This window comes from Periophthalmus magnuspinnatus, chromosome 8, assembly GCF_009829125.3.
Source record: "Periophthalmus magnuspinnatus isolate fPerMag1 chromosome 8, fPerMag1.2.pri, whole genome shotgun sequence".
NCBI classification, from domain to species: domain Eukaryota; kingdom Metazoa; phylum Chordata; class Actinopteri; order Gobiiformes; family Gobiidae; genus Periophthalmus; species Periophthalmus magnuspinnatus.
The window spans coordinates 17,953,304-18,468,008 of NC_047133.1; the positions used below are offsets into that span (position 1 = coordinate 17,953,304).

At 39.7% G+C, this 514,705-nt stretch overlaps 3 protein-coding genes across 6 annotated transcripts; 1 reads left to right on the forward strand and 2 right to left on the reverse strand.

Annotated features, from left to right (window-relative positions):
- The first annotated feature begins 126,408 nt into the window (after positions 1–126,408).
- asic2 (acid-sensing (proton-gated) ion channel 2) lies at positions 126,409–386,372 on the forward strand. The gene is made up of 10 exons (XM_055223627.1): positions 126,409–127,104; positions 302,700–302,850; positions 334,908–335,035; positions 344,487–344,637; positions 347,612–347,668; positions 363,796–363,949; positions 369,455–369,546; positions 375,599–375,678; positions 380,428–380,496; positions 385,836–386,372. The coding sequence occupies exons 1-10, from the start codon at positions 126,409–126,411 to the stop codon at positions 385,935–385,937; spliced, it is 1,680 nt and encodes a 559-aa protein (XP_055079602.1). The 3' UTR covers positions 385,938–386,372.
- Positions 386,373–423,271: 36,899 nt separating this feature from the next.
- Positions 423,272–459,623, reverse strand: mpp3a (MAGUK p55 scaffold protein 3a). Its single transcript, XM_033971643.2, has 20 exons — positions 459,513–459,623; positions 450,652–450,711; positions 449,744–449,862; positions 448,123–448,200; positions 446,083–446,163; positions 444,936–445,073; positions 444,170–444,251; positions 442,274–442,359; positions 441,081–441,155; positions 440,246–440,442; positions 437,895–437,959; positions 435,194–435,214; positions 433,250–433,291; positions 430,997–431,062; positions 428,687–428,842; positions 427,663–427,743; positions 426,779–426,872; positions 425,860–425,968; positions 424,420–424,548; positions 423,272–423,484 (listed from the first exon to the last, which is right to left on the reverse strand). Exons 2-20 carry the CDS (start codon positions 450,674–450,676, stop codon positions 423,272–423,274), a joined length of 1,857 nt encoding a protein of 618 aa, XP_033827534.1. The 5' UTR covers positions 450,677–450,711; positions 459,513–459,623.
- Positions 459,624–470,940: 11,317 nt separating this feature from the next.
- On the reverse strand, positions 470,941–508,102 carry si:ch211-198m17.1 (mucin-2). Of its 4 annotated transcripts, XR_004541695.2 has the most exons (15): positions 507,951–508,102; positions 484,093–485,928; positions 482,583–482,765; positions 482,007–482,105; positions 481,630–481,739; positions 481,484–481,542; positions 480,379–480,512; positions 479,627–479,770; positions 477,479–477,521; positions 476,779–476,816; positions 476,479–476,566; positions 474,564–474,759; positions 474,402–474,437; positions 472,917–472,940; positions 472,589–472,623 (listed from the first exon to the last, which is right to left on the reverse strand). XR_004541695.2 is itself a non-coding variant. In XM_033971784.2 (14 exons), exons 1-14 carry the CDS (start codon positions 508,003–508,005, stop codon positions 472,495–472,497), a joined length of 3,138 nt encoding a protein of 1,045 aa, XP_033827675.1. In that variant the 5' UTR covers positions 508,006–508,102; the 3' UTR covers positions 470,941–472,494. The 4 variants fall into 4 exon arrangements, 3 of the variants coding, with proteins under 3 accessions (XP_033827675.1, XP_033827676.1, XP_033827677.1); XM_033971784.2 differs by lacking the exon at positions 474,402–474,437 and having other exon boundaries at positions 470,941–472,623; XM_033971786.2 differs by lacking the exon at positions 472,917–472,940 and having other exon boundaries at positions 472,546–472,623.
- Positions 508,103–514,705: the final 6,603 nt, after the last annotated feature.

Consider the following 514,705-nt stretch of genomic DNA (forward strand, 5'->3'; position numbering starts at 1 on the left):
GGGCCAAACTCTCAAATCTTTTTAGTGTTTGTCAATTCAATCAAACATTCTTAAGTCATTTAGAAAGTCCATTCCACAGTCATCTTGTCCCCTAATCCCATTGAAGTGGATGCAATTGTAAGTTTAGTTTGTTGTCCTTCGACTAAGACAATTCAAAGTTTATTCAAAGAGTACATTTTCGGTACGGAGTCGTTGGATTTGAAGTTTAGCCAATGGGGACATGTAAATGGTAAAATCCCCCTAATTATCACGAGCCTCCCTCCTCAACAATGGCGTGCTGTGTCTGCTTTGTTCAAAAGCTGTGCACTCTTTGAAAACAGGATTTCTGCGTCTTTGTTGTAGGAGGAAGAGTAACACAATGAGCCCAAGACTTTCTTTTGAAGAGGTCTGTTTCGTGCCAAAGTAATTGTACAAGTTTCAACCTTTCCCCATTCCCTGAACTGACAATGCTGATCCGATTCACCCTGCAAGAAAGCTAAAAAAACCCCGCCTCTACTTAGCATCAAATATCGTCGTGATATGACAGGAGAACTCAGCCGGGGTTGCCAGATTTTCAGACGATCATAAGTGACGTAGCCTTTGATAAGAAGCTTAAACCAAAGACCACAGATCCACAACTAGTAAGAGTCTGTCACTGGTGAACGAGGGCTAATGAAAAGTTAATATTTTAAGCACATAATTTACATCTTCAAACTAGAGCCAGTATTTACGTCATGTCTGGTCTATTAAATCAGACATACTGAGCTTGTGTCTCTATAGTTATAATCTCTGACACCTGTGGATCAATATGTTAGAATTTACACATTTTAAATCACAATATTCATCTAAAACAACTTAATAAAAGAAACATGTCCGCTTACTTCCGTGTTAGAAAACTGCGGTGCCCAATGGGAGCTGATGTCGAGGTAAACGTCATAAGAACAAAGAGCTGTGTAGCTGTCGGCGCCCCCTATGGATAGCTGCACATGACACTAGCGAGCAGCTGACTTTGGCCGTGTCCCAATTCGCCAAATGCACCGTTCAAAGTACACTTCAATGTACCCTTGAATGAACTGTTCTAAGTACCCACCCGATGAAGGGTATTCCTCCGTGTGGCTGTCTTCATGCTGAATTTGGACAGGGAACGTACTTCAACCTCTGTCCGTGCACTTGTGGAGAATTTGGATCCGGTGAATAAGTGCCCATTCTCCTTTCTCAGGCGGATAAATTCCACCATCTGCTCGTTGCTCCCTAAAGACAAAAGAATATTCTTAAATAAGCACGAATATAAACATTACGATCACTACACTAATATACAAGTGTAAGGGATAATTCCGCTCACCGTTTGGTCGATTACACAGCGATTACTCTAAACCCAAATGAACAGGACTTCACTAAGGTTGAGTCGCCTGTAGCACTGTTGTAGGTGATGTAAACCAGTACTTACATTTGAACGTGTATTGCGTAGGGCGCTCCATTTTCATCTTCTTTTGTGTAGGTGAGGTGCATGATGGGATATGTGAAGTGTGCACGGTTGTATGCTTCGGCTACAGTTGATCTCCATGGAAACGTAGGGCACATTTTCGGCCTCATTCGTCGGGTGCATGAAATGAGACAGCACTTGTCATGCCTGAAGTTACGTTACCGTTCCAGCGCTGCATTTAAGGGCACTTTGATGAATTGCGACACAGACTTTTTTTTATTTGTACCAAAATGACTACGCAACGCTGTCGAATCCTGTATGTGTCACCGATTAAGAAATAAAATTGAAAAAAAAAGTGCATATGTCACAGTGGGCGTGTACCGGTGGAGGTGAAAACGGGGATTGAACTGCAAAATGGCGTCTGGAAAATAAGCGATTAAAGATTACTCAAACATGCACGAATCACTGACAGAACAGGTCTGCTTTAATGTGAAGAAATTACAAAAAACAGGCTTAAAGTAAAGTATATTTGGACATGAAGTTGTCTCTGAAAACATAACTTTCAAAATGTGCAAACTTGGCAACTTTGAACTCAGCTAACAGAGACATACAGCTGCTGCACTGGACTTTACATATGCACTAAAGTAATAAATGGGATGGTTTTATCTTGTGACATATTGGCCTTTGTAAATCCCGTAAAAGCCCTGATACAAGAGAACTATAAATATAACGTAATGTAATGTAATGGTTTGCACTGGTGTCAGGTCAGGTCAAGGTCAGACACAGACCATTTTTCTGTATGTTCTAAACACATTTCAGCGTTCTAGCCCTGAGCCCCAGAAACTCTGTGGAGACTCAGTCCAAAACCAGTTTTAACACGCGGACTTGCAGAATCACATAAAAACAAAAAAATATATATAAAAATCTTTACTCATTTTGAGCCATGTCACAGCAGAACAAGCATAAAGCAGTGCAGAGATTAATACAAACTGTACTATTTGAGCCTAAGATTAAAAATTAAAGTAAAAAAAGTAAAACTGCTTTCCTTTCCTTAACATTAGGTTTAACACAGGTCATAAGAGTGTGTCAGCGCCACCCTAGAGTGTTGGAGTTCTATTTATTCAGTAATTCTATTGATTCAAACACAATGCCCTTGAATATTGTGACTTTAATTCAAAGTGACATTTAACAATAAGGCTTCTGTGCAAAACATCGCCCACAGATTAACCTCTGAACAGCTCTATTTACGTGGAGATAACGTGTTATTTCTTGTGATTCTGAGAAAGACGTGAGAGAAAATTACTGCGACAAAAGGTTGAAATGTACTTATGTAGTCGTCTCTTCTTCTTTGTCAGTTCTATGTGGAAATGTTACAGTTGGGTTGTAGCATAGACTGTATATGTATGTATATAAACGGTCAGAGCTAACCTGCTAGCCGCCGCGTTCCAAATAGGAAGTGATCATGGGTGGTCTTCCGGCTCGTCATTTTGGTCTTAAAATGTTTGTATTAACCCGCTCTACATGATCCTCGAGTTTTTATTTGGCTATTGTGTCCATAAATGAAGATATGAACATTAACAAGGTCGCTCCTGCTAGCGTTAGCTACAGGTTTGATTGACAGCGTTGCTAAGCACCCTGTTCTAATGCTGTTACCCCCTCAAAGACAGACCTGGAGTTTTGTTTTGTTTCATTCACACATGTTTGAGTAACACTTTATTATTAGTCTGTCTACATCTCCAAAGCTCAAAATGCTCTGTTCCACCTTGTGATGTCATGAAGTGGTAGTTTTCAAGTTAACAGCTTCTTTTGACTTTAGTTCAGTAGAGATTGGAAATTCCAGAGCTGACATAATCCAAATGATTCTAATGAATGTGTGAACTTTAAAAACACAGTGGAGCACTTCCTCTATTACCACATGATGACATCACAAGGTGGAACAGAGTGAAGAAGAACTCAGCCTAAATGTGCAGGGTTTGTGTGTTAAACATGTGTGAATGAAACAAAACACAACTCCAGGTCTGTTTGTGATGAGGAAACTGCAGATAATATGGGCTCTTTTTGTGCCATTTATGAGGTTCGACTTTTTTCTAGATGACATTTTGAGGACTTTTGACCAGCAACACAACAGCAGGGCCATATGGTGCGAAGTAGTTGGACAGCGGTTCATTATCTCTTAACTAATTTGCGTAATTTTAACTTGTTAGCGAAGTAATAGTGTTCAGTATTTATTGCTTTAATATTGTGATTGTCGCCAAAAATGAATGACTCTTTTCGAGCGGAGCACATGCCACTGACTAAAACACGTCAGCGCTCAGGCTTAATTAAAACCATCCATCAGTTTTATCCCTTGCTTCTGTGTCGTTGGCCTGTTTTTGTTCTACTGTTGTACTAAATTCACATGTTATGTTCTATGTGCTGGTGTTATGTCTTGTTCTGTGTGTTTTGGCTGCATTTGTGTGTTTTGTTTTGAATCTGATGGAGACCTCACTTATAAAAACGGACTGGGGGAAGCTTTGACGAGCGTAGGCCTGTCACGTTAACCCATTTTGAAGTGTGATATGTTCTTGAAGTAAATATAGATGATAAACGATCATGTTGAAATCAGACCATGAAGCAGAATTCTTCCTATAAACTGATTTTAAATGTATAAAACTGAAAAGAAAAGCACGAGCTGTAGTAAATAAATGACGAACAAATGATTTTTATTATTATTATTATTTTTTTAAATCTCTGTTCTAATGCTGTTTCCTCATCACATACATACCTGGAGTTGTGTTTTGTTGAGTTCTTCTTCTCTCAAACTGAAACACTCAGTTCCACCTTGTGATGTCATCATATGGTGATACAGGAAGTGCTCCACTGTGTTTTTAAATTCCACACACCTTCACTAGAATCATTTGGATCATTTCAGCCGTAGAATTTCCAATCACTGCAGAACTAAAGGTAAAAGGACCTGTTAACTTGAAAACTACCATTTCATGACATCACAAGGTGGAACAGAGCATTTTGAGCTGTAGAGATGTAGATGATAAGACTGTATAAAGAAGTGGATTAAGTGAGTGTGACGTCACCCATAGCATTTGGCTCCAGTCAAATGAAGCTCATCGAGGCAAGTAGTTATAGCGGCCAATTTGGAGGCGAGTTTATTTAGAATTCCGAGTATCCATGAGTATCATAGCAACCAAAGAGCCAATCCGGAGCGATGCTGTTGAATGTAACCCCCCCTTTCCCGCCTGCACTGCTGGTTTAACAGTGAGCGAGTGCTTGGAAACGATGTCAATCAACTAGCGCTAACTAACTAACTAACGCTAGTGGGAGTGACCTCGGTGAAAGAAGGTGCCTGAATTGTCGGTTATTAATATTCATTCTTGATTTACAGACACAATAGTGAAATAAAAACCCCAGGATCATGTAGAGTGGGTTAATACAAACATTTAAGACAAAAAGTCTGACAGCAGCAGTTACAGAGAGAGGGGCCACAGTTTTTCAATAGAAAGTGAATTAGAGCCAGAGTCGATGGAGATGTAATTGGGCCAAACTCACTTCCTATTGGGAACGCAGCAGCTAGCAGGTTAGCTATGTCCATTTATACATACAGTCTAGGATGTAAACAGACTAATAATAAAGTGTTACTCAAACATGTGTGAATGAAAAAGAACACAACTCCAGGTCTGTTTTTGAGGAGGTAACAGTTTTATAACATTGCTAAACACTCACAGTAGTCAGTTTTGCGTAGTATAGGACCTTTATGCACAGCTTCATCCACAGAAGTGACTTTAATTTCTGTAAATCCTTGAATACAAGTCTGCGCTTTAATTGTGGACCTTGTGCGTAGACGCTGACGGGTGATTATATAAAGTAAAACAATTAAACACAGTCTGCATTTACTTAAATATACTTTGCTTTACATTAAAAAAAATCTTGTTACATTCATCCCTAGTTTTTTGTGGACTCAAGCAATATATTTAACTCTAATTAGGTTCAACAGAGCTTATATAAGTAACGCATAGCCAGGCCTGACAGCTAAAGTGAATTACAAAGGCTGTTTGCTTATCGTGGCACCTCCAGCACAGCGCACACAACGCCGCTCGCCTTTCTCGCCGTAAATTGGACTTGCGTTTTTTAGTTCAACAATGTGTCAGCGGGTCAGATCATCCCCGAAACTTCTGCTCAACTTCGGCAATGCAAGAACTTTTGTTTTTTAAAGGTCCTATATTATGCAAAATGGATTCATGGTCATGTTCTAATGCTGTTACCAAAAACATATCTGGAGTTGTGTTTTGTTTAATTCACACATGTTTGAGTAACTCTTTATTATTAGTCTGTCTGCGGCTCAAAATGCTCTGCTCCACCTAGTGATGTCATGAGGTGGTAGTTTTCAAGTTAACAGCTCCTTTTACCTTTCGTTCAGTTGAGATTGATTGGCTGAGATGATCCAAGTGGGTCTAGTGAAGGTGTATGCAGTTTAAAAACACCGTGGAGCACTTCCTGTATTACCACATAATGACATCACAAGGTGGAACAGAGTGTTTTCAGTTTGAGAGAAGAACTCAGCCTAAATATGCAGGGTTTGTGTGTTAAACGTGTGAATGAAACAAAACACAACTCCAGGTCGGTCTGTGATGTAACAATAGTTCAAATAACACCCAATAAGACCCAAACGCCTTAATTAAGTAGTTCCCTGAATCATTTTTAATAAACAGCCTGTTCATCATGAATTAAGCCTTTGTTCATGTTTAATTAAATCAACTGTATTGTGCTTGTGTATAGTTATAATCTCTGACACCTGTGGATCATTATGTTAGAATTTGCACATTTTAAATCTCAATATTCATCTAAAACAACTTATTAAAAGAAACAAATCCACAAATTTCCACGTTAGAAAACTGCGGTGCCCAATGGGAGCTGACGTTGCTGTAAACGTCATCACAACAAAGAGACGTGGAGCTGTCGGCGCCCCCTATGGATAGCTGAACATCACACTAGCGAGTACCAGATATTTTTTTCAGCTGTGCCAAAATGACTATGTAACGTACAGGTGGAGGTGAAAACGGAGGTTGATCGACAAAATGGCGTCTTGAAAATAGTTGATTAAAGATCACTCAAACATGAATCACTCCAAATACAACTTCAGAGGCTCAATGAGAAGAAACAACTATAACATGGTTAAAAGTTCTGAAAAGTCTGTTTTGCAGGTCTGATTTAAAGCTAATTAATTATAGCTGATATATAGTTTTTATAAAGTGGTAGCAAGGAACTGGATCACAATCTCTGCCTGCACAGTGACAAGCTATTTCTGGCATTTGTAAAACATTATTATTACCACTTATTTCTCATTCACTGTCACTGCGATCCCTCGAGACAGTTTGCAGAGAGCTAAATCCACTCTAAATTTGAAAACGTGAAACCAAAAACCGATCCCATGTTTAAACCTGGTCCCAAATGTAACTGTCGTAAATCCATCTAAGTTATTCCGACTCTGGCAGCGCCGCCTCCGCCCTCCCACCGGAGCTATGAATTATTCCAGACACATTTCCCGCTGATTGTGACTGATTGAGACGCCTTCCCTCCGATTTCACACTGGAAAGGTCCCACAGCTCCTGAGCGAGTTCCCAGCACAAACAGAGTTCAGATTCACAAGTGAAACGTACGATTTAAAAGAACAGCCAGGGTTAAAACATCATGATTACTGTTTCAAAGATAGATTATGTTGTTAGTGTTATTTGGTTGCACCATAGACTGTATATATAAATGGACATAGCTAACCTGCTAGCCAACACATCCCAAATAGGAAAAAAGCATATGTGCGGTTCCGTCTCCATCGACTCCAATTCACTTTCTATTGAAAAACTGTGGCCTTTCTCTGTAACTGTTGCTGTCGGACTCATCAATTTGGTCTTAAAATGTTTGCATTAACCCGCTCTACATGATTCTGGAGTTTAGATTTCACTATTGTGTCTGTAACTCAACATATAAACATTAATAACAGAAAAACCAAGCGCCTTCTTTCCACGAGGTTGCTCCTGGTACCATTAGCAACAGGTTTGATTGACAGTGTTGCTAAGCGCCCGCTCCCTGTTAAAGCAGGCGGGAAGAGGCATTACCTTCAACAGCCTATGATACTCGCAGTCGTAATTTCAATGTGAAACTCTGCTCCAAATTGGCCCCTGTAACTGCTCTAGCCTCAATGAGCTTCATTTGACTGGAGCTGAACTCTGTGGGTGACGTCACACTCACTCAGTCCACTTCTTTATACAGTCAATGGTTTGTATGAAATGTATTCCATTTAATACTTAACTGTGACCTGGTCCTGCAAATAACCAAACTCAATGTACCAAACTGTCAAAACTGGCTAACCTGGGATCATTTTAAGCAGCATTATGTAATTAATTTGCCTGGTGGGTTTTTTTCGCTACTTACTTGTCTCCATGGAGATCGTATTGCTTTTTAAAGGGCCCATATTACACTATTATCTGATGTATGTTTATAATGTTTCCTATAATGTTATAATATGTATATATATATATCATCCACAATATTAAACTACTAAATGTTCCACAGTATGACTTTAAATGACTTTGCATTTATTTCAAGTAGCCGTTTTTTTAGTTAAAAAAAAAAAAAGACCTTTTCACCAAAATAAACTGTCTTTGAATTTGAAGAAAACTAAACTGATGGTGTTTGAAGATAAGAAAATTAACATGAATATCCAAATGAATAAAACAACAGAAGTAATAGAACGAGACAAACATGATTTTCTGGGTGTCGTCCTGGATCCAAAACTTAAGCCCCACGTAATTAACATCAAATCAAAACTGGCAAAAAGCAAAGCAATGAATAAAGTACTAGACTTTCAAACATCGTTCACTCTGTTCAGTGTTCTTGTATTGACACAGATGATTTACTGTGTGAAGGTTGAGGAAATACACATAAATCCCACATCAATACTCCCTCCATACAATTTTACATAAAACAGGTTTTAGTGACCACACAAAACTTACAGATAATGTATAAAGCCAGACCAGCTGCAGGACATATCCAAAACATGTTTAGCCACAGAACTGGGAGATATGACGTACATGGAAGGTCCACTTTGGAGCAATTTAAATGGAAAATGGAAATAGTATAGACCAGACATGGGCAAACCTATTAATCCAGCCCGCCAAGGGTAAACCTTGTTCAATTTACCTTTTCAACAAGTTCTTGATTTTTTTTTTTTGCACTTGATAAAACTGAAACATGAGTTTTTCTGCTGTGTTTATTTAACTGAAATTTATTAAATTAATCATAATTTGTACAATGAGTCTTGCATATTCATGTTTTGCTACATTTTAAAGGCCAAATGGCCAAACTCTAATGTAATATATACATATATATGTCCTGGCCTGGTCCCTCTCTTAAATTTTAGAACCCATTGTGCCTCGTGTGTCAAAAAGTTTGCCCACCCCTGGTATAAACTGAACACAGAGTCCTCCCCACTGTCCACACGGCCTCAAAGTCCTCCACCTGCCCCACCAGTGTGCTGTACGTCAACTCCACTTTGAGCCGGTTCATTTCAAAGAGCCGTTTAAAAGACTGGCTCTTGTACTATTTATTTTTATGACAGAAGCCAATGTCAGAACTCACTGTAACCTTTTAAACACATTTTAAACTAATCACAGAGAGAAACGACCAAGGTTCACGTGTTTAGAATGCTTAAAACTGAGAGGTCATCCTTTCAAATTGGTGCTCAAAGCTCTCACTCGTGTCCCGGCTCTGCCTCTGTTCTGATTCTTGTGTTTTTTTAGTTCAAAAGAGCCGAATGTCACATCATTAGCCTTTATACGTATTTTTCCTACATTTTGGGCATCATCTTTGTGGATATGACCGAATCTTATCGGTTAATCGTGGAAAAGATGAAAATTGAGTTGCCCAATTGAAATTAATAAATAAAACCTTGAAAAATCCCATTATATATTTTTACCGTGGAACATTCTAGGCAAAGCGATCTCCATGGAGACAAGCAGATGGTGGACAGATTCTACCAGAAAACAAAAAAGTTAGGATTCAAACTGCCAACCTTCAGATCAGTGGGCGAACGCTCAACCAACTGAGCCACTGTTTTCCTCCTTTTTTAAATCTTAAGAGAAACAATTTCCACCTGTAATAACTCTCACTCTTAATAAAATTGTTAATTAAAAACTAAAGATCATAGATTGAGTTTTCAATTTTAAAATAAAATATCAATAAGTCATTTTACCGTCTTGATCCTCAGCACATCTTTAAATTAAGCAAAATTTCCTCTTCAGTTTCAGATTTGTGTTTTGTTTCAAGTGTTTATCGACCTTTCCAACGGCGCACTCCACTTACCAAATGATTTAACTATTCCGCAAATAACTCATTTGTAATTTCCTCAAAAAGTTTGCTGTTTATCTCGAAGTTAAAAAGTCAGATTAAAGTCAGATCAAAGCAGATTGTTTCAGAGCACTTCACAGTTTCTTGTTTTTCTCCAAAGTGCTAAACATACAGACTTTAGCTCTTTGCAGGTTCCTCCAAACATGTGTTAAAGGGCCGGTACACCATTTTCCCATGTGTTTGAGCTAAAATGGTCTTGCCCCGTGCAGTATCATGGTGGCGATGGCTTGTCTCCATGGAGATACTATTCCTTTGCCTGGAATGTTCCACAGTAGGGCTTTAAACATCTATTTTATCCATTTATTAGATTGCAGGTGTTTTGAGTTCTAAGATATAACTTAGAAACCCTCTCCACAGATCTGATGTATAACTTGACCTATGTACAGTGGTCCATCATTTATCGCGGGGCTTACATTCTAAAAATAACCCGCAATAGGCGAAATCCACAAAGTATTCAGCTTTATTTTTTACAATTATTCTCTATGTTTTGCAGCTGTAAAACCCCTCACCACACACTTTATACACTTTTCTCACACATACATTAACATTTTCTCACATTTCTCTCTTGTTTAAACTCTCTCAAAGTTCAAACCTTCGTAGGCGCTTTTGTCGGTGCAGAACGTTTCATCGACATTGTGGCTTTTGTTGGGGAGAAAACTTGCAAACATACAGCACTTCAGAGTCACACTGCGATCCAACATTTATGTTGTACACTGGTTATCTCTCTCTCTCTGTTATAGCGTCTTAATAAGGTATATTTTGTTAAAGTTATTTAATACTAGCTTCAACTGGGGAAAAAAAAACACCTATAATGTAATATTTACATGTTGATATTCAAAGGGAAAGATTAATTCCTTCCTTCATTCAGTCTTAACAGAAATAAACGGCTGTGACAACAACACCTTGACTCTTCTTTAATTAAAGAATAAAGGATTAAAAATAAAACTGTAATTATTTCAGTAACGTAAGCGCACAGACAGCAGTTGAAGTACGCTCCAGTCCCATCTCGGATGAGTACCTTTCGTTGGCCGGGTACTTCGAACGGCACTTCAAACAGCATTTTGAACTGTACTTCGAAGGGTACTTCAAATGGTGCATTTGGCGAATTGGGACACGGCCTGTGTATGTGAATCACCCTTTCACACATACAGTGGTTCCTCGATGTAAAACGCTTCAAGTGTTTTTAAGGTGGAAACGCGCTGTATAAAAAGGTGACCATTTACCATTTAGCATAACTTTGGACCCACTTTAAAATGAGTTATGTTTTTCAAGTTTTCAAGCTGGTAAAAATCAGGTGCAGCGTCTTTAAACCATTATCAGTTTGTAGTAACTGACAACACTGAGAAGCTTGGGTCATTTTGTCCTTTTTTCTCCCCTGGGTTGTGTCCTGTGGTTGCTCTAGTCAAATCGAAAGTCTCCTTCTCCTCTGTCTCGTTGCAGATGCTGCCTTGAACTGCTTTAGCGCTCCCTAAGAAACAAAATGCCACGTCCAAAAGCCAGTTGTGGTTTGTTTAGCGATTTGGCAGAATTTCTGATGACTTTACTCTCTTTCCTTCCAGTGTTCATTAATATTAATGCCGAAAGGTGCAGCCTAACATTTTAGCAGGTCGGAAATGAAATGGGTTCCTCTGCACAAATGCCATGGATAAATAAAACCACAATTATAGATAGCTGGGTGTTTGGTCTTTGTCTGTTTGTCGTTTTTTTGTTAGTTTCACCTTAAAAGTCATAGTTTATAAAGTTTTGGTAAGCTTTTGGAAGTATTTTTGCTGTGGCTCTCTTGTTGTTGGACTGACTTTAAAACTGGCGGTAGTGGAAGAAGTCCTCAATTTTGTAACTGATACCAGCAAAAAAAATACTCAAAAGTAAAAGAATCACATGAAAAAATCTAGTTAAGTAAAAGTATTAAAGTACCGGTTTAAAATGTAGTTAAAAAGTAAAAGTATTTCATGCAGATTTTGAGATGTAATAAAACTTCAAATGTGGGGATTTTTTGCTGAAATTTGTTCAACAGAAACAATTGAACTGATCGTTTTACTCTAGCTGTTTTAATTGGTTTATTTGTTGTCATATTTTTGTTTTGCCTCCTGTGTGACCGAGCTCCTCACCCTATCTCTAAGCGAGCGCCCCGCCACCCTGCAGAGGAATGTTTGAAAATGATAAAATAGAAAGTTTAATTTACGCCGCCAAGGACAGATATGTTAGACATACAGTTGAAAATTGAATTTTCGTCGGCGAAGAGTTACAGACACATTGAAAGACATATATGGGAACTATTGTATACAGCACGGGCAAATACAGTTTTTCTATTTAAAATCTGAATGCGTTCTGGTCAGGATCAGTTCGTCTGGAGCTTTCGCAGAGTCATCTTACTGCGTTTATGCATTGGACTGTAGTACGAACGATTAACCATTTTCTGACAGCTTCTAAAAAGACAGAATTTTCAGTACAAAAGCCTTACCTCATTCAGAGAAGTGAAAGAGCAAATAAGGTTTCGCCCTGTGGTAATGTGATGTAGTGGAAGTGACATGGCCTTAGCCGCCGTTCATTTCCCATAATGCCCCTGGAGCGGAGGGTTTTCTCACCTATCACGCGGTTTTTGAAACAGCCCCATTCACCAGACTCTGGGAGGGTCACGTCAGGTAGTCTCCAAACAAACAGTGAGTGGTGAGTGTTCTGCCAGTGCGAGGGAGCGGACCACATCAGCATCAGCGCTTTGGTCTAAAGACGTGTTGTGATGCAGAACGGCGCCGGCTCTGATGTTCTGGGAAGTGTGGATCACAACTGCACAGAAATAGCACCGGAGATCAGCTGGAACATTATGACTGCAGCTGGTTTGAATATAACACTTAAAACTAACTACATGGCACTTTAATGGCAATCAAAACTGCGGTTGCTCCAGCAGTTCATAGCTTCTGCATTATTTTATCTTAAAGCTGCACCGTGTACCTTCACTGCCTCTGTCTCCATGGAGATGTTATATGATTTGCCTGGAGTGTTCCACAGTATGAGATTAAATGTGTCTATCGCCAAAGAGACAAGCAGGTGACACGAACAAGACAAGTTGCAAGCATAAACTGTATATATAAATGGACATAGCTAACCTGCTAGCCATTTCTTCTCTGGCTCCAATTCACTTTCTATTGAAAAACCATGGCCACTCTCTCTGTAACTGCTGCTGTCAGACTTGTCATTTTGGTCTTAAAATGTTTTGTTTGTATCAACTCACGCTACGTGATCCTGAGGTTTTTATTTCGCCATTGTGTTTGTAAATCAAGACATGAACATTAAAAACAGACAAATCAAGTGTCTTCTTTCCCTGAGGTTGTTCCCACTAACCTTAGCAACAGGTTTGTTTGACAGCATTGCTAAACGTCTACACCCTGCTAAACCAGTGGTGCGGGAGTGGGATGGGGTGTTACCTTCAGCAGCCTCACTCCGGATTGGCTCTTTGGTTGCTATGATACTCACGGTCGGAACTTCAAATATGGAACTCGACTCTAAATTCGCCGCTATAACTGCTCTAGCCTCGATGAGCTTGATATCACAAGGTGGAACGGAGCATTTCGAGCTTTGGAGATGTAGACAGACTAATAATAAAGTGTTACTCAAACATGTGTGAAAGAAACAAAACTCAACTCCAGGTCTGTTTTTGAGGAGGTAACAACATTATAACACGACTTACGGGTCACAAGAGTCCGTTTTACGTAATATAGTACTTTTAAAGCCGCTCGATCTCTACTGACTGCCACAAGCTGTTTCCTGCACCTTTATAGACAGCACATATTTTTCACTGCAGTTATCTCTGACGATGAACCATTCTCCAGATATACTTGTAAACATGATGTGGGCTTTTTATGAGCATCAAACGTCACTGAACTGAACCATTTGAGAGATTATACCAAAGAACTGATAAGTCACTGTGTCCCCAGAACAGCCACATGGAAGTCACAGCAACATACAGAAATACTAGCATTTTATATCTGTATCTAGTTATGTTTTTATTGGGAAACGACCTTGATTCTTATGAATAAACCACTTATTTTACTTTGGTTCTATAAATGTCTTTGAGTTCTGTCCTCTAAGCCTGTGCAGACGTTTGATTTTTATCACTTTGAGAACCATTATTTTGAAGTGGTTTGAGTTATATATTCATTTAAATTTGTCATAATTGCCTTTTTCAAAATTAGCTAAAAGTTAAGTGGTCTGTGACATTATTGAAAGTGATACAAACTGGGTAATTAATAAATGCTTTTTGATGGCGTTTGATACGTGGAATGTTCCACAATATGGCATTACATGTATCTATCGTGCATTTACTCATTACTTATTATGTGTTACTGTGGAAACATGCATTTTTAGTGTGAGCGGGGTCGCCATTCCACAGATCTGACCTGTAACTTGACCTGGAGTTGTCACTTGCTTGTCTCTATGTAGATACATAAAACATGGACAAAAACAAGTGGCGAAACATTAGGAAAGTTACGTAGTGTTCATAGACTGTATATATAAATGGACATAGCAAACACGCTAGCTAGGGTGTTCCAGATAGGAAGTGAGCTTGGGCGCGATTCTGGCTCCAATTCACTTTGTATTAAAATAACATGCTGTCAGACTCACCATTTTGGTCTTAAATGTTCGTATTAACCCGCTCTACATGATCCCGGGTTTTTATTTAACTATTGTGTCTGTAAATCAAGATATGAACATTATGACAAATCAGGCGCCTTCTTTCCCCGATGTTGCTTCCGTTAGGGCTAGCAACAGCTTAGATTAACAGCATTGCTAAATTCCTGCTCTCTCTTAAACCAGCAGTGTGGATGGAAAGGGGCGTTACCTTCAACAGCCTCACTCCGGATTGGCTCCTTGGTTGCTATGATACTCGCAGTTGCAATTCCAAACATGGAACTTGGCTCCAAATTGGCCGCTTTAACTGCTCTAACCTCGATGAGCTTCATTTGACTGTAGCCGAACGCTGTGGATGACGTCACATTCACTCAGTCTCCATCTTTATACGGTCTACAGTCCCTTTATTGCAGACGTTTTCTCCAGTCGCAACAAAAGCCTCTTCTCTCCACACTCAGGCTCCAGTCACTGTTGTTTATGACAGAACAATTATGACGTCTGCTTTTTCACTTTGTTGATCACTTAGCGCTGTAATGCCATTAGCGCTTTCTATCTGAAGACACAGCACCGCCAAATATTATAATTAAATGTTTCTCTGTTGACTTGTGTCTCTGTGTGCCGGGCCAGAAAATCCTCTTCAGGTGCGAGGAAGTCACATCAACAGGCCTCATTGAGCGACTAATGGATTTAATGGGTGGAACTTTTGAATGGTTTGAGTTACTTAGTCTGACTTAAAGGACCTGAACCTGGGTTGCTAGAGCCTTAACCTGCAGATAGAGGACGCATACAAATTTTTCTCATTTTCAGCCGCAGCAAAAGTACTGATTAAAGACAGGCTGAAGGTAGGCCTGTCACGATAACAACTATATCGATCATTATATTTCTATCATCATATTTCTTGGGTGAATATGTATCACGTGTACATTTTCTTTGCCCTACTGGAAAATTTTTGGTTATATTTTGGCTCTATGATGAAATTTATGTCGTAAAAGGTGGAATTAATAATGTCTATGCCTCATTACAGATGCAAACTAACACCAAAGTGTTTCATTATGTTGTTTATTCATAGCAGCTCATGATTTTTAACAGTATTGTAGATTTAAAACTGTTTTATGGTTTAAATCTGCTCTTGGGTTTTTGAGTCAGTGGCATAGATTAGTTTCAACATTATCGTTTATATGTATCGCACTTCAAAATGTGGTATCGTGACAGGCCTAGCTGCAGGTGCTGGAGTTTGGGTTCCAGATCAAAATGTAATTTTATGTTTAAACCGATGGGATTTCAACATTGATCAGTTTGGAAAGCGTTGGAATTGTTATCAGTAAAAGCTATATTTGATCTGGTCATGTGTACCTCATGTCTGGAGAAGGTTAACTCACTTTTATGGAATTTTAAATCAAAATTTGACATACAGTTCCTTTAATTGTGATGTTCCAGGTGACATAGGGCCTTTGTGTGTGGGGTTTGCATGTTCTCCCTGTGTCTGTGTCTAGATATGGTTTCTGCAGCCCACTTTGCATTCGAATCCCATTTGAATCTACCTGAAAAAGAGATTAATTAAATAAACTGCTCCCTGCTTCTTTTAATGAGAATGTATTTAGTGATGTCATTTAGATTTGTTCAGCAATTGTAGCATTTTGTGAAAAGTTGTAACATTTATGTGACAAATAGAAATTGAAAAAGAAAAAAAGTTATTAAGGCAAAACCAAATCAGTTCCTCCTTATGGTTCATGTTCCCAAAAGTATTTCTACGTGTTTAATCTGAGGCACTTTCACTTCTCTTCTTGCAGCCACCTCCACCCACAAGCAATTACGCCAACGTGAGATAAACTCCCTGCCTGATAATGTACGGCGAGCCATCTGTGTGTTTCCCATAGACTGTATATATATATGGACATAGCTAAACTGCTAGCCGCCGCGTTCCAAATAGGAAGTGAGCATGGGCGCACTTCCCGCTCCATCGACTCTGGCTCCATTTCACTTTCTATTGAAAAACTGTGGCTCATCTCTCTGTAACTGCTGCTGTCAGACTCGTCATTTTGGTCTTAAAATGTTCCAAATAACCTACTAGACATGATCCTGGTGTTTTTATCTCCTTATTGTGCCTGTAAAAAGGGAAAGGGGCGTTACCTTCAACAGCCTCGCTCTGGATTGGCTCTTTGGCCCAAGTGTCACATACAAAAGCAGTTAACAACAACGCATAAACAGTTACAATAATGAAAAATATAAAATCTGTCAACTGGATAAAAAAGTTGTAGGAGTGAGGACGTTTCACTGCTCATCCAAGCCGCTTCTTCAGCTCTGGTCAGATTAGTCAAAACAAAAAGAAATCAAAACAAAGAAAACAATAGGGCTGGCCAGGATGCTAATAGGTGTGAAATCACTCATTAGGGGCTTGAATGATTATGCTAAGTAGGTTTCAGGCACAGTGCACACTTACTGTAGAACAATAGACCTAGAATACAAACAGAAACTAAGGCAGTGTCCACAAGTAATCTGACCAGAACTGAAGAAGCAGCATGGATGAACAGCGAAGCGTCGTCAGTCCTACAACTTTTTGTCCAGTTGACGGATTTTATATTTTTCTTTTACTATGGATCAGACCTGGACAACTGATTACACAGATAGTTACAAGAACAACAAAAGTCTGAAACAAGCCTGAACTAAACACAAAATCAGTATGTAATAAAAGAAAGAAGAAAAAACTTAAAACTGGGGTACTCAACGTTTTGTTGTATGTAAATTAGCACATTTTGTATATCGAGAAGGCCTATATTGAAGAAAACAGCAAAAGCAGCTCTGATTGCCTGTGCTTGAGCGCTCTGCCCCAGTTTCACTTCACTGTCTGAAAAATGCTGTTCCAAACCCATTCACGAGCCCAAAATGAATGCATGTGGATGTTAACGATGTGCTAAAAGGTTTATGAGCGCTACGGACGAGTTAGACCGATTTAAATACCTACTTCCTTCTTCCAAGTAGCGAGGTTTTAACCATCACATGAAATCACATTAAACTGATGATGAGTGGGGAAAAAGTAATTCGATATTTCACCGTGTTATGTGACAAGGGACAGGTATAAAATGTAGTCTCGGTTACTTTTTACATCACTTGACCCAACAAAGCTTCTTATATGCTGCAGATACACGATGCTGTATACGCATCCACATTCCCCCCACATGGGTGCTCTCTCGGGGTGGCCATAAGGAGCACCTCCGCCCTTGTTAGCCTTGGTTTATGGTCCTCCCTTCCTCTCCCTTTATAGACCCTGTAAGTAAATGAAGAGCGGTAAAAGCCTTCTCTGCAGACCCAGCACTTTGAGTAAACACATTTGCATAAGTGTGTTGATAGCATGAGGTGAGACGCCAAATAGGACGCCATTTCAACGTATCCGCAGACATATACTTAAATGTATCTAAGGCAAATGTTTATTGTAGATTAGATGCGGAATTGGAACGATTCAGTCTGTTGAGTAAAAAGCTCAAATTCAGGCTAAAAACGTGTGTGAAATGGAGCCATCAGCCTCTGTGGTTATATCTGTTTTTCCCGGGACTATTTTATCTGTATTCCACCCATTTTCTCCTTTCACTTACTTAAATGCTAATGTTATTCTTCTAAACTGTTTACCCCAGAAGCATTTTTTAAACAAATTACTCATTTCAAACAAGCCACAACATCGATTTCACCGCGCTGGATTTACGCTAAGCTCCCTTAAAAATATTCAAATGAACAGGTTTAGTTTAGTTTTTTGTGAGGTCGAGTTAATATTGGAAACAACCACAACCAACAGCAACCAGATCCAGCAGACGAGGGTCGTGCCGGTCCTTTGCTGAATTAAAGATGAGAGATCTGGAATCGCTGTAAGCCATACCAGAGTTGCCAAATTTTTATTCACAAATGGGCAACAGTAGCTCACGTGGTAGAGCGTTTGTCCACTGACCCGAAGGTTGCCGGTTTGAATCCTGCTCTCGACATAAAACATCATTTATTGAACCTATCATTGTATCCTTGGGCAAGACACTTAACCCACCTCGCCCCAGTGTCTGTATGAATGTGTGTGTGAATGGGTGAGTGGTTCGTTGATATAAAGCGCTTTGAATGTCTTGAAAAATGGTAAATTGCTATATAAAAATGTGATCAAATCAACCAAAATATGGGCCTGTATTTTCATTTCGTATTAATTTATTGCACTAAAAACCTTAAACATGCATACTTACTGTGAGCGGGTTTGCATCTCCACAAACCTGACTCAGCCGTGCCTGTTTTAACTGGCCTAACAGCAACATGTAGAGATTGTACAAAATGGGTCCTAGGATTGACCCCTGGGGCACCCCACCGGCCAGGGCCATTTTACATAGCACTCCCTGTCTCCCTGTCTGAACCTGCTTGTCGCCATGGAAATGTTACTGCCTTGGATAAAATGTTTCACCATATGACATAAATTGTGTAAGTCTACGTGGAGAATGTTCCAAAGTGTAGTGTGAAATGGGGACGAAGAGCAGGGAGGATATTTAGCACATAGTTGGAGCCAATGCAGGGGCTGGCTGCAGAGAGCTTGGCATAAGAGCTGCTACTTTAACAACTCGACCACCGGGCAGCGCTGAACTTTCTATTTCAATCTCTTTTAATTTGGCCCCATCAGCAGTGGTATAGATTTCGTCCATTGATCCAAAGGTTGGTGGTTCAAATCCCACTCTCGACATAAAACATCATCGGTAGAGCGGTCAGATCTGCTAATCCACAAGTTGGCGATGCGATTCCAGCTCCCACAAATGAATGCTGTCATTGTATCCTTGGGCAAGACACTTAACTTACCTCGACCCCAGTGTCTGCGTACACCGGGGTATGAATATGTGTGTGAATGGGTGTTTAATTCGTTTTGCGTGGCTTGAAGGTGGAAAAGCACTACATAAAAGATTATATAGCAGATTTGGCTTTCCATTTTTATATTTTAACGCTTTTAAATTATGACTACCTATAGCATTAAGTACTACACAAACTCTATCACTGAAACCAGAAATAGGAACACTTAAGTTAATATCTTTATCTAGACTCATCTTGTTCCTGGATTAATATTGTGGTCCTGATGATGGTAAAGTTAGTCAATACATATAACCATTCAAAGTAATTGGATACTTTTTGGCTCTCCCTGACTCCATGTATTCCCCTCTAATCTTCTATTGATCTCTGCTACAATATAAGACTTTCCACAAGGGGACAGTATGTTTGATTACACCCATAAGCTGATTGGCCCTTATGTCACACTCAGCTCTATATGAACCATTTCAGGCTCAGATAGCTGCCCAGTGTTGCGGTAAATATGGCGTCCCGCTCAGTAATATAGCGAAGCCGACATATTGTTTAGACCCCATTAGGAGCAGCAGAGAAGAGCAAATGCATACATCAGCAATTAAACAGCGTGTGGAAAAAGAGAGATACAGTATTAGGGATGAGTTGTGGTTTAAAGGGCCGATATTACGCAGAATTCACTCATTTATTATTAGTCTGTCTGCATCTCCAAAGCTCAAAATGCTCTGTTCCACCTTGTGATGTCATGAAGTGGTAGTTTTCAACTTAACAGCTAATTTCTCATTTTTAAGAGAGATTGGCAGTTTCAGGTCTTAAATTATGCAAATGATTCTAGTGAAGGTGTATGGAGTTTAAAACACAGTGGAGCACTTCCTGTATCACCCCATGATGACATCACAAGGTGGAACAGAATGAAACAAAACACAACTACAGTTCTGTTTGTAACGAGGAAACAACATTATAACAGAGATCAGAAAATAGCATAATATGAGCCTTTTAAAGGTGTAACTTTTCTGTCTTGTTACTATGGTGTTATTCAATTACAGGCGTTTTTATTGATTAAAAAAATCTTAACAAAAGCATGCATTCTTTCAGTGTCAAGCCTGTAGCCTTGGCTGCTTGTCTCCGTGGAAATAGATCCGTGTAAAGCCATACTTCCATACTTATATTCCAGGCCATGCAATACTATTTCACAGAGACTAAGCAAGTGACGCTGCCTCATAGAAAAGTTACATAATTCACCTTTAAGGGAAGAAAAATAAAGTGAGCTAAATCTCAAGTGGATTTTTGAAATGTTTAGAACTGTCAGTAGAATCATGTTGGTAATAATGAAAATTTAAAGTCTTAAAGGTCCTATATTACCCAAACTTGACTCTTGTGAGCTTTAAATCATGTTATAATGTTGTTGCTTCCTCAAACGCATACGTGGAGTTTTGTTTCATTTACATGTGTTTGAGTAACACTTTATTATTAGTCTGTCTATATCTCCAAAGCTCTAAATGCTCTGTTTCACCTTGTGATGTCATGAAGTGTTAGTTTTCAAGTCTCATTTTACCTTTAGTTCAGTGGACATTGACAATTCCAGGAGTGAAATCATCTAAATTACTCTAGGGAAGATGCACGGAGCTTAAAAACACTCTGAAGCACTTCCTGTATTACCACTTAATGACATCACAAGGTGGAATGGAGTGTTTTCAGTTTGAGAGAAGAACTCAGACTAAATATGCAGGGTTTGTGTGTTAGAAATATGAATGAAACAAAACACAACTCCAGGTCTGTTTGTGATGAGGAAACAACATTAGAACAAATCAGAAAATAGTGTAATACGTGCCCTTTAATATCAGTATATAAAAACTTTGAAGAACACTTTTCTGTGTGCGTGTGCTTCATTCTCATGCAGTTAATATCACGGTGGTCGCACTGCAGTGTTGAAAACCCAAGATAGACATTTGGCTGCGGCCCCAGTTTAATTGAAAAGTAGGCCATTGTAATATCAATATAAGAACACACAGAAGCAAAACAAAAGGATTTTGAATGCGTATTTCTCTGTAGTATAGTGAACAAACAGTAGGGGGCTGTCACGATGCCCTCTCATTGTTTTAATCCCGACGCACTGAGACACAGAGCCTCATGTATGAATAATGAAGGGCCACTGTATAATGCCTTGACAGTCTACACTCACAAAAGGATTGAAGGCTTTGAGTAATATAAAGAAAACAAATCCAGGCCATAACTGCGAGCTGATTTGCATGCTAGCTCCTATTCATTTACTGTGTTTACATAATAATAATAATTCTATTTGTCCTTATTTGCCCACTGGGATGGAGGTAACAGTGTGAAAAGTGCGGTGTTAAATCTTCATGACCTTCAGAGTTAAAGGGCCCGTATTATGCGATTTTCTGATCTGTGTTCATCACAGACAGACCTGGAGTTGTGTTTTGTTTCATTCACACATGTTTAACACACAAACTCTGCATATTTAGGCTGACTTCTCCTCTCAAACTGAAAACATTCTGTTACACCTTGTGATGTCATCATGTGGTGGTGATACAGGAAATGCTCCAGTGTGTTTTTAAACTCCATACTCACACATACTCACACTTTCACTAGAATCACTTGGATAATTTCAGCCCTGGAACTGTCAATCTCTAGTGAACAAAAGTTTAACTGGAAAATGACCACTACATGACATCACAACGTGGAACAGAGCATTTTGAGCTTTGGAGATGTGGACAGATATGAGATATGAACATGAGTAACAGACAAATCAGTATATATGTATGTACATGTGTAGGTGCAGGTATTCAGTTATTTTTAATGTAATTAATTAATTAATAATAATTATAATTATTATTATTAATTTATTTGTTTTGTTTTATACTTTAAAAACAATAAAAAGAGTAAAAAAAACAAAACAAAAACAGACAAATCAGGCACCTTTAGCAACCTGTTAGCAACATGTTTTATTGACAGCGTTGCTAAGAGCCCGTTCCTTGCTGAACCAACGGTGTGGGTTGAAAGAGGCGTTACATTCAACAGCCTCGCTCCGGATTAGCTTTTTGGTTGCTATGATACTCATTGTTGGACTTCCAAATATGGATTGGCTCTAAATTGGCCGCTATAACTGCTCTAGCCTCGATGAGTTTCATTTGACTGGAGCCAAATGCTGTGGGTGATATTACACTCACTTAGTCCACTTCTTTTTACAGTCAGCGATCAGTGCACATTAAGACAATACAGACAGACAATCCAACATTCAAACATTCACACTGGCCCAGAGTCACAACCCAATAAATACAGTGGTCCCTCGTTTATCGTAGGGGTTATGTTCTAAAAAATAACCTGCGTTAAGCAAAATCTGCAAAGTATTCAGCTTTATTTTTTACAATTATTCTATATGTTTTGCAGCTGTAAAACCCCTCACCACACACTTTATACACTTTTCTCACATAGGTATTAACATTTTCTCACATTCTCTCTCTTTAATTAATTAATAGTGACTCATGTGTATTTCACAGTTCCTCTGACCGTGCCTCTTCGTCTTGGCGCCGCTCTGCGGTAGTGCCAATCGAAAATTTATGTAAATTTATCTGAATACATTCTGTACTGTACAGGAGACACAGGAGGAGACTGATGGACAATGGTCTACAGTCCCTCAGCCAATCAGGACGCAGAACACAATGCATGTTCATACTCTGTAAAAAAAAAAAAGCATAAAAATTGCACTTAAAAAATCCACAAAGCAGAGAGATTGTGAAAGGTGAACCGTGTTATAGCGAGGGACAACTGGACATTAAAATATAAAAACAGTGAAAACAGATGCGGTGCTGTGATTGGTTCATAAGGATTGGACTTTAAGTGAACTCCTCTTACCCGGGCCAGATGTCTGTTTGCAGTCTGATGGTAAATCTCTGTGTGCCCTCACTTAACTTTCAGAGCTTTTATAAATATCTATGTAGCTGATCTGGTGTTTATGGCTCGAGAACATGCAGCACCTGTGGGTTGATGTGGGATAAACTGTTCTGCCACTCACTCAAACATGACTCAGATCCTGTATGCTCCTGCCAGCTCCAAACTGTTATGAAACAATCAAACGCATGAATATTAAGTAGCCGGACACGCGCGGTGTTAAAGGTCCTATATTACGCAAAATAGACTCTTGTAGCTTTAAGTCATGTTATAATATTTTTACCTCATCAAAAACAGACCTGGAGTTGTGTTTTGTTTCATTCATGTTTGTTGAACTCTTTATTATTAGTCTGTCTACATCTCCAAAGCTCAAAATGCTCTGTTCCACCTTGTGATGTCATGAAGCAGTAGTTAAGTTCAAGTTAACAGCTACAATTTACCTTTAGTTCAGTAGAGATTGGTAATTCCAGGACTGAAATTATCCAAATGATTTTAGTGAAGGTGTATGGAGTTTAAAAACACAGTGGCGCACTTCCTGTATTACCACATGATGACATCACAAGGTGGAACAGAGTGTAATATGGGCCCTTGAGTGTGAGTGAATGTGAGTTAGATTTGGTATATTTTTGTATTTATATGTAAAAAGAAAAAGCGCATTGTTTCTTAGTACTTTTTTTCTGCATAAATATTTGTTTTTGCTCAAAATTGCCCTGTAGGTGGAGTCTTCTCGCTCCAGAGTATAAGTAAAAAAATGCATAATAATGAAGAAAAAACGGGGTTGTCAGTGTGACCGTAACGAAGATGTGAAATTATATACTCAGATGTGACTTATATTCCACATGAGTCTGAGTATAAAACTATGAAAAGAAAAACGTATACTCACAGCACATGCCTTTTCTACAGCTCTATGTAGATAACACTGACGTACTGCTGCATATTGTGTATATATATATAAAATGATAAATGATGTTGCCTGCAGTCTTGTATTCACTCTAACACGGAGGTTGTTCAAGACCATTTTGCCCATTTTAAGTATGTAAAGTGCAAATGGATTATAATGGCACTTACTACTCAAAGAACATTACGAAAGGTTGTGCTGCTCTTTTTTTTAATCTACCTTTCATCCCATTTAGAATTTTGTAAAAGCGTGCTGGCATTTATTGATCAAAAACACAGAAAAAATGGTCCAATGGATTAGAGCAAACTTATTTCATCCACCCTGGTTCGCTTTACCGTCTAAAAATGCGTTTGCAACCTTAAGCTTATTAAAAAAAACGTTAGAAGGTACGTCCAGTGCTCCAACAGTTCTGTTCTCTCCAAACTCTGACCTGTGCATTGTTGTTGTTGTTGTGTCCTTGTGCACAACACTTCACGACCTTGCCTGTATAAAAAGTGAAAGAGCGATTGGTGATGGTTGGAAGAGCCAGTGCCGCTGATTCGCCGCCACACCTCCATCAGGGCAGCTGTGGCTTCAGAATCGCTTACTACCAACGAATAAAAAGGCGGGTAATGATAACGAATGGGAATGTAAATGGACTTTGAGCATTTGACCCATCTTTTAAACTTGTTGGGGCAGTTAAGAGCAGTTGTTTTGCAGTGTGTCCAGTATCTCCCCTTGTATGTTTGTGTATTGTTCTTGTCACTGTGTTAGTTGTGACATTCTGGATGTTTTCAGTCTGATGTTGGTCATATAAACACAAATACAATTGGTCAAGGTGATGAGAGCAGAGTCATAATGTGTTAAATGTGAATCACCAATAACTGAGGCAGGAGGTATCTGTTCTCAGGGGCCCCAGAGACAAATTCAGCTTGGGACCCCCTGAAAGCTAGGTCCAGGCCTGGGTACCTCTCTCAGATCTTGAGCTAGCTTCATGCTAAGGAGTACCTCGCTGAAGGATTATAAGCCCCACCTAAGGCCGGTAGTAGGTGGTAAAAGTGTAAAATATTTCTTTCCCTGCACTAAAGGGACAGACTGAGCGCTACCTTGTCTACCCTTGGCATTAAACCTTTGTCAAAGCTTGAAGTCTTATAAGATAGCGCCGTATATCCTCTCCGAGACGATGGTGAAAAATTGCCCGTGGTGCCCGTACCTGCCAGACGCTCCTCGGGGCGCCGTGGCTCAACTGAAAAGATGGAGGCATTTGGAGTAAAGGCACAAACAACATAAACTCACAAACTATAGGCTTTATTTCACAGAGATGTGCCCTGATGACGCGGAGCTGTTTGAAGTTTAAACACACTCATCCGCAAACACCAAATGCATTTCAAAGATAGATATTTGACACTTTATATTTGAATGTATAAAGAAAGAACACACAGACTGCGACTTTTGATGGTCATTTATGTCCCCACTTGTCCATGGAGGTGTCATTGCTTTTCCTAGAATGTTCCACAGTATGGCATTAAACCCATCTATCTTGAAAATACACTGAAGAACATGCATTGAGGGTTTTTTTTTGTGTTTTTTTGTGTTGTCTCTCTACAGATCTTACCATCACTTGGCCTGCTGGTGCCAGCTACTTATATCCGTAGAGATGAGTTTAATGCCATACTGTGGAAAATTTCAGAAAAAAAGCAATAACACTTCCATGGAGACAAATAATAACAAGGCGTCAGATTTATATAGCGCTTTTTTGGGGACACTTAAAGATGTTTTCAAAGATGCATTCACACTAGGCAATGTGTGTGAAGTGTCATGGCTCAGGACACAACGACATTTTTTGTCACTGGCGCCCCCCTGTGGCACCTGATATTCCCAGACTCGGCCCTGTTCAGCTTCTGAGATCTGACGAGATCAGACTTTGACAAGGAGGTCTGGCCACAAGCAGATGGCAGACCCTCCACCAGAAAAGTGAGATACTGCAACTTTAAATAAAACTGGAATAACAAGATGCATGAACCGGAACTGCAGCGCTGTGCTCACTGTGCTGAACCAAACAACCCTCAAAGACACATCTTTGGCCTTCCTCTTCAGAAAAAACAACTTAATTAACTTTGATTCTGTGTTGATTATATGGTGCTGATAAACTTGTGCATTGCTAATAATGATTAGCTTTCCTCGCAAACAATTGTTACTGTCATCACTGGTAACGTAAATGCAGCTTGCGAGTGAGTCATGCATAAGCATAACTATATTTGGAGTAAAGCTGCAGAGACACAGCGAATGACCCATTCACAACAAGCTACTATTCATGTACAGTGGTTCCTCATTCTAAAAAAACGTTACGTTCTAAGAATAACCCGCAAAAGGCGAAATCTGTGAAGTAGACAACTTTATTTTTTACAATTATTCTATATGTTTTGCAGCTGTAAAACCCCTCACCACACACTTTATACACTTTTCTCAGAAATATATTAACATTTTCTCACATTTCTCTCTTGTTTAAACACTCTCAAAGTTCAAATCTTCGTGGGTTTTGTCGGGGAGAACGTGCAACATACAGCACTTCAGAGTCACACTGCGATCCAACATTTATGTAAATTTGTCTGAACACATTCTGTACTGTACAGGAGACACGGCACAGAGGAGACTGATGGACAATGATCTACAGTCCCTCAATCAGGATGCAGGACACAATGAATGTTCATATGCTGTAAAAATTTACGCAAAATTGCACACAAAAAATCCGCAAAACAGCGAGGCCACGAAAGGTGAACCTCGTTATCGTGATGGACAACTGTACTGCAAATAAACTAAATGCATAATGTGCAGCGCATCTGCCAAACCAAAACACCATATGTAGCCACACAAACTCAATGACAGGCTCCATCTAGATTAGCATGAGAAATATAAGACAGACACATTATTCTTTATTTCGTAACTATATCTCACGGTCTCATCTGAAGAAAAGCCAGCTGTGGTCCCGTCTTACACCCAGCGCAGATCTGAACTCCATTTCAGACTCTAATTTCACCCTTTTGGTCGCACTAGATGAATCCTTTCTTTTCTTGATTTTACGTGGAGTCTCTGATGGTGTTTGGGAAGCGCTGGAGGCCGGTCTCTTTCTTGATGATGCAGAATCCATCTTTCAACTCTGCCATGATCGACAAAAACTCTATTTAGTTATGGCGGCGTATCAGGACGTCGGATTCAATGAACCGAGGGCACGCATTGTATCACTTCCGCTGAGACGTCGCAGGTTTTTTGAGCCCGAATTGCTCACAAACACTTTCTGTTATGAAACAATAAAACGCATGAATATTAAGTAGCTGGACACACATGGCCATGATAAAATTAGGGCTTATTTAGTCGATTAATCGGTCGATAGACTCTTAGTTGGCCAAAATGTTACACATAATGAACTCTTATGAGCTTTAAGTCAGGTTATAATGTTGTTATCTCATCAAAAACAGACCTGGAGTTGTGTTTTGTTTCATTCACACATGTTTGAGTAACACTTTATTATTAGTCTGTCTACATCTCCAAAGCTCAAAATGCTCTGTTCTACCTTGTGATGTCATGAAGTAGTAGTTTTCAAGTTAACAGCTCCTTTTACCTTTAGTTCAGACAATTCTGGGGCTGAAATGATCCAAATGATTCAAGTGAAGGTGTGTGGAGTTTAAAAACACAGTGGAGCACTTCCTATATTACCACTTGATGACATCACAAGGTGGAACAGAGTGTTTTCAGTTTGAGAGAAGAACTCAGCCTAAATATGCAGGGTTTGTGTGTTAAACATGTGTGAATGAAACAAAACACAACTCCAGGTCTGTCTGTGATGAGGAAACAACATTAGAACAGAGAGAGAGAGAAAACAGCGTAATACGGACCCTTGAGTGTGAGCGAGTGTTACTGTCTAAAAACGTGAAAAAATAAATACAGTTAGAAGTTATATCCAATGCCCCCAAAGTCCTATGTTCACTCCCAGCTCTGACCAGTGCACTGTTATCATTGTGTTCTTGTGCAGGTCAGACAACTTAAGCAAGCACCGGAATTAAATATAGTCATTTTGAGCGTTTTTACTTGCGCAGCGCAGCTTTAATGTGCTTTGGTAAAATGCACATTTACTTTCCAAATGCTCAGCTCATCCAGGAACATAGAACTATGAGATAAAGTGCATTTATCCTCCATTGCCTTCACTGAATCCCACTGTAGAGTCATTGCATCTTGAGATTATCTTTAACAGGTGAACAGGTCCTTTATTACAAACACGAGTCTTATTCAGGTGCAGTTTCCTAATGAGGCGGAGACCGATGAGCCCCTCAGGATCAGCTTTGTGCCTTTTTATGGACATTTTGACTTTTTTCTTAACGTTTTAAGAGCTCACAATAACTCTGAATAGTGTTATAAATATAATATCACTGTATAAGCTGCTAAAGGTGAGAACGCATTAATTAGTTTCAACGGGAGAAAGGATTTGAGACATGCAAAGTTAATCAGGTTTCAGAATTGGCTCTTACTTTTCAAAACTAATTTTTAAGACGTCTACTCATAAATCCGTCATGTGGAACAAGTTTAATGAGGATTTTCTGTGTTGAATTAACCAATATTCCACTTAGGACCTGTGCTTTTTTCCAAAGTTGGTCCAAAAAAAAAAAAAAAAAAAGAATAAAAAGATTATAAAACAATTCAAAATGGAACAAGCCCAAAATATTCCCTTTGTTTTAATATTTTAGTTTACGCTTTTGACCTCGCGGTGGGACTTAACACATTATCCAAACTTTGAATTTGAACCAGGGATTTTTCAAACATTTAAACAAAGCCTGTAAAGTATCAATTATTTCTCATTCTTTCCCGAAATGTCTTTAGCAGTGACCTAAAACTGAACCGACGGAAGTTTTATTTGTTTTGAAAAGCTCTTGTTTTGGATTTGGTTCATTAAGGCTTTACCTCAAGTCAAAGTATTAAAAAAAAACAAAAAAAAGACAGAACATGGATTTATTTCCATCTTCTCCTCATGTAGAAATCTTATATCTTTGGCAATTTCACTTTTAATGAGTTCCCCAGTTACAGCTGCGTCTTGAAATCATTGTGAGGGGTGACGACCTGTAGTTATGTTTTAATTGAACCGGAGCAGTGGGGGAATGATTATTTTGAGTTTGAACACTGTTTTTTACATCTACCCCTGGCACTGCGGCCCGGAAGGCAGGTATTACATAAGAATATATCAGTCATTTGCGGCAGGAGTTTAATCTCTTCTGTTTAAAACTCAGATCAGATCATGGACACCAAACACTGAAACACGACTACAAATCCAAAACTAGTCACTCACGCAGACACTGGGGGCCACCCGTGTTAAGTGTCTTGCCCAAGTACACAATGACAGGGTTCACGTGTGGGACCCGGAGTCGCGCCGCTAAACCTTCAGATCAGTGGACAAATACCAACTACCGACCGAGCCACTGTCGCCCCAATGTTTTCTGATCCAAATCTGCTTTAATACATCACACATTTTACAAACATAACAGCTTCCAATGTGAGATATTATTGCTTAAAATGTTCCAAAGTGTAGCATTAAGTTATTCATTGTGCTTTTATTACAGGATTGGTGGTTTTCTGGCTCAGTAAAACATGAAAAACACCAATTTTGCCTTTATATCAAGATTAAAGATTAAAGAAGATAGTTTCTGATTTTTGGAGGGTTTTTAGTATGAAACTTTAACAAGAAGGTACTGGGTTTGATCCCTGGGCGTTTCTGTGTGGAGTTTGCATGTTCTTCCCTTGTCTGGGTGGGCCATCAACCCAAAACACTATCGGTACAACCCTCCAGCTGAGGTAGTACATTTTAGATAATCAAACGTGTCCACACACACACACACACACACACACACACACACACACACACACACACAGTCTACTTAATTTGTAAAGTTCTGTCTCACTGTAAAAACCTGCACATAATTGATTTTTAAAATGGATATAGACTGTAGGAAACATACTGTATTGGACATGGGGACATTTTTTGACATTTTCCTGCTACGGTCAATGATGGATAATAATCTTATGATGTAATTGTAATGAAATGTGTTTTAATGTGTGTTCACCTGCACATGGAAAGCAGCAGTAGCTAAATCTGGTACAAATCATCTTTCCTTTTGTAAGATTAATGAATTTGTACATGTTCCCTGACAAATAAAGAACAGAGAAAGAAAGAAAACATACACCATCAGTACATCCCTCCAGTGAAGGTAGTCCTGACCAAGATTAGAAACAAGATCACAAAGATGGGTCCCTGGGGGCGGGAGTGTGCTCCACTGCTCCTAACGAGGTCCCCCGGTGGCTTTGGGGGATTGGTCAAATGCAGAGGACAAATTTTCCTACAGAGGCAATTAAGTGTACCTTAACCTTAAATGTGTATAGGCCTGTTCCGATTTTGAGATTTGAAGTGTGATATATTGCTGAAAAGAAGTAGAAAAGTAGTAAAATGACTCTAAATGTTGCCTGAAGATGTGAGTCTCAACGGTGAATCTCCCTGTTTTCAAATGGGTGTAATTGACAGGTGGATTAGCCAATCAGGGACAGGCGTGGTCCATCTGTATCGGAAATAATAAAGGACAAAAATATCACAAGGGGCTGAAAAACATGGCGGATTTCTGCAAAGTCAATGATCGAAGCCTAAACTCTGTGTCTAATTTTATTTGTAAATCACAGGCGACCAATGAGCTCCATCCTTTCACATGTGTCACTGAAATGAACGAATCTGATTGGACGATCATGTTTGACCCAGACTGAGACGCAACGGAGGACGTGGAGACCAGACTGATGTCAATGACTGAATACAACACTTAACTAATTAGTTTGTGTCTATAATGAGCCACAATTCAAACTTCTACAGCTCAAATCTGATCATAGAACAAAAAAATAACCCAAATTTTCCAACTAGTGTAAGGAAAAAGTCCCCATTTTAAATACTGACCTCCAAAAATGATTGTTCCATCTGTCAAATATTCAATGCTAAGTCGTTATAGTAATTAACATGTCAGGCTTAAATGTATATTATAATTTTATATTCAGAACTGCATAACTAATCAACCTGCCTCGACATAGTCACTTTTCACTTTAGCAGCCAAGAGGTTTTCAGTCTTATTTTACTGTGGAAAAAACAACTACTTGACGTTTTTGAATCTTACATGAATGAGCCTGCGTCTAAACCTTTGAAAAATCACATCAAGTATAGATAAACGGGTGGGTGTTGTAAAGTGTAGGTTTACTCAAGTATGCTTCATTCCACAGACATATAATTCTGAGGGAACATGTTTATGGCGAAGTTAAACAGTCGATTTCAAAATGATCTCAAATCTTTGTCAATTTTTTGCAGCTTCTAATCATAGACTGTTTATATAAATGTACATAGCTAACCTGCTAGTGATCATGGGCACGCTTCCGGCTCCATCGATTCAGCCTCAGCTCACTTTACATGGAAAAACTGTCACCCCTCTCTCCTTAAAATGTTCATATTAACCTGCTCTACATGATCCTGGTGTTTTTATTTTGCTATTTTGTCCACAAATAAAGATATGAACATTAATAACAGACAAATCAGGCGCCTTCTTTCTCTTGGATCACTCCCGTTAATGTTAGCAACAGGTTTGATTGACAGCGTTGCTAAGGGTCCGTGGCTGCCCATGTTCGAGTGATGGGTGGAGGCTGGAGACATACGGGACCCGGGCTGGAGATGGGGGCCCAGGCCAGGGTGACTGTTCCTGTGTCAGGACTGGAACATAACAAGTACATTTAAAGTGGCACTATTAGGGTTGGTGATTAAGTTTAAGGCCAGGGTCAGGACGTTCCAGGCCTCTTACCCAGAGACCGTGAGCCAATCCTGGGTTAGGCTAGTGTTGTGGGTGGGAAGGGGCGTTACCTTCAACAGCGTCGCTCCGGATTGGTTCTTTGGTTGCTATGATACTCGCAGTCAGAATTCCAAATGTGAAACTCGACTCCAAATTGGCCTCTATAACCGCTCTAGCCTCGATGAGCTTCATTTGACTGGAGCTGAACGTTGTAGGTGACGTCACACTCGCTTAGTCCAGTTCTTTATACAGTCTGTGCTTCTAATACACCAGCTTTGTGGCCGTGTATCTGCTGATCCTGCCTCGCCCCTCAGTGTTTGCGTACACTGGTGTAGGAGTGTGTGTGTGAATGGGTGGAAATGCTTTGAGTTCCCAGCAGAGCATTTGTGAATGTGAGCAGTGTATTTTGGGGTTATTAAGTTATTTTATATTATGATTACTATGATTCAATTATTAATAACATATTCTGCCCTTGGAAATGTCTTTAAATGTCAGCCTTGCTTTGTTTCAGTGTGTAGTTGTTAAGTCACAGCACACAGAGTCTTGCATTGCTGTTCAAATACCAGGTTACAAGGGCCTGTGTCCCCCATGCATTTGAGCGAAATTAGTCTCGCCCCAGTACAAATATATTGTGTAAGCTGCTCTAATTATGAAGCGTTTTATTCCAGGCATTAATCAGGAAGTGCACTGTTTTCATGCTAGTTGTTGTTAGCTCTACCGTCACAGCAAAACTCCACACTGGTCTCTGAAAGTTGTGAAAACCGCTTATAAACTCATCGTGGTGAATAATTAGGGAATGTGTAAGGTAAGTGAGGACAAACTTTGGTCCACTGCAAAACGTTTGAATCTAGTTCTGAAGCACAAATTTGACTGTATAAAGAAGTGGACTAAGTGAGTGTGACGTCGCCCACAGCGTTCAGCTACAGTTAAATTAAGAGCGTCGAAGCTAGCAGTTATAGCAACCACAGAGCCAATCCGGAGCGACGCTGTTGACGGTAACGCCCCTTCCCGCCAACACCACTCGTTTGACTCTCCTTATTTTCAAATGGCCGTGATTGACAGGTGGATTAGCCAATCAAAGACAGGCGTGGTCCATCTGTATTGGAAATAATAAAGGACAAAAATATCACAACGGGGCTGGAAAACACGGTGGATTTCTGCAGTCAATGATCGAATCGCACTTAGCAACGCTGTCAGTCAAACCTGTTGCTAACGCTAGCAGCAGTGACATCAGGGAAATAAGTTGTCTGATTTGTCTGTTCATATTTTGATTCATGAACACAATAGCGAAATAAAATCAACCAACCAAAATGATGAGTCTGACAGCAGCAGTTACAGAGAGAGGGTACACAGTTTTTCAATAGAAAGTGAATTGGAGCCAGAGTCGATAAAGCCGGAAGCATGCCCTTGCTCATTTCCTATTCGGAGCACGGCAGCTAGCAGGTTAGCTATGTCCATTTATATATACAGTCAGTGCTCCGACCTCATTGTCTCCTTCTCCTTTTCTAAAAATAAATATATAAATAATAAAAATCTGGTCTAAAAACACAGACTTGTCACATACAATTGTAAATAGCTGTTATGTTCACAAACCACGTTACGTTTTGGTATGTCTTGGTGTGTCTTGTATGTCTTATCACCACTTGTCACTATTGTATATGTATGGTCACTGTGTATGTGTGTCTTGCATTAAAAAAAAAAAAAAAAGATACTAATAATGTCCAAGCGTGCGTTCTCCATCCAGGTGTACTCTCAGTTCGTCCCCTGGCCTGAGTCCATGTCTGCAGTCTACGCTGACAGCTCTACATAATGAGGCTGGCTGTCCGCTCCCCCCCCCCCCCCCCCCCCCCCCCCCAACTCCCCAGGCTCTTGTCCGGTCAGTGGTCATCATGTGTGAGGCATCGTCATGGCGTTGTGCTGTGTTAGCGGGATTTTGGTAGTAGTTTGTGTCAAAGCTGCAGACTCGTGCTACACATGCAGAAGCCCGAGGATCGCTCAAACTACGGCGTGTTCGCAATAGACAGCGCCTCATCAGGACTGACAGCTCACAGCTATTCTCAACACGGAAAACAGATGAGGGAGCGGGTAAGCAGAGGATGTGTGGTCTTAAAACCTTCACTTTGGAATAAAAATGCAGCAGGAATTTGTTTCGTAATGCAGGGTTACATTGTCTGTGAGATTCAACCAAGCCGCCATTATTTTGTCACTCTCTGTCGCTTTAAAATGTGCCCTATATGTTTTTGTTGATACGTGTGCCACTATAGCTTCACTCTATAGAAATGCTATTGCTTCATCTAGAATGTTACACAGTATAAAATTGAAGCAGACCTATTATGCAAAATATACGTTTCAGAGTTTTTAAACATGTTATAGTTGTTTCTTCTCACTGAGCCTCTGAAGTTATTTTTGGAGTGATTCATGTTTGAGTAATCTTTAATCGCTTATTTTCAAGACACCATTTTGTCGATCAACCCCTGGTACACGGCCACTGTTCCAAATAGAAAGTGATCATGGATGCGCTACCGGCTCCATCGACTCTGGCTCCAATTCACTTTCTATTGAAAAACTGTGCCTCTTCCCTCTGTAACAGCTGCTGTCAGACTCATCATTTTGGTCTTAAAATGTTTGTATTAATCCACTCTATTGTGTCTGTGATTCAAGAAATGAACATTAATAACAGACAAATCAGGCGCCTTCTTTCCCAGAAGTCACTCCCGCAAGCATTAACAACAGGTTTGATTGACAGCGATGCTGAACGCCCGCTCCCTGCTAAACCAGCGGTGTGGCCGAAAAGGGGCGTTACCTTCAACAGTCTCGCTCCGAATTGGCTCGTGCTATGATACTCACCGTCAGAATTCTAAGTGTGGAACTGGGATCCAAATTGGCCCCTATAACTGCTCGAGCCTCGATGAGCTTCATTTGACTGGAGCTGAACGCTGTGGGCGACGTCACACTCACTTAGTCCACTTCTTTATACAGTCTAAGATATGGATGAACCATGTGTGTCCCTGAATGGCTAATCCAACTGTCAATCACACCCACCCATTTGAAAATTCGATTCAAAATTGTCCAAACTCACATCTTCATAAAGTATTGAAGAAGTGTGTATTCCTAGTGTAACATTATATTAGTATAGCATTTCAAAAACATGGAGCAAAAACAAAAAATGTGCTGATACACTATAAGGACTGTGTCTAAAGTCACTTCAAGTTGACTTTGCTTGAAAAACCTTCATAATTCATACAAGCTGAACCCATTTTTGCAGCGTGTAGTTTGCAGGAGCAGCAGCAGTAGTCTACCTCCTTTCATTTGCAGCACATCTGTTTCCACATGCGCACATCTGTCTGCTGCTGTACTCTACATTACAGTATACGTCCAGTGTAAGCCGTCTGCTCTGCTTGTATTAAAACGCCACCTGTTTGGAGGTTTCACAGGTAATGGGCCAAAGAACTCCACTGCTTCCTGTTACATTTTCATCCATCACACTAACTTACTTTGTCAGTTTTTCATTTGGGTGATGGGTGAATATTGACAGAAATTCAAAGTATTTTTAATAGGTCAGGTGCACTGGTGGAAGTAGTATTCAGATTGTTACTTAAGTTAAAGTACAGACAGAGGTAAAAAGTTACTCAATTAAAAGTCAAAGTATCACGTGAAAAAAATCTACTGAAGTTAAAGTATTTAAGTACCCATTTAAACATGTACTTTAAGAGTAAAAAGTAGTTATATTGATTAAAAATGGCACATATTTTGGTCACAGAAAAAATACAAATCAATTTCTTAACTTTTCTCATGAATTTTGTGTATTTATTTTTGTTTGCGCAAAGCTGAAGCTCAAACTGGAAAACTTTAGTCAGAATAAAGTGGTAAAAATGTCGTAATGTGGTAAAAATAACCCCTCAAATCATATGAAAAGTACTTTTAAGTTTCCAGTACTGTTCAAAAATGTAGTGGAGTAGAAAGGACAGATACTGCTCTCAAATGTAGTGAAATAAAAGTAAAAAGTATCCACTGTAAAATCTACTTATATAAATTACAGATACCTTAAAAGTCTAGCTAATACAGTACTTTACTACTCTTACCTGGTTACATTTCACCTCTGGTCAGGTGATTTGCAGTCCGGAGCTTATAAATGCCTTGGTTGAGGTTCAAGTATCGCACCAAAAGTTAATGGAGAGTAAAATGGCCGTGAAAAGTGCAGAAGCATCACTTTATAACTTTTTTGAACAATTACACCAGCAGAGGTTTCTATCAGCAGCAGCAGCAGCAGAGGGAGTTCAAACTTTCACCCGCTAACAGTTGCCGGTTAGATCCTGCTACTCTCCATTCACTGAGGATGGGACCACTGAGAGTACACGAGATTGTAATCTCTTAGATGTTTTTAGTAAATACATCATCTTATTTTATTTGAAGGAGCAATGTGTAACTTTTCAGGTCGAGGGTCCGGTCATCGTTTCCATGGAGATGTTTTTGCTTTGCCTGGAAAGTTTCACAGAATGGCATTAAATTTGTCTGTGGTATTGCTCAAATATACATATACATTCCAATTGTGTGTGTAAGCCTCTCCACAGATCTGACCTGTAACTTGGCCAGGTGTGCGTTACCTGCTTCTCTTCAGATATACAAGTTTAAATCAGACCTATTGTGCTTGTGTCTTTTTATAGCTATAATCTTTAAGACCTGTTGAACATTATGGTATAATCTGCACATTTTAAATCGAAATACAGTGGTCCCTGGTTTATTCGCGGTGGTTACTTTATAAAAATAATAATAATTTGCCTGAACACATTTTGTACTGTACAGGAGACACGGCACAGAGGAGACTGATGGACAATGGTCTACAGTCTCTCAGCCAATCAGGACGCAGAACACAATGCACGCTACGCACTTCGTTCTCCAGTTTTATTTTCTTAATCGGTGATACTCGTAGGGTTTGGCAGCGTCACATTGTCATTTTGGTAGAAATTTAAAAAAATCCTCTACTCGCTACCGTGATGTGCAGCTACCCATAGGGGGTGCCAACAGCTACACGGCTCTTTGTTGTGATGACATTTACGGCAACGTCAGTTCACATTGGACACCATATTTTTATAACACAGAAGTTAGCAGGAATGCTTGTTTTATTAAGTCATTTTAGATGAATACAGTTGTCCCTCACTATATCACGGTTCACCTTTCACAGTCTCGCTTTTTCACAGATTTTTTTGTGTAATTTTACATGCTTTTTTAGAGTGTGGCAGCTAGCTATGTCCATTTATATATACAGTCTATGGTCCATATCAGAAAAAATAAAGGAAAAAAATATCACAAGGGACTGAAAAGCCTCATAGGTTTTTGCAGAATCAATGAGTGAAGCACTAAACTCTGTTAATCTGAGGTGAGATAAATTTTTATTGTATTTGTAAATCATAGGTGCCCAATGAGCTCATTTGTTTCACATGTGTCACTGAAAAACACGGCTCTGAATGGACTATCACGTTTGACCAGACTTGAGACGCAACGGAGGACATGGGAACCAGACTGAAATCAATCTGTATAAAACATGCAGAGAGAGATCAATCTGAGAAGCAAAGTTGGCTAATATTTGACTGGCAAATCTAAAGTGTAGTTGAATAAGAGAGATAGATATTACATTTTTGTCACGTATGATAAAACTTTGATGTACTTTAGTCTGCTAGTAGATCTGTTCCATTTTCTCAACTTTTAAGTCGTAGTTAAGTTCTGGTTTCTGAAGTAGTCGTGATTAAAGTTAATAGTAAAGTTCCATAGCCTTTGCCGTGGCCTATAGTCATTTTACTTCTAAATCAGGCTTGGTTGAATGTAGTCAAATATATCTAGAGGTCACAAAAGTTTAATTCTCGCCTTGAGTTGAATACCACTGTACTGTAGAGAGCTTAGGTAACCTGCAGACAAAATACCATCTGTGATTCATCTAGTCTTGAATAATTCATAAGTGTGATTGTGTACCGGGTTTTCATATTTCATAATGAGGTAGGACTGGCAGATAAATAGATCATAACTCCTATTGGTTATTTAAGATGTACGGCAAAGAAAATAGGCCAGTGGGACGAACTTGAGTCGTACAAGATTTGGATGTTGAGAAGTAATAATACATGGGATTTATATAGTGCCTTTCAAGAGACCCAAAGCGCTTTAGAGTGCATTATTCATACTTTTTTTCTTTCTCTTTATTTATACAGGGGAACCCAAAGAGAGCACTTAGACTCTTTTTCATGGGCACCCTGTTCAAAATACAATACACACAGAAAAACAAACAAAACAAACAAGTATATAAGTCCATATAAAACATTAAAAACAGGTGCAGGTGTGGGTATAAAAGTTTGTTACCAGATCATTAAAATGCAATTGTTGTGCCAACGTATCCAGTTTTGCTTTTCCCTCAAGTTTATTCCACTTTTGTGAAGCAAAACAGCTAAAAGCCTCTTTCCCGTCTCCGTTTTGCAGTCATGTGATCTGGTATTAAATGCTCCAATGATTAACAAGCAGGTGAAGTGTTCTGGCAGTTTTTGAAGTCGTCTCTTATAGATACATTTCATACAGTGCTGTTCTCTTCTAACAGACAGTGATGGCCAAACCACTTTTCCATAGAGAATACAGTGATGGGTTTCAAATTCATCACCTATTATGAAACGAGGAACAGAGTGAAATAGTGGATCCCGCAGTTTCAAAGTAGAGGCTGAAGTCTGCATGTACCACATCCCCATAATCAAGTGCGGAAAGAAAGGCTGCTTGAACAATTTATTTTCTGCTTTTTGTCGGGATGTTTTTGTAATAAAATAACAATTTAATTTTAAGACGTTACATCATTCTGAGATATTTATTTAAAAGGAAACCCAAGATATATATAAATGTCGACTCTTTCAATCAATGTACCAGTTAGTGTATAAAGATTTGTAGCTTGCATATCATTTAAATGTTTTGTAAGGGGAAAAAAAAACATACTTAATTTTATCTGCAGTCAGTGATCATTTAAGACTTATGAGGGAGTTTTGGATTTGATTAAAATCTTGCTGCAGTTTTAAAATCACCTGAACAGCAGAGGGAGCACTTGCAAACAAAACAGCATCATCTGTATATAAATATATGTGGCTTTCTCTTAAATTGAAACCAACAGAATCAGTAAATAAAGTAAAAAGTAGCGGGCCCATAATTGAACCTTGGGGTACTCCTTTATTTAAAGTTAGAAAATCTGATTTAAAACCATTGGCTATTGCTGTCTGGGTTCTGTTTGAAAGATCATTTTGGATCCAAATACAGCATTGTCAAATCCAATGTGCTTCAGATGCTTCAAGAGGTCTCCATGATCCACTGAATCAAAAGCTTTAGTTAAATCAATTAACTCTGTATTCAGTGGTGGTGTCTACTATTGTAGCCACAGCCAGGCCTGTCAACAAAAATTTAGGGGCCCAGAACAGGAAGAGTTATGAGCTCTTCTCTAAAACAAGTTAATAGGCAGACGTTCCGATTCTGGGCCCCTAAGACCTTGGGACCCGGGACAACATGCGGCTTTATCCCCCTCGTCAACTCTCCTGGCCACAGCTGCTCTGAGGTAGAGTGACAAAAGCGAGGCTGTCAATCTGTGCCATCGGTTAGAGCCTGTCGTCAAATACTTTACAGATCTTTGCTTCACAGTGTTGTTCTTCTTCAAGTCTCTCTTTTCCCTGTTTTTTTTTTTTTTTCATGCCAAGAAGTTTTGCAAATCCCTGTTTTGTGAAGCGACTGCTGTAGTGATTTTGGAATCTACAAGAATCAAATTGAACTGAATCTCCAAACCTGCGGCTCTTGTGGGAAGAGCAGGTTATTTCTATAGATACGAGTATGTACCAGAAACCTTTTACTTCTCTCCATCTATTTGTCGGTCTATCAGATAACCCCAACATCTATCTTTTTTTATGTCATGTGGGTCTTAGAAGCACACAAAAAAGTTAAGAAAAACTTACTAAGTATTGATTCCACAAACAAATCATACAAACTACAGTTACTCTTAAATAAGCCATATCGTACTTGTGTCTGCTTTGGAGTTATAATTTACAACACCCGTGGTTCAATGTGTTATAATTTGCACATTTTAAATCACAAAAGACATTTAAAACAACTTAATAAAAGAAATAAGTCCACTAACTTCTGTGTTAGAAAACTGCGGTGCCCAGTGGGAGCTCATTTGTACTAAAATGACAAATCCTACGAGTATATGCGTTTAAGAAAATAAAATTGGAGAACGAAGTAAGTACATAATATTGAGCGTACGAAAACGGGCTGATCGGCAAAATGGCATCCTGAAAACACACAATATGTCTGCGTTAAAAGAATTAGTATTTTGTAAAATTTCTGAACTTTATTTATGATCTCTTTTGGCATTCTAGATGAAGACTGATACTAAAAAAGGAAAAAAAAAGAAAAAAACAAACAAATAAAAGCTAAGATACCCTGCTAACTTCTGAGAATAAACTCTATTAGATAAGTCTAATACCGTTGACTATAATGCTATGCTAGCTTATTGTGTCATGTTCTCTATACAGGAAAGCTTAGCATCTTGTTATATCACCCATTTAATGACAGAAAACACTCTGAAATCCTCCCTTTGCCCCGAATCTTTCTAGTTTTGCGTGTTGTGCTCCACAGCAGGCTTTGAAGTGCTTTGAGGATTACTGGAGTTTGAGAGCTGTATGCTTGGTGTCGGCTGGTGTCAGATCAATGATGACTCGATTCTGGAGAAAAAAGATTGCGCGTTGCCAGATATAGCCTTGTGCATGCAAATGATTTCGCCCACAGTGGTTTTAGCTTCCTGATTCATACATGAAAACTTGTAGATTGTATGAGCGGGTGTTTATCACATTGTGGGGACGAAAATCTGCACATACGCTCAGTTTATGGGACCCAGCCTCACGTACGGGGCAAAAATCACATTGTCATGATATAAATGTTTTAAAATTAGGTAGATGACAGGGTTTAAGATTAAAATAGACACAATAACCCTAAGCAGATCCATCTTCAATATCTATTTTGTTTTTCTATTCTATCTATTCTGCATGAACCATTTTATTAAAAAAAAAAAAAAAAAACTGAAAAAAATAGGAGAATGAAACTCTTTAGTAGTTAAAAATACAGCGATTTTTCACTTTTACATCAAGAAAACACTCACCTTTTTATACACCAGGGGCAACGTGGGATAAGTCAGTTAAGTGTCTTGCCCAAGGACACAGTGACAGCATTTTGGAAGTTGGAACTGTACCTGTGTGTTGATCTACCAAAAATAGATTTATATCAAGAGCGGGATTTGAACCGCCAACCTTTGCATCAGTGCACAAACACTACAAACTGAGTTACTGTCACCCTGTCTGTACTAAGTCATAGTATTTGTTCAACCTTCTCCAGTGAAAATCGAATTGTAGTGCAGGAAATGAAGAAGTTCCTCATTAGTGCAAAAAAGAAGTAGCTACGATAAATATAATAATACATTACAGTGTCACAAATATACACCATAAAACTGAAAACACAAAGCAGTAATAAACACAACACATTTAACACATTAACTATTAAAAGAAAAATTATAATCTGTCAACTGGACAAAAAGTTGTAGGAGTAAAGACAGAACTGAACTAAACGTCTTCACTCCTTCAACGTTTTGCCCAGTTGACAGATAAGAATTTGGACGACTGAGAAATTACACAGACAACAACGTTAAATCCAACAAATCAATCACTTAAACAATTACTAAAACTACAAGACACTGTAAAAATGTTTCGTTTTGGGTGTAAGCGTCAAAAACGTCCATGAACTTGAAATGTAAAGTCAAAAGGATCTATTGAGTGTCACACAGGTAAAGCTGCAGCGTAGATAAGCAAAAGTGAGCATCATTTCTGCAGACTTTCAGAAAGGACGGAGGGAGAGCCCTGTGGAGTGTGTGTTTACAGTTTTTATATTAGCGCAGGTGTGTGAAGGGGGGGGGGGGGTTAGGCGTTATCTTTGTGAGCTCCCATGCAACGATGGGACTCACAGGAACTCGCAGTCCTGTCCTTGAGTCCGAACAACAGCGTGTTCTTTTGCGTTCGATGTGTGCGCAGTTTACTGGTGTTATTACCTTTAGCATTAGCACATCGAGATAAAAGCGTAATAGCAAACCACGCTGCTAAATGTCAATACTTTATAATACGATCAAACAAATGCTTCCCGGAATACAACAATCTTCAGTTTTAAGGCAGGAGCTGGAACATATTGTGTAAGGAGACAACTTAAGATGGTACCGAGTCATTTAAAGACTGAAGTGTTAAAAGCAGGGTTTTAAAATCAATACGTTGCTTGATTGGTAGCCAGTAGAGGGCAGCGGGAACTGGGGTACTAAGGTCTTATCTATTTGTACCTGTTAATAGTCCGGCTGCTGCATTTTGCACAAGTTGTAGATGATAAAATAGAGTATAAAGAGTAAGTAAATACAAGCGTAAATGACTTTTTGTAAATCCTGTAGAGATAAAAAAAATATATAGAGAGATTTAATGAATTGATTTAAGCTGATAAAACCAATATTGCCCTTTTCGCTCAATGAAAAATAAGCTGAAATTGTAGTTTTATGAGCAAAAGTACTGCTGATTAAGGCGACAGTTGAGGTAAACATAAAGACAGAAGGTAGCGTCAAAGGTTAACGTTAGATTTGGCTTCCAGGAAACGAATGCAAGTGAATGTAATGTCCCCATCACGCGTGTAAACCCAGCTCGTGTGTGCGCGTGTTCCCAGAGGGGGCAGTTTATACACGGTAAGTCGTTCCAGTAAGGCCCGGTCCGATGGGGGATAACCACAGCGTGATAATGACGGGTCTCTCATCTTCTGTTGCCTTTGGTGTCAGTGGCTGGTCTCTAAGGACAACGGAGGCTCGGCTTTGCTAATGTTTCGCTGCATTTTCCAGTCGCTGATGAGCTCTCTGCTGTAAAATCTATTTCGAATGTTGTGTTATTGAAACTGGGTATGCCAAAATCCGCTCTTCTCAAAACGGTTATTCTGTTCGTTTGTGTATATTTTATGAAGCAGTACCAGAAAGTACACACTGATGATTTATTTTAGTAGTTGAGTTGTCAGAGATTACTTTTCTCCATGAGTTGATTATGAAAAATGATTATTTCTATTGTACATTGAGACTTTTTATATACGTAATGATCCAAATAAAGTTGAAATAGGAAGATTGAAGGCTTGTAAATGGAGAATATTGTGTATTTTGGATTAAATTCACAAATAGTTTATTATTTTTTGACATTTCCGTTTAATAATGTCAGGGTTTGGTTGATCATTCTCGCCCAAGTATGCACATTGAGTTAGTTCAAGCATACACCATCCCTGAGGTTATATTGTTAACCATGTTTTATAGCATTTTTAGTTCCAATACCGATTCTAAAACTATGGTCTTAAGTATGTATCGATACTCAATTTCAGCCAATACCAGAGCAGAGACTGAAAACAGCTTTTATTTAAAAAAAAAAAAAATACAACAGAACTGGTGCAAATGTGTGATGGAGCTGTTTTTATCCTTCAAGTAACTACAGAACAACAACAGACTTTCTGGGCCAACTACATCTGGTGTTTAGTCTTTTACATCAGTTTATATGTCCATCCAGGATATCAGCTGAACCGATATTGGGAAGCTGATATCGGATACCAGTATCAGGTCAGAGTATACCTAGTTTTTTTATTTGTATTGTATTCATTGTATTCATTCACTATAGGAGACAACTAATTCTCAGATTTAACATATGGCAGCACAAACTACCTCTATACCCAGGGCCGGCTCAGACTATAAGCAGACTAAGCAGCTGCTTAGGGCCCCGAGGCCACCAGAGGGAAAATAATATAATATATCAAGTTTTATTGGAAACAAGGCTGATGTGTTTACAGCAGCCTAAATATCCCTCTCAAAAGATTACATTTGTTTTATATCTATAGCAGTGGTTCTTAACCTGGGTTCGATCGAACCCTAGGGGTTCGGTGAGTCAGTCCCAGGGGTTCGGCGGAGGTCAAGACACGCACCAGACTCATATGATTCGCAGACTGCGAGCGTCTCCAGACGCTAGCCGTGTCCTAATTTGACAAATGCACCCTTTGCTGTGCCTATCGAACACTGCTCCCTCTAAGCTGCGCGCGTGCTCAATTGCGCACTGCTGACACGGTCTCCGCGCACAGAAAATCTGTGCTGCGCACAAAAAAATCGAACCGGAGTTGAAAATAAAAGAAGCACACAACAATTCATTCTGCGCTATTTTTCAGTGTGAGTCAGTGAGTGTGACCGGGGACGAGCTGCTCCAGACAATTTTGTGATTCACATACGTATCTGAAGATTCTAAGTGCTGTTTAACCCCTTAATGTTCCGACGGCCCGCCCTCGGGCAAAGATCTGCACGTAAAATTACACACGCGTAATTGCGTTTTACGCACTGTTTTGCAGCAGTTTTGCATTTTAAACATGACGAAATTGACAAAACAAAGTAAGTATGCGACCGAGGACACTGTGGATGTTTGTACAAGTTAAACTAGAGGCATCTCGGAAGATCTCATGGTGGACTCAGGAGCAGGGGATCTTATGATTTGATGGACTGGATGCTGTTCCTGATCGGTAAGCGAGATTTATTCTGCTATTGACTTAATTGTGGGTCACATGTGTATTATGTGTAATCATTAGCATTAGCTAATGCCAATGTGCGCCCCCCCTCCGACCACCACCAATCATCACATCACACACCACTTGGGTGAAGTGTCTTGCCTAAGGACACAATGACAAAACTAAGGAAACAATGACAGACATTGGTCCGAGCGGGACTCGATCCTCCACCCTCTGTCACAGAATGACTGTCACACTGTCACATGTACAGTGTGTTTTTAGTTTCCAGTGTGTGCTTGTTTACATTTTGAAGTGTGTGTGTGTTCACTGTTTGCAGTGTGTGGTTTGTAAATATATATTTATTTTGACCCATACCACTTGTTTTGAATATATTTTATTTACAAATACACATTTTATATTGTGTTTTTGATATGATATATAAATATACAGTAATAGAGCAGCTGGGTGAGCAGATACAGATTCCTCTCAGTGTGTCATTGAATACTGTCACTTCGAACGGCATAAAAACATAAAACGACATAAAAACGAAGAAAAGGAACAGACTTTGCTGTGAAAATGACATGAGAGTGGCCAAGCATTTCTGACCTGGTCTCTCAAAGGCAACAGAAGTCACACTGATTTGCAGTAAATATTCATTATTATTGTAGCCTAATGGAAATTAGACGATGGGTGTGTGTTAAAATGTTAAAAATAATAAAAAGCATAAATACAATAAGTTCATTATTGGAATACATAATACAATACAAAATTCAAATAATTTCAGTGTGGTAGTATTAAAAAAGGTCATGTCTTTGTTTAAAGGTATGTATGTAATTTGTGAGTTTATACATTGTATTGGTTTTATTCTTTGAACACAGTGATGTTAATGCACAATTCATTTTGTGCACCAGTAAAACATACATGTCTTGAATTTGAAAAAAAATAATATTTTATTTTTCAATAAAGAAGGGTTCGGTGAATGTGCATATGGAACCGGTGGGGTTCATTACCTCCAACAAAGTTAAGAACCACTGCTCTGTAGTAACAAAATATCTGCTGCTGCTACATTTGTTTTTGAGTCGGGCAGAGGTGAGGGCAGCTATGTGTTTACACTTGTGCAAGGGCCCGACATAATGTAAATGTAAGCCCACTGTCAACAACTGGAACACATTGAAATCCACCAGAAACTTGTCTAGAATTTCAAAATTCTTATATGTTTGTCTGTTGTTCTTGTGACTATAATAATAATAATAAGAATAAGATAATAAAAAGATTTTTGTTATCTCTTGAAATTAGCATCTGAAGTTCCACATTACGCACATAGACACCAATTCACGCCACAGCACAGTCTAATAACAAGGTGAAAATAATCATTATATTTGAGCAAAGTCCTCTTCATGAAAACACATGTCCTTAAAAATGCCAGCGAGCACAACAGATTTAGTCCAGCTCATAAATGTGCATTTCAAATATCCTTTATAGATGAAGACAAGATGGGCTGTTGAATTATCGAACTAATGGAAAATTCCAATCTTGGGACCGTTTTAATTTGGCAGATGGTAATTCCAAACACTCGGTGTAAAAGGTATAAACGCACTTCTCTTCAAAAGCAGGTTTTTCGATTAAAAATGTCAACGTTCCCGAGTCCCTCTCATGACGTGTTTTTGGAAGACAGATGACCGCGCATCTTGACTTTAAAATGAGATGAGATGAAGTGGCCAAAATGTTGAATAAATCAGGTTATAAAGTACGAGTTTTTCATAACAACTTTTTGACTTTCAAGATTCGTCATTATACAAACACTTTACAAAATGGAGGATTCATTCTGAGTCCTGCTACTAAGAGCTGTCTCCCCTACTTTGCATGTTTTAGAGATAATGATAGTAATAATACCTTTTAACTTGGATTTGTCATTATTCATTGCCAGGGGAGTCAACAGGGGGGGGGGGGTTGCCCCAGGGCCCCAAGCTTAGGGCCCCAGAATTAGACCCGCTTCATATTAAAGTTCTTATATTACGCAAAATTGACTCTTGTGAGTTTTAAGTCATGTTATAATGTTGTTCCCTCGTCAAAAACAGACCTAGAGTCGTGTTTTGTTTCATTCACACATGTTTGAGTAACACTTTATTATTAGTCTGTAACATCTCCAAAGCTCAAAGTGCTCTGTTCCACCTGGTGATGTCATGAAGTGGTAATTTTCAAGTTGATCTACCTTTTATTACCTTTAGTTCAGTAGACATTAGAAATTCCAGGGCTGAAATCATCCAAATGATTCTAATGAAGTTGTATGGACTTTAAAAACACAGTGGAGCACTTCCTGTGTTGCCACATGATGACATCACAAGGTGGAACAGAGTGTTTTCAGTTTGAGAGAGGAACTCAGACTAAATGTGCAGGGTTTGTGTGTTAAACATCTGTAAATGAAACAAAACACGTCTTGTTTGTGATGAGGAAACAACATTAAAAAAGAAATCAGAAAATAGCAAAATACGGGACCTTTAATTTATATTACAGGGGGCCCATGTGAGGTTTATTGCCCCGGGCCCCCAAATTTCTGTCAACGGGCCTGTTCATTTCTCCCAAGCTCGGTGGTGGTACGCTTCTTTATTGTCACAGCTGCCCTGGGGCTGACTGACGGAAACAAGGCTGTAACTTTTGTTTGTTCCACTACTGTTTTTTCTGCTATACAAATATAATCCCATTCCATCTTGATAAAATCCACTTGACATTATTCTCATGGATAATATCTCTAGAATATAGTAACAAAAACAGTTTTTTTTTGGCAATTTTTCAAAACGGAGATATGCTTTTTTTGCTGTTGAACTCCTCACTTTGTCTCCGTAGGTTACAATAACAATACAGTTATTTGGAGTGTTCTTCATCTGTTCCCAATGCGACGCTTTCTGGTTACTCCATCTTAAAAAGTCCAAAGTGAAGTCTACTTTTGAGGCGATGTAGCTAGTTTCCTCTGCTCATGTTTGTAGGAGATGTATTGGCTGAATGAGCAGACAGGCTTCATTGACATGCAGGGTTCACAGTGAGCTGATGGCATATCTCCGCCGCCGTATGCCACATTGAGTGACATTTAGGAGAAGGTCAAAAATAATAGTTTCATACATGCTTGACAATCTCACCTTGTATAAAGAAACCGTTTTATCAGACTGGAAATTGACACAGGTAAAAAAAAAAAAAAACACTCCGAACAGTAGCAGACAAAATAAAAGATCTCCCGTGTGGTATGTTAAAAACAAATACCAAAGTCAAATAGATTACAAAGCACGAGTCAACATTAAAAGTGCAAAACCCCGCTCTCGTTGGTCACGCTGTCAGATTCACTTACGCACAGGTTGGCGGTGCGATTCCAGCTCCCGGCTCTCGCAAATTAATGCTGTTGTTGTGTCCTTGGGCAAGACCATAGACTGTTTATATAAATGGACATCACCAAACCTGCTAGCTGCTGCGTTCTAAATAGGAAGTGAGCATCGACTCTGGCTCTAATTCACTTTTTATTGAAAAACTATGGCCCCTCTCTCTGTAGCTGCTGCTGTCAGACTTGTCATTTTGGTCTTAAAATGTTCGTATTAACCCGCTCTACATGATCCTGGTGTTTTTATTTTTGCGCTTGTGTCTGTAAATCAAGATATGAACATTAATAACAGACAAATCGGGCAGCCCCTATGACTGCTCTAGCCTCGATGAGATTCATTTGACTGGAGCTGAACGCTGTGGGTGACGTCACACTCACTTAGTCCACTTCTTTATCCATCCTTGGGCAAGACACTTCACCATCTCGCCCCCAGTGTCTGTGTACACTGATGTGTGAATGTGTGTGTGAAGGGATGAGTGGTTCATTGATGTAAAGCGCTTTGAGTGTCTTGAAGGTGGAAAAGCGCTGTATCTGTGCTATGTCTGTACTGTCTATAAAGTATAATAACGAGAGAAAGTTCTGGATATGAATTCGTAGTGAAGCTTTTCGGCTTAACTGTAGCTCCCAAATATAACTTGGCTAAAACGCAGCCCTAGACACAATACAGTTTTTCTTCACTTTTATTGTTGTTTATTTATATTCTCACCCACTACAAACTGGGCCGGTGAGATACTTTGTGCCACCTTCAGGAGGATGTGGGGCCAGTACCAAGTTCAGTTCAGCTTTATGTTATTTTTTAATACAAATGTGGTGAAATGGCTTTAATAAGACTGGTTTACATTTGTTCACGTGTTCAAATTTAGCATAAACACCTACAGACTAGAACTGGCCCCAATGCCACCCCTGCAGAAGAGCCCCCCTGTGGACACACCCCTGCAAAACAATCCATGAAGTTCTCAGTGTAAATTGGCAATGTATATTTTTGGGGATATGTAAAATTTGTGAAGACATGAATATAAAATAACGTGTATATCTTTTACTATAGGAAAAGCTGACAGTACATTTTTCTGTACTAGCGTTACACAACATGCAATTTTGGACTGCAAAAATGTCACATGACCTTTCTTTATTTGGATAAATCAGAACATATTAAAGTTCCTATAAACTGTTTAGTGGTTATCGTGAGCTTTAAGCCAGTCAAAAACATACCTGGAGTTGTCTTTTGTTTCATTCACAAGCTCAAAATACTCAGTTCCACCTTGTGATGTCATGAAGTGGTAGTTTTCAAGTTCACATTTACCTTTTATTACCTTTAGTTCAGCAGAGATTAGAAAATCCAGAGCTGAAATTATCCAATTGATTCTAGTGAAGGTGTGTGGAATTTAAAAACACAGTGGAGCACTTTCTGTATCACCACATGATGACATCACAAAGTGGAACAGAGTGTTTTCTGTTTAAGAGAAAGCTTAAATATGCAGATTTTGTGTGTTAAACGTGTGTGAATGAAACAAAACACAACTCCAGGTCTGTTTGTGACGAGGAAACAACATTAGAACATAGCGTAATATGGGCCCTTTAATATTATTTTTGGAACTCTACCAGTTTATGCTCTCTGCCCCTTGACACTTTTGGTTTACCCCACAGTTCAAACGCTCAGGTGTTCTTTTCCATTTTAGCTGTTACTGAAAGGACTTTAATTTAGTGGGCAGAGTCCGTGAGCCGGACGCGGGGGACCTCTGCTGCCGTTGTTGTTGGCGATCTTTTGTTAAAATTTACAGAGAAGCGCTCATCGATGTGTGAAATGAAAGTGCGGGCGCTTGGGTCTGCCTTATGGTCACGGCGCAGTCAATACGGGGGTCACGGCGAGCGCTTCAGCCATCCTCGCCATCTGCTCCGCGCTGAGATGGCGAGGAAATGAAAATAATGAGCGCTTAGCGAGCTCCAGAGCCTGTGTCAAACGAGATGGAGAGTGCTGGCCTCTGCTGATGAGGAGGCAGTGGAAGTGTATGAAAATATTATGTAGTCACCCGAGGAGCTGACGACTTCAAATGACTGTAGAAATAAGTAATTATGTCGGACGGACAGGCTGTCGAGCTGCGATGGAAGTAATGGAAAATGGCATTTAGTGTAGTATTATTAAGGTCTAGGGATGAAATGTACGTTGGCAACTGTATAAATATATTTGTAATTATGGTACATGTTCACATTTTTATATCGCGCTTTTCCACCTTCCAGTCACTCAAAGCGCTTTACAACAAGGAACCACTCACCCATTCACACACACATTCATACACCAGTGTACACAGACATCGAGGACGAGGTGGGTTAAGTGTCTTACCCAAGGAAACAACGGACAATATTCACCTGTGGGAGCTGGAATCGCACCACCAAGCTTCGGATCAGTGGACAAACTCTCTACCAACTGAGCTACTGCCGTCAGTGACCTTTAACCTGTGAGCTTTAAGTCACTTTGCTGATCTAATAATTAAAGGGTTTTGTCTCATAAGAGGGACACCTGGATCTTGTTAATGTGTACAGATTTTAGTCGCCACAACATAATTTAATATTTTGTGAATGATTTTTGTCGATTCAAAATATGCCCTAGACATCATTGGTCAGATTCGCTCACACACAGGTCGGCGGTGCGATTCCAGATCCCACAGATGAATGCTGTTGTTGTGTCCTTGGGCACGACACTTACCCACCTCACCTCCAGGTTCTGTGTGCACTGGTGTGTGAATGTGTGAGTGATTCCTTGATGTGAAGTGCTTTGAGTGACTTGAAGGTGAAACCGCGCTCTTTAAAACCATTATATTTGCATTCGCTCCACGTGGTCTGATTTGCATCCAGTTTCACCTTAAAAGCCGATATAAAGTTCTCTCGATTCTCTCCGTGGTCAAGAATAATTAAGAGTGTCCGGCAGATTTATATCAGCTGTTTGTCTTTGGGTCTGTACTTTGTAACTTTCATGGGACTGGTCTAGAATTTCATTTGTGTTTCTGCTGCGGCTTTTTCCTGGACTGTGTAAGCAGATCAGGTATTGGGCCCAATTATTCACACTGACATCTTGTTTGTATCTTGTTCACTTATTTCATTGGTCTGAGAGCTACAGAATTTGTATAGTTTATTTGTTTTCTTGGTCTACAATAACTGTATCCATTAAAATGTGAAAGCCCTTGTGAAGATGCTACTGAAGCTGGTGAGTTTGTGTCACTATCCACAGTGAAACGAGGATTGTTCCAACATGAGCTGAAAGGTCACTCTGTCAGGAAGAAGTTATTACCGTATTTTATGGACTATAAGTTGCACTTTTTTCGTAGTTTGTCCAGGGGTATGATTTATACTCAGATGCGACATATATATATGTATATACAAGTATATAATTTCACATCTTCGTTACTGTCACAATGACAACTGCACAGGGGAACTCTAGGCTTGTACCAGTATGAAGCCTCACTTCATCTACTTCTGTATGGAGAGTTGTTCGGAAATGACACAGAGGATGAAGAAGTCAATGGATTTAGTGATTAGCCGTGAGATGCAGAGTAAACTGGTTAGCTTGTTTTTCATGTTTTAGTTTTCTGATTAACTGTTAATATCTTACGTTAACATACCAGCTGTACTTTACTGCACTGTACTGATATTCAGCCTGTTATTCTCCATTTTATTGTTATTATTGTAACTTCCCTTTAAAGATAAAATGTCTGTTCTTAGTCTCAGATTTTGTAAATATATATATAACAAATAAGTAAATATATAATAAATAAATTTAACCAAAAAATGCAACTTTTAGTCCAGTGCGACTTGTGTTTTTTGTTTTATTATTGTGCATTTTTTGGCTGGTGCGACTTATACTCCGGAGCGACTTATAGTCCAGAAAATACGGTGCTACAAAAGAAAGATAAAAAACCCAGACTACAAACAGAAACTGTGAACAACAGCTTCAGTTTAGTTAGCTCCTCCCTTCAGACAAATATAAGGCAGAGTCCAGCAGTAATCTGACCAGAACTGAAGAAGTGGCTTGGATGAACAGCCAAACATCTTCATTGTTTTGTCCAGTTGACAGATTTTAACTTTTCTTTTACTATCGATTAGCCCTGGACATCTCTGGACAGACATATTACAGTTTGCAAATGCACACAGGGACAAAGACCTTCATTTTTGGAGACATGTCCTGTTCTCCGACAAAACTAAACTGGAACCGTTTAGCCATAATGAGCATCGTTACGTTTGGAGGAAATTGTCGATTTCATTTGTTTGCTTGGTCTGTAATAACTGTATTTCCAAACCTTGACAAGATATTGGTTTTAATATTGTTACTAGAGGGCTTTTGCTTGTTTCAGTATTTGGCGAGGGATGAAATCCAATTTCCACAAGCATCATGATTTTGCCTTCACTGTTTATGATCTATGTTCTGTAATATATTTGCTGTCTTTGTAGCACTGTTTTTTGGAACTTCAACTTCCCAAGAAATTGAACTTACAGCACTTAAAACCTTTTGTCTAAAGCAAAGGGAAAATTGTCATGAGGTCATTTTTTTCATGTTTGCACAATCTTATAGCAATTTTGTCTCAGGAGATCTTGTGCTACAAGATTCCTGTCCCATCCCTAATCCGTATTAAAAAATTCCCTGATATGTAGGGCCAGTATTTTTTAAGTTGCCCCAAAACTCTTTGCCCTTGTATGTAGGAATGGGACGATATACAATAATATTGCTAATCGCGCTAAAAAAAGGTCCACAATTAATCCTTCGTGGCATTTTTTAATAATTATGATCATCACACACGATTATAATCACCTTTACGGCACGAGACTGCCTCAGGTTTCCGGTTTCAATACAATGTTTAGATGTTAGCTCTGGTGTCCACAGGGGGCCCTCTGTCACAGCAATGACTCTTGAGATAACCATCCTGCAATCTTTGACAAACTTGAGCTGAAAATATCCACCGTAAGTAACATGTGAAGTAAATTACTGAAGTTTGTGTTAGTTTGGATTTGTATAAATCTGTGTTTGTGTCAACTTTGCTATCGCTAGGTTAGCGCTAGCGGAACAGCTGATTGCACTGCTTGCTAACAGCGGCGCAGGATTTTTCAACAACCATGAATTAACCTGAATACTTATAACTGCTTAGGACCTGGCGTCCGTACATGTGGACAACACACGTGGACCACACATGTGGACAACACATCTCTGCAAGGTCCTGGTGTCCACATATGAGAACATTATACTGCCTTGGTTTAATAATTATAGTGATAATATTTTTAATCGCGATTATTTTGGTCGCAATCGTGAGCCTAAATTTTAATATCGCCCCATTCCTACTTGTATGTCATTCCCAATTCTTCCTAAGAGATCAGTTATATAAGAGCAACAGGTTATAATTAAAAGCAGCACAACAGTGGCTCATTTGGTACAGTGTCTGTCCTCTGATTTGAAGATTGGCGTTTCAAAACCTGCCCTCGACATAAACACTGGAAGAGACGCCCAGCTCTCACACTTGAACACTGTTGTCATGTCCTTGGGCAAGACACTTAACCCGCCTCGTCTCCAGTGTCTGTGTACACTGCTGTATGAATGTGTGTGTGAACGGGGGAGTTTTTCCTTGACGTAAAGCACTTTTGAGTGACTTGAAGTTGGAAAAGCGCTGTATGAAAATGTGACCATGACCATTTTTATTAAAAATACATAGAGTACTTATACTACAAAGCAGATAAATGCATAAGATAATTCAGATAAGGGTGAAACGTTACAACTTTGCTTCCTTTTGTGGGCTATAGAGTTCAGAATAATAATTGTAAACTGGTTAGTAGCTATAACAGCATGTCTTAACATCTGGGGGATCAAAAGATACAGACTTGGGGTAAAAGTTTGACAGAGTTTATTACAAACAAGGAAATGTGAACGTTGGTTGACGGAGCAGGTAGTAGAGAGCTGGGTCGAAGGCTCACGACTTTGAACCGGTCCTTGGAAGCTGAGGTGTTCGTACCGGTCTTGGAGAGATGGGTCGGAACACACAAAAAAAAAACAAATCCTGACACAGCAAGCCAAACATGAGATAACATATTGCCTGACAAAATATCCAAATCGGACCTTCTGTAGTTGCCAGTGATCAACTTTAAATATATGTACTTGTAGAATACTGAATACCTGCAAGAAAATGTATTTTGTAATGTATTCTGACACATGGCCCAATCAGAGTACTGCGTTCTGAATACTTTGAATACTTTTACATCAAGTTGCATTTCGAATTATAAAGTACAAACGCAAAATATGGATAAAAACTCTTCTTTTGTGTTTGTTTTGCCATTTGTTCCACATTTATTTATCAGTAATTATAATAGGAACGATTATATCTGCCTCACCACAAGAGCTGTGTTTTATATTTTTTACACTAATATCGTGCAGTTTGAAGACTAAATTGTGTGATCAAGTACTGCAATGTATTCCTATGATTTTAGAAAAGTAACAGTACTCTGAATACCACCAAATTAAAAGGTAACTGTACTGAAATTAGTATTCGGTGCATGTATTCAGTTACTTCTTGGCGCTGCTCGTTGCTGTGCCGGCCTTTCTGTTGCCGTGTTCTAAATGGCCCATTATTGACTGACAGCACCTCACTGTTTCACCTGAAAACGTTTAGTGAAAAAACAACACCCAGGCCTTTGTTATATCACCAAAGGTCACGCTCCTGCAGTTATTGTTGCCAAGAAACACAGTGTACTCTGAGTAAAGTACAGTTCATTTATATAACATCAATTTGCCTTAAAACATTCACTGCAGATGCACTTTGAAGGATCATGCAAAATGGCCATGTTATAATCCAAAAAATAATACCTGAGAGCTGTGTTTTGTTCATTAATTTGTTCACATGTCTAACGAGGCTTGTGAGTTTTCTACCTGGTACCTGCGATCAATTAATGTTTTAAAGTATAAGGGTGTTTTTACAATATATAGGATGAAAAAACCTAACCATGTGACTGTTGAAAAATCCAATATTACACAAAATGGACTCTTAGGAGCTTTAAGACGTGTTATAATGTTGTTACCTTCTCAAAAACAGACCTGGAGTTGTGTTTTGTTTCATTCACACATGTTTGAGTAACACTTTATTATTAGTCTGTCTACATCTCCAAAGGTCAAAATGTTCTGTTCCACCTTGTGATGTCATGTGCTGGTAGTTTTCAAGCTAAGAGCTACGTTTTATGTTTAGTTTTGTAGCGATAGACGTCATTCCAGGGCTGAAATCATCCAAATGATTCAAGTGAAAGTGTATGGAGATTAAAAACACAGTGGAGCACTTCTTGTATCACCACATGACATCACAAAGTGGTGTCTATCTATTAAAAAGAAACGATGCACAGTTAAGATTAACGCAGCTACTTCTAAAGCTTTATCTCATAACCGTAATGGGACACTCCGAAATGGATTTTTACCAATATCTGTCTTAAAAATGAATAGCATTGCCTACATATCGATTATACGCTGTTTTATGTAGTGTTTGGGCATGGACTCACAGGAAAACAGAGCGAGAGAGAGAAAAAAATATATTTACGAGAGTCATATGCGCACGGTGAAACAGCCGCGAATCTCCGCTATACTCAGTAGTACCATATACACTGTACTACTGTGAATATAGCCTTTCTAAACAAGCACACGCAATACAGTGGCAAGTCGGATTGAGAGTCTTGCCTAAGGGGACAACAACAGCTGGTATAGGGCTTGAACTGGCAACCTGACCGTCTGCTGCCCTCTCATAAGTTTGCATCTTTCATTTCTGGGTGACAGTTTATCAGGCCGAAAATGAGTCCCTCTTCAATCATATCTGGCCCATCTGCAAAATGATGCAACTCTGTGGAAATTGCACTCGTCATTCTTAATCAACATCATTTTGATATTAAAATGTGTGATGTTTATGTTTTTATTTAAAGGGCTCGTGTTAGGCTAGTTTCTGGTCTATGTTATAATATCGTTTACTCATCTCAAACAGACCTGGAGTTGTCTTTTGTTTCATTCACACATGTTTAACACACAAACCTGCATATTTAGGCTGAGTTTTTCTTCTCTCAAACAAAAAACACTCTGTCCCACCTTATGATGTCATCATGTGGTGATACAGGAAGTGCTCCACTGTGTTTTTAAACTCCATACACCTTCACTAGAATCATTTGGATCATTTGAGCTCTGGAATTGTCAGTCTCTACTGAACTAAATGTAAAAGGAGCTGTTAACTTGGAAACTACCACTTCATGACATCACAAGGTGGAACAGAACATGTTGAGCTTTGGAGATGTATAAAGTGTTACTCAAACATGTGTAAATGAAACAATACACAACTCGACATCTGTTTTTGAGGAGGAAACAACATTATAACACGACTTAAAGCTACAAGAGTCCATTTTGCTTAACATATGACCTTTAATTAAATACTAAATAAAAGGCTTAAGGACACATTTTGGCCAACTAAGACTCCATCCACCGATTAATCAACTAAATCAGCCCTAATGTTATCATCACCCCACGTGTCCAGCTACTTAATATTCATGCATTTGATTGTGTCATAACAGTTTAGAGCTGGCAGGAGCATACAGGATCTGAAAGGAGCTGTTAACTTGAAAACTACCACTTCATGACATCACCAGGTGGAACAGAGCGTTTTAAGCTTTGGAGATGTTACAGACTAATAATAAAGTGTTACTCAAATATATGTGAATGAAACAAAACACAACTCCAGGTATGTTTTTGAGGAGGTAACAATATTATAACATGACGTAAAGCTCATAAGAGTCAGTTTTGTGTAATATTGGACCTTTAAACAGTGATGCCTCTACGATTTAGCAGTGTTGCATATTAGCTAAAATGCTACTCACTAATATCCTCTGTAGTTGCGACAGCTCTGAGCTCTCAACTCTGTTGTTTTCAACCCAAAACTCAACAGACTTGTTTCATTTATTAAGTCGTTTTAGATCAGTATTGTCATTTTAATGCCCCAAAACATAAACATAATGATTGATAGGTGTCATATTACTATAAAGCAAACAAAACATACCACTTCTTCTTTAAACCTATTTTTATAACATGACTTAAAGCTCACAAGAGTCCATTTTGCATAATATAGGACCTTTAAACGAGGAGGAGACTTGACAGATACAGGACTTTGAATCTAAACGAGCCAACGCATTATAATCTTTGTGACCAGTCCTAAACCGAACCCAAAGATGGAGTTGTATCAGAAACAAATTCAGAAAAAACCTTGGGAAAAAAGTTTACAAACATGTCTTGCATCTTTGTCTTTGTTTCATTTTTTTTAAGAACGCAAAGCTATCAATCTCCATAGCTTGAATTTGCCGATCCAGTCCGATGCAAAACTTCTCCTTACCTTGTGCTGTCCTCATGAAAAGTGTCAAAAACTCCTTCCTTTCTCCTTTGTTATATGTTTACTCACGATCCAGACACTTCCCGAGTGTCATCTCCTCATTCACTGCTCCAACTCTTTCATTTATCCCTCTTATGTGAATCTGCTTGAATCCATTGTTTATTTTTATTTATTTTTTTGCATCTGGCGAGCTTTTTAGAGTTTCCCTTTCCTCCTTTGTGTGCTTTTAAAAACGGGAGCGCTCTTGAGGAAACTGCTGAATAAATAATTCAGAGAGACAATGGCAGCCGTCGAGGTTAGGAAGTATTTACATCTAAAGTCACTGACAGTTTGGATTGAGAAATACAGAAATCAAATGGCTTTTATTCTAGCCCCCAGTATTGCCGAAGAAAATACATTCAAAACAAGTATTTCCAAGTGGAGTGAATGTGGAAGTGAAGGTGAAGAGGAGGATGGAGTGACCTTGATGAAGTGTTCTATGGAGATAAAGGGTATAGAGATATTTATTTAGCAATGATTTTAGTTGTAGGTTCAGCGATTACTTCTATTCTTGCGAAAAAAAAACGCAACCTCAGGACCATCATGAACCCTACCCTCTTATTCAAACCAAACCTGTCAATCAAACCTGTTGCTAACGCTAGTGGGAGCGACGCTGGGGAAGAAAGCTCTTGATTTGTCTGTTATTAATGTTCATATCTTGATTTACAGACACAATAGTGAAATAAAAGCCCTAGTATCATGTAGAGCGAGTTAATACGAACATTTTAAACCCAAAATAACAAGTCTGACAGCAGCAGTTACAGAGAGAGGGATGACAGTTTTTCAATAGAAAGTGAATTGCAGCCAAGTCCAATTCACTTCTTATTTGGAACGTGGCGGCTAGCAGGTTAGCTATGTCCATTTATATATACAGTATGTGATTACGAGTTAAAAGTGAAACCCAGTTGTAATTGCTGAAGTAAGAAGAATAAAAGTGTAATTATAGATATTGTTTTAGTTTCAGATTGAGCGATTACTTCTATTTATCCTTGTGTCTTTGTTACGTGTTGTTTTATTATAAAGCACTTTGGTGTTTTTAAATGTCCTCTACAAAAACTGGCTTGGTTTGGAGATTTTTTTTCCAATAAAATGTAGCCAGTTAATCCAGTTTAGTATATGCCAAATTGAGCTTTTTGATAGAATATTTACACATTAAAGGTCCTATATTATAGAAAATGTACTCTTGTGAGCTTTAAGCAATGTTCAGAACTTAAATGTTAAGCCTAAATACACAGGGTTTGTCTGTTGAACATGTGTGAATGAAACAAAACACAACTGTAGGTCAGTTCATGATGAGGAAACAACATTAGAACAGATCAGAGAATAGAGTAATATGGGATCTTTAAGTACAAATGAGTATTTTATTTAAAGTCTTGTGTTGTATATAGTAAAAGGCATGTCTAATAGTCTATTTATAATCCAGGTAAGAATTACAAGATTATTAAAGTGGTAAACGTTTATTTCAGTCGTTGAGTCCAAATATTAAAATCTAAATGATTCTAATATAATTGTGTTAGTTCCACAGTGTTGTTTTTGTTTAAAATAGTGTATATATATTTTGTTGGTTTTGCTGTCTGAAGTTGGTCCATCCTAATACCACCTTGAGCCACCTGTCAGGAGCTGGGGGCCACTGCAGACTCTTCTCCAGGTGTGGATTAGAAGTGTGAGACATTTTATATTGTGTCAGAAACAAGTCGCCTGGGGACCAGACTGGTGCTCTCTGTGTAATATTCTAGACACAGAGCACGTTAGTCTGGTCAGACAGAGATGTGCCATCAGGTTACTTTTGTTCAGTGAAACAAACTCATTGGTCATCTATCATTTGAACCAACATCAAACCTTTCTCCCCTCCATAGACTGTATATATAAATGGACATAGCTAACCTGCTGACCGCTGTGTTATAAATAGGAAATGAGCATGGATGCACATTCGGTTCCATTTCACTTTCTATTGAAAAACTCTGGCCCCTCTCTCTGTAACTGCTGTTTTCAGACTCGTCATTTTGGTCTTAAATGTTCGTATTAACCCGCTCTACATGATCCAGGTGTTTTTATTTGGCAATTTTGTCTGTAAATCAAGATATGAACATTAATACCAGACAAATCAGGCGCCTTCTTTCACCGAGGTCGCTCCTACTAGCGTTAACAACAGGTTCAATCAACAGCGCTACCAAAACAGTGGTGCGGGCAGGAAGGAGCGTTCAACAGCCTCGCTCCGGATTGGCTCCCTGGTTGCTATGATACTCGCAGTCGAAATTCCAAATATGGAACTTGACTCCAGATTCACCCCTACAACTGCTCTAGCCTCGATGAGCTTCATTTGACTGAAGCTGAACGCTGTGGGTGACGTCACACTCACTTAGTCCACTTCTATATACAGTCTGTGCAGCTTCTCTCAGTGACTTTGAAAGAAGTTTGTTATTTTTTCCTTCCCTTTTCCACTTAAGCAGCCATGTTTGGTTGACACAAACGAACCGTGCGTTTCTCTGACTGGGTAATTTGCCTGTCAATCACACACATCTGAACTTGGCCCCGTGCCTTGACTTTACTACTTTATAATCTAAAGTCTAAAAATGGAACCAATGAGGCAAGAGTTTTTACTTTTCTACGCAACTAAGTATGTGTGATTTGCCCTCTCCAGGAAGAATCTGAAGAATCCCCAAGACACTAGTGAAAATAGACTGAAATTGTCTGAATAACATATTGTCACACAGCGTTGTATTAATAGAAAGGGGTTATTTGTACAAGTCCATTATAAATAGCACCTCATTAGCTTTCCTGTTGACTCACACCCCTTCATTTAACACAGTCTGTACATCTATTAGCGCTGCTACATGGCTCTATTGCCACACACCCACCACATGAGCGCTAATGCTAACGCTAACTGTGCCAGGCTTTCAGGAAATTAATTAACTTATGCACAACACATCTTTATTGAAATCTGCTTTTCACTGGCCCCTTGACATCTTCACTTGTTTTATTAAAGATGGTATCTGTGCAGTTTTTCGAAGTGAGAAATAAAACGACACAGAACTGAACACGAGAGTAAACAACATTTAAAGGGCCCATGTCACGCTGTTTTCTGATCTGTGTTATAATGTGTTGTCTCCTCTTCACAAACATAACTGGAGTTTTGTTTTGCTTCATTCACATGTTTAACAAATCCTGAGCTCTTCTCTCAAACGGAAAACGCTCTGTTCCACCTTGTGATGTCATACAGGAAGTGCTCCACTGTGTTTTTAAACTCCATACACCTTCAATAGAATCGCTTGAATGATTTCAGCCCTGGAATTGCTAATCTTTACTGAACTAAAGGTAAAAGGAGCTGTTAACTTGAAAACTACCACTTCATGACATCACAAGGTGGAACAGAGCATTTTGAGTTTTGGAGATGCAGACAGACTAATAATAAAGTGTTACTCAAACATGTGTGAATTAAACAAAACACAACTCCAGGTCTGTTTTTGAGAAGGTAACAACATTATAACACGTCTTAAAGCTCCTAAGAGTCCATTTTGTGTAATATTGGATTTTTCAACAGTCACATGTTCAGGTTTTTTCATCCCATATATTGTAAAAACACCCTTATACTTTAAAACATTAATTGATCACAGGTACCAGGTAGAAAACTCACAAGCCTCGTTAGGACTGACTCCATGTTTGAGGTCCACTCCTGTTTGCATTATCAGCAGAGGTGAGTAGAACAGGCAAAAACTGTATTCAAGTAAAAGTAAGTGTAAGTGTAGTGTAACTTTAAGTAGAAGTACAAAGTCGAGGACCAATAAATTACTCAAGTAAGAGTGAAAGAAGCATTTAGGAAAAGTACTACTCAAGAGTAACTTAAAGAGTAACTGTTGGGACATAACATCTGGTTTATAGTTTAAAGTGAATGTAGTTTGAAGGGCAAAACATTAAACAGACGCAAAAATTAGCCAGATTAAAGCATTTCTGAAGGAAGCATTTCTACAAGAAACACAAAAGTTCAAATCATTTCATTTTATCGACATAAAGCTCAAGTCACTTACAGTCGATTTACTCACAGTGGGAAGAGGAACCACAACTTTTACTCAAGACTCAAGAAGACTACTGTAACTTCAAAAAAAATAAAAATAAAATAAAATAAATTACTCATTAGGAGAAAAAGTACGCTGCTAGAAACAGGTGTAGCATCAAATTCTGGGCCCTAGGGAAAATCATCTTGGGGGTCCCACTTATGAAAAATCCATATTACAGACTTTGTGAGGGGCCCCTCCCTGCACTGGGCCCTGGGTGAACAGTAAACCTTACCCCCCTGGCTCGAAAAGTACTCTGAAAAGTCTAATATTTTTACTTTTTACTCTTAATGTACATTTTTAAACAGATACTTTAATACTTTTACTTAAGTAGATTTTTTCATGTGATACTTTTATTTTTACTTGGGCGACAGTGGCCTTCTTCCTCCTTTTGCGGTGTTGAAATTGGGTACTGCAGTAATGTTGTAATTCTGTTTAGGAGAAGATGAAGGGTTCTGATGAGGTAAAACAGGAAATGGACAGGTCCTTTTGTTGACCCTAACGTGGATTGTTTTTCTGCAGCGAGCCGAGCCGGAGTCTTGTACAACACTAGATCAGATTCATCTAATGGGGCTTGTCATGGGGCCGTTCTTCCTTCTGATTTCCTGCTTTTGCTGCTTTATGTTCTGTGACTTCAGAGCTTTGACTGACCATTTTTCAAATATATTTTACCCGAGAAAACACTCCAATCTTATTGTTGCACAGCTCCATTTACTTAGTTTAAAGCGGTTTTATCAAATCGTCCTTGTCTGTGCCGAAGAATAATGGAAAAACACATAAATGACACTTCATGATTCAAACTATTACGAATTAAAGTACAGAAGGGGCCAAAAAAGAGCCAAAAAACCCCAAAACAATACAAAAAATCAGAGTGAATGAACTGAGGAAATGAGTATGTCAGTGAGTGAAGAGAAAGATCTACAGCTGCTCTGGATCAGGCCGAAAGGTTTTTAAAAATAGATGCGATCGACTTGGCTGCTGAGCTCTTCCTGTCTGCTGTACTCACATCTATTTGGTACCATTTGCAAGTCAATCATAACATTTTAAACTTTAAAGGCAAGGGAAATGTATTTGTACAGCACAATTTGTACACACGATAATTCAAAGTGCAGAATAAGAAAGACATTTAAATCACAAAACAACAAATCAAAACAGAAATAATCATCATAAAATTAACATTAAAAGAGAAGAGGCAGAATAAAACCCTTTCAGTCATATGCACAGATAAACAGAACCACTTGAGCCTGGATTTAAACATTGTCAAAGTAGAGGCCTGTCTCACATCTTCAGGAAGACTGTTCCAGGATTTAATTGCACACTGATTCCCCATGTTTAGTCCTGGTTTAGTCCTGATTCAGTCCTGGTTCAGTCCTGGTTCAGTCCTGGTTCAGTCCTGGTTTAATCCTGGTTCAGTCCTGGTTTAGTCCTGGTTTAGTCCTGGTTCAGTCCTGGTTTAGTCCTGGTTTAGTCCTGGTTCAGTCCTGGATTAGTCCTGGTTCAGTCCTGGTTCTGTCCTGGTTTAGTCCTGGTTTAGTCCTGGTTCAGTCCTGGTTTAGTCCTGGTTTAGTCCTGGTTTAGTCCTGGTTCAGTCCTGGTTCTGTCCTGGTTTAGTCCTGGTTTAGTCCTGGTTCAGTCCTGGCTTAGTCCTGGATTAGTCCTGGTTCAGTCCTGGTTCTGTCCTGGTTTAGTCCTGGTTTAGTCCTAGTTCTGTCCTGGTTTAGTCCTGGTTTAGTCCTGGTTTAGTCCTGGTTTAGTCCTGGTTTAGTCCTGGTTTAGTCCTCAGAGTGTGAGATGGTTCTTGTGGCTCTAACATGTGGGAGATGTTCTTTGGTGCTGGTCCATGGAGAGACTTGTCTCAAGCAGAGCTGCTTTAAAGTCTATTCTCTGAGCCACAGGAGCCAGAGACCTGAGCACAGGACACATGTGTGAAGTACTTCCTGGTTCTAGTCAGGACCCGAGCAGCAGTGTTCTGGATGTACTGTTCTGTCTTAAGGCTCGTTTGGAGAGACCAGTGAGCTGGATGTTACAATAGTCTAACCTACTGGAGACAAATGCAATGTTTTCTAAATCGGTGATACTCATAGGTTTTGGAAGCATTATTTTGGTACTGTTACGATTGAGCTTGTTCAGGGTCAGGGAAGTGGCAAAAAAACAGGGTGGAAAAATGGTAAAGTAATTAGTAATTTAATAAACAAGGCTGTAAAAGGGTAAACTAAACAAAATGGATCTAAAATATTGAAACAAAAGGGTAACAAAGGCTAAGTTCAAATAAGAAACTAATTTTACAAAAACGTAACAAAATCTTGACAAAAAAACAGAGTCAGCACTAACAGTCGAGTGTCTCAACTCATAGAGTCACTTCCACATTAAGTGACATGACAAAAGAGACAAATACAAAAATGTCAGACTTGCCACAAAGACCAGCAGCTCTGAACAGGTGTCCTGAATCTCCTTAAATATCTAGGACAACAGCAGGTGAGCCACAGGACTGGCCAGGCAGAAAAACAGTCCTCCAATCACCAGCAAGAGCTCACACAGGCAGGATGTCATGGGGAAAAGAGGAGAGATTCAACACACGCACACAACATAGGACAGATACAACACAATGGGAAGAGCATAAGGCCTGGGGCTGTAACAGGTGCAAATGAAAAAGAAATCCTCTCCTCGCTACCGTGATGTGCAGCTATCCATAGGGGGCGCCAACAGTTACATGGCTTTTTGTTGTGATGACGTTTACGGCGAAGTCAGCTCCCATTGGGCACCGCAGTTTTCTAACAAGAAAGTCAGCGGATTTGTTTCTTTTATTAAGTTGTTTTAGATGAATATTGAGATTTAAAATGTGCAAATTCGAACATAATGATCCACAGGTGTCAGACATTACAACTCTAGAGCAGACTCAAGCACAATAGTTCTGATTTAATTGTAAGTACTATAACATTTGAGTTTCAGCAGCAAAAGTTCTAAGTCTCCATCTGCCATGTCATGTTTCTGTCGGCTGTTCCATAATTGAGACCAACTGTTTTTCAAATGAAACGAAAAGAACCAACATTTGGATGACAGATCTCCAGGTGGTATACAAAGTCCTTGCTATTTTGGCTTCAATATAACCACTGTATTTGTTTTTGATTTCATCTTTAAATGCAAAAAACATAAATCATAATAACACTGTGTAAAGATGTATCCATGTTCACATCTTAGGAGTTGAATAGAGCGACGTTCGGCCGATTGTGACAAGCCGAAGATAAAAGACGCATGAATGGCTGGCATACGTCTTGGCTGGCGGTGCCTTGGGTGTTGTTTGCTGATCGCTGTGAAAACCTCACAAGATAATTGAGGAGACAAAGCAAAACTTGGCAATCTTCCCAAGAAATCACTCTAAGCCTTATTTAGCATCGTCCCTCGTGTAATGTGAATTAAGATCCTAATGTCTAATCCTTTTCCAACACAAACGCGCAAACTTTCTTTAAATCAGCTCTATTGTGCTTGTGTCTGCGATATAGTTATAATCTACAACCCCTGTGGATCACTATGTTATGTTACGGCTTAAAAGAAACAAATCCGCTGACTTAGAAAACTGCCGTGCCCAATGGGAGCTGACGTCGGCGTAAACGTCATCACATCAAAGAGTCGGCTCCTCAGACGGACTAGCGAGCATCGTGGGATCATTTGACTATGTGACGAATCCTACGCATATCACCGATTATCAAAATAAAACTGAAGAACAAAGCAAGTCCGTCACAGTGAGCGTGTGTCGTGGAGGTGAAAACGGGGATTGATCGTCAAAATGGCGTCTTGAAAATAAACAATTAAAGATTACTCAAACAAGAATGAATCGCTTATGGTCATGATTAAAAGCTCTGAAAAGTACATTTTGCAGAATAAGTCTGTTTTAATAAAATGCTGCCTGATATTTAAAGCTGTACTATAAAATTTTTTGTGATGGGGATGTATTTTTTTTTCTCCATGCAGATGTTATAGCTTTACCAGGATTGCTCCACAGTATGGCATTAAACATATCCATCTCCACTGATACAAGAGGGTGATGCCATTGGGCCAAGTTACAAGTCAGCTCTGTGGAAAGGCGTGTCCTACTATATGGGAAAACAGATGGTAAAGGTTCATCATGTGTCGTATTTTCCGGACTATATGTCGCTCTGGAGTATAAGTCGCACCAGTCAAAAATGCATAATAATGAAGAAAAAAACATATATAAGTCGCACTGGAGTATAAGTCGCATTTTTTGGGGAAAATCCAAGACCAAGTACAGACTTTTTATCTTTAAAAGCAAGTTATAACAATAAAACAAGAATAACAGGCTGAATATCAGTACATCACACTAACATAACACATTTATATTTATTCAGCTACATGAAGCACAGGCAGAACTGAACACGTGTTTGGTGTCTTAATGTAAGAGATTAACAGTTAATCAGATAAATAAAACATAAAAAACAAGCAACAAGTTTACACTACACTAATCCATTGAATTCTTCATCCTCAGGGTCGTTTCTGAACAACTCCGCCAACTCCAGAGGTAAATGAAACGCCGCATCCTCTTCTGCGTGGCTGTCATCAAACGTATCAGAATACCATTTTCATTTAGGGGCATTTTGTTCAGTCTTTCTCAGATGTCTTTGAAATTGCTGTAATGTTGAAATTTTAAAATGTTCAATGGTACAGGAGGAGTAGATACTGGTACAAAAGCCTACAGTTCCCTCACCCGGTTGTCACAATAACGAAGATGTGAAATTATATATTTTAATAATTTCACATATAAGTCGCACCTGAGTATAAGTCGCACCCCCAGGACAAACTATGAAAAAAGTGGCACTTATAGTCAGGAAAATACGGTAACTTTTCTGGTGGAGTGTTTGAAACTTGCGTGTCCATGGAGATGTTATGGCTTTTAAAAATAAAACATTTACTCAACTATAGACACACCTTTCCACAGATCTGATAGTTGAATAATGTTTTATCCTGCAGTGCAAAAGCCATAACATCTCCACGGACACGCAGGTTTCAGACACTCCACCAGAAAAGCTACATGATGGACCTTTATCATCTCTGTTTTCCACATAGTAAAAAGAGATTGATAGTGTGTTTTCTGGGGAGTTTTAGAACATTTTGAAAACACTTTGTTTAATAGAAAAAAAAGAAGTGAAAAGTCCGTTCTGTTTGCACACAGAGGCCGCCGCAGTGCTGTGCTTTGTCAGAACGTCCAGTATGATTTATACTCAACATTTTTCACACAAACTGGCTCGGGAAACTTTTCATAACTGCATGTAATTTAATTTTGAAAAATGCATTCTTCTTTTCTGACAGCCAAATGATGTTTTTCTTTTATATTAGAGTCACTTGAGTGCGTTGGCAGTAGCTTTGTTCACAAGTTTGACTGCTCCAGTAAATGTGTTATTTGTCTTGATAGGTTATTAAATGGAAGCCATGACATCAGTGAGAAGAATATGAAATGTGACAAAGTCAAAACTATGTAATTCTGTTTATACTTAAAATCATTGGAATTACTCAAATTAGGGAGAATTTCAAACCACAGGTATAAATTCAACATGGAAGCCCATTTTTGCCTCTTGAGCGCTTTAATTTTAACATACCCTCAAACGCAGCTCAGTTGGTAGAGCTGGTTGGCTGTACAATCCCAGGTCCCACATATATTAGCTGTTGTCATGTCCTTGGGCAAGACACTTCACCCACCTCTGTACTGTCTGTGTGCACTGTTGTATGGGTGCTTGAATGGGTGAGTAGTTTCTTGATATAAAGAAGTGGACTAAGTGAGTGCGACGTCACCCACAGCGTTCGGCTCCAGTCAAATGAAGCTCATCGAGGCTAGCAGTTATAAGGGGCTAATTTGGGGTTGAATTCTGACCACGAGGATCATAGCAACCAAAGAACCAATCCGGAGTGAGGTGGTTGATGGTAACACCACTTCCCGCCCCCATGAATGGTTTAGCAAGGAGCAGACACTTAGCAACGCTGTCAATCAAACCTGTTGCTAACGCTAGCGGGAGCAACCTTGTGGAAAGAAGGCATCTAATTTATCTATTATTGATGTTCGTATCTTGAATTACGGACACAATAACAAGATAAAAATATGAGGATTATGTAGAGTGGGTTAATAACAACATTTTAAGACCAAATTGACGAGTCTGACAGCAGCAGTTATAGAGACAGGGGCCATAGTTTTTCAATGTAAAGTGAATTGGAGCCAGAGTCGATGGAGCCGGAAGCGCAGGCCATGATCACTTCCTATTTGGAACATGGTGGTTAGCTATGTCCATTTATATTTACAGTTTATGTGTAAAATGCTTTGAGTGCCTTAAAGGTGGAAAAACATGATATTATGATGTGACAATTTACCATTTTTCATTCGTCCATCTTGGTTTTCTTACAAGCTACAAGTGCTGGGTGAAGGATTGGTCAACATCACAAAAATCCCATGAGGACAGTAAAGCTACATGTTTTCATTGGAAAGTCTACAAGTCTGAAAAAAACACTAGCTAAACATATTCATCTCAAAATAATAACGTACGCCCCAACTAGGCTATAAAAACAAAACACACACAAAAAACCCAGTACAATACTTTTGCTGAGATCTATTTTGGACACATGATAGACTTTTGGGGGGTTACTGCACTTTTTTGTCACAGAATCTGGCAACCAAGAGTACGGCACTTATTCTATCTGATTGGATAATTGTCTTGGGAAACAAAACACAAAAATGCAAACATGAACATTTACATAATTGTGTGAAATGGTCTTATTATATAATCCAGCCTTACAGTTGTTATCAGTAAGACTATTTGATTTAAACATGTTTACTTACCTGACTTTACTTAGATAGACAGAAAAATCTTATCCACAAGTTTCAGCGCAATGGGAAATTAGCACCATTGTCATAGCAATTAACAATTTCAAACAACATATCGATTTTATAGGATTCCCATTTCACGGAAAAAGTGGGCGGGGCTGAATAAGGTCAATTGGAGGTTTTTGGATCAGTTCCTATCGACAGAATATATACTTTTGAAAATAGTTTATTACTTTTTTAAAATGATGATCAGGATTTTGGCATAAACATATGTCTGCGGACCTGGCATGGGATGATATTGAAATTTTTTTATGACGATTATCATGGTCAAAATAATTGTGATTAATGATTATATCACGATAATGATTAAAGTTGTTATGGATGTGAAGAATTATAATTTTAACAGAGAATATTATGGATGAGCAGGGCCGTCAACTGAAATTTGGAGGCCCGGGGCAGTAAGCCTCACATGGCCCCTGTAATACAAATTAATAGGAAGAGGGTCCACTTCTGGGCCCCTAAGACCCTGGGGCCCCGGACAACAGAACCCTTTGTCCCCCCTTGACGACTCCCCTGTGGATAAGTCGTTTTTTCCTGCACATTCAGGTGATATAACGCTGATTATCTTTGTTGGCGATTATCACGATTATATAAAATGTCCCAAAAACGATCACGATAAACGATATTATTGTTTATCGTCCCATCTCTAGTGCTGACAGGCTGCAGTCTGGATTAGACCAAGGACATAAACAAGATTCAGAACCAGATCAGCAGGTGACTACAGTGCCCCTTTGCTCTGAATGTAAACTGTTCTGTCTCCTGCTACTTTTATCCTTAAAGGACACACAAAACACAATATAAGACATGTCAAATATAGGCTTCTCAGACAGTCTATAAGTAAATAGGCCTAAAGTATAAACCAAGTGAAATAATGCGACGCTAATGCCGGACCTCGTGTTTTGGATGTATTTGAATGAGTATAGATGTTAAATCTACCCCTCTGCTGTGATTGACAGAATAAACAGGCAAAGAAAATGAAACAACGTCCAAACACAGTGATTAAAGCAAAAGTGAGAATCCAGGTAAGACGCTGAGAGAATGAAAAACCCTGACAGATGATAGAGAAGACAGAGAAGAGAGAAATAAGAGAGAGAGAAACCCCTGACAGATGATAGAGAAGAGAGAGAAAGGGAGAGAAAGAGATAAGAGAGAGAGAAACCCCTGACAGATGATAGAGAAGAGAGAGAAAGGGAGAGAGAGAGAAACCCCTGACAGATAATGGAGAAGAGAGCGAGAGAAACCCCTGACAGATGATGGAGAAGAGAGAGAAACCCCTGACAGATGATGGAGAAGAGAGAGAAAGGGAGAGAGAGAAACCCCTGACAGTTGATGGAGAAGAGAGAGAAAGGGAGGGAGAGAAACCCCTGACAGATAATGGAGAAGTGAGAGAAAGACAGAGAAAGGAAGAGAGAAACCCCTGGCAGATGATGGAGAAGAGAGAGAAAGGGAGAGAGAGAAACCCCTGACAGATGATGGAGAAGAGAGAGAAAGGGAGAGAGAGAAACCCCTGACAGATGATGGAGAAGAGAGAGAAAGGGAGAGAGAGAAACCCCTGACAGATGATAGGGTGACACCCAAGAAAAAGAGAAAAAGTGCGAGAGAGAGAAACCCCTGACAGATGATAGAGTGACACCCAAGAGCTAGAAAAGGAGAGAGAGAGAAAAAGAGAGAAAGGGAGAGATAAACCTCTGACAGATGACAAAGTAACGCCCATCCATTCACACATTCGCTTCATTCAATCAACTTCAGCCACAGGGGAAAAAAAAAAAAAAACTATAGAGGAGAGAGAGAGAAAGAGAGAGAGACAGACCAGGAGAGAGAGAGACAGAAAGAGAGAGAGAAACAGAGAGAAAGAGATAGAGAAAGAAAGAGAGAGTTTATTTTTTAGTTTAGAATATAGTTTAATGCAGTTGTAGTATCAATACAGTTTATTGTGTCTAGAAGAAAGACTGAGGACTAAACAATAGTCCATAGACTCAAAGGCAAAGTTAGGCAAGGCAAGTTTATTTGTACAGCACAATTCACACAAAGTTATTCAAAGTGCTTTACAGAATAAGAAATACATTAAAATCATAATAAAAACAAATCAAAACAGAAATAATCATCATAAAATAAACATTAAAAGAGCAGAGGCAGAATAAAAACCTTTCAGTCACATGCACAGATAAACAGAACCGTTTGGAGCCTGGATTTAAACATTATTAAAGTAGAGAAAGGACTAAACCAGGACTATCAGGAGACCGTGTGCTGAGGTCCTCAGAGTGCAAGATGGTTCATATGGCGCTAACATTTCGGACTCTACCTTTAGTTCAGTATTAAGATTGGCAATTCCAGGACTGAAATCATCCAAATGTTTCTAGTGAAGGTGTGTGGAGTTTAAAAACACAGTGGAGCACTTCCTGTATTACCACATGATGACATCACAAGGTGGAACAGAGTGTTATCTGTTTAAGAGAAAGCTTAAATATGCAGGTTTTGTGTGTTAAACATGTGTGAATGAAACAAAACACAACTCCAGGTCTGTTTGTGACGAGGAAACAACAGCGTAACATGGGCCCTTTAAGTGACAATGGGTTAACACTATTTCTTTGAGCACAAACATGACATTGACGGCCTTGTGAACACTGCTGGCTCAGTCTCTTCTCGGGGCGGCTCTGACCTCTCTCTCTCTCTCTCTGTCTTATCTGTCCTTCAGATCAAACACACAGACGCTCAATAGGGCCGCTCCAAACTGTATTCAGCCGCACGCAACACAAACTCTATTGACATGCTGTCGTTGGCCTGGGACTTGGAATCTACGGGTTTTACAAGACTGCTTTTAACAATGCCTTTGCAAACTCTCTGGGAAAAATGCTAAGTTGTTCATCATTGAGTTAAAAATATCTGACGTCAAAGTGATTATTGAGTTACAGACAAAACGATGAGAACTTCAAGGTGTTAGACTTGATCTTTTCGGTCTTAAAATGTGAAAAGTAGAAGTAGTTTATTTTAATTGGTCCAGTCCAGTATTTCTCCCTTTCATTAGCTGATCTAATGCGTTTTTATTCACAGCTATGAATTTCTAAACGCATTTTGCAACGTGCAGAGGGAAGAGAGCAGTTTTGCTAGCATGCTAACTGTGCACTTGTTGTTTTGCGGAGGATAAAATGATCTGTAATTGGCTCACAGCGACCTTTTTTTGTCCCTAAGAGCTGCCTTTTCACTATATCTGTGTTGGGGAATGTTTGAAGATGGACAACTCTAAAGCTAACCTGCTAGCCGCCGCGTTCCAAATAAATCTGACTCCAATTCACTTTCTATTGAAAAAACGTGGCCCCTTCTCTCTGTAACTGCTGCTGTCAGATTCATCATTTTGGTCTTAAAATGTTCGTAATAACCCACTCTTCATGATCCTAGTGTTTTTATTTTGCTATTGTGTCGGTAAATCAAAATATGAGCATTAATAACAGACAATATGCTATAACTGCTAGCCTTGATTAGCTTCATTTGACTGGAGCGAACACTGTGGGTGACGTCACACTCACTTATGGATGAGTTGCTTTACTGTCGTTACTTTACTGTTGTAGTGAGTTTATTTTATTAACACATTTGGATTGGATTTGAGGTAATTTGAGGAAAGTTGCTGGTTCTGTAGGACTCATAGACTGAGCAAAACATCTATTGAAATATTTCTCCAACTTTGTAGCAGGTATAAGAATCAGAATCAGAAGACTTTTATTGCCATAGTCTGTGAACACAGTTCACAAACTAGGAACTTGCTTCGGTGAAAGGAAAGGAAACCAGAGCAACCAGAAGTACTCTAAACAACATTATAACATGACTTAAATCTCATAAGAGTCAGTTTTGTGTAACATAGGACCTTAAATAACTTGCTTATCTTACTGCCAGTAGCAATCATGGTGCAACATGTTGATTGACAGAAGTTCAAAATTACAAGGGTCTTGAGGCATATTCAAGTGTTTTACCTAACTCAATATGACAGTTTTACAGCCCCAGTCCAGTTAGCTAAAATTAATTGCAGAAACTGAAGACCTCAAGCTATTTTAAAAGCACAACCTTTGAAAGTAGCCAAGCTGGAAAAGGACAACGCAGACAACCACACAGTTCCACCGACAAGACAGAATAATAAAGCAATCACGCTGTAGCTACGAGCTGTTAGCCACGAACGCTAACCGCGGTGATTTAGTATGAGAGGGAGCTGCTGAGGCCCTTAATGAAGGTAACACTGAGAGCCATTCATCAGATACGTACTCTGTCATATCGCTACAGAAACAACTGTAGAGACGCCGTAAAGACAAAGGAAGCAGCAACTATAAAAGAAAATGAGAAGGTTATAGAAAACAGGCTCATTGTGCTGTAGATGTATTGTGTAGATATAGAATTATTGTGTAGATGTAGATGTGTTGACTAACATTTGAGCATTTGTGTGTCAGCAGTCACCTCTAATTTCTCTCTCTAAAACCTTGGGTCTAGACTAGACTAGAAATTTAGGGGTAATAATGGACTCAGACTTGAACTTTAACAGCCACATCAAATGAATAACATCTGCAGCTTTTTATCATCTAAAAAACATTGCAAAAATCACAGGTATACTGTCAAAACCAGATTTGGAGAAACTTATGCATGCATTTGTCTGCAGTAGGTTAGACTTCTGTAACGTCCTGCTCACTGGCCTCTCCAAACGAGCCTAAAGACAGAACAGTACATCCAGAACACTGCTGCTCAGGTCCTGACTAGAACCAGGAAGTACTTCACACATGTGTCCTGTGCTCAGGTCTCTGGCTCCTGTGGCTCAGAGAATAGACTTTAAAGCAGCTCTGCTTGAGACAAGTCTCTCCATGGACCAGCACCAAAGAACATCTCCCACATGTTAGAGCCACAAGAACCATCTCACACTCTGAGGACTAAACCAGGACTAAACCAGGACTAAACCAGGACTAAACCAGGACTAAACCAGGACTGAACCAGGACTGAACCAGGACTGAACCAGGGCTAAACATGGGGAATCAACATTTGAGTTTTCTGCACCTAAAACCTGAACCAGTCTTCTTGAAGATGTGAGACACTTAACCCACCTCACCTCCAGTGTGTCTGTACACTGGTGTGTGAATGGATGAGTGGTTCCTTGATGTGAGGCGCTTTGAGTGACTTGAAGGTGAAAAAGTGCTATATAAAATGTAACTATATACCATTTAACATTTTATTTTACAGGATAATACTGATGAACTTCATAATTACTTTCCAGGCAACATTATTAGATTAAATTACATTTTGTGTATTTTTAGAAAATAATGATGAATTTAAAACTTTGTAGTTATGGGACTGTTTTAAATGTTTAATGATAAATTGGACTGGTTTGTGGTAATTTTTTTTTTTTTTCTTATTTTTTTTTTGGTGGGCTGTTGTGTAAACAGGCTCTTGAATGTGTCCTGTACCTGCCCAAGGACTGCAGATGGAAAGGAGCTTGGAGCTAAAACAGGCGCAGAGCATCTTTTCTCCTTGAGATTTTTTTATTTTTTGTTTTCTACGCACTGTCCTTGTTTTAAATAAATAAATAAAAAGTAAGTAAATAAAAATAATGAAAATAAATCAATAAATAAAAAAAGTTAGTAATTAAAAAAATCATGGAAAAATTAATAAATCAAAAAGTAAGCACATAAAAAAATGAAAATAATAAAATAAAATATATAAAATAATAATAAAAATATAATAATAAATAACACATATAAATAAATAAATAATTAAACAACTAAGTAAGTAAATACAAAATTGTCAAAAAAGTAAGTACATAAAAAAATGGGAAAAAAAATTATAAAATAATTAAAATACATTTAAAAAAGTAAATACATAAAATTTTGGATAAAAAATATAATAATGAATAATAAACAAAATATATAAATAACTAAAAGTAAGTAAATACAAAACTATAAATAAATACAAATAATGAAGAAAGAAGTAAAAGAAAGAAAAAATAAAGGAAGAGGAAGCCTGTTCGAGGTAGTGGCCACAGCACTGCAGCTCCAGGGTGTGGTTATGTTTCAGGGACATTAAACTTGCGCCGATTAAACCAATCAGGCCAGTAACAGTGTTCGTTTTTCTAGATTGTTAATTTTGTCATTGGAAACTTGGTCATTTTGGTCTGAATCCATTGTCCAAACTATCAGGCAAAACTTTGACCGACCTGTATGAATACACAACCAGTCAAAGGTTTGAACACACCCTGCCACTTTCTACCCTGTCCAGATCTTTCACTGGTAGTGTGTATAGAACATATATATCATTATAACACATCACTATGTAACTTTTCTTGTCTCCATGGAGATGTTATTTCTTTGTCTGCGAATTCCACAGTATGGCATTAAACATGTATTCAATTACAAGTGTTGCTTATAAATATACCAAAGATGAATCATTACTGTGAGCAGGGTCACCTCTCCACAGATCTGCCCTGTCATTTGGCATAGTGATGCCATCTACTGTCACTGTCTCCACGGAAACACATATATTTTATGCCATACTGAGAAATTTTCCAGACAAAGCCACTGGTAATTTTCAGATTCTTGAATGCAATGATGTTATACACCCAGATGGGGGCGCAAGAGCCAGAGCCAAGTCTATTGAGCTATACTAAGTGTGGACTGTGCCTGAGACATACTTAGCATAGTCATTCAGCTCTTAATGGATGCTGCCACATCTATTAGCATCCTGGCTACCTCTGTTGTTCTCTTTGTTTCCTTTGTTTGCTTTGGGTCTGAGGATGGAGTTATAGCTGGGGGAAAGATGATGTCTCAGGCCCCCATTCCTGTTCAAGGAAGGATTCTCTTAACTAAGAAAAATAGCTTCTTTAACTTCCCTCAAACCATTTCTTTTCTCTGACTAAGATCTGTACCTCACTATCTTCAAGGGAGTGGTTAGTGTCTTTGAGATGGAGATGGACAGCTGACTGAGGTCCTGAGCTTCTCTTTCGACGGTGTTGGTCCATTCTCTTATGAAGTGGCTGTTTAGTTTATCCAATGTAGCACTCACTGCACTCTTCAGTACACTAGATAGAGTAGACTACATTACTTTGTTTATGGCTCGGAGTTTTGTCAGGGTTATGTATAAATGCATAAATGTATAAATGCATACATGTTGAACCTGATTATTTCCATCAGTGACTCATCAGTGACCAAAGAACACACCACGTTAGAATAAAAATCTGCATTTTAACTATTGATTTTAGCTGCCCCCCATCTGTTTTAAATATGATTGGACTATAGCATGTCGTGATGTCATCTGAAACACAGCAATAACATTTCCAAGGAGACAAACAGGTGACAGACCGTCCAAAAGAAAAGTTACAACGCTCAACTTTATCAAACTTTTGTTATATTACACATAGCAGCATAAATGGCATCTCACAAATCACCAAAGATTTAGCACCAGTACTTTTACTTTCAATATTCCTCCGACCACCCACCCCTCTTAAATCAAACTTGAAGTCCCCCCAAATTTGTTCATTTTTGGCACTTCGCACTAAGTATCGAATGTGCTGAAGAGCAGATATTAAAATGGCTGATATCTTAAGGACAAAGATTTATGTGGATGTGTTGAGGTAACTTTCGAAAGTGTAGACTGCGTAAAATTAAAATGGCTTTTACCGATGTGTCAGACAAGGGCGAACCATAATGCGTTTCCGTTATTGCCGAGTTAACATTGTAATTGGCAGAGTCTCATTCTAATTCTATCTCGATAAACATATGCAAGTCTATTATTATGAGTAGTGCGTAAATTGTTGGCTTTTTCAAATGCTAAACGCCCAAAACTCCACGCTGTATAATGGGGGTAAGCGAGTAGCAAAGTGTCAGTACCGACCGTCATGGCCACTATTTTGGTAATTACCTCGTCTTCTCTGCGTTCGTTTTTTCCCGCGGACTTACCTGCAGGCTTTTAAATCTCTCTGGTACGGAAAATAGAGGCTAAAAGTGCACTACAATATAAGAAAAACTATGCAGTCAACCAACAGTATCCAGCAGTAATAAACCCCATTGGTGTAATGTGTGAACGCAAAACAAAGGTCAAAAGTTTATGCATTGTTAACGAGTAAAGCGTAGTATTGTTCACAACACACAATTATATTAAAGGCATGTGGTAAAGCTGGTAGGCGGTTTGAGAGTTCACGCGCATACAAACACACCAAAGGCTTTAAAGTTTGTATTGTGCAATGGAAGTCGGTATGTAAAGAGTGTTTTCATTATTTCAAAGCTGAATAGGATGGAGAGACACAGCGATCTATTTATGTTGCAGTATCTCTCTTGTTTATAGAAATAAGATGGTATTCCCAAAGTAAGTGTTTGGAGATTTCATTGAACACTGATGGTAAAGCTAGTTTTTAAAAGTGACGAAATCAACAAAATAAAAAAAACAAAAAAACAATGCTGTACACTCTTTGCATCTTTGTTGATATTCTGTTTTAGTTGAGAACATTTCAGAGGTGAGTACCAAAAAATATTGAAGTGGAAGTTTATGCTAGATTATACTAAACTAAGACATTATCTAAGTAAGACTCCAGATTCTGTCAAACACTTGTCTAGTATCATCAAGTGAGTGTGACGTCACCCACAGCGTTTGGCTCCAGTTAAATGAAGCTCATCGAGGCTAGAGCAGTTATAGCAGCGAATTTAGAGTCGAGTTCCATATTTGTGATTCCGACCATGAGTATCATAGCAACCAAAGAGCCAATCCGGCGCGAGGCTGTTGAAGGTAACGCCCATTCCCACCTAGAACACTGGTTTAGCAACGCTGTCAATCAAACCTGTTGCTAACATTAGCCGGAGCGACCTCAGGGAGAGATGGTGCCTGATTTGTCTATTACTAATGTTCATATCTTTATTTACGGACAAAATAGTGGGAAAAAAACCCCATTGGGGTCATGTCGAGTGGGTTAATACGAACATTTTAAGACCAAAATGACGACTCTGACAGCAGCAGATACAGAGAGAGGGGACACAGTTTTTCAGTAGAAAGTGAATTGAAGCCAGAGTTGATGGAGCTTGCTATTCGGAGTGTGGCGGCTAGCAGGTTAGCTATGTCCATTTGTATATGCAGTCTATGCCTAATGTGAAAGTGGTGCATTCTTGAGTGATTGTGGTGGTCGGAGCCGCCTTCTCATTATTATTATTATTTTTGCAAGAGTATCCTGTAAAATATATTGCTCAGATAGGATTATGGTGTCTACTCAGGTACTCAAGTAAATCATTGAGAACATGTTTTCACTTCTTAGCTCATCCCTCCGTCCATTATTTTACCAGTTCTACGCGCATAAACATCATCTAGGCCAAACGGTCCCTCTTTCCCCCCACGCCCAATATTACAAAATACAAAATACCCATTATCACAATGTTCAGTTCCGCATTCAGAACCCCGTGTGACTAACGCCTCTGATCATATTTTTAGCTCTTTTCCCTTTAGACACGTTTTTCTCCGCTCTCCACCACAAAAGCCTGTCCCGAAATCACTGTCCCCGTGTGCTGACCTTGCCATCTGCTGTGCCCGTGTGAGCCGCGTGCCAAGCTGACCACACGGATGTCGCTGCTCCATACGGTAGCGCTATTCCCAGGGCCCCTACCACTCTTCGGTCACGGCTCGGCTGCAGAAAAACAGTGCAAAGTGTTGCTAAAACCAACGTGGGCACATCAGATGTGATCAGATGTGCTGATGGATTCTTGGAAAAAGCAGTGGGAGGAAGAGCGTCCCTTGAGAGCATCCATTTTCCACTTTAACACACAGAGTTATAGATACAGGCAAAGAGGACCGCGGAGATCGGTGGATTTACGGTGTAGCTATCACATGTACAAGCGAAGAACGAAACTGAACCGATGTTAACGCTTCTATTTAATTATTGTATTGAGAGCTTAAGAATTACAATTTAAGATTAAAAATACATGTGACACAAAACATTTAAAATGCCCGTATTATTCTATTTTCTGATGTATGTTATAATGTTTTCACTTCCACTTCATGACATCACAAGGTGGAACAGAGCATTTTGAGGTTTGGAGATGTACACAGACTAATAATAAAGTGTTACTCAAACATGTGAATGAACAAAACACAACTCCAGGTGTGTTTTTGACGAGGTAACAGCATTATAACACCACTTAACGCTCACAAGAGTCTATTTTGGTTAATACAGAACCTTCAAATGCAAAAGGCTGACACTATATGATGGTATATTTACACCAACGACATTCAACATTTTTGAGTGAATGCATAAAAAAGATTATTTATTAACTTACTTTTCATTTTAGATTAAATCCTGTCATGTAGGGTTACCAAGTAGCATCTTTTTATGTTGGATGCCCTTCCAGTCACATCCTTCCACACATACAGTCAGCAACTGTATCTGTTTTGAACTGGTTACCCTGTGGTTTGTGGGCAGACTTTTAAGTACAAGAAGTACACCCTTTTATCGTATACGCTGGATTTAATTATAACCTTTAGTTTTGCATGTTTATTTGCATGTAATCTTTAGATATTTTGAGCAGAAACAAGTGTCAAATATTTGGTGTCATTGCCGGGGTAAAGAGTTAGATGTATTTTATTAATGTTTTGGTGCCTCCGCTCTGGCATGGATCTATGTATTTCTACTGAGAATACAACTCCTCAACTTGACAAAGACGCTGTTTTCCTCTTTCTGAAAATACAGCTTCATCTTGTGGACTCAGACTTGGACTTGGTTAGAGTCAGTTCCCCAAAGTTGGATTTCTGTTCCATTTATTTTTATTTTTAGAGGTATTATATTCCACTGTTTTTATATCCAGATGGAGACGCAGGTGCATAGTTTGAACTCGGACCTATTGTACAATCATGACCATTATTATTATATTATGCACCCAAGTTTATTTTTTAGGAGCTATATTTAATTTATTGTATTATATTTATTCTAATAAAACAGCAATAGGCTCAACAGCGCCCTCAACCTCACTGTTAGCGTCACTACTTCCTGTGCAGTTGTATCTCTATGAAAGTCAAGCTAAAATGATAAATATTTAAAGATTAGACAGTGGACAGGGAGCTGCGGGTGGACGTCACTGACAACACGTTAAACTCTACACAAATCAAATTACTACTTCACCAGAGACACAAGAGAGAGGTTTGTGTCTTAATGCTAATGCTAATTTTGAGGTATATCCATCCATTTTCTTCCAGGAAATCACCCCAGGTCTTGAGCTTGGTTAAATTAGAAGTTTATATAGCTGGAAGATTGGTGTATTTATGGTATAATATTGAGATGCCATGTTCCAAAACAGGTTTGATTAGATTCACGTTTGTCAGAACAGTTTACCAGTGTGGTTTTTGTCTTGTGCTGCTAAATGAATGAGAAGAACCTTTCCAGTTAAAATGACCATATTGTGCATGTCGAAAATGATTTTGTCAGATTTTTTTCCATGTGTTACATTTGGCTCGAACAAAAGTGGGTTAGGCATCGCTGACTTACATCTAATGAGAAGGAGAAAGCAAGCTCAGTTGGTAGAGCATTTGTTCAAAGGTTGGCGGTTCAAATCCCGCTCTCGACATTAAAAAACATCAATGATTGTTAAAAGCCAAAATTAAAACTGTCATCAAAAAGTTGTAGGAGTGAAGATGTTTCGCTGCTCACACAAGCCGCTTCTTTAGTTCGGTTGAGCGCTCAGATCTGCTGATACACAGGTTGGAGGTGCGATTCCAGTTCCCACAAATTAATGCTGTCGTTGTGTCCTTGGGCAAGACAGTTAACCCAACACCCACCTCGCTCCCAGTGCCTGTGTACACTGGTGTATGAATGTGTGTGTGAATAGGTGGGTGGTTCCTTGACGTAAAGAGCTTTGAGTGCTTTGAAGGTTGAAAAGCGCTAAATAAAAAATTTACAAAAATCTAAAACAAAAAAATGTGATCTGGGTTTAAAAAAAAAAAAAAAAAAAGTATTTACTAGGAGTTATGTCAAGGTCACCATTGCACTGGTTGCTGAGTGCGTCACCATGTAAGACGCAGCTGCTTAGGTCACTGCTCCAAATCTGGCAACCCCAATAAGTAAAGTAAGGTTCCTGAAAAGAGAGGGAGTTTTTTAGTTAGATTTTTAAAATGAACAAAACAGTGAGACTAAATGTTCTTGTAGAAGTGTAAATATGATTTCAGACGCTCATGAGCAGTTCATCCACTCAGATGTACCAGCTCTGCTCCTCACCGTCTCTTGCACATTTCCGTTCCAGTGAATAGCTTTGTAATTAAACCACTTTCTGAACAAAAGAGCAGACAAAATGCACTACTTCATTTTTGCTCACAAAGTTTGAACAAGGAACATGTTTTTTGTTTAGTTTTTTTTTATATATAATATGTGCTGGTTGCTCTGGGTGAACAGATTGGGCCGACATATGGCTTACGTCTTTTGCTTATGCTAACGTTATCTGAACAACAGCACAATGGCTGACAGCAACATGTGGTCCACACTTTGATGATTGACATAAAAATACTAAAATATGCTGTTCGTGGCTGCGGAAGCTAGCTTGTTTTGTGTTTCAGTTATGAAGTTATATTTAATTTATTTTACGGTAAATAATCACATTTTTATATAACGCTTTTCCACATTTAAGACACTCAGAGCGCTTTACGTCAAGGAACCACTCACTACACTAGTGTACGCAGACACTGGAGGCAACATGGGTTAAGCGCCTTGCCCAAGGACATAACAACAGCATTCATCTGTGTGAATCTACCAATGTTTTTGTAAAGATTGGGATTCAAACCATTAACCTTTCGAATCAGTGGACAAATGCTCTACCAACTGAGCTACTACAGGTATCGGCCATTTAATGTTTTGTTTTTACTAGCAAACAATTTAACGGTGGTTCAGTCTCCACGTTGACTACAGGGCGACGAGATAAATCATAATCAAATTCGAATCATGATTTGAATTCCCAAATTTAGTCAGTTTGAAAGACTCACTGTGGTTATTGAAGTACAAATTCTCCTCTGCAAACAACAACCAGCTAACCGTTTTGCAAAAGCCTCTATGTTCTGAAATGCATGAGACGCCGACATTAGCATAGCAATTTTCACTCTTCTCTCAAATGCTAATCTCTTCTGGAATTGTTCAAAAATGCGCATGGCGAACACAATCCAAGTATTAAATCATAAATCGCAAAACTGATCGCAAGACGTTTCCCATTTTTGCGAATTCATTCAGCCTATTTTTTTCTGTTCACCATAGTTGATATCTTTTATCCGCACCAAAATATAATATCATTTTCCTTCCACCATCTTAAGACTTGTCACAGTGTCTGAATGCTGATAGTCGTGGGTGAATCGTGTTGCAGGATTCCGCGCCTCAGACTTGTCAAACTTGTACAGCTCACTACAAATGCAACGCGTTTAAACAGCCGCAGTGCTTTTTGTTGTGGGAATTGAGTTTCACTATAAATGCTGCGGTCTCTTTTCGTTTATTCTTCTCAGTTTCGCAATGACGTCTGGTGTGAACAAAAGCAAAAATAATCCCTTTACATCGTCGGGTTTCTCAGGATCTAAATATGCTGCGTTTATTTTAAATGATTCTTTTTATAAATTTACGGAAGACCTGATGAACCTCACTGGAGGATTATGCTCGCGTTTCAACCCACGTGTAGTTGTGGTAGCATGTTTCTTTAAAGGCTTTTTTGGGGACACTTTTGTTTAAGGACCACGTATTACTGGCAAATTAGTAATAGGCACGTAGAGAAGTAACATAGTAAATCTCCCACATGTTAGCGCCATATGAACCATCTCAAACTGAGGACTAAACCAGGGCTAAACCAGGACTAAACCGGGACTAAACCAGGGCTAAACCAGGGCTAAACCAGGACTAAACCGGGACTAAACCAGGGCTAAACCGGGACTAAACCGGGACTAAACCGGGGCTGAACCAGGGCTAAACCGGGACTAAACCGGGACTAAACCAGGACTAAACCAGGGGGATCACTGTTTCAGTTTTGTGCAGCTAAAACCTGGAACAGTCTTCCTGAAGATGTGAGACAGGCCTCTACTTTGACAATGTTTAAATCCAGACTCAAACGGTTCTGTTTATCTGTGCATATGACTGAAAGGGTTTAATTCTGCCTCTTCTCTTTTAATGTTTATTTTTTGATGATTATTCGTGATTATTTATGTTTTAATTTGTTGTATTATGATGTTAATGTCTTTCTTATTCTGTAAAGCACTTTGATTTACTTTGTGTATCAGTTGTGCTATATACTAATAAACTCGCCTTGCCGAGAGTAGTAATATTTATTCTGTATTTTTTGCATCATATTTGGATGTTATTCGGCATTTTTTTATTGTTAACTGTCAGTGCTCAACTTTATTTACATAGCACTTTTACAAATGGTAAATGGTTATATTTTTACATAGCTCATTTCCACATTCAAGTCACTCAAAGCACTTTACATGAAGGAACCACTCACCCATTCACACACATTCATACACCATTGTACACAGACAGACAGTGAGGGCAAGGCGGGTTAAGTGTCTTGCCCAACGACATGACAACAGCATTCATCTGTGAGAGCTGGGCCACTCTATCAATGATGTTTATGTCGAGTGGCTTTCAAACCGCCAACCTTCGGATCAGAGGTCGAACACTCTACCAACTGAGCTACTGTCGCCCATTTGGTACTGTACAAATTGATAATTACACAGAGGAAAGTAAAAATAGAACAAAATAGAGATAAAATGCATTCATAAGCGCTTTATAAACACTATACCACCAAAAACCACCAGTTATAGTGTTACCCAAGTTGTAATAAACGATTTTTGGATTGTAAAAAAGTAATATTTCCGTCTTTAACTATTATTTGAACAGTTGTGAATGGCTACTTTTTGGAAATCCCTTAAAAATGTGTTCAAACTTGGTCTATAAGAAGCGGGGACATTATGAGACCACAGTGTGAAACTACTGTCTCACAAAGGACAGTGAAATGAGGGCTGACGCTGTGATCTCACGCTGTTTGAATTTACACTCCGGCTTGGTAAAGGTTAATTAGGATTTTAATTAAAATTTGAACTTTTTACGGCCGTCTTTGCTGTCAGGCGCCACTAGAATAATTGTGTTATAAGGTCCTGAGACGCCAGTGACAACAGCAATTAACAAAGCTTTCTGAAACTTAATAATGTAGATGATCTGATGGCATGGGTGTTAAGACAAAGCTGAGGAGACATGGCTGACGTCGGGCTGTCGCGCAGGAAATTAAACCCATTGAAAGTGTTCGGAAAAGTCTCAGATTAATCCCTCACCACTTAGCTCCTCTGAATAAATAATTGTGTGTTTAATTTTGTACTTGGAGGCATTAGGAAACTGTGGTCCAAGGATTACAGTGTCTGCCTGTAGAAAGACCCCGGGTTGCTTTGCTACTTAAGATAACGAAGGGCGACAGTAGCTCAGTTGGTTGAGCGTTTGTCCATCGTTTCAAAGGTTGGACAGTCGAATCGTGCTTTTGGCGTAAACATCATTGGTTGAGCAGTGGATTGATATGGAAAAATACAAGAACTAGACAAAAATAAAGACCAGGCTTGGACCTTTCCAGATCGATTCCTGCTCTCACAGATGAATGCTGTTGTTGTTGTTGTTGTGTCCTTGGGTCACTTAACCTACCTGACCCAAGTTTCTGCTTGCACTGGTGCGTGAAAGTGTGCGTGAATAGCTATTTTCAATCTTCTCTCAAACATTAATCTCTTCTGGAATTGTTGAAAAATGTGCATGGCTAACTGGGGTCCAAAGATTACTGTGTGCCTGTAGAAAGACCATGGGTTTCTACCAACAAAGCTACTGTCGAAGGGCAACAGTAACTCAGTTGGTAGAGAGTTTGTCCATCGTTTCAAAGGTTGGTGGTTTGAATCGTGCTTTTGGCGTAAATATAATTGGTTGAGCAGTGGATTGATATGGAAGAATACATGGACTATGCAAAAATAAAGGCCAGGCTTGGACCTTTCCAGTTCGATTTCAGTTCTCACAAATGAATGCTGTTGTTGTTGTGTCCTTGGGTCACACACTTATCCCAACTCAACCCCACTTTCCGCGTACACTGGTGTATGAATGTGTGTGTGAATAGCTATTTTCAGTCTTCTCTCAAATGTTAATCTCTTCTGGAATTGTTGAAAAATGTGCATGGCTAACAGAATCCTGGTATTAAATCATAAATCGCAAAACTAATCACAAGCCTTTTCCCTTTTTCCTCATTCATCCTGCCTAGCTTTTTTCTTTTTTTCAGCCTAGTTTATGTCTTTTATCGGCACCAAAATATAATATAATTTTCCTTTCAGCATCTTAAGAGTTGTCACTGTGACTGAATGCTGACAGATAGTGTGTGTGAATGGATGAGTGGTTCCTTGATGTAAAGCGCTTTATAAAAATGTTTTTACCATTTACCATAGAACATTATGTAGGGCATGTTTACCGTTGTGAGATCGATTCCCGTCTACGAAAAAATGCTGAACATTTCCTCTCACTCCTTGGAAGCTAATCAGGTTTGGGCCTGAATCTGGTTTGGGCCTGATCCACTGCTGAAGCAGCAGTGGATCTAGTCTTGTACATACTGTTGTTGTGTCATTAAGCAAGGCACTTTGTAAGAGTATGAATACGGTCTGAATGAAGTGAGTCAATCTGAGCCAACGGAGCAGAATGGCAACTTTGCTTCCGTCAGTTTTCCCCAGTGCAGATACAGTAAATTTGTAATGTTTCTTTAATGTTCCAGTTTTGGTACAGACCACAATACACCTTACCCCAACAATTTCGCAAATTCGCCTTTATGAACTCATTCCTTATTCTTGCCAAATTTTCTTCTGATTGTAACTTTGAATTTTATATAGTTTCATATTTACTTGATTTATTTGAGCATGTCACAAATAAAAAACAAGGAGTAGGTGGTAATTTCAAAGTAATTATAAAGTCCTACCCATTGTACTTAATATCTTTACATTTCCCTTTCTAGATGCCTTTATGAAGCTGAAATACATTTTTTTTTACAGTCCAAGGTTTAGTTCTCACACACCTGGGATACTGTCCTGAAGAGGTCGAACTGCAGGTGGCGCTGTCGTCCTGCCTCCACCGGTAGGAAGACAACACTAAAACCTGTTTAAATCAGCTGACCGAACATGTCACAACAACATCATGTGACCACTCTGAGGCGCTAGTGAGCAGTCCAAACTGTCAGGGATGAAAACAAACTAAACCTTGGTCTAAAAAAAGACCTGGAGAACCAGATGAACCTCATTGGGCCTATTGACCTTATTTAGCCCTGACCACTTTTATTTCTGAATACTACTAAATCACACTTCCAGTTAAGTCGGAATCCCATTCATTTCAGTGAAGAATTTGAGAATGTTTTGCTGCTAAATTATGATATAAAGTAAGTAGATTTGTATAAAATGCTCTAACAAACAAGTAAGCACTGCCCCTTTCTCTGGGAGGCTTTAAAACGGCTCTGTAGCCCGTTTATTATTTCTTGTCAAGACCGGCAGCCCCATACAAAATAATACAACCTAAATGACGTTGGCGTCGCTCATGGCAACGTCCAGAAAAAGGTAAATACGTTATCTGTTATGTGCCTTGATTGTAAGTGGCCATTTTGTTTTGGCTAATTATCTTATTGGCTCATCCCCACATTGCAAAGCCTATAGCATCACCCTTCCCTTAACTCAGTCTTTTGTCTACTTTAGTGAAGCCGTAATTTCTCAAAAGGTACCGCATATTGCCAAGTCTCCCCCTTGCACTGAATCATTCTTTCACTTTCCTAGTTTTGTAAATGTAACTGCAAATGAATTGAGTCCCCCCTTGAGGCTTGACTCGCGCTGCTAATCAAATTTCCTTCTCTTTTATTAAAAAAAAGAAAAAAGAAAAAGATGAAACGATTATTCAACAACACGGAGTCCCTACTTTTTTCTGCCTGTTAGAAGCAGATCAAAGCAGCGGAAAATAATTCTGCAATTCACTTTCACGAAACCAGGCCACCGTACTTTGAAGACTCAACCTTCATCTAAGCATAATGGCTTTCAGTGGAAGTGGATGGATATGGAAGAATACATGGACTTAGTTTTTTATCCCTATACAAAGAGACCACCAGAAAGACTAGGGGTGAACATTTCCGGATCTTGTCCTACACATAGACATATAATTAGCAGATGTGGAGTTCGATACTAATGCTATCATCCAGATTTTGGATTTTGGATCACTGGAGCTGGACTCCTGAATTAAGGTGTCAGCAGGTCCCAACCATAGACTGTGTAAAGAAGTGGACGTCACCCACAGCGTTCAGCTCCAGTCAAATGAAGCTCATCGAGACCAGCAGTTATAGAGGCCAATTTAGAGGCAAGTTCCACAGTTGGAATTCCGATCATGAGTATCATAGCAACCAAAGTGTCAAGGTAACGCCTCTTCCTGCCCTCAGCCCTTTGGAGCAACTTCTGGGAAAGAAGGCACCTGATTTCTCTGTTATTAATGTTCATACCATGATTTACGGACATGACAGTGAAATAAAAATACCAGGATCATGTAGAGTCGGTTAGTATGAACATTTTAAAACCAAAATGGCGAGTCTGACAGTAGCAGTTACGGAGAGACGGGCGACAGGTTTTCAATAGAAAGTGAATTGGAGCCAGAGTTGATGGAGTCTGAAGCTCACCAATGCTCACTTCGCTTTGGCTAGCAGGTTAGCTATGTCCATTTATATATACAATCTCTGGTACCAACCCATCGACCACATTTAGATGAGAACAAACCCTTGTTTAAAGCTGTTGTTGAGTGTGAAAAACTTTTGGCGTTTTATTTTATCATAATTCGTGTGTAACCTACTTTCAGTTGAGATTTCTGAACTTGTGTGGTTTGGTAAACATCTAGAGACTTTCATATGGGGGTTGGCTTCATCTTTCATTTGTATGTGAAGGAGTGTTCGATTTGAATTACTCCAGACACAGTGGCGAGCCAAGTCGATCGAGTTATAGCAACGGGCAGAGATAGAGAATTTTGGGTCTATGGTTTTACCTGGCAACGCAGGGCTAGTTTTAGCAAAGATCTAGCTATTTCTTCGTCTTGCATCACTTTCGATTTGAACCGTCCTGAGCTCCTACCGTTGGATTTAAAGTTTGTCCCTTAACACATCTGAACTTGAAGTGACCCAAGTTACTTCTGATATCACTGCTCTGTTTCTGCTTTTCTCTCTCTGGTTGATAAGAGCCGATCGAAAACATTAGAAAAAACTCGGAAAAAGAAAAATACAAAAATAAATACTAACCCCCAACTGTACCAAATGGATCTAACCAATTCAGAAGCATAACCACAAAACTGGTGCTCATTTGACTCCTGTTCTGTGATCAACATCTCAAATATTACAATAGCTAAATTAGAGAAAGTAAAAGTGATTTGTTTGTGCATATTTAGCTTATAGCCATTTATCATATCAAAGTATTCATGCCTTTACCATGTGGTCTGACTATTTCACTGTATCAAATTATAACCATAGACTGTATATATAAATGGACATAGCTAACCCGCCACCGTGTTCCAAATACAAAATGATCGTAGGCGTGCTTCCTGCTCCATCGACTCCAATTTACTTGACATTGAAAAACTGTGGCCCCTCTCTCTGTAACTACTTTCAGACTCATCATTTTGGTCTTAAAATGTTCGTATTAACCCGCTCTACATGATCCTGGTGTTTTTATTTCACTATTGTGTCTGTACATAAAGATATGAACATTAATAACAGGCAAATTAGACACTTTCTTTCCTCGAGGATCCCTCCCGCTAGTGTTAGTAACAGATTTGAATGACAGTGTTGCTGAGCGAAGGGTAAAAGGCGTTAGTTTCAACAGCCTCGCTCCTGATTGGCTCTTTGGTTGCTATGATACCCGCAGTTGGATTTCCAAATGTGGAACTCGCCTTCAAATTCGCCGCTATAACTGCTAGCCTCGATTAGTTTCATTTGACTGGAGCCGAACGTTATGGGTGACGTCATTCTCACTTAGTCCACTTCTTTATACAGGCTATGGCTATAACACCTTACTTTCAGTTTAGCCTACATCAAAAATTTAAATATGATACGATAAAAAGCCCAAAAATGCAGGTGGTGTTGAGCTGCGAGATTTATCATGATTCAATCACATCATAAATTTCTCTGCAAACGAAATGTTCTGTCTATAAAACCCACTAACCCTGCAGTTTAGACCTCGACAAACACATGGTGTTCTTGTATTACCTTTAGCCGTTCTTTTCAGCCGTCTCTTAATTAATTCTCCTAATTAAATAACATGCGATAAGGTGCACTTTAACAATCCCTCATGAGAGAAATTCACTGTCTGCATTTGACCCACCCTTCACCCAATGCCGCTGGGGCGACCTGTCAGGAGCTGCAGTGTCCGGCCCTCGGGGATAGCTCATATGTCAAATGTAATTATAATTGCAATGCTCATCATTAAAAACGCTATTTTCCTGAAGTTGTTAAGCGCAGTAATTAGCTAAAATGCTTTAAAGTAATATCATAAATGCTTTAAAGTATCCATAAAAACAGCACACGGCAGTTGTCCTCCCCTTTAACCCATCCTTCATTAGCGGAGGGGTTTCATCTCCATAACAGGCGCACACATGTCCTCCCTGGTTGGAGCATTAGTATTCAGTGATCAGCTTTGATACTGCTATATGTGAACTCCTCTATAATAGCTTCTTAATTACAGATTATAATTAGAGGTGAACGTTCCCCACCTGTTCCTTTGGTATGCAAAGTAACTCACCGAGCAGTAATACAGGCAGGTTCCAAATGAAGCGGAGGTAACTCAATATCACCTGGACAACGACGCTGCTAAAACGGGACTGGAACATTTCATTACTGCTTATAGAAATAGAAAAGGCCACAGAATCAGATTTCAAGACATTTCAAAAGGCTAAAAGGTTACATATGAATTGACAGAACACTGAAACACGTCAAGGAAGAAAAGGCTTATTTGTCTTATATAAAAGCTCAATGCAATTTCAAAACCAAGGAGGTTAACAGAGGTAGAAGGCAATGAAGAACAAGAAGTAAAGTACTGTACTTATGTAAAGTCCAGATACCTAAAAATCCTACTTAAGTACATTTACAGTGGATACTTTTTACTTTTACTTCACTTTTTTACTTGGATACTTTTTACTTTTACTTTTAGTTCCTTGTCAGCTGGACAAAAAGTTATCTGCATATATGGACTTTTATTGCTCAACATTGCACTGAAAAACCGGACATTCTCGCAGTGAGTGGGCTTGCCTCTCCACAGATCTGACCTGTGTCTTGATTTGGCACTTGTCTTCATGGTGATAAACTATAGAGCAGGGGTGTCCAAACATTTTTCACCGAGGGCCACAGCGAAACATATTTGAAGCGGAGGGCCACAGAGCAGTGTCGACACAGGGAGTCAAACGGTGAATTTAACACGAGTTCGACCGAACCATTGTACCTTTAATAAGACCTGAAAGATTATTTTTACGTCTGTGTCACAATACAATGTGATGTTTTTCAGGTTATAGAGGTAGAATCTCTTCAATTTGTAGTAAAAATACTTCCTGATCATTTGGGCCAGTTTAGCAGGAGGCATGAGGGCTAACAAAAATTGGTCTGAGGGCCACATTTGGCCCCTGGGCCATAGTTTGGACAGCCCTGCCGTAGAGTATATATATAAATGGACATAGCTAACCTGCTAGCCACCGCGTTTCAAATGGAGTCGATAGAGCTGCACACGTCCTGCTCTGTTCAGTTCTTTTACTATAACTGGACTGAAAGTAAAAAGGACTTTTCATATGATTTGAGGGGTTATTTTTTTTTATTATTTTTACCATGTTTGTGGTAACATCCTGACTAAAGTTTTCTTCAGTTTAAGCTTCACCTTTGAGCAAAACAAAAATAAATACACAAAATATATGAGAAAAATGAAGAAATTGATTTGTATTGTTACTGTGACCAAAATATGTGCTATTTTTAATCAATATCACTACATTTACACTTTAAACACTAGAGTGAAATACTTTTACTTTTTACTCTAAAAGTACATTCTAAAACAGATACTTAAATACTTTTACTTAAGTAGATTTTTTAATGTATCTCTCTCTGAATCTGTACTTTTACTTGAGTAACAACACTGAATACTTCATCCACCGCTGGACGTTAACATTAATCTGGAGTATGCAGGTAGGGATGCTGAGTGGTTGGAGGTTTGATTCCCAAGGCTCCTGGGACCTTAGTGTGGAGGTTGCAGCTTTCGGTGAACAGGTCAAATTCATCGGACAGATTTACATGAAGGGAAAAAACGATTTGACCTCATCAGAGCAAACCAACAGCGAGCAGACACAGGAAGAACGAGATCATGCCAAAACATCAAATCAGTGAGGATTTTGGAAGTAGAAGAAGAAGCTATATGGAAACATCAGTTCTATTTCCATTGTTTCTATGATATGCAAAATTGTACACTGCTATAAAGCCATATATGCCACTGGAAGGACAGAGACTGAGTATATAGTGAGGAACTACGTATTTTCATGGTCACACAACATTCGAAATAATCAACATCCCAGAAGCCAGAAAACCGGAATTTATCTTTCAAAAAACATGAAACCAGTTTGGTTTTTCTGAAACTACTGGCCTCACGTTTGTGTTACTTATCAGTTGCTCCCAGAAAAGCCTTTATTTTGACCAACAAAATATTGCACAAATACATTCTCTGAGGTTTTGGGTCTTTGTTTGCAGCAGGTGTAGGTTCCTTTGAGACGGAACCTGCTTTTGAGCCCACATTAACCTGAAACACATACAAAGAAATGTGGTTTTTTTACAGATCAATGCAGGTAACAAGCACATATCAGGACGAACCACAAGAAATACTCAGAACACCTTAAAAAGACACAATCCAATAGTCTCCAGACAGCAAGTCGATCGCACAATGAATCTAACGGGGAAGATAAAACGGCTGCCACACAATCTAGTCCATTAGATACCAAAGGAAATTAGGCAGAGGCAGAAATGAAGGAGAAAGCTTTGAGCCAGATTAAAAATATTTGACAAAGAAATGAATAATCTGGCAACTGAAAAAATGACTTTCTCTGCAGGCTGGTGATGAGTTTGGATCCCTTTTTTACAGCATTACAGTATTCTGCAAAATCCACTTTTCAGAGCTTTTAACCACGTCATACTTGTTTCCGCTCACTATTTACTCACCCAAGCTGTATTCAGAGTGATTAATGTTTGAGTAATATTTAATCACTTATTTTCAAAACGCCATATTGCGATCAATCTGTTTTCCGTACAATCAATCCATACACGCCTAATGTGACGTACGCACTTCGTTATCCAGTTTTATTTTCTTAATCGGTGATACTTGTGTAGGCATATAGTACAAATGAAAAAATCCACTGCTTGCTAGTGTGATGTGCAGCTCCTTTCCATAGGGGGTGCCGACAGCGTCACGATGATGTCAGCTCCCATTGGGCACGGCGGTTTTCTAATGCGGAAGTCAGCTAACCTATTTCTTTTATTACGTTGTTTTAGAGTAATATAGTAATTTAGAATGTTCAAGTATGACATAATGATTCATGGGTGTTGTAGATTATAACTATAGAGCAGACACAAGCACAACAAGGTTGATTTAAATCCTCTTTTATTGTAAAATTAAATCTTTCAGACACGTGGCAAACAAAACCCCATTCCGATTTATTCCAATAATTGTCCCAAATTTTATTACTCACTGGCAAATGTAACAAACTCTGTACATCCGCTTGTCTGTGCTGTCTACAGACATCAAAATCTGTGTGTATTTGTTGCTGTCCTATTAAAATGACTGGTGTAGAATGTGAACATAAGCACTGGGCTGTGAGAGCGTCAGAACGGCTCCTCACTGCATCTTTTGAAAGCCCTATACCCAAAATCATAATAATCGTGTTGTTTACCGCACATGTGAGAGGAGATGGTATTTAATGGTGGAGAACACACGACTTGTTTGTTTCTACAGAGATGTTACTGATTTTCCTAGAATCTTCCCATAGTACGGCATTAAACCTGCGTGTATCTCATAGACTATAAAGAAGTGGACTAAGTAAGTGTGTCGTCACCCACAGCGTTCAGCTCCAGTCAGATGAAGCTCGTTGAGGCTAGCAGTTGTAGAGGCCAATTTGGAGCCGAGTTACATATTAGGAATTCCGACTGTGAGTATCATAGCAAACAAAGAGCCAATCCTGAGCGAGGCTGTTGAAGGGAAAGCTCCTTGCCGCCTGAACCACTGGTATAGCAGGGAGCGGGTGCTTAGCAACGCTGTCAATCAAACCTATTGCTAATGCTAGCAGAAGTGACCTCAGGGAAAGAAGCCTGATTTGTCTGTTATTAATGTTCAGATCTTGATTTGATTTAGTATAGCAGGTTAGCTCTGTCCAATTATATATACAGTCGATGGCACATGTGTCAAACTTAAGGCCCACAGGCCAAATGTGGCCCCCCATGGCATTTTATGTGGCCCATAACAAGGTAAATTAAAAGGTCTAAAAATGTCAGTTTATCAGGAAATACTGTTTTACAGCCATATTTTTTTACATCTATGGAAATGCATAAACAATATTTGTAACTTGAATAAGTAATAAATACAGAAACAGTTAATGAACAAGTTTAAAAACATACATTACATTACATTTATTTTACATTACATCTGGCCCTTTGAGAACAGCCATTTTGCTGATGTGGCCCTTGGTGAAAATATGTTTGACACCCCTGGTCTATGGTGTATCTCCATGAAGTCAAGCTACAGGTTAGATCTATGGAAAGGCAAGCCCTCTCACTGTTAGAATGCAAGCTTGTTGCACAATAAAAACACCACATAAATACCAGATGGCTAACTTTAACGTGAAACTGTGGAACATTCCAACGTAACAGCTCCATAGAAACAAGCAGGTGGCAGTTCCACAGCGTACTTTAAACATACTCCCCCATGACATTTTTCTCTCCTGCTTAATCCTATAAAGGACTGTTTACATGTAGCGGAGTCACGCTCTGTCCTTGCATTCTGTTTGTGAAAACACTAGAGCAGCTCTGCGTGTTTGCTCAGTGGGCTCTGGTGGGCACCGAGCGCTCTTCTGGATGCACTTGTTTCAGTGCTTTATATGCCAAGTGCTCCATGTTCGCTCCCAACGTCCCCTTGCTTTGTGACCGCAGTGTAAGCCTTGTCAGCCTATTACCTTCAAGTCGGGCTCTCAAAGAAACACATTTTATGACTGAACATGAGCCAAAATTATGATGAAATGAATGTGTGCGTTAAAGGGCCCATGTTATGCTGTTTTTCAGTCTATGTTTAATGTTTCCTCATCACAAACAGACCTGGAGTGGTGTTTTGTTTCATTCACACATGTTTAACACACAGATCCTGCTTATTTAGGTTTAGTTCTTCGCGCAAACAACAAAAAACACTCTGTTCCACCTTGTGATGTCATCAAGTGATAGGACAGGAAGTGGTCCAATGTGTTTTTAAACTCTATACTCCACCTACACAAGAATTATTTGAATAATTCAACTCCTGGAATTGCCAATCTCTACTGAACTAAAGGTAAAAGGAGCTGTTAACCTGAAAACTACCACTTCATGACATCACAAGGTGGAACAGAGCATTTTGAGCTTTGGAGATGTAGACAGACTAATAATAAAGAGTTAGTCAACATGTGTGAATGAAACAAAACACAACTCCAAGTCCGTTTTTGAGGAGGTAACAGCATTAGAACAAGACTAAAAGCTACAAGAGTCAGTTTTGTGTAATACAGAACCTTTAACCTCCTCTAAAAATAGCTCTACTTTATATGTTCTATCATGTGAAGAGACTGTTTATCGATCCCCCAGTGCTACTCTTATCCCATACTGAGAACCTAATGATTAGACCATCAAGTTTGTCTATAACTTTGCTTTGATCCCAGCTCATATTTGGACGGTTGCTTGTTTTGTTACTGTGGCTCCCTCAGGGTTCGCACAAACCCACCCACTCAAACTCAGTTCCAAGAGGCTGGCTCAATACACAGGCCCATAGGGATCTGAACCTCCAAATCGCATCACTGTGCAATCCTTAAGGTCTTTCAAAACTGCATTTTCAAATAGTTGTACCACACCTTAAAGCTGCACTGTGTACATTTCTGGTGGAGGGTTTAATACCTGCTTGTTGCCATAGAGTTATTATAGCTGTTGCTGTTTTTTTGTTTCCTTTTTACAGCAAAAAAAAAGATGTTATTGCTTTGTCTAGACTCTATGGCAATTCTTTTCGATGTCCATGAACATAAGCAGGTGACAGACAAGTTGCAAGTCAGATCTGTAGAGCCATGTTTTCTGTAAAAATGTGTGCTTTCCCAGGTGTTTTGAGACACCCATGATGAAGAAAATGCTAGATACGCCAAAGCCGTACCGTTGAACATTCCAGGCAAAACTTTAAAATCAATGGAAACAAGCAGATAGCTGACAATCCACCTGAAAAGTTACCAGTGCTATTTATGAAGTTTGACCCTGGCTTTGATTCGTTCACGTGTCTGTTGGCTGGACAGAGATAAAAGTGTGTAAATATGTGTGGTCTCTCAGTTCTCTGGTCTTTTATGTGGTGCCATGTTGGTACTTCACTCGACTTCACACAGACGGGTTTAGGAGGTTTTCAGCTTGGTGCTTTTGGTACAATGACACTCGGCTGTGAAAAACAATGATTTGCAATTTTAGTTTTGTTCTTTTATTCTGTCAGTTTTTATTTATATTCAAGTTCATTTTGAATTGAACTCTGAAGTTTGCATGCCTTTATTTTGTCAAGGTCTATATTTAGGCCTTTCAAACATGGCAAAGGGCCTTTGTATCGTAAGGCCTTTCAAAACGTAAATGCCATGAGAGAAAGTGAAGTGTCCATAGTGACCAAGGGACCCTCACCATGATGAAATGCATGAGTGCTGTCTGAAAATGTATATATTATATTCAAAAAACAGTAACCGAGCAACAGCACACTTGGCTTGAAGAGACTGATCCATGCATTTGTCTCCAGTAGGTTAGACGACTGTAACGTCCTGCTCACTGGCCTCTCCAAACGAGCCTTAACACAGAACAGTACATCCAGAACACTGCTGCTCGGGTCCTGACCAGACCCAGGAAGTACTTCACACATGTGTCCTGTGCTCAGGTCTCTGGCTCCTGTGGCTCAGAGAATAGACTTTAAACCAGGACTAAACCAGGACTAAACCAGGACTAAACCAGGACGAAACCAGGACTAAACCAGGATTAAACCAGGATGAAACCATGACTAAAACGGGACTAAACCAGGACTGAACTAAAACCAAACTAGAACTAATCCAGGACTAAACCAGAACTAAACCAGGACTTAACCAGGACTGAATCAGTGTTTCAGTTTGGTGCAGTTAAAACCTCAGTCTTCCTGAAGATGTGAGACAGGCCTCTACTTTGATAATGTTTAAATCCAGACTCAAACGGTTCTGTTTATCTGTGCATATGACGGAAAGGGTTTTATTCTGCCTCTTCTCTTTTAATGTTTATTTTATGATGATTATTTCTGTTTTGATTTATTGCATTGTGATTTCAATGTCTTTTTTATTCTGTAAAGCACTTTGAATTACTTTGTGTATAAATTATACTATACAAATACACTTACCTTGCCCGTCAGCTGCCTCAGGAGTCCCACAAGGCTCCACAGGACTCCTTCTTCAGCTTGACGGCTATATTTACTATTATTATTCATTGTTTTATGTTACATCATGTCACTGAAACACTGAACAAATGTATTCACTGACAATGGCAATAAAACTTATTCTGATTCTGAATGGCAGCTGGGAGTTTTATATTTTCACCACTTGTCAGTTTTAAAAGTCTCTGTTTAAAGTAATGGTATTATTTCTGACAAGTTTGTTTGACTTCTTGTATTTTCCATTATTGATGTACTCTACTCTTTTGTACACTGCAGAGATGAGCTTTTTCTAGAGCCACAGCTGCCCTGAGACTGAAAGACAGAAGTGACTGCCACAACACACCAACTAAATATATATATACAAAAATACATATAAACTTCAATTCCTAAACGAGGAAAAATATATAGTCTTTCGAGATACGTAATGACTCCTGGTAATAAAGACCTGTTAACTGTCTTGCCCAATGACACAACAATCGCTCAGTTGGTAGAGTGTTTGTTCACTGATCTGAAGTTTGACAGTTTGAATCTCAGCATTGGTAGAGCGGTCAGATCCACTGAAGCATAGGTTGACGGTGCAGTTCCAGCTCCCACAGAAGAATACTGTTGTTATGTCCTTGGGCAAGACACTTAACCCACCTCGCCCCAGTGTCTTGTGTACACCAGTGTATGAATGTGTGTGTAACTGGGTAATGTAAAGCGTTTTGAGCGTATTGAAGGTGGAAAAGCACTATATAAAAATAAAACCATACCATTTATAAGAGTGTACAAACCAAACAGCCTTTGTCTCCAATCCACTCATTTGTCTCTATATATTTTGACACTTCAAGGACAGTATATAACCCCCTATAACCTCACTCATAACATGTGATAAACAATCGTTGAAATTTGTTTGTGCAAGTTAATAAATAAAATTGCGCGCTGCAGCTATATGTGAAATGAAATATTGCCCCTGTGAGTCAGCGATATTGGAAGCCAAGCCCGCAGAGGTAAACAATGAAGACATATTAAATCATTACAACATTAATTCCAAAGACAAAAGTGGCCCGACGCCAGGACGATGCAATGTAGGTGTATTTAAAATGACGAGTTAACAACATCAGTGTTAGGGGGCTCCTGGCAGGACTCATCAGGCTAACATCCGTCAGACTAAATGAAATCATATCGGTTTCTATGGAGCGCTGAGGTCTGTGCGCTGGTTTCAAGATGTCTGCCACGTGTCAATGACGATGGAAGAGTTATTACAGCTGGCAACGTCTGTCACTTTACGTTAGTTTGTAAGAAAATCGGTTCATACCATAGACGGCATGTATAAATAGACATTGCTAATCTGCTAGCTGCCGCGCGCCAAATAGGATGTGATCATTGGGCGTGATTCCGGCTCCATCAACTCACTTTACGTTAGAAAACTGTCATTCCTCTTTCTGCAGCTGTCAGACTTGTCATTTTGGTCCTAAAATATTAGTATTAACCCGCTCTACGTGATCCTTGTGTTTTTATTTCGCTGTTGTGTTCACTGTCTTCTTTCTCCGAGGTTGCTCCCGCTAGCGTTAGCCAAACCAGCTGTGTGGATGGGAAAGAGGCGTTACTTTCAACAGCTTCGCTTCAGATTGGCTCTTTGGTTGCTATGGTACTCACGGTTGGAATTCCAAATACAGAACTCAGCTCCAAATTCAGCGCTATATCTGCTAGCCTTGATGAGCTTCATTTGACTGGAGCCGAACGCTGTGGGTGACGTCACACTCGCTTAGTCCACTTCTTTATACAGTCTATGATTCATACATGACAAATGCATCAGTGAAGTGTTCACCTTTTTCTGGAAGTTGCCGTGGGCGCTGCTATTGTCGTCCGGGTTGTATTATTTTGCATGGAGCTGCTGATCTTGAGAGAAAATAAGTTCAACAGGGAGCACAGGGCCATTAAAAGCCTCCCAGAGACTCAGTGAACCGTTGATTTTGTTGGTTACATAAAGAGTGAACATTTTACACACATCAATTGACTTTATATCAGATTTTAGCAGCTGTGTAATCCCTCAGTCGTCCAAGTATGATCCATAGTAAACAAAAAATTCATCTGTCAGTTCATCTGGACAAAATGTTCGCTTCTTCAGTTGTGGTCAGATTACTGCTGGACACTGCCTTATATCTATCTGAAGGAGGAGCTAACTACACTGAAGCTAACACAGTAGTTTGTTTAGAGTTTCTGTTTGTTGGCTAGGTCTATTGAACTATAATAAGTGTGCACTGTGCCTGAGTCATGTTTAGCTTAACCGTTCAGGCCCCTAATGGCTGCTCTCACACCTGTTAGCATCCTGGCTAGCACTGTTGTTTCCCTTGTTTTGATTTAGATCTGAGGATGTAGTTTGAAGTATTCTGCATATAAAAATGTTTGAGGATAGTGTGAGGAGTCAACTTTATGTCCAGTTGACAGAATTGACTATATTTTAGCGGTGAAACGTTTCTCAAATTCCACATTGAAATGAATCAGTGTCAAGGTCAGTAAACCACTGACCACATATTAAAGTCATAAGTCATCATGCTAGTTGCTTTTGCTAGGTTTCAGACGACATCAAAACATTCTATAGGCCAATAATATTTAACGCAGAAGGCAGCAGCTCAAATGAATATTGTTAAAATGCAGGTTTTTGTTTTAACAGTTCTAGGGCCTAGTCACTAATGGAAATAAACAACATTCGGTATTTATGCATTTATATTTTGGATATTTCATGGCAAAATATAATGTAATCAATAGGGAAATCTGACTCTTGCCTCCCCATATGAGAGTATAACATCATCGCATCATCGCATCATCTATGAGAAAACTCCTTTCTGGGCAGGAGAGGGGTCAGTAAGTTAGTAAGTGTTTTTTTTTTTTTTAAATAAGTCAATATTCTGATTTAAAATGTCCAAATTATAACATAGAGATCCACCAATGTCATAGATTATAAGCCCACAGCAGACTCAAGCGCAATACGTCTTCATCATGATAATTTGGATTTATATGTCATTGTTCAGTACACGTAAGGACTCTTTTAAAACTGATCACGATTCTCTTAGTGCTTAGGTCTCCTTGAATGCCCTTTGCGCACTTATCACATTAATATCACGGTTGGAAATTTGTGCTTCTTTGACATTGACACAGAACAGTTTGAATCAAAACATTTACTTTCTTTTTGGCCCTCCTAATGACTAAACATGCTTCGTAGTTTTTATCGCACCACATAATCATGAGTCATTAAACCAGGGCTGTACTGGTAGCAGGGGATAAACTCATGTAATAAGCCTATTTACTACCTGTTGAGTACCAAGAACTTGAAACTTGAAAAAAAAAAGTGACATAACACATTTGAATGAGTTTTGTTGGTAGAAACTCCAAGCTAAAGCATTGTAATTAGTATTAGTGGTTTTCAGATTGTAGAACGTGGTGTCATACTCCCAGATGGGGGCGCAAGGGCAGATTTCCCTCCTGATTACACTGTTCTTTGCTGAAATATCTAAAAGGTAAATTCACAAATGTTGAACTTGATCATTTCTATTACTCACCAGACCCAAGAACTCACTGTGTTACAACAAAAACCTACATTTTATAATATCAATTTTATCTGCCCCTATCTGTATTAAATATTATTGTCCTATAGAATATTGTGATGTCGCCCCCAACCTCACTGTTAGCATCACTACATCCTGTCTAGTTTTATCTCCATGAGGTTTTTCCAGAGTCACGCTGAAATGAATAAATATTTAAAGATGAGGCAGTGGACAGGGAGCTGCGGGTGGGTTTGGGGTCAGGGGTCAGAGGTTAGGGGGTTAGGGTCTGACAGTGGACAGGGAGCTGTGGGTGGACGTCACTGACAACATGTTAAACACTACATAAATAAAATGAATACTTCAGCAGAGACACTTCTGAGTTTAGAAAGAGCCATGTTTGTGTCTCAATGCTAATGCTAATACTAATTTTGAGGCATAATGAATATAAAAACAACAAAACAAAAGTACAAAATAAAGTATTCTGCTTTAAAAATAATTGTGTAGTCTTTATTTTAATTAGAATTTTAATTGTAATAGTTTTATTTGTTCCAGTTATAATAAAAGTGACTGTTTGCGTTGAGGCACAGTGAGTTAGCTAGCGTGCTGGTGGGCACAGAGCGGCGTTCGGAAGCTCATCGAGGCTAGCAGTTATAGCGACGAATTTGGAGCCAAGTTCCACATTCGGAATTCCGACTGTGAGTATCATAGCAACTAAAAAGCCAATCCAGAGGGAGGCTGTTGAAGGTAACGCCCCTTCTCGTCCACACAGCTGGTTTTGCAGGAAGCAGGCGGTTAGCAACACTGTCAATCAAACCTGTTGTTAGCATTAGTGGGAGTGACCTCTGGGAAAGAAGGTGCCTGATTTGTCTGTTATTAATGTTCATATCTCGATTTACAGATATAATAGTGAAATAAAAACACCAGGATCATCTAGAGCGGGTTAATACGAACATTTTTATGTAAAGTGAAATGAAGCCGATGGAGTCGATGGAGCCGGAAGCACACCCATGCTCACTTGCTATTTGGAACGCGGCAACTAGCGTGTTAGCTATGTCCATTTATATATACAGTCTATGACACAGAGCCTATTGGACACTGAATTGGCGCATCTTTAAGTAAAACCATTGACCGACAGGGTTATATAGTCCATAGACAAAGACAAAAACAGTGTTGATGTACTGTCAATATGGCTTGGATCCTCCTTGAACTCCAAAGTGAGGTACAAAATGAGTCTTTTCTTCCTCATAATGGCTGCTGACAGGGCTCAATACCTCCTGTTCAATATGGATGAAGGAAGAGAAATCCATTTGCCTTTCTCTCCAAGCAGAACCCTGACACGCTTCCATCAGAACATTATGAAGATGGCAAAATGACTCTACATCATAAGACGAGGGGTCACAACTCACTCATTTTCTCCGAGAGTCCTTCAAAGATGTAATTTAAAGACCATTTTCACATAACCATCTACGTGTACTAACATCACTGCTTTTTCTTGGTGGCCTTGGTAAGTCCATAATATCTCAGACAGAAGGAGGCTATATATATATATATATAGTACAGTGGAATCACAAACGAGATGTGTTTATGTTTACGTGTAGGCTGAAGCATCACTTGTCATAACCTGCTTTTGTTAGATATTAAATACAAATAAAATAAAAATAGCATGTTATTTTTTCCAGTGCAATAAGTTATATTATTTTGGTAACAACATTTTATTGTTTTTAGTGAGTGGAAAGGGTTTTATTTGACATATAGTAAAACAGATTTGATTTGACACACAATAAGTTCACATATTTTTACATAGAGGAAGCGTTTCACCACTATCATCCATCAACCCAACCAACCCCATCCAACCCATACCACCCCATCCAACCCATCCGACCCATCCAAGCCCAACCAACCCCATCCAACCCAACCAACCCCATCCAACCCATCCAAGCCCAACCAACCCATCCGACCCATCCAAGCCCAACCAACCCATCCAAGCCCAACCAACCCATCCGACCCCACCCAACCGCATCCAACTCCATCCTACCCCATCCCACCTCATCCAACCCATTTCACCTCATCCAACCCTATCCCACCCCACCCAACCCATCCAACCCCATCCAACCCCATCTCACCTCATCCAACCCATCCAATCCATCCAACCCTATCCCACCCCACCCAACCCATCCAACCCTATCCCACCCCACCCAACCCATCCAACCCTATCCCACCCCACCCAACCCATCCAACCCCATCTCACCTCATCCAACCCATCCAACCCCATCCAACCCTATTCCGCCCCATCCAACCCCATCCAACCCATCCCACCTCATCCAACCCATCCCACCCCATCCAACCCCACCCTATCCCAGACCAACCAGTCCATCCAACCGCATCCAACTTATCCCACCCCATCCCGCATTTATTAATTGGCAAAAAATATAAAAGGTGATTAAAAAATAACACAAAAGAAAACAAAAATGTACCTAATTTTCTATTGATCCTAAATAGGCCTAATATTTTACAAAGGAATTAATTAATTAAAAAGAAAAGTAATACACAATTCAAGCTTAGCTACATTGGACTCCAACTCCAAGCGTCTCAACAAAAACTATGACAGAAAAACATTTTAGACAAGCTGGTGGCATCCCCTTAACCGGAAAAGTTACATAGTGCACCTTTAATAGCAACAAAACTACATTAAAGCAACACTACATAAGTTTTTGGAGGTGGAAATCATCTGCATAATTGCATTGAACAGAAAGTTAAAGCCACACTTAGAAACATTCTTGATGGATATACATATGTGTTTTTGACATACTGTGGAAGGTAATAGCCAAAGGGATAGCATTTCCATGGAGACCAGCAAGAGGAGGCCAAATAAGAGTGAGGTTTGTGGAGCTGCAAGCCCGATTAGAGTAAGGACATATGTTTTTCGAAGTTTCTCAGTCTAATAAAGCATCCAAAAGCAAACAAAAAGGGAGAAAATGACCACATTCTTTTAGTCCAGTTTATTTTTTGGCTAAAAGTTCTGCAATGAGGCTTTTAGTGGGACATGACCTTGACTCTTCTTACGCTCTTTCTTGTTTGCTTTATTTCACATGTGAGGCTTCAGTTTGTAGAGATGACCTCAGAATTCACTCTTATATCTTATCGTGTTCAAACCTAGCTGCATTTGTTCAAGGTCTCCTGCGTTATGTGTTAGCATAAAGCAAGCAGAGCAGTCCTTCAGCAGGAACACCTCATCGCGGTATTCCGGCGCTTGGGTCAAAACGACCTCCCTCCACTCACTGAAAACTTTGTAAAAGCCTGAATTTTTGAAGAAAGTCCAGGGGGTTACAGAAAAAATATAAAACGTGGAATGATTTGGCCATTTTCTGATGTTATTTCCTGCTTTTTATTTGATATGGGACCAGTGTTTTGAGATTACCTTTTGTATTAATCGATTCGGAAAAAAGTTGTTGCATCCATTACGTTTTCAAATCCGTTTGCTTTGTAAGGTTCAGTAAATTCCTGGAAAAAGCATTTACCAAATAGCACACTCAAGCTCTCTGTTACCTTGACTCAAAATGAGAATACATGGACATATTTACTTTCTAAAAACATGATTACGAATCTGAATAGAATCCAAGTAACCCTAAGTGTTAGATATACCGAGACTGTCAAAGGCTTGTCACATCTGATCCTGTGAATGAGAGAAGTGATGGTTTTAAGCTCTAGATAAAATGCAAATGGGATTCTGGTGCCGTGAGTGTGAGCCAGAAGGATAAGTTAAACCCATCTTTAATTCATGAGAGTGCTTACTGTGTAGTACCAGGCCAATCTTCTCCCCCCACCCCACTAAAAGCTGCTTCCCATAAGGGTCAGCAGATCTCTGGTGAGGCGCACGGACATAGACCCCTCTCTTCTGGAGGTCTTAAACAAATCTCATGCCTTTGTTTTATGATGTACTGAGAAGCAAAGGCACACCATTGTTTATTTTCAACACCGGCTGCTTTCTGGGTAGGATTGTGTTCAGTACATGCACACAGATAAATGCAGTTTGTACGCACTGATATTTTTATATCTCTGTCTTAAAGCAAAAAATACTCTGCTATATTCTCATAGCTGAGGAAGAGTTTTTCTCATAGTGTATATTGTAAAAACAATTAAAAACATAATCAGACATTTATCTAATGATCATAGACACTTTTTTTCATAGTTTGTCCGGGGGTGCGACTTATACTCAGACTTATATGTGAGATTATTAAAATATATAATTCCTGTCTTTGTTATTGTCACTCTAACAACTGCGCAGGGCACTCTAGGCTTGTGTACCAGTATGACAGCCATCTACTCCCAGAGCAGTGCATCATCTACCTCCGGAGTTGGCAGTTTTTCAGAAGTGACATTGAGGATGAAGACTTCAATGGATTTAGTGGTTTGGAGTGAGATCCAGAGTAAACTTTTTAGCTTGTTTTTTATGGTTTATTTATCTGATTAACTGTTTATCTCTTACGTTAACAAACCAGACACGTGTTCAGTTCTGTCTATGCTTCATGTATCTGAATAAATATAAATGTGTTACGTTAGCGTGATGTACTGTAAAAATAAAACGTCTGTTCTTGGTCTTGGATTTTGTAAAATTTCCCCAAAAAATGTGACTTATGGTCTAGTGCGACTTATATATGTTTTTTTTCTTCATTATAATGTACTTATTGGCTGGTGCGACTTACACTCCAGAGTGACTTATAGTCTGGAAAATACTGTATATAAATCAAGCCCCGGGCCCTAAACATGGCTGTGCTCAATGGCGCATGTCGCTAGTTTAGCCTTTAGTGGCCAGGTACATCCGGTCCTGCCCATGGACCATGCAAAGTTGAGCTACCCCCCCCCCATGAGATTTTGTGCAATGAAAGTGAGTGGAGCAGCCGAAAAGGAGGCACTGGAATAATAAAGAAATTGTAAATAATAAGTTTCCTGCTTCCAGGAGCTTCTGAACCAAAAAAGCAAAAAAACATAATTATCATCAATGCTGTTGTATTTTCAGATGAGCGTTTTTGACTGAGTACGTGTGTGTCATTCATGTTCTGGCAAAATGATCCAAACAATACCAAAATTCCCTGCTGTTTTATGCTGGGGAGGCCGGCTCTTTCTTTTGAGGAAATTGATGCTTTTGAAAAGACTTGAAGGCAAAACGTGTCCAATTTCTATAAAAAATATTAATCTGCAGTAAACATGAAATGACTGAGGTAGAAATATGGAGACTATAAGCTTAAACTGTGAGAATGTGAGTGTGTTATTGATACTGGTGAATCCATCCACCAGAAGAGATTAAAGAAATGGATTTTAGCATCGTCTCCATAATCCTCCTTTTATCGAGCTGTAATTCCCAAACTAATTCTGTAAACATGAGCTGGCCAATATCCTCCTGAATAGGACCATTTTGTTCCTGTCTCCGCTGCACTTAAAGCGACAAAAACTGTGTGTCTGCAGGATCAGGGGTTAGTGCAGTTTGTTTGTGTGTTATAACAGCGGCAGGTAGTGTCCAGGGGGTTACCATACACTGTATATATAATTGGACATAGCTAACCTGCTAGCCACCGCTCCCTGCTCTATCAGTTCTGGCTCTAATTCACTTTCTATTGAAAAACTGTGTTCCCTCTCTCTGTAACTGCTGCTGTCAGACTCGTCATTTTGGTCTTAAAATGTTCATATTTTTTATTTATTTATCTTTATTTATACAAGGGAACCCAATTAGAGCACTTGGGTGCTCTTTTCATGGATGTCCTTTTTAAAATACAATACAAACAGAAAAAACAAACAAACAAGTTCAAATAAAACATTAAAAATAGGAGCAGGTGTGAGTATAAAAGTTTGTTATCAGATTATTAAATTGCGAATGTGTCACCAATGTCTCTACTCTACCCAGAACTGAAGAAGCGGCTTGGATGAGCAGCAAAACGTCTTCACTCCTACAAGATTTGTCCAGTTGACATATTTAAACTTTGTTGTTTGCTACCAATGTCTCTAGTCATTGCCTTTGAGTGTTTTCCATTTTTGTGAAGCAAAACAGATAAAAGCCTCTTTCCCGTCTCAGTTCTGGTGCGGCTCGTCCTTACTGTTATGCAGTCATGTGATCTGGTATTAAATGTTTCAGTATCAATGATAAACAAACAGGTGAGGTATTCTTTCAGTTTTTGAAGTTGTCCCTTATAGATACATTTCATGCAGTGCTGTTCTCTTCGAACAGACAGTGATGGTCAAACCACTGAGAATACAGTGATGGGTTTATATCCTTTACCTGTAATAAAACGAAGAGCAGAGTGAAATAGTGGATCCAGTGGTTTCAAAGTAGAGGCTGAGGTCTGCATGTACCACATCCCCCGGAGAGGAAGGCTGCTTGCACTATTTCTTTTCTGTAATTTATTGGAATACAATATTTATTTCAATAATAAAATGATGATGATGATGATGATGATGTTGATGATTTTAAACTGTTACATAATTCGAAGATTTGTTTTTAAAGTTTTCATCAAGCCAAAATCCAAGATATTTATAAGTGTTGATTGTTTCAGTGGATGCACCAGTAAGCGTATAAAGATTTGTAGCTCTAAATGTTTTTTTTGTTGTTGTTGTTTTTTTAAATAAAAATCATATGCTTAGTTTTATTGGCATTCAAAGACAGTTTAAGATTTATGAGGGAGCTTTGGATTTCATTAAAATCTTGCTGCAGTTTTAAAAGTGCCTGATCAGCAGAGGGAGCACTTGCATATAAACCAGTACCATTTGCATATAAATGTATGAGGCTTTCTCTTAAATTGTAACCAATAGAATTAATAAAAATAGTAAAGAGTAGGGGGCCCAAAATTGGGCCTTGGGGCACTCCTTTACTTAAAGTTAGAAAATCTGATTTAATACCACTACTGCCTGGGTTCTGTTTGAAAGATAGTTTTGGAACCAAATGCATGCAGTATTGTCAAATCCAATATATTTCAGATGCTTCAAGAGGATTTTATGATCCACTGAATCAAAAGCTTTAGTTAAATCAACAAACAGAGCTACACAATCTTGTCTATCATCAAGGGCTGAGAAAATGTCATTTAAAACTTTTGTAGTTGCAGTGACAGGATTATGCCCCTTTTTGAAACCAGACTGATAAGATTAAAAATTGAGAATTTATTTAAATAACCTGTAACTTGATTTGCAACTAACTTTTATAAAATGTTTACAAGACAAGGTCATTTAGATTGACCGGAAATTATTTACATTTTTACTTGTCCCACATTTATTTAAAGGCAAAACATGTGCTGTTTTCCATAATTCTGGTACAACTGGCATTTGAATTGACAAATTAAAAATATGTAAAAGAGGCTGAATTAAATATGGGGCAGATGGTAATAGAAGTTTTGGATGGAAATCATCAGCTCCTGTGGACTTCTTTGGGTCTATGGAGCGGAGAGCATTTAAGACCTCCATGTAACTGAAAGGTCTTAAAGAAAAAATGTGATTATCTGCTCGAGGTTCAGATTCAACATAATCAAGATCAGATGGACCATCATTGTTCAACATATCACATACAGAGATAAAAATGACTGAAAGCATCACATATTTCTTTTTTAGAATTTACAATAGTTGAAACTAATAAAATATCACACCACATCAGGGTCAGGGAATGCTGATGTTGGCCTGATATCACTGTAACACAGGTCAGACATGAAGACAGCTCATTGAAATGTTTATAAAATCTTCTAACCTTTACATACGGATGTATTTTTCACTTTTATATTTCAAATACAACCAACTGGACAATGGTCACTAAAATCAAGTGGAAAAACACCATTTGCCTCATAATTATGGGGTTTGTTTGTTAAGATTACATCAATGAGAGTGCCTTTATTTAAAGTTCTTATGTCAGGTCTAGTTGGAATAGAAATGAATTGTGTGAGATTCACGCCATTGCAAAGGTCTTTGAAAGTTTTGGACTCTTTCTTCGGCCGGTTAATATTTATATCGTCCATTATCAGGCCTCATAATTTTCCAGGTTAGAAAGGATCATGAACAGATGATTAAGAGCATTTTTAGGGGCTGAAGGGGCACGATAAATACCAGAAATAGCCAACTTTTTATCAGGATCATTTGCATAACTAACGGGCACAGACAGGTATTCAAAACATTCAGGCTTTGAAGAGGAGAATAGAAGGTCCACAGGCGCCACCTCCTTTAGACTGACTGTCACAACAAGAAACTTTATCATTTTCAATATTGATTTCCTTATCATTTATTTTGTTTGATAGCCAGGTTTCAGAAAATATAAATATATCTGAGTTTGTTTGATCTGCCCAGACTTAACCTTAGATAAGATATTTCGTGCATTCATATGTATAATTCCCAGTCCCTTCTTTGTCTTGAAGTTTTGCATATCAAATACGCCTAGGTCCTTAGGGATAATAGCTTTATACGAGTTTGATTGGGATCGATTTGATGCCTGGGAATTAGGTTTATTAGTAATATTGATGTCAACCAAATTACATAACCTCCGATAATTTCTTTCATTTCTACGAGATATTCAACGTGAAATATACACATTAAAGTGTTTTAATGTAGATGTTAAGATGGTGGGCACTGGTTTTGTCAAAGAGTCACTCGAGACGCTGTTTATCCTATGTGTAATGAGTCATTCAGTAGGCTATTAGGTACAGACTCCAGCGTTAGTAACCCGCTGTACATGATCCTAGTATTTTTATTTCACTATTGTGTCCATAAATCAAGATATGAACATTAATAACAGACAAATTAGGTGCCTTCTTTCCTCGAGGTCGCACCCACTAGCGTCAGCAGTAGGTTTGATTGACCGCGTTGCTAGGAGCCCCGGATTGGCTCTTTGGTTGCGATAATGCTCGCGGTCGGAGTTCCCAATGTACAACTTGGCTCCAAATTCACCTCTATAACTTCTCGCCTCGATGAGTTTCATTTAACTGGAGCCGAACGCTGTGGATGACGTCACACTCACTTAGTCCACTTGTTTTCTTTCTTCTATGAGATACGCACAGGTTTAATGCTCTACTACTGGACGATTCTAGGAACATCCGTAACATCTCCATAGAAACAAGCAAGTGCTGTGCCCTCCTCCTTTGAATACCATCTCCTCTCACATGTCCACTTCTTTATACAATCTATAATCTCATTTTGTAAGAGCTGGTAACAAGACGTACACACTGAGATGGTATGAAATGCTCTTGTTTTAAATAACTGACCAAAAATATCACGGTATAACTTGCGTGTGTGTTTTTCCATCTCGGTCATGTCATCATTGCACTTGAAAGTTCCTTCAAACCATTAATTTTCCTGAGTGCACGATGTGTCCTATAGCTCGCAGCTCTGTGTTATTATTATGACACTGAACATGTATGGAGGTGATGCCTATAGTGACTTTACATACATAACGCAATTAAGTAGAAAGATGGCTGAAGGATTGCTTTTTTTCTAGTGCAATACAACAACAACAATAATAATAGTAAATGCTCTAATGTTTATATAGAGCAGAAACTGGGGGTGAGGTGGGTTAAGTGTCTTGCCCAAGGACAAAATGACAGCATTCTTCTGCCGGAGCTGGTATCGGAATTACACCACCAACCTGTGGGTCAGTGGATCTGACAACTGTCCTCATATTGATCAATTTCGATTTTATTTTTCCTTTTAAAAACAAAATAAAAATGTCTGGCAGTATTGATTGCAAGAGCAGAAACAAGACATTTAACACAAACAGTAGCCACATCTGTACCTCCAGTGTTCAAACTCTGCTCCACTACACACACACACACACACACACACACACACACCCACTCCCACACCCACCCACACACACACACACATGCTGCTTTCACTGATGGGCAATTTGATTTGGAAAACTTGCATTTCATCGATGATTAGAAATTGAATAACAATCTCGAGTCAGATTTGTTTGTTTATTTGGGTATGTGGTCACTGTCACTCGAAACTGGGGAAAGAAAGCAGGTGATTTGTCTGTTATTAATGTTAATATGTTGATTTACACACACAGTAGCAAAAATAAAAACCCCAGGATCATGTAGAGCGGGTTAATATGAACATTTTAAGACCGAAATGACAAGTCTGACAGCAGCAATTACAGAGAAATGGGACACAGTTTTTCAATAGAAAGTGAATTGGAGCCGGAAGCACATCCATGCTCACTCTCGATTTGGAACGCGGCGGCTTGCAGGTTAGCTATGCCCATTTATATATCCAGTCTATGGTTTCAAACAAATGTATACATGTCACTATAGTGAAACTGTACAGCATCAGTCACACGTGGAAAAAGCTTCAAACTAAAAGTACTCGTCTGGTTCGTCTGGTTCACATCACCAGGAAGTTTCTGGATTAAACCACCAAATTGGAGCCGCTTGGTGACATTTTCAGTTGTATCTAAACCCTGATTATCCCAGTGCCAAACAGTTGTTATCTCTGTCTGTCTGTGGAGAGGATGAACAGCCTCTGCATATGAATTTCCATTGTTCGCCACTGGCCTTTGTGTTGTGCTTCACCTCAGCACTCTCGTCTGGCTCGCATCAGGGCTCGCTTAAGTCCATCTCGAGTAACTCTGTCTGTATAGAAGAGATAAAGAAAAAGACAGTGAAAACACAAATGAACTTTTGGATAGATGAAATAACACTCAAAGCGTTGGCCCTTGTTTTATAATGTTATCAGATCTCTTTATGTACAGTGACCCAAGATATTTCAATTTTTACTGGAGGAATTTTATCCATCCATCTGTTTTATTCCACGGGGGCAGCAGTCTGAGCATGGACTCCCAGACTTCCCTCACACCAGGAATTTTTTATAATTTAAATTTGAATAAAGAATAAAACTATTAATATAAAAGTAATATGAAATTTAAAGCTAGAGGTTATTTTTAAAGGGGCTCTATGCAACTGCTCTGCTCGTGTTCATGGAGTTGTTATTTCATTGTTTGGAATGTACTGCAATTCAACATTAAACATATCTCCATGGAGACAAGGCTGAGTGGCAGTCCCTTTCACACTAAGAATGTAAGTTTCTCAAGGTATTTTCAAGCTATAAAAACTATTAGAATTGAATAAATACAAATGGATGTTTTTAGCTCACTGTGAAACATTTCAGGGATTGGCAGAAAAGTTACATGGTGCAGATTTAACTTCATAAATCAGCCAGTGACAATTTTTCAATGTAAAGTGAATTGGAACCAGAGTCGATGGAGCAGAAAGTTTAGAACATAGTTTTCAAGTTAATAGCTCCTTTTACCTTTTGTTCAGTAGAGATTGGCAATTCCAGGGCTGAAATCATCTAAATGATTCTAGTGAAGGTGTTTGGAGTTTAAAAACACAGTGGAGCACTTCCTGTATGACCACATGACATCACAAGGTGGAACCGAGTGTTTTCTGTCTGAGAGATTAGCCTAAATATACAGGGTTTGTGTGTTAAACATGTGAGAATGAAACAAAACACAACTCTATGTCTGTTTGTGATGAAGAAACAACATTATAACCAATCAGAAAACAGCATAATATGGCCACTTTAAAACAAATATATATGTCACGTTTACTTTCTTACTTTCACTCGGTCATATCAGATCTTGCTAAATGCAGACGTCCCTGTGGCCTCTTTGTTAACCTGCATGGCCGTGCCTTTAAAACAGCTCGCTCTGAAGGCTACGGCACTGTTTTACATTCATTAACGTTATTATAAGTGGCTTGGCTCCGCTGTTCCCCGCTCGGGCGTGGGCTTGCTGTTCGAATTAAGTGGTGAAGGTTACGCACTGCACTGGAAGACGAACGACCCGTCTGACTGTACATGCTCATGCTAATCACTTGTTTGATTGATGGGGCTGCTCCAAAGCGCTAATAGCATCATTAGCTAAAGCGTTTGTGGCGTTCTTGGCACTGAGTATTTCATTATTAAAGGTTGTTTTTTCTATCTGCTTATGAAAGAGCTTTGAGATATTAAATACAAAATTATCCATACAAAATTACAGGTTGTTTTTTTTATTTGAATGGACACGACTAGTGCTGCATGATATTAATAATTTCCTCTAACTGTTTTGTATTGCGCTAACGATATTATTACATATATTTTGGCTTGGTAAGATCAATTAAATAAAAAAATAAAAAAAAGTGTAATATGGGAGTTATATTACACTATTTTCTGATCTTTGTCATGTCTTAAACTGAAAACACTCTGTTCCACCTTGTGATGTCATCATGTGGTAATACAGGAAGTGCTCCACTGTGTTTCTAAACACACACCTTCACTAGAATCATTTAGATGATTTCAGCCGTGGAATTGCCAAACTCTGCTGAACTAAAGGTAAACGGAGCTGTTAACTTGAAAACTACCACTTCATGACATCACAAGGTGGAACAGAGCATTTTAAGCTTTGGAGATGCAGACAGACTAATAATAAAGATGCAACGACATTATAACATGGCTCACAAAAATCCATTTTGTGTAATATACGACCATTAATATCTGTGTGGACATTTTGAATTCAGTAGCAAAGAAATGAGTGTTGTGCCACTTTCTCTTCTTTCTTTATTTCTTTTCTCTTTCTGTTTTTTCTTTCTTTCAAATGCAAGATTCGTATTGTTTACCTGTGTCTACTGGAGACATTCTGTTACTATGGAAACATTGAAGTAAGCGTGTTAATTTGATACAGACCCTTGTTAAGGCAAGTAAACAAACTTTTACAGAAATGTCTGACAGCTGTGAGAGTGAATGGCCTGATCTGATATGACATGATATAAGAAAAATCACGCTTAAATTACTGAAAGTAGAAAATAAATGAAGTCTTTTTTCAGTTTGCTAATATGTAGAAAAAAAAAACATCTTTACTCTCCACAAACCTGACTCTTATTTGGCCTGGTCTGCTTGTTTCCATACAAATATTGTTCCTTTGCATAAACTGCGTAAATAAATGGACATAGCTATCCTGCTAGCCACTGAGTTCCAAACAAGAAGTGATCATGGGTGCACTTCCGGCTCCATTGACTCTGGCTCCAATTCACTTTCTATTGAAAAACTGTGTCCTCTCTCTCTGTAACTGCTGCTGTCAGACTCATTATTTTGGTCTTAAAATGTTCGTATTAGCCCGCTCTACATGATCCTGGTGTTTTTATTTCTGTAATGTGTCTGTAAATTAAAATATGAACATTAACAACAGGCAAATCAGGCGCCTTCTTTCCCCAGAGGTCGCTCAACAACAGCAACAGGTTTGACTGACAGCGATGCTAAGTGCTAAACCAGCGGTGTGGACTTGAAGGAGCGTTACATTCACCAACCTCGCTCTGGATTTGCTCTTTGGTTGCTATGATACTCACAGTCGGATGTAACTGCTCTAGCCTCGATGAGCTTCATTTGATTGGAGCCGAACACTATGGATGATGTCACACTCACTTAGTCCACTTCTTTACACAGTCTATGGTCCTTTGGCTATAACATTCCACAGTATGGCATAAACCGTATCTATCTTCTTGGAGAATGTCGCAAAGTTTGGTTTCAACTTTTTATTTTGAATCGTGCAGGTGGCAAGCAACCTTCAGAAAGTTACACACTGTAGCTTTCAGTTACTACACTTAAATCTTACGCGTATCCGAGCCTGTAGACTGGACCGCCAGCAAGGAACTAATGCTGCCCCATTATTCTGCTCCAAGTCAAATTATAATTTTATGTTAAAACGTGTAGAAATCAACGCAAACACCCAAGCACCTACAGCCTGGAGAGATTAATAATGCCCAGCTGTGAATGGTGCGGTTTCTTATGCATTGCCTTGAAAACGACGCGTTCTCTCCTATCAAGGATCATCAATACTTCAAACAGTTTTACACGGTTCTGATCTGGATGTAGTGCTGCATGTGAGATGAGCAAAAAGTCGCCCAAAGTACAGAACGAGAGCGCTAACATCACTGTTTACTGTTGAGATAAATATATTCTTTATGACGACTGCTGTTCATTTACTTTAAATTGTTAAATATGTCTCAATGTTGTTTTTTTTTTGTTCCTTCACTAAAATCACATAATCTTTTTAATTTTGGCGCTCCCATCGTTTCTAATGCTGTCTTTGTTACTCTGGCCAAAACATATCAGCACAGTGGCGTTAGCATCTGTTACTCGTGTATTTGAATTGTACATTTTAATAATATCACACAGTAAATTAATATGAGTGGACGTGTGTGTAGCTTGTTTTTACATATGTGTCGACGTGTGTGTTTGGAGTCGGTGGATGTAACATGGTGTTGATCATATTTTTGAAGCTTTTGGCTAAAGAAATCTACAGGGAAATGAGCGAACGACCTTTAAAAGAGCTAAATCTGGCTCAAACATTTGCCAAAAAGGGTAGAAATTAAGTGAATCTTGTTTTTACTCCTGCTCCTCTTCGGCTTCATCTCTCAGACAGAGCACCTGAGCGTGGGAACCTCACACCTCCTCTTCCTCTCGCAGAAAACTCTGACTCGGCCACTACCATCTCTGCCCTGCACTCCCATGTAGCTCCAGCCCTCGTCTGGCTCCCGCAGCAGCCCGTCAGCTCCTCCACTGTCCATGCAAATGTAATCAACAGCTACTCAGTGAAACATAATCAGGCAAGTCCCACTAAAATATAGAGTCTCTTTACAGGGGAGTCCTGGTCTCAGAGCGGTCGATGAAGACGTCAGTAAAAGCGGGCGAACTTAAAAATCATCCGTGTCTTACAAAAACGTTTCACACTCCCCAGAAATTGTGTAACTCCATCTCGGATAATTTTTGGGATGGCTCTCACTGAAAGCGATCGGAAAATGCAGAACGTCATGATGATTATTTGAATCTGATTGATCGAAGCGTCGCAGCAAAGGAACAAGGCGAAGTCTGTCATCGTCGCCATGTTTGTTTTCTTGAGCTTTGCCTTTGGTTTCCGCACAAACCTCAGTCGCCAACCACATTAAACCGATGTATCCAGCTGCCTCCTGCGTGCACTGCAAAACCATCACGTAACTCGGCCATTGTGCATTCAACACACGTCCTGTTTGTACGAAATGCCTCAGTACAGTCATACAGACGTCGTGTCCATCATAAATGCATCACCAAAGCGACCACACGTCTTCAGGGATAACAGTAGCTCCCGTCAGCGTTTGAACAGCTCTCAGACACGCTCTGGTCCCAGCTTGATACGTGTATTTCGACTGCAACATAAAACTATGAGATGATCTTTGTGACTCTTGATAAAATGAAAAACAAAGCGGACCCAAAAAGTTTCAAACTGTGGAGTCTTTGATCACAGCAGTGGAGTTGTTTGATTTCATTATTATTGTTATTCTGGGTTTATTGCAGTATCCTCTTAGCAACAGTCTCCAGCACGTTCATTCCGCTGCTGGACCAAAAGAGAGACAACGACTGTTTAGGAAAAATGTTGAATACAAGTTGTGAAGTCGCAGACCTTGTACGTACGTCTGTGTAATGTGTCCAGGTATGATTCATAGTAAAAGAAAAGTTCAAATCGGTCAACTGGACAAAATGTTTTAGAGTGAAAACGTTGGATGCTTCTTCAGTTCTAGTCAGATTACTGCTGGACACTGCCTTATATCTGTCTGATGGGAGGAGCTAACTGCACTGAAGCTAACACTTTCTTTTATTCTTGAACACCCCTGTCCATCAGTGTCCAGGATTGTGACTGCGTAGACAAAAATATCAAACACATCAGTGGCAAAACCAGAACAGTATCGGCGACGTAACCTGTTCGTTCCATTTACTGATCATCTTACGACAGAAGTGAGAGAGTATATCTGGTCCTGTCACAGCTAATAGGCTTGGATCTTTTACCAGGTGCACTGTCAGACCTTTGGACGCTGTTTAGCAAGAGATAAAAACAGAATATGGAGCGCTGACCATCTGCTTGTCTCCATGGAGATGTTATTTCTTTGCCTGGAAATAAGGCATTTAACTTCTCTATCTTGCATTTTTTTATGCTTAGAGATATTGAAAAACATTCTTATTGTGGGCGTGCTTGCCTTTCCACAGATTTGACCTTTATCTTGCCCTAGTGGGGTCATATGCTTCTTCCCATGGAGATTGATATGTTTAATTTTCCTGGCAAATCCAGACTGATCTCTCCCTGTACGTTTTATACAGATTGATACGAGTCTGGTGTCCACGTCGTCTGTTGCGTTTCAAGCCCCGTCAAACATGATCGCCCAATCAGATTTGTTTATTTCAGTGACACGTGAAATGAAGGAGCTCATTGGTCACCTGTGATTTACAGATAAAATCACATTGACGTCACCTCAGATTACTCCATGACTTTGAGAGGAGCGTTTTTCTCGTTCCTGATCATAATCACTGGGAAAATTGTATGATTGAAGTTTCCATCTGTTTTCACAGCTTTATTTGTTGAAGCGAACTGTAACCATCAAAACATTTAATGGATACATTTTAGCTTCAGAACAGAAATTTACAGTGACAGTAACATATTCAACAAGCAAAGAAAACACAGCCATAATGTCGGCTTATAAGGCTCAAGTGCCCTGTATGTTCAGTATGCCCTTGAGCCTATATCTTACATTTATTTATTCAATCGCAATCGCTATGTTTTTATTGCTAAGAAATAACTTTACAGAAAATCTATTGTGCTTGTGTCAGCTCTCTATTTATAATCTATGACCCCTGTGGATCATTGTTATAATTTACACATTATAAATCACAATGTTCACCTAAAACGACTTAATAAAAGAAACAAATCTGTGTTAGAAAACTGTGGTGACCTTGCAACACTGCTGAATCCTACGAGTATCACCGATTAAAAACTGAAGAACGAAGTGTGTACGTCACAGTGGGCATGTACCGGGGGAAGTGAAAACAGGGATTGATCGACAAAATGGCATCTTGAAAATAAGTGATTAAAGGTTATTCAAACATGAATCACTCCAAATACAACTTTGAGACGTTGAATGAGGAGAAAACAACTATACAACAACTGTTCCTCCTGCCTTATCTCTGTCTGAAGGGAGGAGCTAATGGCACTTAAACTTGAAGCAGCTTTTGTTTACAGTTTCTGTTAATATGTGTGAAATCACTCATTAGGGGCTTGAATGACTCTGCTAAGTAGGACTCAGGCAAACAGTACCTGTAAACAAATAGATGTTTTGAGTTTCAGTGTCGTTAGCTCCTCCCTCCAGACAGATATAAGGCAGTGTCCAGCAGTAATCTGACCAGAACTGAAGAAGTGGCTTGGACGAGCAGCCAAACGTCTTCACTCCTACAAAGTTTTCTCCACATGACAGATTTTACTTTTCTTTTGCCACTAAGTTGTAAATTCATATCAACGTCTCTGTTTGGGATATTTCCCATCAACACAACTTATACTAAAGTGAATTAAAAGTAAAAAAAAACAAACAAACAAAAACTGCATACATGATATTAGGAGACTGAACATTGAGACCACTGAAAGCTGACGTTTACATGGGATGTTTTTGAGATTAGGTTTTTAACATTTTTTAAAGTTTGTTGTATTGAAATATCAGTTTTTTATCCATCAATAAAATATCCACCTCATTGTCTCCATGGAGATATTACTGATTTGCCTGGAGTATGACATTAACCTCAATTATATACATGGAGATGAGCAGGTACGTGTAACAGGTCAGATCTGTGGAGACATGACCCCACTCGTTTTTCAAGGTATTTTTTACAGCCATGTAACCTGTAATTAAATAAACACAATTAGATAAAGTAATAACATCTCCATGGAGACAAACTGGTATTGAACCTTACCACAAAAAAGTAACATAGTGCTTCTTTAAGGCTTCCATGTACTCCAGTCTGACAAACTCTACCCAGAATGACCCCGATGTGTTTGTGTGTCTGTGTGTCTGTGTGTCGGGGTGTGTTTGTGTGTGTGAGGCTACCCCAGCACCAGCCTCATAAACAGCACATGAATGTTTCATTGTGCTCTATATTTAGCCTCATCGTGACCACTGTAGTCTGCTTTGTCCTTTTGATCTCACACTGATGATCAAAGTGTGTGTGTGTCTGTGTGAGTCTGTCTATGTGTGCACGCGTGTGTCTGTGTGTGCGTGTCTGTGTCTATGTGTGTGTGTGTGTGTGTGTCTATGTGTGTGTCTGTATATGCCAGTTTATGTGTGTGTGTGAGTGTTTGTGTGTCTGTGTATATGTGTCCGTGTGTGTGTGTGAGTCTGTCTATGCCTGCATGTATGTGTCTATGTGTATGTGTCTGTGTGTGTGTCTGTGTCTATGTGTGTATGTGTGTGTGAATGTGTCTATGTGTGTGCATGTTTGTATATGTGTGTGTGAATGTGTCTATGTGTGTGCATGTGTGTATATGTGTGTGCGAATGTGTCTATGTGTGTGCATGTGTGTGTCTGTGTGTCTATGTGTGTGTGAATGTGTCTATGTGTGTGCATGTGTATGTCTATGTGTGTATATGTGTGTGTCCGTATATGCCTGTGTATGTGTGTGTGTGAGCATTTGTGTGTCTGTGTAAATGTGTGTGTGCGCGTGTGTATATATATGTGTCTGTGTGTGTAGGGGGGAGTATTTAGCCGTCACACTGAGGTTGTATACAGTGCTGTGTAATTGTTTGTGTCGCTCGACTTGCTTATTGTCTAATTAATAAGAGCTTTCCTTATGTTTCAGAATTGCAAATAGACGATGGTGAGCCATGGTGAGACTGGGAATGTGTGTGTTCGTGTGTGTTTTTGTGTGTGTGTATATGTGTGCCATGCTGAGACTGGGAGTGTGTGTGTAAATGTGTGCCATGGTGCGGCTGGGAGCTATGTGTATATGTGTGTGTGTCTCTGTGTTTGTATATGTGTGTGTGTATATATGTGTGCCATGGCGTGGCTAGGAGCTGTGTGTGTCTGTGTCTGTGTGTGTGCGTTTGGGAGCTGTGTCTTGGCCTCACTGCAGAGCTGGACTCAGACGCACTATTGGCCCAGGGATAATTATTCAGGCTGTCAGAAATGCAGCTCGGGTTAACATCATTTTGAATTGAATCTTAACCTCTCCAGACAGATTACAACTATATTTATTACTATAGTTACCACAACTAATACTGAAACCACAGACTGTGTAAAGAAGTGGACTAAAGTGAGTGTGACGTCACCCACAGCGTTCAGCTCCAGTCACATGAAGCCCATCGAGGCTAGAGCAGTTATAGGGGCCGCAAGTATCATAGCAACCAAAGAGCCAATCAGGAGCGAGGCTGTTGAAGGTAACGCCCCTTTCCTTCCACTTAGCAATGCTGTCAATCACTCCTGTTGTTAACGCTAGAGGGAGTCACCTTGAGGAAAGAAGGCGCCTGATTTTTCTTTTATTAATGCTCATATATTGGTTCACGGACTTAATAGCAAAATAAAAATACCAGGATCGTGCAGAGCGGGTTAATACAAACATTTTAAGACCAAAGTGACGAGTCTGACAGCAGCAGTTACAGAGAGAGGGGTCATGGTTTTTCAATAGAAAGTGAAATGGAGGCAGAGTCGATGGAGCCAGAAACACGCCCATGATCACTTCGTATTTAGAAGCAGCGGCTAGCAGGTTAACTTTGTCCATTTATATTCACAGTGTATTGTTGAAACTAGATATTCAATCGAAGAAGCATTGCTACCGAGAAAAAAATTTAAAAATGTGACCTTTTTCTGAATAGTTCATCTTAGTCTCTTCATGGGTTTCAAAATTAGCACTGTTTCCGTAGCGATTAAAAACTAAAATACATCATTTGAATTGGAAAAAATACTCAAAAGGGTGGATATAACAGGAAGCTGAATCAGATCTCTTGCAAAGTGACTGCAGTCTGAACACACAAGTCAGATTAATGTGACTTCTTTAGCCCTAAAGTTCTACAGGTGCCACGTTCTTCAGTGTAAAGGGCAGAGATTAAAGAGAACACCCCATAATCCCCCGTAATCCGGGAGCCAGACAACAGCAGTGAAACTAGAAAGTGCAAATAAAGGTTTTCAATGGGAGCTATTCTGCAAAATCAAACCATTTACCCATGTTATAATTATGTTCCCTTGTATTAGAGTGATTCAAGGGTGTTTGAGTTATCGGTATTCTCCTGTTTTCAAAACCTCATTGCTATTTCTAATCTCTGTTATAATGTTGTTTCCTCATCACAAACATGCAAAAAAAAAAAACACTCTGTTCCACCTTGTGATGTCATGGGGTAATACAGGAAGTGCTCCACTGTGTTTTTAAACCTCATACACCTTCACTAGAATCATTTGGATCATTTCAGCTCTGGAATTTCCAATATCTACTGAACTAAAGGTAAAAGGAGCTGATGATTTGAAAACTACCACTTCATGACATCACAAGGTGGAACAGAGCATTTTAAGCTTTGGAGATGTAGACAGACTGATAATAAAGTGTTACTCAAACTGTGTGAATGAAATAAAACACAACTCCAGGTCTGTTTTTGAGAAAGTAACATTATAACATGACTTAAAGCTCCCAAGAGTCAGTTTTGTGTAATCTAGGACCCTTAAACAGTGACACCTCTACGATTTGGCAGTGTTGCATATTAGCTAAAACGCTGCTCACTGGCGTCCTTTGTAGTTAGGACAGCTCTAAACTCTCAACTGTGCTGTTTTCAACCCAAAACTCAACAGACTTGTTTCTTTTATTAAGTCGTTTTAGATCTGCATTGCCATTTTAAAGCTCCAAAACGTAAACACAATGATTGATAGGTGTCATATTACTATAAAGCAAACAAAACATAACACGTCTTCTTTAAACATATTTTTTCACCTTAAATAGGCTAATTTTAGTAAAACATATACTGACACATGCTACTCACTAATATCATATTTAAAGTGTATCTGTGTCATAGTGTCAGGGGAGTAACACCAAATTCAAGGCCCTGGAACAAATTATCTGAGTGGACCTGCACTACATGTTGTCTACCGTACATTTTGGACAATATATTGAGCGCACCAGCTAAATTTAAAAGAAGGAAAAAAAAGTACATAAAGGACACACTTGAATATAACCCGCCGTTTGTCAAGTTGTAACATGAGATATTTACATGGAAAGACGGTACACGGAGTTTTTTTTTTTTTTTAGTTTTAATTTAAGACACACTTTTTTTAAAACTGTGTCTGAAAATTGGCCCCAACACGCCATCAACACGGGATGAACATACCTGCAGGTTTAGAAAATAAAACAGCGCCAACACGGGCCATCTGTTTTTATTTCCTCTGAAAGCGTTCATATTTTTTTTACATTGACTAAATTCTTCCCGCTGCTGCCTCCAGTGTTGGACCATCAGTTCATTGATGCCAAACTTATGTGCAGTGGCTCTATTTCCTTTCCAAAATCAAAACTAGTGCATTCTTCAGCGCATACTCTGTCCCCACGCCTGTCTCACTTTTACATTTACAGCTAGAGAGTTAGCCCATAAAAATCTATAAATTAGCTGCACCGTTGTATAAGCCGCAGGGTTCAAAGCGTGGGGAAAAAGTAGCGACTTATGGTACGAAATTTACGGTAATGAAAATGCCCATTACAGACTTTGTGAGGGGCCCCTCCCTGCACTGGGCCCCCGGTAAACTGCACCCTTTACCCCCCCTTCATCCGACGCCCCTGCATAGAGTGACAACAGCACGACTACTTGTTTACTTCTGTCTTTCTCTGCACATAAAACCCTAGTGGACAAAGCATTTAATACAAGATAGACAGGGTACCTTGGTGTTGTATTGTTCTTTTCCTTTGCATCATGTTAACTGTATATTTGCTTGTTGTTGGCTTTTACGTGAAGCACTTTGGTCAGGTGAAGTTGTTTTAAATGCGCTGGGTACATAAACTTGAATTGAATTGATTTAAAATATATGGATAACACAGCTCAAGTCTTATGGGTGCTTTAAAACAAATACCCCAGGTCACCTTCACCTTTATGCAGTAGCTGTACATGCATATATATCTGAAATTCGAATCCTTGGATTTTCACTTTTGTTGTGTGTTTCGATGCATTATTCATGGCATGATGTTTCCCACAGTCTATCTTAAGGATTATGTGCACAACAGTGGTGCCCTATGTGAATGCATGAGGTCTGGGCTTGTGCATTGATTCCTTTTGACACTCTGAAATGTTTCTTTAGGCTGGAGCGTGGGTGGATAGCTCCGGAGTTAAAACTGTCTCTATTATTTCCCCGTTAAATAGATGATCACAGTGTTGTCATTAAATGTGGAGAATGTTCAGGAATAGCTCTGCTGCTGCTGAGTCAAAATACTGTCACACGGCTCCAAAGTGCGGCCGTAAAGTCATGGTTCTGAGAGACAGATGTATCATCATTCTGAGACAGAAATAGATGTTTTGAAACACATAAGGTTTTCTGTCCATGCAATTATCAAGCTTTTTCTGACATTCAAAATGATTATATACTATTATCTCATGAGAAATTCTTAACTAATCTAAGTTCATTTCACTTTTATTATAGGCTTAAAGCAGACATATTGTGCTTGTGTCTGCTCTAGAGTTATAATTTAAGACACCAGTGGATCATTATGTTATAATTTGAACATTTTAAATTGAAATATTCATCTAAAACCACTCAATAAAAGAAACAAGTCCGCTGACTTCTGCGTTAGAAAACTCAATAGGAGCTGACCTGGCTCATGTCAAAGTGATATGTCTCTGAAATCAGTGCACATTATCAGCCTGGGACGGCTCTCGCTGAAGGGGATCGGAAAATGCGGAATGTCATGACAGTTATTTGAATCTGATTGGTCAAAGCGTCACAACAGCTGAACAAGATATAAAATCAAACTTCAGACGCACAGCTCTGACCTTCTGCACTTTTTTATAAAAAAACAAAATAGTTTGTACTGATGCTATAATCAGCTGAAGTTCATCTGCCAGCGTCGCTATGTTTCTTTTGGTTCACTCTAAATACAACTTGGGGTGAGTAAATCTTGAGAAGAAACGTCTATGAATGAAACATCATTGGTAGATGTCGTATATTACACAGAACTGACTTTTAATTTTGTTACCTTCTAAAAAAACAGAGCTGGAGCTGTGTTTTGTTTCATTCACACATGTTTGAGTAACACTGTTTTATTAGTCTGTCTACATCTCCAATGCTCTGTTTCACCTTGTGATGTCATGAAGTGATAGTGTTTACCTTTAGTTCAGTAGAGATTGGCAATTCCCGTGCTGAAATCTTCAAAATGATTCTAGTGAAGGAGTATGGAGTTTTAAAACACAGTTAAGCACTTCCTGTATTACCACATGATGACATCACAAGGTGGGACAGAGTGTTTTCAGTTTGAGAGAAGAGCTCAGCCTAAACATGCAAGGTTTTTGTGTTAAACATGAGTGAATGAAACATATTTTTGCTCATATGTCCACACTTTGATCAAAATAATCCCATAAAACGGCTATACAAATCTTTGAAACTTCCACCCTGGTTCTCCTCACTCACACATGCACGGCGCACTTTCATTCCTGTTAATATTAAAGACATGGAGAGCGTCAGTGTCATGCTCGTCTAGTTGCAGGCAGCTAACACTGACCACTGTGTATACGTCGATATGTGATTGACAGGTGAAGGCTGGTGCATAATAAACAGGAGCAAACATCAGGCCTGTCTAGACATGGAGGCTGCACTTTAGCATCATTGTGGTCCAATCAAATCCCGCCTAATGGCCTTTCGCTATTCACTGTCTAGACCTTTGCCAAACGCTGGAGAGTTTCTTAACCAAATGGAAACATACAGCTGCATCTCATTAATTTAAAATAACTTAATTCAATTTAAAACTAGAAATACTTAGAGATGGCATTTTTACAAGCTTTTATTTAGTTAGCGCTGATGTGTATGTAATTAGCCAACTGGAATGATGAGAAATATCACAATTACCAGTATAGAAAAGTTTCAGATGTTTCAAACTTTGTCAGTGAATCAACTGCAAAGTCAATAGACGCTTTATATAAGAGGTTAAGTGGAGTGAAACAGTTTTACCTTGAGTTATTTTAGAATACAGGCTGATAACACACAGCAGGCAACTGTGTGGGGTTCAGAACACACACTTAATACAATACACACTTCAAGACTTAAGATAGGAGAGTCCAAACTAAGGCCCGGGGGCCAAATGCGGCCTTCAGACCAATTTTTATCGGCCCCCAAGCCTCCTGCTGAACTGGCCCAATTGATTCATAAGAAGTACTTTTAACAGCAAATTAAACTATTTCTACCACTAAAACCTCAAACATCACATTTCATTGTGATACAGACCTGAAATTAATGTATTTCAAGACTTATTAATATGCAGTGGCTCCGTCAAAGCTGCGTTTAAAGAACCGCGCTGCATTGATCACTGGTCTGTGGCCCTCCGCTTTGAATATGTTTTGAGATGGGGCACTCGATAAAAAAAGTTTGGGCACCTCTGCCTTAAGATGTTGTTTATGTTTTTTTGTTTTTTGTTTGTTTGTGTGCTTTGTTTTTTTTGTTTGTGGGTTTTTTCATTATTTATTTATTTATTTTCATTATTTATTTATTTTTGTGTTTTTTACATTATTTATTTATTGATGTTAGTTTTTTCATCATTTATGTATTTTGTTTGTCCATGTTTTTTTCCATTATCTATTTATTTTTGTTAGTTTTTTCTTTATTTATTGTTGTTTGTGTCTTTTACATTACTAATTTGTTTTTTTTTACATTTATTTGTGTTTTTTCATTATTTATCTGTTTATTTATTTATTTTTTCATTATTATTATTTTATTTTTGTATGTGTGTTTTTTTTTTTTTTTTAATTGGGGTTATTGTTGAAAAAAAAACGCACAGCCAAAGACTTATGGTACACATAATATGTAACATACTGTCGGAAATATATATAAATAAATACAATTATTTTTAAAAAACTTCTGAAGATGTGGGTCTGGTCTCCATTGAATCTCCCAGTGATTGACAGGTGAATTAGCCAATCAAGAGCACGGATGTCGGACGAGATCAAAACAAATATGGCTGAATACAAAGAGAAAAAACAGGAAAAAAACATAACTAAAGACTGAAAAACAATCAGTGAGGAAACGATGGGTGACCAGTGACCTCCTTTGTTTTTACATACGTCGCTGAAGAACATGGAGCTGATTGGACGTTTGGTCAGACTGGAGACACGATGGAGACAGTGGGGACCAGACTGACGTCCATCTGTATAATAAAAACACATTGAGAGATTTGCCATTCAACAAACATTCAAGTCTCGATGCTCTTTGGATCTTTGGAACTAAATGGGCTTTGCCGTTTTTGCTAAATTCTCACTCCGTCATACGCATTACTCAATATTGAAACGTGGTAATGTTTAACTATTGCTGTTTCTTGTCTGGACCTTCAGTTTTTTCACTTTTTGATTATGCGACAAGACGTTTCCAGCAACATTTGTGATGATATAAACACTCCCAACACTCGCTCGCAACATCTGACCCTGCAAAGTTTTGAGTTTAGTCCAAAACGGTAACTGTACCAACACGATGCTTCCATGAATGTGCGGTTTGGATCATGAGATATTTACTGCGGGGATTGTTGAAGCTTGCTGCCTGAAGAAACTTTTTAAATAAACCCACATTAAGAACCCAGAAGTGTTCTTGGGATCTCTAAATCCTTCGAAAACTGCCCCAGTAATGAAAATGGGTCCAATCAATACATCAACAATCAGCTGTTTCTGCAGTGACTGTGCGCTCTTGTCTTCTTCACGCGCACAGAGAGAAACATACATGCTGCTCTAGACTCGACGGCAGACCCACAGAGGAAGAGGAGAAGAGGAGGGGGTAGAGTAGAGAAAAAGTGGGGTAGGAGGGGGGTTCCAAACCTAGTGACGGACTCCACCGGGCTGCCTCCGTGGACCGTTCAGTGGAGCAGGATCGAGCGACAACCTGCCTCCACGGCGCGTGCTGGAGGAGAGAGGAAGAGGAGGAGGAGGAGGAGAGAGAGAGAGAGAGGGACCAGTGAACGGAAAGAAGTCATATGGAGCAGCGCGGTAGGAAAGACGCAGACGGGAGGTCGAACTCACCGGGTCTGACTGACACCGGAACGGGAGGGAGGAGGAGGAGCGAAGAGTTGACGGATCTGATTTGGAGGGGAGTATTTTTAGACCCGCGGAGCACATGAGAGGAATACAAACAGGAGGGATAACCGCGTGGAGAGGTGCCGAGGTTGCCAGCAGATTATCCTCGGCCGGTTTGGTGTTTGCGCGCGCCGCTCCGTGTGAAAAGTGTGTCGGCGCATGTTCACGGCTGTGGCTGCTGTAGCGAGGGGCAAGCGTGCTCCGGGATGAGGCTGCCGCGTGCTGCTGCGCTGGTTACCCTCGGGAGCTCATAACACCGGTTAAAGCAAGCTGCGCACAGAGCTGACATTACAAAGGAGTCCGGGCAGAAAAAAGTACCAGAAAACAAACGTGCGTGGACCACTTGTGAATTCAATTAGAGCTGGTACAGGCTCGTGACAGGAGCTGACAGGAGCTGACAGGCGCTGACAGGCACTACTAAAGAAACACAGCACTGGAGCGAGGCAAGACTTCTCCGCACCGAGCCATTCCTCTGCAGCGCCTCATTATTTTAATTACCTACTCCTCTTTCATTTCTTTTGGCTCTGTGCTTAGCCCTCAGTATTTGTATTCTGCCCTCCTCTCCTGGTGTCCCCTCCCTCCCCCGCCTGCTCGCTCCTCTCCGTGTCTCATCCTCTCTTGTTCACTGTCACACTAACTGTGCAGGATGCTGGAGTCACTCATGTAGAAGCCACCTTGCTTGGAGCACATTTGCCTGTTTTGTTTTGTTCTTTCGGCTGGTTTGGACGACAAGGAGCCATGTAAAGTGGAGCATGAGAAACATCCAACAAGTAGGTGCTGTCTAGTTTTTCAAAGCTTTTGTGCCAACAGCTGAAACTCTGAAGGGGCATTATTAGTTTGGAGTCACTTTGAGAGAGTTTGGTCAGAGCTTCTCCTCGCTGTGGTCAGGATAAAGACTTCCCCTGGTGTGGACTACAGCAGTGCTTTTGCCCTGGAGCTTCATGTGGGCCCCAGCCCCTGCAGCCTGGCTGGCAGATGAAGGCTTCCGCGTGCTCCCCGTGGCTGTAGTGCTGTGGGCTGCCATGGCCTTAGAGGGGCGCTGTCTCCGTCGGGGGTCCCCGGCCATGCTCAGGAGGGGTGGGCAGCGGCGAGGGCGGGCATCCCTGAGCCGGCTCACATCTACTCTGCTGTCCCGCACCCGGCTGCACGGCCTCAGACAGGTGTGCCTCCCCGGGGGCTCTATGGGGCGGAGGGCGTTTTGGCTCATCGCTCTGTGCACCTCTGTAGGACTGCTGCTGTCCTGGTCCTCAAACCGCCTGCTGCACTGGCTCTCATTCCCCACGTACACACGAGTCCACACTGAGTGGGCCAAAGAACTGGCCTTTCCTGCGGTCACTATCTGCAACAACAACCCCATCCGCCTCTACAAACTCACCAAGAGCGACCTGTACTTCGCGGGCCACTGGCTGGGCCTGCTCCTGGCCAACAGGACGGTCAGGCCTCTGGTACTGGACCTGCTGCAGGAGGACCGCCGCGCCTGGTTCAACAAACTGTCCGACTTCAGGCTCTTTCTGCCTCCACGGAACTTTGAGGGGACCAACCTGGAGTTTATGGACCGTCTGAGCCACCAGCTGGACGACATGCTCCTGTCATGTAAATACAGAGGGGAGCCATGCGGAGCTCACAACTTCTCCTCAGTGAGTACCCCCCTGCTCTGCTCTCATCTCATCTGTAGTGTAAAGAAACGTCACTGTGTCCGGCTTCAAGAGCCATTATCTCAAGAGGAAACTAATTATTGTAATGCACTCAGAATATTGCTTTAGCCACAAATATCTGTTTTAAACATAAATACTGTGTACTGCTGTAGTACCAGCTTTACTGCTGATGCTCCAAAACAGAAATGGATTTGTTCTTGCTGTGGCTTTTGTAAATAAATGTGTTCAACACCACATACGTACGAGTGGCTTTACAACTGAAGAAGATGGTAGATTCATGCTTTGTACTGCAGTGGTGTGAAGGTCAGGGGAAAGACTTCCCTTTCTTTGCTCAAATTCATTTGTGGATCTTATTGTCATCAACCTTTGGGGAAAAAGTTTGTATTATTATATTACTTTTTCCAGTTTCCACAGTGATATGAAATAAGGAGAATAAGAAAGTGCTAACAAACATATCCTGTCATTATGTTTACTGTGTTTCTCTTTATGGAGGAGGTTATAGTGGGCCAGTCCATGGGGAGGGCAGTGGAAGTGGGTGTTTAAAGACTTTATTATGTTCTGATTGTTTCTCAAGCAGTGCATTGGAGTTTGCAATTGTATTTTTATTGGTTCAGAGGCTCTTTTGTTTGTTCTAATGCATCATTATAAACCACACCATTCACTGTCTATCACGGTTCCGGAGCAGTCTGATCCAAATGCTAGATATTGTTTCTAAAGCAGCTGTGTCTTCCATAATAATGTGCTCCTCGGGGGGATAGTAGCTCAGTTGGTAGAGCGTTTGGCCACTGATTTGAAGGTTGGTGGTTTGAATCCCCCTCTTCACATAAACATCAATGGCAGAAAAGTCAGATCAGGTGCAATTCCAGCTCCTACAGATGGATGCTGTCATTATGTCCTTGGGCAAGACACTTAACCCATCTTTGTAAAGCTGTGAAGGTGGAAAAACACACAAAAAATTGACTTTTTATCATTTACATTCACTTGTCTAGGCATAGCTGGTCATTTTGGGTTTTTTCTCGTCTCCGTCGAGAAATGCAACCTCTGTATTTGACCCATTCTTCAGTCTGGACTGGGCACTCTGTTGCAAAAGATCCAGATCTTGAGCTGGATTTGGTCAAGATTTGCCGATTTTGCCTTTGTTAAAAGTGCACGATGTAACTTTTTGGATGAAGGGTCAGCCACAGTTCGTTTCCATAGAGATGCTTTGACTTAGACAAAACTTTGCTCTATTTCTATTTCCATGGAGACGAGCACGTGACTAGACTTAGTTCAATACGTGGTGGTTTGAGAAGTATTTTTGGGGCCTTTTTCTGCACTTTTTCTGTACTGTGATAAGATCTGAGCTGCAGAAGATTGAATTATGAACTTTTATGACTCAAACTAAGTGGATTCTTTCATTTTTGTTATTACAATTCATATTTCTTTTACAGTTTTGTACATTTAGGATCATTTTTTGGGGGGATGATTCTACTTTTATCATTTATCGACTATATTTACTTCTTCGAGTTGTAGCTCCACGAGAAAACCTATATGATTCACCTAACATTCACATTTAAACTTCTTGGAATGAGTTTGCTGGTTAAATCTTTTTTTGCGATGGTACTTGTAAAACCTTTGGGAAATGCTCATTTTCAAAGCAGTGTAGTCCACCTTCTGTCTTGCAAATCAGAGTAACCAGAACCAAGCCGCTGGGCCCTTATTAATTAAGAGTGTTTTGCAGCTCTCACTTAGAAAAGACTCAGTCCCTTCTGGCTAGAGCTGGTTCACTTCAAGACAGGCAAAACTACGTAGCCTGTTGATTAAGAATAAAGTCAATATAGTGCTGTTTAAGCCTCGAGCAACTAGGACTTAAATTAAATTCCTATACATAATGTTAACTGCAGCTTTAAACTTTGAACACTTAAAAACGCTAATGCTTAAAACGTGAAAAAAACAGAACTAGCTCATTTTAAAGTTCATTTTTTTAAAGTTCATTTTGACCCACAGGTTGGCGGTGTGATTCCAGCTCCTACAAATCAATGCTGCTGTTGTGCCTTTGGGCAAAACACCCATCTCAACTAGTTCATTTTAAACCGTTTACAGTGGTGCAAAGTTGTTCCTCACTTACCTTAGGAATTCCGAGCGTCCTAATTCACATCGCTTTTTCGCAACTTTCAGAGGCCATACGGAGTTTTGCAGTCACGCTAATGCTAACGACAACAATGCTGACCACGCACTTCCTGATTATCGGACAATAAACGCAGATGCACACAGTATAGTATAGCGTTTTTGTTTTGACTTCCGGAGCTGCGTCATACTTCAAACTCGTACAATTTCTGCACTTTTCCATGTCAAGTAGTTATGTTGCGGTTCAACGTAGAGCTTAGTGTTAATCGGGGCCATAGCGCTATTGACGGAAGAATGTTTTGCAGCGTTATCTTCTCTGCAAAAAAAAAAAAACTCCCCTAGAAATAAATCAGCAGACGAGGCCTTCAGAAGCACGGGAGCACAAGATCTCTGCACCAGTCCAATTAATATGTAGCTCATGAGAAAATCCAACTGAAACTGTTTACTTTCATGAGCAAATAAAGCATAGGTGATGGGCGGTCCGTCATCTGCCCGTTTCCATGTAATCACTTTGCATGGAGTATTCCGCAGTATTGTATTAAACTTATCAATCTTGTATTTTATCAGGTACAGGGAACTTGAAAGACATGACTTGTTACTGTCAGTGGGCTCATCTCTCCACAGACTGTTCCAAATAGGAAGTGGTCATGGACGTGCTTCTGGCTCCATCAACTCTGGCTTCAATTCACTTTCTATTGAAAAACTGTGGCTCTTCTCTCTGTAACTGCTGCCGTCAGACTCGTCATTTTGGTCTTAAAATGTTCGTATTAACCCGCTCTACATGATCCTGGGGTTTTATTTCACTATTGCATTAGTGACTCAAGATATGAACATTAATAACAGTCAAATCAGGCGACATCTTTCCCCGAGGTCGCGCCCGCTAGCATGCCTTCCATCATAATGTGCTCATCAGGGCGACAGTAGCTCAGTTGGTAGAGAGTTTGTCCACTGATTCGAAGGTTTTTAGTTTGGATCTTGCTCTCGACATAAATATCATTGGTAGATCAGTCAGATCAGTTGCGATTCCAGCTCCCACGGATGGATGCGGTCATTGTGTCATTAGGCAAGACACTTAACCCATCTCTGTAAAGCCTTAGAGTGCCTTGAAGGTTGAAAAGCACTATATAAAAATGTAATGCGACAGGTTTGATTAACAGTGTTGTTGCTCGCTCCCTACTAAACCAATGGTGCGGACGGGAATAGGCGTTACGTTCCAACAAATTCACTCCGGATTGGCTCTTTGGTTGCTGGTTGCTATGATACTTGCGGTCAAAATACCTAGTATGCAGTTTGGTTTCAATTTCGCCTTAGCCTCGATGAGCTTCGACTGGATTTGACTGGAGCTGAATGCTGTGGGTGACGTCACACTCACTCAGTCCACTTCTTTATACAGTCTGAGCTCTCAGATCTGACCAGTAACCTGGCCGCACAGCGTTGCCTGCTTGTCTCCATGGGGATAGATACATTTAATGAGACAGTGTGAAACATGTGCAATTAGTAACATAATCAGCTCACTTATTTGTTTACGTGTACATCCTCTGTGATTTTAATGAGGTTTTGACACAGTCCCCCGCATAGCCCGTTTGTGCAGTGTTACTCCTATAGAAAGTATGTTGTCTGACACATCGTTGCTTCCTTCCTGTCTATTTTCCCATCATGTTTTTGCTCAAAGGGGGCCTCGTGGAGCTAACAAGCCCTGGGTGCTACATCTAATCTCATTATCCTGCCGCGGTGAGTCAGGAACCGCTCCCTAAACCCTGTTCATTATCACTGTGTTCAGAGCACCGCCGGCCCTGCACCAAAAACTGTGGCAACTTGGAGATTTAACCAGGGACACATGGGCAGATGCTCTATGTCTCTGAGGTAATAAACACAAAAACCTTGAAGTGCTTCTGACAGTTTTTCATGTTTTTCTATTTATTACGTGTTTTGGAGGGATAGTACCTAATGGTGAAGATTTATCATAGTTTTGCATCAGTCAAGTGGTAGTTTGTGGGAAAAAAGTTGAAGAAAAGTATTTTTTCCTGTATCTCAGCATGTGCATTTCCACACAAAACGCATTGACAAAAAGAGACATTTTTCTGTTAAACAAAATAAATGCGTTTTCATTTATTTTTATTTGTCAAATTTTAGCTATTGTGCAGTCCAAGGTGAGACACTACAGGGGAAAAGGAAAAAATCTTATATATAGAAATCAATAGAAATATCAGTTTGAAACTTGTTTTGTTTTTCACTCACATAAATCCAAGAAAAAACTGTATTACAAGTTTTTCATCATGTAATGTTTTCATATAAAAATCAGGCTATTTATGTAAAAACGGATCGATCATTTTTGGGACATTCAAAACAGAAATATGACAAGAGCCTGCTTAAAATTTTTTGGTTCTTTTTGTTGACATATCAGATACTAAAAATATACAGAGGGGATTTGGGATTTAAGTAAACTAGATCTGACTGAAAATTTGCCTAAAAATTCTAATTTTGCCTCATTTTTTTGGAGTTAAAACTTGAATAAATCAGACTTGGAATTAAATATCAAATAATCCTTCTGCTCGTTTCGTCAAAATCTTGTTGAGCCCAAGATTGTAAAGTTTGGTGTGTGTAGGTGTTACTTTAAGCTCTAATTCTTATGTCTCTGTGGGGGAAATGCATTTTTAGAAAACGCCTTTGAAGTTACAATGTCCCATATAACTCTATGGAGGCACATTGATTAAATTAAATATTAAAACATCTTTCAGTGCAGAGTGGACAGTTTTGTTGTTTCCACCTGAAAGCTTGTTGCCAAGAGACCAAACTGACCAAAAAACAAAAAATGACTGAAAAAAAATCTGCCTGTGAGTTTTTGGTCCTTGTTTACATTATTGTTGCTGGGTAACAGTCTCGCCGTTACCTTTGCGCATGTCCAACCAGGAAGTAACATTAAAAAACTGAGAAAAAAACCCTGAAAAAACTGGGCTAGATCAGCAAAATCTTAAAAATATAAGTGAAAGGAGTCGTTCAAACCGTCATATGCAATAAAAAAATGGAGACTGGTTTTGATTAGCTTGAGATACTTTAAACCGGCCAACAGCAGGTCGCTTAGGTCTAAAGAAAAAGAGAGAGAAGCTAAAGGTGAAACGTAAAAATAAACCGTGAAAATGATGGAGGTCGAGGGTGTTGGGAATACTGATGTGCCCCATAACTCTCGGAGTAGTGGACACACGTGTAGAAGGCTCTGTGTCGTGGAGGAGAGACGCTCCAGAGGATCGATAAATCTATTAGCCCCGTGGTCAGCTTTATGGAGGTCTGCTGTGCTCCACATCACCAGGACAGCAACATGAGACACTGGGAACCTCAATGCACTTCACTGGACGAGATCATGTCCATTAAAACCATAGAACTCAGTCTAACGGAGTAAAAAGATGAACAGACACAAAGATTTATATTTGTTCATAGTTTTTGCACTTTATTCACCTTAATTTGGAGGTTGAGGACATCGTTGGGGTTGTAGTATTTTGCATGTGGCTCCTGATCTTGACAGCAAAATAAGTTCTCTACAGACTCCGACGTCATTTTAAAGCCTTCAGAGCGTTGAGCATTTTACATAAACATACTTTATATTGTATTTTAGTGGCAAAAACCTTTCTGCAGCAAAACCTTCTACAAATCTCCTTTGAAATGAAAGGGATTACACTTAACCCTTGTGTTGTCCTGGCAAGCAACTTTGTCACAGCCAAACGCTGCCAATTCTTTATCAAATGGGTGGAAAATTGGGCTATTTGTTCATTTGGATGAAATTTGTACAATAAAAATAGTTTGAAATTGTTGAATTTTTTTTTTTTTTTTTTTTTTTTTTATAAATGTGGTATAAGTGCATTAGAAAAGTGCATTAGTAGGCTAAAAATAGAGGCCAAAATTGTAAGCAAAATATATGTTATTTTATAGCTGTGTTATAATTAATATTGTCCAGGTGACAGCTTTTACTACTCTCAGTCAAAAAAATAAAAATAAAAAATAAATAAATTAATACATCTAATAATAATAATAATAATAATAATAATAATAATAATAATAATAATTCACAAAATTTTGACAAATCCCCCTTGGCAATTGACCAGATTGTGTTCGTCAAGTACAGTGATGGAAATGAAGTTACGGGACATTTTGAGGGTCAAAAATACATCTTTTTACTAAAACAAGGCATATTGGCCAAAATAAAAAAGGTATCCGGACATTAGTCTGAAGTCAGGCTAAAAGTAGAGCCCAAAATTATAAAAATTAATTATTTTATGGTTGAGAAGTTGGGGTCAAATTGAGCCCAGCGGAACATAACTCTACTGGGAGGAACACACAAGGGTTTAGGTGGTACCGGAAGTGCCACCAAAAAAGAGACCGCGGTTTAGCGGCATTCAGAGGTAAAAGTGGACGATTAAGGCCATTTGTACTGGAAAAATGGATTCCCTTATATAATCTATTGTAATCATTTTGGGTTCCTGTACATTACCCTCCTCCAAAAGTTAATTCAATAGACTCCAATCAGCGTTTACATGCAGCAGATAAAAGCTACACCGCGTAACTTTCAGTTGCTGGCACGTCACCTGTGTGATTCCATGGAAACAAAAACAGAACGTTCTCCATGGAGTTATAATGGGTTTTTACACCATACTGTGGAATGTTAACCTAAGGTACAACATCTCCATGGAGACGAGCACGAAGAGCCAAGAGTCAGGTTTGTAAAGATCCGAGCCCATTCACAGTCAGGACGCGTGTTTTTTTTTCCATGATTTTCAGTGGCTTAAAAATGTCTGAGATTAAAAAGAAAAGTAGTGTATATTTTTGGCTAAAACAACATTAAAAAGACTGCCAAAAGAGCAGATTAAAGGCAACATTCAAGCACACTTTTTCAATGCTCCATTGGGTTTAGGTAACTGCGCCCACGTTGACAAATTAGGCCATGCTCAGAGCTGGAGAGCACCATCTAATCAAGCTTCAGGCGCCAGATGAAAAAGAGGACCATTCTTTTCCTGGCAACAGCAATGTATCAGCTGCATCTCCAGAGGAAGCTCATAATGGCTCCACTGCACTACCTGCAACTTGACTCACAATGGCTCACACGAGGCTCGCGCTGGTGTTACATGTTCAAACTGTGAGGGTCTCTTTGGTGTTACATGTTCAAACTGTGAGGTTCGCTGTGGTGTTATGTGTTCAAACCACGAGGCTTGCTCTGTTAGTTCCATCCATGTTTAGTATAGCTTTGCACGGACATAGAGTAGAGATGGTTCTGTCACCTGTTGTTTTCACTGTGGAACTGAAACTTTATGTTGTCCTTCCCTTATTAAAGAACACATAGAACCAAAAGGACTACACGCCTCCACCAAATCGTATGAGTATCGGCAATAAAACTGGAGAAACGGGTTGATCGGCAAAATGGCATCTTGAAAATAAACTACTAAAAGTGTTTCAAACATGCACGAATCACTCCAAATATAACTTCAGAGGTTCAATGAGAAGGAAACAACTATAACACGGTTAAAAGCTCTGAAAAGTGCAGTTTGCAGAATAGGTCTGATTTAATCAACCTAAAATTTATATCATTAATTTCATCAATTTTTTTTATCACATAAACTTATTGATTTCTGTGGAATCACTGTTATCATGTTCCTGTATTATTAAGGATGCACTATGTACATTTTCTCTATGGACATCCTATTGTTTAGTCTTGAATATCCCACAGCAAAGCATTAAACTTATCGATCTAGCAGGTAAGACCACTACCAGGTCAGTCACTTCTTGAGCAACAAAAACACTTGTGATTTAACCATTGCAAGGTTGATGAGTTTAATGCCTGGCAAAGCAACAATACCTCCATAGAGACAGCTTGTTGCTGACCCTCTAACATTTGAAAAAGTTACAGTGTGCCTTTAAACACACTTCACATTGTAGTGAGTGAGGAGATTGATTTGCTGTGTTTCTGGTGCAAATACCACCCTGAGCCAAATGTTAGTAGTTAAAGAGCAGGGTCCAGGAGGCTGCCGGGCGCATCAGTGTCACGAGACCACAGCCTGGAAATCCGTCTGATAAAGGTTAATTGATTTAATGGGCCTTTGTTTGTGAGAGAGGCAGATTTTCCCCGTACATCCCAGTCTCATGGAGCTAGCGTAAATTCAGCCTGGAAGACCTCCAGAACTGATCTGCTCCTCGGGCTTCATCACCTCCTTCTATTACTCCTCCCTGCTGCTCACTGCACCTCCTCCTCGTCCAATAAGAGCCCAGTCTTCCCTATTCCTGCATCAAGTTTAATGTTTATTAAATCAATTTCCCAATCTGTTTAATTTAATGAGAGGAACCAAACCCAAGATCCTCATCAAAAACATAAAAACAAAACTAGGAAAGTCCACTGATTACAAACCCAAGCATATACGCAGTGCCACAAAGCTTCCAGTGTGTAGACCTTTTGGCTAATATCTCAGGTCCTTTGGTTTTCTATCGACCGTTTCCAGTTGAGATTCTCTGAGAAGCTAACCCTCCAATATCGATTTGTGTTGAAATAAACATGTGCGAGGAGGGTGGAAGTGGATGCTTTGACCAGGGGAAATCTCATTATTACATCCGGCCTTGTGCGCGCTATGCTCCAGTGTCCTAATCCAATTCTTCTCATTCAGAACGAGGAGCCGTACATGGTCTGAGAGGCTCGGATCACAAACAGCATTGTGAGAGATTTCAAGGAACTATGGCCCCGGATTCTGTGTAAAAACGGTAGTTATTCCCAAATGGCGTTGTCAGATAGTGAGAAAATGTGTGTTCTGCGTTTGTCACATTTTTAAAAGCACTGGGAACTAGATTTGCTACATATGGATGCACATTTTAAACAAAGGGTTACGTTCTAAAAATAACCCACAATAGGCGAAATCTGCGAAGTTGTCAGCTTTATTTTTTACACTTATTCTGTAAAACCCCTCACCACACACTTTATACACTTTTCTCACACAGGCATTAACATTTTCTCACATTTTTCTCTCTTGTGATGTCATGAAGTGGTAGTTTTCAAGTTAACAGCTCCTTTTACCTTTTGCGGGAAGATTGAAAGATCTAAGCTACAGGTCCAACAAGTTTGTTTTTTTTCCTTTGCTGACGACAAACAACTAGTATCAAAACTATTTACAGGTTTTGTGATGTGATAATTGTTCCCGCTCCAGTTTAGTTTCAGATTTGCGATGGATTGTGCAGTTCTATCAGGGACAGCAGGCGACCTCATAACGTCTCACTGGGACTCTTGGTCTTGCTCAGTCTGAAGATGGAGGAGGATGTTGTATTCAAACCTGGTACCTTCTCACTGCATGGCGCCAGCATCAACCCACCGCTTTACCACTGTGCGCTTTTGTGTTCCTCAGCATTTCCTTTTTTGGTCTAAACAAAAACAGGAGATTGAATTTCAACTACAAAATGAAAAACTATAATAAGACTAATACGAATTTCATTTAATACTTTCTTCTTTTATCGTAGTTTTGATTTGAAGCATTTTAAGTTAAATTGAAAAGCGACTTTCTGAATTTGAAACAGCAATCAACAAAATGTGAATGTAAAAGATCCATATTACACTGTTTAATATATTATAATATTGTCTCCTCATCACAAACAGACCTGGTGTTCTTCTTTCAAACAGAAAACACCCTGTTCCACCTTGTGATGTCATCATGTGGTAATACAGGAAGTGCTCCACTGTGTTTTTAAACTCCATACACCTTCACTAGAATCATTTGGATCATTTCAGCCCTGGATTTGCCAATCTCTACTGAACTAAAGGTAAAAGGAGCTGTTAACTTGAAAACTACCACTTCATGACATCACAAGTTGGAACAGAGCATTTTGAGCTTTGGAGATGTAAACAGACTAATAATAAAGTGTTACTCAAACATGTGTGAATGAAACAAAACACAACTCCAGGTCTGTTTTTGAGGAGGTAACAACATTATAACAGCTTCTTCACAACTATAAAAATACAAAATATGGAGGCCTGTCAGTGAGTACATTTACACACAAAATACACAAAATAAATGGGATCATCAAAAATATGTGTCAGTTAATTAATGAGCACTGGTTATATTTGGAAACTATACAGTGGTACTAAGAATTTTAAAATAACTCTCAATCTTTAACATGTCATCTTTCAGTTTTTGGTTTCACCTGCTGTGAACAATCAGAAACAAATCAGATTACGCTCATCAGACTATTTACAATCGAATAATCTGATCACTCCAGAAATCAGATTATGATCAGATTTTGGGTGTGCATATCAGCAATGGATGAAGTCATTAGTTTTGTTACTTAAGTAAAAGTACAGATACTGGAGTGTCACATGGAAAAATAAGTTAAAGTATTTAAGTACATGTTTAAAAATGTGTTATAAGAGTAAAAAGTAAAAGTATTTCACATGTTTAAGTGTAAATGTAGTGATAATTAATTTTGTGTATTTATTTTTGTTTTGCTCGAACTCGAAAACTTTAGTCAGGATGTTTCCACGAACATGATAAAAATAACCCCTCAAATCATATGAAAAGTACTTTTTACTTTCCAGTCTAGTTAAAAATGTAGTGGAGTAGAAAGTACAGATACTGCTCTTAAATGTAGTGACGTAAAAGCAAAAAGTATCCACTGTAAAATGTACTCAAGTAAAGTCCAGATGCATATAAACATAGCCAACGTTTGCTGCTAACGATCTGGAAAAGACGAAGATTGACAGCGTCCCCTCGGCCTGTGTAATCTCGATGGGTCCGGTCCAGCATGCAGATGTCCAGATTACAACCGGTCGGTATTCATATGGTTACACCCACTTGACACTCCGGACCCTGTTAAAGGTTATCGTGGAAATAGAAAATAAATTGATGTGATTCTGCTTCATGAATAGCATTAGTACAACCAATTTGTCCGATGGCTCTGATGGACAAGCTGGACGCCAATAGCTTTCCAGGTTTTCTTGTAGAATACATTGAAATGGGATTATGTGTTGGCAGACTGCGGAGGAGCCGACTGATGTGATGGTTGGTGTTTTATGCCTCTCTTGAGTCCTTGACAATGTAATGCTAATTTGATCATTTAAATAATTAGGCTAGTGAGCGCTAATATGTCTACGGCACATTAAAGGTCCCATATTACGCAAAATGGGCTCTTGTGAGCTTTTAGCCGTGTTATAATGTTCCCTACTCAAAAACATACCTGGAGATGTGTTTTGGTTCAGTAGACCTTTATTATTAGTCTGTCTACATCTGCAAAGCTCACCTTGTGATGTCATGAAGTGATAGTTTTCACGTTAACAGCTCCTTTTACCTTTAGTTCAGTTGTGATTGGCAATTCCATGGCTGAAAAGATCCAAATGATTCTAGTGAAGGTGTTTGGAGTTTAAAAACACAGTGGAGCACTTCCTGTATTACCACATGATGACATCACAAGGTGGAACAGAGAGTTTTCAATTTGACAGAAGAACTGAAGAAGAAATATGCAGAGTTTGTGTGTTAAACGCGTGTGAATAAAACAAAACACAACTCCAGGTCTGTTTGTGATGAGAAAACGACATTAGAACAAATTGGTTGAATGATGTATGATTTTGATTTGAGTTGCATTATTGCTATAACAACAGAGCACCATTGCCACGCCAAATCTTACATCACATCACTATAACAACCCCTCACCCCACCCCTAACCCCTCATTCACCACTTAGCCCCACACTCTTTAACAGACACTATAGTGCTTCATAAACGGAGCGATTTCGACACACGGCTCACTATTTTCAGGTCCCGTGACTCTGGGCCTGGGTGAAAAATGTCTAAAGGCTAAACTCTGATAAAACCTGATTTTTTGTCATAAATAATGATCAGAATGGACTGGCACTAGTCTTTATGGGCTAATAATGATCATACACGTAAACAGATTTTGAAAAATGCTTGTCTTAGATGTGGAAATTCTCGCTTTGTTAACAGCTCAAGCTCATGTAAATGGCTAACGCTAGCAACTTTACACCATAACGGTTTATTTAAGAGCGTTTTATTCATAATCAGGATCTTTCAGTGTGATAAACCAGCACTTCTATCTGCTTCATTCCGTCGTGTTGTGTTCAGTTAAAGACCTGTTGCTACGCTGTTATTTTTCCAACTCTCGCAGTGCATTGTGGTCCATATTGACCGGTCTACTGACTAACGCTGGACACTGCTTTTCAAAGTGCATTGTGGGAACTTTTGAGTGCACTACTTTTTCACTCTCTGGACATTCGGACACAACTAAAAATGGCGTAACCCGACTTAGCGCTCTAAGTAGGGCAGAGTGTGGGGACTGGGACGCACCCACAGAGTTTGAAATGGCTGTTGTAGAAGAAACGTTTTACTGTCAAACTGCTGATGTTTTGACTAGAGATGGGACAATAAACAATAAAATCATTTATCGTGATGAAAAAGGGTCAACAATCATTTTTTGGAACATTTTATATAATTGTGATAATCGCCATTGTATCACCAGAATATCCAAAAAAACCCAAAAACGACACAGGGGAGTCAACAGGGGGGACAAAGAGGTCAGTTGTCCCGGGGTTTAGTGGCCCAGAATTGGACTCTCTTTCTATTAATTTGTATTTGATGGGGGCCAATGTGAGACTTTTTGGAGACTTCGCCCTGGTTTAAGGTGAAGTGAACTAAGGTGGAATAAAACTTATATTAAACACACAGACGTGACATAGTGAGTTGTTGTTAGCAGCTACCATACACTGCATAACTGGGTATCATTAAGAAGTTGTCGATACGATACATACCTCGATACATAGGCCATGATATGATGCGCATCTCGATACAGTGCACTGTTGATTCAATACAATTCAGTGAAATATAAAGGCTTTCGGGGAACATAATGATCAACCCCATTTTCACAAAAAAAAAAAAAAAAAAACACCTTTTTTTTTCATCTTCTATTTACTGAGGATGAATGAACATAACAAAGTGCATTTTTTTGCATTTTGCCAACTAGAAAAACACATCAGACTGTTACATTGTCCAGTATTATTCATCCACAGCTTATACGAGCTCCACATTTACATGGACACAAGGACATGTGCAGTTTAACGGCTCTGAAGGATCACAACAGATTGACAGATCAACACATGTGACACTAAAAGTCTTTGTTAAACAAAAGTTAATATGAAATAAACCTTTAATCTTCAAAACTGTGAATCAAATGTCAAATATTCTGGGTAAACGAGGTTGTTTCATCTAAACAAGCCACACAATTGTAGTGCTGTGACAGAAAGATTTAGTAAAATATACAAAAAAATACTCTTGGTGATATATCGATACAGCAGCCCATGATATCGATACTGTATCATTAATTGGAACGATACAATATATCAATATATCAATATTTTTGCTCTCAGCTAATAGACTGTATAAAGAAGTGGACAAAAAGTTGTTGAAGTAAATGTTTGACTGTGCGGATGTGCATCCAAATGTCTTTACTCCAACAACGAAGCCAAAAGATGTGCAGCCAAATGTCTTTACTCTAACAACTTTTTGTCCACTTCTTTGACAGATTAGATTTTTTCTCTTACACAGACCCGACATTTCAACATCTGCCACAAAAACTAACAAATTTACCCATTAAGCTGAAGCAGAATCGATGGCGTTCATTTCCAGGACGCAGAGAGCAAAATCTGCCATGTTAATGTTCATTTTTCATTTATAAATTATAGTGTAAGTACTTTTTACAATAATATGGTTAAATTAACGATTCCTTTGACAGCAGAGCCACTGTTTCACTTGAACTACTTTTACTCCTGTGGCTCCTATAAAGTAAATCTTGAAATTAATGAGTCCGAGTCTCACTGAAATAACAGTTTGTACTTTTCTTACATAACATATAACCATTTTGCCCAAAAGTGATTCTGTGGATTATTAATCTTGTGCAAACACTGCATAATTTGACCATTTTCTCTTACAAGGAAACTCTTTAACTTCCATACTTTGTGAAAGAAAAAAAAAAACCTCAAAAGAGGCCCAGCAGTGTAGTCCATAAAAACAAGTACTTAGAAGTATATATATTGCATCCGTGATAACCTTAGGGCTGCACACTCCCACTCACTTACGCCACACGGGGATGGGAGGTTGAACTGCGAGTATGCAAAGTATTTGATCAACTTAAACCAGACAGGTACAGGGGAATACAGGTGCTGCAGTATAATGGGGTGTCTATACGTTTATATTATCAAGGCTAAAGCTAAGGCTAAGTGATGACTTATGTGGGACTTGAAACAGATTTCTATGCAGTTTGGCCTTACTTTTTTGCATTATTGCCATTGTACAGAGTCAGGGCTGTGGCACTTCAGTAATCTTTTCTTATGATTATCAAGTGAAGGTTGCGTTTTCAAGTTGTTTTACAGTAAATGTACTTAAAAGGGCCTTTATTATGCAAAAAATGACTCTTGCGAGCGTAAAGATGTGTTATAATATCATCACCTCATCATAAACAGACCTGGAGTTGTGTTTTGTTTCATTCACACATGTTTGAGTAACACTTTATTATGAGTCTGTTTACATCTCCAAAATTAACAGCCATCCACAGACTGTACAAAGAAGTGGACTAAGTGAGTGTGACGTCACCCACAGCGTTCGGCTCCAGTCAAATGAAGCTCATCGAGGCTAGAGCAGATATAGGAGCCAATCTGGAGTCGAGTTGTGATTGCAAGTATCATAGCAACCAAAGAGCCAATCTGGAGCGAGGTTCTGTGTTACACTCCTTTCCGTAGCAACGCTGTCAATCAAACCTGTTGCCAACGCTAACTGATTTGTCTGTTATTAATGTTAATTTCTTGATTTACGGACACATTAGTGAAATAAACTCAAAGATCATATAGAGCAGGTTAATACGAACATTTTAAGACCAAAATGATGAGTCTGACAGCAGCAGTTACAGAGAGAGGGGACACAGTTTTTCAATAGAAAGTGAATTGGAGCCAGAGTTGATGGAGCAGGAAGCACAGCCCATGATCACTTTCTATTTGGAATGCGGCGGGATGCAGGTTAGCTATGTCCATTTATATATATAGTCTATGGCAGCTACTTTTTACCTTTTGTTTAGTTGACAGTTCAGTTCCAGGACTGAAATTATCCAGATGATTCTAGTGAAGTTTAAAGACACAGTGAAGCACTTCCTGTATTGCCACATGACATCACAAGGTGGAACAGAGTGTGTTCAGTTTGAGAGAAGGACTCAGCCTAAACATGCAGGGTGTGTATGGAATGTTCCTCAATATGGCTTTAAACATATCCATCTTGTATTTACTCAGATACAATCACAGAGCTTTTATCGAGAAGAAAATACTTTGAAAACCCCACATTCTGACTGCGAGAGGGGTGCATCTTCACAGATCTGACTTTTTCCTTGGCCCGGTGGCTTTTGCCTGCTCGTCGCCATGGAGATAAGTTTAATGCTATACTGCTGGACATTCTCGGCAAAGACGGCGACTCGTCTCCAAAAACTTCTAATCGTAAATGTCTCGTTTCTTGGTCTATTTCTGACCTTTCTGGAGAGTTTAATGACAATCTGGCAACAACTTTCTCAGTTTTGATTCTAAAGATTGTATCCTTGACCCGGAACCAAAAACTTCAATTTGTTCTTTGACCTTTTCAGACATGTCACTTTACCTGACCACAACTCTCACCGAAACTCACAAACAAACAGAATGCCAGTGTCGCAGAGACCCGGAGATCGCCTAAACATTCTTATTGGGAATTTCAAAGTTCTAAAGTCATAAGCCTACATATATTTTACCTACAGCTTGTCCAAGGCTTATTTTTACATCGAGATACCGTAATCTTGATCTAACAAAGTGCTAATTAAAAGTACTAATTGGAATTACAATATCTGCATTCAAAATCTTAATCCTTGTAATTAGTGAAAGGTGCTCTATGCCCTGCTCCATTTGCAACAATCCAAGTTTTCAAGGTAATTTGGAGCAATCAGCTGTGGTGGAACAAGTAGTCCATTTTGTTAAGTAAAAGTACAAGACCAGAGCAATAAATACTCAAGTACAACTAAACGTTTGAAAAGTAGATGTATATTTTTGTTTGTTCAGACGATGAATATGTTAAAATTAAACTCTCAGCCTTTTCAGCAGGTCTCAGACGATAACAAACATACTTTTACTTTTTAGTCGTGTTCAAAAATGTAGAGGAGCAGAAAGTACAGATACTGCTCTTAAATGTAGTGAAGTAAAAAGTATCCACATTCACTTCAGTAAAAATGTTAGATATCTGTACTTTACTTAAGTGCAGTACTTTACTACTTTTACTTCATTAGGTTCCACCACAGCCAATCCAAAAAAACAAACTCTTAGGCAAGCCATAATCTCTCTCCCTCTCCCTCTGTCCTTCCCTCTATCTCTATCTGTATTTCTCTCTATCCCTCTATGTCTCTCCTCTCCCACTATCTTTCTATCTCTTCCTCTATCTCTCTGTCCATTTCTCCCTCTATCTCTCTCTCTCGCTCTCCCTCTTCATCTCTCTATCTCTCCCTCAATCCCTCTATCTCTCCCTCTATCTCTCTCTACTCTCCCTCTATCTCTCTATCCCTCTCTCTCCCTCTATCTCTCTATCTATCCTTTTACTTCTCTGTCTACCCCCCAATCCCTCCCTCTATCTCTCTATATCTCCCTCTATCTCTCTCTCCCTCTCTCTCCCTCTTCATCTCTCTATCTGTCCCTTTACTTCTCTGTCTATCCCCGTATCCCTCCCTCTATCTCTCTATATCTCCCTCTCGCTCTCTCCCTCTCGCTCTCTCTCCCTCTACATCCCTCTATCTCTCCTACTGTCTTTCCCTCTCTCCCTCTATCTATCTCTCTATCCCTCCATCTCTCCCTCTCTCCATCTTTCACTCCCTCTATCTCTCTATCTCTCCCCGTATATCTCCTTCCATCCCTCTATCTCTCCGTTTATCTCTCTGAGCAGGTGCTGGAGCGTCTCCAGCAGATTATCCATAGACCGTGTGTGAATCACATTTCAACTCTCTTGTCTGTTTAAATTTCCTCCTGATGCCCTGCCTGCTCCTCCTTCTCTCTTTTATCTGTTTAAATTTCACCCTGATGCCCTCCCTGCTCCTCCTTCTCACTTGTCGTCCTCTTGGATAATTGTCTCGACGAGCAGCAGCTGCAAATCCTCCCAAGGAAACCAGACAATTTATATCTGAGCGCTCGAGCAGAGACACAGATCCTGGACTGAAGCTGGGATTTGTACCAAACGCTTCCATCATATCAAAGAAAGCCACATAATGATTAATACATTGAAACGTGTGGGTCATTGCTAGATCTTATTTTTCTTTTATAACGGCTAACATCAACTAGCATGCTCACTGTGCCCTTCCTGATTCTTGGACATTACAGTGGTTTAGGATTAGACAGTGCACAGCTGACTTATTTTGACCTTAAGAGTTGCTGTACCATAGACTGTTTATATAAATTAACGTAGCTAACCTGCTAGCTGCTATGTTCTAAACAGGAAGTGATCATAGGCGCGCTTCTGGCTCCATCGACTCTGGCTCCAATTCACTTTCTATTGAAAAACTGTGGCCCTTCTCTCTGTAACTGCTGCTGTCAGACTCATCATTTTGGTCTTAAAATGTTCGTATCCATGTTCGCCTCGATGAGCTTCATTTGACTGGAGCTGAAAGCTGTGGCTGACGTCAAACTCACATAGTCCACTTCTTTATACAGAGTCTGGACTATTTTTTGCTCAAATACACGACCTGTACAGGACCTTAAACAGACAGAAAGTTAGAAAATCAAGCATTGGTCAATAACGAACAAGTAGATTAACATTCACAGGAAACAGGAAAATGGAGAACTGTTCCATAACAGTAAAACAAACTAAAACCTATTTTAAAGTGAGAGATAACTTAAAGAGGGGGTATTTTACTTCTATGGGATATTAATGGCTAACATGTGACATACCTAGATCACCATGTTACCTTTTACTGTTTTGAAAATGATATTTTCACCAAAAACAGCTTATTAACATGTTTAAAAAGTTTTGTTTTTGACACACCGTTTTGAGTACCCCCTCCCCTTGCTCTCCTTGCTAAGTCACTCCCCCTTCAGAGCACTATCAGCGTAATCGGGGTGCGGTAGTGTGTTGTTTCGCATCATGCTTTTGTACATTTATGAAGACTTTTCATGTGGAACCATGGGTAACGCAGGCTTGTGGGTGGAGCCTTGGATGTAATCATATAGCTAACCGTAACGCGAGTCCGAATAGGGCACAGGAGAGATCGCTAGATTACTCAAACATGCGTGGATGACATCTAAAACTTCCAACTTCTTCAATCGTATTTTTGATGCTGGAACAACAATATAACACAGTGGAACGCTCCAAAAAAGTCAGTTTCGCGTAATACCCCGTCATTATCCGTTAGCTAGCACATATGAACACTACAACGCCTTTCATTAAAACAAACGCCACTACAATAGCAAAGAGACAGTGAAGAATGTGTAAAACTGCTCCGGGATCCCTGAAGGCTGCTCGCTCTTATTTCCGTTCCATTTTCCCTGTTCAAACGGTGTGTGCGGCTTCAGCGTATCCATAGATTTAAAAGGACCTGGCATCAGCATAAGCGATACCTCTGTGGCTTGTACAACACTGTAATCAAGCCAAGTACATCCGTCTGATCCAGCTCCTCCCGCGCCTCCTGCTCCTCCTTCAAACAGCCAGCACTGCAGTCCCCCCCGTGCACTGCCTCCGGGTTATCGAGGCTGTGCTCAAGTCCTGTCCAATTAACTCAGCAACATGCTAATTGGGAAAACAATATGAAAGTGAAAGAATAATATGCTAGACTAATATTAGCTTAGGTTTTTGTTCTATATTACACAAAATGGACTCTCGTGAGCTTTAAGCCGTATTGTAAAGCTGTTACCTCCTCAAAAACAGACCTGGAGTTGTGTTTCGTTTCATTCACCTGTTTGAGTAACACTTTATTATTAGTCTGTCCACATCACCAAAGCTCAAAATGCTCTGTTCCACCTTGTGATGTCACAAAGTGCTAGTTTTCAAGTTACTTTTACCTACCTTTTACCTTTAGTTCAGCTGAGATTGACAATTCCAGGGCTGAAATTGTCCAAATGATTCTAGTGAAAGTGCCTGGAGTTTAAAAACACAGTGGAGCACTTCCTGTATCACCACATGATGACATCACAAGTTTGCGAGAAGAACTCAGCTAAAATATGCAGGGTTTGTGAGTGTTTGTAGAACAGGAAACTAGCGTAAAATGGGCCCTTTAAACAGCATCTGTCGCCACAGCTGCCCTGAGGCGAACGGGCAGAAATGTGGCTTTTATTCTGCCATTATCAGTCGTATAACATGTTGTCACAGTCAAAGTGCATGACGTGTCTTGCCCGAGGACAAAAGAACAATATCAACAAGCTACACAGCCAGATTTGAACCACAAACTTCAAATGTGCTGCGTACCTCTTAAATATGTATAACTTTATTTATGGCAGTTGTAATCAAAAACATGATTTGAAGATGTCTGCTCCAAACGACAAAACATTGTGTATTTTAAAGTGGCCATATTATTTTCTGATCTATGTTATAATGCAGTTTCCTCGTCACAAACAGACCTGGAGTTGTGTTTTGTTTCATTCACACATGTTTAACACACAAACTCTGCATATTTAGGCTGAGTTCTTCTCTCCACTGTGTTTTTAAACTCCATATATCTTCACAAGAATCATTTGGATAATTGCACCCCTGGAATTGCCCATTTCTATTGAACTTAAGGTAAAAAGGAGCTGTTACCTTGAAAAATACCACTTCATGACATCACAAGGTGGAACTGAGCATTTTGAGCTAATAACAAAGACGTGAATGAAACGAAACACAACTCCAGGTGTGTTTTTGAGGAGGAAACAGCATTATAACATGACTTAAAGCTACAAGAGTCAATTTTGCGTAATATAGGACCTTTAATAGAAAAATCTTGTTGTACTTGTAATTTCGACCTAAAATTCGTGTGACTCTCTCAAATATTAATTGATTCTGAAGTTGTTTACAATGTGCAGCCTGAACAGAATCCTACTTTTGAAATCGAAGCATTTGTCAGAAAAATCTAAATACCCAAAGCACAACTTCATCTCAAGCCAAACTATTTTACCTCCAAACGTTTTTTACTGCAGTTGAAAAGTTGCCGTTTTCATGGAGGCGTATTCACAAAGTTTCTTGCTTATTTGATTAAACGTTGAGTCACTCACCTATATGCCTACTTCGTTTTGAATACATTTCCACTCCATTTTGGCAGTACATGTAGTGGAGCTCGCAGTCCGCCGTTTTGACCTTGCTCCTCCAGGCCTAGCTTAATGCAGTGCACATTCTGGGACTTATCGCTGTTCCCAGGGTTGTGAAGGTGCCGGATTCAAACTATGACTCAGCAGCAGTGAAAAGTCCGTGTCAGCAGAGCCCACATTATACATGCTGTTTGAATCCCACCTCCTGCTTATCACCGGGCGCCCCTGTACGCATTACCGACGGCATTAGCCACAGCGCGCTCCGTCTGATCAAAGCTAAATCTATCATAATGGTGCCGTGTCAGCCCCCTCTGAGCCAAGCACAAATGAGCAGTCCTTTCCTTTGTAGGTTTTTCCACTTCAGACCAAACCTTACACACTGCGCTTTGGAAAATATGTCAGAGCTGATAGGTAAGATGTTCTAACTCAGAGATGGGAATGTTTAAAGGTGCATTATGTAACTTTGTAGTGACTGTATAAAGAAGTGGACTGAGTGAGTGTGACGTCACCTGCAGCGCTCGGCTTCAGTCAAATGAAACTCGTCGAGGCTAGCGGTTATAGCGGTGAATTTGGAGCTGAGTTGCATATGTGGAGTTCTGACCACGTATCATAGCAACCAAAGAGCCAATCTGAAACAAAGCTGCTGAAATTAATGCCCCCTCCCATCAATCAAACCTGTTGCTAACGCTTGCAGGAGTGATCTCGGGGAAAGAAGGCAGCTGATTTGTCTCGTATTAATGTTCCTATCTTGATTTACTGACACAATAGCGAAATAAAAATACTAGCATCATGTAGAACCGGTTAATATGAACATTTTAAGACCAAAATGACAAATCTGACAACAGCAGTTACAGAGAGAGGAGCTGTGGTTTTTCAATAGAAAGTGAATCGGAGCCAGAGTTGATGGAGCTGGAAGCGCGCCCATGATCACTTCCTATTTGGAACGTGGTGGCTAGCAGGTTAGCTATGTTTAATTATATATACAGTCAGTCTAAGGGAGCATCCACTGCCTGCTGTTTCCATGGAGATGTTCCACGGTATTGCAGTAAACTTCACTATTGCACCAGGGCAAGTTACAAGTCAGATCTGTGGGGAGATGAGCCCACTTATAGAATGCATGTTTTTCACATTTTTGAGCAATAAAAACACTCATAATTGAATTATAGTAGATACATATGTTTATTGCCATACTGTGGAATATTCAATGCAAGTCAATGGAGATGAGCAAGTGGCAGGGATGTTACACGTTGCAGCTTTAAATGGAAATTAGCCAGTTTTGTCAGCAGAGATTTTAGTCACTATAGTTAAGCTTTTTATGTTTTTTTGTTTTTGTTTTTGTTTAGTGTAGTCGTTAAAAGTTTGTTTTGTTTTTTTGTTTTTTTTTCAAATAAATGTTCTTTTCAACAGACCGGTGTGTTATTTTGGTATTTGGTATCATTCTCCTACCTGCAGTGGTAAAGGAATAGCGCCATCTGCAGTCCGCCTTTAAAGTATTACGTCAGAGATATTTATTTTGATGTTCCAATATTATTCTAAGATTCTAAGATTCTTTGTAACAGACCAAGGTAGATTCCTCAAAAGGTTCACGTGATGTTAGGGTGACGTGTCTTGCAGTTGATTTACACAGTTTTTGACGATATTCTCCCACCCGCAATGTAAGGAGAACAGCGCCATCTGCAGTGCGACATTTCCACGACATCATCCCAGGTCCTTGAAAGTTGATAGGCCTCTGTTTACTGTCCCGTGGGCTCGTTTCCAGATCTGAAAAGCCTCCTTAATCCAAAGTTTGTGTTTGTTGTGCTCCGTCCCAACGACCTTCAAGGACCTGAGATGGAGAAGTCGAACTGCAGATGGCGCTATTCCCATACCAATGTAAGTAGAAGAATGGCGTCAAAGTCTGTGTAAATCAGCCGCATGAGACGTCACGGTAACATCACATGACCCTTCTGAGGAACCTCCCTTGATCTGTTACAAAGAACCAAAGAACCACCAAAATGAACCTTTTTGAAGAATAAGTAGGCTGCAGATGGCGCTATTCCCATACCAATGCAGGTAGGAGAATGGCACCAAATTTTGTGTAAATCAGCCGCATGAGACGTCACAGTAACATCACATGATCCTTCTCAGGAACTTTCCTTGGTCTGTTACGAAGAATCTCTACTTGGAAATAATACTGGACCACCGAAATGAACCTGTGTGAAGTAATAGTCCCACTTTAAAAACTATAACTTCAACAGTCAGCATTTACATTTTAGGTTTTGTGCAAGTCCTTTTTCTATCCAAAACTCTCCAGTTTTAATGATCCGCATGTGTTACAAATCAGACATAAGAAGCATTTGTCTTGCAGAACGGTAGAGTGTTGGTTTGAGTACGAAAATCTCATTAAAAAACGACACTGTAGCAGATGGTAACAGACCTTCAGCTGACCCTCCATTTTCATATCAACAAAAAGTAGCACTGTTTTTGTTTTGTTCTGTTTATATGAGCTTTTAGTGTTCACCAACTCCATAAAATCATCTCATAAAACGCAACTGTAAACTTGTGCTCTTCATTAAAAGGTAGAGAAATACTGCAAAACTTCCTTAATACGGCGCCATAGTGCCATAGTTGGACCTCGGGGGGAGCTATAGGGTGAGGCCCAGACTTTACTGCTCAGGTTATGGCTTCAGGCAGTGAACACCAACACTCTTAATGAAGTAATGTTGGACAAACTGCACTTTTAGAGGCGCTCTACCTGATTTTTACAACCTTAAAAACTTGAAAAAAGAACTTGTTTATTTGAAACTATATCCAACGATCCGACGTTATTCCCCTCTCTCCGAATGCGTTCCCAGAATCCTAATAATTCACGGCAATGAGTTTAGGAGCGCTTTTCACAACTTTCACTGAGCAGAGTGAAGCTTTGGCGACACAGTAAAGCTGACAATAGCTAGCCTGCTAACAACGCACTTCCTGGTTCTTGGACAATGAATTGCTTTATAATTAGATGCAGACAGCACACTGTGGTCTCATTTTGACTGTATGAGACTTTACAATGTATCTGTACTGGGGTGAAACGTATTTTGCTAAACTCTATGGACAAAAGTAGAGTACAGCCGCTTTGAAATTAGGTTTTTAGGTTTTAATTTTAATGATCAGATATAGTATTGATGACCACATTAGGCAAGGCAAGTTTATTCGTATGGCACAATTTGTACACAAGGTAATTCAAAGTGCTTTACAGAATAAGAAAGATATTAAACTCACAATACAACAAATCAAAATATAAATAATCACAAATAAAGTAGAAAAGTGCAGAATAAAACCCTTTCAGTCATATGCACAGCTAAACAGAATAGTTTGGAGCCTGGATTTAAACATTGACAAGGTAGAGGCCTGTCTCACATCTTCAGGAGCAAGACGTTTTAACTGCACAAAACTGAAACACTGATTCCCCATGTTTAGTCCTGGTTTAGTCCTGGGTTAGTCCCGGTTTTGTCCTGCTTTAGTCCTGGTTTAGCCCTTGTCTAGTCCTGGTGTAGTCCTGGTTTAGTCCTGGTGTAGTCCTGCTTTATCCCTGCTTTAGTCCCAGTTTAGTCCTGCTTTAGTCCTGACTCTGGGCACCAGCAGGAGGCCGGTCTTTGAAGTCCTCAGATGGTTCATATGGCACTAACATGTCGGGAGCCTTGTTTACACTGGTTCGCTTTGAAGTGGATCAGGCCGTAAGCTTCTCCACTGTCTAAAGTGAACCGTACTGCCCCATTTGAGCAGTCTGAGGTGAACTCTGGATGGTACTAGCTCCCATAGGGGTCTAGAGCTGGTCCAGTACGGCCAAGTGTGATTAAAATGACCAAACTAAATGATTGGACACGAGAGAACGCAGAGTCAGACAAAAACAACACGGCAAAAAGCAGATATACACATAATATAATAATTTCTTACCAAACGCTCACTTGATCTTGTGATAAACCGCTGTATTTCCAGTTACGGCAACTTACATGTTGAGCCCACATGTTCTACAAAATAAAGCTAGCACGCAGCTAACATTGCTTCCTGTTTATTAATGCACGGCACGTAAGAAGCATGTAAACACAACTCAGCTGGAGGAAGTCGCACCCTCCCTTATGTGCTTGTACTTCAACAGCGTTCTGGATGTACTGCAGCTGTCTTAACCCTCGATTGCAAGATTGTGGGAAAGATGAGCAGGCATGAGCATTTCCTCGAGTGATGCAGAAAAGAGGGAGCCATGTTTGTGTGAATGGTCATGCATGATTAATGATGGAGATGAAAATACAGAACCAAACGGGCTGCACAAGTCCAGGTAAAGTTGTAAAAACGATATGTGTTTTTTCCTTGGACGCCCTGTTTAAAATACAATACAAGCAGAAACACAAACAAGTATACAAGTTCATATAAAGCTTTAAAAACAGGAGCAGGTGTGAGTATAAAAGTTCGTTACCAGATTATTAAATTTGCAATTACGTTTTGCTTTTCCCTGGAGTGTATTCCATTTTAGTGAAGCAAAACAGCTAAAATCCTCTTTCCCGTCTCAGTTTTGGTGCAGCTCGTCCTTAGCCTCATGCAGTCATGTGATCTGGTATTAAATACTTCAGTATCAGTGATTAACAAGCAGGTGAGCTGAGGTATTCTGGCAGTTTTTGAAGTAGTCCCTTAGTCCCGTAAATTTCATACAGTGCTGTTCTCTTCTAACAGACTGTGACTTGCTACACATTGGTCAAAAATGGTCAAAAATCTCAATGTGCTGCTGTAAGACTGATCCGCTACTGTTTAAGTTTCACTGCAACTATAGGAGCAAAAGTGAAGTTGATTCTTTTTATCTAGAAAACAGAATGAAGAGTTTAGGGACCAGTCCAAAGCGAGTATATCCTTTGAACGTTGCACCTCTGTGACAATCACCCTGCGGACTCGGCCTCAGGAGCCAGCGTTGGGCAGGTGTAAACAGACATGAATCAAAATCCCAGTGTTTGTGTATGGCCCGAGCTCAGCAGGCAGCGCTTTGAAGCAGAGATCGATGGAGGATGGGTGCCTCTTCTCCCCGTAGCGCTGTTTAGAGCTTTTGTTTTCAGCGTTTTGTGCGTTGACCTGGTTGAATTCAAGTGTATTTATATACCACAGTTAACTTCAGGTGAGTGAAGTGGATCATGTGAAAGTTCGACGCGAAGACAAAACAAGCACGAATAACAACATGTATAAGAAAAGTAGATAAAAGTGTGAAGAAAATACAGAGATGCCCGGTCTAGCTAGTCTTAAAGTCCTGCTAAGTAGAGGCATGTTTTCAGGCTGGATCATAGACTGTATATATAAATGGACATAGCTAATGTACGCGCCGCCACGCAGGAAGTGATCATGAGCGCGCTTTCGGCTCCATCGACTCTGGCTCCATTTCACTTTCTATTGAAAAGCTGTGGCCCCTCTCTGTGTAACTGCTGCTGTCAGACTCGTCATTTTGGTCTTAAAATGTTCATATTAACCCGCTCTACATGATCCTGGGGTTTTTATTTCGCATTTGTGTTTTCAGCTCAAGATATGAACATCAACAACAGTGGGTGGGTGACGTCACACTCACTTAGTCCATGTCTTTATACCGTCTGTGGTCTATATCAGCAGCTGTGATACTCCATGTGCCATTTGTTACATCACAACAATGCATGCTTCTCTCTTATTAACATGATGTACTTTATTGATGTATTTCCATATCTGTATTGAGGCGTGTGTGATGTTGATAAAACAAAAATCTTGTTATAGAAATATTTCTATGTATAAATATTACATAAGTTCACCTTTACACTTGTGTGGGAAGAGCACACCGCAAGTGTCAGTTACTCCTGTTCCTTTAAAGTCTTTGGTATCACTTTATAAAAATGACACTTTTAGGAGCCTTAATGAAACCTGAAAAAGAGTTAGTAATGATTTACCTAACACAAACATCTGACTTTGAACCCTTAACTATTTACCAAATCTGAATAATTCTAAATAAACTATTTGATCATTATGAATAAAGTCTCTGCCAAGACAATGCAAGTTTATTTGTACAGCAAAACTGGTCCACAAGGTAATTCAAAGTACTTAACAGAATAAAAAAGACATTAAAATAACAATACAAACAAATCAAAACAGAAATAATCATCATAAAATGAACATTAAAGGAGAAAAGTGCATCCTGGTTTAGTCCTGGTTCAGTCCTGGTTTAGTCCTGGTTTAGTCCTGGTTTAGTCCTGGTTTAGTCCTGATTTAGTCCTGGTTCAGTCCTGGTTTAGTCCTGATTCAGTCCTGGTTTAGTCCTGGTTCAGTCCTGGTTTAGTCCTGGTTTAGTCCTCAGAGTGTGAGATGGCTCATGTGGCTCTAACATGTGGGAGATGTTCTTTGGTGCTGGTTCATGGAGAGACTTGTCTCAAGCAGAGCTGCTTTAAAGTCTATTCTCTGAGCCACAGGAGCCAGAGACCTGAGCGCAGGACACATGTGTGAAGTAGGAGACAAATGCATGGATAAGTCTCTCCAAGTCTGGTTTTGACAGTATAACTTTGATTTTTGCAGTGTTTTTTAGATGGTAAAAAGCTGCAGATCTTATTGATTTGATGTGGCTGTTAAAGTTCAAGTTTGAGTCTATTATTACCTCTAGACGTCTAGCCTGATTAGCCAAACTCTCTGTTCCATTCCATTACAACAGCTACTATCTTTATCATTATATAACTTATTACTAATAACACTATTCTCTCCACAGATTTGGAGCTGCTGACTCTACTGCAATTACACAATCCAAACCAGTTATTATGAGTCCATAGCACATGATGTCTGTAGACACTTAACATTCTATAGTCTTTCCACATCTTCTCCTCAGAAAGAAAATAAGTTTATTACTATAGTAACCTTTTACCCTGCCGAGGAGGAAATATATATATTTCCACATCTACTGTGACCTGTGACCTTTGACCTCAGTGCTGGCCAGTTGTTCTGGATGTGGCTCTGTTGATGTCCAGAGCGATACATATTTTATAGCATGTCTATATGGTCTCAGTTCTGTGTGAATTCTTGACACTTACACTCATGACTGTGACTTGAATCCACTGAATCGTAACTAGAGCTGTTAGCGTTAGCGCATTAACACATGCGCTTAATCAAAACAAACTAACCCATCAGCTACAAACACAGATAAACACACAGTTTGTTTTGACCAATCAGGCTTTACCTGACAGGAGGAAGGCTATGCTCAGGAGCTGTGGTGATAAAATGCACTATATTTACATATACGTCCATGGGTTCTCACGTGGACGAACGCAGATCAGTCATTAGCAACTCAAATCAACGACGCCGCGGACATCTCAAGTTAAACACTGTGCATTCTGTGAAGAAAACACAAGTAAAATGGGCCAGATATTTCACCAAATGACTGCAAAAAAATGGGAGACGCCAGGCCAACTCTAACAACTTACATCTACCACCATAAGAGCTGGTTATACCCGCAAGCGGCAATGAAGGGCCTTTAACTGTACTAATCCATTAAAATCATTTCTGTTAAGTGACTAAAATGTAACTTTATTTATTGTTGCAAAAAACAGCTGTAATTTGTGTCAGAAATGTCTAAAATGTATATTTATATTTTAAAATTTTACTGTATAATTTGGCTTTTAACTTAAATTCTCAGACCCATCCACATGACATAAAAACTGCCACAAAGTTCAGCATTTTCTCTGTCAAAACTAAACAAAAAGTGGTCCCATTATTTAACCCCAAAGACATTATTGTTGTCAGCTGAAAGGACTTTAAGCCACAAGATACCCAACACAAAAGATTCAGCATTGGTAAATTTCATCTTTGGATACTTCTTTGAATGTGCCACAGTACAAAGGATCCAGCAGGGGGCAGACTTCAGTGAAAATCAAAGAGCAAAACACGAGCCCCACATAAATAATTGGAGAATGTTGTTGCTCACTTCCTCTTTTGACATAGAAATCTGAATTATGAAAACATGCCAGCTATCGATTTGACTGGGGCTAATCTGACTTTGGTGTGAATGCTGCGTGTTCAGAGCTCTAGTGGCTAACGTTAGCTTTTTAGAGTTAATAACAGTCTAAAGCACAATATTATTCACAGTCAAAGAGATGCTTTTAACTTTTCAACCACCACAAAAAGTTACCTGTACATCACTGTTCACTGTCACAAAAAGATAACATTTATTTCTATTTTTAACCCATTCTGCTCATCTTTTTCAACTTATGTATTATGTAAAGTATAACAATGTTTGAGTAATCTTTAATGGTTTATTTTCAAGACGCCATTTTGCCGATCAACTTCCATTTTCAACTCCACCGGTGCACGACCACGTGACGTACTTACTTTGTTTTATTTTCTTAATCGGTGATACGCGTACAATTCAGCAGCAGTCGTGCAGTCATTTTGGTACAAACACCGCAGTTTTCTAACGTGGAAGTCAGAGTTGTTGTTTTTTTTCACATCAAGTGCACATGGGAAGAGGCCAAGGAGAACAAAGTGGCCTTCTTAGATTGTACAGTAGCATTAGCAGAGGACTAGTGTCTCCAGTTAGAAGTCTTCAGAAAACACACACACACTGACCAATACCTGCCATTTGATTCACACCATCCACTGCAGCACAAACTGGTCCACACACACACAGTGGGAAAAGTGAACAACATGTGGAGAAAGCCCTCTCTGCTTGTGGATATCCCAAATGGGCTTTCAATAGATCTAAGAGAGAGAAAAAAACAGAACAACAGGGAATCTGAACTTAGAAGGAAAGGCGAAACTATTCCTTACACAGCGGGTGTGTCTGAAAAAATTCTGAGAATTTTCAGACAGTTTGAAATATCGGTCTATTTCAAACCTGTAAATACTTTAAGAGAGAAACTGGTTCACTCAAATGGCAAAACCCCGAGCCATAAACAAAGTAATGTAGTCTACTCTATTCAGTGCAGTGAGCGTTACATTGGAGAAACTAAACAGCCGCTCCATAAGAGGATATGCCAACACCATCGCAAGAGCAGCTCAGGACCACAATCTGCTGTACACGTCCCTCTCACAGACACTAACCACTCCTTTGAAGATAGTGAAGTTCAGATCTTAGCCAGAGAAAATAAATGGTTTGAGGGGAGTTAAAGAAGCTATTTTTGTTAGGAAAGACAATCCTTCCTTATGGGTGCCTGAGACATAATTTAGCTCAGATTTATAATTTCATCCTCAGACCCAAAGAAAACAAACAGAACGAAAAAACAAACAAACAAACTAAAGAGCTAGACAGTAGGCTCATTTAGGCTGAATGATTATGCTAAGTAGGTCCCGGGCTCAGTCAGCGGCTTGGATGAGCAGCCAAATGTCTTCACTCCTACAACTTTTTGTCCAATTGACAGATTTAACTCGTCTTTGGGCTTTTGCTATGGATGAGACCTGGATGACTGAGGGATTACACAGACTTCTTTTATGACGGCATTTCAGATTAATATTGTGATTTTAAAACGTGCAAATCATAACATAATTACCCACGGGTGTCGTAGACTATAACTATAGCGCAGACACAAACACAAAACGTCTGCTTTAAAACCCAAAAGCTAACGGATATATGCATCCGCAGCATTACTCACCTTTACCTCACGCTGACACAGTCTCCTTGAGATCGAGCCATGCCATTTAGAAACAATGGAGGTGCCAGAGCAGTCATAAATAAAACCTTAATCTTACCAAGGGGGATAAGAAAATCGAATATTATAGCTATATGCACTTTAAAAGGTGAACAACAGTACAGCCAGTAGGAATTATGTTGTTTTTTTGTAGGCGTTGGTCAAAACACGATTACATCTTTTGTATTGAAAGCAACCAGCCGTGCACTGTTGGATTTCAAAATAGAGTAGAGGTATTTTCGTCAAAGACTATTTCCAGGCCGAAGGGTTTGTTCAGCTAGGTACTTCCCAGCAGCCCCTGACAGTTGTAGTCCTTACTCCAAATAAACTACATTTCCCAGAGCCATTAATTACGACAAACATAGCAACATGTGACCTTGTGCAAATGTGGGCCTCATTAATGTAACTAATGGGTGGCGGTGCTGCAGCTGTGTGAAAAGGCATTGACCCACGTATCAGCAATGGGAGTTTTTATTTGTGGCTTGTCATAGAATATGTAATTTATTTGAAGAGTTATCAAGGTTATAAAAGGCTACTCACTGTGCAGAGGGCGGATTATAGGCTATAAATCTGCAGGTCTGAAACTCAAATGAAAAAAATAACAATAAATAGGTTTTCAAGTTTTAAGCCAAGCTCTTTCTGATATAAAAAGAACTTGAAATTAGTTTTTACTAGAAAGTACAAGTTGTGTGGGTGCATGCAAATAGGGAGATTAGAACTGTTCTCAGCCCCATAACAATGGAGGTAAAAAAAAAAAAAAAAAAGTGAATATTTAGCTAGATTTTCAATGTGTAATTAGCATATTTGTGGGGTTAAGAGCTATTGTTGCATGTGAACTGTTGAGTTGACTTTTTGGCAAAGCATTGTGGGTAAAAACGTGGCATTTCGAGTGACCTTCATAGAGCACAAACGAGTAATTGTCCCTCATCGTGATTATAATCTGCTAATTTGTTTTTCTTTTGTGGTAAGGCTAAAGCATGAAAACCTGTGTCAGTCCATTTGGATTACATGAATGGCCAATTAGCCCATTGTCAATATTGGCGCTTGAACAGTTTAATGTTTTATCCACCAATCACATGGGTTAAAGGCTCAAGTGAGAGCTGCTGTGTTTCTAAGCTTCACTTCGCCTTCAAATGATAGCGTTTAGTGTGAGTGTAGCCATGGTAACAGTAATTGACCAAGTTGACTAGTAAAAGCGTCTGATTATGCACTGAAATGTATTGGATTATGTGTTAGCATCATTAGCATAGATTGTATAAAGAAGTGGACTAAGTGAGTGTGACGTCGCCCAATCGCCAATTTGGAGCGAGGCTGTTGAAGTTAACGCCTCTTAGCAACGCTGTCAATCAAACCTTGTTGCTAACCCTAGCGGGAGTGACCTCGGGGGAAAGAAGGCACCTGATCTGTCTGTTATTAATGTTCATATCTTGATTTACAGACACCATAGCAAAATAAAAACACCATGATCATGTAGAGCGAGTAAATACAATCATTTTAAGACCAAAATGACGAGTCTGACAGCAGCAGTTACAGAGAGAGGGGTGACAGCTTTTCAATGTAAAGTGAATTGGAGCCAATGTTGAAGGAGCTAGAAGCGCACCCATGCTCACTTCCTATTTAAAATGCGGCGGCTAGCAGGTTAGCTATGTTCACTTATGTATACAGTCTGTGGTCATTATGGTATCATCTATGAATGTTAGACTGACCATTTAAAGGCAAGGCTAAGGCAAGTTTATTTGTATAGCACAATTGGTACACAAAGTAATTCAAAGTCCTTTACAAAATTAAAAAAAGACATTAAAATCACAATACAACAAATCGACACATAAATAGAGTCCACCACCACAGACACGAGAAGAATCGTATGAGATTTTAAATTTTTACGATCCTGTGAGAACAAAGACTGCCGTGGGATATGGCAGCGAAGAGACTGCACACCACAAGCTAAAAGTTGTGAGCGCACCTCCGTTAGCTGTTTCCTGTCTACAGTAAAACGACTCACTCTGAGAATCTAAAATGTTCCAAAGGTCAGAGCATTGCACTTCTGCTTTAGATACAAGCCCAAACTGTGTTATTATTATGAGTGAAATGTGGTGCAGTGGTTCAGATAAATGCTTTTAATGCACAGAAAGCTGGAGATAAACGACACGGGGAAGTAGAGTCACTATCGCTAATCTGCAGCAGCTTCAGCCTGATCCTCGCTGTGCGGATGTAAACAGACACACCTGAGGATCTACGGTCACCTTTTTACTTTTTAAACACTTCAAACTGAATTCATTGACTGACTGAATAAATAACAAATTCAAATTGTTGTTGTTTCCCATTCAAACAGACGGAGGCCATCTTGAACACTTAAGGCCAAGGGGAGAGTGGTATCAGTAATTACCTTCAGCTGCTTCAGAGACATTGTGCTCCAAATGTCCCTTTAAAACAATGAGGTCATGTCTACCTGGAAATCTTAATGTTGATGATTGAAGTTATACGACAGCTTGCAAAGTGAGTATTAATGAGACGTGGGATAGGCTAATGCCAAAAGTGAGGTGTCAGGAGAATGGGGAGTGGGAGGGGGTAAGGGGTAGGGGACTGACTGCAGGGTATAACTAAGATAAAGCTATGTAACGGTTGGCTAAAAGAGCAGATTTCAAGGTCCTATATTACACAAAATGGACTCTTGTGAGCTTTAAGTCGTGTTTTAATGCTGTTACCTCGTCAAAAAGACACCTGGAGTTGTGTTTTGTTTCATTCACACATGTTTGAGTAACTCTTTAGTATTAGTCTGTCTACATCTCCAAAGCTCAAAATGCTCTGTTCCACCTTGTGATGTCATGAAGTGGTAGTTTTCAAGTTAACATCTACTTTTTACCTTTAGTTTAGTAGAGTTTGGCAATTCCAGGGCTAAAATCATCCAAATGATTCTAGTGAAGGTGTGTGGAGTTTAAAAACACAATGGAGCACTTCCTGTATTACCACATGATGACATCACAAGGTGAGTGTATTCAGTTTCAGAGAAGAACTATAATGAGGAAACAACATCAGAAAACAGTGTAACACGGGCCCTTTAAGGCAGAGAGACAATATTCTACCTTTCCTCCTGAGTTGTATCATGGACTTTCTTCATTTCAAACGTACCGCAGATGTTAAAGATTGCTAATAGCTAGCACTTTAGCCGCTAATGGAGAGGTATTGCTACATCGGTGCAACATTCAACTCATTTGTGTGTATATACGGCGTTTAGCGTGTAGAGGTACATTTAAATTAGATTGTTCACACTGAATGGTAGTTTCCGTCGGTTAATTGGCTTCCCTGTTTAGCAATTAGCGAGGCGTCTTTTTGCAGATGCATGAAATACTTTGAGAGAGTATCCATTAGCGATGCCAGTAAATGAGTTTAGCAATACTTAGCCGAGAGCGTCAATCTTCAAAAGCGCTATGTTTTTTACCCAAGAACTGCTTTTGTTAGCGATGTGTGCTACGGGAGATGTCTTTTGAATAACATTGTGAATCCTGTGTGTTCGGCGAAGTCTCATTACTCAAAGCCTCATGGACCATTTTCACAAAGCCAAAAGGGAACGGCGCTCGATTAGTTCATCCCCACTGCTCTGTGGAAAACTGTGTGTGGGTCAGAGGAGTGAGCGTGGGTAGTGTGGGTGGAGGAGCCATAAATAGTATTCAAGTAAAGCTACCATTACTTCAAATCGATATTACTTAAGCAGAAGTGCAAAGTAGTGGTCCAAGAAATGGCTGAAGGGTTAAAAAGTACTTGGAGGTACTGCTACACGAGTAAGAGTGTGGACGTGACATGATTCATAATGTGAGGATGAATTTGGAACGATAAAACATTAAATAATCCACAGAATCTGGAATTTGGATTGAGAAAAAATGAGAAAAACAAAAACACATCTGACATAGGAACTCAAGTTGGTAGAGTGCTTGTCCATTGATCCGAAGGTTGGCGGTTCAAATCCCGCTCTTGACGTAAACATCAGCGGTCAGATCCACTAAACCACAGGTTGGCGGTGTGATTCCAGCTCCCACAGATGAATGCTGTTGTTGTGTCCTTGGGAAAGACACTTAACTCACCTCACCCTCAGTGTGTGTATGTGTGTGTGAATGGGTGAGTGTTTCCTTAATGTAAAGAGCTTTGAGTGACTTGAAGGTGCCCAGGCCATCATTGTAAATAAGAATTTGTTCTTAATGTTTTGCCTGGTAAAATAATGGTTAAATAAAAATAAATAAAATAAAATAGGTGGAAAAGTGTTATGTAAAAATGTGACCCTTTACCATTTACCAAATATATTGTGAATGTTGTTTTGAAGATGTGCAAAATTTGTCGGGTTTATAGTTTATAATAAAACCACTGCTCAAAGAGATAATAAAAATATCCACAAATGTATCTGGTAATCTTACAGAACAAATATATTACCTCACTTTTCGGGGTGATTTTACATCTGATACAAAACGATCTTCTAATAACATTTAAAGACACTCTGTTCCACCGTTTGATGCCATCATGTGGCAGTACAGGAAGTGCTCCACTGTGGTTTTAAACTCCATACACCTTCACTAGAATCGTCTGGAGGATTTCAGACGTGGAACTGCCAATCTCTACTGAACTAAAGGTAAAAGAAAGTTGTTAAACTTCCACTTCATGACATCACAAGGTGAAACAGAGCATTTTGAGCTTTGGAGAGACAGACTAATAATGCAGGATTACTCAAACATGTGTGAATGAAAAAAAAACACAACTCCAGGTCTGTTTTTGAGGAGGTAACAGCATTATAACATATCTTAAAGCCCACAAGAGGCTGTTTTGAGGCTGTTAAGATCTTTAAGTCGAAGTCTGAAAGCACTACTCACCTCTGATGCTCTTGTATGTTAAAGTTATAGGGACAATATTCTTTCTCAGAGTAAAAACAATGCAAATGAATGCTGTCCTCCACCCCTACAGTCAAATATATTATGCAGCAGGTAAATATAGATATGAACTATTTGAGACAAACAAACGTACAGGTGGGAGAGTACTATGTGCATATGAATAAGCGAGGTGAGGCCAGACCGGTGCATAGATGAACGTCTGCTGTGTTGATATTCACCATGGCGCTGTTATTAAAATATATATCTTTCAGTGCAATGTAAACACAGCGTGAGTCCCACAGAGCAGTGAGAAAGGCACCGTCGGCCCCGAACCGACCGAGATGTGTAGCAACAGGGAGATTAAAATAGAGCTGCCGAAATACATGCGCTACCGGGTTATGTTTAAGTCCCATCGATGTACAGTCAACGGTGGGGAAATGTATGGAAATATCAGCAAAAGTATGAACTATAGTATAAGTTTATGGGGCAAAGGTAGGTCAGCTTCATAGACTGTATAAAGAAGTGGACTAAGTGAGGCTCTAATCAAATGAAGCTCATTGAGGATAGCAGTTATAGAGGCCAATTTGGAGCCAAGTTCCACATTTGTAATTCCGTTATTCTGTTATTAATGTTCATATCTTGATTTACGGACACACTAGTGAAATAATAAAAACAGGATCATTTAGAGCGGGTTAATATGAACATTTTAAGACCAAAATGACGAGTCTGACAGCAGCAGTTACAGAGAGAGGGGACACAGTTTTCTAATGTTCAGGAACGTGGTGACTAGCAGGTTAGCTACGTCCTGTCTTAACGACTGACCAAAGAGACATAACTCGGGGAACAGTTTAACAATGTTCGGGGACAGAGATGAGGTGAGCAGTACCGGTGGAGGTGAACTGGGTCGGAGGGTGTGAGGTTCGTTCCGGTCGTGGAGAGCTGGGTCGGAGACAGAGGAGCTGAGCGGATCCAGGGAGCAGGATCTGACGAGGAGCAAAAACAGAAAAGAGTTGCAAATGCTAAAACAAGAGACCGAGCCGAGCGGAGTTGAACCACTGTGGACAACTGTCAATTGGACAAAATGTTGTTTCACTGCTCATCCAAGTTCAGTTCTGGTCAGATTACTGCTGGACACTGCCTTATATCTGTCTGAAGGGGGGAGCTAACTACACTGAAACTGTAAACAGCTGTTGTATTGTCTCCCCATCCTCAGACCCAAAACAAACAAAGAGGACAATAGTGGGGTCATGAAAGGTTGAATACAGCTGAAACTGTTAACAATAGTTGTTTACAGTTTCAGTGTAGTTAGCCCCTCCGTTCAGACAGATATATGGCTGTGTCCAGGAGTAATCTGACCAGAACTGAAGAAGCGGGGCTTGGACGAGCAGCCAAATGTCTTCACTCTTACATCGATTTGGCCAGTTGACAGCTTTAAACTTCGTCTTTTGCTTTAGTAAAGAAATGTTCAGATGCCGCTGTACTGAACACCCAGCTCAATCGTGCTAAGAATACAGAACAGATGAAAGAAGAAGAATCAGAAAAGTTTTCCAAAAAGGTCAAAGGTTAGCAATAATATAAAATCCATGTGATAGCTGCTGGTAAACTTACTTCCTTACTTAATCTGTTTATTTATGTTTCTTTGGCCTGCTGGTGGAGTCAGATAAGCTGTTTTCGCTGCCAGGGCTGGTGCTGGTGCTTTTGTGCCAGGTGGTCCGACACCATCCATTGTGATTATTTGAACGCCGTTGTTTCCCCACGTCAAACACAGGGAGAGCGTGTGGGATTTGACAGTTAATAAGCCGCTCAAACAAAGCCTTATGGTAAAAGAAAGAAGTGATTTAAAGGTTCAGCATGTAACTTTTTTGGGAGGATATGCCACCTGTTCTTCTCTGTGGAGATGTTATTGCTTTGTGTGGGATGTTGCACAGTATGGCATTAAACCTGTGGCCTAAGTCTAACGCCATGGAGACAAGCGAATGAGAGCACCAAGTCAGATCTGTGGGGAGGCAACCTTTTAATAAAATAATAATAATGCAAATAATAAAATAAATTAATAATGCAAGAAGAAGAAGAAGATAGAAAAATTAAATGCCATACTTTGGAACATTCCAAGCAAAACTATGACATCTCGAGAGTAGATCAGATGGTATTGCATTTGTCCACTGATCCAAAGGTTTTGCGGTTCAAATTCTGCTCTTGACTTACAGGTTGGTGGTGCGATTCCAGCTCCCACAGATGAATGCCGTTGTGGTGTCCTTGGGCAAGACACTTAACCCACCTCACCCCCACTGTCAGTGTACACAGGTGTCTTGAAGGTGGAAAAGTGCTATATAAAAACATTTTACCACCACCATTTACCATCCCCACAGAGAATAGAATGTTTGGACCCACCACCACCTAAAAACATACACACTGCCCCTTTAACTGTGTAAATACTTCCATTATCCTACAGATGTCACTGCAAACTTAAGTGAATTTTCCAAGGGCACAGACTAAACGTTGAAAGCTCTGCCGTCCGCATTCATTTGTCAGTCAAACGTGAAGTATTCCTGGAAGAGCACTCAATGTCATGGAGGGTGTTCAGTCGTAGAAGTCAAATAGTCGCTTAATAATGGAAATGTGCCTAAAGACTGTGACCCGAGCGCACTAATCCCAGCTTCAACAACAGATTATTCACTTAACACATTGAAAATCACTGAGCAGGAACATATCCCAGCTAATCCAGGGCGGCCAGGGACTTTTACACTGGCCAGCTGAAGCGCTCTTATTTACTTTAGAACAAGGTTTTAGTTGCATAGACTGATGGTGAAAGCTAATGCTGCCTCACACACTGGATTCAAACTAAGCAATGTGGCTCAGCGAAGTGTTTTGCCCAAGAACACGACTATAAGTGACAGTAGCTCGGTTGGTAGAGTGTTTGATCCAAAGGTTGGTGGTTCGAAACTCGCTCTCGACATAAACATCATCTATCACCCACAGGTTGGCGGAGCGATTGCATTTCCCACAGATGAATACTGTCGTTGTGTCCATGGACATGACACTTAACACATCTTCTCCCTTGTGTACACTGGTGCATGAATGGGTGAGGTGGAAAAACGCTGTATAAAAATGTGTGCGTTTACCATAACATGCATGGCTAGTTGGAGCTGGAATCAAACCTGCGATCTTTGGGTTGGTGGGTGAACGGTCTAACCTCTGAGCCACTACTGTACCCCTTGTCCCAGTTAGTATAAAAAGCTATGCAACGTTATGTAACACCAAAATCGATGTTAAAGTCTTTTGCGTCAGCCTGTCTCAAAAATGAATAAATCTGATATATATTTTTAAATTTATTCTGATAGAAAGAGTCAAACTATATTTTCTGCATTGGCTCCGAAGTTTGCTAAAATGCTTATGTAAATGTTGTGGTTGAGTTTGAGCATTGAGCACAAAATGTAAATGGGCCTGTACACTGCAAGATTATTTACTTTTATGTTTTTTTTTTTGTCTTTAATCAGCCCGTTTGGCAGCCATTTTTAATTTGCATCTTTTTGTTTATTATACGTGAAATGACGATATAAAATCAGTACATTTTGAGATCCACTTTTGAGTCTTGTATCTGCTTTATTTTAACCAGAAATCTCCCAAATCCAAACGCTCCTCTCCTGCCAATATCCCAGTCTCTGTTTATCTGGTGCGGTCGCTTGAAGAGGCCTGTCCGGTCACCGTGCGCTCTTACCTCTGCTCTGCCCCACGGCTCTGATCTCGTGATGGAGCGACTCGTGAAGGACAGTTGGGGAGAACGGCTCCTCGGGTATTGGTTTGGAAGATTTGTGAAGATGCCAACTAAATGTACAGGGCTGTAGTGACGATCGATCGGTGGTGTATTAGTTCATTTTATTTGGATTATAAGGATTTAGAAAGGAGACGGTAGCAGTGAGGGAGTTAGCGGAAGTATTTTTTGGTATTTATTTGTAAAAAGGCAGATTCAACTCATGATTCACTAGTTTAATCTGACTTTATAAATGGACCGTTAGTTATCTTGTCTGTGTTGTGTCTCCTGTACAGTATAGAATGTGTTTAGACAAATTTACATAAATGTTGGATCGCAGTGTGACTCTGAAGTGCTGTATGTTTGCAAGTTTTCTCCCCGACAAAACCCACAATGTCGATGAAACGTTCTGCCCCGACAAAGGCGCCTACGAAGGTTTGAACTTTGAGAGAGTTTAAACAAGAAAGAAATGTGACAAAATGTTAATGCCTGTGTGAGAAAAGTGTATAAAGTGTGTGGTGAGGGGTTTTACAGCTGCAAAACATATAGAATAATTGTAAAAACTACTACTTTCACCTATTGTGGGTTATTTTTAGAACGTAACCCCCGCGATAAACGAGGGACCACTTTACAGCGTTTTTCCACCTTCGAGGCACACAAAGCACCATTCACAAACAAATTCTTGCCCCTAATTTACGCAGACACTGGGGGCGAGGTGGGTTAAATGTCTTGCTAAAGGACACGACAGCATCATTCATCTGTGGGAGCTGGAATCGCACCTCCAACCGCTCAACCAATGATGTCTGAAATGATGTCGAAAGCAGTTTTCGAAGCACCAACCTTCAGATCAACTGTTTAATACATTGTCTTCTGGCACTTTTTCCTGCATAAATGGTTGGTTTTGCATGAACTCCCTCTGCTGGTGAAGTCTTGTGAGTGCAGTTTGGTTTGCCATGTCCATTTATATATACAATCTATGCTACAGCCTTAGTATATTGAGTTATTTCTTGTGTGAGCCAGTGGAGCACAAAGCGGAGCCCAAAGCAGAGCCCGGCAGGGAGGCCAGTGGGCTGACCAAAGCCTCGGATTAAAAAAAGTCATATCAGGAGTTGTGCTGTAATCATGGCTGGCCAGAGGAAAGGCTGGCATTTTCAAAGTGAAGCAAGTTCAAAAACCTAAGATAAAATGTGTTTTAAATGTATAACTCATGGAAGGCACAGTAATACTTTTTGATCCTCTGGAAATGTCCAAACATAAAATTCAAAGAGTAGGAAGCGTTTATGTTGTTTATGATTTGCAGAAGTAGTTAAACACATTGCTATATTACTGCTACTACTACTAAGTATAAAGTAGTGGTAGTAGTGGTCCAAGAAATAACTAAAATAGGGCGGCATCTGAGGGTAAATGGCCACCTTCAAGTCGCTCAAAGCAGTTTACATGAAGGAACCGCTCACCCACTCACACAGCCACTGGGAGTGAGGTGGGTTAAATGTTTTGTCCAAGGACACAAAAATAGCAGTCATCTGTGGGACCTGGAATCGCACCGCCAACCTGTGGATCAGTGGTTTTGACCGCTTGATCGATGATGTTCATGTCGAGAGTGGGATTGAAATCACCAACTTTCAGATCAGTGGACAAACTAACTACCAACTTAGCTACTTTCTCAGATGTTTTTTTTGTTTGTTTTTCTCATTTTTTCCCCCCAGATTTTATGGATTATTTAATACTTTATCATTCCAGATTCATCAACACATTACAAATCATGTCACACCAAGACTTTAACTCACATAGCAGTACTCCCAAATACTTTTTAACCCTTCAGCCATTTCTTGGACCACTACTTTGCACTTCTGCTTAAGTAATATCGATTTGAAGTAATGGTACTTTTACTTGAGCACTATTTATGGCTCCTCCACCCACACTACCCACGCTCACTCCTCTGACCCTCACATAGTTTTCCACAGAGGGATGAACTGATCAAGCGCCTTTGTAATTGCAAGGAGGAAACATGAAGGATAGAAAGGATAAGAAGCAGATCAAGAAGCGCAGATTTTCAACATAAAGCTTTTGTCACTTGACTTTCTCACAGTGGGAAGCGGAACCACAACTTTTACACAAATAAGACGCTAGCACTCAAGTAGGAACAAAAGTGAAACTAAAACCTACTCAGAGAACCACTACTGTATTAAAAAGTAAATATATTAGAGTAAATGTACCAGAGTACTCGCTATACCGCTGCAAACTCTACACAGTATGAAATGGCGTGCTTCTACCAACCTGCTGAGTTCTCCTTGGTCTCTTCCATATATTCTCAAAGTTGCTGCTAGAGTCGGCATCCAAAAGTCTAAGATGTTTTATTCTGTTTAAACGATTCCATTTGGGAACGACTCGCTGTGCGGCTCTTTGGCTGACTTTATCTTGATCAATACTTACAAATTGCAATTCAGTTTTTTGGCGTCTTTTTCATATCGGCTGTTTGGTGTTTTAATGTCCAGGGCTGTGTCGAATCAAAAACATGTTGCTCATTGAAGATTGAAGTTATATTTCTACTTGGGGTTGTGCATCTCCCAAGTTTTTACATAGCCATGACTTAAAGTGCACATGTTCTGCTATTTTCTGATATATGTTATAATGTCGTTTCCTCGTCATAAACAAACCTGGAGTTGTGTTTTGTTTCATTCACACATGTTTTTTTTAACACATTAAACCCTGCATATTTAGACTCTAAAACTGAAAACACTCTGTTCCACCTTGTGACGTCATGTGGTAATACAAGAGACAGATTTGCATCATACTTTTTTTTTTTTTTTTTTTTTTACAGCATATGAATTGTAAATAAATGTTGGATCGCAGTGTGACTCTGAAGTGCTGTATGTTTGCAAGTTTTCTCCCCGACAAAACCCACAATGTCGATGAAACGTTCTGCACCGACAAAGACACCTATGAAGATTTGAACTTTGAGAGAGTTTAAACAAGAGAGAAATGTGAGAAAATGTTAATGCCTGTGTGAGAAAAGTGTATAAAGTGTGTGGTGAGAGGTTTTACAGTCTTTAAACAAACATATTAAATGTAAAAAATAAAGCTGACTACTTAGCGGATTTCGCCTATTGCGGGTTATTTTTAGAACATAACCCCCGTGATAAACAAGGGGCCACTGTATAGGACCTTTAAACATTACCAGTGTTTTTATACCAGTACATGAATGACAGCTAGTCCAAAAGATACCATTGGTTTCCTCCTGGTATCACTAACGCCATTAACTTCTTTTGGTACCGGGGTGACAGTAGCTCCGTTGGTAGAGCGTTGGTTGGCGGTTCAAATCCCACTCTCAACATAAACATTTCTGGTTGAGTCAGTCGGATCCACTGACCCACAGTTGGTGGTAGAGATTGACTGATATGGGTTTTTCATGGCCAATACCGATTGTTTTGAATCCAGAGCAAGCGATGGCTGACATTTGTGGACCAATATATAGGGCAGATTTTGATTATCTTCCCCAAATTATGTAATAAAAATTGACTAAAAACTCTCCGCAAGCCCAAGCCAGTTATTTCTTTGCGATAAAGTCTTAAAATAGACTTTTGTGTGTATTTTTTAGGCAGAAAGCTGGCTCTAACAAAATCTCGACCTCTGCTATCAGCTATCGGTTCGCCAGTTATCTAAATATCTCTAGCTGGCGATGCGAGTCCAGCTCCCACAAGTGAATGGTATGAATGTTGTTGTTGTGTCTTTGGGCAAGACACTTAACCCACCTCGCTCGTCTGTGTACATTGAGTGGTTGCTTGATGTAAAATGTGACCAATTCTTGTAGTGATACCCTTTAAAAGTACCAAACCATAAGCTGTAGTTCAGTTATACAAAACCATGACTTGAATACTGATCATTATTAGACCTTTTGTTCATGTATTGTACCAACAGAATCACTTAACGGAACTAAAAAAGGCATATTTGAAGAAGATGTTTGAAGAGCACAGCCAGAATGATCAGTGTGTAACCAGTGATAGGAAGAAAACTTTGAAAATGTATTTAGTTACAGAATCAATCAGAGTGCTGCATTCTGAATACTTTTACATCAAGTTGCATTTAAATTATACAGTAAAGACGCAGCATAGGATTATAAACAGCTTTATATTTGTTTCAGTTTGTTCTTTGTTTCATATCGCTCAACGGAGAAGTAAAAATCACACCTGCCTCACCACAAGAGCCGTTTTTTTTAAATATTTGTCTTACAAATATGGTGCAATTTGAACCAAAAATGGTGTGATCAAGTACCATATTTTCTGGACTATAAGTTGCACTTTTTTCATAGTTTTTCCGGGGGTGCAACTTATCTTCGTTATTGTGATTTATCTTCGTTATTGTCACACTGACAACCGCGCGAGGACACTCTAGGTTTGTGTACCTTGTGTATGTATGTTTGTGTATCTACTCCTCCTGTACCACTGAACATTTAAAATCTCAACATTACGATAATTTTAAAGACATCTGAGAAAGACTGAACAAAACTGCCCAGAAGAGTTCAATTTTTATGGTTTATTTATCTGATTAACTGTTAATATCTTACGTTAACAAACCAGACAATGTTCAGTTCTGTCTATGCTTCATGTAGCTGAATAAATATAAATGTGTTACGTTAGCGTGATGTACTGATGTTCAGCCTCTATTTTATTATTATTATTAAAATTTCCCTTTAAAACTAAAATGTCTGTTCTTGATCTTTGATTTTGTAAAATAAATTTCCCCAAAAATGCAACTTATATATGTTTTTTCTTCATTATTTTGCATTTTTTGGCTGGTGCGACTTATACTCCAGAGCAATTTATAGTCTGGAAAATGTATCTCGTAGATTTCAGGAAAGTAACTGTACTCTGAATGCCTGCAAAATGAAAGAGTTCTGTAAGAGTTACATATTTTCAGTGCAGGTATTCAATTACTTCCCAACCCTGCGTATAACAAAAAAAGTATAGTAGCTGTTATTTTAGATGACGCCACGCTAAAGCCTTCACCTCTAAACAAACACTGAGCAGATAAAACACCTTTGCTGTTTCCTCTCTCTCTCGTTAACGTCGATGTTGAATCCCATGGGGCTAATGTACCCTCCTGTATGGTGATGGTGGTCCGGGGTTAGCTTGTGTACACGCCGCAAGGATAATTCTCTTGAGGTATTCCCGGGCATGTTCAAACATTTAGGACGCGACATCCCGCCATGCCCTGCTGCCTGTTACCTGAAATGGCATCGTAACTTTAAGTACTGTTGCCATGGGAGCAGTGAATGGGCAGAGAGTCACCGTAAAAAAAACATGTAGCCAGCACCAGGTAAATATTTGTGGTTTTTTGGATTCTAGGATGTGGCGATGTCATACTGCCAGATGAGGGCGCAAGAACCAGATTTTCCCTATTGGTCATGTTGTACTTTGCCATGAAATATCCTAAAGTGTTGAACCTGATCATTTGTATTAGTGACTAGACCCAAGAACTCACAATATTACAACAAGAATCTGAATTTTAGCTTAAATTAAATGAAACATGACTGGTCTATAGAATGGTGTGATGTCATCTGAAACACTTTAATATTTACAGTACACGGATGTTAATATATATTGGTTAGGTTTTTTTTATTTTTAGGACACATTATAATAATATTTTGTACACTGCTCCTATTTGAGTTTTCATTTGGCTGCATCAGCCGTAATGTGCTGTCCTTAAACTGCCTCAACAATAAAAGCTGAAGGAATTATGTAATGAGTACTTTTACTTGGATGTACAATTTATTCTCTAAACTACACTGACTGTACTTATTAAAGAAAAAAATACAGCTTAACAATATTTTCAATAATACTGCAACTACTACTATACTGCTACTACTGCGACTAATACTACTACTTCTACTACTACTACTGGTACTGTTACTATTATAACTACTAATACTACTGCTACTACTACTATTTTTACTGCTACTACCACTACTACTATTAATATCAATATTATTACTACTACTACTACTACTGTTTCTACTACTACTGCTACTACTAGTACTTACTTTTACAACTACTACTGGTACTGCTACTATTACAACTGCTACTAATACTTCTACTACTACTACTAGTTCTACTATTACTACTACTGCTGCTACTACTACTACTACTTCTACTACTACTTTTACTACAACTACTGCTGCTACTACTTAGTCACTATAAATACTATGAACTTCTCATTAAATACATTATGGAACATATTTTTGGATCTTAATATTTATTTTGTGTCTCAGTGGGATTTTTGTTGTGTTTTATTGATAAGATTTGAGCCGTAAAGTGTTGACTTAACTCTGACTATAATAAATGCAAACTAAGTACGAAAACATTAAATATTCACCTTTTAAGTTAAAACTGAATTACTTAGCATCTTATTTGAGCTGAATTAATAAAAAGCTATGAAATAAATATTGCCTTAAAAATGAGTCCGAGTGAGTGTCCTGTGCTGTGGATGATCTTTGCAGTTTGCTGTAGTACTCGGGCATCGTGAGCCTCGGGCGTCTGCAGCTTCAGATGATTTAAGAAACTGAACAGACTGAGGAGGATCTGCAGGTTTGATTCTGCCCTTTAAAAAGCAAACACTGCGTCTCATTCACAAACAGATGAAAAAGCCAAACTTATAATCTCTGAGGTGCATTTTTAAGGTCTGTGTACTGGAGCGAGGCCTGACCTTTGACCTCGGGCTGACTTTAGCAATCTGGGCAGAGGCAGGGGGCGGTGCTGACATTTTTGGTTGGAGGAGCTGTAGTAAAAGAAATGTTCTAATCTGTCAACTGGACAAAAAGTTGCTGTTTCTTCATTTCTGGTGAAATTACTGCTGGACACGGCCTTAAATCTGCCTGAAGGGAGGAGCTAACTACACTGAAGCTAACACCTGTTTGTTTACAGTTTCTGTTTGTTAGTTTCAGTGCTAGAGAGTAAACAGAAAGATGTGATGAGGATCTGGTGAGCGTGCGAGTGTGACGTCATCCACAGCGTTGGGCTCAAATGAAGCTTATGAAGCTAGAGCAGTTACAGCCGCACATTTGGAGCCAACTTCCATATTTGGAATTCTGACCTAAAGTATCATAGCAACCAAAGAGCCAATTCGGAGCGAGGCTTTTGAAAGTAACCCCCCTTCCCGCCCGCACCGCTGGTTTAGAAGGGAGTAGGCACTTAGCAACGCTGTCAGTCAAACCTGTTGCTAATGCCAGCGGGAGTGACCTTGGGGAAAGAAGGCGCCTGATTTGTCTGTTACGGACAAAATAGCAAAATAAAACGGCAGGATCATTTAGAGCGGGTTAATACGAACATTTTAAGACCAAAATATCGAGTCAGACAGCAGCAGTTACAGAGAGAGGGGACACAGTTTTTCAATAGAAAGTGAATTGGAGCCAGAGTCGATGGAGCCGGAAGTACGCACATGTTCACTTCCTGTTGGGAACTTGGCGGCTAGGAGGTTAGCTATGTTAATTTATACAGTATATCTATGATCACGACATTTCAATAATCTGATAACCCCAGAAATCAGATCAGATCTTTGGTGTGAACACAGCCAACGTGAATGAACGCGAATTAATAGTTCCCTTGTTGTTATGGTGTCAAAAATTGTCCAATAATATCTGTGTAATCCCTCAGTCGTCCAGGTATGATCAGGAGTAAAATAAAAGTTCTAATTTGTCAACTGGACATAAAGTTTTTAAGTGAAGACGACAATCTTGGAATCCAGAATATTTTACCTCTCCCATTCTTGTCTTCAGTTATTTGCAGGTTCGATAGGCGTTCTTTTACCCATCTAAAAAGCACAACGTGTACTTTTGGACCCTATAGCTAAACAAAAAAGTTTGCGTGAAGATCTATGGCTGCTCATCCAAGCCGCTTCTTCAGTTCTGGTCACCACATCCTCCTGAAGCCTTACAAAATAAAAGCTCTTAACCTCTTTCCTGTCACAATAAGAGTTCAAAATATGGGTCGAGTAGGAGTAAAAGTATGCTGGTGGAAAAGTACAATTTCTATAAAAAGTTACTCAAGTAAATGTAAGTAAGTGCTCTTGTAGTTGCTGAAGAAGCGACTTGGATAAACTTTTTGTCCAGTTGGATTTGAATTTTTTTTTTTTTACAATACTGATCGTGGCATCTTTAGTTAATCATTTACGCAGTTGCCACATCAAAGCCTTCAGCGACTCCCATACTCCATATTTTAAACAAGTTAGAGTGGAAGGACTTAAAGGGAAAGTGAGTGTTGAGGGGTTGTTGTATTGGCCTGAATGATGACACATTTGCCTGATTTCACGGCCCCTTTAAGCAGATGACAGCTGTAAGCCGACCTGACGCCTCATCATTGGCGTTGGCTGCAAATGCGTTTTACACTGATTACACTCGGGACTAGTGCTCTCGTTTGCATAATATAATATCAAGAGCCGTGTTTTTACTTGAGGCAAAATGGTGGCTTGTTTTGGCGTTTCTGGTTTCGGGCTTGTCGTCGCAGATCTTGTAGTGTGCAGTGATTTGTGTATTAGTTTGCCAGTAGTTTATATGTTTACCGTCAGGACAATATGATGCAACACTCTCCATGTGGCTCGGGGTAAATGATCGATGTTTAGGGCTGGAACATTCTGGAAAATACAGATTTAAAAGGCTCATATTACGCAATTTTCTGATGTAATTTAAAATGTAATTGGAGTTGTGTTTTGTTTCATTCACACATGTTTAACACACAAACTCTCCATATTTAGGCTGAGTTTGTCTCTCAAACACTCAAAATGCTCTGTTCCACCTTGTGATGTCATCAAGTGGTAATACAGGAAGTGCTCCACACACCTTCACTAGAATCAATCATGGATCATTTCAGCCCTGGAATTGACAATCTCAACTGAACTAAAGGTAAAAAGGAGCTGTTAACTTGAAAACTACCACTTCATGACATCACAAGGTGGAACGGAGCATTTTGAGCTTTGGAGATGTAACAGACTAAGAATAAAGTGTTACTCAAACATGTGTGAATGAAACAAAACACAACTCCAGGTCTGTTTTTGAGGAGGTAATGACATTATAACATGGCTTAAAGCTACAAGAGTCCATTTTGTTTAATGTAGGACGTTTAAAGGAGCACAAATACTGAATATGAGCACAAATAGTAACTACCCACCCAGATTATGAATTACTTTACCTTCTACATTTGTTTAACTTAAACTGACTGGACAAAACACCCAGAGACTAAACATGCGTATAATGTATTTATTGTAAGGATAAATTGCTATTTGTTCCATGTGTTCGCCCACCGATGAGAAGGTCAACAGGTCAATCCTTTCCTGTGGGATTGCCGTGCACTTGAATCATAAGATGTGTGTGGTTTAAAGCTGCACTCAGTTTAAATAATGATGTTGGTTATATGACTGTGAACTCATTGTTATGTACTTTCATACACTACTACTATTATACTACTACTGCTACTGCTGCTACTGCTAATACTACTTAGTCACGATAAATACTATGGCCTTATCACTCAATACATTTTGGAACACTGTTTTGGGCATCTTAATATTAATGTTGTGCTGCAGTGGGATTTTTAGTTATGTTTTAGTAACAACAAGAGACTAGAGCTGTAAAGTGCTGAATTAACTCTGACTTTTACAAATGCAAAGCAAGTACTAAAATGTTTAGAGATACAAACTCAGGAAACAACGAAAATAATTTAAAGATGACTTTACTCAGCTCTAGTAAAGTCGTTAAACTGCAGCGTCTCATCCATATTGTCCATTAGAATGTGTGACCTCCAGTCCACAAGACGGCGCTATCGTCCAGTTTGAAGTGTTGTTTAAAAGTAAAAAGATGAAAGTAGATCCTCACGTGTGTCAATTTACCTCCAAACAGCACCAACAAAGATAATTGCCCTCGTATCACCAGAATGTGTAGAAAAAAATTACTTATCCAGAGGGGAGTCAACGGGGGGACAAAGGTGTCTGTTGTCCAGGGTCCCAGGGTCTTAGAAGCCTAGAATTGGACCCTCTTTGTATTACAGAGGGGCCATGTGAGGCTCATTGCCCCGAGCCTCCAAATTTTTGAAGCTGCTGCAGATTAGCGATAGCGACTTTACTTCCTGTGTCATTTATCTCCAGCCTTCTGTGCATTAAAAGCATTTATCTGAACCACTGCACCACATTTCACTCATAATAATAACACAGTTTGGACTCGTATGTAAAGCAGAAGTGCAATGCTCTGATCTCTGGAACATTTTCTCAGAGTCTCAGAGTGAGTCATTTTACTATAGAAAGGAAACATTTAGCTTGTGGTGTGCCGTCTCTTCGCTGCCATATCCCACTGCAGTCTTTGTGCTTACCCGATTCTCCTTATGTTTGTGGTCTGTGCTTTTTGACAAACTTTTAAAACTAGTTTAACACTGAAAAATCCTGTCTTAAACTATTTTGTGTCAAGTTTTAGAGTTGTTAGGTCAGTTTCATAGATTACTTTCAATATTTCTACCTACGTAACACTTCTGACTATCCGTTTTGCTTCATTTATCTGTTTGCCCCCATTTTGTCCATCAGTAACACTGTCACAAATGTACTTCATATTTTTTACCTGTAAAACTTTTAGACAGGTCTAGTATTTTCTCAGCATTGTCCAAACATCCCTGCGGTCTTTTTCTCATGAGACTGGAGCTACAGGGTTGTGCTTTTTCATTACTTAGAGCTGGAGGCCAAACCTGTACATTAACCTGAGGCAGAGACATAGAGCCATCGTGCGGAGCTAGTCAATCCTCTTTGGACGACATTCAGGGTTGAAAAAGAAACAAGAATATAAAATAAAGTTGCTAAGTTGTATCTGTGCGACGGAGAAAGAAAGTACGTGGGTGGAGAAGTCATTTTTATGACTGCAGCCCGAGGGAGTGGCAGTGGCGTTTGTGGTTGAATGGAAACGCAAACCGACCTCCCTGCACTTTTAGCTGGTCTGTGGTTAAAGATACAAGTAAAAATGGGCCATAGGTTTATCTGAGTTGAGTTTATGTCAGAAAGAAAATAAAATCAAACCTAACTTTATGCTATCATAGAATCTGTCAAGAACTTTTGCTCTTTTATAGTTAGCTTAATGATAAGCCTAATGAGGAGGGGTAATAAGTACTAACACGTAACATACTTCACCATGTTACCTTTAATTATTGCTATATTCGCCGCTGACAACAAAATGAACATGTTTTATACGTTTCACTTTTGTTTTTTCAAGTCACTCCCCCTTCAGAGCGGCATCACAACGCAATCAGCACACATCCCGCTAACGTCGTGTCAGGTTTCTCACGTTGTTTTGTACAGTTTTGTGTCATGTTTTTGTATATTTTTTGGAGAATTGGCACGTGGGAGCATGGGCGGTGTACTGTAGGCTTGTGGGTGAAGCGTTGGATAGGATCCTGCAGCTAATGGTAAGGAGGGTTCAAATAGGTCCCGGGAGAGATCGCTAAATTACGCAAACATGCAGCGATGCCATTTAAAACATGTAAAAATCATTGGTTTATATTCTAAAGAAAGAAAATAAATTAGTAAGTCTGTATTTTTAGAGGTGTATCATTTCTTGTCTCTATGGACATATTATTGTGTTTGTGGAATATCACACAGTATGGCCTTAATCGTGTATAATATATCCATGGAAACAAGCAGCTGACAAGCAAGTTACAGGTCAGAGCTGTGGAGAGGTGACCATGAGCCTAGACACCTGTAATTGAGTTTAATTCCATACTGGGGAACATTCCAGGTAAAGCAAAATCATCTCCATGGAATTGAACAGGTGGCAGACCCTCCCCAGGAAGCTAACCTGCTAGCCACCACGTTCCAAATAGGAAGTGAGCATGGACGCGCTTCTGGCTCCATCGACTCTGGCACCAATTCACTTTCTGTTGAAAAACCGTATCCCCTCTCTTTGTAACTGCTGTTGTCTTAAAACATTCGTATTGACCTGCTCTACATGATCCTGGTGTTTTTTATTTCGCTATTATGCCTGTAAATCAAGATATGAACAAATCAGATGCCTTCTTTCCCCGAGGTTAGTCCTGCTACCATTAGCAACAGGTTTGATTGATACCGTTGCTAAGCCCTGTAAAACCAGGGGTGTGGGGAAGAAAAGGGGCATTGCGTTCAACAGCCTCTCTCCAGATTGGCTGTTTGGTTGCTATGATACTCGCGGTCATAATTCCTAAAGTAATGTAATTTGCCGCTTCAAATTAGCCGTTATATCTGTTAGCCTCGACGAGCTTCATTTGACTGGAGCCGAACTCTGTGGGTGACGTCACACTCACTTAGTCCACGTCTTTATACAGTCTACAGTATGTTCGATCCTCATTAAATCACTTCCATACAAGAATCAATAGCCCTTGGACCCATATAATACTCCCTACACTGTACGTAGCCTTGTCAACATGAGCTGAGTCTGAGGCCAATTAAAAGGTGGTGTAAAGGCGGTGTGCTGAGGCGGTGTCATAATGAGGAAGTGAAATGGGAGAGTCGTGTATGTGCCGTCACGAGCTCCCCTCAGGCGCATGTATTACGCTTTGACAGGCGAACTAATCTAGAGCGGCCACACACGGCACCTATAACAAGAACGGCTCCCCAAGGCCAGAGAAAAAACGGAAAAGTTTTTATTCAGCCTTCATTTGGTTTTATGATCAAAGAATTTTCATAAAACGTTCAGAAATTCAGACGTCCATCTACACATTCCCCCTCCCAATTATTAAAGGTGGACGGTGTCATTTTTGGGGTAGAGCGACCGCCGCCTGCTTGTTTCCATGGAGATGTTATTGTTTGCGCCTTGTCGATGATGTTCCACAGCACAGCGTTAATCTATCCCTGTGGAGATGAGATGTCACCGAGGTACAGGCCAGATCTGTGGAGATGTGACGTCGCTTACAGGGAAAATGCTTTTTTTCTAATGTATTTTTATATGTTCTTCCAGATATGTGAGGTTTGTCCAGGTTTGGGACTAGCCTCACTGCCAAAATACCACAAAATGATACTTTTCTGGTATGGGGTGCATCATCTCTCTCTTCATGGAGATGTTTCTGTGCTTGGAACATTCCACAGTATGGCATTAAACCTGTCTATGTTGCAAGTATCAGTTATTATTGCTCAGACTGTTTTAGAGAGCACTCCGCAGATTGGATCTGTGGCCCAGGTGGTGTCGTCTGCTTGTCTCTATGGAGATGTTATTGTTGCACATGCCGTTAATTTAGTCAGATCTGTGGAGATGTGACTCTGCTTACAGTAAAATGCCCTTTTTCCTAAGATGTTTTTAGAATAGGAACGTGTTTACTGTGGTCCCTCATCTATCGCAGGGGTTTCGGTCTAAAAAAATTTGCTAAACAACAAGGCCACAAAAGTGAAGGGGTGCACCGTCTGCTTTATGGAGATGCTTCCATGCTTTGAATGCTCCACAGTATGGCATTGAACCTGTCTGTGTGACAAGTTTCATTAGTTTTTTATTCCTCAAACTATTTTGGATTTGGTTTGGTGGTGTCATCTGCTTGTCTTCATGGAGCTAGACAGGTTTAATGTCATACTGCTGAACATTACAGGCAAACCAGTAACATCTCCATGGAGACAACCTCAGAGAAAGACGGCGCCTGATTTGTCTGTTATTAATGTTTATATCTTGATTTATGGACAAAATAGTGAAAGAAAAAGCAGGATCATGTAGAGCGGGTTAATACGATGATTTTAAGATCAAAACGACGAGTCTGACAGCAGCAGTTACAGAGAGACAGTTTGCTAATGTTAAGTGAAATGGCGCCAGAGTGGATGGACCCGGAAGCGCGCCCTTGCTCACTTCTTATTTGGAATGCTTCTTACTTATCTATACAGTCTATGTGGCAGATCCTTAACCACAAAAGTTACATAGTGAACCTTGAAATTTTTATATTTTTGCTCTTCCAGTTCTGACAATCTGTGAAAATGTACCAACTTAACAAATTGAAATCTCACAGTCCTTAAGTTACTCACCAATTACGTGGAACTCTACAACTTCGTAGTCTTGTCTGTCTGAATTAAGGTTGTAATCAGAACACAGCAAGGCCAGCAGTACCTCTATTTGTGGTCTCCTACTTGAGCGGACCACAAGCAGAATTAATGAACCCTTCTTTGTCAAACTAACGACGCAATTAGACAGGACCGGTCCCTTTTAGCTGACGAAGGCTGCATTGGACAGAGTGGGGCTCAATGGTCTGGGGAGAGCCAAGACCACTGCACACAGCCTTGATCTTATTGGCTAAGCTAGCAGGAAGTGAAGTAGCATTATTGCAGATACAGGTGGACTGAGGGACACTTCTTCTTTGGCACAGAGTGGATGTCCTTAAATGAACCACAGGGTGGAGTTTGAAGGTGCGATAAGGAATAAATACATTTCCGCTTCATAGCTGAGTCCGAGATAGGCTCAGTGATTTCAGCAGGACAAATGTGAGTAACAGTGCACCTTTGTTTTATTTAAAAGCAGACAAGCACACAATTTAAGTGTTTTTAAATACGAGATTGTAGGTTCAAGATATATTAATAACAAGCATGAAGACATTGGACATGGGACAGTTTGAAGTAAAAAAAAAATAATAATAATAATAATAATAATTGTTATTATTATTATTATTGTTATTATTATTATTATTATTATTATTATTATTATTATAAATAAAATATGTCTATGTGTGTGTCTCTCTGTATGTATGTGTGTGTGTGTGTGTGTCTCTTGTGTGTGCGTGTGTCTGTGGGTGTCTGTGTTTGTGCATCTGTGTCTCTGTATGTGTGTCTGTGGGTATTTCTGTGTTTGTGTGTGTCTTTGTGTGGTTCTGTTTGTGTGTGTGTCTGTCTCTGTGTGTGTGTTTCTGTGTGTGTAAATGTGTGCATCTGTGTGTGTGCATCTCTGTGTGCGTGTGTCTGTGTGTGTGCGTGTGGTTCGGTGTGTCTGTGGGGGTGTGTGTGTCTGTGTGTGTGTCTATATGCGTGTGCGTTTCTGTATCTGTCTGTGTGCGTCTGTGTGTGTAGTGTGTATGTGTGCTTGTGATGTATGTGCGTGTGTGTGTTTGCATGTATGTGTATATGTGTGTGTGTGCGTCTCTGTATGTGTCTGTGTTTGCCTTTGTATGTGTGCTTGTGGTGTGTGTGTACGCGTGCATGTGTATGTCTGCGTCTCTGTGTGTGTCACTGTGTTTGTGCCTCTGTGTTTGTGTAACTGTATATCTGTAATTATGTCCAATTTCTCTCTGTATATTTCCATCCCTGCGTATTTACCTGACTGTAGTACTTCTTTACAATCTCACCAGTGGTTTTGTAGCAAACATCGTCGGTGGAGCAATCCGGCTTTCACAGACGAGTACTATCGCCGAGTAAGACATTTAAACCCCCATCCCCCAGTGTGTGAATGTATGTGTGAGTGTGTGTGAATGTGTGTGTGAACGTGTGAGTCGTTCCTGGACGTAAATCGCTTTGAGTCCCTTGAAGGTAGAAAAACGCTATATAAATAATTCACCATTCATCTCAATTTATTCCACCAATTTACTTCGAGAAAACCACACTTCCAATCACATTTTTCACTTTCCTTCATTGGTCCAACACGTTTCAGCCGTCGTTACACCGTTAGGGAAGTTCCTGACGTGAATTCGACTCAGCCCTCAGTTCTTTATTCATTTTGTCACTGTTCATAATTGTGGCAGATGTCAGACGGGGGCCGAGCTTTAATCCCACAGTGAGGGGATTGTGGGAGTGCTGTTTAAGTGCACTAGGATCCCCCAGATTTATTACATATGCTTTGTGAAGTGGCTGGAGGAGAGAGGCGGTAAATAATTCACCTTGATTTGAATGTAATCCAAAAGGCAAAAGGAGAGAGGATATGTTTGGCAGCAGTGAGGATACAGGGATCGATGTTGAAATAGTGCTGAAATATGCCTTGTTTACATTGTCCCAAGGTATTTTATATAGTTTAATAAGTATACAAGTATTTATCTCCTTAAAAAAGACCGGAAAACTTTAAATTTAAGCATATTTTAAAGCAAGCCTATTCTGCAAAATGGACTTTTCAGAGCTTTTAACCATGTTACTCACCCGAAGATGTATTTGGAGTGATTCATTTTTGAGCAATCTTTAATAATTTATTTTAAAGATGCCATTTTGACAATCAGTCCCCGTTTTCACCGCCATGGTACACGCCCACTGTGACGTACACACTTTGTTCTCCAATTTTATTTTCTTAATCGGTGATACACGCAGGATTCAGTAGCGTTGCATAGTCATTTTGGTACAAATGAAAAAAAATATCTGCTGCTCGCTAGTTTGATGTGCAGCTATCCATAGGGGGCGCCGACAGCTGCACGCCACTTTTCTAATGCAGAAATCAGCGGACATGTCTCTTTTATTAAGTCGTTTTAGATTAATGCAGTGGTCCCTCGTTTATCGCGGGGGTTATGTTCTAAAAATAACCCGCAATAGGCGAAATCCGTGAAGTATCAGCTTTATTTTTCACAATTATTCTATATGTTTTGCAGCTGTAAAACCCCTCACCACACACTTTATACACTTTTCTCACACAGGCATTAACATTTTCTCACATTTCTCTCTTGTTTAAACTCTCTCAAAGTTCAAACCTTCGTAGGTGTCTTTGTCGGTGCAGAACGTTTCATCGACATTGTGGGTTTTGTCGGGGAGAAAACTTGTAAACATACAGCACTTCAGAGTCACACTGCGATCCAACATTTATGTAAATTTGGCTATTATAGCGAGGGACAAGTGTATTAAGATTTAAAATGTTAAAATAAAACATAATGATCCGTGGGTGTCAGAGATTATAACTATAAAGCAGACACAAGCACAATAGGTCTGATTTAAATGCTGCCATAACCTCTTAATTAGACCATTATCTTGGAATTATCTGTTAATGTAAACTATATTGTCACGACACTGATAAACCAGAGCCTCAGTGCTGCTGGAGCCACCTGATAAGTGCAGGCGGCAACCGGGTGTAATAAGTCGGCACACTTCCTCAGATTCTAGAGGTGTCTTATGTAACTTCTCAGGTGGGGATTCTGCTAATGCTTGTCTCTGCGAGGTGGTTAAGTGTTTTGCCGAAGGACACAACTACAGCATTCATCTGTGGGAGCTGGAATCGCACCGCCAACCTGTGGGTCAGTGGATCGGACCGCTCAACCGATGATGTTCATCTCGAGAGCGGGATTCAAACTTCCCACCTTCAGATCACTGGACAGACTCTCTACCAACTGAGCGACTGTCGCCCCCTATCAGACAGGAGTTGAATTTAAGGCTTTATTACAGCTAAAACAGAACAAAAAAGTCTATAAAAGTTTGTCTGGCATCACTCAAACGATTACAACACTTCATGTGAACCAAAATGACCTAAGTAATCCATTATAGAGAAGCTAATGTTCTTGTAGCGCTGGTCCGGTGTTTGTGCGATGTGAAATGACTGTTGTCACACTACACAACGTGTCTCAGTGTGGAGCATTTATTTGGCCGTGCTACAATGAAAGAGCTTTTGTTGGTAATTAGTTTCAGCGGCGGCTTGCATTAATCAGTGTTGTTTTGAGACGCACTTTAAAAATGAGTTCATACATTTAACAAGACGAATTGACAGCCGTGGTTCTGTGTGTTTACTTTGCCAAACAAAAAGAGGTATCGCGAGGATTTACAAGTGGATATCGAAGCCAGACTTTTTAAGTAGTAGTTGTAATTACATAAATTGAATGTATACTCAAAAATCAAGTGTAATGGCCACTGTTACACAACACAAAAAATATTTAAGAAAGTAACTTATTTAAGGTAAAGAATCACTATTTTTAAAGGACAAATATTATGAAAAATTGACTTTATTTTTCGGTCTTTTAACCTGTTGTCCCCTCATCAAAAACATACTGGGAGTTGCTTCTGTTATTATTATTCTGTTATCCAAGTTGTCTTCTCTAAGCACTCAAAAATGCTTTGTTTGGATTTTGCCTGGATTGTTGTGTCATAGGTAAAAATCTAGACTTCTCCAGCATTTTTTAAGTCTATAAACCGTCATCGGATTCATCCTACAGTCAAATTGTGTTCACGTTGGATGCATGTTTCTGTTAGTCTAGCATTCAAGTAGCTTAAGATCTTCATTAGTATCTTTTTGAAGTGTTCATTCTTATTACTGACACCAGACAGAGCTCTAACGCCTAAATATGTCATTATAAGCTGAGGTATTGTTTATAAAGTATTTTGGTGACATTATTTTAAGTGAAAAAATGTGAAATACAATCAAGGTGACCAAAGCGAAAGCAAAAGACAACAAAAACACTTTTGCGCTTAATTTGAGCTACTGTACTAGCTTGTCTTGAGCATTAGATTCTATAGGGACATTTTCCCATTTTGAGCATAGACTGTATAAAGAAGTGGACTAAGTGAGTGCGACGTCACCCACAGTGTTCGGCTAGAGTTAAATGAAGCTCATCAAAGCTAGCAGTTATAGTGGCCAATTTGGAGCCGGGTTTCCTAATTTGGAATTCCGAGTATCATGATCAATCAAAAAGCCGATCTGGAGCGACGCTGTTAAAGGTAAAACCTCTTCCTGCCTCACAGCTGTTTAGCAGGGAGCAGGGACTGAGCAGCGCTGTCAATCAAACTTGTTGCTAATGGTAGCGGGAGCGACTTCAGGGAAAGAAGGCACTTGATTTTATCTGTTATTAATGTTCATATCCTAATTTACAGACACAATAGCGAAATAAAAACACCAGAATCATATAGAGCGGGTTAATGCGAACATTTAAGACCAAAATGACGAGTCTGACAGCAGCAGTTACAGAGAGAGGGGCCACAGCTTTTCAACAAAAAGTGAATTGGAGTCAATGGAGCTGGAAGCACGCATATGATAATCTATTATTTGGCACGCGGTGGGTTAGCTATGTCCATTTATACAGGCTTTATGCTTTTAACACATCAACTTTCAGTACAAAATGTTGACTACTCTTACCACTGCATCCCACATAGTAACAAATGCTGAGATGTTTTTCTTCACGCTTTCCTTTATTACGCTTGAATAATCTTTGTAATAATAATCTCTGTTCACCGTAGCACTGTTCTGTGAGGTCACGGGAAGTACATCGTCTTATCCATCCACCTGCCATTCCCCAATCACACCACTAATTAGCCAGTCGCTCGGATGGGCCTCAACACAGCAGCAGGCTCATAAATACAACTTAACTGCTCATAAAGAAGACACATAAATCTACAAGAGAATGAAGTACTTCCTTAAGTACATAGCTCCGCCACCGTTACTGTTGTTCCCTCTTTTTACAATCAACCTCTGTTTCAGGCAACCAATACCACTGTTTTTGTTGATACTTTGCGGTGACACCACGCCGTTACCCTGGAGACACAGTGCACACATTAGCAAACACTGTTCAAGAAGTTTTAAGATTAAATGTTCAAGATAAAAATACAAAATGGATTTGAACAACTCATTTTCAGGAGCCTGTGATTGATCCGAGCGTTCATGGTCCTGTTTAGGAGATTGATTTTCAACTAAAATGTGAGAGGGACTAACTGAAAAACTGTCGGCTAATGCTAGCTAGCTCGTGACTGTAATTTTATATCTGAGAGACTTGTTTAACAGCACAAATCAACTCGTCTGTTCTATAATTCCAACTAAACCAGCTGTTTCTGGTCAGATTGTGCTAAAATAAAGCAGATTACAGTGTAATAGAGCTTCTAACATAGTACTGCTAACAGGAGGCACTACTCTGTCTGAAGCTTTGTTACTCAACTTAGACTTTTAACACAATCTGACAATAAAGAACTGAGTCAGCTGGAACTGCAACATTTGAGCTGATTTTTATGTTAAACAAGACCCTCCCAAATAACATTAGTGTACTGTTGCAAGCTAGCTAGCATTAGCCAACCGTTTTCCAGTTAGTCACTTCCATTTGTTTTGTTGTAAATCAAACACCTAAGTGGGACCATAAATGCTCGTATTGATTACAACCTCTTTCTTTAAGTTGGAGTTCCTCCATAGACATACATGCACAAAGCCCCATGATATACACTCTACATAAAAGAAATACACGGGGAGGATAAGTACTGTTTCTCATGGCTGTGTTTATGTCCAATTGCTACCTACATTTTTATGCCTCTGCAGCAGCTTGATTGTAGCAGAAATACACCTTTAGAATACCAACAGTGGTTTTCACATATAGGTGCACATAACAAAACACTCAACAAACACTCCTACTGATTTAAACAAAAATACAATCAACTAGCTAGAGATTGACTGATATCGTTTTTTCATAAGCGATTATTTAGAATCCAAGGCAAGGGAAGTTTATTTGTACAGCACCATTCGTACACAAGGTAATTCAAAGTGCTTTACAGAATAAGACATAAAAATCATAATACAACAAATTAAAACAGAAATAATAATCATAAAATTATCATTAAAAGGATAAAAGTGCAGAATAAAGGTTAATTTAGTCCCGGTTAAGTCCTGCTTTAGTAGTGCTTTAGTCCTGGATCAGTCCCGGTTCAGTCCTGGTTTAGTCCTGGTTTAGTCCTGGTTCAGTCCTGGTTTAGTCTTGGTTCAGTCCTGGTTCAGTCCTGGTTCAGTCCTGGTTTAGTCCCAGTTCAGTCCTGCTTTAGTCCTGGTTTAGTCCTGGTTCAGTCCTGGTTTAGTCTTGGTTCAGTCCTGGTTCAGTCCTGGTTTAGTCCCAGTTCAGTCCTGCTTTAGTCCTGGTTTAGTCCTCACTCTGGGCACCAGCAGGAGGCCAGTCCCTGAAGTCCTCAAAGTGCGAGATTGTTCATATGGCACAACATGTCAGAAATGTAATCCAGAGAAACCAAAGGCCGATAGAATCTGCCGATACTTTTTGAGCTGATCTTGATTATTTCCCCCCCAATTAAATTTACTACAAACTGAGCCACAGCCTTTTCTACTACAACCCAATCAGAGCGCTGTGTAGTCACGTTTTGTGCAGTTATCTCTTTCAAATTTAGGCAGCAGGTGGACTAAAACTAATATCGGCCTGTGCTGGAGATTTAAGGCCAATAGCTGATGCTGTAAAACGTGCAAATATCCGCCTGAAATACTGGAAACGATATATCGGTTTAATCTCTAAACTTACAAGGAATGCCATCAGCTGGAAAAATATTGACACAAAAACAAGTTTTACATGGTCCTCTTTAAGAGTTTGATTTTCAACAAAAAGGTGAAAGTGACTAAATGAAAAACTGTCGGCTAATGCTAGCTAGCTCTTATGTTATTTGAGAGAGACTCGTTTATCAGCACAAATCAGCTCACCTGTTGTGGAATTCCAACTAAACCAGCTCTTTCTGGCCATTGTAGTCATTGATTGTGCTAAATTAAAGCAGATTAAAGTCTAACAGACACTAACATAGTCGTGCTAATGCGAGGCACTGCTCTGTCTGGTGCTTTGTTACTCAACTTAGACTTTTAACACAATCTGACAATAAAGAACTGACTTAGCTGGAACTACAAGAGGTGAGCTGATTTATGATGTTAAACAAGTCCCTCTCAAATAATATTAGCCTACTGTTGCAAGCTGGCTAGCATTAGCCTACCCATTTTTTTTTCCAGTTATTCACTCTCACCTTGTTTTGTTATAAATCAAACACCTAAGTGGGACCATAAATGCTTGTATTGATCACAACCTCTTGAACATGTGTTGTTTAAATCTTTGCTTTGTTTTTTTCTCGAGGTTTCAAATGCTGTAAAATCTGGCAAAGCAATTAGAGGAGCTCATTCAGTTTTCTGATTGAGTCTGATCTGTGTTAGCTTTGTGGTAATGCTTACTATTCTATAAAATTACGCCAGACCAAAGCTGTGTCTGAATGTCTACACTAGTCCCACTGTGATTCATCCATGATCATGAGTAAACCAGTGTTAAATAAACTGTTGTGGCATAAAGTTGCTAGTGTTAGCTGCTTATCTTAGCTTGAGCTGTTAAAAGAGCGAGAATTTCCACATCTCAGGCAAAAAATTTATGAAATCTAGTCCGTTTCCGTGAGATCCTGCTATGTAGTGAACGATGCGTTAGGGGATAGGGTGGGCGTTCAGACACTGCCCAAGTTACAGGTCGGATCTGTGGCAACCAACGGTAACCAGCCCCACCCTGGTTATTATTAGTGTTGTTGTCTCTTTTCACAACCAGGCTGTTTGAAACTTCATTATTTCTTGCTTTTCATTTGGGGACACGCGCTGAAACCGATTCCTTGGGGTTGGATTGTATAAATATGCAGACTGCAGACTGTTTAGCCATTCACGGGGACATGCTCAGAATATCATGGCCGCCCATTTCGTTGCTTATTTACAGAAAATAGATGAGCTGCTTCAAGGTTGAGTCAATAGCTTGCATCCATACTGCTCGCGTTGTTATTCATTGTTATGCATACGAGGCTGTGGGCCTATCTTTAGGATTTATCAGAGCTCAGCCAGTAATTTGCAGTTTGTGTCCAGGCCAGCTTTTGCAGAATAACAAATAAGACACTTGGACGTTTGGTTTGAGAACGAACGGACAGGATTTCCATATAATCTATCTATACCATTCAGACATATTGCTTTTGGGAGTATTTTGACAACTTGTGTGTGGTTCGCAATGAAAAGTCTTCTCCTGATCTGCCTCCTACTGTCCAAAAACAATAGTAACTTCGTATAGCTTTTAACCCACATACCCTTCCTTAAGCAACACATATTATTTGGTATTTTTATGTTTTCATATCAGTTTGTACACCATTTTATTATGTCAGCCTACTGTAAAAACTAGTCAATTGAATCAAACTGATACCCCGGAGACACAATCGCTTCCTATAATGTGAAAAATGCAGAGACCCGGAACAGGGATAAAACGTGTATCAAATCCAATACAAGCCATGAACCATAAAATGAAGTGAAATATTGTGTAAGTATATTGGTTTTCAGATGACAGCACATTCTATAGGCCAATAATATTGAAAATGGGGGGGCAGTTAAAATGAATAGGTTTTTGTTGTAGTACAGCAAGTTCTAGAGTCTAGTCTTTAATAGAGATCATTAGGTTCAACGTGATCTTTTAGATATTTCGTGGCAAAATTCATTGAAGATACTTTGCAGTGACATCATGCTGGGGGTGTTCTATGTGTACCTCTATTGGCGGAATGTTCAGCAGTTCCCATGGTGATGCAACGCACACTTTAGCAAACACTGCCAAAAAAGTTTTAAGATTGTCTGAAAACTCAGGAAACCATATGAAATGGATTTAAACGGCAAATTTTCAGGAGCCTGTGATCAATCCCAGCATTCATGGTCCTGTTTAGGAGTTTGTTGGCTAATGCTAGCTAGCTTCTGATTGTAGGTTTATGTGTGAGAGACTTGTTTAACTGCACAAATCAGCTCACCTGTTGTAGTTCTGACTAAACCAGCTCTTTCTGGCCAGATTGTGTTAAAACAAAGCTCAGATAAAGTCTAACTTGAGTAAGAGAGCTTCTGACAGACCAGTGCTTTTAGCTAGCTTCACACCCTGAGGGAATGTTGATGATATCAGCTGCAAAGTATCAATACCACATATCAAACCATCCATCTATCCATTTTCTTCCTTTTATACGGGCCGGGTCGTGGGCGCAGCATTCTAAGCAGGGAGTCCCAGACTTCCCTCATCCTAGACACGTCCTCCAGCTCCTCTGGTGGGACCCCAAGGCGTTTTCAGACCAGCCGAGAGACATTTTCCCTCCAGCGTGTCCTGGGTCTTCCCTGGGGCCTCCTCCCGGTGGGACATGCCCGGAACACCTCCCCAGGGAGGAGTCCAGGGGGCTTACTGAACAGAGGCATACAACATATTAACCAGAAAACCAAAGAAATAATACCTTGGACTTCCCTAGTTTCATAGACTGCACCAAAAGAAACCTCAATGAAAAAGTCCCTCAGTTTAAAAATTGAGCTGGTATTTGTTCAATTATTTATTTATTTTTTATATGTTCTTTTTCTATACCAAGTGTTATGACCCAGCTTGTCAAGGGTCAGGGAAGTAACAAAAAACAGATGGAAAAAAAGCTAAAATAAAGAAGCAAACAAAAGGTAATGTGCAAGGTATAAATAAAGGAGTAACAAAGGTCAAGTTTAACTAAGAAACAAATTTTACACAATTTTACTATAAAATGGACCGGGGCTGTAACACCATCTGCCGTAACTGCTCGCTCGCGCCTCAGAGTAGTCACGTAATGTTACTGTGATGTGTCCGGTCAGCTGATTTGAACTGTCTACGATGACGACAGGAGGACAGTGCCATCTGCAGTCCGACTTCTTCTGGGCAGTATCGCAGGTGTGTGAGAGTAGGAAGGCCCCCACGTCCCGGTTTATAGTCCTGTGGGCACATTTACGTGTTACCCATACATCTGTTGAATATGGCGTTTGATGCTTGACTTACCGAGCTGATCACGACCACAATTTCCAACAAAAATCTGCACCTCTAACTTGTTAAGACGAGTCCACTTCTAATCAGATTCTTTCATCATAAACTACGACTGGACCCCACACAAAGCTTCACGCTGCTGTACGAACTAACAGCATTCAGTAATATGCAGGGGATGGACAGTGTTACAGGTTGTGTTGATTGCCTGTCTCTGCGGTGGGCGGATCGCAGCCTGTCGATAATGAACTCAGGTGCTATGGCTCATATCCCATCTGCTCCAATTTACCTTCCTCACTGCATCAATCTGGTACAAAAGCTTCCTCGAGACACACTTACGCCTGTTATAGTCGCTCATGCTCTCAAAGTTTCTGTATTAGAAGTCTTCCTCTTCATTTGCTGTATTAGGGTCGTGCAATTGATTAAAAGTTTCGACACGGTTAAAATAATTTATCAAGGTATTAAAATGATCAAAAATGCAAGCAATCAAATACTTTACTGAAGCAATTCAACGTAATACTCCTTCAAATCTGTTGTTTGCCATGGTTCTCCACCGAAAAATGGTGGCTTGCCCTTTGCAGGTGGAGGAGTCCAAAGCCAAAGCTCTTGATTGACCGTTCCTGCCCTCAGCTATGGTCATGAGCTTTGGGTAATGACCGAAAGGACAAGATCGCAGATGCAAGCGGCTAAATGAGTTTCCTCCGCTCCCTTAGAGATAGGGTGAGGAGCTCAGTCACACGGGAGGAGCTCGGAGTAGAGCCGCTACTCCATCACGTGGACAGGAACCAGCTGAGATGGCTTGGACCTCCCGTACGCCTCACAAGGGAGGTGCTCCAGGCATGTCCCACCTGGAGGAGGCCTTGAGAAGTCCCAGGACACGCTGGAGGGATGATGTCTCTCGCTGGCCTGGGAACCCCTTGGGATCTCCCCAGAAGAGCTGGAGGAAGTGTCTGTGTCCATGCTCAGACTGCTGCCTCTGTGATGGAACAATGCACACTCTTGTACTGAAGGAGATGTTATTGCATTGCTTGGAATATTCCACAGTATGACATTAACAGTATCTGTCATGCATTTAGTCAATTACAGGTCTGTGTATTGCTCAAAAACACCTTGAGCTGGCGCGCCTCTCCACAGATCTGAACCAAACTTGGCCTGGTGGCGCTACCTGCTTGTCTCCACGCAGATAAGTTTATTGCCGTACTGTGGAATCTTGCAGTCAAAGCGATAAATCACCATGACGACCGGCTTGCGGGAGATAAGAAGTTACATAGTGCTGCTTTAATGTTCGCTTCAGCCTTTCAGTTTGAAACCATTTTCTGATTTAGCAGTGAATTTTGTTTATTTTTCAGATTTCCACAGATTATTTATAAACCCTGAAAACCTTTGCAAACACAAGCTCACATTTACGAGCGTCCCACAGACCAATGCCCCTCTTTCACACACAGCATGGACCTCAATAATCCTTTCTCCAGTGAGGTTTCGAAACATGATATCTTTTTACTTTCGCTGATAAAAAGACGCACGCTTACCACACAAAATGTTCAAACTGACTGTGCCTTCCTGCTATTGAAAAAATTGTGAAAATAACACTGCGAAAGTTCGAAAAGTTCATCTTGGAAAGAAGCGAAATAGTGGAAATAAAAAGTAAAGAGTTGAATAATGTAAATTTGTGCCACATAAACATGAACTCAAGACGCACAGCTGTGGAATCACAAAACTGAATATGTTTAAGTCTGAGTTTTCATCTTCATGTGTTTCCTCCAAAAACAAAACATAAAACCCCAAATTGGCCTAATCATAATAGTTTATGCAAATGGACGTGTTGTTTTGTGAAATCCAAGAACCCACCATCTTTCACTTATGGTTTAAAAGGTTTAATCGCTGCTGCAGACGCGCGGCCTGGCCCCAGCTGTCACTTACACTCTGTTTAAAGGGGTGTGACAGACAGTTCTCTCCATCTCGCTTTCTCGCTCCCTTTCTCCCCCTATCTCTTTCTCTCTCCCTGTCTCTCTGTTTCTTGCTCTTTGTCTCCCCCTTCTTTCCTATCTCCCTCTTTCCCTCTGTATATCTTTCTTGTTGTCTTGCTCTCTCTTTTCCCTCCTGTTCTTTCTCTCTTTCTCTTCCTGCCCCCCCTTCTCCTGCCTTCTATCCCTCTCTTTTCCCATCCCTCTCTCTCTCCATCCCTCACTCCCTCTCTCTCTCACCTGCATCTCCCCCCCTCCCGCATTTCCCCCTCTCTCCTTCCTTTCTTTCTCTTCTTCCCTCTCTCCCTCTTTTTACCTGCCTCTCCGTCCCTGCCCTCTTCCCTCCCTCTCGCTCACTCTCTGTACCCCTCTCTGTCTACCTCTTTCTCTCTCTTGTTCTCCCTCTTTCTACCTCCCTCTCTTCTTAATGTCCCCTCCCACCCTATCCCCATCTTCCCTCACTCCCTCCCTTCTTCTCTCTCTCTCCCTCCCTCCCTCTCCCTCACTGCCCTTTTCCCTCCCTCTCTCTGTCTACCTCTTTCTCTCTTTCTACCTCCCTCTATTCTTTCTGTCCCCTCACCCTATCCCCATCCTCCCTCTCCCTTACTCCCTCCCTGCCCCTCTCCCTCCCTCCCTCCCTCCCTCCCTCTACCCCTTTCTCTCTTTCTACCTCCCTGTCCTTTCTGCCCCTCCCACCATATCCCCCACTCCCTCTCCCTACCCTATCCTCCCTCTCCCTCATTCCCTCTCTCCCCCCTCCCTCCCTTTCTCTGTCTACCTCTTTCTCTCTCTTTCTTCCTCTCTACCTCCCTCTCTTCTTTTTGTCCCCTCCCACCCTATCCCCCACTCCCTCTTCATCTCCCTCTCTCCCCCTGTCTCCCTCTTTCTCCCTCTCCCCTCTCCCTCGTTCCTGGGGTCATCACAGAGACAGTGCTGTGGACTTGTGGTTCCTGTGTTTATGTTGCTGCTGTTTGTGGAGCAGACGGGCTGAGTGGGGGTCACAGGGGTGAGTGGGGGGTCACAGGGGTGAGTGGGGGTCACAGGGCTGAGTGGGGGTCACAGGGCTGAGTGGGGGTCACAGGGGTGAGGGGGGGTCACAGGGGTGAGTGGGGTCACTGTGGTTCTATATGAACACTGTGTGGGCTTCTGTTTTAGACTCAGACGATCCTCATCGATCTGCAAAGGAAATAACTTGGGTGCAGTAATGTTTAGTAAATCTTCTTTATTTTCCAGTAAGAATATTACATTTTCAATAGTCATTTATGAGTGGAGAAAGTCTTGATGATGTGTTTGTGTGAGTTTAAAAGTGCCGTCTCTCACTTGTACCAGTCAAACAAACTGGACCCTGGGTGACTCCATCATTTTATAAGATAAGAGAACCTTTTTTGTTGTTTTTTGTTGCAACGCAGAGTTTAAGAACAGCAGGAGAATAGAAACAGTTGTGCAAAATTAAGATAAAAATTAGAACATACACTTAAACACAACACTGCGTATAAGTGCGTCAAAACAAAATAAAGGGTTATGAACAGGACGTGACTCTGACTGTTATTATGTAAAGTGTCCAGAAAAGTCTAACCCAAATATCTTTTCAGAGCGTTTAACTATTTAAAAAAAAGTTTCTTCTCATTTATCCTCTGGAAGTTGCATTTGGAGTGATTCGTGCATGTTTAATCTCAATCTTTAATCGCTTATTTTCAAGACGCCATTTTACAGATAAACCTCCATTTTCACCTCCACCTGTACACGCCCACTGTAACGTACTTATTCGTTCTCCAATTTTATTTTCTTAAGCGATGATAGGTGTTGGATTCGGCAGCGTTATGTAGTCATTTTTTGTGATGTGGAGCTATCCATAGGGGGGGCCGACAGCTACACGGCTCTTTGTTGTGATGACGTTTACGGCGACGTCAGCTCCTATTGGACTCCGCAGTTTTCCAACGCAGAAGTCAGCTGAAGTCGTTTTAGATCAGGGGTTCTTAAACTCAAATTAGCTGGGGGAGGCAGAATCTAGGTGAGGCTGGGTATTACACAAAAAAGTCTTTGTTAAAATCTTCTCAAATATCGCTGCTTTCAACATACATGAAGAAATATGCCAATTCTTGTGGATTTTATAGATATACGTCATTATTTGTTGAGTCTTTTGTGACGGGAGTTTACCGATTTGGCGGAACCTTCTACACGCAACACGGTAATGCCACACTAACATTAAACTTTCATATTGTCCTGCGGGCCACAAAATATTGTCTCGCGGGCTGCAATTGGTCCCCGGGCCGCAAGTTTGAGACTGTTTTAGATGAATATTGCGATTTTGCGATAAATGTGCAAATTAAAACATAAGGATCCACAGGTGTCAGAGATTATAACTATAGAGCTGATGTTGCACTCCTGAAAATAGGGAGAAAGAATCACAAGAGTAATTTATCGCTGTTTCTTTCACACAGTTAGAAGAAACAGCGCAAAATCCCCCAAGTGGTGAGTGAAGGTATTACCACTCACTAAAACAATCCCAGGCTTAGTAGCTGAGTAATGATGATATGATTGCAATTCCCTTGACTGAAATAACAGGAATATTACAGAGAAATACAACACAATGCACATTTTAGCAAACCTTTTAGTGTTTTTAACTATTCTTTGTTAGCGTGAAATCACATGAAAACACATACTGAGCTCGTTTGCCCTAAAGAACTCACCGCAGACTTAAAATCTTACATCATCGCACCTATTAAAGCCATCATAAATATATAGCGATACCCAAACACTGAATTAATAACATGTTTACTTCTCTTACTTTAAGATGAACGCTAATACAAGCCTATAAACCGACCACAGAGAGACAGAACCGAGCCGCCGGCCTTGGCATTAGCTATGGACAAACTGTACCTCATTTTATAACACTGATTAAAGTGTAAAAGTGTGCCGTTACCCATAGTGCACCTTTGCTCTCCTCACCAGCCTGTAAACGCGCTCCCAGAGACACGGGCACAAGCATAAAAGTTTAATTATGAGATGGAAATAAGGCCTTAGTAAAAAGAGAAGCAGGGCCTGATGACTTTATTAGCTGCGTTGCCATATTGGTCATTTATCAGCGTTTTATGCAGTCCAAGGTTTATGGTGGATTCATTACGCACCTGGAGATAAACAAAACAAAAAAACCAACGCAAATAGTGTCTTTGTTTTAGAGAGTTGAAACACAGTCTCACTCAGCCGGACTCGTTTCATTAGTCGTACTCTCAGGGCTGCAAACAGATGTACCTCACCTCATTAGAAAAAGGGGAGTTTGCTACAGCGTCCAGCCCAAACGAAGGAGCTGTTAGCTGATAGCTGACATTTAGCTGCTCAGTAATGCCTGTTTTTCCTCTAAGTCTGAACAGAACGGGTAATTAAACAAGGATTATTAGCAAGAGTTTAACTATAGGCGCGAATGAACATCAGGAGACGGACGCATCAGGCAGAACAACGTGACCGCAGACGAGAACAGTAACTCAATATAGGCAAGGCAAGTTTATTTGTATAAAGCAATTGGTAGACAAAGTAATTCAAAGTGCTTTACAGAATAATAAACATATTAAAATCACAGTACACACAAATCAAAACTTGGATTTTACTATTGTCAAAGTAGAGGCCTGTCTCACATCTTCAGGAAGACTGTTACAGGTTTTAGCTGCAGAAAACTCAAATACTGATTCCCCATGTTTAGTCCTGGTTTAGTCTTGATTTAGTCTTGATTTAGCCCTGGTTTGGCCTTGGTTTAGTCCTGGTTTTGTCCTGATTTAGTCCTGGTTTAGTTCTGGTTTAGCCCTGGTTTTGTCTTGATTTATTCTTGATTTAGTCTTGATTTAGCCCTGATTTGGCCCTAGTTTAGTCCTGGTTTAGTCCCGGTTTAACCCTGGTTCAGTCCCGTTTCAGTCCCGTTTCAGTCCCGGTTTAGTCCCGGTTACTAATGCTAATAAAAACACCAGGATCATGTAGAGCGGGTTAATATGAACATTTTAAGGCCAAAATGATGAGTCTGACAGCAGCAGTTACAGAGAGAGGGGACACAGTTTTTCAATAGAAAGTGAATTGGAGCCAGCGTCGATGGAGCTACAAGCGTGCACATGCTCACTTCCTATTTGAAACACGGTGTCTAGCAGGTTAGCTATGTCCATTTAAATATACAGTCTATGGTCTGAATCAGTGTTTGTGTTGAACCTGATGCCTCTGGTGCAGGGTGAGGGCTTCGTTGATTCCATTTAACACCTTTCTCTGCCAAGTCGCATCATCTTTATCCACGACACAGTTTAAAATCCTCGCTGATCGCACGCAGCCTTGTCCAGCAAAGGTCAGCCCGTCCTTCAGTCTGTCTCTGCCTCTCTCCTCTGCTCCTCTGTTTGCATTTACAAGGCTGGCATTCACACCTCTCAGTTTTGGACTGGAACTACACAGATTGAGCTAACACTATTTGAGCTTAAAAAAATACCCCGTTTCAAAGTGGAGATTTACATTTAGCGGGATATGTTTTTTTTTTTGGTGTTTTCTGTCGGCTGTCGGACAAAAGTAAGAACACTTCAAATTCTGTATCTGTTGGAATGCAGACAAAATAAAACAGGGTTATTCGAGCAAATGCCAAAACTGAAACTTTTATCTATCTTAACTGGATTTTTTAGTGTAAGGAAAGTAAAGGGAATGCCAAGCAAGATATCTTTGTGTAGAAGTAGTAGTAGTAGTAGTAGTAGTACAGTTGTCCCTCACTATAACGCGGTTCACCTTTCACCTTTTGATCGCTAGCAGTGTGACTCTGAAGTGCTGTATGTTTGCAAGTTTTCTCCTTGACACAATGTCGATGAAACGTTCTGCACGGACAAAGACGCCTACCAAGTTTGAACCTTGAGAGTGTTCGGGATTCGAACCGCCAACCTTCAGATCAGCGGACAAATGCTCTACTTTCACTGAGCTACTGTCGCTCCTTAGCTGTAACCTTCTGGCATCATGGTGGCAATGGCTTGTCTCCATGGAGATACTATTAGTTTGTCTGGAATATCTCACAATAGAGCTTTAAACATACCTATATTGCATTTATTAGATTACACGTGTTTTTAGTTCTCAAATATAACTTAAAAACCCTCTCCACAGATCTGATGTATGTATAACTTGACCTGTGTACTTGCTGCTATGGAGTTGTATGTGTTTAATGCCATATTGTGGAACATTCCAGGCAAAGCGATACCAAAGCAGGTGGTGGACCCTACATCAGACAAGTTACATAGTGCATCTTTAAGTACTTGACGATGTAATTCCTCATTGGTCCAGGCGAAGGTTTCCACGGCGTTCGGCTGGACGCTATTTTGCAATGAAGACGTTTTGACTTTGGCTCTCATCCAGAACCCATTTTCAATTTGATGGCACCGACTTAGCGAGTAAACAAGGACAAGGCAGGGCAGTTTCATTCTTAAACTCCTCGCTTTGGGGTTGGGTTTAGCTAACTTCGAGTAATATAAATCCTCGTGTCTCAAGCCAGTACTGTCGAAGTGAAAATAGGTTCTGGACTGGAGCTGAAACATCTTGATCGCAAAAACAGTGTCCAGTCGTGACCACCTTCGAAATCTTCCCTACTCTAAATACTTATCTTCAAACGTAGCAAAATGTAGTCGCTGTAAAACGCATTCAACCTTCCACCGGCCTCTGCTTCGTTTTATTTTAATGAAGCTGTGTTCTTTGTCATCCTCAGTCTGTCATCTTTAGTCTCGATGGCCACGCCGCAGGATCCACCGCCTCTGGATCTCTGTCTATGGATATATTTTGAGCGCTTCTGCCAAAAGCTGCGCGCCGTGTGACTCCAGAGGGTGTGATGCTTTGTCAGAACACATTACATAAACCCTGACGTCCGCAGTCCGAAACCAGGCCAAACATTTTTCTGTTTTTTTCATTTTAGATTCTGGTCTTTTACTGTGTTAAAAACGTGAAAAAACAGAAGTAGGTCATTTCAAAATGTTTCCAGTGGTTCAAAGTTTTTCTGAGCATCTTAATTATTCACCACTATGAGTTTACAAGCACTTTTCGCTACTTTTAGAGACCGCAGTGGAGTTTTGCCATGACGGTAAAGCTAGCAAAACAAAGCTAACACATACTTACTGATTATCGGTCAGTAACCTGCTTTATAATCAGATACAGACACTACACAGAAGACTTATTTTAAAATCAAGAGCAATAATAGCTCAGTTGGTAGAGTGTTTTTCATCTGATCTGAAGGTTGATGGTTCAAATCTTACTCATGACATAAACACACTGGTGTATGAACATGTGAGTGTTCCCTTGATGTTGATTTGAGTTTGCCTTGGACAGTACACTTCTTAAATACTTAATGAAGATGTGAGTCTGCTCATCTTAGAATCTCCCTGTTTTTTTTCAAATGGGAGTGATTGACAGGTGGATTAGCCAATTGGGGAGACATATTGGCCGTCCTTATCAGAAAAGAAGGATAAATGGGGCTAGCAAAAGAAAAATATAAAATCTGTCAACTGGACAAATTGCTGTTGGAGTGAAGACGTTTGGCTGCTCATCCAAGACACTTCTTCAGTTCTGGTCAGATTACTGCTGGACACTGACTTATATCTGTCTGAAGGGAGGAGTTAACTACACTGAAACTCAAAGTCTACTCATTGTTTAGTTTCTGTTTGTAGGCTAGGTCTATTGTGCTACCCTAAGTGTGAACTGTGCCTGAGTCCTGCTTAGCATAGTCATTCAAGCCCCTAATGAGTGATTTCACACCTATTAGCATCCTGGCTAGCCCTGTTTTTTGGGGTTTTTTTTGCTTTGGGTCTGAGGAAGCTGAAAAACATGGCGGATTTCTTCAGAATCAGTGAGTGAAGCATAAACAGTTTGATTTTATTTGTAAATCAGAGGTGACCAATAAGCTCTTTCGTTTTGCGTATCACTGAAATAAAAAGATCTGATTGGACGATCACGTTTGACGGGGCTTGAGATGCAACGGAGGACGTGGAGATGAGACTCATATCAATCTGTATAAAACATAGAGAGAGATCAGTCTAGATTTGCCAGACTCATTTACCATTTGCATATTTTGTTCGAGTACATGGGGAAAAATCGCAGACCTTTTCAGCATTGGGTCAGTAAAAACCGCAGCAGAAGTTATTCCGGGTGAACCAAACACAACCGCCTCCTTAAGTGAGCTTTCCATTTTGTTGCGTTTGTGGTAACTGAATAAGCCGCTTTGTTTACGTGATACATTTTACATGACGGGCTAAATTGCTTTGGTAAGAGTGAGCGCAGTGTAATTCTTCTGGTTGTTTTCGCACCCAGATCAGCTCCAGTAGACCACATAAATACAAAAGCATTTAATCCAGTGACCCATGTAAAAGCAACAGAGGCGGGCCGTGTGCGGCACTCACCGGTGGTTTTGTCAAAGTAAAACCCATTTCACTTTAAAGTGGCCATATTACTCTGTTTTCTGATCTATGTTATTATGTTTCCTCGTCACAAACAGACCTGGAGTATTTTGTTTCATTCACACATGTTTAACACACAAACTCTGCATATTTAGGCTGAGTTCTTCTCGCAAATTGAAAACACTCTGTTCCACCTTGTGATGTCATCATGTGGTTATACAGGAAGTGCTCCACTGTGTTTTTAAACTCCATACACCTTCACTAGAATCATTTGGATCATTTCAGATATGGAATTGCCTATCTTTACTGAAATAAAGATAAAAGAAGCTTGAAAACTATGACATCACAAGGTGGAACAGAGCATTTGGAGCTTTGGAGATGTAAACAGACATAGGGATGGGACAATAAACAATAATATTGTTTCATGATAAAATGGTTGACAATAATCGTTCATGATAATCACAAAGATAATCACTGTTACATCACCAGAATGTGCAAAAAAAAAACCCCACAACTGCTTATTCACAACAGAGTCGACGGGGGGGACAAAGGGGTCTGTTGTCCCGGGGTTTAGGGGCCCAGAATCGGACTCTCTTCCTATTTATTTGGATTAGATGGGGACCCATGCAAGTCTTCTTCCCCCAGGCTCCCATATTTCAGTTGACGGCCCTGTTCATCCAGAATATTCTCCGCTAGTTCGTAGTTGTTTTCACTGATAACAGTTCTTTAAACGTGGAACGTAGGAAGAGAGTCCTGAGATGTGCAGCTTTTATAGTGTCTCTCAATGTATGTGTGTGAGACGGGTCCTCTTCTGGTCTCCATGGCGTTACACATTAAGCAATTTTAGGCAAAGTCGAACAAGGTGAGTGTTTTACAACCCTCTCAGAGTGGAGGTAATACATTCCTGACAAACCGAAATGACCAGGACATAGCTGTTATCTTATTGTCCACACGTCCTCATAAGCCCCCGCTGGTCTGCATAAAGCTCACCAGAGTCAGTTTTGTGTAATATAGGAGTTTTTAATGTAAAAATATGGCATTATCTGGAAACACTGCCACTGTACGGTTCAGAGTCTGTCACGTCTAAAACACATTTCATACAGTTTCAACAACACCATCAAACTGTCTAAGCTGTAATGATATCTTAGCTGATATGTAAACTGATTTGAAGGATCCAGGTTCAGGGATTAGGAGTGGGATTCGAAATTTGGTGATATAGTGAGCCAGTGTAACGATTTACACCGTCGTTTTTGGAAGCTTTTGGTAGCTAGTCTCCATGGAGATTTTACTGTATTTTCTGGAGTATAAGTCGCACCAACCAAAAAATGCATAATAATGAAGGGGAAAAAAAAAACATATCGCATCAGAGTATAAGTCACACCCTCAGCCAAACTATGAAAAAAGAGTTTGGAAAATACGGTATTACTTTGTCTGAAATTTTCCACAATAGGACTTTAAACATATCTATTTTGCATTTATTAGATGACACGTGTTTTTAGTTGTCAAAATATACTTTAAAAGACTTACTGTGACTGGTACTTACTGTCGCTTCTCCACAGATCTGACGTGTAATTTGACCTGGCAGTATTATCTACTTGCTGGTGTAGAGCTGGAAAAGTTTAATGTCATACTGTGGAATATTCCAGGCAAAGTAATACCATTTCCTTGGAGTCAAAGCAGGTGTTGGACCCTACACAGTGCACTTTTACACTTTACATACTTGATGATTTATCCCTCATTTGTCCAGGCGAAGGTTTTGTAATAAAGACGTTTTGGCTCCGGTCCAAATGTCACTTTGAGTTTGATGGAACTGGATCAACTCGTGAACAAGGACACGGCAGAACAGCTTTGGGGTTGGGTTCAGTTTACTCCGAGTTATAATATAAATCCCAGTGTCTCAGTCCAGTAACACCAAAGTGAAAATGGATTCTGGACGGCAGAGGTGGAAGGTAATGAAGTACAAGTAGTAAAGTACTGTTTTAGGTATCTGGACTTTACTTAAGTACATTTTACAGTAGATACTTTTTACTTTTACTTCACTACATTTGAGAGCAGTATCTGTACTTTCTACTCCAATATACAGTATTTTTGAGCAGGGCTGAAAAGTAAAAAGTACTTTTCATCTGATTTGAGGGGTTATTTTGACCATGTTCGTGGAAACATCCTGACTAAAGTTTTCAAGTTCAAGCTTTGGCTTTGAGCAAAACAAAAATAAATACACAAAATTCATAAGAAAAATTAAGACATTGATTTGTGGTGTTACTGTTGAACAAAATATGTGTAATTTTTAATTAATGTTTATTTACAATTTACACATTACCAAATGAACAGCACCTGTGTGAAATACTTTTACTTTTTACTCATCAAGTACATTTTTAAACGGACCTGGACGATATTTTTAAATGGGTACTTTAATACTTTTACTTAAGTAGATTTTTTCATGTGATACTTTTACCTGTGTCTGTACTTTTACTTAAGTAACAAAGTTGAGTACTTCATCCACCGCTGCTGGATGGGAGCTGAAACATCTTGTTTAAGTATTTTCTTTGGTATATTTGACAAGTTTAGTCCTGTTTGTTTGTTGAAAGAGAGGAAATGTGTTTGTGCAGTAGATTTGACATATTCAGTGTTGATTCAGTGAATAAAATGTGTGTTTCATATTGAGTTTGTGCAGACGGTGGTTTAACAAAGAAATGTGAAAGCTGGTTGGAGGAGCAGGTAGTAGGAAGGTGGGCCCAAGAACTGGGATCTAGCAAAAAACAAGAACTAACTGAGTACTATGATCACAAAAAACAGACTGAGCCAAGCAGAACTGTACCACAGAAGATACACTGACAATCTGGCAGGGTGTGTAGGATCCTTGGTCCCTTTGTACTCCAGAGGTGGAGGCTTGATTGCAAATTGGCTGCAGGTGTGTAGTGGGTGGGGCCAGAGTCTCCTCCCAGCTCCAGGCACAGACACAGAAGGAGGAGGAAGACAACACAGAAAACACAGACTGGGATCTAGGATTAATATGAACATTTTCACACCAAAATGACGAGTCTGACAGCAGCAGTTACAGAGAGAGGGGACACAGTTTTTCAATGTAAAGTGAATCAGAGCCAGAGTCGATGGAGCCGGAAGCGTGCCCTTGCTCACTTCCTATTTGGAACACAGCGGCTAGCAGGTTAGCAATGCCAATTTATATATACAATATATGGTATTATGTGATATTACATTGTGGGGGCCCCTGTGATTTTCAGACAAAACGTTTGTGTTTATTCATAAATTGTAATAATTAGTTTGCTAGTGTTGTGCAAAATACATAAATAAATTACCTTATCTTTCAAAATTCACCAAAACATTACACTGACAAGATTTGTGTTGTGTAAAATACGCCTATAGCTGTTTAGCGTTTGAGCCCCATCTGCTGCTGGTAAACACGCCGACAGCTACATATATTAGAACAGCTGACGAGTTTGATTCGGAACAAAATAATGATTTTGTTTGATTTATTATGCAAGACCACGAGTGTGTTCAATCTCCCTCTAGTGGTTGATTTATTTCATCCAATCATCATTTATTCGTGAGTCTGAACTGCACAGTGACAGAGGCTGTTTGTCGACCTGTCAATTAAAAAGACTCAAAAGACTTTGGACGAGACTGAAGCTTCACGTATGCATTTTTATGTTCTGGACATTAACATTCAAAGTCCTGTTTATGTGTTTTTAGTCAGACAAAGTAAAATAGAATTGCAAATTGTGTCAGTATGAGAAGAAACGATACATTTTTTTGGCCAAATCTTTCAGCTGAACTTTGAGCAGAATCCTTTAAAGGGGCAGTGCCTGATTTATTATTTTTTTTATTGCATTTGACCAAAACTTTGCTTGTCCTCATACATATATTGTATAAGCTAATCTTGAGGTCCACATAAGTCTGGTGTGTATTTCCCGCGTCTAATTATAAAGTATTTTACAGTCCGAGAATCAGTGCACGGTTAGCATGCTAGTTAACTTTAAACCTCTGGTCTCTGAAAGTTGTGAAAAGTGCTTATAAGCTCATTGTTTTGTGCAATTATTCATTCATTGCTCTGAATGCATAAGGTAAGTTGAGGAAGGACTTTGGACCACTCCGAGGTCCTGCCGTCCACATTTTAGGTTGTCCAGGCCACAATACAGTTTTTTTTTCTCTACAAGGTGCTGGGGTCCAGACATGAGGTCATTAAACTGTTACTTAAAGGTAACAGAAGAGTTTAACACATTATCGTTTAGATTCAAGATGGACTTTGTTAAAGGCGTGTGTCTTCCTGTCACAGATCTGCCTGTTTTCTTTTTTATCCTCAGTCCAGCTCCATTTTCCAGCCTGTTCCGGTCCTTTGTTTGCTGCCTCCCTATTTTCCCCGCACCTGCTGTTTATTTACTAATCAGGGGGGTAGTCTATATGTTATTCCTCTGTTCAGTTTGTGTTGCTGGATTGTCGTTTGTTCCATCTAGAGACACGCAGGCTCTGTGTCTCATATAAACCTGTTGTATTCACTGAGACAAGGAGTTTGGCTGTGTTCTTTGTGTTGCACGTGAGTCCAGTTTAACACCTGCGTGACACTTCCTGCACCTGTCAGCAGCACTTCAAACGAGCCACATTGTTCCAAGAGGCACAATTGTTCGTCCTCATTTTGTTTTTACACTCTGCAAAAGTGTTGCTGTTTTCAGGCACTTAGTTTGTGATAAATCATGATTCAGCCCAAATAACAAAGAGAAATTAATAAAACATGCCATGCAAGAGCTCAGGTCCTAGGAGGTTAAAATGAGGTTGTTACATCTCTATGCTTATAAAAAAAAATCTATTCTGCATTGCTTTATCATGACGTTATAACATTTGGGAGCGACAGGTGTAATTCCTCATTCATCCAGCAGGGGGTCAGTGTGGAGAACATGTCTGCGGAGGTCAGCTGGACACTGTTTTGCATTCAGGACGTCCAGTAGCACATGTGATGAGATTAGCTGGTAAACAAGGGCAGTTTGACTCTAAAACTCCTCCCTTTGGGGCTGGACTTGTTGAACTCAGACTAATATAAATCCTGGTGTCTGAAGCCAGTACCATCAAAGTGAAAATGGGTTCTGGACAGGAGCCGAAATGGATTGCAAAAACAGTGTCCAGATGAGCAATGTCGAAACCTTCTCCACGCTGTAACTTTTGATGTACGACCAGTCAAAAGTTTGGACACGGACTCTTATTCCATTTTTTTTTTTTTTTTTTTTTTTTAAACTACATAATTCCATGTACTTTGCTTCATATATTCAATGTCTTCTGTGTGTTTATAAAATGTTGAAAGTAGTAAAAAAGAAAAAAAAAAAACTAAAAAGGAAGACCTACAAAATATTTTTCGACAAAGGGTGGACACTTTGAGTATTTGAATTAAAAAATATATATTTTTAGCAGTTATTTTTTGATTGGTTTATTTCGATTTAGTGCCAAGAGAAAAGAATAATCATGTTTACTATATGTACATTGTAAACAAAAGAAAAGCACATCTCTCAAAGGAGTGGGAAGAAGAAAAACTTCTATTAACCCACCCCTGATCATATCATAACTTCAAAAATGATGTGGTTACTTTTGTACATTGATCCCGGAGCTTAACAAATATTTACATATAGCAAAATAAATTACATATTACATCTGTGTGTGTGTGTGTGTGTGTGTGTGTGTATATATATATATATATATATATACACATTATGTACATATATCTACACATTATATTTACATATATCTATAAACATTTTATTTAATTATTTTAAGATCACCCAGTGCTGTCACCCTTATACAACGAAAGCAAAAAAAAATTATAATTCCTTTTAAACCTGTAAATATTTGGGCACTGCTTCAGGTTATCTCCCAACCCATTACACATACACACAGATACACACATGCTTTCCCTGGTGGTTCTCACTGATTTTGTTTTAAATTTACCCCTTCCCCTTAAATCATAGTGTACGTCCTGGGTGCTGAACAGTTTTTGGATATTTAATGGCAGCATACTTTTGTTTGCTTTATACAAAAGCAAAGCAGTATAGAATTTTACCAGATCAAAAAATTTGAATAATTTTGATTTGAAAAACAGATTGTTTGTATGGTCCAGGTAACCAACCTTATGCACGATTCTCACAGCACGTTTTTGCAATTTGAAAAGGGGAAGAAGTAACGTTTGGTAGTTGTTGCCCCAAATTTCAATACAATGTCCGATATGGAAGTATGAGTGAGCAGTACAGTGTGTAAAGAGCCTTTTGATTGAAAATGTATCTTTTTGAGACCTTGGATTGTGTGTATCTGATGTGTGGTTTCCAGCTCAGCTTTTCATCAATCATTATACCTAAAAATTTAATATTAGAAACCCACTCAATTTTAACCCCATCAACAAGTATTGAAAGTTCTGAATTTCTTTTATAATGACCAAAAAACATAGCTTTTGTCTTTTTTAAATTTAGGGATAACTTATTGGAATCCATCCATAATTTAATTTTACTTAACTCTGTGTTCATCGTTGTAATAAGTTTTTTTTATAATTGTCACTGGAGAAAAATATATTGGTGTCATCTGCAAATAAAATTATTTTTAATGTGTTAGATGTTTTAAATATATCATTTATATACAAATTAAATAATTTAGGTCCCAAAATTGAGCCTTGCGGCACTCCACAATTAGAACTCATAAATCTGGAAGTGTATCCATTTATTTTCACAAACTGTTGTCTTCCAGTCAGGTAACTATCAATCCAATTTAGTGCAATGCCCCTTATGCCACACAGTTTAAGTTTTTGGAGTAGTACTGAGTGGTTTAGAGTGTCAAAAGTTTTCTTTAGAAAAACCCTCACAACATACATTTTGTTATCTAGTGCATTGGTTATCTCCTCAACAGCGTCCATAAGTGCCATTGATGTTGATCTTTTTGTTCTAAACCCATACTGACTCTCACTGATTATGTCATATTTATCTAAAAATGATTCCAATCTGTTATTGTATAATTTTTTGAGAATCTTTGAAAATTGAAGACGTAAAGACACTGGTCTATAATTAGTGAATAAACGTCCATCTCCATTTTTGTAGAGTGGAATTACTTCATTTTCATATTGTCTGGGAATGATCCCATTAGAAATGATAGATTGAAAATATATGTCAGTGGTTTACTAATGCCATTAATAACTTTTTTAACTATAGTCATATAAATATCATAAAAATCAGTTGACATTTTGTTTTGAAATTCATTTACAATTGTTATAATTTCAAGTTCAGTTGCAGGAGAAAGAAAACATGTATTTAGATTACTTCTGATAAGTGTCTCATCTTGTATTGTGGAGGTTGTTTCTGGAATTTTTTTTTCGCAAGGTCGGAACCTATTTTTACAAAGAAATCATTAAAGTTGTTAACAATGCAGGGCATGTCGTCTATCACAACATTCTCATCAACAAAATAATCAGGGTACAAATGCTTATTAGAGCCTTCTTTGATTACACTATTCAATATACCCCACATTTTTTTTTTACATTATTTTTCAATCAATTTATTATAATACAATTTTCTACTGATTCTTATATCTGTCAACTGATTCTTATATAATTTGTACCTTCTTTCTGAATCCTTCGTTTTCAATTTTAAAAATTGTCTATAAAGATCATTTTTCTTTTTACATCATTCTGTAGCCCTGTTGTTAACCAAGGACAATTTGGTTTTCTCTTTAGTTCTACATTGTTGAATGGGACAATGTTTATTGTATGATGACAGAAATATATCAAAAAATGTATTGTAGGCTCTATCAACATTGTTCTCCAAATATACTGATCTCCAGTCCTGATAATTAAGGTCATCATTCAGTAATCTGACGGTGTCATCGGACACATTCTTCTATATGTAGAATTATCCACATTGTCAATCTTGTTAACTTTTTCGCCACAACAGAGAAATACTGGTAAGTGATCTGTTATATCACAGATCATTAGACCACTAATATTATTGTTCACATTGTTAGTAAAAATATTGTCAATAAGTGTAACACTGATTTGTAATTCGGCTGGGTCTTGTGATTGTTGGGTATAAGCTCAGGCTATACATTCTGTTAAAGTCGTCTGTCAATTTATGTTTAGCAGGATTTAATAGGTCGATATCGTAATCTCCGCATATGTAAATTTTGTTATTGCTCATAGAGAAAATTGTTTCTATCCAGTCATTAAATACTTCAACATTTGTGCCAGGAGCTCGATATATACAGCTGATTACAGCATTTCTTGTCTTTAAGTTACAAATCTCAACTGATACACACTCTAAGATGTCCTCAACTACAACTGACAAATTATCAATTACTTTAAACTTCAATTCCTTACGCACATATACAGCAACTCCCCCCTTTGTTGTAACATTATGTGACAACTCATTGTTGTTTTTAAAGTAGTAAAGATTAATGTCCGTTAGTGATGTGATGGATGTGACAGATATCATACTTAAAGTTATTTAACTTTTTAAAATATAAATGTATAAAAATAAATACATTAATAATAATGTTTTTCTCTTTGTTTTTACTATTTAAAAGAAAAACATCAAATATATGAAGTAAGATATATGGAATTATTTAGTAAAGAAAAAAAATAACTACAAAATATTTTTTTTTGACAAAGCGAAGGGTGAACACTTTTGAAGTTTGATTTGAAGTTATTTACCTTGTTTTCTTTACTACATAATTCCATATATCTTCATATATTTGATGTTTTCTGTTCGTATATAAAATGTAAAAAGCAAAGAAAAAAAACCTGAACGAGTGGGTGTGTCCAAACTTTTGACTGGCAGCACATAAACTCAACATAAACACGTACTTTGACTTTGTGCACTGCAGACGTGGTGCAGTGGATGTAGCGCTGCTGCTGTAAAACTGTAATATCTCCGTCTGCTAAAGCTGCCAGTTCACTTTTAGCATTTCCAGAAATAGTTGCTCGTCTCTGTTCTCATCATTATCATTTCTCCATGGCTCATCCTGACACCGTCTCCCCCACACTGCCCCCTGCAGGCCAGACGCACACCTCATGTTTTATTCAGCACAGCCGCAGCCTGGCGCTTCACTTTAGCCTTTCATGATCGGGGCTAAAGCATAAACAAGAGTCAGATTTGTGTGTAAAATGTTCAGCAGGTGCAGAGAAGCATTACGGGGCCATGCGAACGGCTTCATCAGGTTTGGAGACCGGGGAACAGCTGTGGGCGAAAGGCTGGTGTGTTTTAAATGAATGCAGAAAAGTTGAGGCAGTTGGTGAGTAAGAGACAAGCCGATGTGGGCGAAGCAGTGAAAAAATAGAATTAATTTTGAAATAATGGTTTTGAAGTTGTGCTGTGTATAATAAAGAGTTAAGCAGCTGAAAAATGGGTAATATTTCAAATGTTGATATTTTGAGGTTAATGACACATTGAGTTTGTGTGTGGGACTTGAACCTTTTTTCAGACACATGCTGGTGTTTTCCTGATGTGTTGAAACGTTATGTTGAAATATTGTTGGAAAATCTCTCTCTCTATATATATATATATATAGTGACATTTTTTATCTACTAATTTCCGAGGCATCAGTTCTGTCAGTCGTATAAAGCCTTGAAAATTGTATAAACTTCATTCAAATCATTAGTGTCATTATTTTCCATTTATAAGATGCATTCTGTATGTATTTAATAGTATTTTCCTGTCGTGATGCAAAAACAGAATTTAAAACATAATTGTGGACAGAGTCTGAAACTTGGAAAAAATTTGTTCAGTGTAACTGTTTAAATAAATACGAGAGAAAAAAAGATCACAAGTGAGTGAGCAGCTTGTGTCTGCTCCTCGTGTCTGCTCCTCGTGTCTGCTCCTCGTGTCTGCTCCTTGTTACTGCTCCTCTGTGGGCTTGAAACATTCCTCGACATTCCTGTCATCTCTGCAGACCGAGGGGCGCGTGCAGGTGCAGAGGGTGTGCATGGGCAGGTGCAGAAGCAGGCACAGGGGCAAAGTCAGGTAAAGGTGCAGGTGCAGAGGCAATCAGACGGTTGGGTTTGCCTCACACAAACTGAATCTCTCAAATAGTTGGTTTCATGCAAAATTATGGTGTCAGAGGCACATCTGTCAGTCTGGTTTAAATTTCAGTTTTGTATGTTTATTTTTTGTTTTAATATTAAAAATCAGTGTCCTCATATGAAGTAAGCATGTTTAAATCGAATAATGAATTTAACAAAAAACTATTACAAATGCTGTAAATGAGTAAAGTGCAGAAATACCATTTTAAATACAGTTTTTTCCTCCATTTTTCCTTTAAAAAAAAAAATTATATACGATGCTATTCACATTTTGCATATTGTCAAAACAGCATTCACAATATTATCCATATGTTGATCATCGGCCCAACTCTAGCTGAGAGGCCACTATTAAAACGCATTTGTGAATCTATATTTCCCCACAGTTTAAAATCATCTTCATCAGTTTGACTTCAGGGACTAAAATCTCCTCTTCTCCTATAGATGTTTGCAAACTGCTGCCAACTGAAGTCTGCTCTGATAAACCTGCACACCCCAGAGAATCGTTTTTATCTCCGAGTGGTCACACTAATCCTTACTTTTCGAAAACTTTAGCTTGGCCTGTCACCTCTGATTCTCCTCTGTTGTTTTTAGCGATGTGTGCCAGTCCCAGAGCAGTGTGCGCCATTATCACAGCTCCAAAGGCCTTTTAGTGTTTGCCGCGGGGACCAGAATGCTGACAGGGACAACCTCCACCTAACACCTTATCGCACTTGGCACTTTGGCTGTGGATTATGCAAATACGACCCAGGTATATGGCATTAAGGAGGCCAGGGGGCTTTTATAGACGATTTAGTGCTACTATCTGACAGAAACATGTGCGGTATGGGGTCCAAACATATTTAAATGACTCCACAAACCCAGAGGAATCAGGCTACAACTTCTTCACGCTGTCCCTGACTTCTGCATAAACATTTAGGATTAGGACTTGGCCATAGACTGTATAAAGAAGTGGACTAAGTGAGTGTGACGTCACCCACAGCGTTCAGCTCCAGTCAAATGAAGATCGTTGAGGCTAGAGCAGATATAGAGGCTAATTTGGAGCTGACCGTGAGTATCATAGCAACCAAAGAGCCACTCTGGAGCAAGGCTGTTGAAGGTGACGCCCCATAGCAACACTGTCGGTCAAAGGCTGTGTCTCAATTCGCCATTCACCATTCAAAGTGTGCATCGAAGGGCAGATACGTAATTTCCGGCACGACAAGGGCTGTCCCATTTCAATGCACCCGACGAACGAGCAAGACAAAATGTGCCCTGTGTTTCCAGCGTTTCCAGAGATTGACGTAACCGAAGCGTGCATCCATGCACACTTCGCGCACTTCTATATCCCATCATGCACCACGCCTATGCAAAAAAGAGAAGAAAATGGAGTCCGCTGCGCAATACACATTCAAATGTTTGTACTGGTTTACCTCATTACAACAGTGCGACATGAAACTGTTAAATCTGAATCTGTACAGTGTGTTTGATGATTAAAAAGGAGTTACATGGAATAAAGGAATGTGCAGTTATTGCTAGACAATAAGAAGACATTATTATCATTAAAAATGATTACTGCAATAAGAATAATGTAAGAATGTTCTTTTCTATTGTAAGCGTCAAAGACCAAGAGACATAAAGTCAGAAGGTTTAATGATCCACACAGGTAATGTGAACAATGAAGCAACGGAAACTCTGGAATGTACCGGAACTCATGAAGATTTTGTGCACATCTCAGGACTCTGTTCTGTCCTTTCCTTAGGTCTGCGCCCCCTGGTGGCACGTGTCATTTACCTTTATGTTGGTAACTCAAGATATTAGCTTGATGTAGCGCTGCACTGCTAGAAAATACTTTACAATAATAATATGAAAAGAACTGGCACAGCACAGAAGGGAAACGGTGCCCTCTACTGTTATTAAAGTGGTGTAGCCACTGGCCAAAATACCGAATTGTTAAGCAATATCCCACTTTATGTACAACTAATCAGTGTTCTCTGGTTTATAGACTATGAATGTCAAAATGATATTGTTTCCTCTGTCTCTGTTATTACGTTTTCACAAGGTATATTTTGTTAAAGTTAGGAAGTAGCTACAATTAAGAAAAAAATCACCTTGAATGTTATATTTGCCTATTGATATTCAATCTAAACAAAAAGAAATGGCTGCGACGACGACATCTTGACTTTTCTTCTATTAAATAATAATTAAAAATAACGTACGTAATGTACATATTGTACGCTCAAAGACAGCGGTGGAAGTGCGGTCCATGGTGTGGGCCTGTCCCACTTCAGCAAGATGGAGGCTACACTGAGGAGAACACATTCTCGTCCAGAAGATTCAAACTATACTTTGAGGAGTACTTCGAAGGGTTCCTTCAAAAGGTGCATTTGGAGAATTGAGACACGGCCAAAGAGTCTCAGAGGGAGTTGATTAACTGGACAGGAAACAGCTGACGGAGGTGAACGCACAACCTTTAGCTTGTGGTGTGCGGTATCTTCGCTGCGGCTTGGAAATTTAAAACCTTATCTGCTTCTCCACGTGTCTGTGGTCTGTCGCTTTTTGTCTCACATTTAGAATATAGTTTAATACTGAAAAATCCTGTAGTGTGTGGTGGGCTTTGGAGTATTTCGCTTTATTTGAAGTTATGCACAACAATAACAGTTCAAGTTGCAGTATCGTTTGTGGTATTGTAAGAGAAGTGGAAGAGAATTGGTTGTAGTTGGATAAACATGGTGAGGTCTGCATGTGCGTATACAGATACTATAGTACCCGCAGCAGTATTCGTAGTTATTGCAGTAATAGGATGTGTGTATATTTACATCACTGCAGTAAAACAGAGGCAGTAAAAAGTAAGAGCTGTGTTTATGAGGTAATGAGACAAAGAAAAGTTCTGAAATGAAGATATTCTGTTCCAACTGTCGCCGTTTGGATATAGTTGTAAAAATATGTGGGTTTAGTGAACAGCATGCTAACGACACAACAGTACTTGTAGTAGCAGTAGTGAGAACTCTGTGTGTGTGTAATCTGATATAATTTATGAAGTATAAATGTTGCTTTTTGCCTATATTAAATCATGAACCCTCACAACTATGTTTTTCCCTTTTTAAATGTTTATGAAAAGTGTTCTTCTGTGACGTCGAGGTTGATTTCTGACTCTTTTCTTCTGTGTTTGTGTCAAACCAGGAAGTTACTCATGAAATAGAGTGTTGTGATTGGCTGAGTCGTGGTGTGGTCTGATTCTGGAGGTGTTATGAGCAGAGCCGACCTCATCTCAGCAGGAGGAGGAGGAGCTGAGAGGAGATTAGAGCTGTGTGTCCTGCCCCCCAGGCCACCCCTCTCTCTTCCTCCTCTCCTCTCTCCCTCCCTCCCTTCCCTACCTCCCTCTCCTCTCCTCTCCTCCTTTGTATCTTCCCTCTCTCCCTGTATTTCCTCTTTCCTGTCACTCCCTCCTCTCTTTCTTTGTTTCTCTGTCTTTCTCTCTTTCCAGCCTTCCTCCCTCTCCCCCTTCTCCTCTCTCTTCCTTCCCTTCCTTCTTCCTCCTCTCCTCTCTCTCCCTTCCTTCCCTTCCTCCCTCTCCTCCTACGTTTCTTCTATCCTTCCCTCTCTCTTCCCTTTCCTGTCAGTCCCTCCTCTCTCACTCACTCACTCTCTCTTTCTCCAGCCTACTTCCTCTCTCCTCCCCCTTCTCCTCTCTCCTTCTTCTTCCCCTCCCCTCTCCCTCCCTCTCCTCTCTGGCTCCCTCCCTTTCTTCTCTCTCCTCTTCCTCCCTCCCTTTCCTCACTTATCTCCTCCCTCTCCTGTCTCCCCTCCTTCTCCTTTTGCCCCTCCCACCCCTCCTCCCTCCCTTCCTCTTTCCCTCCTCTCCTCCCTTCTCTCCCTCCTCTCCAATTTTTCCCTTCCCCTCTCCCTCCTTTCCTCCCTCTCTTCTTCCCTTTCTCTCTCTCCTTCCTCCCTCCCTCCCTCCCTCCCTCTTCTCTCTCCCTCAGTCATCCCCTCCCCTCATTTTCTCCCTCCCCTCTCGTCTCACTCTCTTCCTTGCTCATCCCCTCTCCTCCCTTCTCTCTTCTCCCTCCTTTTCCTCTCTCCATCCTATCTTCCTCCCCTTCACTCCCTCCCTCCCTCCCTCCTCCTGCCGCGTGCCACATTCTTCTCTTTCATCTTAACGCTCCATCACACACTTCACCTCTGTCACTAAAGTACCCTCTCTTCTTCTCTTCCTCTTCTCTTCCTGCTGTAAGTCCAGTTTATTCCACACTTAAAAACCCCCAGCACCACTTTACATCATAGTTTTATACATTTACATTATACCAGATGCCCCGCCCTCCCCATATTGAATGAAACAAGAGATGACAGTGGCTCAATTGGTAGCACGTTTGTCCACAGATCCGACGGTTGCAGGTTCAAATCCCACTCTCTGTATGAATGTGTGTGTGAATGGGTGAGTGGTTCCTTGATGTGAAAGGCTATACAAACATGTAACCATTTTACTCAAAACAAAATTACTGCCAAAAAGTACTGGTTGGACGTAGCAACATTGTCCTCTTTGTGCGTTGGACTGAAATTGTCTAAGGTTTTATAAAACACATTTTGGGACTTTATAAAACCACGTTGCACACCTTAGTATTTGTACTTGCTGTATTATTACTGAAACAGTCTCCTCACTTTCTTCCTCTTCTACCTCCAAAAATCCCAATGGCTAAATGACCACAGAGTTTTAATTTAGCATTTAAATAATTGTTGTCTTATTCTTAACTCTACTTTGTGTGTATATTTAATAAATGAAGAAAAAAGTGCTGAAATAAAACTGAATGTTTGGTTTGTGTGGTGGACTGAAAAGGCTTTTGAGGGCTTTATAAAACCACTTTGAACACCTTTGCATTTGCACTTTCTGTGTTATTACTTAAACCGTAAATGGTCACGTTTTTATATAGCACTTTTTCACCTTTAAGACTCTCAAAGCTCTTTACAACAAGGAGAAACACACACACACACACATTCACACACCAGTGTACACAGGCATCTTATGGGATCCGAATCTTTTGTGTCCATTCAGGTCAAAGAGCCGTACAAAAAAATGACTTAATTTTTTTTTATATTTAATGATATGACAAAAGCCAATGTGAAAACTCATGTATCTACAAACTAATCATGAAGAGAGGGAGGAGGGAGGAAAGAGAGAGGGAGGAGGGAGGAAGGAGAGAGAGGGGGAGGAAGGAAAGATGGAGGAAGGAAACGAGGAGGAGGGAGGAGAGAGGGAGGGAGCAAGGAGAGAGGGAGGGAAGAGAGCAAGAAGACAGGGAGGAGGGAGAGAGGAGGAGAGAGAGAGAGAGAGAGAAAAAAAAGAAAATTTCAGCTCTGGAGTTGCCAATCTCTACTGAACTAAGCACAACTAGGAGTGAATTACTAAAACTTTGGCTCAAATTTAAACACTTAACACTTAAAAATCCAAATTTGTGCAAACTCGTTTTGTAAAGTTTGAAATTCACAATTACGACAATTGGCATTAATTCTATTTGCAAACAATGAAACTTGAAGGTCAGAGTGAAAAATCATATTCAAATGTGTTTTACCTTCTGTAACTTGGTGTCGTTTGAAAATGTGGCTGATCCATGTTTGTGCAGTGGGTTTTATAATGAACGGACTGATTGATTCTGAGTCATATTAAGTGGTCTGTTATAAAAGTACGCCTTGAAGGGTTTGGACGAGAGGAAGCAAAGATATTACGCAGTATTGATTTGAGAGTGAAATGAAATGCCAACCTTGTATTTTTCCCTTTATTCTTAACAAGTGGGTGAAGTACGTCTTGGCTATAATACAGTAAGCGAGCGTGGCGCACGCCATGGTGCTGCGAATTCTGTTCTCAGCAGGCGACCTCTGGTAAACAGTGTGCGGAACAGGAAATGTTGATTTGGCTGTTTCGTAATTCAAGTCTCAGTATTTTAGCTCCTTTGACCATAATATATATATATATATATATATATATATATATATATATATATATAACAAAACAGTTGATTGTATTTTGCTCACTTGCGCATTATAAACTACAACAACGTTACAAAAGGCTCTGTGCACTACGGTTTGCAGCAGAGTCACGCTAAAATGAATAAATATTTAAAGATCATGCAGTGGACAGGGAGCTGCAGGTGGACGTCATTGACAACATGTTAAACACCACACAAATAAAATGCATACTTGACCCGAGACACTTTTGTGTTAGTGTCTCAGTGCTATGCTAATGCTAATTTTGAGGCGTAATTAATATTAAAACAACACCACAAACTGAAATATTTTACATTCAAAAACAATCATGTACTCTTTATTTTAATTAATTTGGGTTTTAATAGGTTGTTTATTTTATACTTTACGCTTGTAGTAAAAGTTAACATAAGCATCAAGACCAAGCCCCGGGGCCTAAACATGGCCGCTCTTTGAAGTCAATGGACCATGCTCAATTAGCGGCTAGGTACATCCGTCCTGTCCATGGACCATGTGCAGTTGAGCTACACCCCCTGAGACTTTGAGCGATGAGAGCGAGTGGAACGCCCGCAAGGAGGCAAGGGAATAATAAATACATGACAAATTATAAATTATAATGTTTGTTTGGGTTCGTTCACATCGCTCACATGCTCGTTCATGTCATACCATGTGACCACTCTAACCAATCAGAGCTTAAGCTTAGCTAGAACGGACACAGAGCATAACCGAAGATAAAAGTTTATGATCAGAAAATAGGTAAAGAGCTGTGTGTTGTAGGTGCTGCTGTGTGTTGTAGGTGCTGCTGTGCGTTGTTGTTGCTGCTGTGCGTTGTTGTTGCTGCTGTGCGTTGTTGGATCTGTTGGTGTGTTACTGCATTTATTGAGTTAATCAGTCGACGTCTAAATGGACTAATTCCATCATTAGTGTTACACCATGTGTTTAGTGACAGCAGAGATGGACAGACTGGACGGTTGAATCTGCCCTGATGCCCTGCCCTTTCACTCATGAAGATACTGCACATTTTAGAGTTCTGTTTGTTCTTTTTGTTCTTTCACTGATGAAGATGCTGCACATCTTTGGAGTCGTGCTCGTTGTTTGTTCTTTTTGTTCTTTTTGCTCTAGACCCTAATCCTCTTGAGAGCTGTGGTCGATGCCAGGCCACGCCCCCTCCCGATGACTCATTGATGCACAGGGCATTTCTTCAGTCAGTGTTTTGAATCAGATACAGCCTCATTATGGTGAAAGTGCTAACCTCTACGCCGCGGATTTGTTCTTTATTGACCTTATTAAGCCCCGCCCATTTTTGTCTGTAAATGCTGATGCTCGTTCTCTGTGGTGGCGCTTCTGTTTAAATGTAATCCCCTTTATTTCAATGGAGAATTTGAGTGTGTGCATATCTGTATGTGTGTGTACATGTATGTCTGTGTGCACCTACCGTCTCACACACACACACATTAACCTCTTTGTGACAGTGCGTTTGTCTCTGGCCTCAGCTGTTGCTCTTAGCGTTGCCATGTTTGCTGCTTTTTCTGTCTGTCTCAGCTTCAGCTTCAGTGTTCGGGTTCATCTTGGGTGTCAGTCCTGCGTGTGGCCCAGATCTGTCAAAACATAACCCGAATGTAAACCTAAAAAAGCTCTTCTGAAAGCTGTGATGAAACGATGGGCTGGTGCAAACGCTAATTCTGAAGGGAAGTCAAACTGTGACGTCTGAATCATTTACTTCAGACCAGAAACGGTTCAAATCATAAATGCACAGGATTAACTGAACTGTAAAATACCTGCCCACAGAGAATGAATGTGGATTGCGACCGTGGCTCAGTTGGTAGAGCCATTTGTCTACTGATTTGAAGGTTGGCGCTTCAAATCCTGCTCTCGACACAAACATCAGCGGTTATTGAGCGGTCAGATCCATTGATCCACAGATGAAAGCTGTTGTCGTGTCCTTGGGCAAGACACTTACCCACCTCACGTCCAGTGTCTATGTTCCCTGGTGACACTTTTCCTTGATGAAAAGTGCCTTGCAGTGATGTGCTCTATCTGACAACATAATGCAAGTGACTTTGGGCATGATGGATGGAAGTTTACAAGAATTACACGAGTCTTAAAAGAAAAAAAAGAAAAAACAAAACAAATGTATTAACAAAAACTGCAAGATAAAATACAGATAATTTGCTGTGGCATCTTTTATAGAGAAAAGAAAAAAATAACCTAAACCCTAAACCCTGTCAGGATCCAAATCACATATTAATATATTTTTCGTTCTCCCTTTGCACTTTAATCCTGTCTGAAATACGACAAATAGTTCAGGACATGGGCAGGATCTCTGACAGCTTCAACAAAACACATCTGAAGTGAAGCATGAAGCAAAACATGCGACAAAACGGCGAGCTCAATGGAGTTTCAAGATGGCCGCCGGCTGCTCTGTGCTGATGCAGTGTGTGTTTGGTTCACATCAGGACAAGACGCATTTTTACATAGTTTTTTTCTTTTTCTATTTCCCCACATTGGGAAAAAAAACAAAAAACGCTGAACTCCTGTTTCCCGTTGACTCGGGCAGAACCGGAGCCTTCGCATGTAACCGACCGGGATAATGCCGTTCCCTGCTCCACTCAGGGATATACTGTATTGATTGGAGGCTATTTTCTCACAAACTACAGGCAAACTGAAAGAAGAGGGATTTCGAGAAGAAAGGCTTATGATGTCTGCAGGCTGCCAGCTAGAATCATGTCAAATATAGCAAAGATCACTGAAATCTCACGCTTTTGCCTCAAGAAATGTTTCAGGCTCTGAATTTTAAAGTTCCTGTATTAGACAAAATTGACTCTTGTGAGTGTTAAGCCATTAAAATGTTGTTACCTCCTCAAAAACAGACCTGGAGTTGTGTTTTGTTTCATTCACACATGTTTGAGTAACACTTTATTATTAGTCTGTCTACTTCTCCAAAGCTCAAAATGCTCTGTTCCAAGTTGTGATGGCATGAAGTGGGAGTTTTCAAGATAAACTCTAAAAAAAGTAGCTGTTATTTGGTAGAAATAGGCAATTCCAGGGCTAAAATGATCCAGATGATTCAAGAGAAGGTGTGTGGAGTTTAAAAACACAGTGGAGCACTTCCTGTATCACCACATGACATCACAAGGTGGAACGTTGTTTTAAAGATATGCAAAATTTTAGTTTATAAATTAAATTAAATTTTAGTTTATAATAAAACACTGTACAAAGAGTAAAATATATATATATATATATATATATATATATATATATATATATATATATATATATATATAATATTTTATTTTATTTTTTTCTGGTAATCCTACAGAACAAATATATTTTCTCGCTATTCGGGGCGATTTTACATCTGATACAAAACACACTTCAAATAACATTCAAAGACACTCTTCCACTTTGTGATGTCATCATGTGGTAATACAGGAAGTGCTCCACTGTGTTTTTAAACTCCACACACCTTCACTAGAATCATTTGGATTATTTAAGACCTGGAATTGTTTATTTAACGGTAGCTGTTAACTTGAAATCTACCACTTCATGACATCACAAGGTGGAACAGAGCATTTTGAGCTTTGGAGATGTAGACAGACTAATAATAAAGAGTTACTCAAACTCCAGGTCTGTTTTTTTTTTTTAATCAGGTAACACAATTTTAACATGGCTTTGTGTAATACAGGACCTTTGACAAACACGATTCTTTATATAGATTCGTATATGAATGTGTCTTGCATACAGATATGCTGTGCCCTTTAGTGGGTTTATAAGACGCCATTAACAAAATATGATAAAATACAATAGGCCAGTTGCCAGACGTGTGTTACAAACACCAATAGACTCATTTAAACAAACTCATTTGCTGCTTCTTTCAGGCTTTACAGAGAAATGATGCCAACTTATAAACATTAGAATGAAACCACCATTTTATCTTGTTGTCGTCATGGCACCAGAACATATCAGGGCTTTGGGAGAACATTTCATCAAATAAAGGATCGTCTGTAGCTGAGTCTGTAGCTGGGTAATGCTTAAATTATCACTGAGGCAATATTGAATCTATCGGAAAACGAGCTCCTCATTACAGCACATCTGAGGCTTACCGTGGGGCTAGCGCGTTAACCACTCTGCCATTTTCACTTTCATTAATAAACTTTGAAATGGGTCATCTCAAGGCAGTCCACATGGCGCTATAAACGACGGTCTGTTCTAGCCTCGCTCATTCACAAAGCTTATCCTATTAGTTTCTATGGGTCTTAAGGGCACACAATATGGAAGCTGTTATTCATAAAGGTTTTCCGGGAAATATAGGGCCCCTCTTTGAAAACTCCATATGAAAAGATGGTGCCACTGCAATAGTTCACCCGGATTCAACTCCATATTGGGAATTGGAAATCATCTCAGGTTTTCCACTTCAGAAAGGTGAGCTGCAGGCAACCAGCGACTCACAAAGAGCAGTGCCAGTATAAAAATCATCAGCCAATATTTAACTATAATGATGGTCTGGCCCCGATGCTCCAGAGCCACTTTTATAAGGTAAAGAAGATACAGGCTTTTACTCCATTAGCCAAGCAGCACTGTGTTTTGCATTGGTGTCAGTTGAGATATTTTTATACAGTAGCTTTGCAGTTTATGAGCAAAGAAAGATTTCAAAGTGTTCATCTCCAGAGCCTGATATCTTCTGCTGTAGTGTCTGCTGCAAATACACAGATCTATAATACACAAGCTCTTCAAGTGCATCCAAAGATGACAATTTCATTTCTGAATATTTGAACCTACTTGTGGTGTAGTTTTTCGCTTCTCAAGCTTGACAAGACTCTCAAAGTACCACGTTGTAGTCATTACTCATTCGGTGGTATTAAGCCATGCAGCCAGAGCTAGAATAGACTCACACGCCACATTCAGGGACAGTGGTTAGTAGGTTTCTTGCCCATGGACACAATGGCGATACACACTGGTAGGTGTGGGAATCAAACTAGCAGTCTTTGAGTTTGTTGGTGAATGCTCATAACATTGCTTTGCCCATTTGCCTTTAGAAAGTTTTATCCTCAGTCATTCTGTATGCTTTATACAGGGTGACAGTGGCTCAGTGGGTAGAGCATTTGTCCACTGATCTGTAGGTTGGCAGTTTGAATCCCTCTTTCGGGTTCAGACCCAATGACCCACAGGTTGGTGGTGCTATTCCAGCTCCCAAAAATGAATGCTGTCATTGGATCCTTTGTTTTGTTTTATTTTATTATATTTTTATTATATTTGTATTTTTGAATTTATTTTTATTTAATTGCATGTTATTTATCATTTTGTTTCATTTTATTTTATTTGTTTTTTATTAAATTTCACTTTATGTATTTATTATTTTGTTTCATTTTATTTCATAAAAAAAAAATTATTCATTGTTTTGTGACGTTTTATTGTATTTCTATTTATTTAATTGTTTTATTTCATTTTATTTATTGTTTTATGTCATTTTATTTAATTTATTTTATTAGTTTTATTTATTTATTGTTTTGTTTCTTTTTTTTTTTATTTATTTATTTATTTTTTTATTTCATTATATTTTATCTATGTATTTTTTCTTCTTGTATGACTCCACCAGCTCTCATCCAGCCTCGGTGCTCATGATCTGTGCCTATATGGGCTTGACTGGTTTGCTTTGCTTCATTTCTGCCTGTCACAAAGATTATTCTAGGTTTTGCTTTGGCTAATGTGCTAAATGAGATTTGGTGTTGCCTTCCAAAAAGTTGTGTGCTGGGATGTGATGGGGCGTGCTGCTGTCGTCAGTAAACCTGCACAGCTGAGGCCGAAGCCGTTCTACCGAGGTGTCCTTGAATCTACCATGAGAAGCGCTTCAGTACTCATTAAACCGGGACTTACGAAACACAATCTTAGTCTGAAATGTCACCAGAGATTATAGAGATTTGCTGCGACTGAGAAATCATTACTTTTCCACCCTCCACATGACAACATTCCCGAATCTGTAGTTTGAAATTGACACTGAGTTGAGTCGACAGCTCAGAATTCTATGGTAGATTTCGCTATAAACCTTTCAGGCTGCAGATTTGTAGACCTGGTTTATGATTAATATCTCTGTTATTACTGGGTATATCTCCTCTGTTAGCATAAATAAGCAAAAATGAAATATTAGCTTCCGAAAACGGTCCTGATACTCAACCTCAAACTGACTGTTGTGAGTTTAAAGGACTTTAGCAAACTATAATAAGAATCAACCATAGACTGTATATATAAATGGCCATAGCTAACTTACTAGCCACTGTGTTCTAATTGGAAGTGAACATGGGTTCGCTTCTGCCTCCATAAACTCTGGCTCCAGTTCACTTTCTATTGGAAAACTGTATCCCCTCTCTCTGTAACTGCTGCTGTCAGACTCGTCATTTTGGCCTTAAAATGTTCGTATTAACCGGTTCTACATGATCCTGGTGTTTTTATTTTGCAATTGGGTTCCCTGGCTGGAAAACGCCTTGGGGTCCCACTGGAGGAGCTGGAGGACGTGTCTGGGGTGAGAGAAGTCTGGGAGTCCCTGCTTAGGCTGGTGCTCCGCGACCCTACCCTACCCTGGATAAGTGGAAGAAAATGGATGGATGGGTTCATAAATCAAGCTATGAACATTAAGAACAAACAAATCTGGCAGCTTTTTTCCCCTGAGGTTGCTCCAGCTAGCATTAGCAACAGATTTGATTGACAGCGTTGCAAAGCGCCTGACCCGTGCTAAACCAGCGGTGCGGGTGGGAAGGGGCATTCACTTCAGTGCCCTTGCTTCGAATTGGCTTTTTGGTTGCTATGATACTTGTGGATGGAATTTCAAAAATGGAAATGTATAAGTCCTAGCCTCGATGAGCTTCATTTGACTGAAGCTGAACGCTGTGGGTGACGTCACACTCACTTAGTTCACTTCTTTACACAGTCTATGGATAGACTTGCATTGCTGGGTTTCAGATGACATCACAACATTTTAAGTTACATGGTCCAGTCCCTAATAGAAATGATCAGATTCAGCATGTGGGAATTTGCATTTTTGGATTTGGATACAATATAATGAATAGAGAAAAGGGAAAATTGTCTTATGTCCCCATCTGCGAGTACGGCATCATGGCACTCTGAAATCTGCAAACCCCCAGTAGTGCTTTTACAACCGGACAGGAGGCAGGTTGATGTCATGCCGCTGTGCCCTGTGTGTGTCAGAAGGGGGCACCGCGGGTCATGCTGTCACTTTGGAGCAGCCCCGTGTTTGTGATGGAGAATCTGAGGGCGCCAGGTGTCAACGCGGAAATCCAGCCTGACTAATAGCGGCTGGCTCACCCGTGTCAAAATCCTGCCTCTTCGGGACGCTTGTGTGCAGAAATGTTGTCATATTCTAGTTATTCCGCGCACGAGTATGCCCTCTCTGTGCGTCTGTGTCACGCTGGTACAGAAATGGACAGCGGAAAGGCAAAAGAACAGTGAAAACAGTTACATAATGGACCCATGTGGATTTGAAGTAGAGCAGAAAGACGTCCTTGTAAATGTAAATGTCGATGAACATAATGCATAGAAAGGTATAAATGTACCAACCGTGCTCTGAAGTTTAGAGCTAAAAGGTTGGACTATTGTGTTTGTAACAAGTTGAACCGTGAACCTTTTCTTGATAGGGCAACAAAGATAACTCCATACACTTGACGACAGAAGCTCAGGTGGTTTTTGAGTTTGAGTTTGCCCACTGATCCAAACGTTGCTGAAATGTGGGTTTTGTCAGGGAGAAAACTTGCAAACATACAGCACTTCAGAGTCACACTGCGATCCAACATTTATGTAAATTTGTCTGAACACATTCTGTACTGTACAGGAGACACGGCACAGAGGAGACTGATGGACAATGGTCTACAGTCCCTCAGCCAATCAGGACGCAGAACACAATGCACGTTCATATGGTGTAAAAAAGCATGAAAATTGTACTAAAAAATCCGCAAAACAGCGAGGCCGCGAAAGGTAAACCGCGCTATAGCGACGGACAACGGTATAAGAACAAGTAACTATGGACTATCCAACCGTCAGTCAAATTTTAGCCATATTACCTGGACGTGAACAGATGCAAGGGCTAACTAGAGGCACTGCTCTGTCTACATTTTATTTTTGAGTTTTGTTAATTTTGTTTGTATTGTATATAAAAAAAAACAAAAAACAAAACTGCCGCTCAAGAAAAAGAAAATCTGGTACTCCTATTGGACTTTTGCTGTATAAGTAAATGAAAAAGATTAATATGTATCCCCAAGCATGCATGGGAAACACTTTTTCTCCACTGGAATACAAAAAAAAAAAAAAAAAAAAACTTTCTACGAGCCTCCTAGCCTTGAAAGTTGAAGATTTTGTGATTATACTTGACTAGACTTGCAGGCCACCTACATTCTGTAAAAGCACCGCATGCGTTAGTGGAAATATACGTTCCCGGCCTATAGGATCAATACGTTTTTCTGTTGCTGCTCTGTCTCAAGCGCCCACAGATATTGTCCGTTTTGGCCGGGCTCAGACTTGTCAAACGATGCACAGGATACGTACATCTCAAGTTTTACTACGTGGACTCCTCAACTAGACTTAATTACGATGTGGTTCGGCAGCATCTGTGCTCGTTCAGTTCTGTTTAATTAGCACCTCTCTGGATCTAAATAGTCCGTAATTACTGTAAAACAAGATAATCAACTCCATCAGCTAATTGTGTGTGTGTTTGGTGCTTATACTGCACAAATGATCAAAACAGTCTCAGTATGATTGTAATTCTCGCCAATATACAGCAGATTTTAATGTATGCGTTTGAACTTTTGGAAAACTGCTTCACCCGTACTATATGACTACTATATAGTACGGGTGAAGCATACTATGTGATGTGAGTTTGTTCACTGTTCAATCTCCCCGAGTTCAGATGAGCGTGAATGACAGATCAGCATGGACACGCTTTTTCCGTCCGTATTAAAATAAATATGCCTGCTTCCAAAGAAAAAAAGAAAATCAAAAACAGGACACATTATAGCACATTTCAGCAAAATCACTGAGCAAAGCAAATTATGCAAAATGAGCTTTTCAGAGCTTTTAAACCATTTTACAGTTGTTTCTTCTCATTTACCTTCTTGAAGTTGTATTTGGAGTGATTTATACACGTCTGAGCAATCTTTAATAGCTTTTTTTCAGGACGCCATATTGCCGATCGATCCCTGTTTTCACCGCCATCGTTATGCGCCAACTGTACCGTACATTCTCCAATTAAAGTTTCTAAATCGGTGATACTCGTAGGATTCAGCAGCGTTGCGTAGTCATTTTGGTGTCGTCAGCTCCCATTGGACACCGCAGTTTTCAAACGTAGAAGTCAGCGCATTTGATGTCTTTTATTAAGTCGTTTTAGATGAATACTAAGATTTAAAATGTTAATTTGTCATAGATTGTAATTATAGAGCGGACCCAAGAACAATGTCTGCTTTAACTCTTAGTCTGATGTGAGAGAATGTTTATTTTGTTCAAAATGATGACCAAGGTGACCGATGAGCTCTTTGTGTACTAGACGGACATAGGGGGTAGGTGAAAACAGACATTTTGGACTAAACCAGGACTAAACCAGGACTAAACCAGAACTAAACCAGGACTAAACCAGGACTAAACCAGGACTAAACCAGAACTAAACCAGAACTAAACCAGGAATGAACCAGAACTAAACCAGAACTAAACCAGAACTAAACGAGGACTAAACCAGAACTAAACGAGGACTAAACGAGGACTAAACGAGGACTAAACGAGGACTAAACGAGGACTAAACGAGGACTAAACCGGAACTGAACCGGGACTGAACCGGGACTGAACAGGGACTGAACCGGGACTGAACCAGGACTAATTCGGGACTAAACCGGGACTAAACCGGGACTGAACCGGGACTAAACCAGGACTAAACCAGGACTAAACCAGGACTAAACCAGGACTGAACCAGGACTAAACCAGGACTAAGCCAGGTTTGAACCAGGACTGAACCAGGACTAAACCAGGAGCACACAAGCAACAATACAGGAATACATGAACATGAAGGAAAATACAACGCTAAGCTAATCATGACATAAAACGAATACATGGTTAAAATGTCCTAAAAGTCCATTCTGTGTAATATGTCTTTTTAGTTAGGCTTCAAACACTACTGACACACATTAACACAGGTAAGACGGTGAAGTGTCTTGCTCAAGGACACAATCCTGGCAGGCAAAATCCAAAGTACGATCTTTCACTTCGTTGAGCGAGTGTCTTGGGGACTCACGTTTGTACCATAAACTTGCACTTTTTCAATTTGAAAAGCAAATCAATTTACATCATCCTAATGGCCATGCACCCTTGAAATGTCAGTGTCGTCTGAAAATAAAGCTGATCTTTGGCGTTCACCATCGTCGCTAATAGTCTGTTTATTAACCCAGTGTTTTTCAAAGGGTGATTAAAGGAGGCAAACGACAAACAAATAAAAAATGGTTGAAGGTCAAGTTGCATCCTTCAATCCTTCAAGTGGCACAAGGTAGTCTGCTGATTTTGGCTTCTCACGAAAAATTAAACATTAAAAATCTTATAATTATGTTTTTGTTTACTTAACGTGGAACTCGGCTCAAAATTAGCCTCTATAACTGCTCGCCCGCTTCTTTATACAGTCTATGGTCTGTGGAGGTTGAATTAAGTCAGTTGTACTAATGCATCAAATTATTAAGCTTTTTTTTTTGTCTAAGAATCAGGAAGTGCGGCGTAATCATGCTATTGGTGTTGCATTACCATGGCAACCAAACACCGCTCTGGCCTCTGGAAGCTGTGAAAAGCACTTATAAACTCATCACAAGCATAAAATTAGTGAGGAATAACTTTGGACCATTGCAAATCGTTTTAGTTCTGTTTATTATAATGGTTTTAGTTCTAAATGTATTCACTTCTCCTATTATCCATCCTCCTTTCTCTACAAGAATATTGTAATTACATAAAATTTTCTATACAAAGACCATGCTCTATAACTCCCTGATTAGTTCCGTCTATAATGGTCTTATATATGCACGCTCTCTCCAGGACCTGGCAGTGGGCACATGAGCTGAACAATCGTAGGAGATGCTTTCTATAATACAAATCTTTCAAAGAGGTTCATTTCACTCAGGAGGAGGAACGTTGCCGGAGTGGGCTTCATTCGTCATTAGATTTTTCTTCATTTCAATAACACACCTGTGGCTCTTTTCCTGATCTACAGATTGTGTTGTGGAAGACTCATTTTTGTTATTTGCAGAGCACGCTTCATATTCAACTTCACACTGATCTTCTAAATAATCCAAATACACAAGGCTTTCAGCTGTTTTGGTTTGAGATGGAATTATAACTATAGTTTGTATAAATAAGTGAACTAACAGAGTGTGAGGTCATAGTGTTCTGCTTCAGTCAAATGAAGCTCATCGAGGCTAGCAGTTATAACGGCGAATTTAAAGCCGAGTTCTGAAGTTCTAATGTTCATATCTTGATTTACGAACACAATAGTGAAACAAAAACACCAGGGTCATGTAAAGTGGGTTAATACGAACATTTAAGACCAAAATGACGAGTCTGACAGCAGCAGTTACAGACAGAGGGGCCACTGTTTTTCATTGTAAAGTGAATTGGAGCTAGAGTCGATGGATCCGGAAGTACGCCCGTGATCACTTCCTATTTGGAACGTGGTGGCTAACAGGTTAGCTATGTCCATTTATATACACAGTCTATGATTACAACATCATTTAGGCCTGTGGTGGTTCGCCGAGGCTGAAAAGGAAGCTGTTTTGTATTTGTTATTTGCAGATTTTGCAGTTGAGTTGAATAAATCCAGCAAGACATTTGACCTTGTACTTTTATAAATAGTAAAATTCAACCATTTGGGATTTCACTTTTTGGATCTCTTAAAATTACTGGAGGATACACTAAAAGAGAGAGGGATCATGTCATTACACCTCGACTAGCAACTCGTTAGAATAACAGTAAAAAAATCCGCCTTTCTCTGGATGTTGCGTTGGACGTCGCCATCGTCATTGGGGTTGTATTATTTTGCATGGAGCTGCCGATCTTGAGAGGGAATATAGGGACTACTACTCCAGATGAACATAGAAGGTTTTACATAAATCAGTCTTCATATCAGATTTTCATATTATCTTAAACTCTCCATTTAAATGAACTGGGAGCACCACAATGGCACCGTCAGAGTTAATGTTGAACTCCACTCTGCTGTTTCCTTACTCCGCCGATGGCTCCAGGTGCAGGCCTCTGCTACACGAGCCACTGACGTCACCGAGACATAACTAATGTTTTCTAACTTTAAAAATTCAAAAGAGTTCCTGAATTTCACTTCTGACAGTTGAAACACTTTCAGACCCTGACATTCTGCTCCAAAGCAAAGCCATGGAAACAAGGCTTTTGTTTACTTCTATAATTAACCCTGAGGACTCGCTGCTTGAACAAAGATGACGAATCTTTGGCAATAATTTAGCAAAAAATATTCAGTTTATGATGGTAAATCTTGGCTCCTGACTTGTGCGTCCGTTTCTGCAATATCTAATTTATGTTATTGAATTTCTAAGGTCTAAGGTCTTAAGGTCTTCTGATGAAATTCTTTTGAATACTGATATTTCTGCCAGCTCAAATTATTCAACAGCAAAAGAACATGCCACAAGCAACACTCTACTTCTTCTGTTCTTTGAGTGTGAACGCCCGCAGCCCCAGGCATCTACACAACTCAAAGAGACTGGCAGCGCGGCGCCCCCTCTGTCATAAACGTGACTTAGCGCCGTCTCGGGACATGTGAACTTTGAGGTAAAAGGCTTTATGGCCCCTCTGAGGTTCCATCGTAGAAAAAATCAAAAGTGAAAAATCCGTAGTGTCAACAGGGGCGCATTGCGTGAAGAATTGATCTGGGTCGGACAGGAGATGAAAGAGGAGAGGCTGCACACGACAGAAGTCTAATTAAACAGGACGTATAAAGCGCGCAGATGAAAGGCTCTGGGGAGGGCAAGTGCTAAAAAGGTTTGACTGTTTCAACACAGCGCTGCTTTTAGATTTCAGATTTACGTGAGGTAAGCGAAGCACTCACGAGATTCTTCAATGTGTTTTGATGAATACTCCAAGATGAAAGCCAAAGCCGCACACAAAGATTATAACGCACTTTTGACTTGAAAGCTAGATTCTGATGAACCTCAAGCATAGAATTTCTTAAAAGGTATTAGTGGGTTTCAAATGACAGTATACCATTCTATAGAGCGACGGATTGTGTCATGAAACCTCAATGAATTTTCATATAAAACCGTTGGGGATTTTAAAGTTCTAAATACTAAAGATATCATATTTTATAATGGGCTTTTTGCCAGTGCATCTCTAAGGATTTTTAGCACATCTGGCCGGTAATATGGTGTCTAATCTTAAGCTAAATAGGCTACTATTTCATACATATGCAGTTTTGGGGTAATATAGTTAGCTGTCAAGGTCTTAAAGGTCGTGTATTACGCAGAATGGGCTCTTGTGACCTTTAAGTGATGCTCTAATGCTGTTACCTCCTCAAGGACAGACCTGGAGTTGTGTTTTGTTTCATTCACACATGTTTGAGTAACACTTTATTATTAGTCTGTCTACATCTCCAAAGCTCAAAATGCTCTGTTCCACCTTGTGATGTCATGAAGTAGTAGTTTTCAAGTTAACAGCTCCTTTTACCTTTAGTTCAGTAGAGATTGGCAATTCCAGACGTGAAATCATTCAGATGATTTTAGTGAAGGTGTATGGAGTTTAAAAACACAGTGGAGCACTTTCTGTATCACCACATACAGGAAGTATAAAGGTGGAAAATCACAAGGTGGAAAATTGTTTGTCTGTTTGAGAGAAGAACTCGGCCTAAATATGCAGGGTCTGTGTGTTAAACATGTGTGAATGAAACAAAACACAACACCAGGTCTGTTTGTGACGAAGAAACAACATTATAACTGATTAGAACATAGCGTAATATGAACTCTTTAAGAAATGGGGATATTTGACTTCAGAACATCCTTGAATCTGAAACCCGCCAGTTCATTAGTTTCAGCCAAATGATTTCTCCCTGATTTGAAGGGTTTTGTGAGGATCTTTCCCCATTCAAAAGATTAACTCGAAACCCCCAGCTAGCTTCATTAGTTATCATTTGTATTGCACTTGGTTTGAGCTCTTGGTTGCATCTATTAGGATGTGTTTAAATCTTGTCCTCATTTGGTCTTGGTTTAGATCTGAGCATAGACTGCATAAAGACGTGGACGGAGTGAGTGTGACGTCACCCACAGCGTTCAGCTCCGGTCAAATGAAGCTCATCGAGGCTAGAGCAGTTATAGGGACCAATTTGATGATCACTTCCTATTTAAAACGCGGCGGTTAGCTACGTCCATTTATAAATCCAGTCTATGGATCCGAGTCTAGGTTTAGATCCAGCTTTAGTCCCAATTTAATGTTGTTTTTTGTGCCAGTGTTCCTAATTACCGTGAGTACATGTGGGTGTTTGTATTTCAAAAAGCATTGGAGAAAGTGAACATCCTCGTCTTGATATGTTTTTACTATTTGTCCTACAATAAAACATGGTTGTCACTATGATTTTTTAAAATTTATTTCTAGTTTATCGTTAATTAGATACTAGACATGGTGCAAACGAACCCACAGAGCCTTCACAGCACTTAAGAGGCATTTTATCACTCTAATTTGTATTCATTCATGGTGTTTAACTGCAGCCTGTGGACACTTGGCAAAGGCTCTGTATTTTTTTGGGGTAATTCTTAGCTGAAGTGTGATTTTGTGACTTGGAACGGAGGAATATTTGAGAATAACTGTGCTTTTAAAACTCTGCTGATGTTGTGCACTTTTGGGTCCGTTCACATGTAGAGTCTGAATCGCACGGAGATGAGGACTTGTCAGTGATCCCCAAAAAATCAATGAATAACTTGAATCTCTGAAGCCGAAGAATTGGTCTGTAGTGAGGGTAAAAAGTACTCAAAGTTGAAATTGCATATAATTTAAGACATCATGTAGAAGTACAAATCATCCCTGGGTCCACAGTACAAGTACGACAGCTGTTACTGCCTGCTACTTGAAGCCAGAACCGCCGGCTTTGACAAAACTTTACAAAGACGAGTTGGTCTGGAACTATATCCTGGCTCCCCAATTTGAGTTGGGCGTGACGATATCGAAACAAACTTGACAGCTTACACATAAAAATGAGGGGAAAAAAACCCCACAGCACTCTAAGAAAAGGTCAAAGGAGTTAGATATTTCGTTCTGCTTGGACTGTCCCACGTTAGGATGGATGTTTGAGGCCCTTGTCGTCCGGCTCTATACCCTTCTGTCTACTCGGGCAGCTTTTTCAGTACCACAGCACGACGTACCAGGGCAACAGTGGCTCATTTTTAAGAGCACTCGTCCACCGACCAGAAGGTTAGAGGATTGATTCCTACTCGGACAAAGTTCTGTTGTTGTGTTCTTAAGCAAGTAATGTGTGAGTGGTGGTCTGAGGGAGCAGATTTTCAGCCTGTCAGTCAGTTTACAGCTGCAATTTTCAACCGAAAATCAATCTAGGGATTTAAAATGTTCAAAGATATAACTTAAAGCTTAAAGGGTCAATTTTGCGTAATATTGGGCCTTTAAGTCATGTTCTAACGCTGTTACCTCCTCAAAAATCTACCTGGAGTTGTGTTTTGTTTCATTCACACATGTTTGAGTAACACTTTATTATTAGTCTGTTACATCTCCAAAGCTCAAAATGCTCTGTTCCACCTTGTGATGTCATAATTTTCAAGTTAACATCTACATTTTACCTTTAGTTCAGTAGAAATTGGCAATTCCAGAGCTGAAATAATCCAAATGATTCTAGTGAAGGTGTGTGGCGTTTAAAAACACAGTGGAGCACTTCCTGTATTACCACATGATGACATCACAGTGTGTTTTCAGTTTATGAGAAGAACTCAGCCTAAATCTGCAGGGTTTGTGTGTTAAACATGTGTGAATGAAACAAAACAGAACTCCAGGTCTGTTTGTGATGAGGAAACAACATTAGAACAGATCAGAAAAGCGGGTAATATGGGCCCTTTAATGTAATACGTCATAACGCAGCCTGTAATTCAGTTTATGACACAACCTAAAACCCACCTCTTCTCCCTTTAGCTAGACAGAATATCTTGGTGTTTTTGTGTTGTTGTTCTTTGACTGTATATTTGTTTTGCAGACTTTTTATGTGAAGCACTTTGGGCAGCTGAGGTCGTATTTAAATGCTATATAAATAAAATTGAATTGATTAGAAGCTATATAGCAAAGAGGAACGCTTTGTTTCATAGCACATATACTGCGCCCTTTCCTTTCTCACATGAAGCCAAACACCACTCATTTCACAGACATATACCACCTGCTTTGTTTATTTTGTTGACACGTTCTTGCATCTACACGCCCGCTCTCACCGCGCTCCAGCCGAGGGGAGAATTATTAACTGAAGCCGTAGAGACGTGTGGCCCCTGATTCACAAGAGACACTTGGCAAAAGCAGTAAGTCAGGAGAGAATAATGTGCGAGAGACGGAGAGTGACTGGAGGTGAACTTGTGAACCTGGTTCGACTGCAGCACCAAGGCACGCTGTAGGAGTAGTATGAGCAGATGCCTTTGTGCCGTTTGGAAATCTTGCTGTAATTCACTGGTTTAAGTCGAGTTCGTTAACACACAGAAAACGAACAGATGTGGTAGACTTGGCTAAAGGCGACTTTCCATTAGCAGTCCCGGGGCACCGCGCTCGGGCTAATTCCTGTATCTGCTTTAGATTGTTATCCAATTGCAAAAGAAAAATCTACTATGTCAACTGGAAAAAAAAAACAAACAAACTTTAAGATGAATATGTTTCCAAGGCGCTTCTTCAGTTCTGGTCAGATTACTGCTGGACACTGCCTTATATCTGGCTAAAGGGAGGAGCTAACTACACTGGAGCTAACACACCTATTTGTTTACAGTTTTTGTGTGTTAGCTACGTCTATTGAGCTACTGTAAGTCTGAACTGTGCCTGAGTCATATTTTGCATGATTGTTCAGTCCGCTAATGGCTGCTCTCACACATATTAGCATACTGGCTAGCACTATTGTTTTCCTTGTTTAGATTTAGGTCTGAGGATGGAGTTATATCTTTAACTGTCCTCTCAAACCATATTCTTTTATTATTAGCTTCAAAGCACTGGTTAGTGGCTTTGAGATGGAGATGAACAGCAGATTGTGGTCCTGAGCTGTTGTTGTACAATGTTACTACCATATTTAATGAAATACATATACATTTTGTTATTACAGTTACATAAAGTACATTTTGTCAAGCTTTTTTGCATAGTATAGAGCTTGGTAGTAATCATGAATTCATATTAAAACTAATCATTGTATCTGCAGTTATTTTACAGGGAGTTATATTCTGGAAGTAGCAGTGAAAGTAGTAGTAAATGTCAGTATAAAAATTCCCTTAGAGGAATCTGCATATTTTTTATGAATTCTTTTCACTTTGAATGCTAGCCATAGTCAGAGTAAGTGTTATGCAGCGATAACTTACCTGGAGAATTTGAAGGATCAAAGCGTTTAGCATCCACAAATGATAACCCTGAAGCTACGCTAGGCCCTAGCACAACTTTAACAAATATTTGAACTTTTTTATATGTAGAAACTTTCTGGAACGGGGAAAGAATTAGTTTCCTTCACACTGGCCCCTGGCTGTTTGTCGCTTTCTGAACAAACTTACGGTTATGTCCTGCAGTTTTTAATGAAAACTTTAGCGGTTAAACTACCCGAAAATGGGGGCAGTTTTCCACCGGGGCTTGTTTGTATTTGACAGATGCCTAACATAGACTGTGGTGCGTCTACTACCCCAAAAACATTTTCTGAAACTGGAACGTGACAGATGCAGTGTGGGGCAGCATTGTGTGTATGGTGACAGTCGCCGGGGGCAACTCAGGTATCAAAGCACTTCTGCTACGACTCAAGAAGAAGAGGAGATCCCTCTGACAGCATGTCCCAAGCACTTGGCTGTGAGCTGTCACACCAGCCCTGCAGCCTCCATCCACACAACTACAAAGAGATGGAGCTCAGTAATGCAGCACTTTGATAACATTTGGCATATACAAAGTTGGTGACGGCGCATTTTCTGAGAGGGAACTGTACGTCCTGTCAAAGCTGGAATGTGTTTAAAATTGAACTGAATTATATATATTTAGTGCTCCACTTTTCTGTTTGTCTCCATGAAGATGTTAGGTTCGACAGGAGCTCAGTTGGTAAAGTGTTTGTGTTTAGACTGATCTGAAGTGTCGGTTGAGCGGTCAGATCCACCGACCCACAGGTTGGCGGTGTGATTCCAGTTCCCACAGATGAATGCTGCTGTTGTGTCATTGAGCAAGACACTTCATCCACCTCACACTGTCTTCTTACTTTGAGTAGGGTCACCTCTCCACAGATCTCACTTGTAACTTGGCATGGAGGCGCCACCTGCTTGTCTTGTGGAGCTAGACCTGTAAAATGCCCTATTGTGTACTACAGGCCATGCAATAACATCTCCATGGATACAAGAATCCATAGTACATCTTTTAAGTCATATTATATCGCTTGCCTGTCATTCCTACATTTACTTACTCTCATTCATATACATACAGCCTCTCTCCCTTACATCATTCTAACACTGCCGCAGCAGTAGATCCATCGGCCCCTCCATCTCCTCCTCTTTTATGTTGTATTATTTTATTTATCTTTATTTATACAGGGAGAGCTGTTCTTCATTCCATGAGCGCCCTCTTCAAATGTTCAAATACATAAAAATACAAACAAAAAACAAACAAAGCCAAAAAACTGCATAGATCCATTTAAAACAGAGGTGTCAAACATGCGGCCCGGGGGCCGGATCCGGCCCGCCTACAGACTTGATCCGGCCCTCAGCTGAATTGTAATAAAAATACACTCAGCAAAAAGTGAATTTTAATTTTTTTTTTCTGATTGCTAGCAAAATAGCATCATCTTCGAAACCATAATAATGAACTTTAATAAAACAAAGCAGCGCTCAAAGCTAACACACAAGCACTTAAATGACATTTTGAAATGGGCAGCTACTTAGGATATAATGCCTGATATTGATGCACTTGTGCAGGCTAAAAGATGCAAAGTTTCTGGATCAAAAACAAAGCATGACTAAATCCTGTAAAATAAAAAGGTAAAATGATGATGATTTTAGGTCTGGATCTTTTTTTTTTTTTATGTGCACAATGTTGAGTTCAAATCATTTCTGTATTAATCTGCACATGCTCTAATAAAATCTAAAGGTTTTTTTTTTTTGTTTCAAAATTACTGTATTGAGTTGTACTGCACAAAAATGAGACAGTTTCAGGTTGTTCTTAATATTTTATAATAACAGTTCTCTTCAATAAAAAATATTTTACATGTTTCGCTGCACAAATGTTTCTACTTATTGCTAGTATTTCTGCTGTGAGTTTTCTGGTCCGGCCCCCTTGAGATCAAATTAGGTCGTATGTGGCCCCCAGACCAAAATGAGTTTGACACCCCTGATTTAAAACATTAAAAACAGGAGCAAGTATGAGCATAAATGTTTATCACTAGATTATTAAAGTGGATTAGTGGAACCAATTTATCTAGTTTTGCATGTCCTTGAAAATATAGTTTATTTTTGGGAAGCAAAACAGTGAAAAGCGCTTTTTTTCCCCATCTCAGTTCTGGTGCAACCACGTATTAAAGGTATCATATTACGCAAAATTGACTCTTGTGAGCTTTAAGTTGTGATATAATGCTGTTGCCTCCTCAAATACAGACCTGGAGTTGTGTTTTGTTTAATTCACACATGTTTGAGTAACACTTTATTATTAGTCTGTCTACATCACCAAAGCTCAAAACGCTCTGTTCCACCTTGTGATGTCATGAAGTGGTAGTTTTCAAGTTAACTGCAACTTTTTACATTTTGTTCAGTACAGATTGACAATTCCAGGGCTGAAATTATCCAAGTGATTCTAGTGAAGGTGTGTGGAGTTTCAAAACACAGTGGAGCACTTCCTGTATCACCATATGACATCACAAGGTGGAACAGAGTTTTCATTTTCAGCAAAGAACTCAGCCTAAATATGCAGGATTTGTGTGTTAAACATGTGTGAATGAAACAAAACACAACTCGAGATCTGTTTGTAATGAGGAAATAACATAACAAAGATCAGAAAATAGCGTAGTATGTCCACTTTAAAGCTTCCCGTATTCAGACAGTCTATGAAGTCGCCTCGTTTGAATACATTTATACAGTGTTGTTCTCGTCTGACCGACAGCGATGGCCAACCTGCTTCTTTTTCAGAGACTCGTCACCACCTTTACTACCAGTTTTAATTAGTTTATTCCTAAAGTAACAACCCACATGCTGCGACTATTACATTGATTAAAATTGCCCTTATCATCCTCACCTTTGTAACTTCCACACCTCCGATCGCTGACTTCACAGAGCCGTGGTGCAGGCGAAACGAGGCGCCGCGCAGTTAGTTAAACCCACAGTATATTCATGAGATGTTATCTGACAAAATGGACCCGCCATCATTATCTGTAATTACACTTAGCTGTAATTAAGTCTGATATATTGTCCCACTGTGCATTATTAAGACGTTATAATTGGAGTCGACTTTTCTTCTCTCAAACTAGGACAAAAGTCATTGGAGGTGCAGCCATTACCTCTCATGGTGTAATCTCGTCTGTGGTCCCATTTCCCCATCACATCTCCGGATTTTGAAAGCTAGATTTGATTTCGCGCAGAGGAAGTAGGAGTAGTGGTACTTCAAATACTAAAGTAGAAATACAAAGTAGTGGTCCAAGAAGTTACTCAAGTATGCAAAAGAACATTTCTGTCAACGGGACAAAAGTTTTAGAGTGAAGTCGTTTAATCGCATGGGTGCTCTCAGACCTATTAGCATACTGGCTATTAGCATACTGGCTAGCACTACCGTTTTCCTTGTTTTGATTTAGGTCTGACGATGGAGTTTTAAAGAGGATGAGGGTTATTTATTACTCCATCCTCAGATCTAAGTCAAAAATAGGAAAAAGAATAGTGCTAGCCAGTATGCTAATAGGTGTGAGAGCAGCCATTAAGGGCCTGAATGATTATGCAGCATCTGTAAATAGGTGTAGGTGTTTTGAGTTTCAGTGTAGTTAGCTGCTCCCTGCTCCCTTCAGACAGATATAAGGCAGTGTCCAGCAGTAATTTGACCAGAACTGAACTGAACCAGCGTCTTCACTCCAAAACTTTTGTCCAGTTGACAGAATGTTCTTGTTATGGATCAGACTTGGACGACTGAGGGATTACACGGACATCTTTCTAAGTACTCAAGTAAGAGTAACTTCAAATTATGTTCCATTATGTCCGGACAGTTACTCTTGAAGTTAATGTAATTTGAAGGGCAGTTTAATAATGTACAAAATTTTTCAAAGGACCGACGATATATTTGAAGGAGCAGTGCAACAAACGTTCAGATTAATTCATATCGTCAACAAAGCTTTTTTGACGCATTTATGTTTTTGTAATATGTACAACATGAAACAAACAAGCCAAACAAATGAACAATACAGAGTACAGGCTGGTCTGAAAGACATTGATGCGCGACAATCCAAGGTCCAGAAAGATTTGTATTAGTTGAAGTCCAAAGAGGCTGTGCATTTGAGTCTATTTGACACTTCGATTGCTTCCAGTGGCTTCTTCTTCTTCTTCTGAAAAGCTGAGAATTTCCTTCAATATAATGTCCATGTTTGATCATAGACAAAAGGTCAGACATCATTGACTTCCGCAGGGAAATAGAGGGAGGATCATCACCCACCCACTTAACCTTAACACTCTTTCTAGCCATTATTAAGAATGACTGAACAATATTCTCATTTTCTATCAGTGAGGGAGGAATATGTCCAAGTAAACACATCATTGGGTTTCCTGCCACCTACTGACCTATGGCTTTACTAAAATTGGCACAGACTTTATTCCAAAATGTCTGGATGTCAATAAAGCTTTTGTCACTTGTAGACTTACTCACAGTGGGAAGCGTAACCAAAAGACGACTGTTACTTCCATAGAAATATTACTCAAGTAGGAGTAAAAGTATGCTGCTGGAAAAGTACTTGTAGCTGTATGTAGCTGAGTACTACCCACCTCTGACTTTTCGCCGTTTGTTTCTTGGGTGGGCGACTATTACAGCGGCGCCACTCGCCCGGGGTCAGCGCTCTGCTTGTCAACGAAGATTTTAGCCAAAGTGTGTGAAGCTGACGATGCAAAGAGGCAGTTTGCAGCTCACAGTAACACAGCACACACCCACATCGCTCTGGGAGGCAGCGTGCAGCAGACACACCAATATTTTATTTACCATTTGTTTTGTGCGTCGCCGCTGACAGGAAACAGAAGAGTGGGATATTAGCGGTCACAATGGGGCGTTCGATGCAGTCGTGTTGTGTTCAGAGATACAGCTGTGCATAGTGTCTGTCAGCTGAGAAAACTACCATCCTACAGGGCTACGCAGCACGTTTTTATGTCCGCAGCGGTGGAAACAGCGGTCTGCTTAAACGACTTCATTAAAGGTCTTAGATTACACAACATGGGCTCTTGTGACGTTTAAGTCGTGGTATAATGGTGTTTCCTCCTCAAAAACACACGTGGAGTTGTGTTTTGTTTCATTCACATATGTTTGAGTAACACTTTATTATTAGTCTGTTACATCTCCAAAGCTCAAAATGCTCTGCTCCACCTTGTGATGTCATGAAGTGGTAGTTTTTAAGTGAACAGCTCCTTTTTTTTTTATTTTTATTTCTACACACAACATCAAAAACAACTTATGATGACACAATACATTGGATTGAATTCCAGGGCTGAAATGATCCAAGTGATTCTAGTGAAGGTGTATGGAGTTTACAAACACAGTGGAGCACTTCCTGTATTACAACATGATGACATCACAAGGTGGAACAGGGTGTTTTCAGTTTGAGAGAAGAACTCAGCCTAAATATGCAGGGTTTGTGTGTTAAACATGTGTGAATGAAACAAAACACAACTGAAGAAAGAACATTATAACATAGTTCAGAAAATAATACGTAATAAAGTAATATGGGCCCTTTAAGCAAGATGTTAAAGCTGCATTATGAGACTTTTCCAGACCACCTGCTTGTATTCAGTTAAATGCATTTTAGTAAATGCAAACTCACAACACCATTCGCCTTTTAGGGCTCAACAAGATCACAGATTTAACCAACAGAAAGTTAGAAAATCAAACAGTAAAACAGTCGTTGGTCAATAAAAGACTTAGATTAGCCAACATCGCTTGTATCCATGGCGATCCAAATCCACTTTCATATATCACACATTTTACAAACATAACAGCTTCCAGTGTGAGATATTATTGCTTGAAACGTTCCACAGTGTAACATTAAAGTTATCGATCGCGCTTTTGTTACAGGGCCGGTGTTTTTCTGGCTCAATAAAACATGAAAAACGTCAATTCTTACTGGCGTCACCCATAGGCTAATAACACGTCTATAGGTGCTTGTCTCCATGGCGATCGATGTGTCAGTCTGTGGAACATTCCAGGGCAAACAGGACAACCAGGTGTTAGAACCAGAAAAGTTCCATTGTGCATCTTTATTGTCCTAGTGGGGAATACTGTCCTTTGCGTTTGACTCTTCCTTTATAACCACTGGACCACAAACCTGGAAGAACAGCACTTCAGGGTTAATGGTTTGGAGCAGGGGAGTCGACGGAGGGGGAGACGAAGGGGTCTGTTGCCCCACGGTCTTGAGGACTCTCTTCCTTTTGATTTATATTAGAGGAGGGGGGGGGGTTCATGTGAGACTTTTTGCCCTGGGCCTCCAAATTTCTGTTGACGGGCCTGGTCAAGAGCACTTATTATCGGTCTGTTGTTTGTCATAGTTTAATGGGAAAATCAATGTGTCAATGTAGGGAGAATATGCAAACATGTGCAGAGGAGGATCTGAGGACAGGGGGCGCTCTGAGATAGTTATCCGCTTGTCTACTATTGACCAATGACTGTTTCACATTTGATTTTTTAACTTTTTGTTGGTTAAAGTTCCTATATTACGCAAAATTGACTGTTGTGAGCTTTAAACCGTGTTGTAATGCAGTTAACTTCTCAAAAACAGACCTGGAGTTGTGTTTTGTTTCATTCACACATGTTTGAGCAACACTTTACTTTATTACTAGTCTGTCTACATCTCCAAAGCTCAAAATGCTCTGTTCCACCTTGTGATGTCATGAAGTGGCATTTTTCAAGTAAACTTTTACCATTTAGTTTAGTAGAGATTGATTCCAGAGCTGAAATCAACTAAATGATTCTAGTGAAGGTGTATGGAGTTTAAAAACACAGTGGAGCACTTCCTGTATTACCACATGATGACATCACAAGGTGGAACAGAGTGTAGAACTTCAGCCTAAATATGCAGGTTAAACGTGTAAATGAAACAAAACACAACTCCAGGTCTGTTTGTGATGAGGAAACAACATTAGAACAGCGTAATATGGGCCTTTAAATCAACAATTTCGTGAAGCCCTGGGAGGTGACCGCTGTTGTGCTTTTGGGCTTTACAAAACAAATTGAATTGAAGTGGTTACAACATCTATCAACAGAACTTTTGAAAAAGCATTTCGTGGTCATTCAGTGCGTTCTGTCCACTGGGAGCCATTGGAACAATATGAAACGGCCGCTTACAAACTGGCGAAGGAACTCAGCCAACGTCCCCCATGTGCGAGCATCGAATTCACTCATTCCCACATCGCGCAACATTCCCGCTTCTTCCCAGCTCAACTTTCCTTCTCTTTTGTTACACATTTTGACAACTCTCTTGGGATTTTCGCCTCCTTTATAAACCACACACCTAGAACTTTTTCTCAAGTTAAAGAAACTGGAAAAAAAAAATGGAAAAAAAAATCCTGTTATAATTCCGCTTCCTGTCGGCTTTGCCCCATCCTCCGTTTCAATCCGCGGCTCACCTCTTGGGAAAGGCAGTCGGTTTGATACCAGGAAATCGCTCTGCTCAAAGGGGGACTGCGCCGAATCACGTCCCCTCTCCCTGGTCCCTTCGCTAAGAGACTCTCGCACAAGTTTTGGAAGTCATTTGCGAACTAAACAGTGAATGTCAGCATGCCTCTCTGCATTAGCATTCACACCCAAACGTCTTTTTAGCTCATGTGAAAACTCTGTGTCCTCTGCCACACTTTGCAACGTGATTTTAATAAAGTTATCAAGCTAATGAGCAAAAAATCATCTCAGCTCAATTAGTTTCATACCTCATTTAGGCCTGTCACATCCTCCGTGTTTTTGCGTTAAGTCGGCTCATTTAACGGCGATTAGTACAGTTTTATGTTTTTCTACGACATGTTTGTTCACTTAGGTACAGTTTTGTTTTTCCATTACAAAGAGATAATTTTGGATCTTCTGAGTATTTCTTTTAAATTTCATGATTTACCCTTGGAGACGTACGCTAACAGATATAAAAGGTCATGTGAGTCATCCATACATAACGATGAGTGTCAGAAGATTTAACTGCGGAGATATGAATATTACGAACTTTATCATCCCAGTTCTATTTTAAGCGACAATGGCTCAGTTGGGAGAGTGTTTGACCACTGACCCACAAGTTGGCGGTGCGATTCCAGCTCCCACAGATGAATACTGTTGTTGCGTCCTTGGTCAAGACCCTGTTGTGGAAATTTCTAATAGTAAAAATCTTATCTCATCGCAGAGCTGTTGTCCCTAACAGTATTGTCTCGCCCTCAGACAAATGGACATACATACAGTGTATTTACCGTATTTTCTGGACTATAAGTTGCTCTGGAGTATAAGTCTCACTAGTCAAAAAATGCATAATAATTTACAACAAAAACACAAGTCGCATTTTTTGGGGGAAATTTATTTGACAAAATCCGAGACGAAAAATGGACATTTTATCTTTAAAGGCAAATTATAATAATAAAAAACAATAAAATAGAGAACAACAGGCTGAATATCAGTACAGCACGCTAATGTAACACGTTTATATTTATTCCGCTACATGAAGCATAAATAGAACTGAACATGTGTCTGGTTTGTTAACATAAGATAGTAACAATTGATCAGACAACTAAAGCATAAAAAACAAGCTAACAAGTTTACTCTGGATCTCACTCCAAATCACTAAATCCATTGAATCCTTCATCCTCGGTGTCGTTTCAGAACAACTCTGCCTGCTCTGGAGGTAGATGAAGCACCTGTGTCATACTCTCGCGGATGTCAGTGTGAACTATGAAGAAAGTGCGGCTTATAGTCCAGAAAATCCAGACTATAAGTGGCACTTTTTTTGGACTATAAATACGAACATACCATCAAAACAATAGTAAAAGAAAACCAGTGTAGTCTAGTCCAAGGCGCTCGAGGCCGCTGGACGCATCCTTCCGAGGGTTCACAAACAAAAGATACATCCGTGCATAACCACAGATGGTGTTATGAAGGTTGGGTGTAACTCCAGCAGACGTCTCCACAAATAAACATTTAAGGTAAAGAGATCCATAACAGTATAAGTAAAGACTGAAGTGTCTGCGTACTCTGGTGTATGAATGTGTGAGCGGTTCCTCGATGTAAAGCACTTTGAGTATGAGAAGGTGGAAAAGCACTAATTAAAATGTGACCAGTGACCATTTAAAGCAGCACTATGTAACTTTTTCTGGTGGAGGTATCTGTGAAGATGTTATTGCTTTGCCTGAAATGTTCCACACTATGGTATTTAAAACCTCTCTCCATGGAACAAGCGGATGACTCCACCAGGCTGAGTTTCAAGTCAGATCTATGCATTCACCGTGAGAATAGTGATTTTTCTAGGAGGGAAATAATTGTAATTGATTAAATGCCAGATAATTAAGTTTAATGCCAGAAGATGGAGCATGCCAGGCAAGGAAATAACATTTAGACCATCCACCAGAAAATGTATGCAGTCCACCATTAAATCAGACCTATTCTGACGATTTTCAACCGCCGTTTTCATGGTACACGCCCACTGTGATGTAAACACAACACGTAACATTTTATTTCTTAAACGGTGATAGTTGTTGGATTCGGCAGCGTTGTGTACTCATTTTGGTACAATTTTTTTTTTTTAAAAGCAGTTGGAGTTATCCATAGGGGGGCGGTGACAGCTAGTGAAGTCAAAGTGCGTCGTTTTAGATGAATATTGCGATTTAAAATGTGCAAATTCTAATATAATGATCCGCGATTGTCATAGATTATAAGTATAGAGCAAATACAACCACAATAGATCTGATTTAAACCACGATTAAAAGTGTTGGTCTACATTTCTGGTTGATTTCTGATTCCATGTACTTCACCGATCATTTTAAAATCTCTTGTTGATTTCATGAGATACTTACACCACAACTTCAGGAGTAGCCTACCTCAAGCTTTCAAACTACGGCAAAAGAAAACATCTGCATTATAAACTACTATTTAAAAGCACCAATTCACAGTAAAAACCTCAAATCAAAATCATAAACTTTCTGTCTGACCGAAATGACCAAACCTCTCCACATCCTCGCCCGGTCTCTTAAACGTTTACGATCCCACCTTCTGCTCCAACCTGTCCTCTGCCTTTACTTTAATAAAGAACATGTTTTATACTAATGATTGTCCCACAGGCCTACACCACCGCTTTAAAAGTGCAGCTGCTCCCCCTCAGCTCTGGTTTACAGCCCCCAGCCACATTTCCAGTGAAAGCTCCAAATGGAACACAAGTCCTTGGTCGGCTGTGAAAAATGGTGGATTTGATCTTGACCTTTGGGACAGATGTGCAAATGGAGTTTCTCATTATAGACAGAAAATAGTAAATCTTATGCCGTATGTATGGCACGGTTCTGAGTCAAATCTGAATTTAAGACTTTAATCATGTTGTTAGTAAGTGACTACAATGGCCTTTAATGTATACAGTTATTTATTCCACACATGAGCCCGGCGCACACTTCAGGATCATTTGCCAGATTTAGAACCTGATTTGCTTCTCCGCTTCAGGGAGGCGTGACCCAATTTAGGATCCTCATATTTTTAAGCTGCAGTGCTCCTCGTGTGTGTGGTGTCCGAGCGACTCTGAGCCGCTCTGTCATATTATAACCATAGACCAGGGTTTGGTAAACTGCGACTCTTTCATCCTCGTACTGCGGCTCTGCGCGGCTTGGGAAAATAGTAATAATATTTAATTGAAGTGTAGGTTTTTGTATTTTAATTGAGTTAGTTCTTTTTTTATTATTGTAGTTCTAAATTGTATTTCATTATTTTTCGTTGCTCAAAATAAGCGTCACACTCGCAGAAGCCGATATACCCGCCAAAACATGTGCATTCAGGCTCCGCTACAGGCTCCGAAAGCCCAAAGGTGATAAGAATGTTGGCTCATGGCATTTTTGGCTTGCTACATGGATCATTTAAGTTCAGGTTTTTAATTCATTTAAATTCATTTTGTTATTTTGTTAAGAGTTCAAAATGTTCAAAATGTGTTAATTACATAAACAAAATGTCTTTTTTCTCTGTAGAACGTCATGGATTTCTTAAGCAACACACTGTAGTTGTTAATACAAAACCTAAAGCTAAAAAAAACAATATATACAGTGTTATCTTCATCGACTCAATTAAGTTAACATTAGAAAATTTTCACCTTTCTCTGCTGCTGCCAGACTCGTCTTTTTGGTCTTAAAATGTTCATATTAACCCGCTCTACGTGATCCTAGTGATTTTATTTCACTATTGTGTCCATAAGTAAAGATATGAACATTAATAACAAACAAATTCGGTGCTTTGTTAAGCTTGCAGGCAGGAAGGGGCATTACTTTCAACAGCCTCGCTCCAGATTGGCTCTTCGGTTGCTATGATACTCGCAGTTGAAATTCCTAACATGCAACTCTGCTCCAAATTGGTCCCTATAACTGCTCTAGCCTCGATGAGCTTCATTTGACTGGATCCAAACGCTGTGGGTGACCTCACACTCAGTCCACTTTTTTATACAGTCTATGTCATAAACAAACTTTTTACATTGCGTCGAGTGGCTGATGGGGGCTTAAATACATCTCCAGAGTCTGCTTATCTGGGATGGTAGATTGTGTGGACAGGGCGAGTTTGAGCTCCAGTTGGACGCACTGCAGGCCTGTGATTCCCTCTGGACTTATCACATAAACACTGCCTCACACAGCTCCTCCCCTCTCCATCACACCGCTCACACCGGCCTTATTATCCAGAGCCAGTTAAATGTCAACGACACCTCTGCCCTGGTCCATCTCAGATCAGGGACCATTGCAGCTGCTGACATTCTGCTCCAATCGCATCCCATCACTCCTCCTCATCATCATCATCATCACCATCCTCCTCACACCCACAACATAAGGTAAGGCCTGCCCCTGCATCAGTCCAAACCTACAACCTATTAGCCCTCTGAGAGCTGGCTCCTGAGGGCGTACAAGGCTCACTATATCCCTGTGTTTAGTCCTGGTTTAGTCCAGACTCTGCACCAGAGGGAGCCAGAAATAAACCAGAACTAAACCAGAATTAGATCAGACCTAAGTCAAAACTAAACCAGGACTAAACCAGGACTAAACGAGAATTAGATCAGAACTAAGTCGAAACTAAACTGGGACTAGACCAGCACTAAACCAGAACTAAAAAAGGATTAAACGAAAACTAAACCAGGACTAAACCAGGACTAAACCAGGACTAAACCAGGACTAAACCAGGACTAAAAAAGGATTAAACGAAAACTAAACCAGGACTAAACCAGGACTAAACCAGGACTAAACCAGGACTAAACCAGGACTAAACCAGGACTAAACCAGGACTAAACCAGGACTAAACCAGGACTAAAAAAGGATTAAATGAAAACTAAACCAGGACTAAACCAGGACTAAACCAAAATTAGATCAGAATTAAGTCAGAACTAAACTGGGTCTAGATCAGGACTAAATCAAAACTAAAACAGAACTAAACCAGAACCAAAGCAGGATTAAATCAGAACTAACATTGAACTTAACCAGGACAAAACCAGGACAAAACCAGAACAAACTCAGAACAAACCCAGGACAAAAACTAGGACATTGGGACTACATCCGGGCTACATCCGGAGTCCTCAGAGTGTGAGATGTTCATATGGGAGTCTCTTGGTTCTTTGGTGTTGGGCTATGGAGAGATTTACGAGCAGCATTTTCAATATTAAATCAGATTTGCACAAACTCGTGTCATTTTTACTTATTTGTACTTACTCTTTTTAGATATTCTTAAAGGTCATGTAAAGAAAACAGGTTCACATTTAAAATGCATTTATTTATTTTGCTTTCTCAGTTACATATCTCTTCTCTCATTCTTCTTTGAATGTCCTATTGAATCTGTTGTGTAGGATTCTTAGACTTGCGGCTGAAGGACATCCTGTGAATACTTCTCTGTAGCAGTGTTGTCTACGTGTCTGTGTAGCTACTCTTGTTGATCCGATGCTAATTAAAAGTCAATTAGCCAGCAGCCCTCGGGTGACTGACCTCTGGAAAAAGGAATTGAGTGCATTGTTAGCTTGGTATTTACACCTTCCTACTACACTTACATGGTTCAGGTCCATGTAGCCTGGGAGGTTCCACACTACAGCATTGAATCCATTTCCTAGCAGGTTTTCTTATTATAAGCACAGTTACCTTTCTGGTGTGTAACTTGGCTGTCACGGAGGAGACTGATGGACAATGGTCTACAGTCCCTCAGCCAATCAGGACGCAGAACACAATGCACGTTCATACACTGTTAAAAAAAAACAAAAAAAATCATGCACTAAATAAATCCATGAAACAGCAAGGCCACAAAAGGTGAACCGTGATTTAGCGAAGGACCGGATTACACAAAATGGACTCTTGTGAGGTTTATAAAGTTGTTACCTCCTCAAAATCAGACCTGGAGTTGTGTTTTGTTTCATTCATGAGGTGGTAGTTTTGAAGTTAACAGCTAGTGTTTAGATCTTAGTTCAGCATAGATTGGAAATTCCAGGTCTGAAATCATCCAAATGATTCTTGTGAAGGTGTTTGGAGTTTAAAAACACAGTGGAGCACTTCCTGTATCACCACGACATCACACTTTGTTCTAATTCTTTACGGAACCTTTTTCTACTCTGTTTTGATGAAGTCTATTTTTTATTTTTTAGATTATATTTATACGGCGAGGTGTATTTCTTTCACTACAAGAAGTGAGTGAAAAATTATCGTGAAACTAGTTCCCTGTGGCCATCTCGGTAAAAACAGGTCTCCACCGTGTTTTTCAGAGAGACTCCAGGTCTGAGATTGGTCTTGATGGATGTGGCTTATTTGTGGTTGTTATGGTTACCCGGTTTCCACAATGACATCATCTGAATGGGATGTACAGCATGGTCACCACTCATAGTCCAATGAGGTTCACCTGGTCCTTTTTTAGATCAAGGTTTAGTTTGTTTTCATATTTATATCAAATGTAGAAAGTAGTAAAAATAAAGAAAAAACACATTGAATGAGTGGGCGTGTCTAAAGTGCTCATTCGTCTTTGCACAACACTCACTTTTTAATGTCTGCTGTAAAATATACGTAAATATGTCATGAGCTCACTATTTTTTATTAAGTTAAGCAGTTAAATATATTTTACTTCCACTGGGATTTCATTGATTAAAAAACTGATTATTATTTACGGTGATAGTTTTCTTCACTTTTTATCGTTCTTCTGCTGAACACCGGACTGTCTGTATTGAAAACAATTTGCCCTTGGGGATGAATAGAAGTAATTCTGATTACATGGTTCAGATTCGACAGAGGACTGAGAAACATCATGGAACCAGTCACTTACAAAACACTGTTAATCTGAGGAGAGAAGTTGGATTTTGTCATTTTTGTCGATTTTGCATGCCCCCTCTTCGTTTGGACCATGTGGAGATGCAGGTAAGACGATTGCTGTATTGAACTGAATTGACACATTTAACTAAATAAAATATGTTTAAACTAACTAGTGTGTGGTGATGTAACTGACTGAAAACTAAACAAAACAAACCCGGGATAGTTCTATTTAGTTTAGTATTGAAAAGTTATTGAAAATGAACAGACATGTGCACAAACCAAATTATAGTACTATTAAAAAGGGACAAACACTTCTATTCATCCCCAAGGGCAGATTGTTTTCATTATAGACACTCGTGCATTCAGTAGAAGAACGATAAAAAGTGAAGGAAACTATCACAGTAAGTAATAATAATAATAATGTTTTTTAATCATTGTAATCCCAGTGGGAGTAAAGTATATTTAACTTATTAACTTAATAAAAAATAGCGAGCTCACAACATGTTTACGTATATTATACAGAAGAGATTAAGAAGTGCGTGTTGTGCAAAGACGTATGAGCACACCCACTAATTAAATGTGTTTTTATTTTTACTAGTTTTGACATTTTATATATACATAACTAAGAACATAATAAGTACACTTTTTTTTCTTTGCTATATAATCCCATGTATCTTACTTCATATATTTGATGTCTGTATGTATATAAGGTCATAGTGTAGTTTAACAGTGGCAGACCAGACCAGTTTATTCTGGAGTGGGTGGGAGGGAACGCCTGATTTTGGAGAATCCTCCTGTCCGACACTTAGGGATGTCAATATGAACCAGTTTTCCAATTACTGTGAATATTTATGGCCACGGTGGATTGATCGTCGGAGTTGGGTCTGAACTTACGGCATATCGGAAAAACGTCTGTCAAAGTGGAACATGGAGCACAACACGAGACACACACAGGCTGTGCGTGTGTGTGCATGTAAGTGTGTTAATGTGTGTGTCGTTGAGTGTTTGTATACATGTGTGTGTACGTGTGAGGGGGTGTGTGGGTGCGTGCCTGTATGTGTGAATGTGCATATGAATGTGGGCGTTTGTGAGTGTGTGTACATGTGTGTTTGCGTGAGTGTGTGTGCGTGAATGTGTGTTTGTGTATGTGTGTGTGCATGTGAAGGGGTGTGTTTGAGTGTGTGTGTGCATGTGTGTGTCCTTGAGTGCGTGTACATAGGGGTGTATGTGTATGTGCCTGTGTGAGTGTGCATATGAATGTGGGCGTTTGAGTGTGTGTACGTGTGTGTTTGCGTGAGTGTGTGTGCGTGAATGTGTGTGTGTGTGTGTTTGTGTATGTGTGTGTGCATGTGAATATGTGTGTTTGAGTGTGTGTGTGCATGTGTGTGTCCTTGAGTGCGTGTACATACGTGTGTATGTGTACGTGCCTGTGTGAGTGTGCATATGATTGTGTGCGTGCGTTTATGCATATATGTGTGCGTTTGTGTGTGCGTATGTCTATGGAGCTCAGTCTGGTGTTTCACATCTTCAGTAAACTGGGAATAAGATCATGTGTCGTGGTAAACACATTTTGGGTCACCCGTTATGCCACGACATCATTAAAACAGTTTTAGAAATGGGCTGATGTCACCGCAAGCACACTGACACACACACACACACACACACACACACAAACAGAGCAGGAGACTTCTGTGAGACCGCAATGAGACAGAGGATAGACGATCAGGATAAACACTACTTTGGATCACTTGCAAATGGGAATTAAATCAATTTCAGGAGTTAGGCATGTATATAATTCCTTATTTTATCTTTGTTTTTAAGTTAAATGTTTAAACAATTGCGCTGGTAAGAGAAATGAAAAATACAAAATGGCCACCAACATAATTTCATGAGCCTGTGATCAGTCCGAACGTTCATAGTCCAGTTTAGGAGTTTGATTTTTAACAAAAAGGTGAGCGCGACTAACTGTAAAACTGTTGGCTAATGCTAGCTAGCTTGTGACAGTAATGTTAGTTGACAGCACAAGCTAGCTCGCCTGTTGTAGTTCCAGCTAAGTCAGTTCTTTATGGTCAGATTGTGTTAAAACAGCTCAGATTAAAGTCTAATTTGAGTAACAGAGCTTCAGACAAAGCAGTGGCTATAGTTAGAATTACACACATGCAATGGTGATGACATCAGCTGCAAAGAATCAAAAATCACACCATTTGACAGGCCTACTTTGTTTAATACAGGAAAGGCTTGGTTACAGGTTAGGTCTGTGGAGAGGAGAAGAGCTGGGAAGATGTGCAATAGATACAGGTTTATTTATAACACCAAATTGCTCGCGTTATCCCTCATTATCAAACATGTAGCATAGTAGCGCTAACCCACGTCTCCACATACAGGGGGTAATCTGGCTCCCATCTCCTCCGTATACTTCACTCCCGCAATAATGTCCGCTAAATGGGCCCTATTAAATGCTAGCACACTCCTCTGGTCTTCCCATCTGCGGCGTGTGTGTGTCTGTGAATTACACTGAGGTGGGCTCCACTTTTCTTAAAATACGTGCACTACTTTGTGGGAGAAGAATCGATACAGAAGTGATTGCATGTGGCCCCTTGCTTTGCTGGTAATGTTGGAAAATGGCATGATGAATGTAAAGTACAACCTTCCCAGTTCAAGTTTAAGCCACTTTAGGCTGGAGTGTGGTTAAAATGCACTTGATCAGGCTCGATATCGTCCCGCGGCCTTCTCACACGTCTGTATTTGCATAAGACGAGAGCTGTTATGTTAAAAAATTGTAATGTGGTTAAGATTAAACATATGGGGTAAACCCTTTGTGAATGTAGGAACGTCTAAATTATTTTGACTGTAAAAGACACTCCGTGCACAGTACACACTAGCTAACGCGCTGTTTCTCAAAGCTTATGCTAACTTTATTAAAAGCATAAAACATAAATTAAACAATCTCTAAATCCAAATTAATTAAAATAAAGACTACCCGATTGTTTTTAAATGGAGAATACTTCAGTTTGTGGTGGTGTTTTAATATTTATTATGCCACAAAATTACCGTTAGCGTAGCACTGAGACACAAACCTCTCTCTTGTGTCTCTGGTGAAGTATTAATTTTATTTGTGTAGTGTTTAACATGTCAGTGACGTCCACCCACAGCTCCCTGTCCACTGTCTGACCCTAACCCCGTGACCCCTGACCCCTAACCCACCCGCACCTCCCTGTCCACTGCCTCATCTTTAAATATTTATTCATTTTAGCGTGACTCTGCAAAAACTGATAAAACTAGACAGGAAGTAGTGACGCTAACAGTGCGGTTGGGGGCGCTGTTGTGCACAGAGCCCGTTGAGTCATGGGTTGGTAACATTTTGCATTGCTGTATACTTCTTTAATACTATGTTGTTGTATATTTGAATCGAAATATGTTCTTTTTTTTTAAATTTAGTTTTATTTATTCCATTCAATTTACGGTTGTTTGTATAATTTTATTTTTATATAGGCCTAGCACATTTAAAACAACTTCAGCTGAACAAAGTGCTACACAGAAAATCAAATATACATATAGCACGATACATAGGGAAAGGACAATTAAAAACACCAAGATATCATGGCTAGTGTTAAATACCAGAGAGAAGAGGTGGTTTTCAGTCTAGTCTTAAACTGTGTTAAAGACTGAGAGGATCTGACAGGCAGAGGGCGCTGTTCCATAGTCTGGGGGCTGCCACAAAAAAGGCTCTCTCACCTCTGATTAAATATTAAGTGAAGCTGTGTCAATAGGGATGCAAGGCAAATCAAATTATTATTGACACAAGAGGATATTAACTTGGAAAGATTCGGGAAAAGAGTGTATTTTTTTTCTTTTAATACAGAATTGCACTCACTTCTATTGGCTACAGTGGTCCTAATCTTATATGGCAAGAAGCTGTGTGTATGTTCTATAGCCACAGCTGCCCTGGGATAGACTGACAGGATAGAGGCTGCTATTCTGCACCATCTGCCCCTCTGACCACCACCAACCACTCACTCACACACCACATTCGTAGGTAAAGTGGGTGAACTGTCTTGCCCAAGGACACAGCAGCAAAGTACACAGTCCAGAGCTTACCACTGAGCCACTGCCGCCCAAAGTCAACATTCATTACCTCGGAGCAGCCTGCACTCCTCCATCTGCTCCTGTTTTAGTGCATTGGTGTACAGCAGGACACTATTTTTAGTTTAAATAGTTGTAATTGGTTCTGCGCACTTTGGTGGCCAGCTAGGTCCAAACAGAGGGACAGTCGACTTGACCATTTCCAGCGTAATATAATGTCTGTGAGGTTTTTAGAGTCGTGCTAAAATCACTAAATCCTGACTGATCAGACAGTGGACAGGGAGGGTCTTTGTGCGTCAATGTGAATGCTAATGCTAATGCTAATTTCAGAGCTTAATGAATATTTAAATAACGCCACTGACTGAAATAATCAATACCTTAAAATTATTGGGTCAACCTAACGACAAATTAAAATTCCGTTATGTTGCATTTACTGTTTTAATAGAAGTTAGCATTAGCATTAGCACTGACACCCTAGACCAGTGGTCGGCAACGTCCGGCCCGCGGGAAAATGTTGGCCCTTTGCCAATTTTTTTTGGCCCGCCAGAGGATTTTGGACTTTCTTCCGACATTGATTCTTTAATACTGTCATGATCCGCTCCGTCTGCTCCACGTTATTCCTCCTGTCCTGCTCCTTCCCTCCCTCACCTGCCGAGCTGGGCTGAGCTCCTGGCTCCTCCTGCGTGCACCTGCAGCTCATCAGCGCGATCACCACCACCTGCTGTGTATAAGAGGAGCCAGGACCAGACACTCAGGGCGAGATCATCTGCGTTTCTACACCCTGTTCAGTGCCGGTTCATCTTCGTTTCAGCCTCGTTTCAGCCTCGTTTCAGCCTCATCCCGTTCGGTGCCGGATCGTATGTGCGTCTCCACCCAGCTTGCTGGACCGTCTCAGCTCCAGCGCTCCCGGCTCAGCTCCGACCCTGCTTCCACCCTGCTTCCCAGCCCTGGTACTGTCTGTTTTATCTCTGCATTCCGCGACCCCGGACCCTGGTTAGCACTCTGCGTCCTGCCCTGGTGCTGCCCGCATCGTCATCTCCGCTACGCTCCACGTTCCGCTCCTGGATCCTGGCCCGTGCCTCACCTCCTGCTCACTGCCGGATCAACCCTCCAACTGCATCATTTGTCATTTCTTTAATAAATACCGTAAATATTCCCCGAGTCTGCATCCTTTGGTCCGCTACACCCACCGTTACGACAAATACCAAGTTATGTGGGCACTGCTACGGGCATTCCTCTGCCCATGATGTGCATGTAACACAACATTAAAAGCAAACAATGAACTGGTGTGTACATACACCTTCACCAGTCAAAATCGTGGCTAACTGTTTTTGGACATCTGGTGAGGCAAGCGTGCAGACTGCGCGCAGTTCAAGGAATGTGTACCCGTTACGCTATAGCCTTCTTGCACTTCTGTGGTTAGTTATTCAAAATTCCCTATTTTATTAAAATAAATCACTTAATCACAAAACTGTCAAAATACTCAGTTTGAAGATTTCTTTTAACCGGGGTGGGGACTTGCTTTTTGTCCGCATGTCAGGTTTTATTGTTCCCGACCTTTGCTCATGTTTGACACAACATAAATCCACTTAGCCATGTCAATTTTAAACATTTTTCATTTACGTTGTGATTTTATCATGATCCTTGCTGCACTTGGCATCATCCAAGTCCTACAGCTCTCCCACAGTGGTGCGTAAAGGTGCAGGTCATTACGGCACCAAATGCGGAGTAAGGAAGCCGTTAGTGCGGTATTACGCACGACTAAAAGCCTGTCGTAGTTTAACCTTCGAGGCAGAGCTAAATCGCAGCGATGGTCACAAGAAGACAGCGTGAGAAAAGAATTTTGATGGAGAGATTTGACGATAAGCAATAATTACGCAGCTTCCTGGTTCAAGTAACCGTCTTAGAAAGATTTTATCCTTGTTTAAATCCACACATTTTAACCACAAAAGTATTAGTTTTAATTAATATCATGAGACAAAGACCTGAATAAATGAGGTAAAAACTTAAAGTGAAAAGTTTTTCATAGCTCTACCCGATACTGTGCGCCTTTAGTATCCATATTACCATGTTCAACAAAGGCATAATTCTTACCAAAACCATAATAAAAGGAGCAAAAGCTTTTGCCCGAGGATTTTTTAATTGGCTGTTTTAGGTGAGTTAAAATGCATGTAATTCATATTTATGTATTTATAAATATATGTAAGCCAATACCTTTACCATCTGGCCCGCCACCTGTGGGCGCTTAAAAAAATTGGCCCGAAGCCAAGCGAAGTTGCCGACCCCTGCCCTAGACTGTATAAAGAAGTGGACTAAGTGAGTGTGACGTCACCCATAGTGTTCAGCTTCAGTCAAATGACGCTTATTTGGAGCCAAGTTCCAAAATATTATTCGAGCCGTGAGTATCATAGCAACCAAAGAGACAATCCAGAGCCAGGCTATTGAAGGTAGCGCACTTTCTCACAGCATTGCTAAGTGCCCACTACCTGCTAAACCAGCGGTGTGGGCACTTAGCAACGCTGTCAACCAAACCTGTTGCTAACGCTAGCGGGAGCAACCTCGGGGAAAGAGGGCACCTGATTTGTCTGTTATTCATGTTCATATCTTGATTTATGGACACAATAGCAAAATAAAAACACCTGGATCATGTAGAGCAGGTTAATACAAACATTTAAGACCAGAATGACGAGTTTGACAGCAGCAGTTACAGAGAGAGGGGACACAGTTTTTCAATAGAAACAGAATTGGAGCCAGAGTCGAACCTATACCCACGCTCACTTCCTATTTGGAACATGGCGGCTATCAGGTTAGCTATGTCCTTTTATATATACAGTCTATGGTCAGGATTTATTGATTTCAGCACGACGCAGCCAAAACCTCACACACATTACATTACACCAGAAATGGTCGCGCCAACTGTCCCTCTGATTGGACCTCGCCAGCCGCCGTTGAGCACAGAGCCAACTGCAAAGACTCTCTATTCTATTACACGCTCTTAAAGCATACAACCATATTCAGCGGCCTCATATCCCCAGAACATTTAGTCCAACATTGCATTTTATTTCTCCTGGCACCTAACGGCAGCTATAACACTCCCAATGCATACACTCTAAAGGTTCCATCGTTTCATTACACCAAATATGTATAGTCCTTTCTGTCAAAACTTTCTCACTGAAGCAGTTTATCACAAACGCAGACCTCTTTTTACCTGTTTTTTCCGAAGTGAATACATATGACAGAAACGCTCTTATCTGACTGCAGTTTTTCTTATAATTTCCTTGGTCAGATTGTGCTAAAACAGCTCGGATAAAAGTCTAATTTGAGCAACGGCTTCAGACACAGCAGTGCCTACAGTTTGAATCACACTCCCAAGAAATGGTGATGATATTAATAAAAAATGGAACAAAAATTACACCACTTTATTAATTATTGGGACAGGCCTACTTTGTTTAATACAGGAAAGGCTTGGTTACAGGTGAGGTCTGTGGAGAGGAGAAAAGCAGGGAAGATGTGCAATAGAAGTTTATTTATAACACCAAATTGCTCGCGTTATCCCTTATTATCAAACATGTAGCACAGTAGAGCTAACCCACGTCTCCACATACAGGGGGTAATCTGGCTCCCATCTCCTCCGTATACTTCACTCCCGCAATAATGTCCGCTAAATAGGCCCTATTATATGCTAGCACACTCCTCTGGTCTTCCCATTTGCTTGTCAGAGTCCATGGTTCTCAACTGGAAAAAGGTGGTCTGCCGTCTCCAGGTGGGTGGCGAGTCCTTGTCTCAAGTGGAGAGGTTCAAGGATCGGTGCAGCGTTCGTAGTGATGTGGTCGCTGTATCGGACTGTTGTAGTAAAGCAGGAGCTGAACCTAAAGACAAAGCTCTCGATTTACCGGTCAATCTATGGTGTACCCTCACCTTTGCTCATGAGCTTTGAGTAATGACCAAAAGGACAAGATCGTGGATGCAAGCGGCTGAAATGGGAGTAGGAGCAGCTGAGGTGGTTCGGGAATCTTTTCAGGATGCCCCCTGAATGCCTCTCTGGAGAGGTGTTCTGGGCATGTCCCACTGGGAGGAGGCCCCAGGGAAGACCAAGGACACTCTGTCAAGAGACATAGTCCCTCCAGGGACTGGAGGACGTGTCTGGGGTGAGGGAAGTCTTAGACTGCTGCCTCCGCGGCCCAGCCCTGGATAAGCGGAAGAAAATGGATGGATTCTTTGCTTGTTTACTCAGCTGTCTGGGAAAGCGGTTTGATTTCCATCTTTTAAACAGTCACTTCAATACTTTTACTTAAGTAGATTTTTTCATGTGATACTTTTACTTTTATTTGAGTACCTTGGATCTGTACTTTTACTTCAGTAACAAAACTTTGTACTTCTTCCATCACAGCAACACATTAACATTAAAGGTGCACTATGTAACTTTTCTGGTAGTGCATCCATGGAGATATTCCTTCGCCTCTAATGTTCCACAGTATTGCATTTAATTCATCCGTCTTGTGTGTTGTGCATTTGAATGTATTTCATTATGGGAGTTTTATTGCTAAACAATTCCTTAAAAAAACACAGCTCATCTCTCCACAGATCTGACCTGTATGACTGTATAGACAGAGTGTATAGGTCCCATCATTTAATAACACCAAAATTATAGTCCTTTCTGTCAAAACTTTCTCACTGAAGCAGTTCATCACAAACGGGGACCTCTTTTTACCTGGTTTTCCCAAATAAATCCATACAGTTGTTATGTGCGTTGCCAAAATCAGAGGTGACAGAAACGTTCTTATCTGACTGCAGTTTTCTTATAATTTCCCTGCTTGTGTACTCTGCTGTCTGGGGGAGCGGTGTGATTTCCATCTTCCAAATTTGTGTCAGTCGTGTCTGGAGGGCAGCGAGGTGGAAGTCGAGATGCTTATTTCAGGCCAAACGCGACGAAGCTCCGAGGTTTTCATAAGTCAGCGTGCTCTGAATATACATCACTGTGATTAGAGGAAGTACCTGCTCCGATCACCTGCACGGAGATGTCGCCATGGTGATTATTCAAATATGGGGAGCGTGTAAAGTTGTTCTGTGTAGGTTTTACTGAGATCAAGATCCTAAACGGTAATATATATGATCTGTTTAAATGTTTGTGGATTTTGTTTTTTGGCATTTATTATGACAGTACAGCAGTGGTAGAATGTAATGAAGTAAAAGCAGTAAAGTACAGTACTTAAGTAGGCATAATTTTAGGTATCTGTACTTCAGTAGATTTTCAAGTGGATACTTTTACTTTTACTCCACTACATTTGAGAGCAGTATCTGTATTTTCTACTCCACTACATGTTTGAACAGGACTGAAAAGTAAAAGTATTTTATCATTGTTGTAAGACCTGCTGAAATGACTGAGTTTATTTTTAGCACGTCAATTTGAGCAAAAATATACAAATAAAAACAGCTGGAAAAACGATCGATTCAATTGTTTCTGTTGAACAAAATTCAGCTCAAATCTTTATCAAAATCACTACATTTGAAGCTTTATACAACTCAAAATCTGCAAGAAATACTTTTACTATTTACTCTTTAAGTACATTTTTAAACAGGTACTTAAATACTTCATGTGATATTTTTACTTTTTACTTAAGTATTTTTACCCTGGTATCTGTACGTTTACTTAAGTAGCAAAATGAGTACTCCCCCCATCACTGCAATACAGTAACATTAAAGGTGCACTATGTAACTTTTCTGGTAGAGCGTACATGGAGATATTCCTTTGTTTCTAATGTTCCACAGTATAACATTTCATTCATCCGTCTTACATTTATTTCATTCGGGGTGTTCTATTGTTAAACAGTTCCTTCCCACTGTGATCTGACCTGTAACTTGCGCAGGTGTTGCCAAATACCATTTTTTTTAAATTGTGGTTCTAAATTGGAAGATTATTGTGATCTTGAAATATTAAAATATAATTATATTTTATAATTTCTCTTTCTTCTGTTTTTAAATATGTATTTTCTTCTGTGGAAATTGGGTCCAAATGGCTCTATTAAAGTTTGCCGACCGCTACAATAGACTGTATAAAGAAGTGAACAAAGTGAGTGACGTCACCCACAGCGTTCAGCTCCAGTCAAATGAAACTCATCGAGGTTAGAGCAGTTATAGGGGCCAATTTTAAGCCTACTGTGAATATAATAGCAACCAAAGAGTCAATTTGGAGCCAGGCTTTTGAAGGTAATGCCCCTTCCTGGTTTAGCAGGGAACGGGCACTTAGCAACGCTGTCAATCAAACCTGTTGCTAACATTATTGGGGAGAGAACGAGCCTATATATCTAGTAGAGCGGGTTAATACGGACATTTAAAGACCAAAATGACGAGTCTGACAGCAGCAGTTACAGAGAGAAGAGCCACAGTTTTTCAATAGAAAGTGAATTGGAGCCAGAGTTGATGGCACCAGAAGCGCAGCCCATGCTGACTTCCTCTTTGAAATGCAGCGACTAGCAGGTTTGCTATGTCCATTTATATATACAGTCTATGGTGGTAGACCCCCAAAAAGTGACATAGGGCACCTTTAATACCTGCAATACAAAAAGCCTCTGTGACTTTTTTATGAACTGTGTTGGTAACTTTAAAGAAACTCACCTGGCACACGGCGTTGGTTTTATCTGTTCGTTGTTTTACAGTCAAATATTTATAAATCTATAGGCTGCGGTGTTGTGAGGGATGTGAGGGATGACAGATGTGGACCTGTCAAGGAGACGCCAGGGGGTTCATATCAAAATAATAGTGCCTGGTGCTCTGCTCTCTCCTCAGAAACACAACAAGTATAAGCATCACCTTGCCCTTACACCGTATAGCTGTTGTCAGAGCGATACACGTCGTCAGATATCACCCCCTTGAATTAGTGTCAAACCAGCCAATCCTATTCTGAAGTATATATATGTACAACTTGATAAATCCAATAGGCTAAAGCAAGGCAAGTGTATTTGTACAGCACACATGGTACACAAAGTAATTCAAAGTGCTATGCAGAATAAGAAGGACGTTAAAATCAACCTTGGGACAACACGCCTCTTTGTCCTCCCTGTCGACTCCCCTGTGGATAAGTAGTTTGTTTTTTTTTTCTGCACATTCTGGTGATATAATGGCAAGTATCTTTGTGGGCGATTATTACAATCATAAAAAATGTCCCGTGAACAATTATTGTCAGCCTTTTTTAACACAATAAATGGTATTATTGTTTATTGTCCCATCCCTACAACAAACCCACGCACACACCAACCCACACACGCACACACACACACACTGCATTTACACTAAGCAAGGTGAGTGAAGTTTACAAGAGCCGACTTTTGAATGGGCCCCAACTCTGTAACCATGGAGCCACTGTTATGTCAAATTGTTAAAAATAATACAAAAAAAATTTCTGTCAACTGGACAAAAGAGTGAATATGTTTCGTCGCTCATCCAGGTAGTTTCTTCAGATCTGACAAGTTGTGGAAAGTCACTCTATTGCAACTGTCTGAAAGAAGTACAGGAGTTAAAGCAAAAGCAACTATTCATGCCAAAAAACTACTACGGAACAATATAAACACTATAAAGAGATTAAACCTGTAAATGTAACATGCATTTTTTACATATAAACACTATAACTAACAAAGGAGACGTGAGCGAGTGAGTTAGCGGAAGATTTGGTATGAGTGTCCAACCTCTGATCTGAAGGTTGGCACTTCAAAACCACCTCTCGAGATAAACCAGCTCCCACAGATGAATACTGTCGTTGTGTCCTTGGGCAAGACACTTAACCCAATGCACCCCCAGTGTCTGTGTACAGTGGTATGTGAATGGGTGAGTGGTTCCTTGATGTAAAGCGTTTTGAGTGTCTTGAGTGTTGAAAAGTGCTATATAAAAACGTGACCATTTACCGTTTACCTAAGGACACACAGGCCTCCTTTAGACTAAGTGCAGTTGCTGTTCTAAACCTGTGTAATCCCTCAGTCGTCCAGGTCAGATCCACAGTAAAAGCCAAAAGTAAAAAGGTTTGAGAGGAGAATTAAAGAAGCAATTTTTGTTTGGAACGACAATCCTTCCTTGAACAGGGATGGAGGCCTTAGAAATCATCTATCCTCCATCTATAACGCCATGCTCAGACCCAAAGCAAACAAAGGGAACAAAGAGAACAACAGTGCTAGCGAGTATGCTAATAGGTGTGAAAGTGCCCATTAGGAGCTGAATGGAGATATAAAGCAGACAGATATAAGGCAGTGTCCAGGAGTAATCTGAGCAGAACTGAAGAATCGGCTTGGATGAGCAGCGAAACGTCTTTACTCCAACAATGTTTTGTCCAGTTGACAGATTTTCCTTTTGGCTTTTACTATATACTAAGGCTTGTGGCAGAGAGGGCACATGAGACAGTGAGAGCATGTCAGATTAGAGATTATCCCATAGTGCTGTGGAGTGAGTGTTCTGGGGGCTGTTAGCGGCAGCCCCTATAGAGATAAGTGGAGCGAGCAGAGGACGCTTCCCTGTGGGCCTCCAGTGGACCGCACCAGAAGTGGATCAGCGCCTTTTATCACCGCAGCCTTCTCCCTGAGCCTGTGTCCAGCTGCTCTTCTCTGACAGATCAAAAACATTTAGTGACGAGACAGTTTTTGTGTCTGCTGTGCAAAAAAGCTTTTAGAGATAACAACTGTCTCTATCTCAGCGTGGAGTTTGCATATTCTCCCAGCGTACTCTGATAGATACTCTGAGTCCCTCACCTGTCGAGCCAGAACTACACACTTTGACAAATCTTTACAAAGACGAGTGGATCTGGAGATGTAGATTATGTCCACTTTTAGACCTGGTTTAGCCCAAGATTAGACCCGTAAATGTCCTCTTACAGAACTGGTTTAGTCCTAGATTAAACCTGGAATAGCCCTGTTATAGACCTGGTTTAGACCTGGTTTAACCCTAGATTAGACCTGGAATAGTCCTTTTATAGACCTGGTGTAGTCCTAGATTAGACATGGAGTAGTCCTGTCATAGACCTGGTTTTACCCTAGATTAGACCTGGAATAGTCCTCTTATAGTCCTGGTTTAGGACTATTCCAGGTCTAATCTGGGACTGTTATAGACCTGCTTTAGACCTGGTTTAGACCTGGTTTAGTCCTAGATTAGACCTGGAATAGTCCTGTTATAGACCTGGTTTAGTCCTAGATTAGACCTGGAATAGTCCTGTTATAGACCTGGTTTAGACTTGCTTTAGATCTTGTGAAACTTGTAAAGTCAATTTTCTTTGGTAGTAAAGTTTGTGAAACACAAAAGTTAGAGTTTGGATGTAGCATATGTTATATATGTTTTATTTTTTGGTTATGATCAGGCAGAACCAGCCAATATGAATGTAAAAATGGCAGTACTCACAAATAAATCTAAAACAGAGGTGTTCATTACGTCGATCGCGATCTACCAGTCGATCGCGAAGGCATTTTGGGTAGATCACGTCCCGTCATCCATCCAGTCACATGACTAATATACAGGACAACCAGTCAGATTACACCTGACCCTAGGTCACATCATGGGCGCTGCACACGCATAAACAAGGGCGAGTTAGTTTAACTGTATAGCGTCGGATCCTGTCGTCGCCGATAGAGCGCGGTTGCGGACTTTCCAGCAGCGTAACTCCGCAACTGCCAAATTCAAACGGCGTCTCAAAGCGGAGACATGGGGCTATCTAAATATTTTACCGTCATTACGGTAATCTGCCTCTGTTGTCCCTCGAAGGTGACGAATGAGAGCACGGGTGCTGCGGGGATTTTCCCAGTCATTTATTCGATGCGTAAAAGAAAAAATACGGATGGATGTGTAAAATATAAGTAGTTGTGTGAAAAAATGCATTAAATTCTCATACTTCGTTTAACATGATTTTTGTGGCTATAAAAAAAGACAAAACCGTAATCAACATGATTAGCTCTGTTATCGCTTTCAAACGAAAAATGCAGTTTTACTCCTGGCTCCTGTCAGAAGCTACTGCCCGAACTATGAACCCTCACTGATTCCATTCAGTGCAAGTCAGAGCAGTAATCATCATTCAGGTAATTATGAACATGTAAGAAGTTCAGTTGTGTTGTGCAGTATTATCTCATGACGTTGTGCAAGGTACATGAAAATGCACTGTACATGTAAGAATTCATAATACATTTACAAATAAATATGTGTTTAACATGTTTGTATTAGGTGGTAGATCTTTCAGACGCGGTCATTTTAAAAGTAGCTCACATACTGAAAAAGTCTGAGCACCCCTGCTCTAAAATATAGCCACCTGACCTTCAAACTGTGAAAGGACAAAGTTAACTCTTACACTGTAGCTCTCACAAACCCTTTGGCCCATCACTTATGTTCACATTAAATGATTTTTGGGTGTGTAGCTTTAAATCAAACCTATTGTGCTTGTGTCTGCTCTATAGTTATAATCTATAGCACATGTGCATCATTATGTTATAATTTACACATTTTAAATCGCAATATTCCTCTAACATGACTTAATAAAAGAAACAAGTTTGGTGACTTTCACATTGGAAAAATGGAGTGTCCAGTGGGAGCCATAAACGTCATCACAACAAAGAGCCGTGGAGCTGTCGGCGCCCCCTATGGATAGCTGCACATAACACTCATGAGCAGCAGATTTTAAAAAATTTACACCAAAATGACTATGCGACGCCGCCGAATCCTACGAGTATTAAAAAGATCAAACTGGAGAACGAACTGCGTACAGAGCAGTGGGCGTCTTAAATAAGCGATTAAAGATCACTAATGCACGAATCACTCCAAACACAACTTCAGAGGGTAAATGTGAAGGGGAAACAACTATGACATGGTTAAAAGCTCTGAAAAGTGGATTTTGCATAACAGGTCTGCTTTAAAACAGCTTTCACAGACAGCAAAGTGAAGCAGGATGGATCACCAACACAACATGATGCAATCCCAAAGCTGACTTTAGCAACGCATCAGCCTCTGCATTCTGGCTCCACTTTATAAAATGCTTTACAATTAACAGAAGACAGTGCCTCTAATTCAGATGTGTTGTTCTGATTTGCTGACTGTGGCACAAATGTCGGATACTTCAAATTTAAATGGTTTTGACGCTTACAACAAAGTGCCCCATTGTGTATTTTGTTCTGCAGGTTCTTCATACAGTGACTCAACATCAGAGTTGCATAGGACTCAGTTACATTTACTTGAGTAACTGTATAAAAAAATATCCTTTTAGTAGTAGTTCTCAAATGTTTGCGGTCTATCCTATGAAGATACCAGGTTCTGTGCATTATTTAAATTCAACTTATAATTCAGATGTTGCGTCTTCACACATGTTCAACACACAAGTCCTGCATATTTAGGCTGAGTTCTTCTTTCAAACTGAAAACACTCTGTTCCACCTTGTGATGTCATCATGTGGTAATACAGGAAGTGCTCCACTGTGAACTAGAACTAGAATCATTTGGATCATTTCAGCCCTGGAATTGCCAATCTCTACTGAACTAAAGGTAAAAGGAGCTGTTAACTTGAAAACTACCACTTGATGACATCACAAGGTGGAACAGAGCATTTTGAGCTTTGGAGATGTAGCCAGGTTAACTCAAAAAGGTGTGAATGAAACAAAACGCAACTACAGGTATGTTTTTGAGGAGGTAACAGGATTAAAACACGGCTTAAAGCTCACAAAGGCCAATTTTGCGTAATATCGGACCTTGAATAGCAGGTTTCCCGAATACACTTTCACCATTAGTAATTAGTAATCTGTACTTCTACTAGAGCAATAATATTTTGAAGTAACATTACTCTACCCACCTCTGCTCCACATGCACCCTATGCTGCATTCAGACTGTTACAAGCCCTTTGGATGTTCTGCTTTCTTTGTGTCTTTGTGAACGCTGCAGCCCAGGTTGAGAGAGTGGCTTTAGAGTATTTATTACATAAAACCCATCAACGGAGGTGAAAAGTTCAGCTTATTCAACTCTGGCATCTGACGGTTACACGCGAACGCTCAAGATGCACCAGATTCACGGTGCTCTGACGCTTGAAAACACACTGCAAAAAAGCAAGATGTGCGTCCACCATAGACTTTGCCTGTAAACTCAATGCCCCTGATGCCCCGGAGTGAACGGACCATCAGTCTCCACCTCTGAACAGGAGACAGAAGATGAAGGAGAGACAGTGGCGTTAGCTATAGCGGCTAATGGTGCTACCTGACATTCTGTATAAATGAACATTCGCGTAGGAGGCACAGGGGCGACAGTGATAACGAACAGCTGCTTTCTGGGAGGTATACGTTCCATATACAATATTAATGTGCTCTGTATTATAAATGGCTGGTATGAATGGAAATTTGAAAGCTGTACAGGAAAAGCACTGGGAATTCCTGATGTATTATTACACTATACATGATGTGGTTTTCCATTTGCTCAGACAGTAAAAGTGAGGTACACCACTGAGAGATAGTACTGTCTCTGTGATGGTCTATAGGGGCCGTAGCGTTCAGAGTAACTGCAGCGAGCTAGTCAAAATCAGTCAATGCAACGCAGTTTTAAAGCGGACCTATCCTGCAAAATCGACTTTTTACAGCTTTTTATTACCATGTTATATTTGTTTCCCTTTATCATTTACATTCTCTGAGATATAGTTTGTGTGAATTATGCATAACTGAATAATCTTTGAACCTCTGCTGGCATATGCCCACTGGTCTGTCCGCACTTCGTTCTACAGTTTTATTTTATTAATCAATGATACACACGGGATTTGGAATTTTCGCAAAAAAAAAGATAAAATAATCATCCATAGGGGGCACCAACAGCTCCACGACTCTTTGCTGTGATGACGTTTACAGCAACGTCAGCTCAAATTGGCAAGAGAAGTTTATTTGTACAGCACAATACGAACACAAGGGAATTCAAAGTGACATTAAAATCACAATACAACAAATTTAAACATAAAAAAATCACAAATAATCATCATAAAATCAACATTAAAAAAGCTGATTGCAGAATAAAACCCTTTCAGTCATATGCACAGATAAACAGAACTGTTTGGAGCCTGGATTTAAATATTGTCAAAGTAGAGGCCTGTCACACATCTTTAAGACTGTTTCAGGTTTTAGCTGCAGAAAACTGAAACACTGATTTACCCATGTTTCATCCTGGTTCAGTCCTGGTTCAGTCCTGGTTCAGTCCTGGTTTAGTCCTGGTTTAGTCCTGGTTTAGTTCTGGTTTAGTCCTGGTTTAGTCCTGGTTTAGTCCTCAGTGTGAGAGATGGTTTATGTGGCTCTAACATGTGTGAGATGGGGCCATGGAGAGACTTGTGCAGCACTTTTCTTACGCAGAAATCATCGTAGTTTTAGATGAATATTTCTATTCAAAATGTGCAAATTAAAACAACGATCGGGGAGTGTGACAGATTATAACTGTATCGCAGACACAGGCACAATATGTCCGCTTTAAAGTCTAGTCCAGTTTCTATTGCATTTCAGAATTGTACAATTACAATAAAAAACTTTTCAACTTCCAACTCTGAAAATGTCTTTTACAGCTGTAGTTCAGACCTCAGGGTGAAGCTGTTGTTTAAGTTGAAGTTTCTCACAGCTTACATAACACCGAGCCATCCCACACAAACTGCATGTATGCTTTATAATTGGTGACTTAACTGAAGGCAGTGCGGTTACAGTTGGATGTTAACAAACTTTGTAGTAGTATTAGTAGTAGTAGCAGTAGTAGCAGTAGTCTTAGTTTGATCTTAACCATGTAGAAACTGTATGCTAACTACATGTAACAGTGGCATAGTGGGTTACGTGTCTTCACGCCAATTATCTGTGGTTTGACCTTTGACCAAGCACATACTGACGATTTGTCCTTGAGTTAAACACTTCATGACACATCTCAGGGGTGACAAGTGAAATCACCATGGAAACTGTATAGTGTCAACTTTGAATAGAAAGTATTAAGTATTAATGTATTTTTTTTTATTGCTTTAAACCAGACCTATTCCGCAAAAAAATCGACTCTTCTCGTCACCATATACCCTCTGAAGCTGTATTTGGAGTAACTTATGTTTGCGCAAACTTTAATCGCTTATTTTCAAGACCCCATTTTGTCGATCAGTTCCTGTTTCCTGTACCCATTTTACGCATTATATTTTCTCAATCGATGATACTCGTAGGATTCAGCAGCGTCAAGTAGCCATTTTGGTACGAATGAAAAAAAATCCTCTGCTCGCTAGTGTAATGTGCAGCTATCCATAGGGGGCGCCGACAGCTGCACGGCTCTTTGTTGTGATGTTGTTTACGGCGACGCCAGCTCCCATTAGACACCGCGGTTTTCTAACGTGGAAGTCAGCATACTTATTTGTTTTATTAAGTTGTTTTAGATGAATATTGAGATTTAAAATGTGCAAATAACGTAATGATCCACGGGTGTCAGAGATTATAACTATAGAGACACAAACACAATATGTTATGTTTAAAAATGATGCAATTATCTCTTATCTGTCTCAATACTCAATCTTAAGTACATGAAAACAGCTGAGTTTTAGCCCCATAAATCAAGTGCCGCCTGGTCTTTTCCTCTCCCATCTCCCTTAACGCGTCCTCCAACAATATACATGTCAATACTCGGGATCCGTTGTCATCTTATTTATTTCCTTGTGTAGATTATTTCCCCTGTGGATATGCTTCCCATTATCAGCAACAGGCAGCCATTTTTCTTGGTTTGCTCCAGTCTTGCAGAGACATAATGAATGTTAAGAGTGAAGAATCTGCCGCGCACACCTGCTGCACACGATAACGCCGGAGCGGAAGGCCAATTTGTTATGTGTTAGTCCCGTCTCATGTCGTACCACGCTGGCCAGCTCATGATCCATATCGAACGCTTGGCACGAGGGAGCAACCGACGCCGTAGTTTTATTGTTTCAGACGAAGTTAGCATGGAGATAATAAAGACCTGTCAGTGTTTTCAGCCAACTCTATCAGACGTGCTGTAGTACGCAACTTTTCTGGTGTAGGGTCTGCCACCTGCTTGTCTCCGTGGAGATGTTATTGCTCTGGAATGTTGCCTAGTGTGGCGTTAAGCCTATCCATCTTGCATTTCTTCAATTCCGGGTGTTTTTATTACTGAAAAGTGGCTGAAATTACGCGTTCACTTCTACGCAGTTCTGACTTGTAACTTTTCTTACTGGTGTCGTCTGCTTGTCTCTGTTTTAACGTTGTACAAGAGTGTGTAATATTCCAGGTACAGCAATAACATCTCCATGGAGACAGACAGGTGGTGCACCTCCACTAGGAAAGTTACTTAGTGAATTGGTGGTCTTGTATTGTTTTCATTGGGCTCTTTGGAGGGGCTGTGACGTTCAAAACATTAAATTTACAAAGAAATATGGTCAGAGGAATAACGTTCAAGTAGTTCAAGTATCTGGAGGTCTTGTTCACGAGTGAGGAAAGGATAGAGCGTGAGATTGACAGGTGCTGAAGGAGCTGAGCCCAAAGGTAAAAGCTATTGATTTGGTGGTCAGTCTACGTTCCTGGACTCACCTATGGTCATGACCCAAAGGACAAGATGGTGGATACAAGTGGTCAAAATAAGATTTCAAATTGCAGAGTGGCTGCGCGCTCCCTTTGAGAGAGGATGAAGAGCTCAGTCACAGAGGAGGAACTCGGAGTAGCTGAGGTGGCTTGGGTATCTGTTCCGCATGCTTCCTGGATGCCTCACTACGGAGGTGTTTCAGGCATGTCTCACCGGGAGGAGGCCCCGGGGAAGACCCAGGACACGCTGACCTGGGAACGCCTTGGGGTCTCACTGGAAGAGCTGGAGAAAGTGTCTGGGGTGAGGGAAGTCTGGGAGTCCCTGTATACTACTACTGCCCCAAAACCAGCCCCGGATAAGCAGGAGATGATGGATGGAATAAAGTTTGAGCGAATAATTCAAATGATTCATGTTGGTAAGTCCTATTTTGTCCGGTCCACCTTCCATTTATCAAGGCAATCGGAAATGAAATGTAAAATTATGCTGCAAAGTGCTCCAGGCTCACAGTGACATCTCATCTGGGACCTTTCTCCAGCCTAATGCTCAGAATTGAACAAGCTGTAAAATGGTACAAAAGAACATTCTTCATTTTCCTGGAGGTGAAGGGCAGATGAGAGAAAGACAAACATAATCTGCTACTGTTACACCCACTCACACACGAGCGAGCCGACAAGAACCTCTGCAGAGCCTGTCCTTACTGAGTAATAGCCACTCCAAGGATTCAACCTTCAACATCTGACAGAGACACAGCTAGTCCCTTCTCTAAACTATTACTAAAGCTACACCATGGACCTTTGCTGTTGGAGTTTAGACACCTACTCCATTGTTTTGCCATTGTTATTCCGAAAAAGGATGGAAATACTTCTGCCTGTCTCCCTGGAAATGAATAAGTCTGTAATGTATGCTTTATAACAGCAATTACATTTGTCCTCCATGAGAAACGTTACACAGTATCGCTTTAATCCTTCAGTTAAAATAAATTAGTTAGTGTGGTGGATTTGACCTTCCACCTGTAGCAAAATACATGACTCATTCCTCATGTTATTATCATGAGGTTAGTGCTGCTCCAGATGAGACCTGCCCAATGAGAGCCCAGTGTTTTGTCTGTTTGCTTAAGTAGGAAAAAAAAAAAACTACTACATATTAAAGTTGCCCTGTGTAACATTTTTTCATGGGGACATTATTGCTATGCCTGAAATATTCACTGTATGACTTTAAATGTATTCACTTTGCTTGTATTCAACTATTTGCTTAAAAAGTACTTTGAGTAACATGCATTCTTTCTGTGAGCGGTGTCTCCTCTCCGCAGAGCTGATCTTGTGGTAGCTCGGCCTTGTGGTGTCACCTGTTTGTCTCCATGGAGATGGGTCAGCTTAAAGCCATACTGTGGTAAAACAACACTATCAAAAGACCCATCTTACGCTATTTTCTGATCTATGTTCTAATGTTGTTTGCTCATCACAAACAGACCTGGAGTTGTGTTTTGTTTCATTCGCACATGTTTAACACACAAACCCTGTGTATTTAGGCTGAGGCTCTGTTCCACCTTGTGATGTCATGTGGTTATACAGGAAGTGCTCCACTGTGTTTTTAAACTCCATACACCTTCACTAGAATCATTTGTTTCAGCCCTGGAATTTCCAATCTCTACCGAACTAAAGGTAAAAGAAGCTGTTAACTTGAAAACTACCACTTCATGACATCACAAGGTGGAACAGAGCATTTTGAGCTTTGGAGATGTAGACAGACTAATAATAAAGTGTTACTCAAACGTGTGAATGAAACAAAACACAACTCCAGGTCTGTTTTGAGGAGGTACCAGCATTAGAACATGACATAAAGCACAAAGGAGTCCGTTTGTGTAATATGGGACCTTTAATCTATGAGACCATTTAGCTTCTTGTGACTCCCATATTCTAAAACATTCACAATAAAATAATACCTCCAGCTTGGTACTCCTGACCAAAGCTAGCTTAAGATGTGTACCTAGGCCTGTCACAATAATGACTATATCGTCTATATTTACTTCAGCAATATTTATATAACTTCAAAATTTGTTAGCGTGACAAGCCTTCGTGCACCTCGCCAAATCCTTACAAAAATCCATCTTTTTTTCGGCTAGCCCCCCGACACGAACCCACCGACTCAAGTTCACCCAAGACAGAAGGGCATATCGATAAATACTGCTGGAATAAGACCGTTTTTCGACCTCTTTAGTCAGGTAATGGAGCGTGGCGTCTGGCTCATTTGAACAATCCACCGTCTCGCCCATGCTAAATTCTTCTGCTGCAATATTCCTCAGATTCTTCATAATTCCGCTCATTTCCTTCCCCGAGTTCTTTTTCGCTCCGATTCTCGCAAAGGCCAACAGGGAGTGATTGACGACTTGGCATTTGTCATCGGTGGAGGTTTCGGAGACCCGGCCGTAGGGAGTTTGTGGGTTTGTGGGTGACATTTTGTGGCACTGATACAGTTTCAGTTCTTTTATGAAGTGTAAACTTAGCGAGCGCTCAGATGGTAACTGCTCTGACGAGGATCGGGAGGTTGTTGTGATTCTGGGGAAAGTGAAAGACGCGATTCTTCAGAGTCTGAGGATTATTGGCAATTTGATGATAATAAAGTAGATACAGCGGAGTGACAGAAGGCTGGGTGAGTCTGTGCGTAGTGACTGGGGTGACAGCGGCTCATTTGGCAGAGAATTTGCCTGAAGGTTGATGGTTCGAATCCCGCTCTTGACATACACATCATTGGCGTGACAGGAGCTCAAATGGCAGTGCGTTTGTTTGTAGGTTGGTGGTTGGAATCCCTTGACATACACATCATTGGCGTGACAGGAGCTCAATTGGCAGAGCGTTTGTTTGAAGGTTGGTGGTTCGAATCCCGCTCTTGACATACACATCATTGGGGCGACAGTAGCTCAGTTGGTAGGATATTTGAAGGTTAGCGGTTCGATATAAACATCATTTTGGCGACAGTGACTCAGTTGACAGAGCGTTTGTCTGAAGGTTGGTGGTTCGAATCCCGCTCTCATATCATATCATATCATTGCTAGAACGATGTAACTCCAGCTCCCGCAAATTAATGCTGTTATTGTGTCCTTGGGCGAGACACTTAAACTTCATTGTGTGAGCAGAGAGTGGGTTAAGTTTAAGTTTGGCGTTCTGTGTAAAAAACGTTTTCTGAAAAGAATGTTGTAAAAAAATATAGCCAAGTCTAGAAAGGTTAAAGAAGTTGAGATATGGCAACTGTTAGATTTGAAAAGGTTAATGTTGAAAGAGTAATGTGGGTGCTCACTTGACATGTTCATTTAGAGCCTTTTAACAATAGAGCTGTCATGTTTGCTGATATTTATTTATTTTTTTCTGTATCCTCATTTTGAACATTTTTAGTTGAGATTTAATGTGTTATGAAAGTCAAAACAGCATAAATAATGACTATACACCCGACCCCTATTCACATCATTAGTTCAGAGGGAAAAGGCCTATAAAATGGCTCACTTATAGATTTTTATTTATGTATTTTCCCAGTGCATTTAGTAACTTTGTCTCCGTGTGATCGAGTCAAGGAAGGGCGGCCACGAACTTGCGTTAAAAAGGCACGAAACCTATTGGATTTTTACTTTACAAACTCTTGAAATGATGAATCACTGTTTAATGTAATGTTATGATATCGAAAAGGTAATGAAGAGCGCACATTTGTTTGCCCTCCCTCAGAGCTATGGGGGAGGTTTATGTAAACTCTTGGAGGCACCACTTATTTTGCTAAAAAATGTCTGAATTATGGCAGACAGCTGTTACCTTTTTAGTTTGTTAAAAATCTTTATATTTTTCTAGTCATTGTGCGTACGTTTTAACTCACAAAAGACTGGTGTAAAGTGAATTATGTACAATACTGCTGTCACATTTGTGTCTAACTGTGAATGTATATTTTTTTACTGTTGTGATTGGTTGATTAGTCATAAGGGGGTGGTCCTTTAGGGTAGGGGTTGTTCTGATACCGGAAGAAGGTCAGAGGGACTGAAACGTACTAATAAAAGTGAACTGAGAGTGAGACGGTGTGCGGGAGTCTTCTTAAAAACCTTCAGTCAATGCATTTAGTAAATCGCAGATATGCTTTACTTTGCAGCGACAATCACATAAAAAGTAATCGTGACCTTGCACCAACAGTGACGTAGTTTCAAATGGCTAGATTATAGTGATAAGATCGTGCAACTCCGCTTTCATCTGAATGAGGAGTGTTTTTCTTTGGATCAGTTTAAACAGTTGCTGTCATAAAGGAGCAGATGTAGGTCGTGTTGTAATGGAGGAACATTTTGTCTATAAATTAGCTTTTCCCTTATTCGCTTATTGGAGTGGGCTTTGGCTCTACAGATGTGAACTCTATCTGAAAATGGATGTGCATAAGTTCTGGACACATCTACAGCTGCATGTCCTGGTTTAGTCCTGGTTTAGTCCTGGTTTAGTCCATGAGATTGGATCTCTCCTTCACTGTAATTCTCCTTGAGGTTCCTCTTTTCCCCACAGTTTTTTTTTATTTTTATTTTTTTTAATCTGTTTCTAATCCTTAATGAAAATTATTTGGGCATGACATTCGTGACGCCAAATTTCAATATCGTCCCATGCCTATCTTTAAGTCGTAGAAATTACATTACAGATGACACAGTTGAGCACTTCCTGTATTACTGCATGACATCACAAGGTGGAGCAGAGTGTTTTCAGTTTGAGAGAACAACTCAGCCTATATATGCAGGATTTGATTGAAACAAAACACAACTCCAGGTCTGTTTGTGACGAGGAAACAACATTAGAACATAGATCAGAAAGTAGCGTAATATGGGCCCTTTGACCCATACCACAATCAGAATTCAAACACCAACATACCGTGTATTTCCGTGTGTTTCCATTCACTTCCTTCACATTATTTCATCCACTGAACAAGCCTGTGCCAGAGTTGTGTCCCACTTGCGTTGATCGTAATGGAGGACGACAGCGTGCGGCTTTGACATATTGTAAATGCACGATCAGCTGTATTCATTTGTGCAGATGGCTCCCAATCACTGGAGCTGTTCACGTCACTTGCCATCATCGCGCTCGGCTCTGACATTATCTGAAGCCTTCGCCCCGTCTTCTAATTTAATTCTATGTAAATGAGATGCTACATGAGCGAGCCTGCCCTTGACATGAGCCCACATCCTTCCCATAAGCCCACGTGCCCATGCTATTACAAGGAGCTTACACAGTTCTGCTTTCAAAAGGATACAGTGGAACAGTGGTCTCAAATTTGGATGGAAACGACCTGTATCTGATTTCCCCCACCCTACATGTATTTGAGTAAAATTAGTCTTGTCCCAGTTCAGATATATGATTTAAGCAGCTGTAGAGGTCAAAATCAGTCTGCTGTGTAATTATAAAGCGTTCTATTTTCAGAGAATCAGGATATGGTTAGCATGCTAGTTTTTGTGACCTTTACCGTGACGGTGACACTTTTATAAACTTACCTTGGTGAATAATTAAGATGCTCCATTGAATAAAGTAAGTGGAAAATAACTTTTGGACCACTGCAAATGTGGAATCCAAAAGTGTGCAGTTAGCATGCTAGTTTTTGTAAGCTTTATTGTGACGGGCAAACACCGACTTGGTCTCTGAAAGTTGTGATAATTGGTTAGAAACTGATCTTGGTGAATAATTTGGATGCTTGGATTGCATAGAGTTATTGCTTTCAGAGAATCAGGAAGTGCATGGTTAGCGTGCCAGTTTTTGTGAGCTTTACTGTGATGGTGACACTCTTATAAACACATCTTGGTGAATAATTAGGATGCTCCATTGAATAAAGTAAGTGTGGAATAACGGCAAATGTGGTCCAAAGCAATGTTATGTTATTAGAATCAGGAAGTGTACGGTTGGCATGCTATATTTTGTGTTCTTTACTGTGACGGTCAAACTCAGATTTGTCTCTGAAAGTTGTGATAATGGTTTATAAACTCATCTTGGCGCATAATTTGGATGCTCGGAATGCATAAAGTTATTACTTTCAGAGAATCAGGAAGTGCGCGGTTAGCATGCTAGTTTTTGTGAGGTTTACTGTGATGCCAGCACTCTGTTCTAGCCTCTGGAAGTTGTGAAAAGACCACTGCAAAACCTTTATAATGTAGTGAATGAGATGGCTCTTGAATGGATTTGTAATGTGAACAGTTGGAACCGAGTCTCATTTTTTAAATGAAGCAAATCTTTTTCTTTCCAATTTGTATGCATTTTTATTCTGATTAACACTGAACCAACACAAGAATCACTGCATCGGTTTATTTAAATTATGCATAATTTCTATGGTACCATCTCCCACTCTCCCGTTTTAATCAAATCTTTGCCTTGATCGTTTCTCTCTGTGATTAGTTTGTAGATAAAATGATTTCTCACATTGGCTTCTGTCATAAATAGTAAAAGAGGCAGTTTTTTGAACGACTCTTTGACGTGAATGGATCCAAAAGATTCGGGTCTCACAAAGGAGCTGAAAGTCCCATCGCAATTATAATCAACTAGTTCTGTTTTTAGCATTTTTATGACAAAATCAAGTATTTTCCCTGGCAGCGGATCTGCCCTCGTCTCCATGGAGATGTTAATGCTTTGCCAGGAAATTACAGTATAGTATTACAGTAGTTTATTTACTTTTATTTATCATGTCTTATTGCTAATCCCCTGACAAACCCAGTGAGGGAGCTTGCCTCTCCACACGATCTAACCTGTAACTTGCACGTGTGGCATCACCCACTTGTCTCCATGGCGATGAGATATTCAAGTATATTTTTTTCTTTTCTCTAATCTTGATCTGAGGGATTTTAGATTTTGTGGTAACAGCTTCATGCTCTCGGGGTCAGTCGTTTTTTTGAAGTGCAAACTGGATGAGTGGAGCGGTCATTTTCACAGGAACACATCAGGCGTGCGGACGACTGCGGACTCACCAGTATAAAACATCAAAAGTTTAACGCAGACGTGCCCAAACTTTTTTACATGGAGCGCTGCAGATTGAAACTCTGGCTGAATCCTAATGTCCAATCTACTTTCTACAGGGGGCACTGTTTTGGGGTCACGCCATTTTTATTTATTTATATTTTCTTTTTTTTTAATTTAATGCAAGACATACAAACACAGTGACCATACATACACAATAGTGACAAGTGGTGGTAAGACAGACCGAGAAGTATCGAGACATACCGAGGCAAACCAAGACATCCAATATACCGAAACATACCGAGGCTTATGAGACGTACCGAGATATCACAAGACATCCGACATACTGAGACATACCGAGACATACCGAGACATACCTAGACATACTGAGACATTCAACATACCGGGACGTACCGAGACATACCGAGACGTATCAAGACGTATCGAGACATCTCAAGACATCCAACATACTGAGACATACCAAGACATGACATACTGAGACATAACACAGTTTGTAGAAGTAAATTTACAATTGTATGTGACGTGTGTGCGTGTGTGTGTGTGTGTGTGTGTGGGGGTGCGTGTGTGGGCGTGTGTGTGTGTGGGGGGGGGGGTGTGGTTGTGGGTGTGTGTGTGTGTGTGTGCCCACCCTTGTTGGAAGGAGATCACAACAAGGAAATACAACTTATCGGGCAAACTTAAATTACAATAAGAGAAAAAAAACACTATAAAACATCTCAACACTAAACAGACACATTCCTCCATCCTGACACAGAAAAGTGGATACTATAACAGACTTGGAGCATTATATTGACAACTACTACAATCAACACCGGCAAAACATGGATACCCCATCAGGACGCGCACCCAAACTGAAATCCAGATTAGTTTACTCGACAGCATCAACAACAAACTTGGACTGTTACCTGCACTTCACAACGAAATTAAGGACCTGCATCATGACCAAATAGTTTCGCTGGTTCAACCTAATACGGGTCACGCCATTTTTAGTGGTGACTGAATGACCAAGGATTGAAAAAGTAGTAGTAGTTGCACTCAAAATTTCCCACAATGCGCCTTGAAAAGTAGTCGGAATCAGTGGTTACTAGAAAATATGGACCATAATGCACTGCGACAGTCGGAAAAACAACAGAGTGAATGAAGCAGACAGAAGCGCTGGTTTATCTCACTGTTGATTCTGATTATCAATAAAACCCTCTTAAATAAACCATTAGCTGTTAGCATTAGCTGCTTACCTTAGCTTGAGTTGTTAAAAGAGCGATCATTTCCACATCTCAGACAAAAATCATTCAAAAAGTAGCGATTTTTAAATAGCACTGCAACTTATTTCAATCTCACAGCCTTATAATGAGGCCTGTCTCACATCCAAATGGTGAGATATTTAAGTTATAATAGTAGCGGATTTAAAACTTGCAGTAAAAGTACTTCCCAGGTCAATGTGGGCAACTTCACCAAAGTTTGAACAAACCTGGTTTCGTGTTCCAAGAGAAAAAACATAGTGAGGAATTCATTTCTCTTGACGTCCCTAAAATGGAAACTGTGATTCAGAAAAATAGTTCACATGGAGGGTCCACCACCGACTTCTCTTCATCTCTCCATGGGGGTGTTATGTATATGCTTTATGTGTAATGCTCTACATTACAGTATGGCATTAAACTAATCTATCTCCATGGAGACAAGCACATAACATCTCTAGGTCAACTTACAGGGGCAGGTCTGTGGAGAGATGAAAAGATCCATGTTTTTCAATGTAAAATATGCATTTAAAACCAAAATTGACTGTTTATTAGAGCTTAAGATGTTCTGTTCCACCTTGTGATGTCATGAAGTAGTAGTTTTCAAGCTGACAGTGACATTCCACCTTTAATTCAACAGAGATCGGCACTTCCATCTCTGAAATCAGCCAAGTGACTCTAGTGAAGGTGTATGGAGTTTAAAAAGGCAGCAGAACACTTCCTGTATTACCAGATGACATCACAAGGTGGAACAGCGTGCTTTCAGACTTAATATGCAGGGTTTGTGTGTTAAACAAAACACAACTCCAGATATGTTTTTAATAAGGAAACATTATAATATAGATCTCCATGGAGACAAGATTGTGCCCCCCCCTCCGGAGAAGTTAATTTGAGTTTCATGCTTTTCTCGCAACTAGAACTACAAATTGGTGCTGATATTTGGCGGGCTTTTGCAGAAGTACTGTGGCTACAATTATATTTGACATAGGCTAATGATTTCAGTTTCATAATTGATTTAACTGTTCCCCTCTGGCTCTCCTCTCACCGCACGACGCCTCCTTCTAATTGTGCAGCGCTGGGAGACTGCCCTCGTTACTCAGTCTGTAATTGTAAATTTTATTATTTTTTATTTTTTTGATAATGTGAACATAACAAAGCAGCCCCAGAAAATCCTCCCACTGTCACCCCGCCCCTCGACCTACATCTCCACGGCAACAACCTCCATGCACTTTACCCAGTTAAAGTTAAAGTCTACGTCATTTTTACCGTCTTAAAAACGTGAAATCGGAAGTAGTTTGTCTTAAACAGTTTGCAGTGGTCCAAAGTTACTCCTCATTTACTTTATGCAATCTGAGCATTCTAATGATTCACCATGATGAGTTTATAAGGGCTTTTCACAACTCACAGGGGCCTGGAGTTTTGCCAACAACAGATAGCATGCTAACACGCACTTGTGAGGAAACAACATGGGACCTTCTTTAATAATGTTTTTGTCTGCATGTATATGGTTTTCAGAGTGTTTAAAAATGAGCACTGTTGCCATAGCGATTAACAATTCAGAACAAAATATGAAGTCTTTTGAATGCGGAAAAGTCCTCAAAATGTCACCTACAAATGGGAACTCGGAATCCATGTCCACGTTGTATGGACACGTATGCTAACTTGAGAAAATCAACGTAATTGGAGCGCCTGTGGCTTAGTTGGTAGAGCATTTGTCCACTGATCTAAAGGTTGGCGGTTCGAATCCCGCTCTCATATACATATAACAGAAATCAGAAAATTGTGTAACATGGGCCATTTAAATAAAAATTCTCTTCCTCCAGTACAGATAAATGCTTCATCTAATTGCAAAGTGTTATTGTGCACAAATTAGTAAGTAAAGCCGATGCGCTGTTAGCATGCTAGTTGTTGTTAGCATTATAAGGGTGGTAAAACTGCTCTGGCCTCTGAAAATTGAATAAAGGGCTTATAAACTCATCTAAACTAAAAATACAAATGTGAGGGATATGTTTCAACAGCTGGAAACTATTTTAAGTGTTTTCAAATGTTTAAAATATTTTTTTTCTCATTTATAGTAAAGTTTATTGTGGATACAGTGACTAATTTCGATCCTTTGTCTGGTCTTGATCTTGAATTCTTCCCCTGACACCAAACGGCCCGCCCCCTGGAGACCACAACCTCATTGTGCAGTCGATGTGCTCATGTTTGAACTTGTACTAAAGTCTCCACATGCAAATCCCTCTGAATGACCCTCCTGCTCATTAGCCTGTCTGTGATCACTGCTCTTTTCATTTACTGTGTGTGTGTGTTATTTCATGCTTCAGTGCTTCAGCCTCTGCTCCTACACTGCGGGCTGCTGTTTGCTCACCATATTACATTATGTTTTTTATCCTCTTCGTTCTCTGGGAAAGAAAGTCCAAATCACTATTTCATGTGAAGGAGCCATTTACCAGAGAGCACAAAAGTGACTTAGCACTAACACTGTTTTCTGGCTTTTATCCAAGTGGAGTTGCATTTACACATTTTGTTGTCATGACGGCAGAGTCTGCACGGCCGTTCCACTGCAGTCTTCTTTCTTCTCGGATGATTGGTGAAACGCATTGACTCCAAACTGTTTGAGATGTTCTTTTTCAGTTCTGTCAACTAGACAGTGTATGGACAGGCTAAAGCTCAGAACCTCCAGAATTCACTCACTGAGCTGCAAAGGCTGCACTAGCACTGATTCAACTGTATCTAAGACTTTGGGCTGTATTTCAGTGATGTGAGGAACCTCAAAAATGGCTCATCTCATCAAGCTACGTCTGTAGTTTGATCTAAACTCCGACCAGTGCATGATGCCACTGTGTCCTTGGGCAAGACACCTCACCCACCTTGGCCACTGGTAGTGTAGTGAAAGTAGTAGAAAGACATTGTGGCACATTGGCAACCACAGTTCTGTCAGTTTACCCATAGACTGTTTACATAAATGGACATAGCTAACCTGCTAGCTGCCCCGTTCAAAATAGGAAGCGAGCATGTGCACGCTTCTGGCTTCAGTGACTCTGGCTCCAATTCACTTTCTATTGCAAAACTGTGTCCCCTCTGTAACTGCTGCTGTCAGACTCGCCATTTTTGTCTTAAAATGTTTGTATTAATCCACTCTACATGATTCTGATCTTTTAATTTTGCTATTGTGTATGTAAGTCACGATATGAACATTAATAACAAACAAATCAGGCGGCTTCTTTCCCTGAGGTCGCATCCACTAGCGTTAGCAACAGGTTTGACTGACAGCATTGCTAAGCACCCGCTCTCTGCTAAAACAGCGGTAGCAGATTCGCAGCAGATTGGCTCTTTGGTTGCTACGATACTCACGGTCAGAATTTCAAATAAGGAACTGTTAGCCTCGATGAGCTTCATTTGACTGGAGCCAAACTCTATTAGCTCACTTCTTTATCCAGTCTATGAGTTTACCTCAGGACAGCTGTGGCTATGAAGTAATATGTAGAAAACACAGCTGATGCAAACATGTATTTTTTTAGCCATCATGATGAAACACAGGGTTTTTGGCTAGCAATCTTTAACATTAAACTAAAAAACACAAATTAAACTTGATTTGTTTTTGCAGATAATTCTACTGCGATGAACATTTGACCAGATCTGACCACATCTGTGCTGCTGGCGCTTTAAATGAGTTATGCTTTGAAGCTTTGCAGTGCATCTCACCCATGAAATATACAAATACAGCAGGTGCGAAAATACTGCAATGGGGGAAAACTGAAAAATATTGACGAATTCAAATCCTTCAAGCACACATCCAGATATTTTCAGAGGAGTATGGGGGAACATGCATTGCTATTTCCAGTGTAATTTGTTCCGGTGGTGAGGGCTGGCTCACCGCAATGGAAATGAATATGTGAAAAGAAGGCACTTGGAGCTCTGTGGTTTCCCATGATGCTCTCTGCTCACCAGGTGCAGCTCCAGTGGGTTTGTAAATGTGTTCCTTTTGTCCCTGCGCAGCCGGTCACACTCTATCGCCCTGAACATATGAACTGACATGGGGTCCTGTCGTCTTACACGTGTGGGTGTACAAGGCCACAGTGGAGGTGAAGAACTATCAACTGAGCCGCAATGTGAAAAAGCAACTATAGGGGAGCTGTACTTGTTGTTATGGCAACCTCCAAAAATATACATTTTTAAAGGTCCCATGTTACGCTGTTTTCTGATCGTCATGTTGTTTCCTCATCAGAAACAGACCTAGCGTTGTGTTTTGTTTCATTCACACATGTTTAACACACACAACCTGCAGATTTTGTTCACTTGAGTTCTTCCTTCAAACAGAAAACTCTGTTCCGCCTTATGATCTCATTATGTGGTAATACAGGAAGTGCTCCACTGTGTTTTTAAACCATATACACCTTCACTAGAATCATCTGGATAATTTCAGGCTTTGAATTATCAATCTCTACTGAACTTAAAAGGAGCTGTTATTTCAAAACTACCATGAGTTCATCGGCGGGTTTGGCAAATTTCAAAGACCAGGGCGTAACGCTAACAACAACTAGCATGCTATCTGTGGACTTCCTGATACTCTGCTTCTGAATCAGTTGCAGACAGTACACGGCTGACGTACTTTGACCTCATTTTGCTGAAAAACATGGGAAAAAACTGGGTATACATCTTGAAATCGTTCTTGTTGTGCACTGGGCTGCCTCTCCATAGATGTTGTCATGTTTTATAGAGGCTAATTAAGGTGTAGTTATAATAAAGTTTCTAATCTAATTTCATCTCTATGTTGTGTTTGGTACAATCCCATTCTCCCATTACAGTATGATTCAGTTCTTATTCTCAATACTGCTAAAATAAAGTTGTTTAACCTGTGAGTAACCCAGGGCCAAGTCAACCCATTGTTTCATTTCACAGGAGGCATGTCTCTCTAATGTCAAGAACGCTCAGTGCTTTAACCAGTTAAACACGATGTGAGTCAGATGCCCTGTAGCAACAACCTCATGACCTCTGGAGACACCAATTAAACCTACCTCATTACTTGTTTCATTACTTATACAATACTCTTTTGCATCTTCTGATTAATTTTGATAAGCTGTATTGTTAGGAATTATGACTATGGGTGAAGGTAATTGGCAGGCCTTTGACACGGACCGGATGTGCTGAATTCAAATCTCTGTTGTTTCATAATGGTAAGGTGCTTTGAATAAAACCTGAAATAGGCAGGAGGTCATTAGGAGCCATTAGATGAGAGAGGGTATAATTGAAGCAGTACATTAGGCTAGGTCCATGCTCTCTGTTCATGGTGATATAAGAAACGCCATTATGTCCGACAAAAGGGTGAGTGCTTACTGCATTTAGGAAGCAGATTATGGTCGATAAACGCAGCTATTCTTACTTCTGGGACCTTGTATCTGGACACAGCACAATATAATTTGTCATATCAAACTTAACCTTTTAGTTTATCCAAGATTACTAAAGTGATTGACCCGGAAAGTGTATTGTCTTGTGAGCCACTGTGGACAGGAACAAAAGATCCATCCATTTTATTCCATCATGTCGCGGGGGCAGCAGTCTAAGCAGGAACTCCCGGACTTCCCCAAGCTCAGACACTTCCTCCAGCTCCTCCAGTGGGACCTCAAGACATTCCCAGGCCAGCCGAGAGACATAGTCCTTCCGGAGTATCCTGGGTCTATCCTGGGAGGTGTCCAGGAGGCATCCGGGACAAATGCTCGAGCAACCTTTTTCTTCTTTATTTGTCAGGGACCATGTACAAACTCATTAATCTTACAAAAGAAGAGATGATTTTACCTCAGCTGTTCCTCTTGACATGGAGGAGTAGCAGCTCTACTCCAAGCTCCTCCCGTGTGACTGAGCTCCTCACCCAATCTCTAAGGGAGCTTCCAGCCACCTTGCGGAAGAAGCTCATTTCAACCATTTATATCTGCAATCTTGCCCTTTCGGTCATCACTCAAAGGTCATGACCATGGGTGAGGGCAGGAATGTAGTTGACGTGTAAATCGAGAGCTTCGCCTTTGGACTCAGCTCATTCTTCACCACAACAGCCCCACCTGCCAATCTCACGCTCCATCCTTCAAAAACAGTCCTCCAGCCAACATTTATTTATTATTCCTTCGAAGTAAGTTGATTGCAAAAGTAAAAAAGTTGTAAGAATGGAGCCTTGAGGAACTCCAGATTGCTTTTTGTTTGATAAATTGTTTAAAATCCCAGACCATTTGACTTTGGAAAATGTTTTCTATTGGAGGTCCGCAGGATATTTGTGCTAATACCAAAACCTATGATATCAGGGCTAGTTTGGAGACATAAGTAAAGCTAAAGAGGTGGATGTGAACTTAAACTTTAAAACGCTGATCTCAACCAACGTCAGCTAATGACCACAACATGAGCCCAAACACCATTCTTACTTTCTCTTCACTCATCTAAAAACTTCCAACTCAAAGTCCGCTGCACTGTAAAGCTAAGAGCAAACTTATTACATGAGACTTGTCTTGACACTGATGATAATGTGTGCAGTACATTTGGCTAATCTTAGCTCAGTCCAGCGCCGAGCATGTCAGGAAGTCGGCTCCGATGTCCGTGATTAGGAAGAGCCCCAGGTAACCCCCCCTCCACACGCACCTCCCCCACCCCCGCCCCCCTCTCCCACCCCCCCCCCGCCAGCCCATTACTCACCCTTACATCAGCCGAGCCATAGACAGGCGCGATGTGACAGGTGAGAGTGAACCGGAGGCCCCTGGCAGCGGTATTAAAAATAATGACTGCGTGCTCCGGGTGATTGATGAGTAAGGCCTGACAGCGAGTCGTCCATAGCTACGTATATCTGAGCTCCCATCCTCTTCTCGCGCTCATAACTGACAAAGAGATGGGGCCAATGACTCATTCTTGTGTCATAATGTACCTGCACCTGCAAAAGAGGAGATGTCAGCAGCGCTCACGGAGTTATTCTGTGATCAGTGTATCGGCAAGGACATGTATAAAGTTTTCTTTTTTTTTCTAATTTGCTATAAAAACATGTTAAGGGTGAGGATCCATTACACAGCTACATTTTGGAATAGAAGAGAAAGTCCATGGTTGGATAGCAGTGTGACATCAAATCATTTCAATCCATTTATTCCATTACAGTGGTCTTTATTGCTCCATCGACTCACTTTCTATTGAAAAACCGTGGACCCCTCTCTCTGTAACTGCTGCTGTCAGACTCGTCATTTTGGTCTTAAAATGTTCGTATTAACACGCTCTACATGACCTCGGGGATTTTATTTCACTATTGTGTCCGTAAATCAGGATATGAACATTTATAACGGAAAAATCAGTTGCCTCCTTTCCCAGAGGTTGCTCCCGCTAGTGTTAGCAACGAGTTTGATTGACAGTGTTACCTTCAACAGCCTGGCTCCAGATTGGTTCTTTGGTTGCTATGATATTCTCAAATCCCAAATACGGAACTCTGAGCTTCATTTGACTGGAGCCAAACGCTATGGGTGTTTTGTTTCATTCACAAGTTTTAATAACACTTTATTATTAGTCTGTCTACATCTCCAAAGCTCAAAATGCTCTGTTCCACCTTGTGATGTCATGAAGTGGTAGTTTTCAAGTTAATATCTACTGAACTAAAAAGGTAGGTGTTAACAATTCCAGGGCTGACATTATACAGATGATTCTAGTGAAGGTGTGTGGAATTAAAAACACAGTGGAGCACTTCCTATATTACTACATGATGACATCACAAGGTGGAAAAAAAAGTCTAATATGGGCCCTTTAATAATAATGATACATTTATTTTTATAGAACTTTTTTCAACATTCAAAAATACTTAACGTTCATTCATTCACTTAACAGCTGGTCTGGGGTCGATGGACGGCTGCCAATCTGCGTTGTTGACGCCTCCAGCCGCCCCTGATCACTCATGCATACCACATTTATAGTAGGCAGTGTGGGTGAAGTGTCTTGCCAAAGGGAACAGTGGCAGTTTCCACTAGAGTGACTGCTGCCTCACAATTACATCCAGTTCTCAAGTAGTTTTGGCTTCTTAAATTTTGTCATTTTCCTCTCCTTGGAAAGTTGCCCTGGGCCAAGCAGCAGGAAATCCATGTGAGTACCTCGGTCACGCTATAGGAACATGTGTCTTGGCCGGCCTGGGAGCTCTTTGGCATCATCTGCAATAGCTGGAGGAAGTGTCTGGGGAGTGGGAAGTGTGGGAGTTTTTGCTCAGGCTGCTCTCCCTGTGACCCAGCCATGGAAAGGTAAAAGAAGATGGATGGACACTGAAATGTTATTATCACCATTGACAGAAGTTTATATCTCTTTATTGAACTTAATGGACTCAGACTTGAACTTTAACATCCACATCAAATCAAAAAAACATCTGAAGCTTTTTACCGTCTAAAAGAAATCAAAGTTATACTGTCAAAACCAGACTTAGAGAGATTTATCCATGTATTTATCTTCAGCAGGTTAGACTACTGTAACGTCCTGCTCACTGGCCTCCCCAAACGAGCCTTAAGACAGAACAGTACATCCAGAACACTGCTGCTCGGGTCCTGACTAGAACCAGGAAGTACTTCACACATGTGTCCTGTGCTCAGGTCTCTGGCTCCTGTGGCTCAGAGAATAGACTTTAAAGCAGCTCTGCTTGAGACAAGTCTCTCCATGGACCAGCACCAAAGAACATCTCCCACATGTTAGAGCCACATGAACCATCTCACACTCTGAGGACTAAACCAGGACTAAACCAGGACTAAACCGGGACTAAACCGGGACTAAACCGGGACTAAACCGGGACTAAACCAGGACTAAACCAGGACTAAACCAGGACTAAACCAGGACTAAACCAGGACTAAGAATAAGGAACCCATGTTTCAGTTTTCTGCCACTAAAAAAAATTGAAGAGTCTTCTTGAAGATGTGAGACAGGCCTCTACTTTGACAAAGTTTAAATCCAGACTCGAAACGGTTCTGTGCATATGACTGAAAGGGTTTTATTCTGCCTGAAGAATTTACAATTTTACAATGATCATTTCTGTTTTGTTTCTTTGTATTGTGATTTTATTGTCTTTCTTATTCCGTAAAGTACTTCAAATTACTTGTGTGCAAATTGCCTTGTAGTACAGCAACTCGCAAGTGACCCTTTTGTCCTCAAATATCCCCCCGCCTCTCTCTCACCTCACATGACACAACAGGAACGCACTATTATTCCTCGGAAGTCTCGTAATCTCCATTAGGCCCGATGCGGTGCCAGTCCCGGAGATGCCAGCGTCGTATGGGTCTGACAGTTGTGATAAGAAGTTGGCTGAGCTGAGCAAAACCACAACCTGCTCTAGTCTGACGCATCTGCTACCATCTCCCTGTCAAACCCGTAATGTACTCAACCACAGGACGAACGCCACCTTGTTTTATTCATGCTTCTCCCGTGTCCAAAAATGAAAACGCACGCTCAGACTCCCCACTTCCCCTTTGAGTTTTTGTATTCAGTGCAATCTCGCTAAAAGTTTTGAAATTGAACTCAGCACTTTCACAATGCTTGGCTGGCACTTCTCAGCTTGCCTCTATTATGATTCATATGCACTCAAGCTAAAAACCAGAAAAGTCAAGTTAACATTGTTTCGGAGGATTTGATTCTAAATTTATCCGGAAAAAGGGGATGTTGAAACGCTGCTTCGGGGGCATTGAAATTCACGATTTGGCCTTTGGAGTTGTTGGCCGGTAGCCTGTTTATAATGATGAATTGTGCTGCAATGTCCCACTCAGATATTACCCTGGCTTCTGCAGCGCATCATTGGGTTAAGTATAAAACACACGACGAAGCAAACTGGCAACAAATGCACTTTCATAAAACGTACAGCCTGCTTATTTATAATGATTTGGTTTGACACAGCGATATATCTCACTGCAGAGAAAGTATTAAGCTTTGCCAATTGTATACATTGACTTGCGCTGTGGCAGAGTGGTTAGCTCATCTGCACCTAGGTTGAACCACCACGAAGGCAAGCAGGAAGTCTCCCCAACGTTTTTAAAGTCCGTCAACCATCACACTGTGTTCTCGATATAGCCACGTTCATTTGTTAGCTTGCTCGTTGCTTCGATAACTGCTCATGCTTTTGTTTTACTTCTCAAGATATAAGACAAAAAAAAAAAGAAAGAAATTGGACTATATACATTTTCTAGTAAGGGTAGGGTGACCAATAGACTTTTGAAAAAAATATAGTAAAAGTTCGAAAACTTGCTCGGAGATAATCAGCTAAATGGCAACTACTGACCACAAGACGTATAATTTTAATTCAAATCTGTTTCTGAAACTTTATAAACAGAATCTTGCAGTTTAAACTGCCTTTTTGGAATTAAAACAACCTTGTTATGGATGTTAGTTAGCGCGTAGCTGGTTAGTCTGTAGCTGATTAGCATATTGCCTCCGCGATGCCTTTTTGTTTTGATAGTCCATTTCAAATCCCAGACCATTTACTTCCAGAACCTGAGCCGGTGGTCACTGTTGAGCTCCATTTACCCGGGACAGTCCTAATTTTGAGTCCCCTGTCCCAGCAGATTTGTCCAAAGGCATTGCTTTGTCCCAGTTTTATACAAGAAATGTCCCAGGTGTCCCTATTGTTGACCAATTTAAAGTCCCTCAGATTATGACTGACACAAGTTTGTAGAGAATGGACAATGTTACACAGTCTTTTCACAGTTTTATTTATAGCAACCTCCCAACCCAGGTGTGTCCCAGTTTTAAATTTTTAAAAATTTGGTCGCCTTACGATAAGTCACACTTTTTTAAAATAGGTTGGCCGGGGGTGCGACTTATACTCAGATGCGATATATATGTGAAATATGTTTTTTCTTTATTATTATGCATTTTTGGCTGGTGCGACTTATACTCAGGTGCGACATATACTCTAGAAAATACAGTATATATTGCCTTACCTGGAATGTTGCACAGTAAGGCATTAAATATATCTGGCTTGGATTTATTTATTTACAGTTGTCTTTCCTGCCAATACATATCTTAAAAACACCCAATTCAGCGTTACCTGCTCCTCTCAAGAGTATTATGTACTCTGGATCAACAATACAATACAAGTTTTGCGTGTCTTAGAGCATTCAGTTTTTAGACGTAGACAATCATGAGCTTTTGTATAAAACTTCTTGTGTCAAAGCTCAACAAACACATGAGATATTCAGGCAGTCTGTGTCGTAGTCCCTTATGAATACATTTATACAGTGTTGTTCTCTTCTGACAGATAGCGATGGCCAACCTACTTTTTCATGGAGTGAACAGCGATGGGTTTTGAATTCATCGCCTGTTATGAAACCAAAGGCTGAGTGAAAGCTACTTACCGCACTGTATCATATTGTGCTGGAGATGTAGGCCATGAATTACGCCGAAGAACAGAACTTTGTAATCTAGCAAATGGTTTTCTCGTGGGCCATTAAGACCTTAAAGATGATAACCTTCATAATGCCCTTTCCCTCCTTCTGTGAAACCGGTATTCTTCCCTGCGTTTTCACCATAAACACTACCCTATGTCCTGCCCCTCCATCGCTAGCCCTAAAAGCGTGTTTGACTTGTGAATTCCTTTTAGCCCTCTCCACTTTCTCGTTTTATCTCTTTGTAGTTTACCCTCAACTTTTGCCCTTCTTCTCCTCCTCTGTTAGAGCATAAATTTCCAAGCTGGCAAGAACGGGCGCCGCATACAGAGTGTACGACATGTTGTGTGGAAGCGCTGGCCCACTGCATGCGTTGCCTTGTAAAATAAAACATTATTGGCAGGCGTGGTAAAATTACATTAGTGTGCAATGATAAATCTCTGCTATAAAACTCCAAACTTGTCAAATAAATGGGGGCGTTTGTTTAATGTGACATGAAATACGCTGCGGCGGAGGTGAACGCAAGTGCAGGGACCTAGCGTAGCATGTAGGAATGAACGGGTAATGATATGCAGGTTACAGCTATGTGTGTGTATGTTTAGCCTCTTATTCACTAGCATACCTGTCGCTAATGCAGTAAACATGTGCATTATTTATCCGCTATGCTTTATAACTCCTGCCACCAAGAAGTCAACCAGGAAAATGCACGGCTAGCAGTTTTAGCATCTCTTTCAACATTATTGTCTAGCCCAGTGTTTTACAAAGTTTTTTTTTTCCCCATTGTTGACTGGAATTTTGGCGACATGTCGGAACATAAAGCAGTATGCGATGTACCTGCTCCAGTATCAACATCTGACAATATTCTCCGTGTGCCCATCTGTCATTCCTAGTTCGTCCTCAGAGCATCAGTCTAATGAGTAACTTAACTTTGGTTGTAGCTATGCAGGATATCTTGGTGTTTTATTGTTATATTGTTCTTTGCCTATGTGTTGTATTTTATGTACATCTGCTCTGGTTTGTTGTTGTTTACGTGAAGCACTTTGAGCACCTTAAGTTGTCTTTTAAATGTGTGAATTTAATTGATTTGCATTTTATTTTTACAAAAGTGAAAAGACACATTTGTGGGTCTTGGTATGGATTTTAAAAGCTAAATATTTGTATCGGCAAAATATATATTATTGGCCGCAAAAACATTATATTGGCTCATCCCTATGAAAAATAATGGTAAAATATAAACTATGATAAAAACGTATGTGTACAATAAGAACTAAACATGAAATATATAGTCTGGACAAAACAACGGTGTAGAATCAGCTGTGCAAATAGATAGAGTGCAGTTTACAGTTGAAACCAGAAGTTTACATACACTATATGAAGAGAAACATACACTTTTATTTCTCATTGTCTGACATGAAATCAGACTAAACTTTTCCTGTTTTAGGTCAATTACGATTATCAAAATTATTTCTATTTGCTAAAAGCCATAATAATGAGAGAAGGATTTTTAAATAATTTTTTGTTACATTTTTCAGAGTTGGAAGTTTACATACAGTAACATTATAATGGCTTTAAACAATTTGGGAAAACCCAGGTGAAAGAATAGAAATAGAAATAATTTTGGTGATCCTAATTGGCCTAGAACAGGAAAAAAAAAATCTGATTTCATGTCAGACGGTGACAAAAAAAAAAATCATATGTGTCTTTGTATGTAGTGTATGTGAACTTTTTTCAAACTCCTGTAATCCGCTGGTAATCCTGTCTGAGTCCTGATCTACTTATTTAGTTTCAAGGTGTGAATTGTAGAGTAGCAGTAGTCGTTCTTTTCATTTATCCATTTTTATGCTAGCTAGCCAGTTCAGTTGCATGTTTGTAATCACGTCAGTTGAGTTATAATTCAAAACCAGATGGCTGAATTTAGATGAGCTGTTTTTGTCGTTCAGAAACTGGCCTGAAAAATCTGATTAGTTTTTTGATAGAGCCGGGAACATTCAAGATGGGGCCAAAGATTTTACCTTCATCTGATTTTTTTCTAGTGAAAGCCATATTTGTTATTTATTATTTTGAGATACAAGTCCAAAAATATTAACTCTAGACACCAGGACAGGAAATGTAATGAATATGTAATGCTGCATAATACTAGTTGAGAAGTTGTAAAGGCAGTTGAAGGACTCAGATTAACATAATGATTCGATGATGTATGGACTTTAAAAACCTGGAGGAGCTTCATGGACCACTACAAGGATGACCTACACAAGACTAAATATACAAAAGCAAAGTCCATGGATGAAAAAAAATCTGTATTTGATAGAGAAATGCCATTGATTGGAACATGATGAAAGCTTTAATCAGTGCATGTTAATTCATGGACAATAAGCCGAGATGCTAACTACTCTGCTGTTTCTCAGGCTCGTTTTCTTATAACGCCCAAACTCATATGTGTTGATCTTATGCTAAATGTTGTCTAAGTTTATGCAGCTCCAGTCAAATGAAGCTCATCGAGGCGAGGAGTTATAGAGGCTAACATGGTGCCACGTTCCACATTTGGCATTCTTACAGTGAGTATCAAAGAGCCAATCTGAAGCGAAGCTGTTGAAGGTATCGCCCCTTCGCTTCACAACTGTCAATCAAACCTGTTGCTAAAGTTAGCGGGAGCAACCTCGGGGAAAGAAGGCATCTGATTTGTCTGTTATTAATGTTCATATCTTGATTTACAGACACAATAGCGAAATAAAAATACCATGAACATGTAGAGCGGGTTAATACAAACATTTTAAGACTAACATGATGAGTCTGCCACAGCTTTTCAATAGAAAGTGAACTGGAGCCAGAGTCAATGGAGCCAGAAGCGCACCCATGACCACTTCCTACTTAGCACGCAGCGGCTAGCAGGTTAGCTATATCCATTTATATATACAGTCTATGCATTTCACTACAACAGCCTGCAGTAGTGTCCACAGCGCCACCGCCAGTTTGGGGGACAAACTGCAGGTGGTCCTGATTGACACACATGGACCTCGGCTGCTCTGTTCACTGATATGTTTGCATTGGTCAAAAGGCTGTTTAATTAGCAGAAAAACACGACCATCTTCCACTGATGTGAGGAGGAAGACATGAACATTAGGGAAAAATAAATATTACATTTTAATTTTAGGACCACATCATTTTGACATGTAAACACATTTTCAGCTGGAAAACTCATTAGAAGTCAGGGAGGCTATATTTAAAATGCAATGTTTTTTTATGATTTCACACGGTCCACAGCGAATGAATGGTTGACTAGTGCAGAAACAACTTTCCATCACTTTCTTGTCTCCATGGAAATGCTAATGCTTTGTTGGGCATGATCCATGGTGGAGCATTCTAATCCATTTGTGATTATTCAATTACAGCTGCTTTTGTTGCTAAAAATACTTGACTGAGGCTTCCTTTCCACAGATCTGACTTGTAAGTTGAATGCCTGGTGGTATCAATAGCTTTTCTCCATGGGGATGGATAAGTTTAATGCCATACCATGCGACATTCTAGGCTCTTACTCATAGTGGTAACAGCAATATTGCTCAAAAATTATTAAAAAGTGTCAGATCAAAACTATGAGGAGTAGAATTGGGGCGACAGTAGTTCAGTTGGTTGAGGGTTTGCCCACTGATCAAAAGGTTGGCGGTGCAATTCCAGCTTTCACAGATGAATGCTGTTGTTGTGTCCTTGGGCAAGACATTGAACCCAATTCGCCCCCAGTGTCTGTGAATGGGTGAGTGGTTCCTTGATAAAGCATTTTGAGTTCCTTGAAGGTGAAAAAGCACTGTGTAAAATCTGCCCACTTACATTTACTTGCTTAGATTTCAACTTTTTGAACAAATTGTAAGTCCATCTTGGGCCATCTGGTATAAAATCTTTGTTAAATCCCTGTGTTGAGTTCTCAGGAGGAGCACATGCTGAGGAGAGAAAATATTAGTGACCATGGAGGTTGTTTAAAGGTTCTTAGAGTGTCCCAAAACGGCCTCCGTAGGTGACAAAGATCCGTGTTTGTGAAGCCAGACTGGCATTGAAATTCAAGAATGAGCAGTTCCTCTTGGACATTGAGTCGTAGATACTTCTCAAATGACCTCGCACTCACTGGCCTGATTCTACCTAGACATATCCTTACAAGTTTGGAGTATTTCGTTCCCTCTTTTCCTGTTTTGGGGTTGATTGCTTGTATTATGATGATAGTAATTTGATGCCCCCATTTTGACAGCTTATTTTTTCCCAGAACCAAATGTACTACGATGTTATGACTGTGTTAATTCATGTAACGCATCGTTCCTGTGTCCAAGGTTTGTAGTAATTAAGAGCACAAGCATTTTAGGTATTACAAAACCTACACAGCTTAGTTTGATTAGTTCCTGACATTGCCAGTGGTCTCAGAGGGGAAATGTTTCTATATTTTTCAAAATCTCATCTGAAATCTGCTAAAATGCACTTGTAAAGTCTTTGTTGAGGTTTAAAGTTGCATTATGTAGCTTTCCTGGTGGAGGGTCAGCCACCTGCTTGTCGCATGGATGTAAGTTATTGCATTACTTGGTGTTGTCTATCGCTATGGGGAAAAGCGAATGACGCCAACCGGCAAGTTACAAGTCAGATCACTGGAGATGTGACCCCGCTCACAGTAAAAATGCATAGTAAAAAAAAAAGAGGCTTCTTCAGTTCTGGTCAGATTACTGCTGGACACTGCCTTATATCTGTCTGAAGTGAGGAGCTAACAACACTGAAGCTAGTACATCTATTTGTTTACAGTTTCTGTTTGTTGTCTAGCTATACAAACAGGTGTGTATGTTTCAGTGTTGCTGCTCCTTTCAGATATATATAAGGCCGTGTCCAGTACATAGACTGTATATATAAATGGACATAGCTTACTTGCTAGCCGCCACGTTCCAAACAAGAAGTGATCGCTCCATCAACTCTGGCTCCAGTTCACTTCACATTGAAAAACTGTGTCCCCTCTCTCTGTAACTGCTGCTGTCAGACTTGTCATTTTGGTCTTAAAATGTTCGTATTAACCCGTTCTACACGATTCTGGCGTTTTTATTTTGCTATTGTGTCTGTAAATCAGCATAAGAACACTGATAACAGACAAATCAGTTGCCTTCTTTCCCCGCTCCTGCTAGCATTAGCAACAAGTTCGATTGACAGCGTTGCTAAGTGCCTGCCCTCTGCCAAACCAGTGGTGTGGGCAGGAAGTGGCCTTACCTTCAACAGCTTGCTCCGGATTGGCTCTTTGGTTGCTATGACACTCGTGCTCGTAATTCCAAATATGTAACTTGGCTCCAAATTCGCCACTATAACTGCTCTAGCCTCGACGAGCTTCATTTGACAGGAACCAAATGTTGTGGGTGACGTCAGACTCACTTAGTCCACTTCTTTATACAGTCTGTGGTCCACGAGTTGTCTGCTCAGAACTGAAGAAGCGATTCAGATGAGCAGCGACGCGTCTTCACTCAATAACTTGGTGTCAGGATGACTTTTTTTTTTACTATGGATCATACCTGAACCACTGATGGATTACACAGACAGCAAGAATGCATGTTTTTCAGGGCATATATTTAACTTGAATTGAGTTAATGCCATACTTTGGAACATGCTCCATAGAGACATCATGTTGAATTTATGACTACTACTACTACTACTACTACTACTTTCTATTATCTCGTAGACCATATATTACCTACTTGGAGCTCCCCTCTGCCGTCTCTGTTCATAGCTGTCACCTGCGTTGACATGTGACACCCTGTAACAGCCTCCGCGTGCAGTCGGTCCAGGTCGATACCATCCATCACCTCTCCACAGCCATCGGACATGTTAAATGAGAATTGATGGGTCTTTGTCCAGAATAACTCCCTTTTCCTGGTTTGAGACGTCATTACCAGCCTCCTCTGACAGCTCAGTTTAAATCCAGACCAGAAATATAATCAGGCCTCACAATCTAAAGTGACTTCGGTAACACTTTGAACGTACCTTAGTTAGACGAGTCCAGAGATTATTTTTTAAATGTGCAAAAATAGTTACTCAAATACTTAAAAATATGAATGAACAACACTGGAACTAGTACTGAAAAGTATAAATTAAAGGTGATAGCTGTCTGCTTGTCTACATAGAACTTGTACTGGTTAAGCTGCAGTGTTCCAGGTTGGCATTTCACTTACCTATCTAAGGAGACAAGGAAAAGACACTGCCAGTTCAAGTTACACATCAGATCTGTGGAGAGATTACCATACACTTGCAATTTAAAGGTCCAATATTACACAAAATTGACTCTTGTGAGCTTTAAGTCATGTTATAATGCTGTTACATCAACAAAAACAGACCTGGAGTTTTGTTTCATTCACACATGTTTGAGTGACTCTGTTATTAGTCTGTCTTCATCTCCAAAGCTCAAAATGCTCTGTTCCACCTTGTGATCTTTCAAGTGGTAGTTTTCAAGTTAACAGCTCATTTTACCTTTAGTTCCAGGACTGAAATGAATGACTCAATGATTCTAGTGAAGGTGTGTGGAGTTTAAAAACACAGTGGTGCACTTCCAGTATTACCACATGATGACATCACAAGGTGATGATGTACAAAAATATAACAACTAACAGCTTTAAACATGGAACCTGTTCATAATATTTAAATATAATGAATCACATCCAGAAAATTTTTAAACCGTCAGCTATCGTGACTTAATCATTAATCAAAATTATTTTGGCCATAATATTCGTGACGCCAAATTTCAATATCATCCCACGCCTAGCTTAAAGTTGTAGAAATTACATTACAAATGACTCAGTGGAGCACTTTTTCTATTACTGCATGACATCACAAGGTGGAACAAAGTGTTTTCTGTTTGAGAGAAGAACTCAGCCTAAATATGCAGGGTTTGTGAGTTAAACATGAGTGAATGAAACAAAACACAAATCCAGGTCTGTTTTTGATGAGGAAACATTATAATATAGATCAGAAAACAGCATCATATGGGCCCTTTAAACCACTAAACGCCTTTAATTGAATCAACGCAAAAACATATTGCAATCTGGAGTCTGTAATATTTTGCAAGTGAAAACAGCTCATCATAAGCTCCCATTTGATGATTTGATTTACTTCACCCAATTTGTTACATATCAAAATCTGGTGAAACAGAAGCAAAACACGAACTTTACCACAGTTTTCGCTTCAGTCTGGAGTTGGGATAAAGACATGTCTTCCTGTCACTCTCAAATCTAATGGGAGTTTGACCCGAGCCTGCTCCTGTCTGTCAGAGCTGATCAGGCCTGACACAGGGACGAGTCAGGAGCTGCCACTGTCCCTCTGAAGGTGATGCTGTAACGCAAGATGGAGGAAGTCGACAGAGTGACGGCGTTTGTTTGACACCGGCGATGCTGACTTTAAAAGACAAAATGGCTTCCTGGTAGAGTCCAATTTGTGCAGCTTAACAAATGGAAACGCACTGTTAGATAGATCTGTTCTATTTTTACAATTATCCTTGTGGTGTATATATAGTTAAAAGTGCAGTATGTAACTTTTCTTCAGAAGAGTTAGCTGCCTGCTGTCTCCATGGAAACTTTATTTCTTCACCATAGTGTGACTTTATCATTCTTTCTTATTTTTTCTTCTCACATACATTCAAGTACCAGTGTTTTTATTGCTCAAAAGAACTTACAAACATGCAAACTCTGCACAGAAAGATCTGCTATGACCCGGGAGACAAACCCACAACCTTCTAGCTGTGACGCGTGAGTGCTAGCTTACAATATGGTACATTTTCACATTTTTATATAGCGCTTTTCCAATTTCACATCACTCAAAGGGTTTTGCATCAAGGAACCACTCACCCATTCACACACACATTCATACACCAGTGTACACAGACACTGAGGGGTGAGGTGGGTTAAGTGTCTTGCCCAAAGATACAACAACAGTATTCATCTGTGAGAGTTGAAATCGCACCACCAGCTTCTGACCGCTGAACCAATAATATAGCGGTCAAGGGGGGTATCAATATAATATTTGGCTGTTATATAAGAGTAGATTTTAAAAATACCCAGCCAACAAGTACAAGAGCATGTTTATGGGGATGAGGCCGGGGGTTTGAACATTGCGTTTTCTTCATGCTCGTCCCATGTGACTGAGCCAGAAACACTTGGCCAAGCTGTAGGCGCTCTATAAGAGGACAAGCACGAATAAATAAATAAAAAGGCGTTTATGTTGAAGGCGACTTAATGAATTTCTGTTTCCATCCTGTTTTACATGTTGCTTCATGAGGCTGGGCTAATTATTATGGATAAAGTGATGGTTAAAGTCCAAAAAGGCAGTTTATAATGCAAGATTCTGCTAAATGTTTTAATAACTTGGCCGTTTATAAAGTTTAACAAACAGATTTGATATAAAATAAGAGGTCTTGTGGTCATTGGTTAACAACACATAGCTTTTGAACTTCTAATATGTTTTTTTTTTCTTTTTTTCTGAAAGTCTATGAGAAAAATGAATGGGAAATTTCGTTCTTAATAAGCGCAAGTGCAAGTAAGCCGCCATGTTTTGTTTTGATTGGTTAATACGCCTATTAATTCTGCCCAATAAGAAACAAGTTTATTCTTCTGTTACAGTATCTTAGTTGTCTGACCCAAAGTTTGTTGGTTCGATCTTGACTCTGACATACTACCACTGTGTCTTTGGGCAAGACACCCAACTGCACTTTGCCTCTGATAACTTGTATTAAGAGTTTGTTTGAGGACTTTGAGCGCCAAGTGGAAGTAATCGTAACTGGACTAATGTTTCTAAAAAAATACGTAAAATAGAAAAACGCTTCCTTAATGTGAGCGGGCTTGCATCTCCACAAACCTGACTCTTACTTGGCCTGGATGAAAGCCTACTACTTGTTTCCACATGAATGTTGTTCCTTTGCGTATAATAAATGTATCTATGTACAGTATAGAATGTTCAGAAGCATACTTTTATCTCCATACTTTTTATATGCATGGAATGTCACTGAGCCAGAAATACTTGGCCAAGCTCTAGTCGCTCTATACAAGGAAAAAAGTGTTTATGTTGAAGGCGACATAATGAATCTCTCAGTTCCCATCCTGTTTTACATGTTGCCTCGTGAGGCTGTGCAGAGAGTTCAGCTGCACTAGTCTAAACCCAGAGCCAAAACCATGTGGACGTGGCTCCTCACGGCTAAAACAGCTCATTTAGCATCGCTCCGTGTCGCTCCCAACTGGCCAGCTCCATTTTCTGTGTAAAAATAAAGTGCTTTTCAAATGCAATAACGTTTCTGGTGGAGGGTCCCTACCGTCTCCATGGAGATGTCACTGCTTTGCCTGAAATGTTGCACAATGTGGCATTATTTATCGAGACAAGCGATGAAATGATGTGGCTAAGCTAAGGTCAGATCATTGGAGATGTGTCATAGGCAGAAATAATGCTTTTCGAGGTATTTCTATTTAAATTTTAAAAGATAGATTAATGCCAATTTGCGAGACAAGCTAAAGGCAAACCCTCCATCAAAAAAGTTCCATAGTACACCTTTAATGGAAGGAAATGAAAGGTCCTGATAGGCCTTGTGGTCATTGGTTACTTTAAAGTTTTATTTATTTATTTATTGTATTTCTTTATTTATGTATTATTATAATTTATTTTATTTTATTTTATTTTTATTTTATTTTTTATTTTATCCAGAAACACAATGAGAAAAATGAATGGGGTGCGCGGTCACTATAAAATAAATAAATACAATTGTAAATAAGCCACCATGTTTGTTTTGACTAGTGTTTGTTTTTTTTGTTTTTTTTCTGTGATTAGTTAATACGTCTGTCCATTCTTCAAAAACTCTGTTGACTGACTCAAAATCTGATGGTTCAATCCTGACTTTGGCAAACTACCACTGTGTTTTTGGGCAAGACACCAAACTGCACCTTGCCTCTAATGACTTGTATTGAGCGTGTGTTTGGAGAGCTTTTTCTGGATGGATACAATGGACACAAAGACCAGACTCTGTTCAATACTGTCAATGCAGTTTGCAGTTTAAATACAGACAATGCTACTTCAGGGACCGATAATGGACATTTTAGTCTGTTAGAGCCATCCCACCTCATTCTGAGTCATTTCGGATTCATAAAATGTTCTATTGAAAACATATTCCATTTTCCCTTGTGCTCAAGTCGACGAGAGAGAGAACATTCACGTATCGGGTGAATATAGTGTTGTTCTACATGTATTCAGTTACACATATTTACTTACCTAAAAATACCTTGAATAACCTGCATTCTTACAGTGAGTGGGGTCGCCTCTCCGCATCTTTAACTTGGCCCCTGTGGCATCAACTGCTTGTTTCCATGGAGACACATAACACTTCAAGCAAAATGATAACATTTAGGAGAAAACCAGGTAGTGAACCCTCCATTAAAAAGGTTACATTGTGCTCCTTTAAAGACAGTACTTAAAGAGGAGAGAGAGAGAGAATCAATTTTCTTTTTTAGCTTTCTGCCATGTTATAACTTTGTTCCGTCGTCAAAAACATGCCTGAAGTAGTTTTAGATGTCCATGCATGTTTGTGTAATCTAGGGCTCTATTCGAACCCTCCGTACAAGGCTCCGCCCACGAGCCTACATCGCCCACGTCCCCACACTACAATTCTCCTTAAATATACAAAAACTTGAGCCTAAACTGCACACTACAACTTCACAAACCTGGTGTGATGTGCAGTATTTTCATTAGCGGGATGCACTTCTGTGATAGCGCTCTGAAGGGGAGGGTGACTTAGCATTTTTTCACTTTTGTTTTTTGACGTTATGCTAATACGTGTTTAGGTGAATATAGCATTTTCAAAACAATAAAAAGTAACATGTTGATCTAAGGATGTGATGTGAGTTAAGTTAATACGCCGTAGAAGTAAAATACCTTCGCTTTAAAGCTAATATTTGCTGAAGTTACACTCCGGCGTCGCGGCAGGGAGCAAATGGAAAGTTATTCAAGTGTAAAATGCTAAAATAACCTTTTCCTTAACCCAGCGACACAATGTAAAGTTGAATAATGGGGCTATAAACAGTTTGCTCCTCTGCCCCACAGTGTAAACAGCAGCTCTCCTCCACTCACAGGACGCAGCTGTAATGTCACACTCTGGACTATTTTATCTGGACCATCGCCGTGACAACAGGGCATTAGCATGACAATCAATGACCAACCATTAGAGGTCAGTGTCTAAAGGAAGAAGAGGAGGAGGAGGAGGGGGGAGAGCAGGGGAAGGAAGGAGGAAAAAGAAAGGGAAGAGGAGGAGGAAGAGGAGGGTAGAAGGAAGAAAATGAGGAGAAAGAGGAGAGGAACGTGGAGGAAGAGGAGAAGAAGGAGGAGATGGGGAAGAGGAAGCAGGGGAAGGAAGGAGGAAAAAGAAAGGGAAGAGGAGGAGGAACGATTTGAGGAAGAGGAGGATGAGAAGGAGGAAAAGGAAGAAGAGGAGGAGAAAGAGGAGGTGGAGGAAGAGGAGGAGGAAGAAGAGAGGGAATAGGAGGGCGAGGAGGAGGAAATGGAGGAAGAGGAGGGGAAAGGATGAAGAAGAAGGGGAAGAGGAGGAAATGGAGGAAGAAGAGGAGGAGAGGGGGTGAAGAAGAAGAAGAAGGGGGAGGAGAAAGAGGAGGAAGGGAAGGGGAAGAAGAAGAGGAGGAGGGAGGAGGAGAAACAGGAATAGGATGAGAAGGAGGAGGGGGGAGAGGAGGAGAATGAGGGGAAGGAGTGAGTGGGGAAGGAGGAGAACTCTCTTCAGTTTACACCAACATGATTTTTGTTATTTTTGAGGCAGGTGGAGATAAAGCTGAGGCGATGTTCTTTGTTCCAATCCCCCAAACCACAGTTTATCAGTTCATTTTTCAAATCAAAAGTCAATCAACATAAACAGTTAAATGGAGTAAGGCGACTCCACATTTCATATCTGTGTGTGGGTGTGTGTGGGTGTGCGTGTGTGTGGGTGTGTGTGTGTGGTTGTGTGTGTGGTTTAGTGAATACTCCGATCATGTATTTATTTCTCATCGGGTGAAACCATATTGGGTGATTTCATATTCAACCATTACCATTTATCCCAGAATAGACAGAGCATGTGACCTGCACCATATGTCCAATAACTCCTGTGTGTGTGTGGGTGTGTGTGTGTGTGTGTGTGTGTGGATGTGTGCATATATTTTTCCTGTTGTTTGATTTTCCTGTTTTTGTGTGTAGGCAGCACGGTGGCTGAGTGGCAACACTCATGCCTCACAGCAAGAAGGTTTGGTTCTCCCCGTGTCTGGATGGGTTTCCTCCGGGTACTCCGGTTTCCCCCATCAACCAAACCATGAACGCCCTTCGACACAACTGTTGTTGTGATTTTGGGGCGTTAGAAAAAAAAAAAAAGAATTGAATTGAATTGAATATACATTACACATACATGGCTGATGGCCGTCTGGGGAGCGCTGATGCCTCCTCTTTATTAAACCTTCACCTGAGCCGATGTTCAGATAATTTCTATTCATGAGCAGGGACCTCCCACTCTCTCATTTACCTGTTTACCTCAGTTATATTTACACATGCAGCACACGCACACACCAGCTGCTCACGTTATAAGAAAGAACCGCCAGCGCTAACTACCTACGGCGTCGTTTGCCATTCACATTTGACAGACATCTCCAACATTTCACCATAATCCAAAACCAACTTTATAACTTTAAACTTTAAAGTTATATGGAGCTCAGCAGTGACACTGCTCGGGTTCAGGAAGTACATTTTCCATGCACTTTTCCCATTGATTTCAGATACTAAGAGTTCAAAGGCACCGCAGAGGCTAACCAGCTACGTCCTAACTGTTATGCATAAAGTGGTTGTTTTAAATCCGAAAAGGCTGTTTAAATATCAAGATTCTGCTAATAACTTGGCAGTTTATAAAAAAATAACAGGTCTTGTGGTCATTACTTGTGGTCATTAGTTACCATGTAACTTTTGAACTTTTAATATCTTTTTTTTTTTTTTTTTTTTTTTTGATCTATGAGAAAAGTGAATGGGAAATTTCATTCTGGAAGTACGGGATGGATTTTCACTGCCGAGCTCCATTGGTCCTGCTTCAAACACATAAGCCGCCATGTTTGTTTTGGTTTGCGCGGGGTCTTTTCTTTGATTGGTTAATACGTCTATCCATTCTGCCCCAACAGGAAACAAGTTTATTCTTCTGTTACAGTAGTTTAGTTGACTGACTCAAAGTTTTGAGGGTTCGATATACAGTGGTCCCTCGTTTATCGCGGGGGTTACGTTCTAAAAATAACCCACAATAAGTGATATCCGCGAAGTATTCAGCTTTATTTTTTTTACAATTATTCTATATGTTTTGCAGCTGTAAAACCCCTCACCACACACTTTATACACTTTTCTCACACAGGCATTAACATTTTGTCACATTTCTCTAGTGGCTCACACCTATTTCACAGATCCGCTGACCGTGCCTCTTCGTCCTGGCGCTGCTCTGCTGTAGTGTCGATTGAACATGTAAATTTGTCTGAACACATTCTGTACTGTACAGGAGACATGGCACGGAGGAGACTGATGGACAATTGTCTACAGTCCCTCAGCCAATCAGGACGCAGAACACAATGCACACTCATTTGCGGTAAAAAAGCATGTAAAATTGCACCACGAGACCACGAAAAGGCGATTTTGTGAGGGACAACTGTATATATATAGTGAACAAAGACACACAAATGAAGAACCCTGTATTTAATTTGCTTTTTTTTATTTCATCATAGTACTATCTTCTTATTAAAATTATTATTATTATTTTACTTTATTACTATTATCACTTTTCTTTATCTTTCATTTACTTTTATTACCATATACACTTTTTTCTGTCTGTTTCTATTTACATTTTATTTGTTTTTTTTCCTCTTACAAATTTTCTCCTTTTATAAAACAGTGTATCAAACTCAAATGGCAAAAGTAAAACATAACTACCTGCTTAGCCATTGGATAGTTTGTCTTGGAGCCTGTTTCATAAGCTTATACAGCTACTTATTGTGTCCATGTTTTTCACCGTGTCTTCTGTGTGAAGGTAGAAAAGCACTCACCTGGCTAAAAAAAAAAGTCGCCACCAAAAAAATAAATAAAAGGTCACACACACTAATATTTCGTTGGACCACCTTTAGCTTTGATTCGCTGTGGCACTGTTTCGATTTCACTTCTGCAATGTCACAAGATTTATTTCCATCCAGTGTTGCATTAATTTTTCACCAAGATGTTGCATTGATGATGGTCGAGTCTGACGCTGCACAAAGCTTCTCCAGCACATCCCAAAGATTCTCAATGGGTTTAAGGTCTGGACTCTGTGGTCGACAATCCATGTGTGAAAATGTCTCATGTTCCTGAATCACTCTGTCACAATTTGACCCCAATGAATCCTGGCATTGTCATCTTAGAATATGCCCGTGCCATCAGGGAAGAAAAAATCCATTGGTGGAATAACCTGGTCATTCAGTATATTCAGGTAGTCAGGTGATTCTTTGAGCACAGACTGTTGCTGACCCTAGACCTGACTCGTACCTGTAGGCTCATACTCTCTTACTTGGCCTGGATGAGGGACAACGTTGTTCTTTTGGCTACAATAAACTCATCTATGTACAGAAAGCTCCAAAGCATACTTTGAACTTTTTATCTCCATGGAATTGCGACGTGCCACCTCCAGAAAGTTACGCTGTGTTGCTTTAATCTGGAGTCAGTACTAAACCTTGAATGAAGCCGTAGATCACAGCACTTTTGCACTTTTGCACTTTCCCTTGGCCTTGAGGAAGCTCGGTGCAAGTTTTGAGAGTGTGTTTGGATGAGGGTGGAGTTTGAGGGCCATGTGGAGGTAGAAAGCAAAAGCAATATCGTTTCCACGGAGATAAGCAGGTAATAGATAGAATGTATTTCAGTGTGCATTTCATAGACGTAACATATAAAAACACTTCCTTACTGTGAGCGGGCTTGCATTTCCACAAACGTCACTCTTACTTGGCCTTAAATAAGTAGAATAAAAGTGATATTTTCCAAGTGTTGTTGCTGTCGAAATGTCCCAGCATGTTGTTTTACCCGCTGTGTTCAAAATGTCCTTCAAGCTCCAGCCCTCTACACTGTCCCCTGGTTTGGGCATTGTCCCGTGTGAATACATAGGAATGAATCAGGGATATTTACAGCTTCGAAGGTGAGGACAGCCCAGATGTAGTGAGAGCAGCCTGTATTCTCACACAAAGGCTGAAACATGAGCTAACGCAAAAGCAAAACCACTGGTCTTTGTGTTACGTTGTTCATTTTGTGTGATCAGTTATTATTTTATAACCAAAAGATGTGTCGTTTCATTTGAACATGATTTAGGTCTGCAGCAAGAGAACATTTTGTCCTTTAAAAAGAGTTTTGAGTGAATTTAACAAGGCTCTGATTCCGCAATTTGCGTCAGAACCGAATTTCTATATATTACGGCAACCCTTACAGGGACAAAGTACATCTAATATGCTACGGATGTGTTTTACTTCACTGTCTCCATGGGCCGGCCTCTTTCTATGTCTATATATAAGTTTCTGTCTGTCCATATTCCCAGTAGAACTTTGAGATCAGCAGACCAGATGATTTTGGTTCCAAAGTCTCGGCTAAAAACTCGAGGGGACCGGGCTTTTGCTGTAGCTGGTCCCAGACTCTGGAACAATCTTCCTCTGGGTATTAGAACAGCCCAAAGTTGGAATAATTAGAATCTTTGTTGAAAACTCATTAGTTTGCACTGGCTTTGAACACAAGCTGAGCGGGACTCTTGTATTATAGTGTTTTATTGTGTTTTTGCATGTTTTGTTGTATAAGATTACACTTTATATTGCCTTTGTGCAGCTCTTTGGCAGCTGGGGTTGGTTTAAAATGAGCTTTATAAATAAATTTGACTTGACTACTATTTAAACATGTTTATTTTATGCAAATTTTGGGCCCAAACACAACCTTGAACTGCTGATAAACCAGAGCAGTCTGATCAGAGCAGAGAAACATCAGTGTAAACTGCCTTTAGTCATGTTTAAGTGTCTTTCTTATATAAGGAAACTCATAACATTAAATAAATGTTATGAGTTTTTCTTTACCAAAACATGATGCTTTTTTGTGACTCACCAAACTCTTGTGTGTTCCAGGTGTTCACCCGATATGGCAAATGTTACATGTTCAACGCAGCGGAGGAGGGACGGTCTCTGCGCACCACGATGAAGGGCGGCACAGGGAACGGCCTGGAGATCATGTTAGACATCCAACAGGACGAGTACCTCCCCGTGTGGGGCGATACAGGTACCACACACACGCATACACACGAGTACCTCCCCGTGTGGGGCGATACAGGTACCACATGCACACATACACATGAGTACCCCCTCGTGTGGGGCAATAAGGGTACTACATGCACGCATACATACGCATAAGTACCTCCATGTGTAGGGCAATACGGGTACCACATAAACACACTCCAACAGGACAAGTATCTCCCAGTAGTGAGTGATACAGATACTACACACACACTCAGACAGGACGAGTATCTCCCTGTGTGGGGCAATACAGGTACTACACACACACACACATACACACATATACTCAGGGAGGATGAGTACCTCCCTGTGTGGGGCGATACAGGTACTACACACACACACATACACACACATACTCAGGGAGGACGAGTACCTCCCTGTGTGGGGCGATACAGGTACTACACACACACACATACACACACATACTCAGGGAGGACGAGTACCTCCCTGTGTGGGGCGATACAGGTACTACACACACACACATACACACACATACTCAGGGAGGACGAGTACCTCCCTGTGTGAGGCAATACTGGTACTACACACACACACATACTCGGAGCAGACGAGTACCTCCCTGTGTGGGGCGATTACGGGCACCCCACACACACACACACATTCATATTCAGCGACACACTCCGTCCACAGGACAAGTGCAGATCACGTATTGACCCAAATCACACCAATCTTGTGTTATTACGGCTCCTCTTCTCTCTCCAGCCCCTGTTGCGCTCGGGCTCTCTTAAGGCCGCTATCTCAATCCATTGTTCGAATCACGAAAGTGCCGTTGCTAGGTGACCATAATTTTATTATTTTCTCTTTGATTTAATCTACTGTTTCTTTTATCTGAGCCTCCAGGGAGCGCACAACAGTCAGTATGAATTGGATTTGACCAATTATTTATGTAATTCACACATTTGACATAAGTGCTGGCCACAGCATTATTCTACAAAGTGCTCTATCCTGTTTTTATCTGTTCATTCCTGAAATATTTTGTTTCCATTTATGTTACATAGTTGATCAGCACATTCTCTGCTCATAGTAATGAAAATAATAATGCCTTACACTTTTATTGTGCTGCTTTAAAGATTCTATATTACACAAAACTGACTCTTGTGAGGTTTAATCCATGTTATATTGTTGTTACCTCCTCAAAAACAGACCTGGTGTTGTTTTTTTACCTGTTTCATTTACATATTTGAGCAACACTTTATTATTAGTCTGTCTATGATGATGTATGATGTGATGTCATGAAGTGGTAGTTTTCAAGTTAACAGCTCCTTTTACCTTTAGTTCAGTATAGATTGGCAATTCCAGGACTGAAATCATCATGATTCTAGTGAAGGTGTATGAAGTTTAAAAACACAGTGGAGCACTTCCTGTATTACCACATGATGACATCACAAGGTGGAACAGAGCATTTTCAGTTTGAGAGAAGAACTCAGCCATGTGTGAATGAAACAAAACACAACTCCAGGTCTGATTGTGATGAGGAAACAACATTATAATAACATACCAGAAAATAGCGTGATATAAACATTAAGTAAAGTGTCTAGCCTAACGACACAACAACAGTATATACGCTGGTCGGAGTGGGGTTTGATCCACTAACCTTCAGATTGGTGAACTTGACATGGCAGCCATTTTGTGCTTAAGCCCATCCATAGACACAGGATGCGTAGAACTCCCTACCTTCTGGTTAGTGGGCCATTACATCGTCCTGAGCCTCTGCTGTTCAGAACATTGTCTCCGTTCTCACGCTGAAAAGTGAAGATAACATTTGTTTTGCTTTTTCATCATAGTCAAAGCTCCTGCTCGTTTATTTATGCACTTCTCCCAGCCACAGCCCGATTGCCTGCGCGAGTCTCCATCCTCTCTGTGACATTCTAATAAGAACAAATTTAAAAATCCATGTGAATTGGAGGTTGTTAAAATTTAATCAAGTCTTTAAATGTTTTATTTGGCCCACTTTGTGCCACAGTGAGCTCATGGCCGCCGGACTTTTTCGATTCTCATTATTTAATTTGGTCCTAATTAACACAGTAATGGTTGAGTGTCCTCCTGAAGGAAGGGCTCTAGGGACAGCACCACTCATTAAATAGTAACTATGGACCAAATCAACGCACGGAGACGTCAGCGTTTGAGCCAAGTGACAGCTCGGAAGTGCCTTTGTACGTTTAGCATCATTATGAAGTTAGATTATATGACGAATTATTAGTTTAAAGCCCCACTGTGTAACTTAAAGAAGAGAGTTGTTTGTTATTATGTTTTTATTGCATTATAAAATATAGAAAATCACGTGTCCTTAGCATAGACTGTATAAACAAGTCGAGTAAGCAGCAGTTTTAGCGGTCAATTTTGCGTCGAGTTCCATATTTGGAATTCCAACAGTGAGTATCATAGCAACCAAAGAGCCAATCAAGAGGGAGGCTGCTGTTGTTGTAATTGTGAAGGAAGCGATTGCAGACAACATAGAGAGCTGAAAGAAGTTTTATCTCACGAGATGAATGAGGTGCATGCATGTGTGTTACATTACAAAGGAGCCATCCAGTACTTATACTCCAAGAAAGGTACTATCTATAGAAGGCCGGTACTATTTATATACTGTCTGTACAAGGTCATAAATGGATAAACCGTAAAAAGATACTTGCAGTCGCTGAAAAGATGTATTACAAAATCTCTTGTCCACTGAAGGATGAATACCTGTATCATGTAACTGAAGTAGCAGGTTCAAGTGTAGACATCTTAAAATAAGCATGTGTCACATTCTTACTGAGAAACAGGTTCACCTCAATGTTTAAGGCACAGTATTCAACACAAGGACTAAGAGTAAAGTAATAAAACAAAAATAATGCTTTGACTTGTTAACGCCCTTTCCCGCCCGCGCTACTGGTTTTACAGGGAGCGGGCGCTGAGCAATGCTGTCAATCAAACCGGTTGCTAATGCTATTGGGAACGACCTCGGGGAAACAAAACACCTAATTTGTCTGATATCAATGTTTATATCTTGATTTATGGACACAATAGCAAAATAAAAAAACACCAGGATCATGTAGAGTGGGTTAATATGAACATTTTAAGATCAAAATGACGAATCTGACAGCAGCAGTTACAGATTGAGGGGCCACAGTTTTTCAGTGGAAAGTGAATTGGAGCCAGAGTCGATGGAGCCGGAAGCGTGCCCATGATCGCTTCCTGTTTGGAATGCGGCGGCTAGCAGGTTAGCTATGTCCATTTATATATACAGTCTCTGATGATGACAGTTTGCCACACATATACAAATGCTCTGGCAGCTTTAATCCAGATTTAAATTCTCATCCAAACTCGTGCTTTGGCGAGCAGCTCCACAGGCCGGTGCTATGTAAACAGGAGCGTCTCGTCTCCGCGTTGTCATTGTGTCTGAATGGCATTTTCAAAGCCGTGTCATTTTTACTCCCTCTGGATCTGCGCAGACAAACTGTGATGAGTGATGAAACATAAACAGGGTGTTACATCATTTAGCTGCAGCTACTGAGAACGTCGTCTTTTATTACGATCGCATTTTATTATTTTATTTGTCTCAGTGCTACAAAACAAACAACGAGATATTTGCTTTATATTTAAATATTTCAGTTTTTTTTATTGATCGAAATTGTCTAACGTGTATATTTTAAAATTGTAGATTAATTACTATAACAATTAATTTACATTTACAGTAGTTCAGTTGGTAGCGTGTTTTGCCACTGATCCGAAGGTTGGCAGTTCGAATCCCGCTTTCAGCTTAAACATCACCATCAGCAAAGTGTAGTCAGCTGTATTTTTTACCATTATTCTATATGTTTTGCAGCTGTAAAACCCCTCACCACACACTTTATACACTTTTCTCACACAGGCATTAACATTTTCTCACATTTCTCTCAAAGTTCAAACCTTCGTAGGCGCCTTTGTCGGTGCAGAACGTTTCATCGACATTGTGGGTTTTGTCGGGGAGAAAACAAATTGCAAACGTACAGCACTTCAGAGTCACACTGCGATCCAACATTTATGTAAATTTGTCTGAACACATTCTGTACTGTACAGGAGACACGGCACAGGGGAGACTGATGGACAATGGTCTACAGTCCCTCAGCCAATCAGGACGCAGAACACAATGCACGTACCTACACTGTAAGAAAAAAGCATGAAAATTGTGCTAAAAAAATCCGCTAAATGGCAAGGCTGCGAAAGGTGAACCGCGATATAGTGAGAGACAACTGCACTGGCTTCCACTATTGCTTTTCTTGTTTAGACTTGGGCCTGAGGATGGAGTTATAAACAGGAGATAGATGATGTCCAAGCCCCTCATTCCTGTTCAAAGATGGATCGCCTCTTTAACTCCCGTCTCAAACCATTTCTGTCATCTCCAAGACTAATTACCAACCTCCCAAATGTAACCCCCTAAGTGATGAGTTTTAGGGGGTTAAATGCCACTATAAAACTTATTTTTCTTCACTTACCTCAGCTTCACCTGTAAGTTCATTTCTGCACAGATCGTATAGTACCGCATTGGAGCTTTGAGGCGCTGGGGTAAACACAGTTCTGAAGTGGAGGTTATAGTTGTGTGAGGTGCATTTCCTCCTCCTCTTCATCACTTTGAGCTCATTTTAGGTCGGCTCACGTCTGCAGCCAGAGGAAGGGCAGACAGGGGACTACCAGCTCCACTACAACATATGGCCAGATCACATTCATCATCAGAAACACACATGCCATCGATCACACACGTTTCACTCCAGAGCTGCTTACGGCGCGTTCACACTCGGACAAAATTGGTTCTAAAACGAGACTTTAACGACTTGGAACGAAACCTCGACAAGACAAGGAGCAGTGGTGGAAGAAGTGCTCCGTTTTATTGCTTACGTGAAAGTACAGAACAGCAGAGAAATACACAAGTACAAGTATCGCCTGAAAAATCTATTGAAGTAAAAGTATTAAAGTACCTGTTTAAAAAGGTATTTAAAAGTAAAAAGTGAATTTCTCACAGATTTTGAGTCTTATTAAGCTTCAAATATAATGATAAGATTTGTGCGGAATTTTGTTCAACAGAAACAACTGAATCAATAGTTTTTTGTAACTGTTTTTACAGTTACAAAAAACTATTGTTACTGTTTTGCACAAATTATGAATGTGTTAAAAATAAACTCAGTCTTTTCAGCAGGTCTCAGGCAATAATAAAAGATACTTTACTTTTCAGTCCTGTTGAAAAATGTAGTGGAGTAGAAAGTACAGATACTGCTCTCAAATGTAGTGAAGTAAAAGTAAAAAGTATCCACTTTAAAATGTACTTAAATATAGTAGAGATATTTAAGTACAGTACTTTACTAATTTTACTGACTGAAATAATGGGAAATGTGCAATCAATGTGCAATGAGTGTAATATGCAACTATGGGAACTGTGCAATTTTTATTTTAGCCCATAGTGTGTTTACATTCATGTTGTATCATATCTGTTCATTAGCATGAATTGTCCCAATCAAATAAATAAAAAATAAAAAATAAATACTTCATTACATCCCACCACTCACAAGGGCTAGATCAGAACCAGAGCAGGACTAAACCAGGTCTACATCAGGACCAAACTAGAATAAAGTGAACTTATACAAAAGCCTAGTGTGTACGTCTGGAATGTCTAGAACACATGAGAGTAGATTCAGTTCACTTTAATCTTTATCAACAACCCAGAATATCTGGTGGAACAGAGCATAATAGACTAAGACTAATAATAAAGTGTTACTCAAACATGTGTGAATGAAACAAAACACAACTCCAGGTCTGTTTTTGATGAGGTAACAATGTTCTGACACATCTTAAAGCTCACAAGAGTCAAATAAAGGACCTTTAAAAAATAACAATAATAATAAATAAAAAATGCATTAGACATTATAATAAACAGACTAAAGTTTGAACAATCAGATGTTTCAGATTCACAGCTCTCACATAAACAAATAATTGCTAACTGATCTAATCCTAACAACACGAGCTCTCACAGCAGAGTTTACACACATTTCACTGGCTCTACAAAAACTCGGCACTTACAACAATATTCTCAAGGAGTTGTTAAAAGCCAGTGACAAACTCTGCAAACTGTTTTTCCTGTATCTGCGCCAGAGGTGAGCTGTTTACAAGGGCAAGCAGAAGGATTTGAAAAGTGCTCATTTAGCGTCGGCAGATCACAAGTGGGACATGTTGGCCTGGTCAATGAGTTTAAAGAAGTGAACGTCACCCACAGCGTTCGGCTCCAGTCAAATGAAGCTCAACGAGGCTAGAGCAGGTATAGCAGCTAATTTGGAGCAGAGTTCCGTATTTGGAATTCCAACCATGAGTATCATAGCAACCAAAGAGCCAATCTGGTGCAAAGCTGGTGAAGGTCACGCTACTGCCCGGCCGTACTGCTGGTTTAGCACAGAGCAGGCTCTTAGCAGCAGGTTTGATTGACAGCGTTGCTAAGTCCAAGGAGCAATTTCATGGAAAAAAGGCACCTGATTTGTCTGTTATTAATGTTCATATCTTGAATCACTGACAGAACAGCGTAATAAAAATCATGTAGAGCGGGTTAATGACATCATCTATTCCCTAGCTATAGCTTCATCCTCAGACTCAAAGCAAAACGAAGAAAACTACAGGTCTAACCAGGATGCTAATGGTGTGAAATCACTCATTAGGGGCTTGAATGACTCTGCTAAGTAGGACTCAGGCACAATGCACACTTAGGGTAGCACAATAAACTTGGTCTACAAACAGAAACTGTAAACAATAGCTGTTTACAGTTTCAGTGTAGTTAGCTCCTTGGTTCAGACAGATATAAGGCAGTGTCCAGAAGAATATGACCAGAACTGAAGAAGTGGCTTGGATGAGCGGCCAAACGTCTTCACTCCTACAACTTTTTGTCCAGTTCACAGAGTTTATATTTTTCTTTTGCCCTAAATGTTGAACCTGATCATTTCTACTTGTGTCTACACTCTATACTTGCTATATTTAGACAAAAAACAGCATTTTAACAGTATTCATATTAGCTGCCCCCGTCTGTATTAAATATGACTGACCTGAACACAACAGTCTTGGTTTGGTTCTGGTTTGGACACAGTTTGGTTGTGTAGTCCTGGTTTAGTCCCAGCAGTCTAAGATGATAGTGTCTTTGTGGTAGCAGTATTTCAAAAAAAAACTACTATCTTTTATGAGGAGGTGTTCTCTCCTTCTCTCCCCATGTGGTTATGCCAAGTAAATTTTTCTTCAACTTCAAAATTGTGTTTCAGTTTTATTCTCGTCTGATTCTACCTTATGAGTTTCTTTTCAGCTCGCAATAAAGGTTTGCAGCAGGTATTGCATGACTCACAAGTAAATACACTTTCCCCATTAAAGTGCAGTAAATGTATTCAAGTCAATAGTGGTAAATGGTCTTGTTTTTATATAGTGCTTTTCCACCTTCAAAGCACTATGCACACTGGCAGTGAGGTGCGTTAAGTGTCTTGCCCAAGGACACAAGGACAGTGTTCATCTGTGGGCCACCAGTCTTCAGTGGACAAATGCTCTACCAACTGAGCCACTGTTGTCCAAATTATACAAATTTTCTCTAGTTAGAATACGTGTTAATGCAATGTGGACATGGATTCCAAGTTTCCGTTTGTAGGTGACACTTTGATGACTTTTCTGCATTCAAAAGATTTCATATTTTGTTCTGAATTGTTAATCGCTATGGCAACAGTGCTCAACACTCTGAAAACCATATACAGACAGCCTGGAAAAACATTATTAAAGAAGGTCCCATGTTGTTTCCTCATCACAAACAGACCTGGAGTTGTGTTTTGTTTCATTCACACATGTTTAACACACAAACTCTGCATATTTACGCTGAGTTCTTCTCTCAAACTGAAAACACTCTGTTTCCACCTTGTGATGTCATCATGTGGTAATGCAGGAAGTGCTCCACTGTGTTTTTAAACTTCACACACCTTCACTAGAATCATTTGGATGATTTCAGTCCTGGAATTGCCAATCTCTATTGAACTAAAGGTAAAAGGAGCTGTTAACTTGAAAACTAACACTTGAAAGACATCACAAGGTGGAACAGAGCATTTTGAGCTTTGGAGATGTAGACAGACTAATAATAAAGTGTTACTCAAACATGTGTGAATGAAACACAACATAATTCCAGGTCTGTTCACAAGAGTCAGTTTTGCATAATATAGGACCTTTAAGAATTTCATAACCAAAATAGAGATTGATTGCTAATATTTTTCTATTTCACTTCACAATGTCGCGCTAGTAGCTTTAGTAATATGAGTCTCCAGAGTTTTTTACTTCCAACCTCTTTTGAAAAATCCAATTTAGGCCATTTTCTTTCATATTAAGGCCCACAATAATGCGCTTTCTCTTTGTGCATGGATTTATTCAGCCCTTCCACACCTCCTACTCAGTACACTGAAGTCACATCACTGCTTCATGCTTCGATCCCTTATACACATGTGTTATAACATTAATTCATACCCAGAGCCTGTATATGGTCCATGTACTGTGTGTCGAAAAGCTTACGCCTGTTGCCTGGATACTCCTCGCTCATGGAGTAGCTGACCAAGCTTGAGTCGGATGGAAACATGATGAATGGTTTGGAAGTGTTGGCCTCTAATCTGTTCCTGTTACATGGAAAGCCAAAAGAAATCAGTCAGAGCCATTACAGAAGTACATGTCAGGTGGATTTGTGCAGAGAGCTGGATTTTTCTTACTAAACGTCACTCGAAACAAAATGGAGGAAGCGTCCGTTGGGGTTTCTGAACATTAGACGGAAAGACTGGGGGTAGTAGTAAGAGTTGTGCTTCTCTCTTTATCTCTGAAGGTTAAATCCTGGAAATATTCTTTATTTAAAGCCCCATTGTGTAACTTTTTAGCCAAAAAATCGACTAAAATGAATGGATGTTTGTATTGCACTGAAAAAACATGACTCCTGATTGTGAGCTCCACCAAACAGACTTTTATCCGGCCTAGATGAGGGAGTCACCTGCTGGTTTCCATTGAGATGTTGTTTCTTTGGCGATAATATTCCACAGTATGGCATTAAACTTATCTATCTCCATGCAGATTGTTTTCCGAAATGTGGTTTTAACTTTCATTTTCCATGGATGTGGCACCTCCAAAAGTTGTATAGAGCTTGGTTTTAAGTTTTCATTTTCTTTCTAGCAGAGGACAGATCACCACATACAAAAGCTTTGCACTCTCTGTTTTGGGGGATTATATTGATCCACCTTTTGTTTAGGCTTTATTTTATGGCTGCATTAAGCCTCTGAAATGAACAGAGAGAGACAGAAGGTAGCGTCGGATCAGCAGAATGCAAGCTGAATAGTTTGCGTTTAACCTACAGGTCCAACAGAAAAGATAACATGCAACTTATACTCAGATGTGACTTATATGTGAAATTATTCAAGTATATAATTTCACATCTTCGTTTTTGTTACACCAACAACTGCGCAAGGGTGGGGACTGTAGGTTTGTGTACCAGTACTACAGCCACGCAGGCGCTTCATCTATTTCCAGAGCAGGTAGAGTTGTTCAGAAGTGACACCAAGGATGAAAGATTCAATGGATTTAGTGATTTGGAGTGAGATCCAGAGTAAACTCGTTAGCTTGTTTTTTATGGTTTATTTATCTGATTAACTGTTAATATCTTATGTTAACAAACCAGACACGTGTTCAGTTCTGTCTGTGCTTCATGTATCTGAATAAATATAAATGTGTTACGTTAGTGTGCTGTACTGATATTCAGCCAGTTGTTCTCTATTATATTATTATTATTATAGCTTGCCTTTAAAGATAAAATGTCTGTTCTTGGTCTCAGATTTTGTCAAATAAATTTCCTCCAAAAATGTGACTTTCGAGTGCGACTTATATTTTTTTTTCTTCATTATAACGCATTTTGTCATTGGTGCGTCTTATACTCCGGAGCAACATATAGTCCGGAATATACGGTATCCAGAAGTCCTATTTATACAAGCCTATCCCAGCAACACAGTCTGTCTCCGCTTTCTCTACCCCTCCTTCCCCGTGTCTCTTGTTCATCTCTCAGCCCGAAGACCTCACCATCTTCCGACAAAGAGGGGGGTAAGTCCTGAATCAGCTGGGCTAACGAACTGAGACAGAGCCCAAGCTGAGTGTCTCCCCAGCCTCCACATCTATCCACATCATCTATAAATATCATTATAGATATTTTTTGTGACCATTGTTGTGATGTGGTCCTTGCTAATGAAAAAAACAGGTAAGTTATTTTTCAAACGGGGCTGACTGCATCTGCTCTATGGAGTGGCGCTTTGCTTCACCGCTATTGGCTGCCTCCAGCACGTCACTTCCTTTTTTTGTTCTTTTTTTTTTTTTTTTTTTTATTGTGATATTGGAGACAATACAAACAATAAAAGACATTAGACATTTTGATTTGAGGAAAAGAGTGCATACATCAGGTTTTAAGGGGGTGACGAGACAAGAATGGCATCTCTTCTTATATGGGAGGGTAGGAGTGTAAGTGTGTGTGTGTATGGGTATATAATTAATAAAACAGAAACAGTAAACTAAGGAAATAAGAGGGAAAGGACGAAACCTAAAAAAGAGGATAAGTAATTTAGTTTTTTTTTCTTTCTATTTTTTATAGTAAAAGCCAAAGTAAAATCTGTCAACTGAACAATAAGTTGTAGGCGTGAAGACGTCTGGCTGCTCATCCAAGCCTTTTCTTCAGTTCTGGTCAGATTACTGCTCAACACTGCCTTATATCTGTCTGAAGAGAGGAGCTAACTACACTGAAACTCAAAACACCTGGCTTGCTATATTGTTCTCTTTGTTTCCTTTGTTTGCTTTGGGTCTGAGGGTGGAGTTATAGATGGGAGAGGTGATGTCTTCTAAGGCCCCCATTCCTGTTCAAGGAACGATTGTCTTTCCTACCCAAAAAATGCGTCTTTAACTCCCCTCTCAAAGCATTTCTTTTCTCTGGCTAAGATCTGAACCTCACTATCTTCAAATGAGCGGTTAGTGGCTTTGACATAGCGCTAGCCAGCATGCTAATAAGTGTGAAAAACACCCATTCAGAGGTGCATGAATATATTAAGTATGACTCAACCACAGTGCACACTTATTGTAGCTCAGTTTCAGTGTAGTTAGCTCCTCCCTTCAGACAGATATAAGGCAGTGTCCAGCAGTAATCTGACCAGAAGTGAAGAAGCGTCTTGGATGAGCAGCCAAATGTCTTCACTCCTAAAACTTTTAGTCTAGTTGACAGATTTAACTTTGGCTTTTACTATGAATCAGACCTGGACGACTGAGGGATCATACAAACTTCTTCTCTTTTTGCTAAAGAGACACAATGTCACTTTTTATGGCAAATACAAAATAATTTTCAAAATGTAAACAGTGTATTAACTGACAATATCTTGAGGTCAGTTGGTCAAGGCTATAGTTTTGGTTGGAGGATTTGAAAATGGAGTTTCTGTCGTCTAGACTAGAATGAGTCATTTTCATTAGTTAATTAAAAGTAATTAAAACTTAATTACTGAGCAAATTCTCCAGTGCTCATCGACCTCATTTGAAAAAGTTTTTGTGCGTCTCATGGCATTGATCAAAGTTTGTACAGCCGCTCCCTATCGACTGGATCCCTAAATGTTTTCATTTAATGAGACGTCTGAGATGGCAGTATTTTTCTTTGCCCCAAATCACAGAAAACCCATCTTTTTAATCACGCACTAGACGAAGTTTGTTCTACATCAAATCAACAGCGTCTGACATAAAATGGAGGACCTCAAAGCAGCAGCAGAAAGCGTCAAGAGACAACAAAACAAGATCCATAACTATTGTGTTTGTGCATTTCAAAGTTTTCCTCGTCTTGTGGCTCAGAGTAATGTTATGGAGAATACTGTCTGTCATGAAAACTTCTGTTGTGTTTGAAAGAAGTGGAAGGCGACTACAAAGACCAACACAACATGGACGCTAATGGACAGAGTTATGGAACAGCAACTTTACATTTCACAGCCAGCCCCTGTACACAAGCCTAATGCTAGTTACTGATGTTTTTTATTATTATTGCACAATACTCATGGTACTGCAGTGTTTCCTTTGACCAGTATCGGTATCGGAACAACCCAAATAAAGCATTTAGCCAACAACAAGATCCATAACTATTGTGTTTGTGCATTTTTAAGTTGTTCTCATCTTGTGGAACTGAGTAATGTTATGGAGAATACTATCTGTCATAAAACCTTTTACAACCTGCCCCTGTACACCAGCCTAATGCGAGTTAGTGGTGTTTTTTATTATTATTTCATTGTACTTAAGGGTTGAACGTACTATTACACAGAGCTCATGATACTGCATTGTCTCTCTGGTCAGTGCTCAAACGATAAGCACTGCTGAAATACAGTAGACTGTTATATAAATAGAGATAGCTAACCTGCTAGCCACCACACTCCATCGACTCTGGCTCCAATTCACTTTCTATTGGAAAACTGTGGCTCCTCTCTCTGTAACTGCTGCTGTCAGACTCATCATTTTGGTTGTAAAATGTTCGTATTAACCTTCAATTAAAAGGGTGTTACCTTCGACAGCCAATCATTAACCAGTGCTAGTGCAGCCTCTGAGTGAATTCTGGAGATTCTGAACTTACACATAGCAAAAAAACAAAACAAAAGCAAAATGTGTACGTGTCCTTTATCTACAGGACTTGTGAGTATTGTATCTTTTGTCAAACAGTAAGAACGGTGGCCACACACAGCTCCTTTAAAATATTTGTTGCCAGAGTTTCCATCCTCTCCATTCATGTCTATTTATAAAGAGGTCTTGGCTTGTATTACTGTCCCCTCTCCATTTCGAGCACCGCCTTTCCCCCCTTTGCGCACTCCTTCATATTAATTCAAATCTTGGCTCGGTTGGCTTTATGTGTCCAATTGGCAAGTGAGTCGGCCTGGTCCAGGAGCAGTGCTGAAATCTCCCTGTAACTCCCCATGTGTCTTATGTTATTAAATCAAAGGGCTAGTGCCGAGGAGTGCTCCAAAAGGACTAGGAGACGAAGTGGAGAGAGAGTACAGAGGGGAGAGGGGATGTTTTTTTTTCTTTTTGCAGATAAAAGCAACAGCAAGCATAGCATTCTGATTTCTGCTAACACAGTATCACAACCAGCCAAAGCTACTATATTCCATTGTATATTTGGTGTAAGTCTTGATTTCTATGGAGATCACGAGTTGTTTGAGGCACTTCCCTTGGGCTCGGGTTCGGGTTAAAACTTTTTTTCTGATGTCTGCGTAATCCCTCCGCCGTCCAAGTCTGATCCACAGCAAAAGATGAAGTTTAAATCTGTCAACTTTGGGTCTGAGGATAGAGTTGTTGTTCCTGATCTACAACTCTATCAGACCCAATACAAACAGGAACAAAGAGAACAATACAGGTTGAATAGGGTCGTTAAGACTGAAACTGGAGACAATAGCTGTTTACAGTTTCAGTGTAGTTAGTTCCTCCCTTCAGATATAAGTCAGTGTCCAGCAGTAATCTGACCAGAACTGAAGAAGCGGCTTGGACGAGCAGCGAAATGTCTTCACTCCTACAATGATTTGTTCAGTTGACAGATTTAAATTCGTCTTTTGCTTTTTTCTGATTTTGATTAACACTATCAAAAGTTAATGACAGTTTAAATGTACGAATAAATACTTCTGAGTTTGTAAAGTAGAGGTTGAACCAGGCCTCCTCTTGGTTCATTTTGTTTCGCTGACATAAATGTGATGAGGTGCAAAGCCAACCGCATGATGCCATAGAAACAGAAAGTTAAAACCATAGTTTGGAACATTCTCCATGGAGATAGATCTATGAGTTTTATACCCTACTGTGGAATATTATAGCCAAAGAGGCAACATTTCCATGGAAACAAGCAGAGCAAACCCACTAGGAGGAGGCATGTTTTTCTTTGCTTTTCGTTGCAATAAAAAACCCAAAATTGGAAAAAACTTTTATTTTAGTCTATTTTTTTTACTAAAAGTTAGATGCCATGGCTTTATTTTATTATTATTATTATTATTATTATTATTATTATTATTATTATTATTATTATTATTATTTTGTGATCATATTTTATTATTTGACAGGATTTGTGTAAAGTATTTGCACTGAAAGATTAGAGGGGTACAATGTAAGTTTGTAGATACAGCATTCAAAACCTTCTTGTTTATCCTGAAATATTCCACAAAACGGTCTAAAATGTCTCCTCTGATTGGCCAGCGCTCAAACAATTTGCATAAACCATAGACAGTAAATATAAATGGACATAGCTTTCAATTCAATTTATTTTTGTAAAGCCCAAAATCACAACAGCAGTTTCCTCTTAGGGCTGAACATGAGAAATGATTTAACCAACAGAAACAGACAAGCAAATGGTGAAGTGTCCCAGAGCGCCCCCTGTCCTCAGACCCTCCTCCTGCAGGAACCACTGCCCCAGAGCGCCCCCTGTCTTTAGTCCCTTCTTTTCAGCAAGAAAAAACTAAAAAAAACCCAGTGGGAAAAAGAGAAACCTCGAGGAGAAGCAGAGTGAAGGAGAAATCCACTCTCGGGACAGGCAGCTGCAGATGTGTCCGTAAATCAAGATATGAACATTAATAACAGACAAATCAGGCGCCTTTTTTCCTGAGGTTGCTCCCGCTAGCGTTAGCAACAGGTTTGATTGACAGCGTTGCTAAGCTGTAGTAGTAGCGTAGTATCCACGGAGACAAGCAGGTGACTACAGAAGACCAAACTTTAGATATTGCTTTAGATAGTCCATGTCTCTTCTGTTTAATATCTTTACTGCAATATGAACGCAATATTACTACTGTCTTTTTTTTTTTTTTTTTTTTTTTTGCAAATCATATATAATTTTCCATTGAAATCACCATTAGCTAGAAAATACACCTGCAGCATCTGAGTGACATTTAAAACGACATGTGCCATTAAAGTGCAAATTAAACCAATGGCCTTTCCACGGCTTCGTCAATTAAAGTGAATCACTGTTTACTTCACTTACAAGGCTTTTACACTTATTCAGCTACATTTAAAGACACTCAATTCAAAAGCAAGGATGGCCATGTACAAAGAAAAGATGAAACATTATTTTGAACACATGTTACTAGTGAATAGGACCCTCCAACATGCTAGGCCCATGCTGTGTTATTAAAGTGCAATGTTCTTTTTCTGTGCACATGGACCATGGACATGTCTGTACCTCGTCTGTTCTTGTCATGGGGAAGTGGTGCGAATGGTTATATAGTCCACCTGTTAATAAAAAACAAAACAAAAAACATTACATTGGACATACATGGATTACCGTACAGAACAAGAATGTACAGTAAAGTTCTTAAAGAAAGCAGAAACTCATGACTACTTGTTGAACTTTGATTCAGGAGCTTTTAATACAAGATCTTGTCTTTGTCTAAAAACTGGCCACACTAGACCTGAAATGGAAAAAAGTTATTTTCGTTCACAAATATGGAAAACATTTCAAGGACATGTAAAACTGGATACACTGGTGCCACTAATGTACCTCTTTTGTTTTAAATGGGCCTGTGCAGTGATGTGTTTTGTTTTTCTTTGTATTGGTCTGTATTTGCACAGGGAGCGTTGTCTGAGAGCTCTCATTGTCTCTCCCAGTAGAAATAAAGATACATGAAAATGAACAGTGAAAAGGACGAGATAAAACATGGTTTTGTTCCATACATTGGCTCCTGTGCAGTTTCAATTGGACAGTTAGCGTTAGCCACTAACCACAAACTATGAAAAATCAGTGCTGTTTTGGTGACTGATAAATACACAACGGCATGAGTAACACCAGAGCCTTTTTACAAAGCATCACAGTGTGTAAAAGGTACTGTTGTTCCAATACCATTTTTTGTTTGTTTTTTTAAATCCAAGCCGATACCAATACTTGGCCTGAGTGTATGTACTAATACTGATACCAGTCTGATACCTGAGACCTGTAAAAAGACCTCATCCTTGGAGCACAGGGATAATTATGCAGGGTAAACAACGTCTGTGTTAGCACTGTTGTCATGCTAGCACCTTTGCTGTGTTAGTGCTGTTGTTGGGCTGCACTTTCCATAGTTATTTTCCTAACTTCAGGCTAAATGAAGGAATCAAAGAACTAACACAAATGTATTTTTTGTCATTATTAGTGAAGTGTCAGCAGAGCCTCTACGGTCTGAATTGAACCTGCTCTGGGCGTTAGTGTTAGCATTAGCCACAGACGTCAACAGTGCTGTTGCCGTATTAGTGCTGTTGCCGTGTGCTCGCATCTAGGGGCCCTCATTCTGGAAATACTAAGTGGTATCAGATCGGTGATTTGGTCTGAGTACTCACCAATACTATACCAGAAAAATTAGGTATCTAAGCTTTTGCTGATGCCAGTATCGGTATCAGAACAAACCTAATAAGTGTTTAGCCTAGTTTATTAACATACTAATTAGTACCAAAATTAGCATAAAAGCTGATCAGAAACATAGCAGGTCACAACAATTTCACAATAACATTTTTATATTACTCATCAAACACCACAAATCACATTTCTCAACTTTAAAAAAAATGGATCTTGAAGTTACTCTTTGGCAAATATAACCTATAACAACAACCATTTATTTTCTGGTGTTAAAACTTAATATATATGTCACTCGTGGAAGGCTCTATAACAGAAATCTCCAAATCTCATTTTTCCAGTGGTATTCGTCTTGAAAATGTACAGCAAAACCATTACAGCTACAGCAGACCACAATATCCTGATGTCCAGACGTGTGACAAGGATGTGATCGATCTACACTGTCAAAATGGTTTCTTGTCAGAGTGAGAAGCCGGAAGCCCAAATGGTAAAGAAAACAGTAGATGGACTGAAAATGTATTCTGTAGTTTTGTTCTGACATTTCATCCATGTTATAAAGGTTTCATTAAAGAGGGGGCATTATGCTAAATCAAGTTTTTGGAGCTTCTCCCATGTTATGACTTTGTTCCATCATCAAAAACATGTCTGAAGATGTCACCCATGCAAGTTTGAGTAAACTAGCAAGCTCTCCCAGGCCCTATTCAAACCCTCCTTTGGTTAACTGTAAGGTTTGTACAAGGCTCCGCCCACAAGCCTGCATCACCCATGCTCCCACATGACAATCTCCATAAATATACAAAAGCATGACACAAAACTGTACACTACAACTTCACAAACCTGATGTTATGTGCAGTAGTTTCATTAGCATGTCGATTGTAATGTGATAGCGTAGAGAACATGTTAATATGTTTTGACAAATTTAGCATTTCCTCTTTAATACCCCATAGAAGAAAAATACTCCCTCTTTAATACCCCATAGAAGTAAAATACTCTCTCTTTAAATACTTAGATCAGATTTATAAGTTAAAGGAGACTCAAAGTTGTATTGGTGGTTTTCAGATTTGAGAATGTGATGATGCTATACTCCCAGCTGGGGACGCAAGAGTCAGATTTTCCTATTTCCTATACATTGCCATGAAATAAACAAAAGGTAAATTAAAAAATGTTACCATCTTGCATTAGAGCCAAAAACAGCATTTTAGCAATATTGTTTTAGCTTCCACTCTGTTTGGTATTATTGGTCTGTAGGATGTTGTGACGTCGTCCGAAACGCAGCCTCTATGGGTCCACTTTAATTGGAAGTGACTGCAGCTCTGTATTTGTTTTTGTTGCCTTTTGTTTGAAGCACTTTGGTCAGCTCAAGTTGTTTTATAAATGTGCTATAGAAATAAACTTGAATTGACTTGAAAGAATTTTGTTTTTCCATTTTCCAAAAGTTAAAATCACAAAAAACTCAAATCGGCTTGCTTTGGTTAAATCCTACTGTAACGAGCCGGGGTTAGCTTCAGTTCTGCAGTTTTGAAAAGTAAATCTATGAAAACTTTTCTGGTGGAAAGCTGCCACCCGTTTTTCTCCATGGTGATGTAATTAGTTAACATGAACATTTTAATGACCAGGCAGTAGGAGACATGCTTCGGCCGCTAGCTGTGAGCCATCTTTAGAACCGTCTCTGCTCTTGGTGTTGACGTTTTATATATCGGCTTTTTGACTTCCTGAAGGCGTGGTCAGTCTGATTTAACGCCATACAGTGGAACATTCCAAGTCTAGCAATAACATCTCCATGGAAACAAGCAACCATATCCAATCTAGGTGTTGGCATTTCATATATCAGCTTTTGTTACTTCCTGATTTAATGCCATACAGTGGAACATTCCAAGCCAGGAAATTACATCTCCATGGAAACAAGCAACTCTCTCTAGTCTTGGTGTTGACACTTTTTGTTACTTCTTGAAGGTCTGGTAAGCCTGATTTAATGCTATACAGTGGAACATTCCAAGCCAAGCAAGAACATCTCCATGGAAACAAGCAACTGTATTCCATCTGGGTGCTGGCATTTCATATATCAGCTTTTGTTACTTCCTGATTTAATGCCATACAGTGGAACATTCCAAGCCAGGAAATAACATCTCCATGGCAACAATCAACTTTTTCCAGTTTTGATGTTGACGCTTTTTAACTTCCTGAAGGCCTGGAAAGCCTGATTTAATGCTGTACAGTGGAACATTCCAAGTGTAGCTTTATCATCTCCATGGAAACAAGCAACCGTCGCCGGTCTTGGTGTTGACGTTTCATATATCAGCTTTTGTTACTTCTTGATTTAATGCCATACAGTGGAGCATTCCAAGCCTAGCAAGAACATCTCCATGGAAACAAGCAACTGTTTCCAGTCTTGGTGTTGTCGTTTCACATATCAGCTTCTGTTGCTTCCTGAACGCACGGCCAGCCTGATATAATGCCATACAGCAGAACATTCCAAGTCTTGCAATAACATCTCCATGGAAACAAGCAAGGCGCAGACCCCTTACCCCAGAAATCCATAGTGCGCCTATAACTTTTTCACGACAATGGCTCGAAAAGTTTGTGATCCAACTGCAAATATTTCTCCCTAAATTTCATCACGCATAATCAGCTCTGTTCACTCCTGTTCAAATATTTGTGCTGCTCCATCTCCCTCAATATCTTTGGGAAACATTGACCCGGAGCGTTCTTTCCTGTTGTGTTTTCGACAGAGGAGGCTGAAGGACACACAAGGTGGCTCCTCTCTCCTCTGGTTTTGTGTCAGGTCTAAGTTATGAGTGGAGCAGGTGAGCGCGTCCTAAATTACCCGCCCCCAGCTGCTTCTCCAGTCAAATGGAGCTGATGAAATACAGTGGGCTCGCTCCTGTCTTTTTGTCTTTCATTCAGGTGAAGACACGGGCTTCATATATCACTCTCTATTATCCCGGATGTGTTTTATCAAGTCCGCTTTGGGGAAGTTAAAGTGACAAGAGCAGCGATGCACTGCCTTTAAAGTGTAAACAAAAACACCAAAGTTTTTTTCTATGAGTGCGCTGCAACAAAGGGGTGTCTGCACAAGTTTGGGATAAGTTTTGGTAAGTTTGAAGGGATTTTCTTTGTTCAAATCAAAGTTTGAGTCATTTTAAGATATTTGTTTACAGTTAATTAAGTACATTAATTCTTTCATTATACTAGATTTAACAATAATAATCTTTAAAGTGGAACTAAACACTAAATTGTCCATTTTTGCTACTAAACTGTGAATATGGTCGACTACTGTTCTTGGTCCTACGTCCTAGTTTTTCCGTTATTTTAGTGCTGACTGGGTAAATTTGTAGGTTTGTGGTAAAAAAACATGAGTGTGTGCTGCCTCCAGTGGCCACTGCAACTTCAAGTATTACATAACATCACACAGGACTGCCCTGATTACAGACAGGTGTTTCTGATCACAAACATCTGGCTGCAGGGGGCGGAGTTTGAAGTGTGGATACCTGTTAGACCACACTGTTCCTTATACCTCCAGACCCTGCCCCTCCTCCCCTCTCACTCTCCCCTTTAGTCCTCCAGACTCCGCCCCTCCTCCCCCCTCCCTCTCCCCTTTAGTCCTCCAGATCCTATCCTCCCCCTCACTCTCCCCTTTAGTCCTCCAGACTCTCCCCTCCTCTCTCACTCTCCCCTTTAGTCCCCCAGGCGCTCTCCTCCCCCCTCACTCTCCTCTTTAGTTCTCCAAACCCTCTCCTCCTCTCTCTCTCCCCTTTAGTCATCCAGTCTCCCTCCTCCTCTCACTCTCCCCTTTAGTCCTCCAGACCCTCATCTCCCCCCTCACTTTCCCCTTTAGTCATCCAGCCTCCCTCCTCCTCTCTCCATCTCCCCTTTAGTCCTCCAGACCCTCTCCTCCTCTCTCTCTCTCCCCTTTATTGCCCTAGACCTCTCCCCCTCACTCTCCCCTTTAGTCCTCCAGACCCTCTCCTCCCCCCTTTAGTCATCCAGACCTTCTACTCCCCCCTCAATCTCCCCTTTAGCCTTCCAGCCTACCTTCCCCTTTAGTCCTACAGACCCTCATCTCCCCCATTCACTCCCCCCTTTAGTCCTCCAGACTCTCTCCTCCTCTCTCACTCTCCCCTTTACTCCTCCAAACCCCCTCCTCCTCCCTCACTCTCCCCTTTAGTCCTCCAGACCCTCTCCTCCCCCTTCTCTCTCCCCTTTACTCCTCCATGTACTGTACAGTTTAACAGCTCTGTTTGAAATGTGGTTGTGGGCGGAGTTTAGGTGTTTAGTGCCGCTTTAAAAGTCATAGTCCTATATCTTGCAAATCACATCCAGGCCGTTTTATGATGCTCTCCATTTGTGCTGAAATGAACTTCATATATCTCGTCCTACAACTTTTTTCAGCCTGGTCTTTGCGCTGGAAAGTCCCAACGAAGTGTTTGCTCCAAATGGGAAACTTATTTTAGCAGCTTTTGGCGCATATAAAGTTTCCACATGTACCTAATTATGACTTAGTTTGGGGGGATAGTGTCTGTGGCAAATATTTATCATAGTTTGACATCAGTTAGCAGTTTGTGTGGAATAGTTGAGAAGAAAAGTACAAAAATACAGGAAGTTGTGCTGAGTTTTAAAACAGAATCTCATCAATATAAAAATTCCAAAATGCTCCTATCTTTTTCCGTCAGTTTAAATATTGATAAAGGTGTTGTCATCTTTTTATATCAGTCAGGTCATAACTAATGTTTAATTTAGACAAGTTCTGGCCCTTTTTTGGTTTGTAAGTAAGAAAAACTGGATTTATACGGCGCTTTTTACAGATAAAAATTCCACAGTGCTTTAGAGAGCAGGTACTGCAAATAAACAACAATAAGTTAAATAGGGTCATAGCAACCAAAAGTTTTTCTTCAGCTGCGTTTTAAAAGAATCCAGAGTCTGACACACGGAGACAAAGGAAAAGGTTCCCCTGGTTTCTGGCACCAAAGGCTGGTTCTGACTGGAGGACCGGAGGGTGCGTCCAGAGGAGGATTTAAAAAGTTCAGGATGTCCTGGGGGGCTGTCCGTGGGGTGCTCGGAAAAAGTAACATCTGAGATTTTAAAATACTTCCTGAACTTTACTGGAAGTCATTGGAGGGATGACACAGCTAGAAGGATGTGGAGGCATGCCGGGACCGGAGTGATGTGGAGGAACGATAGAACTGGAGTGATGTGGAGGAACGATAGAACTGGAGTGATGTGGAGGAACGATAGAACTGGAGTGATGTGGAGGAACGATAGAACTGGAGTGATGTAGAGGAACGATAGAACTGGAGTGATGTGGAGGAACGACAGAACTGGAGTGATGTGGAGGAACGATAGAACTGGAGTGATGTGGAAGAACGATAGAACTGGAGTGATGTGGAGGGATGATGAAACCGGAGCGATGTGGGATGTTTTGGGGGTTCCTGTTATGAGCCGTGCAGCAGGTTTTGCCCAGTTTGGAGTCTGTTAAGAGTCGTATTAATCTGCTGCTCAGGAAGTCAAATTGTAAACTCAACCAAAATTTTAAAAACAAAACAAAAAAATAGGCAGACATTTTAGCAAAAAAATGTAACTATGATGGCGTGAACTGTGTTTTAGTGAAGGGTGTGGCCTAACTGGTCCACTGTAGCCTGTAGATGTATTGTGTAGATGTATTGTTGACAATGAATTGTATTTTGAATATTTTTAGAAAATCATGATTTGAAACTTTGTACTTATAGGAATGCTCTAAATTAATTTTGATTAATTTTGAATAAAAGTGCTTTTTGTGAATAGGCTCTTGAATGTGTTCTGTACCTGCTCAAGGGCTGCAGATGAAAAGGAGCTTGTGGCTAAATCTGGCTCAGAGCATCATGTGTTTTGAGATTAATGTTTTCTGTGCACTGTCCTTGTGTATGCAACATGCAAACTCCAGCCAGTGTAATCCCTCAGTCAAGGTCTGATCCAAAGCAAAATAAAAATATAAAATCTGTCAATTGGACAAAACATGGTAGGAGTGAAGACGTTTGGCTGCTCATCCAAGCCACTTCTCCAGTTCTGGTCAGATTACTGCTGGACACTGCCTTATCTGTCTGAAGGGAGGAGCTAACTACACTGAAACTCAAAACAGCTGTTGTTTACAGTTTCTGTTTGTAGGTTAGGTCTGTCGTGCTACCCTAAGAGTGCACTGTGTCTGAGTCCTACTTAGCGTAGTCATTCAAACCCTAATGAGTGATTTCACACCTGTTAGCATCTTGGCTAAACCTAAACCTGTAGTTGACACATTTTATATTTTTCTTTTACTATCCAGTCAGGAAAGGATCAAACTTCTCACCATGGGGCTTCCAAACTAACCTATTCAATACTTTTCCAGGGTTCTGTTTGGATGACTTTATTAAATTGTCCTGCAAAATAAAAACAAACAAAAAACAACTCACATTTTATCGCTAAAATGTTGTTTCCACCGACCATGAATGTCAATATCTGCCTTGGAGCGTTCCGCCTCCTTAAGCAGCTCGATACGTGTTTGTAAAAGAAAGTACACAGAGATTTTTCAGTAGAAAGACACAAGGACGCATAGGCTAACACACAACTCTGGCTCACATTTAAAGGAGGCTTGCTACAAACTTGGAGCTGCATTTTGATTGATTCATGCATGTCTGAATAATCCATTGATGTTCGGCTGAGAACATCTCACACTGTGCACAGCTGGGTACGTTACTATACTCTATTTTATTTTTATTTTTTTAATCTACACTCCAGGTGATCCACGTGGGCACAACAGTGTTTTCTCGCCCTATTTCATAAGCAAAAAAGCCCCATGAATGAAGATCTGCAGCTCGTCTCTGTAGCATTCAACTATGAAGAAGATGAGTCAGCAGCATGGCCCCGCACCAACAGTAAAAGCGTACACAAAACTCAGGCAACTATATCCAGCAAAAAGATAAAATGGAACTGCAGCACAAATGTAATGCCATATATACAAAATTCCCTGTATGTCTGAACAAAACCATAGACTGTATGAAGAAGTGGACTAAGTGAGTGTGACGTCACCACAGCGTTCAGCTCCAGTCAAATGAAGCTCATCGAGGCTAGAGCAGATATAGGGGCCAATTTGGAGACGAGTTCCACATTTGGAGCCAATTCGGAGTGAGGCTGTTGAAGGCAACGCCCCCTCCGGCCCGCATCACTGGTTTCACAGGGACTGGGCGCCTAGCAACACTGTCAATCAAAGTGTTGGTGTATGAATGTGTGAGTGGCTCTTGAAGATAAAAAAGCTTTATGTAAATGTCATCATTTTACACTTCTTTAACTTGACTAAATTACACACTTCAGATAAGAACATCTTGCGCAAAATGTTATTCCAGTATTGAGATGGTCTGTACTATTTGGTATCAGGAAAAAGATGAATCACTGTAAGTCATAGATACACAACACAGTTATTCTAATTAAACTGCAACAACATCCTCTTGGCAGCATCACAACAGCTGAACATACACTGAAAATGATTAACATTTGAAAATATCAAATGTATATCCATCCATTTTCTTCTGCTTGTCTGGGGCCTTGTCACGGGGGCAGCAGTCTAAGCAGGGACTCCCAGACTTCCCTCATACCAGACACTTCCTCCAGCTCTTCAGGTGGAAACCCGAGGTGTTCCCAGGCCAGCTGAGAGACATAGTCCCCCAGGGCCTCCTCGTGGGACATGCCCAGAACATCTCCCTATGGAGGCATCCAGAACAGACGCCCGAGCCACCTCAGCTGCTCCTCTCCACATGGAGGAGCAGCGGCTCTACTCGGAGCTCCTCCCATGTGACTGAGCTCCTCACTTTACCTCTAAGGGAGCACCCAGTCCCCCGGAGGAAACTCATGTCAACTGCTTTTATCCACCATCTTGTCCTTTTGGTCATTACCCAAAGAAGATGTAAAGGTGCACTATGTAACTTTTTTCGTAGAGAGTTGCTTCTCTGCATGGAGATGTTACTGCTTTGCTTAGAAGGTTCCACAGTATGGCATTAAACTTGTCTATGTCTTCGGACACATTTTCTATTTATTTTTTGGGCAATATTAGCATGTGTGATAGAGTTGAAGAAAAAAACAATACTGTGAAACATTACCATCTCCATAGAGACGCAGATATAACCCACCCACCAGAAAAGTTACATAGGGAAGCTGCACTACATTGACACAAACGTAACAAAGTCCTTAGCTTCCTGTTATTACACAGCAGCTGTTTAACTCCATCAGGCTGAGCTTTAATGAAAGAGCCATATCCTCAGTACATAACATCTGTACCACACTGTGATACTGTGAGTAAAACACTGCTCTCGTTTCCACTCGCAGTATGCAGCCTGCACACAGCACAGCGTCGTCATTTGACATGTTGTGTAGAATGTCAGAGCAAATCAATATGTACTTTGCAACTAGAATATCTAAGAATTGTCCTATATTAAAACTCCAACTCACATGCTCACCTATTGCCATAAGAAAACACAACCCAAATATGTTACTGCTACTTTTTTCTTTATATATTTTTGTGCAATTAGGACAAATAACACAATAAAGTACCCCTTAAATACAATTGATTTGATTAATTGGTTTAATTAGGCTGTGGGGGTCCTAGGTGGTTGGATAGTTGGATGGAAGTTTGGGAACCCACATTGTAGAATTGTAAAAAAGATAAAAACATTTGTGAATAATTGTCTGTCTCTTTCTAATGCTTTGGTTTGCATTTGGTTTGTCCCATATAGGCCACTGTAGAAACGTCAGTGTTATAAACAGCATGTAGGACACACTTTGTAAACTTTTTGGGGTGAGCAAAATAAAGAATTTAATGTTTCATGTTGATGTTATACCCCATAGATATTACCTTTGGCTGTTCATTCTGAATTCCCAAGTTCTGTAGACCTCAAAATGCTTCCATAAAGTTCTGCCTCCAATGTGATAAGTTTGTTATAGGAGTTTATTGAAATCTAATTAAATAAAAACAGTAAAAGGTCTTCCATGGAACAAAATTGTAAACCTAGACACAATTTTCTAATTTTATGTAAAGGAGTGCCCCAAGGCTCAATTTTGGGCCCGCTACTTTTTATTATATTTATTAATTCCGTTGGTTGCAATTTAAGCCAAAGCCTCCTACATTTATATGCAGATGATGCTGTTTTATTTGCAAGTGCGCTCCCTCTGCTGTTCAGGTGATTTTAAAACTGCAGCAAGATTTTAATGAAATCCAAAATTCTTTCATGAATCTTAAATTACCACTGAATGAAAATAAAACTAAGTATATGATTCTTTTCTAAACCCATTTAAGTGACGTAAAAGCTATAAATCTGTATACACTAACTGGTACAGCGATAGAGTCAACACTAGAGTCAAAACTTATCCTTTAAAAAAACATATCTCTGCATTATGGAACAGTTTAAAATCAAAGTTATCATTTTATTACAGAAACAAATCTTGTATGCTATTGAATTACAGAAAATAAATTGTTCAAGCAGCCTTTCTTTCCGCACTTGATTATGGGGATGTGGTACATGCAGACTTCAGCCTCTACTTTGAAACTGCTGGATCCACTATTTCACTCTGCCCTTCGTTTCATAATAGGTGATGAATTTGAAACCTATCATTGTATTCTCTACGGAAAAGTGGTTTGGCCATTATTGTCTGTTAGAAGAGAACAGCACTGCATGAAACTTAGCTATAAAGGATTTAATACCAGATCACATGACTGTATAAGTCTAAGGACGAGCCGCACCAAAACTGAGACGGGAAAGTGGCTTTTAGCGTCACAAAAATGGCTTATATTTCAAGAGCAAGCCCACGTTGATACTTTGGTGCCACAAATGCTATTTAATAATCTGGTAACAAACTTTTGTACGACACCTGCACCTGTTTTAATGTTTTATATGGACTTATATACTTATTTGTTTGTGTGTTTGTATTTTAAACAAGGCGCCCATGAAAAGAGAGTTTAAGTGCTCTCTATGGGTTCTCCTGTATAAATATAGATAAAGAAAGAAAGAATAGGACACTCTTTTGCTGCTGGTCTCTTTGCTTAATTCTAAATGCTATTGCTCTTTTTATTGTGAGTTATTGAAATATAAAACATGCAGTGCTAGAGGTGGCCAATTTAAACCCATACTGGTTTAAATTGGACATAGTTTCGCCTCACAGCAAGAAAGTTCTGAGTTCAACTGTTTCGTTCCCTTCAACCCAAAATATGCACAGTAGGTAAAATCCTCAGAATAAAGCCTGCGATACGCTACAGTATTATTTGCCCGATTTAGCGTACAATTTAGTATGCGTTCCTCTTGTGTGTGGTGTTCAAATGACTCTGAGCTGCTCTGTCATATCGGAAATTTGTAACCACAAAACATCACCACGGCAACTGTCAATAAAACAGCATCAGGGGCAGAGGAAGTGACGGACACAGAGGCGCAAGATGCAAACTCAGGAAATGGCAAAAATAATTTAAAGATGACTTGATGTTAAACTGCAGCGTCTCATTCATACTATCCACTAAAATGTGTGACCTCCAGTCCACAAGACGGCGCTATCATCCAGTTTGAAGTGTTGTTTAAAAAGTAAAAAGGCGAGCGTAGATCCTCACGTGTGTCTGTTTACATCAACACAGCAAGGATCAGGCTGAAACTACTGCAGATTAGCGATAGCGACTCTACTTCCTGTGTTGTTTATCTCCAGCCTTCCAGCTTGAACCACTGCACCACATTTCACTCATAATAATAATAATAATAACACAGTTTGGACTTGTATCTAAAGCAGAAGTGCAATGCTCTGATCTTTGAAACACTTGAGAGTCTCAGAGTGAGTCTTTTTACTATAGACAGGAAACAGCTGACAGAAGTATGCGAAAAACTTTTAGCTTGTGGTGTGTGGTCTCTTCGCTGCCATATCCCACTGCAGTCTTTAAAATCTTATCCGATTCTCCTCGTGTCTGTGGTCTGTGCTTTTTGTCGCAACTTTAAAAGTAGTTTAAGAAAAATCCTGTAGTGTACGGCGGACTTTAGGTAGTTCAGAGTCCCTGACAGGTTACCCCAGCGGCATTGAAGGACGGAAAGCGCACCTTACCTTACCGTACCTTAGTCAAATCTGGAATAATCAAGCTATGTATTTTGAGTTTGGATCTTTTTACCACATCAAAAACATAACTTTTTTGTTCTTTTTCACCAGCGTGCATCGGCTGCGCTTCCATGTTTGCGACGAACTCCTAACATGCCATATTATTTCCCCCTTTTCTCAACCCATTCATGTTTAATTACAAGTTTCCGTCAAATGTTTACCGTAATAACTGTTTTGTTGTGCACATAGCTTTATCTGAGTTTGTATTCATAACGCGCATCTCACCTTTGGGAAAATAAATAAGACTTTCGTGTTGTTGAAGTGAACAAAGGCCAAGTTGTCAAGATAAAGAAAGCGAGACGTCGGGAACCTTTAATAGAAAGAATATGATGCTATCTCCACGGCACTGCTCTGCTCCAGTTTGCACAATGAGCCCAAAACTATATCACTAGCATTCAGGTACACACTAAGGAAACACGCATACAATTATTGCCTTGTCACACCGGGAAAAAGTGTTATTTATTTGTTTGATTTTATATTTATGCACAGTCAAAATACGGATAATTGGTTTGAGACAACCCAAGGACATGGGGTTTCAATATATTCAAGTTTATTTTGAATGTCTGATCAAATATGAGCACGGACAATGGGTTAAAATGAGGAAAAAGTTTTAAAAAGGGTTTAATAATGCGTAAAAGTACAGAGTCAGTGGTAGAAGTAGCTGTGGTAGTAGTAGTAGTTGTTGTTGTAGTTATTGTAACAGTTGATGTAGTAGTAGTTGTAGTAGGAAAAGGAGTAGAAGTTGTAGTTGCAGCAGTAGTAGTTATAGTTGTGGTAGTTGCAGTGGTAGTAGTTGTTGTAGTTATTGTAGCAGTTGCAGTAATAGCACTAATAGTAACAATAGTAGTAGTGATTGTAGTTGTAGTAGGAATAGAAGTAGTAGTTGTAGAAATAGTAGTTATAGTTGTAGTACTTACAGTAGTAGTAGTTGTTGTAACAGTAGTAGTAGTAATAATAGGAGTAGAAGTAGTTGTAGTAGTTGCTGTAGTAGTTGTAGTAGTTGCAGTAGGAGTAGTTGAAGTAGTTGCTGTAGTAGTTACAGTGGTAGTTCTAATACTAATTGCAGTAGTTGTAGTAATAGTTGCTGCTGTTGTTGCCGTTGTAGTAGTTGTAGTGGTCGCAATAGTAGTTGTAATACTAGTTGCAGTAGTAGTAGTAGTAGTAATAGTTGCTGTTGTAGTTGTTACGGTTGTAGAAGTAGTAGTTGTAATAGTAACTGTAGTTGTAGTTGTTGTAGGTGCAGTAGCAGTTGTTGTAGTAGTAGTAGTAGTAGTGATCTAAGCTCATTGTCATTTAAGCGTATATTGTTAAAAAGTCAAACAAAAACAAAACAAAATGGTTAACACAAACACTAAAATCAAATTCACTGAGCATACCCACCGCCGCTAGTTAGCCGTTAGCACGTGGTCCCTAAACTAAAGGCTGAGTGATAAGGAGAGAGTGATTTCCTCCTTCCGCCGTCTTTTGATACAGCTGAAGAGCGCTGGATGTGATGATATGATCAGTCTGGCTTCAGCTTGGCAGTGACGCGGTGATGGAAACGTCTGGGCGCACTCACTATCGACTGAGGACACTGAGAAAGAGTCTTATTGATTTGGGCACCTTCGTCTCTTTGTGCACATAAATGTTTTGGCTGTGTTTGTCTTCTGCTGCCGTGTGTGTGTACAGGAGCTTTGAACTGTGCTACAGAGGTGTCTTCAAAGTTTGATTCACTGCCCTTTGTATAAAAGCGAAAAGGACGACGCGACTTAAAGCTTCTGACAAATGATCGTTTTGGGAGACACATTGGACCATTTAATTGCGAACTTTCTCTAAACTATTTTTCAACCGTGCCTAATCCAGCGGAGTCATTTGGAGACGTTTTGCTGTCTGCTTGTATAATTGGAAGAACATCCAGTGTAAAAGTGTGTATTATTAACTCATTAAACATCTCACTGCAGAGTGCTTTTCAATAGAGAACTTGCTGTTCCTAGCGACTTAGAAAGGAGAGTCTCAAAAGCAAAGTGGACTGACTCATGTATAGGCCCCAAAGACTGTGTAAAGAAGTGGACTAAGTGAGTGTGACGTCACCCACAGCGTTCAGCTTCAGTCAAATGAAGCTCATCGAGGCTAGAGCAGTTATAGGAGCCAATTTGGAGTTGAGTTCCATATTTGCATTTCTGACCGCGAGTATCATAGCAACCAAAGAGCCAGTCCAGTGCGAGGCTGTTGAAAGTAACGCCTCTTCACTCCTGTATGAGCGCTTAGCAACGCTGTCAATCAAACCTGTTGCTAACGTTAGTGGGAGCAACTTTGGTGAAAGAAAGCGCCTGATTTGTCTGTTGTTAATGTTCATATTTTGAGTTAGACACAATAGTGAAATAAAAACCCCAGGATCATGTAGAGCAGGTTAATACGAACATTTAAGACCAAAATACCAAGTCTGACAGCAGCAGTTACAGAGAGAGAGGATACGTTTTTTTCAATAGAAAGTGAATTTAAGTCAGAGTCACGTTTATCGCGGGGGTTATGTTCTACAAATAACCCGCAACAGGCGAAATCTGCATAGTCAGCTTTATTTTTTACAATTATTCTATTTGTTTTGCTGCTGTAAAACCCCTCACCACACACTTTATACACTTTTCTCACACAGACATTAACATTTTCTCACATTTCTCTCTTCTTTAAACTCTCTCAAAGTTCAAATCTTCATCGGCGCCTTTGTCGGTGCAGAACGTTTCATCGACATTGTGGGTTTTGTCGGGGAGAAAACTTGCAAACATACAGCACTTCAGAGTCACACTGCGATCCAACATTTATGTAAATTTGTCTGAACACATTCTGTACTGTACAGGAGACACGGCACAGAGGAGACTGATGGACAATGGTCTACAGTCCCTCAGCCAATCAGGACGCAGGACACAGTGCACGCTCATATGCTGTAAAAAAAAAAAAAAAACATGGAAAGTTGCACAAAAAAAATCTGTGAAGCAGCGAAGCCACGAAAGGTGAACCATGATACAGTGAGGGATAACTGTCTATGATAGTCGTACATATTTTTGCATTGCATTTAGAAACATTTATTTTGGATACAGTCCCTCAGATGGTTTGAATCCTCCTCATTACTTCACACTGTTGTTGGGTCAAAAAGTGTAAATCCAAACCAAGGAGGACTTTTCTTTTACCGTCGGTGAATCACAGCCTCTTACATTTACATACTGGCCTTTCAAGCAGTCACATAATATATTCTATGCCCTCTTAGTCATCGCTGCTTTAAAAAACATTTTCACTCCCCAACTGCTGCTACTGCAAAAATGAGGACCTTAATGAGTCTTTTAAATTAAAATCGCTTGAATGAAACTTTATTACATCAGTCAAGGTGAAAAAAGGCAATATAACAAGTCATCTTCTATTTTATATAAAGAAAATCAAACTCTCTGGCACAAAATCAGAAAAAGTGTTTTTATTTGTTTAGAAAGAGATTTAAAAAGTTGTTGCACTTATGCATCATTAGTTCAATATTCCACAGTATGGCCGTAGTATTAGTAGGTGTAATTGTTATAATTGTGGAGGTTAATGTAGCTGTAGTTGTAGTAGTTAGTGTAGTTATAATAGTAGTAGTTGTTGTAGTAGTAGTTAGTGTAGTTATAATAATAGTAGTAGTTGTTGTAGTTATAGTTGTCGTAGTTAGTGTAGTTATAATAGTAGTAGTTGTTGTAGTAGTTAGTGTAGTTATAATAGTAGTAGTAGTTGCTGTAGTTATAGTTGTAGTAGTTAGTGTAGTTATAATAGTAGTAGTAGTTGTTGTAGTTATAGTTGTAGTAGTTAGTGTAGTTATAATAGTAGTAGTAGTTGTTGTAGTTATAGTTGTAGTAGTTAGTGTAGTTATAATAGTAGTAGTTGTTGTAGTAGTTAGTGTAGTTATAATAGTAGTAGTAGTTGTTGTAGTAGTTAGTGTAGTTATAATAGTAGTAGTAGTTGTTGTAGTAGTTAGTGTAGTTATAATAGTAGTAGTTGTTGTAGTAGTTGTAGTTGTTGGAGACAAACAGATGATGAAAGCCATAAATGTGACAAAATCTGCACTTACTATACTCCTTATTCTCTCCACCTCCCCGTCACCACTTCCACCTCCACCTCACCACCACCAACACCTCCGCCTCCCCCTCACCAACACCTCCTTCCAAACCACCTCCACCTCCCTCCTCACCAACACCTCCCCCCTAACCAACCCCTCCTTCCTCACCACCACCTCCACCTCCCTCCTCACCACCACCTCCACCTCCCTCCTCACCACCACCTCACCTCTGCCTTCCCCCTCACCACCTCCACCTCCTCCCTCACCACCACCAGCACCTCCACCTCCTCCCTCATCACCACCTCCACTTCTCCCCTCACCACCACCAGCACATCACCACCACAGGCACCTCCACTACCTCCTCCCTCCCCTTCACCACCACCTCCCACCTCCCCCTCTCCACCTCCACCTCTACACCTCACATGTCTGATTTTATCCTTTCATTTCTAAACGCGCTGTGATAATAACCCGCTGTGCTGTTCTCTCTCGTTCTCTTTCTCCACAGAGGACACGGCGTTCGAGGCGGGGGTGCGTGTGCAGATCCACAGTCAGGCGGAGCCCCCCTTCGTCCACGAGCTTGGCTTCGGGGTTGCTCCGGGGTTCCAGACCTTTGTTGCCACTCAGGAGCAGAGGGTGAGTGTGTGTTTATCTGCTCCCAGTCTCCACTAAAGCTCTGTATCCATATGTCCTTATCCAACACCACCTGCTCCTCCACCCTCCTGTCCACACGCCCGGCTTATCACGCACAGATCATGAAAGAAGAGCGGGGGAAAACGATAGCATGGGTCAAGGTAAAGGAGAACAAAATTTGGAAGGAAGGAACTTGGAAGTGCTTTGCAGAGGGGTGTGTTTAAAATAAAATACAGCAAATGCGACAAAAGTATCAATAAATCAGAAATAATAATTAAAATGTTTCTTTCTGTGGGTTGTTTCCTCGCCGCACTTCATTATCCACTCCAAATGTACAAGCAGCTGACTTCACCAAGCCAAGTTACAGGTCAGATCTACGAAGAGGCAAGTTCACTCCATTATTTTAGCTATAAAAAACAGCCATCTGCAATTGAAGAAATGCAAGATAATCAAGTTTAATGCAATATTATGAAGCATTTGTTTATTTATCTTTTAGCTCCCTATTAGTTTTAATGAGAGTAAAGTGCCCAAAACTTGCAGCATGGGTAAAATCCTCCAGCTAAGGTAGCCCTGATCAAGACTAGCTCAAGATCTGGAGATGGATCCCCAAGCGCTGAACTCCCAATAACTCACTGTTAATGAATTACTGAATATAGAGAATGAATTTCCCTAATGATGGATTAATAAATAAACCTTAACTTTACTCCATAGAGCCTGGAAATAATGAAGAGAGATTAGAACATGGTATCTGGACTCCACGTATGTTGGTCCTGTAAACGCCACTGTCTTTATTTCAAGCTTTGACCTGTCAAAACGTTCTAATAGACCCTTTTTACGAAACCGCCTGGCTAATTCCCGGTTCTCTCAGAAACTGCAGTCTTGCTAAAAAAAATTCAATATTTAAACATCAGACAGCTAGTTAAAGACGGATGATCAAAGACGACATGTTAAGACCTTTACAACAATGTCAGCACTTAACCCGAGGAAACCGATTTGTTTATAAAAGTAGGTATTTGTGTCTCAAAGCTAATGCTAATGCTAACCTAAATCTCAAACTAGAACAAAACAACTTATACATCTAATGATGAGCCCATTGTTTTTAGATGTGCAAAATCATTCAGACTCTAGCGCTATTTTAACATCACTAATGTTTTTTTTTTTTTTTTTTTTTTTCAGTTAGCATTAGCATTAGCTTCAAGACATAAATACCTACTTTTATAAACAGACTCTTGCTTCCAAATGCATATTTCTTCGTGTTTAAGTCTCGACAAATGCACAGCGTTTTGGAGGGTGTACCAGCTTCTGTGCTTATTTTAATTAATTTAATTTCAAGATCACAATAATCTTCTAATTTAGAAGTACATTTAAAAAAAACTAAAACTAAAACAAATAAAATACACTTCACCTAAATACTTTATTTTCCGAAGCCTCGCTGAGCCACAGTATAAGGATGAAAGAGCCGCATGTGGCTCTGGAGCCGCGGGTTGCAGACCCCTGATCTCCCTGTTACCTGGTATCTAAATGTTGATTTATTGGTATCTAAATGTTGATTTATTGGTATCTAAATTTAGATTTATTTTAGCATGACTTGGCTAATTTCCTGTACACACTGAACAGAGCGGGTAGTGCGGCTCTTCAGTCTTTGAGAGAACCAGAACGAGCCTGCAGCTCTATGAAAAAGCTCTATATCGTCCTTTTCCTTTAGGTTCAAGATAATGTACATAAGTGTTTGAAAACCTCACAGTTATGGGCTCCTATTTTCCTTCGGGGACAGAATGATGACATCATTATGAGGTGACAGATTCTTCCCAGGACAAACTTGAGCCATTTGAGTCACGCCCGCTCTTCCTCCTCTCCGCTCTCATGGCTCTCGTTCCCTGACAAATGATGAGTCCCCCTGAGCCTCTGTACGGTGACCTTCATGCTGCCGAGGTTTCCGGTCTAATCCAGCCCCACTCCTTCATCCATTAGCCGTGTTCTATCAAGCACAGACCATCACTCACAGCGGCCAGGGCAGAGCTGGACATGTAAATGCTCTGGTGTACGACACTGCGAGGCGGACAACCGCCTGTGCTTGTGTTTGATATTAGAGACAACACAAACAATAACAGACATTTTGACTGAGGAGGAGGAAGTGTTTACAGCAGATTTAAAGAGGCTGAAGAGAACAGATTCTGTTATTATTATGTGGAAATATAAGTGTGAGTGTGTTTGTTTGTGTGTGTGTGTGCAGGTTTATTTGTGTGTGTGTTTGTGTGTGTGTTTGTTTGCATGTGTGTGTGTGCATGCGTGTGTTTGTTTGTGTGTGTTTGTATGTGCGTGTGTGTTTGTATGGGTGTGTTGGGGTGTGTGTTGGGGTGTGTGTGGGTGTGTGTGTGTTTGTAGGGGTGTGTTGGGGTGTGTGTGTGTGTTGGGGTGTGTTGGTGTGTGTGTTTGTTTGTGTGTGGGTGTGTGTGTTTGTAGGGGTGTGTTGGTGTGTGTGGGGGTGTGTTTGCATGTGTGTGTGTACGTGTGTTTACGTGTGTCTGTGTGTGTGCTTGCATGTGTGCGTTTGCATGTATTTGTGTGTGTTTACGTGTTTGCTGTGTGTGTGATATTTTCCAGGCTGCCTTTTCAAACTGACATTGTGTGTTTAAGTAAAGTTTTTGTTTTGTCTCATGGTCATATTTCAAAGATTAGTTTTTCTCTTTGAAAAAGTCGATGTGGAAACCATCCTGACGCATTTCTGTTTATAAAGTTTAACTTACACATAAAATATCACAGGACGGAGTTAGACAAAGATCACAACGTCATGAGCTGCAGTAAAAACAAAATCTACTAATTACTGTTCATTTAAAGTTTGTGAGTCTGTGGATCTGCTGTACATGGACTCACACTGCAGAGGCTGTTTATAAATGTACTTTACTTTTTAGGGTAAATAAGTCAAAATTTCATTTGTAGAACAGCTCAAATGTAATAGTTATGATAAATAATTGGCTGAATTTTGGTAAACAGAAACGAAAAGTTCTTTTTTTTTTTTTTTTTTTTTTTTGTAAAAAAGTCATCACTGTAAACATGCCCAAAATAAAGCAGCCAGTCCAGCAGGGGGCACAACTTAATGAAAGAAAACCACTTTTTTCAGATAAATGTGGTGGAATAGAAAGTACAGAAAGTAAAGTAAATGCAGTAAAGTAAAAGTCAAAAAGTATTCTCTTTTACAGTACTTTCACTGTGTAATTTGCTAGTTTCCCTGACTACTGCTTTAAAGGGCCGATGTTATGCTGTTTTCTCATCAATGGTATAATATTCATCACTAACAGACCTGGAGTTGTGTTTTGTTTCATTCACACATGTTTAGCACATAAAACCTGTATATTAGAGTTCTTTTCTCAGACAAAAAACGCTTTGTTCCACCTTGTGATGTCATGAGTAATACAGGAAGTGCTCCATTGTGTTTTTAAACTCCATATGCCTTCACTAGGATCATTTGGTGATTTCAGATCTGTATTTTTGAATCTCTGTTGAACTGAAGGTAAAAGGAGCTGTTAAGTTGAAAACTGCCACTTCATGACATCACAATCTAATTTTGTATTCAAAGAAGAAATGTTTTCAAAATTATTAATAATCCAGCTGCACCTACACTGAAAACATGTGTTAGACTTTGTTCTGAACAAACTCCTCGATCCACTCAAAACTACATAGTTCCAAAAAGATGCAGACATAGAATCCGCTTCAGACTCTGAAACTGTCTGTAAATTTGAATCATTTCAGTAACAATTTGAAAAAATACATTTTAGATAATCAAATGTGTCTGGTTCATTTGTGCTGTTCTGTTTCACTGTAAAAACCTGCACATAAGGACTGGAAACACATGGGGACATTTTATTGTATTTATAATGTAATTCTAATGAAATGTGTATTTTAATGTGTGTTCACCTGCTCAGGGAACAGCATTATAACATGACTTAGAGCTACAAGAGTCAATTTTGTGTAATACAGGATCTTTAATGTGCTAGATTCATCACTACGTATCATAAATTCAAGTGTATCCAGCTCATATCTTGTTTAAAACTCTATGTTGCTTCTGCGTTTAAACTTTTACCTTTTAAAAACAAGAATACAAAAATCATTAGGGACAGTTCTAGTCTCATTTTTCTATGTAAACTAAAAGTGTAATCTGTGCTCTGGAGAAAGCACACAGACACCAGGGCCGCCACTCGGCCTGCTGGGTAATGAGCCCCATGGGTTCCTCTCTGCGTCTGTGAGTGGCAGGACCACAGCCGCGCTGTGCCGTTCTCCCCGCTGAGAGAACAGCGCCCCCTTCCTCCCCCGGGTCGACACTGCGGGGAGCGCGGCACATTTAGCCGTTGCTAATTAATGCAGAGCTGCACTTTGTATGAAAACTAACAGAGCCGCCTCCCACTGAACCTGAGTCTGTCTGTGTGCAGACAAGACATTCAAATCACAATAGAAGCAAATCAAAACATAAATAAAATGAACATTAAAAGATAAGAGGCAGAATAAAACCTTTTCATCATATGCACAGATAAACAGAACCATTTGGAGCCTGGATTTAAACATTGTCAAAGTAGAGGCCTGTCTCACATCTTTAGGAAGACTGTTCCAGGTTTTAACTGCACAAAACTCAAACACTGATGTTTAGTTCTGGTTGAATCCCGGTTTAGTCCTGGTTTAGTCCTGGTTTAGTCCTGGTTTAGTCCTGGTTTAGTCCTGATTTAGTCCTGATTTAGTCCTGGTTTAGTCCTTGTTTTAAACCAGGACTAAACCAGGATTAACCCAGGACTTTGGTGCTGGGTGATGGAGAGACTTGTACAACAGTTTAAATATGGAACCAATTCACAATATTAAACAGATTATTCTTCACGTCCATAACATTTTTAAATTATCAGCCGCTGCATTGTGCATCATTATTTTGATATAATCTTTAATCACAGTTATTTTGTCCATGATAATCGTGCCCCAAACAAGGCATTTCCCGTCTCCTGATCTGCTGCCGCTCACGAGGCGCTTGAAGCACAGCCAAACCTGCACAAACGGGGCCACGAGAGTCTGGAAAAGAGGCTTTTCTTCGGCTCTGATACTTCTGTGTGTGGAAATGACTTTGAGCGAGTTTAATTCAGTCGCTTAGGTTTATAACTCCGAGCGGGTTCAAAGCGGCGCACAGCGAGCCCTCTGCTGCATGGGGCATTCGAGTTTAAACCCAGCGGACGAAAAGGAAGTACTTTTGTGTAGGATTTAAGGTGAGTCTCTGGAGAGAGATTCTCCTCTGTTCTCGCTCTCAAAGTGAATAGGGTTTTTTTTAAGTTTTATTTTTTTACAGCTCCTTTAAAACAATATACTGAATTTTTGTTTCCGCAACTATTGCCATTAAACAGGCGACCCGTTGCATAAGCAGTGTTTTTAATTGCAGTGAAGCCAAAAGGGCAAACGCTCCCATGGCTATTATTACGGGGTTTTACTCATACATTCCATAAATTATTTTTTTTCCAAGATAAACTAGTTTCTTTAATTGAAAATATGCAACTTTTCACGGTGGAGGCGTTTTTACTTTAATCATCATAATACTGATAATGCTCTGGTTTAATATAAAGCCTTTCATGATGCTTTACATCGACTCCTCCGAGCACCACCAACCCTCTCACACACGCTGCATTCATACGACACAATAATATGGGTGAAGTGTCTTGCCTAAGGACACATTAACAGAACATTTTGTCACTAGCGCCGCCCTGTGGCACCTGATTTTCCTAGCGGTCTCCACACACCAACCACACCCGGTCTTGCTTAGCTTCTGTGACCTGAAGACTTTTACGAGCCGGTATCGCTTTGTTTGAAACGTTCCATAGTCTGACATTAAACGTGTCTGTCTCCATGGAGCAGCTGACACCGACGAACCAAGTTACAGCTCAGATCTGTGATGAGGCAAAACCACGCAATTATTTTAGCTATAAGTTTAACGTGGTACAGTGGATCCCCATTAGTCTTAACAGAATAAAAAATATTCTTCCTGGGGTCCAGCACTAAAGCGTCCATATTACACTGTTTTCTGATCTATGCTAATACTCTGTTCCACCTTGTGATGTCATGAGGTAATACAGGAAGTGCTCCACTGTGTTTTTAAACTGCATACATCTTCACTAGAATCATTTGTATGATTTTAGCTGTGGAGTTGCCAATCTCTTCTACTGAGCTAAAGCTTAAACGTAGCTGTTAACTTGAAAACTACCACTTCATGACATCACAAGGTGGAACAGAGCATTTTGAGCTTTGGAGATGTAGACAAACTAATAATAAAGAGTCACTCAAACATGTGTGAATGAAACAGAACACAACTCCGGGTATGTTTTTGATGCGGTAACAGCATTAAAACAGGCCTTAACTCTCACAAGAGTTCATTTTGTGTAATATGGGACCTTTAAACTGGCTGTGATAGCTTAATTTTACATTTGTTACACTGTATCCCGAGGTCATTTGGAGTCTTATTTAAATGAGAAGACAAATTGCTTGTTAAATAAATGCCTATATTCGTAATGGTGGTAAACATTTTCAAAAAGACGGTGATTATGTGCTTACCTCCATGGAAATGCACCTAATGGCCCTGATCTGATGTGCAGGTCTGACCTTATTAAAACACTGTTTCCTGGCCTCCTGTGGACTGTATTGAAGCACTTCTTAAGCTACAAAAGAATGATTCATGACTTGGGGCACTGGCCTTTGTTCTTGCTGTTCTCCTCGCTGTGTCTCAGAACGTCTTATCGAGCCTTACATCCGATTGGGTGGAAGCAATCAGATCGGTGGCGTTAATTAGGGCAAAAGTAGAGATTAGCTAAGGTGGGCCAGTGTTTCAAAGGTTAAGTATTGCTGAGAAGGCCTTTTGAAAGTCCCTAATATAATGGATCACCTCTGTGTTCGTTACTCTGGCTTGTTCCGAGTGTCAGAGGCGCTATGTTGTTCACCGGGGACGTTAAAAGGACTCAGGATTTAAAATATGCAAAGGCTTGGGTTGCTGTTTCAGTCTTATTCAGATGTATTCTCGTTAAAGGTCCTGTATTATGGTTAAGTCATGTTAGAACATTGTTACCTCCTCAAAAACAGACATGCAGTTGTGTTTTGTTTCATTCACACATGTTTAAGTAGCCTTTAATTATTAGTCTGTCTACATCTCCAAAGCTCAAAATGCTCTGTTCCAACTTGTGATGTCATGAAGTGGTAGTTTTCAAGTTAACAGCTCCTTTTACCTTTAGTTCATTAGAGATTGGCAACTCCAGGTCTGAAATCATTCAAATGATTCTAGTGAAGGTGTATGGGGTTTAAAAACACAATGGAGCACTTCCTGTATCACCACATGATGACATCACAAGGTGGAACAGAGTGTTTTCTGTTTGAGAGAAGAACTCAGCGTAAATATACAGGGTTTGTGTGTTAAACGTATGAACTGAATGAACTAAAACAACATTATAACACAGATAAGAAAATTGCGTAATATGGGCCCATTAAAGCTACACTATGTCGCTCCATCTTTCCACGACCACTGTCTAGTCCATTCATCTACACTTTTTTTTTTTTTTTTTTATCTGGGGGCGGGTCACGAGGGCAGCAGTCAAAGCAGGGACTCCCAGACTTCCCTCACCCCAGACACTTCCACCAGCTCCTCCGTTGGGACCTCAAGGCGTTCCCAGTCCAGCCGAGACACATCGTCCATCTTCGTCCTGTTGAATATATTTTTCTTAACAAGTCTTTCTCATACTCTTACTTCAATATTACTTTCATTTTTATTTCTCAAAGTCGTCCATCCAAAGTCAACTGTTTGAGCAAAGTCTTGGCGAAATGCTCCAGTCTTCCAGAGAGAAACGAATAGATCATTCTCTGACAGAAACCACTGGCTGTTTGGGCCCAACTAACGAGCAGCACTGTGGCCAATTTCTACCTGGCAGGATGCACTGTTTTGCTGGGGCACTGGCTCATATATTCCGGCTCATTTGGGGGAGCCAGCCGACGACAATAGCGGGGAGCGGCGTGTGGGGATGATGGTGATGGATCCTGGAGTATGGTGAGGCGTTCAGGAGCAGATGGGACTTCACAGCACTTAACACAGGTGTTCCGTTCATCACTCAGGCTCTGTACTGGGAACTAAAGACAACAGGGAGCGGAGGACGGATGTGAAATATCAGGAATGATCATAAAACGACAGTATTGATAGGTCATGGTCGGTCTGCAGGAAATATACTGCCTGTAAACGGTTTTGTGTTTTGAAATTAGTATGGAAGGGATTTGTGAGTAACCCTGAGGTGCACTATGTAACTTTTCTTGTTCCGTGCAATGTTCCATGTTCCACAGTGTGACATTAAAGTTCCTATGTTATGCAAAATTGACTCTTTAAAACGTGTTCTAACGCTGTTACCTCCTCAAAAACAGACCTAGAGTTGTGTTTTGTTTCATTCACACATGTTCGAGTAACACTATTATTAGCCTTGTTTACATCTCCAAAACTCAAAATGCTCTATTCCACCTTGTGATGTCATGAAGTGGTAGTTTTCAAGTTAACAGCTACTTTTTTTTTAACTTTAGTTCAGTATAGATTGGCAAGTCCAGAGCTGAAATCATCTAATTGATTCTAGTGAAGGAGGAAGGAGTTTAAAAACACAGTGGAGCACTTCCTGTATTACGACATGATGACATCACAAGGTGGAACAGAGTGTTTTTTGTTTGAGAGAAGAGCTCAGCTTAAATATACAGGGTTTGTGAGTTAAACGTGTGTGAATGAAACAAAACACAACTCCAGGTCTGTTTGTGACGAGGAAACAACATTAGACCAAAGAAAACAATGTAATTCGGACCCTTTAAAATTCTTTACTTCCATGGAGTACGATTCTATGTAAGATTCTATTTTAGACTTGGACTTACCTGTCTGCGATTTGGGACTTGACTCGGACTTGAGGTCAAAGACTTGAGACTTGCAAAACAACGACTTGGTCCCACCTCTGTTGTTTCGTGCTGTTAAGATGTTTTTAGCTACAGCTGCCATGGGGCTACTGCTAGTGCTAACCGTCGACTCAGAGGTTGAAGTCAAAGCTATAACATTTTTACAATTGTCGACGCAACAAAACAATATTTTTCTTTGTAAATCGTTGGAGGAGCTTTTCCAACGCGTGAGAGCCGTTTATGTGGTCATTATATGAATAAAAGTGTAAAAGCGCTTACCTCTACGGCGGAGAACCATAAGCACTCTCCACTGAGACGTTGTGACTCCAGTTCTTGGCCCGTCCAATTACTACAGCTACCACCTCCGCACATTTTAAAGTGTGTTTGTCCAGATAAGCCCCAAAGTTGTGAAAATAAGTTACAGATACAGCCCTGTAATATTGAGGATGCAGTATTTCTACACTTGACAGCAGAAATTGCCTTGTTATTGTGTGAGTTTGGGAGTGACTGTGGTACTTGTGTGTTGTTGCAGCTGACCTACCTGCCTCCGCCCTGGGGAGAGTGTGAATGGAGAGCTCTGGAATCCGGCTTTTTCCAGGTGTACAGCGTGACCGCCTGCAGGATCGACTGTGAGACGCGCTACATCGTTGAGAACTGCAACTGCCGGATGGTGCACATGCCGGGTGAGTCTGTGTGCGCACTTATACACTGGAGTAAACCAGGGTGAACTAGAGTTAAACTAGGTCTAAAATAATACCGTGACACTGTATTTATAAATGGATATAGCTAACCTGCTAGCTGCCGCGTTCCAAATAAGAAATGAGCATGGGCACAGTTCTGGCTTCATCAACTTGGGTCACAGTTTTTCAAGAAATAGAACGTGAATTGGAGCCAGTCTCTCTGTAACTGCTGCTGTCGGACTCGTCATTTTGGTCTTAAAATGTGCGTATTAACCTGCTCTACATGATTTTGCGTTTTTTCTTTCACTGTTGTGTCTGTAAATCAAGATATGAACATTAATAACAGACGAATCAGGTGTCTTGTTCGCCGAGGTTGCTCCCGTTAGCGTTAGCAATGGGTTTGACTGGCAGCATTTCTAAGCGGTCGCTCCCTGCTAAACCAGCGTCAACAGCTTTTGGATTAGATTAGCTTTTTGGTTGCTATGATACTCGCGGTCAGAATTCTAAACATGGAACTCCAAATTCGTTCCTATAACTTCTAGCTTCGATGTTCGTCATTTGACCGAAGCCGAACGCTGTGGGTGACGTCACACTCGCTTAGAACACTTCTCAACTCAGTCTAAATACGCAGGGTTTGTGAAAGAGTAATACGGGCCGTTTCAAAAGCTCTTCGAGAAATACCACCGCCATATTTGTTTCAGTTTTTATTTATCTGTCAAAGCAAAATCCATATTGATGACTGCAGGGTTTTTAGCCTGTTTCAACCCAGAAGGAAGGTTATGAAATCAAATCTACAGACACGATCTTTCTAAATTTGAGCTATAGACTGCAGCACGGTGCATACAGACAGCACAGCACCGTTCCTCTCATAAACACTCCAAACTCAGTGGTATACATCCGTCAGCTGGTGTTTTCAGCGAGGTTGCACGGCATTATGGGAGATTAAACGCACTAGCGAGACCTCATATTGATATGACCAATCAATAGTGGATTACGCGCTGTGATCTGAAAAACCCGAGGATTACGGCTCTGGCAGCAAAGGCAGCAGGAGCACACAAGTAACGCCTTTGCACTTTCCATTTCCAGCACCTAAAGATTCATGAGATTATCACGAAAAACTGTTAAAGTGCATATAGCAGGTTTTCATGTGTTTAGAATGATGAGTTTGGAGGGATAGTTAAGGAACCTGAATCTGATTTAAATGTGTTTTTGCCAATATTAAGGCTTTTCACATCAAGCATCGTCAGTGATGGGAAAAATACTTTGAAAATGCATTTAATTACAGAATACTGAATACCTTGGGAACCAGAACGTACACTTGGTCAGTTCTTTCTGAAAATGTGAGTTTGTCCACTGGCGAATCTCCCTGTTTTCAGATAGATGTGATCAACAGGTGGTTTAGCCAATCACAGACACTGAAAAAAACAGATCTGATTGGACGATCACATTTGACTCGGCTTGAGACGCAGTGGAGAACGTGGAGATCTACAAAAAAGTAAAGAGGGATCATCCTGGATTTGCCTGGCAACTGAAAACCCAAATTCAATTGTCTTTTTGAAATATATTTCATTACATGGTCCAATCAGAGTACTGTGTTCTACATACTTAGAATACTTTTACTTTGAGTTGCATTATATTATAGTGAAAAAAACATGATATATATTTAGAAACAGCTTTATTTTGTTGCCCTATTTGTTACGTATTCATTTATGCCTAATTAGAGATGAAAAATCGCACATGCCTCACCACAAGAGCTGTGTTTTCTGTTTTTCTCACTAATACTGTGCAGTTCAAAGCCAAAACTGCATGATGAAATACTACCAAGTATTCCTTTTGATTTAGCAAAGTAATTATACTCTGAATACAACCAAATGAAAAAGTAACTGTACCAGAATACAGTTACTCAAAATCAGTATTCAGAATATGTATTTTCGCTACATATGTTTAGTTTCTTCCCAACATTGTGCGTTGCAGCCAAACAGGAAGAAAAACATTGACTGTAAAATAGAATCTCTTTATTTTCTTGTATGGCAAACAGAAGCTACTGAAAGGTCATCACACTGTTAATAAGAATTATGGGAAAACAACTAAATCATCATTTAAAATCAGGTGCCTTTAAATGTTGTGTTGTAAATGTAATGCAGTTTATGGGAAAAAAAAGTTGAGTTAACGTGGAATACCAAAATACCTCCATCTATGTCACCAACATTGAAAATTACAGATGGGACCAGATTCAGTTTCCACAAAACGAGATTTACATAATTTCTAATACATAAATACATTTTAAATTTTAGTTTTCATTCTAGCCTTGCTTTTTGGAACTACAGCTTCTCAAAAGAAGCAACTCTCCTTTTTTTCCAATCCAAATGGGAAAATAATAATGAAATCTCACAATAATAAAATCTCTCCCCTGTTTATATCTCCATCCTCAGACCCAAAGCAAAACATAGAAAACAATAGGACTAGCCAATGTGAAATCACTCATTAGGGGCCTGAATGACTATGCTAGAATATGACTATGCTAGTAGGAGTAAGTAGGACTCAGGCACAGTGCAGACGTCTTCACTCCTACAACATTTTGTTAAGTTGACAGATTTTATGTTTTTTTTTTTTTTTTTGTTTTTTTTTAATAACAATAAAATTCGACGAGATAATTTTTCTCCTGTGGCACTTTCATCTTGCAGGATCTTGTGGCACGAGATCTCCATACTGAAATTCAATTCAAAATTTAATTCACGCATTTTACACTGAAGTTTAAACATTAACTTAACAAAATAAAGGCGTTAAAGTTTATTTTTATTGGTCTAATCATAACCATTGTGTGATTTAAACAAGTTTTGGCCCTTGTTAACATTATGGTTGCTAGGTAACAGCTACGGCCTTACCTCTACATGTGTAACTTCACCAAAATATTGCACGTGTTTTAACTGTGTGTGTGTGTGTGTGTGTGTGTGTGTGTGTGTGTGTGTGTGTGCAGGTGACGCTTCGTACTGCACACCTGAGCAATACAAGGACTGCGCAGAGCCGGCTCTCGGTAAGTCCTCCCTCCTTCTCCCGCTCGTGTTTTTCAGTCATGGTTCACTGTCTTCCAAATACGGATTATTTTTCCTGTCGGGATTAAGCTTAAAGTGTTAAACCCGCCTTAAGAAGAGGAACACGGGCGCAGACAAATGTGCTCTCCCAAAAATGATTTACTTAAAAACACAAAACAAGTGTTGCTAGTGTTAACATGCAGCAAAGGCACACATATACACAGATACCAGGAGGTTGTGGGTTTGATCCTCGAGAGGGAGTTAAGCCTGTAAAGGTCTTTGATATGTAATGTAGTTTTCCATTAATGCTGTTACCTCCTCAAAAACAGACCTGGAGTTGTGTTTTGTTTCATTCACACATGTTTGAGTAACACTTTATTATTAGTCTGTTTACATCTCCAAAGCTCAAAATGCTCTGTTCCAACTTGTGATGTCATGAAGTGGTAGTTTTCAAGTTATTAACTACCTTTTATTTTTTGTTTAGTAGAGTTTGACAGTTTCAAGGCTGAAATTGTCCAAATGATTCTAGTGAAGGTGTATGGAGTTTAAAAACACAGTGGAGCACTTCCTGTATCACCACATGATGACATCACAAGGTGGAACAGCCTAAATATGCAGGGTTTCTGTGTTAAACATGAATGAAACAAAACACAACTCCAGGTCTGTTTGTGACGAGGAAACAACATTGTAACATAGATCAGTGAATAGTGTAATATTGGCCCTTTAAAATATGAACCTATTTTTCAGTAACAAAAGATGAATATTATTTTGGCTTAATACTGATCAGATGGATCTTTCTTTGCACTAGTGGGGAACTTTTTAGCATTTTTGTTGCACATTAACAGATGAGCAGCACTGGGTCAAATAACATACAGGAACCAGTGATGGAACGTAACAAAGAAAAAGCAGTAATGTATACTGTATACTTCACTATAAATTTTGCCTATCTGTCCTTAGCTTAAGCACATTTTAAACTGGATACTTTTTAGTTTTACTTCACTACATTTGAGAGCAGGATGTGTACTTTCTACTCTACATTTTTGAACAGGACTGAAAAGTAAAAGTAGTTTTTTGTTTTTTTTTTATCATAGTTTGTGACCTGTGGAAAAGTCTGAGGGTTTATTTTTATCAACTTCATAATTTGAGCAAAGAAAAATATACAAATAAAAACAGCTGGAAAAAATTGATTCAGTTATTTCAGCACAAATATTCTCAAAATTTCTGCAAAATATTTTTACTTTTTTGTCTTTATCTGCATTTCTAAACAGGTACTTTAATACAAGATTTTTTCATGTGATACTTTTACTTGAGTAGTTTTTTGCTTCGGTATCTGTACTTTTACTTAAGTACCAACTCTGAGTACTTCTTCCAAAAAGAAGCGTTCAGTATTAGTGTGTTTTTGTGTTGTCCTTCAGAATGTGTTTTTGTGACATTGTTGTAAGTTACTACAAGTGTCTACTTTAAATGACCCACAGAACACAGTTTGTATTCTGGCACCATCTTTTACACCAAATACAAGGACTTTAAAAATGGTTTTGCCAGTCCACCCGATGCAAGGCCACAGCCCACGGTGACAGCACGCCAACAGCTCCTCCATCTCATATTTCTGTTTCATCAACTGACTGAGCACAAGGCTAACTGGGATTTTTATATCCTCGCTAGAACTATCACATGCCATCATAAAACTGCAAACTATGACAATTTTACTTCAAATTGGCTCGATTGTGAACTTTGGTAAATGGTCACATTTTTATACAGCGCTTTTCCACCTCCAAGGCCCAATGCACTTTACATCAAGGAACCACTCAACTATTCACGCACACGTTAAGTGTCTTGCCCAAGGACACGACAGCATTCATCTGTGGGAGCTGAAATCGCACCGTCAACCTGTGCGTCAGTGGCTCTGACTGCTCAACCAATGATGTTTAAGTCAAGAGTATAGACTGGATTTATAAATGGACATAGCTAACCTGCTAGCCACTGCATTCCAAATAGGTGATCATGGTGCGCTTCCGGCTTTATCGACTCTGGCTCCACTTCACTTTTTGTTGAAAAACTGTATCCCCTCTCTCTGTAACTGCTGCTGTCAGACTCATCATTTTGGTTTTAAAATGTTTGTATTAACCCGCTCTACATGATCCTGGTGTTTTTATTTTGCTATTGTGTCCATAACTCAAGATGTGAACATAAATAACAGTGAAATCAGGTGCTTTCTTTCCCTAAAGTCACTTCTGCTAACATTAGAAGCAGGTTTGACTGACAGCATTATTAAACACCCACTCCCTGCTAAACCAGAGGTGTGGGTGGGAAGGTTGCTATGATACTTGCGGTCAGAATTCCAAATATGGGACTTGACTCCAAATTCTCCCCTATAACTGCTCTAGCCTCAACGAGCTTCATTTGACTGAAGTCGATTTTATTTATATTTATATAAATAATATATACATATATATATACTGACTGCGAGTATCATAGCAAACAAAGAGCCAATCCGGAGGGAGGCTGTTGAAGGTAAAACAAGGCAAGGGAAGTTTATTTGTATAGCACAATCGGTACACAAAATAATTCAAAGTGCTTTACTGAATAAAAAAAACGTGGTGGCTAGCAGTTTAGCTATGTCCATTTGTACATACAGTCTGTTTTTTCGTCTGGTCTTAGGCCTCTAACTCTTTGTCTTTGCTAAGTGTGAACTGGATATTAAACTGTTGATTTGATTTGAACCCCAGCGACTCCTCCATCCCTCTCCTGCGTACGTCCTTTTAATGGGGTTATGACTCTTAAGTAGCCCAGTAGTGCAAAGTCATGTCTCGAGATGATTTATTAAAAGCATGGGGGCCATTTTAATATTTCCCCCTTGTGCCAAGACCTCATCAAGTATGTAACCAGCACAGATACATGCCTTACAGTGGAATTTGCTGGATGGACGGGCAGACAGATAAAAGGCCTGTTCTCTCAGCTCACCGTGAATGAAACTCTGTGGAACTGGATTCAGGGACATTCAAATCACAAATCGACCAAGAATTATTTTTTTTTGTGTTGGATTTCTTAATGGGTGCGGACTTTTCCTAGCAGTAATCATCCTTTTGTTACCATGGAAACAGATAAGTTAAACAGTGGTGGAATGTAACAAAGTAAAAGTAGTGAAGTACTGTGCATACGTAAAAATGTAGGTATCTGTACTTTAAGTAGATTTTAAATTGGATACTTTTTACTTTTACTTCACTACATTTGAGAGCAGTATCTGTACTTTCTACTTCAACAATATTTTTGAACAGGACTGAAAAGTAAAAATATTCTTTATTATTGTTTGAGACCTGCTGAAAAGGCTGAGATATTATTTTTAACACGTTCGTAGTTTGAGCAAAACAAAAACGTACGAATAAAACCTGAACAAGTAAATATCTAATCCAGCACAAATCTTTATTAAAATCACTACATTTGAAGCTTGATGGGATCTCAAAATCTGTGCGAAATACTTTGCCTTTTTACTGTTTAAGTTCATTTTTAAACAGATACATTCATACTTGTGATACTTTTGCTTTTCGTTGAGTGTTGTTTGCCCTAGTATTTGTACTTTTACTGAAGTAACATAGTTGAGTACTTCTTCCACCGCTGAAGTTAAAGGTACTGTGTGTATTTAATGAGACAACCAGTCAAATTTGCACAATATGTGTCATCATCAAAGCTCACAGTAGACTCACTGACCTGGGTAGGACAGAAGTACTTCCAAAAAAGTAAATTGTAAGGTAAATTGTCCGACCGCGAGTATCATAGCAACCAAAGAGCCAATCTGGAGTGAAGTCATTGATGGTAATGCCCCTTAGCAACGCTGTCAATCAAATCTGTTACTAATGCTAGCAGGAGCGACCTTGGAGAAAGAAGGCGCCTGATTTGTCTGTTATTAATGTTCATATCTTGATTTCTGGACACAAAAGCAAAATAAAAAACACCAGGATCATGTAGAGTGGGTTAATATGAACATTTTAAGACCAAAATGATGAGCCTGACAGCAGCAGTTACAGAGAGAGGGGACACAGTTTTTCAGCAGAAAGTGAATTGAAACCAGAGTCGATGCAGGTTAGCTATGTCCTTATATATACAGTCTATGCCTTACACACATGTAGCCTGGACCCACCAATATAAATGAATTCTAATGTTTTGTAGCAGATTTCAAACGTGCAAAGTTTGATGTTGTGTTTTCCTTCAAAAATGACACGTCTTTAAAGCGACAGCTGCATCTGCTGCCGACTCACAGCTCATTTTTCATGTCTGCTTTTGAGAAAACAGAATCTTTATAATGACAAACAGAAAATACAATTATTCTATTTCTGAAACAATATGAGGAGCTTGTCAGACCTGTCACAGATGCTGTTTGGTGACATTTTTCTTCCTGTCACAACATATTTACTCAGTCTAAGGATAAAGCTAGGGTTGTTCCAGTTTTTCCGGTATCGTATCGGCAAAAGCTCCGATACCATACATCTTCCAAGTTTCAGAATCAGTGAGTACTCAGACAACATCACAGATTTGATACCACTGTATTTTCCAGAACGAGGACCCGTAGACAAGAGCACCGCCGCTGTTGACGTCCGCTGTCAATGCTAACGCTAATGCTAACACCTAGAGCAGGTTAAATGCAAACTGCAGATTACACTTTGTTTACTCTGTGTAATTAGCAATGTGTTACAAGGATGAGCGTCTTTTTACAGGCCTCGTCGTCTTTTTATTCAGGCTCTCTTGGACAAAGTGACCAAGGAGAAAAGTGAAAGAGCGTATGCTAGCACAACTCATCATCAAGAACATTATACAGGGTGTCCATGAAGTCAGATTATTATTTAAAAATTGAATAACAGCAAATGATAAGATATAGTAATTACAGTATTCTCAATTTTTTCATAGCTTGGCCAGGGGTGTGACTTATACTCAGATGCAATTTATATGTGAAATATGTTTTTTTCTTCATTATTATGCATTTTTTGGTTGATGCGACTCAGAAAATATGTTAGATTTGTTCTATTGTACTAGTGGTTATAAAAGTTTTTGATCACATTGGAGTTTTGGTCAATTATTGCTCGATTATTGCTCAATTTTTCGTCTTCTAGAGATCACTTACTAGATGTCGACCTCGATCTTTTGACTGAATCTATGGCACAACGACTAACCAGCATTTTCCAGCAAGATGGTCCCACCACACTGGGGTGTACGTGTTCGGGAGTTCCTCAGTCAAACATTTCCAGACTGTTGGATTGGAAGGGATGGACTTTATTCTGTTTGCACCATGTTCACCAGATCTCACACCTCTGGATTTTGTTAGATGGGGCTATGTTAAAAATATCGAGTATCAAACAAAGATATGGGAGATTACTGAACTAAAGCAAAAGATATAGATGGCAACATGGCAAGAAATCCAGTTCTGTCACGATGTGCTTTGTGAGACTAATGGAGCCCCTATAGATGTGTATTAAATTAGGTAAAAACTTTGGAAACCACTAATACAATAGAACAAGTCTGATTAAGATATCTGATCAACTGCATTTGCAAGTTGTTGTTTTTGTTTGTTTTTTTTTGTCTAGAGACTTTATGGGCACCCTGTATATTTGACTCTAACACTTCAGTTCTCAAAATCTCATATGGTCTTGGAAATGTTCTTTAGCGATAGCCTTTTCTTTTTGCTCTTGTGCTGTAACAAAACTGAATAACCTTTGCTGACTTCTTCACACTATGCGGCAGTGGCGAGTACACTAAGGCCAAGTGTTGGTATCAGATCTGATCTAAAAAAATAGTATTTGAACAACTCGAGATAATATGGGGAATAATCGTGTTGGTCATGTCATTGCCTTTCTTTTCTTTCTTTCATTTTGTGATTTTGCAGAGTTGCATAACTTCTATACAGACTATGAAGCCGTCATCATGCTAAACCTAAAGAGAAGCTACGTTGTTCCATTTTACACATATCAACCTTTGGTAATTTACCAGCAAGACTTTTAGTATAGTTCTCCACTGAAATGAATGAAATACTCAACCCAACTGTGGATCTGTAGCAGTAAGCTATACACACATAGCTCCTCCCTTCAGACAGATATAAGGCAGTGTCCAGCAGTAATCTGACCAGAGCTGAAGAAGCGTCTTAGATGAGCAGCCAAACGTCTTCACGCCTACGTTTGTCTAGTTGACACATTTAATATTTTTCTTTTGCTAACTACACTGAAACTCAAAACACCAATTTTTTTACAGTTTCTGTTTGTAGGCTAGATCTGTCGCGCTACCCTAAGTGTGCACTGTGCCTGAGTCCTACTTAGCAGAGTCATTCAATCCCCTAATGAGTGATTTCACACTTATTAGCATCTTGGCTAGCCCTGTTGTTTTCTTTGTTTTGCTTTGGGTCTGAGGATAGAGTTATAGAGTTTCAGTGTAGTTAGCTCCTCCCTTCAGACTGATATATGGCAGTGTCCAGCAGTAATCTGACCAGAACAGAAGAAGCGTCTTGGATGAGCAGCCAAACGTCTTCACTTCTACAAAGATTTGTCCAGTTGGCAGATTTCACATTTTTCTTTTGCTATGGATCAGACCTGGACGACTGAGGGATTACACAGATATAGACACACACTAAATCTGACCAGTTTAATATCTTCATTAAAACAAATAGGCGGCAGCTCGTTCACTAGAAAAGTTCTATAGTGTAACTTTAGGATTCAAAGTAAACGATGAGCATAAATGACCAAATCAATCTACTTATCTCGTTGTGTGACTTCATGCTAAAGACCATGCAGCGCTAAACAAAACTACTCACAACTACTCAAATGACAGTGTAGTTATTCATGTAATTCCAATGTAAATATGCCAGATTTTGAGTATTTTTGTTGTATTTGAGCTGTAAATGGTTGAATAGGTGACTGGTTTCAAGTAGTTTCAAGTAGAGCTATAATTTAATCTAACACCAAAACCAGATCTGCTGCATTACAAACATCAAATCATGCTAATTATTAGATATGCTAATAATAAAGATGTTAGTTTCCATGCGTTGTCTCTAGGATGAGGAGTGAGAAGTGGGAATGGAAGTTTCAGCTCGTTGATTAAAGCAAAAGTTTTGAAAAACAGGAAGTGGGACAAATAAATAAATGAATGAATAAAAATGCAGCAGTTTGTTCCATGTCACTCAACGCCGCTCATCAAGATTGTCTCAGGAAATAGTTTTGAAATTATTTGAGCAATTTATGGAAAACAAAATTAGATTTCTTTTAACAGACTTGGAAATCCTGTAATCTGCAGCCCCTAATATTGGTCAGAAAGTAGCTCAGTTGGTAGAGTGTTTGTCCTCTCATCTGAAGGTTGGTGGTTCTCGACGTACACATCATCTGTATATTGGCAATACAGCTCCCACAGATGGACGCTGTCATTGTCCTTGACTCTAGACTCTATAAAGAAGTGAACTGAGTGAGTGTGACGTCACCCACAGCGTTCTGCTCCAGTCAAATGAAGTTCATCGAGGCTAGAGCAGTTACAGGGGTCGATTTGGAGCCCAGTTCAATATTTGGAATTCCGTGTGAGTACCATAGCAACCAAAGAGGTGAGGCTGTGGAAGGTACCACCTCTTCCTGCTCGTGTCACTGGTTCAGCAGGGGGCCAGAGTTTAGCAACGCTGTCAATCAAACCTGTTGCCGATGCTATTGGGAGCAACCTCAGCGAAAGAAGTCGCCTGATTTGTCTGTTATTAATGTTCATATCTTGATTCACAGACAAAATAGTGAAATAAAAACCCCAGGATCATGTACAGTGGTTTAATACAAACATTTTTAAGACCAAAATGACAAGTTTGACAGCAGCAGTTACAGAAAGAGGGGCCACAGTTTTTCAATAGAAAGTGAACTGGAGCCAGAGTCGATGGAGCTAAAAGCGCGCCAATGCTCACTCCCCATTTAGCATGCAGCGGCTAGCAGGTTAGCTATGTATGTATACTTATACATACAGTATATGGTGGTTCCTTGATGTAAAGTGCTTTAAGTGTCTTGAAGGTGGAAAAACACTATATAAAAATGTGACTAATTACTGACGTAACTGAACTGACCCCAGATCACGTCTGTAATTTCACTTTAGATGAATGTTTGGAGAGATCGTATGACTCTCATAACGTGAGTGACATTTTCTCCCCTCCCTTAATTAAAACTAGAGCTGCAGACGTTTGCTTCTTACATTTTGATAGAAATGTTTTGATTCAAAGTCCTTACGTGCCAAATGAAATTAAAGATAGTGTCCAAATATCAGACCAGGTCCATTTACATCTAGTACAAAGTTTATTTTTTCAGAAACAGCTAAAAACAAGCCGTTCTAAAAAATGGGTAAGACTTTATAATACTACATGCACAACTAAGTGTATTAAGAATGATTAGCTACTTAACTATTACTCTCACTCTTTGCACTATGGAACTTTACTGGTACATGCTTGTCTCCATGGTGATCTCATTACTTTGCCTAAGAGCTTCACATTAAAGCATTTAAATTTTTCTATCTGAATTCTATTGGATATTAGCTCCAATACTGGGAAAATTTGCTGGATCGAGTATCATTTTCCAAATATTGGTTCAGCTGAGGTCCTGGTTGGACAAATACACTGTGTTCATAAAGTCTCTGTACAATTTAAAACATTTATTACAAAGGCATTTCATCCAGATAGTAGCAGCTAAAATGATTACTGTTAAAATGCAGATTTATTGTAATACGGTAAGTTTTTAGGTCTTGATAAAAATAGAAAATGATCAGGTTCAACATTTGTGTTATGTTAATCAGACTTGTTGTTGTTGTACTCAGTGGTTTCCAAAGTTTTTACCTCATTTTATACACCTCTATATGGGCATCATTAGCCTGAAGCACGTCAAGACGGGACTGGGTGTTCTTGTGTAGGACCTTGTGCCCTTTTGAATGCGGTAGCTCTGACTGTCTGACAGCAGCACAGATGGACTTTGTGGGAGAACGAGAAAAGGCTTCACTCACACAATCGCTGTTTTCCTCAGATGTTCTTGGCCCACTTCTCTTTCTCTCTAAAACTGTCTGTCTCCATACATTTCCTGTGCCATTTACAAATTGACGGACGTGATGGTGGATTTCTTCCATACTTGGTTCTATACTTTCATTGAGTTTGCATATCCCATTTTGTCTCATTAAACCACATGTGTCACATGATGCAGCTGAAGGACCGCGGTTGTAAATAATGTAAATTTTTGTAATTTATAACCAGTACATCCCGGAGTTCGTTTGTTTTTATTGTTTTTAATTGGCCTTTTACTGGATTTTATCGTTTTTACCAGTGGATGCTTGGATCTTAACATTTTTATCAACCAAAGACATTGCAGCTAGCTAAGGCTAGGCTACAGGTGCTACAATGCCTTCTCTTACCTCCACATCCAGCTGTGAGAGTTGCGCAGGACTGAGTCAAAAAGTTGCCGAGCTGGAACAACAAGTAACCACCTTGTTTAAAATCCAAAAGGAGCGCGATATGGATGTAATCCTGGGGAAGACTCAGGCTACCGCCACCAGAGCTCAGCTGGCGGACACGGTTAGCTTCTCCACCAATGCCTCTGTGCCTCAGCCTCCTTCGTCGTCTCCTGGTACCACAAACACCGATGCTTGGATTAAACGAGGCGCTAGACCCAAAGTTCTGAGCTCCACTTCACAAAGATCCGTGGATTAAAGCTGAGTCCCGAAATGTTGGCGGGGCGCGAGACAGCCAACTCTCGCGCCCCACTTCCCCTGCTGATATTGCCCTGAGTAACAAATTCTCAGTCCTGGCCTTAGAAGAGTTTCCTCCACTGACAGCAGGACAGCCCCAGCGGCAGCCTCCAGCCCGCTGTCGGGCACGTCCTGTTAGCATCCACTTCACCCCGGCTCCTAAACCTCCTGGAGCGTGGCGCACGGGCTCATCACCACCTTTCCTGGGCTCTCTGACTGACTTTCCGCTGATGCGCCCCTCATCTCCACCTGCCGCTCCAGCAGCCCCGAGCGGAGGCTCCGCGGCCGGGTCCCCACGCACGTCGGGCCAGACTGCTCGCCGTGAATCGGGTGTATGCGCCGCGTCCTCTCGGTGCACGCAGGGCCCGGCCACTTCCAGTGGGTGTGACCCAGGTGAAAGCTCTGCTCCGGTGGGTGTTTCCACGGCGCCACAGAGAGACCCAGCACAGGCTCCACCAGCGGCTCCAGCCTCAGCCTATTGATGTGTTGGGGTTGGGTTGTTGGGCTGTGGGGTGGTTGGGTGGGTTTGGTGGGTGGGACTGATTTGAATGCACTGTAAAGCACTTTGTGTTACATTTTTCTTGTATGAAAAGCTCTTTATAAATAAAGGTTGTTGTTGTTGTTGTTGTTGTTGTTGTTGTTGTTGTTGTTGTTGTTGTTGTTGTTGTTGTTGTTGTTGTTGTTGTTGTTGTTGTTGTTGTTGTTGTTGTTGTTGTTGTTGTTGTTGTTGTTGTTGTTGTTGTTGTTGTTGTTGTTGTTGTTGTTGTTGTTGTTGTTGTTGTTGTTGTTGTTGTTGTTGTTGTTGTTGTTGTTGTTGTTGTTGTTGTTGTTGTTGTTGTTGTTGTTGTTGTTGTTGTTGTTGTTGTTGTTGTTGTTGTTGTTGTTGTTGTTGTTGTTGTTGTTGTTGTTGTTGTTGTTGTTGTTGTTGTTGTTGTTGTTGTTGTTGTTGTTGTTGTTGTTGTTGTTGTTGTTGTTGTTGTTGTTGTTGTTGTTGTTGTTGTTGTTGTTGTTGTTGTTGTTGTTGTTGTTGTTGTTGTTGTTGTTGTTGTTGTTGTTGTTGTTGTTGTTGTTGTTGTTGTTGTTGTTGTTGTTGTTGTTGTTGTTGTTGTTGTTGTTGTTGTTGTTGTTGTTGTTGTTGTTGTTGTTGTTGTTGTTGTTGTTGTTGTTGTTGTTGTTGTTGTTGTTGTTGTTGTTGTTGTTGTTGTTGTTGTTGTTGTTGTTGTTGTTGTTGTTTTTGTTGTTGTTGTTGTTGTTGTTGTTGTTGTTGTTGTTGTTGTTGTTGTTGTTGTTGTTGTTGTTGTTGTTGTTGTTGTTGTTGTTGTTGTTGTTGTTGTTGTTGTTGTTGTTGTTGTTGTTGTTGTTGTTGTTGTTGTTGTTGTTGTTGTTGTTGTTGTTGTTGTTGTTGTTGTTGTTGTTGTTGTTGTTGTTGTTGTTGTTGTTGTTGTTGTTGTTGTTGTTGTTGTTGTTGTTGTTGTTGTTGTTGTTGTTGTTGTTGTTGTTGTTGTTGTTGTTGTTGTTGTTGTTGTTGTTGTTGTTGTTGTTGTTGTTGTTGTTGTTGTTGTTGTTGTTGTTGTTGTTGTTGTTGTTGTTGTTGTTGTTGTTGTTGTTGTTGTTGTTGTTGTTGTTGTTGTTGTTGTTGTGTCAAAGTCAAGGCCCGCGAGCCAAATGTGGCCCTCCACATCATTTTATGTGGCCCTCGACGGGGTAAATTAAAAGGTATGATGGACTTAAAATGTCATTTTACCAGGAGATACGCAGTTACACAGCCATTTTTACATCTAGGCAAATGCACATGCAATATTTGTAACTTGAATAAGTAATAAATACAGAAACAGTTAATGAATAAATTTAAAAAGTAGTTAGATTTTAGCCATTTTGCTGATGTGGCCCTCGGTGAAAATGTGTTTGACAGCCCTTCTTTAAACCATGATCCACATTGTGTCTTCTCTTGAGGAGGAGCCATTTCTTAGAGATTCATTCAAAAGGATGCCTCTTTAATCAACAGAATGCCTGAATTACAAAAATGCAATGCAATTAAAAACTTGAATAACCATTGAGTACAGACCTGGAGTTGTGTTTTGTTTCATTCACACATGTTTGAGTAACACTTTATTATTAGTCTGTTACATCTCCAAAGCTCAAAAAACTCTGTTCTACCTTGTGATGTCATGAAGTGGTAGTTTTCAAGTTAACATTTACCTTTTATTACCTTTAGTTCAGTAGAGGTTGGCAATTCCAGCACTGAAATAATCCAAATGATTCTAGTGAAGGTGTATGGAGTTTAAAAACACAGTGGAGCACTTCCTGGATTACCACATGATGACATCACAATGTGGAACAGAGTGTTTTCTTTCTCAGAGAAGAACTCAGCCTAAATATGCAGGGTTTATGGGTTAAACATGTGTGAATAAAACAAAACATAACTCCAGGTCTGTTTGTGATGAGGAAACAACATCATCAACACGGCTTAAAGCTCACGAGACTCCATTTTACGTTATATAGGACCTTTCATGAACAAATAGAGTCTAAATCGGTTTTATAAAGTGCTACCAATAAATGTAAATAAATAGGAAATGACTCTCCTCCTCATAATCCGCACGCGCTCCTCATATAGAGTCTGCAATTTTCCGTTTTGGATTGAATTATCAGCTGTCGACAAAGGGAAGAGGTTTGAAGAAAGAAGTGAAGCGTTTGGCATGCGGCGGCGTCGGCTCGTGTGCATCCAGAACCTCGCATTTGAATAAAAAGACGGGAGCGCTCAGAGGCCATATTGGATTTCCTGTCTCAATTACGTGACTGTTTGGCCTGTTTGGCTATTACACCACCGCGGGGGACAGGAGCCTAATGCTGTGAGGTCTGCAGCATGGAGCCAGAGTCAGCACAGCCTCTGCTAGAACACCGACGGCATTAACGTGTCCTTATATTTGCATTTAGATTTAAAGGTGGAGGAGTAACAGTATTTCAACTTATGGGGATATTAATGTAAAGATATGTGTATGGAAATGGTAGCTTTTTATTTAGCACTTTCCAAAAACTTCACGAAACATTCATCTTGTGGGAGCTGGAATAGCACCGCCAACCTGTGGGTCAGTGGACAAACGCTCTACCAACTGAGCTAGCGTCGCCCGTAGTCACAGAAGTAGTAGCACTAAAGAGGCCGCATTAAGTCAAATCTATTATTTTAACATTTTATAACAGTGTTCCCTAATTTTCTTACTTAATAACATTTGACTAATCCTATCTTGTCCTCTATTTGTAAGCTTGATGGCTCAGAAAATGTCCGTTTTCACCTACCCTCTATCTCCACCCACATCTCTGTACTTATGCAATGATTTAAAGGCGACCGTGGCTCAGTTGGTAGAGCGTTTCTTCACTGATTCAAAGGTTGGACGGTTAGGATCCCACTCTTGACACCAAACACCAACGGTTGAGCGGTCAGATCCACTGACCCACAGGTTGACGGTGCGATTCCAGCTCTCACAGATGAATGCTGTCGTTGTGCCACTGGGCAAGACACTTAACCCCCCCACGCCCCCAGTGTCTGTGTACACCGGTGTATGATTGTGTGTGTGAATGGGTGAGTGGCTCCTTGATGTAAAGTGCTTTGAGTGTCTTGTAAAGTCACATAACCATTTATCAATAATAAAAACATATAAATGGCAATCTGCCTTAATGCCATACTGTGGAACATTCCAGATAAAAAAATAAAATCTTGAAAAATGGAGACAAGCAAATGGTGAATCCTACACAAGAAATGTTTCATATCTCACAAGTTAAGTTAAAGCACAGGTTCTTAAAAAAACATACTTACTAGTGATCAATGTAGTATGTAGCTAAACGTAGTAGTAGTAGTAGTAGTAGTAGTAGTAGTAGTAGTAGTAGTAGTAGTAGTAGTGGCAGCAGCAGTAGTAGTATTAGTATTAGAATCTGTGCTGAAATGACCGCAGTCTTATAGGGAGCATATGGCAGCTGCAGTAGTCTAACAGCAGTACATGACTATAGAGCCAGGACAAGGACACACTTTGTCAACTCCCACAGCACTTATATCATTATTTCCTTCACATTAGGAGAAAATGCTGAAAAGTTGGTCTGAAATTGAGAACACAGCAGTGAAAGTGAAAACACAGCAGTGAAAATGAGAACACAGCAGTGAAAGTGAAAACACAGCAGTGAAAATGAGAACACAGCAGTGCAGCTGGACATGTGTGTGCAGCGGTTACAAAGAGAACATTGGTCTCTTGGTGATCTGCAGGGCTTTGATTAAACCCAGACATTTCAGGCTCAGTCACTGATCCAGCGCTTTGGTATTTTAATGTCTGCTACTGCGCCGGCGTCTTTAGCTGGTGGGGTCTGCCGTGCCGGGGTTGTCAGCTGGCGGGGTCACTTTGTTTAACTGTTATGATCATCCTTATTTATCACATTACATTTTAGTCAAAAGGGTCAGTTTAAAATGTTGACTGATCTTAAAAATAACAACAAAAGGTAACCATGGTAACCACGTTTGTGTTAGGACATGTTCAGAGATGGAACGTGATGAAGTAAAAGTAGTAAAGTACTGTTGTTAAGTAAAATTTGTAGGTATCTGTACTTTACTTGAGTACGTTTTAATGTGGATACTTTTTACTTGCTTTTAGGTGTCTGTACTTTATACTCCATGACATTTTTTAACTGGACTGAAAAGTAAAAGTATTTTTTCTTATAGTTTATAACCTGCTGAAAAGGCTGAGGGTTTATTTTTTAACATGTTCATAATTTGAGCAAAACAGAAATATTAAAATAAAACCAGATGAAAAAAAACAAACAAAAAACTATTGATTCATAGTAAAATCACTACATTTGAAGGTTTATAAGACCTCAAAATATGCACAAAATACGTTTTACTTTTTACTCTTTAAGTACATTTTTAAAGGGGTATTTTTCATGTGATACTTTTCCTTTTACATGAGTTTTTTTTTTTTTTTTGCTCCAATATCGGTACTTTTACTTAAGGAATACAACTGAGTACTTCTTCCACCACTGCATATATTGTGACACATAAACGGTACATTTAATAGTAACAGTAATTGTAGCAAAGGTTATGTCAAATACCAATGTTTTATTCATATTTTTTCTTAGTGTATAGATCATTATATACAATTTTTTTCTTTATAAATAAATCAGAAGTATCTTAGAACACAAACATAGAAACAGTGTGTCCTTTGTTTGACTGCATAACTGAGCTCATAAAATCCATAGCTTTTCATGGGATTATTATCACATTATCACATCTTCATTAAAATAGCACACATTCACACACACTTTAATACACCAGTGTACACAGACAGTGGGGCTTTTTTTTTTTTTTTAAACCTTTATTGGGAAATAATATTATTTAACACCCAAATGAACCTCTCTGAAACAAAATAACCATGAATTTGACAGTGTTTTGGCTGGAGTTTTGGTTTGGCAGGGCACAGCAGTCTGATTTTGACCCTTAGAGCTACTTTTACGATGTGCTGCACTTGTGCCAAAAAGAGTTTAACAATACAGTATATAAAGCTAAAGTATTAATATCATGTTTCTGACTGATGGTATAATCAATATTGAAACATACTCAATATATCGCAATAACACCAACATTCTCCATCTGATAAACATTTTACAGAATATGTTAAATAAAGCTGAGTGTACCTGGAGTTGTGTTTTGGTTCATTCACACACATTTGAGTAACACTTTATTATTCGTCTGTCTACATCTCCAAAGCTCTAAATGCTCTGTTCCACCTTGTGATGTCATGAAGTGGTAGTTTTTTCAAGTTAACAGCTCCTTGTAATTTTAGTTCAGTAAAGATAGTCAATTCCAGGACTGAAATCATCCAAATGATTCTAGTGAAGGTGTATGGAGTTTAAAAACACAGTGGAGCACTTCCTGTATTACCACATGATGACATCACAAGGTGGAACAGAGTGTTTTCAGTTTGAGAGAAGAGCTCAGCCTAAATATGCAGCGTTTGTGTGTTAAACATGTCTGACTGAAACAAACAAAACACAACTCCAGGTCTGTTTATGATGAAGACACAACATTATAGCATAGACCAAATAATAATGTAATATGAGCCTCTTTAAAGTACAAAATTAGCTTTGATTTAGTCCTGTTTTTTTATTTTTTTATTTTGGTTCAGTAATTAAGGCATGTGCTTTTTTTTTATTATATCTGAAATGATTGGGTCAAATATCATAACAATATCGATATGGCAGTTCCTAACAGCCATATTCCATCCAAAAACAGTACCAGGGGCTCCAACTTTTGCAAACAACTTTACAAATAACTTCCCTCTCCCTCCATCCCCCTCTCTCCCCTCCTCTCCTCTCCCCTCCTCTCCTTCATTCTCTAAATCCCATTTGCCTCCTGTTGTTTTTCCTTTAGCCAAACTGTCTGCGGTGGAGGGCAGCAGCTGCATGTGCCGGACGCCGTGCAACATGACTCGCTACAACAAGGAACTGTCCATGGTCAAGATCCCCAGCAAGACCTCAGCGCGTTACCTGCAGAAGAAGTTCAACAAGTCTGAGAAGTACATCACGTGAGTACACACTATTTCCTACAGGGGGCACTATTTAGAGGTCACTAGACTGATCAATATATAGACCATGAAAGGTATCAAATTTGTTAAAAATAGAGACACCTGACCCATACGCCACACTGAGTCTAGAGCAGGTCTATCACAATTATTATGATGTCACTTATGTTGAATAAATAGGAACCTCACCAGCCCTGCACCTATGACTCCGACGGCTCCTCTGGGATGTAAACAGTCCGTCCTGTGACCAAACATCCATCAACAACGACAACCCCTGCAAAAAAAAAAAAATTCTATGAGCACATCTAAAGTCTGAAGTAACAGTACTGGAGTATACAGTTTTGGTTACTCATCCCACTGTGAGGAAGTGTATAAGCAGAGATGTGTAGTACTCAGTTACATTTTACTTTTTGAGCAACCGTTCTTTTCTCCAACTTAATATTTAGTTTAACGTAACAGTCAAAAAGTGACAAAAGCTTTGTATTGACAATATGAAATGATCTGAACATTTGTGTTTCTTGCTCCGCTCTTCAATAGTAGTTTCCCCAAATACTGATTGATCAAGTGAGCAACATTTGACTCTCACAGTTAGCTAATAACTACTAGCGTTAAACAGAATATATTTAATATTTTGTACATAAATTAAATGTCTAAACGTACATAAAGTATAGTAAAAAAGTAACATTATCTGACCTCGGATATGCTCAGAGCTGAAGTAGTTGAATTTGTGGCCCGTTGAGTTCAAGTTCTGCTGAAAAACAAAGAAAGAATTAGCCCATTAGCTTGATGCTATTAGCTAGTTAGCTTAGCTTATCTTCTCTCTCCGAGTGCAGAGAGAAAATGGCAGAAAATCGGAATGTAAGGGCTTATATATGCAACTATTAGCAACCATGGAATGTATCTGGTTACCATGACAGCGGTTAGCTTGTTTTGATTTAATTTTAGGTTTGTTGTTATGGTTTTACATTGTGAAAAGAGCGATAAACATTGTCAATTCTCTACTCACGTGTGGGTCACTATATAATCTCAGGGACTTCTGCTGGTGTATTTTTGCCTTATGTTCATTATATACAAGGTTTTCTGTATTTTTAACTAAACAAATGACAGTATATTCCCTTCTTTACCATTACAGGTATCAAATTTGTTAAAAATAGAGACACCTGACCCATAAGCCACACTGAGTCTAGAGCAGGTCTATCACAATTATTATGACGTCACTTATGTTGAATAAATAGAAGCCTCACCAGCCCTGCACCTATGACTTTTCCCACTGTGAGGAAGTCTATAAGCACAGATGTGTAGTACTCAGTTACATTTTACTTTTTGAACAACCGTATCTTTACTTCTACGTAATATTTAGTTTGAAGTAACAGTCAACAAGTGACAAAAGCTTTATGTTAACAAAATGAAATGATCTGAACATTTGTGTTTCTTGCACCGCTCTTCAGTAGTAGTTTCCCCAAATACTTATTAGTATAAAAACTCTTTACTATTTAATAAGATTAAGAACAACCCAAGAAATTTGTTAATATAATTTGTGGCCAACTCTAACCAATTTGCAGGGACATCAAGGGAGCAACATTTGACTCACAGTTAGCTAATAACTACTAGCGTTAAACAGAATATTTTTAATATTTTGTACATAAATTAAATGTCTAAACGTACATAAAGTATAGTAAAAAGTAAAGTCATCTGACCTGGGACATGCTGAGAGCTGAAGTGGTTGAACTTGAGGTCCGTTGAGTTCAAGTTCTGCTGAAAAACAAACGAAGAATTAGCCCATTAGCTTGATGCTATTAGCTAGTTAGCTTAGCTTCTTTCTCAGAGTGCAAAGAGCAAATGGCAGAAAATTGGAATGTAAGGGCTTATATATGCAACTATTAGCAACCATGGAATGTATCAGGTTACCATGACAGCGGTTAGCTTGTTAGGCCCGAGTCTGGGACAATGTCCCGGCGAGGGACTCATTAAAACCGTGTTTGAAATCCGGAAAATGGCAAATATCAAGTCGTACACACGCCCCGACATGCCAGTGAGTGGTGTCAAAATTTAGAACTCGACGAGCTCTAATTCTCACCGAAGACTCTGAGAAAGACTTTGATTTCAAATCGTGGCACTATTTCACAAAATGGTTCTCTAGCGCCCTCTTCAAATTTAATTTTAAAAAATTCGTAAAAGACTCTTGAAAAAATTCACAGGGCCCTTATTTGTGATGGGGCACAATGTGAGAAAGTCACATGTTTCTATCTCTTATTGTTTAGGAGAAAAATAATGGGTGGAAAAAAATGTTCATTATTATTATTATACTTACCGTTTTGAGGACATTTTTGACCCCTTGATTGTTAACAAAAAGTCAATTTTATTGGACCCAAAATTCAAGTTTGGCAAAAAGTAATTATTTTGATGTTCACAAAAATGATTCTTTCAAAATGACTCAATAGCGCCACCTCAAAAATCAAAATACATTACGGCAATGAGAGACCTTTTTTTTATCATAGACAAATGAAATTTGATACAAACATAGAACATGTCAAGACAAGTTAAAAATTATATTATGACCCCACCCTAAACCCTACAGGAAGTCGGACATTGTGCGTAGAACCAATTTTTTTCAAAATTTTATCTCTCACGTTTGAATTTTTTACGCCATGGATTTTCATTCAAGCAAATTGGTCAAAATGAACTAGACCCATGTGGGATTATAGGCTACTCTTTTGGATTTTGTTAAGTCATAAAATGTGGGTGTGGCCAACATGTAAACAAAAATGGCATTTAGTATTTATTTGTACCTAACACACTGTGTCCTGTAAACCAGCATTAATATACATTTTGGTAACACTGTTGATCTGAACCTAATGATATACAATTTACATAACTGAGACAATCCAGCGCCCCCTTGAAATTGTGAATGGGATCCAAAAAATGTTACGTTGTCAGAAACATTTGAAATTTGCATGGACATTCCCATACTGAACAAAAAATCCAATGAGAACATAGCTCCATTTAAAAGTGCGTTGCCATGGCAACGTCTGACATTTCTCATTGAAATACATGGGTTTTTGTTAACGGGGATGAAAAAAATGACTTTGTCATAAACTATTGAAATTTGCTACACATGAAAATATTCAGAAATGCTCTCATTGAAATGAATGAAGTAGTATTACTCAGTCACTGATTTTGGGGAGAGGGGCAATGTAAGCGGGAATGAGAGGCGAGCTTTGACTACAGTTTTGTGTTATTACTATAGACTGTATATACAAATGGACATAGCTAACCTAGACCCTAAACTAGGACCAGTAGAGATTTTTGTTTTGTTAAATTAAATTGAACAATACAAGATGCTGCACTGTAATAATCTGTATCCTAAATGAACATAATCAACATTAACCACCATTTTAAGTATTCTTCTGCAGCTGTATCATTAAGAACAAACTTAAAATACTAAATTATACTTTTGATTTGATTATCACAAAAATAGCTCTTATATTATACTTAACCAATTAAATAAAAATGGAGGGGACTCTAATTAATCTGTGTATTTTATAATGGTCCATCTCAGAGACAGACAGTGTGAGAGTCTTTCACAGCTCTCTAAGTCACATTTAATGAGATTTTTAATTAAACTATTAAAAATGGGTGTTGTCAGAATATAAGCTGACATTTTTGTGACTTTAACCGTTGTGCTAAATAAAGCAAATAGGTTCTCAAAGGGGTTTGTCGTTTCTAATTATGTTTTGTGACGTTTGGTGAGGGTTTAATTATTAAGATGAGCTTAAGTACGTGTTATTTTTTGTGTCACTGTACAAAATGTTTTACACTCTTTCCTCTGTGATACAAATGAGATGATTCGCTCTGTAGATGTGTATTTAAAGGTGCTATGTTACACAAAATGGACTATTGTGAGGTTTAAGCCGTGTTATAATGCTATTGTCTCATCAAAAACAGACCTGGAGTTGAGCATGTTTGAGTAACACTTTATCATTAGTCTGTCTACATCTCCAAAGCTCAAAATGCTCTGTTCCACCTTGTGATGTCATGAAGTGGTAGTTTTCAAGTCAACAGCTCCTTGTGCCTTTAATTCACTCAAAATGGCAAATTCCAGAGCTGAAACTGTCCAAATGATTCTAGTAAAGGTGTATGGAGTTCAAAAAACAGTGGAGCACTTCCTGTATCACCACATGATGACATCACAAGGTGAAACAGAGTGTTTTCTTTTTGAGAGAAGAACTCAGCTTAAATATGCAGAGTTTGTGTGAGTAGTTGTAAGTAATGGTAAGCAGTAAACAGTGGAAGGTGTAAGTAGTACTGGTAGTAAGTAGTAGTACAGTAGTTGTACTAGTAGTTTCAAGAATAGTTACAGTACTATAGTGAGTAAGTATATTGTTGTAGCAGTCGTAGTAATCATACTTGTAGTAGCGATAGTAATAGTAAATAATGGTAAGCAGTAAACAGCGGTGGGTGTAAGTTGTACTCGTAGTAAGTGGTAGTAGTAGTAGTAGTCATAGTAGTAGTAGTAATAATAGTAGTAGTAAATAATGGTAGTAGTGAACAGTGGTAGATGTAAATAGTACTGGTAGTAAGTAGTAGTAGTAGTACAGTAGTTGAGGTAATAATAGTAGTTTCAGTAATAGTTGGAGTACTATAGTGAGTAGCAGTATTGCAAGTATATTAAAGTAAGTAGTAGTAGTAGTAGTGATAGTAGTAGTAAATAATGGTAAGTAGTAAACAGTGGTAGGTGTAAGTTGTAATGTAGTAAGTAGCTGTAGTAATAGTAGTAGTTTCACTAATAGTTGCAATACTATAGTGAGCAGCAGAATTGTAAGTATATTGAAGTAAGTAGCAGTAGTGGTTGTACTAGTAGAAGTGATAGCAGTAGTAAACATTAAACAGTGGTAGGTGTAAGTCGTACTGTTATTTAGTAGTGTATTAGTTTCAGCCTCAGTATTTGTTGGTGTGTACTAGTAACTGTAGTAAGTTTCAATAAGTACTACAATACAAAACACAACTTCGGGTCTGTTTGTGACGAGGAAACATTATAATGTAATATGGGCCCTTTAATCAAATTTGCTTTGCTTTGGTGAACTTTATTTTTTTAGTTTTTATGCAATTATATATATACAGTAGTTGGTGTAGTTGTAGTACTAGGTCAGTAGTAGTAAGTTGCGGTAATGTAAGTATTACAGACTAAGTAGCAGCAGTAGTAGTAGAATCAGAAAAAGTTTTGTTCAAAATTCAAAAACTGGGAACTTCTTCTGTGTTATTCTGCAACACAAAACACTGAAAAACACCAGTAACTGAATAATCAGATTTAAAAATGAAATATATTAAACCAAACACCAGTAGCAGCGGTCGTAGTAGCTGTAGTAGTAGTAGTCGTGTGAGTCTTGTGTTTGTGCTCCAGACCTCTTCCTCTCCCACACACGCCTCTGACAGACTGTGGCTCATTTTAGCGTGTGCCAAATGAACAGAGAACAGTGCCTTTCATTATGTGTCTTTTCTCCGTCTCAGAGACAACATCCTGGTGCTGGACGTGTTCTTCGAGGCTCTAAACTACGAGACCATAGAACAGAAGAAAGCCTACGAAGTGGCAGGGCTGCTGGGTACGTACCAGCTCACACTCTGCTGTCTCACTCTGCTGTCTCACTCTGCTGTCTCACTCTGCTGTCTCACTCTGCTGTCTCACTCTGTTGTCTCACTCTGCTGTCTCACTCTGCTGTCTCACTCTGCTGTCTCACTCTGCTGTCTCACTCTGGCAGTTCATTTATATTTAGGGCTTTAGCATTTTGTAAAATAGCCAGGGGCGTCAACAGGGAGGGGCAAAAGGGTCTGTTGTCTCGGGCCCCAGGGTCTAAGGGGCCCGGAATTAAGTATCTATATTAGAGAGGGGCCGAGGTGATGTTTTTTGCCCCGGGCCCTGAAATTTCTGTCAACAGGCCTGGTCAAAGGATTACTTAAAGTTGCACTATTTCTTTCTTTCTTTAGTTTTTATTTGTCAGGGACCATGTACAAATTCATTAATCTTACAAAAGAAAAGATGATTTGTACCAGATTTAGCTACTGCTGCTTTCCACGTGCACCCCCTGAGCAGTGAACACACATTAAAACACACATTTCATTACAATTACATTATAAAACTGACAGTTCATCATTGACATAAGCAGGAAAATCCAATCAATGTCAGCATATCAACACATGATGTTTCTTCCAGTCCAAACCAATATAAAAATCATTATGTGCAGGTCTTACAGTGAAACAGAACAGCACAAATGAACCAGACTGATGTGGACACATTTGATTATATAAAATGTACTTCTACTTTTCTAGTAAAATTATTCAAATCTACAGACAGTTTCAGAGTCTCGAGCTGATTCTCTGTCTGATGATTTGAAATGAAAAGGCGACTGAGCAAAGGCCGAGGAGCTTATTGGAACTATGCAATTTCAGTTCACAGAGACTGAGTGGATCGAGGAGTTTTTTCGGAAGAAAGTTGAATAAATTTTTTCCGAGTAGGTGCAGCTGCATTATTGATCATTTTGAATAAATTTCTTTGATTTTAATACAAAATTCAATTGTAACTGAACATTTTATATTTACTTAGGATAATACAGTGGTGATCATTTCTTTTCCTGCCATTTACTTGTCATTATGGAAACATTATTGTTTAGCTGGAATGTTCCACAATATGGCATATTTACTGTATATTGTCCTTTCTATTTAGCATTTGTTCAATCTCAGGTGTTTTATTGCTAAGAAATACCTCCCAAAATGTGAATCCTTAGTGACTTGCCTCTCCATAGAAGCTACCTGTAACTTTGCACAAGTGTGGTATCGACTTCTTGTCTCCATGGCGATAGATAACTTTAATGCCATACAGCAGAGCATTCCAGGAGATAAACAGGTGGCGGATCCTCTGTCAGAATAGTTACACAGTGTATCTTTAACGCTGAAAATGGATTCCCCAATCTGGTAAAGCATCCTGTCTTTGTGTCCATGGGCAAGACGATTCTCCAGACCCCCTATAACAGTGTCCCAAGTGATTCGGCATGAGGTGACAGGCTTGTTAAAGATGTTTGCCCACTTACTGAAAGGTAATTGGTTCATTTCACCCCTCTAGGTAAAGCATTCTGTCTTTGAGTTCGGCAAGACAATTCACTCACCTATAAAATCACTACAACCCAAACTAACTTATCCCGGGGAGTGCAGCTGGTTAAAAAAGATTCTCCACTTTACTTTACTGAAAGCTTAATGGTTCAATCCCCCACCCAGCTGCCATTGTGTCTATTGGCAAGAGACAGTTTGACATATACGCGCTAAATCGGCCATTATGGACCCCAATGTATTGAGAGAGCTGGAAAAACAACAGCACTACGACAATTCTGGAGACAACACGACTGAATGAAAGCAGATCGAAGCGAGGTCCATCCCAGATTATGAAAGTCCAGACCCTCCTGCATCTGTACAAACTGCCCCAGTCATTATATTGACATAGATAGTTTATTTCTGTATAACTTGAAAAATTAATATTAGGTTAAATAGCCAGAGGTTAAATATAAAAATTATGGAGAATGAAGGTGGTGTCTTTCATCAGTGTTCCACATTACAAATTCTACACTCTATTCAATAAACCAGGGCAGTTTGAGGAGAGTAACAGCCCTCAGGACAAAAGACTTCAAATACAATGCAATGCGAATATATACTATTATTTTGGGTTTCTGACTAAAACTGTGCAAAGTCATTACAGCAAAGAGCAACAGGTTTCATGGTTCAATTCCCTTTTCTCCTGCTCAGTTTGCTCTTATGTAACACCATTCTACTATAATATACAGGGTTCCCATGAAGTCTTACAATTTACAAATGTATTTACAAAGCCAACTGATAAGGTATATCGATTAGATTTGTTCTACTGTACTCGTGGTTATAAAAGTTTTTGATCACATTGGATTTTTGGTGAATTATTGGTCAATTTTTCGTCTTCTAGAGATCAATTACTAGATGTTGACCTCGATCTTTTGACTGAATCTGTGGCACAACGACTGTAGGACCTTCAACTAACCTGCATTTTCTAACAAGATGGTCCCACCACACTGAGGTCTGCGTGTTCGTGAGTTCCTCAATCAAACATTTCCAGATTGGAGGATTGGAAGGGATGGACTAATCCTGTTTGCACCTCGTTCACCAGATCTCACACCTCTGGATTTCTTTCTATGGGGCTATCGTAAAGATGTCGTGTATCGAACAAAAATACAGGACATTACTGAACTAAAGCAAAAGATACAAATGCGATTGAACCATTGATGAGGCTCTGCGGCACCGAACATGGCAAGAAATCCGGTCTAGTATTGATGTGCTTCGTGTCGCTAATGGAGACCATATAGACGTGGTTCAAAAGACTTTGGAAACCACTGAGTACAATAGAACAAGTCTGATGAAGATATCTGATCAACCGCCTTTGTAATAAGAGACTTTATGGACACCCTGTATGTCTGAAAATGTATAATAGGGACAGAACTGCTTAGGTTACTTTTATGTCACAGTCAATTATGCTATTATAATGAGTCTACACGTTCCAGATTGCTACCTTATGTAAGAGGTAATTATCCACCTCCGACACAGTCTTTACCGAGCCCAGCCTAAGGTTAAACCACAGCCTGTTTTCTTGCGCCTTAAAAGTTTGACAAAACACAACAGTTAGGAGGGCCGTTCTGTCCTGCTGAGTCTATTTCTGCTCTCTCCTGTGTTCTGTAGAGACACATTGGCCAGTGGGGGGGGGCCTCATAGTATCGAGCTGGTCTGGGAGTCAGCGGTCAGTAATGACTAACATAAATCATGGACTTAGCCCTCCGTCCACAGTCAGGGTCAGATCTGGATAAGGCTCTGGAGATCTCAGATAAAGAAGTGTTTTCCATGAGGTGAAATTGCATAACATAAATAACATAACATTATCATTACTAACGAGTAAAACCAACAGCAGACAGGACTCGCAGCTGGACGTTTCCGAGGTCTTTCTGTTCGGAGTTTCTGTGATTTTCCCTGTGTCTGAGAATGGTTCCTTGTTTTCTCCCAGACAGTCCGATTTCCACCCACAACCCCTGAATAGGGTCCTGACTAGGGATACAACAATCCAAATTTTCCTGTTCTGTCGATGTCGATACTTTGCTGACACCTGATATCAGTGATAGAAGAAGTACTCAGTTTTGTTACTTAAGTAAGTACAGATAACAGAGTAAAGGTATTAAAGTAGCTGTTTAAAAATGTACTTAAAGAGTAAAAATGTAAAGTATATCTATGATCTTATAAAGCTTCAAATGTAGTGATGTAGTGAATCGATAATTGTTATTTTTTTTCCAACTGGTTTTATTTGCATATTTTTGTTTTTCTCAAATTATGAATGTGTAAAAAAATAAACCCTCAGCCTTTTTTAGCAGGTTTTAGATAGTAATAAAAAATACTTCTACTTTTCAGTCCAGTTCAAAATGTAGTGGAGTAGAAAGTACAGATACTGCTCTCAAATGTAGTGAAGTAAAAACGTATCCACTGTAAAATACAGATACCTAAAATGTTTACTTAAGTACAGTAATTTACTACTTTTACTTCATTAAATTCCACCACTAACTGATATAAACTGATAGAAAAAATATTACTTATTTCCCTTAAACGCCCTATGTTATAAATGATCCAAATGTGTTTTGTAACTGTTATATATCATTTAAAGTCATTACAGAGAAACTTTGCAAAGACACAAAAGTATTACGAGGTATTTTGGGCCAATATTGTCTCAGTAAATCGTCTTATTACAACAATTTAAAGCTCTGTGGTGCCCCCTGCTCCTGACAGGTGCCTCCAATCCAAAGGACAAATTTCCCCACAGGGACAATGAAGTGCTCCTTTTCCTCAACCATTTTAAAAATCTATCTTTTGTAGATTTTTTAAAAGCTATGTCTGATTGTGCATTGGGAACTTCAGTTTATCAGAATCTGCTAAATATTTAAAGGTAGGCGCCACTTTTTGTCTCCATGGAGATAGATAAGTTAAATGCCATGCTGTGAAACATTCCAGGCAAAGGAATGATGTGTCCAAAGTGAGAAGAAGGTGGTGGACCCTCCATTAAAAGTTATAGGGCATATTTTATCAAACCCTCAGTTATGTGAGTGAATAATTCAAGGTTTCCAAAAGTGTTTTTATTTAAAGATATTTCAAAATTTCATATTCTCCAACAGAGGGAGCTGAACCTGAAGTGCTCTTACATCATTACAGTATGTTTGGTAGAAGAACACACGTTACCTAGCACACTGTGTCTCAAAGTTAACAGTCAGTTTTATTAAAATTGGAAAACATAAAATAAAAAACACTATTAAAATTAAAAAATAATTAAAATAAAGACTACCAAGTCCACCTCCCTGCCCACTGCCTGACTTTAACCTGCCTAACCCCTTAACCTCTGACCCCTGACCCCTATCCTACCTGCAGCTCTCTGTCCTCTGCCGCATCGTTAAATATTTATTCATTTTAGTGTAACTTTGCTAAAACTTCATAAAGATACAACTGGACAGGAAGTAATTACCATAGACTGCATATATAAATGGACATAGCTAACCTGCTAGCCGCCGAGTTCCAAATAGGAAGTGATCATGGGCATTTTTCCTTGCTAGCGGTGTGGGCAGATAGGGGCGTTGCCTTCAATAGCCTCGCTCCTAATTGTCCCTTTGGTTGCTATGATACTAACGGTCGGAATTTGAAATGTGGAACTCGGCTCCAAATTGGCCCCTATAACCGCTAACCTCGATGAGCTCACTTAGTCCACTTCTTTATACAGTCTAGGGTAGTGACAGTAACAGTGAGTTTGGGGGCGCTGTTCTACACGGAGCTTATTGTCTAATCCACTATAATCCCAGTGTTCCAGCCCTAAGCCTTGATAAAATATTTGTAATGAGAACAGCGTTCAACATTAAACTTTAACTGTACGAGGCAGAGCGCTAACTTTGGCTTCTTAAAAGTGAAAGTCTAAAATCCATTTATAGATGCAGTGTACCTTCTGCTCTGCCTGTCTGTCGGATCCTATTGAATACATCTTACACATCTCCATATCAGCTCCATGGCAACAAGACAGGAGGCGGAGCAGAGGGGAAGTTAGATGCAAACTTATACAACTAATGTTAAATATGACCTTTTTACCTTCAATATGTTTGAATCTAATAACTTTGCAGATGTTGCCCAAAGAAATAGAAATAATCGTTTGCATTTCACTTAACGGTTAGATAACTGTTTATAATAACTAAACCTTCATTAGCTTTAATAAAACATGAACAAAGACAAACAGTTTATTAAGAATGATTCAGACTTAGCAACTACTTAATTGGTATCCTAACCCAGGCCTGTCAACAGAAATTTGGGGCCCCGGTGCAGGAAGCCTTACATGGGCCCCCCTTTAATATAAATGAATTGGCAGAGGCCCCAAAGAACCAATGTTTGTTTTTTTACAATTATTACCTACTACGTTTACTTACATTTTTGTAGTTTGATAATTTGCTTTTCTCACATACCTCTTTCTAATGTTTCACTCTTGTTCTGATTTTGTTTACTTGCTTCACTGTTTAATCGGCTTTTTAACTGTATGTTATTTATTTATTTATTTATTTCTTGTTGAATCTGCAGGTGACATCGGCGGTCAGATGGGGTTATTTATTGGAGCGAGTATCCTGACCATTCTGGAGCTGTTCGACTACGCTTATGAGGTCAGTAAGAATCATCTCCGAGGATTTAATTTGTCTTAAACCACGCTCAGTGAGAATTCTAATGTTTAATCGCCATGACATCACCATAGCAACAGGTAAACAAATGCTCCACAGATCTGTGTAGAATGTAAGGGCTAGCTTCATTTAAACCATAGAGTGAGTAAAGAAGTGGACTGAGTGAGTGTGACGTCACCCACAGCAGGGGGCGACATCAAGGAAAGAAGGCGCCTAATTTGTCTGTTATTAATGTTCATATCTAGATTTACGGACACAATAGGAAAATAAAAACACCAGGATCATGTAGAGAGGGTTAAATCGAACATTTTAAGACCAAAATGACAAGTCTGACAGCAGCAGTTACAGAGAGAGGAGCCACAGCTTTTCAATAGGAAGTGAATTGGAGCCGGAAGTGCGCCCATGATCACTTCTATTTGCATGTGGTGGCTAACAGGTTAGCTTTGTTCATTTACATATCCGGTCTATGGTTAAAACACTGAAATAACAAATTTTTGAGACATTTACAGATAGGGAACAGGCTCATCACATTCACAAGTGAGACATTTCAGTTTGTAGTCGTGGTAACAGCGCAACAAGAAGCAGAACTGATGTGTTGCTTACTTACTATGACTCTGGTGGTCAATTTGGGGTTTTTCCTTAATATTTCATAAACATTACAAACTATCCATGTCCTTAGATATAAACAAAACATGTTAGAGAAAATTTAATCAACAACTGCATTTTTTTTTTCGACATAGTAAAGATGCACTATGAAACTTTTCTGCCAGTTTGCTTTGCCTTGAATGCCCCACAGTGTAAACATAATCATAATAAATGTAGAGCTGTTTTACACAGTCAGCATCAAAAACAATGGGAAGAGAATATGGTGACACTAAACAAGAGAGACAGGAACAAAGCAAGTCGGCTTAAATAAACACAGCAAGCGTTATTTGATTTAAAAACAAAAGGAAAGTATGAAAGGAAAGTATAAACATCTATCTTTGCATTTATTCAATTACATGCGTTTTATTGCAGACTTGAAAAACTTGGCACCAATGACATGGAGACAGACCTAGAGACAGAGTGGTGGCAGGTGGCAGGCTCTCTATCAAAAAAGTTCCGTCGTGCATCTTTAAACTAAGTTGTCTATGCACGTCGTGTTTTGGGTTTGCCACTTTTGGGTTGCCAGATCCTTCAACAGCAGCTAATGGCAGGTTCAGTTGTGAGTGTATTTCTGCTTTTAACCTGTTCAAGCACATGTACAGCTATTAGCTTTAATAAAACTCACATAATATAAAATTCCAGATAGATAATGAGGACAATGCTTCGGGCTAGCTGAGGTGAAGAGCTAACTGCTAATAATTACTCTAGCATTACCTTTCTAGTGCTCAGGGCTGCAAACCTGTCACCTCTTAAATTCACTGAGAGCTGATCTCGAAATAGGTCATTCATGTGAACAGTGTAGATCTGCAATAAAAATAAAATGGGAGTAGAGGCACGGGGAGCTCGGTAAGAACACTGTTTATACCAGACAGGGGGCGCTCTAGGGCTACACGCTGAACTCCCCGTGACCAGCGCTGACCTGCCCCCAACGGGAGATAAGTGAAAGTTGTAAGAGCTGAATGTGTTTGCTCTGTTTGTCTGTCGTTCATATTTTAAAGTACTTTTGCTACGAGCTAACACGAAGCTAACTGGGTGCAGCCTCCGTTTGGCCCAACGCTGGTGCACGCGGTTTTATAACGATCGCTTCCAGGTTCACCAAGGAATTATAATTTATAGCAATGGTTGATAATGCGTGATTTATTTTACATATTTGCAATGTGAGGAGCGTTCGGGTGCGTATGTGACCAATGAGGCGGAGACGGAGCTTCACCAGCCTAGCTAACTTTGACAAATTAACAAAAACAAAACAAAAAAGTGTGTGATCAAACTATAAGCAGTGAATGTACTCAGAAAGTACATGGTAAAATTGAAGTTTTTTGACATAATAGTTGGTAATGATCTTACACGTGTGTTGTAAATATAGCTTAACAGAAAAAAAAATAAAATGAGTAATAAATAAAATCAATCTATATATAAAATAAGTAAATAAGAAAACTGACAAATAAAATTAAAATAAATACAAATAATAATATAAATTAAATATATAAGAAAGCAGACAAATAATATTAAAATGAATACAATCAATTAAAATAAATGAAAGAAAAAAATAAACATAAATAAGATAAAAATAGATACAAATAAATAAAACAAAAATAAATAAATAAGATAAAAAATTTAATATGATAAAGATAAATAAAATAAAAATAAGACAAAAATAAATGAAATAAAAAATAAATAAAATAAAAATAAGTAAAGGGGCAATAGGTGGGCAAGTTTCATTATGCCTTACAATAGATTAGTGTAAGTTGGAAGGTTTTCTTGTTTCCAATTCAACAGGATAAGTTATAGATGGAAATATTTTGACCAAACAGTAAAGGGTTATGTTCAAAGTCTTATTACACTTACATAGGTTAATAATACTACCAGAAGAGTTCAAACAGTAGTGAAGTAGACTAGTAGTAAATGGCTGTATTCTCTTTATTTCTTAGCCTGCTCTGATAGATCTCCAGCTCATAAACTAATGCCCAAACCTCCCAATCCTGTGTGATTCTCGAGTAAAGAGTTCATTTACAGTTTTCATTTTATTCACTGGGAACTAAAAACATAATGATATTAGCTCTACAAAGTATTACTTTATCCTTTGAATGCTGTAGAACACAGGGAATCGTATAGATTGTGTTCAAAATGTGCCTCCATACCCCTTTTTGTCCCATATTGATATGTAAATAATAGGTGTGCTAGCTTCAGTGTAGTTAGCTCCTCCCATCAGACAGATATAAGGCAGTGTCCAGCAGTAATCTGACCAGAACTGAAGAAGTGGCTTGAATGAGCAGTAAAACGTCTTCACTCCTACAACATTTTTTCCAGTTGACAGATTTGATTATTTCTTTTACTATGTATCATACCTGGGCGACTGAGGGATTACACAGACATATTGACACTTGCATGACCTTTAATGTAGGTATAGACACATTCTGGAGTGGGTGTTTTTATAAAATGTATGCTTTTCAAGTCAAAGATCTAACTGTAGTAAAGTGCAATTTCAGTAATAGTCCGAGGATGTTTGAGTGTGCGCCGCAGATGGGCGTTTATACTGTCAAAAATTTCACCATGTCCCAGTTTACAGCCCTGAGTGCTAATGCTACAGTCTACAGCTATTCAGGAGGCTTTCATCCCTCCAAACCTCTGACAGACACATAAAGGCTTGAGCTCCTGTGGTTCTGCATAGGTATAAAAGATCTGCTTTTACTTAAACCTTTGATGAATACCCACCGGCCTGCTATAGTACTGTTTCTTAAAGTACTGGAGGCTGTGCTGTACTCACTGGTGCTTATTCCGAAGTGTGGGACTTCGGCATTGTGCGAGAACCATAGACTGTATAGAGAAGTAGACTAAGTGTATGTGTAGAGCGGGTTAATACGAACATTTTAAGACTAAAATGACGAGTCTGACAGCAGCAGTTACAGAGAGAGGGGGCAATTTTTCAATAGAAAGTGGACTGGAGCCAGAGTCGATGGAAATGTCCCAACTTCACTCTTTACTGGACAAGAATATTTAAATTATTGTCAAACTCAGCTCCCAATGGATCCAATGATGGCACTTTTTTGAGCCTGCTGCAAATGTGTGTCTTAATAATAAGCAAAAGAATGTGTTGAGTTCTGTCACATTATTGGACATTTTACTAAATTGGAAAAAGCACACACACAAAAAAAAACAACCCACCAAAATTTTCTGAGAGATATAATGCAATACTTACAATTAGATAAAATTAAACAAAGCTTTTTTATACAATCTGGCAACCTTTTATTGATTATTTTAATTGTAGATACATATCGAGACAGTCCTATACATGTATGTTTGACTTTGGTGGATTCATAAATGTAAAACCACAAAATTGGTTATTGGAAACAACATTTGTTTTTTTTTAAATTCCAAAATTGTAATGAAAATAGCTTTGAACAAAAAAAAAAAAAAGTTTCCATATTAAAGTTCAACAAACAGGTGTTATATTGAGTCAGTCTATCTATGTTTATTATATCTACATAATTTGGTAAAGAAAGAAAGGCTGCTTTAAGTATTTCTTTTGTGTAATGGGATACAAGATGTCTGTGTGATCCCTCAGTTGTCCAGGTCTGATCCATAATAAAAGCCAAAGGTAAATCTTTCAACTGACCAAAAAGTTGTAGGAGTGAAGACGTTTCGCTGACCATCCAAGACGCTTCTTCAGTTCTGGTCAGATTACTGCTGGACACTGCCTCCCTTTGCCCATCTGTCTAGCTATTGTTTACAGTTTCAGATTTAATGGCCTCTATTCAACCTTTAATGGCTCTACTGGCTCTCTATATTGTTCTCTTTGTTTCCTTTGTTTGCTTTGGGTCTGAGAGGTGATGTTTAAGGCCCCTGTGCGTGTTCAAGGGATTGTCTGTCCTAGCAAAAGTAGCTTGTTTAACTCCCCTCTCAAACCATTTATTTTCTGTGGCTTCGGCTTTTACAATGGAATACAAGATTTATGTCTATAATAACATGATAATTTTGATTTTAACGTTAATATGTTAAGAGTAATTCCTTGATGTAGAGTGCTTTGAGTGACCTGAAGGTGGCGCTATATAAAAACCTGACCACTGACCACCGTATTTTTGTGACGTGCAGGTGGTGAAAGAGCGACTGCTGGACTTACTGAGCAGAGAGGAAGAGGAGGAGAGCCATGCTGAAGAAGTGGTGAGTGCTCCCTTTAACCGTGCTGCCGGTAATGTTTGGACTAATCCGTTCTGATCGTGCATATCGAAATGGCAGTCGACGCAAGCGCTTAAGATTTGAGCTGGATCGCTAAACCCAAAAGCTTAACACACGCATTAACAGAACACTTCCCTCTCAGGCGCCTATCTCCAGCTTACCCAAGAAGTTCCAAAAGCTACAGAAATGGAGATACAGACGTGAGCGAATGGATTTTAATGTATGAAATCTGCACCAGTTTAACGTGTACATGGGTTTATTCTGAGCCAAAAGCACTTATTCCAGAGATTGATCCTGGCTTCGATGTGTTTAAGGACGGTGGGATGAATATGAATTCACAAAACCAGACCGTCTTTGCCAATTAAAGATAATCACAGATACAATTTGGTAGAAGGAAGTTTTATTTAAGTTGATGGGAACATTCCAGGCCTGCTCTTCTACAGTACAAACCATGGAAGGTCTTTTGGCTCATTAGACTGAATTTTGTACTACATGAACAAAATTCCAAATGAAATATTCACTTTTAAAGGTCCACTATTTTGCTAAATTGACTCTTGTGAGTTTTAAGTCATGTTATAATGTTGTTACCTCCACAAAAACATACCTGGACTTGTGTTTTGTTTCATTCACACATGTTGGAGTAACACTTTATTATTAGTCTGTCTACATCTCCAAAATCAGAATGCTCCGTTCCACCTTGTGATGTCATGAAGTGGTGGTTTTCAAGTTAACAGCTCCTTTTATCTTTAGTTCAGTAGAGACTGACAATTTCAGGGTTGAAATGATCCAAATGATTCTAGTAAAGGTGTATAGAGTTTAAAAATACAGTGTAGCACTTTCTGTATTACTACTTAATGACATCACAAGGTGGAACAAACATAGACTGTACAAAGAAGTGGACGAAGTGAGTATGATGTCACCCACAGCGTTCGGCTCCAGTCAAATGAAGCTCATCAAAGCTAGCAGTTATAGGGGCCAAGTTGGAGCCGAGTTCCATATTTGGAATTCTGACTGCAAGTATCATAGCAACCAAAGAGCCAATGCAGAGCAAGGCTGTTTCCACCTGCGGGCGCTTAGCAACACTATCAGTCAAATCTGTTGCTAACTCTAGTGGGGGTGACCTCGGAGAAAGAAGGCGCCTGATTTGTCTGTTATTAATGTTCATATCTTGATTTATGAACACAATAGTGAATCATGTAGAGCGGGTTATTTATATATATATATATATATATATATATATATATATATATATATATATGAGAGAAGAACTAAAGAACTAAATATTCAGGGTTTCTGTGTTAAGCGTGTGAATGAAACAAAACACAACTCCAGGTCTGTTTGTGACAAGAATCAGAAAATGGTGTAATATGGGCCTTTTAAAATTCACAGTGAAAAAAAATTGCAGCAAAGATTCAAGTTGCCAGTTTGGGAGTTGTATCTGCCAAAATGAAAAGAGATTGAAATGGATTGCGACAAATTTCAGATTCTTTGTGCACTTGAAAACAAAAGCAGTCAAATCATTTCCAACACCTCATCTGAATACTCTTTAGTTATTATCTTTATTCATGGATTTTGTTGAATCCTTTTTATTGACAATTTTTTTTTTTAAACTGCATGTCATTTCATTTAATCCAGCACATAACAGTCAGTGAACGGAGCTTGAAAATCTTACTCACATTCTGACATTTTCTCATCAGCCAACACTTCACCGCCGGTAAAATGATCTTTTATGACCTTTCAGGTGTCGTTAACATTACTAATAATAAAAATAAATACATTGAATTGCAGCATATCCTGAATGTTTGAAGCCGCTTCCTCTAATGACGACATTCAGAGAAATCCACAAGTTCTTTAGAACCGGCTCACAGACTTTTTTGAATTTATGTTAGTTTCAAATCCTAGGTCCATTTACCATAATTATCCGAGCTGGAGTTAAGTTTATTAAATGTGTTTTAGTTCTACACAGTGATGGGAAGAACAGTCTGAAAATGTTTTGAGTTGCAGATACTGAACCTGCATTAAAATATATTTTGTACAGTACTCTGAGCCATGGTCCAATCAGAGTACTGCGTGCTGAATACTCTGAGTACTTTTACACTGAGCTGCATTTAAATTATAGCATAAAAACCATAGACTGTATAAAGAAGTCAGTGTGACGTCACCCACAGCGTTCAGCTCCAGTCAAATGAAGCTCATCGAGGCTAGCGGGTATAGGGACAAAGTTGGAGCCGATTTCCATATTTAGAATTCTGACCGCGAGTATCATGGCAACCAAAGAGCCAATCTGGAGCGAGGCTGATGAAAATAACAACTCTTCCTGTCTCGCTGGTTTAGCACAGAGCGGGCACTTAGCAATACTGTCAATCAAACCTGTTGCTAACGCTAGTGGGGAAAGAAGGTGCCTGATTTGTCTGTTATTAATGTTCATATCTTCATTTATGGACACAATAGTGAAATAAAAAACACCAAGATCATTTACAGCTGTTTAATACAAACATTTTAAGACCAAAATGACGAGTTTGACAGCAGCAGTTACAGAGAGAGGGAACACAGTTTTTCAGTAGAAAGTGAATTGGAATCAGAGTCGATGGAAATAACTCAATATCACTCTTTACTGGACAAGAATATTTAAGTGATCTTCAAAATTCAGCTTCCAATAGACCCAGTGACGGCAATTTTTTGAGCTTGCTGCAAATGTGTCTTGAGTTATATTACATTATTGGCCAAGCGCCTCATTTTATTGAATCGAAAAAGCAAAACAACCCAACCCACCAAAATCCTCTGAGAGATATAATGCAATACAACTTACAACTAGATAAAATTAAACAAACAAGAGCTAGTTTATACAATCCGGCAATCAAAATGATGACACTGACAGCAGCAGTTACAGAGAGAGGGGAGTCAGTTTTCCAATAGAAAGTGAACTAAAGCCAGTCTATTTGGAACGCGGTGGCTAGCGGGTTAGCTATGTCCATTTATATACAGTCTATGGTAAAAGCACAATACACCTGCCTCACCTCAAGTGCAGAGTTTTATATTTTTCTCACTGATTCTGTATGCTTGAAGCCTAAATTGTGTGATCAGGTACTGCAATTTATTCCTTTGATTGTAGTAAAGTAACTGTACCAGATTACAGTTACTCAAATTTACACATCAGAGTATTTTCGGTTCATGTATTCAGTAACTTCCTAACACTGTCTATACATGAACTATAAGTGAAATGGGGAATATTGCAGTTTTTACTTGCCTCATTTGCACCACGTCTGTTGTTGTCAGCCAATTTAAATGCCCATCACTCATCATCCTATTTTATGTTGCACAACCCTTCTCCATCTCTTCATCTCCCCCTCAGCAGCAGAACCACCAGCCACCTCAGCCTCCTCAGACTCTTCACCACCATCACTGTCAAGACCTGGAGAGACATTTTTCTTGCACGTTTCCACCACGTTCCTTTCATCAAGTCCATACGTTTACTATATCTTCAAGTCTTTCATCTTGTCTCACTCATTTGTCTGTGTAAGTATCATCTGTTATAACGTCAAGTTATGAGTTATATTTAAAAATCACTCCGAATCTTACATTGTTGGTCTACTCTATAGGTACAGACTGTGTATATAAATGGACATAGCTAACCTGCTAGCTGCCGTGATCATGGGTGCACTTACAGCTTCATTGACTCTGGCTCCAATTCACTTTCTATTGAAAAATTGTGGTCCCTCTCTCTGTAACTGCTGCTGTCAGATTCGTCATTTTGGTCTTAAATGTTTGTATTAACCTGCTCCACATGATCCTCTGTTTTTAATTTCACTCTTGTGTTCATAAATCAACATTATTGTAATTTCTGGATTATAAATCACACTTTTTTTTCTTTTCATAGTTTGGGCGGGGGTGGGACTTATACTCAGACTCATGTGGAATATAAATCGCACCTGAGTATATAATTTCACATCTTCATTACGGTCACACTAACAATTTGACAGCCACGTTTTTTTCTTCATTATTATGCATTTTTGGACTTATACTCCGTGGTGAAAATACAGACAAATCAGATGCCTTCTTTCCCCAGGGTTGCTCCCGTTAGCGTTAGCAACAGGTTTGATTGACAGCGTTGCTAAGGAAGGGGCGTTACCTTCATCAGCCTCGCTCCAGATTGGCTCTTTGGTTGCTATGATACTCGTGGTCATTTGAGTGGAGCTGAACACTATGGGTGACGTCTTTATCCAGTTTATGGTTATAGGCTAATAATCATTTACTTCCTTGTTGGACATGTGCGGCAGATGTGACATAAGTAGAGGTAATTCTAGCAATCAGATTATAAACGAGGGCCAAAGCTAATTTAATTTACACCAGAGTTATTATGGTTCTGTGTGTGAAAATAGTCTTTTAGTAAAGTTTGGCACATTGACGACAGATGACAGATGGATGAAAGTCGGCTCCTTTGAACGGTTCCTTAACGTGAACGACTGGAACCGGATCTCATTTTTTTTCTTTCAAATTTGTATACATTTTTAACTCTGAACCTACACCCGAATCAGCCCAGTAGCAGAGCAGACGACACGAGTGAGAGCTTTTGTTCATTACTATTCTTCCAAAGGCTAAACACACTCACACTCTCAGTTTGAACCATTTTAAGCACATCTGAGCCTTGGTCTTGTCTCTCTGTGATTAGTTTGTAGATTAAATGAGTCCTCACCATAGACTGTATAAAGAAGTGGACTAAGGCTAGCAGTTACAGGGGGCGAATTTAGAGCGAGGCTGTTTAAGGTAACGCCTCTTCCCACCTGCACCGCTGTTTTAGCAGGGAGCGGGCGCTTAGCAACACTGTCAATCAAACCTGTTGTTAACGCTAGCGGGAGCGATCTCAGGGAAAAAAGGCAGGTGATTTGTCTCTTATTAATATTCATATCTCGGTTTATAAACACAATCGCTAAATAAAATCCCCAGGATCATGTAGAGCGGGTTAATATGAACATTTTAAGACCAAAATGACGAGTCTGACAGCAGCAGTTACAGAGAGAGGGGCCACAGTTTTTCAATAGAAAGTGAATTGGAGCCAGAGTTGATGGAGTCAGAAGCGCGCCCATGGTTCTCACATTGGCGTCTGTCACATATACAAAGAGCCAGTTTTTTGGATAGGTTCATTCATCGGTTCATCCCATAAAAGAGCGGAAAGTCCGATCTTCACTTCCTGCAATTTTTGAACTTTTTTTTTTCCAAATTTCTTCACAAACTGCCACTGAAACTATGGTTAATATTTCCCACATTTGCTATTTAACCGAACAAAGTAACAACTGGTATTTTCTTCTTCTTTTTGCATTTCTCAGAGCTCCTGTGACCCCGTGGCCAACCACTCAGAGTCCATCAGTCACACTGTTGCCGTGCCGCTGCAGACCGCGCTTGGCACTTTGGAGGAGATCGCCTGCTGATCCTCCCCTGTCCTGTCCCACCAGAGCGCCCCCTAGCCTACAGGAGGACTACAAGACAGAGCACCCTGGGACGGGACGGGGACTTGTGAATAGGACAGCTCTGTCACCCAAAAAAAAAGCCACTAATGGAGACAAAGGAGGCGTCAGCGGACTTGCTAGATAAACTCCAAAAAGCGCACACAAAAGGACTACGCGGGGGGACTCGACTTCCCACAATGCAACGTGTTTATATAAAATGGACTCGTTCATACGTCGCTCACTGCCAAATAAACTGTCTGTATACGGTTTCAAAGAGCATGTATTGATCTCTCTTCTTTGCTGATGCATACACCAGACTGCAGTGTTGCTTTCCATGTGCCGTCGCCCCCTACCTGCAGGACGAGGGACAGGCCCCGCTGTGAACTCCTGCCGTGAATGTACAGAGCCAAGAAATGTTATGAGGCAAATATTGATGTCATCTCCAGTTTTTGTATTGTTCAAATTGGAAACGTTTTTTAATTATTATTTTTATTGTTTTGCCTTTGATTGGTTTTAGGTAGTTGGTTCAAGATGTCCTAAAATGCTGGGCGGAAAAAATACTTCTTTTTACACACACGGAATTTAAAAGTAAAGCTATTTTCTGATCTGTTTTAATGTTGTTTCCTCATCACAAACAGACCTGGAGTTGTGTTTTGTTTCTTTCACACATGTTTAACACACAAACCCTGCATATTTAATCTGAGTTCTTCTGAAAACACTCCGTTCCACCTTGTGATGTCATGAAGTAATACAGGAAGTGCTCCACTGTGTTTTTAAACTCCGCACACCTTCACTAGAAACATTTGGATGATTTCAGCTTTGGAATTGCCAACTGAACTAAAGGCAACAATTTTTCCATTGTTTGTTCCCAACACGTACGTCAAAATGAAAATACAACACACGCACAGCTGAGGAAGCTAGTGCCACTCCTTACTCCTGAATTCTGTGCTCATAGCAGCAGACTCCACCTCCTCGCCCTGTCCCTACACGGCGGCACATCGGAGCGAATACTGAGCTGCTAAGTTTTTACATTACATTTAGTTTCTGTTCATTTTTAAAACTACTACTACATGGCATCACAAGGTGGAACAGAGCATTTTGAGCTTTGGAGATGTTACAGACTAATAATAAAGTGTTACTCAAACATGTGTGAATGGAACAAAACACAACTCCAGGTCTGTTTTTGAGGACGTAACAACAACCCAAAATGACTCAAAGCAGACAAAAATCCATTTTGTATAATACAGGACACGCTACATTCTTGTCTCCTTGGATACATTATTACTTTGCCAAATGTTCCACAGCAAAGCATTAAACGTAATCTGTCTTGATCTATCAATCAGTTTTGCATTTATGTATTTATCTATATTTTGGGTGCTAATAACATACCTCGAGTTCTTACTGTGAGCGGGTCGCCTCTCCACAGATCTGACCAGCAACTTGGCTGGTTTGATAGAAGTTTAATACCATGCTATGGAACATCACCGCAAACCATCTCCATGGAGACAATCAAGTCGCGAACCCAATGTCAGAAAAGTTACACAGTGCAATGTTAGGAAAATAAAAATATATTTGTATCATTTTGACTGGAAATGGAAAATGGGTTAACGGTGTAATCGGATTGAATTAAATTTCATATTTCCTTTTTAAATGAACATAGCGAGCATTTAAACTGTGCCAAACCTAGTGCCATAGGTAAAACACTGTACAAAGTGAGTGTACATACGGATCCAGCTACCAGAGATAATGTGCCTGATTGGTGCATATGCTATCATTTTATAAGGTGTAATGTGCCAAGCAAACACTTTTTTCGCTGTTTTGTTGTTTGTTCATTTTTTTCTCTTTACAATTCACCAGAAGCACTAAAAGGACTGGAAAAAATACTGTTATTGAAATCTTATTATCCTCAAAATCCACTTTTCTCTGTAAACATTGTGGCGTTACATCAGAATCCTGTAAATGACAAAGATCCAATGAAACTTAAAGGCAGCGTACCTCATTCATTTTAAACATAAGACGAGAAAAACAAGTTCATTTTAAACAGTCTGCAGCTGTGCAAATTAATCCCTCACTTTCCCAACACATTGCTAGCATCTTAATTACTACTATGAGTTTCTAAGCGCTTCTTTTCTCAACTTTTAGAGGTCAGAGCGGAGTCTGGGCTTTATAGTAATGCTAACAATAACTAGAATGCCAACAGCACACTTCCTAAAACAGAATTAGTTCATTTTAATCGATTTACAGGGTTACAAAGTTATCCCTCAGTTACAGTCACAGTAATGCTAACAACAGCTAGCATGCTAACTGCACACTTCCTGGTTTTCCGACAATAAAACACTTCATAATCAGACACAGACAGCACACAGCAGTTTTATATTGACCGTAACAGTTTATTTTATTTTATTTTATTTTATGACATGAAAAATATAGGGTTCAGCCCCTTTTAAGGTTCGCGCACTTTTTGCTTGAAATTATTTTCCAAGACTTTTCCAGGACATATTAATCCGGGTGTCTACAAACAGATTATCCCCGTATTTTTTTTTATTTTTTATAATAGAATATTATATTATTATATTATATAGAATAAAAGATGTAGTTTAAGACGATACCCAAAGTACAGAATTATTGCAAATTAATTAAACACGCTATATTTAGTGATGTAAATTACCCAAAAATATTTAAATGAGCTATGAACAAGTGACTCTCCACGATTCTTTTAAACTGAATGGAATTTATGAGTCTAGTCAATTACAACACAATAAAATAAGGGACGCACATGTGTGACACTAAATTATTGCCAAACATGAAGATAAAAAAGATATAGGGGGGTTTGGGTGTCTTCCCCCAAGAAATTTTGTACAAAATAGGTGCAATTTCCTGCATTTAGGTGAATTTTATCTCTAATTAGTGGCACTAAAACTGTCTATTAATCTGATATCCAATAGTACAGCTAAGCAAAGTGTGGAGACATTTTCAAGGACATGTCTGGAAAACAGGACTGTTATTATCCAGGTTTCCAGGACGCGCGGGAACCCTGCCTTTAGTATTGTTTCTCTGTCGACTACTTAAAGCGGTGTCATTATAAACACGTCACAGGTAGGAATGAGTTCAAGTGTCAAGTGAGATTTTGGATTATGATTTCCATCTGTAGCTTCTGTCTGCGTGTCTTTCTCTCGCTCTCCTTCATCCTTCAAAAAACTCCTCGATGAACAGAGCCGTTGGATCCAAAATGGCCACCCTTTCTTCAGCTTCAGATGTTAGTGCCGGACTGCAGTTTCCTAATCTGTGATGCAGCTTACTTTGTGTGTTTTTAATGTGAGTCAATTAAAAGATAAAGTTGTTTTTGCAGCAGTGGCTCCCTGTTGTGAAAGTGATTTATTTCTATTTTACAAATCAGTCTTTGCATAATACACAATTAAAATGAGCAAATAAACAAATAAAAGTTATATCTGTGTGGTATTTGAGATTAGTGTAAGGTCAAAGGGCAGATGCCGTACGTCGACTGCCATGTTTTAGTTGTTTTTTTTAACTCATTTTGCTTCTTTTTGACTGTTGCTAATATATCATGATGCTCAGTGATTTTAATTGGAATTTTGATTAATTGACATCAAGTTTAACCTCAGATGAAAATTAGCTCTGCAAAAAACAAATAGGAACAAAACCCGTCAAGGACAAACACTGAAATAAACAAAATGAATGGTGTCTGGCTCAAAAGCTAAAACATTCTTTTTGTATTATTCTTATAGCTGTAACTTGACAAATAGCACAAAAGCACCATAATCAGTGATAACAAAACTCGGCGCCTAAAATAAGAGGATAATACCAGCTGTCCGTCCTTATTCGCAACTAAGAAAGTTCAGAAATCACTTCCAATAAACTTGATTTTTAGCTTTAAACTTTTAGAGCCAGATCTTAACCATAGACTGTATATATAAATCAATCATTTTTGGTTTTAAAATGTTCGTATTAACCCGCTCTACATGATACAGATACTTACAGACAAATCAGACATCTTTTTCCTCAAGGCCACTCCCACTAACGTTAGCAGCAAGCAAGTTTGATTGACAGCACTGTCTCCGCGCTATGCCAGGGGTGTGGCCTTTATGATACTTCATTTGACTGGAGCTGAACGCTGTGAGTGACGTCGCACTGACTTAGTCCTCTTCTTTATACAGTCTATGGTCTCGATGGAGCATGAAGGCCGAGGGGCGTGTCCAGGTCGGACTCTACGTGCATCCCCGAAGGCACCATGGATCTATTAAAGTAAGTGGAGGGTATTGCTGTTTAAGCTGTCTCGAGTTGGAAAAGTGGCCACTCATTGGTACTACAGCAAAAAAAAACTCTCCTGCCCATAATGGATTTTTCTCATAGAGCGCAATGTAATCACAAACTGCTCGTGACAGGGACTGACAGGGACTGACAGGGCACCTACAGCTTTCACAAAGGTCTAATTTGTGGAGGTTTTTTACCTATTTTCTGGTCATAAACTTTTTCTCAGCTCAAAATCAAAATTGTCTTAAAAAAACTCATTTTAATCGTTAGTTTCGGCTACGCTCTATGTCCGCTCTAGCTAAACTTAAGTTCTCATTGGTTAGAGTGGTCACATGGTATGACATGAACGAGCACGTGAGTGATGCCAAACTGTCACGAATGAGCCACAGGTTTAGAAAATAGTTCAGAAGCTCCTGGAAGCAGGACCAGATGCGCCACTGAGCACGGCCTATTGGCTTCAATGGGCAGCCATTTTTAGACCCCAGAGCTTAGTAGGCACACACGTTGACCTTTTCATTTCTCTGTTTTTTTAGCTCCCATCAGCAGACCCATGTCTTTCACATGCTCTCCCCCATCCCACAGTCAGGGGTGTAGCACTGAATTTTGGACTCTGGGATTCTCACCACGGCATATGGACCAGACGAGGGCCAACATTTTAAGTTATGCTATAGATATTAATATTTTCATAATTTCTGTCGTATCATATGTTATTTCATTGTATTAGAAGTAAATGTACAAACTAGCATGTGTTGCACTTCATTTTCTCCAGCTGTAGACACCAGTCACATACAAAACATTAGGCCTATGTATCACAACTGGAAGTATCTGACAGTTTATGGGTCTACATGTGTGCGCTCTCTGCAAACATCTGGCACTGAACCTGCCCTTGAAAGGTTCTGCATTTATCATCCTAATACACTTCCAAGTTAAAGAGCGCTTTTTTCTGCCCTGAGTAAATATGTTACACATTATGTTTTTCAGTGGACTAGTTTGATATTTATTTTTACGATTCTGACAATTCACTGAATGCATCACATCACACCCTCACTTTGCTTCACTCCACCTGATACTGAGGCCAGACACACCTGTTGTTTAGAGCTCCACAAACCACACTCTCAGCAGATTATCTCACTAATGCTAATGCTAATGCTAATGCTGCGTTTAGACCAAGCCCCAGGGTCTAAACGTGGCTGCCCTTTGAAGTCAATAGACCATGCTCATTGGTGCATCTCGCTAGTTTAACACACAGTAGACCCAGGCAGGGGTGTCGTTTACAGGCTATCGTATGTGACTGGATTAGATCTAGATGGTAAAAAAAAGAATAAATATTCCACAGTATAGCATTAAACTTGCAAGCAGGTCGCAAGTCAGATCTGTGGAGAGGCAGTCCCACACAGTAGAGCGATAGGTATTTTTAGCAACATAAAACCTGGAATAACTGCAAGAAGAAAGGTACGTCCGGTCCTGTTCTGCCCATCGACCATGAGCAGAGCGACAAGAACGAGTGGAGCCGCCGCAAAGGAGACAAGGGAATAATAAATATATGACAAAGTATAAATTATAAAGTTTAAGCTTGCAGGAGCTTTTGAACCATGTTCTAAACCTGTGGGTCATTCACAACAGTTGGACTCGTTCACATCACTCACACGCTCGTACATGTCGTACCATGTGGCGGCGCAAACCAATCAGAGCTTGAGTTTAGCTAGACCTAAATTGATGATTGGTGATAGAGCATAAGCTAACGTTTAAAGAGCGTTTTGTAAGCTATTTTCTAGCAGTGCAGCAGCACATCAAATGCAGAGCAGCGTGGAGGCTTACAAGGACGTGTGGACAACAAGATAACAGCTGTGTTCTGATGATTTTGGTTAAAGCCACTTCTTATCTGTAGCCCCTCTCACTAAGGAATGTGTTACCCCCACTCTGAGAGGGTTGTAAAACACTCACCTTGTTCGACTTTGCCTAAAGTTTCTTAATGTGTAACGCCATTCAGACCAGAAGAGGACCCATCTCACCAACACACACACACTGAGAGACACTATAAAAGCTGTCACATGCACATCTTAGGACTCTTCACCTATCCTTTCTGCAGAGTCTGTCGCTTCATTGTTCACTTAACCTGTGTGGAACTCATTTAAACCCTTTTGACTTTGTGTTTCAGTCTCTTGGTCCTCTTTGACGCCAACACCAGAAATGAACATTCTTATAGTTTTAAGACAACAAATGGATTTTGAGTTGAGAAAAAGTTTATGGCCTGAAAATAGGTTAAAAAAAACTGCCACAAAATTAGACCTTTGTAAAAGTTTTAGATGTTCCTGTCAGTCCCTGTCAGCCAAACCCGAGCAGTTGGTAATTTATTTGCAGGAGGGAGTTTTTCTTTGTAGTACCAAAGAGTGGCCACTAGTCCAACTCGAGACAGCTCTAAGTAGCAATACCCTACCGAGTTATTTTAATAGATCCATGGTTCAGACCGGGGTCCCATAGAATTTGCTTGAGACATCCAAATAAAAGGCGGTTCATTGCCTGTTCTTATGTCTGCTACTTTCCATATAGGGGACCGTAGGGTAAAGCGACGTACCCCGCGGTCCTCTTGCACCAACGCTTTTCAGACCTTGTAATTGTCCAAAGTCAGACAGCTGGACCTTTCGAATCTGCCATAGCTTGCCATTTGAGCTTTTGAAGTTAAGTGCTAGTTCTATTTTATAACCCTATATTTAGCAGCAAAAAACTAAGGTGAATCATCGAGAAAAAAAAGAAAAAACCTATTATAGCTGTGGGGAGGTCAAGATTGCCCAAAACGTTATCTTGAAAAGTGGTGTCTACAAGTACACTTATAAAATGCCACAAATAACATGAGTACGTCCTGTTTCTTTCCTTTCCTTGTCCATCTTCATCTTTTAGAATTTGATTTGTTAATTTAAATATGGGAGAGTTTTTGAAATAAATTACCAAACGTACTTAACATCGGGTCCACAAATTTGACATAAATCCCGTCGCTCGCAGGCTGTCGTATGTGGTTGGATTATATCTAGTTCCACCGTATAGCATTAAACTTGCAAGCAGGTCGCAAGTCAGATCTGTGGAGAGGTAATTCCGCACACAGTAGATCGCTAGGTATTTTTAGCGACATATAACATGGAACACTGTATTGTGGATCACTCTGATGTTAAACTTTGAACTTAAATGAGACCTATTCTGCAAAATGGACTTTTCAGAGCTTTTCACCATGTTGTAGTTGTTTCCTTCTCATTCACCCCCTCGAAGTTGGTTTTGATGTGATTTATGTTTGAGTAACTGCTTACTTTTAAGACGCCATTTTGCGGATCAACCCCATTTTCACCTCCACTGTGACATACGCGCTTCCTTCTCCAATTTTATTTTCTTAGTCGGTGATACTCGTAGGATTCGGCAGCGTCGCGTAGTCATTTTGGTACAAATGAAAAAAAGTGTGATCTGCAGCTGTCCATAGGGGGCGCCGACACCTAAACGGCTCTTTGTTGTGATGATGTTTACAGTGACGTCAGCTCTCATTGGGCACTACAGTTTTCTGACGCAGATTGTTTCTTTTAGTCGTTTTAGATGAACATTGTGATTCAAAATGTATTAATTATATCATAACGATTCACAAGTGTCAGAGATTATAACTATAGAGCAGACACAAGAGTATGTCCTCTCTAAAGCGCACATTTCAGACCATTTCACATTAAATAAAAATGTCTGTCATTGCCAATGAGACTGATGTAACACCATTAGGATGAATGTAGTGCTCTATTTCAGTTTTCATGGCCACATTCTTTCAGGTCAGTCCTTGATGGTAGACTTCAAAATGTGCTGGAATAAAAGTTACCAGTGCAGGTCACACTGAAAACATTTCTAAACATTTTGATTATGAAAGACAAGATTTTTAGCGAGGGCTTTCACCATCAGTTCACAGATAAAACGCTAATGACTCGATGAACTCACATCACTCACATCATCGTCTGACGTAAATCATTACTATGGAGGTTCTGGGGGTTATTTTATTGAAAGTTATAATCCACAGTAATCTTCAGTATGGCATTAGATTGCAGACAAGAAGGTCACAAGGTCACCACCTGGCAGAGCTACAGATCAGATCTGTGGAGAGGCAAACCCACTAACAGTATAAATGTAGGTTTTTAATGTAGTTTTGAACAATAAAAACAAGGTATAGAGGTTCAATGCCATTCTTTGCACAAAACAATAACTTGACAGACACTCCACTAGAGAAGTTACACAGCGTGCCTTTAAAATGTACCTTTTCCACCACTGCTCCTTTTACTTGAAAAGTACTTGGGTGAGTACTTCATCAGTTGCTAGAGGTCCTATATTACACAAATTGGACTATAGTGAGCTCTGTGGCCTCTTATAATTACCTCAAAAACAGACCTGGAGTTGTGTTTTGTTTCATTCACCCATGTTTGAGTAAATCTTTATTATTAGTCTGTTTACATCTCCAAAGCTCAAAATGCTGCATTCCACCTTATGATGTCATCAAGTGGTAGTTTTCAAGTTAACATCTACCTTTTATTACCTTTAGTTCAATACAGATTGGCAATTCCAGGGCTAAAATCATCCAAATGATTCTAGTGAAGGTGTGTGGAGTTTAAAAACACAGTGGAGCACTTCCTGTATTACCACATGACATCACAAGATGGAACAGAGTGTTGTCAGCCTAAATATGCAGGGTTTATGTGTCAAACACGTGTGAATGAAACAAAACACAACTCCATCTGTTTCTGATGAGGAAACAGCATTATAATATACAGTAGATCAGAAAATTGCGTAATATGGGCCATTTAATGCTCCAGTGAAGTAAGGAAAGTAAATGTCAAAATACAGCTTTTTTGGACAGTATAACTAACAACAACTAAGTATAAATCGTTTCTGTTGTTTTGAGTTCATGTCCTCAACCAGATACTGAAGGACTTTCTGTTACTCCGGTGCTGTGGCTCAACAGAACCTGTCTGGACTTTCCTGGCCACACCATTACATTTGGAGTTTTTCTGCTAACAAACCCCAAACTGCCAAACAAGTCAATGTCAATAAAAACACACTGGATGTAGCACTAGTCAACCCAGTGTTGGATTTCTGAGGGATTTCCAAAGTTACATGGAAAGTTATGGTGATGTTGCACCACTGTGAGAATGAACACTGCAGAGTTGTGTACTTTAAATCTGTTAGTGTCGAGTTGCTAATTAGCTTGGCTGCGTTTTGCCTAATAATCAAAACTGCCATCAAAGAGCCACATAAACACATGATGTATTACAGTACAAATGAGCTTTCTAGTGGCTGTTAATGATAATGAATAATAGTGCAATTTACATAGCTCTTTTTGGACACTCAAACACACTTTATATCACATTATTCATAGGTTAGTGCTAAACAGGCAGCTCTGGAGGGACAGAAGTGATGAGGTATCTGTTGTTGTTGTTTATTTGTTTATCTAAAAGGGACAGAACAGAGGGCATTGTTACATTTACAATAGCTGTTGATGCCACGTTTACAGGCTGATTCTTCACATAGAACAGACAAAGGCAGTGACACAGAGACATTACAACATGAAGTATATATATTAAAACAAATATATTTTAAAATGTCCTTAGTGTTCACAAGCTTGGGTGCATTTCAGCTTCGGCTTCACTTTACAGTTAAACTGGTTCAGATCTTTTCATTTGGGCCAGTGTGGTGGTCCACCTCTGTGGGCCTTTTACACTGAACGTGCTCTGACCAAAAGTGCTCCTGCATTTGTCCTGCATCATATCACTTACAATTTTAGGGGTAAGATTATTTATACATTTAAAAGATAATTTTAAGAAGTAATATTTATTACATTTTACAAAACTTAGCAAATTGTACAATAGTGCCATCTCATTGGCTTTTGTCCATCTCTTTTAAAGCCTGTTTGTACAGAGAGGCTGCACTTTTCATGGCCAACTGCCAGGAGTAATTGGAGAGGCTCATTGTAAGGAAGTACAATTTGGCAAATTGGTCCTAATAATCTTGGTTAATTTTTAATGTGAGCTTCAAATTTAAAATGACTGTCCATGACAACTCCAAGATATTTAAAACTGGCTTTTGATCTATAAAAATCTTAAAGTTGTCTAGCGATTTTGGCGTAGAGAGAAGCACATTGAAATGCTTTTTGAATAAAGTAAAGACAGACAGTTTTCCTCCAACCACTGGGAGATACTAAGCTTGTTTAACAGCTTTGCAGCGCCCTCTGTAGTCTTAGCTGTGACATAGAGGACAGTGTCATCAGCACACAGCTGGGACTCATTGCAGCTGTTTGGCAGTTCACTGAAAGACATTGAAAGACAGAACAGCAAAGGGCCCAGTAAAGAGCCTTGAGGAACACCAGTTTTATATTCTGAAATGGTGCCACTTAATTGTTCACTGTGCGTTTGACTCCAGGCATGACGCAAAACAGCTAAGACATTTAGTTTTTTTAGTTTATGTATTAGCATGTTCTGGCTGACCGCGTCAAAGGCCTGATGGAAGTAAAAAAAATAAAAATAAACACTGCTCCAAACACGTTCCCTTAATCAAACTTTTTAAATAGTGTCTGTCAAACAGCAGGCTGCCATTTCTGTTTAACATTTTGGTTAATATAGTCAAAGAATTGCTCCACCACAGCCTTTTCTGTTGCTTTAAAGATCATGGGAAGAATTGAAATTGGCCTATAATTGCAGGCCTGGTTCAAATTTAAGACTTGGGCTAATGAGACCTTTTTTAACTCCTGAGGGAGTTCTCCACTAGTGATGAAGTAATGAGATGGGTTATGATGACCAGCCAAAACCTCTTCACTCCTACAACTTTTTGTCCAGTTGACAGATTTTACTTTTGGCTTTTACAATTCATTTAAATGTGTTTCTAACATACGTCAGTACACCAGCCATTGTGAGCATGAGTCTCTGGTACAATAGACTGTCTTTGGTCCATATTTATCTCCTGACCAAGGTTACTTCAGTCAGGGCCCTCGTTGGAACCTGGAAGCCTCGCTGCATGTTCTGCTGCAGCAGACTTCACACCAGTGACATCTCCCACACCTGTGGAAATGCAGGCTACCACGGTCGATGGAAACAGGAGCCATGAAGTGAGTGAGCTAGGCTGAATGGGTTAGTGTTATGATGGCTTGTTTTCAGAAAATACTCACCTAGTTGTGTTGAGTTTAAACCCAGAGGTTGTGAGCCAGGATTCAACTCTATTGCGTGCAAGAAGCAGCACAATGGCTGGTTGTATCATTCTCAAATTCTAGTTGTTTTTTTTTTGAGTCTCTGCATAAATGGAGCAGCCTCGGCATTCCCATTGTGGAGGAGTTTGGAGTAGATAAGTTATTGGCTCTGGGAAATGATCAAACACTGTCATTGTGTTTTGATTTAATGAGGCCTCATTATCAGCAGAAATGTTATCAGTGTAAAAAATATTGTTGACCAGCCTTGCCTTGTTTGTGACATGTTAGCGGTGTGCACACAGCACCTGCCAAGCCGTGTGCACTTGGCGCCGTCCTGTCTCTCTGCTCACACAAGGTGCTAATAGTGAGAGAAGGTTTCCAACTTAAATTATAACTATGTTCCTAAATTTCATCACTTTCAGTGAAGCTTAACAGACTGTCCCTCTGCATACCTGAGTATTTAGCATAAACCTTAGTCATTCCCTGCTGATCAGCCATCAGCCCCTCAGATCACCACCACAAACACACTCCCCACATTCATACATACATCATTAAGAGGTAAAGTGTCTTGCCCAAGGACAAAATGATGGTATGAACTGAGAAAAAGCCACTAATCTTCAGGTTGGTGTGCAAACACTAATTACTGCCTCTGGTGTGGCAGCAATTTGCCAAACATACACACAATGTATCCATGTGTTTAAGAATTATGAAAAATATGACGATGAACTATATAAAACATAATAATACATGTTTGAAATTGAAAAGTCCTCAAACTGTCATCTATAACAGGAACCCACATATACAGACCCATAGAAACAGCCGGGCTCCTGACATGGTGACTAATAATCCTGTGTTTGTTGAGACGTGTTTGTGCAGAATGGAGTCCACAGTTCATTCTTTGGAATTGAAAAGTCCTCAAAATGTCACCTATAACAGGAAGCTGAAACTCATAGAAATAACCAGGCTCCTTTGGTAACATAGTGAGTATACGACACAAAGATAAGTGCACTCCTCTGTACTCCTGCTTTTGTGAGACGTGTTTGTGCAGATTGGAGTACACAGTTCATTCCTTGGAACTGAAAAATGAAGCTCATCGAGACTAGCAGTTATAGCAGACAATTTGAAGCCGAGTTCCATATTAGGAATTCCGACCACGAGTATCATAGCAACCAAAGAGCCAATCTGGAGCGAGACCATTGAAGGTAACGCCCCTTCACTCCTGCACCGCTCATTTAGCAGGGAGTGGGAGCTTAGCAACGCTGTCAATCAAATCTGTTGCTAATGCTAGAGAGAGTGACTTCGGGGAAAGAGGGCGCCTGATTTGTCTGTTATTAACATTTTAATACCATATATACAGTCTATGCCTATAACAGGAAGCTGAAACACGCAGAAATGTCCAGGCTCCTTTGCTAACACGGTGAGCATGTGACAGAAGATGAGTGAACTCCTGAGTCCTGTGTTTGGTGAGACATGCTTGTGCAGACTGGAGTACACAGTTCATTCTTTGTATTAGCACAACATTACAGACGGAGTAGCAGCTGTTACTGTTTACCTCAAAGTGACGCCAGCGTTTTATCAGCGCACCCACACATCTGCACAGGTCTGCGCTCACCTTATTAAGTCGTTTGAAGTCAGCAGAAAAGTTGGACTGCATTTGAAAGTTTGTCCGTTACGACTGGGTGAGCGCTCGGAAATGTGTGTTTTTGAAGTTTTCATGCAGGTGGATTGAAGTCGGGCATGGGCTAGTACCTTTCAGTTTGGGGCGTCTATACCCCTCCTCACAAGAAGGAGAGGTATATATACAAAATGTCCAGAAAATTTAGGCAGATCTATATGTTAAAGGTCCTATATTACGCAAAATTGACTCTTGTGAGCTTTCAGGCATGTTCTAATACTGTTACCTCCTCAAAAACAGACCTGGAGTTGTGTTTTGTTTCATTCACACATGTTTGAGTAACTTTTTATTATTAGTCTGTTTACATCTCCAAAGCTCAAAATGCTCTGTTCCACCTTGTGATGTCATGAAGTGGGAGTTTTCAAGTTAACATCTACCTTTTATTACTTTCGGTTAAATAGAGATCAGCAATTCCAGAGCTGGAATTATCCAAATGATTCTAGTGAAGGTGTGTGGAGTTTAAAAACACAGCAGAGCACTATATAATCAGTGCAGTCCTGTGTGATGTCACCTAGTACTGGAAATCTCAAAGGTCACTGGAGGCAGGATATCCTTAGATTGAGGTGTTTTTGATGAGAAAGCTCCAAATATACCTAGATTTTAAAGCTCCTTTGTTACGCAAAATTGACTCATGTGAGGTTTATGTCATGTTCTAATGCTGTTACCTCCTCAAAAACAGACCTGGAGTTGTGTTTTGTTTCATTCACACATGTTTGAGTAACACTTTATTATCAGCCTGTCTACATCTCCAAAGCTCAAAATGCTCTGTTCCACCTTGTGATGTCATGAAGTGGGAGGTTTCAAGTTAACATCTACATTTTTACCTTAAATTCAGTAGAGATTGGCAATTCCAGAGTGGAAGTTATCCAAATGATTCTAGTGAAGGTGTATGGAGTTTAAAAACACAGTGGAGAACTTCCTGGATTACCACATGATGACATCACAATGTAGAACAGAGTGTTTTTAGTTTGAGAGAAGAACTTTTTGTGTGTTACATATGTGTGAATGAAACAAAACACAGCTCCAGGTCTGTGGGTGACGAGGAAACAAGATTATAACATCAGAAAACAGCGTAACATGGGCTCTTTAACATCAAGATAAATCATCCAGTTAATAACAACTGTGATTATTCAGGTCAAATTGTAAGAATTAAAATGTTTTTAGAGAAACAGTTCAATATACTGGTGTTTTTTGTCAGATAAGGGTGCAAGAACCAGTTTTTTCTCCATTGATTACATTACAAATATCCAACAGGTAAATGCACAAACGTTTAACCTGATCATTTCTATTTATCCAAATTACAACATAAACCTGCATTTTAACCTCATTCATTTTTGCTGCACTCAATCTGTGAATTATTATATTGGCTTTTAGAGTGTTAAAACCCACAATACTTGTAAACCTAATGGAAAGAGCTTTTTATGTGGCTGTGCATGTCAAAATAACTTCATTTTGGTGTTCGCAAATTGAATGAGTCATTTCTGGTCCACCTCCAGGCTCTTAGCACATCTTAATAGTTTCAGTATTTTAGTCGATTTCGAGAAAGATTTTCTGAAGCACAAAAAAATATTTTCCTCCTGAAGGTTGTCAGCACAGTATCTTTTGTTCTCGCTGAGTCGGATGAGATTTTATTTGACATCTCTGAAGGTTGTCCCGTATTCAAAAAAATCCCCAAAGTTTGAACAAGAACATCATTTTGAAAAAGCGTCTCTGAAGATGATTTGAAATTTAGAACTGACAGCTTCACTAAGCAAATAAATAGATATATAAATGAAATAACTCAGAATACTTTGAACATGTGTAAAAGTCACACAATGGAACTTTTCTAGAAGGATGTACAACCTGCTCATCTCTATTGTGTCATTGCCTTGCCACGAATTTCCCACAGAAGGGCATGAAACTTTTCTATCTTCATATAAGTAGGTGACACAACAGAGGCCAGGTTACAGGTCAGATCTGTGGACAAGCAATCCCACTCAAAATGAATGCAAACCAAAAGATTTATTGCCATAGACTGTATATATAAATGGACATAGCTAACCTGTTAGCCGCTGTGTTCCAAATCTGAAATGATCATTGGTGCACTTCCGGCTCCATCGACTCCGGCTCCAATTCACTTTCTATTGAAAAACTGTGGCTCCTCGTTCCTCGTGGCTTCATTTCGCTATTGTGTCTGTAACTCAAGATATGAACATTAATACCAAACAAATCAGGTGCCTTCTTTCCCCGAGGTTGCTCCCTGCTTAACCAACGGTGCGGACGGGAAGGAAGGGACGTTACCTTCAACATCTTTGCTGCAGATTGGCTCTTTGGTTGCTATGATACTCGTGGTCAGAATTCCTGATATGAAACTCGACTTCAAATTGGCCGCTATAACTGCTCTACCCTCGATGAGCTTCATTTGACGTCACGCTCACTTAGTCCACTTCTTTATACAGTCTATGTTTATATCACATGACAGCATTGGGTTAGCACGTTGTAGCCTAGTTGGGAATTGTCACAAAAACCTTTTCCAAGTGACTGCACAATATTCCCGAGCAGTGTGGACAGTGGCCGCCCAGAGGAGCTAAACAACAGGAGAACATCTAGTCTGATGTGATCACTAAAGAGACGCCATGTTCTGAAGCCAAGGCGAAGTAATCTGCTTAGCACTTCCCCTTAATCAGGCATCACAGTCTTCTGCTTTATTTTAGCCTGCCACAGAAAAGCAGTTTGTGTGGATTAAAGGGATACACGAGATAATTGGACTCGGAACAAAGGCGCAGTGACAGCTCCAACGGGGAGCTGAATGAAGACATCACAAGAAGAACACTGCTGCTGTCTGTCACTGCATCAGCACGTCGGGTCTTCTGATCACGCAACTAGAAACCAACTTTATTAAACTTTACACAGTTACATCTGTTTTGATTTGGTAAAGCGGGTTTGGTGTTTAAAGTGAGGCTAAACGTCTTAACCACATTTTAAATAGAGATGCTAAACTGGACTGTACCTAGAGGACTGAGCAGGATAGTGAGAGGGGAACAGGGGTCTGGAGGACTAAAGGGGAGAGTGAGGGGGGAGGAGGGGCCACATCTGAAGGACTAAAAGAGAGCGGTGAGCCAGGTATTTGTGATCAGAAACACCTGTCTGTAATTAGGGCAGTCCTGTGTGATGTCACCTAGTACTGGAAATTGAGCATTTTCAGTTTGAGAGAAGAAATTGGCCTAAATATGCAGGGTTTGTGTAAATGAAACAAAACACAACTCCAGGTCTGTTTGTGGGGATGAAGTAGCATTAGAACATAGAGCAGAGAATAGTGTAATATTTGCCCTTTAAACTATCACTTCTGACTTCTGACATTACGACTTCCTGCAGAACCAATGAACAAAGCTCTAAATTCTGAAGTAAAAGAAATGATTTTGGGTTCAGTGGGTCTGAGTGAGGTCAGGTGCTCTTCAGAATTTCAAAAAAAGTCATTTGAAGACAGAAGAAAAATCCATGGCCCTACATTAAAAGCCCCTTATTAAGCAGGACTTACCTCTGTCTGTTCTGAGAATGATACAAGAATATCACAGAGACATGTGCTCCCACTTAGGGACTGTGACTGGACTACCGCAAAATTGGATAGTGGTCTGATGTGCTCTACACTCTGTAAGTTCATTTTTAAATCATCCAGGTATGAACAGATTTTATAGTGTTTGAATTTTCAATGCTGGAACCACACTATAGAATATTTTCATACCTGGATGAAAAAAAAACGTCTGCAGTGATACGGTCACTGTATTGGACTGTTGTGGTGAAGAAGGAGCTGAGTCCAAAGACAAAGCTCTTGATTTACTGGTCAATCTACGTTCTACCCTCACCTATGGCCATGACCTTTGGGTAATGACCAAAAGGACAAGATCATGGATACAAGCAGTCGAAATGAGTTTCCTCCCTTAGAGATAAGGTGAGGAGCTCGGTCATACGGGTAGAGCTGCTGCTCCTCCAGATCGAGAGGAGCAGCAGAGGTGACTTAAGCTGTTCCTGACGCCTCCCAGGAGAGGTTTCCATGTCCCACCGGGAGGAGGCCCTGGGGAAGACCCAGGACATGCCGCAGGGACTATGTCTCGGCTGGCCTGGGAACATCTTGGGATCCTCCTGGAAGAGCTGGAGGAAGTATCTATGGAGAGAGGGAAGTCTGGGCCTCCCTGCTCAAACTGCTGTTCCTTGATGGTTCTGGTGTTTGAATAGAAAGTAGGAGGGACTGGCTTGTCAGCCAAGGAAATGAATATGCTATTTTGGCAATATTAACAATGTATTATTTAGACCAAAAAACAACCATAAGGCAAAATGCAGGAAGAGGTTTTAAGGTTTGCTCTGATTGGCTCTGTGCACAACAGCGCCCTCAACCTCACTGTTAGCGTCACTACTTCCTGTCCAATTGTATCTGTATGAGGTTTTTTGCCAAATCACGGTAAAATAAATAAATATTTAATGAGGCAGTGGACAGAGAGCTACAGGTGGGTTAGGGGTCAGAGGTTAGGGGTTAGGGTCAGACAGTGGACAGGGAACTGTGGGTGGATGTCACTGACATGTTAAACACTACAATAATAAAACACTTCGCCAGAGGAGACTTCTATGCTAATGCTAATGCTGAGGCATAAGAAATATTAAAACAACACCACAAACTCAAGTAGTCTACATTTAAAAATAATGTGGTAGTCTGTATTTTAATTAATTTGAATTTTAACAAGTTGTTTTTTTTATGTTTTCTGATTTTAATAAAAGTGACTGTTAGTTTTGAGACACCGTGAGCTAGCTAGCATTCATCTGTGGGAGAGGGACCCAACCTGTGGATCATGGATCTGACTGTTCTACCAATGATGTTCACGTCGAGAGCGGGATTCGAACGGGCAGCCTTCAGATCAGTGGACAAACACTCAACTGCCAACAGACAACTGAAGCACTGTACTACTGTCTCCATAACAACTAGCAGATTATACATTTACAGGTCAGATCTATGGGAAAGCAAGCGGAATATTCCAGGCAAGGCAAATCTCATCTTCATGGAGACAAGAAAGTGCATGATGAAGCTCCTACCGGGAAAGTTTAATAACCAAAGCTCAAACCATTTACAGCCTGTAGCATATACATGATTTCTGTTTAATACAATATTTAAAGGCAGTGACTAAAGTTTCATTATTCATTAAAGGTGTTGCTCTCTTGAATTATGGATCTTATCTCAGACACTCAGAGCTCTTTATGTGCGTTTTCCATTAGCTCCAGGGAAATTAGTGACATTTGGTGCAGCTAACCCGGCTAATTAGCACACACTCATCAAACCTTAATTAATAGAGGGTCGTCAGGAGAGCTCCATGTGTGTAAATAACAGTAGCATTAAAACCGCAAGACTTCAGCTGTGGAGCGATGGAGGAATGCTAAAAACACAGCAAGAATGTGCGGCATCTATTTTTAGGGCCTGTTCCTACTCTACCAGTCCAAAGTCAGTGTTTACTACTTTACTACATTTTATTTACATTTATACAGAAGACATCAAATATATGAAGTAAGGTATATGGAATTATGTAGTAAAGAATAATGAAATAACTTTTTTTATTACATATATTTTATACTAAAAAAAACTCAAATTAGCTACCCTTTGCTTTGCACTTCACAGCTGTGCCTTGTCAGGTCCAAGAAATGCCACAATTGCAAAACAAGTTACAAAGCAAAGGATGAAAAAGTTGTAGGAGTGAAGATATTTCCCTGCTTATCCAAGCCACTTCTTCAGTTCTGGTCAGATTACTGCTGGACACTGCCTTGAACAGGAATGGGGGCCTTAGACATGATCTTTCCCCAAGAATAACTCCTTCCTCAGACCCAAAGTAAACAAAAGAAACAAAGATAACAACAGAGCGAGCCAGGATGCTAATAGGTGTGAAAAAAAACATTAATATGAATATAAGTATGTTTCAGGCACAGTGCACACTTAGTTTAGCTAAACAGACCTAGCCTACAAACAGAAAATGTAAATAAAAGCTGTTTTCAGTTTCAGTGTAGTTAACCTCTCCCTTCAGGCAGATATAAGACAGTAATCTGACCAGAACTGAAGAATAAGAAGACCTGGATGAGCAGCGAAACGTCTTCAGTCCCACAATTTTTTGTCCAGTTGACAGATTTTACTTTTGGCTTTTACAATGGATCAGACCTGGACGACTGAAGGATTACACGAACAAAGGAAAGGGTGTCAATTTTATTTATTTATAGTGAGAATGAAAAAAAAAACATTTAAGAAATAATAATGAAAAAATGTCTTCAAACTTTTGACTTGTAGTGTAATTTTGAGTAATGTTTCTGAATTACCGTAAATTTCGGACTACAGAGCGCACCTTGATATAAGCCGCACCAGCTAAATTTGAAGAGAAAATCAATTTTGTACATATATAAGCCGCACCTGAATATAAGCCGCAGGTTTTCATATTGTAACATGAGACATTTACACAGAAAGACGGTGCATGGACACGCTTTTTTTAAACTGTGCCTGAAAATTGGCACCAACACGACATCAACACGGGATGAACACATCTGCAGGTTTAGAAAATAAAGCTGCACCAACACGGAAAATCTGCTTTTATTTCCTCTGAAAACTTTTGTCGTCTTTTTACATTGACCAAGTTGGATTCATTGATGTCGAGCTTACGTGCAGTGGCTCTATTTCAGGAGTCGGCAACCCGCGGCTCCGGAGCCGCATGCACCTCTTTCAGCCTTATACTGCGGCTCTGCGTGGCTTGGGAACTGACACAGACACAGCTCACAGTCCTGCGTAAAGAGCCCTGATTTTCAGACGCTGTGCGCACAGGGGTCAGGAGCAACTTTGGCCCGTCCCTAATGACACACTAATAAGCTCGTCCGTAGATTTATCATGAAAATCCTGCTGGAAATCGCCACAGAAATCTATTTGATGTAGTAGCAAGTTTATTATCTGCTCTTGTCTCCGCGATGACGTATCACGTATAACACATCAGACACGACGCACAAAAGTAGAGCCACAAGCGAGTGAAAATGAGCCAAAACAAAAGTCTTTGGGGAGCTTTTAACAAAGGGGAAAAGGACAACTGAGGAGCCAGAAGAGGAGACTACGACCTCCAAGAAAAAGAAAGATAAATTTAACAGACAATGCCTACTTAAAATCTGGGTTTGTCGCTGCAGGTGACTCACGCGCACAGTCCGCTCTGCGTAACATACGAGAAAAGCAAATAAGGCAATGAAACCTTCAAAACTGCTTTGGCACATGGAGAATAAGCACCTGGGATTAAACGATACGCTACGAGTTTTTTTGTTGTTGTTTTTTTCAAGAAACTGCGGAGCAGAGTAGACATATAATCACATAATCAGCGCGATGCATGATGCAGCGGTTTGGTGAGTTATATTTTTTAATGCACTTAAGTTATTTTTGCCATATTTATCTGCCACGTGTAGAAGGCTTGTCCGTGAAAGTAAAACCTACATTATTCCGTTATATTATTATTATACACAGTGTTATCTTCATTTTAGTATTTGCGGCTCCCAGTGTTTTATTTTACATGGAAAGTGGGTCCAAATGGCTCTTTGCGTGTTACAGGTTGCCGACCCCTGCTCTATTTCCTTCTTTATCTTAAAAATTGCATCATATCCATTTCATGATGCGCAAAATGATCGTTCAAAATTAAAACTAGTGAATTCTTCAGAGCAGAATCTTTCCCCACGTCTGTCTCACTTTTACGTTTACAGCTAGAGAGCGCCCCCCAGGGGCCGTTATCCAGTAAAATTCCATAAATAAGCCGCACTGCTGTATAAACCGCAGGGCTCAAAGCGTGGAAAAAAAGTAGCGGCTTATAATCCGAAATTTACGGTAACTATAAGCTCCACCCACTTAGTCCCTTCTCTTATTCTGATGTTAAGGCAAGACAGACAAACACTGTATGGGATAGTTAGCAGTGGTTTCTACATGGTTCTCATCCAACAACGTTTCTGATTGGATACATTTTTTTTCCCCCCATTTCTGGCAGTTGCTTCCTTACGGTTGTCATCCAACGAAAATGACTTTTAAAGTGTAGGTGTTAGCATCCAGTTCACAAATGCTGCTTTTACAATATCCAGAAGTAAAGGCAAGGCAAGTTTATTTGTACAGCACAATTGGTACACGCGGTAATTCAAAGTACTTTACAGAATAAGATGTGTGAAGTACTTCCTGGTTCTAGTCAGGACCTGAGCAGCAGTGTTCTGGATGTACTGCAGCTGTGTTAAGGCTCGTTTGGAGAGGCCAGTGAGCAGGACATTACTGTGGTCTAACGTTCCTAATAAAGCCCTTTAAATATGTTTATCCCTGTTTTGGTCATGAAAATAAACTAAACCCTCAACTTCGACAGGTTAAAACAGATAATCTAGAACTTCTATCCTGAAACACCAAAATTGACAAAAATTATAACAAGAATTCCTCATGTATGTACAACGTATATAATCCCTCAGTCGTTCAGGTATGAGCTATAGTAAAATATCTCCATATCTCCATGGAAACAAGCAGGTGGCTGACACCAGAAAAACTACATATTACACCTTTAAACATGATCAATTTTGCATTGCCCCAACCATGTTGTTTGCATTACAGTTACTAGCTCAGGTTGAGAAAAGTACAGACACTCAATCTTCCTCTGAGCAAAGCAAAGGCCAGTGTAAAGAAGAACCAGTCATTTTTGTGTATCTTTATTTCTACAAGGAGAACCAAAATCCAGAACGATACAAACAAAAACAAACTAAATATATGTAAATGTTCATCACCAGATTATTAAAGTGCATTAGTGTCACCAATTTTTCCAGTTTTGCAAGTCCATGAAATGTATTCCGCTTTTCAGTTCTAGTGCAGCCAGTTTTTAGACATAGACAATCATGAGATCTTGTATTAAAAGTTGTCTGGTGTGTGAATGTGTGTGTGTGTGAATGGGTTTGAGTGTTTCCTTGATGTAAAGCGCTTTGAGTGACTTGAAAGTGGGAAAGCACTGAATAAAAATGTGATCATAAGTTAGATAAAATTTAGACCTATACGAGTAAGTTTTCGTGCCAAATTCCCAAACGTATACTTTTGGGTTACAGTTTTGTATTTTATGAACTGGTCATCAACACATTGTTATGTCCTGCAGTCACATTTTACTGTCAAAATGGTTGACTTGTTCCTGCCAAATATCAGAGCGGCTCATAATCGCTGATGGGTCATGTGTGCGCTTTGCAAGTCTCTGTATTGTACTTTCTGCTTTATACTTCTAACAACTACGCAAACTTTTGATCAGAACATCCGACTTTAAAGGCGCACCGTGTAACCTTTTGAGGGGTTCAACTGCCTCACCTGTCAAAGATTCACCTGTCACCTGTCCTCCCAAAGCTACTAACCACTCCTTTGAAGATAGTGAGGTTCAGATCTGAGCCCGAGCAAAAATGGTTTGAGAGGGGAGTTAAAGAGGTAATTTTTGTTACGAAAGACAATCCATCTTTGAAAAGGAATGGGGGGCTTAGACATCATCTATCTCCTACTTATAACTCCAATTTCAGACCTAAATCTAAACAAGGAATCCAGATGCTAATACGTGTGAAACCACTCATTAGGGGCCTGAACGTTTATGCTAAATATGACTCAGGCAGACCTGAGTCATATTATAGGTAGCTCAATACCTATAATAAAAGATGAATTCAAATCTGTCAACTGGACAAAAAGTTGTTGGAGAAATCACTTTAAGACCGAAACTGGTTCACCCAAAAAGAAATTAAGCAACCACTCCATAAGAGAATGTACAAACACCATCGCAAGAGCAGCTCAGGACCCCAATCTGCCCACCATTTCCATCTCTATCCAAAAGGAGCCTTCAATAGGTTTAAGAGAGAAAATGAATAACATAAAATCCAAACTTAGAAGGAAAGGTGTAACTATTCCTTACACAGCTGGGATGTCTGAAAAGCTTCAGAGGATTTTTAGACAGTATGAAATGCTGGTCTATTTCAAACCTGTAAACACTTTAAGAGAGAAACCGGTTCACCCAAATGACAAAACCTTGAGCCATAAACAAAGTAATGTGGTCTTCTCCATTCAGTGTAGTGAAGAGAGCAGTGAGCGTGATATTAGAGAAACTAAACAACCACTCCAACCCCGTCGCAAGAGCAGCTCAGGACAACAATCTGCTGTATATCTATGTCTCAAAGTCACTAACCTGTCGTTTGAAGAAAGTGAGGTTCGAATTTTAGCCAAACAAAATAAATGGGTTGAGAAGGGAGTTAAAGAATCTATTTTTGAACAGGAATGAGGGGCTCGGACATCATCTATCTCCTATTTATAACTCCATCCTTAGACCTAAATCTAAACAAGGAAAACAATGCTGCCAGTATGCTAATAGGTGTGAAACCACTGAATAGGGGCCTGAACGATTGTGCAAAATACCATTCAGGCATTTTTACAAACAGAAACTGTAAACAAATAGGTGTGTTACTGTCAGTGTAGTTAGCTCCTCCCTTCAGACAGATATAAGGCAGTGTCCAGCAGTAATCTGACCACAACTGAAGAGACAAACAGCAAAACGTCTTCACTCCTAGAACTTTTTGTCCAGTTCACAGAATTGAATTGTAATAGTAGTTGCAGTAACAACATTTCAACATATATATTTTCATCACCCTAAAAATGAAAAGATAGAAAAGCAAATACTTAGCAATTATTTTAAACTTAACTTTCTACAGCCGTAGCAGAGACATCAAAAGCTATACAAACACTTGAGTTGTAAGAGGAAAAGTTTTTGTGCCATCCATCAGAAATCGCCTTCTCCGGCTCCCATTATGAAGAGAGTCAGCGGGGAGGTGCGAGTGTGGCCTCCGAGCTAACCGTCTGCAGTCTATGAGATTAGATCAACTCCCTCACCAAAACAAGCCAGCCCCAGCATCACCTCACGCACACTTTAGATTCAATAACATACACAGATATTGTCCAAACCCGCTCAAGGGAAATGGGAATTCACCACATTTTTACTTAAAGGCGCAGTACTTGATTTAAAAAATAGGAAAAGCCAAAGTAGAAGTACAACTGTTTGCAGTGACCCGAAGTTACTCACTTAACTTATGCATTCAGAGCATCCTTATTACTCACCATAATGAGTTTCTAAGCTATTTTTCAGTGGTGGAGTGTAACAAAGCCAACGTAGTACAGATTTTACATGTCTGTACTTTACTTATGTACATTTTAAAGTGATTCTTTTTTTTTTTTTTTTACTTTTATTTCACTACATTTGAGAGCAGTATCTGTACTATATTGCACTACATTTTTTAAACAGGACTGAAAAGTATTTTTTTTTTATCACAGTTTGAGACCTGCTGAAAAGGCTGAGTGTTTATTTGAGCAAAAATATACAAATAAAAACAGGTAAAACAATAATAATAAAAGTAATAAATTCTGTTGGACAAAATTCAGCACAAATCTTTATCAAAATCAATACATTTACACCTTATCAGTGCAAAATACTCTTACTTTTTACTCTTTAAGTACATTTTTAAACAGGTACTTTTGTTTTTTTTCATGTGATACTTGTCCTAGAGTATTTTTTGCTCTGGTATCTGTACTTTTACTTAAGTAATGATTTTTTTTTTTTTATCTAGCACTCTGTTCGTGTCATGCAGTTCTTTCAGTCATACTTTCAACTCGCTTCTAACAATATAATCTGTACAAACCGACCAATTATCTTGGATTACAGACTCTGAAGTGGCTGTTGTTAAAGTACAGATCGGTCCAAAGCATGATCCACTGCCTCTTGTTCTACAAAGAAAACTTTGCAGCTAGCTTAACGAGCAAGCTAGCTCCAACATCTTATTACCTCTGTCACTGGATGTGCTACTGCAAACGCCAATATGCCACTGAAAAGAAGCCCACATGCTCTCAGAGACCAGAGCTGAGTTTTGTGGTGATGGTGAACCTAACTAGCATGCTAACGTGCAGTTCCTGATTACCAGAGAACACTTCCTAATTAAGTGGAGGAGTTCAAGTATCTCGGGGTCTTGTTCACGAGTGAGGGAAGGATGGAGCGGGAGATTGACAGGCGGATCGGTGCAGCGTCTGCAGTGATGCGGTCGCTGTATCGGTCCGTTGTGGTGAAGAAGGAGCTGAGCCCAAAGGCAAAGCTCTCGATTTACCGGTCAATCTACACTCCGAGCCTCACCTATGGTCATGAGCTCTGGGTAATGACCGAAAGGACAAGGTCACGGATACAAGCGGCTGAAATGGGCTTCCTCCGCAGAGTGGCCGGGCGCACCTTTAGGGATAGGGTGAGGAGCTCAGTCACACGGGAGGAGCTCGGAGTAGAGCCGCTGCTCCTACACGTTGAGAGAAACCAGCTGAGGTGGCTCGGGCATCTGCTCAGGATGCCTCCTGGACGCCTCACTAGGGAGGTGTTCTGGGCATGTCCCACCGGGAGGAGGCCCCGGGGAAGACCCAGGACACGCTGGAGGGACTATGTCTCTCGGCTGGGCTGGGAACGCCTTGGGGTCCCACCGGAGGAGCTGGAGGATGTGTCCGGGGTGAGGGAAGTCTGGGAGTCCCTGCTTAGACTGCTGTTCCCGCGACCCGGCCCCGGATAAGCGGAAGAAAATGGATGGATGGATGGACTTCCTAATTATTTTGACTTCAAGAGCTGCTTATGCAATGTATCTGTACTGGGGCAAGACTCATTTTGCTCAAATATATGGGGGAAAAAATGGGTACAGGGCCTTTAATAAGGGATTGGGAAGAAATGACCACAGATAGCATGCTAACGTGCACTTCCTGATTACCTGAGAATAAATACTTTCTAATTATTTTGACTGCAAGAGCTGCTTATGCAATGCATCTGTGCTGGGGCAAGACTCATTTTGCTCAAATACATGGGAAAAAATTGGGTCTTTAATTAGATTGTAAAAAACTGACAACAACTTGCATGCTAACATGCACTTCCTGATTACCAGAGAATAAATACTTACTTCCTAATTAGATGCACACAGCACGCAGTAGACTTATTTTCACTTCAAGAGCTGCCTATTCAATTTATCTGTACTGGACCAAGACTCATTTTGCTCAAATACATGGGAATAAATTAGTTACAAGGCCTTTAATTAGAGATAAGAAAGAACTGACAACCACTAGCATGCTAACGTGCACTTCCTGACTACCAGAGAAGAAATACTTCCTAATTAGATGCAGACAGCACACAGCAGACTTATACTGACCTCAGGAGCTCCAATGGAATATGTCTGTACTGGGACAAGACTCATTTTGCTGAAATACATGGGAAGAAATTGGGAGCAGGGCCTTTAATTGGAGATTGGAAAGAAAGGGACTGAGATGGTGAATCTATAAATAATGTAATTAAGGAGAAAAGTAAAGATGGAAATGTTTCACAAATCATCCTGCTCTAACAGCGTGTATCTGTGGTGTTGAGAGTGTGCCATCTAGTGGACAGAAGTGGTATGGGTTTATAGTTTCATTAATCTATAAATGTCTTCATAAAACAGGTTATTCCATTGGACTTGCTTGTTAATGGGAATCAGTAAAATGAGGCTAGCAGATTGATCAGAAAGGGCAAAAGATTATGACCACAGGCAATTAGATAACGTATAGAACTTATAAATTGACTTCAAATATGGCAGTGGATTTGATGTGAGGAGCAAGTGAAAGTTTTGTCAGCAAAGTTTGAGGTTAAAATAAAAAAAATGTAAGCATATAAATTTGACTATGTTTTATAGGAGTTCATTTATGATCCTGGCCCTGTCAAATTCGCGGCTCCTCCTAAAGATCTTGTTATATTGCAAAGATCATGGACTGTATAAAGAAGTGGACTAAGAGAGTGTGACCCATAGTGTTTGAAGCTCATCCAGGCAACAGTTATAGCACCCAGTTTGGAAAGAGGGCGCCTGATTTGTCTGTTATTCATGTTCATATCTTGATATACAGACAAAATGGCAAAATAAAAACACCAGGATCATGTAGAGCAGGTTAATACCAACCTTTTAAGACCAAAATGACGAGTCTGACAGCAGCAGTTACAGAGAAAGGTGACACAGTTTTTCAATAAAAAGTGAATTGGAGCCAGAGTCGATGGAGCCGTAAGTGTGCCCATGATCACTTCCTACTTGGAACGCTGTGGCTAGCGGGTTAACTATGTCCATTTATTGTCAGAATCTAGTTATCAGAGGAGGTCAGTGTAACAGCATCCACCATGATAAGCACATGGTCACAGTTTCGTCTAAATAATCCATCATGTGATTCCAGATCCCACAGTTGAATGCTGTTGTTGTGTCCTTGGGCAACACACTTAACTCACCTCGTCCCCAGTGTCATTGTACACTGGTGTATGAATGTGTGTGTGAATGAGTGAGTGGTTCCTTCATGTAAAGCGCTTTGAGTGTCTTGAAGGTGGAAAAGCGCAATATAAAAATGTGACCATTACCATTTTCAAATAGGGATGATACGATACGATACTGATATCAGATATTGGCAGCAATGAAAACTTTGATGGATCAGATATCAGTTCAGTCAATATCGGTTCAGTCGATGTTTGATTTTAGTCTATAAACTGGTGTAATAAGAGGATTTACAGAACAATACTGGCACAAAACACCTAATATTTTTACACTTTAAATGATATTGTTCTGTTTCTGTCTTAGTATCGGTTGATATCGGGTACCGGCAAGTATCAACATCGGTATCAGAACTGAAAAAGCTGGACTGGTGCATTTCTAAATTAAATGAATATGTTCTAAACTTGTAAATGATAAACAGTCACACTTTTATACAGCACTTTTCCAACGTCAAGACACTCACACACTCACACACACACACACACACACACACTGGCTCACACACCAGAGTACACAGACACTGGGGTTCTAGAAAAGTCTTGTTTGCCGCCATTTTGACACCAAAACTGTACAAAATGACCGTAATAATCCAAACATTACCCTGCTAATCCCCATGACATATACAATTGTTCTTACATACCGGTAACTCATTTGGATATTTTTTGACCTTATGCTGTTAGGGTTTAAATGAAATAAAATATAGTTTCAGTTTCTGCCTTAGTTTCGTGATTTATTAGCATTATTAGCAAGTATGGATATTGGTACCGGAACTGAAAAAAGTGGGGCTGATGTTGAGGTTCCAGGAAATTCTTGTTCCGTGGCTGCCATTTTGGCTCAAAACGGTACAAAATCAACCCAATAATCCAAACAATCACAGTGCTAATCCCTGTGACCTATACTGCAGTTGTACTCTTTCTAGTTTCATAGAGCTGAGACACTGAGATGTTGGTGAGTATCATTCAGACGGTCGTTTTGCTGTTTTTTTGGGTGTTTTTTTGAGCAAACGATTGAAATTTGACAACAACAAACACATTTACAGCATATTTGGCTCATGTTTGAAGGAGACGATCTGAGCAGATATAAGGAAACTCCTCAAAACAAGGCCATCCCGCACGACTCCCACGGTCACGGTTTCAAAAATGTGAAGTTTGTGTTTACGCTCAGGGCCAGAGTGTGTTTGAGGTACAAACACAGCGATGTCAAACACAGATACAGAATGTACGCAGAAGATACATCAAATATTTTAAAATGTATCAGGTGAGTCTGAAGATATACACTGAGCAGCAGTTTAACACACAAACACTGCATATTTAGGCTGAGTTCTTCTCTCAAACAGAAAACACTCTGTTCCACCTTGTGATGTCACGTGGTGATACAGGAAGTGCTCCACTGTGTTTTTAAACTCCACACACCTTCACTAGAATCATGATTTCAGCCCTGGATTTGCAAATATCTACTGAACTAAAGGAAAAAGGAGATGTTGAAAACTTGAAAACTACCACTTCATGACATCACAAGGTGGAACAGAGCATTTTGAGCTTTGGAGATGTAGACAGACTGATAATAAAGTGTTACTCAAACATGTGTGAATGAAACAAAACACAACTCCAGGTCTGTTTTTGGGGAGGGAACAACATTATAACATGACTTAAAGCTACAAGAATCAATTTTGTGTAACATAGAACCTTTAAATACATTTTACAGTGGATACTTTTTACTTTTATTTCACTACATTTATGAACAGGACTGAAAAGTAAAAGTATTTTTTATCATAGTTTGTGACCTGCTGAAAAGGCTGAGAGTTTATTTTTAACACGTTCATAATTTAAGCAAAAATATACAAATAAAAACAGCTGGAAAAAAAAAACAAAAAAAACAACAACAATTGATTTAATTGTTTAATTTTGTTGAACAAAATTCAGCTCAAATCTTTATCAAAATCACCACATTTGAAGCTTTATAAGACTCCAAATCAGTGTGAAATACTTTGACTTTTTACTCGTTATGTGCATTTTTAAACAGGTACTTTAATACTTTTAATACTTTTTTAAAGTAGATTTATTCATGCGATAGTTTTACTTGAGTTTTTTTTTTTTTTTTTTGCTCTGGTATCCGTACTTCTACTAACAGAATGGAGTACTTCATCCACCACTGATTTCATGGTGGAAATATTCACAGCTCTTAAAGTTGCATTCTCCTGGAATGCTCCACAGTACGGCATTACACTCATCCACTCATTACAGATGTTTTTATTGCTCAAAAGTATCTTAAAAAACATGCATCGTTACTGCTCCACAATCTGACCCGTAACTTGGTTTGCTGCTTGTCTCCATGGAGATAAGTTTACTGCCATACTGTGGAACATTTCACAGTACTGAAAAAAAAAAAAAAAAAAAAAAAAACCTTACATAGTGCACATTTCAAGCTACAGTGAGTTGTTTTCATTTTGGTTTTGTTTATTGCTTTGAAAAACACAGGTGACGTACCATCTCTAGAAAGTTACATACTGTACCTTTAATTAGGAGCATATATCAGCCTCAGCACGCAATGAATTATACAGATTGGAATAAGAGTAGTCATTATTCCATTATTAATTAGCTTATGGCCAGGAGAGTTAGGAGCAGAGATAAACCCCACAGCTTTAGTTGAGCTGCCTCTGGAGTAGCTCTGCTGGGGGCAGTATAGTAACCTGAGCACTGTCCTCTGTTTCCTCCTATTTTCCTTGTCAACAGCTTTACTATTCAGTTCACCTAGAGTTCATTCATTGCTATTCACATGTTGTTCCCTGTCCCACTCCTCTGGGGAGTGCAACTGTTTCAGATGCGTGACCCCTGACCGCCCGGTGGTGACTGGACCCTAGATGCCCTCCTTTGCCCTGCTCCTGTTCTGTGGACCTGGACCCTCCCTTCCCTCGCCTGGCTGGATGACCCGGTGCCTGGCTGGGGCGGCTCCCTTCCTGCCGTTGGGTGGGCCCTTCTCTGTCCCTTAGCTGACCCTACAGACGTGAACTCTGTCTGCAAATAGATGTGCATTAGTCCTGGATACATCTTCAGTCTGTCCGTCCTGGGAGTGGATTTCTCCTTCAGTGTGGTCCTGAAGGTTTCTCTTTTTCCCACTGTTTTTTTTTTTTTTAGTTTTTCCTTGCCGAGAAGGAGGGTCTAAGGACAGGGGATGTTCTGGAACACACTTGTTTTCTGTTGATTAATTTGCTTGTCTGTTTCTGTTTCATTGATGATTTTCTAACTTTCTGTTGCTTAAATAATTTCTCATGTTCAGCCCTAAGAGGAAACTGCAGCTGTGATTTTGGGCTTTACAAAAATACATTGAATTGTTATTCAAAGGTTAAACATGTAGAATGGACGGATATTTTGTAGTGACATCATATTGGGGGTGTTCTGCATGTATGTGTATGGCGGTTACCATGGTGACGCAATGCACATATCAGCAAAACACAGCCAAAAGTTTTAAGATTGCCTGAAAACTCTAGAAAAAATACAAACAGATTTAAACAGCACATTTTCAGGAGACTGTGATTAATCCGAGCGTTCATGTTTAGGTGAGAGTGACTAAGTGAAAAACTGTCGGCTAACACTAGCTAGCTCGTTGCTGTAATGTTATTTGATTATTTGGGACTTGTCTAACAGCACAAATCAGCTGTAGTTCCAACTCACTAAAATCTTTCTGGTCAGATTGCGTTAAAATAAAACTCAGATTAAAGTCTAACAAATCCCCAGACAGGGGATGCCTACAGTTAGCATGCACAACTGATTCTGTATTAGCTCAGTGGGGATTGCTTTTGAGTTTTCTGAATATTGCTGTTTGATCAATGTTTGTTTGAAGTGTGCATGTATTTCGTACTTCATGTCAGACCGGAGGAAGTCCCAATGTTCTGGAGTCTAACTGAAATGGAGCCAGTTTGACATCAGCTTTACGCTACAGACAAAGCTAAAGTTAAAGCTAACGCAGACACGCTGGAGCTGGGACCGTCCTGTCATCTGAGATTTAAGCCCAAGAAAAATAAGCGGAACAACCTTCGGATTTGGTAAAATGATGATACAGTGATCGATTATGTCACACAACGTAACACTGAGTTTATGGATGAAGTTTACGTAATCGCAATCGCAATCGTTAATCGTTAATAATCAAGCTGGCATTTCTGCTATTTTCAAAGGAAAGCCCACAAAAATAACCAAAACTAAATCATATCTGAAGAAGGAGAGAAGCAACAAACAGAAATGCTCAAATCTCTTCATTTTGTAGCGACAGTGGCTCAGTTGGTAGAGCTTTTGTCCACTGATCTGAAGGCTGGTGGTTCGTTCGCTCTTGACGTAAACATCATTGGTTGAGCGGTTAGATTCACTAACCCACAAGTTGGAGTTGCTATTCATCTGTGCGAGTGATCCAGCTCACACAGATGAATGCTGTCGTTGTGTCCTTGGGCAAGACATTAAACCCACCTCGCTCCCAGTGTCTGTGTACTCTTGCGTGACTTGAGGGTGGAAAAGTGCTGTAAAAAGTGCGGATTTCGCCTATTGCTATTTTTGGAACGTAACCCCCACGATAAACAAGGAACCACTGTATAACCTAACCAAAAATTGTAATTAAAGTTGCCCAAAAACTACAATGAACGTGAGTCTGGTCGTTCATTTCAGGATGCAACATGTCCTTGGGCAAGACACTTCATCCACCTCGCCTATGACTATGGTGGTGGTAGTGGAGTGGTGAGCGGTGGACTGAATGCCCACATTTCCATGGCATTCAAGACAAAATGATCAAAAGTCCTCAAAATGTCGCCTCTACCAAGAAGCTTAAACCATGAAAATATATTTACACAATGCTGGAATATGTTGTCTTAAAACTGTGTCTTCTTGACTTGGTTGATTGCATTGTTTGTTGTGTTGTTAAATTACCTTTGCCAGTGCAGCTCCTCTGTTGTGGCGCGTTCACATCGCTAACAGAATCGAGGGAAACAAAGACTTTAGCTAAACTTGAAGCGCGGACGATAATAGCCTCCCTATCTTTTTCAATTACACAAAGTGAGCAAGACGCTGGTGAAGAATGAGCCCTGATGCTGTTTACTGCCTGAAAGAACACACTACTTCACACAAGGGATCACTCTGCACGTAGATTAAGAACATGGCACTTTACTCAGACAGAGTATTTATAAAAATCCAATAGTGTAGAGATTAGGCTGCAGCTCCGCAGTCAGGCTCTGTGTGGAGTTGCAGTGAAGTGAGCAGATTCCAGGCAATGGCTGAATGTCTCTTCGTCTCTTCACCCCAATTTCATACTTTCTCCTCCATAGACTGTGTAAAGAAGTGGACAAAGTGAGTGTGACATCACCCACAGCGTTCAGACTAGCAGTTATAGCGGCCAAGTTGTAGTTGAGTTTCATATTTGGAATTCCAACTGTGAGTATCATAGCAACCAAAGAGCCAATCCGGAGCGAGGCTGTTGAAGATAACGCCCCTTCACGCCTGCACCACTGGTTTAGCAAGGTACAGGCGCTTAGCAACACTGTCAATCAAACCTGTTGCTAACTCTAGCGGGAGTGACCTTAGGGAAAGAAGGCGCCTGATTTGTCTGTTATTAATGTTCACGTCTTGATTTTATGGATAAAACGGCAAAATAAAAACACAAGGATCACATAGAGCGGGTTAATACGAACATTTAAGACCAAAATGACGAGTCTGACAGCAGCAGTTACAGAGAGAGGGGACACAGCTTTTCAATAGAAAGTGAATTGGAGCCGGAGTCGATGGAGCTGGAAGCACAGCCCATGATCACTTCCTATTTTATAGTCAGTGGATCTGACCACTCAACCAATGATGTTTACGTTGACAGTGGGATTCGACTCACTGACTTTCAGATCATTGGACATCTATCTGTCTTTGTTTAGTAGCTTGGAAATACATAAATATTTCTGGCTTTGATCTGCAAGACATTCTGTATTAATTCAATCTTTGCAGACAGAATCCACCCAACAAATCCAGATTTGCATAAAATAAATTTTACATGAAGCCTCAGTCCTCCCTGAGGTACACGCGACTTATGCTTGTTCATGTGTGTTATGTGCCTCTTCTACAAGCCTGATCCACGCTTGGGTGAAATTAATTATCTTGAATTGTTTGTAAATTACTAATTGCCAAGTCCTCTTCTGTTCATTTGGGTAACAGTTTGTTTTGTTGTTTGTTTGTTTTTTAGTCACGTTTTATATAGCACTTTTCCACCTTTAAAACACTCAAAGTGCTTTACATCAAGGAAACACACCCCCATGTATTCAGACACTAGGTTGAGTGTTTTGCCCAAGGACACAACAACAGCATTCATCTGTGGGAGCTGGAATCGCACCGCCAACCTGTGGGTCAGTGGATCTGACTATTCTAGCAATGATGTTTATATCGAGAGCGAGATTCAAACCGCCAACAGTGGGTGATCAGTGGGCGAACACTCTGACTGTCCTATATTAAGGTCCTATTTAAATTTCATGTCATACAAAATGGACTCTTGTGAGTTTATAATATGTCCGCTTTAACGTTTCGACACTTGTGGCAGATATAAACAGTTGCACTTTGAATTGAGCCATTGAATGAACTTTATTATGGCACTTTGTACAAGTCACAAACTCAACATTCAAAGTTCAAACATCTTTTAAAAACACAACACATACAAACAGGGTCATGAGCTGTGTCCCATTCGCACCATCGTCTGCCTCGAGATCGCTTCAGTCAACTCGTTTATTTGTGTTTCCTAGCAACAGACATGTCCAATTTGAATACAATCTAACGTTTTAGGACGATTTGACGAGGACAAACACATTGACTTTTAGCAAGATAGTTGCTTTATAACCATATTTTTATTTGAAAAAGAGAAATCACTCGGATCATAATTGAAATCATGATCATGGACTGTGTATAAACGTTTTGTGGGGCATCATTCGGAACATATATTTCTTTCTCAATACGAAATGTTTTTTTTTTATTAATTGGACAGATTCATTAAGGGGAGACATTACAGGTAAACTCTTTTTTTTTTAAATCATCTGAAAACTCAAGAAAAAATACAAAATGCATTTAAATATCTCATTTCAGGAGCCTGTGATCAATCGGAGCGTTCATGGTCCTGTTTCGGAGTTTGATTTTCAGCAAAAAGGTGAGAGCGACTAACTGTTGGCTAATGCTAGCTCGCTTGTGACTGTAATATTATTTGAAAAGAAAACATGTTATAGTTCCAGCTGACTCAGTTCTTTCTGGTCAGATTGTGCTAAAACAAAGCTGTGATTAAAGCCTAACAAAGCGGCAGACAGAGCAGTGCCTACAGTTAACATCACACTCATTTTTGTTTTTTGGTAAGTTTGGTCTCTTGGCATATAAGCTTTTATGTGGAAACAACAAAATTGTCCGCTTTGCACCAAAATATGTTTTAATATTTAATTTAGTCAACCTGCCTCCATAGAGTTACATGGGACAGAGTAACTTCAAAAGCCGTTTTCTCAGAATGCATTTTCCCCCACAGAGACAAAAGGATCAGCCCTTAAAGTAGCACCTACACACCAAACTTTACAGTCTTGGACTTAAGATTGTGATGAAACAAACAGAAGGATTTTTTTATATTTAATTTCAAATCAAGTGTAACTCCTAAAAAATGTCAAAATACATTTTTTTAGGCAAATCTATCAGTGAGATTAAATCAAATACTAAATAAGATATCCAAAATACCTCTGTACATCTTTTAGTATTCAATAGGCTCTGTGCACAACTGCGCCCCCAACCTTACTGTTAGAAAGAGACATGTTTGTGTCTCAATGCTAACGCTAATACTAATTTTGAATTTTAATAAACTGCCTCAAAACTGAAGTATTCCACATTTAAAAATAACTGGGTGTTCTACTTCTATTTTTAAGTAATTTGAATTTGAATAGGTTGTTTATTATATTTTCATAAATGTGACTGTTAGCTTTGTGATACGGTGAGCTAGCTAAAATGCTACTGTGCACAGAGCCTGTATGACAATAAAATGAAAAAAAATGTAAACCTGGCTACATCTGTTTTTAAAATTCAAATGTCCCAAAAATTGTCAATTTTTTCCTGTTTATACACATAAAATCCCCCTTTTTTAAATGAAAACATTACACGATGAAAAACTTGTAATACATTTTTTTCTTACATTCATGTGAGTAAACTACAGCAGAAGTTTCAAACTGAGATCTGAACATTTAAGATTTTCTCCAATTCACCTGCAGTGTCTCGCCTTCAGGTTTTACCATGTACTTTTTTGTGTAAGTGCCAAATAAACAGGAATAAGTTTCGATTTCAGACAAATATCCATTGTCTAAACCCTGAACATTAAGAGGACAGACGTGCAGACTCCGCCTCTTCCATTCACAACACTCAGACACAGAAACGCCACAGGAGCTCTACAAAAGCCCCTCGTCGTCGGGATTGCAGGTAAACAGGTTGCATTGAAGTGCTACGAGTGTTGTCGTTGGCACACGAGAAACATACTTTACACTATTTACACGTATATTACGCTTAGTCATGCTTGTAAAAATATCACATTCCTTATATCAAATAATAAATAATAAACAACGTTGGTTTCGAATAGCATTCATTTCGTTGCCATGGCTACGGCTGTGGGATGGCTGCTTTGTTTTGCTGCTTGCTGTGGTACTACGGAGAAGTGGTCAGGAAGCGTTCGGTAAAAGGAAAACGGAAAGTCCATGCTACGGTGGCCCACAAGAGTCAAAATAAAGCTGCAGTTTGTCCAGTTGTTGGCGATAGCTACTGTGAGGAAGTGAGGTGAGAACAGTCCCATGTTATGCTAAAGCCGCGTTTTGAACTTTTGGACAATATTCCCTCAAAAAAAGTGCCTTAACTTGAATTGGTATCACTTTTTAATAACTGCACTTTAATTAGCCTTTAGAAATACCCAAATGCTAACTGCTAACGACGTAATTAAGTAGTTACTAAGCCTGAATCATTCTTAAAAAACTATTTTGTTGTTATTAAAGGTCCTCAATGTTTAAACTGTCTTTCTGAGCAGATAAAAACATTAATTTATGTTGCTAATTTCATGTTATTTCCAACTGTTGCCTGAAGAGGGCGACAAACACTTTATCCAACAGTTTCTTGTCATTTGAAAAGTATCTCCGCACCAAATAGAGATCTTTTCATTATATAAGCAATAATATTAAGATATAAAGCACGAAACAGTAGTGAAAATGCTTCCATAATAGATTCAAAAAGCCTCAAAAGCATAACATGGGTCCTTTAAATGTTACCTGAATTCATGAAAAACAAAGAGAGGACATAGGACTTGTATGACATCATCGTCTCCCTTTGGTTCCTGGTTTTGGGACTGTCCCATTGGAGTCCATTGCAGGGGGAGGTCCAGCAGGCCTCTTGGGTGGGTGGATAGGGATAGTGGGTAGGAAGGGTTGATAGGGTTGGCAGCGTGGGTAGGGTGGGTTAGGGTGGGTGGTTAGGGTGGTTAGAGTGGGCAGGGCAGGTAATGAAGGTGGATAGGGTGGGTACAGTGGCTGGATAGGGTGGGGGTTCAGGGTGGGTAGAGTTGGGGTAGGGTTGGTTTAGGGTGGGTAGGGTTGGGTCACAGTTGATTTAGGGTTGTGTAGGACTGGGTTTCAGGTGGAGAGTGTTGGGTTAGGGTGGGTAGGGTTGGTTTAGGATTGGGTTAGGGTTGTTTAGGATGGGTAGGGTTGGGTTACTGTTGGTTTCAAGTGGGGAGGGTTGATTTAGGGTTGGTAGGGTTGGTTTAGGGTGGCTAGGGTTAGGTAAGGGTTGGGTTAGGGTGGTTTAGGGCTGGGTTTCAGGTGGGGAGGGGTGGTTTAGGCTGGGCAGGGTCACGGCGCGCCCAGTTGAGGGGCACCCAGAAGGCCTCTCTCTCCAGCTGCTCCAGGACCCCCCTCAGGTCTGTACAGGCGCTGGCCGAGTCCTCTTTGATCAGAACGCGGTCCACCATGTGTCCGTACTGCTGCTCGATGTGTGCGGCCGACTGACGCATCTCCTGGAGGTCCTCGTCCTGACGGGAAACGCAAGGATTTAGTTGAATGAATATAATCAATTTCAAGTTTTTTGTGAAAATACAAAAAAAAAAAACTGCCTATTGGTGGTTTTCAGACTCTGGATGTTGTACTTTGCCATGAAATATCCATTATGTAAATTCACACATATCAAACCTGATCATTTGTATCAGTGTCTAGACCCTAGAAGTCGCTATTTCATTGAAACTAAAGCCTTTTTTAAAATCCCACAACCTTTAAAAGTCTATTTACACTTTTATCAGCTCCAGAATAGACTCGTGTAATTTATGCACTTTATGTCTGCGTCTCTCAGTCTGCTCTCAGCCGCCTCTAACTCGTTTTTTGACTAGCACACCCAGACGTCAGCACATCACCTCATCCCTCTATCACGCCATTCACTCCAGTTTCTTTTAGAATTGATTTTAGGCTCTATGTTACATAAAATTGACTCTTGTGAGCTTTAAGCCATGTAATGCTGTTACTTCATCAAAAACAGACCTGGAGTTGTGTTTTGTTTCATTCACACATGTTTGAGTAACACTTTATTATTAGTCTTTCTACATCTCCAGAGCTCAAAATGCTCTGTTCCACCTTGTGATGTCATGAAGTGGTAGTTTTCAAGTTAACAGTTCATTTTACCTTCAGTTCAGTCGAGCTCGGAAATACCAGGGCTGAATTTACCCATATGATTCAAGTGAAGTTGTATATGGAGTTTAAAAACACAGTGGAGCACTGCCTGTATTACCACATGATGACATCACAAGGTGGAACAGAGTGTTTTCAGTTTGAGAGAAGAACTCAGCCTAAATATGCAGGGTTTGTGTGTACTGTATTCATTCAGTTATCTTCTTTTGTACCTTCTATACAAAGATAATATCCATTTATTGATCCGACTAAAGACAAATGACATAAGTAAGGCGTTATAGAAACTCACTGTGATGCGCCCATGATCGCCCCCTCCTGGTGATGTTGCAGCACTGCGTCTCCGTCTGCTCTCCGGGATGCGCGGTTTGACAAATATCACGTAGGGCTTGAACTCGGCGGTCCGCAGACGCCTCAGAGCCTGAGAACAACATTAGATGAGCCAGACTTTAAGAATATCTGCCCTTACAGCTGTGAGCATTTCTGTAATACTGTAATGAGCTGATATTTTGTGTTTAGTTCAGAGTTGACACCTTTTGTTATTCTCATCGCTGTTTATGTAAATGCTTTTGTATGTGACCGTTGGTTACTATGCCGACAAGATAATGTGCTCTATTGGTCAGTTAATGGTCAGTTTTGGAGACTGGCTCTATTGAGTTGAGACTGTTGTTGTTTTGCCCTTGAAAATAAACTAGAGTTTATTCCTTGAACGAACGGACTACTGTAGGTCACAACCCACACCAAAACAAGAGCAAAACAACAGCTCAACTCACTAAAACAGAGTAATTGACCAATAAAACCTTTACACAGTACATGTTTAAACAACTTTTATATAACTGTAGTTTATTATCAGTGAAAACATTTATCATATAGTGGAGAAAATTATGAATAAGCAGAGCCGTCGACAGAAATTTGGGGGCCCGGGGCAAGAAGCCTCACTGTTTTGGATCCCTAAAACCCTGGGGCCTGGGACAAGTGACCCCTTTGCCCCCCCACCTGTCCACTCCCCTGTGGTTAAATAGCTTTCTTCTGCACATGCTGGTGATACAATGGCAGTTGTCTTTGTTGGCGATTATTATGATTGTATAAAATGTCCCACAAACGATTATTGTCAATGCTTTTTATCACGATAAACGATATTGTTATCCCTACTCTATAGTGCACGCAGCTCACTACTTTCAGGTCACATGACTCTGGTGTCTGGTCTAAAGGCTAAACTCTGATAAAACTTGATTTCTGTCATAAATAATGATCAGACTGGACTGGCACAAGTCTTTATGGGCTAATAATGATCATACATGTTTTTTGCAAAGCTGGACCTCACGTAAACAAACTACATTTTACATTTTTTTATCTGAAATGTGGAAATTCTGTCAACTTCTCAGCTCATGCTAAGTTAAGTGGCTAACGCTAACAGAAACAGTTTATTATTGAGTGTTTTATTCATAATCAGGATCAACAGTGAGATAAACCCGCACTTCTTGAAGGTACATTATGGGCAATTTTGAGTGCACTACTTTATCACCAACTTGCCATTCGGACAGGACTAAAAATGGAGTGACCCTTAAATAGCGCCTCCTGTAGGGAATAGAGTGGACATTCGGACATAGCCATAAACAGCTACAAGAATAACAAAAGGTGTCAACTTTGACCTAAACACAAAATATCAGATGATTACAATACGTTCCATGGCTGGTTTGATTATGGATTATGAAGCTAGTTATCGACGTACCTCGGGTTGTACGTCCACAATACACATCTTGTTCTTGGCCTGGACTGAGCGGATAGCTTCTATGCTTGTGCCGTACTGGTTTTCCTTGTATTCACCGTGCTCTATGAACCTAAACATGAACAAGTTAAAGTTTTAGTTCACAGCAGACGACACAATGGTACATTTTTTTGTGATTCAATTTTTTTAATCCAGTGTTTATATCGTTTGCAGTTATAAAAGTTACATTTTGATTATATTTTTCCCCTTTTTAAACCTCACACCTCCCACCTTTTTTCCCTGAGATCCCCTTTTGATGGGCAAATGCAAACAAGAAAAAAAAAATAAAAATAAAATAAAATAAATACACAATAAGGATAAAATAAATAAATAATAATAAATAATTTATTTATAATAATAAATAAATAAATGATTAATAATAATAATAATAATAATAATAATAATAATAATAATAATAATAATAATAATAATAATAATAATAATAATAATAATACAAAATCATGCCTTACAGATGTAGGGAGTAAAAAAAAAAAAAATAAACTAAATAAACTAAAAAAATTAAAAGTGAAATAATAAAAATAATAAATAATCCCATCCAGGTTTGAATTCCCTTTATACAGCAATTGCAAATTTCCTCCATGAAATGACACCAGCAGAAAATGCATTATACATATTCACTATGTATTATTCATTATGTATCTTCTGTGAATATACAGTATGATAAAAGCATCCAAATAATAAAAAAAAACAACAGAAAAAACAGATACATAATATGTTCAGATCTCAGTTTTGGTCAGCAGGTTGGACCAGGTGTTTTTGGCTTTTGCTCCATGCAGTCGAGCAGCACTTGAATTCTCCACTCCACTTGAATTATTTCTCATTTTATGGTTAATTTGTGTGTTTAAATGTGTGTAAATCGTACTTGTTGTTGATCACATCTGCGTCAAACTGCTGCTTGGTGACAAAATGGTATTCTACTCCTTCCTTCTCGTGGGGCTTCTTGGGTCGTGTCGTGTCTGAAAATAAAATAAATGTGTAATATAAAGATTATGGCATCCATCTAGTGCCAGCTGGGTCGTAAACTAAAAAAAAGATTGTAAGTGTTTTTGTGGAGGCATAAATGTAAGTGTAGAGCTGTAATATAAAAAGTGTAGTTCAAAAATGAGTTGGGTTATTTTTGTTTTATTTAGCCAGAGGTTTATAAAAATAAAAAATAAAATAAAAATGCTTTAAGGGTGGGGTTGGTGGAATGTGTGGGGAGGATGGGTGGTGTGAGTAGGGTGGTTATGGTGGGTAGGCAAGTTGGATAGGGTGGCCAAGGGTGGGTGGGTAGGGTGGGGGGGTTTAGGGTGGTTCTGTTTGGTAGGGTGGTTGGGGAGGGTGCCCAAGGGTGGGAGTGTAGGAGAGTAGGATCGGTGGGGAGGGTGTGTGGTCAGGGTCGGTAGGAAGGGTGGTTGGGTCAATACTGATGATCGATGGGCAGGTTGGTAGAGCAGGTAGATTAGGTAGGGTGGTGTTGGTAGAGTGGGTGTGTTATGGTGGGTAGGGTGGGTAGGGTGGTTAGCGTGTGTAGGTTGGATATGGTGGGTTGAATGGTTAGAATGCATTAGGGTAGTTAGGGTGGGTGGGGTGTAGTGAAAAATTTTTTTTTATTGTATTTATCCAGATGTTAATTAAAAAAAAGTCCCTTAAGTTCACGGCTCTGAAGTAGAACCCTGCACCTTTCCTTTAGTTCACACTGAACCTCACTGACACTAAACACAGTCTGGACTCGTCCAGGGGACGACTGGTCCTGCAGAGACTTACGAGGGACAGCCACCGCGTATCGATGAGGGTTCTCTGCGATCACTCGCTGTTTGAGCTCGTTTATCCGAGCTCCAAGAGAACCTGAACAGAGAGAAGAGGAAGTCAGGACTTGTAGAAGAAATAGAGATGTTTAATCTATAAAATCTATTAATACTGGCTAGACAAGATCTCTAGGAGTTTTAATGTTCTTTAATGTGTTGTGTAGTTAATTATTTTTTATTTATTTTTTTATTATAAATATTATTATTATTTTATTATTCTTCCTTTAAGGGTAGAATGTAACAGATTACAGTTAGTCGAAATAAGTATTCTGAATATGTATTTTACCTATGTATTCAGTTACTTCCCAACACTGTACAAATATTACTGCTATTTATCCATAGTAACATAGTATCAAAGTAAAAGTAGTAAAGTACTGTACTTAAGTATACACTTTAGGCATTTGTACTTTACTTAAGTCAATTTTAAAGTTGATAATTTTTACTTTTACTTCACTACATTTGAGACCAGTATCTGTACTTTCTACTCTACTATATTTTTAACTTGACTGACTATTTTTTATTATTGTCTGAAAAGGCTGAGGGTTTATTTTTAACATGTTCATAATTTGAGGAAAACAAAAATATACAAATAAAACAACTAGAAAAACATCCATTCAGTTTTTTGTAAAAAAAAATTCAGCTCAAATCTTTATCAAAATTACCACATTTGAAGCTTTATAAGACTCAATATCTGCACAAAATATTTTTACTTTTTACTCTTTAAGTACATAAATGAGTACTTTAATACTTTTACTTAAGTAAATTTTTTCATGTGATACTTTAACTAGATTTTTTTTGCTCCAGTATCTGTACTTTTACTTAAGTAACAAAACTGAGTACTTCTTCCATCACTGCTGTTTCTGCCCCTTCAGTAAACATTATTACAACTGCAGCAAACACACCACAGCTAAAGCCTCTACTTCCAGCTGTACTTTAGTGTCATTTTCAGTGAGAGTTTTGTCCAGCAGGGGTCAGTGTCTCACCGATGAGCACGACGAGCCGCGGCCTCTCGTTGGGTCTCTGCTGATAACGAGTCACTTCCTCGTACGTCAGGAAATCTGAGTCTCCAGGATCTGAACCTTCACCTGAGGAACCCTGTCTGTCCTTACGACTCAGACGAAAACTCCTCCTCAGACCGGCTGTGGAGAGAAGAGAGGAGGAAGAGAGGAAGAGAGAGGAGGAGAGAGAGTGGAGAGAGAGAGAAAGAGGAGGAGAGAGAGAGAAGAGAGAGAGGAAAGGGAGAGAAAGAAAGAGGAGGAGGAGAGAAGGAGGACAGAGGAGAACAAAAGAAAGAAAGAGGAGGAGAGGAGAAGGAGAGAGGATAGAAAGAAAGAGGAGGCGAGGAGGAGGAGAGAGGAGAGCAAGGAGAGAGGGAGGAGGAGAGGGGGGATAGAGAGGAAAGGGAGGAGGAGAGAAGAGAAGAGAGAGGAGAGAGGGATCGAGAGAAGGGGGAGAGAGGAGAGAGGGAGGAGGAAGGAGAGAAGCGGGGAAGGAGGGGTGGAAGAGGGGGAGATGAGGAGAGAGGAGACAAGAGAAAATAGAGGAGAGATGGGAGAGGAAGGAGAGGGGGAAGAGAGAAGGAGAAGGAGAGAGGAGAGAGAAGGAGAGAAAGGAGAGGAGAGAGAAGCAAGGGAGAGAAAGAGGAGGGATGGAGGAAAGAGGGAGAGAAAGAGGGACACAGAGAGTAGAAGGAGAGGGGGGACGAGAGAGGGACAGAGCAAGGAGAGAAGAGAGGAGGGTTGAGAGAAGGAGGAAAGAAGAAGGAGAGAGGGAGAAGAGGAGAGAGGAGGAGAGGCAAGAGAGGGACAGAGTGAGGAAAGAAGAGAGGGGGAGGAGAGAGGAAATGGAGAGAGGACAGAAGAGAGAGGGAGGATGACAGAGGGAGAGAAGAGAGAGGGAGGAAAGAGAAGAGAGGGAGAAGGAGGGGGGAGAAGAGAAGAGGGGTAGAAAAAGGGAGATAGAAAGAAATTGGATGGGAGAGGAGGTAAACCAAAACAGAGAAAGAGATTGGAAGGGAGGGAAAAGTGAGATAGAGAGAGAGGGGGTAAAGACAGAAGGAGGGATAGAGAGCGGGGGGTAGGACAGAAAGTCAGAAAGGGGAGAGTGGAAGGCACAGAGAGAATGAGAGAGAGTAAGAGAGAGAGAAGGATGGACAGAGAAAGAAAGAGTGATAAGAGATTAAGTGAAACGTGCAGACATATTTAAACAGCTCATTTACAGGATGCAGCTGAATGTTTCTAAACACTGTGCTCTGAGCTCATGCATTAAATCATCCTGAGTCTCATTAAAGACAAAAGTCATCAGTGTGAAAACGACGAGATGCAGACGGAGGTGGAAAAGAAAAGACATTTCAATAGATTCAAAACAGTAAAGCTAGAAATAATAGTGATGATGTGTGTCACGTTTTTACAGCAGTAGAAGAAGTACTGTATTCTGTTGCTGAAGTAAAAGTACAGATACTGGAGCAAAAAACTTTTACGTAAAAGTATAATGTGAAAAATCTGCCTAAGTAAAAGTTTTAAAGTACCAGTTTAAAAAATATATTTAAAGAGTAAAAAGTAAAAGAATTCCACGCAGATTTTGAATCTCATAAAGCTCAAATGTTGTGATTTTGATAAAGATTTGAGCTGAATTTTGTTCAACAGAAACGACTGAATTGATCAATTTTTTCAGCTGTTTTTATTTGCTCAAATTATGAACATGTTAAAAATAAACTCTCAGCCTTTTCAGCAGGTTTCAAACTATAATAAAACATACTTTTACTTTTCAGTCCTGCTCATAAAAGTAGTGGAGTAGAAAGTACAGATACTGCTCTCAAATGTAGTGAAGTAAAAGTAAAAAGTATCCAGTGTTAAATGTACTTAAAGGGTAATATAGGACCTTTAATTAAAGTACACATACCTAAAATCTTTACTTAAGTACAGTACTTACTTTGTTATGTTCCACCACTGCATTTCTAAATACTAATAGTAATTGAAACAGCAATTTTACTCATCAAAACTATATTAGCAGCAAAAAAATGTGTTTGAAAATATCTAGTTCCTTTCCACCTCTGCCGACATTTCAAACCCTCGTCTCTCATGCATGGTAAGTACGTAACAGTTCCATGTTTGCACTAGTACTATAGTATCAGTAAGTCTCATGCTGCCTTATACTGTGTGTGTTCAACTATGAGGCAGGAGCCACAGACAGCCTGATCCCAGGACCAAAAACCTCCCAAAACCCCCAAAGTCCCGGGAAAAGGTGTGTCTGCTCCTGTCAGTGCAGTGAACCCGCGGAGTGAGGCACTGTACCTGAGTAAAACTCCCATGAAAACACCTGGCCACAGGAGGGCGCCACTGCTTTACACTTAGGAGAGACTGTAAGTGCCGTTAGAGCATGACACAACCCACAGCGCCCCCCGGTGGAGAGCGAGCGACGGACAACAGCGTGCCTGGGGTCAAGTGAAATGCAACCAACGCGGCAGGGCGGGACTCCACAGAGCACAGGGGGGAGGGGCGAGGGGGGAAAAGGGGCGAGGTTTCGAGCAGTGCAGGGGTAACTGGCGGAGAGGGCACATGGAGGAGGGCGTGGGGGGCAAATACGGCTCAGAGGAGGGAGTGCAGAGGGAGGGGTTTTGAAGCACGCAGCGGCATAAACAGAAGCAGGAGGTACACAGCTTTAAAAAGGGGCTTCATTCAGTGAGTGCAGAGGGACTGTGTGCTCAGGCAACACAGCGCAGACTAGTGGTGTGGAGGTGGTAACATGTACACAGCAAAGCAGGTAAGAGGAAGGCTAAAAATGGTTTAACACAATCTAAAATTTTACTTTTGACTTTTAAAACACTGGCTCACTCGTTTAATCGGACTGTTGTGTTCAAAATGAATAAGGCCGACACCTTTATCAACTCTATTATCATGAACAAATATCCAAAAGAAAGGAAATACAACATCAAAAGTAGAGACGCACCGACGCCGGTTTCAGATATAATGTTTGAACTTGAGGTGACTCACAGGTTGGTGGTGCGATTCCAGCTCCCTCAGATGAATGCTGTTGTTGTGTCCTTGGGAAAGACACTTAACCCACCTCACCCCAGTGTCTGTGTGCACTGGTGTATGAGTGTGTGTGTGTGTGAATGGGTGAGTGGTTCCTTGATGTAAAGCATTTTGAGAGATTTGAAGTCAGAAAAACGCGATATAACCGTTGTGTGATCGTTTACTACAAACACATTTGGATCAGTTTTGTCTTTTTTCATTTTAGTGTAAAGTAAATAAATTTGATTATCAGTCTCTGCCCTGGTATCAGTTGATTTTGAGTATCGACAGACACTTAAAACTAAAGCTTCAAAATCGGTATCGGAACTGAAAAAGCTGTATTGGTGCCTCCCTAATCCAAACATCGTGCATTACCTCACCATATTTACCCAACCACACCACGCAATCTGCACATATCAACTGACATTTTGCCACCAGCTCAAGTCAGTATTACGAGCCTGAATGCCAAAAACCAGCCACACTGCATGTGCTTTTTTAGTTTTCTAGTCTCTTCTTACAAGTGTGGATCACTACTTCTACTTTTGATTAATACTGATATTAAGTAACAGTACTCTCACAGTACAATTTTTAGCTACTCAATGCAATGCATAACTTAAACAGACTAAATTACACAAAATTGACATGTGAGCTTAAAGTTGTGTTCTAATGCAGTTACCTCCTCAAAAACAGACCTGGAGTTGTGTTCTGTTTCATTCACACATGTTTGAGTAACACTTTATTATTAGTCTGTAACATCTCCAAAGCTCAAAATGCTCTGTTCCAACTTGTGATGTCATGAAGTGGTAGTTTTCAAGTTAACAGCTCCTTTTTAACTTTTATTCAGTAGAGATGGGCAATTCCAGGGATGACATTATCCCACTGATTCTAGCAACGGTGTCTGGAGTTTAGTGGGGCACTTCCTGTATTACCACATGATGACATCACAAGGTGGAACAGAGTGTTTTCAGTTTGAGAGAAGAACTCAGCCTAAATATGCAGGGTTTGTGTGTTAAACATGTGTGAATGAAACAAAACACAACTCCAGATCTGTTTGTGAAAGGAAAAAACATGAGAACATAAATCATTGTTTATTGTTTATTATTATTATTATTATTATTATTATTATTATTATTATTATTATTATTATTATTATTATTATTAATTTATTTTTATTTTTATTTAATTTATTTTGTATTTTATTTGTTAAACCTGGAACAGCGGCTTTCTACACTTGCTGAATATAAATACATTTTAAATTACTGTTTTACTGTTTTGCCCCAACAGTCTGTCCCGTCCATCTGTGTCATATCTGACCTCTTCCTCTCTGCAGTCCCTCATGGTCATGTCTTTTCCCCCCTAAACCTTCCTCTTACCCCAACTCGGGCCAGGGCAAATCAGAGAAGGGCAACCCCTTGAGGCAACTGGGGTATAAAGCAGCAGCAGCACGGGCAGCAGAACAGAGCCAGGCTGAGCAGAGAAGAAGAAGAGGAGGAAGAGGAGGAGGAGGCAGAGGGAGGAGGTGCACGCGCTCACCTATGTACTGTCCATTGAAATAGCCCTCACAATCACAGTCTTCTGTAAGGAGCAAGCAGGGAGAAGACGGGATCAGCAAAGGGTCAAAGTTCAAGGGGCGGGGTTAGAGATAAGGTCTTGGGTTGAGTTTGGAGTTTAGGCAGCAGGCAGTGGGAGGAGCAGCCACAGCTTACAAGTCTATGAGATTTAACATCACGAAAAGAACTGGCGTCAACTCTGAAAAACTTAAACATGGCAGATCCAGACCTTTCCAAACAGCACACACACAAACACACTAAGACGCCAACAGAAACTTTATAAACTTTTGCTTCGTTCACAAAAGAATCTAAGTTACAGCTTTAGCAGTAAAAATTAGCATTACAATTAGATCCTTATAGTGAAATCTTGTCTCAACTGAAAAACTTCATCTTAAAAATCTCAAAAATAAGCCCGCCACACACAGGATTTTCAGTCGTAATTATTTTGAAAAGTGTGGAAAAAAGCGCAGACCACCAACATAAGGAGAATTGCATAAGATTTTAAATACTACAGTGGGATATGGCAACGAAGAGACCGCACGCCACAAGCTAAAAGTTCTTCGCACACCTCTGTCAGCTGTTTCCTGTCGACAGTGAAACGACTCACTCTGAGACTCTAAAGTTATTATTATGAGTGAAATGTGGTGCAGTGGTTCAGAAAAATGCTTTTAATGCACAGAAGGATGGAGATAAACCACAGGAAGTAGAGTCGTTATTGCAAATGTGCAGCAGCTTCAGCCTGATCCTTGCTGTGTGGATGTAAACAGACACATGTGAGGATGTACGCTCGCCTTTGTACTTTTAAACAACACTTCAATATATGATGATGATAGCGCCGTCTTGTGGACTGGAGGTCACACATTCTCATGGATAATATGAATGAGATGTTGCCGTTTAACGACTTTACCAGAGCTGAGTAACGACGTCTTTAGATTATTTTCGCTGTTTCCTGAGTTTCTATCTCTGTGTCCGTCCGTCATACTCTGTTTTATTGGCTGTTGCCGTGGTGATGTTTTGGTTCACGCCTACAAAGGGTCATAAATCTGCCAAATGCTCGGGTAGTGTGTGGTGGGCTTTACTGACACAATATGAAAAGACTTTGCACATATATTTAAATCTTACAGTGTTTCAAAATACTACACTGGAAAATGATACTGAACTAAGTATTTCTTGATGTGACCCTTAAAGATGCACTATGTAACATTCCGGGTGGACGCTCAGCCACCTGCTTGCTTTCCATGGGGATTTCATTGCTTTGCAGCTGACACCACCAGTTACAGTTACAGTTCAGATCTGTGGAGAGGCATGTTTTTCAAGGTATTTTTGAGACATAAAAACACCTGTATCTGAATAATAATAAATGTTATAGATGCGATTTCACTCAAGGCAAAGCAGGAACATCTCAGACCAGCAGAGGGCAGACCTTCCAATTGAAAAGTTACGTAGTGAATCTTTAAAATAGTACTTTTTAGTTACTTCTTTCCTTATTTGCTGCAGTGTTTCGTTCCCATCTCTTCTGTTTCCTTGTATCTAATATAGGTTCAAATTGTAACGCAAACTCTATAAATAATTCACTATATAAGATAAGGTAGCACGTTTGAAACAGGAACTGGAACAAAAAAACATGCGGCCCGTATCAGCCTGTGTAAAAATGATCTATCGCTAACCCTTGTTGCTATGTGGACTGTGCTCTCCAGGGAGTTCGTTTTGCCCGTGTATCCCCCCCACAGCAGCAGGGGGCAGGCATTAAGCTGGAAGAGCAGAAATCCCAAATGTCAACTCCACTAGCACACACGTAAGCTGCTATACGCACACATACAGTACACTCATCCAGAGCTAGAGGGCGCTGCAGCGTGTTGTTAATGTGTTTTTTGTGTGTTAAGTTGTGCATGCATTAAACAGGAGTCACAGATGTGTATGGACCCACCTTTATCACAGCCCTGTTCGTCTGGAAGAGCCGCCATAGGGAAACAAAAAAGGGAAAGGATTAGAAGAATAAGACCCCAAAGAGATACAGAAAGGACATCTGACACACAGGGAGGGCATCTGACACAAAGGGACATTTCAGAACATGTTTGTAGAGATATTAACTACAGGGAGAGCAGTTTTTATGCCGAATAAGACCCCATGGAGACGCAGGGAGGGCATCTGACACACAAGGAGGGCCATTTCTATGCAGAATAAGACCCCATGGAGAGACGGGGAGGGCATCTGACACACAAGGAGGGCAGTTTTTATGCAGAATAAGACTGGAGAGTTGGTTGTCTGTGGAGGAGACAAAGATACACAAAAAAAAAGTCCTCCTTTGCGATTTGCTAATTGTCTCCTTCAAATTGCAATTTTGATTTAATTATGATTAATCTATATTGGTGTTTTTCGGATACTGGAATGTGATGATGTCATGCTGCCAGATGGGGGCGCAAGAGCCAGTTTCCCTTTTGATTACATTGTACTGTGCCATGAAATCTTCAAAAGATAAATGCAAAAATGTTGAATCTAATCATCGCTATAACTAATTAAACCCAAGAACTGACTGTACAGGAACAGAAACCAACATTTTAACAATCTTCATTTTACCTGCCTCCATCTGTGTTAAATATTATTGGTCTATAGAATGTTATCACGTCGTCTGGAACCCATTGGTCCGATACAATTTCCAGCAAGAGAGAAAATTTTGAACCACTTTTTACCATTTTACTGCAGTGTGTTCTATACTTAGGTAGTACACAGATTTTTAGCTCACTCCATGTAGAATATAAAGGTAAAAGTTGATTCTAACTTAAGTGCTTTATTGGTGATTATATGCACAACAGTTGCACTAGTACTACTACAACTACTACTACTACAATTACAACACCTACTACTATTATAACAACTACTACTTCTACTACTATTGCTGCTACTGCTGTTATTACTACCACTTTACTACCTTAAAGACTGCCATGTACACTCAGACTTGGCATAATGTTTTACACAATATATGTTTTTCTTATGCAGGGTTTAGAAAGTCACACAGCTTAAACGTAATGTGATCGAGAGCCTTCATCTTTACTCAAAAGTACTTATGTTCAACCCATTTTATAAGTAAATAACATAAAACAGTGATATCTAAGGCCTTTTCGAACTCCTCAGTCCTAATGACGTCAGTGACAGTGCTGGAAGGACGGGCTCACATTTAAAGGTGCTGGTGGGTTTGGGGACATAAATCCAGGAGCAGAGCTGTGTCCCTGAGCTGTTTCTGTGGAGGGCGATGTTTTACTGCACGGGTCGTATACTCTGCTCTCCCTTTGGCTCAGTCCTGATCACTGTGTCCTCAGATTACCGCTACACATCCACATCTATCACACACTTGTGTTTTTGAAACCTACGACAGGATCAGCGGAGAAGGAACGTGACCAAACCTGCAGAAATCAGCCAAAACAATACGACCACCTACGTATATTAGTAGCTGACGTTGTGTTTATGTTCTAGAATTTATTTATAGTAATATCTCAAAATCTGAAGAAAAAAATTTAATATTTCTCTAAAGATAAATCACTTAGAATTACAAATATAGAATCTAGTAAATTAAATATATATATATATATATTATTATAGAATTTAAAATAAAAAATAAAAAAAAATCTACAAATATTCAACCTGATTTTTGCTGATTCAGTAGGTACAAAATTATAATTAATCATTTCCAACTCATTTTGAAAGTAAAAGATCATGTGAACCCAGTCTATTATATCACCATGTTGTTACACGGTTTGACCACCGTTCCTTCTTTAAAACATTTTTGATAAACTCTGCTCTGACCACAGACTATATAAAAAAGTGGACTAAGTGAGTGTGATGTCACCCCCTGACTGTCAATCAAACCTGTTGCTAATGCTAGCGAAAGTGACCTCGGGGAAAGAAGGCGTCTAATTTGTCTGTTATTAATGTTCACATCTTGATTGACAGACACAATAGTGAAATAAAAACACCAGGATCATGCAGAGCGGGTTAATACAAACATTTAAGACCAAAATGATGAGTCTGACAGCAGCAGTTACAGAGAGAGAGGCCACAGTTTTTCAATAGAAAGTGAACTGAAGCCAGAGTCAATGGAGCCAGAAGCACGCACATGCTCACTTCCTGTTTAGAACGCGGCGGCTAGCAGGTTAGCTATGTCCATTTACATATACGGTCTATAGCTCTGACCCAAACCTGTCTGTTCTTACTTCCTGAACACAAACTGTTCACTTTCTGCCTAAAACACAACCAACAGATGTTATTTACCGCCGTCATAATGCTAGAGCTGATTTATTTCAAGTTTACTTTCTATCCTCTTTTACTGTCTGGTTCTTGTGGATAAGCTTCACTTGCAGACAGATAGTGGCCAGATGGAGCTGGAAGAGAGATTAGTTCATAACTGTGATCCTTTGCTCTGTTATAAAAGTGCCTGGATACTGGACAGAGCCGAGCGGAGCCGAGCCACAGTGTAACCTAATGCTTATGAAAAACGCCAATTACCCACAAAAGGTCAATGAAAACATTACAGGAATTACAGCAGGGACTGAGAGCGTGTACGAGCACACAGGAGACACACGGGGGAACTGTGAGTGTGATTATGGGAGTAGTATAGAGTATAGAGAACTTACAAGGCGACTTTTTAGGGGATTTGGGGTTGGGAAGAGTGCCCATTTTGATCCGGTACGCCAGCCGTCTGAGGGGACAGCCACAAGAGCAAAGGAGAGAGAAAGAGATAGCAACAGAAGATTAGAGATAGATATTTAAAACAAGACAAGAAAACAAGGGTGAAGTAAATGTAAAGACAGAGCATTCAACTTGTAAACATGAGGTTTGTTAGTTGAAATAAAGAACAATTTATTTGACCCAAGACCAAAGATGCAGATCTACCTTCTCGCTAAGCCTGACATGATTTTAATGGCAGTTTGCTTGGTATATTGTGATGACGAGCAAACCAGTGTTTTTCTGTTAATTTCAGCTGTAGCCTCAAACACAGACGCTTTGTCCCACCTACGGATTCACTCATCCATTCATTCATTCAAAATAAATGAATAAATAAATAAGTAAATAAATAAATAAAATAAAATAAAATAAAATAAAATAAAATAAAATAAAATAAAATAAAATAAAATAAAATAAAATAAAATAAAATAAAATAAAATAAAATAAAATAAAATAAAATAAAATAAAATAAAGTTTTGACAATTCTGTTTGGTGTTGTGAACGAGGACAGTCCCGTCAGCATCATTCCTTCTTTAAATGAAGAAGTCGTCGCTATAATTTAAGAGGTTTGCTTCAGTTTGAATCTAATAAAATAAGAGCTAAGGGGGGCCGTGTGAGTCTTATTGCCCCGGGCCTCCAAATTTCAGTCAACGGCCCTGCTCATCCATAATATTCTCTGTTATAACTTAAAATCCTTCATATCCATACATTCATTGGCCATGATAATCGTCACACAAAAGTTCAATATCGTCCCATGTCTAGACAGAATGAACCATTATCAAAGAGAATGTGTTGTTGATTGCAAAAGGCACAGTCACATATTGATTAAGATACAAAACAGACACATTTGATTGACACAAAACAGGTAAAAAGTAAATTAAAAACAAGGTTGTGAGAGCAGCCATAAAGGAAACGCTAATATCACTTTAACCTGTGTGTAAATCCTGCTTTACAGAGTTAAACCTATTACAAGTATATGCACGTCTCATATACTTTTGAGATTATTCTGAAGGACGTATAATAATTAAAGTCTAATTCATTAAATCGTGGCTTCCCTGGTAGTACTTTTCCTACAGTGGCCGCTCCTTTTAGTTGAAGTTGGGGGTAATCCTGCGCAGGCTGGAGTGTTGTCACGGATTTGCTGCCTGCTAAGATCTTAAAGCAGATTATAACACTTAAACTACACATCTGCACAGGCCGACTGAAGCATGTGGTCTGCCCCTCTGCAATATGGAGTCTGACTTTTTAGATTTAAAGAGCCACTCGTTCTACAGACGATACTCACGTCACGTCAGAGCAGAGTTGCCACGTACACGGTTTTCAAGCAGAATTGGGCGGTGTTTTATGGGGCCTGTAATACGCTGTTTTCGAATCTGTTATAAAGTTGTTTCCTCGTCACAAACAGACCTGGAGTTGTGTTTTGTTTCATTCACACATGTTTAATTTAATTTCATTTTTTTTAATGTTATATTCAAATCGTCAAAGTAGCCATTATTGAACTGTTTTTTTACTACATAATTTCAAATATCTTACTTCATATGATGTATTCTGTTTGCATATAAAATGTAGAAAGTAGTAAAAATATTATATAATAAATAAATAAATAAATATAGAAAGAAAGGAATACAGAAATAAAGACAGAAATACAGAAAATGAAATACAGAAAGAAAGACCGACATACAGAAAGAAGAAAGAAATATAGAAAGAAAGTAAGAAATAAAGACAGAAAAAGACAGAAATACAGAAAATGAAATACAGAAAGAAAGACCGACATACAGCAAGAAAGAAATACAGAAAGAAGAAAGAAAGAAATATAGAAATAAAGACAGAACTACAGAAATAAACACAGAAAGGAAGGAATACAGAAAGAAAGACAGAAATACAGAAAATGAAATACAGAAAGAAAGACCGACAGAAAGACAGAAAGAAAGAAGTAAAGAAAGAAAGAGAAAATTACAGAAAGAAAGAAAGAAAAGAAAAAAAATTCCTTTTGTTTTAATTAAATTCAATGCATTTTTGTAGACTAAGACCACAACAGCAGTCGCCTCGCAGGGTTTAATAAAACTGTTGATTTAACCTACAGAAAGAAAATGAAACAGTGATGCAGTAGCTGTTTAATAATCCCTGTTCATTGTTTCATAATGCTTTTTCATTAGTTTGTGTTTTAATTACTTTGAATCGTTATTATCACCACACAGACACATTTGCTTCCTTATGCACATCCACAACAGACACACAGTTCAACATCAGCGTGACGTACCTCTCCTGGAACTGTTTGGAGGGGATGAGCCCGGCCCGCAGGTTGCTGTCTCCGACCCGTTTGGCCTGCCACCAGGTGTGGTCGTCCTGACTCACCACCTGCAGGATGTCGCCCTTTTTAAAGGGAAGCCCCGCCTCCTGACAGGGCGTGGCTTTGTCCTCTATGGGGATGTAGTCGAACAAGGCTCTCATGTACACCTGGAAACAGAGGGGTTAAGGTCAGGGTTAAGTTTGAAATAGTCACAAGGATATGGAATAGTTAATATGTTAAAGGTGCGACATTACACAAAATGGACTCTTGTAGCTAAGTCATGTTCTAATGCTGTTACCTCCTCAAAAACAGACCTGGAGTTGTGTTTTGTTTCATTCACACATGTTTGAGTAACACTTTATTATTAGTCTGTTTACATCTCCAAAGCTCAAAATGCTCTGTTCCACCTTGTGATGTCATGAAGTGGTAGTTTTCAAGTTAACAGCTCCTTTTACCTTTAGTTCACAAGAAATTTGCAATTCCAGAGCTGAAATGATCCAAATGATTCTAGTGAAGGTGTATGGAGTTTTAAAACACAGTGGAGCACTTCCTGTATCACCACATGATGACATCACAAGGTGGAACAAAGTGTTTTCTGTTTGAGAGAAAAACTCAACCTAAATATACAGGGTTTGTGTGATAAACATGTGTGAATGAAACAAAATACAACTCCAGGTCTGTTTGTGATGAGGAAACAACATTATAACATAGATCAGAAAACAGCGTAACATGGGACCTTTAAACTAGACTAATATCCAGTACAACAGTGTGTGAAGACGTTGGCAAAGATAGTACGATTTGAAACCTTGCTCTCCTTCAGGCGGTCTTCTTCTTTGATGGCCGGGATTATTTTGAGAGTGATGGAGCCTTGGGACTGGGACTGGACCAAGAAGAGACAGAGAGGTTATAGAAAAATCATTTGAAGTTATACGCAACAAGATATAAAGTACTGGAAACTCATAAAATGTAATGTTCAGACAATCAAGGCTAGCATTTATAGCGGCTAATTTGGAGCTGAGATCCCGATTTATAATCCTGAAGGTTTGTATCATAACAACCAAAGAGCCAATCGGGTGCATTGATGCTGAAAGTACTCGCCCCTTTTGGTTTGGCAGAGAGTGGGCACTTAGCAACATGTTCAATCAAACTTGTTGCTAATGTTAGCGGGAAAGAAGGCACCTATTATTAATGTTGGTATCTTGATTTACAAACAAAAATTAAAACAACCAGGATTATATAGATGAACATTTAATATGAACATTTTAAGACCAAAATGATGAGCCTGACAGCAGCAGTTACAGAGAGAGGAGCCACAGTTTTTCAACAGGAAGTGAATTGGAGCCAGAGTCAATGGAGCTGGAAGTGCGCCCATGCTCACTTCCAATTTGGAACGCAGAGGCTAGCAGGCTAGCTATGTCCATTTATATATACAGTCTATGGTTAGAATAAATCATAAGTTCTATATTAATGGGCTCTGTTCACAACAGCGCCCCCAACCTCACTGTTAGCATCACTACTTCCTGTCCAGTTTTATCTCTGTGAGGTTTTTGCAGAGTCACGCTAAAATGAATAAATATTTAAGCTGCAGGTGGATGTCACTGACAACACGTTAAACACTACACAAATAAAATGAAGACTTCACCAGAGACACTTTTGTGTTTAGAAAGTGACATTAGCGTTAGCATTGAGACATGTTTGTGTCTGAATGCTAATGCTAATTTTGAGGCAGAATAAATATTAAACACCAATATTAAAACAACACCAAAAACTGAAGTATTCTACATTTGAAAGCAATCGTGTAGTCTTTATTTGAATTAATTTGACTTTTAATAGGTAGTTTATTTTATATTTTAGGCTTTTATTAAAAATTAGCATAAGCTTTGATACACAGCGAGCTAGCTACCGTGCTACTGTGTACATAGCCAATTACTCAACCCACCACAGCTAAAACATTAACATCGTTTTCTCTATAACCAAATGAAATAAGGCCTGACGTACCAAGAGCTGGCTGATCTCGTCTGGCCTCTTGTGCAGGACGGAGACGCCATTGACCTCTCGGAGTTCATCCCCAACGTGCACCAGTCCTGTGAGGAGACGCTGATCAGCATCATTTTATCAGTGGAACAAGTACTCAAGTGTGTTACTTAAGTAAAAGTACAGAAACCAGAGCAAAAAAATACTCAAGTAAAAGCAAAAGTATCCATGTTAAAATTGACTTGTGTAAAGTATAGTCAAAGAAACTTCACTTCTGTTCTTTCCACCACTGCATTTCATCACTATTGTTTATAGAGACCCCAGTCCAAACACTAAACCCCAGTGTATCACATATCAATGCTGTTTTCCCCCGGGACAGGCTCGTGTACATGTTATTGTGTGTGATTATATTGAATGCACTCAAGACCGAGCCTCCAGCTGAAATCACCGCAGAGCCTGTGTGTTATCGATGAAAGCAGAGCCAGCGTTTGACACAGCAAGAAAACCAGAAACACATTAAAGATTCATGAGACAAAGCCTGATAATTTTACATTTGCACCGGGCTCGTCCCAACAGGAAAACACAGCCATCCCTCACCCAGGAATGGCCCGTCTTTTTCTACGTGAATTGTTATGTGGTTTATTGAATGAGGATGTTAGCTTGACTTGAAAAACATTTGGGTTTCCAAAAAAAGAGAAAGCAATTAGTTTTATTTTTCTGTGGCATCGCCCTGACTATGGAACAGCGCCCTCTGCCTGTCAGATCTTCTCTAAAAACCCACCTCCTCCCAAAAATGTAATACTACCATATGGACCATGGACTATAAGCCCCTACTTTTTCCCCACACTTTAAACCCAGTGGCCTATACAATAGTGCGGCCAATTTATAGATTTTTACTGGCGAACAGCCACCGGGGGCACTCTCTAGCATTAAATGTAAAAGTGAGACAAATGTGGAGAAAGATTATGTGCTGAAGAATACACTATTTTTGGTTTTTACTGTCATTTTGCTCATCATGCACACACCCTCAACATGGAAAACACACGAGAAAATGCAAATGATGCAGCTTTAAGATAAATACAATGGATCTGTCCATCAAAGAAGGAAATAGAGCCACTGCACGTAAGTTTGGCATCAATGAATTGATGGTGTGGTGTTGCAGGCAGCAGAAGAACTTAGTCAAAGTAAAAAGACGACAAAAGCTTTCAGAGGAAATAAAAGCAGATGGCCCGTGTCGGTGTTGTTTTATTTTCTAAACACAGTTTAGAACAGTTTGAGAGCATGTCTTAAATTAAAACTTAAAAAAACTTCTGTGTACCATCTTTCTGTGTAAATATCTAATGTTACAACATATTTGTAACATGCGACTTGTATTCAGGTGCGGCCTATATATGTACAAAATTAATTTTCTTTTAAAATTTAGTTGGTGTGGCCTATATTCAGGTGCTCAGTATAGTCCAAAAATGACAGTAGCTAGACAGGACATGTTGGTGTTTTATTGTTCTTTTCCAATGTGTTATGTTTTTTGTATATTTGTTTTCTGTTGACTTTTATTTGAAGCACTTTGGCTAACTGAAGCTGTTTTAAATGTACCAAATAAAATATTATTTTGCTTTCAAAGTTTGTAAAAATGCGATGATTTTTAAGGACACACTATGTAATCTGTTGTTATTACTTTGCCTAGAATGTTCCATAATATAGCATTAAGTTTATGTCTTTAAGGAGATAATACATGGGATTGAAAAAATGCCATGCTGTGAAACATCCATGAGAAAACAATAACATCTCCATGGAGACAAGCAACTGGCGACGCTACGCTAAACTCAGGGGCGTCAGATTGCGGGGGTAAAGGGGATGGAATAGATACTGCGTAAGAATGGACAGGAAAGCCATAGGAAGGAGTGTAAGAACTGGGTTTACCGCTGCGGTCGGCTGCTCCTCCTCTCATGATGCGGGCGACCAGCACAGCTCCAGTGGCCTCGTCTCTCCTGATGGTGGCGCCCTGCCAAACAAACGTGAAAACTAATGTCCCCTCTTTTATAACTTCTTCCTTTTTTATTATTTTGACCCTTTTGGGGTAGCCCTGTGACCATAATTACCTGCTGCTTCCACTGAGCAAAGAATCCCTGAAAATGACAAAACTAACAGTACAGCTCTTAGTAATATGCTGGTAACAAAAAGACGTTTAATTTTGTCCTTTTTTTGATTTTGCGTGAAACTGGATAAGAGAGAGAAATCAAATTATTTAAAGTAAGGTAAGGACTAAACCGAGATTAAACCAGGACTAGAAAGTGTACCAAACCTGCTCAACGTCATGACTAAACTGGGACCAAACCAGGACCAAAGGAGACAAAAGGAGTTATCATTCAATACAAAAACAGCTTGAAACATCAACCGCAAATAATCCTAATGATGAAACTGAAAATGAAAAAATATGAGGCACAATTAAATGAAAAAACACAAGTCTGAACCCAACAACTTCGTCCAGAACATTACATGATGCACTGAACAATTATTTTTGTGGGTAAAAATTTCTTGTGAGGACTTTTTCTGCCTTTTTTTCTGTTTTATGGGCTGGTTTCAGTATTATCGTTTGTCGTCTATATTCACTTCAACAGTATATCTCAGTTCGAAATGTGTTATCAGAAAGGCCTAGTGTATATGGGACTAAAATATATGTTCTCACGAGTGGCTCCTTGTTCTTGACCAAGCGGACGATCTTCACCGACTCTTCCTCGAGCTCGTCTTCGTAATCGTCGGGGAGCGGAGGCAGCACCGGGTCAAAGCTCTTTTGTGCTACGGTGTCATGGACAGATAAGACTGCCTGGACACAGACACAAGAGACACTGGGGTGAAAATAATATCTTAGAATTTACATAAAAATACATGGAGAAATCTTTAAGCAGCAGGACTGAAGCAGACCTGCTCTGCAAAATGGACTTTTCAGAGCTTTTTACCATGTTATAGCTGTTTCCTTCTCATTTACCCTCTAGAAGTTGAATTTGGAGCAATTTGTGCATGTTCGAGTAATCTTTAATCGCTTATTTCCAAGACGCCATTTTGCCGATCAACCCGCGTTTTCACCTCCATATGCCCACTGTGATGTACACGCTTCCTTCTCCAATTTTATTTCCTTAATCGATGAGACTCATTGGATTCGGAAGTGTCACATAGACATTTTGGTACAAATTATAAAAAATCTGCTGCTCGCTAATGTGATGTGCAGCTATCCATAAGAGGAGCCAACTCTTTATTGTGATGACATTTATGGTGATGTCAGTTCCCATTGAGCACTGCAGTTTTCTAAGTCGTTTTAGATCAATATTGTGATTTAAAAGCTCCAAATTATAACATAATGATCCACAGGTGTCATAGATTATAACTATAGAGCGACACAAGCGCAATCGTCCAATCAGAAAGCAGAATACCACTGAGGTAACCTGTCAGGAGCATCTCGGGCTCAGGGGCTGGAGGATTTGACCTTGTTCCCTCTCCTTTTCGAGCTTAAATAAGAAAATATATGTGAAATGTGCATTAAGTGTACTGGATATAAGTGTTTAAGTTTTTTTTTTGTAGCGCTTTTCCACCTTCAAGACACTCAAAGCACTTTAGAGCAAGAGCTTTCATACACCAGTGTCCGTGAGATGGGTTAAGTGTCTTGCCCAAGGACGCAATGACAATGACAATTGATCTGTGGGAGCACGAATGGCTCTACAAATGATGTTCATGTCGAGAGTGGGATTCAAAACGCCAGCCTTGGGATCAGTGGACAAATGGTCTACCGACTGAGCTGCTTGCGCCCGGTAAACGAGATGCCACCGTTGATCAAATACCTTTAGATGTGGCGAGGTGAGGAGATGCAGCAGCTCCTTCTCCTCTGTGCTCATTGGTCCACATTGAAGCTCCTCGGCCACCTGACACACACACACACACACACACACACACACGTTGGGTTGGGCTTTCATCATTTCTGGGAACATTTCATTGACTTACATTCATTTCCTGCCAAATGATCTCAACCTTAACCATAGTCACGACTTACATAATCGTGACAAACCCAAAACCTTAACCTATTTTAACCCATAGCTTAACTTTCTGAAAAACTATGATTAGATTTACAGTTTGCCTTTTAATACTAGGATACTATTCAAAGTTTGTAGATGTCCAAACTGTAGGGTTAGCTGTTTTTATGCAGAAAAAGACCATAGGCTGTATATATAAATGGACATAGCTAACCTTTGGTTGCTATGATACGATACTCGGTGTCTGAATTCTGCTAGCTTCGATGAGCTTCATTTGACTGGAGCCTCACTTAGTCCACTTCTTTATACAGCCTATGAAGAAGGGTATTTTGTCGTTTATGGCGGAAATTAATGTACTTCGAAAACTGCAGATTCGATTGATCTGGCAACCCTGCGTTAAACCATGTTATTGATCTAATAATACAGCATTTACATCACAGAGATCAGATTTCAGTCCCCATAAGCGAGGCAGGTCCCCAGGCATCGAGTGTGTGAACAGATTTGAGTCCCCACCCACACTTACATTTAAACCCTGCCCTAAAGTAACCCCGTCCCAGCCTGTGTATCGGTACATCAATAATGCACTGGGCCGTGTGCTATGGGATAAGAACGGACATCTCCATACACCAGGGGAGACGAGCAGCGATAGTCCCGAGTCAGCACTTTGGCCCTGATAACACCGAGAACAGGATATGGAGTCTCACTAGATCAACATCAACACGACTCAGCACTTTGAAAACATTTACATTTCTGCATTACATCTGCGTTCAAGTTAAAGGTACATTATGTCACTTTTCTGGCTCTGTACAGATGTTATCGCTTTGTGTGGAAACGTCCCATGGAATGGCATTAAACTTTCCTATGTTGATTTTATTGAAGTGCTCAAAAATACATTGTTGTACCTCCACAGATCTGACCTGTGACTTAGCATAATGGTTTTAACTTCATTTCTCCATAGATAGATCGACAAGTTTAATGCCATACTGTGAGACATTCCAGGCAAATCAATAACCCTTGACTGAAGAGTTACATAGTGTGCATTTAATTTTGAAATACTAAACAAGGCCAGAAACAAAATCCTGCAATTGTCGCAGTCTGTGAACGTGATTTTTGAATACGCCGATATGATATTAGTAATGGATATTGGCGCCGAAATTAAAACTTTTGGTGGATAAGTTCAGTCGATATTTGTTCAATCGATATTGCATTTTGGTCTATATATTAATAATAATAATAATGGCTTACACTTGTAATGCGCTTTACTATAGTCATTATTCATTCATTTCCACACTTGGTGATGTTAAGCTACTACTGTAGCCACAGCTACCCTGTGGCAGACTGACAGAAGCGAGGCTGCCAATCTGCACCATTCACGCACACACCACTTTCATACTAGGCAATGTGGGTGAAGTGTCTTGCCTAAGGACACAACCACAGAACTTGGTCCAAGCGGGACTTGATCCTCCGACCTTCAGGTTGGGGGACCAACACTCTAACCACTGAGCCACTGTCGCCCCTTATTGGTGTGATAAGACAATTTACTGGAAAAACTTGGTCCTAAACACCTCATAATACTTTTCAAAGCTGTTCTGTAGTTACTTTAAATGATAAATAAACCTCATGCTGTTTAATACAAATACATTATATTTCCAGTCTCTGCCCAAGTATCTGTTGATATCAGGGCATATATCACTGACATCGGTAAAAAGGCTGGATCTTTGCCACCATAACACTGAGTTAATAAGATAAAAGTCTTGAATTGTTTGCTTAAAGAACCAGGTTTGTTCTGAATTTCTTCATCTCTGGTCTTATCCAAACCAAAGGAGGATGTGGTTCGTGTGTGTTACTTACATCTTCAGCGAGAGTTGCTGCACTGTGGAGGATGGGACTCGGGCTCTGTCGTTCATACTGTCTCAGCTTTTCATGAATCTGAAGAGAAAAAACAGTGGAAGAAGTTTGAATTCTCTTGACTCGACAAAGTTTTAAGATGACGTAAACAACGGAAGAGAAATAAAGCCCACGAGAGGAAAACGTAGACCACAAACATAAGGAGAATTGGGTAAGATTTTAAATCTCTGAGCTGAAAGGGCTCAGAGCGGGATATGGCAGCGAAGAGACCGCACACCACAAGCTAAAAGTTGTGAGCGCACCTCCATCAGCTGTGAGTCATTTTACTAAAGTGTTCCAAAGATCAGAGCGTTGCACTTCTGCTTTATTATTATTATGAGTGAAATGTGGTGCAGTGGTTCAGATAAATGCTTTTAATGCACAGGAGGCTGGAAATAAACGACCCAGGAAGTAGAGTCGCTATCACTAATCTGCAGCAGTTTCATCCTGATCCTCGCTGTGTGGATGTAAACAGACATAATTGAGGATGTACACTCGCCTTCTTACTTCTAAACAACACTTCAAACTGGATAATAGACTGGAGGTTACACATTCAAATGGAAGAGATGCTGCAGTTTAACAACTGTACCAGAGCTGAGTTAAGTCGTCTTTAAATTATTTTCACTTTCCTGAGTTTGCGTCTTGCGCCTCTGTGTCCATCACGTCGCCCGATCCTCACGCTCTGTTTTATTGGCTGTTGCCGTGGTGATGTTTTGCGGTCATATGATCACACACAGGAGGATTGAAAAAATCGCATACGAAGATGCATAGTCAGGTCACGCCTACTGGAAATCGGGAAGAAGCAAATCGTTTCTTAATCAGCCGAACGATCCTGTAGTGTGTGGTGGGCTTAAGGAACCTAGTCTCACATATCAGATATCCATGAGACACAAAAGCCACACTAAGGCCTTTAGCTGTGTAGATGTATTCCAGTGCCTTGTTTTATGCTCTGTGCCATTACTTAGAGGAAACATTAAAGAGAAACCATGAGCAAAGCAGTTTTGCATAATGACAGTATAGTATAAATCAAACATAATGCACACACATACTGAAACCAAGATATATATACTCTGTACTTTACAAAAAGGTACATTCAAAATAAGGTTCATCTTAATCATTGGGTCACCGTTTTTGTTTGGTTGGGTTTTTTATCTTGCTGTTGTTGGTTTTATTATCATCAGATGCCCTTCCACACACAAACATGTCTTATTCTTAGGCTTCAGTATAAGTCATGAACTGACTTGGAATGTATTGGTGGTTTCCAAAACAATGTGATGATGTAATACTCCCAGATGGGGGCGCAAGACTCACTTTTTCCTACTGATTACAGTTACCATGAAATACCCCAAAGGCAAATTTACATATGTTGAATCTGATCATTTCTGTTCAGCGACTAGAATCAAGAACTCACTGTGTTACAACAAAACTATCACTATTTAAGGCGTCTTGGCCAAAGACAAAAAAACAACAGTAAACACTGTTCTGAGCTAAGATTTCACTGCCAACCTTCCATTCGTCCATTCCTTCTCCAGGGTTTGTGTTACGAACATCGTGACTTAAACTGGAGGTGTATTTAAATCCAAACCTTCATGAGGTAGGACAGGCTCCTCTCACTGAACACGTCTCGCAAAAACACCAGGTCCTCTTTGTGATTGGCATCAGGCCTCAGCTGAGACGTGAGCAGAGCCAGAGTCTCATGGAGACCTGCGGAGGAGAAGAGAGAGAGGAAAGAGAGGGAGAGAGGGAGGAGAAGGGAGGAAGGGAGAGGAGAAGAGAGAGAGAGAGGGAGAGAGAAGAAGGGAGGAAGGGAGAGGAGAACAGAGAGAGGAAAGAGAGGGAGGGAGAGAGGAGAAGGGAGGACGGGAGAGGAGAAGAGAGAGAGGGAGGGAGGGAGAGGAGAAGAGAAAGAGGGAGGGAGGGGGGTAAGATGAGAAGATAGAGGGAGGGAGAGGACAAGAGAAGAAGAGATATAGTGAGGGAGGGAGAGAGGGAGGGAGAGTGGGGAGGAGAGGAGAAGAGGGAGGGGGGATAAGAGAGAAGAGAGGATCGTGAGGGGGAGGGAGAGAGAGGGAGGGATAGGAGGGAGAGAGAGGAGAGCGAGGGAGGGATAAGAGGGAGAGCGAGGAGAAGAGAGTGAGGGAGGGAGGAAGGGAGAGGACAAGAGAAGAAGAGAGAGACAGAAAGAGGGAGGGACAGAGAGAAAGAGACAGAGAGAGAAAGAAAGAACAAAAGAAAGAGGGAGAAAGAGAGATATATACGAGAGATGAGAAGGGAAAAGAGAGGTAGAGACAGAAGAGAAGAGAGTGAACAGACGTTGCCACAGTTTGGCACACATGGGACACACACACACAACATACACATGCATGCACACCCCCACATATGGGACACACACACATATGGGACACACACACACAGGACACACACACATGCACACACAGGCACAGACATACACACACATGGAACACACACAGTTCTGGATGTGTGTGCACTGACCTGCTCCTGCTGACAGCACCGGCATGGCTCCTCACATGGGTCAGCCCGGTCAGAGAGAAACTACAACAGATCACACAAAAGAACAGACGGATGAGTAAGATGTTATCAGCATTTTTCTGGTGTGTTACAGCCGTAATTTACATTCTGCTTACAACTGTGTTTTAGCTGTCCTGTTACTGTGTCTGGGGGGGTTTCCTCTTGTCACTCGTTTCAACCATCAGCCCACAACATGCACAATAGGTCAAATCCTCCAGCTAAGGTAGTCCTCCTGACCAAGCCTACCAACAACATCTGGAGATAGGTCCTCAAGTGCTATCCCTAGCCCCTAACTCCTAACCCTAACCCCTGACCCTAACTCCCAACTTTAAGCCCTAACTTCTAACCTCTGATCCTAAACCTAACTCTAACCCTAACACATTATCTCTAACCCCTAACCCCTAACCCTATCTCCCAACTCTAACCCTAACAACAACTGTAACTCCTAACCCTGACCCCTAACTCCTGATCCTAACCCTAACCTCTTATCCCTAACCCCTAACTCCCAACTCTAACCCCTTATTCCTAACTCCTAACCCTTGACCTTTAAAGGATGGATCAAATGCTAAGAATGCATTTCTCTCATGAGGGTTCAATAAAGTATATCTTACCCTACTTTTTTTTTAATCAAGAATTCTACAACCAAACCCAGACTTCAGACTAAGAAGGAAAAAATGTGACTCCCCAGTTGTGACCAAAACCAGAAACGACGACGACGACGACGACGACGACAACAACGTTTCATTTTGAATACGAAACATGGAATTATCCACTTTTTATTTTATTTAAATTAATATTTTATTTCACCTCCAAGTATAGATTCCTTTGCTACAGAGGCCTGACTGTTAACTAGTCCTATTACTCTCAGTGGAGGAAAGGCGCCGTGATAAACAGCGATCTGGAGGCACACACTCCTCTTACATGCATACATCATGTCCATAGGGCTTCCCGTGTTATAAATCAGGGCTGTATTTCTCACTATGGCATCTCATGTGTAACGTGTGTAAAACATGTGTGCTGCGAGAGGAATGTTGCCACGGCGACGATAAATCACACACAGTAATGTCAACTGAGTACACGAGATCTGACAAAGCAACCGGAGGACCGGACACGCGTTCCAGTAGCTTCCTGTTTATACAGACGCCATTTTGAGGACTTTTAAGCATTCAAAAGATCAAATATACTGTTTTATAATGTTGTTTTGTCATCACAAACAGAACTGGAGTAGTGTTTTGTTTCATTCACACGTGTTTAACACACAAATTACAGCCCTGGAATTGCCCATCTTAACTGAACTAAAGGTAAAAGGAGCTGTTAACTTGAAAACTACCACTTGATGACATCACAAGGTGGAACAGAGCATTTTGAGCTTTGGAGATGTAGACAGACTAATAATAAAACATGTGTGAATGAAACAAAACACAACTCCAGGTATGTTTTTGAGGAGATAGCAGCATTATAACATGGCTAAAATCTCACAAGAGTTAAAGTTTGTGTAATATTGGACCTTTAATATTCTGCCTGGGTTAAAAGCAAATACAGTAAATGGAATTATCAGAAGTACAGTGATTTATTATTGGCACAGACCCATCTCCAAGTAACAAACAGAAAAGCTATCTTCTTCGCTCCAGTAAAACCATTAGATTCCTCAGCCTCTCCATTTCCTCCTCTTACAAGTCATATCCTCAAACCCATAACACCACACTCCCCGTTATTGCAAGTCTTGAAATGCCAGTAAAGCCCACCACACACTACAGGAGTATTCAGACTAAACGTGTGACAAAAAGTGCAGACCACAGACACAGAGAGAATCAGGTAAGATTTTAAACCTCCGAGCTCAAAGACTGCAGTGGATATGGCAGAGAAGAGACCACACACCACAAGCTAAAAGTTGTGAGTTCACCTCCATCAGCTGTTTCCTATCTACAGTGAAACGACTCACTCTGAGAAACTAAATCGGTGGTGTCAAACTCAAATTCACAGTGGGCCAAAATTAAAAACTTGCAACAAATTCATGGGCCAAACTCTTATTGAGAAATTTAAAGCACTTGATATGTAATGTTTAATCTTTTCATATGGAAACCAACTTCAGTTTTGCTTGTTTTGCTTTGCACAAAATCTAAAAAAGCTCAAGCTTGATATTAGAAAAATATGAGAAATTAAATTTGAAATAAAAGACACATCATTAGTATTCATTTCTTATTTAAATAAATAAGATAAATGTCTCTCTGTAGCCTTTCAGGTTCCCTTTTAAAGTAAATCTTTTTGTCACAAGCCAAAAAGAATAAATAAATTAAAAAAAGAATTATTTTGTTTGCTGAAAATTTGACTTTCAAACTATTGACAGTCCATGCCTAGGAGTAGAAAAAGTGCATAGAGAAAACAAATATTCAAGTTCCATTTGCTGCAGTCTAATTTACTCTGCGCATTGGTCTCAACTGCGCACCAACATAGTAGCAAAGCATTCTGGGATTTGTAGTATTAGTGGTGCATGCACTCTATACTGGCGGGCCAGCTCTAATGGACATTTTATATAATCTTACGGGCCAAAAATAATTACATCGTGAGTCAGATTTGGCCCCCAGGCCTGAGTTTGACATATGTGCTCTAAAGTGTTCCTAAGATCAAAGATCAGAGCGTTGCACTTCTGGTTTAGATACAAGTCAAAATAGGAGGGTAAATGACGCAGGAAGCAGTCACTATCGCTAATCTGCCTCTGATGCTCTATTTTATTGGCTGTTGCCGTGGTGATGTTTTATGTTTAAGAATTTATGATAGTCGCCACGTCTTAAAAAAAACATACGAGGATCCTAAATTGGGTCACGCCTACTCAAAAATCAGGTCCTAAATGGGGCCAATTACCCTGTAGTGTGTGTTGTATTGTTCATGAATATGCAGGAGTCTAAACAGTCGTCTGGATTACGGTAGCCCACACAGATCAATATTCACTGTCACTTCTCTATCGTTCCTCCATTCTTCTTGTATCTTGGGGTCAATAACTTAATCCTCACACTGTATCATATCACACGACAGCAACAGGAGAAGTCACGAAGGTTTTGTTTAACCTAGTGCAGTTATTTAAAGATACACTCTGGAGCTTTACTGACAGAGGGTGTGTTAGCAGCTTGTCTTATGGATATGTCATTGCTTTATTCATTTACAGGTGTTTTTGTCCCTAAAATCCACCTTGTAAAGCTAGCGTTCTTACCGTGAGTGGGGTTCATGGCTGTATAAAGAAGTGGACTAAGGAAAGTTACATCATTAACCTTTAATCATTTACATATTGTACATTTTTGATAATTATTGCCCAATAGATTCCTCATAGTGCACAGCAAGACTCATGACTCATTGACACATCAGTATCGATACCACTATGATTTTTAAGAATAGATTTATGATTTGAGCAATAGAATAGACTTTTCAACAAAAAGTAACAGTAGTTTCTTTATGCGGCGTTGAACTAGCTCTGGTACAGATCAAGACTTCTAAAAGATTCTAAAACTATTCAGAAAAGTCTAATTCTGTCCTGCTTATGTGAATATTTTTGTATTGATACCGATTCAAACGTGTTGCTCTATAGTTATAATCTCTGACACAGTGGATCATTATGTTATAATTTGCACATTTTAAATCTCAATATTCATCTAAAACGACTTAACAAAAGAAACAAATCTGCTGATTTCTACGTTAGAAAACTGCGGTGTCATCACAACAAAGAGCTGTGTAGCTGTCGGCGCCCCCTATCAAGTTGCAGTTTTTTTTTTAAATTTGTACTAAAATGAGTATGCAACGCTGCTGAATCCTAAAAGTATTACCAATTAAAAATAAAATTGAAGAACAAAGTGTGTACGTCACAGTGGGCGTGTCACAGTGGAGGTGAAAACAGGGGTTGATCGACAAAATGGCGTCTTGTAAATAAGTGATTAAAGACTACTCAAATGTGAATCACTCCAAATACAACTTAATGAGGGTAAATGAGAAGGAAACCACTATAACACTGTCAAAACCTCTGAAAAGTCCATTTTGCAGAATAGGTCTGATTTAAGTTTCACGAGTGTCTGGGTTTTTAGGACCGCCCCACAAGGCAACGCACATGTCCCTTTGTACAACATGTCTTAAAAACAGCCTGGAGACTCGTGCCTTAACAAGAATAAAATGAACCTACAGACAGCACAGAGTGGAGTCTAAGTTTATGAATTATGCAAAGAACTGCCTGAGATACACAAAGGAGAATGTAGCACTTAAGCCTGTTAAAAATCCAAAACAAGAGATTGTATTTTGTCAATTATGTGCAATTCATATCCGGTTTTAGCCAAGCAAAATAAGCCGAACACTGGCCTACACCTATTTTCAGCCGCCATCGCAAAACACTTTTATTCCCTTCTTTCTTTTTCATCAAAGAAAGTCTGGTGTTAGATCCCCGCCCCCTGCTGCTCGGCTGTGACAGGTACAGTTGAATCTGATGTTGCCACGGTAATGAGCACATTTACATAAAGAGCCGTGTAAAGGCGGAGTGAGACGTATGCAAGATTCTTTTGAGTTATAGTCTTGAGTTTGTTTGCTGGGCAAGATTTGGGGCTTATAATAAGAAGAACTATTTTAATATTTAGGTGGGATTTTAGTGAAGGATTTAATGGCTCGCCAAACCAGGAAACACATCTCCAGATCTCGAGCCAAATCTTGTTCAGCAGTAGCTAACTGAAGAACCAGACAACCATAGAGATTATTTTGTTGTTTTTTTTGTGGCTGTAATGACAAATACAGACACTACATTCATACTGGACAATGTAGGTGACGTGTCTTGCACCATAGACTATATATATAAACGGACATAGCTAACCTGCTGCCACGTTCCAAATAGGAAGTTCCGGCTCCATTAACTCGATCACCCCTCTCTCTGTAACTGCTGCTGTCATACTTGTCTTTTTGGTCTTAAACGGTTCGTATTAACCCACTCTACATGATCCTGGAGTTTTTATTTTGTTATTGTGCCCGTGAATCAAGATATGAACATTAAAAACAGACAAATCAGGCGCCTTCTTTCCCTGTGGTCACTCCTGCTAGCGTTAGCAACAGGTTTGATTGACAGCGTTGCTAAGCACCCGCTCCCTACCAAACCAGTGGTGCGGGCGGGAAGAGGTGTTACCTTCAACAGCCTTGCTTCGGATTGGCTCTTTGGTTGCTATGATACTCACAGTCGGAATTCCAAATAAGGAAGTCGACTCTAAATTGGCCCCTATAACTGCTCTAGCCTCGATGAACTTGACTGGACCGATTTCACTGGAGCCGAACGCTGTGGGTGACGTCATACTCACACACTTCAGATCATAGACTGTTTTTTATACAGTCTGTGGTCTTGCCTGTGGACACAATTACACATTTTTTTTTGCCAACAGCGCCCCAGTGTGGCACCTGATATTCGCAGCAGTGTCCGGTCCAAGTACGAACCAGGTCCGACCTTGTTTAGCTTCTAAGATCAGATGGGACCAGGGTTTGAATGAACATTCTTCCTACTGTAAAACCCATGGAATAAATCTAACTGGGCATATTCAAATCTTTTTTAACGATTTGAAAGATTCTTTCCAATCTATGTTTTATCATTCTGAAACTCATATATATAAAAATAAAAATAAAAACTTGCAAACCAAATTTTACCTAATTGCTTTTGCTCACTTGAAAAAATTCCATCCTATCAACTCATCAAAAACATCACTCCAACTCAAACAAAAAAAAAACAACAACACAAAATCTCCAAATGGCCCTGATTTAAAAATAAACCCGTGGCAGACATGATGCTTTGGGCTTTTCATCTGAAATGACGTTTTCAGTTCAAATCTAGTTAAAGGCTTAAGGCTCACACAGATCCACTGTACAGCTGTGAGGTCATCAGTGGTCACATAACAGCAGCGCCACTAATCAGGCCATAGTCTCACATGCATGGCACCTCCATGTTAAATAATGCCTCTATAATCCACAACACTGATACCAGATTTGCGTCGATATGCTATGGTGAGGGACTGTGGCTTTGTGACATTTTAACAAGTGCCGGTGCGGTTCAACGATTTATGAGAAATAATCCCAACTTTTCTGACAACCCTCGTGATCGTGAGTCAGTCTGTTTACAGCGCGCAATTCAAAAACATCAGATAAACAGTGATGGAAAGAATACTTTGATAATGTATTTAGTTACCGTATAACGAAAACCTGCATTCAAACGTACATGGTTAAATCAGAGTACTGCATTCTGAATAACTATAATACTTTTACATCGAGTCGCATTTAAATTATAGAGTAAAAAACACAGACTGTTTAAAGAAGTGCACTCATGACCACTTCCTATTTGGAACGTGACGGCTAGCAGGTTAGCTATGTCAATTTATATAAACATCATAAGATTATAAACAACTTTATGTTTGTGTCACTGTTTGTTCTGCTTTTTCCTATCACAAATGCCACATGAACTCACCATAAGATCGTGACATTTGAAGCCTAAATAGTGAGATTAAATATCGCCATGTATTCCTTTGATTTTAGAAAAGTAACTGTACTTTGAAAAACTCCAAATGAAAAAGTAACCAGATTACAGTTGTCAAAATGAGTATTCTGAACACATATTCTTATTACATGTATTCAGTTAGTTCCCAACACTGCACACACATTTCAGCACATGTTTATACAGTACAAGTGTAAGCTACAGGGGTCTTATAAATGGCTGACTTGGCGATTCGCTAACTGTTCTGATTCGATTGTGAATTTGGGATTATTCTTGGTGTGTTGTTGTCATATCAGACCCAGGTGAATAATGGACAGTTAGAAGTCCCATGTAAAAGGGAACGTCTGGACTCATTTTATGTGGATGTAAAATAAATCAAACTGTTGTGTCTGTGTTTAATTCAATCTTGGAACCATCTGTAACTGTATGAATGAACCAAACTCATCGTTCACACAGTGGTGGAACATAACGACGCAAAAGTAGAAAAGTACTGCACTTAAGTAAACATTTTAGGTACCTGTCTTTACATGAGCATATTTTTGAATGAATACTTTTTACTTTTACTTCACTACATTTGAGAGCAGCACTGCACTTTCTACTCCACTACATTTTTGAATAGGACTAAAGTACTTTTTATAATAGGTTGAGACCTGCTGAAAAGACTGAGGGTTTATTTTTAACACGTTCATAATTTGAGCAAAGAAAAATATACAAATAAAAACAGCTAGAAAAAATATTGATCCAATTGTTTCTGTTTACAGCACAAATCATTAAAATCACTACATTTGAAGCTTTATAAGACCTCAAAATCTGCGAGAAATACTTTGACTTTTTACTCTTTAAGTACATTTTTAAACAGGTATTTTAATGCTTTTATTATTTAGTATTTTTTTGCTTCGGTATCTGTACTTTTACTTAACAAAACTGAGTACTTCTTCCACTGCACTGAGTTCACAAGCCTCGTAACTGAATCCTCGACCAATCTAAGGAATAGTTAGTAACTTGGATGGAGTTAAAACAGTATTTTCCAGTAGAACAGAACGAACAGACCATCATTTTAGTTGTAGGCTCTTTAATGCACACTACTGTAATACTATAGGGACTCTGTGACCTCATCTCAGTGGAGCAGTATGCTGAGACCAGGGCCATCTGGATCTGTTATCAGATTATTACACACAATACTGCAGCCTCCTCTTCCTCCTCCTTATGTAGAAAAACATTTAGTGACAGTTGGATTTAAACAGAAGCTAATGTTTGAAGTGGACAAGCTGTTTTTAGCAGATCATGTTGAATTATTTTCAGATAAAGAGCTGTGGCACACTGATTTTGTTTTGAGGATTTTGTAGGTAGGTTTTAACGAAAATAGATTAAGATGTTTTGGAACTGCTGTCAATGAGATAAACCAAGGGGAACAGGTTTTTTTTAGACCTATATTCACCACAGTCATCATAAAGTCCATGTTTTTCCACCTTTTGAATGAGAAAAATTATAAAACAGCATGCTGAAAGAGTGTTTTTTTTAGACTCGTATTCCCCACAATCATCATAAAGTCTATGTTTCCACCTTTTGAGTGAGAAAAAGCATAAAACAGCATGATAAAACCCACGAGCTGTAGGCCTTAACGAAAATAGATGTTTTGGAACTGCTGTCAATGAGATAAACGAAGAGAAATGTGTTTTTTTAGACCTATATTCACCACAATCATCATAAAGTCCATGTTTTTCCACCTTTTGACAGTGCAAAAGCATAAAACAGCATGTTGAAACCCAGGAGCAGCAGCCTACAGCACAGCCTCACCTCACACTACTTCCTTGCACGTGTACATTGGCTGGACACTACATCAGGTGTGATCCAGGAGCGGCTTGAGAAGAGCAGCTCTCGTGCGCCCCGCTAATCCCCTGACAGGTCTGCGCACGGGGGCAGCGCCAGTCACACACGTTTGGCCCGCATCCAGGAAGAAGAAGCACGCGCTCCCTACAATCACATGACCATCACGCATCCTCACGCATCCTCACGCATCTCCAGAACCCAACATGAAACGGGTGTGGTCCCATTTAAACATTTTATCTGTGTGTATGTTCTGCACAGACTGTCACTCCACCATTGCGCACATAAATACCGCGGACCGCCCGGTGTTGTTGTGTTTTCCGTTCGGTTTGGACACCACCTCCTCGTGATACCGGCCCTCCCCGGCTCCCTCCCTCCTCTCCCGCATCATTCTGCAGTGCCACGCCGCGCTAACATCACTCCGTGAGCTCATGGCTGCCGCTAGTGACAAAAACAAAACACTCAGCTGGTGTCGGTACGGCGCGTAAAATGGAAAAGCCTTTACCCGCTCGGTCCGGTCCGTGGCGCGTCGCTGCCCGTGTTTACGTCTCTCCCGGGGCGCAGGTGCTTGGTTCCTTGGCTCTGGTGTCTCTTTCCTTCCCTGGTTCCTCGCCGCTGAAGGGATGCCTCTTCAGCCCCATCCTCCCTCTCTCTCTCGCGGCCCCTCCCCTGCGCGCTCTCCTCGCCTGCGCTCAGCCTGCATCAGAGAATAGATGATGGAGGAGAAATACAACGAAATTAAATACTAAAAACTAAGTAAACCCGGATATTATGCTGGTTTTAACAGTTCGAATATGTTTATTTAGATTTTAGCATAAGAACTTTGCCATTTCTGTAATACTAACCCAAGTTAACAAGGAAACACTAGGCCTATGTTTGTACCTTCAATACAATATTTAAGTGTAACAGTTTCATATATATCTGTATAATTACACAAAATGGTGCTTTTGTTTATTACAATCTAGTTCATACCTACCGTTTTTTGTTTGATTTACTGTGCAGCCTTGGTCCTCCAGCCTCTTCTTCTGTGTTTTTGTTTCTTCTTCGTGTGACGTTGCCTTGCCCTTAGTATAAATTCCTTCCTTTGCTTCCCTTTGTAAATCCAGTATTGGGAAGAGGTCAGTCATCTAATCTCATGATCTAAATGTCTGCACTCTGAGGACTTGAGACCGGCCTTCTGCCCAGAGTCAAAAAAGCAGGACTAAACCAGGACTAAACCAGGACTAAACCAGGACTAATCATGGGGAATCAGTGTTTCAGTTAAAACCTGGAACAGTCTTCCTGAGAATGTGAGACAGGCCTCTACTTTGACAATGTTTAAATCCAGGCTCAAGCGGTTCTGTTTATCTGTGCATGTGACTGAAAGGGTTTTATTCCGCACTTTTCTCTTTTAATGTTAATGTTAATGTTCTTTATGATTTATTTATGTTTTGATTTGTGTGATTTTAATGTCTTTCTTATTTTGAATTACTTTGTGTCCAGATTGTGCTATACAAATAAACTTGCCTTTTGTTATTATTTTTTCCTTTATTTACATCCACACTTATATTTTACTTGTATTTAAGTTGATATTGATCTCTGATGTTGCTCCCTTCTTCACTTTTATTCATGTGAACAAGTGTGGGGAGATGCTAACTCTGTCCATTATCTCTCCTGTAGTTTGGATTGGACCAATAAACAGCGGCACATGTTGATCCTATTTTGTACTATTGTGAACCAGATTAAACGAGGAGTACCTCCAAAGGTTCCCACTGTGTCCCATGGCTCCTTAATGCATCACAAACTGCACAAAACAACACAACGCAGAAATCCAACCGGTCACATAACCTGTATAAACTTTATAGCCCTATGACAAATTGAAAAAACTGGAAGCTTTTGGTTATTTTGAATGAAAAACTGGACACACTGGTGCCACTAATGCACTTTAATAATCTGGTGATAAACATTTACACTCACACCTGCTCCTGTTTTTAATGTTTTAAATGGACATAGGTAGTTATTTTGCTTGTACATGTTTTAGCCATTCTGTTGTTTGTGGGTTTTTGTTTTGTTTAGGAGTTTTTTTAGCTCCTAAGTGCCTAAAAGCAGGATTTGGCAGCTCGCCTCTAAATAAATCTGCCTCTGTTTAAGTGGTCAGTGAGTCAATCCAGGTTCACGCTGGCTCTTCAGTCAACTACCATCTGTTATAGAGGGTTGGTTTGTTTTGTTGTTTTTTGTTTGTGTTTTGTTTTGTTTTTTTAACCAAAATGCACAGTCACATTGTCTAAATACTGACTGTATTTTTTAAGATGCACTAAGACTGTATATATAAATGGACATAGCTAACCTGCTCGCCGCCGCGGTCCAAACAGGAAGTGATCATGAGCGCGTTTCCAATTCACTTTACTTCATTTGACTGGAGCCGGACACTTTGGGTTTCACATTCACTTAGTCCACTTGTTTATACAGTCTATGTTTTTGAGGGGGGTCTGCTGCCAACTTGTGTCATGGAGATATTATTGCTTTGCCTGGAATGTTCCACAGTATGGCATTAAGTCTATTTATGTATGTATTTATCATTTATTCAATAACATAATCATTTTTATTTATCGCTCTGAAAAAAATAAATAAAAAAAAAAACTTGAAAAACATGGATTCTAGCTGTGAGCGGGGTCTCCTCTCCATAGATCTGTCTTATAACCTATCTTGGTGGCGTCTTCATGGAGATAGATAAGTTAAATGCCATACAGTGGAGCATGCAGGTGAAGCAACAACATCCAGGAGACAACAAGGTAATTCCACCTCCTGAAAAGTTACACAGTGAATCTTTAACATGGTTGTATCGCGATGGTTTATGCTGTCCATGTAACGATATGCAAATCTCACGATATTCATTTCACGATACGATATTTGTTGTAGAGATGCTAACAGAATACACAACAGCGCCCCCAACCTCACTGTTAGCGCCACTACTTCCTGTCCAGTTTTATCTCTATGGGGGTTTTGCAGAGTCACGCTAAAATTAATAAATATTTAAAAATCAGGTAGTGGAAACGGAGCTGCGGGTGGGTTAGGGGTCAGGGGTCAGGGGTCAGAGGTTAGGGGGTTAGGGTTAGACAGTGGACAGGGAGCTGTGGGTGGACGTCACTGACAACATGTTAAACTCTACACAAATAAAATGAAGACTTCAGCAGAGACACAAGAGAGAGGTTTATGTCTCAATGCTAACGCTAATGCTAATTTTGAGGCTGAATAAATATTTAAAAAAAAACACATCACAAACTGAAATATTGTACATATAAAACAATCAGGTAGTCTTTATATTAATTCATTTGAGAGATTGTTTATTTTATGTTTTCTGATTTAAATGATATGACTGATGTGTTCGAAAGAGTTAAGACAGAAAAGTTTTAACAGTCATGTCTTCATACTTTCTGCCCCGAAATGGAGCAAAGGATCATGGTCTACGTAGTTCCCTCTGTTTTCAGGCAGTGTTTTAGTCAATACTGCAACAAACCAATGCATTATTATTTTGCATGGGGCTAGCGATTTGGACAGTAAATAAGTCCTATATGGACTACAGAGCCGTTTTGAAGGCTCACAGAGAATCAGTGAGGTTCCACATGGATATAGAACATTTTACACAAATCAACACTACAACTTTTCCCAAATGTGCCTTTGAAAAGAAAGGACCTCCCCCTTAACAGTGACACCACAAAGAAAGCGCGGTTTGGAACATTTAGAGCATAGGTGGGCAAACTTTTTGACAGACGGGCCACAGTGGGTTCTAAAATTTGACAGAGGGGCCGGGCCAGTATATATATATATATATATATATATATATATATATATATATATATATATATATATATATATATATATATATATATATATATATATATATATAAAAATTAGAGATTTGGCCTGTAACACGTAGCACATTGACTCATTGTTTTGAATGCCTTGATACTTGACTCTTGAATCGCTGTTTGCTGGTGAATTTTTTTTTGCTGAGTCTGTAAATTGGCTGCCAACCTCTGAGCCATAACCGCCCGTTCCTGCGTTGACTGCTTGCTAGCGTAGTTGGCGTTTCTTGACATATTAGGCATACAGCCTTTGATCGGACATCAATGAAAAAATATTTTGTTGTCGACTCCATATTAAACACCATCCACTTTTCTTTTCTTTGATAAGCTCATTTTTGCAGAAGGGCTGATAAGAGAAGAAGAAAGTAATACACGCGAACAAGGTTGATGTAGCTGAGGTGTGCCATCTTTTGGGGAAACGTTGGCATTACAGAAAGGTAAATTGAACAAGGATTAACCTTACCTATTTTAATATAATTTGGTCACATTTGGCGGGCCGGATTAATAAACCCAACGGGCCGTGTGTGGCCCCTGAGCCTGGCTGGTTTAGAGGCAAACGTGGGCGGGGCCAAATAAGGTCAATAAAGTAAAAGAAAAAAATGTATTCTGTCAACTAAACAAAAGTTTTAGACTGAAGACGTTGAACAGGAATGGAAGGGTTAGACATCATCAAACTCCTATTTATAACTCCTCCTCCATCCTCAGACTTAAATCAAAACAAGGAAAACAGTAGTGCTAGCAAGTATGCTAATATGTGTGAGAGCAGCCATTAGGGGCCTGAATGATTATGCAAAACATGACTCAGGCACAGTTCACATTTAGACCTAGCTAACAAACAAATAAATGTGTTAGTTTCAGTGTAGTTAACTCCTCCCTTCAGACGGATATAAGGCAGTGTCCAGTAGTAAACTGAAGAAGTGGTTTGGATGAGCAGCCAAATGTTTTTACTCTTACAATGTTTTGTCCAGTTGACAGAATTCAATTTTTCTTTTGCAATGGATCAGACCTGGATGACTGAGGGATTACACAGACAGTACAGTATAAAGACAATCAGCATTTGCTCACGATTCAAATCTGGCCAAGCACTTTTGGTTGTTGTATCAACTGTCGAGACACTGAAGCCGTAACACTATCATGTGTTACATTCAATACACATCCACATGTGAAGCCGTGTGAATCCATTTCCGCCTTTAGCCGGTCTCAAGTCACACTCACACTTGTTAATTCATTTTGCCTAATGCAGAGTGCAGTCACTGTGGGTACATTCATCAAGGGTTTCCGGGCAGTCTCCAGTGTCAGTTTACAGGTGCCAAAAGACATCGACAAAGTGCGGCCATTTAGCTAATAAGAAACTGGATCATATCTCATCCCAATAATATGTCTATGGGTTTCAGAGTAATGAAAAACACTACAGCAATTAGCAATTAGCAGTTCAAAACTAAAAAAAATATCTTTACTTATATCTTTTGAATTGTGAAAAGTACTCAAAATGGCCCCTATGAAGCAGAGCCGAAAACCATAAATGCAAATAATAATAATAATAATAATAAATGATTACTATTATTTATTTATTTATTATTTCTATCCAAACTGAAGTCTTCATCATCATTTCATTTCAGCTTTAACGTGGTAGTAGCTGGTCTGTTTCTTTGAACCTTGAAATCAGATGTTTACAGTTGGTTTTGTGTGGTTTGTGGGGTCGTGGAGTGGACACTGTGGGACTCCCAGACGACCAGGTCACAGCTGGAGCACAGTCTATGAATATATAGGTATTATAATGTGTCCATATAATGTCCAACTGGTTACACAACTGATCAATGAACAGTGTGTAAACCAGAGCAAAAATATATAGTCAAAAACAACTAAAACAGTAATAAAAATCTGAACTGCCACTGATTTTATAATGTATTACAGTATACACGTTATGAGTTAGGTAACAATGGTCCTGATCTACTTCTTGTTCTTCCTCCTCTTCTTCTTTTTCTTCCTCCTCTTCTTCTTCTTCTTCTTCTTCTTCATCTTCTTCTCCACCTAATTTATATATTAAATTTCAGTTAAATAAACACAGCAGAAAAAAAGGTTTACCCTCACCTATTTTAATATCATTTGGTCACATTTGGTGGGTCGGATTATTAAACCCAATGGACCGTGTGTGGGCCGCAGTTTGCCCATGTCTGGACTAGACCCAAGAACTCACTGTATTACAACAAAAATCTGCATTTGAACAATATTCATTTTATCTGCCCCCATCTGTAGTGAAGATTATTGGCCTATAAAGTGTTGGGACGTCTGAAACAAAGCATTATCTTGAATGCCACACCATGAAACATTTCAGGCAATTCAATAACATCTCCATGGAGACCAGTTTTGACAGATCGGTCACCAGAAAGATTACTTAGTGCGTCTTTAAGCTTTAAATTCTGAAATGCATTAACATTAACAGCCTGAGGTATCATCAAAACAAGCAAACACGTCAAGCAAAAATGTCATTACCTCCTCAAAAACAGACCTAGAGTTGTGTTTTGTTTCATTCACACATGTCAACTCTTTATTATCAGTCTGTCTAGATCTCCAAACCTCAAAATGCTCTGTTCCACTTTGTGATGTCATGAAGTGGTAGTTTTCAAGTTAACAACTACTTTTTACCTTTAGTTCAGTAGAAATTGGTGATTCCAGGTCTGAAATCATCCAAATAATTCTAGTGAAGGTTTATGGAGTTTGAAGACACAGTTGAGTACTTCCTGTATTACCTCATGACATCACAAGGTGGAACAGTTTGAGCCTAAATCTGCAGTTTTTGTGTGAATGAAACAAAACACAAGTGCAGGTGTTTGTGATGAGGAAACATTATAACATAGATCAGAAAACGGCGCAGTCTGGGCCCTTTAAATGGTGTTTTATGGGCCATATGCTGCTCATTTAAACTTATCGAGTTCTGTTTGGACACTCAAATCTCCATATTGTTTCTGTAGCAGAGTGAACACAAAGGGAGAGGAGAGGCAGAGAAGCAGATGGGACCGTCCCGTGATTAGCATGAGAAAGAGGAAGATGAGAGTGCGAGACAGGGGGAGCAGGAGGGGAAGGGACAGCAGGGCTGTCCCGGGATGTTAAGATGCTGTTTTTGTCTGTAGCTACACTTCACAGGACAAAGACAGGATCAGGAGAGGAGAGAGATGGACCCCGTTTGAACCCAGTCCCACAGGCTTTGAGTGAGGGAGGAGGGAGTAAAGGTGGAGAGGAGAGAGAGAGGGGAGTATCTGAGGACAAGCACAGCACAAAACTGTAGTAAAGCAGGACTAATAATAATAATGATGTGGTGCGACATTTAAGCTGATGAGTAATAACTGTAATCACACCAGATGAGCTTCAGTTTTAATCAAATTCTTAATGTCGTTACAATGTTCCATTTTTAAAACCATGGGTCATCAGTGAAACTTCTTCTCTACATAAGTGGGACGTGTGGAGTGGGACCACCAGGAGAGGGACAGGTGGACACTTTGATCACAGCCAATCAGCACAACATGTCAACAGGACACTGCAGAACTTTGAGTCCTGCTTTTGGTTTGTCCTAGTTTAGTCCTGGTTTGGTCCTCGTCCAGTCCTGGTTTAGTCTTGGTCCTACTCTTAGTCTAGTCCAGAATTAGTTCCTGGTTTCAGTAGTGGATGAAGTACTCCATTTTGTTACTTAAGTAAATGTACAGATAGTGGAACAAAGGAATACTCAAGTAAAAGTTTCAAATGAAAAAAATGTCAGATTTTGAGATCTAATGAAGCTTCAAATGTAAATACAAAGTAATTCAAAATGTATTTTTGTTTTTGCTCAAACTACAAACATGTTAAAAAAAAAAAAAAAAACCCTGAGCATTTTCAGCAGATCTCAAACTATAATAAAAAATACTTTATTAAAAATACAAATTCAAGCCTGCTATAGTTTCAGTTCTCTATGGTATATTGTGTTGTAGTATTTATTAAACCAGGCTAATAAAACAAGTAAACCAGACTTATTAAACCAGGACTAGGACTAAAACCACATCAAGCAATGCTAATCCAGGCTAATACTGAACCAATTTAATACAGTTCTCAATGTGCGAACAGTAGAATTTAAATCAGACCTATTGTGCTTGTGTCTCTATTGTTATAATCTCTGACACCCTGTGGATCATTATGTTATAGTTTGCACATTTAAAATGGCAATATTCATCTAAAAAAACTTGATCAAAGAAACAAATCCGCTGACTTCCATGTTAGAAAACAACAGTGTCCAGTGGGAGCTGACATCACCATAAACATCATCACAATAAAGAGCTGTGGAGGTGACGGCGCCCCCTATAGATAGCTGCACTTCACACTAGAAACTTTTTTTTTTTTTTTTCCATTTCTGCCAAAATGTCTACACTACGCTGCCAAACCCTACGAGTATCACTGATTAAGAAAATAAAACTGGAGAGCGAAGTGGGTACGTCACAATGGAGGTGAAAACGGGGACTGACTGGTAAAATGGCGTCTTGTAAATAAATGATTAAAGATTAAACTCAAACATGAATTACTCCAAAACCAGTGTCAGAGGGTCAATGAGAAGGAACCAATTATAACATGGTTAAAAAAAAGTCTCTAAAAAGTCCATTTTGCAGAATAGTTTTGGTCTAAAGCTGCTCGTCTTTCCCCGTTGCCTCGTTAGGAGACTGTATTTGTTGAAGTTCTCCTCTGGCTCTGCTCTGTCCTGTGTCTGTGGCTCGATGCTGATTCGATTGCTGGTCCATTCCCTCAGCAGCAGCGGCTCAAATGACTGTGAGGGAGAGAGGGCCCATTAAAGGCTCCATCAGTCTAAGGGCCCATATATGCAGACTGGGCCGGACACCGCATTAGACCATATACTGTGTCATATAAATACTCATCATTTCTGCAGTCACTCCATGAACTCATCGAGCATTTATCCAGACACAGAACTAAGAGGTTTGGAGGCTGTGGATTAAAACTAGAGTGATGGAAAATAAAACAAAAAAACATTAAAGGTCTATGCAAAATGGACTCATGTCATGTTATAATGATATTATCTCCTCAAAAACAGACCTGGAGTTTTGTTTTATTTCACTCACAAATGCTGGAGTAACACTTTATTATTAGTCTGTATACATCTCCAAAGCTCAAAATGCTCTGTTCCACCTTGTGATGTCATGAAGTTATACTTTTGAAGTTAACAGCTCCTTTTACCTTTAGTTCGGTAGAGATTGGAAATTCCAGGGCTGAAATTATCATGATTCTAGTGAAGGTGTGTGGAGTTTAAAAACACAGTGGAGCACTTCCTGTATTACCACATGATGACATCACAAGGTGGAACAGAGTGTTTTCAGTGTGAGGGAAGAACTCAGCCTAATTGAATAACTCTGTGTCCAGACTCTGACTGGATGCTCGTGTCGTCAGGAGAAAAGTAGAAGCTGCATCAGCGCTCACTCTGACCCAGTGTCTGAGATTAAGCCCTGAGCAAAGCCCCTTTATCCAAAAACAAATCTGCTCTGAAGAAAACTACTCCTCTGAGAGAAGAGAGAGACAAGAGAGAGAGAAGAAAGAGAAGAAAACTATTCCTCTGAGAGAAGAGAGACAAGAGAGAGAGAAGAAAGAGAAGAAAACTACTCCTCTGAGAGAAGAGAGAGACAAGAGAGAGAGAAGAAAGAGAAGAAAACTACTCCTCTGAGAGAAGAGAGAGACAAGAGAGAGAGAAGAAAGAGAAGAAAACTACTCCTCTGAGAGAAGAGAGAGACAAGAGAGAGAGAGAAGAAAGAGAAGAAAACTACTCCTCTGAGAGAAGAGAGAGACAAGAGAGAGAGAAGAAAGAGAAGAAAACTACTCCTCTGAGAGAAGAGAGAGACAAGAGAGAGAGAAGAAAGAGAAGAAAACTACTCCTCTGAGAGAAGAGAGAGACAAGAGAGAGAGAGAAGAAAGAGAAGAAAACTACTCCTCTGAGAGAAGAGAGAGACAAGAGAGAGAGAAGAAAGAGAAGAAAACTATTCCTCTGAGAGAAGAGAGAGACGAGAGAGAGAGAGGAAAGAGAAGAAAACTACTCCTCTGAGAGAAGAGAGAGACAAGAGAGAGAGAAGAAAGAGAAGAAAACTACTCCTCTGAGAGAAGAGAGAGACAAGAGAGAGAGAGAAGAAAGAGAAGAAAACTACTCCTCTGAGAGAAGAGAGAGACAAGAGAGAGAGAAGAAAGAGAAGAAAACTACTCCTCTGAGAGAAGAGAGAGACAAGAGAGAGAGAAGAAAGAGAAGAAAACTATTCCTCTGAGAGAAGAGAGAGACGAGAGAGAGAGAGGAAAGAGAAGAAAACTACTCCTCTGAGAGAAGAGAGACAAGAGAGAGAGAGAAGAAAGAGAAGAAAACTACTCCTCTGAGAGAAGAGAGAGACAAGAGAGAGAGAGAAGAAAGAGAAGAAAACTACTCCTCTGAGAGAAGAGAGAGACAAGAGAGAGAGAAGAAAGAGAAGAAAACTACTCCTCTGAGAGAAGAGAGAGACAAGAGAGAGAGAAGAAAGAGAAGAAAACTACTCCTCTGAGAGAAGAGAGAGACAAGAGAGAGAGAGAAGAAAGAGAAGAAAACTACTCCTCTGAGAGAAGAGAGAGACAAGAGAGAGAGAAGAAAGAGAAGAAAACTATTCCTCTGAGAGAAGAGAGAGACGAGAGAGAGAGAGGAAAGAGAAGAAAACTACTCCTCTGAGAGAAGAGAGAGACAAGAGAGAGAGAAGAAAGAGAAGAAAACTACTCCTCTGAGAGAAGAGAGAGACAAGAGAGAGAGAGAAGAAAGAGAAGAAAACTACTCCTCTGAGAGAAGAGAGAGACAAGAGAGAGAGAAGAAAGAGAAGAAAACTACTCCTCTGAGAGAAGAGAGAGACAAGAGAGAGAGAAGAAAGAGAAGAAAACTATTCCTCTGAGAGAAGAGAGAGACGAGAGAGAGAGAGGAAAGAGAAGAAAACTACTCCTCTGAGAGAAGAGAGACAAGAGAGAGAGAGAAGAAAGAGAAGAAAACTACTCATCTGAGAGAAGAGAGAGACAAGAGAGAGAGAGAAGAAAGAGAAGAAAACTACTCCTCTGAGAGAAGAGAGAGACAAGAGAGAGAGAGAAGAAAGAGAAGAAAACTATTCCTCTGAGAGAAGAGAGAGACGAGAGAGAGAGAGGAAAGAGAAGAAAACTACTCCTCTGAGAGAAGAGAGACAAGAGAGAGAGAGAAGAAAGAGAAGAAAACTACTCCTCTGAGAGAAGAGAGAGAAAGAGAAGACAACTACTCCTCTGAGAGAAGAGACAAGAGAGAGAGAGAAGAAAGAGAAGACAACTACTCCTCTGAGAGAGAAAAGAGAAAAAGAAGGGAGAGCAAGAGAGAAGAGAAAGAAAGAAGAGAGAGAGAAGAGAGAGAGGAGAGAGAGAAGAGAAGAAAGAAGACAACTGCTCCTCTAACAGAGAAAAGAAAGAAGGAAGAGAGAGAGAGAGAGAAGAAAGAGAGAGAGATAGAAGAGAGGAGAAGATAACTGCTCCTCTGGGCATAAGGACACATAACTACAGAGATGGGGATAAAAGAGAAGAGAGAAGCAGAAAGAAGGGGAAGAGAAACGAGAGTGAGAGAGAATAGAGAAGGGAAAAACTGCTCCTCATGACATAAGGAGACATTACTAGAGAGAGAGAAAGGGGAAGAAAGAGAGAGACAGAGAGAAGAGAGAGGAAGAGAAAGGGCTAGGAGAGAGGGGAAGAAAGTGAGAGAGAGAAACAAAGCAAGAGAAAGGGGGAAAGAGAAGACTGCTTCCCATGACATAAGGAGACATCACTACAGCTAGAGCGAGGAAGAAAGAGTAAGAAAGAGAGGGAGAAGAGGAGAAAAGTGAGAGAACAGAGAAGAAAGAGAGAGGAGCGAGATATAAAAAAGAAAACGAGAAGAGAGAGTGTATGAAAGATAGAAGAGCGACAGAGTGTAACGACTACACTCTAAAACATATGAAACCATAAAAACAGTTTGAACAGAACCAGAATAAACGAACAGATGAAGTGTTTTTTGCTCCACATAAACTGTCTCCTCATCGACTCCGACACAACTCCAGACGTGTCACTTACGCCTTTTATTAAGTCCACACAGATTTATACAGATTTATTTCATCTTATTTACAAAACATTTTATCAACATGAGCATAAATACACAGAAGTACGAGCTTTATTGGCACATGTGGGAGAGACAGGATTCATTTCAAACACACCGTTTCACCCCAATCCCTTTAAAAACAGCCCCGAACAGGGATCCAGCCCTTTAAAAACAATTATAAGAATCAACTTTTTATCATTTTACATTTCAAAGATTTTCAGAAAGTGTTTAAGTAAACTTTAGACACGCTTTAGTGCAATGATTACAAAATACTATTCAAAAACTCTCATGATTGAAGTATAAAAAAAGGACTAGAGTAGAAAATCAGAGTGAGTTACACTGACATCTAGTGGTAAAAACAGCAACATTCAGCCTACAGACGTCATACATTGCAAACAGCACTACTTGTACTGTAGATGGATCAAGCAAAACAATATGACCACCCAGTGTACTGTATAATGTAATATAACAATATATATAACAGCATTCCCTTATTGTGCACATCTGGACAAAAGTTCCTACATGAGCTTTAGTTCAGCCATTACAATGAACCGTTTAACTCCAAGGACATATTTTAGCTTTACCTTGAATGTTCCGCTGCAGTTTGGCAAGAAGACTCCATTGTATCCATGGAGACGAGCAAGTAACATCACATGGTCAAGTTACAGGTCAGATACGTGGAGAGGGGACTCCAATCGTAGTAAAAATGCTTTTTCGAGGTATTTCTAAGCACTAAAAACATGCATAATTGAATAAATGCAAAATGGTTAACTTCAATGCCATACTGTGGAATGTAACAGGGTCATGAAAGTTCCATGTTGTGTCTTTAAAATATGTGGTTAAAATGTTTAAAGGGTCTCTAATCTCTGTTCTAACACTGTTTTCTCATCACAAACAGACCTGGAGTTGTGTTTTGTTTCATTCACACATGTTTTACACACAAACTCTGCAGATTTTCTTCTTTTCTAAAACGGAAAACACTCTGTTCCACCTTGTGATGTCATCATGTGGCAATACTGGAAGTGCTAAACTGTGTTTTTAAACTCCATACACCTTCAATAGAATCATTTGGATCATTTCAGTCCTGGAATTGCCAATATCTACTGAGCTAAAGCTTAAACGTAGCTGTTACCACTTCATGACATCACAAGGTGGAACAGAGCATTTCGAGCTTTGGAGATGTAGACAGACTAATAATAAAACACAACTCCAGGCCTGTTTTTGAGCAGGTAACAACATTATAACATGACTTAAAGCTACAAAAGTCAATTTTAAAATCGGTGGTTATGATGTTTTAAGTACATGGACACAATACTGGTAAGTTTTGTTTGATCAATGTACAGTACAATAACATAATAATATAAATGAATCTCTTTGGTATAAGATGCCAGCTTAAAAGTCCATACGCAAATTCCTTATTTTTAAGCATAAAATATATAATAAATAAAAATAAATCTTTTGAGGAAGATGAGGCTCTAAAGTCCAGAATGCTCCTTTCTGATTGGTCGATTTAAGTGTCCGTGAGTTTACTTTTTCGACTCTTCGCCAGGGAGAAAGTAGGGATTCTCATGTCCTTGGACTAGATAGGAGTAACGTGATGTATTTTTGCCTTTAAAAGTCTTCATGTCGCTGGGTTGAAGATCGTAGGAACCCGTCTAGAAAGAAAGACAAGTTATTACATATATATTTCAAAAAGCGCGCACAAAGAAATGCATGCAAACCGCTTCAAAACAGCCAAAAAAATCAACCCAATCAATCATTTAAACATGCCAATCCACCGCTACTGGATCATGGTATTCTCACACAGAAGAAATAAACCAAAATCAAAAATACACTCATAGTTTGCTGTCACCAAGAAACCCCGGGTGCAAATTATGTGTCATGTCTAAATCTGCCAGCAGGGGGCACCAAGGAAAATGAAAAGTCTCAAAGCAAAGCCGTGCCTTACCTTTTTCCATCCGGTGGGTTTTAGCTGAAATCAATAAAGCAACACTGGGAGTCAGGCCAAGCAGGGAGCATGGGGGAGGGGCTCTGAGCTAGTAGCTAGTAGCTGTTAGCTGTACTCTAAGTGTTAGCATGATTGGGTTAAGGGACTACTATGCACAGGTAACGTTACAACACATAATTGAAACAGGCATGGATTAGAGTGAGACGTTAGTACGTTCATGTAGATGCTGAAACAGACGTTAATCCCGTTCAACTATCTGACATTTATCTGTTATTTAGATAGATTAAAGCTGCAATATGTAACTTGGTAGGGGACCATAGACTGTATAAAAAAGTCAACTGAGTGAATGTGACGTCGCCCACAGCGTTCGGCTCCAGTCAAATGAAGCTCATCGAGGCTACAGCAGGTATAGCGGTCAAATGGGAGCAGAGTTTCACATTTGGAATTGTGACCGTGAGTATCATAGCAACCAAAGAGCCAATCCGGAGCGAAGGTGTTGCAGGTAACACCCCTTCCCACCTGCACCGCTGGTTTAGCATAGAGCGGGCACTTAGCAACCGCTCAATCAACCCTGTTGCTAACCCCGGGGAAAGACGGCACCTGATTTGTCTGTTGTTAATGTTCATATCTTGATTTACGGGCACGATAATGAAATAAAAATATCAGTATCATGTAGAGCAGGTTAATACTAACATTTTAAGACCAAAATGACGACAGTTTTTCAATACAAAGTGCTCACTTCCTATTTGAAATGCGGTAGCTAGCATGTTAGCTATGTCCATTTATATGAACTGTTTGTGTGGGGGATCCACCACCTGCTTGTCTCATAAACATTGTATTGCTTTGCCTGGAATTTTCCACAATATGGCATTAAACTTATCAAGTTACAGCCAGGTCAGATCTGTGGAGATGCGACCTTCCCCACAGTGAGAATACATGTATTTCTACACCCTACGCCCGTAAATGAACAAAACCAAAATAGATATGTTTGATGGCAGACAATGGAACATTTTAGGCAAAGCAGAAACATCTCCATGGAGAAAAGAGAGTGGCAAACCTTCCACCAGAAAAGTTCCATAGTGCAGCTTTAAATAAGTAATTGCTTTTATTGGCTGAACAAGTTGAACTCGGTCCAGTAAACTGCAAAACCAATAAGATTATACAGGATGTCCATAAAGTCTCTTTATATATTTTTTACATTTAATTACAAAGGCAAATGATAAAATAGATGAATTAGATTTGTTCTGTTGTGCTCAGTGGTTATAAACGTGTTTAATCGAATTGCATTTTTGTATTTCAGACATCCTATTGACTAAAGAGACATCCTTTTGACACCTAAGAAATGGCTACGTTTAGCACATTCACCAGATCTCACACCTCTAGATTTCTTTGTTTGGGGCTGTGTTAAAGAAATCAGCAGCCATTCATTAACATTAACAGCCCCTTTAACAACCTGATTTTGCCAGGTAATCAGCGAGAATTCACCTTTAAAAAAGTTGTGCCAATGCCTTTTAATTAACTCTAAACAGAAAATAACATTAGTACCACATTCAGCTAATGGGACAGTAGTAAGAAGATAAGGTTGAGTTTAGTAAAGGATCCAGCTGTAAACCTCTATTTGCTGAATGAAACTACACCGTGACTCACCAGACCATTGGTTTGGTTCTTTTTGTCTACAAGGGCGCGAGTGCTGCCCCCTTCTGTCAGCTCTATGGACGGTCCGGGCTCCCAGTGGGTGGTGGCTCGTGGGATTGGGGTGATGTCAGTGGGCCAGGGCTGGTTTGGGTTGGTCACTGAGTATGGACTGTCAAAATGGGACTCGCTCTTAGGAGAACAGCATTCCCTGGAGTGAAAATAAAGAACATATGGTTACATTTTTTATCCTTAAGGATTACGGAGAAGATGGGAGATCTTGTAGCGCAAAATCTCACACCCCAGGATTTCAAGATCTCATACTGCAAAATCTCGCAGCACAAGATCTTGTGCCAAAAGATCTCATACAGCAAGATCTCAAAACAAGATCTCGCGCCACAAGACTTCGTGCCGCAATATCTCACACTACAAGATAGTCGCACCACAAGATCTTGTACCATAAGATCTCGAACCACAACATCTCGTAAGACAAAACTGCCACAAGATTGTGCACACATGATAAAAATGATCTCATAAGATTTTTTCCCTCATGTTTTTACTTTTGGTTTGGACAAAAGAGGGTTAAGTGCTGCAAGTTATAAATTGTAGTTCAAAAAATATAATAATAGGTGAGTATTTATCAGGTAAGTACTTGTTTAGATGTTTGAGTACACGTTTTATTCATCTTGGCAGAGTTCAGTGGTGGATGAAGTACTCAGTTTTGTTGCTTAAGTAAAAGTACAGATACAGTGGTAAAAAGTTACTCAAGTAAAAGTGTAACTGTAAAGTATGTAAAAAGTAAAAATAATTCACAGATGTGTTGTTAATTTAAGTGTAAAATGTAGTGATACTGATAAAAATACAAATAAATTTCTTATGAATTTTGTGTATTTATTTTTGTTTGTTCAAAGCTTGAAAAGTACAGATACAAAAAAATTCTACTTACGTACATTACTACTTTTAATACATTACGTTCCACCATTGGTAGAGTTACTTCAAAACAGTAAATTGCAGTAGTATTACTAGTAGTGGTAGTGAAAGTAGTAGCTGTAGTCATCTAATGGATTTCATATGGCTTATTAAATTACCACAGGTCTAGAATGAAGTATCTCACTACAAACTGTATAAACTAACTTAAATGTGCACTCTGTAACTTTTCTGACGTGTCCACCACCTGCTCGTCTGCACAGAGAGAACATTTAACACCAGATCACATGACTGTATATGTAAGTCTAAGGACGAGTCACACCAGAACTGAGAAAAAAGGAAAAAAAGGGCTTTTGGTTGTTTTGCTTCAGAAAAATTGAATATATTTCAAAAACAAGCAAAATTGGATACTTTGGTGCCAAAAACGCAATTTAATAATCTGGTAATGAAAATGTATACACAACCCTACACATGTTTTTAATGCTTTATATTATTCTTTTATATATATATATTTGTTTTGTTTGTATTTTTTCAGTATTTTGAACAGGGCGCCCATGAAAAAAAGAGTCTAAGTGCTTTCATTGAGTCTCCCTGTATAAATAAAGATAAATTAAAAAAATACAGTTAATGCTTTGCCTGGAATGTTCTTGAAAACTGTGAGAAAAGTCGTCAACACAACCAAACCTCATTACAGGTCAGTTCTGTGGAGATGCAAGTCTGTTTACAGTAAGAATGCATGTTTGTTTTGGCAGTAAAAACACCTGCAGTTAAATAAATACAGTATCGATCAGTCCAATGCCATACAGCTGAACATGTAGGGCAAACATCTCCATGGAGACAGAGCAGTTACATAGTGCACCTTTAAGTTTGTACACTAAAAACATCAGTAATACTCACCTTTTACCTCCGTACTTTAGCCTGACGCATTTCAACAAAACCATTAATAGTAATTAGCCGGGGATTAACACTTTGTAAGTACTCGGATATAAAAGCTACAACTCACCAGCAGCAGTACGCAAGCAGAGCCAGAATCAATATGAGCAGGATCCCCCCTAACACACAGGAGACCACCACCACTGCCAAGAGCGAAGCTGCAAAAGAAACAGATTTACATGGTTTAGTCGATCAATGGAGATGCATTACTACAGCTGTTCCTCTATATTTACACTGCCAGTCACACGTTTGGACACACCCTCTCATTCAAGGTATATAGCTTACTTCATGCATGCATTCAATATGTAAAAAGTAGTAAAAATAAAGAAAAAAAAACACTGAATGAGAGGGTGTGCTGATTTGAACTTACAGTCGTTGCAGTTGAAGCCAGAGTAGCCGAATGAACACCTAAAAGAAACAAGACAAAAAAAAAAAGAGTGCTGTGTGAGACCACTACCACAAGAGGGAGCCAAACACTTTTCTTGTTTATTTGTCTGAATCATTCTTAAATAAAAACATGTTTATTATGAATTTGTTTATGCTTTATGAAGGTTGTAATTAAAGTAGTTAATAAGCCTCCCGTCCTCCCAGTGTGTCAGATGCCCTCCCATCCTCTTACATCCCAGTGTGTCGGATGCCCTCCCGTCCTCCCTTATCCTGTGTGTCAGTTTAAATTGCTACACTGCTATTTTAATGCATTTTATATAGCTACAAAGTTCTTAAAGTGCTTTACATCAAGGAACTACTCTGTATACAGACACAAAGAGGGGGAATTGAACCGGCAACCTTTGAATCGGTGGGACTTTGAATCAACTGAGCTACTTCTCCAATTATGCCACATTACTACTTGATATATGTGGTCATTATGTAAAAGTCGCAACAGTGAGGTTGAATACAAGGAAATAGAAGTAACGGGAACATCATGATTTTGTTAAGTAATAAATCTAGTTTGGGGACAGTAGAGGAAGTTGCAATTAAACAAGTAAATAACAGAGTTTTTACTTCTCCTGTGTGTGTGTTACACAGAACTACTTTGAAAAAATGAAAAAAAAAAAAAAAAAGGTACTCACGGTTCGCATGCATTATCAACTGCCTTTTGACCACTGGGACAAGCTGCCAAGAGGTCACAGAAAACAGACATTTAGAAACACAAATCAACCAAGAAGAACAAAAACAGACTATAATTATGTGAGGTTTACGTCATGTTATATTATTGTTATCTCATCAAAAACAGACCTGGAGTTGTGTTTTGTTTCATTCACATTTTTAAGCAACCCTTTATTATTAGTCTGTCTACATCTCCAAAGCTCACAATGCTGTGCTCCACCTTGTGATGTCATGAAGTGGTAGTTCCCAAGTTAACATCTCCTTTTACCTTTAGTTCAGTAGATATGGAGAATTCCAGGGCTGAAATCATCCAAATGATTCCAGTGAAGGTGTATGGAGTTTAAAAACACAGTGAAGCACTTCCTGTATTACCATACGATGACATCACAAGGTGGAACAGAGTGTTTTCTGTTTGAGAGAAGAACTCAGCCTAAATATACAGGATTTGTCAGAAAATAGTGTAATTTCAGCCCTTTAAATAACCATTAAAAAGTAGGTTTTGGCTTCTTCAGTTCTATTTCCTTGTATGTGTAAATATGCAGTATTTATGTTACTTAAAGCATTATTTTCAAGTAACAATATTCTTGTTTGTTCGATGTTTTGGCCGCTCACACTAAGGCTTTATAGCTGTAGATTTCCTGGAAAAAGTTGCTTGTATAGGCTCTGTCTGCTCTATTCTTTACTCTCGCTCCAACAGCTTCACTCCTTAACAACTGCGATTCTCCCAGATGTCTCCGGGGAAACGGCTGAATTAAAACGAAATAAATTTGAGAGATAAATGATAAAAAGGTCAAAGGTCGTCGAGCTGAAAAGGCCAGGAAGCCCGACCTCGGTCCGCGGCTCGCTCCCTGTTGCTTCACCGTCTTATTCTCACACAAAACTGTTAAGAGTCGAGGAAAACGGGGTTACTGTGCCTTTAAAACGACATGGGACTTAAACTCAGTGGGTGACCCGCTTTCAGCTCTAAAGACAGTGTTAATTTACAGTAAGTGGGAAAGTAAATAAAGGAATCGCAGACGTCAAGGGAGGTTTTTAAAGGTTTTTTTTTTTGTTTGGATTAAAATAGTTACGCTTAAGTCTCAGGGTTGTGGTTTTTTCGACTTTGTTTGGCATCACAACAACGTTCTATAAACCAAATTATTATTAAAGTGCACATTTTTCTGTTCAAGTCGCTAATAGCAGCGATCAGGTTCAACATCTGAGAAGTTAAACATTTATGAATTTACGTTTTGGATATCTGCCTGAAACTGTAAATAATAGGTGTTTTGAGTTTCAGTGAAGTTAGCTCCGCTCTTCAGACAAATATACGGCAGCATCCAGCAGTAATCTGACCAGAAAATACAATGTAGTCAATAGGAAAACTCTTGTTCCGATCTAGGAGTAAGACATTATAACAATCAGGGTATGTATCTATCTACTCTGTGTTAAATGTCATAATAATGATCAGATTGGACTGGCACAAGTCTTTATGGACTAATAATGATCATACACATTTATGTCAAACTGGATCTCACGCAAACGGACTATATTTTAAAAAATGTTTGTCTGAAATGTAGAAATTCTCGCTCTTTTAACAACTCGAGTTAAGGTAAATGGTTAACGCTAACAGCTAACGGTTTATTTAAGATTGTTTTATTCATAATCAGGATCAACAATGAGATAAACCATCTGCTTCATTCAGTCGTGTTGTGTCCAGTTAAAAACCTGTCGCCACGCTGTTGGTTTTCTGACTCTCGTAATGCATTGTGGTCTATATTAACCGCTTTAGTGACCACTGATGCTCACTACTTTTCAAGGTGCATTGTGGGTCATTTTTAGTGCGCTACATTTTCACCAATTGGACATATGGACTCAACTAAAAATGGTGTGTGTACCTATCTACTCAGAATGATGAAAAATTAGGCTTGTTGCCGTAGTAATTAACAATTTAAAACAAAATATCCAAGGTAGAAAGTCTTTAAATGATGAAGATGAACATGATAACACATCCAATTCAAACAAAACACAACTCCAGGTTTGTTTTTGAGGAGGTAACATCATTATAACATGACTTAAAGCTCACAAGAGTCAATTTTATGTAATATGGGACCTTTAAGTGATAAAAGTCGTACCTTTGCAGCTGGTGTTGGAGTAGAGCTGGTTGATGGTGACGTAGCCTGATAAACAGGTGCATATGGCACGACCGCTCACATCAGAGCAGGAGGTGGTGCTCAGATCACAGGGAGCGAGGGGCCCCGACTGGCACAAGTCTCCCGCTAACACAACATAAAACACAGCCAATCAAGTAATAGTAATCTAAATCAGTATTTCAAGTGATGAAAATTTAAAAGTGTAGATGAGATCGTGGCCCAAATGGACTTTAACATTTGACGGTGTATCAAACAACTGACAAAGAGTTAATATGACCAGAGTCAGGACTAAACCAGGACTAAATCAGGACTAAACGAGACCTAAACCAGGACTAAAAAACAACTAAACCAGGACTAAACATGGACTAAATCAGGACTAAACCAGGACTAAATCAGAACTAAATCAGGACTAAACCAGGACTAAATCAGAACTAAACCAGGACTAAATCAAGACTAAACCAGGACTAAATCAGGACTAAACATGGACTAAACATGGACTAATCCAGGACTAAATCAGGACTAAACATGGACTAAACCAGGACTAAACAGGCCTAAACAGGCCTAAACAGGTCTAATCAGTGTTTCAGTTTTGAGCAGCTACAACCTGGAACAGCCTTCCTGAAGATGTGAGACAGGCCTCTACTACTAACTACTTTAACTACTGTTTAAACAGTGTTAATCAAGCCATTAAATTGTCTATGTAAATTTGATTAGATTATCATTAGATGAGATACCGTTATAAGTTGCGTTGGACAGAAGTCCAGAACTTGTTGCCTTTATAGCTTGGTCTATGGCCCTGTTGACGTCGGTCACACTGATGTTTGTGTTCTCGTAGATATTGTCCACAGATGCGATTACACTTCCGTTTCTATATGGAGTAAATATAAAACAACATATGAAGTATACTGTATTTGCACTCATTACTTCTATTCAAGACTGTATCATAAACACAGTGGTAGAAGGTAATGAAGTACAAGTAGTTAAGTACTGTATTCAAGAAGTACTTTTAGGTATCTGTACTTTACTTAAGTACATTTACAGTGTGTACATTTTACTTTTATTTCACTACATTTGAGAGCAGTATCTGTACTTTCTACTCCATTACATTTTTTAACAGGACTGAAAAAAAAGGACTTTTCATACGATTAGCGGAGTTACTTTTACCATGTTCGTGGAAACATCCTGACTAAAATTCATAAGAAACGTTACAAAATTGATTTGTATTGTTCCTGTTGCCATTGTTTCATTTTTTTTTTTAAATTAATATCACTACATTTAATAAGTGAAATACTTTTACTTTACATTTAAAGTGCAAGTACATTTATAAACGGATACTTCGATGATGTCACTACTGTTACTTTATACCTCTGTATCTGTACTTTTACTTGAGTAATAAAATTGGGTACTTCATCTACAACCACATAACCAAAACACTCTCAGTTTAGCAACTAAATATGAAAAATATTTGGGTTTGGGTTAGTGACAATGTGTAGACTACAGGCACGGGAAACTGATCAGAAAACATTAGCAAAGATGTTGTATTATCATGTGTAATTACATAAGCTGCTTTAGTAAATATCTGCAGACAAAACCTAAGGCTGTGACTTGGTGTTTTATTGTTCTTTTCCTATGTATCGTGTCGTATGTTTATGTGAAGCATTTTGATCAGCTCAACTTGTTTTAAATGTGCTGTAGAAATAAACTTGAATTGAATAAGCTGAACTAGTAGTTACAAATTATTATTTAATTTAATTGCATCGAATGTATCTGTCACCGTGGTTACATTTTTCATTTCAAATAACAGTGTCGTATGTGGTTTGATGTGACGTTTATACTTACGTTAGCTTTATAACGTCTGACCTGATGTAACCCTTCTGGCCTTTGAGAATCTGAAAAAGCTGAAGAGAATAAAACAAAAACAATAAATCACTGGTGTCATTTTTACAAAGTTTCAGATCAAACTGGGATTGAACCCTGACCCTGACCTGAGCTGAAATCTTCGCTGCCGTATTTTGGAAAGCTGCTGAGGATCTGTTGCTCATTTCTTTGGAAAAAGTCAGAGAGACGACACGGAGCTGCCCGGGGAACACTTGGGCTGAGAGACAAAAATGTATATTTGAAGTAACAAAAAACACTAACAAAAACACAACTTTTACAATAGAAATGGATCATTGAAAATATTTTATTTCAAATCAGAACTATTGTGCTTGTGTCTGCTCTATAGTTATAATCTACATCTGTGGATCATTATGTTATAATTTGGACATTTTAACATTTATAGTGATTATTGTGACCTAGCGCACACTTTCACTTGTTCTTACACAATTATATTTATTTTAAAGAGTATCTTAATAATTCTCACCTCTCACACATTGGCCGTGGTTCAAATAGGTTCCAGACACACAGGCACAGGAACTATTCAGACAGACACTTTCAGCTGGGCAGGGCTTCTCGGGACAAACTGGACACAAAAAATTATTAGTTTTGGGTATTTATTTTATTTTTTCCACTTAGAATAATACCCTCTGTACACTAAATGGTTAATGGTAAACAGTGATTTTTTTTATTTTTATACAGCGCTTTTCCACTTTCACGTCACTCAAAGCGCTTTACATCAAGAAAACACTCACACATTCACACAAACATTCATACACCAGTGTACACACACACTGGGGGCGAGATGGGTAAAGTGTCTTGCCCAAGGACACAACGACAGTATTGATCTGTGGGAGCTGGAATGGCTCTACCAGTGATGTTTATGTCGAGATCAGCGGACAAACACTCTATCAACTGAGCTACTGTCGCCCGTATACAACGAGACTTTTGAGTTTGATGCATCCATTTATGAATTTTTATAAAAGCCAAAATAAATTTCCACACTTAATTTCTGCTCTATGATAAAAAAAAATAACACAAAAAGCTATAAATATACACATACCGATGACCGGGGCCACAGTAGCGTTGGTGGGAGCTGCAGTCGTGCCGGTGCTGCCCCCTGTAGGTGTCTGAGTGGTTATGCCAGTGGTCACGGTGTTTTTTGGAGACGTCTCTGTTGCCATGGTAACAGTTGTGACGACTGTCTGGGATGTTGATCGAGTGGTTATTACAGTACCGGTCGGCACTGAGGAAATACATATTCAAATGAGTATCGTATAGCAAGGTTAGCATACAATACAAGGAAGTAGTAACAATTCCACTTTTTAACAATAAAAAGGTGGTTGAAACTACTCTTAGCTGTTAGCCTGACCAGCCAGTATAATCTTCAGACCTGTTAAAGTGGGTTTGAAAATCGATGGGACCAAATGTAACTGGCTCTGTACACGGCACCATGTTAGCTAGCTAAATTAAACTACTTTTAACTTTTTAACTAACAATGTATTTAAATTCAAATTAATTAAAATAAAGATGCCCCAATTGTTTTTAAATGTAGAATACTTCAGTTTGTGGCATTGATTTAATCTTCATTATGCCTCAAGTTAGCATTAACGTTAGCATTGAAACACAAACATCTCTTTCTAAAGTGTCATCTGGTGAAGTAGGTCTACTTATTATTATTTGTGCAATGTTTAAGTTCCCTGTCCACTGCCTTATCTTTAAATATTTATTTATTTTAGCATGACTCTACGGAGCCCCGCAAATGACAGAAAGGAGAATAATAATATTTACAAAATAAAAAATAAAAATTATATATATATATATATATATATATATATATATATATATATATATATATATATATATATATATATATATTATCTTGAGGGAGTGAGATATTATCTTGAGGGAACATAATAATTTCTTTTCAGAAGCGCACGAGATATTTAACTTAAAAAATCTCATTCCCTTGTGATAATTAAGTTGTTCCCTCAAGATAATATCATGTGGGAATGTGATATTATCTCGTGGCCACTCATTAATAATATATTTGCAAATGTCCAATGCCGGGCTCCGTATAAACAGCAAAAACCTCACAGAGAGAAGTGGACAGGAAATAGTGATGCTAACAGTGATGTTTCTGGGCGTGGTTGTACACAGAGCCATTTCTGTCATAACATATCTAAATTTTGGATTAGCTTTACGCATTGTAGGTAATTTAAATAGTATCTTACATGTTTATTGTTATCCACCAGTGGTTCTCTGCAGTAATGAAACTTAGCATCTGATAAAAAAACATATTAACGATGGCTAGCCAGGCTAAGTAGCTTGTAACAGTTAAATATTAAACGGGGACAAGTGATTTTACACATTTAAGTGAAGTTTTGCTTTCTGCTATAATCATCTTAGCTAACTGTAATATTTGTACACATAGCTTAGCCCTATTCAATTATCTAGCCTAAGCTAATTGACTTTGAATAGTGCTATAACATTTGTACATTTCTAGCATACGCTTACACATTGTCCTCCTTTTAATACAGAATTGTCTAAAGGGATCAAAGACTTGGTCCTACCTCCTGGGGTTGTTGCTGAGGGACTAGGGTTGGTGGTATTTCCGGTAGGGTTTACGGTGCTACTGCCTGGGGAGGTGACTGTAGAAGGGATAGTAGTAGTAGTAGTGGTATTGGTAGTAGTAGGTGGAAAGGGTGTGGATCCAGATGAAGAAGTCTCTTTACTAGTTGAAGTAGTTGTAAGGACCGTGCTAGGGACTGGAGTAGACACAGAAGTATTTTGTGTGGTTCTTTCTGGAGTTGTTGAACTTGCAGTTGTAGAATTGTGGCTTGGTTGGGTTGTTGATGATAGTAAAGTTGAGGTACTGCCTATAGGAGTAGTACTATTGCCTGAGTTAGGGGTACTAACTGTCAAAGGAGTAGTATGATTTCCTGTATTTGCAGTTGTCATCAGTGAAGTAGTAGTAGTAGTATTAGTAGTTGTAGTACTAATATTGTTCGGTTGGGTGACAGATGTTGTAGACTGGTTTAGAGCGTTAGTAGTTTGTACCATAGACGTTGTACTTCCAGTGTTGTTTGTAGTAATAGCAGTAGTAAAATTACTTGGGCTCGTACTCTGTGAAGTAATTGTAGTAAAGTTACCATGAGTGATCGAGGTTGTTTGATTTGACGTATTTGGGGTAGTTAAAAGCAAAGTTGTGTGTTCAGTCATATTGCTAGTACTAGTACTATGTGAGCTGGATGTAGTAAACTGGGTTGTGGAGTGATTTCCAATGGGAGTACTTGATGCCATGGGAGTACTAGCTTGTGTACTATTTGAAGTAGTCGTATTAATTCCAGGACTTGTACTTGACTGGGTGGTAGAATTTGATGTCGTAGATACCAACGCTGTGTGCGCAGTACTGTTGGTATGGGCCGATTGTGTTGTGGAGTGGTTTCCAAAGGGAGTACTTAGACCTCCGGTATTAGGCGAGATTGAAGTAAAAGTAGTAGTAACGTTACTGTCAGGGCTTGTACTATGTGTATTCAGTGTTGTAAAGTTGTGACGTTGTGTCACCAAAGTTGTCTGATTTGCAGTATTTGGGGTACTTCCCATCAAAGTAGTATGTTCAGTATTGCTGGGAGCACTAGTAATAGTAGTAGTAATGTTAACTTGGCTTGTATGTGTACTCAGTGTAGTAAAGCTATGAGAAGGGGTGACTGAAGTTGTCTGATTTGCAGTATTTGGAGTACTACCCATCAAAGTAGTATGTTCAGTATTATTTGGGCCTGAAGTAATAGTAGTAATACTACTTTCGCTTATACTTTGTGTGCTAAGTGTAGTCAAATTCACTTGATGTGTTGGAGTGCCCGTTGCCATAGCAGTTGTTAAACTTGTATTCCCATCCGTAAATCCCGTGGTCTCTGTCATAGGAGTACTTTTAGTTGTGTTTCTGTCTTGCGGAGTAGAACTACTGTATGGCTTTGTAACCATTGTGGATTCAGTGTTGTGGCTACTAGCATTGTTTAGCGTTGTGGCATCTATTTTTGCAGTAGTGCTTATCATAGTAGTACTGGGTGATGCTGTGGTTGCATTGGTGTTCAGCTGTGTAGTACTGTGACTTTGACCTGGCATAATACTCATGGATGTTTGGATAGGACTAGTTGCAGAATTATTGCTGTGAGTGGTGGAGTTTGCATCTTCTTTGGTTGTGGCTGATGGAGCAGAGGTTTGGGCAGTTCTCTTGGTGGTGGACAAAATGGTGGTGTCTCCCCTCAAAGGACTGGATGCGGGTAAAGAGGTGAAAGTCGTGTTCTGATTGGTGGTTGGATTTTGGCCGGCGGTGCTGATTGGAGTTTCACTGGAGAAGGAGGTCCGTGGGGTTGTGTTCTCGGTGGTGGCATTTGTCGCTGATATTCCTGCAAAACAAAAAATGATATGATTTATAATAATGCATTTTTTTTTGCCAACCTCAAACCAAAACATGTTGTGTCCAAGCTTCAAAGTGTAATGCTAGCATGTACAGAAGAGGTCCATTATAATATCACACAGGAGATATGCTAACATGAATATCAAGCATATAATGGGTAATAAAAACTAGTAAGAACGCAGCAAAAAAGTGGATTAAAATCAAAAGTCAAGAAAATTTCAGAGTAATATTTCAAATAAATCCATTAATTTTCTTTCAGGAGCAGCAGTCTAAGCAGGGACTTTGAGATTTCCCCACCCCAGTCACCTCCTCCAGCTCCTCCATCGGGACCCTGAGGTGTTCCCAGTAGCGATGCGCGGGTTGGCTTTTGACTCGCAGGGCCCGCAGGTAACCCCCGGGTCGGGGCGGGCTGGAAAAACATCTATTTATTGCGGGACGGATTGGGGCAGTTCATTTTTTCACAGAAGAAAAATATGTAGACTATTATTGCTTTAGCCTATAAAATAACTAATATTCACCTACACTGGCCTATGTTTGATTATGTTTGATAATAAAGTTTACATAAGCACGTAATTGCCGCGATTAACCTATGATCCGACGCCACTGCGCCGCACCCCCTTTGTGTAGCACGGTGCACCACCCAGGTGCGCCACATCAGCCAACTACAACCACAGTGAAAGGAGCCAAAAAGAAGCAATCTGGAGACGGAAGATGAGGTACTATTTAGTTTTGAAAGAAAACTACAGCTGGTTCATCTTATTGACGGATTCACTCCAATTATGTTTGTTTTCAAGCATATTTTTCGCTAAAATAAAGCTGTATTTATTGACATGTTTTTATTGTGTATTTAATGATTGCAGGAGCGGGTTGGGGCAGGTTGTATAAATAGATTCTGCTGTGTGGGGCGGGCAGGGGCGGGACATACATTGTCAGAAATGCAGAATCCACGGGTTGGCAAAAAGCCCGACTCGCGCATCTCTAGTTCCCAGGCCAGCCCAGAGACATAGTCCCTCCAGCGTGTCCTGGGTCTTCCCCAGGGCCTCCTCCCAGTGGGACATGAACACTTCCCAGGGAGACGTCCAGGAGGCATCCTGAACAGATGCCCGAACCACCTCAGCTGCTCCTCTCCATGTGGAGGAGCAGAAGCTCTACTCAAACTCCTTCTGTGTGGCTGAGCTCCTCACCCTGTCTCTAACAGAGCACCCACCCTGCAGAGGAAACTCATTTAACCGCTTGTATCAACGATTTTGTGATTTGGGTCATTACCCAAAACTCATGACCACAGGTGAGGGTAGAACACAGATTGAGCGGTAAATCAACTCAACTTTCAACTCAACTCCTTTCAAATAACAATTTGTAAATTTTAATAATTTACTTGGTTCAATCTGTGGTTAATTTCAAAAGCAAAAATATTATCTGGTTATCACCATAGAGACAATCCATCAATATTATTGCTTTATGAAGGATCTAAAAGTGATGCATAGTGTCAGGATAAATAACTGTGCTTAGCTATTCTATATAACACTACTATGGTTTATTATTACACTGCTACAGTTCATTATGGTACTAAACGCTCATGTGAAGACAAGGACCAGATTACAGCTGTGACACAGATGTATGTTCAGGACATGTACAAGATATTCTATATCTATCTATATATATATCTAATCAAATAGCTGAGTAGGGCAATGACTTATTGACAGGCATGTGCTGACACAGGACTCATCACCCTGGTCAAGCCAGTAAAATTCCAGCAAAGTTGCTTCAGCAATTGAAGCGTGAGACACCCCCCACAAGGATGCTAGTCTGATAAGACTGTGCAGCGTGCCAAGAGCCTGGCCCGTGCACCAAAGAAGAGGAGCTAAATCTAAACCATGGTGGCTTCCCACTATAGTTTGTGTATAAAACTCATTGTATAGGTAGCAGAAACTAATGAACACGAGAGGAAAGGCTGTTTTCCTCAATAGTTTTGGATTAATTAGACAATCTGATACAACAATACAGCCTGTTTAGTCATCATGTACCAAACTTATATTGGATTATGCTTAACTACTGTCATTGTTGAAACCATACCAGATGCTTTTCCATTGTTCAGACTAGACAGTGCTTAAGTGTCTTGACGGGATTAGAACCAGCCATCTTACAGTCAGAGAGTGAGAGCACCACTATTTCCCCATACTACTACTATCCTCCATATACTATCTGTATGCAAATTGGAAGAAGTACAAAAGATGCCCCAACTTCTAAGGCTGAACAACTTTGGAAAATAAGTCTTTTTGTTGCTGTTTTCTAATTAAGAAAGTCATTTGACATGTTGACTGCAGCACTATTTCCTCATGCTATTACTTCCAATAATAATCCTTTTACCATAGTCACATCATGGGTCACACTTACAGATTCTATGAGCAAACAGAGTGCATTGTATAAAGTTTGCTATCTCGTGAAAAAAATGAGAAGAAAGCCCCATTGAAGAGTTGACACGTGACTTCAAAAGAGCCCTTCACAGACTAATGGTCCCATAATGCATCTGTGAAGTGCTCAGGATCTGCAAACTCTTAACGCAGGGTAAACAAACCTTTTATGAGCGATGCTGTAACAGAGGACAAAAGCCGACTCGATACAAACTGCTGCCTGTGTTTCCATTCATGTCGTTGTGTTATTCTTTCACTGACACCAGATGACAGATTAGCATAAAGCTAACCTCTCCTCTGCTTGTCTTTCTTTCAAAACAGCCCACTTTGTGTCCTCATTCATCGGGTTCAAAAACGTCTTCAAAGGCCCAACAAGTCCGTATGATTACACTGGATGCCCTCCCTGATAGTGACTACGGATGCACCGACCTGATTCTGGTATTGGATATGGGTGCCGATAATGATAAATATGCTGGAGCAAATATCGGCTTCCAAATATTAGTTCAATCGATATCCTGGTTAGACATTTTAATCATGTAATAAGATTTACTGGTTGTAGCTGGCTGGAAAGTAAATGGTAAATGGTTTATATAGCACTTCTGCACTGAACTCAATTTAAATCAAGGAACCACTCACTCATTTATCATTCATGCACCAGTGTACGCAGACACTGGGGCTGAAGCGGGTTAAGTGTCTTGCCCAAGGACACAACAACAGTACTCATCTGTGGGAGCTGGAAACACACCATCAACCTGCAGGTTTGTGGATCTGAGCGCTCAACCAGTCAAAACACATTTTTGGACAATATTATGCTATTTTAAACACAAAATTATACACGTTTCTTCATTATTATTACTTAGTCTGATATTAATTCTAATATAGGACCAGTTTAAATATATTAAAGGTCCTATATATCGTAAAATTATAGCCATGTTGTAATGCAGTTACCTCCCCAAAAACATACCTGGGGTTGTGTTTTGTTTTATTCACACGTTTGAGTAACACTTTATTATTAGTCTGTCTACATTTCCAAAGCCCAAAATGCTCTGTTCCACCTTGTGATGTCATGAAGTGGTAGTTTTCAAGTTAACCAGTCCAGTCCTAGTCCAGTAGAGAATGGCAGCTCCAGGGCTGAGATGATCCAAATGATTCTAGTGAAGGTTTGTGGAGTTTAAAAACGCAGTGGAACATGTATGACTGAAATAAAACACAACTCCAGGTCTGTTTGCGACAAAGAAACAGCGTAACATGTCTTGGGACTCATTATTACGAGTATATTTGTCATTTTTGTATCTAGATAAACAGAAAACGAGGGTTGTATTCTCGCTGCTGTGAAGTGAAGCCTGTTCCTGGTTAGGTTTGTCCTCATTTAGGGTTTACAGGCTCAAACAGGAAGACCCCGAGCGTGGACACACAGGAGGGGGGGGGGTTTACTGCGGACCCAGCCTCTTCACTCTAAATCTGTCCACACACTCTCTGAATCTCTTTATTATAAAAAAAAAAGAAAAAAAAAAAGGTAAGAAATTAAGATGTAGTGAGATAATAATAAAAAATGCAGTTGATGAATATTGTTTTGTATTGTGAGTGAAATCATTACTTCCTTCAATTCATTATTCATTCAAAATAACTTACTGAATTACTTTATACATTTAAGTCTATTACACGTACTCATTTAAATATACCTGTTTGTGCTACTGCCAATTTTATTTTATAATTTAGTAAACATTTTAGGGATCTTTACTTTACTTAAGTGCATTTTACAGTGAATATTTTTTACTTTTACTTTACTACATATGAGAGCAGTATCTGTACTTTCTGCTCCACTACATTTATGAACAGGACTGAAAAGTAAAAGTTTTTTTTATTATTGTCTGAGACCTGCTGAAAAGGCTGAGGGTTTATTTTAACATGTTCATAATTTGAGCAAAACAAAAATATACAAATAAAAAACAGGAAGGAAAACAGATCGATTTAGTTGTTTCTGCAAAATTCAGCACAAATCTTTATCAAAATCACTACATTTGAAGGTTTATAAGACTACAAAATCAGCGCGAAATAATTTTACTTTTTAGTCTTTCAGTAGATTTTTAAATAAGTATTATTTCATGTGATACTTTTACTTGAGTATGTTTTGGTACTTTTACTTAAAGGTCCTATATTACACAAAACTGACTCTTAAGAGCTGTATGTCGTGTTATAATGTTGTTACCTCCTCAAAAACAGACCTGGAGTTGTGTTTTGTTTCATTCACACATGTTTGAGTAACACTTTATTATTAGTCTGTCTACATCTCCAAACCTCAAAATGCTCTGTTCCACCTTGTGATGTCATTAAGTGTTAGTTTTCAAGTTAACAGCTCCTTTTACCTTCAGTTCAGTACAGATTAGCAGCTCCAGGTCAAAAATGATCCAAATGTTTCTAGTGACAGTGTGTGGAATTTAAAAACAAGGTGGAGCACTTCCTGTATTACCACATGATGACATCACAAGGTGGAACAGAGTGTTTTCTGTTTGAGAGAAGAACTCAGCCTAAATCTGCAGGTTTGTGTGTTAAACATGAGTGAATGAAACAAAACACAACTTCAGGTCTGTTTGTGATGAAGAAACAACATTAACATTATATTTTCCACATTATTCAACAAAACTTACAAACCAGGAAAGTGCTTTGGCGATATAGAAGCAACTAAAATGAATTTAAGAAAAAAAAAAGTTGGGAAATTTTAAGAATAACTTTTTTAAATGAGGCTGCATATGGACTTTTCTACAATCTTCTTATTTTGGGATGTGGCCTGATTCTTCTTAGACGACTTCACACCCAGAATAGTAAATGTACACAGTGATATTCTCCCTCTAAGTACACATCCTGGTATTACTAATGGTTTTGTCTCTTAGTAACCAGGATGCATAAAAAATGAATGCTAGTTTTATGAGTGCTATGCACACACACACACACACACACACACACACACACACCCAGAGTCACATCACTGTTACGAGTGAAGCAGTGCTGTCAGATGGGATTTCCACATATATTTATTATGCTCTGTTCTTGTTACTGTGAAAAGATAAGGATTTGTCATGGTTATGTTTCCTCTTTGGTAAACTAGTCATTGTGAACTGTACAAAGAAGTGGACTAAGTGAGTGTGACGTCACCCACAGCGTTCTGCTCCAGTCAAATGAAGATCATCGAGGCTAGAGCAGTTATGGGGCCAATTTGGAGTTTCATATTAGAAATTCCAAACGCGAGTATCATAGCAACCAAAGAGCCAATCCGGCGCGAGGCTGTTAAAGGTAACACCCCTTCCCGCCGCGCATTGCTGGTTTAGCTGTGAGCAGGTGCTTAGCAACGCTGTCAATCAAACCTCTTGCTAACGTTAGCGGGAGCAACTTCGGGGAAAGATGGCGTCAGATTTGCCTGTTATTAATATTCACATCTTAAAGCGAATAAAAACACCAGGTTCAGGTAGAGCGGGTTAATAGGAACATTTTAAGAGCAAAATGATGAGTCTGACAGCAGCAGCTACAGAGAGAGGGGTGACAGTTTTTCAATAGAAAGTGAGATGGAGCCAGAGTCGATAGAGCCAGAAGCGTCCATGATCACTTCCTATTTTTAATGTGGTGGCAAGCAGGTTAACTATGTCCATTTAAATATACAGTCTATGGGTTTAAGTCATGTTCTAATGTTGTTACCTCCTCAAAAACAGACCTGGAGTTGTGTTGTGTTTAATTCACACATGTTTGAGTAACACTTTATTAGTCTGTCTACATCTTCAAAGCTCAAAATGCTCTTTTCCACTTTGTGATGTCATGAACTGTTAGTTTTCAAGTTAACAGCTCCTTTTACCTTTAGTTCAGTAGAGATTGGCAATTCCAGGTTTGAAATCATCCAAATGATACTAGTGAAGGTGTGTGGAGTTTAAAAACACAGTGGAGCACTTCCTGTATTACCACATTACATCACAAGGTGGAACAGTGTGTTTTCAGTTTGAGAGAAGAACTCAGTCTAAATCCGCAGGGTTTGTGTGTTAAACATGTGTGAATGAAACAAAACACAACTCCAGGTCTGTTTGTGATGAGGAAACAACATTATAACATAGATCAGAAAACAGCGCTTTAAAAGGAATATTTCATAACCAGAGTGTTGTCCATAATGGAAAGATTATATTCAATAACCTGGCTTGTCAAAATGATTTTTAAAACCAAAAAGATTAAATCCACACAATTTTTTTTTCTGTCAGTTCTTGGTCCAAACCTTCCCGCTGCGTCAGTGTTAATACGTTAGGAAGGAATTTCATTATTTCAAGATTAGCTGTGTAGTGCTGGCTCTAAAGCTGACACAGTGGTTTTGTTTTGCATGTTTTACGACTCATTTCATGTTCTTCTATGACCCTGTCAACGCACCTGTCCAGAGAGAAGTTTCTGGAAAGAGGAAGAAGCAGCACAATGAGAAAACATGACCTGTCAGCTGAAACACAACAGGAATTACCAAAGGTTCCGATGCGTTATGACATTTACTAACTTCCATTTATCACTATGTTGTTGTGACTTGTAATGTAACTCTTCTGCTACGTGTGTTGTTGTATGTTGTTGCTTTGCACGGAAAGTTCCACGGTATGGCATTTAACGTATATTTCCCCCCGTAGAGACACTGTATTACTGTAAGTAGGTGATGTCATCAGACCAGGTTTCATCTGTGGAGAGGCCAGTCTGCGAACAATAAGAATGTACATTTTTTGCAATAACAATAATAATAATAGGTTTTTTATCTCCATGGCAACAAGCATGTGGCACACTTCCAACGAAAAAATGTTACAGAGTGCAACTTTAAGGCACAAATACAGTGACATTTTTCTTGTAAGTTTAGTGAATTCTAATTTAAAAACAATTAAACGGAAACTGGAATGGTGTTTTACGTAATTTTTTTTGCAACATGATCTACGCCCTAAAGTGAGAATGACTAACTGAAAAATGTTTGGCTAATGCTAGCTAGCTTGTGAGCATAGTATTACTTGACAGCAACTTGTTTAACAGTGCAAATCAGCTCACTTGCTGTAAATCCAACTAAAGTAAAACAAAGCTCAGATTAAAGTCTAACTTGACTAAGAGAGCTTTAGACGGAGCAGTACCTCTGGTTAGCATCACACCCCCAGGGAATGTTGATGACATCAGCTGCGAAGTATCAACATGCTACCACTATTCTACCTCCATTTACAAGTTCGATTTTGTGCAAATATATGTCATAAAAATTGACTTCATGCCTCTTATTATTATTATTATGACGTAACTATAATGTTAATAAAACCACAAAGTCATTTACATAGATTCCTTTCCAGGTAAAGTTCTGTTTGGTGTCAGTGTTTCAGGTGAAGAGGAACATGCAAAACAGAGCTAACAATAAACTGAGTCAATCAAAGGCAATATGTGTTTCCAGACAACAGCATTTTCATGATCCAGTTTGAGGAAGTAACATCTACAAGACGTATTTTTAGAAGCGCTGTACCTGTCCTCTATATGGTACAGGGGTCAGGGTTCAAACAGCATTGTCAAAAATGTGAACCCAGATAATAATCAATAGTAAATGATAGGCCTGTATCAGTAATCACTATAGCGACATGAAAGATGGAACAGTTAATGGTAGATGGTCATGTTTTTATACAGCGATTTTCCACCTTCAAGACACTCAAAGAAGTTTACAACAAGGAACCACTCACCCATTCACATACACATTCACACACCAGACACTCTTGCCCAAGGACACAACAACAGCATTCATCTGTGGGAGCTGGAATATTTATTGCATGTACAATTTCTTTGCAAGGATGTGGAGATTTTTGGCATCTTCAAGTATGATTTATAAGATTTGAGCTGTAGATGGTTGGATAAATAACTTCTATGTGTAATTATTAGTTCATTCTGACATGTATTTGTTGCATCTCAGCCCTTTTAATGATACTGTCTCTTTAAAAATGGGCTCACTGGAATAATCCTGCTTTGTGTGAGTGGCGTAAAGTAGTTTCAATATTATCGTTATATTTCTCTGTAGCGATATATCATGCTTCGAAATGTGTTATCATGGCAGGGCAGGTAAATGAGTATTGACGAACAGAAGAATTTACAAAAACAAGACAAAGTCGGACCTTTCCTGAAAACTTCTAAATGGTAAAAGGTCACATTTTTATATAGTGCTTTTCCATCTTCAAGTCTCTGTCATGATGCCTGTTTTTCCTGTCCTCCTGTGTTCTCTCCCCCTCCCCTACCTGTCTGCCTGGAGCTGGGCGGAGTTCCTGACTCCTCCCGCATGCACCTGGAGCGCATCAGCGCAATTACCTTCACCTGCTGCCGAGTATATGAGGGCTCAGCAGAAGACAGAACCGTCCACGTGTTCAACGTGAATGCTCCAGCCTATTTTTGCATTTTGTTACCTGTCAGCCTGTTTGCTTATTGGATTTTTCACCTCCTTCCAGATTCCTGCCCTCGCTCGCTCCTGCCTTTGTGCTCCAGCTCCGGTATTGTCTACCCTCTGCCCTGCCTCCTGCCCTGTCTTGGTCTCCGGTGTGCTTCCCGTCTCCTGCTCTGGCTCCCGCTCTCTGGATTACCCCAGCTCAGTCTCTCTCGGTCCGGCCCCTGGTCTCATCGTGTCTCGGTTCCGGCAGTCTCTGCTCCCGCGCCAGTCCTGGTTTATCCCGCTCCTGCCCTGCCCTACGTCCCGTGTATGATTAGCGAACAATCTGAATTGACTTTGATCCTCACTGTAAATAAACGCACTGTAAACTTGCCCCCGAGTCTGCACTCTTTGGTCCGCACCCGCAGTAGTCGTTACGACAGTCTCAAATCACTTTACATCAAGGAACTACTCACCCATTCACACACATTCATACACCAGTGTACACAGACACTGGGGGCGAGGTGGGTTAAGTCTCTTGCCCAAGGACACAACGACAGTATTCATCTGTAGGAAACGGCATCGCACCACCAACTTTCAGATCAATCGACCAATGCTCTACCAACTGAGCTACTGTCGCCTTTTTAGAATGATCTGGATCTATATCAGAACTACAAGGCCATATGGTATTTTAAAGAAAGTACAAATTACTTTTTATCAAAGTATCAAAACTGTGTAAATGTAAATACAGAACAAATATATTATCAAACGTACAGTACATTTACTTTTTAAAATATACAGTTGTGTTATATAGAGGAAGGCTGCTTAAAAGAACAAAACAAACCAATGAGCAAAAACACTCTGAACTTATAAGGTAAGAGGTTTGCTGAATTGACTGTGGGAGGGGTTAAGAAAAGGGACCTGTTTCCGTGACGATATAACCCATAATAACACACAGACAGTACAGTAAGTGTGTGTAATTAAAAGCACAGTGAACCTGGAGCACAATGCAGCCGAACGACTTATCCAAAGTGTGATAATCCCGCACAGACACAAAGAGGCTGGAGGGGTCAGGCTAGGGTAAGGGCTAAGGTCACCTGCAGCAGACTGGAGCCAGAGGGAGGGAGGGACGAAGGGAGGGCAGGGGGATCATGGAGGTCCGGGTTTACCTACTCATATCCTGCTTCCAGCCCCCTAAATCAATGTAAGGCAATGTGGAATTTAAAGGTCCCATGAAACAAAACACAACTCCAGGTCTGTTTGCGATGAGGAAACAACATTATAGCATCGTAAAAGCGTAGGGGACTTCCACCAGAAAAGCTACACATTGCACCTTTAATATAAAATACAATCTATACATTCTCTCGTCTCTTGGAGTGTAACAGAAGCACATGGTCAGATGACGCAGCCGGGTGTTGATGTTTAGGTTGTGGGAGCACTTCAGGGCACTTCCATTCACAGGACACAATAGCACTCTTGTGAAGTGTCCGACTGTCAGCTCCAGTTCCCTAAACGCATCTCCACTTCCTGTCCACACCAGCGCCGACGCGGGCCGGAATAATAGTCTGATTGTACATGAGACAAACCACTACACACAGTGATCTTTTATTATAGACACAAGACATGGGGAACGCAAGAGTAAAGTTAATATCTGTCCAGTGGCTCGGAGAGTTTCCCGTGTCAGGGTTATATATGTTTATCTGTTTGACTGTTGAAGTTTTGTAATATTAGAAGTTTTTATGTAATAGTATTAGCTTTGCCATGGTAACGTGATTCATATTTTTGATGCCAATACATTTAAGCTCAACGTAAATGGCATAATTCTTCATTTTTATATTACCAAACATAAAGCAAACTGGAGTTTCCATACAAGACTAATAGTTAAACCATATAATAAGATCAGGTGTAAAATGTCTGTGAAGTCTGCTCTGTATTAGTAAAGATAAGCTGGTCATAACAAACATGGTTATGATTAAACATTAACCATCACCTTCTGTTCCATTTCACACTGGTTAACCAGCTGTTTATTTAATATTAACCCATCAATGCTCACATTTTCCCCAAAGATGAAATCATAAAATCCATGTTCAATTTGTACTTTGACATGATCAAGCCAAAAGTACATGACAAATTGAGTTTTATGGTCAGTCGCAAAGAGGTTTTTGATCAATTTAATGTAAACATACATCCATTTTGGCTTTGGTTGCTGAAATAGTGACATTTTAAAATATTGCATTGTATTGTTATATGTTGTTGTTTTCAGTTTGCCAGATTTTGCTGTTCATATAACACAATGTAATTATTCCTCAACGTGAGAAAGATGCTGCTCTCATATATGAGTGTGAGCAGCATCTTTCATTTAATTTCCGAGGGAACCTTGGATGTTCTTCAGAGTTGTCCCAGTAGCGGCTAAAGAACCCTACATGTTCTTCAGAATCCTCTCCCTTGCTTAGAGCTCTTGAGATGTTCTTCTGACTTGTTTCCACAGCAGATAGAGAACATTTGATGTTCTTTTAACTTGCCCCAAAGGACCCCAGAAGTTCTTCAGATTTCTCTCTATAGGTTCTGAAGGACTCTGTGTGTTCCTCGGATTTGTCTCTCTGGATGTTCTTCAGAATTCTCTCTAGGTTCTGAAGGACTATGGGTGTTCTTCAGACTTGCAGCTAGAGGACCTTAGATGTTCTTTAGACTTGTTTCTATAGCAGCTAGAGAACCTTGGATCATCTTTTGACTTGTCCCAAAAGACTCTAGATGTTCTTCAGATGTTCTCTCTATGGGTTCTAGAGGACCTTGAGTGTTTCTCAGACTCTCAGTCTCTCATGCAGCTACATGATTTTGGACATTCTTCAGACATGTCCATCTAACAGTTACGTGACCTTCGCTTTTCAATAACTGGGGGTAATGGAGAAGGTGCAGGGATAGTGGACATTATCAGTGTCTCTCCTGACTCCACCAGGTCAGTGTGGTCCTGGACATCTCCCTCTCACAGTCTATTTCAGGCAAAGGAACCCAAGTTCTCATTTTAAGGACAATTACTTTACAAATGCTTTTATGATTACTAGAGACCTTAAAGATGAAGTGTACCAAAAATTATAGATCTGGCTTAAATTTAAATACCTTTACTTCCCATTTATTTGAGAGAATTCTGGGCGTCATCTTCTCCTCAAGGTGTTGGAACTTTTACATAACCATCTCTGGTCACGTGACGACTTACACTTAACGTGATATTGCTCACATTTCATCACAACCCTTTTTTATGAGTCCTAACAACAATTAACTGAATAACCAACACATCTTTGACCATAACTCAAACAAACAGAACTCAAAAAGGTGTATCCACGGTAACACAGTCCTAAACACAGGTCGTGTGCGAGAAGAGCGCCGAGCAGTGACCCCCAGTGAGGAAGGGCCCGGGGCCAAGAGCCGGAGCCCTCATTAGGACTCGCTCATGCGGGGAGCCGACCTGCCACCTCTCCCTGCACCAGCTTCAAAACACTCTGTCCACTCACACACGAGGCTTCAAAGAGGAGGGGGTCTGCTACCTGCTAATTAAGGGTCACCTAATGAGACTCACATTCAGGGTTTTCTTTACGGGCCTCTGGATTTAAAGATGGCCGACACATCGGGACACAGTGAGGGGCTTCTTTGAGCACGAATGGTGTTGACTTCAAGGACTGTTCTCGAGGTTTTGGTTTACACAGCAAGACACTTTCAGGCAAACAGGGAGCCAATTAATGTGACTACAGTCGGGTTTGCCTGCAGACAGTGATGTGCGATTAATGGTAAATGGTCACAGTTTTTTATACAGCGCTTTCCCACCTTCAAGACACTCAGAGCGCTTTACATCAAGGAACCACTCACCCATTCACACACACATTCATGCGCTTGTATTGTGGGCTAAGTGTCTTGCCCAAGGACACAACAACAGCGTTTATCTGATGGAGCTAGAATTACACCACCAACCTGTGGGTCAGTGAATCAGACCAATCTACCAACGGTGTTTACATTGAGACTAGGATTCAAACTGCCAACCTTTGGATCAATGGATAAATGCTCGACCAACTGAGCTACTGTCGCCTGTTACATCAAATTTTTGCAGTACATTTAAACACAATCAAAAAAGATATTCTGTTCTGAACGACATGTGCACTTATGGGAACCAGACCTCGAGCGAAGTCTGTCATCTTTGTCATTTTTGTGATTCATGTTTTAAAATCTCCAAACTACTAAAGTATACAGCATTCCAATTCAAAATCCTCAACAAGTTAAGCTTCGCCAGAAAGCAAATAAATGTATTTTATTTTCTCCTTATCAACCAGTGGTGGTGGAACGTAACAAAGTAAAAGTAGTATGTACGTAAGTAAATTTGTTTAGGTATGGATACTTTTTACTTTTACTTCACTACATTTGAGAGCAGATATCTCGACTGAAAAGTAAAAGTTTTTTTTATTTTTGTCTGAGACCTGCTGACGGTTTATTTTCAAGACCTTCATAATTTGAACAAACAAAAATATACAAATAAAACAGCTAGAAGAAAAAAAAAAAGTTAATCAGTTGAACAAATTTGAAGCTTTGTAACACCTCAAAATCTGCGTGAAATACTTTAACATTTTACTCTTTAAGTACATTTTTGAACAGGTACATGTGATCATGTCTTTTACTTTTACTTGAGTATTTTTTTTGCTCCAGTATCTGTCCTTTTACTAAAGTACCAAATTGAGTAGTCCATCCACAGCTGTAATGAAGTCCACAAAATACCCATGGCCCACCTGACCTTTACGTCTGATGGAAAGTGTCGTTCAAATGGATCCTCTTTCAGTTAAACAAGGTGTTTTAAATTAGTTCTGTTTTCATTTCAGTATTTTTAATGAAAGTTTAAATATCAACCCTGAATATCACCTTTAAACCTGGATGGGACTTCCCCGTAGCCACCTGCATGTCCTCTTTCATTTCTCATACAGTGAAAATATTTAACTTTGGATAAACACGACCAAAGTTCAGTCTGGGAGATAATAAAGATGCATCGTTCATATTTGGATCAGCAGTTTTTATATTTACATGAATTAAATGATTTTTTTCTATACATTGGCAGAAAAGACTTTAGCCTGTGTCTATCATGAGCCATCCAAGTTCATAACTCGGCCTTCTACAGCTCAAATGTCACTATAGGGAGAAAACGAGCCAAACTTTTCCTAATATTAGCGATCGAGTGTTATTAGTTTTTTCATGACAGATTTGCAGCCTACAAACCGGCTAATCCAACAGACTACACAGCTATGAACCAGCAACAAAGAAAAAGCAACTAGGAATCATCCAGAATATCGTTATAGTTATAATTATTACTCACTGTTAGCGTCACTGTGCAGTTGTATCTCCATGAGGTGTTTGGAGTCATGCTAAAATGAATAAATATTTAAAGATCAGGCACTAGTGCAAAGAAAAATATTGATCCCCAAAAATGATTGTTCCATCTGTTATGTATTGAATGAGAAGTCGATACTAGAGATTGACTGATGGGTTTTTTTTTTCATGGCTGATACCATTTGCTTAGAATCTAGAGAAACCCATGGTCGATATTTTGGGGGGGCCGATATATAGCCGATTTTGGTGATTTTCCTCAAATTAAGTTATTTAAATTTATGACAAACTCCCTCAAGCCCTTTTTAACATGTTCTGTTCAGCTATCTCTTCATTAAAATATGTTCCATAGACTGTATATATAAATGGACATAATTAACCTGCTAACTGCTGCATTCTAAATAGATAGTGATCATGAACGCATCGAATCTTGCTCCAATTCACTTTTTATTGAAAAACTGTGGCCCCTCTCTCTGTAACTGCTGCTGTCAGACTCGTCATTTTGGTCTTAAAATCTTCGTATTAACCCGCTCTACATGATCCCAGTGTTTGTATTTCCCTATTATGTCCATAAATCAAGATATGAACATAATAATAACAGACAAATCAGCTGCCTTCTTTCTCTGAGGTCGCTCCCGCTAGCGTTAGCAGCAGGTTTGGGGTGGGAATCAGCGTTACCATCAGCAACTTCGCACCGGATTTTCTCTTTTGTTCCTATGATACCCCTGGTCGTAATTGCAAAATATGGAACTCGACTTCAAATTGGCCGCTATACCTGCTCTAACCTCGATGAGCTTCATTTGACTGGAGCTGAACGCCATGGATGATGTCACTCTCCCTCAGTCCACTTCTTTATACATATGTCTACGCTATTTTCTATGTAGATCCATGCTCTTTGCATGCAATTTCCTACTAACCACAACTAACTTCCTTTGTATAAATTACTGCAAAAAGATCACATTGCGTTTTTGTGATGAAAATATGTTCCATCCATCTCCATGATATCACCAGAATGTGCAGAACAAACCTCATTCTCCCTCTTCTCTTCTTGATCAGTGTTGTTTTCACTTATAACAAAGTACAATTTTATAACAGCTGTTTAAATGTGGAACCTGTTCATAGACCTGTCACAATATTTACTATATCGATTTATCGCTCAATACATGAAAGCTGGAACAATATTTTTTTGGGTTCAGTTGGAGTTGGGGTGAATGAGTAACTTATATGGCTAATTATTGCTCAGATCTTTTAATGAAGCTGTATATTTTAAAAGGTTTTTACTGCGTCAGTGGCATCAAGCAGTTTCAATATTATCGTTTATCATGGTATTTTTCTGTAGCCATATCGTGCTTAAAAATCAAATACAAGTAGAGCTATAATTTCGTCCAACACCCAAACCAGATCTCTTGCGTTACAAACAACACGGTAAAGTTAGTTCCATATTTTTGTGGTGGGAATGGAAGTAAAACTATAATAATCATATCCATAAAATGTTTAAACCATCAGCAGTTTTGATAATTATCGTGATATAATCGTTAATCTCGATTATTTTGGCCATAATACCTGTGACGCTAGTTTTTATATTGTCCCGTGCTCACTAGGTAAATAAGAAAGTACTTAGTAATCACAACTAGGCATGGGACGATATTGAAAATTTGTGTGACGATTATCATGGCCAAAATAATTGCAATCAACGATTATATCACAATAATGATTAAAGTTGTTATGGATATGAATAATTATAACTTTAACAAAGAATATTATGGATGGAGCAGGGCCGTCAACTGAAATTTGGAGGCCCGGGGCAATAAGCCTCACATGGCCCCCCTGTAATACAAATTAATAGGAAGAGAGTCCACTTCTGGGCCCCTAAGACACTGGGACCCCGGACAACAGACCCCCTTGTCCCCCCGTCAACTCCCCTGTGGATAAGTCCTTTTTTTCTGCAAAGTCAGGTGATATAATGGCGATTATCATCACGATTATATAAAATGTCCCACAAACGATTATTGTCAACCCTTTTTTTATAAACGATATTATTGTTTATTGTCCCATCCCTAATCACAACTAACGTTCATTGCTACAAATTACTATAATCCGTTCAACCAAAAAGACCACAATGTGTTTTTGTGGTGAAAATATGTTCCATTCTAGCCTCGTCCTTGAAACCTCCCTCTTCAAAGTCTACATTCACTAACTCTCTCCCTGCTGCTGACGGGGCAAAACTGGAGCGTGACGATACTGAACTGTTTTCAAGCAACTTTGCACGAAAAACTCAACATAAAACTTCTAAACACGCCAAAGTTAATGCAATTTCCAACTTTATCTCAAACTAGATTACGTGTTTCGGTAGGTTACGGTGCATTGGAGGTCTTGTACGGTATAAGAAAGAGGGACAGATGGCTCCCTACAGTTCATGTGCTCGCTGGGCCTCTGCACAGATCATATCCAATTAAAGGTCCACAGCACATGCTTTCCAATTACTGAGCCAGATTTGCAGCCTACAAACCGGCTAATCCAACAGGCTACACGGCTATGAACCAGCAACAGAGAAAAAGCAACTAAAAGTGATCCAGGATATAGTTTAAAATGTAAACAAAACACATTTGAATATCTGGAAGGACTTTGGACTGAGCCTACAACAGGATTAAAAAACACGGTGATTTTCAAAATACAACTGCATGACTATTAGCTCTGTGCACAACAGCACCTCCAGCCTCACTGTTAGCGTCACTACTTCCTGTCCAGTTTATCTCAATGAGGTTTTTGCAGAGTCAAGTTAAAACAAATGTTCCTAGCCTAAACTAGTGACATGCTCCCTTGATCACGGCTGATTGACTTCCAAACGCTCTACCAACTGAGCTAGTTATTTTAAATCGCTGCTAACAATTACAGATCAATGAAATCCAAATGTATATTTTTTCACTTGCAGTTGGTCTTGTACATTTGTATCATGGGTGGTCATGTTTCGACCACACACGTTTTCTAGAAATGTACTATTTCCTACATCCATTCGGCGGTGGTCCTTCTGTAGCCACAGCTGCCCTGGGATAGACTGTCAGAAACAAGGCTGCCGATCCGTGTCATGTGTGTCACCACCAATCACTCATTCACACATAGATACAGACAAGTGTTTTGCCCAAGGACACATTCAGTGGTTGGATCTAGGACCTCAGCTGTCGACCTTTGGGATGTTAGCATATTTGCCAAATAGTATTCTTGTCTTAATTTCTGTTTTCAAATAGTGACAAAAAGGTAATGGTAGGCCTGTTATGATAATAACAAGACAATTTAGGGCTTTTGGGGTAGTTTTTCGACAAAAGTTGGGAATTTTTTTGTTCTTTTTGTTTCAATACAACAAGATTTGACCCGTAGATGGTTGAAAATGTAACTTCCATGGGTTTTTTTGAATCCTGCTGTTTATTTGCTGCAGTTCAGGCCGTTTAATGACACTGTTTAAAAATGGTTCACTGGGATTGTCCTGCTTTGTTGTTCTTGCTTATCATTGCATTTCTCTGCAGCAATATATCGTGCTTTAAAATGTGTTATCATGACAGTCTAGGAAATGGCACAATGGGCTAAGCATACTCCCCCAAACCAGAGTATTGACAGTATTGTGTTGGTGGTGAGGCTTCACCAGCATCAGCTACTTCAGTTAAAACATACAGCTGGTTTGAACAGAAACGACTTACAACATTAAAAAAATGTCAAGAAGTATTCACCTTTTTACAGAAATTGCCACGGGCGCCGCCATCGTCATTTGGGTTGTATTATTTTGCATGGAGTTGCCAATCTTAACAGCAAATAAGTTCTATATGGACTACAGAGCAGGTTTAAAGCCTCCCAGGGAATCAGTGCAGTGTTGACTTGTCGCTACACATAAATATTGAACATTTGACACAAACCAAACTACTTTTTTATAATATTTTAGCGTCAAAACGTTTCCCAAATTCTCCATTGAAAGGAACAGGATTTCCACTTAACCGAAAGTGCTACTACAAAGAAAATGCCTTGTAAAGAGCCATGAATGGGATCATCCCACACTTGTTTCATTCCAGTCTCATGCCTCACTTCTGCCCTGCATGTTCCCCTAATGACGCAGCAGTGAGCAGGCAGACCACATCACACGTGTGGAGCAGCCATGATGGAGCACATGTGAAGAACAGGGGCCTGTTTCGAGACCCACTGGGAGGGTCCAAAAAGAGGGGAAGACAGCAGAGAGAGGGGTGCCTGGGCGAGAGTAGAGTCGTAGCAGCTGTTTGCAGCCGGCTACAGCTACTTCAGAACACTCACTCACAACCGACGCCATTCCTCTTCTGTTTATTCACTAAAGAATGTAAAAGTGCACTACGTTAAACAAGGGAAGTGAACAACGACAGTAAGTGAAGTCTTCTTATGTAATGTAAGGATGTTTCGTAAGTCTTATTCACACGGGATTAGTTTTACCAAGGTTCATTGAAGCTAACAGTGACTTAAAATGTCCATTTTAGGTCTCGATGCAGATATAACTTAATAATATTCATTCGCCATAGGCCATACTCTAATCTCTGTACAATTAAAAAGTAAAAAATATAAAACAAACTGCGGTAAAGACATGACCCAGAAGTATAACCCTGCTGTCATGGCAGCCGAGGATCAACGGCTTGGAGTTTCTGTGGAAAAGTTTGGGTGCTTTTGGTGCAATGTTTGTAAAGTTTGGATGGAGGGGATGGAACGGCGTGAGAGACGACAGATGTTTCGTTAGAAGAAGTCTCTTTACACAGGTGAACCCAATGATAACACTTCTCTTCTTTGTGGGCACACTGTTTAAAATGCAATACAAATAGAAAAATAACCGAAACAAACAAGTACATAAGACCATTTACATCGCCAATCTACATCGCCAGCTACATTCTGCTAAAAACAAACTTAAAATGAAAGAAATATTGGTGACTTAAAAGTTTCTTGTCTTGTTTCAGTGTTTACCAATCCAACGTTTCAGGTCCAAGTCCATAAAAACAGGGAGTTTATTGATGTTCTTATCCTGTAAGAAACTAATCCTGTGTGAAAAGGGCTTAGATCACTTGTTTTACTTGGTTAAAGTTGAGTAGCCCTGTTTACCTGTTCAGCCAATACCACAACTTCATTCAGATTCAGTTTATGCTCAGAAATATGTTTCGTAAATACGTTTTTAAGGATTTTAAATCAACAAAACGAATCATCATGAAGCCCCATACTTTGACAGCTCTATACTCAAAGACACACGTACTGCCCACCGACCCTTCCTATTGGCCTGCTCTGAGTGACTAACAGGTGGATTTAACCAATCAGTGAGGCGTAAATTTTCAGGAGAAGCAGATAGAAATAATTAATATCGTCTGATCCTAGGGACCCAGAATTGGACCTTATTCCTATTCTTTCTTTCTTTTCTTTTTTTTTTTTATTGAAGATTTTCCACATAATAATTGGTAAAATAAAATAAGTAAAAAAAAAAAAAAAATCAAAATACACAGTAAATACATAAATAAGACAATAAAAATATTCATTTATAATAAAAGGGGGCCCATGTGAGGTTTCTTGCCCCAGGCCCCCAAATTTCTGTCCCCGGGCCTGTCTGAGTATGGATTTTATGAACTTTAAATATTTTCTTTGTTTTTCTGTCACTGTCCATCACAACATGTTATCGCTCTGTTCATAAACCATAGACTACACAGTAATAGCTTTTGTATGATGAATGTGTCGTCTTAGAATGTTCGGGATCACATGAGCAGGGAAACACACGTGCCCTTGAGCCAAACACTGAAGCTGCAGCACATGACACACACTGTAAAACATCATCAATAGAAGACGCGCCATAAAACGCTCCCTCAAGCCACAAGGGATTCCAATGGATTTCAAGAGGATCACATCCATACCACAGGCGGACGGAATATCATGGAACAACAAGTGATGAAAGAATGTGATTTAAAATTCTACATAAAATAGAACTACACAATGTTTTGAATGGTGAAAAGTCCTCAAAATGGCGCCTATAAGCAGGAAGATGAAACCAATCGATATTTTAGTTTGCTTACCGCCAAATAATGTTGCAAAACTGATATTTCAGTCTTATTTTCAGATGGATCATGGAATTCCAAGTGTTGAAAAAATGTGTACCGTTGCCATAGTGATTAAAAATTCTACACAAAGTAGGCCTAAACGATCTTTTGAATAGTGAAAAGTCCTCAACATGGCAGCTATGAGCAGGAAGCTGAAACCAATCGCTATTTTCATTAGCTTAGAGGCAAATAATGTCGTCAAACTCTATTTTGACACTAAAAGAAAAAGCCTGATACACAGTAGAGATTCTAATCCCACAATCATAATAAAAACGCCTTTTTAGACAATATAATAGAGTTTAAAATACTAGAAGATTATTTAATGTTAGTATGTGTCTTATTGACTATTAGGTCAGTTCTGATATACATCAAGACCAGCGGTGGAAGAAGTACTCACTTTTGCTACTTAAGTACAGATACTGGAGCAAAAAATACTACGTAATAGTAAAAGTATCACATGAAAAAAATCTATTGTATTGTGTGTATTGTCTATTTGTTTAAAAATGTACTTAAAGAGTAAAAAGAAAGTATTTTGTGCAGATTTTGAGTTTTATAAAGCTTCAAATGTGGTGATTTTGTTAAAGATTTGAGCAGAATTTTGTTCAACAGAAACAATTGATGTTTTGTTTTTGTTTTTTTTCTCAAATTATGAACATGCTAAAAATAAACCCTCAGATTTTTCAGCGGGTCTCAGACAATAATAAAAAAATACTTTTACTTTTCTGTTCTGTTCAAAATGTAGTGGAGTAGAAAGTACAGATACTGCTGTAGTAGTGAAGTAAAAGTAAAAAGCGGACACTTTAAAATGTACTTAAGTAAAGTACAGATACCTCAAATGTGTACTTAAGTACAGTACTTCAAACTTTTACTTCGTTACGTTCCAACACTGATCAAGACCATTCTAGAACTTTTCAGGAAAGGTCCAACTTTATCCTATTTACTTCACTATTTTAAGTGTCGATATTTGTTCAAATGAGTATCAATCTGAGATGGAGATATCAATATTTTAACAACTGTACAGCCATAAATACCAAACCACTGAGCCAACTGACCACACTGCCAACCAGCCCGGACTGTCCATCACAAAACCCAGAGTCCTAATGAGTCAGTGACCAGCCCCCCGTCCCCATCCCCTACAGTGAAGCCCCTCACACTCACATCCCCCCGTATCAGATCAGATTAGAACAAAATCCCCAACAATCCCACAGAGTAAAAAGGAGTAAGGTTTTCTACAGGCAACAAGAAATAGTTTAACAGACACACAGAGGAAGAAGCAACAGGGTCTGGTGAAGTTTAGGAAGAAAGAGTCTAAGACAAGGTCAACTTAACTGAGAAAGACCATCAGAGAGATGGATGGATAGACAGACTGACAGACACATAGATAGACATATAGACAGATAAATAGATGGACAGATAGACAGACATATAGACAGATAAATAGATGGACAGATAGTCAGACATATAGACAGATAAATAGATGGACAGATAGACAGACATATAGACATATAGATAGATAGATAGATAGATAGATAGATAGATAGATAGATAGATAGATAGATAGATAGATAGATAGATAGATAGATAGATAGAGATAAATGCAATTGTACAAATCAGACATGTTCTTTTCAAAACAAAAAAAAAACTCATGAGGACACATGGTGAGCTCGTTATAAAAAACAGATCCAAACAGTTCAAACTGCAAAAAGTCGCAACATTCGGCGCTCCGAAAAAACACGTTTTTATTAACAAACGCAAATCTTATAATAGTGTCGTAAAGTCTTACCTTTGGCTCCAGTTCCCAGGAGAAACAGGACCTGCACACAGGTAAGCAGCAGCATGGCTCCAGAGAGCGGTGTTTGAGGCAGGAGCAGCCCGGGTAACGGTGCTCTTGTCCTGCAAAGTGAGCTCCGCGCGACCGCTACAGGTGGATGAGTCTGGGACTGAGTCTGGGACGGACTCAACTCTAAACGGCATTAAAGGATTAAGCTGCGCCTCTTCTGATTGGACGAGCGGGCTGTCCATCAAACCGCTGCTGCCAGAGAGAGGAGGCCCCGCCCACAAGGCCACTTTTTTTTTACCTGAAATAAATCTAAACGTACTCACAGTGTCTCTGTGTTCATTTTCGTAATTTACATCGGATTATTTAATTTTTATTTGTATTATTTGCATTATTATAATTATGACTGTGATAATGACGATTATTATTATTATTATTATTATTATTATTATTATTATTATTATTATTATTATTATTATTATTATTATTATTATTATTATTAGTAAGTTATAAAGTAATAATAATAAGTAATAATAATAATCATTATTATTATTATTTCTTATTATTATTATTACTTTTACCTGAAATAAACAGTGTCTCTATTTAAAACCCTAAGGACTGAGCACATTATAGACCAGTATGGCTTGCCTAGACTTTTTTTTTTTCTTTTCTTTTTTAGCTATAAAAAAATCATGTTAAAGGAGGTACTAAATCATGTTAAAGCATGTACGTTTGCCTTTTTTCACACAACTACCTCTATTTTACACATCCACCTCTATTTTACACATCCATTCTTATTTTTCATTTGATGCATCAAATAAGTGTGTAATACCAGTTTAAGTGGAAGAAAAATATAAAAACAAATTGTAACATTTATGCAAGCAAACAATGAAAAAACTATCTAACCATGTCAGAAACACTTTAAATTACATATTTGAACAATAATCAACATTTATACAAGAGATTATGCAGACTGTACTCAGGGTTAGGTTTTTACAGCCCTTCCTATTAAAAAAATTGTCAGGCGTTTATGCAGCTAAGACATTGATTTTGCCAGGTCATATTTTTAGAATGTCTATTAATTTTAATTTTAATGTTTTATTTTTTTATTTTTTTATATTATTCAAATGTAATAGTCTAAATATCTGAATAAAAAACCCACACATTTTACCTCTGAATTGGTCTGAATTTGAAATAGCAAACGCATTTTCACTTTCAAATTCCTCAAAATGTGTAAAAAAAAAAAAAAAAAAAAGTAAATAAAATATGTATAGATATAATCAGTTAGTTATTACATTATTATATTTATATTATTATATTATTAGTCTAATTTTGAGAAGAAATTTTATTTTACATGTCAGACTTCAGCTCTTGACATAAACCTCACTGGTTGTTCGGTCAGATTCACTGATCCACAGGTTGGCGGTGCAATTTCAGCTGCCACAGATGAATACTGTTGTTGTGTCCTTGGGCAAGACACTGGTGTATGAGTGTGTGTGGTTCTTGTAAAGTGCTTTGAGTGTCTTGAAGGTGGAAAACGCTGTATAAAAACATGACCGTTTACCGACAGAGAGATGGAGAGAAGGAAGGAGCAGCTTATTACGTAAAATATCAAGTGTTTTTTTATTTTTCAGTGTAAAAAGGTGAATGGCCCTGCCCTGTCCCGCCCAAAACAGCAGGTAACCTTTCTATTACCCCGTTTATCTACTGCCCTCAACTTCAGGAATATTTACTTTTGCAGATTAAGCTGAAGTGTGTCTGGTTTGAGGGATTATCACATTATGAAGTAGATTTCGTGTAATTCGGAGCTTGACAGTTGGAAGTTTTCTCTTAAACTCAGACTCCATTTGGACTTTGTGACTCGGCTGACAGAGCGACGGCTGGTACACTCATTCTTCTCATATTTGGACGTTTTGTTCACCGTGACGATCTGGGGCTTTATCAAAATCTCAACCCATAAAGTAAACATTATAAAACAAATATAAGTTATCAGAAATATTTGAGTATTGGCACACACACGGGGTTTTCATTTGACCTGGTTTAATCTTTGACCTGACGTGAAGTGCGTCACTCACAAGACAAAGTGAGTTTTGATGGAGCTATAAATAGATTCTGTGGCGTAATTATTGCACAATTAGGAAATCAGTGTTAAGATAAAGAGTTATATTGGATAATTGTATTCATTTAAGCTCATTAGGGCAGTGGTGGAAGGTAACAAAGTAAAGGTAGTAAAGTATTGTAGTTATGTAGAATTATTAGATATCTGGATACTTTCTACTTTTTCTTCACTACATTTGAGAGCAGTATCTGTACTTTCTACTCCACTATACAGTATTTTTCATATGATTTGAGGGGTTATTTTTAACATGGTCATGGAAACAAATGATTAAAGTTTTTGAGTTCAAGCATTGGCTTTGAGAAAAACAGAAATAAATACAGAAAAATCACAACAAAAGTTAAGAAATGGAGTAGTATCGTTACTGTGACCAAAATATATGTAACTTTAATTAATATTGCTACATTTAGACTTTAAAAAATGAACAATACTTGACATTTGACTCTTAAAGTACATTTTTAAACATGTACTTTAATACTTTTACTCAAGTAACTTTTTACCTCTGTATCTTTACTTTTACTCGAGTAACAAAACAGAGTACTTCCTCCACCGCCCACCCAAGTCGGGAGAGTAACGTACATATTCTTATCCACTTCAAACCCACACACAGATATTTTTGTTGTACATGACTTATTTATGATTTAGATCAATTAAAGGAACACAGTGGAACTTTTCTGGTGCGGTTCTGTCAGCTGGTGTTCTTATAGTTTTGCCTTGGATGTTCCGTAGTATGGCATTAAACACACTCTCTCTCTCTCTCAAGACTTTATTTTTACTACTTTGAACATTTTATATACACACAGAAGACATTAAATATATGAAGTAACATATATGGAGTTATGTAGTACACGTAAAAACTTCATATTTGTGATGTCTTCTGTGTGTATATAAAATGCAGGAAGTAATAAAAAAAATCTAAATAAAAAAAACATTGCATGAGACTGGATTTGACTGATGCATGTATGGGTTTTGTATGAGGAAAAAGAACTTTAATGGCATACTGTGGGACATTATAGGCAGTGCAATACCATCTCCCAGGAGACAACCAGGTGCACCTTTAATAGTCCAACCTGGAAAGTCGTGAACCAAAAGCCAAAGTAAAACATTAAAAGTCCTGTACCCTATTTTGTCCCACTGATTTGAGCAAAACGTGTCTTGCCTCAGAATAGAAATGCTCTTGTGATCCAAATAAGTGTGCGGCGTTTTATTATAGAGAGTTTTATTGTCAGATAGTCAGGAAAGGCACGATTAGCATGCTAACTGTCACAGCAAACTCCACTCTGATCTCATAAATTTGTGAGCAGTGCTTATAAACTCATCGTGGCGAATAATTAGGATGTTCTGAATGCATAAGGTGAAGTGAGTTCTGTTTTTCACATTTTTAAGATGTAAAAAATCAGGTACAGAGTCTTTAAAGAGCTCATGTTACACTGTTTTCAGATTTTATAATGTTGTTTCCTCATCACAAACAGACCTAGAGTTGTGTTTTGTTTGATTCACACATGTTTAACACACAAACCTGCATATTTAGGCTGAGTTCCACCTTGTGATGTCATCATGTGGTAATACAGGAAGTGCTCCATTGTGTTTTTAAACTCCACACATCTTCACTAGAATCAATTGGATAATTTCAGACCTGGAATTGCAAATCTCTACTGAACTAAAGGTAATAAAAGTAGCTGAAAACAATCACTTCATGACATCACAAGGTGGAACAGAGCATTTTGAGCTTTGGAGATGTAGACACTAATAATGCAGGATTATTCAAACATGTGTGAATGAAAGAAAACAAAACTCCAGGTCTGTTTTTGAGGAGGTAACAGCATTATAACATGACTTAAAGCTCACATAAGAGTCAGTTTTGCGTGACATAGGACCTTTACGTTAACACTGACCTAACATAAACCTTGTCTTCATTCATTTTTGTCCCATTTGGCTAATCACTTTTCCTGTGAGCCCATAACTCGTTTTCATGTGTGTACAAATACATGCCCTGACCTCGTGTTATCTTGTGCAAATATCAGAAGCAGAATAAGGCTGTATCTCGACCGCCGCTCTCCTCCGTTTGTTCTGCCGGAGCCTCGTGTTGACACAGCGCACTGCTTCTTACTGTAATGCTCAGAATTCAGAAGGACGACTAACGAGAAAAAGAGAAGTCACTTTGATATCGGCCATAATGAGGTCAACATTAACACGCCGTTGATGCAATGGGTAAAACTGTGAGAGGCATGAACGTCAAATGTAAAAAAAAACATCAAAAAATAATCCAAAGTACTACACATGTAATTTAATTTGAAGTCTTTGCGTATCTGAAGTATCTAGCTGACCTGGGAAATCCTTGGGGTCCCATTGGAGGATTTGGAGGAAGCGTCTGGGGTGCTGGAAGTCTGGGAGTCCCTCCTTAGACTGCTACCCCCACAACCTGGCCTCAGATAAGAGGAAGAAGAAGACAGATGGATGGATGTATGCATTTTTGTGATTAGCTGTCATTTAGCTGACCTGGAAACGCCTTGGGGTCCCACTGGAGGACCTGGAGGAAGTGTCTGGGGGGAAAGGGAAGTCTGGGAGTACCTGCTTAGACTTAGAACACCTTGAGGTCCCATTGGAGGAGCTTAAGGAAGTTTCTGGAGTGTGGGAAGTCTTGAAGTCCCTGCTTAAACTGGGAACGCCTTGAGGTCCTATTGGAGGAGCTCAAGGAAGCGTCTGGGGTGAAGAAAGTCTGGGAGTCACTGCTCAGACATGGAACACCTTGAGGTCCCACTGGAGGAGCTCGAGGAAGAGTCTGGGGTGAAGGGGTGTCTGGGAGTCCCTGCTTTGACTGCTGGATGGATGGATTTATATATTTTTGCAGCTAGCTGTTCCTCAAATATGTTGCCAGGTTTCATGGCTTAACTCAGCCTCATCCATCTCGACATCTGTGGACACTTTCTGGACGTCCCTCATGAAAATACCGTGCGATCAGTACAGGAAACTGTCTCCTGCCACAGATGGATGGAACGATAAACCTAGAATCTGAAACTCATAAAACTGCAGGCTTGGGAAGCACCGACCGACTGAAATAAACCTGTAACAAATCAATCAAATCCTGTATGAAAATGTACGAAACAGCAGCGGTGGAAGAAGAATTGTGGACAATATACAAATGTAATATTGTTTACTTTCTCACAAGGTGCAAAACGTCTATTTCCCATCATGCAGCAGTGGCCATACATCACACTAAAAGAGGATAAAGAGGATGTTCTGGTCAGTCTGGTTAAAGCCACATCTCAGGAATGTGTGACCCCCCCAATCAGGGACGGTTATAAAACCCTCACCTTGTGCAACTTTGCTTTAAATTTCTTAATGTGTAACCTTCACTCTGTAACCCCCACTCTGGTATAAAACTATGGTACAATCTCACTCTGTTACACTCTGCTTCAGACACTACTCACTAGACTCTGCTTCAGGTCTATGTTTAAACCAATTGTTTTGCTGTAACCGACAATAAAGATCTACAGAACGATCACCGTGCTGCTGCGTTGGCTCTTAAGTAACAAAAGTGAGTACTGTTGGTGTCTGTTCTGTTGCATTAAGTAAAGTAAAAGTACACATATTGGAGTAAAAAAAAAAAAAAAAAAAAAACTAAAGGTATCACATGACAAAATCTGCTTGAGTAAAAGTATTAAAGTACCTGTTTAAAACTGTACTTAAAGAGTAAAAAGTAAAAGTATTTTGTGCAGATTTTGAGTCGTATAAAACTTCAAATGTGGTGATTTTGATAAAGATTTGAGTTTAATTTTGTTCAATTTAAACAATTGAGTCAATCGTTTTATTCTGGCTGTTTTCATTTGTATATTTTTGTTTGTTCAAACTAAGAATGTGTTAAAAATAAACCTTCAGACTTTTCAGCAGGTCTCAGACGATAATAAAAAATACTTTTACTTTTCAGTCCTGTTCAAATACTGGAGTAGAAAGTGCAAATACTGCTCTCAAATGTAGTGAAGTACAATGAAAAAATCTACTTCAGTGCAGTACTTTACTACTTTTCCTTCGTTACCTTCCACCTCTGTAAAACATAAGTCAAAAAAAACATGACTCAACTCACTTAAAGCTACATTATGCAACTTTCTGGAGAGTGGCACTTGGATTATATGGAAATAGGAAGTTAAAACCACACTTCGGAACATTCTCCAACCCATCCAAGGACGCTTGTTTTTCAGCACAACAAACAAAACCAATTTTTTTTTTTTTTACGGATTTTCTGGCTAAAACGTTCCATAGTGTGGCGTGTGGCGTTAAAGCTGCACTATGTAACTTTGCCGGTGGACGCTCTACCAGCTTTCCATCTCTGAAGCAGTTTGTTTGCTAGTATTACGCTCTCTTTCCCTCTCGTTTATGGCCGCCTTTCCTTGTTCTCTTTTTATTATTGCGTTCTGGTTGTGTATACATGCGCTTCCCTTTACAGATAACAACCTCGCTCTGTCGCTTGGTCGAGACAAAAGACCACGCCAATTACTGTTATATAAATAGGGTGTTACCATGACGATTATAGCTTTTGGGTTCGATCTTTTTTTTTATAACACCACAGGCCGCTTAAGTGAGTCATTATGATGCGGTGGAAATATGTCGAGGTCGTATCAAAGTCACTGCCGTCATCCCAATAATA

Excerpts from the sequence above, each read along its gene's own strand:
- si:ch211-198m17.1 (XM_033971784.2), bottom strand. The coding sequence starts at position 508,005 with ATGCTGCTGCTTACCTGTGTGCAGGTCCTGTTTCTCCTGGGAACTGGA. Across the intron at positions 480,513-481,483 it reads TCAGACGTTATAAAGCTAAC|AAACGGAAGTGTAATCGCAT; the intron begins GTAAGTATAAAC and ends TACTCCATATAG. Across the intron at positions 472,624-472,916 it reads AACCCACCGGATGGAAAAAG|ACGGGTTCCTACGATCTTCA; the intron begins GTAAGGCACGGC and ends CTTTCTTTCTAG.
- mpp3a (XM_033971643.2), bottom strand. The coding sequence starts at position 450,676 with ATGCCGGTGCTGTCAGCAGGAGCAG. Across the intron at positions 435,215-437,894 it reads ATCCCCTAAAAAGTCGCCTT|ACGAACAGGGCTGTGATAAA; the intron begins GTAAGTTCTCTA and ends CGGCTCTTCCAG. Across the intron at positions 428,843-430,996 it reads TTCATGGGAGTTTTACTCAG|CCGGTCTGAGGAGGAGTTTT; the intron begins GTACAGTGCCTC and ends TTCTCTCCACAG.
- asic2 (XM_055223627.1), top strand. The coding sequence starts at position 126,409 with ATGTGGGCCCCAGCCCCTGCAGCCTGGCTGGCAGATGAAGGCTTCCGC. Across the intron at positions 302,851-334,907 it reads CCCCGTGTGGGGCGATACAG|AGGACACGGCGTTCGAGGCG; the intron begins GTACCACACACA and ends CTTTCTCCACAG. Across the intron at positions 344,638-347,611 it reads CCGGATGGTGCACATGCCGG|GTGACGCTTCGTACTGCACA; the intron begins GTGAGTCTGTGT and ends GTGTGTGTGCAG.